The sequence below is a fragment of the Eschrichtius robustus genome, chromosome 19, assembly GCF_028021215.1.
Source record: "Eschrichtius robustus isolate mEscRob2 chromosome 19, mEscRob2.pri, whole genome shotgun sequence".
NCBI lineage: Eukaryota > Metazoa > Chordata > Mammalia > Artiodactyla > Eschrichtiidae > Eschrichtius > Eschrichtius robustus.
The window spans coordinates 31712581-32289296 of record NC_090842.1 but is presented as its reverse complement, the minus strand read 5'-3'; the positions used below and the strand labels follow the sequence as shown (position 1 = coordinate 32289296).

At 38.8% G+C, this 576716-nt stretch overlaps 4 protein-coding genes across 24 annotated transcripts; 2 read left to right on the top strand and 2 right to left on the bottom strand.

Annotated features, from left to right (window-relative positions):
• Positions 1-248588: 248588 nt before the first annotated feature.
• Positions 248589-249752, bottom strand: CHD9NB (CHD9 neighbor). Its single transcript, XM_068529032.1, has one exon. It carries the CDS (start codon positions 249660-249662, stop codon positions 249504-249506), a length of 159 nt encoding a protein of 52 aa, XP_068385133.1. The 5' UTR covers positions 249663-249752; the 3' UTR covers positions 248589-249503.
• Positions 249753-257559: 7807 nt separating this feature from the next.
• Positions 257560-501760, top strand: CHD9 (chromodomain helicase DNA binding protein 9). Of its 17 annotated transcripts, none has more exons than XM_068529060.1 (40): positions 308273-308356; positions 333169-333277; positions 337165-338787; positions 383871-384202; positions 396474-396585; positions 400177-400323; positions 401263-401331; positions 401415-401470; positions 402153-402270; positions 405232-405318; positions 405548-405685; positions 414723-414844; positions 418023-418266; positions 422177-422353; positions 423703-423846; positions 423943-424198; positions 425299-425509; positions 427154-427349; positions 428611-428778; positions 429459-429638; positions 444466-444576; positions 448890-449086; positions 449554-449753; positions 454172-454331; positions 454773-454862; positions 466832-466935; positions 467442-467559; positions 468207-468264; positions 471890-471932; positions 473067-473286; positions 475957-476159; positions 478143-479051; positions 480019-480182; positions 480923-481147; positions 481935-482052; positions 486586-486725; positions 487040-487261; positions 492821-492949; positions 495919-496023; positions 498391-501760. In XM_068529060.1, exons 3-40 carry the CDS (start codon positions 337330-337332, stop codon positions 499267-499269), a joined length of 8610 nt encoding a protein of 2869 aa, XP_068385161.1. In that variant the 5' UTR covers positions 308273-308356; positions 333169-333277; positions 337165-337329; the 3' UTR covers positions 499270-501760. The 17 variants fall into 17 exon arrangements, with proteins under 17 accessions (XP_068385154.1, XP_068385155.1, XP_068385161.1 ...); XM_068529058.1 differs by having other exon boundaries at positions 308274-308356; positions 480022-480182; positions 481935-482103; XM_068529056.1 differs by having other exon boundaries at positions 308274-308356; positions 480022-480182; positions 480923-481195; positions 481935-482103.
• A 15603-nt stretch (positions 501761-517363) lies between these two features.
• Positions 517364-566043, top strand: RBL2 (RB transcriptional corepressor like 2). 2 transcript variants are annotated; one of them, XM_068529414.1, is made up of 22 exons: positions 517364-517741; positions 520082-520212; positions 522395-522595; positions 525813-525877; positions 529394-529522; positions 530825-530985; positions 531078-531142; positions 531782-531968; positions 539041-539207; positions 541386-541495; positions 542212-542315; positions 543411-543548; positions 545018-545182; positions 545701-545812; positions 548386-548655; positions 548855-549135; positions 549236-549412; positions 553839-553910; positions 554653-554758; positions 555728-555933; positions 556552-556716; positions 564644-566043. In XM_068529414.1, exons 1-22 carry the CDS (start codon positions 517499-517501, stop codon positions 564812-564814), a joined length of 3426 nt encoding a protein of 1141 aa, XP_068385515.1. In that variant the 5' UTR covers positions 517364-517498; the 3' UTR covers positions 564815-566043. The 2 variants fall into 2 exon arrangements, with proteins under 2 accessions (XP_068385515.1, XP_068385516.1); XM_068529415.1 differs by lacking the exon at positions 520082-520212 and having other exon boundaries at positions 517598-517741.
• Positions 566044-566104: 61 nt separating this feature from the next.
• On the bottom strand, positions 566105-575551 carry AKTIP (AKT interacting protein). 4 transcript variants are annotated; one of them, XM_068529417.1, is made up of 10 exons: positions 575424-575551; positions 572834-572947; positions 571447-571652; positions 569169-569233; positions 568984-569084; positions 568378-568466; positions 568201-568299; positions 568001-568108; positions 567142-567202; positions 566105-566970 (listed from the first exon to the last, which is right to left on the bottom strand). In XM_068529417.1, exons 2-10 carry the CDS (start codon positions 572873-572875, stop codon positions 566860-566862), a joined length of 882 nt encoding a protein of 293 aa, XP_068385518.1. In that variant the 5' UTR covers positions 572876-572947; positions 575424-575551; the 3' UTR covers positions 566105-566859. The 4 variants fall into 4 exon arrangements, with proteins under 4 accessions (XP_068385518.1, XP_068385517.1, XP_068385520.1 ...); XM_068529416.1 differs by having other exon boundaries at positions 575428-575551; XM_068529419.1 differs by having other exon boundaries at positions 566105-566967; positions 575428-575551.
• Positions 575552-576716: the final 1165 nt, after the last annotated feature.

The window sequence follows — 576716 nt, the reverse complement described above, 5'->3', positions numbered from 1 at the left end:
GGGGAATGATATTCACAAGGTCTCTGGCTCCTCCATGACTCCATGACACTGCAAGAAGCCTACAGGGACTTTCATGGCATCTGTGCTGCTGAGGAATTTTTAGAAGGTGTCTCTTTTGGCCACTCAATATTGGAGGCTCCAGATCCAGAAGGAAGTAGATGATTCTGTTGAAGTTTGGGGCTGGGGGGAAGAGGGAGGTGGGAAGGAAAGCCAGCAGGCACAGAAGCCGACCAAACAAACCTGAGTGCCCACTGAGTCCCTCCTCACCTAGGTGCTGGGGTGGAAGCTTTGATGCTTGTTAGACAGAATGTCAGGGCTGCAAGGGCCTGACAGTCAGATAGTCCCTGAACTTCAGTGATTTCAAATTTTTGTAGTTTTTATGAACATTTCTTAAAACAAACATTTTTAAAGGAAAACTCATATCACTCTCATAAATAGAAACCTAAGCTCTTTTGCCAAAAGAAGGTAATTAAATAACAACAACAATGATAACAAAAACAACAGAAATCATATTAAGATATTGAGTGATAGCTTTATGCTGACTCCTGCTGAGAAGACCTCCTCTCTCACCCTCTCTCTCTAAGAGACAGGAGCAAATGTTAGGAGGATATTAAGACACACAGGGCCTGAAGGACAAAGAAAAAAACCTATGTGCCTGAGTACTCTGGTAGCCACAACCTGGGAGCTCCACTCCAGTTTACCTCTACTGACAGTGAAGGTCAAGTCCCCAAGGTCATCCTCACCTGGGTCCTCATCCTCTTGCTGGATCCAATCTCCCATTATTCCCCTTTCTCCCAAAGTGCTCTGTGGAAATAAACTTTATCTTCAACAAATACCCCTGTATCTTTAACTTCTTCCCTAAACATCTTCTTCACCTCCTTGCCTTCACTGAATACCTAAGCATCCCAGGATGGGCTCTCTGCAAGCTGCAAGATGCTGAAATGGAGTTTGGCACGCAGGGTATTTGTTAGGGACCAGCTCCTGTGAAGGGGGCTAGGTGGGAGCAGGATGGGACGGAGGGAGGTGCTGAGTGTGCCTTTCCTGCTTTTGGGCGAAGCGGCTCTCTGCAGCCCTGGAGAAAGCAATGGCTGGAGGCTGTCCTTGGAGGTGGATCTGGGTGCTAGACTCTGTGTTCACCACCCCAGGCAACCCAGATTCCCCTGCAGCCCTGGCAAGTGGGGCTTGGCTTTTTCTTCTCATGCTGTGCATACTGCAAGATCTAATGGGGGATCAGAGACTCCTTGCTTCTCTCTTTGCCTCTCATTCCAATTCTTTTCCCTCCTCCAAGGACCCCCGTGCCATGAGGTGCCTGCTATCAGACTGCGCTGTCGGCTGACCCTCCTTACAACCACTCATAGATCCACGCCGCAGCCCCCGCCCCGCCCCCGGACCCAGCGCATGAGCCTCTTTCACGGGTTACTCCAGCACCACTTCACTCTCTCCCGCCCCCCCCACCCGCCCCCATCCTGTACCATTCTTGGTGACTTCAACACCCTCTGGCTATGACTCCAGCATCCACTATCTCCGCCTCATCACTTCCAGTTGTGCATTTCTACACCTCAGCCAACCTGCCCTTCGCACCTCGCCCTATTTTAATTCTTTTCATGACTTATGCCATTATGATATTGTTAATACCTATTGATTGTTTCTGCCCTGACCTTCCCCCGCCTCCCAGGATAAAAGCTCCAAGAGAGTAGGGTCCTTTTCTGTCTGGTTCACCTCACCCTCAGAGCTCAGAACCTACTTGGCATGTACTAGGCATTCTCAATAAGCGTTTGTTGAATGAATGAATGAACGAATGAATGAATGATTCAATCAGTCAAACTGAGATTTTATTCTAAAGTAATGAGTAGAACTAAAATAAAATTTAAAAGTGAATTATATTTTTCCCTGAGTAAGCTGATTGATGTTAATTAACGCTCAGACCTCTTAACACTTTTGTATGCCCACACCCCATACGCTGGGAAACAGTGGTCTGATTCAACCCTTTCCTTTCAGCGATGCAGAAGCTGAGACCAGGGCAGGGCAGAGACTTGTCTGAGGTCTCGGGAAAGGAAGCTAAGGATCCAGGCCTCTTGACTCTCTATTTAACCATCTTCACATCCCTCTGTCTGCTTTTATTGTCAAGAGGATGGTCATTTCACCAAGTGGTGTTGTGGAAAGAGCTGGTCTTGCGAAGGGCTGGCCACAAGTTCTGGCTTTATTCCTCACCAGTGGAGCAGTTTGGGGCTGCTGTCAACCCTCAAAAATGGGGACATTATCCCTCCTATCTGCAATGTTGGGAGGCTTAACAAATGAACTGTCTCCAGCAACACTTAGTATATTGCTGATACTCCGTAAACGTTAATTCCCATCCTAAGAGATTCATTCTATATTTAATTAATTTTATTGAGCTGCCTTTTAGAGTGCCAGGTGCTACCTCAGACCCAGGCAATTTAGTTCATGGTTTAGTTGAAAGGATGGTGGCGTAGCTGGTGAAGTTTTGATCACATTTTGATAATGAAGGCTCTTTACGTTTGCTTGGCAAATAGAAGGCAAGAAGACACAGTGCTAGGTAAAAAGATAATCCATAGAAAAGTCCTCCACAGAGGGAGTCACCAAGCTTACACACAACCAGCACTCATGAGAGGCTCCCAGTGGTGAGAGGATGGAGGAGGGTTAAGGGGAAGGGGGGAAGATGGGGAGGGGGAGAGAGAAGGGGAGGGGAAGGAGCAAAGCTGCTCAGGCTCCCCAGATATCTGTGTGACGGTGGCCATTGAGGAATGACACAGGACTGACAGTATTCGTAAAAGTTTTCAGAGCACAAGCTTTGAAGTCAGACTGTTCGAGGTTCAAATCCTGGTTCTGCCAGGTACTCACTGTGTGACACTTTGGGTGACAAAGTATCTCTCAGAGCTTCAGCTTTCCCATACCTATAGTAAGAACAAGGTAGGAACTTTCTTGGAGACTTGCTGTGAGAATTAAATAAACTGACTATGAAAATCACAGTGCCTGGAACATAAAACATACAAGAGTTTGTCGATTACTGTTAATGATTGTCATTGGAATGCCACCTTCTTTCATCAAGCTCAGGTCGATAGAGGTAGTGTCAGCGCCTGAAGCAAGTCGGTCCTCAACTCCAGACACTAGATCCCCCCTCCTCCTGCTTTCCCTCTCTGTCACCCCTCCCCCTTCTCCTGAATTCACTGATAGACTCTGGCTTTCATGCTTTCATGCAGAGGTCACTCTCCCGGTTATTTTTAGACTTGGAACATTCCATGATCCCTGAAAGAGGACACAGGGTTTTGGTCATGGAGCCAATCCTGGGCCAGGAGTCAAAGATTAGGATTTAAGTCTTGGCTCTTGCTTACTGGCCGCCCACGCTTAGGTAAATACTTTTTCCTCTCTGGTCCTCAGTTTCCTCCTCTATAAAAAGGCGTTAGTAACCATCCCTTGGGAGGCAGTGACCCAACAGAACAAAGGCTTTGGAGTCATGCCGACCTTCTTCCAGCATTGGCTGAACAACACCCTGATGATCTCAGGAAATGTACTTCCCTTTCCTGGGCCTCAGTTTCCTCCCCAAAATGGAGATAATGGTAACTCTCTCCCAGGCAGAAGTGAAGATTAATTGAGTTAGTTAACATTTCTTGAGCACTTGTTATCTGCTAGATGCTCTTCCGAGAGCTTTACAAATTTAAAGGCATTTACAGATGAGAAAACTGAGGCACAGAGAGGTTAAGTGACTGGCCCAAGACCACTCAGCTAGGATTCAGCTCCCAACCATCGGGATCCAATGCACGTTAACTTCTGCTGCCTCTCATGCATGACGCCTGCAAAGCACTGAGCACAGTGCCCAATACATAATAGGCACTCAATAAACATTTGCTGTTATTACTACTTCATGGGGTTTCTGTGAAGATAAATGAACGCTCTACCTTCAAATACTTGGGGAATTTCTGTATACACAGAAATCAGCAATGCAAATGTAAATGCAAACCAAGGAAACCTGAAACTACTGTTACCCAGCCCCATCTCCTACATCAGGAGTTGGGAGACAGAGTCCAGCTAGCTGCCACCTGTTTTTGTAAATAAAGTTTTATTGAAACATAGCCACACATATTCATTTACATATTGACTACAGCAGAAGTGAACAATTCTGACAGAGACCATATGGTCTGCAAAGCCTAAAATATATACTGTCAAGCCCTTTATAAAAAAAAAATTTGCTGAATCCTGTCTAGTTAAAATCATCATGTATTTTAACTAGAGTTCCTCAACAGTCAGAAGATTTGTTTGCTCAGTAAAGTAAGACATGACGCAATGGAAAAACTATTGACTTTGGAGTCAGAACAAAAGGACAGCAAAGCCACCTGACACCTCCTGAGTGCCCATGCCATGGCTGGCAGTAGCTAAGTGTCTGATGTGCATAACCGCACCTAATCTTAACAAGCCCATGCAGTAGGATCATTCCCATGTTACAGATGAAGAAACTGAAGCTCAGAGAGGTTAAGTAACTTACTTAAGGCCACACAGCTGGAACCTGGGGGAGCCAGAACTCAAGTTCAGATCCAAAGCCCTACTCCTAACCCTTGCTTCCCGCCTCCTCCAGGCTCCAGAGCCAGCTTTGTCCCTTCCTAGCCACACAGGGACATTTGAGTCCTTACTCTGGCTCCGGTAATGGATGTCTTTATCAACTCCAAAGCATCCCCGATTATCATTTGCCCTTCCCTTTTCTTCACTCTCCCTCTCTTTCCAAAGAAAAAAGGAAAGACCTGCCCCCTCCCACCAACACACACACACACACACACACCACACACAGACACACACAGAGCCCTTGGTGCTGTGTGCTGAGCAGGGATGGATTAAAGAAATAAAAAGATAGGAAATCAATATGTAAATGGGTGGGTTTTTTCTTTTTTCGTTTGCAATTCAGAGTCATTTGGCCAATTGTCAAAATGTCAACTCTGAGTTTTCTCTCTTTTTCTCTCTCCACATCCTTCTCAGCTTCCTCGCCTTTCATGGTGTGCGCTGTTTTTGTTGGCCCTGCTATGGAGGAGGCAGAAATCCATCGGTTTCATTAGCTCTTTGAAAAACGAGGTGGGACCAAGTTGGCGAGGTGACAAGGTCACCAAGAATCATTTATCATTTTCGATGAGGCATAATGAACTCCTCGAAGCTGGACTCTAATTTAATTGTCTTCTACTTAATTGAGGAGAAGGAAGCCTGTTCCAAGGCACTGACTGAAGGTGTTTTTATTGAAACAGAGACAGTTCTCATTTGTAGCCTGTAGGTGACTAGAAAAAAAACTGCTTCTTGTTAAGCTGTCTCTCACTCTCTCTCTCATTCAATGCAATCTTTATTTTGTGTCTAGTGGATTCTAGATTTTCCTCTCCAGACTGATCTATCCCCTTCCAGTAAATGGCACCACCATCCATCCAGCTGCCCAGGCTGAAAAGAAAGGAGTGTGATTCCTCACACCCCATAGTTTCATCGGGGAGCCCATCAACAAGTCCAATCAGCTCCATCAAAGCTGACCATTTCTCACCATCCCTGGTGAGAACCTTCCTGATTCAAGCCACCACTAACACTCACCTGAATACCTACAAACCTTGTCAATATTTTCCTGTTTCCACTCTTTACCCTCCCAAGTTCTTTGTCCATTCCGCAGCCCAAGTATGGAAAATCTAAATCAGATGATACTACTTGAATTAGTTATCAACTACAGCAGAACAAATGACTCCAGAATTTAGCAGCTTCAGGTAAAATATAAATATTTATTATTTCACAGTTTCTAAGGATCAGGAATTGGAAAGCGGCTTAGCTAACTGGTTCTGATTCAGAGTCTCTCGTGAGGTTGCAGTTAGGTTGTCAGCCTGGGCTGTTGTCATCTGAAGGCTGGACTAGAGCTGGAGAATCCACTTCCAAGGTGGCTTACACCCATGGCTGTTGGCTGGAGGCCTCAGTACCTAACCACATGGACCTCTCTTAAAGCTGCTTGACTGTTCTCATGGCATAGCAGCTGGCTTCCTCCCGAGTGAGTGAACAGAGAGAGAGAGAGAAAGGCAGAAGCTGCAATGTCTTTTACAGCCTAGCCTCAGAAGTCACAGCTGTCATTTCCACATAGCCTGTTAGTTACAGGTCGCTCTTATTCAGTGTGGGAGGATATGAATACCAGGTAGCAAGGGTCACTGGGAACCACCTTGGACACTGGCTATCAGATGACTCCCTTGCTTAAAACCCTCCAATGAGGGGGAAGGGTAAGCTGGGACGAAGTGAGAGAGTGGCATGGACTTATATATACTACCAAATGTAAAATAGATAGCTAGTGGGAAGCAGCCGCATAGCACAGGGAGATCAGCTCAGTGCTTTGTGATCACCTAGAGGGGAGGGCTAGGGAGGGTGGGAGGGAGATGCAAGAGGGAGGAGATATGGGGATATATGTAAATGTATAGCTGATTCACTATGTTATAAAGCAGAAACTAACACACCATTGTAAAGCAATTATACCCCAATAAAGATGTTAAAAAAAAAAAAAAGATGGGTGAAATTTAAAAAAAAAAACAACTTCCAATGGTTTCCTACTGAAGTTAGAATAAAATCCCAATTTGCTATTATGGTTTAGCAAGCCCTGTGCAATCTGACCTCCACTTACGTCCCCCTTACCCACTTGGCTCCAACTACTGTGGCCTTCTTTCTCTTCCTCAAGCATAGTCCTGCTTCAGGACCTTTTCATGTACAGTGTCCTCTGCCTGGAATGCTTTTTTTCCAGACTTTCACACAGCTGGTTCCCTGTCATTCAGGTCTAAAGACAAATTGTCACCTCCTGAGAAGCCTACCCCAGCTACCCTATCTAACTAGAGAAAAACTCATGTATTAATATTAAATTTTTAGAGAAATGCAGTGGATTACTGCAGAATACATACAGTGCCTTTGTAAACATTGCCCTCCCTCTACCTGCCCCCTTATTGAGGGTTCAAGAAGGAAACTAATCAATCTAAATTTGGTCTAAAGCTTACCTGATCTGGGGATTTATACATTTATTTATTTATTTATTTATTTATTTATTTATTTATTTATGGCTGTGTTGGGTCTTCGTTTCTGTGCGAGGGCTTTCTCTAGTTGCGGCAAGCGGGGGCCACTCTTCATCGCGGTGCGCAGGCCTCTCACTGACGCGGCCTCTCTTGTTGTGGAGCACAGGCTCCAGACGCGCAGGCTCAGTAATTGTGGCTCACGGGCACAGTTGCTCTGCAGCATGTGGGATCTTCCCAGACCAGGGCTCGAACCCGTGTCCCCTGCATTGGCAGGCAGATTCTCAACCACTTCGCCACCAGGGAAGCCCTGATCTGGGGATTTAATTGGAATATACTCTTTTAGGTAGAGCGCAGATGCTCGGGTAACCTCCCTTTTCCCCATGTCTCTCTGTGCCTCACACCAGAACCTCAAAGAAGTAGATAGCCACAAAAAGATGAACAACCCCTAGAGCCAAGTGGAGACGGCCAGAAGCAAGCTCTAAACCCTCAATCCATATGAATCTAATGCTTTCAGACTCTTGGCACTTATGTGCCTACACCTACCTACCACTTACAAAGCACACTGATGCATCAGGTGCAATGCTAACCACTTCATGACTTCATAAAGTTCATCTAGTGTAATTCTCACAACAGACACCTCTATGAAATAGGAAGTCTTATCTCCACTTCACAAATGAGGAGACAGAGGCACAGGTGGGACACTATACCAATTAAATGACATGAGCCAGAGTTCAAATCCTGCTTTAAGTACAAGGTGTGTAGTCTTAATAGCCCATTATGTTACCTCTTTCAATGTTTACAGAGGCACTGTATGTAGTCTTTTAGTAATCCATTGCATTTCTCTATGGAATTTTATATTAATATATGAGTTTTTCTTATCTTAAGCATTTATTGAATAGCTGCTATGCACCCAGCCCTGTGCTAGTTGCTATGGGGATCCTGGAAAGTGTGACATCATTCCAGCCCTCAAGAAGCTCACAATTATACATTGGTTTGAGAGACTGAAGGAGAGCAAGTCATTTCTCTAATACTTGGAGAAGTGAGAACGTTATCGAGATGAGTAGAGTAAGGTGGGGAGGGACATTTAAGGTCAGAGAGGATATGAGGTTTGAATTAAGCCTTGAAGAACAAGCGAGCTTTAAACAGCAGCAGGGACGAGTGGGGCGGGGGTCTTGTAAGCAGAAGAGTGTGCTCTTGCAAAATTGAAGAGGCAAGAAAAGTCAGAAGACAGTGAGATGACCAGTTTGAGTGAAACTGAAGCTGTATGCATGAATGTAAATGGTGTAAAAACATAAAATCCAACATAAAAAGAGAATGATATGCGAAGGGAATTAACTGACTAATAAGGCAGGTGTCCATAAATATTAGTAAAGGAATGAGACGTGACAAGAACTAGTTCTTTCCCAAGAGAATATCATTGGATAATTAGGCTTACATCCTGTCTGTCTGCTCTTAAGTAACCTAAATAGAAAATCCAGGAAACTGAATGGTCACATGTGTTCAATCAATCACGTGTTTTGGATCATATAAACAAATACTTTAAATATTTTCTGTTCTAGCACAGTTCATAAGAACTGAATCCCTCCTACGCACTCGGAACGATGATCAGAGTCCAAAAGAGTTGGTTTCTAAACCTAGTTCAACCACTTCCTGGTTGAGTGACCTGATCAAGGTAAATAGCTTTTCTAAGCTCAACTGTAAAATATGGGTAAGAGTACCATAGTTACAGGGCAATCGTGGGGATTCGTTGAGATAACATCCATGTTTTATAGGCACTCAGATATTAGCTTTCTCTCCCCAACTCCGACGTTTTATCCTCTAAAGCAGATGGTTCACGTTGGTTTAGAAAGGGAGGAAGGAAAGCGGCACAGCAGGAGGTGGCAGCCTCATAAACAGGCATGCGTAGTGGACATCAATTACTTTGGTTCCCCAGAATAGCCACTCCCCTCGTTTCCTGGCTCTGCTCCATGTCCTTGTTTTAATCATGTTACAGAACCTACCTTCCTGGCCAGAGTTATTGTGGGAAGAACTTATCCTACTCCAAGTCAGACCAATGACAGGGCTCAACCTCTTGGCTACAACCATTATACCAGAGATGGGCACCTGACACAAACCAGGCCAATCAGATTCTTCCCCGGAATTTTTGAACCTGAACTGGGGAGACTGGCTGAGTTTCACTTCCTCTCCTCTGTTATTCCCTACCCAAAAGAGGAAGTAGTTCGACAGTAATAGAAGGTGTGATCTTCCCATCTAGAATAGTGACAAGACTGAGAGAGACCATCTGAGAAATATTTTGGTTCCGAGTTCCACCTGTGCCAGATCCAGCCAGCCCTGTCTTCCTTGTTTGGTGAGCCAAGAAACTTCCCCTTTCTGCCTAAATAAATTTGAGTTGGGCTTCCATCATGTGCAACCCAAAGAACCCTACCCCAGAATGAAGAAGGAAATGAACTTGTCGTGTCTGGAGAACAATGAAGAGATACACTTCGTTGGAATAAGAGATTTATTTTAAGGAGTTGTGAGATCAGAGCTGAATGAGGAGGGGTGTGAATGCCACCCACCAGGGAGTCACTGAGGCTTCTGAGCATGGAGCAACATGGTGAAAGCCATAGCTTAGGATCAGTAATGTGGGGAGTGTCATCTATGATGAATAACTGCAGGGAGAGGCTAGAGGCCGGGAGGCCGCCTTGGAGGCTGTTGGAAGTGGAGCAGGGTAGATTCCAGTGCATCAACCTTCAGCAAGCAATGGAGAGTCATGGGGCTTCACCTTGTTGCTGCTTGTGCCCTGAAATCTGCTTCCACCTTTGGAATTTCACTTGACACTGGCTTCATCAGGGAAAATGTCTATCGACAGTCACATCAATAGGACATGTGTAATTAACTCAGAGTCCCACCCCCCAGGGGGTGGCCATGGGGAGGGCTCAGAATATAAGAGCTCAATATCATAGTCAAAGCTTTTACGCATGTGTCTTCCTCCAGTGGGTTCCATGCTGACAGTGTGGCTAAATGAGGCTTAATTCGACCGTCCCAACAACCTATGGTTAATGACATGACATGGTTGTAATTTGCATTTGGTAAATGCAATTTTGGGGCTATTTGCTCTCTCTTAGCTTTCTCTCCTGGGTTCCTGGACCCCTGTGTTCCTTGGGGGGCAGGTTTCCTTTTCAACACCACAAATACCATCTCTGCTATTGGGACACAACAGTTAAATAATGTGAAATTGCACTGATGCCAGTGAAATAAAAGTGAGTTTTACAAAACCGAGTTCCTTCCCTGAACATAATAACAGTAAATTTCTAGGGTCCTATCGTGTAATATCCATTAGATTTATTATGTTGCAATTCCCAGTCCCACTACTTCTGCCTGAGGGTGAGTATATTACATTTCATCACAGTTTCATTTTCTCCTACCGATGAGAAATGGGAATGCGATTGCAGTTATGTAGCATGCATGTGTTAAATCTGATCTCTAATAAAATCAAACACATCACAACTCAAAGCATTTTAGCACAGTGTCGGGAAAATGAAACACCATCTGTCATCATGTAGAGATTGCCTTATTATAACACAAAATCAAACTGCTCAGTGTGAACATTGCTACTTAATAAATGGGTAAATGAAAACTGATAATTATGGTCTTATTTATTTTAAATGATTACTTAAAGCCACCAAAAGCACAACATAATTTGTCAATTAGGCACTCTGGACCCCATAACAGTATACAGAGCAAACACCCCTCGGTAAAAATGGTGCGTAGACTTGGAGAGAAACAAAGGGGAGAGACTGAAAGGAACTTTCAAGAACTGCCAGACGTGGAGATGAGGAAAGAAGCCCAAGACTTGAGAAATCCTGGTCAGTCCTGATCAGGTGGCTGCAGTTTCCACATGAGAATCGCCCAATATTTTCACTTGGAAAAAAATCAACAGTTTCCAGTGTGCAGGAAGATATGGTGACAGACTGAGGGTCCCAAGGAGAGCTGGTAACACTGCCTTCATTCCCATGAGACACATGTTAAGATGTTTCCAACTCTTGGGGGCATGAGGTTTTTAACTTGGTTTTAATCTTTCATTTGAATAGCACACTATTAGGCTAGAGTTAGTCATTTCTGAAAACAGATATTAAAGTAGGTAGAAAATACACAAGTTGGGAGAGAGACGTAGGGAATTTGAAGAGAATTAAGGGCACTGATAGTTGTGAATCCACCATAACACGGACAAGGGCTTTGTTCTTCCTTGGAAAAAAAGGAAATGGAAACACCTAAATGACTCGCTGTGATCAAAGATACAAGGTGATGTCTCTTCCTAATGCTTCTACCTATAATCTTGATTATCTGCCCTGATGAAATCGCAACCATTCCTGGGATCTTACGAGATGTGACAAGAGTCTGCAAGGCCAAGAAGACAGAGAAACGCCTCCTGTCCCTGCACTAAGCAGTTGGATGTAGACATACTACACAGGGATTAACAATTCTAGACTCTTCCTTTGACATGTCATCCAGTTTTTCAGAGTCTTGCAAATACTGCAAATTCTCTTAGTCCCCAAGAAATTGATGGAGAGTTTACAGACCTCCCCTAGGTTTCCCACACTTCCCCTAAGACCTACAAAAGCGGCAGGAAAATAAATTGAGTCTGAAAAAAATACAGTCTACTACCATCTTACTATGCCCCTCCTCCAAAACTTTAAAGGGTGGTTTCATGGAGGGATTGTCTTAAGTGCCATCACAATTGATTTAATTTCCTAATTTCATGGAAACTTTATTACAAGGTGGTTTCATCTCCAATATTCAATTCAATTAGGTAAATATTTTGGAGCACTTGCTATATTTAAATCAATGAGGTGATTTAAATAAATAAGCAGTTTGCATTTGCATGTAATTTGCAACCCAGTTAGATAGAGAAAACTTGCAGGGATTAGAATTTGTGGTAAAAGAAGGTAAAGTTGCATTCAAAGAAAAATTGTCTTGTTGTGGGAAAGAGCATTTCCAGCTGAGGTGATTGGGAAAGGCTCATAAAGGAGGTGGCATATAGGATGGACTTTTTTAAATTGAAGTATACTCAATTTATAACGTTTCAGGTGTACAGCAAAGTGATTCAGATAGATATATAGATATAGATATAGATATATTCTTTTCAGATTCTTTGCCATTATAAGTTATTACAAGATATTGAATATAGTTCCCTGTGCTATACAATAGGACCTTGTTGTTTATCTATTTTATATATAGTAGTGTGTATCTGTTAATCCCAAATCCCTAATTTATTCCCCTCTCCCCTTTGGTAGCCATAAATTTGTTTTCTATGTCTGTAAGTCTATTTCTGTTTCATAAATAAGTTCATTTGTATCATTATTATTTTAGATTCCACATATAAGTGATATCATATGATATTTGTCTTTCTCTATCTGACTTATTTTACTTAGTATGATAATCTCTAGGCCCACCCATGTTGCTGCAAATGGCATTATTTCATCCTTTTTTATGGCTGAGTAATATTTCTCTCTCTCTGTCTCTCTCCCTCTCTCTCCATATATATATATATATATATATATATATATATATATATATATATATATATATATATATATATATATAAATACCACACCTTCTTTATCCATTCATCTGTCAATGGACATTTAGGTTGCTTCCATGTCTTGACTATTGTAAATAGTGCTGCAATGAACATTGGGGTGCATGTATCTTTTCGAATTAGAGTTTTCACAGGAAGGACTTTGAAGAACTCAAGAGGTAAAGAGGATGAGGCAGAAGGAGAGGTATGGTTGGCAGAATTCTAAGATGACCTCATGGTGTAAAAAAGAATTTGTCTGGTCTTTGTCCCAGGTTCCTGGCATACAAGTCCCAAAACCTTTGGGATTTCATGAGTGAGAAGAATGTTTCTGATATGCTAATGAGGTAACTCCTGGTGGGCCCTTAGATAGTCACCAGAAAGACCAACCTTGTGATTGGGGTGTTGGAACTTTGGGTCAGCCTGGAACTTTGGATTTCCCAGGGAGAGAGGGGGACTGGAGACTGAGATCAATCATGCGGCCAATGATTTAATTAAGCATGACTACATAACAAGACCCTCAATAAAAACTCTGGCATCCAAGTCTCAATAGAGCGTCCTGGTTGGTGCACACATGGATGTTCTGGGAGTGTGACACACCTTGACGCCACAGGGAGAAGGCATGGAAGCTCTGTGCTCCCTCCTACACCTCACCATGTGTGTATCCTTTCTAATAAAAGTGTAATCGTAAGCATTACTTTTCTGAGTTCTATGAATCATTCTAGTGAATTATCAACCCCCTGAACTTATAACCAGTTGGTAGAAGGATGGGTGGCCTGGGATCTCACTTGCAGCTGGCATCAGAAGTAGGGTCAGTCTTACAGAGAACTCTGCCCTTAATTTATGTAGATTATCCTCAGTGGGTCTGATCTAAAGAGGTGATCCCTGAAAAGGAGTGGAGCTCTTCCTAGCAAGAGAGTTGGAAGCATCAGAGGGATTCAACATGAGGTACTCACCATTGCTAGGTTTGAAAATGGAGCAGGCCATGTGGCAAAGAACACAGCAGCCTCTAGGAGAGCTGCTTCAGCCAGCATCCAGCAGCCAGCAAAGAAGTGGGGACCTCAGTCCTACAACTGCAAGAAACTGGATCCTGTCACAACCATGTGAGCTTGGAAGAGGACCATGAGCTCAAGATGAGAGCCTAACTGACACTTTGATTGCAGGCTCGTGAAACTCTGAGCTGAGAACCAAACAACACAATGCCCAGACTCTGACCTACAGAACTGTGAACTAATAAATAGGTTTTGCTTTAAGTCACTAACTTTGGGGTAATTTGCTACACAGCAATAGAAAACTAATAAAAGAGGGCCTTGTGATGAATATGTCAGGAATCGTATTATCAATCTATACAGCCATATTGATTTGTCTGTCCAGCTTCTCTGATTATCTGGGATTTTCCCCATTACCATCTGCATCACTCCATCCTCATGGTTATCATTTTGGAAATGTGACCTGCCTCAGGGACAGAACTGATTGGTCCAGGAGTGAGACCTAGACAGACCAATTAGAGCCCTTCTCTGGAACTTTCAGTCTTGAGACACAGAGGGTGGCTGAAACTATAAGATGCATGTATCAATAACTAGTGGTGGGCATGTTTTCTCCTATGTGGGAGAACCTCTGCTGTGAAAGAAAAAGAATGAATTCAGCACATAAAGAGAAGCAGAGACAAGAAATACTGTGGCTGTCTGACACCAAAAACAAAGGCAACAAAGCAAAAATAAACAAGGGGGACCACATCAAACTAAAACACTTCTGCATAGCAGAGGAAACCATCAACAAACTAAGAAGACAACCTACTGAATGGGAAGAAATATTTGCAAATCGTATATCTGATAAGGGGCTACTATCCAAAATATATAAAGAACTCATGCAACTCAATAGCAAAATAACAATTTGATTTAAAAATGGGCAGGGGATCTGAATAGACATTTTTCTAAAGAAGACATAGAGATGGCCAACAGGTACATGAAAAGATGCTCAACATCACTAATCATCAGGGAAATGCAAATCAAAACCACAACGAGATATCACTTCACACTAGGTAGAATGGCTATCATCAGAAAGGCAGGAAATAAGTGTTGGCCAGGGTGTGGAGAAAAGGGAACCCTAGTACACTGTTGGTGGGAATGTAAATTGGTGTAGCCACTGTGAAAAACAAAATGGAGATTCCTCATAAAATTAAAAATAGAACTACCATATGATCCAGCAATCCTACTTCTATGTATTTATCCAAAGAAAATAAAATCACTAACTCAAAAAGATATATGCCCTCCTGTGATCATTGCAGCATTATTTACAATAGCCAAGATATGGAAAAACCTAAGTGTCCATCAATGGATGAATGAATAAAGAAAATGTGATATATATATGAATATTACTCAGCCATAAAAAAGAATGAACTCTTCATAACACTGTAAATCAACTATACTTCCATTTTTTAAAAAAAGAATGAAATCCTGCCATTTGTGACAACATAGGTGGACCTGGAGGGCATTATGCTAAGTGGAATAAGTCAGACAGAGAAAGACAACTACTGTATGGTCTCACTTATATGTGGAATCTAAAACAAAACAAAACAAAACAACCCAGCACACAGATACAGAGAACAGATTGGGGATTGTGGGGATTGCCGGGGGGGTGGGAGGGAGAGAAGGGGGAGGGTAGCAAAATGGGTGAAAGGAATCAAAAGGTACAAATTTCCAGCTAAAAAATAACTAAAGAAGTCACATGGATGTGATGCACGGCATGGTGACTATAGTTAATAATACTGTAGTGCGTATTTTAAAGTTGCTGAGAGAGGAAATTTTAAAAGTTCTCATCACAAGACAAACATGTTCTGTAACTATGTATGGTGATGGGTGTTAACTAGACTTATTGTGGTGATAAGTTCGAAATATACAGTCATCCTGTACATCTGCGGGGGATTGGTTCCAGAACGCCCCTCACTTACCAAAATCCACGGATGCTTAAGTCCCTTATATAAAATGGCATAGTATTTGCATGTCACCTACGCACATCTTCCCATATACTTTAAATCATTTCCAGATTACTTATAATACCTAATACAATGTAAATGCTATGTAAATAGTTGTAAATAGCATGTAAATGCTACGTAAATAGTTGCTGGCATGTGGCAAATTCAAATTTCGTGTTTTGGAACTTTCTGGAATTTTTTTTCCTGACTATTTTAATCTGCGGTTTGTTGAATCCAAGGTTGTGGAACCCGTGGATACGGAGGGCTGACTGTATACAAATAGAGAATCATTATGTTGTATGCCTGAAATTGATATAGTGTTGTGTATCAATACCTTAATTCTAAAAGAAAAAGAAAGAAAGAAATATTGTGGCCGTATTTGAGCTCCGGGTTCCAGTTCTTCCTTAGGCCCAAATACAACTTGGCTTTAGGTTCTGAGAGACAAGTATCTTTTACAAGAAATTCCCTTTTGACTTAAGCCGAATCAAGTTGGGTTCTGTCTACTTTAATAAATACAGTCTTAATACAATAATGTTAGTAAAAGTTCAGTTTTCTAATTTATACTAGGCCGAGCCTAAATTCTGCATGTTCTAAGACAATGTCTCTCCTCCAGGGAGTATATTCATGGTTACTCCACAGATAGGGTGCTGGATTCCCCAGACACGAATCTAAACAAGGCCTTTATTTTTACCTTTTAAGTGTTTCCAGAGGATGCCAAAATCACTGATTCATGTGATCAATTCAGCAAACAACCTGTCAATTAATATTAAGAAAAGAAAGAACTTAGCCACAGTTGGTTCATTGAACTGGCCTTGTAGATAAGCTTCAAAACCACGTTACTGAAACAAAGATTTGCCTGAGTTACGACACATCCAGCACTTCACAGGATAAAGGTGGAGGGACTTCCGAGTTCTGGGGGCTGCTCTTCCTCTATGTTTCCCTCATTATCCAAAGCACTGAATGCAGCCACATCTCCTGGACTCTCTCCAGGAAGTCAGGGTGTCAGCCAACATCTCCCTTTCATCTGGGATCACGTCTACCAAAGCCCAGAAGAAGTTCGAGACAATTTTAAAGCATCAAAGAAAACACTGGATATTTGGAGGAAACTTGGCATTTCAGGCCTCCTACCCATTTTTCCCATGAAAATCAAATGGGAGGGTAACACAAATGAAAGGATGAGTATAATAGTCCTTTTCCTGTTGCAACAGATTGAAAAGCAAAACTCAAATTGTCTTCGGCAAAAGGGGAAAAAAAGGAGCTCAAGTAACGGGAAATCTGGGGAGTTCAGCTGCACAAAGGCATGGACACCGTCACCCCCACTCCCCCATGCACTCCCTCCCCAGCTCCAGCGACAGCTTCAGGATGAGGTTCCTCCCTCTCTCCCTCTCTCGGCTCTGCTTTTCCCTGGGCCGGCTTTACTCTTACTCAGATGCTCTTCACGTGATGATTCCAGAGATGCTCAAGTGAACATCCTCAGAGCTCCGAATCTGGCCAAAAGAAGAGTTCTCTTTTTTTTCCAACTCTTCAACAAAAGCACACAACTCAAATACCAGTGGACTGATTTGGGTCAAATGTCCATCCCAAATCATTGTGGGGAAGAGGGGCTGGACTGAGGTGAACGGGGTGGTTTCCCCCCAAAATCGGAGTTGTACTGAAGAGTAGGAGTGACTTCTGGGCCAGCAAAAGCAACAGGTGTCCACTGCCGTAGCCTTGCCTGGTTCCAGGCTCCGTGGTACCCCTTCTTCACACCTGGAGCCACTTGACCTACATTTTCAAGCTCAACGGACCACAGGCTGACTTCCAGCATAGGGGATCTGAGAAGCTTCAAGCTATCACCCCAAAACTCGGCCTCAAGTCACTTTTGTTGGTTTTCCAGCTCTGACCCAGCTTTATATCCCAGGATTCTTTTCTTGTTCCCTAGACCTTCTTGTCTTGGCCACCTGCCTTAGGTATCTCCATTAACATGGAATGACCCAGACTTGCTTTTGCTAATTTTGTCCCAGAAACTGGCTTGGAACCCCAGTTCCGTCTTGGGCCATGTGTGGACAGACTTCCATGATGTCAACATGGATGTTAGTGTATTATATATTTCTCAGTTATCCATGATCATGTGCCAGTTGCCTGTTGAAACTCCTCCCATCTCTTGTTATTTCCTGCTGAATCCTCAAAGTGTGTCCCTAATCCAGAGTATCATTTGTCCTCCATTGGCTAAAGTCTGCTTGCTGGGCAGGACTTTTTTCAATTATTCAAGGCTATGTCTAATTTAAAAAAATAATGCCTGTCTCTAGGGAGCATTTTTATATTTGCCACCAGCAGCCATCTCCCTTTTCTACAGTACTATTTTCCCCTTGGGAGCCTATCCAGTGTCAATCCATGGCTTGTTTGGCCTCAGATTCACTCCTCGCTTTCCCTTGCTCTATTCTGTATTTCAGGATTGCTGATTCCTACAAAATGCATCTCCTAAGCCCCAGTCAGATGTTTTCCAAGAGAATTAACTAATGAGGGGAAATGGCAAGAGACTGGAGGGTAGGAGAAAGGGAGATGCCATAGTATTTCTCTCCCTCCATCTCTGCCTTGGGTGATGTGTCCAGCAGTGGGAGTATCTTCTCCATGGCTTCAGCTCCTACCAGGCAGGCTCTGCTGTAGCTCCTGCTTCCACCAGGTGGACCTGGCCCCAGAGCTCTGGGAATTTGCTTCCTTCCTTCCTCTGTCCCTCCAGCCAAGCTGCGGTAGCAACATCCTGCGGTTGCTAATCTCAGGATTACTCCACCATTCCCACCTGGCTTCTCTGCTCTGCCATAACTTGTGTAACCAATTGCCTGCATTAAGTTACCTCTGCTTTAAATATTCAAAGTAGTTTCAGCATCCCTAGTTGGACCCTGTTTGATCCCACTCTTTCCCCCATTCTCAGTCCATTTGATTCTAGTGAAGCTGACTCCACCCCCAGCTGTAAAGGTGGGCAGGTGACCATGTGACTTAGACCTGGCCAATCAGAACACCTCATCCCCCTGGCCACAGTGACTGGTTCAGGAATTTGCATATGGCACAATCAGAGCCAATGACAAATGTTATCAGGAATTATGCTGGGACTGCTGGGAAAGAGACAGATTCTCCTTATTCTCTTGGACTTCCAGGTGTAAAGATATAAGCCCATATCTACCATCAGTCATCTTGCCAGTCTATGAAGACAGTCCAGGCTGAGAATGAAGTCGATATGGGTAACAGTAGAGCTGAGAGATAGAGGGAGGAAAAATGAGTCTTAATAATATCTGTTGTCTGATACCGTGAGCTCCTAGAGTCTGAAGACAAAAGAAACTGCCTTATGAAGAAGGGGAGGAAAAAGCTATGTCTATATCTATCTATCTACCTACCCACACATAGTTTTTTTAAATAGCTGAAAAGCCCAGTCCAAAGGCTAAATCCAAGGTCTCAAATAATAGGATCAGGACAAGGTCTTCCCTCTTCCCCCACCTTTTTCTTGGTTCTGCTTAATTATGTGCCCACTCTAAACCACTGTGGCTAAGGATATATAATATTTCATTGCCCGGTCCTGGCCATGGGTCTACCCCTAGAAGCACGGGAGAGGAAGGGGTCAGCCCCAACCAAACTACATGGAGAGAATTGGGGGAGAAGTGGTTTCCTGAAAGTGTGTGCAGTGCTGTAATTTCCAAACAAGGAGGAGGCAGTAACAGTCCCTGACCTGGTCCAGAGCTTCCATTTGTAGATAGGAAAACTAAAGACTGGAGAAGAGATATGACATGCCCCAGGCCACACAGCCCAAAATCACTTTTCTATGTCTGGTGTCATGGTAGCTGGAGACCTCATTAGCCTCCTTCCACGACAATTCACCAGAAATACCGTCCATGAGCTTCAAACAACACTCAGAATATTTCCAAACTTTCTTAGTTCATGGTGCCCTTGAAATCTCAGGAATTGTTCCCAGTGCCTCTAGGCCAAAAGAAATACATAACAGTTCCGAATATTTGGTAGTTAGGCTCAATTAACTAAGTATTTCTAGTCTAACAACTTAGTAACCATTTTAAAAAAATACAAATAAGTTTAAAGAAAAAATAAATTTTAATTTCATTCTAATGCCCATAACTAATTAATGGGAGGCAGGTACCCACCTATTAGACACCATACAACTTCTCAAACCTTGGAATCAGATTTGATACCACTACCCTTACTTCCTATTCCACATTGATGTTGACATGCTTCTTGCTTTTGATCACAGTAACTGTCAAAAAAATAAAAAGAAAGAAAAAAGAAAAACAGCTTCACGAAGATACATCATAGAAAGAAATGTAGTTGAACTAATATTCACTACCTCAAGTTGGTAGTTTATATAGTGTTCAGCTGACTATCACTGGTTTCCTTCAAAAATTGTTAAAAATCCTGCGGTGCCACTACGAGTTAGCTGCAGTGCTTCGATACACCTTGACAGATGGTTCAGGAACTGCAGCCTTAAGATAAAGGCCTATGGCCTGCCCCCAGGGGTAGCACCTTGAGCCGCGGAAGGGAGGCATGGAGGAGAATGAGGGTGCTGTTGGCAGTTGGCCAGATTAGAGGAAATCCCTTGCCGTCTGAGCAGGAGGCATTACCCCTGAACTCCTTGCTCACCAGAGAAAAATGGCAAAGCCACCCCTAATTCTAAGGAATCAGCATAACCACCTTTGATGGTGGGACCACCATCACCACCCCCAAAAACCACTTGTGGAAGTATTTATTGCATTTCAGAAGTTTGCTTCTTCATGATTTAGCTCCTATTTCCTTCTGCATCTCTGACCTGTAATCTCATGACAAACTTGCGCTATAAATTCCTTCAGAAACTGATGCAAAAATTCTTTTCAAAATTATGTAGTTCCCCTAAAATGAACATTAGTGCTGCTTATTTTCCCTATATCATATCTACTGACCTGGAAGCAGAGAGATCCGTGCTTTGAACATGACTCTGCCATCCGCTTGCAGTGTGATGCTGACACACACACACATACAAGCCCCATTTTTCTTATTTGTTAAAAAATAAGAGGGCTTCCCTGGTGGCGCAGTGGTTAAGAATCTGCCTGCCAATGCAGAGGACATGGGTTCGAGCCCTGGTCCGGGAAGATCCCACATGCCGCGGAGCAACTAAGCCCGTGTGCCACAACTACTGAGCCTGCGCTCTAGAGCCCACGAGCCACAACTACTGAAGCCCGTGTGCCACAACTACTGAGCCTGCGCTCTAGAGCCCGCGAGCCACAACTACTGAAGCCCGTGTGCCTAGAGCCCGTGCTCTGCAACAAGAGAAGCCACTACAATGAGAAGCCCGCGCACCGCAACGAAGAGTAGCCCCTGCTCACTGCAACTAGAGAAAGCCCGCGCACAGCAACGAAGACCCAATGCAGCCAAAAAAATAAAATTAAAAAATTAAAAAAAAATAAGGAACTTCCCTGGTGGTCCAGTGGTTAAGACTCCGCGCTTCCAATGCTGGGGATGCAGGTTCAATCCCTAGTCGGGACCAGGATCCCACATGCTGTGCGGCGCGGCCAAATAAATAAATAAATTGGCTTTAAAATAAATAAAATGGGGGTAGACTTTGAGATTTTACCAACCAGTAGATTTTTTAATGCTTTGGATATCAACCTATGATTGCCAAGGTTTAATTTTACCAAATACAAACCAAGAGCAACTGCCATCTACTATCACCATTACTTTATAATATAAAGGTTATTATAGCATTAAAAAAAGGAGAAAGAAAATATCCCCCAATAATCTCCATTTTTAAAGCTTGTTTCTTTTACTTTATTAGGAAAACTCATTGTTTGTCCTTTTCTCCATTTTGCTTCAGACTGGTGAAAATTTCATCATAGATCAGCACAAGCTTCAAATGCATATTTGCACGTCTGAGGCATCCCTCCCATCTTTGACTTTGTAGATGTTCACTGCAACAACTTAACTTTCTGAGCCTCAGTATCTCCATCTGACAAATGGGCACAGAGAAACCAACTTTACTTCCCAGGGTTGTTATGAATGTGAAGTGAAAAAGTGGTTGTAGTAGTGCTTTAAAAAAAAAAAAAATTAAGGTACCATTCCTACCACCATCTTTTAAAATCCTTTATGTTCCATTCAGCATCAAGACTGCAATTATGGATCTCCCAACTTTTTCTCTAACTCTCCAGCCTTGACTGGTTTAATTTAGACACTGAACATTAGTTTAACAAAGTGCTTTCATGTTTATTATATTGGATTAGCAAATTATAAGCTATCATATGAGGCTTTCAAGAACACCCAGACAAATAGTCTGCACACAGGGAACCCTCATACAGTCACCATATGGGCTTCATTTATTAAAGCTTTGGACCCCGAGCGTGGGGAGAGCCAACCTCTTTGCAGAGAGACTCCTGAGGACTGGTTGCTAGGAAGCTACAAAAGTTAGTGTTTCTAATGAGATTTAAAGTATCATAAATTATATATTATTTTCTGCACTTAGGACATTCATAGCTCTTTGGCTTATTTTGTATTTCATTTTGCATTGGTGACATATAATCCTTTACATATAAAATGCCTTGCATAAGAATTCCCTCAGAAATCAGAGCAAAATTACATTTCAAAATTATTATTTTTTCCTCCCTAAAATAAAAGTTCACATTTCTTTGTCTCCTTCTGTGTGTCCAGGGCAGGCAATTGCTAAGAATTTATTTTCTCCAGCTTAAAAAAAAATTAATCCCAGCCTTTACCAATAATAATTACTCAAGTGAATACTGTGAGTTGAGTCTGGAGCTGCTGTTAATAAAAATTCTCATAATTCCATTTTCTGATGAGAGTTAATGTGGGTTCTGCGGGTTTAATTCCACAGATAATTACGGAGGCAGTATTTAAAAAACCTGTTTAGTTGGTACCCTTCCTCAACTCCCTTCAGTGTTCAACATTAAATAAAGAGCCATTCCACAAAAGAAATTCAAAAACTATTTGGTTTAACTGCCCATCTTTAAGGAGGAGAGTCATTATGCAAATATGGTACCCAGAATTGGCTGGTGGAGGCCAGTTCTGTCTGATCTGCATAATAAAATGCGGCCCCTGGTCCGTTTCAAAGGGCCAGGGGCATATTTCTGCAGAGAGTGGACACCCATAGAACAAGTTAAGAGAGTGGTTTTCGATTAAGAAGCGGTTTTGATCAGGAACATTTGTGAAATGAGATTTTTAACATCTTTGGAAAGCAATGGTCCCTGAGAAACACATGTTTTCTTTTTTGCTTCCGTTTTGTAACTTGTCTTCTTCTCCATCACAATCTTCTCACATTAGGCAGCTTTCAGGGACATCTCTGGGATTTAATTTAGCAAGCCCTATTTTTCACTTTTAACAAAAACCAAGGGCTCTAGCAAGGTACAATTAATTCCAGCAAAAGTTTAGGAACAAGTGTAAGTCGAGACATGGAGAAATCTGGGAGGCATGGATATGGCCATCAGCAATTGGATGCAGGACTATGGAGCCCAGGCCTTCTTGGAATGTTGAAAGTCATCTTTGTCTTGCCTTCACAGTAGCCAGTTTACACACTACTCCCCATTATCTTCCCCCCAATTCCAGTGTAGGGGCATTTGACAGAGCAGGCTCTATCTGCTTCAGGGTCCTGATCTCCACCTTTGATTGCTTGGTTTCTGGACTCAGCTTATCCCTCACTGGGTTGGTAGTTGACCAATCAGAAATCTGGGCTTCACTCAGCATCCCGGTCCCCTGTTCTTTCTGCTCTGCTCTATACCAAAATATCCTTTTCCAACTGCATTCAAATGCAACTGTTCATAGACTTGTCAACTTACAAACTATAGCTGTCCTTTAGCTGTAATTTCAAGAAAACCAGGAGAGGGTAGAAGGGTGACATGGAAGGCTGTAACAAGTAGCAAAATGGAGAAAATAAGAAATTGTTGGCAGATTGAAAAGAGCAATGGAAATAGAAAAAAAAAAAAGTCCGAAAATATATATATATAAACCACACTCATTAGAGTAGCTATATGTGAGTTTTGAAGGTTGACTTATATTTTCCTTTTTTGGTCTACTTGTCTTTTCTACATTTCCTACAATGATCATGCATTACAGTTACAAATATTTTAAATATTTTTTAAAGCTTGTACTGATTTCCCATGTTGATATGGCCAAGTGAAGCCTTCAGGTGTGGCTGCATGAGCTTGGACCCTCTTGGACTTCAGCTTCCTAATTTGTAAAGGAAGAATCTGATTCTGAAGTCTCTTCTGGGGCTCATGTGTTGAGTCATCTATGAATACCTGTTTCATCCTAAGGATAAAATAAAAATGAAGAAGCAAAAGGATAAGGAGGCAAGATAAATCTTATTCCTACAACTCAGCAATATTCAAGCTATAAGAGTGCTTGGAGATCTTCCAAGATGTTCCTGTGTAAGAATTATTTGAAAAGAACTATTCCACTAAGCAGAAAAATGGTTGAGAACCTCTGATCTATTTTAATGCCTTAGATAAGAAATAAGTGGCTCAAGGGTGACTTGAGCCTGCTTCAAGCTAGAAGCAGGCAGAGCTAGGACTGGAACTTTGATGTCTTAGATCTGTCTAGGGCGTCTTCTACCAAATTATGTGCTTTCTTTAATTTGTGATGTTTCCCTATTTGACCCCTGAATAGGGTGACTATTCATTGCAATTTGCCTCGGATCGTCCAGGTGTACGGCTGTTGTCCCAGTGAAATTATTAATAGCATCCCTTTTGCTCTCAAAGACATCTTGAATTAGACAACTTTTATGGTCATGTCACTCACCCCTTAGCCCTCTCCCAGCCTGGCAGCATGACACAGCTTGACCTGGGTTCCGTCCTTGACATCTATCTTCATCAGAGAAAGGACTGACCCTAATATCTCAGAGTCCATCTTCATTCATGGGTCATCTTATGGTCTGGATGACAAAAGAGATCCCAGGAGACATAGACTGGGCTTTGGCCTCTTAACTCAGGAACCAAACTCTTCAACAAATCATAAGGGGAGGTGGGATGAGTTGGGAGATTGGTATTGACATATATACACTATTGATACTATGTATAAAATAGATAACTAATGAGAACCAACTGTATAGCACAGGGAACTCTACTGAGCGCTCTGTGGTGACCTAAATGGGAAGGAAATCCAAAAAAGAGGGGATATATGTATACATATAGCTGATTCACTTGCTGTACAGTAGAAATGAACCCAACACTGTAAAGCAACTATACTCCAATAAAAATTTTTTAAAAAAAGCAAAAAAAAAAAAAAAATCATGAAACACCATGCAGAGAGAGAGGCCAGACCTGCTTAAAAGGAGACCACTATATCCACTTGGGGCAACAGCCCCTTTCTTTCTAAAAGGAAGAATATTGTATGTAAAATGTCTCATATCCCAACTAGGGATATGAGTCTTGTCCAATCAGCCTCTTTCATTCATTTGTTTGACAATTCCTATGTGTCAGGTTCCATGTTAGTCCTTGAGGAGAACTACGTCACAGTCTGTATTCCCAAGAAGTTCACAGTCTAACTGGGGCGGTGGGGAGAGGTAAGGATGCAGGTTTTACATATCACTGACTCATCTTTACCATTCTTAATCTCCTCCAGACAATGTGCCATGTAGTAGGCACTCAAAAAGATTTGTCGAATGCGTGCATGAATGAACGCATTAACTAACATTGCCTTATTCTGTAATTGCATTGTGTATGTATTTCTCATCTCCCAAGGGATAGAACCATATTTTGATAGCATGGTAGACTCAGAGAGACAGTAACCTGTAACAGGTAAGAAGTTGGGTCTACAGGCAGAGTTCCTAGGTGTGAATCTTGGCTTTTCCACCTGCTAGTTGCACAATTTGAAGCAATTTACTTTACTTCTCTGTGCCTCAGTTTCCCATTCTGAAAATAAAGATAATAATAGTAGCTACTTCATGGGGTTGTTGAGATGATTGAGCTAATGCATACTCAGTACCTGAAGCAGTGCCTAGTGATGGTGTTGTGCTGGTAAATGTTTAACGATCAGCTTTCTGGTGGTTAAAACACACACACACACACACACACACACGCACGCACATACACCCCAATTTGTCCCATTTGCTGATTTCAGTGGTGTAAATGCTTCCGCCACCAATCACCATCAACATGAAATCACTGAACTCAGAGCTGGGAAGAGATGTGTCCAATCTGTTTGGTGAGCCAGCTCTCCATTGAGTTATATCTAGTGAGCTAATGTACGTGAAATCATTTCCTAAACTTTTGTATATGTTAAGTTTGCTCTGTTAATCTTTTTCCGTTTGTGGTCCTTATTGTGTTTAACAGAATGGTAAAGGTATGAGGTCAATTTCTCAATAATTATACGAACAAGCCAACTACTGTCACCAAGCCTGGCTGAGCATCAAGGAATGAGGGAGGTCCCCTTCACAGCACTGTCCACTGTGCACGATGTTGTCAAGTTTCTTTAGAAAGATGCCATGATAATAACAGTCAATTTTAAAGGACTTACTATAGTCTACAAACTGTATCAGGTGCCTTAAATACATCATTCCATTTTATCCTCACAACTTTGAAAAATCAGAAATATAACCCCAATTTACAGATGAGAAAACTGAGGCTCAAAGGGGTAAAAATATGCTCTTTTTCCACCACCACTAAGTGACAAAGCCAGGATTTAACCCTGGTCTGTGTGATGTCAAAACTCACACCCTAAACCTCTTACACTTGAACTTCCATGACGCTTTTAAGTCCTAAAGTCATTTTTTTAAAATTTATTTTATTTATTTATTTTTGGCTGCATTGGGTTTTTGTTGCTGTGCCTTGGTTTTCTCTAGTTGTGGCAAGGGGGGACCACTCTTTGTTGCGGTGCGTGGGCTTCTCATTGCGGTGCGTGGGCTTCTCATTGTGGTGGCCTCTCTTGTTTCAGAGCACGGGCTCTAGGCGTGCGGGGTTCAGTAGTTGTGGCTTGCGGGCCTCTCTTGCTGCAGAGCATGGGCTCTAGGCGAGCGGGCTTCAGTAGTTGTGGCTCGCGGGCTCTAGAGCGCAGGCTCAGTAGTTGTGGCGCACAGGCTTAGTTGCTCCGCGTCATGTGGGATCTTCCCGGACCAGGGCTTGAACCCATGTCCCCTGCATTGGCAGGTGGATTCTTAACCACTGCGCCACCAGGGAAGTCCCCTAAGGTCATTTTAATTTTGACTATTGGTGCCAGTAGACAACATATCATAGTGGCTAAGAGGATAAACTCTTAGACCAGGTTCAAATAGTTGTCTGCTATTTATCAGCTGTGTGACATCAGGCAAGTTACTTAGCTTCTCTGTGCCTCCGTTTCTTCATCTATAAAATGGGGATAATTATGGTAACTGCTTTAAAGTTTGTTTTGAGGACTAAATGAGCTAATATGTATGAAATGTTTATAACAATGTCTGGAACTGAATAAGTTCTATGTAATTGTTTAGTAAATGAAAATGAAGTTCCTTTAGATGAGGTGAGAGTATCCCTGGATTTCAAGAGAGAAATCACGTGAAACCAACTCTTAGATACAATAGCCAGTTCACTTAATTCACTTTCCAGAAAAGCTCCAGGCAGATGAAACCAAACAATAACAGGACCAAATACAGGCAAACAGCAGGCCTAGCTTTCCTCTCACATGTACACTCTGCACCCTGAGTTTCCAGTTAAATGACCTCTATGGAAACCCCAATCATAACAGCTTACATTTCTCTAAGCAGGTTCTTCAATGGTGACTATTAGTGCCCCTCAGAGGACACAGGATGTAAAATAAACAGGAGTTTTTGTATGGTGATAAACTCATGACTTAAGTAGGCTTTCCTCAGTTATGGGTAACACAATTCCACTCAGCTAACTAACCCCAAACAAAGCCACATAGACATGGCTCTCTCTCACATCCCTCCAAATCAAAAGTAAACACTCCTGTTGAAAGGCAAAAGCTTTTGAAAAATCTGATCAAGATATAGACCCAGGTGACGTTGCTGTATCCACCAAATGGGTGGCTTTCAAAAAGTACCCAGAGGGGTCTCATTGAGTTCTTCTTTTCTTTCTAAAAGCATTTAGTTACTGGCGGTGGCAGCAATACAAGTTGGGTGACCCATATACACCTCCAGGAACTTTTTTTGCATAGTTTTGATAGCACCCCTTGAAACCTTTAACCACACATACACCCATGTAGTCCATCACCTCCAGCACAGTGCTTACCATGTTTTCCAATAAAGTCTGTGTCTTTAAGGATTATCTCCTATGTGTAGAAAGTTATAATAAGATCTAACTACCAATGTACAAGATCAGGGGTCAGAGGAGCATGATAAATGGTGCCACTGGGATACAATCAGCAAAACTTGGAAATTCTATAGGGTAAATGACGTGGTTTCTTCCATGAATAAAAGGGAAGGAAATTGTTATAGATTAAAAGAGAGTTTAACTGATGAAAGAAATTAAAGATTATACAAACAGATGGAGAGATATACCATGTTCTTGGATTGGAAGAATCAACATTGTGAAAATGACTATACTACCCAAAGCAATCTACAGATTCAATGCAATCCCTATCAAACTACCAATGGCATTTTTCACAGAACTAGAACAAAAAATTTCACAATTTGTATGGGAATACAAAAGAGCCCGAATAGCCAAAGCAATCTTGAGAAAGAAAAACAGAGGTGGAGGAATCAGGCTCCTGGACTTCAGACTATACTACAAAGCTACAGTAATCAAGACAGTATGCTACTGGCACAAAAACAGAAATATAGATCAATGGAACAGGATAGAAAGCCCAGAGACAAACCCACGCACATATGGTCACCTTATCTTTGATAAAGGAGGCAAGAATATACAGTGGAAAAAAGACAGCCTCTTCAATAAGTGGTGCTGGGATAACTGGACAGCTACATGTAAAAGATTGAAATTAGAATACTTCCTAACACCATACACAAAAATAAACTCAAAATGGATTAAAGACCTAAATGTAAGACCAGACACTATAAAACTCTTAGAGGAAAACATAGGAAGAACACTCTTTGACATAAATCACAGCAAGATCCTTTTTGACCCACCTCCTAGAGAAATGGAAATAAAAACAAAAATAAACAAATGGGACCTAATGAAACTTAAAAGCTTTTGCACAGCAAAGGAAACCATAAACAACACGAAAAGACCACCCTCAGAATGGGAGAAAATATTTGCAAATGAAGCAACTGGCAAAAGATTAATCTCCAACATATACAAGCAGCTCATGCAGCTCAATATCAAGAAAACAAACAACCCAATCCAAAAATGGGCAGAAGACCTAAATAGACATTTCTCCAAAGAAGATATACAGATTGCCAACAAACACATGAAAGGATGTTCAACATCACTAATCATTAGAGAAATGCAAATCAAAACTACAATGAGATATCATCTCACACCGGTCAGAATGGCCATCATCAAAAAGTCTACAAACAATAAATGCTGGAGAGGGTGTGAAAAAGAGGGAACCCTCTTGCACTGTTGGTGGGAATGTAAATTGATACAGCCACTATGGAGAACAGTATAGAGGTTCCTTAAAAAACTAAAAATAGAACTACCATATGACCCAGCAATCCCACTACTGGACATACACCCTGAGAAAACCATAATTCAAAAAGAGTCATGTACCACAATGTTCATTGCAGCACTATTTACAATTACCAGGACATGGAAGCAACCTGAGTGTCCATCGACAGATGAATGGATAAAGAAGATGTGGCACATATATACATGCAATATTACTCAGCCATAAAAAGAAATGAAATTGAGTTATTTGTAGTGAGGTGGATGGACTTAGAGCCTGCCATACAGAGTGAAGTAAGTCAGAAAGAGAAAAACAAATACTGTATGCTAACACATTTATATGGAATCTAAAAAAAAAAAAAGGTTCTGACGAACCTAGGGGCAGGACAGAAATAAAGACACTTTATTAGGAATAAAGACAGGAATAAAGACTTAGAGAATGGACTTGAGGACACAGGGAGGGGGAAGGATAAGCTGGGATGAAGTGAGAGAGTAGCATTGACATATATACACTACCAAATGTAAAATAGATAGCTAGTGGGAAGCAGCTGCATCGCACGGGGAGATCAGCTCGGTGCTTTGTGACCACCTAGAGGGGTGGGATAGGGAGGGTGGGAGGGAGACACAAGAGGGAGGGGATATGGAGATATGGGGATATATGTATACATATAGCTGATTCACTTTGTTATACAGCAGAAACTAACATACCATTGTAAAGCAATTATACTCCAATGAAGATGTTAAAAAAAAAAGAGAGAGAGAGAGTTTAAAGCCATATCAACCAAATGCAATGTGTGGACTTTGGTTCAGATCTTCATTTGAGCAAACCAATTATAGAAAGTCATTTTGAGATTGTTTGAACACTGATTGAATATTTGATTATATTAGGAAATTTATGTTAACTTTTTAGGTGTTAAAGATATTGTATTTATGCTTTTAAATACTTCTTATCTCTTAGAAATCCATGCTGAAGTATTTATGGATGAAATAATGGGATATCTGGTATTTGCTTTAAAACACTCCAGGCAGAGGTGAGGGGCATGGGGGGGAAGTCAGAATTGATGAAACCAAAGGACTCTATGTTGATGGCTGTTGGATGTTAAGTACAAGAGGGTTTATTATACTATTCTCTCTACCTTGTATATGTTTGAAGGTTTCTATAATGAAAAGTCCTTTCAACTTTCTGAAGCAGAAACATGTGAATCCTTTCTGACTTTTCCCCTCCCTTCTTCCCTAGCCCCCTTCCCTGTGCTGTTCAGTCACCAGGGCTGGTCTCTTCTACATACTACCAACTGTCCCCTCTTCACCCAATAGCAACCACCTTAGTCAAACCCTCATTTCTTCCTTCCTGCATTATTGCCACAGCCTCCTTACTGTCCCCAGTCTCCAAGCTCCTGAGCCTTCATCTTCTCTCCCACCAGAGTAATCTTACTAAAATGCAAATCTGATCAAGGCACCCCGCTATGTACAACCCTTCAATGGCTCATCTTCATCTACCAGGAAGAGTCTAACCATGACCCACAAGACCCCTCATGATCCATCCCTTGCCTACCATTCCAGCCTCATCTTCCCACCTTGCCTTCAGATAAGTAGGTTCCAGCAATACCAGGCTACTTCTCATTCATTTGACAAGAATTTAATTAATGGGCCCCTATTATAAGATGAACACCATGCTAAGTATGGGGAACACAATGGCAAAAACCACAGACAAAGTTCCTACCTCATGGAACTTATATTCCACCAGGAAAAACAATACATAAATAAACAAGACGGTGATGAACAGTGAACGTATTCACTGACAGTCTCCTGAATTTGCTATGCTCTTAATCTTCTATGTCTTTGCATATGCAGTTGCTTTTATCTGGAATGCCCTTCCACAATCAGCTCCCTTCATCTGCTGAATGCCCACCCATCTATTCACCCTTTAAGATTCAGCCCAGCCATAGCTTCCTCTGGGAAACCTTCCCTACCTCCCTCAGGCTTGGTTTTTCATCGTTGTATCACCAATATTTTGTACATTGCCTAGGCTAAAGTAGGTCTTTAATAAATGCTTATTTTAAAAAACAAATGAATGAATGGATCAATGAATGGATTTCTGCCTCCCTTAAACTGGCTTTCTTGGTCTTTTAAGTTGTGAGTGTTAAAAGCAGAGGTTACATTTGAGCATTATTCTATATCTTGAAGCATTTGGGATTATGATGTACTGTCTATTAACCAAAGACGTTGAAAATGGATATTTGCTTAAAGCAAAAGTTTCTCTGTGCATTTCCGGTGAATCGTGTTATGTGCAAAAAAGGCTCTACCATGAAATACACTGAGTTAAAGAAAAATTATACTGAGTAGTTTTTTTTTTTAGCTCCAGGATTTCTCAGAACCTTTAACATGCTAATTTGCATCGTGACTCTCCAGAATGACACTTTATATAATTTTCCAAAACATGTTTGACCAACGGACCCATTTGTTCTAAGGGCATCTCAACAGATGAAGGTCTTGAAGAGCATCTTTTAGGAAGCATTTGTCTACCTGATGCTCTGCCTAAGAGCTTGCCTTTACTGGTCCACGTGACTTACCATAAAATAAGTAATACAACAGAGCTTTGCAGCAGTGGCTGTTCAACAGCAAGAAAGTGCTGAAGCTCTCTGTTCCCTTGCCTCCTGGTCTGTTAAACTATGGTAATAACACATGCCAGAACAAAATCAGCAGAAAGAAAATAATTTACAAGGATGGGATGTAGAGATTTTATTGTTGTTGTGTGTTATTATCACTATTTTCCAGGTTTCTCCCTTTCTGTCTTTATTCCTCAATCTATACAGTAAAGTTAGCAATGCCTTAGTAATTGAGAAAATGGCATATCAATCAATGTTTGTTAAAACGAACGTACAAAAATGAAAATCTCTAAGGACAAAAATCAGTAGCTGCTAAGGCTGCTTCTAGATACGTGAGAAATGAAATAAGAGTAGACTATATGCCATTTGGGAGAAGAGAGTTTCTTTTAACATAGTGGTTTACATTGTTTTCAAGAACACAAAGAATGCAATAAAATACATGTGAATGTGCGATTTTACACATATATATGAATACCTGCCTTACACTATCGTGTGAGAAAATAAAATTGATGAAGGTTTTCTTTTCAGGCTATATCTTTGTAGCTTAAATGATGACTAATCTTACAGATTAAATCTGATCACTGGATTATTGATATTAATTCTTTCTTTGGCTTGACAGCTGTAGGATGAAAATGTCATCGGAAACACACTGAAATTGACTGAGCCCAATTAAGAAGGCAGGACCTGGGCAGACACATAAAAAATACATCAATCACAGCTCAGAGTTTCATTTTTAAGTCAGAATATTTTTGTAACTGGAGAAAGTAAGTTTAACACACTATATTAATAAAAATATTATTTTACATGATGATTTATGTAATGATTTAAGCTTTAGTCCATTGTTTAAACCTAATCTGTCAACAAATAGTAAAGATTTCTTAAACTCTTTTAAAAGCACAGTTTGACCAAGAAATGATCAGACATGGAGGAGACTTTATCATCTTCAGAATTTTAAGCCGTGCTTTTGGTGAAAGCTTTTAGTTAAACAAAGATGAGTCTGTCTAATCTGGCAATTTGCAGATAGGCTCATTTCAGTACGCATTCATTAATGTGCTGATTAGAATCATAATGTAGAGTTGGAGGCATCTTAAAGTCAACTCATTTATGGAAATGCTCATAAATTTAGCACATCATTGTTCAAATAGAAACATTCCATAATTATAGAACGTAGAAAGAGAGTAGATTTTAAGCAATCGAGGATGAAGGAGCATACAAGTTCCTTGTTACAAAGTATCTAGACGGAAGTGACAAAACCTAAAATCGGAAGACGTGAAAGATATCCAGTATCAGTGAATGGTAAAATTGGCAGATTCCAGCAGACTCATCTTTATCCAAGTGCAGAAAGCAGTGGGAAAGAAGGAAATGGAGGGGTAAGGAGAGAAGGAAGTCTTTAGAAGTAAGATTGGTCGTGAGCTGATTATTGTTGAAATGACATGACTGATACATGAGATTGACTATTTTTATATTTGTGTCAAACTTGTCATGATAAAAATGTAAAAATATGTCTATTTGACTTCTAGCAAGAAACATACTAATTTTAAGTGAATAAAAAGGAAATCAAAGGTAAATCAAGTACTATGAAAGGAATATATTGACTCTAAGGAAGAAAGGAAGGAAGAAAACTCTCCAGAGAAAGGAAGAAACCCTGTATAAGGAATATTTAGAAGAAAGCAGGATGAACTCAACATAACAACAGCAACAACAAAATTGTAACTGTGTGAGGTAAAGGACGTGTTAACTGTTGTGCTAAACTGCTTCACAGTATATACGTGTATCAAATCATCACATTGTACACCTTAAACTTATACAGTGTCATATGTCAATTATATCTTAATAAAGCTGGGGGGAAAGAAAACCAGATGATGATACAGATGTGTTTTGATAGATAACACATTTTTCAATTTCAAGTAAAAACAAACAATTATTACTGAAGTACACTATATATTTAAAAGAGTACTAAGAAAAATGTACAGACAGAGGAGATAGATGTAGCCAGGACCAAAATTACAGAAAATATTCAAACCAAAATTCTCGTGAGAAGGTGGTTGAAATAAAAGAGAGGGAATATAAATTCCCACATGGGAAAGGGAGACTTGTGAAGGCAAAAAGGACACTTCAGAAAGTTCCAAGGATTTCTTTTCTCTCTAGGATAGCATTCATCCCACCCAAGCCAAACACCTTGCCCCTTCTGTGACCTGCATTTCTTTTTTTTAAAAAAGTATACTTGGTTTACAATGCTGTGTATCTAGTGTACAAGAAAGTGATTCAGTTTTATACATATATATATATATATATATATATTCTTTTTCAGATTTTTTCCGTTATAGGTTATTACAAGATATTGAGTATAGTTCCCTGTGCTATACAGTAAGACCTTGTTAGTTATCTATTTTATATATAGTAGTGTGTATCTATTAATCCCAAACTCCTAATTTATCCCTCCCCCCCACTTCCCCTTTGTTAACCATAAGTTTGTTTTCTATTTCTGTTCTGTAAATAAGTACATCCCTCTGCATACTTCTAAGTGGTCCTAGGACAGGGCCGAAGAGAGATGACATGCACGCCCAGGTTCTACCTCAATAGGTACAGCGAGAAGGTGACAGGTATGTAGCTGTGCTGTTTAAAACCTTAAAATCTTTTGCTATTGAGTTTTTCTGAGTTTTTAGCATATTCCTTGTGACTGGTGGCATACCAGGCATCTAGGCATTATTTCTCAATTAATATTTGTTGGATGAATAGAAGAATGAATAGGTGAATGTACGAAAATAAATGAATGAAGCACAGAACATTCCCTGTATGATACCATCTCCACTAGATATCTGGGCACATGAGTGTCAGACTGCATCCAAGTCTATTTCATCTTGCAATGAACACATCAGGCAATAGGTGGCTTCAGGGTCACCGTCAGTTCCTCCCTGTCACTCACTCGTTCTTATCCAATCAGTCCTCAGTGTCAATGTCACCTCCTAAATATCTCTCAAATCTACTCCTTCTTCCATTGTCTCATTAGACCCTTATCATCTCTCACCTAAACTGTCTGAATAGTTTCCTAACTAGTCTTCCCTTAAACCTTTCCTTTCTCCAATATGAGCCTCTTTGACCACAGATCCATCATGCTTCTTCCCTTATTTAAAACATCCACAGCTCCCCTAACTCACAGGGTAAAATCAAAGATCCTTAGCCCAGGAAAGGCTTTCCCAAGACTCCCTCCACCCACCCACCAGTTTCCTCTGCTTCCATTATACCCAGCTCTACTTGTCGGGGGTCATGGTGGTTTTGTATGCTTTTCCTATATAAGATGCTTTTTTCTCCAGCTAGGGCACTATAGATCCTTCCAAGCCAATTTCAAATGTAACCTCTGAAAAACTTTCTAATCATTCTTTCTTCTGTTTCCATTGGCATTTAGGTCATAGGCTTTTATAAAAACTTATCTGATTATTCTAGAATTATTCATTGACTTGTCTGTTTTTCCCACTAAACAATGAGCTCTTAGATGGAAAATATCAATGCTTATTCTGGTCAGAATCTCCCATGCCCAGCAGGCACCTGACATATAGTAGGTATTCAATACATGTTTGTTGTATTAACATAATTCACATTTGGGAATGAGGTTAAGGACAGAGAAGGGAGTGACCCAAGATAGAGTCCAAAAAAATGCTATGAAAAGTCCACAAGTTTCTTGAAAAAAAAAAAACATAAAGGAAGATATATGAACCTAACACATAAAGTCCCTAAATTAGCAAATGTTGGGAATGTAGTAAGCTTTCAGGCCAACTATTATTCCATCATTAGGAAAAATGAGAAACTATAATTCCACTGTTATCTAACCTTTCCCACTGTGTAACATCATTCTATCTCCAAATCATTTTCTTCCTGGTCTGGCAAAAGGAAACTGTTGATCCAAGAGGAAGATCACACCATGGATTTGAGACCTGAGTTAGAAATGAAAAAGGAAGGAAGAAAGGAAAGAAGGAAGTGAAGGAGGGAAGAAGAAAGACCTAAAAAGATAAATGCAATGACCTCGTTACATCAGTAATTTTATTTACCAGGTTTTGAGGTCCCAGTATTTTTGGGGGCCTGCTAATAATGAAAATCAGCCCAAATCATAGATACCAAATTACAGTGACGTGATGTCTCCTCTCTTCTTGTTTCCTTCTTTGCTAAAATGTCCTTGATTTCCCCCCATTAATTGCACACCAGTTCTTCTAACATACAGAATATCTTCTAAATTACCCACTAGTGTGAGCAATTCGTAGTGTGTGAGCTGAATGAAATACTCAGTTCCTCAAAGCTCCCCAAATACTTTCTTTCAAAAATGATCCACTATTTTCTTAGCTTGAATAGTCTTTTCATTGTAACCTCAGTGACTACCAAAACAGTTTAATGTTATTAGAATGTCATCAAGTTTCATTATGTTTAATAAGAGATGGTGACAAGAGATAATTTTAAATACATTTTCACCAAAATTAAAATCACAAGTTGTAAAATTAATCTTCAAAGTGTCAGTTATAATGTGATGTAATTTCAGTCTTCTTAAACTTATTCTCGTTAGCTGCTCTGGTATGGAGCTCTAGGAATAAAATTATAAATATGGCAAAGAAGTTAAGATCTTAAATACCCATCTTCATTCTCAATAATGAAAACTGTGGTTTGCCTCATCAATTTATTTGCCACTTTAAACAGATTATCTAAAGGAAATTGATTGACATGATCAAATATCTCATTGTCTATTCATCATTCGGTGTATATTCATCAAATATTTATACATAGAACATTGTTGGTAGGCCCAGTGTGAACTAACAAGAAGGGTAAAAGACATTGCATGCTCACTTTCCCCCATTCTCTGTAACTAAAACTCAGAGAATAACCTGGAAAAGCATCCAATTAAATGTGATTTGTATTTATTTATTCATATCCTATTTCATGTAAAAAAAGTTTTTGAGTTTCATTTTTAAAAATACCTGAAATATGAGAGTATAAAACAAAGGATAAATTAAGATGAAAAGAAAATGAAAGAAAGCATATGGTCAGGTGAACATTCCATTGAAAGAAGTGGATTGTAAATGAGGCAGAGAGCTCCCTGTGGGTCAAAGCAAAGAACACACACACACACATACACACACATGCACATACACACACATGCACATACACACACATACACACACATACACACATACACACACATATACACACATATACACACACATGCACATGCACACACATACACATACACACATACACATGCACACACATGCACATACACACACATACACACATATACACATACACACACATATACACATACACACACACATACACACACATACACACATACACACACATACACACATATACACATACACACACATACACACACATACGCACACACATACACACATGCACATACACACACATACACACACATACACATACACACACATACACATACACACACATACACACACATACACCAGTTGCTTAGAGAATGCCAAGCTTTTCTGGAACTAAAACTCAAATGATGCTTTCATGGAACATATAAGGGATGCTGCAATGTTTCCTTGACAACATCATATCTGTATCTGATGGCATAGCGAGTTTCATGTAGCTTAGCTGATAGCAGAGTGGTAATAAGAGGCCAAAGCAACATGGGCTAAGCTTGCTGCTTTCTATTCCTCATCTCCCCAGGACTCATTATCTAGTTGGAATCCCTGAGGAGTCCAGTCAGAATTATAGTACATGTGATAAGAACTATGGTAGTCTCACATACAAAGTATCATGAAAGCACAAAGAAACAGGTGGCCCTTCGGCAAAATTATAAAGGAGGAGGAGGAGCTACCTTAGACTAGAGGAAGCAAACCAGCGAGGCACAGTCAAATCTCACAGTCAGCTGTATCTTTAAATGTACACCAGTTGCTAATGAATTCAGATTCCCCATTCCCCACACAAAAAATTGGAAGATTTGTCAGTCTAGAACCCACTTTCTTGCATGACAAAAGTTGGTTGAGACTGAGCAGTGGCCTCTTCTTTAGATACAGCTAGCACCCTCCAGTTTGTCCCAAATCCCATCCAATCCACTTCACTCATGAAGTTACCTTCCTTAGCCCCATGGACAGTCAAGCAATAAGGGAAGGAAAGGAATCAGCCCATGCAAAGGTACGAAACAGATGGTACCTTGGGGAAACTGGAGTGAAAGGTGTGTGTAGGAATGATGAAGAAGAGGCTAGGGTGGCCAGCAAAAGCCAGATGCTATTCAAGACAGTATTTATTACAGGCAGAATAAAATTTGTCACACCTGTTCTTTGCTCACGTGGTCCATTGGCTCCATTTGCTGCAAGAAGCTCTTAGGGTCTAATTGTTGCAATGGTTGTAGATCTTTAGTGAAGAGGCTCCACTAAGTATTTAACACACTCCTCTGGGAGAGGTTCCTTAGGAACATTACCATTCAAAGACTTACATTTAGATCTCTTTGCTGCAACAGAGTGGGTTCCTCATTTGAATGTAACAGTCATAAATAATCCCTAGGAATCAGTGTCCTCAGGACATTTCTTCTGTATCTATACTATTGTGAGTCTTCCCCACTCCTTTTTGCAGACTCAGAGATCAGTGCAAAGACTGCTTCCTACATGAAGCCATCTGCTTTTCATCTACCTGGAGGTGATCTCTCCCCCCATTGAGTCCCTTGTGGCCCTCAGTGCTTGGTATCTTTATATCACAGTTATTTGTGTACCCATTTCCTCCCTTATTTGATGAGATTTGGGGGGAGAGATATCAAAAACACTTCCAGAATGAGAGCATGTATTTCAGTCTGATGCTCTTCTGTATCCTGTATACTTGTACCACCAACTTCATTCAGTCCACAAACTATAATTGACCATCTACCATGTGCCAAACACCGTTCTAGGCATTGAAGAACCACATTCTAAAAGAGGAAGAAAGCGGTCCTTAGCTAAAGGAATTTAATTCTAGAAGAGAGATATGTTTATTTGTAGACAAATAAAATCATTTCAGATGGTGATAAGGATACAAAATGCAGTGAAATAAAAGACAATGGCTGGGGGAGGGATGCCCACTTAGAGACAGGGGTATCAGGAAAGACCTCCGTGATGACTTGACATTTGAGCTGAGACCCAAAAAAATCGTGGAGAAGGAAACAAGCCATGGAAACGTCCGAGGGCTAGATGTTCCAGGCAGAAGGACAGCAAAGGCAATCACAGGCAGAAACAAGCTTGGTGAGTTTGCAGAACAGAAAAGAGGTCAAAGTGGCTGGATGGTAGTGAGTGAGGGAGAGAGAAATAGGAGGCGAGGCCAGGGAAGTGAGCATTTTAGTGCCCTGTGGACTAACTAGGCCAGGGGTCTGCAAGCTATGGCCCATGGGTCAAATCCAGCTCACCACCTGTTTTTGTATGGCCAAAATGGTTTTCACATTTTTGATTAGTTGGGGAAAAAAATCAAAATCAAAATATTTCATGACATGTGAAAATTATATAAAATTCGAATTTCAGCATCCGTAAAGAAAGACTTATTGGAACGTAGCCATGCCCATTCACTGACGTATGGTCTGTGGTTGCTTTCATCCAACAACAGCAGTTGAACAGCTACAACAAAGACCATATGGCTCACAAAGCCTAAGATATTTACTATCTGATCCTGTACAGAAAAAGTTTGCCAACTGTTGAACTAGACTATAAGCTTCCTAAGGTCCATTCATCTAGTCAACGAATATGCCTTGAGGGTCTCTTTTCCAGACACGATGTGGGCTTCCAGAGAAACGTCGTGGATTAAGTCAGACAATGGAAGATTCTGAATTCCAGTAAAGATACATTAAATAGTGGGTGAGCAGGAAGACAGTTTTCTTTGAGTTCACGGATTTACAAAAACTCTTGTGACCCTCTCCCACTGAACAAAAGCATCTGGCCCCATTTTTATCAGCCCCAAAAGACAAGAAAAGCTGGATCCTGAAAAGTGACCAGCTTGTGATAGAAATGTAGCCAATCAGCAAAATCTAAAGGCTCTGAAATATGTTTAGTCAAACTTTTTTTTTCAGAGCAAATACGAAAAAAGACGATGAAGTCCTCAGAAACGGAATATTATTTAGCAAGCGCTGGAAAGTGTTCTCACTGCACTAATGAGTCATTAAGTGAGGCATTTGGGAACTGGGGAGGTGCTATAATTAGGTTATCTGTATTTTTAACACAAGAAAAATAATCCAAAGCGGCGTTAACCAATGCAGCTGTATTGGAAGGGGGACAGCTCTTTGCAAGTCTCCAAACAGAGGGGAATCGTTTTTAACAACTCGGAGTTCAGCTGAGCAGTTAATTTAACAAAATGCTTAAGAACAAACCGTCAGCCATTGGTTGCCATCCTTAACTGTCTCCTAGCTTTACCCTAACTAGAAATCAGCACACCATTCCAAAACACCAGGCCTGTAGAGATATCAGTTTAGATGGAGTGGAAACAGCAGATCTGATCATAACAAAAGGGGAACAGAAATGAAGTGAGTGACGGGTTAGGGATTTCACATAATTAAATTGTCAAAGGCCACAAAAGGAATGTGAAAATCAGGGGATATCACCATCCTAGGGGAAGAGAGAGGGGATTTAGTTATAAATACATTTCAGAGGAAGATGAAGAAAAAATAGATGTCCAGATTGCTCATTTTTGGCCTAATGAATAAATCATCTTGCTCTCCCCCAACCCCCAATGCACCTGCTGCTCTGAAAAGTCCTTCCACACCAACCCAACAGTAAATGCCTCACAATGGCTCCAACGAAGCTGGAGTCCCGCCAATGAAAATTACCACTCTTCAACCAAGATAAACATCATATTACTTCATTACCCTTTTAAAACATATGCAAATTAAATCCATTATTCTTTTTTCACCCAGAAATGAGGTTCGTTTGGCTGGAATTCAGCGATTCCTTTTGTTGCAATTGACCATGAATGGATGAACTTCATGTAGATGGTGCTCACTCCCCATCTTTGAATCAAACATTAATACCATTTGACAGTAATAAATAACACTTATCACAATAGGGATGGAATAATGATTTTCCCACTCAGCTGGCTCATCAGAGCCTATCAGCTGACAACTGCATAAATGAGATTAGCATAACAGCTGCCTATGACAAATGTATCTAAATCCTTCTAATGCCAGCTAGTGCTTTGATCTCCCTATCAAGTCGATGCCAAAACCCAAATCCATTTCTGCAAAATACATCTTGTTTATTATAGATACATGTGTATGTCCCAGCCCAGTCTGCAATCCCAAGACAACCTTAATTCAAAGAATTTGGAATATTGATTGAAAATTGTCAACTTTGGTTTTGTACTTCCTTCTTTGACATTGCTGAATATTTCAAGAAATTTATATTCAAAATGGAGTTTATGCTTTGCCTTCCCATACTTCCCCTTGAGTCACTCACTAGAATGTAATGAGGTCCCATTCTGACGTTTTCAAATGAAAATAATTACCATGGTTTCATTTTGATTATTGCCTTTCAGAGGTATCAGGTTCATAAAAATTTAAATCAGCTCCAAGTAACATAAGCCACAGTCCTTTACTTCCTATTATACAGTCACAGTGAAACACAGACTTGTTCTTTGTTTGAGAATGCAAATGGAGTTTGATCAAACCTGAACTAGAATGTCTTCATTTATCCTTCTCAACAATCCACATGGCTGATGAGGGTAATATGAGAAGCAGTAAATACACATTTTTGGTGTCCAGGTCCCTGCAAGTCTCCATTTGTTTCTCCTACTGAACTTGAAGTTGAAGCAAGACAGAGAGTTCAGTGTCCAGGAAATAATATACTGGATATTAGGGAGATTAGGATGTAAGGAGTTAGAGATTCCCTTAAGAAAAGGGAGGCAGTTTGGAAAGCAAGGCTAGCACGTGACTAGAGTGTAGGTCTTGTTACTCTGTCTTGAAACATACTAAAGGTGATGGGCAGTAGTACCTAGTTTACCTCCTGCCCCTCTATGTGGAGCATTTTAATCATGTCCATATCACAACACTCCTCCAAACAAAAAAAATTAGGCAGTCAGTCAACAGTCATTTGTTCATACAATAAATATTTATCAGGGGGCTGCCATGTACTAATGTAGGTGCTAGGAGTACCACAGAAGCCAGATAAACAAAGTCCTCACCCTCATGGGATGTTCTAGAGGACAGATATCAAGTACTATTGAAAAGTACTTACTTAACAGTGGAGAGAGACAGGATGCTTCTCAGATCACATATTAGAGAAGATGTGAATAGATTTCAGCATTTGCACAAATATGAGCAGTCACAAATAAGAACAGACATAGGTGTGTTAGGCAAATACAATTGATGAAGACCACATTTTAGGTCTGACTTTTGAGCAATTTTTAGACCGGGGTTGGGATTCCTCTGTAATTAATTAGCCCAATGTAGAGAGCTCAATATGAAGCCTCAGGGGATATTCATTAATTTATTCAACAAACGTGTATTGATCAGCCACTATGTGCTAAGGATACTAGCATGAAAGAGACTAAGTCTCTGCCCTCTGTGGCATGCCATCCCAATGGTGGAATTATGAGCATCATCATGATTTACAAAAGTATAAGTCTACTAGGCTAGGAGGAAACAGGTAAGGGGTTCATGAAGAAGTGGACTTTAAAATGAGACTAAAGAGTGAAGGCTGGTTATAATACACAGCAGAGGATCCGTGTGACAAAAGTAGACATCAGATAATATTGGCAAAAGGCAGGCATGTCAGAGCAAGAACTTTAGCAAGATCAAATTTAGGAGATCTTGGTCATTAACACCAGACCCCTTTGTAGTTGTCACAAAGTGATTTGTAGTTGGATGGACATGTGTTTCTTGACATTAACTCTTCATAAACCATCTATGCTTCATTGTGTAAGGTAGATCCAACCATGAGTGAAGGAGTCCCATGAATATTATGAGGGCAATACTTCATATCCTTCCCAGAGATGGTAGAGAAGAAAAGTAATGCACTTAGCTGAAAGGTTGTGGAATAGAATCTAGTCCTTCTTGGTTTTGCTCCACAAAACCTAGTTAGACATTTATTAGACATCTGTTAGTCAATTGATATTTACATCAATGGTTCCACTGGAAAGAGTTCTGAAAGTCTATTTGTACTACATGCATTACCTGTTGTCGGAATAAACATTATGCATCACACAACAAAATTCTGCTTTTGTCAAATATATGTAGATGGTGCTATGACTAACAAGATGTGAAAGATTTTTAAAGCATCATTGAATTTGTCATAGTTCTATTATTGTGTATGTTTTCCATTCCCAGACACAAAAGTACTACTATCATAAAATTAACATTAAAAATAGAGGTTTTCACCATATGATATCACTTATACATGGAATCTAAAATATGACACAAATGAACCTATCTATGAAACAGAAACAGCATCACAGCCATTGAGAACAGACTGGTGGTTGCCAAGGGGGAGGGGGATGGGGGAAGGATAGAGTGGGATGCTGGGGTTAGTGGATGTGAGTTTTTATATATAGAATGGATAAACAACAAGGTCTTACTGATAGCACAGAGAACTGTGCTATCTGAACCACTTTTCTGTACAGCAGTAATTAACAAAACATTGTAAATCAGCTCTACGTCAATTAAAAATTATGTAATTCAAACAAAGAGAAATTATGCAACTGAGGTAACCCTGTATGCATAAGGCCTCTTCCACAAAGCTGGAACTAGAGATTCAAGCTGAAAACATACAGGATTATGACCAATAATCTTATTAAGGATTATTTTAATCCTGAACACAAATATGATATCCCCAAATAGCCTATTTGGGTTAGAAAAGTTTCTACATGAACTGTTTTGGCTCCTGAAAAGCGCCATCTTTTGTAATCAAATCATTAATGATTTCAAAGGAAGTGGTTCTGATATGCTCTTTATGTTATTAAAAGACATCAGAATAATATAAGGTATTGTTGATTTACAATGTTGTGTTAGTTTCAGGTGTACAGCAAAGTGATTCAGTTATATACATATATATATTCTTTTTCAGATTCTTTCCATCATAGCTTATTATAAGATATTGAGTATAGTTCCCTGTGCTATACAGTAGGTCCTTGTTGTTTACCTATTTTATGTATAGTAGTGTGTATCTATTAATCCCAAACTCCTAATTTATCCCTCCTCCCCCTTTGGTAACTATAACTTTGTTTTCTATGTCTGTGAGTCTGTTTCTGTTTTGAAAATAAGTTCATTTGTATCATTTTTTTAGATTCCACATATAAGTGATATCATATATTTATCTTTCTCTGACTTACTTCACTTAGTATGATAATCTCTAGGCTCATTTTTTAACTTTATTTCATTAGAGAATCAAACTTTGTTTTAAAAAATTGTATATTATTTGCCTACATTCCTGGGAATCCTGTCAAATTCCTAGAAATCTGAAAATAAAAACACACACAACCTCATAAAAAAATATGTAATAAAATTTAAAAAAGAAATAGAGGTTTTCGTATTGTAAAAAATTAGAAACTTCTGGTCTATCTGATGAAAATGCCATATGGAAAAATGATCGATTCTGTGTTATGTGTCTCACCCAGCTAATGATTAAGAATAACCAAGCAGGGCTTCCCTGGTGGTGCAGTGGTTGAGAATCTGCCTGCCAATGCAGGGGACACGGGTTCGAGCCCCGGTCTGGGAAGATCCCACATGCCACGGAGCAACTGGGCCCGTGAGCCACAACTACTGAGCCTGCGCGTCTGGAGCCTGTGCTCCGCAACAAGAAAGGCCGTGATAGTGAGAGGCCCGCGCACCGCGATGAAGAGTGGTCCCCGCTTGCCGCAACTAGAGAAAGCCCTCGCACGGAAACGAGGACCCAATGCAGCCAAAAATAAATAAATAAATAAATAAATTTTAAAAAACGAAACAAACAAACAAACAAAAAAAGAATAACCAAGCAATTGATTCACTTGACTTCACAGAATTCCATCCTTAACACGACCCCAGAGACTTCTATCTGATTCAACATGCCATATATCCAAACTTGAAAATAAAATAATGGAATCAATAGAGTCAGTGTTATTAAGAAGACCATAGGTTTCCATCTCAGTCACGACTGAAACCTCTGGCCATGTTTTTGGTTTCTTCGTTTCCATTCCAAGCACTTGCTATGTGCCTAGCACTTTGACGGTGCTATGGAAGAGACAGTAATTTTACGTCTCCTGACTTCAAGAATCTTATAGTATAATTGGGGAGAGAATATAGAGAAGATGTATACCTTGGGGGGTGGGGCGTGGTGGTGGGATGAATTGGGAGATTGGGATTGACATATATATACTAACATGTATAAAATGGATAACTAATAAGAACCTGCTGTATAAAAAAATAAATAAAATTCTAAAATTCAAAGAAAAAAAGATGTATACCTAAGTTCCAATTCAAGACAGAAAGAGCTAAGGACCATAAGAAATATGGGCACTCAGAATGGGAAAATTGTCCCAAACACTGGTATCAAGAAAGTCTGCTGGAAGAGATAACATAGAAGATGAGTCTGGGAGATCGGGTTGCACTAGGCTTCTGGTCCAGATTGGCTAAAACTTCTGAGGACAAAAGGATAAATGAGAAACTAAAATTTAGGACCAATGGATGGAGGGTCTTGACCACCCTCCTGGGAGTCACTAGGCTTTGGGGAGCCGTCATCTACTTTTTTAAACTACAGAGTACAGTTTAATTTTCTTTATATGACAAGAAGTCTGGATGTGGGCAGCCCACAACTAGTACAGCTGCTCCGTGGTGCCATCAGTTTCTATCTTTATATTCCATCATATTTTTAATTTAAAAAAAGGAAAAAACATTTTTAAGTGTACAGTTCAGGAGTGTTAACTATATTCATGTTGTTGTGCAGCCAATCTCCAGAATTTTTTCATCTTGAAAAACTGAAATTCTATACCCATTAGACAACAATTCCTTCATTTCCTGGTAACCACAATTCTACTTTGTTTCTAGGAATTCAACTACTTTAGATGCCACGTTTAAGTGGGATCAAAGCAATATTTGTCTTTTTTTGTGGCTGGCTTATTTCACTTAGTATAATGTCTTCAAATGTCTTCCCTCCATGTAGTAGCACGTGACAGGATTTCCACCCATTTTAAGGCTGAGTAAAATTCCACTGTACGTATATACCACATTTTCTTTATTGATAGACATTTGGGTTGCTTCCATCTCTGTGGAATATAGCGAATAATGGACTAATAGTGCCATGAAGATGGGTGTGCCATCATGCACTTTTGAGGTAGAGAAAATGATAACCACATAGATACACATCCATTAAGATTTAAGAGCTTTTGCCTCACTCAAACTCTCATCAACTGTTAAAGAATAGTAAGTGAATAGAACTTATTAAAATGTACAAGTGGCTCTTGCCCAGACACGGTTGTTTGGAAATGCCTCAGAAAATAGCCCATTCGACCAACCTTCCTTCCACCCTCCCCCACCAGCTGGCCGAGATCCCCCAACAGTCTCAGCACCTACTGATCTCCTGATCTCAAGGTCCAGGCTGGCTGGATTTGTAAGACTTCACTGCGTATGAGGGATGTTAATCAGAGACTCTGCCTGGGGCTACAACTGAGGTGAAAGTCGGGGCTGTAGGGCAGACACATGAAGAGAGAAGCAAGTATCAGTGAAAAAAATGTGGCCTGCCATATCAGGAAACAAAGGCTGCTGCAGCCCTCAAGCCATCACATTACGCCCCCCGGGCCCCTCCACCGATGGTGAGCCCTGAAGGAACTCAGGATGAGAAAGCACAGGATACTGGCCCCAGAGTGCTGAGGTGCATAGCAAAGGAAAGATTTCAGTGAGCCCAGACTCTTGCATCTTCCCATACATACAAAAGCACTAAATTCCTTAACGCCAGAGAGCGGGGTTTCTTTAATTAACAGTAATCTTTTGAAGTTCTGACCACCTGGTCTTTGTTGCAAAAACTCACATATCCTGGCTCCTCCCTGACCTCTTCAGACCAGTCCCTCAGAGCGATCTGAGATGCTGTGTCCCAGGCTTAAGTCTTCAGTTTTGTCCGCCAAATAAAACATAATTCTTAACTTTTAAGTTGTGCATTTTTTTTCAGTTGACACAAGAAAAGCCATCTTCTGCAAGAGAGCAAAGGGGTTACAAAGAGAAAGACAGAGATGAGAGACCAAATGACCCCAGAAGGAAACCAAAAGAATCAGTGTCTTGGTTCTGGATATATTCTAATCCCAGCCCCCTGTGGCTTCTGTCACATACCCCTGTATACTTATAATAAATTCCATTTCTTGTTTAAGCTAGCTTGGTGTGGGTTTCTAGTCCTTAGAGCTAAAACAGCCTTCACTGGGATAGTGACATAAAACATTGCCTAGTGTAGATGATAAATGTGTTTGCATTCATCAAAGTGATATTTCAATGGGTCTGTGGTCAAATAAGTGCTCTCGCCTTGCAGTTTGTCGCTTCATTTAGAATCACTTGGAGCAGGGTTCACTCTGCAGTTTGAAGACAGGTCTCTTTATGTGGCTTTTTCATATGATAATGTAGACTGTAGTTTCAGCCCAGCCCTCAATCAAATGGGCATCGTCTTAAAGAGATATAATTATAGTAGCTATTTTGCTGGCTCTTAACTGGAGACAAAGCAAACAGTATGCTAAGAAATTATATCCACTGATGACACTTAGAACAAGGTGGGGAAGAGGGTCAGTCAGCATAGAGGGACTGCACGTTCCCGTCTGTAACATTTCATCCTCGGAGGACTTCCCCCTAAACTGAAGGAACGTGAGGAGTGTTGGGTAATTTTTCTTGGGTGTATGGATTGTGTTACTTTAATAGGCTGTGAAATGATTGCTGCTGGCATACCCAACAAATCTAAATAAAATAAGGAACAGTAGCCATGATTACCAGTGAATCGTATTCAGCAATAACCACTTAAATCCACTGAAAACAACTTAGGTAAAACAGTCAACCATTTTTTGTTTTGTTTTATTTGTTGTTGTTTTTCTTTTTTTTTTTTCAAACATCTTTATTGGAGTATAATTGCTTTACAATGGTGTGTTAGTTTCTGCCCTACAACAAAGTGAATCAGTTATACATATACATATGTCCCCATATCTCCTCCCTCTTGCGCCTCCCTCCCACCCTCCCTGTCCCACCCCTCTAGGTGGTCACAAAGCACTGAGCTGACCTCCCTGTGCTATGCGGCTGCTTCCCACTAGCTATCGATTATACACTTGGTAGTATATATATGTCCATACCACTCTCTTCGTCCCAGCTCACCCTTCCCACTCCCCGTGTCCTCAAGTCCATTCTCTACGTCTGTGTCTTTATTCGTGTCCTGACCCTAGGTTCTTCAGAACCATTTTTTTTTTTTTAGATTCCATATATATATGTTAACATATGGTATTTGTTTTTCTCTTTCTGACTTACTTCACTCTGTACGACAGACTCTAGGTCCATCCACCTCACTACAAATAACTCAATTTCATTTCTTTTTATGGCTGAGTAATATTCCATTGTATATATGTGCCACATCTTCTTTATCCATTCACCTGTCGATGGACACTTAGGTTGCTTCCATGTCCTGGCTGTTGTAAATAGAGCTGTGTTGTTTATCATTTAATACTAACCATTCAAATTCACACTGGAAATTTTTGCCTTCCAGTGAAGAGTCAACCTTGACAACTTCACAACCTTGACAAAACCCTGACAATTCTTTGTAGTTTAAAATTGCCCCAAAGTTAAAACACTGTAAAAATGATTAACTATGATAATATAGTCTATCTTAATGCCACAATCAGCAAATGAAACATAATTAGAGAATACCTGGTTTGTAGTCCAATTATTTATCCATCTCTGTTTGTTAAGAGAGAGATTTGACTTGGTCCATCATGAAAGTCACCAGACTGCATTACATATCCTCTGTTGTGAAATAATTACATTTCAAACATACAGCAAATGTGTTTGAAAGTGAGAGGATAAGAGAAAATAATTTTAAGAAATACAAGTGATATGTGTTGGTATAAATCTTTCTAATTTTCTTTCTTTCTTTTTTTTTTCATTTCAAACACTACATAAGGTTCACTCAGACAATTGGGTTTGTCTGTAAACACAACCAACCCACTCTCATTGAAAAGACCCTTTTCCCACTCTTCAGCTAATAATATTTTCCTTTTGTTCCACCTCATTACTTCGAGATTTCCTCCACTCTTCTAAGCTAAGTAATTTCTCTCCCTCTTCACTGCCTGCACCTTTACAAATATTTGCAAACTGTTATCATGACCTATCCTGGTACTTACCACGAAGCAAAAATCTTCAGTGTCTTTAATACTTAATAACTGGGCCAGTGTCTTAACGGTTTTTCTCCCCTGTAATTTCAACTGTCTAGCATGTTATGGTAATTATCTAACGCAGTCCTCGGCAGCACAATTTTGAATTCAAAATTCATGTTGTTTTCCTTAGAAAATGCTGTCTTGGATGAAACTATTCCAAGAGGTTATCAGAGCCAAAGAGGCACTGCTGAGTCCTAGACAGTTAGGAGACTTTGGCCGTGAGATTAACATAGTCGTCCTACCTCTCTCACTGTGTGGCTTTGGGCAAATCAACTTCTATGGATCTCACTTTCTTTTCCTACAAAGGGAGAGTTCACACAGACTGTCTCTAAGATGCCTTTTAAATCCATGATTCTAAGGCCAACCTACATTTTAGATTATCCCATTTTAAAACCTAAATCTAATCAAGTCACTCCTTTCTTAAGAGCCTTTTGTTGTTTCCTAATGCACTTATAGAAAAATCAGACTTCTTTACAAGCCTGCAAAGTGCTGCATGGTCTAGCTTCTGCCTACATTTCCAGCCTCAGCTTGTATCACCCTGCCCATTGATCTTCAGCTAGGTTTCTCCAAATGAGACCTTGAAAAAAAAGCATATGAGTTTATCTGGAAGGGGAACGATAAGGGAGTGGGGAAGAGAGGCATTCAAGGGAAGGAAGCCAGCAAAAGGTATCCTATCAAGCATCTTACCATGATGGGTTCCTGAGGTTCAACCCCAATGAAGACCCCTGGGAGACTGTGAGGAGAACAGAATATGCACCCTGGTCATCCCTCCCGAGGGATGGGGTGGTTGGGACTTGTCTCCACCAACCCATTCATCATAGGTTGAGAACAGCTCCTGGGACATCAACTCCCTGGCACCTCTAGCTTGCCCAATATGTTGACCCAGCATGCCAGGAAAAGCCGCCACTGTATACAGGGCGGATATAAGGGCTGATGATATAGGGCACTGACACATCTGCCACCCCATTTTTACTAAAATCCAGGCTTGCAGGCCTTCTTACCATTCCTCAGACTTGTCCTGTCCTCTCTTTTAGGGCCTCTGCAAACATGACCCACTCTGATTCAGACACGTTGCAAAGCTCCCTCCATCTTGGTGTAAACGTCACCTTCTCAGGCAAGTCTTCCTTGACCACCTTAATTAGGTTATCCTCTTTCTTTATTGTATTAACACTCTGTGTTAGATCCCTTCAGAGCATTCTTTATACTTTGTAATTACGTTATTATTTTAATTTATTTTACATTTGTATACTCCACTAGAATACAAGTTGTCCTTATAGGGACCATGTCTATTTTATTCACCAATGTATAGCCAACATCTGATAAATGGCTGGTAATCACTAAACTGTTCTCACATGAGTAAATTTTTGAAAGCCCATAGCTGTTTGTAAAAAGTCATCCATTTATTCTCAACAAACACAAATGTTTGAGTGAGATACAGAGGAAATGTTTTGATGTGTTATTCTCCTACACATTGAAAAGTGCTGATTTCAATGGTCTTCTGGAGGAGACCACACCATAAACTACTATAGGTACTCAGCTTAAGTAACTTGTACAAGTACAGTAGATGTAAGCAGGGATGCAGATACTAAAGCAGTCAGAAGACAGGATTCCAGTCTCAGCCTTCTATGCTCCTACGCTTCAGGCAATAATTGTCACTTTCTGAGCCTCTAGTGTATTTGTTCTCTTTTTTTGGAGGTTTTAATTTTTTCATTAAAAAAAAATCATATGAGGAAATTGGGTTATCTTTTAAGTCTCCCCTTCAGCCTCAACATTCTCTCAGTCTATTAACTGAGAAACAAAAATATGGCCCTTGCATATTATAGATGTTCAACAAATATTTCTTTTTAAAATGCTTAACATGGATGCATTGTATGGATGGCAGAGCCATATGTACAATGACATGAAATTCTGAATAAGTGAATCTCAACTTCATCTGCAAGAGATGGTGGCCTTATCTGAGTCAGAAATAGCAAATATCAATACTTGCTCTGAGTAGCACTATTCCGATTCTGTGCTCATGGCAAACATCACTAATCAATTGCCACACTCCTTACCACTGATCAAAATGTAGCCCCAGAAACCTGACAGGCACTAACTTAACCAAGAGATCAAGGTTAACACTGCCAGTGGTAGGTTACACTGAAAGCAGGATAGCATGATATGATGTGATGAGAAAGGCACCTTACTTCTGTGGTATTTTTCCCAAAAACCCATAACCCCAGTCAAATCAGGAGAAAAACATGAGGACAAATTCAAATGGAGGGATATTCTACAAAATACCTGACCAGTATTCTTCAAACTGTCAAGGTCATGAGAAATGAGGAAAGACTGAGAAACTGTCGCAGACCAGAGGAGACTAGGAGACATGACAACAAAATGCAATGTGGGGTCTCAAATAAGATCCTGGATCAGAAAAAGGACATTAGTGAAAATAAATAAATAAACACACACACATACAAATCTGAATAATATCTAGAGTTTAGTTAATAGTAATGAACCCATGTTAATTTCTTAGTTTTGACAAATATACCATGTAAGATGTTAACAGTAGGTAAAACAGGGTAACAGGTTTACAGAAATTCTCTGTGTTATCTTGGTGATCTTTCTGTAAATCTAAAATTATTCTGAAGTAAAAGGTTATTTTTAAAAAGTCGGTAAGCCAGGCCCTTCACTAATTATATGTTTAACCTCTTTGACCTTCAGCTTTCTCATCAGTATATCTTTAATCTTTTCAGATATTTTATGCAGATATAAAAGATTGAAATTAAATACTTACTATTAAATCTTGCAGTTAGAACACCTTGCTTGGGGCACATAGTAGGAGAAAAATAAATGAGCCCGCCAAACTCAGCACTGCTTTTTTCCCACTTTCAAGTAATTTGAGTTGCTATGCAGCCACAGACCTTTCTAAATTAATGCTTTTGTTAAATTTTTAATTTAAAAATTAGTTTTCCAAAGCATCTTTTACCTACACCCAAATTTAAGTGCAAAGTCTGAAATCTGGGCACAGGGAGAATTTATGGAATATTTTGATGCTAAGGAATCACTGCCCCTGGGCTTCCCTGGTGGCACAGTGGTTGAGAAACTGCCTGCCAATGCAGGAGACACGAGTTCGAGCCCTGGTCTGGGAAGATCCCACATGCCGCGGAGCAACTAGTCGCGTGAGCCACAATTACTGAGCCTGCGCGTCTGGAGCCTGTGCTCAGCAACAAGAGAGGCTGCGATAGTGAGAGGCCCGCGCACCGCGATGAAGAGTGGCCCCCGCCTGCCACAGCTAGAGAAAGCCCTTGCATAGAAGCGAAGACCCAACACAGCCATAAATAAATAAATAAATAAACCCAAAAAAAAGTTTAAAAAGAAAGGAATCACTGCCCCTAACACTATCAACTCAATTGCTACAGATCTTCTCTTAATACCCTCCAGATGACATCCAGGCTGTGGCTAGTCTTTGTTAGATTCTTACAGCTTTTCCCTTGAAGATACATACCAAGTGCAGTATTCAGGCTTTCTATGTACTTATGGATCCCATAATTCATTGTCTAGGTGAAATGGGCTGCTTTTGAAAAGTTGGAGACTACAGCCTTCACTTTTCAAATTGTGTAGCTAGCAGATTTCATTTACAGTATATTGCAACAAGTCCCTGGGAGTTTCCACCGAAAGCCATAAATCAGAATCAGTTAAGAAAAATGTTAAAGAGAATTTCCCATTTCTGCAGATAGACAAGGTTGAGAAATATCAGAGGTAGAGTTATGTAGTGTGAAATGACACTTTCTAAAGGGCTCTTTTGAGCAATTTATTAAGAATTTGTCAAAGACATGCCAAGTGTTCATCAGTGAATTAGGCATGTATTATAATGCTTATTGTAGCATTTAAAGATCACGATAGTTATCACTTAGATTGTAATTAACATGCTCAAAACATTTTCAGTTCTAATTGAATATTCTCCCACGTGTATCTGTGTAGAGAAATAACCATTTATTTATTTTTTTTTTTGCATGATAAAGTTATATTTTTATTGTTCCTAAGAAGCAATGATGCAAGGAAATCCTTTTCCTAATATAATATACTTCATTTGGATAATGATTACTAATAACTCGATTATTACGTTAAGCCTTCTTTTTTTTTTTTCACACACACACACTGTATTTTATTTTTACAAGAGATAAATAGACTGACACCAAGCATTGTACATGGATGACCACAACAAAAGCAACAATGATTGCAATTACCAAACATGAAACAATTACCAAACATGAAAAAAAAAAAAAAAAAAGAAATAACCATTTATAGGAGGAAGAAATACCCAGACTCACAAATAAAAAAAGTCCATCAGAGAAGGCTTGGGAACTTGAGTACAGTATTAAATATGTAGGCAAACGTATAGCATCTTGAGTTTTCAGCCAGAAGTCTAAGCTGGTTCCTCAAACAACAATTTGGAGTTCAGTCTTCTTGTCAAAATGAGCCTTAATGCTTTTTTTCCCTGAAGTTTGAGCTGCCCTAGACAGAGTCTTTTGAGGTTTAGGCTAATTATGTGAAGCCAAACAGGGAAGCCAAGCGATTCCAGTTTCCCAAATGCAGGGTTTGTCTTTTCAAAAATCAAGCTCCACAAATACGGGTTCAACATATTCCAGCTTCATGACTTCCTCGTCTTCATTTTTTTTTTCAAGTTTAAAAAAGGCATCACTATTTCCCAATGGAATCAGCATTTTGGTAGAGGGAACCAACCAAAAGGAGAGGTAATAATTTTGCTATTTGAAAATATAGGGTAAGAATTTTTCCTGAGGGAAGTTTGGGATTCAAGATTCAAATTCGGCCACTCAATGAGGAGCTTTAATTTGAATGTTCCCCCACTAAACACTAAATTTAGTGTAACCATGAGTCCCAGTGGTAGACAAGATGGTGGTATTTATCCAAATGTATCAATGCATGTCCTTTGGTCCAAGCATGGAACATATAAGCATCTGTCCCAAGGTCATACCACGTATGAAGTATATGTACAAGTGTGTTTATTGTAGCACAGTTGATACTAGGAAAAAACTGGGATTCTTCAAAAGGCCCCTTGATCGGGAAATATATATTCATCCATCAAATACAATACAACCCTGAAATAGCGTGAGTTAGAACTAGGGTCACATCAGCTGGCTCTATTAGTATCCTGCTGTTCCATAGAGAATCAGCCACCACAACTTTACCCAGAAGAGCAAAGAAACAAGAGTTAGAGTTTTTCAAAAGCTAAATTACTTGGCAGGCGACAGTGCTGTCATTATGCATATGAGCAACAGAGCCAGATAATATGAATTCAAATCCCAGCTCTGCCCTCCACATGACCTTGGGCAAGGTGGCGATATCCATGATCCTTGGTTTCATTATCTATAAAATGTGGATGATATTAATCATAGGCCCTCTGTAGAGTTCCTATGAGAATTAAATGAGACAATGCATGTATTTAGCACATTGTCTAGCACACAGGAAGTACTCAGTAAACATCACCTACTATGCTAATACACAGCTAGAAGGGATCTGAGAGCCTCACTACACAAAGTATACTTTGGGGAGCAGCTGGGGAAGCCGCAGCAGCAGCACCTGGGAGCTCAGTGGAATGCAGAATCTCAGGCTCTATCCCAGATACGCTTAATCAGATTCTGCACTTTAACATGATCCCCAAATGATCCGTAAGCATATCATAGTTTGAAACTAGTAAATCTGGGGTAGGGACTGAGATTCTGCATTTTCAACAAGCTTCTGGTCCGTGGCCCACACTTTGAATAGCAAATTAATTTTGAGATATACTGCCTTAAAATTTACCCAGTTCTGGCCCCTCTGTTTTATAGATGAAGGAACTGAGTTCTGAAAAGGTGAACTGACTTGTTCAAGTCACACACACATCAGTTCATGGTAAATCTGAGACAGACCCAGCTTTCCTTACTCTGCACCTTATACTTTAAACAAAGCTTTTGGATTGCAAATTGTCAAACCAGCAGAGTTCTCTGAGAGCACAGTGGACAGTTTGAAATGGACTCACTGTTGAATTCTGAGAATCTGTAGGCGTGTCAAGGTAAGCGAGATCCTAAATGGCTGTTTTAATGAATGCTACGTTATCATTCATGCAGAGTCACTGTTGTACCTAGCAAATTCATAATTAGAGGTAATTTTGCACCTGCTGTCACAAGAAGATGGCATTTCCTTTAATTTAGCTTGATGCCTTGACTATACTGTGGGAGCGGCAGGAGACTAAGCAATCTCTCACTCGACTCCTGGAGAAAACACACAGCCTCTGGTCTGTGGTTATGATTAATAAAGCCAGTTAACATCCTCGGAGTCATCAGCTGCTGTTTCTTATCATACTGATGCAGAATCTTCCATGAGGTGGGAGCGCTTGTCACCATCCAACCTGTTGCAGAAAACGTGAGAGGCCACTGGGTTCTTTTTAGGATGAACCATCCCAAGAATTCCATTCAAACTAACTTGGATAATTATCACTAAAGCAGCTGTGAATTTGTTCTAGTTCAAAACCAGGAGTTTGGAAGGATACCTCCTTTTTTTGTGGGCTGCTTTCAATTGGGGGAATTTAGGTGGAGTCAAGTCATTGGGGATGTGATGGTTAATTTTATGTGTCAACTTGACTGGGCTAAGAGATATCCCGATAGTTAGTAAAACATTATTTCTGGACGTATAACATTCTGTGAGGATGTTTCTGGAAGATTAGCATTTGAATTGGTGAACTGAGTAAAGCAGATGTCCCTCCCCGATGTGGGCGGGCATCATCCAACTCATTCAGGGCCCCGAATAAAACAAAAGGCAGAGGAAGGGCAGTTCGCTCTCTCTCTGCTTGAGCTGAGACATCCACCTTCTCCTGCCCTTGGACATCAGCGCTCCTGGTTCTCAGACTTTTAGACTCGGATCAGGACCTACACCATCGATTCTCAGGCCTTCGAACTCAGATTGAATTGCACCACCAGCTTTCCTGATTCCTCATCTTGCAGACAGCAGATCATGGGACTTCTAGACCTCCATAACCACATGAGCCAATTCCTATATTAAATCCCCTATCTATCTATCTATCTACCCCCTGTTGCTTCTGTTTCTCTGGAGGATGCTGGCTCATACAAGAGAAGAGAGGCTTCTAGACACACTGACATCCACTGAGAGGTCTCCATCTGGGGCTGGTCATCAGTGCCCAGGGTCACTGCTATGTCCAGTCACAGGAGTAACCCATTCCAGTGCTCTCTTGGGGGCTCTTGGATGCCCAGGTTTTTTTCTGCTGCTCCATGCCAGCCAGAGGAGAAGGAGGGGCCAGGTGAAGCCTGTCCTCTAGACCTACCACAAAGCCACCACGTCTGCTCTGGTGTCATGCTGAGAGCGTATGGAGAACTATGGAGTCCTGCCAGCTCAAGGTTCAAATCCAGGTTTAGCTGAGGCCAAGTCACTCCTTAACCAATGCATGACTGAGCCTCTTATTTTCCCCTTCAGTGTTGACCAGTAGGGGGCATGCTCGGGGTCTGGCTACCTAACTGTGTGACACTGGAAACCTATTGAGCATTCTAGGGAGGAAGCAGGAAGGTCAGAATGGGGAGCCAGAAGAAGACACAAGTCCCTGGGACAAGGCTCTTAACCTGCTTGGCTGTCCCTCTTCAGTCCTGACATTCTTCTCAGTGGCTGGGGAATATTCCATGATGGCAGTCACCATCCTTCGTTGCTTTAATCCCTTGCTGATGAAAAATTAGGTCATTTGCACTTTTTCCTATTTTATACAAAGCTGCAATGGGCAGTCTTTAGAAAGTATCCGCACAGGCTGTTGTTACCTGTCAGCAGGGATGGGGACAAGTGTGAGGTCACTGGAACCACTCTGGACTCTGGTCACCATCCATACCATTCATTCCCTCTTGGCTGCCTCTTTTAAAGGAGTGTTCCTTCAAAACACAGGCGTGAAGAGAATGCAGTTTACAGCTAGAAGACTCCAGTTCACATCACAATTGTGCTGCTTACCGGTTGTGTGACTGTGAGCAAGTTTCTTGACCACTTCTACCCTCAGCATCCTCACCTATAAAGTAAAAATAATGCCTTCCTCACAAGGTATTGCAAGGTCTAGATGAGGTATGATAAGTAAAGTATATATAAAGCGTTTAGCATTGTGTTTCACTATTGGCAAACACTTAAAAAATGGCTTGTTGTTGCTGTTATTATTATTACTATTTTGACTTGAGTAGGGAAAAAAGAGGAAGAGCAGGAGAAGGGAGAAGGACAGTGGAACATTTAGGAGTTTATCATTCATGGACACACCAGAAGGTGGTCCACACCCGCTCAAAAGTGGCTGCCAAGTGAGATGAATTGTCCGCGGAGAATGGATGAACCTTCACCTCCTCGGCCGGCTCTCCACTTCCTGCCATATCTCCTCACCTCCAAGAAAAAGGGAGACCATCTGGGGTGACTCAAGAAGACCCTTCAGTGCTCTGAAATGGCAAATAACTACTCAGGTATGTTAAATTCATAATAACTTTCTGGTGTAGACACACAAAGTCAGTATGAATTCCCAACGAAATGCAATTAACTCTAAGTTATTTTAATAATTGTGAGATTTTGTTATACATAAAAAACATTCATGATGACTTGAAGCCAAACTACATTCCAAAGGGTGTATGTTGTTTGGGGTTTGCTTTTTAATCAAACAGTTATAGGAGATGCAAAATTATGGGGAACATAATTACAGGGTTGAATTTTTTTTTTTGGTAAGTTTTGTTTGTATTTTTTTAAAGGGTTTCTTGTGTTTATTCTATTTGCCTCTCATGAGATTCAAAATACAATTGAAAGTGGTATTAAAAGACAATCATTACCCCAAGCCCAGAGGATAGGAGGCTCAGCGTGTTGCATATGAGCCACTTGATTTCAAGTGGTGTTAAGAGGGTTTTTAATTGCTCAGCTTTGGACTCAGGTATCACCTTCTCTGACAAAACAGCAAGAGAGGAACAGCTTTCTAAATGGATTAGATCACTTCCCCCACAACCTGCCCCATGACTGGGAGCCATTTTGCCACACAGGAGAAGCTATTTTAAACCAGCTCATTAGAGGGGGCAAGGACAGATGCTATTTAGAGCTCCCCGGGGCCCATGGGGAGAAAGATGAGGGGAAAGTAGGCAACTCTCATCAGTAGTCAACATCTCAACACTTTTCCCCACCCAAAATCTGCCTCTTTCAAGGGCATTACTCAAACTATATGGAACAAACAGAGCAATACCTAAGAGCAGGAGCTTCAGAGTTGATCAAAAAGATCTAAGCTCCAATCCCAGCTTGGGTACACAGAAGCTTAGGCAGTTCTTCAGGGATTTTAGACTCACTTCCCTCACCTGTGAACAGGGCATATGAATATTATTTGCCCCATAGGATTTTTGTAAGAATTTTTTAAAAATTTAAGTCTTGGTAAAATGCTTGTCCCTCAGTAAATGCTCATAGGAAGTAACTATAATTAGTGTTATGATGATGGTCCTTCTTTCCTCAATCTACCAAACCAATGTCATACAAAAACTTCATTCTCGTCTCGTCCTAAATCATCCTTCAACCTAGTGTGTCTTCCATCACGCTCAGCTTCACCACTGGCTTATTCTGTGAGGAGGGCACCCCATTCACACAAGCCCTGATCACTCTGCTTTTCAGCTCTACTATCTCTTACCCCACCTCAAACCCATAGTACAAACGACAGGTGGGGAGAGTGGGACTGAAAGTTCCAACCCTCCAATTATGTGATTGGCTCCACTGGCTACTAGCCCCCATCCTTAGGTGAGACCCAAAAGTCACCTTGTTGGAACCCTCTTGCACTGTTGGTGGGAATGTAAATTGATACAGCCACTATGGAGAACAGTATGGAGGTTCCTTAAGAAACTAAAAATAGAACTACCATACAACCCAGCAATCCCACTACTGGGCATATACCCTGAGAAAAACATAATTCAAAAAGAGTCATGTACCACAATGTTCATTACAGTGCTATTTACAATAGCCAGGACATGGAAGCAACATAAGTGTCCATTGACAGATGAATGGATAAAGAAGATGTGGCACATATATACAATGGAATATTACTCAGTCATAAAAAGAAATGAAATTGAGTTATTTGTAGTGAGGTGGATGGACCCAGAGTCTGTCATACAGAGTGAAGTAAGTCAGAAAGAGAAAAACAAATACCGTATGCTAACACATATATATGCAATCTAAAAAAAAAAAAAAAGGTTCTGAAGAACCTAGGGGCAGGACAGGAATAAAGATGCAGACGTAGAGAACGGACTTGAGGACACAGGGAGTGGGAAGTGTAAGCTGGGACAAAGCAAGAGAGTGGCATGGACATATATACACTACCAAATGTAAAATAGATAGCTAGTGGGAAGTAGCCACATAGCACAGGGAGATCAGCTCGATGCTTTGTGACCACCTAGAGGGGTGGGAAAGGGAGGGGGGAGGGAGATGCAAGAGGGAGGAGATATGGGGATATATGTATAGCTGATTCACTTCGTTTGTAGGGCAGAAACTAACACACCATTGTAAAGCAATTATACTCCAATAAAGATGTCAAAAAAAAAAAAGTCACCTTGTTAACATACCAAAAAACACCTTTATCACTCTCACCACTTAGGAAATTCCAAGGATTTTAGGAGCACTGTGGATGCTTTGTGACCACCTAGAGGGGTGGGATAGGGAGGGTGGGAGGGAGATGCAAGAGGGAGGAGATATGGGGATATATGTATATGTATAGCTGATTCACTTTGTTGTAGGGCAGAAACTAACACAATTTTAAAGCAATTATACTCCAATAAAGATGTTAAAAAAAAAAAAGTCACCTTGTTAACAAACCAAAAAACACCTTTATCACTCTCATCACTTAGGAAATTCCAAGGATTTTAGGAGCTCTGTGCTGGAAACCTGGACAAAGACCAAATATATATAGGTTATCATAAATCATGCTACCACACTACCTCATGGGGCTGTAGGGAGGACTGAATGAGTTATTTCATGTAAAGCACCTAGAACAGCATTGAGTAAGTGTTGGCCATTTTTGCTTTGGTTTATTGTCCCAAACACATGTGCATTCATTCAAGTCTCAGAACCATGCCTATGAAGAAAGCAGAACATGATTTACTGATGAGGTTTAGAAGGTTGTCCCTCCTATCAGAGTTCACCTTTGTTCTTCCAAACTTGCAGCAAGTAGAAAGTCAAATCCCCCCATATGGTCACCCACCCAGAGAAAGGCACTGTTAACAGTTGGCGTGTGTTATTCTACATGTTCAAAAAATATAAATATATATAAATGAAATTCTTCTATACAACCGGCCTCATTTTTTAATTTAATAATATATTGTAGACATCTTTCACGTCAATATTTTTGGCTATCTCATTCTTTCCAATGGTTAATTCTGTTCCATGGCATCCATGTACCACACTGTGTTGAACTAATCCTCTATCCACCAAAATGTGATCCTGCATTCATCATCATTTTAAATACATCCACACAAATGTATCTGAGTATTTAGGATAAATTTCTAAATGTGCACTATCTAGGTCAAGGGATATGAATATTTAAAATTTGGGTACCTATTGCCTGTACACCCACCCCAAAGAGAGTTTTTACTGTATTTTATCTATTTGATTTGCCCTTTCTTCTAGTTCTGATCACATTTTACCTTGGGTTACATTTCATTTCTATCTGTATTAGTTTGCTAGGACTACAGTAACAAAGTAGTCTTACAGACTGGGTGGCTCAAACAACAGAAATTTATCTCCTCACCGTTCTGGAGGCTAGAAGTCCAAGATCAAGGTATCAGCAGGTTAGTCCTTTCTAAGGCGTCTCTTCTTGGCTTAGAAATAACCATCTTCTCTCTGAATCTTCACATGGTCTTCCCTCTGTACCTGTCTGTGTCCCAATTTCCTCTTCTTGTAAGGACACCCATCATACTGGATTAGGGCCCACCCTAATTTCCTCATTTTAACTTAATGACTTCTTTAAAGACTCTATCTCCGATTGACATATATACACAACTCTGTATAAAATAGATAATTAATGAGAACCTACGGTTTAGCACAGGGAACCTTACTCAATAATCTGTGGTGACCTAAATGTGAAGGAAATTTTAAAAAGAGTGGATATGTGTATATGTATAACTGATTCACTTTGCTGTACAGCAGAAACTGACACAACATTTTAAAGCAACTATACTCCAAATAAACATTTTTTTTAAAAAGACCCTAGCTCCAAATACAGTCACATTCTGAGGTTCCAACGGTTAGAATTTCATCATATGAATGGGATGTGGTGTGTGTGACACAACTCGGCCCATAACATTATCTGTCACCTAACAATTGCTTTTTGTATTTCTGGAATGCCTAGTATGAAAAAAAAAGAACTCAAAGAATTATTAAGGCTCTCCAATGAAAAATTCGTATGAATGCATTTAGTAGACAACAAAGTATGTTTAAAGATGAAGGGCAGTTACTACACTGTTTCTTCTTGCCTCTGCTTCTCCCATCACCACATTCATGCACCCCCTACCCCTCTTGGCCTCTTCAGAGTTTACTTTCTCAAGAAGAGGTCTGCTTCCTGTGCAGTCTCCAAAGGTAATCAGAACTCACCTTCCCTCCCCAGGGTTTGTAAAACTCTATGCATTCCATGCTTCTACAAACATTAACCATGACTTGGTGACACCATCCCAAAAGGGACCAGTTGGCTTTGGGACAGCCGACAATGACTTCATCGGGAAAGCCATTAATCATAATTATGAAATAATGAAATGGCTGTCAATTTGCCCATGCCTAATAACACCTAGTTAATAAGAGGGTCTTTTTATTTCTCGCAGTGGAAATGGATGGCAGGGGGATAGTGTTTCTGGGAGAACATTACACGCCTTGGATGGCTGAAACGTCTTGGCCAGTGGAAGTCACTCAGTTCTTGGCTGAATGCCTCGGCAACACTCTATGAGCCGTGCAATAACCGCTCCGAAATGCACTGCCTGCCTCTGTCTTATTGCTTAATTAATCCTCTTCCAACTGATATGGCTATGCATTACCATGGCTGCTTCCCTGCCGTGAGAGCCCATAAAAACATATTTGGCTTTTTTAACAGGACTCTCCAAAACAATGTCAAGAACATGAACTTCTAAATGACATCATACTTTGTCAAGAGCTGTGAGTCCTGTGACATTGGCCAAATATGATCCTGATGTCTAATAAAAACGTCCGGGTCCATTGACAGCATTACCATATTTCAAAGAATTTATATTGCAGGGAGGTGGGGGAGAGGAGGGATGGAAGAAGATAGGAACTAATTGGAGAGTGGAGGCTGATATTGCTTTTTGTACCATCCCCTAGTGGACACTCTTCTTATCCTTCCTCCTAATTGTATCATTCTAATCACCAAAATGTCTCTATCAGGTACCTAACTGAGTGGTAGGCTGTGTGAAGCACTGTCCTAAAAGAAACTCATTTCCAGATCAGTCAATTCTAGATGTTTCTGAGAAGAAATATTCTCAAATATTTAAAAAAAAAAAAAATTAATCACAATAACAGTATGTTAGGCTAGGGCTGAGAACAAAGTCTTTGCAAATTACATATAATCAAAATCATGTTTAGAAAATCCTTTAAACCCCTGTTGTCCCTCTAAATCTACCCCTGTAATCCTCAGGCACATTCCACTTTGAGACCTCTGAAAGGAAAGTCTAGATCAAGGGTTGACAAACTATGTGCCAAATCCAGCCCACCACCTGTTTTTGTAAGTAAAGTTTTATTGGAACACAGACACACATTCATTTACATATCGTCTGTGGCTGCTTTCCCACAACAGCAGAATGGAGTGGTTGCAACAGAAGCCATATGGCCCACAGAGCCTAAAATATTTCCTCTCTGGCCCTTACAGAAGAAGTTTGCTGACTCCTGGTCCAGGCCCAGATGTCTGTCCATTCCACCCCCTCTGCCTTCAAGACGACTCTCAAATCCCTCGCAGTGAATGGAGAGAGATGGAGAATTCTCAAGCACACCACTTGCCTGTAGGGTAGTCTCCATTAGGTTGTAATGTGCAACCTCTACAGCCTTAATTTGGGTTAATGGAGTTGTTGGTTGCCAAGAGAATTAAAAAGAAATCTTGGTGAACATCTTGCATAGGAGTTAGGTTCTGAAATCAGCTAGAACTGCACTTGGGATTTGATTTCCCTAAACTCAGCACCTCTCTTTCCCAAGTGGGAATCAAAGTGAGGGGTGAGGGGTGTCAGCACAGAAGCAGGGCCTGTGGGGAGAGTTCTAGGGTTAGGCTCCGTCCCCCTGGGAGCTGGCAGGATGGGAGACTGAAGGATTCTCTGCGAAGGGACACATCAGGGCTTTTTGGCTACTGGATTCACAGGAGCCTTTGACAAACTGGCTTTGCCCTCCAGCTCAGTATTTCGCTGTCAGTTCCCAATGTCATCTCCACCACTTTGCCTGTCTTCTGCACCAAGAGCCTTCTCAAATCCCAAGCGCGTTCCAGCTCCCTCCTTCCCGCGAGAGCAGCTCTGGAGACACCTCACAGGAGATATTAATCAAGCTGATTAGGCTCGACCTTCCCTTTTGTAAACTAATGTTGATGGCCTCAAACCAATCAGTACCTGTCGCAATGTTTCTGGCTCCTAATGAGGGTGGAAGACAGTGCAAGGGGAAAGTGCTCTGTGTGAGAATTAGGAGTCCCTCCAGGCCCAGCCTGCTGGTGGCAGCTGCCAATTCTGGGAGGAAGGGGTTTTCAGAAATTTCCTCATTGCTGTGGCCTCTTTTTTTGCTGTTTTCCCCCCCAGCTCTATTGAGCTATGATCGACAAAAACAGTACACGTTGTACAACGTGATTTTTTTTTTCAAGATGTACAATGTGATGATTTAATATGCATATGCATTGTGAAAAAAAGCAAGTTCATTAACACATTCATCACCTCACAAAGTTCTCTTTTTGGGTGTGTGTGTGGTGAGAACACTTTAGATCTACTCTCTTAGCAAATTTCAGGTATACAGCACAGTATTATTAACTCTAATCATCACGCTGTACATTAGATCCCCAGAATTTATTCATCTTGCCACTCTTTTATGGTCTACATTCAAAAGGCTGCCCCTGTTGGAAAAAAAACAAAAAAACAAAACAAAACACTACATTTCTGCAGTATCTCTGCGTGTGTTATCTCCCTACAAAGATGTTACAGATTAGTGGCAACAAACGTGGGCTCTTGACTCACACGGCCAGGATATGAATCTTGTGTGCCTCGTACTAGCCAATGACCTTGTAGGAGTGTGAATTTCTTTATACCTCAGTTAAATCATCTGCAAATGAGGGACAGTAGTCAGGGCCAGCTTTGTGGACCAGTGACGTCAGCAGTTGCACAGAACTCCACACTTAGCAGGGTCTTGAACTTGATCTAGTTCTCTGTGGTCACCGTCTTGAAATTCTTAGGAATTTTTGAACAAAGAGCCTTGCATTTTTATTTCGCACTGGGCCCTACAAATGCTGTCGTTGTCCTGAAGTGGGTACCTCCCTCACAGGGATCACTGGGATAGATGAATGCAGGGGAAGTTCTTGGTACAGTACCTGGCACATGGTAAGCACCCCAAAAATAAGCTATTCTCATCAATACTGCTTATCTGATCCCACAACAGCCTTATGATGCAAACTGAACTGAGTCTATGATTTAGCCAACAGTATGATTTTACTTTACAAGTGAAAACTTTGAGGCTCAGGGAGGTGAAATATCTTCTCAAGATCATCTAACTCAGCTTTGTTCAACAAATGTTCATTCATTCTTTTATTCAGAAAATGCTTAGTAGGCTCCGATTATGTGCCCAAAGGCTTGGGGAGACTAGCGAACAAGATAGACCAATGTATCCCTCGTGCATCTAACCATCCAGCACCAGCTCTTCAAAACCATTACCCAGGGTCACTGTCCTCTAAGATCAGCAGAGCCAGCTCGTGTGCCCTTCCAGCGGTGACTAAGGCGAAGGCACCCTACAAACACCATTGGTCATGTCCCAGGGCCTTTGGGGAATTTTCCAGTCTCAGTCATGGAGGTGTGTCCACTGCCCCACATCTGGCCCCAGCGTTAACCTCCAATGTCACTTGTCATTCCTAGGCTTCCCTCCTGCAAGGACACCCCAGGGGATGACCTACTGATGCTCAATTTTAGTTTCCTTGCCCCTGGGGAGAAGGTCCATGCACAAACGCTGCTCTGCTCAGCCCGGGGCTCCCCGCTCTTGCTTATCTGAGAAGAGGATGAAACAGCGAGTCCCTAGAACCTAACCAGCTGCTTTTCCATCAGAGCAGAGCCAGAGCGGGAGCTGCAGTTTCACCCTCTAGCCCACCTGGTCCCCAGGATGAATCAGTCCCCTCCCTATGGCCCCTCCAGTTGATCCCAGCACCCATGGTTAGTCAAGTAGTCATTGCCAAGAACTCACAACCTTGTTTCTGCCTCACCCACCCCCATTACAGGGCCTTTGCATCTATCCATGAAATAAGATGTGCTGTTAAACCAGCATTTCCCAAACTTGGAGTCATTCATGGTATTTTTCCACGTCCTCGTACACCTATCTTATAAGGTACGTAATATTTTTCTTCAAGTTGCCTTTTTTCAATTAAATATGTTTATTTAAAAGAAATTTTATATCTTTAACAGGCCCACTTGCCCTAAATAGAAAGTGACTGCACAGAGGAAAAATAAAATAACATAATATAAAATAAAATACTGGGTAAGATTGTGTGGGTACCACTTATAACCATCTTCCATACCTCAAGGGATATGCAGGGCCCACTCTGGGAAACTCAGGGTTAAACTAATTCCCAGCACTTCATTAGTAGCTGACAACACCTGAGTGTACTACCTATTTGTGGATATTTGCATTTTTATAGGGGACTCTTGGAAACATAATGCTTAACATATAGAAATAACGTGGGGATTCTAAGCAACTGGTAATACGAGGTATTTTGCTGAGAGCAGGGCTTTCCGGTAAAGCTGAAAACTTAATGCATGGGCAGCCACTTTACTCATCTCTGAGTAATGCAGACCCTGGACACTCAAGAGTGGGGTCTGGACTCCCTGTTGAACGGAGGAAGAAAGGTGATCTGCTTTCCCAATGAGCTCCATTTGCTTTGTGCTTCGTTCCTTTCCCAAGTGAAACCAGATAAGGAACCGCTGCCAGGTCCTCCTGTCATTACAAATGACTGGTGGAGATGTGAGTTATGGAACAAATAATCTAACAGGTATCTACTGAACAGATGTTCAAGTGCTTATCTGCTGATTGCCAGGGCTGGCCTGCTGCAGAATGGAGAAGACGGTCCTCTTTGTCAGCCACGCCTTTCTTATCTATCTTGCTTTCCCCCTGGGGGTCATGATTCACCTCAACTTCTCAGGGGTCCACCCTCTCATAATGCACCTGCTGACTTTTCCCTCCTCTCTTCCTACCTAAATTTGACAGCCTTGATCCATTTCAAATATCGGAGCTGCTCCAGGTAACACAATTAGAACAGGAATGCCCATGATGAGCTCTGTAACTTTGCATGCTTCATCATCAGCTCAGCATACAAAACTTTCTCACTTTCTGCCCCACGATTAATCACTCCCCTGGATGACTGACAGTGGGAACATTCATTTCCTTTGGACAAAAGCACTACTTCCACCCACTGAGTGTCATCTTGTCACCATGGTCTCAAAAGGCAGCCATGAAAGAGTCAGCCGTTGGTACATTTCACAATGTCCGGGCTGTCCAGTCTTATCTATGACTAGTTTGTTATGCAGATACAGAACCTTCCAGAGCCTGTGGCCTCCTACTGTTGAAATGAGATGACCTCAAGGAGAGAAGACATGGGAATGAGTTCTAGACATGCTAGAAAGCGAGGGAGAAAGGTAAAAGGACGTAGTACTTGCCAAATGACATTTCTTTTAATATTCCAATTATAGTGAATCCAAGTTCCCATATGCTTAGGTGATCCAAGGTCCAGTCTTTCCTGGAGGTTTCTCTTCAAATATCAGAGGGATCTCCAGGTTGCTTACTGGACCTGTGAGTCAGGCTCCTCAGTGTTACCCGCTGCCACCTCCCAACTGAGACTGACTCACGGGCAACCCAGAAGGTGTGACATCTTCTGCTGTTGGTTGCCCCGGAGAACTTCTCCTTCCCATGGCCAAAGTGGCCCCACAGCTGGAACCCAAACAGCTCAGGAAGTCTAAAGAAATGCCCCAGAGATTGCCTACCATCTCCAGTGCCTTGCTTAAGCCCAACTAAGGCTAGATGGTAGGTCTCTGCTAATTGGTTCAGGTCACATTCAAGGAAGCCTTGCAACAAAACTGCCCAATACTGCAAAACAGCTTTGTGTGAAGTAAGAGATGAGCTGGATGTTAGACACTGGCTGGGACATTTTCACATTATTCCCAGATGTTTTGCAAATAGAGTTTGTTGCTCCAATAAGGATAGTGGGTAAGCAGTGACTTGTGTGTCTTTCTGGGTGAGTGCAGACTCAGGTTTTAGACTTTTTCTTCTGCTAACACAACAGCACACCAGATCATAAGGATCTGCCTGGATTCAGGAGTTTGATTGGGACTATCTGGTCTACCAAGGTGTGTGCCTCCCACTACTGCAGGCCAATAAACTGAAATTCGGGGGCCCACGTTGCCTTTGTCTTCCCTAAGGTGTTATTGCATGGAGGAGGAAGCCACCCCAAAATAGATAGAACAGCCAGGGAATAAATGTCTCCCAGCCCCCAACATCTATCCCAGACAAATGAGAACATGGATGAAACAAGAGACTCTTACAGTGTAATTTTCAATGCCTTGAATTCTTAACAAAACCTCCAAACAAGCATCTCCTAGGAGAGGATAGAAAAATGCAACTGAAATAAAGACTTTTGGAAACGAAAAAGAAATGGCACATTTGACAAGGGTCAGCTGGCCAGGCTCCTGTGATGACAGCATTCTGGGAGTATTGATGTGTATCAAGAGCTGTAAATGGTTGCAAAAATGTACATGGATTCCTTGACATAATGTACTAGCTCACACCATCTGCCACTTTCAGCAGTCATGGACTGCATGCTTGAAATCCTTTTTAATCACTTTCACTTAGCAAGAAGTTGAGCTCCAAGCTAATTTTTGAAAATCTGCCACTAGAGCACTTCCTTGGGGTTGTTGCTCTGGTGACCTTTAGGGATATCTAAGATAGACAGAAGACTATGAAAGAATGCCAAGCATTTCAAAACTTGTGTGCTAGCCCACACTGGGTACTAAATTGAGCTTCTCTTATGCTAATAATGTTGGCCATACATAGTAGATAGGGCAGTGAAATCCCCACATATCAACATATGGTTTCCACAAAATTGATCCTATATTCTCAGGGTGCAAAAAAGAATATTTAATATAGTATGGGCACTTAAGCCAATTACTCTTTCTCAAGAAACTCTGGTCTATTCAACTCAAGAAACCACTATGCCAACACTTCAAGGAGAATATGACAGTGCTGAACTTATTAAGGTCTGATACTGTATAACCTAAACCGTGTATGCTAAGTTTCCTAGTGCATATAAAATATTTTTAAGGAAATATTCACTTATAAACAGTTTTTGCCTTAGACATTTAGAGTCCTAACCCCAGTCTTAAGAGTTAAGCCTTCTTTTGAAATTCTTTCCAAGTCCACAGAAAGCCACCCTCTCTTTGGAGGTTGGAGGGAACACGTGTAAGGAAACAGAATACCCAGAGTTAGTGGGTGTAAGGGTCTCTGAGGTAGACTCTCCAATTTATGGTGGGTTTGTTTTGTTTTCCCAGGGAAGTGTCGCCTTGGCAACATTTTGCCAAAAAAGTCAACTTTTAGGGCCAAATATAATAAATATTTCCTTTCTAGAAAGGAAATAAAGATTTTTCCTGTCTTTCAAAAAGAGCATAAGAGAGAAAAAAAATCCCGGATCAGGGCTACATGCACTGCCACGTGCTCCAGAGAGATATGAGCTGAAACCACACATTGGCACCTAAACAGAGGCAGTTATATAATGAGACCTTTTTTCAGGTACCATAACTGAAGCTTTATTTTAATATGTTTCATTATTTTCAGAACATCACTGGCAACTAAAAACTTGTATGCATGGGTGATTTTACAATACAGTAAATAAAAGACTGTTACATATAAGCCACAGATGTTTGTCTCTCTCTCTCTCTCTCTCAATGGAATGACCTTTGGGGTTACATTGCCAAATGGACTGATTTTAACACCAAATTCCATTGCTCTGTATTGGCTCCAAGATTTGTTCACCATAGAATGGACTTGTTTCCAACAAAGCCTCAAATTCATCTTGTGGTGGAAAATCTTATGTCTCAACTTGACTGAGCCATGGGGTGCCCAGATATGGGGGCAAACATTATTCTGGGTGCTTCTGTGAGGGTGTTTTGGGATGAGATGAACATTTAAATCAGTAGACCGAGTAAAGCAGATTGCCCTCCCTAACATGGGTGGGGCCTCATCCAATCAGTGAAAAGCTTGAGTAGAACAAAAAGGCTGAATAAGAGGGAACGCCTTCTGCCTGACTACTAGAGCTGGAACATGGGTCCTTCCCTGCTTTCAAACTCGAACTGAAATATCTCTTCTTCTTGGGTCTTGAGCCTGCCAGCTTTTAGACCGGAGTTTACACCACCTGCATTCCTGGTTCTCAGGCCATTGGACTCAGATTGGAACTATACCACTGGATCTCATGGGTCTTCAGCTGGCTGACTTTAGATTTGGGGGACTTCTCAGCCTTTATAATCACATGAGCCAATTCCTTGTAATAAATCTCTTTATACACACGCATGCACACACACATACACATATATCCTATTAGTCTGTTTCTTTGGAGAACCCTGACTGAGACTTGCCTCTGTAGGCAGAACAGTCTCTGTGGTTTGTGCATCAAACTAGGTCTCCACGTGACTTTATTCATCAGAATAGGCTCTGGTAACAAGCAATTCAAAATACTCAGGGACTTCTGGCAGCATTGGTCATAACTGATAATACTCACCCATCCCAGGTCAGTAGAGAAGCACAATTATTGCAGTCACTCAGAGACACAGGCAGGTGGAGCAGCCATCACACCACCACCCGCCCCTCCAGATCCTGCTGGTCACTGGGCCAAGAGAAAAGGAAACTCTGGACAGCCTTGCACCAGGAATGTAATGTTCCAACTAGAAAAGACATGGAAAAGACAAACACTACTTTTACTTACAACTCATTGACCTGGGCTGGTGCATGGCCTCATCCAACCATTAGGAAAATAAGGAGTACAATCTTACTGTGTGCCTGGAAGGCAGAGAGTTGGAAATATATAGTAAGGGTTGCTAAGGTCAGCTATACTCATTTAAGACATGATTCTCACTTCCTCTGCTAATCTTATTCGGTTGTCTTAAAAATCACAAAGCAGTCTGACCAGATCCTGTGAACTCATTGCTAGAACAGTAAAACAAAAAAAAGAAAACCCTTGAACTGATTGATAGGTTGTCCAGCTAGTAAATTTTCATTGAAATAAGTAAGTAAGTAAATAAACAAACACAGCACCCTCAGAGTGATGGCCTGGGATTCTTCTTCGATGGTCCTTTTTTGCTGTGTGGTAGTAGAAAAGCATTAGTGCCCAAGACGAAATGTTCCTTGAAGATATCCTTTTCTCCTCTGTCCCACTTTGTGGGCAGTGAGCTTTCCAGAATTCTTATCTCATAGTCACTATTCTTGATTTTAATTCTCTTACATTTACCCCCGAATTTATCTTCCTTCCATTCCAAGAATTGATGCTTTATTCAGGTGAGACATCACATTTATCTCAAGAGCATCTTTACACAAATTGTAGAGCAAGGCAGTGGGAGGATAGCCTTAAAATCAGTGAGAATAACTGCTTCATTTTATGGATAAGGAAATTGAGGCCCAGAAGAGGAAAGTTATTTTTGCAGGTCAGAGTCAAGGCTCCTAACTATTAGCCCAATTCACTTTTTACAAAACCATGCGTCATCGTGGAGGAACCAAAAAAGAGATTTCTTTTGCCCAGGAAGTATGGGAAAAAACAAACAAACAAACAAAAAACCAAAAGGGGCTAGTCCCATGAATCATAGGGAAAGAAAGGAAGATAGAAAATGAGTACCTGTGATGTTTAAGAAAAAACTAGGGGATGCCTTATCATATTCAAGATTTCCAAAAACCACGTTTCATGATGTTCATGATTCACCCTCCTTGTTTTTCTGTCTTCAGTCTCTCTTTACTTATGCACAAAAAGACACGAGTTAAACAACAACAGGGTATGAAACCATTTCACTGAGCATTTCAGGACAGGTGAGTCATAAAAGAAAATGACCACTGACTCATTCCTTCTGAAGGCGAAAGGAAAGAAAACAGAGGTTCCTGTTGCATCAAGGGCATCCTTACAATTGACTTTTCCCCTACGCATGGTGTTTTCCCTGGGAGTCATATTCTAATCTATATTCATAAAGACTAGTGCAGAAATCAAAAGTTAAATAATACCTCTGGCCTTAGCCACCGACCTCTTCATAAGCACAAATTGCATTCTCACCTCTCTTGGAGCTGTTTGATATCTGACATATATTTAAAGTAAATATCAGTCATATAGAACATCTGCATAATCTTGGAGAGGGTTATAGTCATGCAAATAATACTAGTAGATGAGGGACCGGGGGATAAAGGCTCTGTTAACTGTAAGTCTTAATTTGAAAGCTAGATCTGTAACCTGTCACTCTAATTACACCAGTCCTCTGTCCTCCACGGGTCCCCTACATATCCGTGTGTCGTGGCTTTCAATGGAAGGGACAAAGCGTTTTAGAGAAGTGACAAAAGTGTTCTTGTCAATTACAGCAGCTATTAATACTAATTGTGCTTTAGAATTCTCACTAACAACAGCATCAGAGACCCTAATTAATACACCATGGTTTATAGAGATAGGATGAAACCGGAGGTGTTACTGACACCAGTGTAATAACCAGGCTGGTTGCGATGTGAACTGGCTCAGAGTTAGAATTTTAAGTACCAAACAGAAAAGGAATTAGTATTCTTCAGTCTCCTCTTGTAATGGGGGTGTGAGGAGCCGGCCTCAATTGCAGAGTTGTGGCTGGAGGAACATAAAGCCCCTGAAAGGGGAGTCTTGTTTTCTAAACCTTTTGGAAAATGGAAGGGCCCTCCCAGTGTTGTCAGTTCGGGTAAACGTGTGCAGTGGGGTTGAACACAGAAGGGGGCTTATCCTGGGAAGTTTCACCTTCACGGTCAAACACCAACAGAGAAAGAGTTACAAGGTGACTTCCATAGACCAGCTTCTACTTCTCATCGAGAGAGTAAATCGGAGTGCAGACTTCTAGAAAAGAAGAAGGAAAGTGTCTCTCCTTTTGTTGATAGAATTAAGTGCTTGCCTTGGACTTGGAGGGTATTATGCTAAGTGAAATAAGACAGACAGAGAAAGACAAATACTGTATGATATCACTTATATGTGAAGTCTAAAAAATACAACAAACTAGTGAATATAACAAAAGAAGAAATAGACTCACAGATACAGAGAAAGAAACTAGTGGTTACCAGTGGGGAGGGAGGGGGGAAGGGACAAATAGGAGAAGGGGATTAAGAGATACTACTATGTATAAAATAAATAAGCTACAAGGATATTTTATACGGCACAGGGAGTAGAGCCAATATTTTATAATAACTATAAATGGAGTATAGCCTTTAAAAATTGTGAATCACTATGTCATATGCCTGAAACTTATATAATATGGTAAATCAACTATACCTCGATTAAAAAAAAAAGAGATTGCCTTGGTTTGAGGGTGGAGGGTTACACTTGCAAATAGGTGTTTATATCTAGGTGTTTGTATCTGTAAAAGAAACACACACACACACACACACACACAACTTTTCTCAGCCATGCTCTGCAGAGCTGCATGGCCCAACTTTACAAGATTTCCTCTCCATTCCATTGGTAGAGGCCCTCCTTTCACACATCTCAGAGGGCCAAGAGACTATTCCAGATGGTAAAACAAATTCCCTTCATTTAACTTGAATTTATATCAAGATCTGTGTGCAATAGCTTTGAGCACAGAGACAACCGAGGAAGGGGATCTTATTTCTCTATGTGTATTATTTTCAGATCTCTGCTCTCCTTTGACCTGGTCCTGTGTCCTACTATGCAACATTTCCATGAACAGATACTACAGTCAGGGACTTGTCATAGAAATCCATTAGTACATGCAAGCATGCTCTTAACAGATAAGAGCCAACAGATTTCTTCTCTTGGGCAAGGAACAGTCTTGGTCAGTCATAATGCACAGGTGAGAGGTTTTGTCAAACCAGGTACTGATCTCGGTGACCAGCACCAGTCATTTTACTGCTCTGTGCCACTGTTTCCTCAGTGGTTGAAAGAGAGTGACAGCTACTGCCCCTGGTTCCTGCTAAGAATGTTATAGTGAGGAAAGGATGTGAATGCCCTTGGATGGGGGAAAGGTAGTATACAAAAGTTGGATGTTACTAACCAACTAAAGGAGAGGTTTTTTTCAAAAGGAGTGGAGAAGGGAAAATGAGAGAAAAAGGAAGGAAAAGAAAATATAAGCATATTCACAAATAGAACCATCCACCCTCAGAGGAGCTGTTGGAAAATGTTCTTATTCCATGGGATGTTAATAGGTGTTATATAATAAAAACATTCTAGCAATCCCCTCCTTAGGCCCATAGAAGAGAGGACCCTGACCTGGGTCTTGAGTGACGGAGGCCTAGCTCTGGTCCTTCCCTGGCTGTACTCTTCAGGGCAAGGAGTCCTAGCTCCAAGGGGACATGTCTGCTTAGAGCCCACACCCCTCCTTCTAGCCCGTACTCTGTGTCCCCAACAGCCCCCAAGCTCCTATGGGAAGAAGCTTAGATATGGATGTGCTATTAGAGTGTCCACACACATAAACCAGAGGCTTCCTGTGGTGTGGGATGCAACCAGGGGTGGTATGGGAGAGAGAACAGACCATGAGCTGAGGGCCAAGGAAGAACCCTCCCAATGCAGAAGCCTAAGGAGTCCAAGAATTCCAAATTCAAACCTGGATTTCCACGTAATTGAGAAGGTATATTCGTCAGTATATTGAGGATATAGTATTTATTACATAACAGTTTGTTATGGTACATGGATCTCCACTTACTCTCTTGTCAAGGCCCTGAAAATATTAGGAGTGGGCCTAGATTCCAGGGTCAATTAAGTTTGGGCAACACTGGGATAAACACAGTTAAACAGACTTTTTTTCAGGGCAGAGTGTCACAAAGCCTTAAATATGCATCATGCATTATGCATATCCAAGAAGGGATTATACCATATTTCCTTCATTCCAAAATGCACATTATTTTTCACATTTTAACATTTCCGAAATCAAAATGCATCTTACATTGTAGTCAGCCAGAAAAACGGCTGTGCAAGAACATATGCATTAAAATTTGCATAGTGAGTGTCAGTGGCTTGGAAGAAAATCCCAGAGACAATAGTGGAGCGTGTTTTAAGAAATGTTGCATTACCCAAACTCCTGGTGACATAGAAGAAGATACCTTGGGGGAAAACACACATATCGATGACTCTTGGAGTCAAGTGATACACAAGAGTCAAACTCAACATGAAGGAGACCTAAGAAATTTAATTGGCTTAAATTTTCTTCTTTAGGTGTATGCAAGAGTGATTATGACAAAAATGTATATGACTACATAAATATTAGACAACTCTTTCAATAAATATAAAATAAAAATTCTAAGCGCTAAGAAAGAGTTGTTTCATGGTTTAGTCGGTAGCAATTTGCCTTTCTTAGTTGAGCACAAAGTAATGGTATGTATTTATTTAATGGCATTTTGGAGCCTATGAAATACCATAGCATGCAAGGCTTCCCAGATGTCTTTGAACAGGGAGGCCCTTTTTTGCTAAATGATTACTTGAGATTAATGATTTCTGGATCATACTTTGAAAAGGCTGCATTATATCATGAAATATTGAAATGTAGGGGTTGGAAAGGGCTTTAGACGACCCAAATCCCTCACTTTCAAGCTAGGAAAAGTGAGATACAAAGGGGAAGTGACTGGTCCAAATTTATACAGCACATAAACAGCAGATGTAAAACAAGCTACCCTGATTCCTGATAGAAAATATTTGATCCCTAGATAAACTGAATCTTCTCGGATTTTATCACACTCATTATTTCTGTCCCACACAGAGTGAGTCAATCAATATTCTGTTCTTTTGAGTCTTGGCAAACTCAAAACTTGTTTAGGATTTGCTTGTCAATCATCAATTAAAAAAATGAAAGTGACTGACAAAGAAAGAAAATTCATCCAGAGGTCTATAAGCCCACAGATTCAAGAAGTTTAATGAACCAGTAGCAGAATAAATTTAAAGAAAACTGCCCCAAGATACGATAATCAAATTGCTGAAAGCCAACCTTTTTTTTTAAATCTCCAAAGCAGTCAGAGGCAAGAAATATAAATAGGTTAAAAATGAAAGAATAGAAAAAAGATATGCAAACACTAATCAAATGAAAGCTGGAGTGACTTTATTAATATTAGACAAAGTAGACTTCAGAACAGGAATATCAGCTGGAGCCTTCTGAGGATATTTCTGATATTATTACAGGTATTACATCTAACATCTAGTGATGAAAAGGTAAATCATCAAGAAGATCTAACAATCCTAAACATATACACCCAATAACAGAGCTTCACAATATATAAAGCAAAACTGACAGAACTAAAAAAGAGAAAGCGGCAAATCTACAATTATAGTTGGAGATTTCAACAATCCTCTCTCAGGAATCAATAGAATAAATAACTAGAAAATCTGTATGAGTACTCCCAGTTTTACAGAAATGTATGTACACAACTCTTTGGAGAAGCACATTTTGAACCTGGATTCTACCCCTGTAAAGTAATGACACAGACTCCTGAATCTGTGCTCAGCGTTGAGTCCTGTCAAGTGAAGTGGGTATTATCTGCATTTCAGCTTATGTCAAGAATTAAACAATTCATGAGTCACTAACTATGGGCTCTCCACCTCTACCCAAAGCATTTGAGAAGCTAGCAGGAACTTTTACAGGAAGTTTATCACTGAATGACTGAAATGTGTACCACCTCTTTCTTGGGGACAACACCCCATTAGGACACAGAGGGGGTAAAACATGCATATCCCCTTTCCTGTGTCATTTATCTCTAGAGAATGCTAGATAATTCCCCTTGTGGTAGATGGATACAATCACGGCCATCAGTGAATCATGCTTCCTTGTACCTAGCTCATATGTAGTTCCTCCTACTATGACTGTTGGCTTGTCATGTAACTTGCTTTGGCCAATGGGACATCAGCAAACATGTAAGGTTACATATTCACAGGTCCATCCTAATCCCCAGAACCTGTGAATATGTTACCTTATGGGCAGAGGCTTGTAAAGCACTAGGGAACTGGGGTTTCTCTCTCTCTCTCTCTCTCTCTCTCTTTCTTTCTGGAACCCAGTCACCATGTCAAGAGCCTAGGCCAGCCTCCCAGACACATGTGCCCCATGATAACCAAGCACCAACCACCAGATATGTGAGGCAGCCATCTTAGCCAACCAGTTCCAGGCAAGCAACCATAAGTGACCCCAGATGAGACTGGGGGAAGCCCTGCAGAAATTGTGACAGAATTGCGCACAATAAGATGATTGTTTTAAGTTTGGGGGTGGTTTAGAAGGCAGCGAGCAATGACTTGTTATACCCCAAGCAGCCACCAGCTCTGTACCAAGACAGGCATGAGTAGTAACCATTCTTCTGGTGACTCAAGGGAGAGACAGAAAAAGTCTCATTAGTATCGCCTAGGAATTCAGGCTTAACCTGTTCTGACGCAATCCCTCTCTCAGCCCCGCAAATCGATGTTAATAAAACACATGTGCTGGGAATCCCCTGATACCATTCTAGGCAGAACTTTTTGGTTAGGAAAAGAAAAAGAAACTTAATTTGAAGCTTTAATAACCTCCCAGTTAGGTTGTTTCTGTTAGTATGAATATTTAATCTTGACATTACTGTGACTATTTTAGAATTGAACCGAAATGAAGTAAAAATGATCATAAATAATTTCATTATTAAAAATAATCTTTGTTATGTATGTTCCTGTGCCTATCTTTTATTAAGTTTACTTTTCATGTTGACATTTTTAAGGGCATAATTGTATGTTTTCGTTCTTAGTAATATTGTTGCCATATATTAATTATGGCATCATACCAGGAACACTAGTAATGAAATTTGTTGGTTTTCTAGAGCCAGCCATAGTCTCTCTCTCCTTCACAACTAACAGATAGATGATCGGCTTTGAGCTCTACATTGATTCCCTGAATTATCGTCTCTCCTTCTTAATTTGTGCGTCAAGCACCATTGGTCTTGATTTATGGGAAAAAATCAGTGTAAACAAGAATGAAAGGGATCGTTATCTTTGCCCTTTTTTCAGGAGTTTCTTGGAGGCCACATATAGCACCCAAGGAAGGGTGATATGGTAGGCAGAAAAACAGCCCCCCAGAGACGTCAACATCCTAATCCCCAGAACCTGTGAATATGTTACCTTCCATGGCAAAAGGGACTTTGCAGATGTGAGTAAGGACCTAGAGATGGAGAGACTATTCTGGATTCTCTGGGTGGGCAAAATGTAATCACAGGGGTCCTTAAAAGTGGAGGAGGGAGGCTGAAGAGACAGGCAGAGCAGTAGATATGACAATGGAAGCAGGATGGGAGTGATATCATGTGAGGACTCAACCCACCATGGCTGACTTTGAAGATGGAGAAAGGGGTCATGCATCAAGGAATGTGGGGCAGCTTCTAGAAGCTGGAAAATGGAAGGAAATGAATGTACCTCAGTTTGTGAATCTAGGCATCCCACTCACAGGCTGCAGAGCAGGAGGCAAGCTGTTTAACCTCTCCAAGCTTCCATTTTCTCGTCTGTAAAGTGAGGATAATAGTGGTTATTTCCTAAGGTTATTGGGATCATTAAATGAGGTGATTTGCATAAAGCTCTTAACACAGTGTCTAGCACATTTTAAGTACTTGTTAAAGGTCAGTTATTGTTGCCATTATTAAAACCTATTGTGACCGAATGTGTGATTGTTCCCACTTATTTGCATTCTGCCTTCGTAGAGGAACCCACTGCTTGTCCATCTGCAAGAAATCTGCAGAGCCTTCCTAGAGGTGGTGTGCGCCCCCGGCCCCCAGTGTCAGGCTTGGAAAGGGGGTATCTTTGGCCAATGGTTGGTGTGCACACCTGAGCTGAACCACATCCAAGGGGAAGCGTCCAGGCACACAGGTTGGCTGGGCCTCTTGTTCTTTTCTCTTTGTGACAAGAAAGCCATTTCCCAAATAAGGGCTGCTCCTTCCACCTGGGTCCTGGCTGGGAAGACACATGGCAGGGCCACAGCACATGTAAAGAGGGATAGAAATGTTTATTGTGGGAAGTCGCTGAGATCTGGGGATAGTTTGTTTTCGCAGTAAAGTTGACAAACACACCTCTCAGAGATACAGTTTGAGATAGAGTTTAGAGAGTCTGCCAGCTCACTCTCTCTCTCTGTCTCTGTCTCTCTCTCTCTCTCTCACACACACACACACACCTCCCCCCAGACTATTCAAAGAACTACACTTCGCAGACCCACAGATATAGAGAACAAACTAGTTGTTACCAGTTCAGAAAGGAGGAGAGGGGAATTGTAGGGGTGGGAAGTGGGAAGTACAAGCTATTGGGTGTAAGACAGGCTCAAGGATGTACTGTACAACACGGGGAATATAGTCGATATTTTGTAATAACTGTAAATGGAAAGTAACATTTAAATTGTATTTAAATATTTTAAAATTTTTTAGTAAATTTTTAAAAAAAGAACTACACTTTGTTCTCAAGTACTCTGACACTCACATTAGTATTCTGTGACCCCAGGGTGCCTAACCATAGTTATTCCGAGCACAGATGGACCCTTGGCCCTACTGGGGCCAAATAAATTCCCTGTCTGAGAAACTTAGAATTGTGACACAGAGGCAGCTAGAGACAAGCTCTACCTATGCCCAGAACTAAGGGATTTGTGCAGCAGATGAGGTAGAAGAAGTGACCCAGTTGGATGATCTTGAAATATCATCATCAGACTTGATATCAGACATTTGCACCTTGGATAAATTAACAATCTGTGAGTGTGAGGAAAATGAGGAGAGGAGTGAGGGCATAAGCCACTGAGCATTTTACAGGATCTGGGGAGGGTTCTATCTCAAGGAAGAATGGTAAGGAGTAACAGTAGTTTAAACAATAAAGCAACGAAGACCCAACAACGAAGACCCAATGCAGCCAAAAATACATAAATAAATAATTAAAAAAAAAATAAAGCATCCTACTGTCTTACATACCTAAGCACCATAAGTTCCCTATATACGAACCTTCAAGTTGTAAGCTTTCAAAGATGCCAACGTGCGTTCACACGTCCAATCATGTAAGGTAGTTCATGTGTCTGGCATGAATTGTCACGTGCGTGCATCCTCTACAAGTGGTCGTGCTTTTGTGTACTTTACTGTACAGTACTGTATACAGTACAGTAGTACAGTATCTTTATCTCAAGCCCAGGATGTCCCGAAGTAAGCGTAAAAGCAGCGGTGATGTAGCTGGTATTACTGTACTTTTTAAGGTACTGTACTGTAAGATTAAAAATGTTTTCCTTACTATTTGTGTTTGTTTTTATGTATTATTTGGTGAAAAATATTATAAACCTATTACAGTACAGTACTATACAGCCGATTGTGTTAGCTGGGTACCTAGGCTAAATTTGTTGGACTTAAGAACAAATTGGACTTACAAACGTGTTCTTGGAACGGAACTTGTTCACAGGTAAGGGACTTACTGTATGGAGCTAGGTGTTTCTGAGTTGTTTTAGCCTCACATCAGAGATCAATATTCTTTTTGTTTTTTCCTTCCTTTTACTCCACCATCCTCCACATGTAGATTTTCAACCTCCAACTTATTACCTCATAATCACAAGATGGCTGCCATAACCCTGGGTATTGCACCCTAACACTACAGCATCCAAAGCAGGAAGGGAGAGAACAAGGCCTTTCTTTCTACATGTATCTTTGTAACCAGGCAGGAAAACTCCTTCCAGAAATAGCATTCATCTTATGCTTCATTGGCCAGGACTCTTTCACTTGATCACTGTTGAGGGTTGAATTGTGTCCACCCCAAAATCTATGTGTTGAAGTCCTAACCCCCAGTACCTCAGAACGTGTGACCTTATTTAGAGATAAGTTCTCTAGAGAGGTAATCAAATTAAAGTGAGGTCATTAGGGTGGCTCCTAATCCAATATGACCTGTGCCCTTATAAGAAGAGGAAATTTGAACACAGACACGGACAAAGGGAAGATGATGTGAAGACACAGGGAGAAGACGGTCACTTAAAAGCCAAGGAGATGAGCCTGGAACAGATGCTTCCCTTGTGGCCCTCAGAAGGAACCAAACTTGCTGACACCTACATCTTGGACTTCCAGTTTTCAGGACCGCGAGACAATACATTCCTGTGATTTATGCCACACAGTTTGTGGTACTTTGTCACAGCAGCCATAGCAAATGCATACAGCCACCCCTTGCCTAAGTTCAAGAGATGCCATGAGAGTGAATACATAATCAGCCTCTATTGTGTGAGGCAGACCCGTAGGCATAGAATATAGAGGAGAAAATGCCTGTTGGCTGGGCAACCAGTAGTGACAGTCCCCATCTTTGTTTGCAAGTCACAGAAATAGAATCTGACTAGCTTAGTGGGGAAAGGAATGCATTAGAATCATATAAGGAAGGGGTTCGGATTAGGGGCTTGAGGGGAAAGCTAGAGAACCAAGCTCAGACAAGTATAGAAAGCAGGGCGGGACTGGGGGTCTGGATAGCAGGAGTGACACCACCTCTTCTCATATCCCCCACTATAATGAATGAGCTCCTGATACATTTCCTGCCCTTAAAATTCTTAATATTCCAAGCTCCAGGAGAGACTGGTCCCCCCTATTGACCAGGTAAAAAGAGAGAAGGGTAACCTGAGTTAAGTCCAACAAAGCAAGCCTACACTAAGTTGAAGACAGAGAATTCTCCAAAAGAAAATTAAGAAATTATTTCTTAAAGGATTAAGAATAAATGCTGGAAGGCCAGAAAAATCCATCCACTACACTGGTCAAAGAAGGACAATGGGTACAAAGACAAATAAACCTTTCTTACAACTATTGCAGGTTGTCCCAGATCCTGGGGAGGGGTCCTCAGGGCCAAGTTATTTTTAAGCTGCCCACACTTTTCAATCTAACACCCCCAGCTCTTGAGCATGATAACTAATTACCCAGTATCCATTCAGGAATCATTTTCCAATCTCTTCTTCTAAATTCTCCCTATTCCCTTTGGATCTTAAGCCCTCAAAGGACCAAATTAAAAAGCAAACACAAAAGCACTGGTGTCAATTCAACAGGATCACCCAGTTTCTTCAGATCCAGCAACTTTTTGCATTCAAATAACAAAGAAAAAAAATCACTTGAGTCTGTGTTGACAAGGTACCAAAACATTTAGTCAATTAGATCACATTGGCAAACAGACTGTCACTCTGGTCGAGGGAGGGGAGAGAATCTGTCACATTAGTTGTTTGACTAAATTGATGGACTGTCTTGGTCAAAATAAGTCTTTTTTATTAAATGTTGACAGATCATAGTATATCAAAAGGAAAATCTACAAAAGCCAGTTTTCATCTATGCTAACAGTAAAATCAAGATGGCATATTGGAAATCTCTAAATAATACTTTGTCTACATAAAAGGGTGTAATTCTTTAGGTCAGAATAAATTAGGAAAGAAAGCCTCCTTTTTGAGTAGAAAAGGATTGAGAATCTAAATTACCCGGAGATGGTGTGTCACCAATATCAGTATGATTTCTCACCACCTCTATCATTTCACAACTACCTGCATAGTTTCAGCCCCATATACTATGCACATCATGCTGTTTTCTATTATTATCTTATTTAATCTGACCAACAACTGTAACAGGTAAGGAACTGCTCTCCCCTTTGTAGAAAGAGGAAACTGTGGTTTCTGTGGTCTAAGTAGCTTCCCCAACTTCAGACAGATATGAAATTTCAGAGTGGAGATTTGAACTTATGTCTGACTTCAAAGCCCTTGGTTTTAACCACTGTGCTAGTGGCTGCCTGCTAAGAGCATCTGACTGTACCTTCCTGGCAACTTTCTTCTTGAGCTGACTCAAAAGTTCTAGAACATTCTTTTACAACAGTTTGGGGTCAAAGAGGACCCACTTTCATCAGCTCCCATAAATACAAAGATGACCTCTTGACAACCCTGGCTTCAAAATTCCTTCACCCAGGGGAAATGTGCTGCCGACTGGAGCTGTGAGCAGCCTTGCTTAGCGTCAGAACAGTGACATAACAGAGCCAATCTGCAAGGACTGGAAAGTGAATTACAATAGGAGAAAACCAGACTTCTATGCAGTGGATGCTTGATGCATTTTTAGAAGCCTAAGAGTAATAGGGGGAGACCTTCAAGATGGCAGAGGAGTAAGACATGGAGATCACCTTCCTCCCTACAAATACATCAGAAATACATCTACACGTGGAACAGCTCCTACAGAACACCAACTGAATGCTGGCAGAAGACCTCAGACTTCCCAAAAGTGTGGCTGGCAGGGTCTTGGTGCTCCGGCTGGGTGTCAGGCCTGTGCCTCTGAGGTGGGAGAGCTGAGTTCAGGACATTGGTCCACCAGAGACCCCCCGGCTCCATGTAACATCAAATGGCAAAAGCTCTACCAGAGATATCCATCTCAATGGTAAGACCCAACTCCACTCAACGACCAGCAAGCTACAGTGCTGGACACCCTATGCCAAACAACTAGCAAGACAGGAACACAATCTCACCCATTAGCAGAGAGGCTGCCTAAAATCAAAATAAGGTCACAGACACCACAAAACACACCACCGGACACAGTCCTGCCCACCAGAAATACAAGATCCAGCCTAATCCACCAGAACACAGACACCAGTCCCCTCCACCAGGAAGCCTACACAACCCACTGAACAAACCTTACTCACTGGGGGCAGATACCAAAAACAACAGGAACTACAAACCTTCAGCCTGCGAAAAGGAGACCCCAAATGCAGTAAGTTAAGCAAAATGAGAAGACAGGGAAACACACAGCACATGAAGGAGCAAGGTAAAAACCCACCAGACCAAACAAATGAAGAAGAAATATGCAGTCTACCTGAAAAAGAATTCAGAGTAATGATAGTAAAGATGATCCAAAATCTTGGAAATAGAATGGAGACAGTACAAGAAACGTTTAACAAGGACCTAGAAGAACCAAAGAGCAAACAAACAGTGATAAACAACACAATTACTGAAATTAAAAATTCTCTAACAGTAATCAATAGCAGAATAAATAAGGCAGAAGAATGGATAAGTGACCTGGAAGATAAAATAGTGGAAATAACTACCGCAGAGCAGAATAAAGAAAAAAGAATGAAAAGAATTGAGGAGAGTCTCAGAGACCTCTGGGACAACATTAAATGCACCAACATTCGAATTATAGGGGTCCCAGAAGAAGAGAAAAAGAAAGGGACTGAGAAAATATTTGAAGAGATTATAGTTGAAAACTTCCCTAATATGGGAAAGGAAATAGTCAATCAGATCCAGGAAGTGCAGAGAGTCCCCATACAGGATAAATCCAAGGAGAAACACGCCAAGACACGTATTAATCAAACTATTAAAAATTAAATACAAAGAAAAAATATTAAAAACAGCAAGGAAAAAACAACAAATAACATACAAGGGAATCCCCATAAGATTAACAGCTGATTTTTCAGCAGAAACTCTGCAAGACAGAAGGGAGTGACAGGACATATTTAAAGTGATGAAAGGGAAAAAAATACAACCAAGATTACTCTACCCAGAAAGGATCTCATTCAGATTCGATGAGGAAATTATAACTTTTACAAACAAGCAAAAGCTAAGAGAATTCAGCACCACCAAACCAGCTTTACAACAAATGCTAAAGGAACTTCTTTAGGCAGGAAACACAAGGGAAGGAAAAGACCTACAATAACAAACCCAAAACAATTAAGAAAATGGTAATAGGAACATACATATGGATAACTACCTTAAATGTAAATGGATTAAATGCTCCAACCAAAAGACATAGACTGGCTGAATGGATACAAAAACAAGACCCATACATATGCGGTCTACAAGAGACCCACTTCAGACCTAGGGACACATACAGACTGAAAGTGAGGGGACGGAAAAAGGTAGTCCATGCAAATGGAAATCAAAAGAAAGCTGGGGTAGCAATTCTCATATCAAACAAAATAGACTTTAAAATAAAGACTATTACAAGAGACAGAGAAGGACACTACATAATGATCAAGGGATCAATCCAAGAAGAAGATATAACAATTGTAAATATTTATGCACCCAACATAGGAGCACCTCAATACATAAGGCAAATGCTAAGAGCCATAAAAGGGGAAATCAACAGTAACATAATCATGGTAGGGGGCTTTAACACCCACTTTCTCCAATGGACAGATCATCTAAGATGAAAATAAATAAGGAAACACAAGCTTTAAATGATACATTAAACAAGATGGACTAAATTGATATTTATAGGACATTCTAACCAAAAACAACAGAATACATTTTCTTCTCAAGTGCTCATGGAACATTCTCCAGGATAGATCATATCTTGGGTCACAAATCAAGCCTTGGTAAATTTAAGAAAATTGAAATCATATCAAGTATCTTTTCCGACCACAACGTTATGAGACTAGATAACAATTACAGGGAAAAATCTGTAAAAAATACAAACACATGGAGGTTAAACAATACACTACTAAATAACCAAGAGATCACTGAAGAAATCAAAGAGGAAATCAAAAAATACCTAGAAACAAATGACAATGAAAACACAACGACCCAAAATCTGTGGGATGCAGCAAAAGCAGTTCTAAGAGGGAAGTTTATAGCAATACAATCCTACCTCAAGAAACAATAAACATCTCAAATAAACAACCTAAACTTACACCTGAAGCAATTATAGAAAGAAGAACAAAAAAACCCCAAAGTCAGCAAAAGGAAAGAAAGCATAAAGATCAGATCAGAAATAAATGAAAAAAAAAACAACGGAAACAATAGCAAAGATCAATAAAACTAAAAGCTGGTTCTTTGAGAAGATAAACCATTAGCCAGACTCACCAAGAAAAAAAGGGAGAAGACTCAATTCAACAGAATTAGAAATGAAAAAGGTGAAGTAACAACTGACACTGCAGAAATACAACGGATCATGAGAGATTACTACAAGAAACTATAAGCCAATAAAATGGACAACCTGGAAGAAATGGACAAATTCCTAGAAAAGCACAACCTTCCGAGACTGAACCAGGAAGAAATAGAAAATATAAACAGGCCAGTCACAAGCACTGAAATTGAGACTGTGATTAAAAATCTTCCAACAAACAAAAGCCCAGGACCAGATGGCTTCACAGGTGAATTCTATCAAACATTTAGAGAACAGCTAACACCTCTCCTTCTCAAACTCTTCCAAAATATAACAGAGGGAGGAACACTCCCAAACTCATTCTACAGGCCACCATCACCCTGATACCGAAACCAGACAAAGGTGTCACAAAAAAGAAGACTACAGGCCAATATCTCTGCTGAACATAGATGCAAAAATCCTCAACAAAATACTAACAAACAGAATCCAACAGCACATTAAAAGGATCATACACCATGATCTGGTGGAGTTTATCCCAGGAATGCAAGGATTCTTCAATATACGCAAATCAATCAATACGATAAACCATATTAACAAAATGAAGGAGAAAAACCATATGATCATCTCAATAGATGCAGAAAAACCTTTTGACAAAATTCAACATCCATTTATGATAAAAAACCCTCCAGAAAGTAGGCATAGAGGGAACTTACCTCAACGTAATAAAGGCCATATATGACAAACCCACATCCAGCATTATTCTCAATAAAGAAAAACTAAAACCATTTCCTCTACAATCAGGAACAAGGTTGTCCACTCTTACCACTATTATTCAACATAGTTTTGGAAGTTTCAGCCACAGCAATGAGACAAGAAAAAGAAATAAAAGGAATCCAAATTGGAAAAGAAGAAGTAAAACTGTCACTATGCAGATGACATGATCTATACATAGAGAATCCTAAAGATGCTACCAGAGAACTACTAGAGCTAATCAATGAATTTGGTAAAGTAGCAGGATACAAAATTAACGCACAGAAATCTCTTGCATTCCTATACACTAATGATGAAAAATCTGAAAGAGAAATTAAGGAAACACTCCCATTTACCATTGCAAAAAAAGAATAAAATACCTAGGAATAAACCTACTTAAGGAGACAAAGACCTGTATGCAGAAAACTACAAGACACTGATGAAAGAAATTAAAGTGATACAAACAGATGGAGAGATATACCATGTTCTTGGATTGGAAGAATCAACATTGTGAAAATGCCTATACTACTCAAAGCAATCTACAGATTCAATGCAATCCCTATCAAACTACCAAAGTCATTTTTCACAGGACTAGAACAAAAAATTTTACAATTTGTGTGGAAACACAAAAGACCCTGAATAGCCAAAGCAATCTTGAGAATGAAAAACGGAGCTGGAGGAATCAGGCTCCCGTAATTCAGACTATACTACAAAGCTACAGTAATCAAGACAGTATGGTACTGGCACACAAACAGAGATATAGATAAATGGAACAGGATAGAAAGCCCAGAGGTAAACCCACACACATATGGTCACCTTATTTTTGATAAAGGAGGCAAGACTATACAGTGGAGAAAAGGCAACCTCTTCAATAAGTGATGCTGGGAAAACAGGACAGCTACATGTAAAAGAATGAAATTAGAATGCTCCCTAACACCATACACAAAAATAAACTCAAAATGGATTAAAGATCTAAATGTAAGGCCAGACACTATAAAACTCTGAGAGGAAAACATAGGCAGAACACTCTATGACATACACCACAGCAAGATCCTTTTTGACCCACCTCCTAGAGAAATGGAAATAAAACCAAAAATAAACAAATGGGACCTAATGAAACTTAAAAGCTTTTGCACAGCAAAGGAAACCATAAACAAGACGAAAAGACAACCCTTGGAATGGGAGAAAATATTTGCAAACGAAGCAACTGGCAAAGGATTAATCTCCAAAATATACAAGCAGCTCATGCAGCTCAATATCAAGAAAACAAATAACCCAATCCAAAAATGGGCAGAAGACCTAAACAGACATTTCTCCAAAGAAGATATACAGATTGCCAACAAACACATGAAAGGATGTTCAACATCACTAATCATTAGAGAAATGCAAATCAAAACTACAATGAGGTATCACCTCACACCAGTCAGAATGGCCATCATCAAAAAATCTACAAACAATAAATGCTGGAGAGGGTGTGCGGAAAAGGGAACCCTCTTGCACTGTTGGTGGGAATGTAAATTGATGCAGCCACTATGGAGAACAGTATGGAGGTTCCTTAAAAAACTAAAAAATAGAATTACCATACGACCAGGAATCCCACTACTGGGCATATACCTTGAGAAAACCATAATTCAAAAAGAGTCATGTCCACAATGAAGAGTGGCCCCCGATTGCCACAACTAGAGAAAGCCCTCGCATAGAAACGAAGACCCAACACAGCCATAAAAAAAAAAAAAAAAAAAAAAAGAGTCATGTACCACAATGTTCATTGCAGCTCTATTTACAATAGCCAGGACATGGAAGCAACCTAAATGTCCACCGACAAATGAATGGATAAAGAAAATGTGGCACATATATACAATGGAATATTACTCAGCCATAAAAAGAAATGAAATTGAGTTATTTGTAGTGAGGTGGATGGACCTCGAGTGTGTCACACAGAGTGAAGTAAGTCAGAAAGAGAAAAACAAATACCGTATGCTAACACATATATATGGAATCTAAAAAAAAAAAAAAAAAAAAAAGGGTTCTCAAGAACCTAGGGACAGAAGAGGAATAAAGACGCAGACATAGAGAATGGACTTGAGGACACGGGGAAGGGGAAGGGTAAGCTGGGACAAAGTGAGAGAGTGGCATGGACATATATATACTACCAAATGTAAAACAGATAGCTAGTGGGAAGCAGCCGCATAGCACAGGGAGATCAGCTCAGTGCTTTGTGACCACCTAGAGGGGTGGGACAGGGAGGGTGGGAGGGAGGCACAAGAGGGAGGGGATATGGGGATATACGTATACGTATAGTTGATTCACTTTGTTATACAGCAGAAACTAACACAACATTGTAAAGCAATTATACTCCAATAAAGATGTTAAAAAAAATAGAGTAATTAAAAAAGAAAAATTCTTTCACCCAAAATGCCCTTGCCTTTCTTTTAGGCATAAAGCATGGAGTCCAATAAGGTCTCCCCTGCCCTGTCTAACATTCTGCTTTCCAAGTGCAATGTGATTTCCCACTTAGGCTGCACAGTCTGTGTTCTCGGAGAGAAGAACTTTCACACAATAGTGTCTGACCCATGGTGTCCACTACTGCTTTATTCTGTTTAACTCAGGCACCAGAGGGGCTCTTTCTCTGAGCACAGTGGTAAGATTTTCATTGCATTGTCATTGACTTTTGTCTTATATTTACGACTGGGTCTTCAATATCTCCTTTAATTTAAAGAGCAAGGGCTGCTTGAAAGGCACCAAGGCCAGCTACTCAGTGGACTGTCTCCTGCCACTTCTTTATTGCTTCTTGCATTTTATTCATCCCAACTTCAGTTTCTTCTTTATGCAGTGTGACCAAAGCCCAAAGGGGATCACAGGACATGAAGAAGTGTTATCTGGTTAACCCTTCTCTTCAGGGATAATGGCTCAAGAGGTACATAGGACTTTTGTAGCTCATGGATTATTTTTATTCTTTGCCTTAAGGGTTGTCACAGAAATTAATAAGGAGTGAGCTTCCCATGGTCCATTCCAGTAAGACACAAAATTATTTTGAACCATTTCAATAGCCCAAATCAATTTCTTTAAATTCTAGGCTCCTATTTTTCAACACTTATCTCTTAGACAAGCATTAAATATAACTAAGCTGAGCTCCAGAATCAGACCCAGAAGGAAGAAGAGTCATATGAGAAATGAGGTTCAGAAACATGGGCTCCTCCTTTTTAAAAAAAGAAAGAAAACATCTTCACAAGAGTGGCCACACTTCTTGCCCTTAATCTCACCCATCTCTACTCTTAAAACTTAAAAGAGTACTTTGTATTTTCTATCATTCTTTTTCCTTCCAAATTTATAAGCGCCTTCCAGGACAAAGGACAAGTAGTGAAATGTAGCATGCCCACAGAATCATCTGTCCCAAAAGCCATCCCCAGTTAGGTCCCCAAAACATGACTCATAGGTTCATGTCACTTTCCCAAACAGGGAGAGTTTAGTCTCTAGAAAGAGATCCATTGCATCTAATTGCTTGATTCTAAACAGCATTTCTTCTCCCTCTTTCCCAAAAAGTTTTTACTAAATAGATGATATATTTTATAATCCATGTCAATTTAAAATTAAAGAATTTGGGAATTCCCTGGCAGTCCAGTGGTTAGGACTCCACACTTTCACTGCCAAGGGCACTTGTTCAATCCCTGGTCAGGAAACTAGGATCCTGCAAGCCGCATGGTGCAGACAAAAATAAATAAATAAATAAATAAATTTTTACATGAATAAAATTAAAGAATTAATCAATCCTCCTGCCTCTCTGTCCAGGGGACTTCTCTTAATCTGTTATGTATTATTTAATATAAATTACATGTATTATTTTTGTATGTAAATCATGAAGCATACAACAAAATGAAGACCTGTCAGCCCATGACCCTATGTACACCACTACTGTTGTGTCTACCTGAGAGCTTCTTCTCCATCCCAGCTCCCTAATACCTATAGAGGCCCAAGATTTTTCACTGGTTTTTTTTTTTTCTTTTAGTTTTTACATGTGTGTCTCTCTAAACATATTGCTTAATTTTGTTACTCTTTGAACTTTTAAAAAATGGCATCATACTATATGATGTCTCCAGTAACCTTCTTTTTCATTCACTTTTATGTTTATAAGATTCACTCATGGCTGGTCTACGTGACTGTGATTCATTTATTTTCTTTTCTGTATAATATTCCATTGTGTAACTATACCCTAATTCACTTAACTATTCTCATATGATGGATATTTGGATTGTTTCCAATTTTGGTGGCTCCAAATATTCTTTTACATGTCTCCTAGTAAAGACATCCAAGGATATCTCTGAAGAACATACCAAGGAGTAGAATGGTAAATCATAGAGTATGCAAATGTTCAGTTCTACAGGAGAGTGACAAATTGTTATCCAAAGTGGTTGTAACAATTTACATTCCTGCCATCCTCTGCTGCAACTTCTATTTCAATCTTGTAGAAGTCTGAGAACAAGACTGAAAGAATGAAACAGGATGAGCAGAGTTTGACATAAGTTGGGAAAGGGTACAAAAGAAGATTGCATGTGGGGTGATGCCCACACCAGGCAAGCCAGACTAGAATCCTCTTTCTGACTGTGTCTAATCCCTCTGACCCAGCCCGCAGCCATAGGCAACCCATAAAAATCCACCATGGCTTCCTGGTCCTCAGAGCCCTTCCCACCCTTGTCTCACACCTGCCTTCTTGGCAGGGTCTCCCAGTATCTGTCCTTGGTCTTGGCCCTGAATATTGTCAGTCTACAAGGACTTGTTGAGCATCTATCACATGCCAGACACTGGAGGTATACGAGGGATACAACAGGCAAGGGGCTCGCCCTTATATTCTATTGGAGGGAAAAGATAATAAGTAAACAAAAAGATGAGTCCCGATTATGACTATTGTCACTTGTCCTATTTATTTTCTTGATAACAGGTGAAGAGCTTAAGAAAAGCATTCCAGGCAGAGAGCTGGAAAGTTTGAGTTCTCTAAGGTTGAGCTCATCTCTCAGCATTGCCGAATGAAGCCGTGGCATCAAGGCGAGAGCCCTAAAATGGGAATCATGGTCCCAAACCTGCTACTTCTTAACGATGTGATATATGGACAAGCTGCTTAAGCTGAGTCTCAGATTCTTAGGATGTAAAATGGGATGGGCAGTGGGATGGGGGACTTTGAGTACCTGTTGTACATTGGGCACTGTACATATTTCATCTCTTTTAATCCTGAAAGTAACACCATTTTATGGATGAGAAAGCTGAGGCTGAGAGATATTCAAGGTAACTTTCCCAAGGCCACCATGATAAGACTCTAACCAAGGTTCTCTAAGATTCTACAGAGCAATGCCTCAGAGATATCGTGAGCACTAAATAAGAGAATGTATGCAAAAATGTTATTGAAGCATTCTTTGCAAATGTAAGGTGTAATTACTAATTTTTAATCTTATTTCTAGTTGCTTGCCCACATACTTTCTGCCTAATGAGCTATTTGCCCTTTCCCAGATGCTTCTTGCACTTTGATGAAGGCCTTTGCTCATATCATTCCTTTTCCCCAAATACTCTCCCCCATTTTATCTACCAGGTACTCTTTTATTCTATTTTCAAAAATACTTACTCAGTGATTTCTTCCTTTCCAATATTTCTTGCTCCTGTCCTGAAAACAAGACTGATTACCACTTCTTCTGGATTCGAATGGTACCTAACACATATAGCATATATATACAGCATTAGCTGTTGACACAGTAATACATTAACGTCCACCCCAAAACTATGTAACTTCAAACAGTAATTTTTTCTTGCTCAAAAATCTGGGTGTTGGCTGATCTAGGCTGGGCTCAGCTCCAAACTGCATGTTGAGTCCAGATCTACTCCACATAAGTACTGCTTGGAGCTTCTCCAGTGAAGTGAACTCTTTCTCTAGATGAAAGAGCTGTAGAGTCAAATGGCAAAGGATATAGAATCAGGGACAGGTGAAGATTTGAGGTCAATAACTCAATCTGTCACACATACTTAGTAAAATGTTCATACCATTCACTCAACAACTTCTTACTGAGCACCGACTGTGTGCCGGGCACTCTTCTAAGCTCTGTGGACACAGCAGTAAGCAAAACCAGTTAAGGTACCCATCTGCATGGAGCTAACATTCTGGTGGGAAGGGGCAGACCACCAGACAAGAAAAGTAATTTCAAATAGTGTTCAGTACTGGACTTCCCTGGTGGCGCAGTGGTTAAGAATCCTCCTGCCAATGCAGGGGACATGGGTTCGAGCCCTGGTCCGGGAAGATCCCACATGCCGCAGAGCAACTAAGCCTGTGCACCACAACTACTGAGCCTGTGCTCTAGAGCCCGCGAGCCACAACTACTCAGCCCACGTGCCACAACTACTGAATCCCGCGTGCCTAGAGCCCATGCTCCATGACAAGAGAAGCCACCGCAATGAGAAGCCTGTGCACTGCAACAAAGAGTAGCCCCTGCTTGACGCAACTAGAGAAAAGCCCACACGCAGCAACGAAGACCCAACGCAGCCAAAAAAAAATAAATAAATAAATAAATTTAAAAGAAATAGTGTTTAGTACTGTAAATAAAACCCAGACATATGGTAGAGTAATGAGAACAACAGCAGGAGCAAAGGGGAACACAGATATCTTAGACGGAGTACGTGGCAATGGCCTTTCTGAAGAAATGGCTTTGGAACAGATATGAATAAGGAAGCAGAGCTGGTCCCACAAATCATGTGGAAATCTGGGGAAGAGCCTTCAGGCAGAGGGATGTCTCCTGTGCCTAAGGAACACAGAGAAGCCAGTGCAATATCAGAATCACCTAGAAGGCTTGTTAAAGCACAGATTAGTGGCCCTCACCCCCAGAGTTTCTCATTCAGTAGATCTGGTGTGGGCCCAAGAACTGCATCTCTGACAAGTTCCCAGTGATGCTCATAGAGCATGGACCACTTTTGAAACTATGGTACCTGTATGATCAAGAGAGTGTGGCATAAGATACGGCCTGTTAGGCCATGCTGGAGAGCTTGAATGTTACAGTGTGTGCAATGGGAAGCCACTGGAGTACATTAAGCAAGGGAGTGATGTGACCAGATTTAGGTTGAATAGAGCACTCTGGCTTCTATATGGAGAGAGGGTCCCAAGGGACCCAAAGCAGCAGAAGGAAGTTATTTACATCAAACCATCAGTTCTCCAGGGTTCCTACTTGGGTTGATGGGGCACATGGCGCTGCCACCAACATAGAGGAGAATCATGGAGAGAAGCTTTGGGAAGGAGGTGAGGTCAATTCAGAGGCCCCCGTGGGACATCCAAGACCACCATGCTGCACAACTCTATTTAATGTGAATGGCAGCCCTGCAGCACAGAAGCATAAAGGGACAAGGCGAACAGGACCTCTTGAAGTTGTGCAACATGTCAGCCCTGGAATAGTCTCCTACCACTGAGTTGACATCCTAGTGAGAGGAGGCAGATGAGAGGCAAGCAAGGTACTTTCAAACGGTGTTCAGTACCATGAAGAAAATCAACTCTCAACTGTGTAGGTCGAGACCACTCATGTGGCTGCTACTCCGACTACATGGCTGGGGCATCCTGGTGCTGCGTTCTTAGAACCTGCTTGGTTAAAGAAGACACACAGAGAATGGTAACTTGCAGGTGATAATAGTAGCTAACATTTATTAGCACCTATGAGGTGCTAAGCACAAAAAGCTCTTTTCGTGTATTATTTCAAATAATAATCCTATGAGATGTGTATAATCATTATCCCCATTTTACAAATGGGAAAATTAAGGCACGGAGTGGTTTAGTAACTCGCTAGAGGGTACACAGCTAGGAAGGAACAAAGCTGGGATTTGAGACCAAGGAGGCTAAATGCAGAGCTGGCTCTTGTACCCACTCAGCTCTACTGGCTCTCAGTTACTTGCTAGCAGACTCTGTCTGAAGGGGTCTATATCACCCTTGTCCCCTGGCCAGACTCCAATATTATCAAGGAGAAAAATCCAGCCTTGCCAAGGCCTATGTGCTTTGCCAATAAGTAGCTAGAACTGTCAGGGTGTCTGTAGCATTAAAAAAAAAACAAAAAAACCCATGCCTGAATCTATGTTACAGACCTTTTATACAGAGAAAATATGGACATTTTCTTTTAATCATGCTACAGAGAAATAATGAAATGGTAGCATTACAAAAACATAATTAGGTCTTCAAAAAAAATCTCCACTGGAGTCCTATAAAAAGACCACAGGTGTTCGTCATTATTTTTTATTTAGCAGACAGTTTTAGCCATTGTTTGTTTTTTTCCCCCCGTTTATTAAGTTCTGGTATTTTAAGATGATTTGTGTATAATAATATCAATAATTTCCTGTTTGCCTGTCAGTTGTGAGCTGTTTTAATTACAGATATTCATTTTCGCAAGTTAACTTGGTAAACATGCTCATTTGTTATGTTCCCTGTTCATTAAATCAGTTAGCACAGCTAGTAACTACGTTAAGTATCTTGCTGTCGGGTTTCAGCAATGGCTGTTCATCGGTTTCCAATACTATTTTTTCTTTTTTCTTTTTTTTTTTTCTTTTTTGGCTGTTGGGTCTTCATTTCCGTGCGAGGGCTTTCTCTAGTTGCGGCAAGTGGGGGCCACTCTTCATCGCGGTGCGCGGGCCTCTCACTATCGCAGCCTCTCTTGTTGCAGAGCACAGGCTCCAGACGCGCAGGCTCAGTAGTTGTGGCCACGGGCCTAGTTGCTCCACGGCACGTGGGATCTTCCCAGACCAGGGCTCGAACCCGTGTTCCCTGCACTGGCAGGCAGACCCTCAACCACTGCGCCACCAGGGAAGCCCCTCCAATACTATTTCTCACAGAGACAGAGGCTTCCTGAGAGTCCCTTCCCATTGGACTGGAGATGCAGAGTCTTCCATCTCTGCAAGGCCAGGTGCGTTTGGCCCAATGGAGACATCCACTTAAGGCTTTGTGTATCACAGTCAAAATCATTAATTCAGATTAGAGTGCGGTACTTGGTAACCAGAGGCGAGATATGAGATAAAGGAGAAAGGACACCCTGATGAGGGAGGATTTGTGTAGACATGTTCAGAGCACACCTGATCATAACCCTGTCCTTAGACACCTTCACAACCGGTCCCTGCAGAAGGGGAGAGCCTACGTGACCACAGTTGCACCAGATGACCTGGACCTCTGGCAGCAGCTAATTATTCCAGGGGTGGACATCAGAGAGCATCAGTTGTCTCACTCAAGCCTTTGAAGGAGCAATGTCAGGTTGGAGAAGTAAAATTCGGATAGAATCGGGGCTGAGTCTCTGTGCCATTACTGCCCCAAAACACACACAAGCGTGGAAAACTATCGAGATGAATGAAGCAGACATTCCTCAACACCAGGAGAACACGCAATCAGAAAAGAAAAAGCGGACAGAAGGAAGGTCACCTGAAGACTTAGCAGTTCCCAAGAAACCTAGCTACCTGGGTCCTTGAGACTTCTGGGCGTCTTTACAATAAACTGGTTACTTAGCTAATTTAGTGAGTCTCTGTTGCTTACAACCAAACACCCTTTGATCAGTAAATATTTAATCATAGTGACTAGGATGATGGTGGTTCCACTAAAAAGTGTCACATCTGGTACATTCCAATTTTTCTAGGAAGAAGCCCAAAGTACCAGCACCTAGGTGATTAGACGCTTCGTTCAAATTTTCCTTTAAGCAAGTGAGGACTACGTTTATGCTGACATGCCAAAACAGGACGAAGGGAAGTAAAGGGTTATAAGCTCCCAGTAGCTAAGTCAAAAGGCTCAAGAGGAATTAGTTCATCTGAGGTGTGAGCCAGGATGGAGAAACTTGTGTCAAGGCACTCAAGAGTAGATATTCAAAACAGAATAAAAGTTCCATGAATTGCCCATGGCCAATTCTTTTAACTACTCTACCTTGTTTCTTTTGTGGCCTTGCTGAGCTTTCCTAAAAGAGAAAGATCCATTGGTTGTCCCTGGGCAAACAATGATGAGAAACCGAATGAGAAGAAGGTTTGATGTAAGCATGGGGCAATTAGGGCAGATGATATTTAGGCATGCTGAGTTTAAGGCAGGGCATCTAGATAGAGACATCAGACCCTGAGGGACACCATTAATCACCATAGGGCAAAAGCCACCACATTTAATAAACCCTAACCAATCTGGTAAGGATTCTACAAAAGGCTGCAAAACTAGTCCCATACTATTTTCTGCAGGATACATGACATTGTCCTACATTTCCTTCTCTAGTTTGCAATTTCAATTCCTCCCTACTTGGCTCTCCTATCTGCTCATCATACACCCATCTTTTGGCTTCTCCTATGGGCCTTAGCTATCCCTGGATTTTCCCTCCTTCCAGAGAGAAATCCCTGGGTCAACGCTGGAAATACGTGCTGGAGTTCAGCAGAGAGCTAGGGGTCTCATGTTCCACCCCTGGAGGTAAGAATGGAACATCACCTAAACCACAGTGTCATGGGGGTGCAGGGCAGGTAGAGAAAGAATTTTTGTCCCAAGGCCCCCAAAGGAGGTGGATGATAATAAGACCTAGAGTTCATGTGAAGGATTATAGTCTTGGAAGAGAAAGAAACTTGAAAAGAAGGAGAAATGTCAAGGTAGAGCAGAAAAATGGCAAGGGATCTCCTCTTAGAGACTTTCATCTTCCCTGTAAAGTGGGAGTATGGGGCTCAGAGATAGAATCACAGGCATGAACAGAGTGGGGAATATTTGGAGAAGGCAACGCCTATGTACTTATGAGACTCACTTTCATGGGTATATGGAGTCATTTTTGTGCTGGCACTCTGTAGGTTTTATGTACCCTGCATCCATTTTCCCGACTCTGATAATAGCACCTGGTTGTGATTTGGAATCCCCAGTGGATGCAGACTTACTGAGACTGTCAATCAAAGTGTCCCACCCTCCCCTGCCTAAGGGGTGGGCAGGTGACCCAAGCTAGACCAGTCAGAGGTCTCTCCCTGGAATTTGAATCTTGAGTGTAGTAACACAGAGACTGAAAACTCTTGGTGCTGATTCATTCAGTTGGTGGCTCCTGGAAGAGACTGCCGTTTGGTTCCTGCTCTCCAAAGGCAAGCAGAATTCAGATGCCAGTCTTGTCAGAGGTCTGGTTCTTCAAGTCTTCCTTTAATTTTGTGAACCACTCACTGCTTTCCAAGAAGTTCCTTTTGTGCTTGCAGTGGTCAAAACCAGGTTCTGTTGCTTATAACTTACAAACCCCAACCAAGGCATAAGTAAGTATTACCAGTGTTAAATAAAAAGTAAGACTTGGGGGAAAGAATTAAGAATTCTTAAACCAGGGTTGCCCTCCCAGCCCTGCCACTGACACTAAGATGCTGGGCAAGTTTAAGCAATCTCCTCAAGCTCACTCAGCTTCATTTTTCACATCTATAGCAGAGGTTCAACTATATGCTGCTAAGATTCTTTTCTGTCTTCACAGAAGTAGTTTTTCCCACATCTCAAGTGCTTTAAACAGTCTCTAGTCTCTGCCATCCACTAACACTGACCTCAACCATTGGGCTGAAGGGATTTTAAGCAAAGGGAAGAACAGAAACATTATATAATAATACGATTCCAATAGCCTTCATTAAAAGAATTCTAAATCCCATGTGATAAGCCATATAAGTTTAATCTGATTTCATTACTTTTTCACTCTTTCATTTAACATCAGCCAAGTACTTCTTTCATAGACTTTACTCTTTTTCAGGGCCTAAAAAAGGAAGTCAGGACATGATAGCTGCCCTTAAGAAGCTTGAAATTTGATTGACGAGGTCCATGAAATCCCTAGAGAGTATTTCCAGGAGGGCCAGAATCACACACCCGGCACCTAGCAGGTGCCAAGTATCTAGTAAGTAATTAGTAAACATTTGTTGATTAAATGAGCGACAACACACATACACATACTGTTATGTAGACTATAACCTTAAGAATTCAGAAGATGAAAAGAAGATGAATATTTCTTTTGTAAAGTACATAGAAATTTAACATAGGTTTCAATTCTAAAAACGTTGCTCAAAATAGATCAGTTGAAAGATGACTATTTGCATTTCAAAAAAGAATATTCTTAACTTAAGGGAAATTATTTAAAGGGTCTAGTATGTTTAAAATAGATTTTTCTTTGTATGAGAGTTTAAGAACATTTCTGTAGTAAATGAGGGTAAACCTGAACTTGACATGCTTAAACATAACTCCATCCAAAAACTTAAGGCCTGTCCCTTAGATGCCTGTGTAATGGAATTTGACATCCAGCAGTGTTAAGCAAATGGAATTAAAGCCTCGGGTCCCTCACCAGGCCTGTCAGCACTTAGAGGTCTGAGTAACACAGGGGACTCTTGTTTCAAGAGGCAAAGTTCAACCTGAAGATCACAATCCCTTAGGGAGTAACAAGAGCCTTCTGGCATGGCCAAGTGGACGAGACTCGGGAAAACCTGAACAGTGAATGCAATAAAATTAAAATGCGATGGGGGTGAACTGCCGTGGCAGCAAGCGTAACCTTCTTGGTGTCTTTAGCGATGTTAATGGATCTACTTATGGCACAGATGGTGGTTTTCAGAAAAGTCATTTTTTTCTCTAACAAATTCATGACTAAACTAAAAAGACCACTATCAACTTCATTATGCTTTCCAATTGACTTGCTTTAAGAGTTATTCTTTTATTACAGCTCTTAAGCGCCCAATTCTTTTTCAAAGTACTTCTTTTAATACCAATTTTCCCAGCACTAAGAAATTTAACACTCTTCAATGGTTATATTAATGGCAAGGAACGATTGCAGGCTGGAGAGAAGCATGAAAGATACTACTATTGGACTGGTCATTTGTTATCTCCTCCACCACAAGTTAGGGACCCAGATCCTAGGGAGTGGCCAACAGATTGCCACTGAGGAGAGTGGTAATGAGAGAAATGTGGTGTCATACCTCCTCAGAGAAAACTTTCTTCCTCGCCAGCAACACGAGAGTTATGACACACAGCAGATTCTATATTACCCTTTTCCAACATGATTCTACCATAAGTCTCGCCTAGCCAACTGTGTCCAGTTAGATTTTTCAAGTGACCACAGATCTGATTTGGGGTTGATCACACAAACAGATCCATAAGCATTTGACAAACATCATCGTGAGTAACTGTAACCACGAAGATAAAACAGAGTTTGTATAACGTGGGATCAGCCAGAGTTCTGCATTAGGAGACAACAAAACAATTTTATTTTTTTCGAAGTGAGAGGCAACCCAAGATACAAAATATCTATAAACAAGATAGTATAACTAAATAAAACACCTGATCTATAGGAAAAGTACTGGTAGAAATACATGAAGATGCCACCAACGGTTGCCCTCTGGTGGTGGAATTATAGGCATGTGCTCACTCACTCCCATTTTTCTATTTTTCAATCTTATTACAATGTGTTTACTTAAATTTATAAGGAAAAATTTTAAATATTTTATCTCAAGTGAAGGAAGAACAGGGATCATTCACCCAGAGGTTTTAATGATAGAAAATGTGTCTCTAGTGATTTGAATTCCATTTGAAGGCCCCCCTTACCATATGACTTTTGAACAGTTCATACCATTGCATTGAGAAATCATACTTAGCATCAAAACTGGTCAAAGAAAGGGTCACATGATCCAACCCTGCCTCTTTGCAAATGGAGAAACTGAGGTTCGGAAGTCCCTTACCTGGGACATAGAAAGACATTCCTTCCTTCAGCTTCCTCATCTCTCAACTAGATCATTCCTTTCAAGGTAAATCCTTGCCTGTGGTAGAAAATCTGCATGCCTTGAAGGAATAAAAATGTAAGACTCCACTTAGACTTAATCAAATTTTTTCACTATATTTTGCCATTTGGTTCCAAAACAGACTCAAATTCAGCTGCTAGATTAGATTCAGGGAGACAATGTTTCATAATTCTTAATTTATGAGAACTACCATGGCCTCCAAAGCCCTTTTACTTTGAGTCTCACTCCTGAGTCTAGGGGTTATGTGATGGTGTGTGCAAGTGACTGCAGTTGTGAGCCCCTGTATCCCTCTTTGGCTAAGAAAACTCTGGAATCTGCCTCAACAATATTTCACTGTGACATGGTCTGTGCACGGTACAGATGTTACAGGCATATGGAGAAACACAGAGCAGCCTGTGTTATCTGGAAAACAAGAGCTTGAGTGGAACACTCTAAAATGTTTGCTTGCTTAAACTAATCCTGTCCTGGGGTGAGGGGTGGGGGTGAGTTAACATGTTGGAATATCTGAGGAAAATTAAAGTGCTTTTCAATGAAAGGTTGAGTTTTTTTGAGAAAGTTTGCTTCCCTCTTTTCCTCAGAGACATTCCCCCCTTTGGAAATGGAAAGCAGTTATTTTTTATTCAACTTGTCTTTAATTTTTATCTCATGTGAAGAAAGAACAGTGATCACTCACAAAGAGGTTTTAATGACAGGAAAATGGTTTCATGCTTGATCATTTCATATCACACATTCCCCCTGGAGCGCCTACAGATCGCCAGCATGGGAGAGGCTCTCAGTACAAGCCAGGCACAGGCCTCAAGGGCTTGGCATATGGGGGGGTATTCCTTGAACAAAAAACACAGGAACAAAGGGCCACAATTAGAGGTACCTTTAGAGGCAGAGAGAAATAAAGACTCATATTGTGAAATATTTGAGCACTTTTGAATGTACTTTAAACTTTTAAACTCTTCCATCATTTTCCATATCCTGATTTTTAATGAGGAGCACCACAGATAGAGAGATAGCAAAAAAAAAAAAACCTGAATGAACAATCAGGAGAGTCCTTAAAAATCAGAGACATTTGAAAGAAGCTACATATATCTGTTACTCAACGTTTTCATTAACACAATGTTGAACACAACGTTGAAGAAAATTGTTCTTTGTCTCAGTGTGCAAAGTTTCTCACTAAGTTAGACGAATGCAGTATTTAGCTCATTTCAATTCTGATTTCCCAGCACAGTTTTCTCTGCAGTAGGCTCTGAGGTGGAATAGAGCATCACATACCCTCTAGAAGGTTTTACTTTCTTTCCCATGAACTTTCAGGTTGGCACGGCGGTTAACAGATATTCATACTCCAAACCTCCCAACAAAATGCCCACCAGGATACGCAAAAGGCCTATTGTGTCTGCAACATTGTAAACCAAAGACTGAAGACCACAAACCTAAAGACAGAGGGAATTGATCCTAGCTGTTTCATTAAGTGAAATTGATTTAGAAACACATACATACTCTCTGAATCCAAAGAGGATAGTTAGCTCCAAACAAGGTAAGAGAAATTAACTCTCCTTCACTATCTATGGCTCAACTCTATGACCCAAGGATTGAACTGACAGAAAAACAATCACCCTTTCCTCTGTCCCCACAACTCCTAAACTAGAGCCCCAACCTTGCCTCCATCAGCTTCTCTCTCCCCATCCATTCAGAGGCATCAAAGCCCAACATATAACATGGCATGGCAGAAAGAGAAGAGGTTGAGAAGAGGTGTTTTGGCAGCTTGAGCTACACTGCCTTCACAAGAACAGCATCAGAAACAGGCTTGGAAAACAAAAAGTGCTGAGAGCCATGGAAGGTGTTGGGGAGAGGGTGATTTTCACTTCATACACTACTCAAAATATTGAAAATGATCTGTGACTCTTGAAATTTTTAAATCAGACTGCAACACAATTTCTAAAACAGACAAAAATAGTATATAGACCAGTGGGCAGTAGGCAACTGATTTGGTTAAAGAATTTGTATAACATACATGCAAGCACACATATGCATGTGCGTATACACACACACACACACATACACACACACATACATTTCTCTTCCAACCAAATCTTTATTGCAATGAAGGTGAGGGCAAAGTCTTAGATATGGAAGCATGAGATATAGTGTTGGATCCTTGAGAAATACGAAAGCTCAAAGAAACAACAAAATCATCAGGCAGAGCTCAGTGCTCAGAAATGATTTGAAACATTCCTCTAATCTAAACCGATAAAAATTAAATCCTGGATAGTGTTGGGGGATTTTGATACTTAGCTTTGAATAATTGTTTAGTAACTCACTTTGGCTACCTCAACTAGAGTTTCCCAAAAGTAACAAATTGGTCTTAATGATTAGCTCTCCTTTTGGCTCCACTTCCTCACCTTAAGACAGGAATGTGCTAATGACATTTCTTGAAAGACTAAAATAAAGAGAAGACATTAAAAACATCTCAGATGGTCTGCCTGGAACATGCTCTAAGGCCAAGAGGGAGGCAAATGGATTGATGATACAGCTGAAGTGGCACATTTGAGATGGGCTAGAGAAGGGTTCAAAGAATCCCTTCACTTGTACGATATCAGCATTTCCCTACGTGACCTAAACAAACTCTCAAGCTTGGGGAAAGAAGTTCTTCCTCAAATCTCATTTTGCAGGTAGACATCTAAAGAAAAGCAAGCTAGTGTACAGTCGTAGATCTTGTGAAGTCTCAAATGCCTGCTATTTCTCTGTGTGCTTTTAAAATGTTAAGAGTCTAAAAGTTCTTAGGAGGAGCATTGCCTTGATGGAAGAGTGATGTTTAAGAAACCCAAGTCACTTTATTCTTTGGGAGACATTTTCATCAGAACCATCTCCATAATGCAAACTGTAGAATAACCCTTGTTATGAGTACTACATACCTTTTCTGAAATCTCAAAGGTACAAAGCAGATATTTTACTGAGACATCTTCTATTCCCACTGTCCCCAAATCTCCTGCTACAAAAAAGTCCTGATTCTGAAGGAAAGATTTGTCAAACTACATTCAACCAAGATTTATAGAGCCCCTACCAGGAATTTAAGGGAATGAATTCTACAGTTTCCAGACACAATATGGAGATCCTGTTTCATAAGTTTCCAAAGGCAGCTCAGAAGAAAAAAAAAATAACCTAAATGTGATCTTTGAGGATCTAATAATCATAATAATAACTTTGGGTATCAAGTGTCTGCTGTAAGTGACACCAAGGAACCACGCCATTCAACGTTCTCTCTCTGCAGCTTCTCTAATGCTTAGTGGCATTTGAACACCTGATCATCCCCACTGTGTTGAAAACCTTCTCTTGGCTCCAATGACGTCACATTCTGCTGATTTTCCTCCAACCTCAATGGCTACTCTTTCTTAATTTTTTAATCAAAGCCATCTCTAAAAGTTGGCACATCAGGTTCTAGGGCTTTCTCTTCTCTACCCATGAACTCTTCTGTAGGTGATTTTATTTCCTAGTCCCATGGCTTTAAATATTCTCTATACACAGAGAAATCTTGAGCTCTCACCTGAGAGGCTTGGGTCCATCTGCCTATTTGATATAGTAGCAGGCGCTGCTCATATCCTTATATTGACACATATCCAGCTGCCAGCACCTGCATCTCTTTACCTAAGGGCTTTCTCCGATGCCTAGAGGCTGCTCTATCTGTACACACAACAGGGCAAACGTGCCAGGAAACTCTTTCTCCCCCAGGGACAGCCTTCAATCAATGGCTGCCGGGAGTTGATGGATTAAGAAACCCAGTTTCCTTGCCACTCAGGTGGAATAACACCGAGGTGTATGTTCCGTAATGACCCCCCAGAGTTCTCCAAGGGAAACTTGCCCACAGTGGTAACTTGCTTGATAGTGTATACTCGATTGGCTGCCTTCCCCTCCCTGCCTCACCTCCCCACACCTGTACCAGTGTTTCCTGGGATCATCTCCCAAATAATCTAGTTATACTCCAATCCTTATCTTGGAACTCCTGGAAAAACTCAAATGGAGACATGTCCCTACACATATACATTAAAACTCCTCCCAATCTACCCTTCTATATATGTCTCTTTCCATCTCAGAAAACGGCACCACTATTTCCCCCGTTCCTCAAACAAAAAATTAGGAACTGTCCTTACTTTTCCAATTTCCATCCATTTTCATAGCCAAGTCCTGTCTCTTGATCTACTTTGTTCTTTCACTTTCCTTCTCTAGTCCTACCACCCATCTACCCATCGGCTTTTGTCTGAACTACTACAAGAGTCTTCCATCTGGCCTCTCCAAATCTACTCCCCACCCAGATGCTATTCTCCACAAAGTATCCAGAGTCATCTCTAAAAAAATTTAAATCAGATCAAGTCACTCCCTTGCTTAAAATATTATGATGCTTTCCCATCACACTTTGAGCAAAATCTAAACCAATGTCTTCCAGGCCGTTCACAATCTAGCCTCTAGCCTCTCTCCCCCTCCTCACGACACTCCAGGCCTCCTTGCTCTCCTCCAGACATGCCAAGCTTATGCTTAACTTAGGATCCTGGGTTGATATTCCCTCTGCCCACAGATATTTCTAGGACAGACCCATCGCCATCCAGGTCACCACTCAAATATCCCCTATTCTCTGGATATTCAGTCCCAGAAGTGATACCCTGTCCCTCTCTATTACACCACCTGAAATCCTTATTCCTTTACTTGCTTTTGTCTACCTTCCTACACCAGAATGTACAATTTTGTCTGCCATGGGCACCACGGTAACCTCAGCCTCTGGAACAATGCCGGGCACACAGCAGATGCTCAAAAATACCTCTTGAACGAGTGCACACTCCAGGCGAAGCACCACACTAGGTGCTTTACAGACACAAGGAGAGCATCGCTATCGACACTTTCCACTCTGACCTTCAATTTTCCATTTCTAAAGTGGCTTGCCAAAGATCACTCAGCTAATTAGGGGAGATAACTGCCTACTCGGGGATGCTGAAGAGTTAGAAATGAGGATTTGTGGCTAATTGTTTCAGTTGAAACAGCTAAAGTCATGAACAGCTGCCACATCTAGAAACTCAAATAATTAGGTCACACATTTAGCCTAAATTTCCCGCCCTCCTATAGTCACCTTCAAAAACACTAAACTTGAAAACAGCAGTACCTTCATTTATAAAAAGGTATCTAGCACAGAACTGTGAATGGAAACCTTCTGATTTAAATCCTAAAAATTCAAACATGTTTGAATGCTGTTGCTAAAGAAACAAACTTACTCAGAAAATTTGAAAATTAGATTTCATTGACATAGAAGTTACCAAATGACAGCAAAGTCTAATGACAGTGTTTTTTTATTTTTTATCAGAAGTCACACTTCAGAACCTCTTTGTGGATGAGACTATTTTTAGCATCCTTTTCATAGGTTAGGCTTGCTGGATGATCAAGGCCCAGTAGGAGGCATATATATATTTATAAAATTCTACATGACTTTTAGCATGTTTTACTATGATAAAGTGCACGTTTATCAAACCCCCAAAGGATTTTCAGAATTTGGAATTCCAGGTATCATCCATATAAAGGCATTGTATTGTTTCCTATTTAATAAGGGAATTACTTGAACTCAAAAACTTGTTTGGCTATCTAATCATAGTTTGGTTACAGAAGGTTCAACATTAATTATGAATGTGATTCCAGGCCAGAGCAAGGCTCTATGGGAATGTTTGGGGATGAGAAAGATGATCTCAAAGGAAGCAACATCAATACTGAGGGGGGAAAAGCCTTTTAACAAATTCATACCACTAATATGTATGGCTGTTACCCAGCGGGCATCTATTAATGAGTGAGAAGAGAAAAAATGAAAAAGGCGAATATGTCCCTACAACTAAGAGGCATGTTAGAGCCGGAAGCTGGAAACTCACCCAGTTGCTGAACACTATGGACATCCCCCAGGTAACTGTGTCTTTTGCCCATTACATTCCAGACACAGACCCTTAAGTAGAAGGAGAGGTATCAGTGGGGAAAAAAACCTACCTTCCATCAGCTGGATGGACTTTTCTAGGAGAAATTATCTTTGCTTCTCAGGAGGTCCTGGTAGAATCAGGCCTCCCCTGGCCAAGCAGCAACCTCACTTGCACTCTCTTATGTGGACCCTTCCTCCTCCCTGTTGCGTTCTCCCTAGCCCCTTACTCCACCTTCCTGAGAGCACCTGCCTCCAGGTCTTTGTCTCAGGTTTTCAGGGTAATCTAATCAAGGCACCATTCATGGGAGTTGATAGATACGACTTAAGATGATCACTTCTCCCATTTTATATAATAATTTACTCCTTCCAATTTCCTAAGCATTTCACATACTTACCTCCTTTGGACCTCTCAAAAACTTCCTGGGTTGTTAATGGAGAGAAGGTTATCTTCCTCATCTGGGCAGTTGAGTAAATTGAGATTCAGAAGTGGAAAGAGCATTGGTCAAGATGACAGGGTTTGTCGATGGCATGGCTGGACATCATCACCAACCCAGGGCTGACATCAAGTTCCCAGCCCCACCTAGTGCGCTTGGATTTTCCTCAGACTGCCTGCAACATCATTTCCTTCCTCGTTTGCCCAGCACCCTTCTCCTACTTGTCTTAACTCCTTGACTCTAGGAAGCCTACTGAGCTCTTTTAGGGAAGGGAACAAGTCTTATTACTCTTGATATCCTGTTATGACCACAACATCAGTGCCTAGGGCATCATCGATACAATGCGTTTGTTCCTTAAATGAATGAAAAAAAAAAAAATAGTGAATGAATGAGTTCATGACTCACTCTTCCAGGGCATTTCTCTTCCTGCTCTGATGAACTGCTTACTAGTCTGCCTCCCTCGAGTCTGTGAGCCCCTTGAGAAACCATACTAGTCGTCTTCACATCTCTGTGCCTGGAACAGTGTTACGCACAAGTTGGTACTTAATAGCATTTCATGAATGAATGAATGAATGGACAGAACTTCACTTTCCTAAGAATAATATGGCACTAAGCATAGGATAAACTGGCTAAAGAGTCATCTTGAAGAAAACTCTGGAATCAGGTCACAGATGAACCAAATCCACAGAAATACAAAAATCGAATCCAAGCTTTTAGTAGATAATTGTTGGTTATCTTAATCTAACAACTGAAATCTAATATTAAAAACACCAGAATTGTTGATAACCATGTATAGTTGCTGCCACGTGATGGTGGTTTTTTCACAGAAAGTATATATTTACAGACAGGTTTCATAACATTTGTGTGCCTTATGTGTCTTAATAATAATAATAATAATAATAATAATAATAATAGTAGTAGTAATAATGTCTGTTTCATATATCAAGCACTGACTTTGTACCCAAGCTGCCACATTGCATTGTAATCTATATGACTGCTGTCCACTGGAGTTGTTCAGTTCACAATCTACACAGCTGTACTTGGCAGCCCTACGTTGTGCTAAGCACTCCATGTGTATTATCTCATTTAATCCCCCCCAACAACTCTGAAAAATATAGACGTACAGGCTCCATATTACAAATAAATCAATTTAGAGAAGTTAAGTGATTTACCCAACATCACACAGCCATAAGCTATGAAACAGGATTTACACCTGTGAAATCTGGCTCTGAGGCTCCCAGTATGAACCTCATGCAAGACTGTGCAGTATTATTACAAAGTTAGAATAAACTCATAGATAGGAAGGAAATACTTTTGCAAAGGGTAAAGTCAGGATATCTTTTAAAAACTTTTTTATCTCTACTTTTCCTTGATGGTCCAAACCCAAGAGGTTTTATAAATAATCTGGGAAAATTTCTAACCTCTCTGTACAAATTCATATTTTATAACGTGAACCTAAACTATATCTAAGAGAGAAGTAGAATAAATCCCAGCCATTATTGATGTTCTTTATCAATAATGATAAATATAGAATGATTCAGAGCAAAAGGGAGAAAGAGCTAGAATCTGTTGAATAATGGAGAGTCACATAATTTCCTTCCTTTAAAAAAGTCCTGGAAAACGTATTGGAAAAATCCTCAAAGTCATCAACTCAGCAGCAGCCCTACTTCTGAGAGTGATGTTTTCTCAGGGTCCCAAGCTGGAAACAATCAATTTCCCCCCAAGTTTAGCAAGAGTGGTCCAAGATACTTTTTCCTAGGAGAACACTGGTTTTCAGCAGTCAGCATAAATTGTGAGTACATAAAGTATGTTTTATTATTCTGCACAGATTGTTTTTAAAAAGGGAGTAATGTAGATTTTGAATGTTCTCCTAAGCCCCATAGAGAATCTGGCCAAAGATTTGTGCAGAAAGCTGGTTTCGTTAGCTAGTCTCAAGCTTAAAGAGCAAAACATAAAAAATACGGTACCACTTCAAGAGCCACAGATTTCAGAAATGGACAATTCCATGAGTTTTTCAGATAACTGACCCTTACCATTCTAAGTACAAAAATTCCTTTTTTATTTTCATCTGTTTGGTGTAACTCTCTCAAATATGTTCCTTAATTCTCTATCTTTGTAATCAGAATATATGGAATATATTTTAATGGCTGCTGGAGGATGTGAGGTTATCATTATGAATCTCAGTTATCACATTTGAAATCATATCAGTGATGTTATGCTCCCAGAACAATTTCTGCCCCATGGAAAGGACTTGGAAGGGTGTATTTATATAAGGTTCTGTCTACCTTGAAGATGTTGTTTTATCCTTCTTTCTGTTCAACAGCTATTCTTTTTTTTTTTTTTAACATCTTTATTGGAGTATAACTGCTTTACAGTGGTGTGTTAGTTTCTGCTGTATAACAGAGTGAATCAGCTATACATATACATATATCCCCATATCTCCTCCCTCTTGCGTCTCCCTCCCACCCTCCCTATCCCATCCCTCTAGGTGGTCACAAAGTACCGAGCTGATCTCCCTGTGCTATGCGGCTGCTTCCCACTAACAATCTGTTTTATATTTGGTAGTGTATATATGTCCATGCCACTCTCTCACTTTGTCCCAGCTTACCCTTCCCCCTCCATGTGTCCTCAAGTCCATTCTCTACGTCTGCATCTTTACTCCTGTCCTGCCCCTAGGTTCTTCATAACCTTTTTTTTTTTTTTTTTAGATTCCATATATATGTGTTAGCATACGGTATTCGTTTTTCTCTTTCTGACTTACTTCACTCTGTATGACAGACTCTAGGTCCATCCACCTCACTACAAATAACTCAATTTCATTTCTTTTCATGGCTGAGTAATATTCCATTGTATATATGTGCCACATCTTCTTTATCCATTCATCTGTCAATGGACACTTAGGTTGCTTCCATGTCCTGGTTATTGTAAATAGAGCTGCAATGAATATTGTGGTACATAACCCTTTTTGAATTATGGTTTTCTCAGGGTATATGCCCAGCAGTGGGATTGCTGGGTCGTATGGTAATTCTATTTTTAGTTTTTTAAGAAACCTCCATACTGTTCTCCATAGCGGCTGTATTAATTTACATTCCCACCAACAGTTCAAGAGGGTTCCTTTTTGCCCCAATATTTTAGATCAGAGGTGGGCAAACTATAGCCCGTGGGCCAAATCCAGCCCATTGCTTGCTTTGTAAATAAAATTTTATTAGAACACAGCCATGCTCATTCTTTTCCATGATGTCTATGGCTGCTTTCCCTCTACAACAGGCCAAGTTAAGTAGTTGTAACCGAGACTGCATGTTCTGCAAAGCTTAAAATATTCACTCTCTGTTCTTTACAGAAAAAGTTTGCCAGCTCCTGTTTTAGATTCATAGGTAAGTCAGTGCCTTTTGGAAAAATCTTGCCCTCTCCTTCTGGATAAAGTACTGTGTTTGGCATCAATTGTGTTCTTAGCAGCTGAAAGACCTTTTTCGTTTACACCTATGTTTCCAGATACGTCCCGGATGGTTGAGGAGGCTAAAAACCTGACCTTCAGGGAAGGGAGCATTTCCCAGACTTTTAAAAGTTATAAAACACCATTATGTTTGATGGTAGTTTACAATGGCCTAAAAACAATGTTTGTAAATGAGAGAGCTGTATCTATAGCCTGAAGCCAGGTATATAAACATCACTGTCATTCAGTTCTGATGCCTTCAAGTAATTGAGCATACAACTAGTCCCAACCCTCAAAGCACAGCTTGAGCCACTGACTTTAATAATAATAGAAAAATGAGCTAGAAAAAAGAGAATTAGGGAGTCACCCAATTAAAAAATAAAATTATAAGGAACAACAACTGAATCAAACTTCTCCTCCTACAGAGGAGAAGTCAACCAGAGACATTGTTTAAAAACTAACATGGCATTATAACCCAGAGCAGATTTCCAGCTAGAGGAATTACAGCATATGGTATTTCACATATAAAAGGTAATTAAGAACTGCCTTGGAAAAGAGCATTTGTAGCTACCTCATCAGTGACCTGGCAGGCTGGTTTCTATCAGTTTCTATTCATTACTGTCAGTAAGAACAAAACAGGGTATGATTAATGCAGTCTAGTGCAATGAATTGCAACAGAGGAAGACACCTCAAAAAAAGTCTAGACAAAAATACCATCATTTACTAAGCCTGAGGATTCTATCTGCATTTTCTACCAATAAATAGTACTATTATAATTATTATTATTACTAACAAAGTAATGAGCATTTAAACATTGCCTAATACTAGACTATGTGTTATATGTGTATTAGCTTATTGAATCATTGAAAAAGTCAGTGAAATAGGTGGTAACATCATCCCTAATCTACAGGTAAGGAGACATTTTTCAAGAAGTCCAGTAATTTAAAAGGTAGTAAAACCAGAATACACAACCAAACTTGAGTAATTCCCAAGTCTATGCTCTGAATTCTAGTTCTACACTGCCCCCCCCCACCCATTTCACTGGGACTTAGAACTTTGAAGCTAGACATTAGGTGCCCTCCAATATAGCTTATATCATTGCTATCCGATAGAAATAGAGTGCAAGCCATATATGTGACTTTATATCCTCCATGTAGCCACAATCAAAAAAGGGAAAAGAAATAAGTGGAAATAAATTTAATAACATATTTTTACTTAATCCAGTAAATCCATAATAGTTTCAATTCAACAAATAATAACTAACTAACAATATTCAACAAATAAATATTGAAATACTTTACTTTTTTTCCATGCTACATCTTCTAAATCCAACAAATACGTTACATCTCAATTCAGACATTAAGGTTTCATTAAGAAACACGAGACCTATATTTAGATATAAAATTTACAGTTAGAAAAACCACTTTTTCATGCATTCATGTTATTTCAAACATGTTTAAAAGTTTCCCAATACTTATTGAGTATTGGTCTTTAAATTTGAGCTTAAATTCATTAAAATTAAATAAATTTAAAATTCAGTTCCCTAGCTGCAGTAACTACATTTCAAGTACTTATTAGCTCCATGAGGCTAGTGGCTACTATATACTGAGAAGAAAAATCTATATCCTACTTTTCACATCCTAAGTATTGGAGCAAACTGAGCAAATGATAAATGGCACTGGTGAGTAGAAAAGGGAAACATTGGGAATCCAGGGACTGGGTCCCAAGTCTGATTTTGAATGTGCAAAATTGTGTAGCCTTGGGCAAGCCTTTTAACTTCTCCAGACCTCTCTTCCCCCATGCAAAATAAGGGTTAAAATAGCTGCTTTACCTCTTAAACTTGTTGTTAAATAAGATGATATTTTTGAAATAATTCAAAATTTTAAAAGCTATATCAATGTAAGATCCTATGATCATGCTATCTACTTTTCATGATGAGTAACTCAATTCTGTCTGGAGTACTGTTTCATGTCAGCCCAAGCCAGATCAGCACAAATGGTCATCAGGGTTAAGAAAGCACCCCAAGAGCAATAATTGGAATATTGCAAGTTGAAGTCATATATGAGGATCTCTAGATTATTATCTCCTTAAGTTTAGGTTATGTAACAAAGTAGTCACTCAGTAAACATTTGTTGAGCTCATGAATCAATAATGGCATGGATGAATAAACATCTAAGCCAATCTGCCTGGTTTAAATATCAGGTCTATCCTAATTTGTATACCTAGCAATCTAAATGTATGTCTAAAATACTTACATTTTCCCTGTCAGATACATATGTTTATTTAGACAGATGGCTCCTCATGGATGGTCCTTTACAACATGATGGCACATAAACACCTCCAAGGGTACCATGATTAGAGGTGGCCCCTGAAATCACCTGAAACGTGGGAGAATTACTTCCTTTCTAGAGCAGAAGTTGGCAAAGTGTGTTCCATAGTACAGGAACAGGCGTTTTAGCCCAAAACACAGTGCTGTGGCCAAGTAAGTTTCAGAAAAACAGAGCTAATCAAATTTCTTAACTTCAGAAATTCTGAGAGCTTTTAATATGCTAAAGTGCATTGAGAATGGCCAACTAGAGAAACCTAGTCTACAGAATTTATCAAATTCATTTGATCATGGAAGCACTTTCTTAAAGCAATCTTCTAGGACTATGAACCTGAGAAATCCACACTAGGAAGTGTTGTTATAAAGAAAGACAAGTGCATCAATATGGCAAAAAAATTACTAAAAACTTATGGACACAAACTGGTGGTGCCAAAGAGAGAAACCTGGGAGATTTACTCTTCTCAGGACTAGATCCCTGGTTTTAAGCACAGTCAAATTCGGGGGTTGAAACACGGTCATCAGGATTCAGTTCTTCTCCATGTGTCAGCAACTTCCACCCATGTGCGGGCTTCATTCCCAGGCTTCATAGGCTAGCCCTGGCCACTTCAAGATCACATCCTTCTAGGTTCAAGCCCAGGGAAATCACTTGCTCAAGCAAAAACCCACAAGATGAATTGAATTTAGATGAATTAGATTCTAATTGAATCTAAGAGTACCCACCCTGACCCAATCGCTGTGGCCAGAGGACTGAAATTCTCTGAGTGGTCAGCCAAATCAGGCATTCCACCACTGCAATTCAGAATTAATACCTCCTAAAGCACAGGGTTTAGAGTGGAGGACAGGGTGAGTCACCAGGGGATACTTTTACTAGAAGAAAGGAAAATGGATGTTGGGAGCTGAAATGAATCAAAGATTAATTTCCCAGGATTTCTAAAATGCAAGTGGCTTTCTGATAGTTTGGGTAATGTCCCCTCATATTAACAGCTGACTAAAAATCCTAAGGTAACACAGCACCTGAGGAGGAGATCACATCCCCAGATTTGCTCAAAACCTGACCCAACTAGCCAAACCTTGATCCTTGCAATTTGTTTCCCTTTGTCATTTCTGTGGCTTTAGTCTTATCAAATTGGACACCACAGTGCTGTCTATCTCATATTTTTCTTCTAAATGTTAATCTCCATTCCCCAAAACTAGAGAATAATGAATCTAAGAAAGAGCCAAATTTATACCAATTTCCTTCTTGACAAATTACAAGGCTAAGTCTCCCGGTCCTATAATCCACAGGAGGAACATCTGATTTCACCAGAGCTATTTCTCTATTGTTGACTATTCTACATTTTAGCACTGCATTGTGAAAACTATTCAGAATAACAGGTATTATGCTTTTAGCCTGCATAAAAGCTAAATATTTCCGTCATAGGAAACATCTAGGTCGGTGCTACTCAATACAGTGGCCGGTAGTCACGCGTAGCTGTGAAGCAGTTGAAATGTGACTAGTGAGGATTGAGAAATGCTCCAGGTATAGAATACACATTGGATATCAAAGACTTATCACAAAGAATGTAAAAGATCGCATTAATAATTTGTATATTGAGTACATTTTGAAATGACAGTCATTTGGATATCATTGGTTAAACAAAATATATTATTAAAATACATCAAAATACAGTCATCCCTCAGTATCTGTCGGGGATTGGTTCCAGAACCCCTGGAGGTACCAAAATCTGGTGATGCTCAAGTCCCTCAGAGTAAATGGCACAGTACAGCCGCCATTCATATTCGTGCGTTCTGCATCCTCTTCCACATCCGCAGATTCAACCAACCAGAGATGGAAATCAGTATCAGCCGTTGGCTGAATCCACAGACGCGGAACCTGCGGATACAGAAGGCGTATTGTGTATTACTAAAATTGATTTCATGTCTCCTCTTACTTTTTAAAAATGCACCTACTGGAAAAGTTTAAGTTACATATGCAGGCTTTGTTATATTTCTATTGGAGAGCACGGCTCTAAGCCATCTCTACGTGTGGCAGAGATAAAGAAATACCACTTTACAGTTATGGTGGTAAATACTGGAAGAAATGGATAAAAGAGTTAAACGTGAGTACTTCTAGAAAGCTGGGATGACAATTTTCATGTTGCCTTTTCAGTACAATCCAAATTGTCTTTAACTATGTTCATTCATCACCTTAATTTTTAAAATCTCGGTAACAGCAAAATAATAATTAAGCATTTCAGGGGGACTGCATTGAGACATTTTAGAGATGGACTTGTTTACAACTGCTCCAATTTTTTTTCAGCTCAGTACCTGTACATCTTAACCAGGGGGGATGCTTCAGAATCACCCGTGGAGCTTTAATAAAAATACATAAACCCAGGAACCATCCTAGATTTTTCAAGCATATTATTTTTTCCCAAAGATTCAAGGTGATTCCTTCCCTCACATCTAGTTAAGAACTTCTGGGCTATGGCACGGACCTCTGGGACCTTATGGTAAATGTTATAATGGAGCCAAAACTATTTATTGAGGAAGATATTGGCTATAGGTGTTCTTTAGGTAATAGGTCTAGTTTCCTTTGGAAGGGGAGCCATCGTGAAATCACAAGTGTCCTTATTAGGCTCTTCAACTCTACCCTTGAGAATACGTGACTGTTAAACATATTCTGGCTTAGTATTAGCTGTTGCCACAGAATAGCTATAGGGCAAGTATTGTCAGGGTATTATCCCAAATGCACCACCAGTCAGCACATATCTAAAGCCCAATTCAGGGAAATATTTATGGCAGATTTCCTGAGGGATAAATAATCTGACACTTTCTCTGCACCAAGATATTGTCCAGAGACCCTGCATTGAAAGCAGTTGGGGTTCTCATACAAAATACGGATTATTTTCTTCCAGGCCCAAGGTGGGGTTGCATTTTCCTGCCTCCCTTGAAGTTTAGCATGACCAGGTGACTCGTTTTGACCAAATGGACTTGAGAAGTAACATGCTTGTCTTCCGGATGGAAGCTTTTGGAGCCAACATGTAATTTGCCCCAATCTCTTTTCTGCCTCAGCAGTCATGGAAGCTTGGAAACGGAGCCTCCCATAGCCTGGATCCCAGAGTGCAAAAGCCATAGAGAAGAGACACTCTCACCCCCTCCCCACCCACTTCCCCAGTCGACCTGCAGTGGTCGTGTAGCATGAGCAAGAAATTAACCTTTGCTGCTTCAAGCTCATGAGATTTGAGGGCTGTTTGTTTCTGCAACATAACCTGGCTTATCCTCACATTTGAGAAGATTAACAAACTTGCTGGGTGGATCTTATGCACAATGAAGTTTGAGAACCACTACATGGGTGTGCCATGATCTCCTCCTGGCTTAGGCATGGGCAGGAGGGAACTGCCTGTCTAGGCTTCGTGTTTGGCACCCATAGAAATGTTTTTGCTGCTTGGCGCTGTGCCATTGGCCTTCAGGGAGATACAAGTATAAGAAAAACCCCAGCTACTTCGTTGTGTTTCTTCAGGATGTTGTTGAAGACTCTTGTCCCTCAATTATGGTGTCCTCTTGGTGAGGACCCAGAGGGGAAATGTCTCTCTGATGCCAATACCAAGTACAGTTTGGCTTCTCCTGAGTCATTAATGTGTTTCTAATCTAATGGTTACTAGGAATTATGGCATTAATCCTACGAGGAGCCTCCAAGCCAAACGCATGGTCTTCCTTTCACAATATGCCAAACTTCATAGCATTCCTTGTGTGGGTCAATCTCATGCCTTCATTTTATTCTTCTAAAATGATTTCCCCCTTTCCACCAATTTTTCTGACTCACTCATTTTTATTTTATTTTGAATTATGTGTTTTTGCAAGCTGCCTTAATTCTTTTCAGGAAAAAAGGTGGTATAGGAATAAAAATACAGATGACATACAAGCATGCATGCATAAATAACAGGCTCTTACTGCCAGAGCTGCAATAATGAACCTCAACTTGTTTTTTAATGATGGCAGGAAAAGAGGAGAGAAGAGAGCAGGAAGAGGATGGAGGGGAAGGCGTGGGGAGAGGATGTTATGACATGAACCCTCCACTGTATTCCAATTCTGGCTCCTAGTTAATAGGCAGCTGAGGAAGGCAGTTTTATCTTCAAGATAAATGTTATAAATTGCACGTAATGAAATAAGGTCTTATTTTCCCACCTTTTGGTTTCTTATTTTTAAGATATACAGTCCTGTGTCAACCAAAATATCTAGACTTATAGCACCCAATTCTATTCTGCTTGTAGAACAAATTCACTGGCACAGTCGATTTTTATTTTAATTATTTGTATAGAGTGGAAAGGAATGGCCTGATTTATTACCGAGTTGGACTCCAATGGCAATATTATTATAGTTGCAACAAATGAATAAACTAATATATTTCTTAAAGCCGTAAAACAACCAGCTACATGTCAGGGAAAATCGTTCTCCGAAACAACTGCAAAAAAGAAGAAAGAAAAAAAAAAATCAAGGAAAACAGTGGCCTCCTTAGCCTTCCAAAGAAAACAGGACTCCCACAGACCAGGAAAAACTCATTTCAACAAACTTACTTTCTACCTACCCCCTGAAATTAAAAGTTCACTGAAATAATTTATAATATTGTCTCTGGCATTGATGTGTTTATTCCATCTGAATGTGCTTTTAAAAAAATCAGTAGCCACAGACGATGATTGTTCTCTCATAACCCAAAGTTTGATGTGCTGATGCATGCAGCCTTCGGCAGCAAGCTGCAGGATTAAGTTGGTCAGAACTATGTGCTATGATGACATTTTAATGCCTGATCAGGACAGAACTGTTCTTTGCAATTTGCTTTGAAGGGGGAATGAGGAGGGAGGGGGCAAAAATGGGAGGACGCTTTTTCAATCCATCTTTGCTTATCTCCAGCGTGCATGCCATTCCTGCAAAGGCTGAGGACAAAACGCAGCGGACCACAGAGGGCGGCTGAAGTCAAGTGCAGCACTGAATGCCTCCCCTGGACGTCTCCATTGGATTAGGTGAACTCAGGCTGTGCTGACTGCCAGGCTGCAGGGTCACCAGTGTTTCTGTCAGCCACCGAGATGCTGATGTTGATTTTCTGGTGTTTTCCATTTGTATCTATTTCAAGGAATGCCGCCAGGTAGGCTGCACACCTCAAAACGTGCAGAACTACCCGGTGAACGTGAAATGTGTGTATTCCAAAACACACATTAAACACACACGTAATAGTTAAGACCTCCGGTTCTAGAGTCAGAAAATTTTGAATGAAGTTCTCGTTCCACATATTTCTTGCAGCGTGTCCTTGGGCAAGTTCCCTGACCACTTTGAGCCTCCCTTCTCTCATCTGCCGAGTGGGGATATTAATGCCTACCTCATACGATTATTGAAGGGACCAAAGGCAATACACTTAGCACAGTGCCTGCCTCATGCCAACAGCAGAAGCTCCCAGGGGTTATTTACTACAAACCCAATCATTTAAAAATTTCACGGGCTGCTTTTTATGCCAATGACCACTTCCAACTTCTCTCATCAGGTCTGGAACTTGGTTTTCTTTCCAGGTACTTGTAGTTTCTCGGAATGTCCCATTTGAAAGTATATCTTTCAAAGCGAGTGCTATAGCATCATAATTTAGAGAAGATAAACCACTTAGCGAGGAAGCATGGAATGTAAATGCTATGGGTCTGAAAATACTAGTAGGCCCACAAGGCTATCCCCAAGAGCTGTCAAAACATTAAGGCTCTTTCTCTTCTGGGCAGCAAATTTTAAAATAATAAAAATAACAACGATCGTGTGGTTGTATGTATGAGGCACTTACTGTGTGCCAGGCACTGTGTCATAGCCCTTGCCAAGCCATAGCTCATCTAATCATCACAGCAATCCGCTAAGGCACTTAGTAGTTGCATCCGCATTTTACAGATGAAGAAGCTGTCTCAGAGAGGTCCAGCCACTCGTCCCAACTAGGAAGTAACAAAGCAAGAATTCAAACCCAAGTCAGTCTAATTCTGCAGCCTATGGTTTTAACCAGTCTTAAGTGAAAATCTAAGATGGTGGTCACCCACATTCTGTTCCTTCCCCCAGAAGTCTTTTCTGCTCCTGCTGGCGTTGGAAAGTTCATGTAGCACCTCTCATCCCTCACGTTGGCACAGTTCCACTTTAAGGAGCCCTTTCTAAAGGGACTATCTGCAGGCAAAGGAATGACTCCCATGGTGGGTCTGGCTTTGGAGGAATACATTCTCTTCTCCATCACTAAGATTTCAACACACAGGGTTCAGGCACTGCGGGGACAGACCAAGTTATTAAAAAGATGGTCTCTGCTTTCAAGGAGTTCCCTTTTAAAAGCAAATGCACAAACGAAAAAGTCCCCTATTCACAAATACCCTGTGACTTAGAGGGAAATATCCCACAAGGATCGGAGTGAAGAAAACCTCTTTTTCTGAATGCCAACCTTCCCTCGGCACAAGTCATTAATTTCAGAGCTAGAAAACCTCCGACCTATCTGGCCTGAAGACCCCCATCTCTAGCTCAAACTAGACAACAACCAAGGGATAATCAAAAGATCAAAAACAGATGATTTAAACCTCTCTCCACTGTGAAAAAAGAACATTCATATTTATTTATTCCTTATTGAAAAAAAAGATTTCATTTCTAACTCTAAAAGAATTCATAGTTTCTTTAGGCCATTGTTCTGATTTGGAGCAATTCATCACAGAGCGATAACACACTGATGATACGTTACACTAATACATCCTTACACTGGTAATGCTGTAATGATCTGGCAGGCTCCTAAATCACCAGAGAGCTGTCACTCCCATGATGTGTTACTCAGAGATATGGCTCTGATCAGAGGAAGGCATCCAGGAACCCAACAATGGGAGAATTATATTTTTTGACTTCAGAATTTTTTGACGATAAATAATAACCTCTTTCATAGCAAATAGAAAACTCAGCCTGAAATCAAGAGAAGCAGCAAAATTTCTTATATTTTTGAATACACCAGAGATACCAAGATAAGCATATATATTAGCGGCCTTGGCTGTGTGATGGAGGAGGTCACTGATAAGAAAATTTCTGGAGTATCAATGGGGTTGCTGAATCTGTTCCTGAAAGGTAATCAGTTGGGTGCTTATGGATCCATTTGTCAGTGATGTGGATTTCATCAGTGCCCTAAAGTAAACAGTGTTAAAACCTGAGTTAAGAGAAAAATGACAGAGTAAGGAGAGAGGTACCCTCTTCAACACTGTTGGCAGGAGAGTAAATTGATATAACCTCTCAGAGGGCAATTTGGCAATATTTATCAAAATTTAGAGCATGCATGTTCTGGGCCCAGCAATATCATCTCTAAAAATCTATTCTGCAGACATTCACACATGTACAGAAGGGTATGTTATGTGTAAGAACGTTTAAGAACTGTTGCAGCCGAAAAAAGAAAAAATGGAAACAACCTAAATACCCATCAGTAGTGGAGTGCTTAACTACATCAGTCTGTGTTCATTCTATGAAGTTTATGTGGTCATTACAAATTATGATGTGGATCAATGGCTTTGAAAGTGTTGCAGAGAATTGTAGAGCTGTGGTTGTCAATTTTCTGCGTGGACAGAATCACTTGGGGAGGTCATAAAAAACACAGAGGGCCACTGAAGAAGAATCAGATCTAGGCCTCTGTATTTCCATCAGGTTCTCCAGCTGGTGATGAAATACACTAAAATCAGAGAACCACTTTTCCAGAATACCTAGAGGGGCATCCGGCACTCTGGATCCTCACTCTAGCATCATTCAGAGAAGTGTCACTCTGTGTGTGTATGTGTGTGTGTGTGTGTGTGTGTTTCTTTACTTAGGGCTCTGCAAAATATTTTCTTACAAGGTTGCTTTAAAGTGGTTTGAATGGACTTCCCTGGTGGCGCAGTGGTTAAGAATCCGCCTGCCAATGCAGGGGACACGGGTTCGAGCCCTGGTCCGGGAAGATCCCACATGCCGCGGAGCAACTAAGCCTGTGCGCCGCAACTACTGAGCGTTCGCTCTAGAGCCCGCGAGCCACAACTACTGAAGCCCGCGCGCCTAGAGCCCGTGCTCCGCAACAGGAGAAGCCACCGCAATGAGAAGCCCGCGCGCCGCAACGAAGAGTAGCCCCCGCTCGCCGCAACTAGAGAAAGCCCACGTGCAGCAGTGAAGACCCAATGCAGCCAAAAATAAATAAATAAAATAAATTTATTTTTTTTAAAAACTGGTTTGAAAACAATCAGTGTAGAAAGATAGTTAAAACTGAGTCCTTATGCTGTACTTTACAGTCATTCTCATTTAATCCTTAGAGCAGCACAGCGAATCAGGTCGTATTATTACCCCAATTTGGCGGACTAGAGGCACAGAGAGGGTAAGTCAATTCCTCAAGACCAGCACAGCTAGTAATTCTGAGGCTGGGACGTGAACCCAGGTGGTGTGAGAGCTGAGAGCTCTGCTTTCTGACTCCAATGTGCATGTAACCCCATGTATTTGTTGACCTGGAAACAGGTCCACAGTATATGGGGTTTTTGAGAAGCAGGCTAATAAACAGCATGTGCAGCTGGATACCATTTTATTATATAGTCATAGAAAGGGATGGATGTGAACAGAAAAAAAAAAATGAAGCTATACCCAAAATGAAGAGAATGAGAAGCATGTGTAAGCCAGCTGGAGAACGTGTTCTAAAGATTCCGAATTTGATATATTCTATTATCCCAGGCACAATCATGTCCCCTCCTCAAGTTGCATATGGGTGGATTGCCCTTGGGGAGCACAGCATTTGTGTATGACCAGCCCATATTTTGGAGACTGAAATGTCTTGGGTATTAGGGTCTTATTGAGAAAGGAGATCCTGTGTAAGCTCCATGCAGGCAAGAACCCCATCTGTCTTGTTTCTCTTGTATCTTCAGTGCCTACTCAATGGAAGGCACATAGCACATGATCCATGTATAGTTACTGAATGAATAATATTGTAACTATAGAATGTTTTTCTTGAAGGATATGTGACTGTATTGAGAAGAATTTTTTTCTGCATTTTAAGAATTTATTTATTTATTTTTAAAATATATTTATTTATTTATTTTTGGCTGCATTGGGTCTTCATTGCTGCACACGGACTTTCTCTAGTTGTGGTGAGCGGGGGCTACTCTTCGTTGCGGTGCGCAGGCTTCTCATTGCGGTGGCTTCTCTTGTTGCGGAGCACGGGCTCTAGGCGCGCGGGCTTCAGTAGTTGTGGCATGTGGGCCCAGTAGTTGTGGCTCGTGGGCTCTACAGTGCAGGCTCAGTAGTTGTGGCACACGGGCTTAGTTCCTCTGAGGCACGTGGGATCTTCCCGGACCAGGGCTCGAACCCGTGTCCCCTGCATTGGCAGGCGGATTCTTAACCACTGCGCCACCAGGGAAGTCCCAAGAATTTATTTTTTAGAGCAGTTTTAGGTTCAGAGAAAAATTGAGAAGTTACACAGATTTCCTATATACCCTCTGTCCCCACACATGCACAGTCTCCCCCATTATCAACACCCTTCCTTGGTGACGGTTTACTGCTGGTGTTATATATTCTATGGGTTTGGACAAGTGTATAATGATATATGTCCACCATTAGAGTATCATACAGAGTATTCTCACTGCCCTAAAAATCCTTTATGCTCTGCCTGTTCATCCCTCCTTCATCCCTAACCCCTGGCAACCACTGATCTTTTGACTGTCTCAATATAGTTTTGCCTTTTCCAGAATATCATCTAGTTGGACTCATACAGTAGGTGGCCTTTTCAGGTAGGCTTCTTTCACTTAGTAATGTACATTTAAGTTTCCTCCAAGTCTTTTCATGGCTTGATAGCTCATTTCTGTTTAGCATTGAATAATATTCCATTGTCTGGATATACCCGTTTATCCATTCACCTACTGAAAGACACCTTGGTTGCTTCCAAGTTTTGGTAATTATGAATAAAGCTGCTATAAATATTGTGTTCCAGTTTTGATGTGAATCTCAGTTTCTGACTCCTTTAGATAAATTCCAAGGAGAGAGATTGTTGGATCATATGGCAAGAGTATATTTAGTTTTGTGAGAAACTGCCAAAGTGTCTTCCAAAGTGGCTGTACCATTTTGCATTCCTACCAGCAATGAATGAGAGTTCCTGTTGCTCTACATCCTTGTCAGCATTTGGTAATGTCAATGTTCTAGATTTTGGCCATTCTGATAGATGTGTAGTGGTATCTCATTGTTGTTTTAATTTGCATTTCTCTGATGATGTATGATGTGAAGCATCTTTTCATATGTTTATCTTCCAACTGTATATCTTCTTTGACAAAGAGTCTTTTAATGTCTCTGGCTCATTTTTCAATCAGGTTGTCTTCTCATTGTTGACTTTTAAGAGTTATCTGTATATTTTGGATGAAAGTCCCTTATCAGATGTGTCTTTTGCAAATATTCTCTCCCAGTCTGTGGCTTGTCTTTTCATTCTCTTGACAGTGTCTTTTACACAGCAGTTGGCAAAATTTTTAATCACAAGTTTGCCATAGGCATGATTAAAATTTTCTCACCTTTGTTTAAATCACCTAATCTAGATAAATCACCCTAATGGTTCTTTTTTAAAGAGATTTTTCACTATGTTTTTTATTTTTTATAGTTTATTATTATTTTTTAATTAATTAATTAATTCATTTATTTATTTTTGGCTGCATTGGGTCTTCGTTGCTGCGTACGGGCTTACTCTGGTTGCAGCAAGTGGGGGCTACTCTTCGTTGCAGTGCGCGGGCTTCTCATTGCGGTGGCTTCTCTTGTTGCAGAGCACGGGCTCTAGAGTGCAGGCTCAGTAGTTGTGACGAATGGGCTTTGTTGCTCTGTGGCATGTGGGATCTTCCCGGACCAGGGCTTGAACCCGTGTCCCCTGCATTGACAGGAGGATTCTTCACCACTAGGGAAGCCCACCCTAATTGTTATTTTTAAAATCTACAGATATAGTGGAATTGAACTCACTCAGGAGCCAAGGGAGAAGTGACACAAAATAAGTAGCAGATGGTTCTCCTAGATTCATGATACTTAACAAGTTCTTACTAGAATGAGAAAACACAGATTTAACAAAGAATTACAAAATGACACAAAAGTTTACAAATCACATGTTAGATTACATGGCGTAGGCTGAATTAAAGGAAAGGGAAGAGTCTAAAATAGCCACAAAAGACATAAGGTTTTAACTGGACTCTATAAAAATAATTTGCATTAGCCAAGAACATAAGTAGATCTTCCATCTGTAGTATCTAGATAAGTGGTTCTCAACCATTGCCTTGTTGCGTACTAATGAACCATCAGCCTGGCACAGAGGTACAACCAGATTTTGCCCAATATGACTTTTTTTGAATGAGGGCACAACTGAAAATGCATACAGTTCTAGCAGCATCTGTTTGATGGACAGTTCAGTTGAGTAGGCAGGAAAACATAAATGATGGTCCAACCTGCTGTGAATGAAGAGTCAAGTGTGAGGTCAAATGGGCAAGAGTTTTGAGTACTTAAGAGAGTATCGTCAAGGCAGTAAACAATTCTATTCAAATAGCAGGGTGTTGTGGAACCCTAACCACTAACCGCTTTGTAAACACTGGGAGATATTGTGACACTGTGGTAATGATGGCATTGTAATTATTCCCAATTTGTTCAAATGTTGTTAGTCTCCTAGTCACTCCAAAAGGGCTGTCAAAATTCTAATATTTAAAAGTGTGCCATGAATCCACAAAGTCTGGGAATCGCTGATTTATGACCTCTCCCACTCATATGTTCTGCTTCATCTTATAGTTTTGCCCTTAGGACACAGCATTTTAATAATACTAAGCAAAATCATTTGTGGGCTATGGAATTTTGTGATTGCCTGCAATTGTTTAAGTTGAGAAGATACTTTCTAAAAATAACTGTTTAAGAGTTATTTGTACAAAAGATGTGAAAGAGTTTAAAACTCACATGAAGTTGCAAGAATAGCGTAGTGTTCCAATGTACCCTTCATCCAGTTCCCCCCAATGATTACGTTTTGTATAACCATAAATATCATCAAAACCAGAAAACTCACATTGGTACAATACTTTGACTCAGGTTGTACTGTTTATTTTTACAAACTGTCCCCAACTTCCAATGGTTCAACTTATGATTTTTTGACTTTACAATGTTGCAAAAGCAATATACAAATTCAGTAGAAAACATACTTTGATTTTTGAATTTGGATCTTTTCCCAGGCTAGCCATATGTGGTACAATCTTCTCTTGTGATGCTGGGCAGTGGCAGTGAGCCACAGCTGCCAGTCAGCCGCACAATCACAGGGGTAAACAACTGATACACTGACAACCGTTCTGTACCCATACAACCATTCTGGTTTTCACTGTTAGTAAAATATTCAACAAATTATGTGAGATACTCAGCACTTTATCACAAAATGGGCTTTGTGTTAGAAGATTTTGCCCAACTGTAGGCTAATGTAAGTGTATTGAGCAAGTTTAAGGTGCCAGGCTAAGCTATGATGTTCGGTAGATGTATTAAATGCATTTCCAACATGGTATTTTCCACTTACGATGGGTTTATCAGATGAAATTCCATCGTAAGTCAAGGAAAATCTGTATACACATAGTTTAAGGAATATTTATTTATAAAATAAATCAATTTGACTTTGAGTTTTTAACTCTGAAAAATTTGAGGCATTTGACTCCATATGTTAACTCAGTCAGCAAAAGTGAGTATAAAAGTTTAGTTTGGGTATCTGAAAATCAAAAAGTAATGCTTTATTGAGAATCCAGTATATTTTAGGCATTGAACTAGTGAGTCAGAGATACCAATAGTGCCTTCATACAGCTCACAGTCCAGAGGGAACTACAAACCAGCAAATGACATTGGGAACACAGCAAGAAACATTCTGTGATGCTTCTTAGGAAACACATGGGAACACATATGGAAAGACACCTAACCTGGGTCTGGAAAGTCACAGAAGGTTTTCTGGAGGACGGTGAAACCTGAAAATTACATAGGAGCTAGCCAGATACAGGAGGGGTGGGAAAGACGTTCCAGGCAGAGAAATAACCTGTGCTAAGACCCAGAGGTGAGAAAGAGCATGATCTACCTAAAGGACAGATAGAAGTTTTGTGACTGCACAGGAGATGAGAGACAAGCCCCACAGGAGGGCAGTCGACTAAGTCTACAGCTATGCTCTCCAATACAGGATCCCCTAACTACACGTGGCTATTGAGACCTGAAACGTGGCTAGGCTTAATTGAATTGTGCTGTAAGCACAAAATATGCACCAGATTTCAAAGACTCACTACCAAAATATATATATATATAATATATATAATATAATATATATATAAATTTTAAAGTATCTCAATAATTTTTATCTTGATTTCATTTTGAAATGAACATGTTTTGAACATGTGAACAAGAGCCCCAGAATGCAGTGTCTTCTAGGTTATGTTGAGAGTATAAATTTTAATCTGAGGGCAATTGAACCGCTGAAGAATCTTGTGCAGGAAAGTGACATGATAGATTTTTAACAAAGAGGATCACTCCAATCAATGGGATGGAGCAGGAGTGAAGTAGGGGAGACAAGTTAGCCATTGTTGAAGTATTCCTGGGCTAAATATCTTTCTGCCTGTCCTAACCCTCAACTCCCCATGTCTACCCTGGTGCAAATCCTAATTAAACACGTGCCCTACTTAGGGCATAAGGTGAGGTCAGAGCACACTTGGAAACTTTATAAGAAAGCCTTTTCTCTGTAGCTCAATTTCCAAAGCTTAAATAATAAGCGATAAGGTCATTCCTAGATGTACTGGATGAAATTCAAAACTAATTACAGATCCATCTCCTTTCTCTGTTTTCCTTTGCCCTATGTACATCAAAATGATATGATCTCAAAAGGACCATTAAATCAACTTAACTCTTCAATGTCCCATTGACATCTCAATTCTCCATTTAGGGGACTTATTCAGAGATCGGAGGTTAAGGATGAGTGTGCCTTCCCAATCCTGTCCGTCAGTTCCAGCCACTGGCCAATCAACAAGCAATCAGTGAGGGATCCTGCAGTCAGCCAATCAGATATATCCAATGGGGGCATGAGGGTGGGGAAAGAATTAGAGCAATACAGCGTTAGTGTATTAATATGCCTACACGGACCATTGTTAGTGACATCTTTGGAGGTGATTTTTAACCACCAAGTCCTCAATTATACTTTTTTTTTTCTAGGTTGACTTGCTGTTGTTTACTGTTCTCACTGTTTTGTTAATTGTTGCTATTGCTTGGATTTGGGTTTTGTTCTTGCTTTTCTCATTAGTTTCAGTTTGAGGGTCATCTTGGGCACACTGGGTAGATGGAAACCGAGGTCTGGAGATAGGTATATTGTTTGTCCTATGGAGTGGATACAAAAATGAGTAAGGAAAGGGGCTTGCCTTTGAAAAAAATAATTAGCCTAGAGGGATAATGAAAATAGTACATGAAGTAGTATAGACAATTCAATGGTATGCAAATAGTGGGGAAAGGTGTTCATCAAAGGGCGCACATCAGCTGTCCTCCAGCCACATCAAGGCTGCAGGTGTGTTTTGTTTAAATTGGATGACTATAAAATATTTGACTTAGTTGTCAGTTTTTAAAAATTAAGAACTTTTCCTTCAAAATCTATATTTCAGACTTCTCTTGAAAAATAGGAAGTTTTTGCCACACTGGGCCTGTCGTCCCATATGGCAATAACTGGCTGCAGCAGCTGGGGAGCTACTGCGCATGCATCTCCAGTCCTTCAGCCTCCACTCTGCCCGGCTATTTTATACCCCGCCTCCCTCACTCATTTATGTTATCTGCCAGGCCCCCGTAGACACTTGGGCTAGCCACCCATAGTATAAATGCATAGAAAAACTGCATGAAGACTATGCCCCATACCTTAAGAGTGGTTACCTATGAGAAGGGTCATGGGATTGGGAGGCACTCTCTGTTTTCCAATTTACGTCTGCATTTTTGAAGATTTTAGGACAAGAGTATATTCATGTTTTATTACAACAACTTTACAAAGCAATGTTTATTAAGAAATTACAGTCGTGGGCTTCCCTGGTGGCGCAGTGGTTGAGAATCTGCCTGCCAATGCAAGGGACACGGGTTCGAGCCCTGGTCTGGGAAGATCCCACGTGCCGCGGAGCAACTAGGCCCGTGAGCCACAACTACTGAGCCTGCGCGACTGGAGCCTGTGCTCCGCAACAAGAGAGGCCGCGATAGTGAGAGGCCCGCGCACCGCGATGAAGAGTGGCCCCCGCTCGCCGCAACTAGAGAAAGCTCTCGCACAGAAACGAAGACCCCCACACAGCTAAAAATAATAAATAAATAAATTTATTTAAAAAAAAAAAAAGAAATTACAGTCGTGTGTAGAAAACTAAAAATACCATAAGAGGAGAATAAATGGATTACTATGGATTCTTAGAAGAGAGAGAAATTATCTTCAACTGGGAAAATTTCCTTGGACTGAATTGTGAGATTATGCTAGAATCTCAGCTCTGTTCATTGACATTTAGCAGACAGATGCTATATGAGAATAGGCAATGTATTTTCTGCCTAATACAGATAATGGCAAAACAGCTAAGTTGGAGATCTTCCCTGGTGGTCCAGCGGTTAAGACTCTGCACTCTCAATGCAGGGGGCCTGGGTTCTAGATCCCACATGCTGCAACTAAGAGTCCGCATGCCGCAACGAAAGATCCCACATTCTGCAACTGAAGACCCCACACTCTGCAACTAAGACCAGGTGCAGCCAAATAAATTAATTAATTAAAAAAAAAAAGCTAAGTTGAAAGGTCAAACAGGATTAGACTATGTGAAACCTTGGACATAGTAGGTCATATTGAAGAAAAAAATCAGCCTTAGACCAGTCTATTGTTCTCTTCTTGCTTTACTAATACAAAACACAAGCAAGACCAGGTTTAATATCTATTTAAGATGAGACCATCTGGGCCAGTGTGCTTTTGCCTGTTCCATACAGAGGCACAAAAAAGCATGACCATCAACTGGGCAAACCCCAGAAAAACCTTGTTCTTCTCAATACATGCTGCAGGACAAGAGTATGGTCAAATGAATAAACACTCTTTAAACAGATTGATCAGCCAGTATTGATGGTCCTGATAAATTTGATGTTCTCAGCTTATTCTCCGTGCTCCATAAAAGAATTCCTTACTCAACTTTCATTTTTAAGTTTCCATAAAAACCTAAAATAAGAGAATCCTGAGCATGTTTCAAAAGTCTACAGAAAGCAGTGAAAATAAACTTAATAGTCACCTGGGATACAGCAAATAAAAAGAAATCACTCTTCCTCTCACTGATTTTTCAGGAAAGAGGTAACACATAAATTACAGTTTTTAAATCCATAAGGAACTGCAATTATTTGCCTATACTTTCAATTTATGGCTATGCAAACAAAGCAGCTTTACTTTGAAGGTTTTTAAAATAATCCCCTTCATCTTAAAAGAAGTTTGGATGAGATGAGTCTTAGTCCTCCCAGCTCTAGGAGCCTATGTTTTATGACAGTGAATTCACTCAAACAGCTGTTGTTTTTTAAATAACTAATTAGCACTACCATGGCTGGCTACTGAAGTTAATTGGGGGAAAAAAAAGTCCAGCAATGAATTATTTCAACCCATGTGATGATTTCTTAATTATGTATTATCTCTAAATTTCTAATGTGATTATTTTATTATAAAAATAATGACAATATCCATTAAGTACTAAGTGTTTTTATGTGCCAGACACTTAACTGGTGGTGTTTTTTTAATCTTGACATCAGTCCTATTAAGTAGATACCGTACTGTGCCCCATTTTATATATTAGAAAACTAAGGCTCAGTGGGGTTAAATAACTTTCCCAAGGTCTCAGAGATAAGAAATGGTGGAGCCAGGATTCAAACCCAGATTGATTTTATGCCAAAATTTTTGTTCTTATTCATTCCATGATACAGTCTCCAGATTTAAGGGTAAGCTTTTTTTATCAGGAGAAGCCAAATTTAATCTATCCCTTTGACTGATCGATTTAGTGATAGACAATATAGTATCTATAACAAGACTCCAATAGGAAAATAGGAGCCAATTTTTCCTATCATTGTCTATTCTACACATTTTAATATAGCTTTATATTTCCCTTTATATTTCTTTTATATTTACATTATAATATAATGCTCATGTAAAAAGAATCAGAGAGCTGTAATTATTTTCATCGTCTCAAACACGATCTGCACTTTTAAGAAGATTCTTAGAAATATGTATCTGAGGCCTCCCACCCACTCCCAAACATTGCTTTATTACTCAACCATCTGCATGGCTCCTTTGACAAAGAGTATGTCACTTTCATACCTAATAGCTAAATAGGATTGATATGACACCAAACAAATGCCTTTTCGTTTGGGAGAATTTATACTTGAGAAAACATGTTTCCCCCAGGAAGCCTCCATTTATCCACCAGGATGAATCATGAGGATGGGTTACAAAGACAGTCCCCAAAGAGAGGATTTGCTCACGTGCTTTGATTTGTTGGGCTTTCGGCTCTGAAAAGTATACCTGCAAATTAAGCATGTGAATTATCTTCTCAGTGTCTTCTAGGTTTTGTTCATTTCAGTGGGAGAAGAGAGTAAGGCAGTGTTTAGACCCAAAGCGCTTTCCAAATGGAACGTGCAAGTTAGATCTAAACATTTACTAAGAAGGCATAATCTGAGTCCAGTCATATTATCTTAAACAGAAACATCGTTTGGCCAGAAATTACTTCAGGACAGAGCCGATTCCAGCATTCACCATGGCTACAAAAGGGATTCTATTTTGGCCAGCAAATACTTCCAAAAAAACATTGCTAGCCATCCATGGGAAAGGAGTGAGTGCCCCCTGGTGAAAATGTGGGAAACGTTTCCATATGTTATTTTTGGCTGGCAAGAGGGTGCAGATGTCTTCACAATAAAAATATACTCGCTATGAGTGCACGTCTCCTTGAGAAGAGTTGGCACCATTTGGAGCACTGGATCTACAGTGTGGCAAAGACACACAAAGAGAGGAGGGCAGCCAAAACAATCGCCAAGACACAGTTAAGAGGGCGGGCACCCAAGTTACACAAGGTGGGGATCATGGGTGACTCTTGTTTTACTTTTTTATACCTCTGTTGGATGGTCTCTTGTTTTTCCCCCCTCCAAATCCATTCTCCACCCATCTCCACCCTGCCCTGTGCCCCTGGAAACAGACCTTTAGGGACTACATTAAACTATTTCCTTGTTCTGTGGCTTCTAGTTGGGTTCAACCAAGGGAAGACACCAGCAGGTGATCAGAGGGTAGGAGGAGAGTGAAACTGGGGTATTTATTCCCGGAACTCACTCTTTGTCAGTAGCGGTTGGGATGGACGGTGTCCCTCCACCAGCTCTGTCGGAAGCTCTCTATTATACCTATAACTCTCCAGGATCTGGTGAACTATCCCTCCCGAAGCCCCTTCAGGCTTACAGGTGGTAATAGTTCCTTCCTATTGTTGGCCTTGGGTGCTTCACCATTCTTTGTTGGGTTCCCTTTATCCTAACCACACCTTTGTAAAAAGCCCATACAGTAAACATACCCTCTTAGCTGTTGTGAGTGTGCCATCATTGCTTCCCCTTGTGTCCTCCGACTAATACAGTACTTTGTCATATGTTCCAAATTTTCTGCAATAGGCATCTATCCCAGTGCAACTGCAGGGATGACTAAGGTTACTGGTAGCCCCCATTACACCAGTTCTGACCACCTGGACTGGGGTGAGGTCAGAAGAATCAGGAGGTGGGACCATTGTTTTCAGGGTCTCACCCCACCGTCCTGTTCTCCAGGGGGTTAATTAACCCACTGCCACCCTCTCATTCCAGCTGCTGACTTCCACTGCATCTCTACATTTTGAACAGGAAAAAGAAAGGCTCTGTTTAGGTTCAGATTGTCTCACCAGCAGGGAAGGAGAACAGAGTGTTCTCTCAGGAGGGATCTAAAGGTTTAAGCAAAGAGTGGACTGCTTCTGTGGGTCTGGAGCTGGCAAGACTGGGTGCTCTGCAAACCACAAGAACAGGAGGGCAGCCTGCTGGGTCAGCTTCCAGGGCTTCCAGCCCAGGGGTCGGTTTTTGATAAGAGAAAACAGACATAGTTAGACCTTGCCAGTTACACCTGTCCTCCAAAGACCCAGACTTCCTTCATTATTCGATTATGAAACAGTCTTCCAAGATCTTGCCTAAATACACCTTTTGATACTGTAAAGAGCAATGGTGAGAGGGGAGCACGGACTTAGGTCCTAAAGCCGGGCTCAACTCCCAGATCCACTCCCCTCTTACTGTATGATGGAGGTCAATTTTACTTACTTTACTTCTGAGACTAACTGTCCTCAACTGTCAAATGGAAATGACAACACTTATAGCATAGGGTGGTCTTAAGGATAAATGAAATCATGTAGATGAAGTACACCATCCCGGACACAGAGCTGGAACTCCATGATATGATTTTGCTTGTTCCCTTTTACTTCCCGAGGTATTGTAGGGTTCCATATCTTCGTTGAAATTCAACAATTAGATCATCATGAAGAAAACAGCTTAGATCTAACATAGAGGTGGAATTGTTCTGCATCAAGGAAGTTTCTCCTTGCTTCCTTTCACATATGCTCAGCACTGACACACTAGGGATCATAAAATTAATGATAAGAGCTAATTATTGAAGACTCGTTATACAACAGGCACAGTGCTAAGACTTTTTTTAATTTTATGTTTATCAAAAATATAAATGCACTAATTTAAAGAGTTAAAGAGTTGGACCAGTTTATGCAAAATTCAGCAACTCTCCCCCTTCACCTTACTTCTGTTTTCCCAGAGGCCACCACTTCCTACTCTCTGATGAGATTATTTGTGTATTTACCTTCACATCTTGAAACAATATCCTTATTATCACTTCTTTATTTAGATATTATCCATTGACCTCCTTCTATGCATAATGACAACTGAGCTTCTACTTATTCCCCTGCCTTTCACCACACACTTCCCAATATAACTTTCCCTTCTCCCAACTTCCCAACTAGTTTGTGATTTTCCTAGATCTACGTTTCAGTGTTGACATGACAACTGTGTAAACGCTGTTCACAGCTGAGTCATGAGCAAACTAAAGATTATGTTTCTTTCCCTTACAAATTTTAGTTTCCCTAGAGATAATTGTCTTGTTTTTGTATCTGTTTTCCGTGAACTTATCACTAATTCAACTCCAAACTCTTTTTGGTCTGAATCTCTTTTTAAAATATTTAGATGATCAGATACTCCATCAATTTCCTACTCTTGCAGCAAACTTTCCTGGAGGCCTCTGATAGGCTCCAACCTGTATTTGTTACCCTCCAGGCCTGGTGCACAGCTCCTATCCTGGGACGTCCCCTCAACATCTTCTTGTGGGTTCCCTTTACCTCTCCCTATTTTGGGTGGAACAGATCCTTCAGTAGCTTCCTGAGAAAGGACAGTGGGAAATAAAAGTTGTTTAAACATTGCTTGCTAAAAACATCCTTATTCCACTCTCATACTTGATGGATAGTTCAGCTATGTATAGAAGTCCAAGTGGGAATAATTATTTTCAAGTTCTGAAGGCATTTCTCCATTGTCTTCCAGCATCCATTATGGCCATTGAGAAGCTTGAAACCATTCTGATTCCTGGTCCTGTTTTGTGTGGCTAGTTTTTTTCTCTCTCTCTTTTTTGTCCCCAGTATTCTGAGATCTGTGGGTCTGGTGTCAATCTTTTCCCATCCAATGTGCTGATAACTCAGTTGCCCTCCCTATCTGGGAGCTCACCCTTCACTTCTGAGAAATGTTCAATTGTCTCTCCCTCCATCTTCTCTTTCTGGAGCTCCCGTCATTCAGATATTGTACTTCCTAGACTGGTTCTCAAAATTTTCTTCCTCTCTATCACTTCAACTTTTTACTCTACTTTCCAGGAGATATTCTTGGCTTAATCTTTTCCTCGGCCTAATCCTCAGACTCTCTTGTTGAATTTCTCATTTCTGTTCTCACTTGTAATTATCGAGAGTTCTGTTTTATTTTCTAAATATTCCTTTTTTTAAAGCATCCTGTTCTTGCTTTATGCATTCAATGATAAAAGGGGTTTTTTTCTTAATTTCTTTCCCCTGAATGGTCTCCATTTTTTTTCCAGATTGTTTTTGTTTGTTTGTTTGTTTAATTGTTGCTGCTCATTTTTGTTTCTCTCATTCAATGTTTAAGCTTTCTCTTGTGTCTGGTCATCCAATTGTCTGCTGTATTTAAGAGTGTAGAGAGAAAACACAGATTAGAAGCTCTGAGTGGGAAATACTGACTGCGAACTTGACTAGGTGATCTGGCAGGACTGTTTCCTTGCAAAACATCCACAAAGCAGATGAGATTCCCCAGAAAAGACTCTGTCCACCTCCTAGGAAGGAAAAAGGCCAGAATGTCGCTTCCGGAAACTGAGTGAAGGGAGAGTTGGGGGTCGTAGCGGCCAGAATGCAGTCATTCACTTAAACCCTGTGTTTTCAGTAGGGTAACCCTATCTTCAGGTATGACTGGGGTCTCCCAATCCAGAGATGAAGAAGGGCCAGTTGTCTAGCTGTACACTATGCAGCTAGCTAGGAGGGGATTTGAGGCTAGAACTGTTCTGAAACAGACTTTCAACCTATCCTCCCGACCTCTGATCCCCTGCTTCACCCCATCTGTGTTCCTGACTCCAAGCCTTTGGGTCTGTGGTTTAAATCAGGTTGATTTTCAGCTTTCCACACTGCAGGTTTGAGATTCCGTTGTCTGAAGTGTGCTAAGTTGCACACTATCCTATTTATCTGTTAATGGCCTCTAAAAACTTGTTGCCGCTGTCTCCTCTCCCATTCGTTTATTCAAAACAAAGCACAACACTTCATTTAGTGGTGTTTCAGGAGAGAATAAAAGTAAATGAGTTAAATGCATGGATTCCAAATGTTGTCTTTACTCAGACGTCCCATGAAGCACTTTACATATATAATTTCATTTACTCCTCACAGTTCCCCTCTGAGCAAAGTACAATTATTATCCCCATTTCACAGATGTGGAAACCAAAGCTCAGAGAGATTAACTTACCAAAGGATGCACAACCAACCGGAGGCATAACTAGGATTTTAAAATCTGCTCTGTCTGACTCCAGAGCCTCATTTCTAATTACCACACTAATGTACAATGTACATAAATCATGTAGACCTAAAAAGAAAGACAATATGGATGTGACTCTAGACCCTGTAGTCTAAAGTTCCCTATGGTCAACAGACATTATATGAAAACTGGTCTAGATTTGAATTAAAATGCATTGCACAAGTGTTGGTAATATGATGTATTTGTACTAGGACGTCTTGGGCTTAGTTAAACAACAGTTTGAAAGTTTGGATTACAATTGGCATCTTATTGGATTGTAATATAATGAGTAACATTCTAAATAAAATGCTAGAGAGTGAACGAAGAAGACTTTGAAATTTGAGCTCCTTCAGTGAATATTTTGATCAAAGTCAATAATTTCATCAAAGGTACTTCAGCTGCTAAAATAAGGCAGACCTAATACTCAAACTTTTTATAATGTGAGCATGTAAAATTAAATTTTCTCTCTCAGCTTCTGATCATCTTTGCTTTTCATCAGGTGTTTGAGGGAGTGAGAGAGACTTGTAATGTTTTCTTCCATGAGAAGGAATCTGCTTTAGCATAAGACTCCTGGCCTGTCTCTGGCCCCCTACCCCCCAGCTCCAGATGGGGGAACGTGGGGAGAAGAAATCGGAAATGCATAGTTGTCACTCCTCTCTCTTTCGTTTTTGTATGCTAGTTGTCTGCCAGATGCATCTTCCCCCCTTGCTCTAAGGGCCAGGGCTGCCTGGGACTAGTGTGTAACTGTGTGTATCCATCAGGGTCCCACCAGGAAGAGATTTATTACAAGGAATTGGCTTATGCAATTGTGGGAGCTGACTAGACAAATCCAAAATTCATAGGGCAGGCTATCCGGGCATGCTGGGAACTCTGGAGCAGGAGCTGATGCTGTCATCCATGGGCTTAATTGCTCCTTCCTCAGGGAAACCTCAGTTTTGCTCTTAAAGTCCTTTCAACTGATTAGACAAGGCCCATCCAGATTATCCAGGATAATCTCCTTTACATAAAGTGCACTGATTATAGATGTCAATCACATCTGCAAAATACCTTCACAGCAACACCTAGATTGGTGTTTGACTGAATAACTGTACTATAAGCCTAGTCAAGTGGGTACATAAAACTGACCATGACAGTGTGTAAGCTCATTGTTGACTCAGACCTAAGTCACATTCTCAGATACCAGCTTTCCTTCACACGTAGTAGTGCTCAAGAAGTACTTATTTGAATAAATGTATGAATTATAGTCTCCATCTGCTTACCCTTCTCAATGTTTTGGGAACTCAGGATGCAAGAAAGGATATGGTCCACTGTAGACCCTCAAACTCCCCCCCCCCACTCCCCAGTCTGAGTCCAGTAGGTTCGAGGGACAACAGATGCCAAGAGAGGTGGTCATCAAGCAGAGGAGAAGTGTCCCATGAGACAAGGAGGGGTCCCAATGGGGTTGCCTGCAGCCCAAAGCATTGTGGGTATAAAATAAGTGTCTCCCCAATAAAGGGCTTTGGACAAACCCAGCAAGTTGCCCTTGACCTCAGGGTGGAACAGAAAAGCAATCAAATATTTTTCATGATCCCAAATGGGATGCAGAAATAGCTGACAAAGATTAAAGCTAGAAAGGCTGGGCTTCCAGAAGTGAAGGACAACACAGCAGCCTGGATCAATGACCCAGGCCAGATGGGACCATTTCAGCAAATGCCAGCAGGGCGATTTGCAAGTCCAGGACTCAATACCTCTCCTCTACAAAACTGTAACATGAGTAGGGACCCCAGAAGCTAGATACAATCCAGGAGGAGCGTGCAGGGTCAAGTGGAATAGACCCTGAACTGGTTGAGATTGTGTCCCACCCTCCACCATCCCTCTCAGAATGGAAGTTCAACAGGCAAATTATGTTGGATTATGGAAAAATAACTTATTTCCCATGCCTCAGAGTTTGTGGACCAATACTCATGCCTGGCTACACACAGAGACTGATGGTGTGGACTGCAAATGCTTTAGTTAAAAGCCCGTCTTTCTTTCTTTTTTTCTCACCTTCTTTCTCTCCTTCTTTCTTTCTTTCCTTCTTTCTTTCTTCCTTTTTAAAAAAAAAAAAAATAGACACTTCTGGATCTTTCATCATTTTTTACCTAGGCTAAAAGAGTGGCCTGAGGTATCTAGGATCTTCTCAAGGACTGAAGAGACAATAATGCTTATAACTGGAAAAGAAAAAAAAAAAAAAAAGTGTGGATGTGTTCTTTACCCCAGCAGAGAAGCATATAGATGTTTTGCTCTAACCAGAAGAGGATGGAGGGTTTGAGGGAGATTTTTTTACTTTTAGTTGCATACAAAATTCATCTTGAAAGTGAAGTCTAAATTTGTGTATTAGGGTAATTGACTATTTGGATGTACCTTCACATTGATTCAATTAGAAAAGAACCTTTATAGAGTAATTGACTATTTGGATGTACTTTCACATCGATTCAATTAGAAAAGAATCTTTACAAAATATAATAGCCTTCTAAAACACCCAGTTTTGGCAAAGGTGTGGAGAAACCCAAATTCAGACATGCTGATGGGAGTAGAAATTGGGCAACTACTTTGGAAAACTGTTTGGCAATATCTACCAGCCTGTGACTCAGCAACAAAAGAAATGTGTAAAATAGTCACCAAAAGATATTGTGATCGGTTTAAAAGCATGGCCACAATATTTACTACCTCCTCCCATCCAGAGGTGGAATCTATTTCCCCACCTCTCGAATTTGGGTTGACCATGTGGTAGGTGTGCCAGTGTGTGCCTGTCAGAGTTCCAGAGCCTAGACCTCAAGATGTCTTGTAGCTTTTACTTTCACCCTCTTGGAACACTGCTCTGAGATTGCCACGTAAGCCGGTCTAGCCTTCGGGAGGATGCGAGCCCATTTGGAGGAGATGCAAGGTGCCTCAGCTAACAGCCAACACCAATTGCCAAATGTGAAAGCTGTCTCAAACCTTCCATTCCAGCTGAATACAGTTGCACGATGGGCCCAGAAACGACCTGCAGAGGGACCACCAAGCCAACCCACAGAATCATGAGAAATAATACATCATTGTTGGTTTGTTGTGGTGTTTTGAGGACAGCAATAAGTAATAGATTCAAAAGTACAAAAATAGGTGCAACTATTCAATGCTTTTAGACGTCAGAATAGTGGCTTCCTTTGGGGGATGGTAATTAGAAGGGAACACAAATGGGGGCTTGGGTGCTTGAAGGTTCAAGTTTCTCAGTCTAGGTATTAGAGGCAAACCTATGTTCAGCTTGTGAAAATTCAACAATCTGTGTAGTCAAAGATTATAAACTTCCAGTTATAAGATGAACAAGTTCTGGGAGGTAACACTCAGCATGATGACTATAGCTAACTATACTGTATTGAATACAAAAGTTGCTAGAAGTGTAAATCTTAAATTTTATCACCACAAAAAAATGTGTAATTATGTGAGGTGATAGGCATGTCACCTAACCTTAGAGTGGTAATCATTTTGCAATATAAATGTGCATCAAATCCTCACATTGTACACCTTAATCTCACACAATGTTATATGTCAAGTACATTTCAATAAAGCTGGAAAAAAATTAAATGAAATAAATCAATGAGTTCAACAAACTATAGCCTTGTCTCCTGTGCACTTCCCCATCTGTATGTCATACTTTAATAAAAAGTTCAAAATATATATCCTATAGATTATCTACTGGGTTGGAGTTGTTGAAAGTGGGACATACCTTTCATGGCAATGCACGGTTATATATGGATTCAGAGTCTCTGAAAAGGAATTCCCAGAATGTAGCTTTAAATTATTTTACTGAGTTCTGCTAGCTCTCAGTTCGAGTTACTGTGACCTTAAAATTTAGATACTATTTTTCCTGGGATTTAGCTAAGAGATATGAGGCCAAACCAAAAATAAAAATAGAGTCTTCCCATCCTTGAATGTCCTCTACAATATCTTTGACAAATAATTAAAGTATTGCTCATTTAATAGCCATTTATTAGCCATTTATTATTATTATTACTCTATCTTGAGTTCCGTGCCAGTCCCTGGGAGATACAGTGGTGAGGAAGATGGGCACTCTGGCTGCTCTCAGGGAACTTACACTCTAGTGGGTCTACTTCATTTTGACTAGTAACAGGGAACTCACTATTTCACAAGGGAGCCTCTTCTACCCCTGGTAACTTTGATTGTTAGAAATGGTTTCCAAACCTAAGTGTCCATAGACAGATGAATGGATAAAGTAGATGTGGTATATATACATACAATGGAATGTTACTCAGCCCTAAAAAAGAATGAAATAATGCCATTTGCAGCAACATGGGTGCAACTAGAGATTATCATACTAAGTGAAGTAAGCCAGTCACAGAAAGACAAATATTTATATGTAGAATCCAAAAAAAAGTGGTACAAATGAACTTATTTACAAAACAGAAATAGACTCACAGACATAGAAAACAAACTTATGGTTGCCAAAGGGGAAAGAGGGTGTGGATAAACTAGGAGTTTGGGATTAAAATATACACACTACTATATATAAAATAGATAACCAACAAGGACCTACTGTATAGTACAGGGAACTATATTCAATATCTTGTAATAACCTATAGTGGAAGAGAATGTAAAAAAAGAATATATATATTTTTATACACATGTATAACTGAATCACTTTGCTGTGTACCTGAAACTAACACAACAACTAACACAACATTGTAAATCAACTATATTTCAATAAAAATTTAAAACATTTAAAAAAAAAAGAAACGGCTTCCATATGTTAAGCCAAAATCTCTGTCCCAGTGGAGTTCATTCCACTGGTCTACGAAGTAGCAGAACAAACTTCCGGGTTTCCTGAGCCTCCCCTTCTCTGAATTCAACAGTCTTGGTCCCTTTCCCCTTGTTTGATACCATTTCAAGTACCCCACCTTTCAGCCACCCTCCTGGGACAAGCTCCAGATAGGCAAGATTTTGATTAAAGTATTAGACTCAGAACCAGATACAATATTCTGGGTAAGACTCGATCTAGAGCAGGGTTTCTCAACCTTGGCATGATTGACATTTGGGACAGGATAATTCTTTGTGGTGAGGGCTGTCCTGTGCGTGGTACGATGTGTCGCATCATCCCTGGTTTCCAGCTGTGACAATCAGAGATGTCTCCAGACATTGCCAAATGCCCCATGGCAGATCAAATGTCCCCAAGTTAAAAACCAGTGACCTAGAAACAGCACGATTGCCAGGTTTTCTGTCTGGACATTCTACGTCTACCGTTAAGCCTCCAAAGTGCCAATTTTACATGGACTTCTCAGGCAATAACTACGAGTTTTCTCCTGCTTGCTCTAAACTACATCGCCCAAAATAAATACGTACACACATAAAATAAAGTAGAATAAAAAGGCAATTGCCCAGAGAAAAACAAAGTTTCTGCTGTAGCCTCGCAAAGAAGAAACTCTCTCTCTTTGCTCCAATAAAATCAAGCTAATAGTTTTATTTTACATCCATGTCTCTTTCAGAAGGGAACTGTAGAGTAAAATTAAACAGACAGAACTTGAGTCTCCGTGACCAGTTGAAAGAGAACCAAGGTCTGGAAACAAAGTACATATTAATTTAATTTCCCACCAACCCATTAAGGTGGGGCAGGAGGGGAAAAGTTTATGGGAAGGAGAGAGCTCCAGTAGACTGTCAGGTTCTTAGAATCCTCAAGAGTTGTCCAAGTCAAAATCAGAAAATCTGGTCTTTGTCCTATGCTCAATAAACAGATCTTATTCTTAACTGAATGAATAACAGCCTAGTGCGTACAAAGCAGACACTTAGAAATTAGGTGGGTGGTGTGCTTTTACCCTAGAACTGAAAGATAATCTCAATCAGGCTAAATTTAGTTTAGCTCGTAAACTTTTGAAATGGGCAATAGACTGGATCTTGGTTACTCGTAAACTAGAAATTCAAGTTTGTGACTAGTGTTAGCTTAACACTTCTCTGTCAGAACATACTAGAATTGTCTTTATAGAACGAGATCAGCTTGCAGCCAAATTACACTTCCGGAAAAGGGCAGTGCAAGCCTTTAGCACAAGAAGGTAAACAAAGTGATCTACTCTTCTTTTTTTCTTTTTCTTATCTACAACAAATGCACTTTGAGTTATCCTACTTAAGTGGGGAAGGGTGGGCGGAGATGGGAGACACATTATTTTGTTTTTGGTGTGCATAACTGGAGGAATTCCTTCAAGCTTGGGGTGGGAAGCAGACAGTGAAAGACCAATGGTTAATTCTTTTGTTTGGTTTTTATTGTGCATGACTAAATGTATTAGACATGTTGGATCACAGAGAATATGCATCTGTGAATCACCGCCCTGTTGAATTTGTATGTGTTTTGCCTACTAATATCAGCTGCCCTTTCCAGCTACAAAAGGCCTCCCTACTAACATGATATCTGAATTACCTTAATAAAATTAGAGACAGAATGTGCTATGTGAGTCTTCTGCAAGAAACAAGAGATCCTTCCCAACGCCTTTATAAAGATACTGATTTTCTGTGATTTGTGTTTTCTTTAAAAACAAAATAGGAAAAGATGAAGAATGGGAAAGTAGGAAGCATTGCACAGAAAAGAGAGTGATGAATATAACAGGTTTTAGAAACAATTCTTTATAGCATCCAACAAACTACAAATAATGCACATTTTTTAAAATTTAATCTTTTCAACAAAAAAACCTCATTAAACGTCTACTATGTAAATGGAGTTTGGCTTGGCTAGGTCATTGTCCAATATGGTCGCTGGAAAGCTACTGATTCAAAGGACAGACCATTCTGTAAATAGATGGGTGGGTTTTTATTCTTTTGCCGATGGAGTAGTAATAAAGTATTGCACTGGGCTCCTACTAGACACCAGGGGGAGAAATCTGAACATCGCAAGGTTTTCATCAGCTTTATTGTCATTCCTTGGGAGAAGAAAAATGAGATTTACTTAATCACAAAAGTATGACAAATTTCTTTCTTCAAATCTCAAAATGTTCTTCAGTGAAGATTTTCAATTGAGAGAGATTATTATTTAGGGGGGACATCCTTGAAAACGTCTTTGCTCCCTGTTTGAAAATCCCTCACCAAGAGGATTACTTCTAGCTTTATTGCTATGTCACAAAGCCAGGTGCTTTGTGTTTAAAACAAAGGTAGTGTGGTCTTCTGGAAAGAACACTGGACCAGGAATAAGAGGTCTGACTGGCCCTCCTTCTACTATATGACCTTGAATAAGTCACTTTCTTTCTCTATGCCTTGATTTTCCCATTTGCAAAAGGAGGGCTTTGAGCTAGATTATCTTTAAGGCCCCAATGGCTCAAAGAAATCTTAAGATTAAATGTGTTCCTGCCTGCCAGCCAGATATCACTCTGAGCAAACATATTTGCTCCGCTGAATGGCTGTGTTTCCCCCATACACATAATTGAAGATATTTTCTACCTGAAGTTACAATTTCACCACTTACCTACCCAATATCATTTAAGGTCTCCTCCTTCTGCTTTGAAGTTCAAAGAAAGAGAAGACTCCGTATAATGAGAATGGCCCCTTTGAAATGTACACTTAGCAGCTGCAAGCTCGGCAGATCCTGCACTGTACAAAGACGAAGAGGCTATTGTGATGCAGATGTGCTCCAAACCGCGTCTGCAGCAAGAACATTTCCATGGGTCTTTACTGTATTCCTTCTATTATTCATAGAACACAATGTAAATGAAGCCATAAATTTTACCCCCCCCATTAGATGTAGAAAGAAGATAATGGAAATTGTGAATTATGAATGAATCACTGTTATTGTAATTCCTTAAGGATTCTGATGGAGATGATTAAATTCACGCAAAGACACAGATTCTAAACTTTTATGCCTGAGTCCTTAGTCATGCTGCTTGGAATTTCACAAGGAATGGAATAGACATGATCTTGGTTTTGCATTTACCTGCCAAATCCTCTCACAGATAATCTACCTAGTCCTGGCCCCATCACCTTATTAAAGATGAAGAGTTCATTCCTGGGGGAGGGGAAAGTGTGGCAAAATATGTGTGTCTTCCAACTGTTCAGACGCATTGCTTGGGATCTTAAACACAAAGCAGTTGAAACCTTCAACACTGAGTTCTTGGAATTTATTTTCTCCTTTAGAAAACCAGAGGGAGAAAGGACAAAATAATTAGGAGTCCCTATCCTTCTTTAAAAAATGACCCAGCAACATAAAGTCAAGGATGCAGATTTTTTTTTTTTTCCCTTCTAAACTTGTTCTGATAACAGGAATTCTGGTCAGCAACTATTCTCTCAACCCTGGTACACAATTCTTCTCAATAATAACAGTGGACCATGAGATTCAGAAGCCGTTCTGGTTTTGATAATGATAGAAAGTGATTAGAAGTACTTCACTGATCTGAGACAAAGCCTCCGGAAAATTTCAACCTTAATCCACTTTAGTCTTGAGCCAGGCTTTTAGAAGGTTATAGCCCCCCAAATGAGATTTGAGATGATATTTAACAGTTCAAGTGTCATTCCGGAAAGAGTTCTCTTTTGCAGAACCCCAAAATAGATTTTTGACATTTTTATGCTACCGAATATGCATGAATTGATAAAGATATAGACACATGCAAGCTTCTGTTCAGTAGCTGCTTTCAACTCTCAAACACAAAATAATTTAAATTTTAGAATATATGCGATTATGCATGGTGTAAAAGGTACCAGTGGAGATTCTCCATAAAAGGTTAATATTCATCAAAATGTAGTAGATGCAAGATGAGCTAAGAGTTCTTGGGCAGCCAAGAACCCCTCCCTGACCCTCAATATCCTTATTTGCAAAATGAAAAATTTGGATTAGATGGTGTCTAAGGTACTTTCCAGCTTTAACTTTCTCAGTTCTTGAATAGAAAGCAAATTGAGATGCAAATGTTCTTACTTTATGGGGCCTGGGCTAAGAGGTATATGAAAGGCTTAGACTCCATCCTCCATCTTGAGGATTAGGAGTGTCCTGAAAGTCTTGAATGGGGGTTGTCTACATACAGCCAAGTTTGGGGTCAAAAACAATGTCACTGCTGCTACTAGCCAAGAGGAGTCTTTGCCGGTTGCCAAAGGTAAGCACAACTAACGATCTGAGGCCACGATTCGCCCAGATCCTAGGTGCTGCACCCATGGTGCTTGCTTGAATGGCTGCTCAAGGGGAGGCCAGGCAGTGCCTTAAAGAAACTCCTACCTGGTCCATACGGGCCCTTCAGCTCTGCTTCCTTCAGCCCAGGACCCATCCACATCTCTCCTTCCTTGTGGACCCTCCTGACAACTTGAGGGCATCAGTCAGTATCCAGTCAGGAAAACAGAACTTACACCACATTGAAGGCATTTAAAGTGGAGAACAAGTTACAAAGGTTAGAAAAATTCCAGGGCCATCAGGAGACAACCAGTCAACCTGTAAAGCTACAGGGACAAAGGGACAAAAGGAGGAGCCCAGATGCTGTTGGAATCAGACAGGAGTGACACCTGCTGGGCATTAGAACCTTGGAGGTGATGCAACTGCTGTCAGAGATGCCACCAGAGCAGAGAGAAAAGAGGAAGAAATGTCCTGATGTCTCCCTCCCCTCACGCCCCCACCACAATGTCTGTGCCACACCCTGGACAAACCAGATGAACAGAAGAGCCTGGGAGCAGTGTCTGCAGGGGTCAACCTTGACATGCAGAGCAGAGCAGCAGAAAGGTGAGAAACGGGTCTCAGAGCAAGCCCACCATGACCCGCACACCTGGGAAACCTTTTCTCCCATTAGAAGCCAGAAGTTTTCCTCTGATGCAACTCAAATCCTTCCTGCTCCTCTGAGGCCTAAGGCTTTTTTTTTTTTTAACATCTTTATTGGAGCATAATTGCTTTACAATGTTGTGCTAATTTCTGCTGTATAACAAAGTGAATCAGCTATACGCATACGTATATCCCCATATCCCCTCCGTCTTGAGTCTCCCTCCCACCCTCTCTATCCCACGCCTCTAGGTGGTCACAAAGCACCGAGCTGATCTCCCTGTGCTAGGCAGCTGCTTCCCACTAGCTATCTATTTTACATTTGGTAGTGTATATATGTCAGTGCTACTCTCTCACTTCGTCCCGGCTTACCCTTCCCCCTCCCCAAGTCCACAAGTCCATCTCTACGCCTGTGTCTTTATTCCTGTCCTGCCCCTAGGTTCATCAGAACCCTTTTTTTTTTAGATCCCATATATATGTGTTAGCGTACGGTATTTGTTTTTCTCTTTCTGACTTACTTCACTCTGCATGACAGACTCTAGGTCCATCCACCTCACTACAAATGACTCAATTTCATTTCTTTTTATGGCTGAGTAATATTCCACTGTATATATGAGCAATATCTTCTTTATCCATTCATCTGTCGAGGGACACTTAGGTTGTTTCCATGTCCTGACTATTGTAAATAGAGCTGCAAAGAACATTGTGGTACATGACTTTTTTGGTATTATGGTTTTCTCAGTGTACATGCCCAGTACTGGGATTGCTGGGTCATATGGTAGTTCTAGTTTTAGTTTTTTAAGGAACCTCCATACTGTTCTCCATAGTGGCTGTATCAATTTACATTCCCACCAACAGTGCAAGAGGGTTCCCTTTTCTCCACACCCTCTCCAGCATGTATTGTTTGTAGATTTTTTGACGAGGGCCATTCTGGCGGGTGTGAGGTGATACCTCATTGTAGTTTTGATTTGTATTTCTCTAATGATTAGTGACGTTGAGCATCTTTTCATGTGTTGGTTGGCAATCTGTATATCTTCTTTGGAGAAATGTCTGTTTAGGTCTTCTGCCCATTTCTGGATTGGGTTGTTTGCTTTTTTGATATTGAACTGCATGAGCTGCTTGTATATGTTGGAGATTAATCCTTTGCCAGTTGCTTCATTTGCAAATATTTTCTCCCATTCTGAGGGTTGTCTTTTCGTCTTGTTTATGGTTTCCTTTGCTGTGCAAAAGCTTTTAAGTTTCATTAGGTCCCATTTGTTTATTTTTGTTTTTATTTCCATTTCTCTAGGAGGTGGGTCAAAAAGGATCTTGCTGTGATTTATGTCATAGAGTGTTCTGCCTATGTTTTCCTCTAAGAGTTTTATAGTGTCTGGCCTTACATTTATGTTTCTAATCCATTTTGAGTTTATTTTTGTGTATGGTGTTAGGGACCATTCTAATCCCATTCTTTTATATGTAGCTATCTAGTTTTCCCAGCACCACTTATTGAAGAGGCTGTCTTTTCTCCATTGTATAGTCTTGCCTCCTTTATCAAAGATAAGGTGACCATATGTGTGTGGGTTTACTTCTGGGCTTTCTATCCTGTTCCATTGATCAATATTTCTGTTTTTGTGCCAATACCATACCGTCTTGATTACTGTAGCTTTGTAGTATAATCTGAATTCAGGGGACCTGATTCCTCCAACTCTGTTTTTCTCTCTCAAGATTGCTTTGGCTCTTCAGGGTCTTTTGTGTTTCCATACAAATTGTGAAATTTTTTGTTCTAGTTCTGTGAAAAATGACTTTGGTGGTTTGATAGGGATTGCACTGAATCTGTAGATTGCTTTGGGTAGTATAGTCATTTTCACAATGTTGATTCTTCCAATCCAAGAACATAATATATCTCTCCATCTGTTTGTATCATCTTTAATTTCCTTCATCAGTGTCTTATAGTTTTCTGCATACAGGTCTTTTGTCTCCTTAGGTAGGTTTATTCCGAGGTATTTTATTCTTTTTGTTGCAATGGTAAATGGGAGTGTTTCCTTAATTTCTCTTTCAGATTTTTCATCATTAATGTATAGGAATGCCAGAGATTTCTGTGCATTAATTTTGTATCCTGCTACTTTGCCAAATTCATTGATGAGCTCTAGTAGTTTTCTGGTAGCATCTTTAGGATTCTCTATGTATAGTATCATCTCATCTGCAAACAGTGACAGTTTTACTTCTTCTTTTCAGATTTGGATTCCTTATATTTCTTTTTCTTGTCTGATTCCTGCGGCTAAAACTCCCAAAACTATGTTGAATAATAGTAGTGAGAGTGGACAACCTTGTCTTGTTCCTGTTCTTAGAAGAAATGGTTTCAGTTTTTCCCCATTGAGAACAATGTTGGCTGTGGGTTTGTCATATATGGCCTTTATTATGTTGAGGTAGTTTCCCTCTATGCCTACTTTGTGGAGAGTTTTTTTAATAAATGGGTGTTGAATTTTGTCAAAAGCTTTTTCTATATCTGTTGAGATTATCATCTGGTTTCTATCCTTCAATTTGTTGATATCGTGTATCACATTGATTGATTTACATATATTAAAGAATCCTTGCATTCCTGGGATAAACCCCACCAGATCATCGTGTATGATCCTTTTAATGTGCTGTTGGATTCTGTTTGCTAGTATTTTGTTGAGGATTTTTGCGTTTTTGTTCACCAGAGATATTGGCCTGTAGTTTTCTTTTTTTGTGACATCTTTGTCTGGTTTTGGTATCAGGGTGATGGTGGCCTCGGAGAATGAGTTTGGGAGTGTTCCTCCCTCTGCTATATTTTGGAAGAGTTTGAGAAGGATAGGTGTTAGCTCTTCTCTAAATGTTTGATAGAATTCGCCTGTGAAGCCATCTGGTCCTGGGCTTTTGTTTGTTGGAAGATTTTTAATCACAGTTTCAATTTCTGTGCTTGTGATTGGTCTGTTTATATATTCTATTTCTTCCTGGTTCAGTCCTGGAAGGTTGTGCTTTTCTAAGAATTTGTCTATTTCTTCCAGGTTGTCCATTTTATTGGCATGGAGTTGCTTGTAGTAATCTCTCATGATCCTTTGTATTTCTGCAGTGTCAGTTGTTACTTGTCCTTTTTCATTTCTAATTCTGTTGATTTGAGTCTTCTCCCTTTTTTTCTTGGTGACTCTGGCTAATGGTTTATCAATTTTGTTTGTCTTCTCAAAGAACCAGATTTTAGATTTATTGATCTCTGCTATTGTTTCCTTCATTTCTTTTTCATTTATTTCTGATGTGATATTTATGATTTCTTTCCTTCTGCAAACTTTTGGTTTCTTTTTTCACCTTCCTCTAATTGCTTTCGGTTTAAAGTTAGGTTGTTTTTTTTGAGATTTTTCTTGTTTCTTGAGGTAGGATTATATTGCTATAAACTTCCCTCTTAAAACTGCTTTTGCTGCATCCCATAGGTTTTGGGTCATCATATTTTCATTGTCATTTGTTTCTAGGTATTTTTTGATTTCCTCTTCTATTTTTTCAGTGATCTCTTGGTTATTTAGTAGTGTACTGTTTAGCCTCAATGTGTTTGTATTTTTTACAGTTTTTTTCCTGTAATTGATATCTAGTCTCATAGCATTGTGGTCGGAAAAGATACTTGATATGATTTCAATTTTCTTAAATTTACCAAGGCTTGATTTGTGACCCAAGATATGGTCTATCCTAGAGAATGTTCCATGAATACTTAAGAAGAAAGTGTATTCTGTTGTTTTTGCATGGAAGGTCCTATAAATATCAATTAAGTCCATCTTGTCTGATGTGTCATTTAAAGCTTGTGTTTCCTTTTATTTTCATTTTGGATGATCTGTCCATTGATGAAAGTGGGCTGTTAAAGTCTCCTACTATGATTGTGTTACTGTCAATTTCCCCTTTTATGGCTGTTAGCATTTGCCTTATGTATTGAGGTGCTCCTATGTTCGGTGCATAAATATCTACAATTGTTATATCTTCTTCTTGGATTAATCCCTTGATCATTATGTAGTGTCGTTCTTTGTCTCTTGCAATAGTCTTTATTTTAAAGTCTATTTTGTCTGATATGAGAATTGCTACTCCAGCTTTCTTTTGATTTCCATTTGCATGGAATATCTTTTTCCATTCCCTCACTTTCAGTCTGTATGTGTCTCTAGGTCTGAAGTGCATCTCTTGTAGACCGCATGTGTATGGGTCTTGTTTTTGTATCCATTCAGCCAGTCTCTGTCTTTTGGTTGGAACATTTAATCCATTTACATTTAAGGTAATTATCGATATGTATGTTCCTATTACCATTTTCTTAATTGTTTTGGGTTTGTTTTTGTAGGTCTTTTCTTTCTCTTGTATTTCCTGCCTAGAGAAGTTCCTTTAGCATTTGTTGTAAAACTGGTTTGGTGGTGCTGAGTTCTCTTAGCTTTTGCTTGTCTGTAAATGTTTTAATTTCTCCATCGAATCTGAATGAGATCCTTGCTGGGTGGAGTAATCTTGGTTGTAGGTTTTCCCCCTCATCACTTTAAATATGTCCTGCCACTCCCTTCTGGCTTGCAGAGTTTCTGCTGAAAAATCAGCTGTTAACCTTATGGGGATTCCCTTGTATGTTATTTGTTGCTTTTCCCTTGTTGCTTTTAATATTTTTTCTTTGTATTTAATTTTTGATAGTTTGATTAATGTATGTCTCGGCATGTTTCTCTTTGGGTTTATCCTGTATGGTATTCTCTGTTCTTCCTGGACTTGATTGACTATTTCCTTTCCCATGTTAGGGAAGATTTCGACTATAATCTCTTCAAATATTGTCTCAGACCCTTTCTTTTTCTCTTCTTCTTCTGGGACCCCTATAATTCGAATACTGGTGTGTTTAATGTTGTCCCAGAAGTCTCTGAGACTATCCTCAATTCTTTTCATTCTTTTTTCTTTATTCTGCTTCCTGGCAGTTATTTTCACCTTTTTATTTTCCAGGTCACTTATCTGTTCTTCTCCCTCAGTTATTCTGTTATTGATTCCTTCTAGAGTATTTTTAATTTCAGTAATTGTGTTGTTCATCACTGTTTGTTTGCTCTTTAGTTCTTCTAGATCCTCATTCAATGTTTCTTGTATTTTCTCCATTCTGTTTCCAAGATTTTGGATCAACTGTACTATCATTACCCTGAATTCTTTTTCAGGTAGGTTGCCTATTTCATCTTCATTTATGTGGTCCTGTAGGTTTGTACCTTGCTCCTTTGTCTGTAGCATATTTTTTTGTCGTTTCAGTTTTTGTGTTTTTTTTGATGGGTGGTGCTGTATTCCTGTCTTACTGGTTGTTTGGCCTGAGACGTCCAGCACTGGAGTTTGCAGGCAGTTGGATAGAGCTGAGTCTTGGTGCTGAGATGAGGACCTCCAGGAGGCCTCACTCCAATTGATATTCTCTGCTGTCTGAGGTTCTCTGTTTGTCCAGCGGTTTGGACTCAGAGCTCCCACCACAGGAACTTGGTCCTGACCTCCAGCCTGGGAACCAATATCCTGCAAGCTTCATGGCGTGGTTAAAAAAAAAAAAAAAAAAAAGGAAGAAAGAAAGAAAAAAAGGAGCAGTACAATATCAAAGAATAAAAAACAAAATAAAATTAGAAAGATAAAAAATATATTCGAAAAAAAACTATAATTGAAACTACTGCAACAAGGTAAAATAAAACCACAACGGAAAAAAGACAATAAAAAAATATAAAGGGGGGGGGAACAAGTCAAAAGGAGAGAACAATAACAAAGTATAAAGAATAAAATAAAATTAGAAAAATAAAAGAGTTATTAGGAAAAATAAAAATATAAAAGAATCAACAGCAATGAATCAACAAGGTAAAACAGAACCCCAATCTAAAGGAGGAAAAAAAAGAAAAAGCCTTGGCTATGGGGGCAGAGTTTAGGCGGGGGTGGAACTTAGGCAGGGGCGGGGTTTAGGATGGGGAGGAACCTGGGTGGGTGGGGGGGGTGATGTTTGAGCGTGGGGCGGGGCCTAGGCTGGGGGACGTTCAAGCATGGGGCGGGGCCTCTGCTTAGGACCTGCGTGCCCAGAAGGGGAGAGGCAGCACGTGGAACAGAGGGCCTCTGGAGTGTAGAGTTCTGGAGTTTGGAGGTGGGGCCCTGATGAGGGTGTGTGGGTGGGGTTTAGGCCCAGCGCATTGGAGGTGGTCTCAGAGGGGGTCTCCGAGGGTAGAGGTAGGGCCCTGGGTGGGGGTGTAAGGACGGGGCTTGGGCTCTGTGCGGCAAGAGGGAGGCTCCGAGGGCAGAGGATTAGGCCCAGGAACCCAACAGGCTTCCTGGTTCCTAAGTGGACAGGGAAGGCACTGGCCCCGTTCCCTTCCATTCCTTTGTGCCCCTCCCCCACCATCTCCCCCAGGGTCTCCCCAGTCGCTGCTGGACCCCTAACCGTGGGTGGGTCCTGCTGAGTGTAGGAACTCCACCCCTCCCCCAGCCACCCCTCAGGGGTGCTGTCCCAGAGGTCCGGCCTTTACTTTTGCTCCCCCTTCCCTCCCTCCCACTCCCTCAGGACCCCTGCAGCTGGAGGGGGCCTAGGTGGGCAGAGGATCAGGCCCGGGACCTCAGCAAGTTCCTGGGGGTTCCAGTGGGCAGGGCAAACCTGGCCACGCTCCCTTTTGATCCTCTGCCCTCCCAGAGGTTCCCCAATTTCCCCCTTCAGACGTGGGATCCCTTCCTCTCCCCCAGCCGCCGTGTTATAGACTCCAGGCTGTTGGATACTCCTGAGTTTAAATGACTAAACTCATTCTTTTACTCCTAATGATCATACATATTCATAAGAGTATGAGATGATTCAAAGACTAAATAATAACAAGTGACACCTATTATCACTTATTATGTACCAGGTACCATATTAACTGTCTAATATTTATTAGTTTATTTAATCTTATGAAAACCCTGTGAGATATTTACTATTATTATCACCTGTTTTGTATGTGTCAAAACTGAGCTATGGATATTCTGAAAAAGACCATATATATATATATGTATATATGGAACTGAACCACTTTGCTGTACACCTGAAACATAGTAAATCAACTACCATAAAAAAAAATCAAAATTAACATTTATGAGGAATTTAATGGTAAAAATTAAAAATTAAAAAGTGAAAATTATTTACTGATGTATTCATCTCATTTTTAAAGAACTGAGTACTGACCTTATAGTAATGATAAAACAGAAAAAAACAGGTCAATAGCAGAGCAAGAAGCAATGCATCATTGTGGTGAAGAGTATGGCCTCTAGGAATACCAGAGCCAGGTTGCCTGTTCTGTCATGGTTAGTACTTTTTAAATGTTATGCCATCAGGTGTTCTTCTCTAAGCCCATAATCACCCTTCTAGACACAGGTCCCTGTTGCCTGTGTCAATAGTCCCATTACTGAGTTTCCCATCACTGCATCCCAGGATGAAAATTTATTTTTACAAATGGAAACAGTCACATCAACTCAACTCACACAATGGTTATATTTAATGAATGTCAAAACGGACAAATCAATTATTTCTCATCAGATAGGTAATACCCCTCACCCAGGAGTATTAGCATCAAAGACATAGCCCATATGAATTCTTCATCTATTCTAATTCAATAACACTAGGATACAAATGCCAGTGACTCATCCCTCAAAACGACCTAGGTAGAAGCCCTTTTCTGCCCTCATTTCTCACTCATGGTGTTGGGTCATGCTTCCATAGCGCCCACTGCTTCTCTTTTTGTTGCTTGATTCACACTTGTAATTACCTGTACAAAGTCTACCTTACCCTGTGATATTAAGCTCCAACTTTGTAGGGATTGTGTCAGTGTGATTCACCACTACATCTTTAGTTCCATAGTGCCAGGAACACAGAAGGCATTTCATAAATATTTGTGGAATGAATGGGTGAATGAATAAATAAAGCCACTCACAAGACTGCCTTCAAGCATGCTGGAGAGTGTTATTCCTCTTTGGAAAGAAAGACTTTCACAAAGGAGGAAGTGCAAAAGATTTTGTGGGTCCCAAAATTATCTGCCCGCTGGCCTGTCATGATTACCAAATTCTCTTCACAGACTCACCTCTCAGGATTCACATATAGTCCCCAAGTAGCTCCTATTAAGTAGTTCTTACTTAAGTGGCATATTTAGGCCATATCAGAGGAGAAAGTAGTTGACAAGAATGAACTGAACATTCTGAGGTTATAGGAGCGTATGGGATTTAGGCTTGGGAATAGCTACTTCAATTAAAAAAATTCTTTCCAAGTACAATTTGCAAAATGTAATTTTTATGTCTGACTCTCCTCGAAATCTTTACCTTTTTATGACATTTGCATAATTACTTTTGGAGAGGAAAGTTTCCTTTTCTAAAAACTATGGGTTTCTGAAATACCAAAGATTCCTTCCTCAGTCCCACGGTTCTTCAGTTAAGGTAAAGCAAAGGTCCAGTTTATACAGAGCTTTCAATCACTGGATGAGTCCATCAGTGGTTTACAAACCACTTAAAGTATTAAAAAAGGAGGGGACAAGAAAGAGGTTCCCAAGCATGACCACTCCTCAAAACCATCTCAGATTTTTTTGTGTATATTTGCAGGTCTCTCCCTAGAGATTTCGATTCAGCAGGTCTGGAGTGGAGCCCAGGCATCTGCATCATAATAATCCCCACATGATGCCATAGATCAGACATTTGGGGTCCCACTAAGCTCCTTTCAAGCTTTGACATTCTAAGGGTTTCAGTCGTTTCATCAGCAGAGGAGCACTTGTCCCAGCAGCCCCTGCTTTGAAAGGGGACCATCAAAGGGCAAGAGCTCTGCCCCTACAGTGTTCTGCTCAGTGGTTCTCAACAGTGAGAACAGCAGCCTCTGTTTACTGAGTGTTTCTATGCAGTCAGGCTTTCAGCACATGCCAAGGGAATTAAGGGCTTTTCCAACATGACCTTAATTTCTGCAGCAACTCTCCCAAGTAGCTCTAATAGCCTCTCTCCCACAAATGAAGCAACCAAAAAGCTTTGAGAGGCTGAAAAGATTGCCAGAAGTCCTTGGCTTCCAAAAGGTGGAATCAGGATTTGAACTCACAGCTGTCTGATTCCAAATCCACAGGTTTAACCACTGCACTAGCCCATCTGCTATGACAAAGGGCACAGGCTTCCCATTTAGACAGAGGCGCTGGAGACAAGGACAAGATTCAAATCCCAACCACTCCTCTCAACCAGAAAGTGAGCAAAGGGAGGCAAAAGGACAAAGGCACACATTTCTTTTCCAAGCAAAAATCCCACTGCTGGCATTGTTCACAACAGCCAAAAGGTGGAAACAACCCAAATGTCCATCAACAGATCAATGGATTAAAAAAAATATGGTGTGTGTATATATTAGTCAACCAAGAAAAAGAAGAAAATCCTGCTATTTGTGGCATGGATGGACCTTGAGGGCATTATGCTAAGTGAAATAAGTCAGAGAAAGACAACTACTGTATGATCACACTTACATGTACAATATTAAAAAAAAAAGTTTTAAACCTCATAGATATAGAGAAAAGACTGGTGGTCGCCAGAGTCAGGGGGGTGGGCAAATTGGGCAAAGGTGGTCAAAAAGGTCCAAATGCACAGTTGTGAGATAGTAAGTCCTGGGGATGTAATGTACAGCATGGTGACTGTAGTTAATAACACTGTAGTGTATATTTGAAAGTTACTAAGAGAGTAAATCTTAAAATTTCTCATCACAAGAAAAAAATGATAACTCTGTATGGTGATGAATGTTGATTAAACTTATTGTGGTGATCATTTCATAATAAATTCATATATCAAATTATTATGCTGTACACCTAAAACTAATACACTATTATATGTCCGTTATATCTCAATTTTTTAAATGTGGCATATGCATACAATGAAATATCACTCAGCCTTAAAAAAGAATGAAATTCTAGTGCATGCTACAATATAAACTTTGAAAACAATACGCTAAGTGAAATAAGCCAGACACAAAAGGACAAATATTGTGGGAGTTCAGTTATATGAGGTACCTGGAATAAGCAAATTCATGTAGAGCCAGAAAGACGAACATAAGTTACTAGGGCATTGGAGGGGGTGGGGAACTGAAGAGTTATTGTTTTATGGATACAGAGGTTCTGTCTAGCGTGATGAAAAATTCTGGAAATGGTTGCAGAACATTGTGAGTATACTGAATGCCACTGATTTTTATGCTTAAATGTGGTTAAAATGGTGAAAAACAAAACAAAGCAAAAAACACAACCAAACTGGATTGATCCCAGAATCGTAAGAATGGTTTAATACCAGAAAATCCATAAAAGTAACTCACTTTAATCGACTAAGAGAGATAAAACATTTTTTTAAATCTTGCTACTGTCACTGAGGTCAAACTTATTTCCTATGCTAATGTTTCCCAGTCAAGTCTGCTTGAAATTTTTAACCAAGTCATTCAAGTGAGGCATCAACAGGATACCACTGTAAAAATGGCAGCAGATGAGGGTCATTTGTAGAGTTTTCTAGTCTTTTACTTTACTCTTCTTCTATATGTCCAGAGAAATCAATTCAGTAAATATATGGACTGTCTTTTAAAATGTGATTTCTGGGGCTGGAGGTTCTTTATCTCCCCAGCATTTCCAGTTTCACTGTTCCCCAAGACTTCCTACTGCAAATGTTTCAGCCAAGTAAACTTTATTTTTGTAATTTTTTATTGAAGTATAGTTGATTTACAATGTTGTGTTAGTTTCAAGTGTACAGCAAATATATATATACACATTCTTTTTCAGATTCTTTTCCATTATAGGCTATTACAAGATGTTGAATATAGTTTCCTGTGCTATACAGTAGGACCTTGTTATTTATCTATTTTATATATAGTAGTTTGTATCTGTTAATCCCAAACTCCTAATTTATCCCTCCCCCCCTTCCCCTTTGGTAACCATAAGTTTGTTTTCTATGTCTGTGAGTCTATTTCTGTTTTGTGCATAAGTTCATTTGTATCATTTTTTTAGATTCCACATGTAAATGATATCATATGGTATTTGTCTTTCTCTGTCTGACTTACTTCACTTAGCATGATAATCTCTAGGTCCATCCGCATCACTGCAAATGGCATTATTTCATTCTTTTTAATGGCTGAGTAATATTCTATCATACATATGTACCACATCTTCTTTATCCATTCACCTGTCAATGGACACTTAGGTTGCTTCCATGTCTTCACTATTATAAATAGTGCCGCTATGAACATCGGGGTGCATGGATCTTTCTGAATTAGAGTTTTCATCTTTTCCAGATATATGCCCAGGAGTGGGATTGCTGGATCATATGGTAACTTTATTTTTAGCTTTTTAAGGAACCTCATACTGTTCTTAGAAGTAAACGTTCTAATGCACAATGGATTTCAATTTCTTCCCATTGCAAATAGTGTGGAGTTCCCCACTCACCTGTAAAGAGAGTTTAATAGAACAGTCTCCACAGCTTTGGAAGCAGAGAGACGAACCAGTAAAAGACTATAAAATCACAACCTGTCTGGATCTGCAGAGGAAGATTCACCAACTTCTAGAAGGCCAAGATCTAGGGAACTCCTGCTTTTAAGTGTCAAAGAGGTAGGTAAAGAACAAGCAAGAATGGGACTTCCCTGGTGGCCCAGTGGTTAGGAATCCGCCTGACACTGCAGGGGACATGGGTTCGATCCCTGGGCAAGGAAGGTCCCACATGCCGCAGAGCAACTAAGCCCGTGCGCCACAACTACTGAGCCTGAGCTCTAGAGCCCGTGAGCCACAACTACTGAGCCCGCATGCCACAACTACGGAAAGCCTGCGTGCCTAGAGCCCGTGCTCTGCAACAAGAGAAGCCACCGCAATGAGAAGCCCGCGCACGGCAATGAAGAGTAGCCCCCACTTGCTGCAACTAGAGAAAGCCCGGGTGCAGCAAAGAAGACCCAATGCAGCCAAAAAAAAAAAAAAGAAGAACAAGCAAGAGTAAAATGGCTTACTCAACAGTCAGTGCTGTAATGAACTTACAAATATTGTTCAGGCTCTATGTGCAAATACCTACTGCCAAGGCTTTGGGTAAGTGTATGGCTGACATCTTCATTCTGGATTCTGAAATAAATACTCAATGATTACTATTTCCATATTATTTAAATTTAAGTAACTTCAAATGGTTAATGTTTTGAGAGATTGGAGTATTTGTGAAACATCTACGCCCCTTCCAAAAAACTGCAATATTAAGGGAGGCCAGATTAATTCACGGATCAGACAGCAATAACGGGACACTAAGAGAAAAAAAATCTATGGGTCACCTCAAGTTGCCAACTGGAAAAATCTATAAGTCTAACTGCAGTACATCAAGATCTTGGTGCTCCTGACAAAGAAAATGATCTACTTCCATGTCCACTGTGCTCTACTATCACTGGCCCCTTCTCTAACTCTAACGGGCCAAGCTCCTTCCTGCCGGGGGTCTTTGCCCACGCTGTTCCCTCCACCTGGAATGATCTCCCTAGAGAGCTCTGCATGTTTGCATTGTCTATCTTTCAGATGTCTGCCCAAATGGCTCTTTTTCTGGGTGACTTCATTGACTCCAGCCTACTAGGTCCCCTTGTTAGATACCCTCTAAGCCCCCTGGACCTGTCCCTTAGTAGCCCTCATCACAATTGGAATAGGAACTTATGTAATTAGTTCATGTCTGTCTCTCCCACTAAACTCTAAGCTCCATGAGAGCAGAACTGATTGTGTATGTATCAGGACAAGCTGCATATTTTGGAGGGCCAGTGCAAAATGAAAACATGGGCCCTCTTATTTGAAAATTACTGAGAATTTCAAGACAGCAACAAGAGAACATTAAATCAAGCATGGGACCCTAATAAGCATGTAGCTTTGGGCAAAAGCAGAGGTCATATGCCCATGAAGTCGGCTCTGGTCTTTAGGTTTACCACTATATCCCCAGCTCCTACATACTTGCTACATAGTAGGTGCCCAATAAATATGTTTTTTATAAGTAGATAGAGTGCAGAAATTCTCTGACATTCTCTTCTTCCTTTGCTCCATCCATCTCCCATCACTTCAAGGCAAGAAACATGATTCCTGCTACGGTCACTCACATCTTTCTTTAAAGGTTAGAAGCTTCCTCAGCAGCCTCATCCAGAGCCCCTAAGATTGAGATTTCTCAGAAGTTGCAGCTGAGAAATGTATTTTTATGTTTTCTTAAAGAAGGCTCCAGTGCATCCTTCAGTGAACTGTTCTTGAAGAGGAGGGGAAAATCAATGCTTTCAGATAGCATTACATTGCCCTGAATAATCCTGAAGCTGCCCATGACTTACTGTAGAGGGTATAATTGAAGTGAGGATAAACTGCACACCATTTCAAAGTCTACTAAATTGAAACTGTTCTTTTTGTTGACACAGGCTTGGGAAGCTGTAGATAATGTGATTTAAAATAAATACACTGGCCCGGTATACTTATATAATTGAAATAAATATGGAATAACCCATAGAGTCCACAGGCAGTTGGGTACATTAACACCTTGTGTACCAGGTGACAGGGCACCTGCGTGAGAAGGAGGACGTGGCATTGAGTAAATTTGGGGAAGAAGAGGGCACACATCCTCAAATGAGATGGACACTTTCAAATGTTGAGCTTTCAGAGCGTTTCTGTAGAAAAAAGGCTGCCAGGTAATGAATCCTCTCTTGATTCTCCCACCATGCAATTCTGTTGAGTCGATATTAAGGACTCCCGATGCCCAAGGGCAACAGTTGCAGTAGATTTAAAAAAGAAAGAGAGAGAGAGCAAAGAATTCGTTTTCCTTTTTATGATGGTTCCCAGGGAACAATAAAGAGCAAAACTCCAAAAACTTCATTCAGGTGGTTTCATCAGGGCTCTTTTGAGCAATCTGAATGTGTAATTTCTCAGTCAGGATGTACCTGAACACCCCAGTGGGTGTGTATCCATCAGCTAGCTTTCCATCAGAGAAGCAGAGCCACCATGAGTGAAAAGACAGATTTGTTAGAGGGTCTAGGTCATCAGTGATCCAGGGGCCAGATAGTTGTCAGTGAAGGTCTGTTGCCCTGTGTCTGGTCCTGAAGTCAGAAGGCTTAGCCATTGCAAAAGGAAGATCATCATGACATGAAGGTGAATAAGGACAAAATGGAACCAGAAGAACAGTCTGGAACCACAAGGACTGATGGGAATGGGTGTCTAGCCCTCGTGGGAACCAACATTGGTCTCTCACCACCTCCAAGCCTATAGCATCATTGATACAGGTGTCCTGCTGGGGACCCCTGCAGGAGCCTGACGCAGAATCCAGAGAAGCTGAGGGGGGAGATGCCAGGAGTGGGAGGAGCCATCCCTCTACCCACACTGCCCCCCACACACACACCATGCTGGTCCACGCCAACAACGTGGTCAGCAGACCCATGACATCCAGTGTGAGTTGCAGCAGAACCTGACCCTCTTACCACCTTTCATAGAAACAGGGCAGCAATGTCACCTTCCAAACCTTACCCAGATTTCTCTCACAGCCAAGCTTAATCCAGAACCTTGCTAGGAAAGGAATTTTGAAAAATTCAAGGAAAGGAATTCTTGGAAATGTAGCTCCAACTTAGGTAAATGTGATACAAATCCCTGGGGGATGATAATCAGCAGAACACCAAAAACATGTTTCACTGGAGCTCTTTTGAACCATCTTTGAATGTGTAACTTTTCAGTTAGGATGTACCCTAACACCCAAGGGAGTGTGATTGGAATTGGGTACAGCCATAGGTTTGGGTAGAATTGGGGTATGCATACAGCCTTGGTCTCAACTGGGGACCATTTTCCCCCAAGGAGCATTTGATGATTCTGAAGACAATTTTGGATGTCACAACTGGGAGTGTGCTACAGGAGTCTAGTGGGTAGAGACCAGAGATGCCACTAAACATCCCACAGCGCACAGGACAGCCACGCACAGCAAAGAAATATGCAGACCAAAATGTCAAGAGTGCTGAGACCAAGAAGCCTCAACATAGAGGAAGGGGTACATGATCCCTTAGAGTCATTGAGGGTTCCAAGAAAACCAGGGGAAAAAAAGTATTATATATAATTTTAAAACTCCATGCTTCTAATTAGAAGTAAGAGAATCTTACTGATAAAAGAAATGAGGTAGATCTGTCTGTATTGATTAAGAGGTATTGGTATGGTTAATGATGGCTGGAAAAAGCAAATCATACAACAAATCGTATGCATGGTATAATGCTTTTTTGGTAATGGGTAACATACAAAGTTCAATGCGATCTTATCTGGGTTCTCCCAGAAACAAACCCTGAGACAAGGACTCAAGTTCAAGTTATTTATTTGGGAGATGATTCCAGGAAACACAGGTAAGAGTTGGGGGGCGGGTGTATACCATGGAATACTACTCAGCCATTAAAAAGAATGAAATTTTGCCATCTGCAGCAACATAGATGCACTTGGAGGGTATTAGCAGTGAAATAAGTCAGACAGAGAAAGACAAACACTATATGATATCACTTATATGTGGAATCTAAAAAATACAACAGGGCTTCCCTGGTGGCGCAGTGGTTGAGCATCTCCCTGCCAATGCAGGGGACATGGGTTCGAACCCTGGTCTGGGAAGATCCCACATGCCGCGGAGCAGCTGGGCCCGTGAGCCACAATTACTGAGCCTGCGCGTCTGGAGCCTGTGCTCCGCAACAAGAGAGGCCGCGATAGTGAGAGGCCCGTGCACCGCGATGAAGAGTGGCCCCCGCTTGCCACAACTAGAGAAAGCCCTCGCACAGAAATGAAGACCCAACACAGCCATAAAAATAAATAAATAAATAAATAAATTTTTAAAATACAACAAACTAGTGAATATAACAAAAAAGAAGCAGACTCACAGATATAGAGAGCAAAGTAGTGGTTACCAGTGGGGAGAGGGAAGAGGGAAGGGGTAAGATAGGGGTAGGGGATTAAGAGGAACCAACCACTATGTATAAAAAAGCTGCAAGAATATATTGTACAACACAGGGAATATAGCCAGTATTTTCTAATAACTCCAAATTTCCCTTTAAAAATTGTGACTCACTATATTGCACACCTGTAACTAATATAATATCAACTCTACTTCAATTAAAAAAAAAAAAAAAGAGTGGTAAGTGAGACGGAATGAAGGCAGCCAACGACATAGGATGCGTTTCTGAGTCAATTACCACCATAGGAAAATGGAGCTCAGTGCTGCTGAGGACTCTGGGAGGCAGAGTAGAACATATACCTCAGAGTCATCCCATCTGAGTGGTGAGGGAGCTGGGGTATTTATTCACCAATTGCCATCAGCCTCTCTTTGGTTGAAGGCTGCTCCTGAGGGACGGGGGCCATTAATTCCCTGTGCCACGTGGGCTTCAGTGGCCAATGAAAGTCCAAAATCAGAGCAAGTTCCCAGGCAAAGAAACGCAAGTACTGGCAGTTGGAAGTCAGGCAAGCATGAACTGAAGGGGAAGCATGAGGAAACACTGGCAGCATCTGCTACAACTATCAAAAGTATCTTAATAACTACTGTCCTTTTATAGAAAGGACTGTATGCCACAATCCTTAGACTTATCCTTAGATATTTTCCTTTTTCACTTGAGATGTCGTACGGAAATATGGTTGCAGGCATTTTGATATAATCTAACCCTGGAAGACATACATATGAAATCTAACTCTGAAGACATATGTAAGAAAGCACAGCATCTGCCCCCAGAAAATTTCAGACCTACAAAGGAAGACAGTGTTTGTCCAAGGGAAAATAAGATTCAGGAGCTTTTTGTTGGTTGCAGTGTTTAACTTTTAAGACAGATGACATGAAGTTATACTGATTTATCAGAAAGCCTCATCGGAAGGTGCCTGCCCTTGTTGAGCTTACCTTCTAGGTATCTGTTTGGGGATGGGAGTAAAGAGAGTGGGAGGGACAGGACCATAAAGTCAATAGAGGTAAGTAAAACGAAAGAAATAAAATATAGAGTTAAGCAGTTGAGAACAGATGGGGGCAGGGGAGGCCCCCTAAAGCGGGGATGGTCAGGAAAGAAGGTAACCTTTGAGCTGTGACCTGGATGATGACGAGCCTTCCATAGCCTCTATGGAAAGAGAGCTCCCAGCAGAGGGAAGAGTAAGTGCAAAGACCTCGAGCCAGAAAAGCAGGTGGGGCTGCAGCAGGAGACTGATTCAAATGAACTGACACTTTTACAAATCACTCCTAGAGACCATGTAGAGAATGGGCGCAGGGTGGGAGTTGATGGGGGACAAGAATGGAAGCAGGGAGACCAGTTACAGATGGGGAAACGGATGACCAAGTAGAGGAAGGGAACTTGTTCAAGGTCCGCCAGCAAGAAGGAGTGCCTCTGAATGGGCTCACTCCCCTCCTTACAGGTGAGAGCTTCTCGCTCTAGCTGGAGACATCAAACCATCAGGGGTCTTCATCCACGGCAAGTAACCAGCCCCTCCCCCGGTGTCACATAGCCTCTGGGCTGCCAACAAACATTCACTGTTGGATTTTTAAATGTTTTGCTAAATGCGTCAAAAAAAAAAAGACATTTTATTCGAAGCAGCATTTACAGTCACTTCACAGCTGGTGGTTGCTAATCGTCAACTGTTAGGTTGGGCATCAGAATGTGGCATCAGGGCTTCCCTGGTGGCACAGTGGTTAAGAATCCACCTGCCAATGCAGTGGACACGGGTTCGAGCCCTGGTCCAGGAAGATCCCACATGCCGTGGCACAACTAAGCCCATTCGCCACAACTACTGAGCCTGTGCTCTAGAGCCCACGAGCCACAACTACTGAGTCCATGCGTCACGACTACAGAAGCCCACGCGCCACAACTACTGAAGCCCACATGTTCTAGGGCCCAGGCTCCACCACAAGAGAAGCCACCGCAATGAGAAGCCCGCTCACCACAACAAAGAGTAGCTCCCGCTCGCCCCAACTAGAGAAAGTCTGCGCGCAGCAACAACCCAACGCAGCCAAAAATAAATTAAAAAAAAAAAAAGGCATGAAAAGTTGTGACTAGGGGATAAATCCAAGAGCTTGCTCTTTGGGGAAAAAAATAATAAAATGTATGTACCATTAACTAATCTAATAAAGAAAGAAGAAAACAGAATAGGTACAAAATATAAGTGATGATGGAAATAATAAGAGATAATTCAAAGAATCATGATAGAGGCTTCAATTCCTTGTAAAGTTGAAGACTGGGATGAAATAGATAATTTCGTAGAAAAGTATAATCACAGCTGGCCCAGGAAGAGGTAAGAGTATAAATACGCTAATTTTTTACAGACATTAATTTATTGTAATGTTTTTACATCACAAGTGGAACCATACAGCTACGCTTTTTTAAATACACTAATTTTAGAAGTAATTCAGAAAGGAATCAAAGAGCTAGCCACTCAAAATGTAGAAGAGAGTTTCACAAAGGAAAATAACCAAATCTTCACAGAACACATAACTCCAGTGCTACTTCAACTGTTCAGAGTCTTAAAAGATTATTTCCAACTCCTTTTTTCAAAGCTAGCAAAACTTTGATACCAAAATCTGACTAAAATAGCATAATAAAAAAATACAGAGTAAATCTCACTTATGAATAGTAATGCAAAAATCCTGAATAAAATATCAGCATTTAGGATCTGGCAGCACACTAAAAGAATAATATAACTAGATTTAAAATGCAAAGATAGTTCAACATTAGGGACTCACTAGAGTCACATGTCAATGGAGAGAAATGCTATAACCATCTTCAAAGATGCTGGTAAAGGTATCAGATTAAAAAACAACATTGTCTTGTTGAAAAAAACAAACTATTAAAACATAAAGAAATAGTTACATCTTTAATATGATTTTTTAAACATATATATAGAAATGTATATAAGAAATATAAGTAAGAAAAAGTCATCATCATGTATAACAGTGAATTACCAAATCATTCTCATTAAAGTCTGGAATAAAGGAAGATACCCATCACCACTACTACTATTTAACATTCCTCTGGATGCTTTAGCAAGCCACAAAAATGTGATAGTTAAAATTGAAAATGGAAAGGTAAAATAATGTGCTTGTATACCTATGAAACCCAAGAGGATCAACTACAAAGCTATGAAAAAAAGGGGAGAACTCAGTAAAGTGAGTATTTAAATTTTATATACACAAAACAATAGCTTTCTGTATACAATATCCCAATTAGAATACATAATGGAAGAAAAAAATCTCATTTATAAATAAGAGTTTGAAAAGATAAAATACTGAGGAATAAGCTTTAAAGGTGCAGAATCTATAAAAAGAAAATGTTAAGGCAATACTGAGGGACCTGAAAGAAAACTGGAATGAATGGAAAGACAACCCTGTCCTTGGAAGGAGGGTTGAGTATGCAAAGATGTCACTTCACCCTAAATCAACCCATAAATTTTATACAATCTCAATAATATATCAATAGAATATTTCTTGAATGAGTAAAACTCATTCTAGGGAGCTATAAAGCTTCAGTAATTAAAATAATTTGATCCAGGTGAATTATACAGACAGAAAAGAATGGCGAGTCTAGAAATAAATCTAAATACCTGTGGAAATGTATTATGTGACAAAGGTTGCATTTCAATCAGTGAAGAAAACTAGAATCTTGTCAATCAATAAAAGACATTATGACAACTGGCTAGCCATTTCTGGGGGGGGAAAAAAAAACAGATCCCAAATTCACTTCTTACCCTGAAATAAATGTTAAGAAAAATCAAACATTTAAACATAAAAAATAGTAAAAACGTTAGGGAAGAAACACAGGATAATTTAGTTTCTTTAAATTTTGTAATAGAAAAGGCCACTTGATGATATAAAACCCAAAGCCACAAAGAAATCTTTTTAATCTTTTAAAATTTAAATTTGATTCCATAAAAATTTTAAATATCTCTATAATAAAATGGTCGCCATAAACAAAGTTTAAAAACAAACAAAAAATGGAAAAAAGGTGTTTGTAACACATATGACAAAGGGCTAATTTTGTCTAGGATAAGAAGATTTTTACAAGTTAAGGAAAACAATTCAACGGCCCAATACATAAACGAACATGAAATATGCAATGTGGTTCACAGGGTTTAAAAAAAAAAGCATTTAAAAAATACACTGAACATCTAATCATCAGGGAAATGCAAATCAAAACCACGATTAGATATCACCTCATACCAGTCAGAATAGCTATTATCAAAAAGACAACAAACAACAAGTGTTAGCAAGGATGTGGAGAGAAGGGAACCCTGGTACACTGCTGGTAGAAATGTAAATTGGTGCAGCCACTATGGAAAGCAGTATGCAGATTGCTCAAAAAATTAAAAATAGAACTACTGTACAATCCAGCAATTTCACTTCTGAATATTTATCCAAAGAAACGGAAAACACTAATTCAAAAAGATATTTGCACCCCTATGTTCACTGCAGCATTATGTACAATAGCCAAGATATGAAAGCAACCTAAGTGCCCATCAATAGATGAATGGATAAAGATGTGGTATGGATATACAATGGAATATTACTCAGCCAAAAAAAGGTAACGTAATCTTGCCATTTGCAACACCATCAATGGACCTAGAGGGTATTATGCTAAGTGAAATAAGTGAGACAGAGAAAGACTGTTGGAACACAGGGATTTTGAATAATATCCTCCAAACTGAAAAGAAACTTTGAGACCAAAAAACAAAGCAGGCAACTCCATAATGTGCAATTATGAAGTCTACTGTGGGTAACCTACATATAGGCAGGATTGGGTGGACAACCATCCAGAGGCATTCACAGCTGCACTCTGCACTGCTAAAAGGGGTACAGGGAGATTTAAAGGTGCCAAAGCTAACAATAGGATCTGACTACTAAGGGAGAAGCACATCTGCACCAACGGGAACCGGGGGAGTTTCCCCCCCCCCCACCGAGGTCTCATGACCATTATTCCTCAAGGGCCATTAACCATCGCATCAGCAAAAGGCATCCTTCCTGTTTTCATATCAGATGAAGACAAGGGTAAAGGTTGGTAGGGAACTCATCTGGCTTGGGTGCATCCCTTGTGAGTTAGGCTAAAGCTCAGCCACGCAGAAAGGGGAGGGAGCGGGACTGCAGGTCTAACATGGAGATGACCACATGCAGTCAGTGTGGCTTAGCCACACAAAGACAAATACTGTATGATTTCACCTATATGTGAAATCTAAAAATCAAAACAACTAAACAGAAAGAGAGGCATAGATACAGAGAACAAACAGATGGTTGCCAGAGGAGGTGGGGGGGCGGGGAGGAGAAAAATAAGTGAGGGAGATTCAGAGGTACAAACTTTCAGCTCTAAAATAAATGAGTCATGGGTATGAAATGTACCGTGGGGGAATATAGTCAATTATGTAATATCTTTGTATAGTGACAGATGGTAACTAGAGTTATCATGGAGATCATTTTGAAATGTATAGAAATATCAAATCTATGTTGTATAACAGGAACTAACATAGTGTTATAGGTCAATTGTACTCCAAAAACAAAAAACAAACAATCTCATAGAAAGAGAGATAAGATGTGTGGTTGCCAGAGGCCGGAATAGGGGCTGGGGGGAGGCGAATTGGATGAAGGTGGTCAAAAGGTACAAACTTCCAGTTATAAGAGAAATAAGTATTAGGGATGCAATGTACAACATGATAGATTGAATTAACACTTCTGTATGTTATATATGAAAGTTGATACGAGAGTAAATCCTAAGAGTTCTCATCACAAAGAAAAAATATTTTTTTCTATTTCTTTAATTTTGTATCTATATGTGATGATAGGTGTTCACTAAACTTATTGTGGTTTCATTTCATGACATAAGTAAGTCAAATCGTTATGCTGTACATCTTAAACTGATACAGTGCTGTATGTCAATTGCATCTCAATAAAACCAAAAGAAAAAAAATATACTGAACATGACTTCTTATATTATGAAAATATAAATTAAACCATTAAAAATATGTCATTATTTTAACCCATCAAAACCTGGCAAAAATCAAAGTGCCGCTAGTGATATGGGGGAAAACCTTTATCCTCATATACTATCAGCAGCATGTAAATTGTTAAAACTCCAATACAATCTCCCCAAAATTCCCATGTACATAATCTTGACCCTGCAATTGCCATTCTAGAAACAGACTCAAGAATTTATCCTAGTGGTATATTCATACAGGTACTCAAAGATATAATGTACAATGATGTCCACTGAAGCATTCTTTCTAATAGCAAAAACTGGAAATAATCTGAATGTCTCACACTGTGGAAATGGTTTAAAAAACAAAGGTACACAACATGCAAAGTCAGTAGCCTTTCAATAGAATGAGGTATTTCCTGGTGTGCTGATATAGAACTATGTCCATGATATACTGAATTTAAAAGAAAAAAAGCAAGGTCCAAAACCTTGTGCATCCCATCTGTTCATAAAATGACTATATCAAGACAGCATATCTCTGGAAGGCATCACAAGCTACCAGCAAGGAGGAAGGGTTCTGGGAGGGAGAGCTTGGACCTAGAGGTCAGGTATAAAGGGAGACTTATTTTTCACTGTATATGTTCCTATGCTGGGTGAATTTTTTACCGTGTGCCCATTTAATTTTGAAGAACTAAACATTTCAAGTAAGTCTCCCTGAACAATCCAAAAAATAAAATAAAATTAAGAAAACGATTCCATTTACAATAGCATCAAAAAATAATAAAATACTTAAGAATAAACTTACCAGAAGAGGCAAAAGACTTATACATTGAGGAAAGCAAAACATTGCTGAAAGAAATTAGACAAAAATCAATGGGAAAACACTCAGAAGTGATTAAAATGGTACATTTTATGTATGCATTTTTTTACCACAGTAAAAAAAAATTTTAAGTAAATCTCTAGATCCAAGGATTTTCCAAGTAATTCCCTTTGTTTCTAGGTCCAGTGAGATACCATTTTGTTGTCCTCACCATCAACATCATTTTTTGATTACCCTCTATGTATGCATTGCCTTATTTAATCCTTAAAATTGCCCCATGAAGTTATTACATTATTTTCTACAGGAAACTGAAACACAAAAGAGTTAAGTAACTTGCCCAAGATTAATAATTTGAAAGCTAAGACCTTGAACTTAAGGCATTCAAACAACCACTCCTCCTATTTGACCACCTCTCTTTATTCTGCCTCTCAGGAATTGGGATGTGGAGTTGGAGAGTGGGGGAGGGAAAGGCAGGCAGGAAATACCCCGTTGTTTTTGTTTTTCAGAGACTTTCAATTCCAATGGCCCTATTGCACCTTAACCCTGCCCATCCACGGGAGGTTTCAGGTGAATTAAATCAGACGCGTGTGGCAGCCCTAGAGAACGAGACGAAGGTCTTATTGTATTAGTCATTTTTCCTGTCGTCTTGAATTAGTGTCATATTAGCTTAATGCAATACTAACATGATACAGAAATGTTAGCATATTACAGACTACTCAGTGTGTCAAGTAAGAACTTTATCATATTACCCTGCCGCTGATATGTCAAAGGCAGGTGGGAGGTGTGGGTGTGCCCATAAAATAGAACCAGTTAATGTCAAATCCAAGCAAAACCCCCCAAATGAACCTTGAATTGGAGAAAAGAGAGATTATGTTAGGATATCTGATTCCAAAACCTGTAATCACATAAATATTAAGAGAAAAGCTAACATAGGTGCCTTCCAATAAGGTAACAAAGAGGGTGAATCCTTGATGAATTGATATTTTCAACCTGGTTCCCTTTCGCCCTAATTATTGATGGACAGCAGACTTGAAGGGAACTGGGAAGGGAATCTCTACTTAGGACCCAAAAAGTTGGACCTTCAGTTCTCATATGAAGTCTAAACCTCTGCTTAGTGGATAACACCTTATTGCTGGGTAAATGGCCAGGGTTCTTATCTTGGGATAAATAGACCCTTAAGGAGTCCAACATTGACTTCCAGAGGGTGATTAAATCCCCCAAATTTTACATAAAATTATGTGTGTGCAAATGGCTTTTTTTTCCCTTGGAAAAGGTCTGCAGACTCTTAAAGGGGAGTTCCAAATAGTTAGGCACCTCTACATTAAAGGAAGATCAGGAAACATCAAGGTAGAGTCACACAAGGAATAACTGGAAGACCTGGGGTCCAGTCCAACTCTATCTTTGACTTGCTGGATGACATTAAGTCACATCTGCCTCCATTATTTCATCCAGGTAATGGGGATAATCATATCTGTGTTATGTATTTCACAAGGTTTTGGTGAGGCTTAATGAGATGACATATTGAAAGAACTTGAAAAAGGATAAATCCCTTTTTTAAAAAAAAAGTAATCAATTAATACTTCCTTGAAAAATTATTATCAGGTTTCAAAGGGGAGAAGGTCACAGAGACACCTACACACACTACTGTGATCAAGACTCCTGTATTAATTACTTGGTCCTCTGACAACAGCATCAACTATATTTCTATAAGAATCTTCTTGTTTTTCTCATGATAACACATCTTTGGGTTCCTCCACCTGTGGGGATATAGAGACTTCATTGAACTAGCTCCTGATGGAACAATCTAATATATGATCCAAACACAGAAAGCTATCAGCAACTTTGGCACAGAGAGATCAAGCCCATTTCTCAATTTTTCAAAGTGAATCCAAGGCTCCATGTCCAAACCAGGAGAAAGATGTTGAACTCAAGGCAGTACTACTACGAATGTGAAGCTCCCCTTAATTAAAAATCTATTAACAAATTTCCTGATAAGCCGAAGGTATTTACAAATATAAACTAATAGCTATTTATTAGAATGTTTATTCTAAGGCCTTAAAATGAGTTTTTCCTTGTAGTGTGATAATTGTTCAGATGGCTTCCTGCTGATTTAATTACTTCAGCTAACTAGGATTCTGAGAGACAAGTTTCTCTTGGCTTTGGATTTTCTATCCCCAGTTGTTACACTGGGGCCTCATTTTTTGTAGCTTAAGGGCCAAGCTTGTATCTGTGCCACCCAGCATCAAATACCAATGCTGAAAGATGTGAGGTCAGTATGAAGAGGAAAGAAGAAAAATCAAGCCTGTGCATGTGTTTCCCAGGCCCTCCTTCACAGACAAAGAGGGTGCTACTGGGTCACACATCACTAGGTTGAGTCTCTTTTGGTTCAGAATGTGGGGGGCTAGTTCTATTTAACCACCCATATTTTTACTTCTTGCCTCTGTGTTGTCAGTGACATACTTTAAACCATTATACGAAGCCTGGGAGAGGTATATGACTCAGCAGAAGAGTGCCAGGCTTAGCAAATGATGGTCTGAGTGTGCTGGTTTTAACATATGTCCACATAGAGAACAGTCTGGTGGTTGCCGAGCAGGGGGTTGGGGGAAGGATGGAGTGGGAGGCTGGGATTAGCAGATGTAGGCTTTTATATATGGAATGGATAAGCAGCAAGGTCCTACTGTATGGTACAGAGAACATACCTTATGATAAACCATAATGGAAAAGAATATAAAAAAGGAATATATATATATATATATATATATATATATATATATATATATATATATATATATATATATATATATATATATATATATATATATATCACTTTGCAGTGCAGCAGCAATTAACATAACATTGTAAAACAACTATACTTCAATTTAAAAGTGAAAACATTAAATTAAATTTAAAAAGGTGGCCTCTAATTACCCTCCCTTTGAGTGCAGGCTGGGCTTAGTGACTCTTCTAACAAATAGAATATTGCAAAAGTGACAGTGGGGCAGGGGGACTTCCTGGCAGTCCAGTGGTTAAGACTCTGCGCTCCCAATGCAGGGGCATGGGTTCGATCCCTGGTCGGGGAACTAAGATCCTGGATGCCGCCCAGTGTGGCCAAATAAATAAATAAATAAAAGAAGACTCAAGTTATACACACTTTAAAAAAAAAAAAAACTGACAATGGGGGGTGAGGTCAAAAAAGTCTTCACAGCTTCCCCCTTGGTCTTTCTTAGATTGCTTGTGCTGGGTGAATTTGCTTCAATGTCACGAGCAACTCTATAGAGAGGTCCATGTGACAAGGAACAGAGGTCCCCCTGCCACGTGGGTGTGTCACCTTGGAAACTCATCCTCCAGCCCCAGTCAAGCCTTCAGATGACTGAGGCAGAATTACTCTTGTTCATCAGCAAACATTCACTAAGCTCTTGCTGTGTGCCTGGCAGTGTTCTAGATCCTAGGAACACAGCAGTGACAAGTCAGAGAGAGTGCCTGCTTTCAGAGCAATAACATCCTAAGAAACTCAACTAACAAATGGATAGAAACAAATGGGATCCCTTCAGAGGGTGCTAAGCATTGTAAAAGAAATTAAACAGGATAATAGGATAGACAATGATGAGTAGGACCGGTTTACATGGGGAGGCAAGCAGAAGTTTCTCTGAGGAGTGACATCTGAACTGAGATCTGAAGAAGTAAAAGACCTGGAAAAGAGTGTTCTGGATAGAGGGAACAGAAAGGGCAAAATCGCTGAGGCAGGAAAGAGCTTGGTAGTTCAGGAATCAAAACATCAGTGCACTGTGGTAGGAATGGAGACAACACATGTGATAATCCAAGAAGGTGTCAGAAGAGACCAGAGCATGAAAGGTCTTATAAGCCAACAGAGGGAGTAGCTTTAATTCCAGGGGAAAAGGGAAATCAATGGAGGGATTTAAGCTGGGAAGTGACACAGTCCAATGTGCATCTTTAAAAGATGACTCTGGCTGCTGTGTAGGGGGCAAGAGGGGAAGCCTTGTGATCTGTTAGCCTCAGGGCTTCACTCAGGAGGTCAAAGGCCATGGCCGGCCTGGATGGAAGCAGGAAAGATGAAAAGAAGAAATAGATTTGGGTTAAGTTTTTATTGTAAAATAGATACGAATGCTGAGAGATTGGACTTCGGGGGGAATCAAAGATGACTCTGATTTTGGGCTTAAGCAATGGGAAAGAGAGCAGAGTTAGTGACTGAGATATTGAAGACTCAGATAGAAACACATTTGAGTCCTATCTCTGTGACTCAGGCCTCAGCTGGTTACAGCTTCCGTGGCCAATGGGGCCAGGCTTATGGATGAAACTTTCCTACAAATCAAGGAAGTTGGCTGGGTCATATACTGCATTATAATTTGTTAAAAGGGCTTCAATGTAGGTTATGTATTTGAAATCCACAATTCTATGAGGTAATCAAGATGAATGTTTATATCTCCATTGTCAGATAAGGTAAACTGATGTTCACAGAAGTTACGTAGCTAGAAAGAAGCCCTCCAGGGCTTCTTAAAGGGGGAGAAGATGAGATTTTGGACAAGACAATTCTTTGTGCTGAACTGTTTCCTGCATGTTCAGCACCCTTGGATTCTGCTCTAGTAAATGCCAGTGGGGAGCCCCCTCACCCATCCACCCACCCAATCATCTGACAACCAGATGCATTTCCAAACCCTCCTTAGGGGGGCACACATATATACCATGATTATCATTAACTGCTAATCCCCTCCCCCTGCACACACACACACACCCCTTCAAAATTAAAAAATAACGTTATCCAGCTTCCCCCTCCCTGAATTAATTTGTTCATGAAGCCCTTCCTCTCTGCCAGGCACTTGTTGGGTGCTGAGGATACCGAGATGGATCGAATCGGTGCCTAATTTCCATGACTTCTAAGTCAGGTAAGGAGCTCACGATCCTTGCAATATCTAGAGAAAATTTTTAGGAAGGTTTTCCAGGCCTGATCTCGTGCAAAATCTTCAATATGTAACATGAATTCCTTCCTGCTGGTGATAAACAAATATCAGGAGTCTGAATATACAAACGCATCATACAGAAGAGAATTCTGGGACCTCGGGCAAAATATTATAATATTTTCATGGGCTGCCCAAATTCCAAGCATTAGATTTGATGAACAGCTTTATTGAATTTTGTGGATAAATATTTAAAGCCTTCAAGGGCTTGTGTAAATCACACCTAGGCAGACGCACTTGCTCACAGCGCCATCTGCTGGTAGCTACTGGTGTTGGGCAGGGAAAAGAACGGGTAGCAAGGACTCTATCGAGAGCGCTGCAAGGCCGGTTTGGGAGACGCAATCCTTCCGCACTGGCCCCAGAACTCAGACCCTGAACGGGCCAACCCCAAGGCACCAATCCTCGGGAGCTTCGAGGTGTCCAAGAGCAAAGATTTTCAAAATCAACATAAGATGAAGGAAGCAGAAGGAAGGCGGGTATGAAGGAGATGCAAGAATTTCTTGTTTGCAGAGGAATTTTGGAAACATAGTGCCCTCCAGAGGTCATACAGCCCTTCCCCCTGCTCCAGGCAGGAATGTACCGGAACCTTCAGGAGAGGAGAGTTCACAACCCCCCCCAGGTACAACCTCCCAGGGTCCTTTGCTCCTTGCTTCCCTGACACTTATCCTGTAGAGGAAAGCTGCACAGCTCTTTAAAAAATCATGCCCTGGAAGCATATTTAATAGTATACAAAGTGTTCATGCAGTCAGAGTGTGTGGGGGAGAAAATGACAAAATAGAAGATGTCTGTGTGTGCACGCATGCAGGATATGCACCAAAGTATTGGCAATATTTACCTCTAATGGTGAGCGTAAGGATGATTTTTAAAATTTACTTCCTTGTGGTTTTCTGTATTTTCCACATTTCTGTATTTTCCACATCTAATAAACATGTACTTTCCACATTTTCTCTAATAAACATGTATCACTTTTTTAAGAAGAAAAAGAAATCTTAAGGGAAAAAATACTACCCCAAGAATAAATTATTCCTTTCTTCCTTCCAGCTGTATTGCAAGTTCACTTCCTCTGGTTTTACCCACAAGGTAAGTAGGTTAGGCAATTAGTATTAATAATGGTGATGATAACAGCTCACAAGTGAGCATTTATTATGTAAGTCCGTACGTGTAAAGCATCTAGCCCAGTGTCTGGCACTTGGTAAAAGCTGAGTTAATGTGCACTGTTATTATTATTATCATTAGCCTTCTCTAAAATATACAGAACACTGACCTCAAAAAGCTCACAGTTTAAATGGAGCAATAAAAACAATATACAGAGTTTCTAATAATACCAGAAAGAAAGTGACATGATAAATCAAACAGGAAGCTATGCCCCTCAAGCTTCTATTCTAGGCAGGTTCTTTTGGTTGCAAGAGATTCACTCAGTCCTTAGCTCAGCTAAAGAATATTCTCAGGAGTATCTCTTGGAACCCAAATGTAAGAACCAAAGTGCAGCTTGGCCCTACTGGAATTGAAAATGGGAAGCCAGGAAGAATCAAGTTTCCCTCCCTCTTCCCGCCTCAACTTCTGACCTTTCCATTCTAGATCCCACTCTCTTACTAAGCTGCATCCTCTTGCACAGAGCTTGTACTATCCACTCCCAAACCACCCCTACCACCCTTTTTGTACCCCGTGCATAATAGCTAAGTTGCTCAGTTTCTGTCTCCCCATTCCAAATTCCTGAGTGGAGAATTTGATTGACCTGGCTCTTCATGTTTCCATACCAGACCACCCAAATCACTTATCACTGGCCAGCCAATGGCTGAATTACCCTTTGATCAGGTTCTCACCGCTAGTGCAATCAACTTGGTAAGAGGAATTGGCACACATACATAACACGCACCCCTGCCAGCATCAGCCGGGGTTATAGGTGAGCATACGCAGAGCAGGCAATGATTGACATTTCTAGAATAGTACTTGTTTGTTTCCATTTGTTTTGCCAGGTTTCTTTCCTATCTGTCCTCATGGATTGATTCTTCTGGGAGTGTCTGATTGCTCAAATAGTAATGAAGGAAAAGTCTTTGTCACAGGTTGGGTTTCCCAGGGAACAGATGCTGAGATAGAGATTAGGGTACAGGAGGCTGATTCCCAAGTACTCTTGGGATCAACACCAGAGAAGTGAAAGGCAAGAAGCAGGTCTGGTAGAGGGAGAGGTCAAGCTGTGATGAGATCTCAAAAGACATTTGGGGGACCCTGTGGGAAGTCCTCAAGACGGGTGTACCCAACAAATCTGTCCCTAGTTGGGGCAAGAGAGCCTTTTTACCACCAACTCTAAGCAGTCACACCCTCAGACAAGTTACCCCTAAAAAATGCAATTCATATGACAGACGCCTAGACCGTCATAGATTTTTCTCTCTCACCCTCTGGAGTTCATTTGTCCTATCAGGGCCTCCAACATGCCAGCCACGTCTTGCTTATCTAGTCTGATTAGCATGACGTTATCAATATAGTAGACCAATGTGATATTCCAAATGTGGGATGTCCAAACAGCCCAGATCTATTCAGAGTATATTATGATAGAAGGTAGAAAATTAACATAGTCCTGGAGCAAAAGTATAAATGTATACTACTGACTGTTCCATGTGAATGCAGACTGTTTCTGGTCCTCTTTTCTGATAGGGAATGAAAAGGACACATTTTCCAGATCCATGGTTATATACTATGTGTCTGTGTGTATTAACCATGTCTTTTATGTTCTGTATTCTGATGCTTTAACATCTGAGGCCTTGCTAACCCTGGAGGGACTGTCCTTCCCAGGGTTAGTCAATTCTTAGAGATAGCGAACAGCTTGCCCACTAGCATGCTTTTCAAATGCTAGCCAACCAATCCAGTGCCTATACCCTCAGCCGCCTCCTTTATTGGGCTCTCACACTCTCAGCCACTAACAGCCCCTGTACCCCAGAGCCCACTGGAATTATTCAAACTAGCCAGTCGTAAGCCTGACAACCCTGCCTCACCGATTCCTTCCCAAGGAAGCCCCAGTGGAGACTCCTTCCCGCATTTCCTCCAACTCCCTCTGCCTCCTGACCAACCTGGTGCTTCCCCATGTGCCCCTCCACCCCGTGGTGTGGCATGCCCCCTCCTCTTGGGAATTATGAATAACAAACGATTTTTTCAATGATAGTTGTCTTCTAATCTGTTGGCCTTCCTGAACCTCACATTTTCTATTAATACACTATATTTTAGAACTGTGTCCTTGTTAATCTACTCTGGCAAAGATATGGCATCTGACATAGTAGCTGCAAGGGGGGCTACTACTTGGTTGAGGTTGCAGTGGTCCACTGTCATCTTCCAGAGTCCATCTGATTTTTTCAGGGGCCAGACTAATCAATTGAATGGAGGGATGATGGGTACCACCGCCTCTGCATTGTTTAGGTCTTTAGAGTGGCACTAATTTCTATCATCCCCCTTGGGATGAGATATTGTCTTTAATTGACTATCTTTTCCAGGGTTGGGAAATGGGAGGCAGTTTCATAGCCTTACACTTGCCCCTTCCACACTATGATAACTCTTACCCCATAGACCAAGGACTGAATGTGTGGGTTAAACCAACTATGAAGTATGTCTATCCTGATTATACATTTGAAAACTTGGGTAGAGGAAAGGGAACGCTTGTACACTGTTGGTAGGAATGTAAATTGGTGCAGCCACTGTGGTAAACAGTATGGGGATTCCTCAATAAAACAAAATTAGAACTACCATATGATCCAGCAATTCCACTTCTGGAGACGTATACAAAGAAAACAAAAACACTAATTCAGAGAGATACGTGCCCCACAATGTTCATAACAGCATTATTTACAAGAACCTAGATATGGAAGCAACCTAAGTGTCTGTCAACAGATGAATGGATTAAAAAGATGGATATATGGATGGGTATCTATACAATGGAATACTACTCAGCCATAAAAAAGAATGAAATTCTGCCATTTGCATCAATATGGATGGACCTAGAGAATATTATGCTTAGTGACATAAGTAAGACAGAGAAAGACAAATACTCTATGTTATCACTATATTTGTAATCTAAAAAATAAAATAAACAAATGTATGTAACAAAACAGGAACAGACTCACAGATATAGAGACTCACAGATATGGAGAACAAACTAGTGGTTACCAGTGGTGAGAGGGAAGAGGGGAGGGGTAAGACAAGGGTAGGGGATTAAGAGGTACAAACTACTATGTACAAAATAGGTAAGCAACAAGGATATATTGTACAGCACAGGAAAATATATACCATTGTTTTGTGATAACTTTAAAGGGAGTATAATTTATAAAAATATTAATGACTATGTCATACACCTGAAACTAATATAATATTGTAAATCAAGTCTACTTCAAGAAAGAAAGAAAGAAAGGGAAGGAGGGAGGGAAAGAAAGAGAGAGAAAGAAAGAAAGTAAGAAGGAAGGAAAGAAAGAAAAAGAAAGAAGGAAGGAAGGAAAGAAAGAAAGAAAGAGAAAGAAAGAAAGAAAGAAAGAAAGAAAGAAAGAAAGAAAGAAAGAAAGAAAGAAAGAAAGAAAGAAAGAAAGAAAGAAAGAAAGAAAGAAAGAAAGAAAGAAAGAAAGAAAGAGGAGGGAGGGAGGGAGGAAGGAAGGAAGGAAGGAAGGAAGGAAGAAAGAGAACCAGGGACATGATGACTGAGTCCACAGACCTTGCAGATTGTGAGCTGGACTGTAGCCAGGACTTCAAACCTGGTCTCCCATGCCCCCACTCTAATTGGGGGGTCATGATGACACTTTGGCCTCTAGGTGTCAATGTAAGTTGGGATCCTGGGTCCAACAGTCCTTGAAATGTCTGGGCATTCCCCTTTCCCCAGTGTACAGTTACTTCCGTAAATGGCTATAAATCCCTTTGGGGAAAACCTGGAGGAATCATTACTGTATATACTTGTGTTATGTTGAAGTGTCCTTCCTCCTGGATTACTGGCCTCTCACTGGATTTCAGGTTCCAAAACTGGTTCAGGTCTGGCAGAAATGGGTGAGTTGTTGTGCCTTTTTATTGAGAGTGATTGATCTCAGCCTCCTGATCATCTGTCCTTGATTTCTTTTGATTGTGTAGACTCAGTAGTACTCTTAATGGCTGCTCATCTCCTTTGCCCCTGGAGATGCCATTTTCCATTAAGCATCTTCATAACTCTGCAGGAAAGACCTTCCTGGTTGTTCCTTTCACCTTTTAATTTATTACAAAAATTGTGCCTACCTGATATGTTAATGTCAACCTCTGGCCTCTATTTTCCCAGAATGCTAGCTTCCCTGTTGCTATCAGTAAGCCCAGTTCTGTTATGATGTCTCCTACTGTTACCCCTGGCAAGCCAAGAGGTCAGTGCCAGACTTTAAGGGATTCCGGTGTCCCTTTCACTAGCACATATCTTATTTACTTACTAGTGTATCCTCCAAACCTTTCCATAGCACACAATCCAGTGGGTTTTCTGCCTTTACTCTGAGCCTTTCAATCCTGTTTCCACCACCTTCCATGGAAATTCTGGCATTTCCACCTCACTTACCATGGAAGATTTCTTTCTCCATGCCTCTGAAAACCATCCTAGTAGCAGGTCCGCATCATCTCCTGGGTCACCGCACCATCCCTCTGTTGGCTTCTCAACAATTCCATCTTCTGTGTAACTACTTTTTGCATCAAATTCCCTCGTTTTAAATACTTAGAGGTGTTTCTGTTTTCCTGGTTAGACCTTAATGATTCTCCATTCAACATCTCCAGATTAAAACTCCCTGAGGCAAGGAACCATCTGTTCTCCATCTCTGAGGCATCTAACTAAGCACCTGATATTTAATCAGTCCTCAGTAGAAGTTTGATTAATTTACTGGACAATATTTACATAGAGGATAATTTCTCCTGTGAAAATGTCTGTCACGTGTGTAGTGAAAGGTAAGCTTCTTAACATATTGTGAATCATCATCCTTTGAAAAAACGAATTAGAAAGATTCCTGCCTTCAATTGGAAAGAACATTTTAAATTCCTTTCAAAGATAATGAACTGGCAAAGCATCCTTCCATTATAGCTGTGTTTATATGTCTGTTTTAGCCATTAGTATTTCCTCAGAAAGCCAAAACTCCTGAAAAATCAGTGTCCAAAGTCACCCCCCGAGAGTATAGACAAAATTTCCCCTTCTCTTCTACTCCTGTCATAATGTTTTCCTTTCTACCATTAAATCTTTAACTATAGAAAACTTTAGCCATTTTCTAATCCAGTTCCTTTATTTTATAAGTGAAAAAGCAAAAATAGCCCAAGAAGATGAATGACTTGTCCAAAGCCACAAAGCTGTGAGAATGCCTAAAACTTAGGTTTCCTGACTCCCCAGCCCCACTCACCTTCCTGGAATCAGCCAGATTTGCAGCTCAGTGAAATGGCAAAGAAGACATAGTAAGATTGTAAACTCAAATATATCAGTAATTACATTAAATATTGATGGAATAATCATTCCAATTAAATGATATACAATTTCAACAGGATATTTTTTTTTTCTTTCCTGAAAATATTTTATTGAAATAGAGTTGATTTACAATGTTGTGTTAATGTCTGCTGTACAGCAAAGTGACTCAGTTATATGTATGTATATTCTTTTTCGTATTCTTTTCCATTATGGTTTATCACAGGATATTGACTATAGTTCCCTGTGCCATACAGTAGGACCTTGTTGTTAATCCTAGATTAAACATTTTTATACTTATTTTTCTTTATATGGACATATTCCTTAGTGTGTGAGAACAGTCACTTCTAGATTGAATGTGCTTAAAATACCAGTAGCTACAATCAGTTTGTAGTAGCATCAACAGGATATTTTTAAAGTATAAGTAGTTTACAAAGGAGACAGATAAAACATAAAGTTACAAATAAAAAGGCAGAAAATATACTATATAAACATTAAATTTTTAAAAGCTGGTATAACTATGTTGATATCAGAGTAGACTTTAAGACAAAAAGCCTTATCCTAATGATAAATTTTTCAATTCATCCTTAAGATACAGTAACTAGAAATTTTTGTGTACCTAATAACATAGTCTCAAAATATATAAGACAAAAATTGACAAGATGCAAAAGAGACAAAAGCATAATCACAATAGGAGATTTCAGTGATTCTTTACAGAACAAATGAAAATCAGTAAAAATCTAGAAGATTTGAACAAGAAGATTACAAAGGTGACTCAATGAACATCTATAGAAAATTGCAACCAGTAACTACAAAAAAACACATGCATTATTTCCAAGAAATAATATTTACAAATATTGCTGGTTGGTCCATAAAGCAAGTCTCAAGACATTTCTAAGGGTTGAAACCATTGGAGTATGTTTACTGACCCTAATACTAGAAATCAGTTACAAAAAAAAAAACCTAGAAAAATCCACAAGTTTGAAAAATTTTTAATATACTTTAAATAATTCATAAGTAAAAAATTACAGTGGAAATTTTATATATATTTTAAATGAATTGTAAAACTAATGTACAATAAACTAGTTATGTGTAGACATAAATATTTATGAGCTGCAGATAAACCCATGGTTTAAGAAAAATTCATAGCTTTATTAGAAAAGGAGAAAGATGGATAATCAAAGGGCTAAGCATATATGTCAATAAGATGGAAAAAGAAAAACAAAGGAGGTATAAAGAAACATAGAAAGAGAAATTAACAAAATAGTAAAGAAACATCAATAAAGAAAACCAACAGAGCCAAAAGTTAATTCTTGGAAAAACCACTAAAATTAATAAATGCATAATAAGACTCCAAGAAAAGTAGGTAGAAGGCACAAATAATCAAAGTCAGAAATAAAAAATGAGGCATTACTACAGATTTTATAAGCATTAAGAAAATAATAAGAGGATATTATGAACAAATTTATGCCAATAAATTTGAAATAAATTTAGTAGAATGGACAAATTCCAACAAAAACTAACTTAAGAAGGGATGGAAATAGAAAACTTGAATGGTCTTATTAATTTACCTAAAGAAAAATAAAATGGCCAATTTACCACTGGAGCCTTCAGCCAAGATTAGAAAGAAAAGGCAAACTGGTGGCCTCTGGGCCAGCTCCTGTTGCAGACTTTTTTTTTAACAGCCTTACAGTGTTTTAAAGTTTTTGTTAACTCTGAATGCTTTTAGACTGGACAAATGTTCCTCAGTTCACCGTAGATCTCACCCAGTGCTTCACTTTTTTAGGTTACCTGCTAGGGTCCTTAAGGTATTTAAGTATGCAACCCTTGAAACCATGCAAAATCATTAAGATTGTTCTAATTTCAAACAGTTGAATAAAAAGAAGTCTGTCTAGTGCTGTTTTTCTAAACATCAAATTTAGACTATTTTACAAGTACCCCAAGTGAAATTTCTTGCTGCGGGGGAGGGATTTGAGGTGTGAGTGATATCATTGCTGTTTAGAACTAGACACATTTGCATGTCCATAGACCCCTTTCAGTTGATACTTAACCGTAATTATTCAAACTGCAACAGCAACAGGGAACAGTCCCCCCAACACTCCATTCACTCCTGATGTCAGTTACAACTTTGGGGGGTAGGGTTCCAAAACCAGTTTCAATAATTCACTAGAAGGACTTACAGAACTCACCAGAAGCTATGATACTCACAGTTATGGTTTTTCACAGGGAAAGGATACAGATGAAAATCAGCCAAAGGAATAGATGCATAGGGCAGAGTCTGAGAGGGTAACAAATACGAAGCTTCTGTTGTCCTCTCCCATGGAGTCAGGATGCATTACCCTCCCAGGATTGAACTGTGACAATACACACAGAGTATTGACAAGCAGGGAAGCTCACCTGCTTTGGTGTTCAAAGTTTTTATTGGAGCTTCATTACACAGTCCTGATTGCCCAGTTGTTGAACTCAGTGTCCAAGTCAACTGATACCACGTGACCCAATCTCCCACTATAAATCGCATGGTTGGTCTTTCTGGCATGGCCACTCCACACCCTAAGACTGTCAGTTGTGACCGGTCCCACGCACAATCCAGTGTGCCCGGCCCGCACCTAGCCAAAGACACTTCACTCGTGTATGAGGAAGATTACTTCACAGAAGCCGAGGGCAAAGCCAGACCTCTTGTGGGGCAAGTCCAAGTTCCTTACTCAAGGTTCTGACATATGGATGATGGTCCTTAATTCAAACTCTCTGCAGTCAGATCTATCACCCCATTTATAGATAGACAGGAACACAGGCAAAGGGTCCAGTTTCAATAAAGGAGCGGTAAAAAATGGAGTAACTAAAGTACAAAGTAACATCGTCTTACTATATTCTTTCTACAGGAGATATTGTCTCATGATTCTTAATGTTATACCCCTGAATAACTCACTTGAGATCCCAGCTGGTTTTCTAAGGCAATTTCAGCAAAATAAAAAGGGTAAGACACACTGAAAGCTCACCCTGCCTCTTCCTATTAAATATAGTTTTAGTATCTCTTTTCTTCCCCAGAAATCCACGTTGAGAACTGAAGAGATCTTTACCACAGAATAAGCAGCTCTATACCTTTGTTTTGTGGCTGACACCTTTCAGAAGAAAAATAATAATTTAGCGTGTCTCTTCTATTTAAGTTGCTTGACAACTAGACTATCCAACCACAAAGAGATCATGGCTGTCATAGAAACAAGCCTTGGGATTTTTCATAGTACTAGTCACATAACATCCCTCAATAAAGTAGTCATTCGCTTTTTAAATATCTAACTTAAAAATCCTTGTTTGTTAGTGACTATATATTCTCCAGAAACATTATTATAAAATTCTTTGAAGAGTAAGCTCTCCTTATGCATTTAAAATCTGATTTACCTATGAGTTTCCAGGGGCATAGCATAAAATATAGTAAGATATACCTCGCTGATTTGCTAAGCAGATTCCTTCTTTTTTTCATAAATGGTATAATGGTAACATTCAGCCCAGGCTGCGTTTGAATTATCACAGATTGCGAATTAATGGCATCTCTGTTTGGCATAGTATCTCATGCACAGTGAGTGCTAAATAAATATTTGTTGTATTAAATTGAATTTGTGCATGTTTTATTATACGTCCATGTTAAAGCTCTAAGAATTTGAGATAAGAGGCTAATGGGGCTCAGAGGGTACAATGAGTTCAGTTGTTTAATATCCAGGAGTCTACGTGAAAGAATACCAATTCCTCTGCCACGTGTTTTCTTGAGGGAAAGCACATTTGATCGGCACTGATAAGACAATAGAACGAATCACAGAGCCAGTGTCACTTTTTTTTCAAATCCACAGTAACATATATATTCATCTTATCAGATTGCTATATAAATAGATGAGGTAAAACAACATGGCATTTGTTGTACTTCAATTACTTTCTTGTATAATGTCAAGAAGTAAAAGCTAACAAACCATAACTTTTCTTGACGTTTCCTCCCTCAAGTGACCAATGATGGATTTGCCTTAAAAAAACATTCATCATTTTAAAGAAGGGTAGAGACAGTACATTTCTTTGTGTTTTTTTTTTTTTTTTCCATTTTTTAAGCCAGTGGTTAAATTGAAAAGCCCAGCTCTCCCACAGACAGGAACCAAACCTGGTTGATAAGATTACATGTTTCTAATCCTGGGGGATGTTTGAAGTCATCCAAGTAGAGAGGGCATATGCTGTCATAAATGGTCCAGAGATGGAACTGAATTCCCAGAGAGGCCAAAGGCCGCCCTCACCATCACAGCCCACTCCCCTCCCCACTGCCTTCAACCCACCTTCCCATTAAACAGTGTGCATTTTGCCAGGCAAATCTTTTATGTGGCCAGATCTGACAGCCCAGCGTGATTGTTAAGAACACTGGCACTTGAGTTTGAGGGACATAGTTTCAAATCCTATCTGTACTATTTACCAGTCTGTGACCCTGCTCAAATTATTTACGTTCTCTAAACCTCTTACCTTGTCTGTAAAATAAAGACAATAATATCTAATTTCACAGAGTCATTGCAAAGGATAAAATTATATCACATGTTAAAAGTGTTCACAGCATAGACTCCTCAAAAAAGAAGATATCTGTTAGCAAACTCATTGCGGGCTCCATGAAGACAGGAACTGTGTCAGGCTTATTCACCATTTGTATCCTCAGGGCCTAGCCCAGAATTTGGCCCATAGGTGTTCAATATTTGCTGAATGCCTTAATGTATGGATATTATTATAATGATGATTTTTATTTTATTAGTATCCCCTTTGGATGCCGGAGATCAGTGTATCAAAATAATAATTATTAATATCATTTATTGAGTATCATTAAGTCTAGCCACCTATGATTTCATAGGTGTTAAATCACTTAGTCATCACAATAACCTTAGGAGATAGATATTGCTATTGTCATAATTCTATAAATGAAGAAATTGAGGTATAGAGAGGTCAAGTAATTTGTACAAAATTACACAGCTAGTAAGCAGTGGAGCAGGGATTTGAGCCCAACAGCAAAGCATTAAATTATACTCTACCAGGAAGTGGGGTAAGCCATTGTTCAGAAATAAGGATAATAGCTACTACTTACTGAATACTTCTAAAGTATTCAGTACTTCTAAAGTATAGTCATCACTTTTATTTAACATTCACAGTGACCTGAGGAACCATAATTACCCTTGTTTTCCAGAAGAGAAAAGTGAGACACCAACTGATTAAACAAATCACCCAAGGGCACACAGCTAGAAAGTGGCTCAGGTAGGACTCAAATCCAGGTCTGTCTGATTTACAAAGCCATGCTTTTTGAGCCCTATGTTTGAGGACATGGTAGGATAGTTGGAGAATGGACCTTGAATTCCCCTGTCAGATTTTCTATTGTGCTGGATGTGGCAAAGATTGCCACCTGTTCACAGGTGGGTTTCCTCTTCTTCCTGGCACACAGCTAGACAACATTTCCCAACCTCCCTGGCAATTTGGTATTATCATAAGCCAATGGAGCATGAAAGGAAATAATATGTTTTACTTCCATGCTTGGCCCGTGGAAAACTCCTCTCTTCCCTTTCGAGATAAACGAGAATGACAGGGCTTTGGTGCAGGGGTCAGCAAACTATGCCCCAAGAGCCAAATCCAGTCAGCCACCTCTTTCTGTAAAACGTGTTTAGTTGGAAAACAGCCACACCCATTAATTTACATCTTGTCTATGGCTGCTTTCATGTTACAAGGGCAGTGTTAAGTAATTGTGACAGAGACCATGTAGCATGCAAAGCCTAAAATATTTACTATCTGGTTCTTTATCCAAAGAAAAAGACAAATGGCTAACCCCTGGTCTAGGGAATGGCAGAGCCACAAGATGGAAGGAATCTGGGTTCCTGAGTGAGTTTGTCAAAGAGAGCTGCCCTGTCAACATGAACACCAATCCCAGACAGTTATTGATCAAGAAATAAACTTCTGTGATGAGCCGTCACATTCCCAGGTCTATTTGTTATAGAGCTATCCTACTGTAACTTGGTCACAGGACACTCTAGTTAGAGAAAATAATAAATTGCTTCCACGTTCAGAAAGAATAACCTCCCTGGGTTTCCAAAAATGATCCTCAGACCATCTCACTGCTTCTCCGTATCACTCAGCCCTTACATTCAGCCACCCCACTCAGTAATGGAAGCACCTCCTTCTTTGTGAAAATATACGGCACACAAGCATCCCCATCACCCCCAGGAAAGACCTGTCAATGTCAGTGTTCTAACCTGGTATCGCTACCTCTTGACAATTTTTTGTTTCTGTTCTTTTAATTAGGGGGTTCGGCATTCCAAAAACAATCAGACTTGCAGCACTTATCCAATAATTCTATGTTGAGAGATAGGATTCTGGCAAGCATAGAAAAATATATTTTTTATTAGTATGTCCAAAACTAGAATGTAATAAAATACAGACCTTTCAGAAGAGGAAGGGGGGGGGAACCCTCTGTAAAGAGAAGGAAAGCCAAGAGCAGATTACTTACTGCCACAGAATCCAATATTGTAAAGCGCTTTTTTTCCCTTTTCCTATGTCACATTTTTAATGCCTCCGTGAGCTCAGTATGCTGTAACTATCAATCACAGGAAACTACTGACATTATGAAACTGCTTTTAAGATATACAGAGTTTTCAAAGCCAAAGTTGTCTGAAGAATAAAATTTTTCAAAGCTTGTGTATTTTCAAAAATATCTATTTGATACACCAAGCTGAGTAATGGCCAGCTGTCTCTAGTCTGTAACCGCTTGACAGAGTGCATGAATATTGGCTTGTGGAGAACATTAAATACAGGAAACAAAAACTTTTTATAAGAATTCCCAATTCTGCTTTGGTCAACCTCTTCATCTGTGGGCAGCAGAGGTCATACCCAGGTGCTGAGAGTGGGCAGATCAGAATCAAATTAATTTGGAAGTAGACATAGTCCTCTTGACATAGTAGACATAGTGTACCTGGTTTTTGACAAATTAAAATTGTATATATTTAAGTTGTACAATATAATGTTTTGATATAGGTATACATTGTGAAATGATTATCACAGTCAAGCTAATTAACATATCCATTACCTCCTATAGTTACCATTTTGTGTGTATGTGGTCAGAACACTTGAGATCTACTCCCTCAGCAAATTTTCGGTACATAATACAGTATTATTAACTATAGTCACTATGCTGTACGTTAGGTCTCCAGAACTTTGATGCTTAAGACATTTTGCTGTTTTTCAGACATATATGGATATAAGCCATGGAGCCAAGTTTATGGGTGTGGACTGGAGCCTATGGGAATTTGCATCATCTTCTAAGTGGCCAAGAAAGGCCACCTAGAAGAAATAGATTCTGATCACCAAGCATTACTATCAGCATCAATCATTTTTTCATTCAACAAATGCTGAGTTACTGCTATGTGCCAAACACCATTCTAGATATTGGAGACATGATAGCAAAATAGAGTAAACTCCTTTCTTCATGAAAATCACATTCCAGAGGGGGATTATAGAAAATAAGGAAATGTACTATAGATATTGAAACAGAGTAATATTATACAGAGCATAGTCTTCGATGACAACACAATACAATTGAAATTCAATAACAAAAAAACCCCATAAATATCTTATATGCTTGGAAATGTTCATTTATAAATATGATGAATTCATGGACCAAGTAAGAAATTACAGTGGAAGTTAAATCTCAGTAAAAATGAGGGATTTCCCTGGTGGTCCAGTGGTTAAGAATCCGTGCTGCCATTGCAGGGGACGTGGGTTCGATCCCTGGTCAGGGAACTAAGATGCTGCATGCTACACGGCACAGCCAAAAAAAAAAAAAACTCAGTTACAATGAAAAACACTACCAATCAGGACCTGTGGAGTGTGATTAAAGCAAATATATATATATATATATATATATATATATATATATATATATGTATATGTGTGTATATATATATATATATACACACACACGTATATACATATATATGAAATCTAAAATTTAATGAGCTGAGTATCCAACACCCCCAAAAAGTGATATTAGCAACAAAAAGTGAGCCATAAATACAGACATAGCAATAACTAAATATCAATATAAGTATATTATAACCATTAGGTCAATACACTTGAAAATCTAGTTGAAATGGACAAACTGCTAGAAAAATGTAACTCGACAAAAGCAAATCGAAAAGAAAAAAAATTGAAAATGAATAAGTTAAAATACATCCACAAAAAGAAAAATGTTAGCTGATTTACCCAACCTTCAGGAATACATCATCCCTCTCTTATGTAAAATTTCAGGGAGTAGAATAATAACAATGATAACTAAAGCCAAAAGGTTGCTTATTATGTTATGGACACTGTTCTAAGTGCTTTATTTATTTTAACTCTTTTAATCCTCAAAATATCTCCATGAAGTTGGTATTTCCACTTTCCAAATTAGGAAACTGAGGCAAGAAGAGATAAGGCTTAATTGTTATAAGCAGCTAGAATGTAAAAGAAAACAAGGAGAAAGCATTCTCCTTTCATGAGATTAATATAACTCTTTCTAAAATTAATTAATTAATTAATTTATTTATTTATTTATTTACTTATTTTTGGCTGCATTGGGTCCTCATTGCTGCCCTCCGGCTTTCTCTAGTTGCCGCGAGCGGACGCTGCTCTTCCTTGCGGTGCATGGGCTTCTCACTGCGGTGGCTTCTCGTTGCAGAGCACAGGCTCTAGGCATGTGGGCTTCAGTAGTTGTGGCACACAGGCTTCAGTATTGTGGCTCGCAGGCTCTAGAGCTCAGGCTTAGTAGTTGTGGCGCACGGGCTTAGTTGCTCCACGGCATGTGGGATCTTCCCGGACCAGGGCTCGAATCCGTGTACCCTGCATTGGCAGGTGGATTCTTAACCACTGCGCCACCAGGGAAGCCCTAATATAACTTTAACATGAAAACCAGACAAGGGCAGGAAAGGAAAATTATGCATCAAACTCACTTATAAAGCTACAAAAATCCTAAATAAGATATTAACAAACCAAATGCAAACATGCATGAAATATTTAGTATTATAACCAAGCAAGGCTTATTCCTGGAGTGCAAGGTTGGTTTAACATTAGAAAATCTGGGAGGGATAAATTAGGAGGTTGGGATTAACATATACACACTGCTATTTATAAAGTAGATAACCAACAAGGACCTACTGTATAGCACAGGGAACTATACTCAATATTTTGTAATAACCTATAAGGGAAAAGAATCTGAAGAAGAAATATATATATATATTCATACATATGAATATATATACATATATATTGAACTTATATATACAAAAAGTATATATATATATATATATATATATATATATATAACTGAATCACTGTGCTGTACACCTGAAACTAACATGATATTGTAAATCAACTATAGTTCAATAAAAATTAAAACAAATTAAAATTTTTTAAAAATTAGAAAATCTACTAACATAATTCATCATACTAACAGATAAGAATATATGATAATCTAAATAAGTACCAGGGGGAAAAAACTTTTAGCAAACTTGTAATAGAAAGAGAACTTCCTTACTGTCAAAAACCTACTGTAAATATATCTATCTAAAGCTAAAACATTATACATGTGGTCTCTTTAGGGGAAGAAACAAAAATACCTGTTACTCCCTTATACTTATCATGTACTAAAGGTCCTAGCCAGTGCAATATGAAAGAAAAGAAATTACATATATTTTTCTCACTGCATATTCAGTTGAGAACTATGTTATTATATTTTGTTTCATTTACATTCTATGAGTATTTCTTTTTTGAATTTTTTCTTTTTTGGCCATACCACGCAGCTTGTGGGATCTTAGTTCCCTGACCAGGGATTGAATCCGGGCCACTGCAGTGGAAGTGCCAAGTCCTAGCCACTGGACAGCCAAGGAACTTCTTTTTTTCATTTTCTTAACCAATTTTTATTGAAGTATAGTTAATTTACAATGTTGTATTAGTTTCAGGTATACAGCAAAGTGATTCAGTTATATATATGTTTATATATATATACTTTTTTCAAATTATTTTCCCTTATAGGTTATTTCAAATTATTGAATATAGTTCCCTGTGCTATACAATAGGTCCCTGTTGTTTATCTCTTTTATATACAGTAGTATGTATATGTTAATCCCAAACTCCTCATTTATCTCTCCCCCTCTCCCCCCACTATCCCCTTTGGTAACCATAAGTTTGTTTCCTATGTCTGTGAGTCTATTTCTGTTTTGTAAATACATTTATAATGAGTATTTCTTAAAAAGAGGTCTATGGATTCATGAAGAGGACTGTGGATATATACTCAGCCCTTAAATATCTCTACAATAGTTTTCATTTCATTTTATAAGCATTTGTAAATATTAAGCATTTTATATCTGGGTTACTTGGATAACCTCCTTTGACCTATCGCCACACAATTTCTGTGCCTAAGTTGGGCACTGAGTTAATAATGATCTTTCAAGGAAAGAGTAAAAGCAGACTTCATTCTTTTTTTTTTTTTTTTTATTGTTTTTATTTATTTATGGCTGTGTTGGGTCTTCGTTTCTGTGCGAGGGCTTTCTCTAGTTGCGGCAAGCGGGGGCCACTCTTCATCGCGGTGCGCGGGCCTCTTACTGTCGCGGCCTCTCTTGTTGCGGAACACAGGCTGCAGACGCGCAGGCTCAGTAATTGTGGCGCACGGGCCTAGTCGCTCCGCGACATGTGGGATCTTCCCAGAACAGGCTCGAACCCGTGTCCCCTGCATTGGCAGGCAGATTCTCAACCACTGCGCCACCAGGGACGCCCCAGACTTCATTCTTAAAAGATGCTTTCAACGTGAAAGCAAATGGTGATATGGCAAATTGCGGTGTGAAAGTTCCACAGTAGTTAGAATGGAAACATCTTTATGTGAGAACTGAGTCATCACTGAGCCTACAAGCATGAAGGAATCCCCACCTGACAAAAACTGACCGTAGCATCACGACCCAAATGCATTCCATGTGTGATGATGTGGCTTCTGCAAAACCGTGTCTTCTATCACCTTAAATTAATATCGTCAGTTATATGTCTTTCAATTTACAGTTTCCTTTTTATTTAATTTGCAATCTTATTTTGGTTTTTATATGAGCAAAAATCATAAATTTAAGGAGTATATACAACGTTTAATATGTAAACTTGTTTATACTTGTGCAGGTAACATTATAATAAAACCATTTAAAATTTTTTTAAATGAAAGAATAGGACCCATGAGGATTTTGTAACTTGCATGGAAATCAGTGGGCAGTTAGTAATTCTGGTACAATATTTATAATTGCATTATTAGATTTGAAATGCCTTTAAATTTGAAGAGTCTGGATTTAACTGACAAGGAAACATGTGAGAAGCAATGGAAATGGATTGTAAATGTCAGCATCATGTTTGATCATACCAAGGTGACCTTAAAATGCCATCTTATCCACTTTAATTTAACAAGGCTGATTTCCTAAAATATCAAATATTTGATATAACCAAGAATATATATTGAACTACTGGAACAAATAGCTAGAAGATATTTTAGTTGTCCCACTTGAAAAAGCAAGATGTAGGCAAACTCTTCTTAACATGGATGGGGGGGGGGTAGTCCTCCTTAAGTGGAAAATTTTATCCTTCCTCTTCATTGAAAGCTGGGCAAGTCAACCTTACCCAGACATGGGGAACATTTTCCTTTACAGGATTTCATCTAAGGGCCCCAGTCCCCCCAAATGCCTACCATCAGCATGTCATTCCTTTATTCAGATATCCCAGCTCCTCTTTTTTAAAAATGCAATTTCCCTGGGAAGCACACATTAAATCCCTAAAATCTTAATGAACAAGCTTTAATCAAATTGCTTTCTTCCCTGAAATAACAGGCTGGACATATAAAAATGGAAGGAAGGAGCTACAAATAAATAATATTTTTCTAAATTATCATTTATCAACAGGTAATTCCTTACCAGTTACTGTAGGGGCTTTATGCACTCTCTAATTCCTATAATCCTTTAAAGAAGGTTTTATTTGCCCATTTTGCAAATGAGGGGACTAAAATAAAGAATTAAAGTAACTTGCCCAGTCATACAGCTGCTAACTAAAGGAGTGAGGATTTGAACTCAAATCCTGCTCCAATGCCTTTCCTCTGCACCAGCTGTGTGTTCACAGAAAGTTAAAGGTAGTCAGATTGGCTACTGAGCACCAAAGATAAATTTCTCTCATATCATCATTTTGTTGAGAGCAAATCCCAGTTAGGACACCAATCTTGATCAGCTTACCTCATCCCAAAAACTTTTGTCTGAAATGTGGTTCAATCACCGAGGAGAAATTTCTCATCCAAATGGTTTCCCCAGGATCTCTGAACATTGGTTATTTGGATGGTTCAGTATTTCCACGGGTTAGGAGTCCACATTTCCCCACTAGAAAAAAACAAAACAGAAAAACGGCAGGGATTGTGAGATTCCCAGGAGATTTCTATTTCTCTCAAAGAACTCCAGGGATCAACATCTGTGGAAAGAAGAGGCCAGAAGCAGGACTGGGCAGAGAGGGAAGTTATACAGCAACGCAGTTCCATCAGAGCCTGGGCCAACAGCATGGGGCACTCTGGAACATATATGGTCCATCAGAGCTGTCCCACAGTGGGCTGAAATGCTTTATACTCCTGCCATAATCTGTGGGCTTTCCTGGCAAGGTAGCTCTCTGCAGCTGAAGGAGCTGAGAGTTAGAGGTTGTCTGCAACAGCACTCCCAGGAATTGGGGAAACAAGTCCTTCTCTGAAAGGAGGGTCTGGGTGGCAAATGTCAGTATTCACCACAGTCCACACTTGGCACTGCACAGGTCCACTTCAACTTTGTTCAAGGAGCTGCTCCTCCAGGATTCCAATGGGCCTCCCTGGGGGAAGCTTAGAGATGAAGGTTAGCAGAATGAAATACAGACCCCACCCTGCAGCTGGTCTTGGAGCCACACTGACACTCATCATCTCCCTCCTCCATGATCCATTCTGGATTACCCTCACCCTCAACTATCACCTGTGCATGTCTCAGTGGACCACCTGGTGGCAGGACCCCGTCACTGAGGGGTCTGGGCTCCTGGTCACCACCATGCCCTTCTCAGGCCAGGATGGCTGCACTTGTCCATTTACCATCACAGTTGAGCAAGGGAGTAGCAAGAGGCATCCAGGTGGATCGTTTGGGTGCCACAGTTATTCCTCCCTGCCTGTTGTGCTATCTCCTGATATCAAGGTCAATTGCTCCTGCCAAGATGGTGACTCCTTTCTTTGTCTCGCGTTCTCTGGAGCAGAAAGAGCCTGAAGTGCTCAGGCAGCAGCTACAGTGCACAGTTCAAAGGGACTCTTGCTGTGTCATTTTTTCCCACCACCACAGATAAGTCCTGCCAGATTATATGGTCACATGGCTGATTGCACGACACCCTGGAATTGCTGCAGAGCCATTTCCTGCTCCAAGCTCCACTCAAAGCTGGCAGCCTTTCATGACACCTGTTATATGGGCTATAGCAGGACTCTCCAGAATCTTAAGGGGTCTACCAGGCATTGGACTTCCTCCTTCATGATAGGATGCAATTAACTGAAAGATGCAATAATTTGTCTTTTACTTTGGAGAGGATTTCCTGACATTCCCCTGATTCCCGGATCCTTAAAAACTTTACCGACATGACAGGCCCCTGAATTTTCATAGGTTTTACCTCTTATGCTCTGGAACACACCCTCCAGAATTCTAGCCAGTTCTTGCTCATCCAATCCGATTAGCATAATATCATCAATAGAGTGAATCAATGTGATATTCTGTAGGATGCCCAAATGGTCTGGATCTTTTTAGACTATATTATGACAGGGGGCAGGAGAGTTAAATAGCTCTGGGGCAAAACTATAAATGTATATTGTTGCCTGTTATTTATGAATGCAAAATATTTCTGATCCCATTTCCTGATTAAGATGAAAAGAACACATTCGCCAAACTAATGGCTGTGTACTATGTAACTGAAACCATAATATTTGGCTCTAGGAAAGATACACATCTGTCATGGTGGCTGCAGTTGGGACTAGTACTTGGTTATGTTTGTGGACGTCTACTGACATCCTCCAGGATCCATCTTTTTTCTCCAGGGGACAGACTGATGAATTGAAGGGAAATATGATAGGATCACCAATCTTCAGATCCTCAAGGTTGACACAAATTTCCACCATCCCCCAATCCTGAGATATGATATTGTTTTTTATTTGCCATCATTGCTAAAGAAGAAAAGTTAGCTGATTTTTTTTAAATTTTAAGAATATCATAGTACTAGTGGTATGTGATATTGTAAAAATCTTGAAGGTGGTCCTTGAATGATTAAAGTTGGGCAGATTCTAGGGCTAATGCAGCATATTGCCTTTCTAGAATTCTCCCTTAATGGTGTGGATGGTTCCAAAATGCAGCAATGCTCTGTTACGCATGTAAAAGCACTTCAGGTTGGTAGGTATGTGTCTGGTTGATTCCTAATCCTGTTTGTCACTTAAAACTGAATGTCATGCAATCTTAGATCATCTCTTTTGTACAGGAAATAGAAACCAAAATATCAGGACTGGCATATCAATCAATTGAATTTTCTCTTCCTTTTATCATTTTGATTTTTGAAAACCCCTGATAGCAAAGAAGTTCCTTCCTTAATCCTTATATCTCTTCATTTCTCTGTCCATTTCTGAATGCCATGAGGAGATATGCAAAAGGAAAATAGAAAAAATACATTTCAAACATCCCATGTTATTTTTACCACCTCTGGGAAAAAGAGTGTTCCAGGAAGCTCCAAAAGAAAAGATAAAGACCCATAGGATGTGTATTCTGGCCAAAATCCTTAAGACACATAACGCTCCTTCCCCCCTAAGTCCTTGATCACTGTATTTTTATTGCGATAACTTCATCTCTTCTCTCTGCCCTCCAAAGCCAGGTCATGCCTCAGGACCCAGGTCTCAAGTAGCATCATTTCCATGAAGCTTTTCCTGCCTATTCTAGTCCTGATATCCCTTCTTCTCTGTTTCTCTTCTGAATTTAGAGTTCATAATTGTAAACTACTATCAATATAAGAATAGTTATAATAATATCTGTAAATAGATGTTTGTAATTTAGAGACTGCTCAGCATCCTTTCCCTCTTTTTAAAACTGCTGCAATTTCCTTGGGGGATAGACCTCTCTGATGTTGGCTACAGTCTTCACAGGATGGTGGTTCTTGAGGATTACTTAAACTGAAGGTCCAATTCCTTCTTCTCCACAACCCGAGACCGTGGGGATGAGGGAGAGTGGGAGGTACATGACCTAAGCTCAACTCCATCCATCATTCACACCTGGGACCTTGAGTCTTAAGTGCCTTAGGCAAGAATGAAAAGAAGGTTTCGAGGTCCTTTACCACTGTAGCCAGGGTACCTTGATCACTCTGCTCCTGCTGCCAGCTTTGTATGGCAAGAGATTCATTTCCTGTGGAAACAGATTACCCAACATGTCGTGGCTTAAAATAACAGAAATTTATTCTTTAACAGTTCAAAAGGCTGAAATCTACATCACCGGGCAGAAATCAAGGTGTCTGCAGAGCTGTGCTCCCTCCAGAGGCTCTAGGAAAGAGTCTGTTCCTTGCTTCCTCCATCTCCTGGTGACTGCCTACATTCCTTGGCTTTTTGCTACATCACTCTCATCTTCTAGGCCAGCATCTTCAGGTCTGTCTCTGCTCTATTTCCACATCACCTTCTCCTCTGTGTGTAACAGATCTCCCTCTGCCTCTCTTTTCTAAGGACACTTGTACGTGCATTTAGGGCCCACACAGATAATCCAGGACAATCTCCCCACCTCAAAATCCTTAACTTAATCAAATCTTCAAAGTCTTTGCCATATAAGTTAACATTTACAAGTCCCGGGGATTTACTGATATCTTTGGGGGACATTTTTCATCCTACAACAGTCTTTGACAAAAGTGTTTGAGATTTCTATGAATTGATCTGATGTGGCCCTCAGCATTTAGGACAGAAGGAGTTTATTTACTCCTATTTCCTTTCATCTATCTAGGAAGTAAGCAAAAATGAGAAATAAGATAGTGAAAGGAAATAAATTTACATATTATCCCAGAGCAATGTTCATCAAGCTAGAGGGGCCCAGAGCTTGTAATGCAATTTGCCCACACCCAGAGTCTCTTTCCCTAAAGCAAGTATTTCCCAAACTTTAGCATTCATACAAACTTCCAAAATTTTGCCTAAATGGAATAACACTTATATTCAGCATAGCACCTACGTTATTATTTATCTAATATTTTTCATTAAAGGCACTTTCTTTTTTAATTAATTTTTATTGGAGTATAGCTGATTTACAATGTTATGTTAGTTTCTGCTGTACAGCAAAGTGAATCAGTTATACATATACATATATCCACTCCTTTTTTAGATTCTTTTCCCATACAGGTCATTACAGAGTATTGAGTAGAGTTCCCTGTGCTATACAGTAGGTTCTTATTAGTTATCTATTTTATATATAGCGGTGTGCATATGTCAATCCCAATCTCCCAGTTTATCCCTCCCCCACCATTTTCCCCCTTGGTAACCATAAGTTTGTTTTCTACATCTGAAATGCAGTTTCCTTTTAATGTAAATAAACACTCTTTTAAAGAAAATTTTATTTCACTATTAAAAAGGGAAAATAAATATTACCTATCATAAAATACAGCAAAAAAATAAATGTTTAAAATTCCAGGTAGATACCATGCTGCCTGCAAAGGCTCTGAGTCTGAGTCTGCTCTCTTTGTAAAAAGTAAGATTTTGCAGGTGTTGGGTGTTGAAGACTAGCACCCATCTGAGACTTTCTTCTTAGTATAATCAGAAGGATTAAATGAGAAGTGAAAAGAATATGGCCAATATTTTATAATAACTATAAAAGGAAGATAACCTTTAAAAATTGTGAATCACTATATTGTACACCTGTAGCATATAATATTGTACATCAACTATAATTCAATTTAAGAAATACTTTATTACTAAAACAAAAAGAGAGAGAACTGAAAAGGAATGGCTCTTTCTCCATCCAGTTCAATGTCACATAACCACCTAAAATCGTAACTCACTCACCACCTAAAATGTTCACAGACAAGACTAGGAACCCCTGCCCTAGTGAAAAAGGAAGTTCTAAAATCTACCCAGCTCACTCTACCCTAAGTTTCTATCTTATCCTTTGTCTTCTGTGTTTTTTGAGTCTTTGATGAAAGCAATTCTCTCTCTACAGAGACATTGAGAAGAAGCATATTGGTTATTTAGTTCCTCCTTAACCACTCTGGACTCAGTTTCCTCATCTGCAAAATGGGGGGTAATAATAATACCTTCTATAGGGTTGTTGTGAGGATTAAATTTGTTAAAATATGTAAAGTACTTACACATAATACATGGTAATTGCTGTGTCTGCTATAATAATAATGACTATTATTATTATTCCCATCAATTAGATAAGTAGGTATTTATTGCCAGCATTGATTTTTGCCTTGTGCTAAGCTTTGTGAGACTGGAAGAGAAATAAGCCATAATGTTTGCCGTCGATGAACTTACAATTTCACCAGAGAGGTGAGGAAATAACAGACAAAAAAATAGACAGTTCTATAGCAATTCGTAAAAGCCTATGCTAGAAACCAAAAATCACACTAAGGACAGATAAACACGGTACAGGAATACCTCATTTTATTGCACTTTGCTTTATTGTACTTCAGAGATAATGGATTTTTACAAATTGAAGGTTTGTGGCAACACTGCATCAAGCAAGTCTATCAGTGCCAAAAGCGTTATTTGTAATTAAGTTATGTACATATTTTTTAGACATAATGCTATTGCCCACTTAATAGACTAGAGCATAGTGGAATCATAGCTTTTATATGCACTGGGAAACCAAAAAATTCGTTCCACTTGCTTTATTGCGATATTTGCTATATCGCGATGGTCTGGTCTGGACGGAACCCGCAGTATCTCCCAGATGCGCCTGTGTTTGCTGGCCGCTCTCATTTCCATTTGCCTCCAAGGATCCATTCTTTGCCACCACCACGCCCGTCGTGCTTCCAAGGATCTGATCCCTACGGTCTGCATCACGCCAATTCCTTGTCCTCTGGCTTCCAGTGAGAGGGAGCCAATGAGAGGCACCAGCAGGAGATCAGCTGGTGAGAGGCGAAAAGGTCAGGGTATTTCCTCCTGGTTTCCCCTGCTGTAGAGCTGTGCCTCTGGCAACAGTTACCTCTCCTCTATGGCTCCAAGTCTCCCTGATTCTAGTCATTTTCTTTTTTCCTCTTACTTCCTCCTTCCCACTGTTACTGATACCTAGAGGCCTCAACATCCTTTACCGGTCCCTTAACTCTTCCAACACCTCTGTAAATAGTCCCTTCCTAGAACTCCTTCCTAGTTAAATCCTTTTGGAGGAAATTCTGTTTTCTGCCAGGTCCATGACTGATCCAAGAACTGTTAGACATCAGTGATCTGAGTGTCATCTAATTCCTCTATAAACCCTGAAAAGAACTACTAAAGACATTAAGAGCTTGATGCAGGAAATAATAGAGTCATCCAGATTTTCTTTATTGGTCAGAGTATCCTGCAGCATACTAGCGATGGCAGCCACATTTGGAACGTTCATTACGTGGCAGGTCCTTTAATAGCTCCTTTTCATGCCTCATCTCATTTAACCCTCCCCAAACCCAATGAACTCATTAAGCCTAATTTTAAAATAAAGAAACTGAGATGGAGAGTAACCTCTCCAACCGGGGGTAGAGCAGATCCAGGGTATAAACCCTGTTCTGCCTGCCATAGAGCTACACTTACTCCCTTAGCCACCAGGCTACACATCCCCCTTCTACCGTGGTGCCACTGTTACCAAAAGCAGGGGTCCGGCTGCTCGCCGCTCAAAAGCCAACAGAGAGGCAAGGTTGACGGAAAGGAAAGTTTGCTTCATTTCGGAGGCACATTCTACGTGTGCTTCAAGCAGTAGACTTAAAGCCAGCAGTGACACACATCATAAGTAGTTATACTCTGTGACAACTACACTAGACAGTTTATAACTAGAAGTATGACTGACAACATATTCAAATTCTAGAAACTTCATGTAACTTCTAGAACACTTATATTAATGATATTTACCCATACAGTATAACCTAAGAATGCTTATCATTATTATTTGACAATGTCTCCATGTAATTTAATGTACCAAATAATCCTAGTTACCTTAATATTTCTTCTGAGATGCCTCAAGGCCTTCTGGAATGCTCAAAGTTAGCTAGAGAAGAAACTTACAATCTGTTATCAAAAGCAGTTCAATATTCCAGGAAAACTTTGTTCTCTTAACAGAGAGAGAAAACCAAATTCCAGTCTTGTACCAGCTTACTATTAATAACAAAATTCATTTATCTAATTAAATTCAATGTAATCTTAATCCTGACAACGTACAAAATTCTTTTCTCAAAGTTCCTTTTTCACAAACCTTTTATCACTTTCTGGATCCGTATTAACTTGTCCCTTATTTTCCCCACACATAAGCAAGCAACTCTAGGACAAAATCATTCTTTTTTTCCTCAATAAAAATATCTCCAGTCTTTATACCTTCTCTCACCAGCAACACATATCTTACTTGCCTTACATACTGAAATGTTTCCCATATCATTTTAGTAGCTTTAATTACATATTACAATTTTTAACCTTTAAAAGACCTTAACAAAACCAAGAAACAAGTCATTGAACTGTTTATACCAGCATTTTCTGATTGGGAAACTTAAGAACATATTCCATAACCTCTAAAAACATACATTTTTTTCATAGCACAATTTCTCTTTAATGTGGTACAAGATGTGTGTTTAATGAACCCAAATATCTTTTGAAGTTCTACTTATTTACCCAAGGCTGAAGTCTCAGGCAAAGTGGGCTGCATTTGTATTTTAAGGACATGATAAGAGTTAACTTCAAGCTTTCTCTTAGGCATATTTTTGTTTTCTCAGGGTCAGAATTCTGAAAACAGTATTTTTTCAAGCTAGCTATCTTTAACTGCATATACAAAAAGAACCAGTTTTGGAGTTTCAAAAGAGTTTCATCTTAAAATATTTTCTCTGGAGTCTGAAGAATACTGTTGCCATACATTGTTTTTAAAAAAAATCATCTTTCTTTTTCTTTAGTCATAATTTCATAGCTAAAATTTTTCTAATGAATTGAACCTGAATTTCCCATTCTACAAAAGACAGCAAAGATACCAATCACACAAATGGAATATACATTCACACACCAGAAGACAGAACTGGATGACCGATACGGAGGTCATCCGATACGGAGGATGACCGATAACAAGAGTCCCAAAAGAACATATCCCCAACACAAACGGTCCTCGACGTCAGACACACGTCAGAACCAACTGGTAAAATGTCCAAATAGCACTTCATGCTCAAAAGAGAAGTTTGCCCGGGTGCACACGGATGGACTTACTCGGTCTTGGAGCTCGTCAGCTCGTCCAGACGCATGTTTCCATTCCACCAAAGAAAAGCGTCAGTTGGCAGCCAGTGCCGAGCAGGGGGGAAACAGGGAGGATCCCCAAAACAAATGGTTTTGGCAGCTGCTCGGAACGTGCCCCCGCACCTCCCTCTCGGGGCCGGCTGGCTCATCGCAACCATCTTGGTGTATCGTCATGGCCAGCGGCTCTGTTCTGGAAAACCGTGGGGAGCCAAATGTTGTGAGAGGGCAGCCTCATGTTGGGTGGCACAAAACTGTTACCAAAAGTGCGGGTCACTGCTCAAAAGCCAATAAAGAGGCAAGGCTGGTAGAAAGGAAGCTTTGCTTTATTTCAGAGGCCAGCAACTGGTGGTGGGGGGGAGGGCAGACCAAAGGTCAACTTCCCCCCCTGACAATCAGTGGACAAGAGCTTTTATAGACAGAGGTGGGGGGGTACATGCACAAACAGCACAGGCAGCTCTGACATTCATCTTGAAATTGGTCATGCAGTGATCTGATCAGCATTATCTTGATTGCTTTAAGTACCGTTAGTCTTTAGTTCCAGGGCTGGTTTGTTCCCATTTCTTTGAGGCCGGTTCTCAGAATCGTGACAGCTTATGTCATGGCAACAGTCTGGTCATCATGTAGTTAACTTCTTCCACCTCTTGGGGGTTTCCATATCTATAAGACAGCTCAAAGGCTATGGCTCAGAATATCTATAGCCCTTAAGGAGCAACTAAAGGTCCTTGACTTTGCTTAATGGCGAAACTATTATTATTTGGTCTCACTTGACTGTTTTCCTTTGTTTCTGCATTTTCTCACTTCTCTGATTTAAACTTATTCTTTGGCGAAAGTTTTCTACAGACAAAAGGCAGGCTGAGGACATGGGCAGGGGGTCGGGCAAGGATCATGGAGTCCTTCTCCATTTCACCACTAGTTGTGAGATATCATGGACTTCAGAGAACTAGGAGAAAAAAGTCCTCCCACTGCCTTTTTGCTGAAGCACATGTTTGCCTGGAATTTTTTTAATGTATATTGTCTCCCCAAAATGTGTTCTTTTCTAAAATTCCTCAGATTTGCTCTCTCTGGGCTATTTTAGAAGATTTAGGTTAAAACAAATGGACAGGGAAAGGAAACACATACATATTTCTCCTGGTTTGTGAAAACTGATTATATCACTTTAAATCATATCATTTGACTCAATTTGCTGATCTGATTACCCAATTACATACTTTCTAGGTTAGCTTTACACTATGGTCCCACTGGTGTAACCTCTTTCCAAGCAGAGAGATCTCTCTCTCTCTCTGTCACTCTCTCTCCTCACCCCCTACACCAGGCTTTACCTCCACCTACCTACTTTTCCCCTAAACAACAATTTCTCTACCTATTTTTTCAATTATTACAACTAAAGCTTTCAAGTTAAAGCAAACAATGCTGTTTTCTTCCCAAAGCCAGCCATTCCCTGACACAAAGTAACAGTGATACTAAGCATTGCCTGCAATTGTTATGAAAATGCATTTCTGTTGCATCCTGTTGTCATGGCAGCTAAAGATCAAGACATGCCTGCTACATACAGCAATTTATACTGATTTGAAAGACTGTTTGCGGGGGGGAAACATGAAAATGTATAATCGAATGCATTTGAAACCGTAGCCTGACAAAGTACAATATCTGTTATTCAAATAACATTTCTAAAGCAAAGTACATCATTTATTTCAATCAGTGTTGTGTTCATTATTTATGCTCTTGGATTTACTTGAATTTCCAACACACTGGCAATTTTATTATTTTTCTTGGCATTCAGAATCTCTGTATCACCTTTGCTCAGGCACTGGCCAGCCTAATACAGACAGCAACACTCAAGTCACATTGAGAGACCCAGAGCTGCTGTGGCATTTTCTCTACTGCTTCTTTGTTTGCTGGGCTGGGGACATCCCTTAGGTGAATTTCTCCCTCGGACAGCAACTGCTTGAAATGTCACAGCACAGCCAATTCCCCTTCATCCAGATTGTCATTTCACTGCAAGATACTGTACCATATGTATCGTGTTTTGCTTCTCCATGGGGGCTGGGGAGAAAAGTCCAAGAATAAAAAAGATAGAGGTTGGGGGATGCCAAACTGAGAATATAAAGGGTTTAGATGCAAATAATTGAGTACAAAATACCACTTTTATTAACAATCTGGATGGTGGTTCTTGTCTCTAATCCTTTTTATTGGTTATCCCTCCAAATCACCCAGGGAGACCACTGGTATTTGGCAGGAGAGAAGTAGAGGCATGGGGGGGATTAAGGGCCTACGATCACAGAACAGATCCGTAGCAGAGCAAGGATGAGAACATAGAATTCTGACATTCCTGAGCCATTGTTCAGCCCATGGCCTGCTGGACAGAGGCCTGAAGAATTTTATTGAGATTGTCTAAAGCTTAACCGACTGCCACTCCTCCAAGGATAATTAGCTATACCACTTTTCCCACAGCCAGTAATGCACACTAACATTTTGGCCTTGACTTTATGAAACTGATTTTCATCCCGCTTGAGGATAGTCACTGATTTCATCCTCTTAAATCCTGCCTCTTCAAGATTGGCATCTGCAGGCCAAAAGCAGCGAGGTGCCTCCCTAAGGTCCAGCTTTCCTCCCTAAACTGTCCACTTGAGTCAAATGTATACATCCACGCTTGGCTTAGGAGAGCACATTCGTGTAAAATCACCAGTTTACTGTGTCTCCCCTCTCATCCTTACTCCCCAGGATGGACAGGATCTGGAGAACTTGGTCATGTCACTGAAAAGGAAAGCAGCAAAAAGCTGTCACTTACAGACTTACAGTGTCTGGTCATCAGGCACTATTCTAAGTGCAGCACACATAATAATTATACAACAACACATTGAACTAAGTTCTTATTATAGTCTCATGTCCACAATGAGGAAACTGAGGCACATGGAAGTTAAGTAACTTGCTCCATGTAACAGAGCTAGTAAGTGGCACAGCCAAGATGTAAACGCAGTTGTGTGGCTCCGGAGACTGTCTGCTCAGCCACTATGCTAAGCTAAACTGCCTCTGCGACACCACGTGGTGAAGAGCTTAGGCTCCGGGATCCAACAAACCAAGGTCATCTTCTAGCTGCAAGAGTGATCCTGGATAAATGACTCTACAAAGCTCCAGGTTCATAGGTTGTAATAATGACTGCTAGATCTGCTAAATAAAGTCATTAGCGCTGTACGAGGCACATGCAAGCCCTCCAGAAATGCTAGCTGCTCACTGTAAGGAATGAACACTTTCAGAGCAAATGGGCCAGAACATCTGGCCCACGGTAGACTAGTCCAAGGAAGAGATTGGATATGGGGGAAAGAAAGAATTCCCTCTGCACAGTCTTGCCCCTTCCACTAAAAAGTGGGCCAGGGCAGAAGGGGTAAAATGAGAGCAAAGAGATGCCATAACCTAGGAAGAGAGGAAGCTTTTTCAAATGATAGGAGGCTGGCTATGTTTTGGTCAAATTAAGGTAAGAAGGGAATCAACACAAGACATGTTCTGGGAATGAAAGACCCTCTAACGAGAAGCAAATTTGAGGCAGTGGCTTCCCAGGGTGATTAATTTAAACACTCTCTTTGATCAAACAACTAGTCTAATTTTTTATGTGTACCAAGTCCTTTGTTGCCTGAATGAAGCAACTCCTTGGTGCAATGTGATCTTTTTTCCTTTCTGTCTTCATCTAGTCAAAGCTGGAAGAGTTTAAACTTCTCTTCCAGGAAAGAAGCATTCTCTCATAGAAAAGCATGGAACCAGGACGAAATCCCAACTTCTGTGTGGCCAACTTCCTGACACTGGGAGTCCTGGAATCACCATATATTGAAAATTCTACAAGAATCTTCTAGACCAAAATGAGCATCTCACAGCACCACCACAATCTGGAAATTTTCCTCTGGTTCTAGCCTAACCAAAGGCTAGATCTGATGCTTATCTTACCATCTGTCTGTTTTTCTGGAGTCCTGTTCTTAAAAGACATTGTAGAGTCAGGGCCACTGAAGTTTTGTCAAGGAGTCAAAGACCTGAAGACTAAGAGTCAGAGAACCTGGGGTTAAGTCCAGGGTCTGGCACTCACTGCATGGCCTTGGGCAAGTCACACCTCCTCCCTTTGTGTCTGGTTTCTCATCTGTAAAATGAGAGCCTTTTATCTGCTTCAGGATTCTATGATTTTTATGAACTCATTCAATGAGAAAGATATTCTTTGATCCGTAGATACTATCCATAGCATGATTTACTACTGGGGGGTTCGGGGGGCATCTTTTTCATGGTCTATTTTTTATATGATAATCACCAGTCCCTATAGACTTGGGATAATTTTGCCATCAAAATTTTCCATTATAGTGGCATTATAGCTCTGTTTCAACAAGCTTACTCAAGTAACTTTTCCATTGCAAATTCACATGATAATAGCATTATAAATGGCATCTCCAAAGACTTCAATTAAAATTGATTTGTCACTGTAATCTTAGCTAATAATGGTATGGTAATGGCATTATAATGAGGAGATCAAAGACTTACACTGAAATTATTTTGGCATTGTTACACTATATTCTAAATGGCTTTGAATAGGCTGCTCTATACATAGATTTGAAACTGTTGTGTCACAGTAATATTAAAAGCTAAGAGTATAGGTAATGGAATCATCCACTCCTTTCCCCCAAAGCCCAGCTAGGAATTTCTTCTACCCTTTTCATTACTCATAAAGGCGAAATTCAAATAGAACTTCAATTCTAAGTCCCCCTACCCAGACTCTCAAGGAAAAGAATGAGATTGAGAGGATGCTTCTGAATGCCTACAAATACTGCTCTCAGATGTGGCTGGAGCGAGCCCTGCAACCCTCCTTCAGCAAATGCTGGGGCCTGAGTTCCTCTCCTCTTAGCTGGGGCTGGGACATACTGACCTGAGCCAAGGGGTCCTGTTAATGGAGACTGAGCTCTCGCTCCTTCATGGGTGGTCATGCTATGGAACTGGAATTCTGCAGCTTCTGAAGTTTAATGCCTCTTGCCTCGAGTCCCTTGTGGCTTCGCTGTTGTCACCCTTGTGGGCTTTGAGTGACATTGAATCCTTCTGCTCCCAGCTCTCTGGCTGTGGAGCCAGCTGTGTGTGTGGTTGTTTTGTGTTTATTTATTTACCTTGACAGGGACATAAATTAAATGGAATGAAATATAGACTCAGTTCACATTTACTTCAGAGAATATTCTAAGGTTCTAATATTGTTCTAGGGGTTTTTTTTTGGGGGGGGGCGTTGTTTGTTTGTTTGATTGTTTTTTGACCATGCCACATCGCTTTTGGGATCCTAATTCCCCAACCAGGCATCAAACCCGGGCCCTCGACAGTGAAAGCGCAGAGTCCTAACCACTGGACTGCCAGGGAATTCCTGCTCTAGTTTAGAGAATATTATTATTATATTGGTTAACATTAAAACTAACAATTATATAGTTTTTGCTACATGACAGAAGCTATCCTCAACAATTTAAATATGGTTGATCCTCGTTATTCATGGTAGTCATGTTCTATAAAGGCCCTACAAACACTGAATTAATGAATTCCAAGCCACGGCTCTTAGGGGAAATACAGGGTTAGTTTCCTGTGAGCCTCTGGTCACATTTTTGTCCATTGATCGATATAAAACCTTGTTTTATGTATGTTTGTGTTTAAAAACACCTTATTTAACATATATTGTTCAATCATTTACATTGAACTCACGGCCAGCTGCACTGTAGCTCATGCCTGAATGAAGCTTATCTAACACATGTAATTTCTCCATAAAGGACATCACAGTCTCCCCGTGCTCAGGAACACTAGACTTCAACACTATGCCTGAGGGCCATTTTAATCAGTGAAATCACCAAATAAAAAGAACAGGGCTTCCTTAGTGGCGCAGTGATTGAGAGTCTGCCTGGCAATGCAGAGGACACGGGTTCGAGCCCTGGTCTGGGAAGATCCCACATGCCGCGGAGCAACTGGGCCCATGAGCCACAATTACTGAGCCAGCGCGCCTGGAGCCTGTGCTCCGCAACAAGAGAGGCCGCGATAGTGAGGCCTGCGCACTGCGATGAAGAGTGGCCCCCGCTTGCCCCAACTAGAGGAAGCCCTCGCACAGAAACGAAGACCCAACACAGCCATAAATAAATTAATTAATTTTTTAAAAAAAGAACAAAAATGCTACAAAAAAAAAAAAAAAAGGCACTAAACAGACCGTGAAAAGAACCCTTGTTTACAATATGAGAGCTGAAACAAGAAAGCAGTGTTGCCTTGTCCAACCTCTCCTGGGAACATGCACTTAGAGCAACTTAAATTTTTTTCCTGCGTGTCCGTGAATGACCACAAAATTGCCACAAGTACTGATATTGAGGTTACAAATAAATTTAGTGAGTAGGCAAATTTGCAAATACAGAATCTACCAGTAATGAGAATTGACTGCATAATAATTGATTTCATCTTTACATCAACCCCATAAGTTAGGTACCATTACTATCCTCATCTCAGAGATGAGGAAACTGAGGCACAGAGAGATGAAGAAACTTGCTCGATGCTCAGTGTTAATTCAGATTAATTGATAGTTGCCCTGGGTTTGTTTCTAAATAAGTCATAAGCTTGGTGTTTAGTTTAGTTCATTTTTTATTTAGGAGATTGATTTGGAAAAGTAGCATGACCCTAGTTTTGGGGTGGGAAGAGGTATCTGTAGACCTCCAATTTTTCAGGCCTTTGAACTAAGCCAGGTTGGGGGACTAGCATGTAGAAGCTGAGGCAGACACTCTTGGTGCTAACCCAAATCCATTCTTCCATCCTGCCCCCCTTCTTCCTGGCTGTTAGAGTACCAACCTTCTGTGTGGCTCTGCACTGAAGACAGAGCCCCTACACCACCCCAGGGGAAGTGAATCTCCATTGACATTAGCCAATCAAAACAATTCCATTTCCCTAATCCAACTGGTTTAGGCAAGGACATGTGTTGCAATTCTAGCCAGTGAGAATTGAAGGGAAATGCCTTGCAGAGCTCCAGGGGAAGGTTTTCCTTTCATTTAAGAGATGTCTGAGAAGGAAGAGTTCCTTCTCCTGCCTCTGGATATCACTGTTTGAGAATGTGATACTCAGAACCACGGCAGCCATCTTGTGACCATGAGGAGACAAACTGGAATGGCAGAGCTGAAAGATGTAGTTAAGGCACATTCCTGAAGCCAACCTACCACTAATCCTTTTGCCAACTTTTACTTGTTTAAGCTGTTTTTAATTGGGTTTTGATTAATAGAAACTGAAAGTATCCTAATAGATACAGGAATTTTGCTTAGGAATCCATTATAATGGAGACCTGGGAGACACTAAGTACAGAAATTATATAGGCAGAAACACAGAGGTTGAACCCTATTTAAGAAGCACAATGTATTGGTTGCTAAGAGATGCTGAGAGGATATAAATGGCCAGGGAAATTTCCCCTCCTCAGAGACAGCTTATAATCTAGTTAGTTGAGAAAACCAAACACAGCCAGTTCAAGAATTCTCGTGCAAAGTAGATTCCATTTAATTCTGCCAACATTAATTCTGAAATACATGTGGTAGAGGTCTGTTGATGAATCAGACATACTCCCTGTCCTCTACAATCTAGTAGAGAAAACTAGACTGACAGGTGATTATAATTCAAGGAATATTATAGAAAAAGATGTTTGGGGAGAAACATAAGTGAGAGATTAATTTCTTTTGGCAGACCCAGGAAAGCATCACGTTTCTCCTGTGTAAAATTCTTCAGTGATTTCCAGTTGTACTTCATTTATTCAATAAATATTTATTGAGCAATTACTTGGGACAAATCTAAGTGCTGGGACACAGTAGTGAACAACAAAAAGTCCCTGCTCTTAGACCTTAAGTTCTAATAAAAAGGAGACAATACAATAAACAAATGAGTAAATATATGCTATGTCAGGGGTGGTGATACCAAGAAAAAATAAAGTAAGTTGCAGAGGATAGGAGTGCTCTTTTATTTTTAATTTTTTATTGGCAATCTAGAAAACATTTATTGAAAATCATGCATAGATTACAGTGTCATTCCAAGAAAAGTTATCTTCTGTCAGCTTGAAACTAACTGAAGGAGCTGGTGGAATTGACATGCTCCTGTTTAGATGCTGGGGTCTTAGGAATCCTTGAGTCTGTGCTTGGTATCTCATTAGACTTGGGGACTCTGCATTTCCTAGAAGTCCTATTTTACATAGAATGGTGAGAAGCTGGCATATGAGCAGAAAGCTGAAGGAAGTGAGGATGTAAGCCAAGTGTGGATATCTGAGAAAAGTGTTCAAGGCAGAATGAACAGCAAGTGCAAAGGCCCTGAGGCAGAGAGCTCCTGGCATACTTGAGGAACAAGAAGCAGGTCAATGTGCCTTGAAGAGAACGAATGATGGGGGAGGAAAGTTGTGGGAGGTGAGATCAGAGAGGCAGTCAAGGGCAGAGTCAAACTTACTGAAGTTAATGTACTCAGAAAGTCATAGGTTTTGGTATAACATGAAAAAGTAAGATATTTTAGCCACAATCAGTTAAGACTATTGTCTCTTTCCATTCTGACTTGTCCATCGCATTTCCCTCTGTGCTGGGTCTTCAGAGAGGCTGCAGGTATTTGGAGGAGCTGGATAAGAGGAAATTATCTTGGGGATACACCTAGATGGGGGTTACTGAGATATATTTATGTGAATCACAGTCACGTTCATGACTAGCTGTCCCTGTGTAGGAATGGTTCCTGCAGCTCACCACCCAGAACTGTGACCCAAAGATGCATGGCTGGAGGTCCAATGGGAATATGAATATGTCCTATGGAGTCCAGGTCTGGAACTCTGTGAAGAATTTAACGAAGTGTGAGGTATACAGAACCAGAAGGTAGTCTTTAGACAATTCTCCCAACATCTGATGTGTAAACTCATAAGCAGAAGTTGAGTTCTCATTGACACCTGATCACAACAGAACTTCTCTCCCATCGGGAATATATTCAAGAGTACAGAGACTACGTTGATAAATGTACCTTTGTTGATGGAATCTCAAGAAACAGTTTATCAGACAAAGGCACAAACCCAAAGCAGTTCTACAAATAGCAAGTCTATCCGCGTGTAAAGTCACCCACCATCAATAACAAAAACATAAATTTCCAACAATCATCTTAGAGGAGAAACTGAATTATCTTGTGTTCTCTCTATTGAACATGATATTATAATATCTTTGTCATATGGAGAGGCAATCAAAGTGTATGCAGACAAAGAATATAAGGAGGAAAATGTGACGGGGTGGTTCAATCAGTTCATTAATGAAAACATTATGTTATTTTTCTGGATTCCGTGATGTTTGTGGTGTCAGCTTTTTGACTTGTAATTTGTAGTGAGTTCTTTTCTCATACTAAAAGTATATTCACTTTCAAATGTCATTTTGTATTCCTAATTTTGTATTATTTATCTTAAAGAGACTCCCAAAATTGTATCAGCTTGCGGTCTCAGAAAACCGAGGTCAGCTACATTTTGAAGGCTTCTGAGGCATGGTTGCAACCGTATCCCAGCTAAAGCTTAGGAGGGTCTTTCCAGCAGCAGAATTCAGTAGTGATTCCCAGATTTGGGGATTTCATGGACCAGTAATAGTTTCAAAACAATTTTTTGAGGGGACCAATATTTGATAGCTAACTTTAAAAATAAAAAGCCATCTAAATAAGCATTTAAAACAACCATATCTATTGCTCTTTTTAAAATAAAAGTCTTATAAAGAAACATACTAAAGTCTTTATGGAGAAAATTATGTAATATAATGTCTACATTTTGTTTTAAATTTATCCAAATGGGGGAGCAATGGGAGGGTTAAATAAAACAAGATTGCTTATTTGTTGGTATTTGTTGAAGTTGGGTGCTGGGTACATCGGGGCTCAATATACTAGTCTGCTTTTATAAGGGCTGGTAATTTTCATAATAAAAGGTGTAAAAATTAACCAGATCTAACATACACATAATTCTATAAAAGAAAGAACATATGAGCACACCAGAAGTTGAGAGGCCATAAAGCACCATCCTTATATTAAATAAATTTAATCTTATGAAAAACTCATCTATACTGTGCTTATTTTTGTTACTGCTGTTTCAGAGTCAATCAGGGAAATTCATACCAGGCTGCTCAGGGACCACCTATGTGGGAGTGGGGTGAAGTTGGCAGATGACTCTCAAATGTTTCAGAAAAAAAAAAAAGCTGTTTGAATTGTACTTCCTAATTTTTTTTTTTTAATTAATTTATTTATTTATTTTTGGCTGTGTTGGGTCTTCGTTGCTGCGCGCGGGCTTTCTCTAGTTGCGGAGAGCGGGGGCTACTCTTCGTTGCGGTGCGCGGGCTTCTCATTGCGGTGGCTTCTCTCTGTTGGGGAGCACGGGCTCTAGAAGTGCGGGCTTCAGCAGTTGTGGTGCACAGGCTTATTTGCTCCGCGGCATGTGGGATCTTCTTGGATCAGGGCTTGAACCCGTGTCCCCTGCATTGGCAGGCGGATTCTTAACCACTGAGCCACCGGGGAAGTCCCTTTCCTAATTTTTTGTAAGATTATGGTGTGTGTGTGTGTGTGTGTGCACACGCGCGTACAAGAGAACTGGGGTTAAATCTTGGATTTTGCCCATACGCATAAACATTACTGTGTAAGTCACCCAACCTGCCTGAGCCTTCACTTTACCTGAAAAATGAGTATAATAATAAGTATCTCCCACAATTTTTTTAAGGATTAAATAAGACACCATGTACATTTTACACATTGATGGTAGAAGCATGAATTTGCTACAACCCCTTTAGAGGACAATTTGGTGATATCTTCTCAAATTTTACATACATTTACCTTATGGCCCAGCAATCCTACTTCTGGGAACTTATTCTCCAACAATCCTTGCATGTATGTGAAATGACGCATGTGCAAGATATTCATGGTAATATTGCTTTTAGTTACAAGACCTGAAAACAACCCAAATGTTCATCAGTAGAAGACCAATTAAATTTTGGTACCTTCATACAATGCAGCTGTGAAAAACAACCAAGAAGTTATGTACTGATATGAAAAGATCTCCAATCTAAATTGTTTAGTGAAAAATATAGGATGCAGAGCATGTGTATAATTTGCTACCTTTAGGTTGAAAGAAGGGAAAATAAGAATATGTATTCGTATTTGCTTAAAGAAAGTGTAAGGACATGCAGTAAGCTATTAGAACAGATTCTTGTTCTTTTGGGAGGTTTTCTCTTTGAAGGAGTGGGAACTGAGGAGATGGGGGCTAAGATCAAGACGTTTTTCTAAATAATTTTTATATGTTTTTATTTTAAATTGTATGAATGTATTCAAAACTTAAGCTTGAAAAAAGACAATGTATGTGGAGAGAACATTCATGGCACATGTTAAAAAATAATGGAAGTCATACGATTCTTACTGTTATTATTACCATCATCTTTATGGCATTATCCTCTAGATCTTCACTGTCCAACACAGAAGTTTCTAGACACATGTGGCTATTAAGCATCTGAAATGTGGTTGGTCCAAGTGGAGATGGGTCATCAGTATAAAACACACACCAGGGCTTCCCTGGTGGCGCAGTGGTTGGGAGTCTGCCTGCCAGTGCGGGGGACACGGGTTCGAGCCCTGGTCTGGGAGGATCCCACATGCCGCGGAGCAACTAGGCCCGTGAGCCACAACTGCTGAGCCTGCGCATCTGGAGCCTGTGCTCCGCAATAAGAGAGGCCACGACGGTGAGGGGCCTGCGCACCGCGATGAAGAGTGGCCCCCACTTGCCACAACTGGAGAAAGCCCTCGCACAGAAATGAAGACCCAACACAGCCATAAATAAATAAATTTAAAAAAAAAAAAAAGAAAAAAATTTAAAAAAAAACACACACCAGATTTCAGACTTAGTGAGACAAAGGACTATAAAATATCACATTAAGAATTTTTATATTAAACAACAAGGTCCTACTGTATAGCACAGGGAACTATACTCACTATCCTGTGATAAACCACAATGGAAAAGAGTATATAAAAGAACGTATATATATGTATAACTGAATCACTTTGCTGTACAGCAGAAATTAACACAACATTGTAAATCAACTATACTTCAATTAAATAATTAATTTTTAAAAAGAAAATACAAAAAAAGAATTTTTATATTGAATACATCTTGAAATGAAAGTATCTTTGACAGATTGATAAATAAGATACATTACTAAAATAAATGTCACCTGCTTCTTTTTATTTTTTTAACGTGCTTACTAGAAAATTTTAAATTGCATACTTGGCTCACTTCTGTGGCTCGCACTATATTTTGGATAACGCTGCTCTGTAGCATTAAGTACTAGGACTCATACAAATGAGAGTCTTCATATATGCTTGTTAAGGGAATGAGAGAATACATATCCTGTGACAATCTCATAACATGTGACAAGACCCTGGAGGAGAAGAGTTAGGCTGCTCAAACTGCTTCTTTATTTTTTTCTTAATTTTTATCGAAATATAGTTGATTTACAATGTTTCGTTAGTTTCAAGGGTACAGTAAAGTGATTCAGTTAGACATGTACATATATATATAAATATATACATCAAACTTCTTCTTTAGATTGAAAGCATGAAAGCAGAGGAAACTCTCCTCCTTGTCAGGGCCACCAGCTCTTATTATTATGGGCACACACGTGTAAATTTAACAAATTTAAATGTTCTCTCAATTATCATCAGCAATTACCCAGTATGAAGAGGATGTGTTTGCTTCTTGTACAGAATTGTTTGGAGTTTTTCAAGCACAGCAGCCGGTAGAAAATGCTCTTCTTCCTCTAGAGGTTTGTGAAAGCAGAAGACACTTGCAAAGTCCCATCCAGAAATATATTGTATTTTTCAGTTCAGAAAATGAATCCATCTCATAAATCTCACAGATACCACATGCATCACCACATCTGAAGTGGAGCAATGAAGGAGAAAGAACACTGGCTTTGGAGTCAGATCTGAATTCAAATTTGGGCTCTGTGTTAGTTTCCGAGGGCTCTGAAACAGAGTATCACAAAATGGTTGGCTTAAACAACAGAAACTGCTTGTCTCATAGTTCTGTAAGCTAGAAGTCCAAAATCAAGGTGTCAGCAGGGTTGGTTCCTTCTGAGAGCTGAGAGGGAAGGACCTTTCCAAGTCTCCCTCCTGAGCTTGTAGGTGCATCTTCTCCCTATATCTCTTTACATTGTCTTCCCTCTATGTGCGTGTCTGTCTCCAAATTTCCCCTTTATATAAGGTTTGGATTAGGGACCATGCTAATCACTTCATTTTAAATTTGATTACCTCCGTAAAAACCCTATCTCCAAATAAGGTCACATTCTGAGGTCCTGGGGATTAGGATTTCACTATATGAATGGGGCAGGGGGCTCTGTCCTTACTTGGTGACTTTCACTAAACCTCTCTGAGCCTCAGTTTCTTCATCTGGTACCTGGCAAACTTGCATAGAGAATGGAAGATTACATACGTAAAAGCAGTTAGCTAAGCTGGTAGCCCTGGGACTGCTGATAGTCATCTTTGCCATCACTTGGGGACATCTGTTTGAAAACAATGCCAACACCAAGAAAACCAAGATGGAGAGAGAGTGTTCCTGGTGATGTCGGGCACCTGGATCCAGCCATGACTGAAGTCAGTAACTCCCTAGAATTTTCAGATATGTGAGCAAGTAGATTTCCTTTTGGTTTAAAACAGCAACAACAAATGTGAAAAAAAAAAAAAAAAAAAGTCCCCAGGGCCTATGACATAGTCAATCAGCCTTTATAAAATGATGTATATTTTTCATGTTTGGCACAAGAACATCACTGCCAGGCCCTACAGAGAAGCTACCAGAAAGTGCCTTGTAATAATTAGACTGTGCTCCTAAACTCTTAAGGAAAAGCTCATCATTTGTGGTGTGGCTCCACAAAGACACCGATGATATTTGTACGTTTCAGACACCCTAAAGAGGGCTCCAAACTTTTGCCTGCAAAAGCAGATATTTGTCGCTCTTCTGTGCCTTTTCTCTTTCTTCGGAGCACTCTCTCAGGGATTCAGGAACATGCCTTCTAACCTCTAACCTTTTGATTCTTAAGCAAAAGCTGCTTATTTCCCTCTCTCATGGATCCTAACAAACAAATTACTGTTAACAGCTTAAAATTTTCACCAAAGTGTAACTGACCAATAGATCCTGCAGAGATAGTTGCATTTTCACAGGAAACAAATCCCTGAGCCTCTAAGGGTGGGGACAAAGAGTGGGAAAAGAACTACTGGCCCATCATGGCCCTCTTGGTTCCAAAAAAAAGATTAAACAAAGTTGACCAGGATTATGCTTCGTTTGCACACTTTCATAAACATTCTCCTTTCCAATTTTCACACACACATTTTTTTTTTAAAAAGACCTTACAAAGTAACTATCACGCCCATTTTACGGGTACAGGAAGAGCCCAGATTATACAGTAGAAGAGCTGGGATTTGATGTGACATCTTTCTGATGACAAAAAGCGTCTCACCTCACAACCAACCCTGCCCATCCCTGCCTCCCTTACAGAGAAACTTAGTCCTGAGTATCCGAAGCATTCCGAAAATGCCCTGGAAAACGTAAAATGCTCTACAAATGCAAGAAACGCATGTAAGACCACAAATCAACTTCTCAGATTGTTACGTGGCACCCCTGTTGAAACTGGTGACCCTAAAAGTCTCTTACAGGAATGAAACTCCATGACTCCATAGCCATAAGGTGTATAGCTGTAAAGAAAAATCCCATAACCTATTAAACTCTGCCTTGCCTAGGATGCTTTCACTTGCAAGCAACAATGTCTTCAACAATAGAAGGGATTTATTGGCATCTGTAATGGAAAGGCCTAGAGATAGATTCAGGAAAGCCTTTATCCTGGAGCTTAGCAATGTCACCAAGTTCTGATTTCCTCCTGTCTCTTGATTCTGCCTTCTTCAGTTCAACTACATCTTAAGTGCTGCCAGCCTGCTTCTTCATTCATAACCAAAGAAAAAGAGGAGCCTGTCCCAGGATACCCTAGAATGATCCTGAGATTCATTCTGATTGGATGGCGTTAGGTCACATGTCCACCACCTCTGTACCAATCACTGTGGCCAGAGGATGAAACGCAGTGATTGGCTCAGTAGATTATATGCTTTACTCCTGAAGCCTGAGAAGTCTTCTACCTCAAAATGAGAGGGATTCCCAAATAGAAATTAGGAACGATTAGAAAGGGAGAAGGAAAAGATGCTAGAAAAGCATTCAATATATGTCTATTATGAAGGCTTTTTAGCCTTTCTTATCTCATAATGCCTGATCTGGCAAACTGGTTTGGAGCTTCCAGAACACTCTGATCCAGCCCCTAATTAGCTGGATTGCACCAGATTTTCTCATCTATATTCCTGCTCGCTGAGCACATCAGTCCTCTACTTACTCATTTTATGATTCAAATTAGTAAGAAAGACCCTTTCAATAGCTGAAATCTCTCCACTGAACAAGCTTGTCTGTTATCTGGAAATATATGGTCACATGAACTTATTCAAAACACATTTTCTCATTATAATGAGACATGATTATTAATGGCAGAGTGCCCATCAGAAATGAAACTAATCCTTCATTTTGTTCAAAATAAATGTGCTCTAAAAAGTACAGAGATGGTAAAATTAATTTGAGAGTGATCAATTCCTGCATTTTAAATGAACATAATTATGTAATCATTAAATTATTTAATGGGCTTCATTAGGCTTATTTCTAGCTTGGGTGTCACATTTTTTTATTCCAATTAGCTCAAGTGCTAAAATTAATTTTTTATTACTGATAAGAGTACTAATCCAAGTCAAGATGAGAACTGGAGGCTGCCCAGCCCTACCTGGAGGCTTAGCTGAGCCATCCTTCCCCTAACAGTGGGATTCTTCATGTCAGTACAAATACAGACAATCAAGGTTTGGAGAAATAGCCCGGGGAAGGTCCATGGCAAATATCAGACTACTTCCATCCAGACAGGACACTGTCAGATTCAACTGGGTGTTCCATAGAAAGTCTTGCAGAGAAAACTTATATAGCAGCCCATGTCAGCGCTACATTAGTACCAAGAATGGTCATGAGCACCATCTAGAACAGGAGAAACTTGGACATCTCACAAACCTGTGTCAAATCCCAATTTTGCTAGCAGGAGGGGAGGTGACCCAAAGCAATTTACGTAACCTCTGTGAGCCTCAGTTTCTTCATCTGCAAATGGCAGCGAAGAAGTAACAAATAGTTTCTCAGAGTTGTTTGTGAGGATTAGCAATAATGTGTATGAAGTGTCTGGTGTATAGTATTCACTCAATACATGGTTATTATTCTTGCTATCACAGATTTAATCTTCACAGGTGCTAAGGTTAAGACGCACACTAACTTTTTCAATCTGAACGTTAACAATCAACCCTATAAATAACAAGGAATCCCGAGTTAAAGGGTTGCAAAAAAAGAGACACTCCAAATTCTTCCTTTAAGAAGACATTATAGGGACTTCCCTGGTGGCGCAGTGGTTAAGAATCCGCCTGCCAATGCAGGGGACACAGGTTTGAGCCCTGGTCCGGGAAGATCCCCACATGCTGTGGAGCAACTAAGCCCGTGTGCCACAACTACTGAGCCTGCGTGCCACAACTACTAAAGCCCATGCGCCTAGAGCTCGTGCTCCGCAACAAGAGAAGCCACAGCAATGAGAAGCCTGCGCACCACAACGAAGACCCAACGCAGCCAAAAACAAATAAATAAAATAAATTTTTTTAAAAAAGAAGAAGAAGACATTACAGAATGAAGGCATTAACAATTCCTAAAAATGAGAGGGGCAATTTGGCTTGGGGATTAAGAGCATGGGATCTCGAGGCAGACTGCCTGCGTTCAAGTAAAACAACTACTTCCTAGTCATGTGCCTTTGATCAAGCTACTTAATCTCTTGAAATCTTGGTGTCCTCATCTAAAATCGAGAGTAATAAGAGAATTGAGTTACTGTGAGAGTTAAATTATATAATGTGTACAAAGTCAAGTTCCTAGCACCAGGAAATAACAGATATTATCTATTAACATTGTTATTCATTAGTAGCAGCAGTTGTACAGAAACATAGGACATTGACAAATATGTTTTCTAGACTTTAAAAAAACAAATATTTCAAATTCAGACAAAAAGATAGATTTGGTCCACTAAGCTCAAAAACAAATTTTATTCATTCATTTCACAAACATTTAGTAGTTACCCACTATGTGTCAGACACTAAATTTAGATGTGTAACAGGAAAAAAATATTGTGAAATTTTTCAAGCTTATTATTCTAATCTGGTCTTTCTTACCGATTAAGTTAGAAAACTTTTCCTAACGTGTTCTCAGGAGGCGGTGACGGGAAAAGGTCACAGGTATGCCATTCGGAAAGCTACCGTCTCTGTTCATACATTCGACAAGCCCTCAGGTCACAGTTAGAAATGCAAATGAGGAGCTCAGTGTCACAGCCAGCCTGGCCTTTCAGTAACTTGACACAGCCAACCAGGGACCAAGTGCCTCTGCGTTCCAGAACAGGTTCTTTTTATTTGTCTTGCCATAATACAGCCATTATGGATGTCTAAAATTGAAGGGATCCATCAAAATTTAAATTACACACAGAAACCTAAAAAGTAGTAGTCAACCTCTTCTTTCTTTCTCTCTTTCCTCCCTCTCTCTCTCCCTCTCTCTCTATCTCTCTGTTTCTTTATTTTTTTCTATTTTTTCTTCTTCTTTTTTTAAGTTTAAAGAACTGATGCTGAAAGCTCAGCTTCTCTGTACACTGGTGCAGAATCAAATCTCGGAGACAAGAGTTTTGGGTGAAGTAGAAAAGGATAGCTTTATTACTTTGCCAGGCAAAGGGGGACACAGTGGGCTCCTGCCTTGAAAAACTATGTGTCCCCACTTGGAGAGGACAGTGAGAAGTTTTATAGTAATTGTTCAAAGAGGGTGTGATCAGCTCATGGACATTCTTCTGATGGGTTGGTGGTAAGGTAGGTAGGAGTCAGCATCAACCTTCAGGTCCAACTGATCTGGGATCTACATGCTTGTGTGCAGCATACCATCATTAATCCTTAACTTCTCCCACCTGGAGGGGGTTTCAGTGTCTGCAAAATAGCTCAAACCTTTTGCTGTGTGTATCCATTGATAGGGAAACAGGACCTTGCCCCAGGGCTGCTCTTGATTGTTTGTTTCTCCCTGGTCTTGCCTCTCCTCCCTTCCCTAATTAACAACTGCTTGGATCTGCCCATTTGAACTCAGGAAAGGTCGTGGAGGCTGAATGAAGGCTGTTTCCTGTAATCAAAGAAAGGGGGAACACAGAAAGGCTTTGTGCCCAGGAGCCCCACAGGGCCCTGCTCCATATCAGAACCAGAATTGCTCTCAGAACTCAGGTAAGTTTTTTCTAAATCAAATCAGAAGCAGATCTTGGACAGCTGGCTAGCCATCATGCCAGGAGAAAAAGGATGGCCAACAGACATTGCCTAATTCTAACTAACCCTGCACTGACACCCCTGTGATCTCTGATTTAGCAGAAGAAAAGCTGAAGCTGTAGCCTGTTGACATGGGTTGCCAACAGTCACAACTCCCAACATTAATTAAATAAACATTCATTAGCAAAGCAGGACCATGATGAAGTCCCAGTTTTCTGACTTTTCAGGGACTCCAAACTTTCCTTGTGTGAAAAGTTTGCTCAAAGCGGATTAGAACAGACTTTTACAACTGCCAGCTAGAATCATCAGAAATCCTCCTAAGTCAATGGCTGGACACAGGACTGCTTAAGGATCCAGTGCAGGTGACATCCCTAAAGGTACAGGCTACAAGACTTGCTAGGTTCATGCAGGGAAGGGGAACGTCTTTACGCATTTTAACCCAAGCTGCCTATCTGAAGCTCATTTCGAACATTCATCAAATTAACAGTCACTAGATTCGCCAATAAAAATCCATTTTTTTATACCAGTATGCTAATTAGCAAATCCATTGCTAGTGATCTCTAAAGGATGGAAGAGGACTTACAGTAGCCACTTCTGGAGTCTGGCTCCTTGTGTAGGTGTTCACCCCAGTCTGTGCACACTGACAGTGTGTTACCTGACACCAGGCAAGTTACCTGGCACATGCCTACTATCCCATTAATTGTGCTAAAGCATTTTAAAAGAAACTTTACAGACATTGTAATATGCTGGGAGAAAAAAGGCCTCGTTATTTATTGACTTAGAGCAAACCAGGTCGAGAACAGAATCCCCAGGATCACCTCTATTCCTGGAATCTGAGGTCACTGAGTTGTAAAGCAGAGGAAAAAACTGCCCCCGCAGCCTCCTGAGAGATCCAAGAACTAATGCAAGTTTGGAAAGGGACACAGAGGCTTCTTTCCACTGGGCAGATGCGACATCTCTGGCCATCCTGCTGTGGGATTTGGGAAAGTGGATTAGATTCATGGATCGGCTTTCCGTGTTCTTTCCCGATGGACTTATAACCTAAATCCCTGAGTTAACACATAAAGAACCACTGGGCTGGATTCAGGACAGACCCTAACTAACCATTAGCCCCCAGGTATTTTTACTAGTCTGATAGAAGTCCACGCTGCCAGACAACCACTGTGTATTAAAGTGAGAGAAAGAGGGAGCTGGAATGTGGGTCCATCAGGACTAGAAGACTTTGTTTTCTCTTTTTCCACTTTTATATATCAATACTCTGGTTTATTTTAGCCCTGTTCTTATTTTTACATCCTTCATTTTTCAGGAAAAAATTCTCTATTGGAAATGCTGGGATTTTCCATTAATTTGAAAGCTATATAGGTTGTCACATTTTAAAGTATGAGAGTCTAATAAATTACATATGGCGCTAAAACTCTGATTAACATTTCACCCAACAATTAACAAAATTTTATTTTGTTTTACTATGGGTGGGGCAGGGACACGCCGTGTGGCATGCGGGATCTTAGTTCCCCGACTAGGGATTGAACCCGTGCCCCCTGCAGTGGAAGTGCAGAGTCTTAACCACTGGGCTGCCAGGGAAGTCCGTTTTTGGTTTTTTTTTTTTTAATTAACAAAATTTTGATAAAGATTTGGTGAGGCCAAGACTCCAACAGAGCTGATGGAAATGTAAAATGGTATAAACTTTTTGGAAGATATTTTGGAAATATGTCTCAAGAGCCTTTGGGGAAAAAAAAAGTATGTCCTTTAATTCAGTTAATTCACATCTTTGAATCTATGTAAGAAACACTTAGAGATGTAAGTAAAGATTTGTCTATGGATGTGTTTCTCAAAAGCTTAATAATCATGACAAATCAGAAATATTTCAAATGTCCAATAATAGGGAAACTCATGAAGAAATTATGAAACATCTATATTATAGTCTTATAACGTCATTAAAATCATGTTTTTTAAAAAATTTAAAACATGAGAAAATGCTCATGAAATAACAGTATTTTATGAAAAGTTAACACATAAATCTACAAACATTTCACGCTCCCTATTTTGTTTTAATATTTGTGTATACATTGTGTACTTAATTTTTAAATATTAGAAGAAAATACCCCCAAATGTTAACAGTGATCAATCCAGAATTATTGGTAATCTCATCTCTATTTTCTCTTATATTGCTCTGTATTTTTGAATCTTTTCTTCCATGACTATGCAGTTATTATTTTTATAAATGTATTGATATATAGATGAACATTTAAGCACAATCAAATACACACACCATATATATATATATATATATATATATATATATATATATATATACTATCGTGCTTAAATGTTCATCCCCTTTGATGAAATAGTACTAGATCATAAACTGCATTGTTAAGAGCAAAGGTTATTGTGCTGTGGATATATCATATAGATCCCTTTATTAACAGGGGGTTCTGGTTAAACAGAAAGCCAGATGATAGAGAATAAGTGATTCCTTCATAAGGCTGCTGAGTTTGCTGAAAAGCACAAAAATTGTGCCCCTTAGAACTGGCTGAGGCCCTAGAGATCATCTACTCCAGTGCTTTCAAATATTTTTTAACCATAGCATCCTTCTTTTATAAAGAAATCCTAGGAGAATCTGCAATACATAAAACCAACATCAGAGCAGCTGCTCTGGTTGAAGTGAGGGAGGCAAGTGTAGAATTCCACCCACTTGATCCCAGCTCTGAGGAAGCATGGGGCTCTGTGGAAAACCAACTGAGGACCATTTGGGACAGGATAATTTATTGATCCATTAACTTATACTTGTTCAATTTATATATTTTTTTTAATTTTTTTTATTTATTTATTTTTATATTTATTTTTGGCTATGTTGAGTCTTCGTTTCTGTGCGAGGGCTTTCTCTAGTTGCGGCAAGCAGGGGCCACTCTTCATCGTGGTGCGCGGCCCTCATCACTATTGTGACCTCTCTTGTTGCGGAGCACAGGCTCCAGATGCGCAGGCTCAGTAGTTGTGGCTCATGGGCCTAGTTGCTCCGCGGCATGTGGGATCATCCCAGACCAGGGCTCGAACCCGTGTCCCCTGCACCGGCAGGCAGAATCTCAACCACTGCGCCACCAGGGAAGCCCCAATTTATATTTTTTCCAAGCAGACTTTGGTCCATTCGGACTGCTATCACAGAAAACCATAGACTGGGTGGCTTATAAGAAACAGAAACTTATTTCTCACAGTTCTGGAGGCTGGGAAGTCCAAAATCAGGGTACCCCACCCCACCCCCCAGATTCAATGTCTCGTGAGAGCCCACTTCCTAATTCAGACAGTTGTCTTTTCATTGTGTCCTCACATGGCAGAAGGAGCAAGGGAGCTCTCTGGGGTCTCTTTTATAAGGGCACTAATCACACTCATGAGGGCTCCTCCTTCATGAGCTAATCACCTCCAAAAGGCCCCATCTTCTAACACCATCACATTGGGGATTAGGCTACAACATAAAAGTTTGGGGGGAACCCCTTCATTCTCTGGCAGTAGACCCTTTTGTTTCAGGAGGAGTTGATGTTGGAAAGCCCAAAACTGAAGTTGCCCACAAGAAACTTCTCTTCCTGGATTTCGTTAAAAGCCCTTTGACAAGATTATACCAAGTATAGCAGGAGTGAAACACTTAGGAGAGAATCCCCAGACCGGGGACAGAATGGGGGTCAGTGGGTCCAGGGCCTCAGACCCTGTTTCCTGAGGTGGTTAAGCCTCAAGGAGGAAGGGCTATGAGGTGCACCCATGGTGACTGGGGACTGGGCATGGAGGCCATCAAGACCACCAAGCTTTCCTTGCTGCATGTATGACACCTAAAGGGACCACACAGTCTAGGAAAATGGGCATCTCGGAGGTGGCATTAGAGGCCAACGATGTGAAAACTGGAGCAACCTGCCTGATGTGTGTGTATTCTGAGATGCCACAAGCTTTGAACCACCAGGAACAAGGAAAGCTCCAAAAAGCAGAATGAAGTTCCCAGCAAGATACAAGGTGGGAGCTCAGCAGCATCAGAATCAGATCAATTTAATCAGACTCATTAAAAGAAAATCAAGGAAGTGGTGTTTTTGCACACCTGAAATCGGGCACTGCAGGATGAGTTGTGACAGGTAATTTTATGTGTCAACTTGACTGCGCCATGGGGTGCCCAGATTAAACATTATTTCTGGGTGTGCCTGTGAGGGTGTTTCTGGATGAGATCAGCATTTGAATCAATGGACTCAGTAAAGTAGATCACCTTCCCCAAGGTGGGTGGGATTCATCCCACCCCTTGAGGGCTTAATAGAACAAAAAGTGAGGGGAGAGAGGATGCCATCCCCTTCCTTCCTGCCTGCGTGAGCTGGGATATGGATTTTCTCCTGCCCTTAGAGTAGAATTTATACAAACCTTTGGAAAGCCTGTTTTCAGGCCTTCAGACTCAGACTGAATTATGTCACCAGCTTTTCCAGCTTGCAGACAGCAGATCATGGGATTTCTCAGTCTCCATAATCATGTCAGCCAATTCATCATAACAAGTATATACATAAAACATTTATTTTATATATATCTTCTTTTGGTTCTGTTTCTCTGGAAAACCCTAACTAACACAAAAGTCCAACTCCCTGTGCTACGGAGGTGGGAGTTCTTACCCAAGGTCACACGTGGGGCAAGTTGGTGGAAGTGTCAGGCCTAGAACCAAGCTTCCCCGAGGCCTCACACCGGATCAAGAAAGTTTATGAACAGAAAAAGCATTTTGAAAAGGAAAGAAAAGAAGGTGAAGAGTGTGGTCGGTAGAATAACAGCGCCCCAATGTCCATGTCCTAACCCTGGAACCTGTGAATATGCTACTTTATATGGCAAAAGGGACTTTGTAGGTGTGATCAAGGATCTTGAGTGGATTGATTATCCTGGATTATCCAAATGGGTGCAATCCAACCACAAGGGTCCTTATATGGGAAATAAGGAAACAAGAGAGTCAGAGAAGATGTTTCAACTGGAGCAGAAGTCACAGTGATGTGAAGGAGGCCATGAGCCAAGGAATGGGGGCAGCCTCTGGAAGCTGGAAAAGGCAGGGAAACAAATTCTCCCCGAGAGCCTCCAGAAGGAATGCAGCCCTGTCAACACCTTGATTTTTTTTTTTAGTGAGACTTTTGACCTACAAAACTCTAAGATAATCAACTTGTGTTGTTTTAGCCAGAAAGTTTGTGATAATTTGTTACCGTGGCAACAGGAAACAGAAAAGAAGAAAGGGGGTGGGGAAGAAATACGGGAAAGGAGGAGACAGAGAATAAGGAAACGTCAATCATGTCTCCTGGGGCTCAGCTGCTGCAGCCTCTGGAGGGCTGTGGTCACCCAGCACCCAGCCCCTGCTCAGGTCCCAGTGGGCGTTGAGTTCCTTCAATCAGTATTAGCAAACACAAACACATGACAGCCCTCCTGACTTGCCAGGCACTGTCCTAAGTGTTGCATTCACATTAACCAGTTTGGTCCTCCCAGCGCTGTAAGGAACGTGTAACAGGGGCAGCGTGGGCCTGCAGCGGTTAGCTCACAGCCACTAGCCAGAGGGCTCACTCTTGCCCCATTCCCTGAAAGACTTGGAGGAGGATGAAACAGGACTGGAGGTTGAAATCCAGCCCCCCTAAAACTCAGTTCCTCTGCCGAGTTTATGATTAACCTCTCTATCCAAAACATGATTCCCCTTCTTGTCCAACACCTGTTCCCCTCAAGACTGGGGAGTATCAAAGAAAAGGGGAGAATTGTAATGGGGGGGGCGCTCGTCCATTAGGCGACACTGTTATTGCGAGACCCTTAGCGCTCAGCCGTTAGGAGTCCTACTCTGCCACCTGGGGGGCCTGAGGAGCCTAAGGGCTGGCTGGGTCCTGGGTGCCTGGCTCCCTCAGTGATGACGGCTGGGTGGGGTCTGGGGACCTGGTCCTGAGGGCACCGCCAGCTGAGAGCTGCCTCTCCATCAGGGCCTGGGCACTGGTGGGTGGACCCCAACTGGGTGCTGGATGAACACACCCGGACCGGGTAACTGGCCCGCGTAGGGACCCCCTTCTCTTAGCCAGGGCCTGGACCTTGGAGGGTGAAAGTCGATCCTTGGGACCTTGAACAAGTAAAATGAGGGGTAATGATGTTACTTTACTTATGGGATTTGTTAAGTGTTAAAAGCCACAAGGAGACATGGAGACAGAATTTAATGCCTCCCCTTTCCTCTCTTGTATACTTCTCAAAACTATGACCTTTAAGAATATTATACCTTTAGGGACTTCCCTGGTGGCTCAGTGGTTAAGAATCCGCCTGCCAATGCAGGGGACACGGGTTCGAGCCCTGGTCCAGGAAGATCCCACATGCCGCGGAGCAACTAAAGCCGTGTGCCACAACTACTGAGCCTGTGCTCTAGAGCCCGCGAGCCACAACTACTGAGCCTGTGCTCTAGAGCCCGCGTGCTGCAACTACTGAAACCCGCGTGCCCAGAGCCCGTGCTCCGCAACAGGAGAAGCCACCCCAATGAGAAGCCCGCACACTGCAATGAAGAGTAGCCCCCGCTCGCTGCAACTAGAGAAAGCCCGCGTGCAGCAACGAAGACCCAACACGGCCAAATATAAATAAATTAAATAAATTTTTTAAAAAAAGAATATTACACCTTTAGTTAAAAAGTTGCAGAACAAGGATAACATTTATTTTGAACATTGTGACCTGACCGTGACCTGACCTACATGGACAGCTACAAGAGCAAAGGATCTGACACCAAGAAGTTTGCAACAACTAACCCGCCCCTCCCCGATCTTTCCTATAAAAGAGCTCTGCTGAAAGCCTTCAAGGAGTTTGGGGGTTTTAAGGCATGAGCCACCCATCTCCTTGCATGGCCCTGCAATAAACCTTTCTCTGCTCCAAACTCCGACGTTTTGGTATTGTTTGGCCTCACTGTGCATCGGGCACAAGGACTTGCATTCGGTAACAAAAGTACTACTATTGTCCCCATTTTACAGGTGAGGAGACCGAGACAGTGGAATTCTGAGAAGCTTGCCCAAGGTAACATGGCTATTAGATGGCAGAGCTAGGTTCATACCCAAGCAATCTGGCTCTAGTTTGTAGTTTCTTGCTGCTGCGAACAGTGGACAGAGAGAAAACAAGAGGGAGACAGAAGTAAGAGGAGAAGAAAGATGGGGTCTATTTTCCTCCAATGTTTCCCAATGTCTGCCTGGTTTCAAAGGCAGGCTCCACGTCGTGTCTACTGCATCCAACAGGTCATGAGTGCAGGAATGGACCACTCAACTCCAGGGGTTCTACCAGCATGCCTGCTCATATCTACTGCCCCTGTCCAGCTGCCTGGGAGGGACTGAGAGACTCCACATCCAGCTCTAACAAGCATGTGGAAATGGATGGGTCACATATAAGCCAATTACGGCTGGCAGCCAGGTTTGGGGAAATCACTTTCCCTGGAACCAATTGGGAGCCCGTTTTGGGGATAAAAGGGACAGTACATTAGTCTCTGTGGTCAGAAGCAGCTTTCATGCATTTCACGGAGCAAAACGAACCTGAAACATTTTGAAATGAGAAAATGGGGTAAGGCCAAATTGCTCAGTCAAGGCATTTAAAGGGTCTTTAGTGTGACATTTCATACAGGACCTAGCCACTTGTTCAAGCATGCAGGTAGAGACTAACATCTGTCCATCTAGAACGTGTGTGCATATCTTCCCTTACATGCCTCCACGAGTGTCATTTAATACTTTTGTCATTAAGACATCCCATCACATATCCATAGAAAGGAGGGTTAGGGAAAGCCTGAACACTTGAAATTCCCAGATAGACTGAAATCTCATTATTTGCAATTAGTTGAACCTCCTTTCCCGTCCAAGTTTTTTATTAGCATCAATTTCGGGAAGTTAAATAGTAGTGCCTTACATAAAGGCCTATGTCACAGAGTCATACAATCAGAGAATCTAATACAGATCTTCATTGACTTACAATGAGGTTATATCTTGATAAATCCTAGCCTACAGTTGGACAAAATCATATAACACAAAGCCTATTTTATTTTTTTAAAAAGCATTGAATATTTCATGTAATTTTTTAAATCCTGTACCGAAAGTGAAAAACAGAATGGTTGTGTGGGTACAGAATGGTTTTAAGTGTATTGGTTTTTTATCCTGGTGATCATGCGGCTGACTGGGAGCTGTGGCTCACTGCCACTGCCCAGCATCACACGAGAGGATCATAACTCATATCATTAGCCTGGAAAAAGATCAAAATTCAAAATTTGAAGTACAGTTTCGACCGAATTCCTATCGCTTTTGCACCATGGTAAAGTCAAAAAATCGTTAAGTCGAACCATTGTAAGTGAGGAACCGTCTGTACATGGAAAAAGTTAGAGATCATTGAATCTAACCTAGAGGGGTAACCAGACTGAAATGTTTGGGGGAGCTTCAGGGTAAATCTGGTGCAGGACCAAAATTTTTAGCTTAGACATGATTTTTTTTGTCTGGAAACATGATAATGCCTGTAGTAAGTGGTCCGTTAGCCTCTGTTTGAATGCAACCAGTAACAGGAAATTCACCACTCAAGATGACTCAATTCAATCCTGTATGTCTCTAATCTAAAGAAAGAAAACCTTCCCATATTAAACCCATACCTACCACCTTGAATGCCTTCAAGGAGGTCATGACTCCCCAAGAACTGATTGACTTTCAGAGATTGTCTCCAAGATGTGCCTTTAATGCCTCATCCGACTTAAGGCCAGAAGTGTAGCCATCAAAACACACACACACACACACACACACACACTGTGTTTACTGGCCTGACATCTCTGCAAATGACCAGCCCAATTATAACATCAAATGAAAATGAGGTGCATGAGGCCCCAGGTTCAATCCCCAGCATCTCCACCAAAAAAAAAAAGATGAGGAAATAAGAGAAGGGAACAGAAGAGAAAGAGGAAGGAGAAGAAGAAAGAGAGGAAGGAAGAAAAAGAAGAGAGAAGGGGAAAAGGAAAACGAGAAGAAAGAGAAAGAAAAGAAGATGGGGGACTTCCCTGGTGGCGCAGTGGTTAAGAATCCGCCTGCCCATGCAGAGGACACGGGTTCAATCCCTGGTCCGGGAAGATCCCACATGCCGCGGAGCAACTAAGCCCAAAGGCCACAACTACTGAGCCTGCGCTCTAGAGCCCGCGAGCAACAACTACTGAGCCCGCGTGCCACAACTACTGAAGCCCGCATGCCTAGAGCCCGTGCTCCGCAATGAGAGAAGCCACCGCAATGGGAAACCCGTGCACTGCAATGAAGAGTAGCCCCCGCTCGCCGCAACTAGAGAAAGCCTGCGCGCAGCAACAAAGACCTGTCACAGACAAAGATAAATAAATAAATTTATAAAAAAGAAAAGAAAAGAAGATGGGATGGTGATATAGTTTCATGGGACTCTGTGGGCACTAGCTGTTTTGCTCTATAGAAGGGGAAAGTTGGATCTGGAAATATTGCCATTGTCCTAAATACCCAATGGAACACGCTGCAGTCTTTTACAAAAATCATGTTCTATAAAATTCAATAGAAGAATAAATACTGGAAATATTCATATATATATTCAAATATTCATATATATATTCAATATATTGCCAGATGAAAGGAGGTTATCAAGCATGTAGGGCATAATTTCATTTTTTAAATCTCTATGTTATATATTCCTATCTGTAGACAAAATTGATATTATTTTTTAGTAAACATAATTCATCTATATATGTAATGATTATCTCTGGGTGGGCTAATGACACAATATTCTGAATATATATAATATTTTTAATATTTCTGTTCCTTGTGTTTCAAGTTTTCTGCATTGATTAGTATTACTTTTATAAATAACTTTAAAAATTAATTTAGAAATAAAACCTAGTACCTATTCAGTCCTGAGACTGTGACATTCTGGATTTCTAGCATATTTGCTAGGATGCTTTTAAAATGGGAAAATGCAGGAATTCCCTGGCAGTCCAGTGGTTAGGACTCCATGCTTTCACTGCTGAGGGCCCGGGTTCAATCCCTGGTCGGGGAGCTAGGATCTTGCAAGCCATGTGGCGTGGCCAAAAAAATTAAAATAAAATAAAATGTGAAAATGAGGTATGGCTGTTTGGGGCCACTTCTGGAATTGAGTAACTTTAGTGGTATAAGGAGACTCTATGATGATTTAATTGAACACTTTCATTAGAAACATTGGGAAATTAAGTCCCGGAAAGATAAGTGACTTGCCCAAATTCACACAGCTACATTAACTGGTGAGTCTCTTGTAAAACCAAGATTGCAGCTACACAAAACCAAAATAATCCTCTAATCCAAGCAGTGTGTCAAAAATTGGATACATTGGGTATGGATAAGGGACCAGCAGGGCACACCTTCCAGCTAGAGTAGATGCCTAAAGGTCTACATATCTACAGGTCCCACTTGTACAAGGTTAAAACTCAGATCAGTGGACAGCCTCAGCTTGATGAACACATTTGACATAGAAGAGCTATTGGCTATTTCCCAACATGATATCTGCCCTTGAAGGATAAAGACTTGCCACTCATTGGATTGGATAAAGACTTGCCACTCACTGGATTTTCATAAGAAATATACATCTATTCATTGATTCAACAAATACTTCCTGAGCACCTATTATGCACCAGTTACTGTGCCAGGCACTTCCCACTTGTGGTCCGGGTCTTAGGATTATATATGATGTTATTTTCATCTTTCTGTTCTCTTAACAGTCTATAATATAACAGCTACATTTATAAATTTTAGAAAAATCTTTAAGAGAACATTCCAAAATAAATAAATAACATTCCATATGCTCTGTAATTTTTTAAACTTTCAGAGTTATAGCAATATCTTGGGAGGGTTAAGCCTGCCAAGTAACTATTGGAGGACAAAATTCATATTAATCTCTAAGTACTGATTCAACTGTAGAAAATGGGTCTCATGATCATAGACACATTTGTCATATTCTGAATACACATTCCAGCAGCAGAACCTATTTCCTGTGCTTGGGGCCGGTTATTCCTAATTCCATAGAAATTAGAAATCAGAAGGTGCTTGCCTGAAACCAGCTACAGGAGTGTTAGCAAGGACTCAAAGTGAGCGTCTTGAGGGGCGGCAACTGTTGCCACTGACCCCAAGCAAAGAGCAGAGTTGTTCTTGCTTACAGAGCTCCTGACAGAGGGGGTAAGCATTTTTTCAATCAAAAGCTTGAGGGCTGAATGAATGCATGAACAAATGAACAAGTGAATTTTAAGAAAATCAAAAGTGGTTGAAGAATGTCAGAGAGGTCTTCTGGCCAACTGAACTCCCCTAATCTTGTAAAAACTAATTTCTCCCTACAGCTCTTCCTTGACACCTGGCATTCCACCACTTATAGCCCCATTGCTTTAGATCAGGGATTGACAAGCTACAGCCCACAGGCCTAATTCAGCCCACTGCCTGCTTTGTAAATAAAGTTTTATTGGAACACAACCACACGATTTGTGTTTTGTCTATGGCTGTGTTCTAAAGGCAAAGTTGAATACTTGCAGCAGAGATCCTATGGCCTGTGGGGTGGAAAATATTTACCATCTGGCCCTTTGAGAAAATGTTTGCTGAGCCATGCTTTAGATTACACTCCTTTAAAATATCACTGGTGATAGTAACAGTGTGAATTAGTTTATCCCAAGGTCACTTAGCTGTTTTGGTAGGGGAAGGGGTACAGAGAACTTGAGGATGCTAAGTTTTCTGTGTGTTAGAGAGAACATCTCAAGGCAGAAAACGAGCACAAAAAGGAAAAAAATGGGAAGTGGTAAATAGACTTCATCTAGTTTACAATTCTGCTTGCCCTTAGATTAAAATGAAGATGAGAGTAAGAACTAAGGACTGTCAAATTCTGAATAGTGAGAGTGTCAGACTTCAGAATCAAACCCAAATATTTCCCTTTTCCAATGAAAAGAAAACTCAATATTCTGATTTTTCTTCCATATACCAGGTCCCTCTGCTTTCAGACGTGTTGCTTTGCTTCCATTTCTCTGTAGTCCGCAGAGTTAGAGAAATTGTTTTAGATTCCACCCGTCCCAAGTAATGCACTTCTGATTTTTTTTTCTCAACTGACCTCATTTAGCAGGGTGGAAGGCAGCTTTTCCTAGTCTATTAAGACTTCAATAAAATCATCCATTTCTAGTTAACTGGAATAGTATTCACATTTAGACCTGCATATTAATTGGCTGATAACGAGATGATAAAGCTGCTTTTCTCTGCAGGTGTACCAATCGATTTCAATGAAACTGAAAAAATGAGTTCTTTTCTTGTTGCATCTGAAATTAAAAAGTGATTTATATTTTCTAATAAAGTGCTTTTCATTGATCTCCTTCTGAAAATGTATGGTTTCATTTGCACCCTTTTAAATTATAATAGTTTCCATTTGTAAAAGAATGATTTTCCTATATCATTTCTGGCTTTCAATTGATGATTAACCTTAATATAGATTTGAAGGAGAATGTGAGGGAGGGTAGGTTAAGAGCCTCCGTGCCCACCCCCTAAAAAAACCTGCAAATTTTAACGACCTTAATATTCTCAGACTACAGAATTCTTTTCCTAAATACATTGCTGTCAGAGGAAGTTATGTTTTCCCCCCAAGAAATCCATTTGTCTATTTCACAACTTTCCTTTTGTCATAGAATTTTATGCCTGCACCAATTGTTTTCCATTTCTGTTGTGTCAACCTGGCTGCAGGGCAAATGTGGAAAGAGAAGGGTTTTTTTCCTTTCTTCCTCCTGTCACTGACAGTACATTCTTACTTGGAGATGCACATGGAATCCTACTGTTATCGGCTGAATTCTGGCAGGTGTGAAAACTGGCAGAGCAATTGCATTTCACTTTAATTTAGTATTATGGTCTTCTGAGCCATAATAATTAAGTAGCCATGAAAGGAAAGCTATATTCTGAACATGTGGTAGAAAAATTGCAGAGTCTAGCACTGGACTCTGTTGAGGAATCAGGGTCATCTCACTTCTCTGTCACCCAGATGCACCTGAATTAATATTCAGGCTGGAGATTCTTTGCAAACAGGTGTAGAGTGGAGTCAAGAGACCACATGGGCATTAGACCTAATTTAAGAGGCATTGTCTGTTTATTCACACAGGAGGTAAATGTTGGCTGATGAATGCATTAATGGGTGCATGGATGCATGGATGGATTGGTGGATGGATGAATGGATGGATGGGTGGATGGATGCATGAATGAATGAATTTATATAAAGGCAATTATCTTTGCAGCTCTCATGCAAAGATTACCTTTGTGATAGGATTTGACTGCCCCCTACACAAAAATATTTCCCTCCCTCCAAGTCTCACAGTGCCTAAATATTCCCAGATAGTTTTGTCTAGATTCAATATTACCCTCTTCCAAGTTCTTTTTTTAAATGTTCCTTGAAGGGACAGGATTTGGATGGCTAATACTGCAGCATGGATTCGTTTATCACCTGCCTTCCCATGTCTCAGGAGACTGCAGACTACCCAATGACAACGGACATGACAGCAGGGCCAAGAACATGGTAAAAGGTGGTACCAGGGTGAGTAATAATGAAGAAATCCTCTCAGCTCTGCAGAGGACTGTTTCTAGTTATACCCCCAGGTGCAATACTTCCCAGGTCTCCAGCCATCCTTTAAACTCTCAAAGAATAACTGTCCACCAATTTCTCAAGTCAAGATGAGCCAGGGCTGAGGATTGATGACTCCTGTCTCCACGTGAAAATAAAAAGAATGCTAAAAATAAAAAATAATCATAAAATTTATGTTATAATTATATAAAAATCATATTATATGTATATACATAATTATATACTGTTACATAATTATATAAAAATAATATAATATAGTATAATGTGATAAATATATATAACATAAATTACATTATAAATTATAAAAATAAATAAAAAGAAGAGGAGGAGGATTTATTGAGCACCTTCTGTGTGCCATGCACTTTCCATGCATTATCCAACTTAGTCTTCAAGATCATGTCCCTTCTTTGCCCACTGAGGGAGAGGATTTGTTTTTCAGGGCCACACCAAGAAAGGGATGGAGCCAGAACTGAACCAAGATACACATGAGTCTCCAAAATCCATGCTCCAAACTCTGTTCTCCCTTCTACTTTGGCCTGATACTAAAAATAAACATTTTTTAAATAAATAAATACTTTAGGGAAATTCGATAGAGTAAATAACGCAATTTCTTCAACGAATAAATTGCAAAGGAAAAAAGAGAGAGGAGGAAACTGTAAATTAAAGAGACAAGAGATACATCAACCACAGACAATATATGAGCTTTGCTTGGATTCTGATTCAAACAAACCTCTTGTGTGCAGTGCTGGTGGTATAGATGTGAGCATAGCTGCCTTCCAAACAAACCATTTGTTTAAATAAAAGAATATTAAGTACTAGGAGCTTCATCTACTAGTCTCAACTTATACAGAAGTTTGAAATTTTCTATAGTAGAAAGTTTGTAAACTAAATAAACAAAATTTTTTAATGAAAGGAAAAATTGGCACTATTTTTTAAATAGATATTTGCCCAACCCTATGACTATACTAAAAACCACTGAATGGAACCCTTTAAAAGAGCAAACTTTATAGTATGTGAGTTATAGCTCAGTAAAGTGTTTTTTTAATGATACAAACAAAAGAAACTAATGTAGATTAAAATATGGCCAATCACATCGTGTTCCTAAATTTTCACCTAATATCTCTTAGTAGGTGGTTTTTTAATTTGTTTTGTTTTGTTTGTTTGTTTGTTTTGGCCATGCCATGCTGTTTGTGGGATCTTAGTTCCCCAACCAGGGATCGAACCCGGGCCCTCGGCAGTGAAAGTGTGGAGTCCTAACCCCTGGATCGCCAGGGAATTCCCACATGGATGATTTTTAATAAGTGAATTGCACGCATACTTGGAAAAAGAAAAAGTAAGTGATTCTGTCTTATTTGGGCTCATCTCATGAGTTCCAGGCTGTTATTCAAATGCTTTGGCTCACATCCACCAGGATGTCTTCAGCAACTTCAAATGAATTCTAAAAGCACAAAAGCAAATACAGTTGCTAAAAGCACATTCTCTTCTCACTCCTCTTTGAGGCAGGAGGAGCTGGTGCAGACTTGCTGTGCAATCCCTAGATGCAGTGAAGAACACAGGCAAGGAGGAGGCATTGTCCAGTGTATGTGGCCCCCCAGCCCCCAGAGGGACTAACTGCCAACATGCCCAGCCTTGGGAGAAGCACCCAGTCTGCTCTGAGCAGGGAATCGGTCTCTGTTTGGTCTAGCCTCCTAGGGAGTCCCCATCTCTTGCCCAGGGACAGTTGATAACCTCCTAACTGGTCTCACCTCATTGTGGCCATAGCGCTCACATCCTCCTCCATCACACCCCATGTTAATGAAAGCTGTGTCATTGGGTCCTTACTGCTCTCAAGATAAAGACCAGAAGCATAACTGTGGCCTAATGTCCAGCAGAGTGTGGCCTCTCATTTTCTCTCCAATCTCATCTCGCACCCATGCCTGTCTCTCTCTGAGCTCCAGGAACACTGACCTTCTACTCCCAGTAGTCAAACATCCTTCCACCACAGGGCCTTTGCACATGCTGACACCTCCACATGGTTAACACCTCCTCATCCTTGAGATCTGGAGATCTCAACACACACAAAGCTTTTCTCAGAGCAAACTTCCCCTGACAACCCTCAGTCAAACTCCCCCATTTTTGGTTCCAAGGTATTTGTCACAGTTGGAATTTCACACATTTATTTGATTAGCATCCCTACTAGGCTATAAACACCATAAAGAATGAAATTATGTCTTCTTTTGCTCACAACTGGATCCCCAGGCTCACCACAAAGCCTGGCATATGGTAAGCACAGAATATCCATCAATTAAAAAAAAGGAATTAATGAAAGAAGAATGAATGAAGGGATGGATCAATGAACCCTCCAAAGCACAGACCCCTGCAATCACTGTTTGTTAAGAACTTATGCAAGCTCCAACAAAGTGTCCCTTCTTGCAAGTTTGAGAGTTTTTCCCAAAGTTACCTAAAAAATATAACCATATCCAAAACAACCTACTTAAGAAGAACTCATCAGTGGCCTTCTCTCTCTGGCACAAATCCATTTCATGGAAAGAATTTTTAGTACTTTAATGATGCCTTTCTGCCTTACAGCATATGACAATTCAGAGCAATTAGCTCTACAACTATAATATGAAAGGTTGGAATGCATTTAAACTGGAATTGATTTTTGTTTAATCTGTGTTTTCACGGGTAGAAATCAGGTTTTTCTGAGCCAGCTCATTAGAAAGGACATGGTGGTGGGGCTTTAGATGTTGAAACTCCTCCTTCCCAAGAGAAGAAGGGCCTGAACTCACCTTCATTCAGCTTGACTTTCCCTAGAGTTATTGTTCCCTCCACAGGTAGGCCCTGAACTTGGACCTCAACTCACCTGAGCTGTAAATGTCTGCTCTTAGGGGTATACACCACTTCATCACTGATATGCCCTACCCATGACTTTCATCCTGCCTAAGGTCATTGGCCTCAAGGAGTCTTTGTCTATATGCTCCAGAGCAGGGTACCTGATGCAATCGTGTACTTTAATGCAGGCCAATTTCTGCCAAGAATGATGCCCAGGGGATAGTTGAGTGGCCAGGAGTCATGCCTCAGCTCTTTGGTTGTACTAGATAATAAAAATACCATCTATCTTTTGTGAAGTGCAAAGATTCTTAACTTAGTATGTGCAATGAAATCACTTATGGAGTATTTTAAACCCAAGCATCAAACCAGACCTCTAAGTCAGCATTTCTAGAGGTAGGGACTGGACATCTGTATGTTTTTGTTGTTGTTGTTGTTGTTTTTATTTATTTATGGCTGTGTTGGGTCTTCGTTTCTGTGCGAGGGCTTTCTCTTGTTGCAGCAAGTGGGGGCCACTCTTCATCACGGTGCGCGGGCCTCTCACTATCACGGCCTCTCTCGTTGCAGAGCACAGGCTCCAGACGCGCAGGCTCAGTAGCTGTGGCTCACGGGCCCAGTTGCTCCGCAGCATGTGGGATCTTCCCAGACCAGGGCTCGAACCCGTGTCCCCTGCATTGGCAGGCAGATTCTCAACCACTGCGCCACCAGGGAAGCCCCATCTGTATGTTTTTAAAGCACCACAGTGGTTCTGATGTACAGCTGAGGTTGAGAGCCCCTGATCCAGTGTTCTACAACTTGAAAAGAGCTCTCACCTTAATCCTAAGGAAGGTAATGATCACCCCCATTGTACAGAAATGGAAACTGAGGCTCAGAGAGGTTAAGTGACTTGCCCAAGTGAGGCAGGAAATAGATGGGCCCCAGGCTGAGCAGCTGGAGTTTGTCCCCTGTGGACAGATAACTCCAAGATGAAGAGGAGGAGGAGCTGAGCCCTGCCCAGATAAGAGACCACATATTTCTCATTCTTGAGGTCAAGGAGACCTTCCCGACTATACATGTTCAGAAAGGCTCCTTGGAGGTCAAAAAGGGAGTGATGTCAACCTACCCATAGGCCTCTTCGCTAGAATCCATCTCGGCTAACAGATGCTCACGCACACAGGGGAGGACCCTGAGATAAACCAAATACAGACTCAGAACCAGGCAAAGCAAGATGATTGGCCAAAGAAAACCCTGAAGAAATGCCCCATAAAAGTGATTCAAACTACCACGAGGGCGTGACTTTCTCTCTGAGCCCACCCTGTGTGCCGATTCACAGGTGCTCTTTTTCCTCTAATAAACACTTTACTTGTTTCACTACTTTCCATCTCTCTGTGGAAATTCATTTCTACACAGCTGGCCACTAGCTGTCACGGTCTAGCGACTAGGATTCAGTGCTCTCACAGCCGCAGCCTGACTTTAAACTCTGGCTGGGGAACCGAAATCCTGTTTCAAGCTGCGGCAGGCCGAGGCCACCTGAGATCACAAAGACACCCAGTTTGCAAGTGGCCTAATCTAGACTCAAACGAAAGTGCCAGCCTCATAGTCCTTTAGACCAGAATGAATGGAGGGTAGAGTATACTCAATAACTAAGAAGACTAATGATTAAAGGAAGTGGAGCCTGAGACTGCTTAGCTGTGCTGGTAATGGGTTGGTAGTGCTTTTAATTCATTGTCAAGCATTTTGGAGAGTAAGTCAGCACTTGCCCTCCTCCTGAGAGAGAGGCCACGGGGGATTCCTTCCATAAAGTTGTGGTGGTTAGTGCTGTATGGGCTTGTACCCTGTCCGCACTGCTGGTTATAGCAGGCTGGACACAAGGTCACTTACAACCAGATGGATGGTGGATGATTACTTGATCACTACCTGGTCACTACTAGTCAGCAGCTCACAACAGAGTTTGATGTAAGGTAATTGGGGGTGGAGGGCTGGAGAAAGGCAGCAGAAGTGCAGAGGAAGTAGCTGGAAGTCAAAAATAGAGGGAGAACCATTGGAAAAAGAAGCAGAGACAGAAGAGTCATGAGTCCAACAGCATCACAAGATTAAGGAGGAGCAGATGCCCACTCTTCAGGGGTGACAAGATGGCCAGGTCATTGTTACAGCTCATTCCAGTTCTTTGAGACCCTCTTTTATGTGACTGCTGGGACATATCTCTGTCTCCTGACATCTCTGGGTATTACTAAGATTATCCTCACGTGCTATCCTTGTACCTAAAGGGTACTGACAAGCACAGTTAAGCAACGGCAATAATAAGGCATCTCCCTGCTTGCTCAGGATCTCAAAGGAGGCTGCTTTGGCCTCTGGCCTCCAGAGACATGTCTGGTTGGCCATAGAGTTTCCCAGAATCCTTTGCACCTCTGAGAAACTGCAGGGCATCCACTGCTCTCCTGGATCACAGCCTGGTAGAGCTGAGTCTTCATTCCTTTGTCTCTATTGCCCTCTAGTGCTCACTTGCTATAGCTAGCTTTAGACAACATTTCTCTTCAGCTAAGTTTAACAATCCAAAACCTGAAAAGAAACTTTTTACAAGTCTATCCATCACTTCGTGGAAATTCATTGAACACATATGGTATGTTCACTTTTCCATACGTGCATTAAACCTCTGTTCAAAGTATTTTAAAAGTCTATCCATGCATCTATCAAATATTTATTGAGTGCTACCACAGGATATGCTACCGCAGGATAAGCCCCCTTTTAGATGATAGAAAAGTGTTTGCCGTCATGGAGACCTAGCTTGGGAGACTGACATCAGATCTCATAAATGAATGTGAAATGACAACTGCGACAGTGCTACAAAGGTCAGGTTCATGGAGAATCGACTTGGCACAGAGGTTAGGGAAGGCTTCCCAGGGGATGTGAGAATGGACTAAACCATGAGGGAAGGGCCAGAGTTACAATGTCAAAAAGGCCGGGGAGGAGCACATGCAAGATCTCAAGAGGAAATGGGATGCATCTGAAGAAGTGAAAGAAGTTCTGTGTAGCTAGTATGTAAAAAGTAGGAATGTGAGGCTGGAGGGGTAACTGAAGCACTGTCTTTATAGGGTCTTGCTGACCACATAAGAATTTTGATCTCTGTGAAAACCATTGAAGAAAGCTTGTTTTGTTTTGTTTTGTTTTGTTGGGATCAGATAGTGGTAGGTGATCAGATGTGTGTTTTGAAAAGATCCCGCTGGTTGAAGGAGGAAGAATGATTGCAACTGGGCCATAGCTTCATAAAAGACTCATTCAAAGGCTACTAATGTAGTCCAGGCAAGAGAGAATGGTGACTTGGTCTAGGTAATAGTGGCAGAAGTGGAATAAAGAAGACGGAGTCAAAGGATATAAAGAGAATAACTGGGCTTGGTGGTCAATTAGAAGTGGGAGGATGGCGAAGGATGGGATGCATCAAGGATGACTTCAAGCTCTAGTTTGAGCAGCAGGATGGATAGTGGTGCTGTTTCCCATGACAGGGAACACTGGCAGAGAAACAGATTTAGGGGAGCAGGGGATGAGAGGAGCATGAGTTTGGTTTGGGCAAATTAAGGTTAATGTGCCTTTAGCACATTCAAGTAGATATGTCAGCCCATTCATTTATTCAACAAGTAATTTAAAAAAACAAACAACATACTTATTGATCACTTAATATGTGTCAGGCACTATTATAGGCTTTTTCCCTTATAGAGTTCACATCGTAGGGACTTCCCTGGTGGCACAGTGGTTAAGAATCCACCTGCCAATGCAGGCGACATGGGTTCGAGCCCTGGTCCGGGAAGATCCCACATGCCACGGAGCAACTAAGCCCGTGCGCCACAGCCACTGAGCCTGTGAGCCGCAACTGCTGAAGCCCACACGCCTAGAGCCCGTGCTCTGCAACAAGAGAAGCCACTGCAATGAGAAGCCCACGCACTGCCACGAAGAGTAGCCCCCCTTCGCTGCAACTAGAGAAAGCTTGCACGCAGCAACGAAGACACAACGCAACCAAAATAAATAAGTAAATTTGTTAGAGTTTACATTGTAGCTTATCCCCTTGCCTCCAGGTAGAACCCTGCCCGCCTGCCCCAGTGAAGGGGTTCACAGTATGCCACCTCAAAATACGCCACTCTGGCATAAGAATTATTTTGAGCCAAAGGTAATTAACAAAAAGACACAGGATAAGCTCTCTCCCCTCCTTTTGTCTAACAGAAAGCAGAACACAAATTCCCATCCTGAAGGTCTCCCCCACCCACCTCCCCTACCAAGAAGGGAATAACAACCTTATCATCAGAGACAGACAGTCCTGAGAAAAAGTCTATACAAACAAACCTCACTAACTAAGCCTTATCTACCATTGGTTTCCTCATACATTTGCCTTCCCACAATTTACTACCCCTAGAAGATCAGTCCTTTTCTTTGTCTTGTCACTTCTCTACAAAATTATGTATCTTTTGTTAAAATGCTAGATAAGCCCAAGTTCTAACCACCCCTTTGAGTTATTCATGCACTGAGTGCATGATGTACACATTAATAAACAATTGTTTATTTTTCCCTTATTAATCTATCTTTTGTTAGTCTAATTGGCAGGACCCTAGCCAATAAACCTAAGATAGGTAGAGGGAAACAAATTTTTTTTCCTCCTCTACACCAGCCAGATGAAAATCCATTCAGTATTCAATAAACTTATTCTGAGACTTGACTACACATGAGACACTGAACTCAGTGCTCTCCTTGACTGGGAGACTCATCTTATGGTCAGATCTTGGGAAGCATTTCTCCCTGTAAATCCAAAGTTCTTAAGATTCAAGAACTTTGAGGAGATAATGAAGAAAACTGTGAGAATCCTTAAGCAGAAGAATCAGAGAAACACAGAGACTTGAGGAGGAAGGGAAATTATAATCCATCAAACTAGCCTTTCCCAAGGTGAATTCCATGCAACACTATCTTTGAAGACCAGATACAAAAATGATACAAAAACTCTGGGTGCCCTGCCCTGTTGTGATAGATCCTTTGAAGTTCTATCAAGCCAACTTCCACTTTCAGTGTTTCCGGAAAAGGACAGTTTTTGTTCTCAGTGATGTCAAGTCAGGAGGGTGGGAGAAAAATTGGAAGTGTTCATTACTGACAAAACGAACAAGACAGCAAGATCCAGTTTACAAAAAGATGAAAAATAGCTCAAAGACAAGGAACAAGACTAGAATCTGAAAACCCTCAAGGGTGGGTTATAGTTTTCCATAGAAACGTAATTTCTCCCTACAGTCACCTATTTTCATCAAAGATAATCAAAGTAAGATTATTCTTGATTGCAAAATAAGTCTGGTTTCATTGAATTTGGCCTGCTTATTTACATAAGTGCAGCAAGAATCGTAACTGACTACATAGGTCTTTTTTTTTTTTTTTTAATTTATTTATTATTTATTTATTTATGTCTGTGTTGGTCTTCATTTCTGTGCGAGGGCTTTCTCTAGTTGTGGCAAGCGGGGGCCACTCTTCATCGTGGTGCGCGGGCCTCTCATTATCGTGGCCTCTCTTGTTGCGGAGCACAGGCTCCAGATGCGCAGGCTCAGCAATTGTGGCTCACGGGCCCAGTTGCTCTGCGGCATGTGGGATCCTCCCAGACCAGGGCTCGAACCCGTGTCCCCTGCATTGGCAGGCAGATTCTCAACCACTGCGCCACCAGGGAAGCCCTACATAGGTCTTTTAAAGTTCTCTTTGCTGGAACTTCTCATAAAGAATCTCAGATTGGACTTTTAAAAGTGTACTTGGGACTAGGAAGCAAGCCAAGAACTTGCCATCAGCTATCTACACTGCCTATAGATTTAGATGAAATCCTCTCTTCTCAAGGTCCCCAGAATATCCTAAGTTTCCTGCGTCTTCCAGAAAGTGACTTTCCTTACTCACCTGTAAGGCTGGGAATCCTGTAATTCAGAGAATAGGCCAGTTCTTCCAAGAGAGCTTTGTAAGCAATGGCTCCATAAAGTCAACTTTATTTCCTTAAAACTGTCTGGCAATATTTGATTCTATGTACATCATTCTCAAATATGGCATTCCAGTCGAAACCTTGGTTATATAACCAATTTTTCCAGCTATATACTGTTAAAAGGAAGACAGGTTCTTATTTAACTTACGCAAATAACGATATTGACATGAAAATAAGAATATTCAATAAGGGTATCTGAATTCTGGAAGGAGCAAGAAGGGGGAAAAAGATAAATGTCTCAGTTTTGTTTAAAAACATTTAATATACTAAATTGTTGTAAGTTATAGATACCCTAAGAGAAAAAAGAAAGGGGTTCCTTATATCCAGAAGATATAACATTAAAGAACCAGCAATGTTCCCCCCAAAAGTATAAAAATTTAGTCATAAATTTAAAAAATTTTATAAAAATTATACAATTTTTACAATAAATAAAGATATAAATATAAAAAATAAATATATGTATTTATTTAAAATAAATTTAAATTTTAAATATATAAAATTATAAATTTATATATTTATAAATAAATGTATAAAATTTATTTATTTTATAAAATATAATAAAATTAAAATAAATATAAAAAATTATAAAAAATTTTACAATTTTTAGTCATAAAAATTATAGTCATTCTTCATGTGTCCCATGTAATTAATTCTTGTTCTACTTGATCTAGTAGCAGTTTCAACTAGAGTTCTTTACCCAATCCAGTGGTATCATCTCGAAGTTATTAATACCATCAGAAGCCTATACCCCAGAGTACATGCCATAGTCCTTTGTATGGGCCTGAGTCAGTCCCTTTTGTTGAAGATGAAGCATTCTGGTTTGTAGCTGTTTGTAAGAGCTTTCAGGTAAGCATCAGAGTAAAGCAATAACTATTCATGAATAATAAAAGGCTTAAAATGACCATGGTTAAAAATTTGATGAAAGTTTACTATAAAAATAACACAATTTCACAAAAGAAATCTGACTGTTTCAGTGACATACAACTTTTTAAGTAATAAGTGGAATTATGACTGTTAACATTATACCAGTATATATCATGGACATTGAGGGCACTGAAAAATTTCCAGGAGTTTCATACAATTTCAGAAGTAGTTACATTAACAATATTTAGCCATACAAATATAGCCTAGGGAAGGTTAAGTATCACTTCTCATTTGACAACGCTTTTCATGCAATTTAACACGTCAAATAAGCCTAATTAGTTTAACATCTCTCTTTTTACAAAGTGAGAAAACAAACCCTTTGAGATGTTCTAGGAGCCTTCTGCAAAATCTCAAGGTCAGTTCGAGGTCAAGAAGACTTCATGTAGAATTTGATTTTGGAAAGTTGTCAAAAATGTCAAAGGGTTTAAACCCAGGAGCACAGGTGACTGTGCGACAATACTTAATTGTCAATTGAACTGAAATAACAATGAAAGATTTCAAAAGTAAATATAGGAGGTAACAAGGTTGTAAAAAAAAAAACTCAGCTCTTATAAAAAGTGAGAAGAACTGTTTCTCTTTTTTTTGTTTGTTTTGTTAATAAATTTATTTATTTTTGGCTGCGTTGGGTCTTCGCTGCTGCACACAGGCTTTCTCTAGTTGGAACGAGCAGGGACCACTCCCCACTGTGGCGTGCGGGCCTCTCATTGCGGTGGCCCCTCTTGTTGTGGAGCACGGGCTCTAGGCACGTGGGCCTCAGTAATCGCGGCACGCAGGCTCAGCAGTTGTGGCTCGCGGGCTCCAGAGCACAGGCTCAGCGGCTGTGGTGCATGGGCTCAGCCACTCCACGGCATGTGGGATCTTCCTGGACCAGGGTCCGAACCCGTGTCCCCTGCATTGGCAGGCAGATTCCCAACCACTGTGCCACCAGGGAAGCCCAGAATCATTTCTCTTAAATAACTGAGGGCATGATAAAGACAACACAGGAAATTATTGTGGTAAGATTCAAAATCCTTGTTTCCTAGGTGGATTATTCGAAAGGTAGAGAAAACCTTTTACAATCTCTTATTAAAAACAGGCCAAAAATCCAACATATTTTGTCTTTTTAAGAGAGAGAAAAATCACACTCTAGTTTTGCATTAGTACACTACTGATATAAAAGCTCATTTAAGAATCTTATAATAAATCAATTTAATCTTATCCAGCCTGACCATATGAGATTAAATAGTCTCTCTCTCTCTCTCTCTCTCTTTCTCTCTCACAGACCCTTTACAACTTTCTAGACCCATCTAGTTCTTGTCCTACATCTTCCTCTTTCTCATTCTGGAGCAACCTTTAAACAACCTTGAATCAACTAACTCAGGACAAAATTACTCTCTCTTTTCCTTAACAAAAACATATCCTTAATACATTGTATACTTTTTCTTATCAAAAACATATCCTACTTTCCTGGCACATTTTGCGTAGAGTTTTTTCCTCTGCTCTTATTATTTCTATTAGTTCCACTTACATATATTGATTATAATTTTCAACCCTTAGTAATCTTTATTTTCCAGAGAAAACTAGGAAAGAGACAATTGTGAACTGTCTGTGATATACCAGCATTCTGTAGTTGATAAGAAAAATTATGAATATACCATCTCACAATTTCAAGAGACATATGCTTCCTCATAGCACAATTTCCCAGTGGGGCAAAAGAACATGTTTATTAACAGGTCCAAGTATCTGTAGTCTTTATGTAAAAATAAGAAGTCAAAAGTATATAAACTTATGTTCAGTACTTAATGTTTCAGTATTTTATCTTATTTAGAAGTGATCTAGATATTTAATGAATACCTATCATTTAACTTAGTAAAGCTTTAAGGTGGCAAGTAAGCAAAAAAGATTTTGGAGACTATTTTGACAGGTTTATTATAAAACATAATCATTGTTGAAATAAAGTTAGCCAGAGTAATGACTTAATTTGATTAGAATCAAATGTATAAGTTTTATAATCTTAAACATCTAGTACATATAATAATAGCTTCGACTAGAAAACCCAAGTAGAATAAAAATGTATGATTGTAGGCAAAGAAGGTTTTTATTAAACCAGTAATATTAGACTAGTCTTATTTAACAAAGGTTTACCCAAATCATGTGAATTTGAAGATCATTTGGGTTAGTCCCCACATTTCTTTTTTCTTTTTTTTTTTTTTTTTTTTATTTATCTACTTATTTATTTATTTTTGGCTGTGTTGGGTCTTCATTGCTACATGTGGGCTTTCTCTTGTTGCGGCAAGCTGGGGCTACTCTTCGTTGCAGTGTGTGGACTTCTCACTGCAGTGGCTTCTCTTGTTGTGGAGCACAGGCTCTAGGTGCACGGGCTTCAATAGTTGTGGCACACGGGCTCAGTAGTTGTGGCTCGTGGGCTCCAGAGTGCAGGCTCAGTAGTTGTGGCACACGGGCTTAGTTGCTCCACGGCATGTGGGATCTTCCTGGACCAGGGCTCGAACCTGTGTCCCCTGCATTGGCAGGCAGAATCTTAACCACTGTGCCACCAGGGAAGTCCAGTTCCCACATTTCTGAGAGTTTGAGTGATATTTAATTTATATAAGTGCTTATTTTCTCTAAAAGTCAATTAAAATAAATCTCCTTTGTTAATTTGGTAATACTATCCAGAGGTAGGAAAATATCAGATACATAACATACATTCATATACATAGAGGCAGCTGCAAATAGAGATAGGTTTCATTTGCATTTTTAGCCATGAATCAGGCACAAATACAGGACTGTAGATTGAATGTTTATGTCCCCCAAAATTCACATGTTGAAACTCTAATTCCCAACGTGATGATATTTGGAGATGAGGGCCTTTGGGAGATAATTAAGGCATGAGGATGGAGCCCTCATGAATGGGATTAGTGTCCTTATAAGAAGAAACACGAGAGGGTGCTCTCTCGCTCTCTCTCTCTCTCCCCATTCTAGGTCTCCGACCAGGGATTGAACCCCGGGCCCTCGGCAACAAAAGTGCCAAGCCCTAACCACTGGACTGCCAGGGAATTCCCTGTCTTTATTTCCCCTCCTTTCCTCCCTTCCTCCCTCCCCTCCTTCCTTCCTTCCTATCTTTCTTTCTTTCTTTTTCTTCTTTCTTTACCATGTGAAAATACAGAGACTAGCCCACAAGCCAGAAAACTGGCTCTCACCACAACCCTAACACGCTGGCACCCTTATCTTGGGTGTCCAGCCTCCAGCACTGTGAGAAATAAGTATTCGCTGTTTAAGCCTCCCAAGTCTATGATATCTTGTTATAGCAGCCCAAACTAAGACATACAATAATACAAAATTCACTAGTTTATATATAAAGGTTGGTTCTCATCTTTGTCCCACTTTATATTTTTATCTGAATTGTGTTTCTGACAGATGGAACAAGTTGTTGCCTCCTCAGTATGAGGGCTAAAGCTTTATCCAGTATTTGTGGAGGAGACTTTTAAGATTTTTCCTTTTTTCCTGATGTATAATCTTATGGAGGCTGTGGACTAAATTTTGTTTACAATTAGTCTATTTCTTCTTTTTCAGCCTCATGTGCTTGCTTTTGAGGGTCCCTGAGTCCCTTGAGAGCCCCTGAGGAGGGCCAGGGGGGAACCTAAATTTCCAGTGACTATAGGGAGTTGAAGGGCTGACATAGAAAGCAAAAAATCTTAGAAAATCCAGCTTGGAAGATTTAACTTTTCTCAAAGGCACCACTGACGTTCTAAATTATCCTTAGAAAAGTCAAGCCAACAAGAAAGGAAGCAGACAGAGTTAGTGCCATGGTTGCAGAGCATACAGTCAGTGAGGGTTTAAGAAGAAAAGAGTTCAATCTACTGAAAACTTCCCATGAGAGGAACAGAATCAAGTAGGGAGAACAGAGAGGCCTCAAAACCAACAACAGAGAGCCCTCAAAACCAAAACCGGAAGGAGAATTTCTAGCCCAAGAGGTATCTTCCAAACAAAGATGCTAGATTATCATCCAGCTTCAGAAAGTATACTCATTTCAACTGTGACTCAGACCATAAGCATTTTTATGGCTTAACTATGGGGGCAAAACTCATCCCCAAAGGGGGCACAGAAGACACAACAACCCTCATACTCAAAGGTAGCCAAGAGAAAGGAAGTAAGGCTCTCCATTGCCATAGGTGATGAACAAAGGCAGTGGAGAAAGAGACAAGGGTCCTTATAGGATGAGGCCCTTTAGAATTTAGACTTAGATGAATCCCCTGAGAGCTGGTAATGGTAAGTGGGACACCAGCTGCAGATGGGGTACCCAGGCTACCCACATTTCTGCCCAGCTGACTACAGATTCTCAGGGCCTGCCACCTAATGGTTGGCAGCAGATCACACCCCCCAGCAGGTGGAAAACCAGAGAGAATGCTCTTTTCAACTTCCAAAGCCAAGTTCTCAGGAAACAAACACTTCTAGACATCACAACACAAAACAGTAGCGCAAGAGACAGACACAATAGCTACCTAGAACAAGAGTCCCAGTACCCAAAGAACTGGTTTTAAACAAAAGTTTTCTTCTGTAAATCTAAAATTTGGAAAATCTTTTTTGAAAAGGCAAGGAAAGACTCCTACTGTCCTTGCTCCTCCGGACCCTGGCAGAGATCCAAGATTCTGACTGGTAAAATAAAGTTTACCTTTGCTGGCATTGTCAGAGGTCCTGGGATCTTAGTAGGAGTCTCCAGAGAGTGGGGAATCCCAACCATCCCATCCTTATTGCCAAAAGTGTTGGGAAGAAAACTTTTCCTCTTCTAGCTCTCGTGCAGCAGTTGGGGGCCTGATAATTTAACTGAGAGAAAAAAGATTAACAAGAGAAAAGACAGGATTTATTTTCACACAAGCCTGTGGGAGCTCCCAGTAATGGAATCCAACTCTTGGAATAGCCCCAAGGAAAGGTGTATACATACCAATTTAACAAAAGGGGGATTTTTAGGGCTTCAATGGGAGAGTATGGAAGGTTCTGTTGGGCTTTTTGATGCTAATGAGAATGGACACTCTGTCTTCTTAGCAGCTAAATTCGCAGGAAACTCCCTCAGAGGGGCTTTAAAGGCAGCTGTATTTCGTAATTTCAGGCAGCTAAGGGAAATCTGTAAAAGATTTGTTTCTGCATCTTCTGTGCTCAAATGTTTTCACTTTAAAATAATCTTTATACCAATTCTGGGGGGTCCAAGAGGATCCCCACAACTCCCAAATGAGTTCCCCAAGTCTCACCCTCTGGAGCCAAACTGCCTAGTACATGTTCCAGCTCTGTCTTTGAGAGCTGAAAGAACTGGGGTAAATTACTTAACTCCTCTGTGTTTTAATCTGCAAAAAGAAGATGGAGTGGTTCAAAGGATTAAACGAGTCCTATATGTAAAGCATTTAGAACAATGCCTGGACACAGTAAGAGTGATATAACTGTTTGCTATTATTATTTTTTATTGAGGTATAGTTGACATATAACTTTATATTACTTTCAGGTGTACAACATAATGATTCAGTATTTGTGTATATTGCAAAATGATCACCACAATAAGTCTAGATAGCATCCATCACCAAGCTTAGAATTATTTTTATTTTGTCCTGTCAGCATCTCAAACTCAACCCTTCCAAAACTCAACTCCTGATCGTCCCTCTAAACATGCCCTTCCTCCCAGAATCGCTTCCTTACGTGGTGGCACCATCAACGGCCCCATCACCCAAGCAGAAACCTTGACTTCTCTCTCTGCTTCCACCCCTATGTAAAATCAACCACCAAAACTGGTTGATTCTATCCCCTAAATATTGCTTGAATTTGTCCTCTTCACTCTCCTTTTTGTGTCAGAGTAGATTATTGTTTAGCAAATATTTACTCCCTCACCCTCCATGAGAAAAGGGCACTTCCCTCCCTTGTTGATGTTGGTTTTGGCCATGTGACTTGCTGTGGGCAATGGAATAATAGAGGACATGACCATGGCTGTGCAGTTGGACTCAGCCTTTTGTGCTCCTGCTATTTGTCATGTGAACACTCCTCAGGTAGCCTTGATCACCTGAATCATAGTGACTCATAGACACGTGAGTTCAAAGAAAAAGCTTATGTTTGTGTGCCACTGAGATTTTGTGGCTGGTTGCAAAATAGGTATTAATAGTAATAGCTACGTGATATATTTTTCCTAGGTCAGGCAATTGTCTCCTAACTGGTGTTTCTACTTCTAGCCTTATCCCTCTCAACTCCATTCTTCAACAAGCTACCAAGTTACTCTACCTAAAGTATAAATCTGAGTTGGTCTGATTTACTCATAACTCTTTGAAAATGAAGGAAACAAATTTAAGCCACTCTCAGGAAAAAAAAAAAACAAAACTGAGTATTTATTGGCTTGTGTAAATCTTCTAGGGGTGGTAACAGCTTCTGGCATGGCTGGATCCAGTTGCGCAAACAAGTTCATTGGGAATATGTCTCTCCTCTCAGCTCCACTATCTGCTGCGGCTTCATTCTCAAGCAGACCCTCCCCAGTGGTGGGAAGATTGCCATTAAGAGGCTCCAAGCTAAAATCCTGCAATTTTATTAACTCCAAAAGAAAGTGAATACTTCTTTCCTAGTTGTGTCAACAGAAAGTCTCCAGGAAGACTGGTTTGGGTCAGATGCCCTTCCTTGAATTAGTCAATTCGACCAGGCACATACAGCGCTCAGCCTTGAGCCCGAGAATGGGATCAGCAAGTCATGTAAACTGAGAGTGGGTAAGAAAAGTGTTCCCCAAAGGGAAAAGATGGGATCTGTTACCCGAAGGCAAGATACAAAGCAGTCAAAAGTAACTGACATTCTGGCATTATTCCCCTACCTAAAGTCCTTCAGTGGACTCCTCATCACCATTAGGATGAACTCTCAGCCTCTAAGTATGAAGCATAAGGCCCTTCGTGATCTGATCCTTTTAGTTATTAAGCCTCACCTCCCTGTCACTGTGTGATGTGCCCTTCAGGCTCCCACAACACTGCCCATCATGCCTGATGTAGCCTCCAATCTTGGCTCATACGTTCCCCTTCTCCTGAAACACTCATCCTCTTTCTCTAGCCAATTCCTACTTACTCTTAAAGGCTCCACATGGGTCTCACCTAGGCTGGAAAGATCTCTCTGAACCACCCTGCTCCAGGCTGTGCTCCCACTAGGCACACTTCAACATTTTATTAGCAATAAGGAGTTTGGCACAGAGTAGTCTTCCAGTAACTGCTGGATTAATGGATGGATAAAGCAAGGAATAAATGATTGAGTGATAGAGAAGAGTAGAAACTCAATAAATATTTGCTTCATGAATGAATTTGGTTTGAAATGGGAAGCTTATTGCCTCATATAACTGAAAAATCCAAGGGAAGAGCTGAATGCATAGGTAGGTAGGAAGGTAAATATGTAGGTAAATAGATAGTCAGACAAACAGACAGATGACAGATAGATTGGGAGGTTGAATGGATGGATGGATGGATGAATAGATGGAGGGATAGGTGGATAGAAAGGTGACTAGTAAACAAACTCCTCCTCTTCCAGTAGTTTTGGAAGTGGGCCAGAGCAATGGCTTTCAAGTTATGGGCCAAGTCTATGCAGACACTGTCTTTAAAGAGTTTAAAGCTCATTTGAGTAAACATAATTCTGGCCACTTTCACCAGGCACTTGAGCCCTGATCAGAGGGAGACAGATGAGTGATACTGGGCCCCAATGGCACAATTGGAATGTCCTTACAAAGAAACTGGGTCCTATTTCCTGTTACAGATTAACTTCCTGGCAAATTGCAGCATGCCTGCCACAGCTGGAGGTGGATGAAGAATCCAGTTTTGAAAACCCTCAGGGATCTTGAATTTAATTAAACAAGCATTTTACACCATCCCAGAAGGAAGTAAAACAAACCACCCTGTTTTCTGAACTTCTAAGGACCTGGAGTCTCCTTCACTTGATTTGGTAAGAAGCTGAGTGAGTTTCGCCCCTCAGGAGCTGGTGAAATAAGCACCACCCTGCCTCAAAACCTCACCACCAGCTGAGAACTTTTTCCAGGAGTCCTGAGGGTGTATACTGTGAGCAGCTTCTTACCAGACACTGTCCTATTTTGCAGGGTGAATTTCCATTAGGTGGGAGGAGGGAGAAAAACAGAATTGTATTAAAAAAAAAAAAAAAAAAATTGAAAGCAGTTACCAGAGCTTGGCCTATGCCCAGAAAGCTGCAGAAAGAGGCCCCAAACTTCCTGATCCCCAGCTGCAAGCCCAGGCCTGTTTCCTGGCCCACTGCAAGTTTCCTACCCCCGGGGAAAAAGCAGGGCTTCAGGCCAGCTGAGGAGGCCCCATCTCTCCTGCTCCCTCCCTAAAAGACATCAGGCTCCGCTGAAGCAAAAGGAACGCTCTGCAGTCAATTTGCAGGCTCTACTTCTTGTCCTTCCTTCTTCCCTGCTCTTTACCCCAGTTGCCAGATCCTCAAAAGAATCCTCTTCAGTTTCTGAGGTTTCGATGGCCAAAGAAGAAGGGTCATTTCCAGTAACGTGCTGTCTCCATAGCCCCTTCGCTCACTTGCATTCTACAGAATCACACCCACACTCCCCCGCTGATACTCTAATCCCAGCTCCCCAGTCCGGTCTTTCAAACGTGTTATGTCATCATTTATTTGCAAACATATCCATTTGATTTCAAATTAAAATGCTTTGGGGTCAAATTAAAAACAAAACACATGCAAGGGGGGAAAAAAGAGAAGCTGACAGACATGTCAGTAAACAGTGAAGTATTTCCAAAGGCTGGCTACAGATAGCTCAGACGCTAGAGGGTTCAGATTAACAGACTCTTGATGTGAGGAGACACAGGAACATCAGCAGAGGGACATTTTTCTGGGGATTAAAAAACCAAGAACACGAATCCCTCCTCCTTCCTTCCCACCAGCACTCAGTGTTCCACTTACTGGATGATCAAGGCCTTGTTGTCTCCCATTGCCATGATCACAGTCTGATCCCGATTGTTCCCATAATTCATTAACAATTCTCCAAGTTAAATATTAAAGTATTCATACAAACAGTGTGGAGTGAGCCAAACCCCAAACCTTCCTGTGACGGGCACTGGCTATTCAGCCAGCTATTAGAAAAAAGGAGAGAGAAAAAAACAAACCAAAAAAAAAAAAAAGAAAGAAGGAAAGAAAGAAACTGAGTGCCACACGTCCCCATCGATGCTGTGACCACAGAGCTTTCAGAGTTCAGGAAAGTGAGGCACATGGAAGGGGGTAGGGTCACTAGACAGTCACAGCTTAGCAGCAGAGATTCACCAGAGCCAGAGCAGTCTGCTATGGGGCTCCCCCGTTTCCAGAAGCTCAGGGAAAGTCCCAGGATGCGTGAAGACTTCTTTTGTCCTCTCTGTCGGAGAGCTGGGGAGATAGGACCCCCCGTGGCCACATGTCCCTCTCAGCTCCAGAGCAAAGCCCGATGAAGGTAATTTCTGCAGCCTGAATCCCAAAGGCGGGGATGTCTCTCTCCTCCCTCTCTTTGGAGCTTCTCAGGATGGGGTTTGCCCCGAGTCTCACTGGCCCAAAGGCAGTGCCACGGATGAGGTGAGGGTCCGAATCCAGAGAGAAGCACCTCAGTTCTTCTGCTCAGGGGCACCATCCTTCAAGGAGGCGTCTTTGCCATCTGCTGCCTCTGTGCCAGCCCCCAGATTTGGCTCCTCTCCCTCGGGCTGTTCTGCGGGTTTCTGGGACTCCCCCGCCACCTTGGTGCTCTTGCTGGAGTGGCAGCCCATCTCAGCTGGACGCAGAGGGTGAGTGCCCTGGGATGTCCCGAGGTGAGGCGGCTCTGCGTAGCTGACCCTCAGGTGCCAGAGTTAAGTAACCCTTCCTCAGAGCACAGCTGAAAGAGACCGGGTTCCGTTTCTATGGTCACAGGAAGACACCAGTCCAATCTGCATAATGACACCCCCCCCACCCCCCCGCCCCATCTGTGGGATGGGCAGGGCCTGGAAGGGGGCTCCTCCTGCTAGCACCAAGCCCTATTCATTCCATCAGAAGAATTCCCTTTTGTTTAACCGGTAACTTCTTCTTTACAAATTACAACCCCCCACCTAGTTACCTGCAAACACCAGCCCTCTCTTGGCTGCAAAGAAAGCCCTGTTACTAAGCAACTAGCTGTGCCCTTCCTCCATGTCCCAGGGCCATATTCAGTTCTGGGACTCACAGACCCCCCGCTTGGAGGCCATTCCCCTACCCTAGAAGGCCACCTCCACCCGGGGTTGAGGAATGGGGCTAAGATCGTGGACTCCAGGGTTTACCCAAACATGTAAGTAACGAAAAGCATTAACACTGCCGTATGTTATATATGAAAGTTGTTAACAGAGTGAATGCTAAGAGTTCTCATCACACACATACACAAATTTTTGTTTCTTTAATGTTGTATCTTTAAGGGATGGTGGATGTTCATTAAACTTATTGTGATAATCATTTCATGATGTGTAAAATCTAAAACATTATGCTGTACACCTTGAACTTATACAGTGTTATATATCAATTATATCTCAATGAAACTAGAAGGAAAAAGAAATACATAGATAAATAAATAAATAAACAAATTAGCAGGTACCAAGTGCTACTTGGTACCAAGTACAGTTTACATTCATCATCTTGTTCCATCCTCACAACAACTCTAAGAGGCAGGTTGTGTTATTTAATCCTCATTTGACAGATGGAGACACTGAGGCACAGAGAGGTTGAATAATTTAAGGTCTAACAGCCTGGAAATAGCGGGGCTGGGATTAGAACCCAGGTCATCCGGATTCCACTCTATCACTACGTTCATCTTATCTCTTTTAAAGACCCCACCGGGCCATCTTCATAAACCATCATAGGTGTCATCAGTTTGGTAGGCCTGTCATTGCTCTTTTTTTTTAAAAATAAATTTATTTATTTTTATTTATTTATTTTTGGCTGTGTTGGGTCTTCGTTGCTGCACGCAGGCTTTCTCTAGTTGCGGCGAGTGGGGGCTACTCTTCATTGCTGTGCACAGGCTTCTTATCGTGGTGGCTTCTCTTGTGGAGCACGGGCTGTAGGTGCGCGGGCTTCAGTAGTTGTGGCTCACGGGCTTAGTTGCTCTGTGGCATGTGGGATCTTCCCAGACCAGGGCTCGAACCCGTGTCCCCTGCATTGGCAGGCGGATTCTTAACCACTGTGCCACCAGGGAAGCCCTGTCATTGCTCTTTTAATCCGGGACACATGGGTAAAAGTTTTCAAAGCTGTAAACAAATGCTCTATATTTAACTCCTCTTTTACTTTCTGATCACCTCCCTTTCTTTTTCCTAACTCCAAAAGGGGCCCGATAATTCTGGCGCAGCTCCCAGGAAGCTGCAAAGAGGATCAAGCAGGTCCATGTAGTACCTTTTCAGAGAAGCACAGACTGTATTCTTCCCCGAGTATGCACACAGCGGTCAAAGGTGACACCAACTCCATTCACTTCCGGAGGGGTGGGTACATGCCAGCCTCGGATGTCTTACACATGTCCTCTCGTTTATTCCTCACAATCAAACAGTCCTATGAGGGAGTATTGTTAAGCCACGCTAGAGGGGGAATCACTGAGTCCAGAGTGGTTAGGTTGATGGCCTGAGGTCACGTGCGTGGTTGGCAGCCAGCTCAGGATGCTGCCTGCACACCCTGTGACCTTCCCACTCCTTGTCCCCTCCTGCTGCCACCCCCACTGCCTCTGGTTAACACCATTCATCTTCCTGGACTTAGGCATTCAGTGATCCACAGGAATGTGGTAAGACTCCCCTGTAAATCACCTTTCTTTGAATGAGCTTCTTGCCAACCGGGCTGGCAGAGTGACACTTAGGAGGACATTATAATGCTGTCGATTTACCGCTCCCATATAAACGCCAAAGTACATTTTGGGGGTGTCAGGGTGGAAGAGGGAGGTTCCATTTGCCTTCCAGTTAAGAAGTCCTAATTAAGGCAAATCCTCGTTTGGATACTGGGATCCTAAGCCAACAAGTCTCTTGTGAAGCCTCCAAATTAATCATGCTCATCCCAAGTCAGCACAAAAGACAGGCAGCAGGAGCACCAAGGAGACAGGTCAAACCCTCAGGTTGGGCTTGGCTTAGTTTAGAGGTGTGGTTGGTGAGACAGATGAGGGCCCCTTTCTGAGTGAACCTGGTGAGCAGCCTTGCCTTGCCTGTGACACTCACACCCAGGACTGGTTACATAATTGAAGGGCCCACGTGAAATTAAAATGTGAGCCCTTGTTCAAAAATTATTAAGAATTTCAAGATGGTGACAACAGAAGTTTAAATGAAGCATAAGGCCTGTAAAGCCAGACCTACCCACACCTAACCTCTTCCTCAGCTTTCTCAGAGATGGATTCACCTCTGATGAAGACTCTAATTTGCCAGATCACTAGCTGGCTCTGCCTAGGGGACATTGCCCTAGGAATAGAATGAGGCCAGCGGAAAGACAAGGAAAGAGAAATGGACCACCCAATGATGGATGGGACCACAGTAGGATACTTTCAAAATATTTTCAGCTTTAAAATGCTTCCTTGGGACTTCCCTGGTGGCGCAGTGGTTATGAATCCGCCTGCCAATGCAGGCGACATGGGTTCGAGCCCTGGTCCGGGAAGGTCCCACATGCCGCGGAGCAACTAAGCCCGTGTGCCACAACTACTGAGCCTGTGCTCTAGAGCCCGTGCACCACAACTACTGAAGCCCGCACACCTAGAGCCCATGCTCCACAACAAGAGGAGCCACCACAATGAGAAGCCCGCGCACCTCAACAAAGAGCAGCCCCCGCTCGCCACAACCAGAGAAAGGCCGCACACAGCAACAGAGAGCCAACACAGCCAAAAACAAGTAAGTAAAATAAATAAAAAATTTTTAAAAATAAAAATAAAATAAAATGCTTCCTTGACTTTTACCACCTACAAAACGTAGCACGCAGAGAGTATCAACATAAAAAACACAAATAAAAACTAATGATAATACCATATGTTGGCAAAGCTTCAGAGCAACCAGAACTCTCATGTGCTGCTGGTGGGAATGCAAAATGGTAAAGCCACTCTGGAAAACCGTCTGGCAGTTTCTCATAAGGTTAAACATACACTTACCATAGAATATTTACCTGTATCAGTCTACTCTGGCTGCCATAACAAAATGCCACAAACTCAGAAGCTTAAACAATAGACATTTTCTCACAGGTCTGGAGCTAGAAGTCCATAACCAAGGTGTTGGCAAATTTGGTTTCTGGTGAGAGCTCTTTTCCTGGTTCGCAGATGGCCACCTTCTTGATGCATCTCTACATGGTCGTTCCCCTGTGCTCACAAAGAGAGAGAACTCTGGTGTCCCTTTCTCTTATAAGGACACTAGTTCAGTGAGATTAGGGCCCCATCCTTATGACCTCATCTAACCTAATTACCTCCATAAAAGCCCTATCTCCAAATGCAGTCACACTGGGGATTGGGGCTTCAACATATGAATTTGGGGGGGACAACGCATCCAGTCCATAACATTACCCAAGGGAAATGAAAACCTACGTTCACACAAAAACCTGCACACAAATATTTAGAGCAGCTCTGTTAATAATCAATAACTAGAAACAACCCAAATGTGAATGGATAAATAAACTGTGGTACATTCATGCAGCACAATATTACTCAGCAATAAAAAGGAAAAACTGTCGTTACACGTAACGGAATTTCAAAGATGTTCATGAGTGAAAGAAGCCTAAAGGTTACCTACTGTTTGATTTCATTTATATGACATTCTCAAAAAGACAAAAATATAAGGATGGAGAACAGATCAGTGGTGTCACTGCAAAGTGATGGCTTGAGAGTTTTTGGTGTTCTGTGTCCTAATTGTGGTGGTAGTTACACAAATCTAAACACGTGCTGAAATTCATAGAATTGTACCTGAAAATTTTTAAAGTCAAATTTGCTGTATATTAATTTAAGGAAAAGAAGTTAAGATCATCCAAACAAAAAAATAAATAAAAACTGTTTGCCAGGAGCCTAGGAGCTTATTTGCCATCTGGTCCTAGTTCTCAAGATCATTTAAAATCCTTTCTCTCCTGCTTTTCATTTGAACAAACGAACAAACAAACACACCTGCCCCTAATTTAGCTTAACAGCTGTTTATTGAGCCGCATGCTACAAGGTTCCATGTGGGGTGTTGCCCAGTCTCCAGAACCTTAGTGAATTGCAATTCAGGAGACCTGGATGTGGAAGCAGAGGGGGCTGCGTGCAGAGGGTCACCTTATAGCTATGACTGTAGCGCAGAAGAGTGGCCGGCCCAAGGCACCCTGCAGGAAGGGAGTTGGGGCTGTAAGCACCCCAACCTAATTTTCCTCCCTCCCTCCAGTCCCTCCCAGGGCTCCCATTGGCCAAACCCAACTTGAGGCCAGTGGGCATAGAAGCCTTCGGTCTTGCCCATTTAGGTCAGCCTCCCAGGATGCAGAGCAGGGTGGAAAAGGAGAGCAGATGTGGAGAGGTAAACAAACCACCTAGCATAATCCACGTGGATCCTGTTCTCAAGGGCATAGAATCTGTTGGGGAAGGCAACATCTTTGCAGGGAATTAAACCATGAGGCAGAACGCTGTAAGTGCTTTAATACAGGAAAAAGGTCACACTGGGAAAAGGGGATAGGGAAGGGATTCCTCTAGCTGGACCCAGAAGGATAAGCAGAATATTAGCAGGTAGAGGAGGAAAGGACATCCTGGCCAAAATGAAGAACTGCAAATCCCTCCTGAGGAGTTCAGTTCAATTCACCATTTGTTTATGGAAAGGCAGCTAATGGTCATGGTTAGAAGCACCAGATTCAGCCTGAGAAGAACCTGAGATTGAATACTAACTCTACAGCGTACATGTTGTGTGGCCTTCAGCAAGTTGTTTAACCTCTCTGACTCTCAGTTTCCTGGACTTTTGGGAAGAGTCAATGAAACAGCATATATGTCATCCTGCTAATATACCTCATAATATCTGGCAGGGTTTGCAGATGCCGTTCATGACCAAAAAGTGACCAAACTTACTTCTGCCGTAAACATATATGACCCCAAAAGTCAAGTTATCATTTAGTCCAAGGGCCAGCCTCGCAAGACCAAGTGACTTTCCTGGGATAGGCACCTGTCCCTTTGTTGTTGGTCTCTGGCATCCTAGCCTCCTTCCTTCTCTACCCCTCCTTCTGCCAGGGTCCTGACATCCTGTCCATGCCCCCGGTGACCCATTTCCAGCTCCATCCACTTTGGACAATAGAGGATTCTCACCCTCTTTCTTTTTTTCTTGGCCGAGCCACGTGGCTTGAGGGATCTTAGTTCCCCGACCAGGGATCGAACCCTGGCCACGGCAGTGAAAGCACGAAATCTTAACCACTGGACGGCCAGGGAATTTCCCTCACCCTCATTAATGGAGCAACCTTCTAGAAGATAAACAAGCCCTCACCTACTAAAAATAGGTTACATCTCATAACATTATGAATTTATTAAAAAACAAAATGCAGCACACAAAATTCTCCCTTTGAAGGAAAGAGTGGACAGAACAAGAGCACAGAGGGATAAAAATGAGAGGCCCTTGTTCATGCTGTCCCGTATCTAAAACACAGTGCCCAGCACGGTTATGCAGGTGCCCCATCAACAGCCGTGGAGTGCTCAGAGGCAAAGGTTCTGCAGGCAGGCAATCCAAATTCAGGTCCTGGCCACACCACTTGCTAATTCTCCCACCCAAGGCAAATTACTTAAGCATTATAAGTCTCAGTTTCTTCATCAATAAAATGGGTAAAATAATAGTGATTACTTCATAGGATTATTGTGAGGATTCAACTAGTCAATCTAAAATTCTTAGTGCCTAATACATTACAGATTATTATTATTGACACTACTTTTACCTATCCAACATGGCGCAGACCCTCAAGGAGATCACCTACGGAGGACCTATGCAGAAAACAGACCTGTTGATAACCACAGTTTCCAAAGCACTGTGATTAGTGGAATGAACAAAATGCTAGAAGAACTCAGGGGAGAGTTCTTCTTAAAGTCCTTAGGAAACCTTTAACCTCATCAGGTGATGCCTGGCATCAGACTTGCAGAGGTTATAATCTAGGTCTTTGCTGGGGCAAGCTTTGGGCCAAAGTGGGGTGGTGCGTAGGGGAGGAGGAGGGAGCTCTTGCAAGGACTGGAAGTGACTCAGAGACACTTTAAAGTGACAGAATGGGAAGTGTACCTGTCAGCACTTCTCTGACTGATTCACCTTCACCAGGGCAGGAGCCAGCCCTAAGTAGGCTGGGGGTGGCCCCTGTCAGTGACACACGCACACACGCACACATGCACGTGCGCGCGCGAACCCCTTGCCCCTCCAGGTATTGCTCATAGGTAATACTCCCTCCCCCTCCCCCTCCTCCTTCCCCTCCTCCTCTACCCTTGATGGTCACTTTGACCAGATGACACCAGTACAGAGAGACCAAAGTTTAAATAGGCACACGAAGGTGGGGGGATGGGGGATTGGCTCAGGTCTCACTGTCACAGAGTGCGTCTAATATTTCCACTGGTGAACTTATCCCCCAAAATCACCACAGAGATAAATTGCCTAAAAAGAAGTTTTTGCCAAACTTGTCTCCATCACCAGGGCACTATATAAATTGATGTATTTAAAAAAAAAAATAAATCCTGTACTTATCCTGCGAAGAGCTCAATTACATTGCATTGCCTTTGTGTGTGTGCTAAAAGTTAATTTGTTACATAAATGTGAATTCAACAAGGGCAGAAATTTTGAGCTGTTTTGTCCTTTGTAGTATCCCTTGTTCGTAGGAAAGTGGCACATAGTAAGTGCTCAGTTAACATTTGTTGAAGGAAGAAATAAATGAAATGTACACACTTTCAATAAGCCACCATTTTCCTGACCTTAATAATCAGCTAATAGGTTCTCAGCCTAGGGCAGTGCTCCTCCAACCCGGGAGACAATTGGAAATATGAAGGGGTGGTTTTGGTTGTCACAATGACTATGAGGTGCCTACTGGCATTTAGCGCCAGGGAGTGAGGGAAGTAAATGTCCTGTAGTGCCAAGGACGGCCTCAACCAAAGAAATGTCAATGTCACCCGGGTCAGAAACATAACTTGGGTTGCCAGCTCCTTAGGGACCTGTGTGTCCGGGTGTGACAAAGGCTGGGTGTTTAATAAAGCTCAGCTAAAGAGACAGGAGGGAACAGAGTAGGAGGGCAAGGGGGTGGGGAGGTGCGGGGTGTGAGGCGGGGCAAAAAGATAGGGTTGCTAGTCGGGAAAAGGCCTCCCCGGGCTTGAGAGAAACCCAGTCCCTTGCATCTTCTGATGTTCGCACTATATTTAAAAGAGAGGCTCTGCCACATTGGGGTGTACTGAAAGCTTTTGGATGAAAGGCAAGATCCCCGAGTCCCGCCAGGAAAATCCCACTCTGCATTCCAGGCCACTCCGTGCCCCCAAAAGAAAGTTCAGCAAGTTCTGCTCCCAGTGCCTTCTAAGGAGTGAAGGTGATCCCACCCAGCCGGGATTTGCGCCCGGGGCGCGCAGCGCGTAGGAAAACCGCCCAATTGGGAAGCCCGGGCTGCATTTCCGCCCGGGATTGATTGCGCTCGCACCTCCCAGCCGGCGCCCCGCGCCCACTAGGTGGCGCCTGCGCTCTAGTGGGCGCCTCTCCGGCGCAGACGAAAGCGACCGCGGAGCCCGGCGACAGATCGAACCGGAGTCTCAGGATTGCGGGCACCGGAGGGCAGCGCCGACAGCCAAGGTAGGATTCCTGAGCCCCGGGCGTTTCCCGCGAACCTCTGTGGTGAGCGGTGGGCAGCGTGGCGGCCGGCGAGCCCTGCCGGCGGTCTCCGCGGACGACCAGACAGGTCGGAGCGGCCGCACGTGTCGTTGCCTGCGGGGACCTGGAGACCCGCAGTCGCCAAGCTGGGCCTAGGGGCAGAGCTGGACGCCAGTCGCTCGCACGCAGACATCCTCCACTAGCTGGTTCCTCTGGAGAGCCTGCCCGAATCCCCGAACAGCCAGTCCTAGGAGGAGAAAAGAGTTACTGCTGCCCAGAGCGACTTCAGCTTTGGAGCTGGGTGCTAAATAGATCCAAAGCACCATTTCTCCAACTTGCCTGCCCATTGGAATCGCCTGGGGAGCATTAAAAAATACTGATACCCCGTTTCCCTCCCACCCCACCCGCCTCCGAGACTCAGATGTAGGAGGTCTGGGTTGGGGCCTGGGCATCTGGACATTTCAGAGCTTCGCAGGAGATTCCCAGCTAGCAGCCAAGTGTGAGGATCCTTGATTTAAAGGGTTGGAGAAAAAGGAGGACGGTTGTTGCAGCCCAGAATGATGATTCTTCTCCTCCTCCTTCTTCTTCAACATGCCTTTTAAGCAGGAAATATCTCCACCTTTGAGCTGTCAAACCCAAGATAACAAACCAACATCCTCCCTCCCAATAGGGCTGGTTCTGAAAGGGTTGAACTCGAAAGTGGGCAGGGAACAGAAAGACACAGATGTAGAATATGAGAAAAGACTCATGAGAGAGGTGGGTTTCTTTTTACCCAGATCCTACAGAAGTTCAGGGGGCCTCCTGGAGCAGCCCTCATCATATTAGTAAATGCTACATTTACACCAAAGCGGTTATGAGCATAGGCTTGGAGTTCCCAGAGCCAGCCCTTTCTGGGCTGTGTGACTCTTGAAAACTCATGGAACCACTCCTAGCCTCAGTTCCTTCATCTGCAGAATGGGTATGATAGTATCATATAAAACTCTTAGAGTTGCCATGGGAATTATTGCCCATAAGAGGTAATGTTTACTACGGACCTGCCTGTGCCTCGCACAGTGCTAAATGCTTTCTTCGCATGGCCACATCAACTCATCACCATAGCCCACAAGGTACTACTATAACTACCCCATTTGATAGTGAAGGAAGCTGGGGCTCAGAGAGGTCAAGGAACTTGCTCAGGGTTAAATAACTAATAAAAGGCAGGTCCTGTGTTTGAACCCAGGCAGTCTGATTCCAGAGCCCATGGCAAAAGTACAATAATCTGCCGTTTCCCTTGTTGACAGAGGAAACAGGGAAAAAGCACTTAGCACAGGGCAGCTCGTGGTGCCTCCTCCATAAACACTAGCTGTCATTGCTGCCAACGAAGCACTTGCACTGAATTGACTCATGTGTTCATTTAAACTGGATTTATTATTGAGAGCCTACTATGTGCCAGGCTGTTTTCCAGGCGCTAGAGATAAAACGTTAAGACAGAGGTAAACCAGTCCTCAGTGAACTCACATGCTAGTGAATGAGAGAAATGGGAAGAAAGTACAGTGGATCCTCATTATTTGCAGATTCCATATTTGCAAATTCTCCCACTCGCTAAAATTTATTTGTAACCCCCAAATCAGGAGCCACAGCGCTTCTCATGGTCATTCATGGACGCAAACGGAGTGGCAAAAAATTTGAGTCGCTCAGCACACGTATTCCCAGCTGAGGTCAAAACAAGATGACACTGCTTTCTTGTTTCAGCTCTCAGAACTGTGAACAAGTGTCCTTTTTGTGGTCTATTTAGTGCCATGGTTTTTTTTGTTTGTTTGTGTGTTTTGCATTTTTGTGCTTTCTATTGGTGATTTTGCTGTTTAAAGTCACCCCCAAACATAGTGCTGAAGTGCTGTCCAGTGTTCCCAAGCACAAGAAGGCTGCGATGTGCCTTATGGAGAAAATGTGTGTTAGATAAGCTTTGTTCAGGCATGAGTTGTAGTAGTATTGGCTGTGAGTTCAATGTGAATGAATCAACAATATATATTAAATAAGGGGTCTTGAAACAGAAACACCCATAAAATAAGGTTAGGTATTGATCTGTTGACGAAAATGTGACCAGAGGCTTGCAGAAACCTAACCTTAGGTTTTTCCCTTAGGAGCAATAGATCACTATTTGCCAGTTCCATGTTCATGGCAACTTTATAGAATATAACCACTGTGAATAATGAGAATTGACTCTGATTAGACATCACTGCACATGCACTGAGAGAATCAAGCACAAAGATGGAGAGGCATACAGAAAGGCATACATATGGATTAGGGGTCAGAAAGGCTGAGAAGCAGCCAGGGTGGGGGGTGAGATGAGGAGAAAGTATTTCGGGCAGAAGAAGCAGCATGTGCAAAGGCCCAGAGGTAGGTGAGAACTCGGCAAAGTCAAGGAGCTCAAGGAGAGCCAGTGTGCAGGGAGTATAGTGATCAGAGGAAGCAGAGGCCCGATAATATGCTGGAGAGGGAGGCTGGGGCCAGATGGCAGTGTTTTGTGGGCAGCTCACCTTTCGTCCAATTAGCACAGTAATCCTGGCAGGCTGGGCGGGGTTGTTTCCACCTTTGACAGGTGATGAAATTGATGCCCCAGTCAGTTACATGCCTTGCTCAAAGTTACACCACTGATAAGCAGCAAAACCCATCTCCCCACCCCCATCTTAATCTAATGTTGAGCAGACATCTGAGTGTTGATCTGAGATCCAGGACACGATCCTGGGCTGGAGATTTGGTTTGATTTGGGCAAGAATGAGTAACTGAAGCCATCAAGAGTCGATGAAACCACCTGGGACAATGGGCAGAGTGTGGGGAAGAAAAGGTCTCATGCCCTTTTAAAAATAAAATTACTCCTGGTATAAAAACATTAATGCCTCAGTGGAGGAGTCCTAGGTACCTGCAGAGGGCAGAGGGAGTCGTGAGGGTGGTCACAGAGATGTAGGAAAAGGAGCTGTGAACATCTGATCCAAAAACCGCCTAAATACTAGGTCTGGTGATGGGCTTCCCATCCACTGGGCAACCAGGTCTCAATCTGCCTCTTGTCCCTGCAGGATAATGATCTTGAATAGGGGTCAGCAAACTCTTCTCTAAAGGGCCAGATAGTAAACGTTTTGAGCCTCGTGGACCATATATGGTTTCAGCTGCAACTACTCAACTCTGCAGTTATGGAGTAAAAGCGGCCGTAGACAATATGGGAATGAATGAGTGTAGCTGTGTTCCAATAAAACTTTATTGATGGACACTGAAATCTGGGTTTCATTATCATTTTTATGGACCATAAAATGTTATTCTCGTTTTGATTTTATCCCCCCAACCATTTAAAATTGTAAAAACCATTCTTAGCTCACAGGCTGTACAAAAACAGGCAGTGGGAGAGCCCATGGGCCGTGGGCTGTAGTTTGCTGACTCGATCTAGAATCATGGACCTAAGTATCAGAAGGAGACTAAATGTCCTCCTGGTTGAATTCTTACCTGATTCATGAATCTCCATAGAACATTCTCAGCCATTTCTCGAGCGCCACAGTTAAACTGTGCCATAGCTGGGGTTTCTCCAAAATAGATCGTGAGACCAGGACTTGGGTGCCCAGAATTCATTTGGGAGGTGATCCCAGAAAGCCCAGTGAGAGTGAAACGGACCGGAGAAGGGAGGAGAGCCAGTAAAGGATGTGTCGATGAGTGAGTTACCTTGGGGCAAACGGCTCAGTCTCTCTGGGGCTGCTCGGAGACACTGTGCGTCCCAGCAGACCCCCAACTTCTGCGTGCGGTCAGGAGTACGCAGCCTGCCGCCAGAAAATGTCTTCGAGTAGAAAGAAGTGAGAGGCAGGGGGTGTGTCTGGAAACTGTCTGCAGGTTTCCTCCGGGGGGCGCTGGGGAGCGCGGTGGTCTATGAAGTGTTTCTGCCTGCTTTTTGAAGTGTGCTGATCATACCACTGGGTGCCTGGTGAGATGATTCGGTATGGCAGAGCACTGTGGTGCTAAAGATGACGAAGCCTCATTCTTGGAGAGGTATTTCCTTTTTACACCGTCCCTTTGATCCGGCCCTGCCTCTCTCCCTAGAGCAGGAGCTGCAACCACACTGGCCTTTCACTTCCTTAAACTTGCCAGACTCTGCCTTCTGACTACAGTCAACAAAACAAGTCTCAGTGAAGTACCAGACCGTTTTTGTAACACTTGCTCGGCTCCCTTCTTACGGAAAAGGCAGCAGTCCTCAAATACAGGGGATGGAACAGGCAACAGCAGCTAGCTAAGATTTAATAACATTGTTTTATGTTTATTTGTACAGTTTCCATCTATACATGGCAAGTGTTTCTGGCTTTGCCTTTACAGTAGTAATATAAAGTTTCCTTTCAAATAATTTAGATAAATAATGTGTCTACTTAAAAATAGTAAATAATAGTATAAGTGGTATGAGATTATAATAAAAAATAATAGTTGCTACCATTTGCTGAGCACATACTGTGTGCTGGGCGCTATCCTAAGCACTTTGCATGTATACTTTAATCAATTTTCACCACAGTCACATGGGTTAAGTACTATTTGAGGTAGGTACTATTATTAGCAGAGAAAACAGGCACGGGAAAGTAAGGTAACTTGCCCAAAGTTATGTAGCTAGTAAGTGACAGGACTGGAAAATGAACCCAAGCGTTTCTGTTCCAGTTTGTGTTCCTAATCGCTGAGTTACACTGCTTCTCGCAAACGTGACAGAAGAAAGAAGAAAAATAAAAGTGGTGATATTTGAATGACTGATATTAAAGGAAAACTGCCTTTAAAAGTTCCGCTTTTTTATCTCACCGAAATTTCTCTCCCTGTATCTGCCACCCCTTCGTTGTCATACTTTCTTCTGGAGCCCCAGGGAGCAAATCTCTCCCCTTTGCATCACTGCAGTCCTTCAGGTATTTGAAGACAGGGAACTGGTTGGCCCTCCCGGATCTTCCCTGCTCTAGATTAAACATTGCCAATTCCTTCTGCTTGTTTTCTGTCATGTGTTCTTGGCATCTTGCCCCAAGCACAGGACCTCTTTCTTCCTTATTCTTTTTTATTCCAACAGAACTTATTTTGGTCGCTGTAGCACTTTTCTTGCAGGCCTCCCACAGCTCATTCCGGGCTCAGGGTAGATGGCTGCGGTCGGGGTGACTGACGTGGCAAAGCGCAGCTGGCTGGCAATGTCAGGAGAAGAACCCCTCGGGGCCAGCATGACAGGGGGCTGGAGGCTGGTGATGCCACTCATTCGCTGCAGGTCAGAGATGGAGTGCCTTTAGTGCACATGGAACTGATCAGGCTAAAAAGGACAGAATCACCAAATTCACAGCAGCCTGGTGAGGAAGCCAGACCACAAGTATATTAAATCACAATGGGGCAAGCACCGTGAAGCAGCCTGAAGACTTTATGTCAGCCTATCAGCACATTCTTTCCCCTGTAGGAAAGTCACAGGGGATGCCAGATTCTACTTAGAAGCTTGGCATTCCTGGAATCCAAACAAGGTGAACAAGATGAATGATTTTAATAGCCAGGATGGCCTAAGATATTTGTATCCTCTGAGGGATACAGCGGTCCAGAATGGCAGCACTACTGGCCTGATTCCCCATCTCTGTGCTCATCATAGACGTGACTAATCAATTACCGAATCTTTGCCTTCCTGCTGCTCCCTGGACCAACCTTAAGATCCCTATCAAGAGAGAATTCTGGGACGCTCTGAGCTGCCTGGAATGCTCAAGGGATTCCCACTACCCTGGACAACGTGGGAGACAAGATAGACTCTCAAAGACTTGCTCTTTCTTACCCCCTTTTCTCAGCTCCTCAGACATCACCATTTCTCTCTACCTAATATTTTTCAGCTTATGTTAATACAATTGGCTTTCCTTTTTTTTTTTTCCATTGTCAAGTCTTGATTTGATTTCCAGGCCTTGCTCTTCCTGCTTTGTCCAGAGGCACATCCTGTCCTGTCCTTAAGAACTTTTGCAGATCAGTCATCACAGACATTTTGTATGCATTCTACTGATACACTGTCCCCACATTTTGGGGTGACTTGCTGTGTGCCTCCAAGTAACAGCTTCTTGCAACCAAGAAGCAGCTTTCTGGGATGTAGAGTTTTGCTCCATTATAGAATCGGCAGCATCACAGTTTTAAGCTATTACTACTGTTATCACTCGTCTATTCCTGAGGACTGGGATACAAGGGGCACTGGAGAGGGAGGGGGTGGAAGAGGAGGCTTAAGGCACTAAATGCAAATTATTGAGTTTGCTGCTTATGAGCATTGGTTATGCTTATCCAAAGAGTTAGGAGTCCTGTTATTTTGGAGCAAGCAGACCTTTTGCCAGCCTTTAAAGAATGTACATTTTGTTAAACAACAGGACCTACTGTATGGCACAGGCAACTATACTCAATATCTTGTAATAACCTATAATGCAAAAGAATCTGAAAAAGAATATATATATATATATATATATATATATACACACACATACACATGTATATGTATGTATGTATAACGGAATCACTTTGCTGTACACTTGAAACTAACACAACATTGTAAATTAACTCTACTTCAGTTTTTAAAAATGTATGTTTTGTGCATAACCTCTTTTCCCACTCATATAAAAAACCTTGACTTACATAAAGGAAGATAAAATGCATATAGAGAATTTGTGGCTCCTGGGGCTACTGAGAAGGGCCTCCTTGAGCTCCTCAAGAGGAAAAGTGGGCCCTGCCCCTCAGGGGCTGCCCAGTCTGACAGGGGAGATCCACTTCTCACATTAGGAAGGCTGCCAGTCTAATGAGAGAGGCACAGGCCCTAACCTCAAGGAGTCTGATGGAGGAGAGGCATGCAGTGTCCTTGGAGTGAACTGTCTCCCTCCCTGCAGATTCTGCTGTCTCTGCTGCTTCTCTTCAGTCTGTCATCAGGCAGGTGGTGCGCCTGGCTTCATTCACAGCTCTGCTACAGCTGTGCAAATGCGCACCAGAAGGCCAGGGGTTCTGAGGGTCAACCCAGGAATTTGTTTGTTTTTAATAGACTTTATTTTTTTTAGACCAGTTTAGATTTACAGAGAAATTGAGACGATAGTACAGAGAGTTCCCATATACCCCACACCCAGGTCCCCCTACTAACCATTTGTTAACCCATAGTCCATTTGTTACAATTAATGAAGCATACTGATACATTATTAATAACGCAAGCCCATAGTTTATTTAGATTTTCTCAGTGTTTACCTAATGTCCTTTTTCTATTCCAGGATCTTGTCCAGTGTCCTACATTGCATTTAGTTGTCATGTCTCCTTAGGCTCTTGTTGACTGTGACAGTGTTTCAGAACTCCTCTGTTTTGGATGACCTTGCCAGTTTTGAGGGGTACCAGTCAGATGTACTGTAGAATACCCTGCTATTGGAATTTGTGTGATATTTTTCTCATGGTTGGACTAGGGTTATGGGTTTTGGAGAGGAAGACCACAAAAATAAAGTGCCTTTTTTCATCACATCACATGACGTGTCCGTAATATCAACATGACTTACCACTGCTGCTACTACCCTGGATCACCTGGCTGAGGTAGCATTTGTTAGGTTTCTCTGTGAAGTTGCTCTGTTTCCCCTGTTCCATACTGTTCTCTTGGAAGGAAGTTTTTGTGTTTTTTTTGTTTTTTTTTGTTTTTTGTTTTTTTTGCTGCACTGTGCACCATGTGGGATCTTAGTTCCCCGACCAGGGATTGAACCTGCACCCCCTGCATTGGAAGCGCAGAGTCTTAATTACTGGACTGCCAGGGAAGTCCAGGAAGATTATTATGTGCAGCCCATGCTTAAGGGAGTGGACGGTCTGTCCCCCGTACTTTAGGGTCGTGTGTCTACATAATTTATTTAGAATTCTTCATGGGAGGTTGGGCTCTTCTCTCTCACTGATTAATTATTTTTTTAATTTGTAGTAGTATGGACTTGTGGATTTTATTTTATACCCCAGGCTATAATCCAATACTACTTTGTTTCGTTGCCCAAATTATTCCAGCTTTGGCTACTGGGAATGGAATTTATGTTTTTAAACTAGCTCCTGAGGGCTTTCTTATATGTATTCCAGTTTGGGACCCATGTAGGCCTGGGTTCACACTCCAGCCCCACCACTAACTGGCTGTGTGTGTGTGTGTGTGTGTGTGTGTGTGTGTGCACGCGTGCACTCTCTTGACAGGTTGCTTTATCACTGGGGCGTCGGTTTTCCCAGCTGAAAGTGGAGCTGAGATTGCTACCTGCCGCTTAGGGTTATTAAGATGCATTTAGTAAGCACTCTGTCGCTAGAAATTGTTATTATTGTCAGTTCACAATCCGTCTGCATCTGGCTCCAGAAGGTTACAAATCAAGGCCAAGTATGCCTTTACAGTGCTTCCCTTCCAAGACCACAGGCTGGTGTGGCAGAGAAGTTCCTGCAAGGGGTACCCTTCTCCCAGGTCGCCTCCCCTCCCTGCCGACCCAGCCTCCTCTCCCAACTTCCGCCTCTCAGTCACACCACACGCCTGCCAAACAAACAACTCACCTAGATGCCCTCCACCAATTCACACAGCTGCACGTCCTCACTCCCTCAAACCCCCCTTAAACACCACTTCCTCTGTGACTCCGCTCAGCAGCCAAGCAAGAAGTCCCGCCTCCCTCCTCCACTGAACCGCCAGAGCTCCTGGCAGCTGTGTCCAATCCTGCCCAAAAGCCCTTATCACTTTAGACCCTGCGTGCTCCTCAGCAATCCTTGTCTGTGTTCATCTTTCTCTTCCGCCTACGCACTCTGGGCTCCCACACCAGCCTGTCTTGTCTGCACCTGTGGTAAGTTTTGACAAGACAGAAGAAGTAGGGGAAGGGCCATTTCCTCGGTGCTTACTGGGCCTAACTGGACTCCTCAGAGGTCGAGATGCTGACCCTAGGTCACTTCCACTTTTAAGTACCTGTATATGTATATTTTTAATTATGGTAAAATATGCAGGGCATAAAATTTACCATTTTAACCATTTTATTTAAAAAAAATTTTTTTTTAATTTATTTTATTTTTGGCTGCATTGGGTCTTTGTTGCTGCGCTTGGGCTTTTCTCTGGTTGTGGCGAGCGGGGGCTACTCTTCGTTGCGGTGCACGGGCTTCTGATTGCGGGGACTTCTCTTGTTGCAGAGCACGGGCTCTAGGGCACACCGGCTTCAGTAGCTGTGGCACGTGGGCTCAGTAGTTGTGGCTCACGGACTCTAGAGCGCAGGTTCAGTAGTTGTGGCGCAAGGGCTTAGTTGCTCCGCGGCATGTGGGATCTTCCCAGACCAGGGCTCGAACCCGTGTCCGCTGCGTTGGCACGTGGATTCTTAATCACTGCGCCACCAGGGAAGCCCCCATTTTAACCATTTTAAAGTGTGCAGTTCGGTGGCGTTAAGTACATTTACATTGTTATAAAACCAGCCATCACCACAATCCATCTCCAGGTGGTTCCAGAACTTTTTCATCTTCCTAAATGGAAACTCCATAGTCATTAAACAATGGGTTTAATTGTTTAATTAATTTTAATTTCCTCCCCATTTTCTCCTTCCTACAGCCTCTGACAACCGCCATTCCACTTTCTGTCTCTATGATTTTGACAACTCTAGGTACCTTACATATAAGGATGGATCATTCAATCGTTGTCCTTATGTGACTGGCTTATTTCACTTCGTATAATGTCTTTAAGGTTCATTCATGTTGTGGCATATGTCAGGATTTCCTTCCTTTTTAAGGCTGAATTATATTCTGTTGTATGCATATACAGCATTTGGTTTATCCATTTATCTGTTGATGGACGTTTGGGTTGCTTCCACCTTTTGGCTATTGTGAATAATATGGCTATGAACATGGATGTACAAATATTTCTGCTTTTAATTCTTTGGGGTATATACCCAGAGTGGATCATAAGGTAACTCTCTATTTTATCTTTTGAGGAATTGCTGGGATTTCCCTGGCGGTCCAGTGTTTAAGACTCTGTGCTCCCAAGGCAGGGGGCATAGGTTCAATCCCTGGTCGGGGAACTAAGATCCCGCAGGCCGCACAGCACGACCAAAAGTAATAAATGAATGAATGAAGGAAGGAAGGAAGGAAGGAAGGAAGGAAGGAAAGAAGGAATCGCCTACCATTTTCTACAGTGGCTGTACCTTTTTACGTTCCCACAAGCAATGGGCAAAGGTTCCTATTTCCCCACATCCTTGCCAACACTTGTTACTTTGTTTGTTTGTTTGTTTGTTTTTTCACTAATAGTCGTTCTAATAGGATCTCATTGTGGATTTGATTTGCATTTTCCTAATGATTAGGGATGTTGAGCATCTTTTCATATGCTTATTGGTCATTTGAATATCTTCTTTGAAGAAATGTCTCTTCAAATCTTTTGCCCAATTTTTAATCAGTTTGAGTTTTTTGTTGTTTTGAGTCAGGAGTTCTGTGTGTATTCTGGATATTAATCCCATATCAGATATGTGATTTGCAAATATTTTCCCCCAGTCTGCCTTTTCACTCTGTTAGTAGTGTCCTTTGATAAACAGAAGTTTTTACTTTTGATGAAGTTCAGTTTACCTATTTTTTCTTTTGTTGCCTGTGCTTTTGTTGTCATGTCCAAGGAATCATTGCCAATTCCAATGACATGAGGCTTTTTTTTTCATGTTTTCTCATAAGAGTTTACAGTTTTAGAACCTATGTTTAGGTTTTTGATCCATTTTAGGTAATTTTTGTATATGGCATAAAGTGAAGGTCCAGCTTCATTCTTTTGCACTTGGATATCTAGTTTTCCCAACACCCTTTGTTGAAAAGACTGTCCTTTCCCCATTGAATTGTTTTGGCACCTTGTTGAAATAAGGTCATAATGGTCATTTGACTATATATGTGAGGGTTTATTTCTAGGCTCTCCATTCTATTCCACTAGTTTATATGTCTGTCTGTATACCAGTAGCATATTGTTTTGATTACTGTACCTTTGTAATAAGTTTTGAAGTCATAAAGTTTGAGTTCTTCAGCTTTGTTCTTTTTCAAGATCGTTTTGGCTATTTGGGGTTCCTTGAGATTCCTTATGAATTTTAGTATGGATTTTTTTATTTCTGCAAAAAACATCATTGGGATTTTGGTAGAGATTGCACTGAATCTGTAGATCACTTTGAGTAGTAGTGTCATCTTAATATTAATCCATGAACATGGGATGTCTTTCCATTTATTTGTATCTTCTTTAATTTCTTTCAGTAATGTTTTGCATTTTTCAGTGTACAAGTCTTTCACCTCCTTGGTTAAGTTTAGTCCTAAGTATTTTATTCTTTTTTGTGCTCACTTCTACATTTTGAGGCTCCTGATATATTGCAAAATGAAGAAATACAAAACAAGATACCGGAGTGGTGGTCCATTTAAACTGTATGATCCTCTCAGTGTTTCTCAGGGCAGCATATATAGAGAGAGTGATAGGATTATATTGTGTCAAAAGCCTAACTTGGAGTCCCTTCATAAATGTGAGGTCTCCCTGTCTACTTACCACCACGTGATGGGAGGAGAGGGCCTGGGTGGTTCCTGTTACTGGGGTAGGAGTGGGAATGGCATAATATTCTCTCAGGTGGGCCCTGCTGAGGGATCCAGCAAAGGCCTAAAGTCACCATAGGCCTAATCAAAGCATCTCCCCAGAATGTGATGTTGAGAACATCCAGACCCCTTCAAAGCCTCAGGCTAGAAGACCCCAGAGTCCCAGGGTCATGGATACTTTCTACCCGGAACAAAAACAGTCACCGAGAGGTGCAGATGAAATAGAACAACCAGCTTACCGACACCCGTAGTCTTGCTAACCCTGTGGGGATTTTGTCGGCTGTGTTGCTGGCCCACACCAGTTTCAATTTGAGGAGTTGTGTGAGGACAAAAGGTGAGGGAGCACAGCATGTGAGGGCCAGTCCCTCTTCAGGCATTTCCCACAACCTCCTGGAAGGCTCCTAAATGGCAGGCCTCTCCTCTTCAGTCATTCAGCTGTCTTAGGGCTTTCTCGGCCATTCTGTTTCAGGCACTGGATTTATTTTGCTTCTCATTTTTTTTGGCCTGTGGGGATGCACATACAACACAGCCACTCACACTCATGCACACACAAACCCCCTTCTGTATCCCTGCTAATGTCTGCAGAATTCATAGGCTGCGATGTCTGGAGACACAGTCTCCGTCTCCTTTTCTCTCATCTTTCCTCCTTCTCCTTCCTGCTAAAGCCTGTTGTTGTCTTATCCCCAGCCGGAAGCTCCCTCTGTCATGGGGCCAGGTTCCCGGCCACTAGCTCTACTCCAGCTGCTGCTCCTACAGGCCCAGCCAACTCCTATTTCCATAGCAACTGAAACTCATTTTTCCATCCCTGCATTTCCACTTTGGAAAGGAAACCCATAATAGTCTTTTAAAAGAAAAAAAAAATTGAGCTACATCTGGCATCGTCAACTTGGACTGTACAGAATTCCTAGCTCCCCTGACTCCCTTGGTCCCCTAAAAACCCTGCCCTACTTTCCTCCGCCTACCTCCACCCCTCCAAGTCCCAAGGCTGTTGGCTCAAAAGCAGGTTTGAGGAGAAGTCTGGGTGGGCCCTTTCTCTCTTTAAATTAATGCAAGAGGACTCTGTGCTTTGCCAACCCAAGAAGAGGACGAAGTTAGAGGCTCTGTTCCACTGCATCAGGTGATGCTATCCTGTGTCATCAAGGGTATCTGTTTATTTACCTTTCCCCTGGCTGGCGAGGTCAGAGGTTGCCTGAATATGTCGTCATGTCCTCTCTGAAGATGAGGCACCCACTCTCTGACTCTCGGGCAGCATGACTCTGAGGTTCTGAGCAAGATTTGATGACTACACTCCCAGTGTGGTGGCTTGGCTGGTATTACACATACAGGAACCTAGGAGTATGATGTGAAGGGGTTTGGGATAGCTCTTCCCTCTCCTACCCCCCACAGACTTTCCTTACTGACCTGGCCCATCCCTAGTGCCTGGAATTCCACCATTGGCTGTGAATGCCGTTGGGCTCACACGCCGTTTTCTATTAAAAAGGTAAAGTGCATGTTAGGTTGTGGTCAGCTTGGACACTCCCACCCCTGTCACCATACCGTGCACATGGGGCATGCTCAGTTAATGTTTGTTGGATTGAATTAATGTCTTAGCAAGCATACAGTGGTTCAACCGATAGCTTTCCCTGGATAGGCAGATTTTGGCAAGAAAGGATCTTCTATATTATTATTAACCACTTTTAAAAATTATCCCACTCCCCTGAACTACCCACCGCTGTCAGTATGGATAACCGAGAGTCACATGCAAAGGGCAGGACTCAGTTTCTAGTACAGCAATTGGTTCTTCCGGCTGCTCAAAAAACAATGTGTGCCGGAAAAACAAGGAGCGTCATTAAACCCCTCCAAGGGGAAGACAGTGTTTTTCTAAACATGGGTCTTTGTCTCTACAACATGCTACCACCACCCGCTCCCGCTGCCCACGTGAGCCGGACTTTCTGAGTCACTCGTGCTGTGTTTTTGAGCACAGCGTGGGGGAAGAGCCTCCACGGTCTGTTCGGCTCTGGCTATGAAAAATACAAGCTGCGTTTGACTGAACGACAGAAAGAAATCTGTCGAGCCAGGAAGCGTAGTAAATACCGTGACTCTCTGCAAATGTGCACAGTGCAAACAGCTTTTTCCAGTCTGGAAAAACGAAGAGATGTGTCTGTGCAAAACCAGCCAAGTCTCCACCCCTCCTCCCTTTCCACCACTCCACCTCCACCTCCTGGCAAAGCCTCCCACCCTGCCCCAGACATTCAGTCATCAGCTTTCATCCTTTGGGACTTGCTTCGCCCCAGGAAATAACATTGCCCAGGCTCTGGGGAGATACACCGGCCTCTCCCAGGCATCTCTGAGGGATGTCTGTCTGGTTGGGTTTTGCCAGTCCTGTCCAACCTTGGCCAGAGTTGGCTCACAGCACAATTGTGCGGGAAGCAGAGTGGGCCTGGTGTCTCCTCTTCCCTTGCTCACTCCCTGCTTTCTCCTCCCCCTCAGTCTTCCCCAGTTTGCTTTGAAAGAACCTTTATCCCATCCCGACTTCCATGGGACAGTGTTTAGAGGGAAGACTTGCAAAAGGTGAGGGTTTAAAAGCCTTCGCTTTGGGCTAGTACAGGGGGTGGAGGTGCAATGGGAAATTTCCCAGTGACTCAAAGACCACCAGGGCCAGGACAACCTTTGGTTGGTACAGTTTCTATACAAGAGGGACTTACAGGGAAAATCTGGGTCTGCACCTTGCCTTGAAGATACATTGGCATAGCAACTATGCTGTTTTTGCCTCGATGGTATGTTTGGGACTGGGGGTAGTGCTGACAAAGACAGGGCACAGGGCCGTAAACGCCCGTCCACTGGCGTGTTGCACCAGAGAACACGTATCCAGCTGCAGTTCAGTGTATTGGATGGAGCACTGGGGTGGCAATCGGAAGAAATGGGTTAGAACCCTGGCTCCCATGAGTAGGGAGTATGTGTGTCATTCACCGCTGTGTGCAAGCCTGCTGGCAGCATGTGCTCCACTAATGGTTGTTGAGTCAGTGAATGAATGAATTAGCCAATAACCTTGGATGCTTTGCCTCCTTGAGACTCAGTTTCCTCCTCTGTAAAAAATAACATAAAAAATCTAACCTGCCTAGCTCACCAGGAGAGAGTGTGTGTGTGTGTGTGTGTGTGTGTGTGTGAAAGAGAGAGAGAGAGGACAAAAGTATGACTTTTCTCTGTCTTCTATTGTAAACTAGAATTAAAAAGTCAGTTTTTCTCAGGTTCTGTGCTTTACCCTTAGTATTTGTGTCCTTTCTCAGGAGGAGGGACTATATTCCAGTGTCCCCTGAGCACTTAGTTCTCCATCCTATATTCTGAGCACCCTAAGGACTGGAGACCATTTTAAATGCTTTTAACTGAGCAGTTTAAATCAGAGAACAATGATTTTTAAGGTTGGCTTATGATCAGTGCCACATTGGGCCCGTACTTGGCTCCAGAGGTCCCCTGAAACCCTCCCCAGGATGGAACTTGCCTTAGCTCAAACAGTAGCTTTTCATCCAGTGCTAGGGAGAATCTGACCTCCAGATCTCTGCCCATGCTGTTTCCTCTGCCTGAAATGCTCCCCTTCCCTTTTCCTTGTCTCGTTGCAACTCATCCTTCAGATCTCAGCCTAGACCTCACTTCTCCCAGAATACGTTCCCCCACTCCTCCCGCAGCCTGTCAGGTCACGCTTCCTCCTTCGTGCCCTCTCCACGCCCACTTCCCCCATCTGAGGGCTTACCCCACTGTATGGCATCTTCCCATTCAGTTGTCTGATTCCCTCATAAACTGTGGGTCCCCTGAGGACAAGGACTGTGTCTTTCTTGTTCATCAATGTAATCTCAGCGCATATCACAGTGCCAGATACCGAGAAGGTGCTCAATAAATATATATTGATTAGATGAATAGCAGCAGTGTATTGGTGAGATGAGAGAGAGAGAGACAGGAGTCATGAAGGTTCCCTTAGGAGGGTATTGTATTTACTGAAGTATAGAAACAACACTTCTCCTTCTACCAAAATGGCTTGCATGCAGACGAAGCATGCAAATCCAGGCCCAGAGATTCACACGCACACCCTGCTGCAGGCAATCGCTTGTGCAATGTACTTTCCCTTGCTCTGAAACTCTCTCTTGTCATCTCCTCCCACGCATTATTCTCGTTCCCTGTATACAGGGAATTGCAAGAATAAAAGAACCTACCTGGTAGAGTAAAGGTAATGCCAGAGAAAGAGATTCCATGATCGTACCTTTTTTTTTCTTCCTTCTTTTTTTGGCCACACCCCGAGGCTTGTGGGATCTTCGTTCCCCAACCAGGGATTGAACCCGGGCCGCTGTAGTGGAAGCACGGAGTCCTAACCACCAGGGAATTCCCATGCCTAAAAGCTTTTCTCATCTCTCTCTGCCTTCTAGATTACTGCACCATCCCATTGTGAGGAAATTCTACTTACCGTTATTATGTACAAATCAGGAAGACACCTGCACTTTTTAAAAAAATAGCTTAGTGCATGTTTCTGCCAGCTATTAGGAGTCCTCCCAGATGTGTCTTTGGGCGAATAGCTCCCAACTCTGTGCCTCTTTTCTCTCTCACAGAGATGAGGAACAGAAGTTGTCCTCAAAGCACAATGTGACTTTTTTGGGGAAAGAAAGAGCTCCTTAAGGATGCAGAGTTGCTGGTCATGGTTTTATCAAGCCTGAGAGAAAGGAAGGTGTCACTTGCTTCTTCCACAGGCAGGTGAATTTTAAGTTGTCTTGAAGGTTATCTTGAATGCGGTCAGAGGCTGAAGTGTTGACTTGCCTCCCCCAAAGAAAGAGTTCTGAGCTGGCCACATGAACTGCCTTGGGGAGGAGGAGAATTGCTAAAGGGGATGGGAGCATTGTTGGTAAGGACCTAACTGGTAGCAGATCCAGCGTGGTAACATGACAGAAGCCTGCGAGTGTTTTATGAGCCCGGGAACAGCAGGCAGGGCTACCTCCTTCCTGTGCCCGGCGATGCCCTTTGCCCCGTGGCTGCCTCTGACCTCCTCCTGGCTACTTCTCCCAGCGCTGCCGACCACACTGCAGGTGTAGAGGACCAGTTACTAGGTCTGGGCTGCAAACCAGGGGTGCTTGGGTGAACTCGCACTGCGAGACAGATCTTATTGAGCTCATGATGTCAGCCTTTGCAATATTTTCCATCAAAATCAGTTCCCAAACTGGGAGACTTCATGTAAAATCCAGATCTCCACGTCTTTGGAAAAATGGAAGATCTGGCAACACCAGGCTCACGTTCTTCCACAAGAATAACCAGCCAGAGGTGAATGGCTGCTGCCCCCTCCAGAGAGGACTTGCTGTCTCCAGGCCCCGCTGCTACTACCCAGGGCTCCTCCAGGCTGAAACCAATGTCCACTGCCTTTTATCATTGTGTTACCTGCTGGGCCCCTGAAGGCACCTGAGAGTCTCTCCCTGGGTGGGGAACCTTCTGTCCCCCAGGTGCTTCATGATGCACTGAGTCCCTTTTCCTCCCTCACCCTGTTGGTGCTGATGTGTCCAGTGTTTCAGTGCTGAGGACCGGGTTCTTTCTGCCTCTAAGTAGTAAGTTGCCATCATCATGAAGAAACACAAGGCCACAGGCTGAGGAGCAGGCAAGGACCTGTTCTTCCCTTCCCAGATAACACTGATTCTCAGATTCCCACTCCAGCGGTAACCTTCTGGGAATCATGCCCGTTTCTTTTCTTCTTTCTATTCCATTAGTGGTTTTCAAAGAGGATGTTTCAGCCAGATAAAAGAAGCAGCTGGCACTGTATCAGGCCTCCTGCAGGATGAGTGTTTTGGGGGGAGTCAGGGCTTTCCTGTGATTTGTTTTCATACACTGGTAAGTTGGGATCTCCCAGGTCATTGAGGTGTGTTCTCCTGAGGAAGGAATCAGGGCTTGCTTAACTTTGATCATTGAAATCACTGTTCTCCTTGCCCTTCTTTCATAAACAAGGAAATTGGAACAGAGCTAAGAGAGGCTTTTTCATGCACTTCAGGAAAGAATGAGCAATGGAAAAAGGAAATTGAGAGCTTTGGGGAGTTTATAGCAGAGGAGTATTTGAGTTTGAAATAGGAGCTGGGAATCCATATGTTTGGGAGGAAAGAAAAGAAAAGACCCGCCACACGCACAGAGCTTCAAGGGTACGTGCGGAAATAGCTATGGCAAAGGCGGCAGGGAAGCCCACGTGGGCTTTATCAGACCCAGATGTTCAGGCAGCAGTCCTCAGGATGCCCATGAAAGGGTCCAGAGCCAGAGCCTGCTGTGCTGGACTCAGTGTTTTCTTAACTACCAAGAAGCATGTGAAATCAGTGGCCAGGAGCTTTCCACTGTGCGCTCAGTGAATCCGTGAGGCCCTGCCGGGGTCTTCGCCACACCAGTTACACACAGGCTGGGCTGCCTCTCGGCAAGACTTGGGTGTGGACAAGACTGGCTCACCTAGTCCCCGTCCTTGCCTGTCAGCCCCCGTCAAGCAGGGGCTTCCAACTTGCCTCTGCTGCCCTCTGCCCCAGACTAACCTTGGAACACAGGAGTTGGAAAGCCTGGGTTTAGCTCTCAATTCCACCTTGCATAAGTGACTTAAACTGTCTGAGCCTCAGTTTTACCATCTTTAAAATGGGAAAAAAAACCATTTGTGAGGTGCATACAAGATATAAAGAATAAAGCACAAAACATGTTTTTTAAATTATTCATTATACTTTAAAATATTACTATGGAATATTTCAAACGTATGCTCATGTAGACAGAATAAACCCTCATGTACTGGTAACCTCGCTTCAACAATGATCAACTAATGGCCAATCTTTTTTTTGGGGGGCGGGTATAGTTGTTTTACAATGTTGTGTTAGTTTCTACTGTACAGTGAAGTGGAGTTCCCTGTGCTATACAACAGGTTCTCATTAGTTATCTATTTTATACGTATTAGTGTATATATCTTATTTCATCTATATTTCCACCTACTTTTCCCATCCCCGTGTTATTTTGCAGCAAATCCCAGATAGCGTATTATCTGATCCCATTATCAAACTTACATGGATGACCTGCTCCCTTAACCAACTGAAACGTATCCAATTCTCAGATGTCCCTTTCTGTACCCTTTTCCTCTTCCAGAGTGCCACCATTACCAGCCCAACCATGCACCTGGTACCCTAAACCCCTCTCAAAGCCATTATTCCTACAAAACTGTCACCACTGATAGCAGCTCAGGTTGTAAGCCCTGGAGGCCTGAGAGGTATTTGCATTTTGCCAGACTCTGGTATCTTCAGAGAAAAGAGTGGAACTCTAGGGAATCCCTGGTGGTCCAGTGGTTAGGGGTCTGCGCTTCCACTGCAGTGGGCACGGGTTCGATCACTGGTCAGGGAACTAAGATCCTGCAACGCGGCCAAAAAAAAAAAAACAAAAAACAAAAAACAAAAAAAAAAACTCTAAAAGGTAGACACTGAACATCAATCCTTGTAAGAAGATATTGGGCCATTCCAAGCTCTCCGGGCCCTTGACAGCAAGCTTAAACCCTGCAGGAATTGACTAAGCTCCTCCTCTATTGGTGTTTTTCTTCCAGGAAGAGGGCACATGCGGCAGAGAACACCAAGTGAATTAGGTCCTCCTTTAGCCACTGGCTGCAAGAGAATCAGGGCTCTCCTCTGCCAGCAGATGCTTTACTGCTGACTAAAGTCTGTGACGGAGGTGACTATGAGACTCAGGTGTATTCCCAAGCCCCTGCGGAGTGGATAGAATGCAGGCTTCAGGGGCCAGGAGGCCAGGTTCATATCCTGCCTGCACCATTTACATCACATCACTTCTCTGTGCCTGTTTCTCGTCCTCATCTGTAGAGTTAGGGGTTCCAATATTTAGCTCACAGTTGGTGAAAAGATTAAACGAGGTAATACTGTATCCATTAGGAGTCTCTTGGTAACCAGGGACAGAAAATCCAACCCAAGATGCCTTTGGACAAAAAAGGAATTTGGCGCCTTACCTTAAGCTGAGAAGTCCAGGGCTGGTGAGAGGGTTCTGCACCCACTTTCCAGTGTGTGGTTTGGAGGGGGTGGTCCCCACAACACCAAGGAATTCTCTGAGATGCCAGATGGGTGTCCTACAGTTCAGCTCAGTTCTGACCCCATCTACCTGGAAATACCTGTCAGATCCCACAGGTTACACAACTGCCCTTCACTCCAAGCCCACCTCGCTTCAGGCACCATTTACAAGTCCAGGTCATCACCTATGCTTCTGACCAATCAGCTGTAAATCAGAGATTCCCTCAACCTCTTCCTCGGGTTCCTTTGATTTGCTAAAGTGGCTCACAGAACTCAGAAAAACAGTTTACTTACTAGATTACCAGTTTATTATGAAAGGATATAAGTCAGGAACAGCTAAATGGAAGAGATGCATGAGGCAAGGTATGGGGAAAGGGGACGGAGCTTCCATGCCCTCTCCCAGCCCACTACTCTCCCCAGATCACGTGTTTACCAACCCAGAAGGTCTCTGAAAATAGTCCTTTTGGGGTTTTATGGAGGCTTCATAACGTAGGCATGATGGATTAAGTCATTGCCCACTGGGGATTGAACTCTATCTCCAGCCCTCACCCCTCCCGGGAGGTCAGCAAGGGTGCGACTGAACGTTCCAACCTTCTGATCACTTGTTTGGTTCTCCTGGTAACCAGCCCTCATCCTTAGGTGCTTTCCAAAAGCCGCATTATGAACATAACAAAGGACACCTTTACTGCTCTGTTCATTAAGGAAATTCCAAGAGTTTTAGGACCTCCGTGCCAAGAACTATGGAGGAAGACCAACTATTTCTATTGATTATTATAAATCACGTTATCACTGGTGGTCCTGGCTGGGTTTGGGATTCTAATGTCAAAATCAGGACTTGGTTTCTCTCTACTTCTTGGTCCATGTTTTATGTTTCAACTCGAGTTTTGCGTTAAAGTGGTAAACAAGATGACAGCATCCGCTTTAGCCCCTGTATCCTTTCAGGATCTCCAGAGAGAATCTCTTTTCCAGAAGTCCTGGGAAACGTCTCACTGATCCTCATGGGATCACGTGACCATCTGTGAAGCAGTCAGTGTTGTCCAAAGAAATGAGATGCACTCATTTTCGTAGGCGGAGTCCCTGGATCTGTATGACTGAGGGGAAGGGGAGGGGTGATTCTTAGAGGGAAATTGCAGAGGGAGTTGGGCAAGGTCACCAAAACGAAGGTGGCCCAGCACTGGTGACAAAGCTGAATGTGTTCGCTATAGCTGCTTTGTAAGTAAGTCTTTGGGCACATTATCAAAGCTGATAAAAATGATTTTGAAAAATTCCATTCTATCTCATGGAGTATTTTTATTCTTTTTCAAATATGTTCTACATATTCGATCTCATAACAGTCCTGGGAGACAGACCGGAGGACAGGTACTATCCCCTTTTACAGATGAGGAAGTCAGAGCACAAAGCAGGTCAGGACTTTGCCCCCAGTCACACAACAAGGTAATATGGGCTTGGCAGATAGTGCCACATAACAAACTGGCTCTGAATCCCCTGGCAGATCCACCGGAACTGGAAACTGGGATATACAGTGTATGGGTTAATCAGGGCCTGACAGGGGGTCTGGATCAGCTGCCCAGGTTTGTTGCAGAGTAAGCAGTCTAGACTGGCAGCAGTCTGGGTGGGTCAAGTACCCATCACTGATGCCCTGGCAGGTGGCAAGGGAGAGAGCTGGTACACAGGCCAAGACCCTGCCACCCCAGGGATACCCTCTCATGACCAATTCCCTGTACAACAAGAAACTGGGTACAGGACTTAGTTTTCCTCGTGCCAGAAAAAAGATGCCAGTCCAAAAAACGCTGGGGGGAGGGCTAAGGCCGCGTTTGTTGCCAGGCTGACTTCTCCCAAGGGAAATTGGTCCCAGAGCCAAGAGTGTCCTTCGCCAAGATGTGGAGAGAGAGCAGGATCCCCAGTTAAATGGGGGTGGTTTGGCCAGAGCTCTTGGGACCCTCCTAAGTGCTGTTGGGCTCTCCAAAGAGCCTTCAAAAAAAACAGCACCCCTCTTCTGCATCCAGGCTCTGAACACACTGAATAAAAAAGACAAAGGAATGGCAGAGAGCCAAGGTGCCACCTTAATTATCACGAAAGCTAGCATGGGGGATGTAGCTTAGTGTGAGGACAAACTGGCTTCCTAACAGCCTGGAAGGAGGAGGGAGCAGAGCAGAACGTTGCGGGTAGCCTTCCCAAGCCTTCCGGTCAGACGTCATTCCATGGGCGTGGGCAGTGAGAGTCAAGACCAGAAGTGTGTTCAGGGAAAATCCCTTCTCGTGGAAACCAGAAGTGGGGAAAAACAGACAGTGGCAAGTTATTCATCTCTCTGGGCATCAGTCTCCCCTGGGTACAATGGGTGATGACAGTACCTCCCTCACGAGGAAGCAGTAGGGTCCAGGGGGATAATGTGTATGGCAGCCCTGGCATGTAGTAATCACTCAGTAAAAGCTGCCTGTCTCTGTGTACAGGCCAGGTTCATGGCAGGTGGCCTTGCTTTTCTGTCTCCAGCACGAAGCCCAGGGCCCCTGTGTCCTGCTATGTTTGCGTATCGCTCTTTCTCTCCAGCTGTAGAAATTCATGAGAATGTGGGTGTGCCGCCGTGGCTTTTCAGTTCTTGCCTTCTTCCCAGGCTGTGTTCTCCCACTTGGGGGTGGCAGGGGGATGGCAGACATCCTCTTCACGGTGGTGAGAGCCCCCGTCTCCCCCCAGGCCCTGTTCCAGCAGAGCCTGGCTCAGAGTTCAAAGCCGAGGTGGCTTTGTTGAGTAATTCAGTGATACTGCCTGCTCGCCCACCATCTGAGGGTACGGCTCACTCCCACACACCCGTTTGCCGAGCATCTGCTGCCCTGTGTTTTGTGGTGTGGAGGCTGGGAACGGGCACGTCGCCCCAACTGACCGCCGTGAGGCTGCGTTTCCTTCCTCTCCCCGCTGCCCTTGGGCTCTGAGTCTCACACACAGCCTCGCTCAGTGAGGTTTCAGATCCACTCCCAGGCTGCCTGGCACTGACTGCATCTGGATTCACACCAACCTCTTCCTCCTGGGGGTTCAGAGTGTTCTTGGAAGGAAGCCTGGGAAGGGAAAGGCCTTCCCCAGCATTCCCCATCCAGTGGTTGGCTGACAGCAGAGACCTGAACTGCCAAGAGGTCTGGAGTCAGACAGACCTGAGTTCAAATCCCTGGGTGACCTTGGGCAGGCGGCTCACTCTGCTTCGGTTTCCTATTCTGTAAAAAATGTGACAGTAACAGGATCTGCCTCGTGGGATTATTGCCAGGATTCAGTGAGATGCTCACCATGGACTGCTCACCCCGTGTCTGGCAGGCGGAAAGCGCTGGAGAGATGATAGCCCTTGACCATCAGTAAGGGACCTCCCTTCCCAGGAAGGGAGTGAACATGACCTTCTTTTGCCCACCTCACCTCCCAAATTAGACCCCTGTGTAGTTGCTCTGACTTGACCAAACCCGTTTGGTTTTTTGCAAAGACCTTTGGGGCAAGGACTCGATCTCATTTGTCTTGTAACTCCCCTGCCTAACATGGTAGCTGACACTTAAAAAGCACTAAATGTTTTGAGTAAATAAGTGGAGGGTAAAGAGCAAGGGAGTGTCTGGTGAGCAGCATCTGTTCCAGGACTGTTTTCTGAACTCTACACTGTTCTTTCTGCCTCTTTCTCTTCTTCCTTCCCTCCCTCCTGCCTCCCCCCCTTCCTTGCTTCCTCTCTCCTTCCTTCTTTCCTTCCTTCCTTCTGACCTTCCTTTCCTTTTTCTAAACGGAAATAGCTTCCTTCTTTCCTTTTCTTGTAATGCAGGCTGTGAGAGCATCCCTTGAGAGCCCTTCACCCAGCCTAGAGAGCTTCGATTCCTCTTTCAAATTGAGTCTGTCCCCTGACTCATTCATTAAAATGCATAGGGCATGTGACCAAACTGCATAATGAGTCTCTCATGAGGAAGGCTCAGAGGCACAGACATGCTGCCAACTGCAAAGGCAAATACTTCCCCCCCCCCCAGCTGTGGATCAGGCTCACTGGCCGCCATGCCCTGGGAATGCTGGGGGCTGCCGTTCATCTCCAGTAAATCAGCCAAGCCCTGGAGAGCTGCAGCCTGGCGCGGGCTCTGCAGTCTTGGAAGCTGCGTTCCTTTGGAGGATCCAACCCATGACCTTTTCTCAACCTTCCTCCACCCCCGCTTCACTTAGTTTTTCATTTATTTCAATATATTTTTAACCACATGAGTAGTAAGTGAATATATTCTTATTATAAAAAATTCAAACATAAAAGCAAGGCTCCTATGATAATTCCCCAATACTGCTACCCATCTCTGAGATAGCCTTCTTCCAGCTGCTCTGTAAAAACACCCCATAAAGGCAATTTGGGGACCCAAACACCCTTTTGCCCTCCTGAAGTCCTAGGCCAATTCTCAACAGAACAGCCAACATGCATCTTGGACCCTTTCTCAGCCCCCTTCCTAGCAGCCCTCCAGTCTGCCATGTGTAATCCCCACTCACTCGGGGAAACTCCCCTGAATCCCATCCCTGCAAGAGAACCCTACCATCTACACTTAGGAAGAAAACAGATAAACCAGGTTATTCCCTGATTAGACATTTAGGTTTAACTGTTTTCCAGAGGTGTCTGCACTTTCATTTGGAATCTTGCAGCATTCAAGGTGTCAAAATCCACTGATCATCATAGTGGCCTCTCAGGCACCAAGGCTGCCTGTGTTCCACTTCCGGGGAACGAGCCTCTCTGAACCCCCTAAATATGTCACTTGGGTAATAACCTGTTCCACCAGGGTGTGACCTTGGGAAAGTCACTAACTTCCCTGGATCACATTAACTGACCTGCAGGATGGGAATAATACTAGCACCTCCTGCATTGGGTTGTTGTGAAGCTTAAATGGAACTATCAATGAAAAGCTTTTAGCATTTTGCCTGGTATGTAGTCAAGATGAAATTAATTATCATATCATGGTCAGGAATTATCCTCATCATCATTAGTTTTACTCTAATCTGTAATACTCCAATTCATTCATTCCAGAAGTATTTTTATTGAGCACTTACTACGTGCCGGGCACTGTCCTTGATCCTGGGAGTCCAGCAGAGAAGGAGTCAGACACAGTTCCCACCCTCGAAGGGCGTGTGTTCTAACACAAATGTATTGGACCTTTCTGTCTGATAAGCACTTTGTTCTCAGTTATGTCACGTGGTCCTCACTGATGCCTTTTAGTCAGGCAATGGCCACGTGATTGTCCCCGTTGTTTAGGTTTAGAGAATTAAACTAATGAGACAGTTAGAAACTGCCCACCTACAACCTGATCTGGGGTCTTTCTGATTCCAGTCTCTTTTTTTTTTTCTAATTTTTTTTTTTTAATTTTATTTATTTATTTATTTATTTATTTTTGGCTGTGTTGGGTCTTCATTTCTGTGCGAGGGCTTTCTCTAGTTGCGGCAAGCGGGGGCCATTCTTCATCGCGGTGCGCGGGCCTCTCACTATCGCGGCCTCTCTTGTTGCAGAGCACAGGCTCCAGATGCGCAGGCTCAGCAATTGTGGCTCACCGGCCCAGTCGCTCCGCGGCATGTGGGATCTTCCCAGACCAGGGCTCGAACCCGTGTCCCCTGCATTGGCAGGCAGATTCCCAACCTCTGCGCCACCGGGGAAGCCCGATTCCAGTCTCTTGAAGTGTCAATGATTGTTCTGGGGCGTGGGGCTGGGTGAGGGGCTTTTGAGCAGCTCCCAGAACTTGAAAGCCCTGACCCCACCACCAGTAGCACAAAAGAGAAACAGGACCGCCCTCCGTGCGCCTCTGAGAATCCCAGTTAGTTCTGTCCGTGAAGTCAATCACCTGGGCCTAACAAGCTTTCTCTGCTTGGTGCCAGCTTCCAGGGCCTTTTTATCAATGAAAAAGTGCTTGCTCCATCCAGCCTGTGACCCATGGGCCTGGCCATGACTGCAGGCATCTTAGCTGTCTGAGTGCACTTCCCCGTGGGCTCCCCCCAGAGCAAGAGAGAGAAGGGCTAGGACTGTGGGTTCAGTGACCAAACTGCATCTCCCTGGGGAGGTGCCAGGACTCCCAGCTGGAATGGGGTTCTCTGCACACAGCCAGCATCCCTCAAGTCAGGGCCAGGCCGGGCAGAGAGAGAACAACACGCACAGGAACTAGAAGTCTATCCAGGGCAGGCCTGGCAGAGACCCCAGGGAGAGGGCACTGAGGGCCAGACACCACGTGGATAGACCCAGGACCTGAACAGGGCTCTGCCGGGGACATTTCGCTGCCCCCATCACAGTGACCACTTGCTCCTACCCTCTGACTGCAGGTGACAATTCTGAACCGGCACAGCAGCACGTGACTGGTGAAGGGTCCCCCACCTCCAAGGTCAATGCCTAATCCTCATGGAAACTCACACACCCCTGCCCTTCTTCGGGGTCCTTTATCCACTCTGTCTTGACAAGCCCACACCCTTCTGAGGTGTGCTTCACACCCATCCCAAGAGTAGAGTTTCATTTTCTCTTTTATTGAATCCAAGTACACAGGATCATTCATAATCTTTGATTCATGACATTCTTTTGTCTTCATTTGGACCTTGCACAGCATGCATCTGGTTATTTATTATTTATTTATGTTTACTTATTTATTTATAATACAGTAAACACCTGTGAACCCACCACCCACTTCTTCCTATGTGTTTCAGCCCTTCCCATCACTTCGCCTCCCTCACCCATCCTGAATCTTGACTTTACCATTCATTGCTTTTCTAAAAATTAATTTTAATATATTTTTCTAAAAGTTGCATTGCTTAGATCTTGTTTTTACCTTGCTCAAGAGAATATTCTGCTGTATGTAGTCTTCTGGAATATACTTTTTCCTCAGAATATTATATTGCTAAAATTCATCCATATTGTAGCATAGAGCTATGTATGGTCCCTTTGTCCTCTCTATCACATCCCACGAGTACTTTTCTTTTTTTTTTTGATAGGTAAGAAGTGGATTTATTTAGAGAGATACACATTCCATAGAAAGAATGCGGTCCATCTCAAAAGGCGAAAACCGCCTTGTGAGAAGCACACTCCACAGACAGAGGGTGGGCCATCTCAGAAGGTGAGAGCCCCCACAAGTATTAATTTATTCTCCTGCCAATGAACATTTGAGTCGTTACCAGCTTTCCACTACTTTGAACGTGCTGAGCTGAACATTCTTGCACACATCTCCTGAAAAACAATGTGAATGTACCCATTTACCATCTCACCAACAATGAAGGTGTAAAGATCCTATTGATCCACATCCTCTGCAGTACTTGGCATTATCAGGCTTCTTAATTTCTTCCAACTGAAAGGTTATCAAATGGTGTCTCACTGTGGTCTGTTCATTTTTATTGGCCATCCAAGTATGGTTAACAGTGATCAATGGTGCAGTGGGGATCACCCTGCCAGGGGGCCATGAGATTTAATGAAGCACAGTATGCTTGCAAAGCCTCTCCCAGTTGGGACCATGTCATTGTCTTGTTCAGCTGTGGGTCCCCAATACCCAACACGGTGCCTGGCAACTCACTGTTATCATCACTGTCATCATCCTAACAACAACGATAATAATAGATTAACGGGTATTGAGCACTTACTAAGTGCCAGGTGCTATCCTAACTAACACCTTTACTTTTATTATCTTGTTTCATCATTTCAGAAACCCTATAAGGTAGGTTCTATATTACCCTCTTATGAAAGAGGGGGAACTGAAATTAAATATCTTTCCCAGAATCATACAAATAGTAAATGATGGAGCCATTTACCATACCTGAACCCTGGCATCTGACACCCAAGCCCTTAACCACTATATTATAGGTATCCAATAATACTTGAATGAAGTGCCTTTACTTACCGGTAACCAGAGGCAGGGTCAGATGCCTTGGCACTTTTACTTTTTATCTCCTATCAGATATATTTAACATGCACCCAAGCTTTGGTTATAAACAAAGCTTAGAAGATTTTTATAATTTTACTGTAGTCAAATGTAACTCATTTAATTTATGATCGGTTATAATTTCTCAGCAATTATTATGCAGACTTGAGAACTCTCGCTGTGAGAGAACTCTAACCTACAAATTGTTCTTAAATGTCATGAGATGTTTATGAATTTCTCCTTTACCAATAATTCCCCTAACCCTGCTCTATTTTTTCTTCTTATCAATCACACTTATTATCTCTAACATACCATATAATTTGCTTATTTTTGTGTCTATTATTCACCCACAAGGGCAGGAATATTTGTCTGCTTAGTTCTGTCTATATCTTTAATTGGTTTAGCACTTATGTAGCCCTGAAACTATAGTGCCTGAAACTATACGTGGCCAGAGAAACAGCTCAGCAGATCTTTGGTGAATGAATGGCAGAAATGTATGCTTCCAGGAATGAATGAATGAGTGAATGACTGAATAAACCAATGAATAGTAAATTGAACAGTTCATGAAGATTGGCTATATTATTTTGATTTGGTGGTTTTATTTTTTCTTTTAGAGCCAACTCTTTTTTTTCAGGGTTCAGGTTTCAAACATTTCTGCAGGCCCTGGGAGGCCAGAGATTTTGTGTCTCTATGCCAGATGGCTAAAACAGTCCTGAGGATCCAAAACAATGTTTTGTTGCCTTTTCCTTTATCTCTTAAAAACCAATATCAGCAATGAGCAGCCTGCCTCAAATGAGACTGGCAACAAGGCAGGACGCATTAAAAAAACAAAACAAAACAAAACAAAACAAAAAACTCCTGGCAGCATTAATATAGCAATTTTTCTAGCAATCTCCATCAGTGTCCAGGTCCAATGCACGCTGTTATATGTGCAGAACATCGGACATATGCGTAATAGGCTTGAACCCCTGGCTGTTGTTTGTATTTCCAAACTGGGGTGCACTAGATAAATGCAGGAATCAGGAACCATCCCTCCTAGTCAAGCATTTGTGGCTCAGTTCTCAGAGCCAGGCCAAACGAGTAATTATAGCTTCCCTCTGTGGTGTACGGGGCAGGAGGCTGATTTAATAAAGGAAGCCTGCTGTCTGTCTCCAGCCTGGCTCTGACTCATGGGACCAGGGAGTCCCAAACTCGCTACCCACAGAGGGCGGCGAGCAGCTGCGGGGGTTGGTAGGTGCGGGTGGCCGCCTAGCAAAGCCGAAAGCCCAGAGAATGAGGAAACTCCCTGCTTGGCCCTGACGAACCTGCAGCTGGAGCCAGAGGAAGTGAGGCTCAGACAGCGCAGCTGCTGTTCCAGCAACTGCAGCCCCTGCCACACCCTTGAAAGGAGGCCCCCGCCGCGTGGAGATGTAAAATAAAATGGGTTAGTAATTTTCACATTCGGGATTAATTGGGGGAGAAACCAAGTCGCCTCTATGAGGGACGGCTGCCTTTGCATGCTAGGCCGGTGGCTTGGGTTTCTTGTAGGGGCCTTGGGTGGATGGAGTCTGGAGGGATGAGCTTCTGTCCTTTTGATTTCCCACTTGGGCAGGGGAGGCGGCTAATTAGGTCTTTACAGCCACAGTGGCAGTTTGACCTGGGAGTGGCTTCAGCTCCATGAGGGCGACTGCCTGCTCTGGGGAGGATTTGGACTCCACCCTAGTCGGGTCACCGGCGGTCATTTTATCCTTCCTTCTGTCTCCTTCTTCCTCCTCCCCTGGCAGGCAGCCAGATGGAGACAACTTGCCCTCCTCCTCCAGGCCCTGTGGGCCAGCAGATTCCAGCCCACACCCCTTCCCTTCCCGCTGAGTCACCCACCTCCCGGTCAGGTGATCCTCCCCTGGGCCCTGCCGAGAGCACCTTGACCCATATTCTGAACTCTCCATTGCAGCAGGTTTGAACCGTCCTGAGCGAGGGCCCGCCAGGCCAGCGGGCAGGGGGCCCAGGTACCACTGCTGGCAGCCCCAGGCTGCAGACCAGGCGCCCCGGGCAGTAGGAGGGGGGGTGCTCCCCCCTGAGAACCACCAGACAAGCCTGAAAACTGGAGAGATAGGAGGCTGTGTGCCCGGCGGGGGGAGGGAGGTGTCGAGTTGAGTCAGCTGGGAAAGCTGACAGCCACTGGGAGACACACGCTTCCTCCCCTCCTGCTCCGGGCCGGTGGCTCCGTGCCAGGCCCCGACTGAGCAGGCTGCCGGGGACAAGCAGGGCAGTGAAGGGCACGTGCGATCCCGGCTCCAGGGCTGGGTGATACTGCTGTCCAGGGGAGGGGAAAGGTGAGGAACTATGTAATTCATGGGATCAACCTAGATGACTCATCGGGATAATCCCAGCCGAGAAAATAGCTCCACCCCACCCCTACCCACCAGGAACAAGTTCCCATCACCAAATCACCCACAAAACAGCCTCGACTTACTTTGTCTATGGGTTCTTTGTGCAGTTGCGGCCTGTGCACTCTTTGTGTCCCCTGGATGTGAGGATAACGGGGGCGGTGCTGTGGGAAAGGAAATTAGCAGGGAAGGGTTCAGAATCAAACTTCAGTCACTGTAGGCCTCAGTCTCCAATCTGTCACCGGGCGCAGGGGTTTAATAAAACCACACTACATACATCAAATGGTGTGAGCGTTAGGTCAGATGACATGTGTAAAAATATTCTATTAATCATGCATAATTATGCATAACTATACGATGTTCTCTTCTCTAGATTGGTATATCATTCCCTCCTTCTTCTTTTTGTTTTTTTTTTTAAATTTTTTGGCTGCGCCCTGCCGCACGCAGGATCTCCCCCCACCAGGGATCAAACCCGCACCCCCTGTAGTGAAAGGGCAGAGCCTTAACCACTGGACCGCCAGGGACCCCCCCCCCCCCCAACCCCAGCCCCAGCCCCTTCTGAGAGGATCATTTTATTTGCTGAATGTCCCGGACATAGAAGAGCCTGGCCCTGGGTGTGTTCACAAATGCAAACAGAAAACAGTAGCTTCTGGCTACATTGTGGTCTATCAAGTCTAATGCACAGCCCCACGTAGCATGATTACACACCACCCACAGGTTAACTGTACATCATTTTATTCTTTCATATCAAGAAAAGCTGTGCCTGTATCATAATTTGGATAATAATCTGCAGACTGGAGCAAAGTCCATTTTTTTAATCAGAATGTAAACTTAGGAAGAAGTTACTGCCTGGGGCACAGTGGGTGCTAGATGGCAGGGCAGGTGCAAGTGACACGGGTGGAAGCAAAGACGAAGGGAAGAGGGAAAGAAGGGAATTAGTAACTGTAGGAGCAGAGCTGGATTTACCAGGAAGCTAATAATGCTTAAATTTCAGGGCCCTTCATTTGCATGCATTCCAAGGCCTGGTACCTAATTTTTAATTTGTAATTATGTATTCCTTTCCTAAAAGCAAGCCCGCAATATTGTACACACTTCAGGCCCCACCACACCTGGATCTGCCCCTTTCCAGAAGGTCTCTGAGAGACTCAACCTTTGTTCTTGTATAAGATTCACAAGCACAAAAGAAATGCAAGTGGTATGGGGGATGTGGCGTTTCCACGTTGTCTCCACTGTGAACTCCAAATCTGAAATTTGCAGGAAGATCCACATGTAAGCCAGGCAAGGACAACACCCTAAGGAATGGGATGTAGAAAGAGGGTGGAGGTCAGGAATGCACAGAATTATTGGGCCAATTCCAAGTGACTTCCCGAATCCACTGTGGTAGTTCCAGGACTCTGCAGTGTCCAGGTTTGAATCTGGTTGCACAGCATGGGGCAGTGGAAAGACAGTGACTTGCAATCTGGACGTCTCTAACTAGTCCTGGCTGGTCTTCTCTAGTCCTCTCTCATTAACTAGCTATGTGGCCCTGGTGGAGTAACTTAACCTCTTTGGGTCTACATTTAAGATAACGGTGGGTGCTTTCAGAGTGCTTTGCTTAAATTGCCTTGTTCATCACTGTATTCCCATTGTTGAGTGCAATGTAATAATAATAAAAATAATAATTAGTATTATTTTATATTAATAGCAAAAATTTACGTAGTGCTTATAGATGTGGAAACTGAAGTACAAAGGTGTTACTAAATTTCCCCAGGTCATCCATCTAGTACACAGCAAAGCTGTGATTCAAACTCAAGCAGTCTGGCTCCAGAGTCCCCCTTTTCAATCACTTTACATTTTAAATAAATATTTTTTTTAACTAATGGATTTTATTTTTTAGAACACTTATAGATTTACAGAAAAATTGAGAGACAGTACAGAGAGTTTGAGGAATGAAGCAAATCAGCAAATGAAGTATCCTTTGATTGAGACCATGATTCATTACCCAAGGTACATGGGAAAGGGACTGGTGAGCTCTCCATTTTGTATAGGTTACTCCACCTAATTCTCATAGCTAACTGCTTTGTTAAGTAGGTAGCATTAACAGCATTTTTCAGTGAGGAAACTAAGGCTCAGAGAGGCTAGGGGACTTGTCCCAGGTAACGCAGCAGATGGAGTTTTTAAGACTAGAAAGTTATGATGTATTGGATCCTAAAGATACGTTTGCCTCTCTGAAAACTTCATAATTATCACCAAAAGGTATTTTGTCTTATGTTTATTTCCCTAACGTTTACCTCTAGTGCCACAGAGTTTTAAAAATGCTTTGTAACCTTTTATGTCTTTTGGTCCAGGAAGGTGGGTGAGGCAGTGATTATGATTCCATTTTATAGAGGAGGCTACTCAGGCTGTAAAAATTAAGATCCTGTGATAAGTGCTGAGGTAGAGTCAGGATTGAAACACGATTTGTTGACTCTCCTCCCTTTTCATTCAAGCATCCCTCCATCATAAACTACCTCATTGCACGTTTACTCTTGCTAAGCCCACACAGAGGAAATACCTTGTTTGCTATGAGTCCCCAAGGGGCTGCCTCTCTTCCCAGAGGTCGGCCAAGAAGATTTTTCCAAAACCGAAGCTTTGACTTCGTTTAAGTCCTTTACTACATGTTTGGCATTTTATCTGCTCGGTTGCCAAAGCAGATAAAATGGAGAGAAACGGTTAACTGTGACATTTTCTTTTCCCCCCTGTACTTAACCAACCCAAGGGGGAGTTGGCCATTTTCAGTTAAAGAAGGTTGTGATTCTGATGGCACAGTCAGAAACTGCATTGCCAGTGTTGGAAACCCATTTCATGATGGCAGCAAAGAAAGGGTTTCCACTGTGCCCTCAGCTCTCCAGCCAATATAAGTATACTTCTGAAGCAAGCAAATTATCTTTGGCACTTCCCCTTCCTTGACAGCCTCTAGCTGGAGGCACCCAGCTTATTACCCCAGAGCAGAGCATATTCTTTTTTGTTTGTCTGTTTGTTTTTACTTGATCTTCTCATTTTGAAAAAATTTCAAACCTATGGAAATGGTGCAAGAATGAGGTGTCACAGATTAAGTAGGGCTTACTTAACTTTTTTATTTTAATTTTTTATACAATTTTTAAAGATTACACTCCATTTACATTTGTTACAAAATGTTGGCTATATTCCCCATATTGTACAATACTTCCTTGTAGCCTGTCTTACACCCAATAGTTTGTACCTCCCACTCCCCAACTCCTGTACTGCCCCTCCCCCCCAAGAGGGTTAATTAACTTTAAAAATCTTATTTAATGTAATTTTATTTTACTTTAAAATATTAATTTTATTTATTTTGACTAGGAGTTACATTTGTCTGGTTCAAAATGCAAGAGGATATACAGTGAGAAGTCTCTCCTAAACCTCGTCCCCCATTATCCAGTGTCCTTTTCTAGAAGAAGCCAATGATTCAGTTTATTATGTACCCTTCCAGAGGTATTTTATATGTATACAAGAAAATATAATTGTATGCATGTATTCTTGTTTTGCCTTTTTTTCCGCATGATAGCATACTCTATTATCCCACATCTTGGTTTTGTATTTGAAATCATTCTAATTCCATTCATAAAGAATACTCTCAATTTTTAAAAAATGATTTTATTGTATTCTATTGTATGGGTATTCCATAATTTGGTTAACCAGGTCCCCAAGGTGATCACTTAAGTTGTTTCTAAACTTTTGCCTTTACTGACAGTACTGTAATGAATAACCCTGTACATGTGTTATTCCTTAGGATAGATTGTAATAGAGACCAGAATTGAGGTTCTACTATGAGATTATGTCCGGGAGGTTTCATAAGTTCAGGTACTTAGAAGTCAGGTCATTCCTTGCCTCTGTTCTATACTCCTTTGATCTGTGATTGGTAACCTAATCTTACATGCTCTAGGTCTTTAAATTTTCACTGGTGCTATCTCCAGTCACAACAGTGATAAAAGAACTTTTCAGCATTTTCTCGTGCTGAGATGGTCTGTTTCTCACTGGTCTCTGGTGCCCACCTCTGCTCAGAACATTGGCCAGTTAGTTCAATACAAATAGTACCTGTGTTGCTACCATGAATCTAAACTGGTCTGGGACCCATCAGTCAATTTGTGTTCTGACCTTGGTGCCAGGTTAGAACACTTGAGCCAGAAGTTCAGGCTTCATGTTGTTTGTATTTGAGAAATAAATCAAAGTTTCCCAAGTGTGCTGTTAGAAGAATTCAAAGAAGCATAGTAAAAAGGTATAAATACCAACAACAACAAAAAAAATGATAAACAGTTATTTCCCAAAGGACAGCTGGAAGGCAGTGCTGCAAAGTTAAGTAGCCAGGAACATCCTCTGCTGCCTTTTCAAATTAGGTCTTATTACATATATTTACTAGGACACATTTCAGATAAAGAACTAAACTCCATCATTGTTAGCTCAGAGGAAAAGAAGAAAGGTTCATAATCTAGTTAAAGATGCAACTGCCACAATAAACACACACACACACACCACACCACCACCATCACCATACCCCACACCCCACACCTTACATATGGTGTGGTTACACTGTAACATTTTGAAAAAAAAAAAAAAAAAAAGCGATCTCATTTAGCATCCTGCTTCCCAGATGGGCTACCCTACATCTATTCTAAATATTTTTTAAAAAAAGACTGTATTTCGTCCGTGAAAATATTTAAGAAAGGAAATACGTACGTTCGTTCCACAAAATATATATGTATATAAAGGAAAGATTACATCAAAACTTCTGAGCACCCTTCCAGCTTTAAAATATGTAGTCATTCTCATCATCAAGAAGTTCTTCTTGGACTTCCCTGGTGGCACAGTGGTAAAGAATCTGCCTGCCAATGCAGGGAACACGGGTTCGAGCCCTGGTCCGGGAAGATCCCACACGCTGCAGATCAACTAAGCCGGTGCGTCACGACTACTGAGCCTGCGCTCTAGAGCCCGCGAGCCACAAGTACTGAAGCCCACGCACCTAGAGCCCGTGCTCCGCAACAAAAGAAGCCACCACAATGAGAAGCCCGCGCACCACAATGAAGAGTAGCCCCCGCTCGCCGTAACTATAGAAAGCCCGCGCACAGCAACGAACACCCAATGCAGCCAAAAATAAACTTATATTAAAAAAAAATAAAGTTCTCCTTTCCATCTGTTAACTATTTTTTTAAAAAATATTTATTTATTTATTTGGTTGCCCCAGGTCTTAGTTGCAGCAGGCGGGCTCCTCAGTTGCGGCACGTGGAGTCCTTAGTTGTGGCATGCGAACTCTTGGTTGTGGCATGCATGTGGGATCTAGTTCCCTGACCAGGGATCGAACCTGGGCCCCCTGCATTGGGAGTGCAGAGTCTTAACCACTGCGTCACCAGGGAAGTCCCCTGTTAACTATTGAAATAATTGTCACCCAAGGCTTGAGCATGGTACGTGACAAGTTCATTTATTTCATAAACCTTTATTGAGTATCTACTGTGGACCAGGCACTGCCACAGCACTGAGGATGTGGTGGGCAGACAGAGATCTTTATCCCGTGGGGCTTATGTTCTAGTGGAGGGAGGCAGAGAGACAGTAAACAACAACAACAGCAAAAGACACTGTATATCATATGGTGCTAAGTGATACGGGGACAAATAAAGCAGGGGACGCAGTAGGGAGTGTGGGGATGAGGGGGGAGGGTCACATTTTTTTAAAAATTAATTATTTTATTTTGGGCTGCGTTGTGTCTTCGTTGCTGCATGTGGGCGTTCTCTAGTTGCGGTGAGCGGGGTCTGCTCTTCCTTGCGGTGCGTGGGCTTCTCATTGCGGTGGCTTCTCTTGTTCCAGAGCACGGGTTCTAGGCACGCGGGCTTCAGTAGTTGTGGCATGCAGGCTCAGTAGTTGTGGCTCACGGGCTCTAGAGCGCAGGCTCAGTAGTTGTGGCGCATGGGCTTAGTTGCTCTGCAGCATGTGGGATCTTCCCCGACCAGGGCTCAAACCCGTGTCCCCTGCATTGGCGGGCGGATTCTTAACCACTGTGCCACCAGGGAAGTCCGAGGGTCACAATTTTAATTTGTGAGGTTAAGGAAGGCCTCACTGAGAAAGTAGCATTTGAACAAAGTCCTGGAGGAGGGGAGGTGATATAATGGTGACCCTTCAGGTACAAGGTAAATAAACCTCCTTTGTGGTATAATTTGAGGGTAAGCCCTTTTTATCTCCAAATATTCTTTTCACCAACTAATCATGATCCCTAAAATTCTATTATTAGTGATACACACTTAGGTTAAGATGCTAAAATAAAAAGTATACAGTTCTGAACTATTAAAACCTTTGGGTGAATTTGTTTATCTGATACTTTTGTAAGTTTCTGCGATGGAGGAGAGTAAGGTGATTGAACAGGGGGAGGTGTGTGCAGTGATAACAGATTTGAGGACGTGCAAGGAGCAAGAATGTGACACAAGGACCTGGGTTGCCGCCGCTGGGAGCAGGACTGAATCCTCCTTAAGAATTGCTCTCATTTTGCCTGCTGTGTCCACGCCCATGTTGCCCAGTCCTGGGGCTGATCCTGGGGCTCTCAGCCAGTTCCTCCTGACCGTAGTGCTAAGGGAGGTGCTCTGGGATGCAGGGAACAGGCTGATGGGTGGTTTAATAACATCTCCCGAGGGGCTCAGCAGAGTGTTTGGAGTTGTGCTGCAGACAGTCGTGTAAAAGGGGACACACAGGAAAGCAAGTCTGAGACTTGTAGCTCTATTAGTCTATGGTTAATTTAACAGCTCTCAGAAAAATAAACGAGTCAGGAGACTCTGAAAGTTTCCTCCTTAATCAATGCAGGAAAGCAGCATTATGTATGATGACATTCACCTTATCTTTTGAAATGAGATTATCCCCTATGTCTGTATCTTAGGTTTACCTTTGCTCCTATAAATCCCATTCTCAAAAACTCCTTCTATAGACAAAAGCTTTAGACCATGGGTCACAAACTCAAATGCCTACAGGGACCAGGGAATAATGGACACAGGTAGGTAGGGGTTGGTGGGGACCGAGACACAGTGGAGAGTGCTTGCCTCTTCTCAGCTCCTGGGAGTGTTATCAACTGGGAATGAGAGTTCAGTATTGCTAGAATTTTTCATTTTTCAACAGAAGGTGGAAATCCAAATTTTTAGGCAAAATCTTCTGATTTTTAAATGTTGGCAACCAGTCCAAGATAGCTGGATACACTGTATAGGCCATTTATGATGTCTGATATAAACAGAGAATTTTGGTACATTATGGAACACGATAGCAAAGGTAGGCAGAGGGGGGACATCTGATCAACCTGCAAGTTTGAGAAGGTAAATTTTTTAGGGAGTTGACTGCTTTGCCAAGGTTCTGCCTCATCTCTTTAACCAGTTATCTTGGGAAATAAATCAAAATTTCCCAAGTGTGCTATTTGAAGAATTCAAAGCTAGGAACATTGGAGTCGTCCTGGTGGCATGGGAGAAAATGCTGAACAGAGAATTCAGAGGCCTGGGTCCTAGTGTTGGTTCTTTCACAAACTCACGGTGCTACCTTGGGTGGATCTCTCAGTCCCTTGGGGTTTAATTCCCTTATCTGCAGAATGAGGGGCTGGACTTAACGGATTTTTAGAATGTCCCCCTCCAAGCCCAGGAAGTCTTCAGACATGCATTCGAGGGGTGGAGAAGGGCAGGGCATCCCAAAGCTCACAGAAAGGCTGCTCAGCTTTTGTTCTGTTTTTTCATTCGGGACTTCTGCTTTTCTGTGTTTTAGATCTTGAGCTTCTGAAAAAAAAAATCTTTTTAAAGAAAGAGTTTCCTCATTTTCAAAACAGTTTCAAAATCATTGAATTAGTGTATCAGTAATATGTTATTAGTTGAGGTTTGCAAACTCTATGAGGTGTGCGGCTAATCAAAATGATAGGTCTTTTCTCCATTTGTCTACCACTGCTGGTTACAACTGCTGCCAGCTCCCACCTCAGGCATAAATCAAATCAACAAGTAGTCAACAAATAGTTTGGGAAGATCTGACACATGACCCAGTTCAATAGATTGTTTGGGGGGATTTAAGAAAATCTTTCTTTTGGTGATCAGATGTGTTCTTTTTGTGATACTGTATATACCTATAAAATAGACTCATATTTGCTACTAAATAAGCTTTTCCTGGTTCACATGATTTGGTAAATTATATCAACATTTCACAGTGATCTGCAGCTTCCAGGGGCTCTGACACTGGGAGAAATATGAAAATCACTTGACTGACTTTTAAAAATTAGCTATAATTTATTGATAATCTAATATGTGCTGGTTTTAGGTATATCATCTCTAAGCTTCAGATTATTTGCACTGCAAAAGAGATATTTTTAATCTCTATTTTACTAATAAATAAAGAAACTAAGGCTAGGTGAGGTTAAAGACTTACTTGGACCACGTAGGATTTTAACCCATACCTGTCCCAGCATATTCTCAGCCAGACAACCTCAAAGGTCGCTTCTAACCTTGAGAAGTTAGGAGGCAGGAGTTCTTCTGTTTTAAGCTGTCCTAGGATCAACTGCAAAACTGCTGTCAACTTGCAACTTTCCAGATCCTCTTACCTACTGAAACCCTTGAATTAAGTTTTGTTAACTCATAGTTATTCAAGTTTAGTGCCCTGATCTTGACTAATAAGAGGGTCTCTGAATTTAAATAGTCCCTTGCACAGCCAGGACATCTTCTGTAGGAGATGAAAGAACTTTAGATCAGACTTTTGGGGATGAATAAGTGGATTTATTGTGTTATGTCTGTACTTGGCTAAGCTGAGTTTCTCCTGTTGCAAAAGAAATGGCTTTCCCTGTTGGGTGATCTGTCTACTGTTCTGGTCTAATGGATTCAGTTTCCCTAGTGGACAACTTTTTTGTTCAGTACTTTGCTGGACACGTAGTATAACCTAGTATTTCTAATGACTGTAACCACTGGATTTATTTACTTACTTATTTATTTATTTGCTTAAAAGTTCACCTACATGGGCTTCCGTGGTGGCGCAGTGGTTAAGAATCTGCCTGCCAATGCAAGGGACGCGGGTTCGAGCCCTGGTCCGGGAAGATCCCACATGCCATGGGGCAGCTGAGCCCGTGCGCCACAACTACTGAGCCTGCACTCTAGAGCCCGCGAGCCACAACTACTGGAGCCCACACACCTAGAGCCCGTGCTCTGCAACAGGAGAAGCCACCTCAATGAAAAGCCCGTGCACCGCAACAAAGAGTAGCCCCCTCTCGCCGCAACTAGAGAAAGTCCGCGTGCAGCAACAAGGACCCAGTGCAGCCAAAAATAAATAAATTAAATAAATAAAATTTTTAAAAAAGAGCTTATAAAAAAAAGAAGTTCACCTACAAGACAGTAGACCAGTAATTTTCATTTACACACCGCAACATTTTCAGAGAATAATGTTTGTGAACATTATTAGTAAGAAACAGAAATGTGAGTCAGAGAGCATAGGTGTTCTGATTCTCATTTAACAGGCAAGAAAAATTGCTTATAATTCATTCAGTTGGCAAGTGGTAGGGCCTGAATTTCTACCTGTAATCCTGTGTGTGCTTCATTTTACTATAGTCATTTGGTTTTTCTAACTGGAGGGGAAACCAATTGACTTTCAGCATGAATCTAGGTTTTGTTAACAGTTCTGATGGTGATTTTGAAAAATAAAGAAAAAATAGTTTATTAATTGCACAGCTTGAGAAAAATATCAATAACCATTGCTTTTCCTTAAAAAAAAAAAAAGTAGAGGTCCCAATTATTCGTAAGGTCTTCAAGTTTAGAGTTTGCCATAACAAAAAATATGGATAAGTGTTTCTGAGCCCACCACTACTTGGTCTCTGTTTCCTGCAAGAAAGAGGATGGAATTTGGACACATCCCTCTGGGAGCATTGTTTTTTATTCGCTTTGCACTTGAGTGATTGGTTGATTGCCTCTGACTTCTACAGATAAATGAAGAGGTTTGTTGATGACTTTCTTCTATGAAGGAAGAGAGAAATGTGCTGGAACTTTCCCCTTTGAGTTTGAGGTTTTCAGAGCAGGTCCTAACAGATGAACCTCAGTTACTTGGGTGCCTTTTCTCTTTCTTTCCTGGGAGGTTAATTTTTCATTTGGTTTGTGCCTAATTCTGCCCCTTTGCGATAGCGAGGCAGGTATTCAGAAGCCACAAGGGTAGTCTGAAGAACACTTTAGGTTGCCCTAGACAGAGGTGACACGGAAACGACTCACCTAGAGGATAAGAACATGGTAGTCGGGTAATTATTCAGTTTCCTGTCACTTAGAGCAGTACTTTCTACCTTGGCTGCACAAGCAATGACACAAAGAGGTTTTAAAACATATTGGTGCCTGAGACCCATCACCCCTAGGTCGGGGCAGGGTCTAAGCAAAGGTAACTTTAAGGCTTCCCAGGTGATTCTAGTCTGCAGTTAGTTTTGAGAATCTCTCATTGAGGCTTCCAATATCTTATTCAAAACCAGGTGAGATAACCCCAAATGACAGTTGTTCTTTCTCCCAGGACATTACAGGTATTTTGGGTGAACATTTCATTCAGTGGAAAATACACATTTCTTTTTTTTTCTTTTTTTTTTTAAGTGAGAATTTTTAAAAAATTTTTTATTTTATATTGGAGCACAGTTGATTAACAATGTTGTGTTAGTTTCAGATGTACAGTAAAGTGATTCAGTTATACATATACATGTATCTATTCTTTTTCGAATTCTTTTCCCATTCAGGTCATTATGGAATATTGAGCAGAGTTCCCTGTGCTATACGGTAGGTCCTAGTTGGTTACGTATTTTAAATATAGTGGTGAAAATACACATTTCTTGAGCACCTGTGTTCTAGGTGCTGGGAATACTTCCAGGAACAAGACTGAGCCTGCCTTGGCCTCGAGATGCTTGGTTTCTAGTGGGCAGAGACAAACACACACACAGGACTGTGGTGTTTAGAGGGAAACCACCTGAGTAATTAGGGGTCAATGAAGGCCTCTGTGAGGAGCAGCCATACCTAGAGCCTACGGAAAGGCAGAGGGAATAGAGGGTGAAAAGTTCCTGAGACAAGGAAGAGTGATGTGTTTGAGGAACAGAAAAGACTGCAGTCACTTTTGTTTATCTAGAAACAGGAGTGCCAGAGAATGAGCAAGCTCCAGCCTGACATTTCTTACAGTTTCCACAAATCACTCAGTATATTCTTGCCAAATAGTACACACTCTGCAAAGGGAACACAAGGAGAAGTGTCTTCTAGGAGCCAGGGTACTGTGTGCTGGACAAAGAGGGCTCCACGGGATTAGCCAAAAATTGCTGACTATGAGAAAAAGTTAGGCAGTCCTCCATGACACTGAGATAAACTGTGAAAAAAGGGAAAATTCAATTATGTATTTGATATCCAGAGGATTTGGCCTAATTCTTTGGTCTTTTATCTTGTTGCTAACCATCACTCAAATACAGCCAATCAGCGAGGCAGAACTGGCCCCATTTTGGAAGAAATGCAGTTCTCTGACATACTAGTTTTGAGGTCTCTACCCAACCAAACTTTCTGGAAGGTGAAATGTTTGTCAAATATTTGTAATGTTGGAGAGGTCAAATATGTGCCTGTAGGAGACAATTTCTATGAATTTCTTGTTTTAAGAAACATTGACTCAGCTCCTTTCCTGGTCTCCACACAAGACTTCTACTTAAACTGCTCAGGGTCTGGGAATTCCCTGGCAATCCAGTGGTTAGCACTCCGCGCTTTCACTGCCAGGGGCCCAGGTTCAGTCTCTGGTTGGGGAACTAAAATCCCCCAAGCCATATGGTGTGGCCAAAAAGAAAAAAAAAGAAATTGTGCAGGGTCACTAACTGCTTACCATCTAATGGTAACCAGAAAGCTACACTGACTTACTTTCAACAAAATTTTCTAAGGCCTCTCTGCTCTTGAATTTAAAAAAATTTTTTTCAGTCATATAACCTGGAATTAATTTTCCTGGTTGGCATGTTGTTACTCTTCCTCTATAAAACAAACCATGGGGTTCAGTGCAGAGAAAACAACTATAATGAATATGCATCCTCAATCAGAATGTCCAGGAATTCCAATAATCTCCACATGCTTTTACGTAAGAGACCGCATGCTGCCCTGATAAAAAAAGAGTGCTTTAAAAGGTGATCTTAATAAGAAAGATAGCCCTTCTTAAGAAATCCATATGAGGTAAGAAAAAACTCACTCAGTTATTTTAAAAAAATGCAAGACCATGTAATGGTTAAAGGATTTATTTTATTCCTAACAATAATATACGAGTTTTATAAGCTCTTTCCAAGATAGAATAAGGAGCGTGAAACCTGGCCGATGGGATTATGGAAAGATGGTGACCAAATTATAGTCATGGCTATAACTAACGAGGAAAAACAAGTCAAGAAATATTCAGAGGAAACCTGGTGCAATTTTCTCTTTTTTGAAGCTTAAACAAGACAAGATGGGTTTAAATTGCACCAGGATGGATTTCTCCTTGAAATAAGATGCCCATAATGCCTATAAAACAAACCAGTTGATTAGAAAAATACATGTCTACAGTTTCCATTAGTCCTTAGGGTCTGTGGTATAGAGCATACGTGGTTTTTTTAGTATACCAATTACAGTACCTGTAAATGAAAGTTAAGTATAATAAATTAATAAAAATAATTAATTAGTGGGTATTATATACTTGACAAAACTTGCCATGAGGTGAAAGGACCATGCCTATCTTTTTCACTGTTGTATTCCCAGCACCTAGCACTGTACCTGACACTTCGCGGATATTCTTTTATTTTTTTTTCTTTTTTCTTTTTTGGCCACGCACACCGTTTGCGGGACTGAGTTCCCTGACCAGGCATTGAACCCAGACCCCGGCAGTGAAAGCGCTGAGTCCTAACCACTGGACCACCAGGGAATTCCTTTTCAGAGATATTCTTTAAATATTTGTGGAATGAATTAATTTCTTAAATTGCAGCTGCACATCATGCATTTCATTTCCCCAAACTTGATTTAGATATAACCTCTCCAGGAATGCTTCTATTACCCAAAGAGAAGCAGATGAACAAAGAGAAGGAATAAGGTGCTCAGGAATGTCTTATCAAGGAAAACAGCAAAACCTCTTTTTTTTTCCTGAAGACCTTTTAAGATTAGGACAAGCAACTTTTGTTTGTTTGTCTGTTTTGTTTTGTTTTTGGCCGTGCCATGCAGCATGTGGCATCTTGGTTCCCTGACTGGGGATTGAACCCGGGCCCTTGGCAGTGAGAGCTCGGAGTCCTAACCACTGGACCGCCAGGGAACTCCCAGGACAAGCAACTGTTTATAAAAGCAAAACAGTGGAAGATTTTAACTGTCAAGTAGGATCATGCTTTGAAGTATATTTCTAGCTAAAAGCAGGGGATAAAATAGATACAACTTAGAGACTCTAAGATCTGTCCCTGATTAAGTAGGCCTAAGATAAGAGTCTGAAGATTGGCTGCCTGGCTGAACACATCCTTTGGATGTTGTTATCAGCAGCCACTAGATTTGAAAACAGTGCTGAACATGCTTTTAATTGATCTTTGAGGTGCTCTAAGCTACAACTGAAAGCCTGCCCTTTTTTCTATTTGCTTGAACAAGAGTCTGAAAAGGGAGGCTAAAGAGCTTTCTAATGCTATCCTTTACCCTTTCTTCTAAAAAGAACCTGTGTTTTCCACTGAGTTAAGGAAATTTCACAACACCCAGGGGCTAAAGTGAAGTTAGTTTTTATTCACTACTGAACCAACTTTCAGATTCTTTTCCTAGAGTGGAAAAGTAAGCTCTTCAAGCTACTATTCATTATTGCAGAAAGATGGAAATTATGTTATATTCCATAATATAATGGGGCATAAAACATTTAAGTTATGAATGTACATAAAATGTGTAAGAGATTAAAAAAGCATTCCTAAAGTTTATAAGAACTTATCGGTCTGTGAAACAACATTTTCTTTAGTACCTCAACCTGTGAATGAATGTCAATAAAGATGAATGAGAAGATATTTTGTCCACACACATTTGTTCAGTATTTATTATTACTATTATTTTGATATATTTATTTATATTTGACTGGGTTGGGTCTTCGTTGCTGCGCGCAAGCTTTCTCTAGTTGCGGCGAGCGGGGGCTACTCTTCATTGTGGTGCACAGGCTTCTCATTGCGATGGCTTCTCTTTGTTGGGGAGCACGGGCTCTAGGCACACGGGCTTCAGTAGTTGTGGAACGCGGGCTAAGTAGTTGTGGCTCTCGGGCTCTAGAGCACAGGCTCAGTAGTTGTGGCACACGGGCTTAGTAGCTCCGCGGCATGTAGGATCTTCCCAGACCAGGGATTGAACCCGTGTCCCCTGCACTGGCAGGCAGATTCTTAACTGTGCCACCAGGGAAGTCCCCAGTATTTATTATTAATAATTTAATATTATTTATATGAAAATAATAATCCCTTCTTCTGTAGCCAACACAGCTCCCAGTCTGGTACACATACATGGTGAGGGTAAGGTAAATTATACCAAAGTCACAGAACTGGTGAGCCCAATATGAGAAATAACAGTGCCACTCCAACAGTCTTCAGATTAAAAAAATTACTTGCTGCTTAATTAATATGATAAATATAATTAAAATATATCTGTTCCTTTTGTTTTTTTTAACGCATTGTTTATTTATTTATTTTTTTGGCTGTGTTGGGTCTTCGTTTCTGTGCGAGGGCTTTCTCTAGTTGTGGCAAGCGGGGGCCACTCTCCATCGCGGTGCGCGGGCCTCTCACTATCGCGGCCTCTCTTGCTGCAGAGCACAGGCTCCAGACGCACAGGCTCAGTAATTGTGGCTCACGGGCCTAGTTGCTCCGCGGCATGTGGGATCTTCCCAGACCAGGGCTCGAACCCGTGTCCTCTGCATTGGCAGGCAGATTCTCAACCACTGCGCCACCAGGGAAGCCCTAGGCATTAGTTTTTAAAAAACAGCTTTATTGAAATAGTATTTACTTACCATAAAATTCACACTTGCAGTGGTATTTAGTATATCCACAGAGTTGTACAAACATCACCACAATCTAATTTTAGAACATTTTCATTACCCCCGCATAAGTACCTATTATCAGTCACTCTCCATTCTTCGTCCCCTTCCCTCCAACCCAGTCCTAGGCAACCACTAATCCACTTTCTGTCTCTCTAGATTTGCTTATTCTGGACATTTCATATAAATGGAATCATATATGTGGCCTTTTGTATCTGGCTTTTATCATTCTACATAATGCTTTCAAGGTTATTCCATGTTGTAGCATGTAGCAGTACTCAATCCTTTTTTTTTTTTAATATTTATTTATTTATTTAGGCTGCGCCGGGTCTTAGTTGCGGCACGTGGGATCTTTGTTGTAGCATGCAGGATCTTTAGTTGTGGCATGCGGACTCTTAAGTTGTAGCATGCATGCAGGATCTAGTTCCCCCACCAAGGATCGAACCCAGGCCTCCTGCATTGGGAGCACGGAGTCTTACCCACTGGACCATCAGGGAAGTCTCCTCAAACCTTTTTATGGCTGAATAATTGTCCTTTGTATGGATATAACACTTTTGTTCATCCATTCGTCAGTTGATGGATATTTGGGTTGTTTCCACTTTGGGGCTATTATGAATAATGGTGCTATGAACATTTATGTGTAAGTTATTGTGTGGACATATGTTTTCATTTCTTTGGGGTTTCTGGGTCATGTAATAACTATGTTTAACTTTTTGAAGAACTGTTTACCAAAGTGGCTGCACCATTTTACATTCCCACCAGCAATGTATGAGGGCTCTAACTTCTCCATGTCCTCATCAACACTTGTTATTGCCTGTCTTTTTTATTATAGCCGTCCTAATGGATGTGAAGTGGTATTTCATTGTGGTTTTGATTTGCATTTCTTTAGTAACTAATGATTATTAGAGTGCATTTTATTGTGTGCATATTGACCATTGTATATCTTCATCGGAGAAATGTCTATTCAAAAATACTTTGCCCATTTTAAAATTGGATTTTTAAAAAATTGTTGAGTTGTAAGAGCTCTTTATACATCTGGATACTATACCCTTATCAGATGTATGATTTGCAAATATTTTCTGTCATTCTGTAGGTGTTTTTCTTTGCACTTCCTTAATGGTGTTCTTTGAAGCACAAAGGTTTTCTATTTTGATATTCAATTTATTTTTTTCTTTAGTTGCTTGTGCAAAAGTTTTTAATTTTAATGAAGTCCAATTTATATTTTCTTTTGTTGCTTATGCTTTTGGTATCATATATAAGAAACCATTGCCTAACCCAAGTTCCTGAAGATTTACTCCTTTGTTTTCTTCTTAGAGTTTTAGAGTTTTACCTCTTACATTTAGCTCTATCATCCCTTTCCATTTATTTTTTGTATTTGGTGTGAGGTAGGGATCCAACTTCATTCTCTAGCATTTGAATGTACAGTTTTCTTTCTCAATTTAAATGTCTTGGCACCCTTGTTGAAAATCAATTGACTATAAATGTAAAGGTTTATTTCTGGACTCTCAGTTCTATTCCATTGATCTATATGTCTATCCTTGTGCTAGTACCACACTGTCCAATTACTGTAGTGTTGTAGTAAGTTTTGAAATCAGGAAGTGTGAGTCTTCCAACTTTCTTCTTTTTCAAGGTTGTTTTGACTATTCTGTGGGCATCACTTCTGTAGGTCTCACTGAAGTAGGGTCTAATCCTAGTTTTGCAGTTTTAGGATCTTGATTGTATCAGTTTTTCCCCAAAGTGAACAGTACCAGAGCATTGGTTCATACCCCTCAAACTTGCAAGAAAATGCCAAGTTTGATATACCATATACATTTTGAGATATTCCTTTTTTGGTAACCTCAACCAAAATGCCTATACAGGGAACTCCCCCTTACAAGGTGCCAAATTAGTTGATAAAAGTGTGCTTGATAAACATGGAATTGGGGGCTTCCCTGGTGGCACAGTGGTTAAGAATCCGCCTGCCAATGCAGGGGACAAGGGTTCGAGCCCTGGTCCGGGAAGATCCCACGTGCCGCGGAGCAACTAAGCCCGTGTGCCACAACTACTGAGCCTGCACTCTAGAGCCCGCGAGCCACAACTACTGAGCCCACATGCCACCACTACTGAAGCCCGCGTGCCTAGAGCCCGTGCTCCGCAACGAGAAGCCACCTCAATGAGAAGCCTGCGCACCGCCATGAAGAGTAGCCCCTGCTCACCGCAACTAGAGAAAGCCCGAGCGCAGCAACGAAGACCCAACGTAGCCAAAGATAAATAAATAAAATAAATAAATTAAAAAAAAAAACCAAAAAACAAACATGGAATTGGAAACTGAGGCTGAGGGAGGGATATAGTATAATGGTTAAGAGTTACAGACTTTAGGGCCAGTCAGTTCTAAGTTTGAATCCTATCTCTGCCACTCAATGATTGTGTAACCAGGGCAAGATTTTGAACTCTCTCCATCTGTAAAATGGGGGAAATAATCCCTTTCTCATAGAGTCGCTGTGAAGGTAAAATAAAATAACAAATATGCAATACTATAACAAAGTTGGAAGTTGCTGGCTTCCTTGGCTAAACCCTTATAAACCCTTACACAGTACTTGGGACTAGTTAGATTTCAGTAAATGTACCTATTGGAGACACTTGTAGAATGCTTCATTCGGGTTATGAAGAAAGGCTCTCTGACATAGCACAGGCTTCCTAGTGACCTGAAACATTGTGTCTACAGATATGGGGGTCTTTTTGGTTTGAAAGACTTTGGGTAGGAATGGACCCAATTTTACTCTAGAGTGGGACAGAGGATCCTGGAGAGAGCATTGCTACCACCTGGTTCTGGACATTCCATTGCCTGATGGAACTAGTAGGCCAGTGTTGCTAGATTTTGATGTTGATGATATTGATTCTTATTAATTCAAATTGCAAAGAGTAGTGTTTACTGATGTAGCCTCTGAATTCTGGGATTTAGAGCCATCCTTTGCAATGGTTTTTCCAGAGTGCACATATCCAAAAAACCTCAGTTACCAAGAATACTACTAAGATTTCAGAAGTAAGCAAAAACTCGTCATTGAGCAAAATAGATGTCAAAAAATCTATTTTGTCCCCATGTGCTTGGGGACTTCCCTGGTAGTCCAGTGGTTAATACTCTGCGCTCCCAACACAGGGGGCCCAGGTTTGATCCCTGGTCAGGGAACTATATCCCGCATGCCGCAACTAAAGATCCCACATGTTGCAACGAAGATCCTTAATGTGGCAAAGAAGATCCCACATGGCGCAGCTAAGACTGGTGCAGCCAAATAAGTAAATAAATAAATATTTTAAAAAACCAAAAAAACGGGCTTCCCTGGTGGTGCAGTGGTTAAGAATCCGCCTGCCAATGCAGGGGACACAGGTTCAAGCCCTGGTCTGGGAAGATCCCACACGCTGCGGAGCAACTAAGCCCGTGCGCCACAACTACTGAGCCTGCGCTTTAGAGCCCATGAGCCACAACTACTGAGCCTGTGTGCCACAACTACTGAGCCCATGTGCCTAGAGCCCGTGCTCTGCGACAAGAGAAGCCACTGCAATGAGAAGCCCGCACACCACAACAAAGAGTAGCCCCTGCTCGCCGCTACTAGAGAAAGCCTGTGTGCAGCAACAAAGACCCAACGCAGCCAAAATTAATTAATTAAAAACAAAAACCAAAAAAACCTCATGTGCTTAACTCACAGGAGAACCCCACAGAAAATCTTTACTCAAATCTTGAAAGTCTAAACTAATAGAAGTTTATCTGTGTCTAGGTTCATAGTACAATAGAAGCATTAAAAACAAAAAACAAAAAAACGGAAAGAAGGTTGTTAGGTAGGACAATGGAGAAGTGTCAGCCCAGTGGTGATAAAGGAGACAAAACAAACAAACATGTAAATTTAATCATAAAAACAGCATTCTAGAGGTCATTATTATAGGGACAAATCTACATAATTTTGAGGGCATTCATTGGTCATAATAAACTGCAATAGTGTTGATAATTATAATTATGCTCCTTAATCACCAAACTTTATTTTTTCAAAGGGCTGTATTCAAGAAAACATGAGTTTTCTTGGGGAGAAAAGTTCTGTCAAGTAGGTAAAGTTGATAAATGAGATGTTACTGGCCTTAGATTTGACTCAACAGGTTGGATTTGCAAACTAAAGTGGTATTCAAATAAGTAGTGTAGCGAGCTCAGAGATGAACTGTTTGCGTGCATTCTTATCCTGGTGTGTAGTTGGTATTAAGTATCCGTGAGGGGAATCGAAACTGTAATTGTAACTTCTCTCTCAGCAGGGTTTTCTCCCAACCCTTTCAGTATCTCAGCTAAACAGAGTTGTGTTGCTCTACTCTGGAGAGCCTTCGTGGGGAGTATAAAGAATGGAATGACTTGGCAACGAGCACTCTGTATACCGCGGCCATTCCATTCTGGTCAGGCATAAACAAGCACAGTGACATTGCTCTATGCTTCTTTGTGAAGACAGAAAGTCAAGAGATTTCTGTCAACTGTAAAGTGAATGTTAGATCTCACCCTCCTAGGATTTGAAACGGTAAACAGTTCCGAACAAACATAAGGTAGGCTGGCTGAAGTTCTAACGTTCCATTATTTTGTCTTCTCTCATTCTAATATGGATGCTGAAGTTTTAGTCAGGTGTTAAAGCCAGCTCAGGGCCTGAAAGAGAGACCCGTAGAATTTTAGAATCGGAAGGCTTTTAGAAAAATGTGTCCAGCCTCTTCATTTCACAGAAGGGAAAACCGAGGCCTTGGGACACGTTATGATTTAATGTAGGTCACTCAGTTAATTAGCGACAGTGCGAGAGGGAACCCAGGTGTCCCCACGCCTTCTTAGGCCGTGGTTTTTTATACGGCCCCTACTCCTGGACCAGCGTCACCTTCTCCCCCGCCCTTTTTTTTTTTGGCGGGGGCGGGGGTGTCTTTCTTTCCGTTCATAGCAGTGCAATTTAGAACGTGGGCCTGACCATGGAGATGACTAGGTGTGTCAGCCCCAGCTCTCCACCACTGGAGGTGCGTACTCTCTCTAGATTAGGACTTGGGGCTGGATCTCTCCTCAGCCTGGTGCCTTTTCCGCGGCAGGTGCTTAGCACCTGGACTGAATCGCTGCATCATCGCGGCGACACTCTCCTTGCTCCCGATTTTACAGCACAGGCGTGTGCCACCGCAGTCTCAGAGCGAAGTGAGAACGAGGGTCCAAGACTACGGCCGTGTCAAGAGGGAGGCTCTAGAAACTCTCGCGGTTCCTCGGCGGTCCCGGGCTGGCGGGGAGATGCCCAGCGTGTGAGTGACCTCGGCGCCGACCCCGCCACCGGTCAGCTCGCGGCTAGGGCGTGCCTGCCAGGCCTGACGTGGCGGCCGGGCAGCGGGGAGGGGAGAGGCCGCCGCGAGGGCGCGGCCTGACGTGGCGGCCGCGGCGGGGCGGCGACGGGAGCCCGGGCCACTGCACTGCCCCGCGCTCCGGCCAGAGGGCGCCCGACCCCAACACTTCCCCGCCCCGAGGCCGCCCAGGGCTCTCGGAGTAACCGCACCGGCGATTGGGTCGGCGGCGCGGCGGGGCCATGTTGGAGCCGGGCGGCGACCCCGCCTCCCGCCGCCCTCCACCCCAGGTCAGGCCGGGCCGAGAGGGAAGGGGAGCGGCAGAGGGGATCCTCCCTCCTCGGTCGCCCGACGCGGCGGGAGCAGCGGCGGGAGCTGCCGCCGTCTCCACCGCCCCTCCGAGCCCGGGCCAATCAGCGGCGCGGGCACAAGTATGCAAATGACGCGCCGGTGCTGCCGGAGTGCCGCTCGCAGGGGCTGGTGGGGTCGAGCTGGGGGAGTGAACTGGGCCAATCAGGCGGGTGCGTGGCGGCGCGGGGGAGGCGGTGCCCCTTCACTCCTCCCTCCTCTCCCTCCCGGCCCCGCGCTGACAGGGGGGCCTGGCCGCGCCGCCGGTAAGTGCCGCCGCCGCCCGTCGCTGCCACCCGCCGCCCCAGGCGTGGGGAGGAAGCCTGGGGGCGCCGCTGGGCAGTGGCCGCTGCTCAACTGGTGGGGAGAGGCGGGGGCGGGTTCTGTCAGCCGGGTGGTCGCCTGAGGCTGCCCCCGCCCGGCCAGCCGCGCGTGTCAGTCTCGGTCGAAGCGGGGGGCGACGGGGGCGCCTCAGTCATGGCGAAGCGCGAGAACCCGTGAGCGGCGGTGAGTACGTGCCGCCGCCGCCGCCGCTCCGCCGAGGTGGGGGGGTCGGGGCAGGCCGGGCCGCGTCGCCGCCGCCGAGGTGAGGGGCCGGCCCCCGGGGGCGGGCGGGCGAGAGCGCGGGGAGGCCGGGGAGGGGCCGCTGCCCGCACGTGCGGCCCAGCCCGCCCGCGGCCAGCCCCGCTCCTGTCATGGCTGCGGGCTGCTGCCCCCGCCTCCCAGCACGCAGACCCCGGGGTCCGGACCCGGCCGCAGCGCCTGTTGCGTCGGATGGAGGTGAGGGCAGGGCGGGCAGGGCGGGCAGGGCGTGGGTAGGCAGGGCCCCCCTTCCCTGCCCCGTGTGAGGTCGGGGCCTCCCCGTCCGCTCGGTTCCCTCCCGAGGGTCGGGCTTCCCTCCATCCTGCAGCCTCTTCCCCCGCCCGCCTGCTTTCTCGCCTCCGTGACTCATGACAAGGCGTCCCGCGCGAGTGCTGGGTGCCCTCGAGCCCTGGACGCCCTCGGCGCTTTTCCAGGCCTAGGCGTCCGGGTTACGACCGCGCTGCGTCTCTGTGATCCTCCGTCCCGAGGGCCTCTCCACGTCTGCAGCAGGGCCCGGACCCCGGATCCCACCAGCGCCTGTGTGTGTCGGGCCTTCGCCGTGACTGCTGCTTTCTTGGGATCTGGGTGTGGGACGTGATGGGTGGTTCCAGGGCTCTCTTCGCGGACATCCATCCCAAAGCCAAGCACAACCCAGAAAGCCTGGGTGTCTGACTGGCCTGTCGCAGTCGCCAGCTCAGAGTGGTTTCTGTTTGTTCCTTTTTTGGTTTTGTTTTGCTTTTGTGGGGTTTTTTTTGTTTTATTTTGTTTTGTTTTTAAGGAAAATAAAACTTTTCAGAACAAAGTAGACAAGAATTTGTTTTTTAATTGTGATATTTACAGTGTTGCTTTCTTGAAAGACTGGGATTTGACGCTTTTGTGACTTTTATCCGTTTATGTGAAATACTCATAAGTACCTCAGAGTCCCCGCCCCACGTTAAATAAAGTTTATTTTCCTTAATGCAGTCATTATCGCAGTTTAATTTCTCAGTTTTGCATTCCACTTTTCAGCTTTTCCTTTTCTCTGATTTCAGTCTCACCACTTTTACTTAAGTAGCTATGATCTTGAAAAGGAAAGAGGGCTTGTTTTGTAATGTTACTCTACCTAAACTCTGTGTATAATTGTACAGGTACTTAGAACCATTAGGTCTACAAACACTTGAATATACAGAAGGCGAACTTAAGGGGGGGATTCCACTTTACAGAGGGAGGGTTGTGCTGTGTTTGTTTTTGGTGTTTTTGTTTTTGTTTTTGCAATGCAAAAGGATGACCATAGTCTTTCTTTTCTGTTTGATTTACAGTACTTGAACTTAAATGTGACTTTTTGCTAATAGGTAACACAGAGCCTTCCATATGATTGATATTTGATAAATATTTACTAAATGAAAAATATCTGTTGCTCCAAGCAAGTAAAACCATGTATCTTCCAAGACTTTTCTGTTTATGCTTCCATTGCCTTAGCACTTCACATTAAATCGTTTAGTGTACTACAAAGTATTGGCAGGTCTCACTCCTTGGGGAGTTTCCCATAAATGCAGATCATATAATATAGACATAAAATGATCTGAGAAAAAGCAAAGTAGTTGCCTCCCAGTTTTGCTTCTGGTATCTCTGTCATCCTTGAACAGTTTTAGGAGAGTGGGTAATTGAGAGTTAAAAAACAAAAACGTTGTGATTGATTAACTAGGAGAAGATGATGTCCTAAGGACATAGGAAATAGCATTAGGAAGAAAACATTGTGCTGGAGTAACCAGTAAAGCCTTCTTGACTTGGAAGGAGTGCTGATTGGAGAGAATCAGGACTTTGTCACTTTACTAGCTATATCGATGTAGTCAAGTTTCTTAAATTCTGTGAACCTTAGTTTTCTCCAGTTTGACAATTCTGTGATTCTAAGTATCGTGAGATCCTCCTCTGAAATGCAAAGATTATACTTGGATTTAAGTGTTAGAAAAAGCAGAGGTTTTGAAAGAAATAGTGGTATATTGGTATTTCAGGTAAGTTGGCCTTAACCGGAAAACATTTTTAGAATAACCTCAAGGTAGGCAAGCATGAATAAAGATAAGCAGTGTTGTCAATGGAAAAAGCCCATGACAAGATAAGATTAATGAAATCATAGCATTTTCAATTTGGAAGTATCTCTAGAAACTTTTAACTCCAAACCCCTTATCTAATATAACTGAATGCCTTCCATAAGGCATTGAGCTAGACCTTGATAATTTACCTATGGAAACAAGATAGAACTGAAGGGGAGGGGCTTGTGTAAATTTAGGAGGCAGGAACTGAGTAGCATTACAGATTTAGAAGTAAAATCTATTGAAGCTTCTATCAATAGTAAAATAAAAGTGTTGGTACATATGAATATTTTAGATTTTCTGAAGAGTTAGATCATTGAAATAAATGTAGAACAAAAAAAGTCAACTACTTCGACAGTAGTTGAAATAGTAGATCTACTGGGGAAATTTCATCAGGTGTCAGTATAGTGAATAAAGAACATAGTGATAAGAATATGGAAACTTGGTCAGAGTGAAAATGAGTTATGAAAACTAATTATGAGAGTGTGTTGTCATAAATGTTTGAAAAACTTTAAAAGCCAAAGATTAGAATTAGAAGAGATTTATGGAGACTGAGGTAGAACGATTTTATTGTAAGCTTTCAAATGTTTTGTAGATGTTGTGGTCTTAACATGATTAACATGTTTTAACAAAATACAGATTTCTTACATGATGAGAGATTTAGTTTTTTTACACTTACCTACTTTGTAAATATAAGTTGCCACATTCCAGTTCTATAATTGTCTTCTAACACTTTGTCTCTCTTAACTCCTTATTTGGGCTTCACTCCCCATACATTCTACCTCTCCAAATTTTACCAGTCTGAATACTCAGGTCAAATTCCACCTTTTGAATAAAATCATCTCTTATCATTGTAGCCCTTAAGGATCTCTGCTTCCCATGAAATCATAGCATTATTTGTCTCACTTATTTGACATCGAGTACAATTTCCTGGCATTCCTTCTATTGTATTGCCTTTGAGTTTGCAGGAACACTTTTTGCTCCTCTCTTTTGGTAACAGTTGGAAAGTTGATCAAGTGACGATGGGAGACCCAGAGGAGGGGAAGCCACTTCGAGCTGTAATTTGTTTCCTGGATTCTAGGTCATGCGCATCCATTCATTCATCCATTAAGCAGATTTATTAAGAGATCCTTTTACTTATTAATTTATTTTATGTAATGTAATCCCTGTCTTTGTAGAATCTACAGCCTAATAGTGGAAACACATAATGAACAAGCAAATAAACGTAAAATTACAATTTGGGGTGAATTCAGTAAGGGAAAAGAGTGCTATGAGAGAAAAATGGGGAGGGTTTTAGTTTGTATGGTCAGAAAAGGCCTCTCAGGTGGTGATATTTAAGTCAAGACATAAAGAATAAGAAACCAGGCAGGAAAAGAGTTTCCTAGAATGGGAAAAATACGTATGAAGGCAGGAGAGAGGTTAATATGTTGGAAGGAATGAAAGAAGTTCAGGATGGCAAGAGCATAATAATGGAGGGAAACCGTGCAAGATAAAATGAGAGAGGCAGAGAGCAGATCATGCAGGGCCATGCAGGGTAAAGACTTCTGTGTTTTACTAAGGACATTGCAGTCATTGAAGATTTTGAAGCAGAGGAGTAATATACTTTAAATTTTTAAAACATCATTTTGGCTGAGAATGGATTGGAGAAAGGCAAGGGTAAAAGCAAAGACATTATGCTACTATAGTTGTTGAGGTAAGACATGATGATAACTGGAACTAGGGTAGCAGCTGTAGAGATGAAGGAATGGAAAAGGTGATATATGTGTATATGTATATATAAAGTTTGATTTGATAGAGACAGGAGATGGGAATGGTGGCGGAGTTGACAACTGCATGATGAATTGGATGTAAATGAAAGGTGTCAAAAATGACCTCCATGGACTTCCCTGGGGGCGCGGTGGTTAAGAATTCGTCCACCTGCCAATGCAGGGGACACGGGTTCGAGCCCTGGTCCGGGAAGATCCCACATGCCACGGAGCAACTAAACCCGTGCGCCACAACTACCGAGCCTGCACTCTAGAGCGCGAGAGCCACAACTACTGACCCCGCGTGCCTAGAGCCCGTGCTTCGCAACAAGAGAAGCCACGGCAATGAGAAGCCTGTGCACCACGACGAAGAGTAGCCCCTGCTCGCCGCAACTAGAGAAAGCCGGCGCACAGCAACGAAGACCCAACGCAGCCAAAATAAAATATAAATTAATTAATTAATTAATTTTAAAAAAAAGATCTCCATGTTCCTGGCTTGAGGAATTAGATAGATGATGGTGAGATGTACTGAGAAGAAGATAGGGGGAGAAAAAGGATTGGTGAGAAATCAAGTTTTGAACACTATCCATAGACAAGTGCTTCAGAAGGTGAGGACTGGTTTTATCTGAGTGCTGGCTGCCTCAGTGAGGATAGCTTTAGCTATGTGTGTGACAGCACACTAAGACATATTCATAGTATGTGTTTTTAGCATTTTTTTCTATTTAAAAATATTTATTTATTTATTTATTTTTGGCTGCCTTGGGTCTTCGTTGCTGCACGCAGGCTTTCTCTAGTTGCAGGGAGCGGGGGCTACTCTTTGTTGTGGTGCCCGGGCTTCTCATTGCGGTGGTTTCTCTTGTTGCGGAGCACAGGCTCTAGGCTCACGCACTCTAGAGCGCAGGCTCGGTAGTTGTGGCGCACGGGTTTAGTTGCTCCGCGGCATGTGGGATCTTCCCGGACCAGGGCTCGAGCCCGTGTCCCCTGCATTGGCAGGCGGATTCTCAACCACTGCGCCACCAGAGAAGTCCCCATAGTATGTGTTTTGAGAGGAAGGACTAGGCTTCCTATTTGTTAGAAAAATTGGTAACTGTAATGATCTTACTTTTTAACAATGTACTTCAGTTTTTGAAAGTTTATTTGTGAATATCTTAATATAGATTATATTAAATATGAAGGTTTGAGAAAGAAATGAAAACGTAGTATTAGATGGGTTTATGTATTACTTGGGTGATGGTGCGGAATAGAAAAGTCTTGTAGTTTTGATATTCTCAGGAAATTAGCAATCTGAAAGTTACTAGCTTGTAGGCAGTCTGATATTAAATGTATCATTTTAAATGAGACTTCTGGTGCTTATGAGTAAAAATTATAGCTTATGTCATCAGTAGCTATTATTTATCAGATAGCTGTAGATATTGATGTTTCTGTTGTAATTTGGCATAATTAAATGTAGTTAGCTAAATGAATATCTAAGGGTTTTTTGTGTGTTTTTTTTGGTTATGCTTTAGAACTATTTTAACCAGTAATTTTAGATACTGTTATTGCTACAGACGGACGTGGTTTGAAATTTGGGGGTAAAGAAAGATTATCTTTTTTGGCCATTGGTTATTTCAGTTTAGTTTACCTGAGTAAGCAGCAGCCCTGTAAAGCATATTAAATTTTATCCTAGAGGAATTCCTGGCAGTCCAGTGCTTAGGATTCCATGCTTTCACTGCCAAAGGCCTGGGTTCAGTCCCTGGTTGGGGAACTAAGATCCCACAAGCCATGTGGCCAAAGGAAAAAAAAAATGAATATTGGAAATCAGTGGTTATTCTTCTGAAAGATAACTGCTAATATATCTTGTTAGTTCTTTTATAAGAAGGAAAAAATGGTGAGGACAATGATTAGGTTTCATATATTTTGCATAAGATTTGTTTTATCTTAAAATTTTGTGCTTTACTACAGTTTGAGTAAATTAAAAATTTTTTTTCCCATAGAATTAGCTGACTTGAATTCAATATATTTCTCTCTGTATTTTCTTAGTTATCTTTGAAAGAGTTGCAGTAATTTTATGGGGGCAGAAACTAAAGTACAAGAGGTTAACAAGCAAATGGGTATTTGGAAAATGGAGGCAGTGGATAATTTATTTTCAATATTTGTCTTTGAATAGAAGGATAGAAGAAACAAGATGATTTCATTTGTACATTTACATTTTTGTTGAGGTAGGAGAGATCTGCTGATGCCTAAAGTTAGAAGGAAAGCAGGCAATTGCAGGGGGTGATTAAAGATCTTCGAGAGAGGTGGAATGTGTGGGTGTAAGTCCCTTTGAAAGGCTAGATGGAATGGTAGGTATTAAGAGGTGAAAGATTTATCTTTGGGGAAGAGTCATGCTTCCTCTTCTGAAAATAGTATTTATAGAAGAAAAAAGGGATAGATGCAAAGACAGATACATGGCTTCTGTAAAGATGATTGGTGACTTTCAACTGGAAAACCTCAGAAGTCTAAGAGGCAAAATTGTTTTGGGGTGAGAATGGGGAAGTTAGGATTGAAGAATTGAGGAGAGAAAACAAATAACTGCAAAGACATAGCCTAGAAGCATAGGAAAATGAATTTAAACATTAAACAAAAGCAAGGACCACATTGAAGATAAAGGTTTGGTGCCAGGCATATAGTAAATATTATAAATATTACAAATATTCAGAAACATTGAATTGGACTGAGGCAAGGAGGTAAAATTACAGTGGTGATGTTAATAAACTATGGTGGGTTGAGTGAGTGAAAAAGGACACAAGGGTATTGAAGGTGATGAGAGGACAGCATTGGAGATAATTAGTGAAAGAGTCTGAGGAGGTCTAGAAAAGCCTAACAGCCATGGGAAGGTTTGAATGACTATAGGTTGTTGGGAAGTCAGAAAAGAGATGACAGGTATGAGAGGGAAAGCTGCATTTATTAAGCACTTACTATGTTTTAGGAACTTTGTATTTCTAAACTCTGCAACAACCTTGCAAGTTAGTGATAATCAACCTGGGTCTCAGTTTTTAGTGTATTTCAAACTTTGGAAAATTCTTCATTTAAATCAGTTTCCTGTTTTTAATGTTAATAGTATACACACGCACTCTCTTAATTTGGTTATGAGTATGATTGATGTTCAGGACCACTTCAGTTAAACAACTTGACCTGACTCAGTAGCAACTAGGAAACTTATAATCTATCTTCAATATCAGCCCCAAATTAGTTATTCCCAGTTAGCTTGTACCAAGAGTAGAGATGAGATTGTATTTTTAAAGATTTCCCTTTCTGTGAGATGCAAAGCAAAACTAAATTAAGTATGAATGCCAACAAAGTAAGTATCAATAATTGAATTTAGTAAGTGGCGATCTACAGACTGAGATGTTAATATGAGCATCAGTTGAGTGCTATTAGATTAGTGGTTTCAGTTCTTTTAAACCAAGGAATGCTTTGTTTTTAAAAAATGCTACTTGACAGCTCAATCTGTAAAATAAAAGAATATGCGGGGTGAAATCTTTTATAGGGGAAGAAATAGGGGAAGGGGTGGTCTAAAGCCCTTTCTTTCTTTGGCTAAGGATTACCCAACAATCTAGGGAGCACAGTTTGAAAACAGTATTTACGCAGTACTTTATATGGGTTATTTACTACAGTTCTATGAGATCAGTACTATTACAATCCCCATTTTGCAGATGAAGAAACTGAGTTTCAAAATGATTGAGTTGCCTAAGATTACATAGCTAACACGTGATAAAGCTTACCAGTCTCTTTTCAGAGCCCTTACTTTTAACCGCTGTGCTATAGGGTCCCTTGTAGAATAACTTACCAATGAAAGCAAAATTCTTTGAGGGATAACTAGGAATTAAGCTTCAGTTGGATCACTGAGACATTGTCGTGTGTGTGTGTGTGTGTGTGTGTGTGTGTGTGTGTGTGTAGGGTAAATATATATAGCCTAAAATGTACTGTCTTAACCATTTTTAAGTGCAGTTCAGTGGAGGCATACTTCAAGTCATAAAAATATGGTACATTGTTGCTTAAAAGAATGCTTTTGAATCTCAATTTTTGGCGTAACTATTAAGGATCGAGAGGTTTTGTTTTGTTTTACGTTATGACATTGAATTCTTGAAAACATTTGGGTATTTACTATGTGCCAGGAATTATACTAGTAGATGTTAGGGATAAAGATGAATAAGAACCATTCTCTGCACTCCTCTTGTTTAGTAGGGAAGACAGACAAGTAGACCAAGAATGATAATATATAGTGTGTAAAGTGTGGAATACAAAAAATGAATGCTTGGGACTTCCCTGGTGGTCCAGTGGTTAAGACTCTGCACTTCCAGTGCAGGGGACACGGGTTCGACCCCTGGTTGGGGAACTAAGGTCCCACATGCCGCGTGGCATGGCCGAAAAATAAAAAAATAAATTAATGAATGCTTAACCTTTCCAGAGGGCCGGAGTGTGTGTGTGTGTGTGTGTGTGTGTGTGTGTGTGTGTGTGTGTGTGTACTGGCTTCCTAGAGATGGTAGAACTTGAATTTAATATCAGAAGCATTAAAGAGAGGAACAGGGGTGGTGGGAAGTGATATTATTATAGGTGAAGAGAACTTCCTGTATGTATGAATGGAGACGTGAGAAAGTTTGATGAATTCAAGCAACATTTCAATGTGGTTAAGGCATGGATTGCCTGTGGGGGAATCGAAGCAAAAATGGGTGGAGAGGCATTGATATCTTTAGTAGGGGAACAAAATGAGCAAGCATATATATTGGGAGGGCAAAGATGAGTTTTGGCATATTGATGATACTGTTGGTTAGTATAAATATTTTTTAAATGAGTTGGAAACTAAGTACAATCAGATATAACAGGCTCTTAGTAATTTTTCTGCAAGCCAATATAGAATCTTGATATATGTTCTTAGTTCTACAGGTCAGTGAGAGGGAAATATATATTTATTGAGCACTTACTATATTTTAGACTTTATTCTTCTGAACTGTGTAACAACTCTGCAATGTAGATGGTCAGGTGAGGAAAAAGAATTTAAAAGAACTGCTGAAGGTTATACAGCTTAGAGATGGCAGAATTTGAACTCACGCCTGAGCTCCTTCAACTATGCCATGGCTGATTGCTATTTGCCAGATATTTTTCTTATTGACTAGTGATCTAATTTATTTTATAATTAATCAGCTGGATGGATACCTTATGCAGTTAGATTAATCTGAAACATACCAAGAAAACATAAAACAGAGATAAGGATGGGATTTAATAGAGTTCTATACACAAATGTTAATAGAGATTGGAATACATGACCTGTAAAGCTTCTTATGTGGACTTCTGTGATGATTTTGTGTATTGTACATTAATAAAACAACCTAAATTATCTTAAATTGTCTACTGGGAATAATTTTGAAGGATGTTCTTCTGGATAACTATTACAAATTAGTTTATTTTTCTGTTAAGTTCTAGGTTTTGCTGGTGTTCATGTTGTTATATGTTAGGGTTATACTAGCCTGAAAATTTTTTTTAAATGAGGACAGTGATACTCCTACAAATAGAAGGATAGAACAATCGTAACATAATTATTATTTTTTTTTTAGAATTTTAGGTATAGAACATTATGGTTGATGTCTTCAAGAGGAAAAAATAGTGTTTTTTTTTAAGTTAAAAGGTATTTTTAAAGTTAAATCTCATAAGCTTTTATTTTAGAATATAGAGCCCACTACTTTTTATCTTGCATTTATTCCTTAATGAGGATTTTAAGCTTTTTTTCCTGATATCTGCAGTTTGGTTGGGGTAGGTGTTTTGTGAATATGTGAATAGAAAATAAACCAAGTATACAGTGTTGAGTTATAAGACACCTTCATAAGCATTCAGTCCAAACCTGTCATTGACAAGGTAACTGGGGGGCCAGATGGTTAAGTATGTTGTCACACTTTCAGTTAGTTACAGAGATTAGAATTTTGATCTCCTGGTAGGGGGAAAACAAATAATACTAATAGGTTTTAGTCTATAATGTTGGGTAAGGAAATTTCTCTTTTGGATCCTTTCAGTCTACTTTGAAAATGTCTGTTTAGGCTTATAAGTAACTATCAGGTAAATTAAGGAGAGACACAGTTGATGTTCATATTAAAGAATTAAGTTTCACAGTACAGTATTTTGGTTAGAAGTTTTCTCAGCAGGTTAGGTCTGATAATTGGGTCACAGTTTGGGATTTGGTATCCAGACATCTTTTACTCTACTTCCCTTAAAATAGCTAAGTATACTACTGAAGGGTAGATTCTATAGCATATCATGCTTCTTGTTCAAAAAGAACTTGAAAAATACTGGAAAAAATTTTAATGGGCCATAATATACGTACAATGGAGTGTTATTCAGCCTTAAAAAGGAAGGAAGTTCTGACATATGCTACAACGTGGATGAACCTTGAATATATTATGCTAAGTGAAATAAGCCACTTCCACACACAAACACACACACACAAACGTTGTATAATTCCCCTTAGATGAGGTATCTAATGTAGTCAGATTCTTTAGAAACAGCAGAATGGTGGTTTCCAGGGGTTGGGATTGGAGGAAGGAGAATGGGGAGTTGTTTAAATAAATGGGTACAGGATTTCAAATTTGCAAGATGAAAAAATTCTAAAGATTGGTTACACAACAGTCAATATGCTTAAAACTACTGACCTGTACACTTAAAAATGGTTAAGATGGTAAATTTTATGTATATTTTACCACAATTAAAACTTTAAAATATTTTGTGTTTTGGGGACAAAAACACTAATTTGAAAAGATATATGCACCACTATGTTCATTGCAGCACCATTTATAATAGCCAAGATACGGAAGCAACCCAAGTGCCCATCAATAGATGAACAGATAAAAAAGATGTGGTATATATAGAAAAAAGAATGCAGTCTTGCCATTTGCAATAAGATGCATGGCCCTAGAGGGTATTATGCTAAGTGAAATAAGAGAAAGACAGATAGTGTATAATTTTACTTGCATGTGGAATCTGAAAAACAAAACAAAGTCATAACAAAACAGAAACAAGAGTTATAGATACGGAGAACAAACAGGTGGTTGCCAGAGGAAAGAGGGTGGGGGAGGAAAGAAAGAAGTGAGGGAGATTGAGAGGTACAAACTTCCAGTTGCAAAAATAAATAAATCACTGGTGGGAAAGGTATAGTGTGGGGAATATAGTTAATAACCAAGTAATATCTTTGTATGGTGACATCATAACTAGACTTATCATGGTGATCATTTTGAAATGTATAGAAAAAGACTCTTGTGTAACGGGAACTAACATAATGTAGGTAAATTACACTTCAAAAACAAACATACAAACAAACTCATAGAAACAGAGGTCAGATTTGTCATTACCAGAGGCAGGAGTAGTGGCTGGGGGGAGGGGAATTGGATGAAGGCCATCAAAATGTACAAGGTAAAGTATGAGATAAACAAGTATTAGGGATTTAGTGTACAACATGATAGAATTAACACTTCTGTATGTTATATATGAAAGTTGTTGAGAGTAAATACTAAGAGTTCGCATCACAAAATTTTTTTTGTATTTCTTCAATTTTGTATCTATATGAAATGATGGATGATCTCTAAAGTTATTGTGATAACAGTTTCATGATGTATGTAAGTCAGATCATTATGCTGTACACTTTCAACTTACACAGTGCTGTATGTCAAGTATATCTCAGTAAAACTGGAAGAAAAAAATTAAAAATATTTTAAAATAGGTCATAAGCTTAATGTCCAGATAACCCCTAATGCCATTTTTTTAGTAAGTTTCACATAAGATTTTTTTAAAGGGACAAAAACAGTTTCTGCCTTACATAGAATTCCTTCTTCGCTGCCTACCCAAATAGAAAGTTTTGTGTGTATATGCCATGAATAAGTATTTTTTTTACTGCTTACTATATGATAAGGATACATTTCTGATCTCTTAGAACTTGTATTTTCTGGTAACATAAGCTTTAAACAAAATATATATGTAAAATATATAGAATGTTAGCTAATACTAAGGCAAAAAGTGGGGGGACTGAGATGTGTAGTATTGGAGGAGAACGATGACATTTTAAATAGGTTGGTCAGGAATGACCCCACCGAGAAAGTTAACTTTTGAGAAAAGAATTTATAGGAAATGAGGGAAGAGTGTATTCAGCAAGTGCAAAGGCCCCGAGGTAGGAGCATGCTTGGCTTTGTGTGTGTTTGTGAATATATATATGTGTGTGTATATATATATACATATGTATGTATATATATACATAAAATTTGCCATTTTAAACATTATGTATACAATTCAGTGGCATTTCCATTCACAATGTTGTGTAACCATCACCACTATTTCCAATTTTTTTCATCACCCCAAACAAACTCTCCTTAAATAGCTCCCTACTTCCCCTCTTACCAGCTCCTGAACGTCTAATGTTTCTGTTTCTATGAATTTACCTATTCTAGGTATTTTGTATATGAGGAATCATACAGCACTTTCCCTTCTGTGTCTGCCTTTTATACTTGGCACAGTGTTTATAAGGTTCATCCCTGTTGTAGCATGTATCAGAATCTTATCCCCTTTTTATGGTTGGATAATATTCTATTTTATGTTTATACCAAATTTTGTTTATCAGTTGATGGTGCTTAGAGTTTTTCAACTTTTGGCTGTTGTAAATAATGCTGCTATGAATATTGCTGTATAAGTATCTGTTTGAGTCCCTGTTATTAATTCTTTTGGGTGTATAGTGTATACCTATGAATAGAACTGCTGGATTATACGGTAATTCTATGTTTAACTTTTTTTTTTTTTTTATGTTTAACTTTTTGAGGAACCACCACACTATTTTCCACATTGGCTGTCCCATTTTACATTCCTACCAGCAGTGTAGGAGGGTTTCAGTTTCTCCACGTTCTCCTCAGTGCTTGTTATTTTCCTTTATGTTATACCATCTCTAGTAGGTATGAAATATTGTGATTTTGATTTGCATTCCCTTAATGACTAATGTTGAGTAACTTTTCATGTGTTTATTGGCCATTCCTTTAAGTTGGGTTGTTTTTACAGTATTTAGTTGTAGGAATTCTTTATAAATTCTGGGTATTAAACTTTTATTAGATATGATTTGCAAATATTTTCTCCCATTTTGTGAGTTGTCTTCACTCTTTTGATACTGTCTTTTGATGCACAAGTTTTCAGTTGTTATGAAGTCCAATTTATCTATTTTCTTCTATTTTTGCTCATGCATTTAGTGTTATATTTAAGAAATCATTGCCAAAACGAAAGTCATGAAGATTTGCCTCCATGTTTTCTTCTAAGAGTGTTAGAATTTTAGCTTTTAAATTCAGATCTTTGATCTGCTTGTGTTAATTTTTATATATGGTATAAGGTAAGGGTTCAGCTTCATTCTTTCGCAGGTGGCTCTTCAGTTTTCCTAGCATCAGTTGTGGAAGAGACTGTTTTTCCCCACTGAATGGTCTTGGTACCCTTGTCAAAAATCAATTGACCATAGATGTGAGGGTTTATTCCTGGGCTTTCAGTTCCATCCCGTTGGTCTGTATGTTTGTCCTTATGCTAGTACCACACTGTTTTGATAATTGTAGTTTTGTAGTAAGTTTTGAAACTGAGAAGTATGAGTCTTCCAACTTTGTTCTTTTTCAAGATTGTTTTGGCTGTTCTGGGTCCCTTGAAATTCCATATGAATTTCTGCAAAACAAATCATTGGGATTTTGATAGGAATTGCATTGAATCTGTAGGTCACTTTGGGTAGTATTGTCATCTTAACAATATTATGTCTTCCAATTCATGTCTTCGATTTGATTTTTTAAATAAATTTATTTATTTAATTTATTTATTTTTGGCTGCTTTGGGTCTTCATTACTGTGCACGGGCTTTCTCTAGTTGCCGTGAATGGTGGCTATTCTTCATTTGCAGTGCCTGGCCTTCTCATTGCGATGGCTTCCCTTCTTGCAGAGCACGGGCTCTAGGCACGCGGGCTTCAGGAGTTGTGGCTCACGGGCTCTAGAGCGCAGGCTCGGTAGTTGTGGCGCACGGGCTTAGTTGCTCCGTGGCATGTGGGGTCTTCCCAGACCAGGGCTCGAACCTGTGTCCCCTGCATTGGCAGGTGGATTCATAACCACTGCGCCACCAGGGAAGCCCCTTGTCTTTGATTTATTTAGATTTCATTATTCACAGGATGTCTTTCCATTTATTTAGATATACTTTAATTCCTTTCAGCAATGTTTTGTAGTCTTCAGTGCCCACATCTTACGTGGCCTTCATTAAATTTATTCCTAAGTATTTTTTTAAATGCTATTGTAAATGGAATTTTTTTCTTAATTGCCTTTTTGGAATGGTGATTGCTATTTTACAGAAATAAAACTGATTTTTCTGCATAGATTTGTATCCTGCAATTTTGATAAATTCGTTTATTAGCTCTAACTCTGTGTGTGTGTGTATTTATAGTTTTCTGTAGATCATGTTACCTGTGAATAGAGATAGTTGTACTTCTTTTTTTCCACTTTGGATGCCTTTTATTTTACTTTTTTGCCTATTTTGTCCAGCTGAATTTTCCAGTACCGTGTTGAATAGAAGTGGTGAAAGTGGGCATCCTTGTCTTGTTCTTGATATTGGGGCAAAAGTTTTCATTCTTTTACCATTGAGTATGATGTTAGCTGTAAGTTGTTCATATATGGCTTTTATCAAACTGGGGACGTTTGTTTCTATTCTTGTTTTACTGAGTGTTTTTATCAGAAAGAGTGTTAGGTTTTGTCAAACACTTTTTCTTCATTGAGTTAATATTGTGTTTCTTCCTTCATTCTGTTAATAAGATATATGATATTGATTGATTTTTATATGTTAATTACCTTTATATACCTAGGATAAGTCCCACTAGGTCATGATGTATATGTTGTATATGTGTGTATATATATGTGTATAATCTGCTGGATTTGGTTTTCTAGTATTTTGTTGATGATTTCTTCATCTGTATTCATAAGGGTTATTAGCCTTTGGTTGGGTTTTTTGTTTTTGTTTTTGTTTTTTTGTAATCCCTTTGGCTTCAGTATCAGGGTAATGTTGACCTCACAGAATGAGTTAGAAAGTGTTCCCACCTTTTCACTTTTGTGGAAGAGTTTGAGAAGGATTGGTGTCAGTCCTATAAATAAGTGATAGAATTCACCGTTAAAGAAATCTGGTCCTAGACTTTTATTTGTTGGGAGGTTTTTTTGTTTGTTTGTTTTGTTTTTTAAATTTTATTTTATTGGGGTATGGTTGTTCTATTGGGAGGTTTTGGGTTACAGATTCAATCTCCTTATTTCTTATAGATCTATTTAGATTTTCTATTTCTTTTTGTGTGAGTTTTGGTAGTTTGTGTGGTAGTTTGTCCATTTCATTTAGGTTATCCAATTTGTTGGTGTACAGTTGTTCACATTATCCTTTTATAATCCTTATTTTGTAAAGTCTGTATTAATGTCCTCTCTTGTGTTTCTGCTTTGAGTAATTTGGATCTTCTCTCTTTTCTCTTAGCCAATCTGGCTAAAGGTTTGTCAATTTTGTTGATCTTTTCAGAGAACTGAGGATAGATTTCATTTTTTTTTTCTATTGCTTTTCTCTTCTCTATTTCATTTATCTCTAATCTTTATTATTCCTTTCCTTCTGCTACCTTTGGATTTGTTTGCTCTTCTTTTTTATTTCCTTAAAGTGTACAGTTAGGTTATTGCTCTGAGGTCTTTCTTTTTTAATGTAGTTGTTTACAGATGTAAATTTCCATTGGAGCATTGCTTTTACTGCATCTCATTAGGTTTGGTATTGTTGTGTTTTCATTTTCATTAATCTGAAAGTATTTTCTAGTTTCCCTTGTTATTTTTTCTTTGATGCATTGGTTGTTTAAAAGTGTTTTGTTTAATTTCCATATATTTGTGAGTTTTCCAGTTTTGCTTCTGTTATTGATTTCCAGATTTATTCTGTTGGGGTCAGAAAGATACTTTGTATACTTTCAATCTTTTAAAATGTATTAAAAGTTTTGTGGCCTATTATGTGGTCTATCCTGGAGAATGTTTCAGGAACATTTGAGAAGAATAAACATTGTGCTATTGTTGGGTGGAGTGTTTTGTATATATATTTTAGGTCTAATTGGTTTATAGTATTCAAATCCTCTATTTTCTTGTCGACTTTTTGTGTGTTTGTTTTATCCACTATTGAACATAGGATATTGAAGTTTCCAACTATTACTGTAGAACTGTCTGTTTCTTCTTTCAATTCTGTGTATATTTGCTGCATAGATTATGTGGCTCTACTGTTAGACACATATATGTTTATAATTATTACATATTTTTGATGGATTGAACCTTGTATTGATATGAAATGACGTTCTTTGTTTTTGGTAACCTTTTTGACTTAAAATCCATTGTTTGTTGAAAATATAGCTATTGCAGCGCTCTTGATTATTATTTGCATGGGGTATCTTTTTCTGTCCTTTCATTTTTAACCTCTTTGTGGTTTTGTATTTAAAGTGAGTCTTTCATAGATCACATACAGATGGATCATGTTTTTGATTTTGTTTTTATCCATTCTGCCAATATCTTCCTTTTAACTAGAGAATTTAATTCATTTATATTCAAAGTAATTACTGATAAGGAAAAACTTATTTCTGTCATTTTGCTATTTGCTTTTTTATGTCTTGCATGCTCTTCATTCCTCCATTCATCCTGCTCTTTTTTTGTATTCAATTGATTTTTTTGTAGTGTACCATTTTGCTTCCCTTTTTTCCTTTTCTGTATATATTTTAGGTATTTCCTAAGCTATAATAACAGCTTGTTTGTATGCCTATGAAAATGATCTAGTAGAATGAGAAAAATTGATGACTCAGGAGAGAGAAGTAAGAGTGACTGTTGCAGTGTCCTTCAGCAGGTAGGAGTGGGGAAGGAAGGCAGAGGAAAAGAGAGTATTAACTTTTTACTGCTTGTTACAAAAACGAAACCTTTTTTAAGTTAAAAAAAATTCTAAAGCAGAGGAAATTAAAAAGTAATGTCTTCTGTGATTTTTCAGATTTATTTGTGATGTGGTTGGGAATTTGATCAGAAATAGTTTGGCTTGTGAGTGGGAGATTGTTATTCTGGTATATGAGTATCTGTATCCTATCAGTAAGGTCCTCAGAACAGGAGAGGAAAGTAGATCTAGGAATGAATATAAAAACCTGGATGGGAGGAGTACAGGTGCTCCCCTACTTTAATCCTTATTGGGTACAGAACTTGGCAGTCCTTGTTACCTTTTAAAGGGTCAGCTCTACGTAATTGAAGGGCAATATTGATTCCATAGTAACTTATTATTTACATTCTTTCAATTAGTATTTGTTGCTCAAAGTCTCTGGACTTCCTACCTTTTAAAAAATAAAAATTCTAGATAATTAAATTTCAGATTCTGATTTTCACTAATATTATGCTGATGTTAGTTCTGAGGTGTCATGTGACATTCCAAAGCAAACTCTTCCTCAATTCTAACATCACTTACTGTTTTTAATGATAATAAAACAACATGTTGCATTTGTATGGAAAGTGTAAGTGTGTAGGATAGGCAACAGGTTTTATCGTTTGTGACAGCATCAGAAAGGATCAGTTTAGTTTCATTTTTTATTGAAGTTTTAAATTTTGATTAAAATAATCACAATAGCTTATTTTCAAAAGCTATGTTTCTTGAGTCATTTTAAAAGTATGTTTATTTTAGAGTTCTTATTTATTTTAAAATTTTACAAGAGTATAATTTATATATACCATTACTTGCTTATTTTAACACTGCCATAGTTTCAAAATTACATTGGATAGCTGAAATATCTTATTTGAGAAGACTAACAGAGTTCCATTGTAACTTGACTAAATCTTTCAAAGCGATTCACTTGCTTTATTTTTTCTCAGAAAAAAAAAAAATCTGCCTTACAAACACTTGCCAAGTAAAATTAGTTGATAATGAGGTTGAAGAAAATAAAATTTTAATTGACCACTATAACCTTCATTCTTATTTAAGAGAGAGAACAGAAAATTAGAAGACTCAAAATAATTTTGCCCATATAACTTTTTCTTTATAAAATAACTTTACTGAGATATAATTTAGATACTAAATAATTCACCCAAAGTATATAATTCAGTGACTTTTAGTATATTCACAGTTATGTATCTATCACCAAAAGTAATTTTATAACATTTTCATTGTCCCCCAAAGAACCCCCATAACCTGTATCCAACATTCACCAATCCTTCTAACCCCACCCCTTGACAACCACTAATCTGCTTTTTGTCTCTATATATTTGCCTATTCTTGACATTTCATATAAATGGAATCATATAATACGTAGTCCTTTGTGACTGGCTTCTTTCATTTAGCATGTTTTCAAAGCTCATCCATGTTTTAGCATGTATCAGTACTTAATTTCTTTTTATTGTCAAATAATATTCGGTTATATCAATATACTGCATTTTTTTTAAAACATTTTTTAAAATCTTGTGTTCTCGTATGTTCCTTTACTCCTATAGTTATTTATTAAAATCTTTTTTTTTTTTTTTTTAGTTAATTTATCTATTTAATTTTGGCTGTGTTGGGTCTTCGTTTCTGTGCGAGGGCTTTCTCTAGTTGCGGCAAGCGGGGGCCACTCTTCATCGCGGTGCGCGGGCCTCTCACTGTCGTGGCCTCTCTTGTTGCGGAGCACAGGCTCCAGACGCGCAGGCTCAGTAGTTGTGGCTCTCGGGCCTAGTTGCTCCGTGGGATGTGGGATCTTCCCAGACCAGGGCTTGAACCGGTGTCCCCGGCATTAGCAGGCAGATTCTCAACCACTGTGCCACCAGGGAAGCCCAATATACTGCCTTTTATTTCACCATTCATCAGTTGGTGGATATTGGGTTGTTTCCTCTTTTTATCAATAATGCTTCAATGAACATTGTTGTGTAAGCATCTATTTGAGTCCTTGCTTTCAATTTCTTTGGGTATATACTGTTTGAGGAGTTGCCAGACTGTTTTTCAAAGTGACTGCATTTCTAACAGCAGTTTATGAGAATTCCAGCTTCTTTACATCCTCACTAACACTTGTTATTTTCCGGTATTATGTTCCTCCTATCCTAGTGTATATGAAGTGGTATCTCATGATTTTGGTATGCATTTCCCTGTTGACTAATTATGGTTACTGTATTTTCACGTGCTTATTGGCCATTTGTATATCTTCTTGGAGAAATGTCTATTCAGATCCCTCGGCCACTTTTTAATTGGATTATTTGTCTACTATTAAGTTGTAGGAATTTTTTTTGTATATTCTAGATACAAGTCCCTTATCAGATACATGATTTGCAAAATTTTTCTCACATTGTCGCCCTCTTTATCTCATTCTGCCATGGGGTTTCTTTTCACTTTCTTCATATCCTTTGAAGTAAAGAAATTTTTAATTTTGATGATGTTGCTCATTTTTTTCTATTAAAACTTTTCTCATTTTGCTTAAGACTCTACTAACCATCTAACTAATATAGCAAGAGTATGTTCTGGCACATATTATATAATACAGTGTATTCCTATAGTTATAAGGTAGTATATTCTTTTTAATAGCTTTATTATATTTGCTTCCCTAAAACTGTGTTGAGGATGCATATTTAGACTCTGGTTAGCTATTTATTTCCATTTTTTCTCTGTGTTTAATTTGTACCTTGTGAATAATTTTCCATTCTATAATTGAAGTGACAGTTTCAGTTCCTAGTTTATATCAACTTGAATTTAACCTTCCTGGTATTGCATTCCATCCTATTTTTTAAATAGGATGATCCCCCCCAATTTATTAGGATTACTTTGAAGTATATTTAAATTCATAATTTTTTGCAATTTCATAGCATCTTCAGGTTTGAGGTAGTTACTATGAAATTCTTAGATCAATTAATGATGTAGTATAGATTATCTATATGCCTATAAACCTTGTTGAAACTCACTAATAAGTAACTTTGAGGTACTACATTAAAACCAAGAGTTCTCAAGTGCCAGGATTCATAAAATATTAAGATCAGAAGGAACTTTAAGTCTTACCTAGTCAGTTACAGATATGCTGCTGGATTCCTCTTTACAGAATCTCTTTTGAGGTTTCAGCCTGTTTAAAATTTGAATATGTAACTTTAGTAATAAGGAACTCATTATCTTTGTCTTTGGATAGCTCTGTTTCAAATTCCTTTCTTACACTGAGCCAAAATAATTTCCCCTATAGTTTTCTGGGAACCTGTCATTCTAGATCTGCTATTTGGGGTCCTACAGATAGGATGAGTAATAGCGTGGAAAATGAACAATAGGACATTATAGAAAGATAACAAGTAGATTGGTGTGATTAGATTGTAGAGGATGTGGAGAGATGGTGGGGTGGTGACTGGAGATGAGAAAAAATTTGAAGGGCACATGGTCAGCATTAGGGAATAATAGGTTTCCTTTGACAAGTGACATCATCAAATCTTTGTTTCACAAAACTTACTCTGGTCACAATGTGCACGATAGATTACAGTGGGGAAATAACTTTGGGCCGAAAGGTCGGTTTTATTTATACACTGCCATTAGCCAAATAAAGAATGTAGGAGAAAGATTTTAGAAGAAAGATTGGTTTTGGACCTGTTGAGTTTATACTTAGGGGAAGACCAGGAGGCAGCTGGAAAGATAGTACTGGACATAAAAATTTTTAAGTTGTCAGCAGGTAGATGATAGAGGATGAGCTTACCAAGGGAGGATATCTAGACTGAGGTGAGGACTGAGGAGAGAAACTTTAAGAAGCATGGTTTCAAGTAACTTCACCAATCTGCTTGCTGTCCTCTGAGTATGTCCCATTTTGTCTGTATTCTTCTTTAAATTAGACACTCAGGTGTGAATATTATACCCAGATTTGGTATGACCAGCATAAGTGAATATAACATTTTGTTTAACCAGCTATTCAGTCTTTTGCTGGAGCAAATAATGCTGCAATAAATAGCTGTATCTGCCATTTCAGTCAAACATGAACATATTTATGGAATAAATTGTCAGAAGGGAATTTGTTCAGTCAAAGGGTATGTGCACTTGAAATATTTGTGGATATTGGCAAATTTCTCTCTTTAGAGATTTCACCATTTTAGACTTCACAGCGGTCATATGAGAGTATTTTTTTCCAACAACTTCACTAATTTGTGTTATTAGACTTTGGAATTGTTGTGAGTCTGATAGGTGAAAGATGGTATATCAGTGTGGTTCTAATTGACATTCTCTTATTTTGAATGAGAATATGAACTGACTGTTGGTATCCTTTGCCCATTTTTTAATTAGGCTATTAGTATTTTATAGGAAATCTTGATATATTTAAAAATGAGCGTGTCAGGGAATTCCCTGGCCGTCCAGTGGTTAGGACGCTGCGCTTCCACTGCAGGGGGCTGGGTTTCAGTCCCTGGCTGGGGAAGATCCTGCAACCCACACCGCAAGGCCTTTTAAAAAAAAAAGAGCACTTCATCAGTAAATGAGTTGCAGTATTTCTCAGTTTGCTACTTTTCTTTTGTAATCTAGTTTATGAATTTTTTTGGCTGCGGCTTGCTAGATGTTAGTTCCCCGGCCAGGGATTGAACCTGCACCTTCGGCAGTGAAAGCCACTTGACCACCAGGGAATTCCCTAATTTATGAATCTTTTCATAAAGTTATTTGTGGAATCTAATTAGTGATTATTTAATGACATGTAGATTTTGTTCCATAAATAGAAAATAAGGTGACCCTGTCCATGTTTTCTTCTAGTATTTTCATGGTTTTTTATTTCTGACATTTATATCTTTGATCCATTTGTAATTTATCTTGGTTTGAGAACAAGGTATGGATCTAGCTCTTTTTTTCAGGTGGCCATCCAATTGTCTTGTTTATTTTATAGTTCGTTTCCCCCCAGTTTGAGATACTAAGTTACTTTCTATCATATCTGTTTGGCTTCTCATGTGTCAATACCACCATGTTTTGATAAATGAAATTTTATAATGCTTCAATATTTGGTAGGATTAGTTCTTCCTGGTTGTCCTTCTTTTTCAGATCTTTTCCTGGCTTTGCTTTTTGTCTATGTAGAAACACCTTGTCTGACTGTGAAAAAAACTGTTGGAATTTTTACCGAGGCCACATTAATTTCAGACATTAGTATATAGAGAGTTCATATATTTATAATAGTATACTGAGAGTTCATTTATAGTATGGACATAGTTTTCTACCTAAGAGCATTTTATATAAAGAATATGAAGTAGTTATCAACATTAAAAATCAGGGAATTTCCAGCTCCTCTTTAAAACTTAGAAACAACAATTAACTGAAGCTGACTAGTGGCTGCCCCTTTGTACTTTTAGTCAGCCATAGTTCTCTTCTGGCCAGCTTCACTCATTTATGTCACAGGCCTGGCCTCTGTAGAATTTGCAACCTGAATGTACTTGTAGAATTGATTATCTGCACTGAAAACAGCACCCCATAGTTAAAAGTTATTAGATTTGATCCATTGCTCCATTCTCTTGAGATTCTTTTGTATCTTGGTTCTGTTAACTATGGTAGTTAAGTTTGCCTTCCAACTTAAAATCACCTTTGTTTAAGCTGAACCAGACAAGGTGATGATAGAAATTCTGTAGTACACTATTGGAAAATTAATTAGTACTATTTCAGGGTGGTTTCACCTGGTTACTAGTATATTGTCACATAATTTTACTAGTATTAATCTAGTAAATTCTGTACTATCTACCTGTCATGTACTTAGACGCACTATAGGAACCCTAGGGAAATTAGTAATATGGGACCAATAGTTGAAGGTTTATCCCTTTAACATTAAACCTTTTATTTTAACCGTTTTAGATAAAATTTTTCCCATTTCAGTAAATGGGGAATATTTTGCCTATAGCTTTGAAAAGAGAAGCTTTAAGGGAGACATAAGTCTTCAGGAATTGGAAGGTTTGTCACAATTAGATTTATTTTAAACAATCTCAAAGTAAATGCCTAGAAAGGAAGGAGGAAATTTGACTTGATGTAAAGAAGAACTTTTTAACAGGCATTCAAGCCTAGTTTGAATGCCTTAACAAGAGTTGTTTCTAGAAGTATACAGAACATTTTTTTTTAAACAAAGAAATGGCAAACTCAAGTTTGCCAGCTTTTTATTTTGCCAAGTAAGAATATTCTTTTCCTTTTAATTTTAAAGATCTAATTGGCTTTATTAAATGATTCATGAATTGGGCAGCATCCCATCTAGCAAATAGAGAGGAATTCCCAGGATATTCTTTAAAATGACTAATATCCTTGTCATTATCATTTAATTTTTAAAAAACTGTTTCTGGGTCCAACTTTAAGTGTTTTGGTCACTGTCATTGGAAGAGGTGATATTTGCTATCTAACAATAACTTCAAATGTTAGTAGCCACAGTAAAAATGTTAGTCAAGTGTTAAGCCAGAGAAGAAATTTTAATCAGTGAAATAGTTCCCTACTGCCTCTAGGATAAAGTCCAGATTTCTTAACATGGCTAATAAAAGACCTGGATATCTGACTTCTGCTTGCCTCTCGACATCTCTCTATTGGGCTAATAGCATGCTCTGGCCACATTATGCTATTGAGTAGTTCCCAAAATGCCTTGTCCTGGCTCACCTCCGGGCATTTCTTTAGTGTTCCCCCTGTGCTCTTGTCAGTTTTAGGTACAATGCAAGAGAGTGAGGGGATTGTAAAAGACCTGTTCTCTACCCTAATAGAGGTTACAGCTTACTGGTAGAGTATTTTACCTTTCATCTTTGAAGCAGACAGGATTGTAGTTAATATTTTATATAGTTACTACTGTTCTTTGGGGTTTTTTTTACAGATGAAAACAAAAAGTACGTGATCTTCTCAAGGTCATACAGCTAGAAGGTAGTAGAGCCAGGACTCAGGTCTAGTGTTTGTTTAAAGTATCATGTTCTTTCTAATTCCTGTGTAGTCATTCACTGATTTAGCAAAAATGTATTGCATGCCTACTATGCTAGGCAACATACTAAGGATACAAAGATTATAAAGGTGTTCCTTTTTTCCAAGGGTGTAGAGTCTGCTGGAGAGAAAAGGTAATATATTATCACAATGCAATATTATTTATTATTTATCATATGCACAGATTACTAGACAGGCTTGAGTAGGTAGAGTCCTTCTATAGGAGATTAATCCTAAACTGAGTTTTCTCCAGGTACAAATATGAAATAGCTATAAGTAGCTCATAAAGTAAAAATTAATGTAGCAGAAATTTAATACTGTATAGAAATGTTGCAGACATGACTATAATAGAGGACTGAATAATTTGGTAGGGATCAATGGTTGTATTAAGTTGGAAAAGCTGTTAATGTGTGGAAATTATTGGGAAGCCTAATTCATTTAGTCTCAAAAATATTGAGAGACTTAGAGAATATAGAAATGTCTTGGAGAAAAAGCAACTCTTAGACACTAAGGAAAGTAAATTTACCATTGAAGTAAGTTTATATATATATATATATATATATATATATATATATATTCTGTTATAGAACACATATTTAGAGGTCTTATTTTTACTCATATGACCCAGTTCAAATATCACCTCTTCTCTATGCCTTTCCTGATCTTTTCCGGACATAATTAATTGCTATCCAATCTGTACTACCACAGTATAGTGATTTGTATACATCTCTGCTAAGACGTATATCATATTATTTGTTTATGTGTTTTCTTCCCCTCTAGATTATGAATTTTTTGAAGGCAGGGATTCTGTCCTATTGATATTTGAATCCATTTTATATGATCATCATCATGTTTGGCATCGGATGACTGTAGAAATGAAGATAGATAAGTAATTTGTTTTTGATTCTAAATACTTGTTTTAACTTTAGAAGAATTCTGTCCCCCGAATGTCTTAATTTAACGTACTTAATTGATAAGGCCCACTACAGCATTGCTCCAACTTGTATTTCCACCTTTATTTTCCACTTTTCTCCTTTTATATACTCTGCAGTGGTCATACTATTTCCTAAATATACTTCTTTCCTGCCTGCCATTTCTTTATTCCTGAATTCTTTGCCTGGCCTTTCCTTCCAATCCCTTTTCTAAGACCCCTTCAAATGCTAATTGTTCTAAGAAGCTTTTCCTGAATAACTTGCCAAATATGCTCTCTACTCTTTATAAATCACCTTATAGATAAACTTGTGCCTCTCTTAGGCCACGTTTATCATATTTTATTCAGTATATGACGTGCTTTTCTTGTGCCATTACTCCTTATCTCCCCCATTTAGATTCTGAACTTCCTGAGGGCAGGGGCTTTTGTAGTTTCTACAAAGCTGCTTTGGATGTAATGGACAGTCCATAAATATTTGCTTAATTAAATAGTTAAAATCGGACTGATGTGATGTTTTAATAAAGTTGGAAAATAGTACATTTACTAGAATGAAATAAGATGATAGCTCTTAAGAGCAGCTTAATTGATTAATCAATTAAGAAATTAATTAATTGTAGAATAAACTGTTCAAATCGGAAAGTATGACCATTTTTTTAGATTTTATGGGCATGTTTTCATAGTTCACCTTTAGTTTCTATTTTTATAACTAAGGTTGATGACTTACATGTATCTTGTTGCATATGAAATGTATATCTTCTTAGTATAGCAAGGTGTCTATATTCATTTTCCTCATTAGATGTTCCTCTTCTGTTTATACTTTTATAAAAGCACAAATATTGTATTATATTGGTAATGGTCTATTTACTTGTCTGTATCCCCCTTCAGAGGTCAGTTATTATTCATCATCCTAGTGCCTAGAAGTTGTTTATCAATAAATGTTTGTTGGAAAAGTAGATAGCAAAATTGTTTTCTTAATTAAAATTTTTACACCTCCCCATATTTTCGGTAGGCTTCGGGTTACATAAATGTAGAAAATACTTTGCTTTAGCATAATCTACCATAATGTACAAAAATTCAAAGACTATACCATTTCTTTTCTAAATGGAATATTACTGCTCTGATACATCATAAACTTAATTCCAGAACAGTGTTCTAAAAAACATTTAACTATTTCTTAAGAATAAAACAAATGTACAAGCCTGTAGTACACAGTATCAATTCAGAATGTTTTATATTTTATGTTCACTGTTATCACAATAATTAGGAATATATGAACTAAAGTCATATGCTTCAGATAATTTACCTTCAGCATTCGATTGGGCAGTAGCTTTTTGTAGTACTGGGTTCTGAACTCTTGAAGTAATCCATACTGAATATTCAGGAAATTACTTTAATCAATTCTAAGATGCATATTTTTTCTACTTTTAATATCTCTGATGTTAGGATGTGTCTCAGTCACTGTCTGCCCAGTGGCTGTCAGGGAGTAGTTGTCATTGCCTGTGTGTACAAAAACTTAGTCATAGATTTTATATTGCCATCACTTCAGCTGGGCTATGTACATCGGTACTATACATGTTTAATTACTCAAAATGTCTCTAAAAAGATACACTATTATTCAGCTTTAAAAAAAAGTTATTGATTATGCAGAGAGGCACAGAGACAGAGTAGCAGAACATAAATTTAATATTAGTGAAGCAAATATTTGTTGAAGAAATGACAACAATTCTACATTTTCTTACAGAGCAACAGTCAGGTGTTTATGGACCAAAAAGAGTACTTCATGGGAGAGGAAATTCTCAAATCGTTTGGAATAAGTCTAATTCTAAAAATGTTCTTAAAAGTTATTTCACAGATTATAAAATAAAAATTCAAAGTGGTATAGTGTCATAGTTTATTTCTTCACGTTACATCAGCTAATAACGTACTTTGTATTTGATAACATACTGTATTTGGTAACTTCCATTGTAATTCTTCTTTTTTCCTCTTGGTAAATAATCATACATCCATTAAAAAATATATAGGACGTTGCTTTTCTGACTATTGGGTGAGGTATACATAGATGTTCCCTTGTCTAGAGTCTATAGCTAAATATAAGATATGTTCCAGAGAAGTGACTTAACCTACTTTTTTTTTTTTTTGGCTAATGCTATGTTCAGTTCAGAACATATAGTACTCTATCTGCTTGGTCTCACAATTATAAAATCTGGAAAAATAATTTCTTCTTTTTTTCTGCATTTTACCTTTTCTAAAATTATATGTTTGTTAAAGCATTTGTATACCATTGTGATAGATAAGTCCATTTCTAGGTAAAATTAATATAGATTTTGGTAGTTTTTCCTTCTCAGAATTTTTCAAAAGTATTTCTTCATTTAAATAGTGAACAGACGTTTTGTTTAGGATATTTATATTTTCTAAAACGGACCTCCCAAAATAGAAGTTCTGGAAAAGTTTCTTAGACCTTTGCTAATTTTTGAATAAACTAATATGTAGAGAAGCAAGAATCTCCATTTGTGGTTCTCTGTGCAAGACAGTGGGGGCAGAACCCTAAATTACCTTTGTTGAAAATGTTTGGAATGAGTCAAGCCTGGAACAAAATTAGCCAGCCATTTCATGTTAGCAAGTAACCTATTAGATCCTTTCCACACATAAATTGTATGTATGTATATGTGATGTGTGTGTGTGTATAAATGTTATCATTTTTTCTCTTGATATTATCGTAAGATTTATTGCTTAGCTTAAGCTACTGTTTGTTTTTGCCTCAGCTTGATTATCAATACACTTTATTTGCACAGTTTAGTAGCTATAATAAGCAACGGGTTATTCCAAATGATTTAATGGTGGGCCACTTAGGGATAGAGTAATGAATATAACTGTTAACAGAAAGGTGCTTGGTTTTGCTACACAGATGTCTAAATCAGTTGGCTGTCAGTAGGCTGATCTTCCATGGTAGATGAACAAGAGGACCATGGTGGCAATATATTGCAACATCCCCAACATAACACATGTCTGTGTTGTCTATCAGCTGACCAGATGGCTAACTTTTATCTCATTTAGGGCCAGCTTATCATGACCTCATACAATTGCTCTTCTTGATGTAGTTCCATGTATACCATATGAAATAGTAGCTTTATCTGCTCAAGAGGTCTAGAGCAAAAGATCACAACATACTTGCTAATCTAAGAGGATTCTGATGTCATTTATCTTAGCAAGACATAACATTAAAATGTAATACATATATATTTTATACATGCTAGAGCTGCTGGGGAGTGATGGCCATTTCACGGTATGGGAGAGAGTCTGACATTTCATTCTCAAGTTTACTTTACATTCTGTCATTATAATATGTGAACTTCAAAATGAAGTAATATACATCATTACTTTTAAATGCATATAGTCATGTCCCCGTACCAGCAGTTTTTTCCTTGTAGGGAATATATATATATATTTTAATAGATCTTTATTGGAGTATAATTGCTTCACAATACTGTGTTAGTTTATGTTGCACAACAAAGCGAATCAGCCATATGCATACACATTTCCGCATATCTCCTCCCTCTTGAGCCTCCCTCCCATCCTCCCTGTCCCAGCCCTCTAGGTCATCGTAAAGCACCGAGCCGATCTTCCTGTGCTATGCCGCTGCTTCCCACCAGCCAACTATTCTACATTCAGTAGTGTATATATGTTGATTCCTTGTAGGGAATATTAATGAGCTATTTGCAATGAATTACCCCACCAAAACATACTGTACACTGAGATTTTATGTTTTTTAAATCACATATAAACTTTGTTTGTAAAACTTTAATGAATGTTCATTATCAAACTTTGTTTTTGTTCTTATTTCCTAGGATTCTGACACTTCCTGACATGTCGTTATCTAGAGCAATAATGAACATTGACCTGTTTCGGATTAGTTGATGTCCTTTGGAAATGATCCAGTAATATCTACTACAGAGAAGCTGAATGTACTCCATTTGGAGTGAACAGCCCAGTTTGTTATTGAATTTTTCAAGATGACAGATCCAATGATGGACTTTTTTGATGATGCCAATCTGTTTGGTGAGACCTTAGAAGGTTTGTCAGACGATGCATTTGTACAACCAGGACCTGTTTCACTAGTTGATGAATTGAACTTGGGTGCAGAATTTGAACCTTTGCACATAGACTCACTGAACCATGTTCAAGGTACTCCAGCACATCAGAAGATGACTGATTATGAACAGTTAAATCAGTTTGAGTCAATGAAATTTCACCAAGTTAATCAGTCTTTTGGTAGCCCAGCTGAACATGTGTTATCTCCACACTCTCAGTTTAATTGTTCTCCGATCCACCCTCAGAACCAACCCAATGGTTTGTTTCCAGATGTAGCAGATGGCAGTCCAATGTGGGGCCATCAGACAGCTACTAGCATTTCAAGTCAAAATGGGTCTCCTTTTCACCAACAAGGACATTCTCACTCTATGCATCAAACTAAAAGCTTTGTGGCACACCATGACTTTGCCTTATTTCAGGCCAATGAACAACAAACACAGTGCACTTCGCTACGCTCACAACAAAACAGAAATAATCTTAACCCAGGGCAAAATTCTCTTAGCCAGTCTAAAAATTTTATGGATGTGAATGTTTCTGGTCCACACAGAGTCAGTGTTAACCATCCACCACAAATTAATAATGCATCTACTTCACAACAGTCCCTTTCGATGCAGCAATTTTCTCAAACGTCAAATCCTTCAGTACACTTCCTGAAGTGTAGCAATCATCAAGAAGGAAATTTTAATGGACCTTCTCCAAATATGACTTCTTGTTCTGTCAGTAATTCACAGCAGTTTTCTTCACATTATTCCTTTTCCAGTAATCATGTGTCACCAAATAATCTTCTTCAGTCCTCTGCAGTTCTTGCACCTAATCATACAAATCAGACTTTATCTGATTTTACTGGGAGTAATTCCTTTTCACCTCATAGGGGAATCAAGCAAGAATCGACTCAGCATATGCTAAATCCCAATACATCGCTGCATTCAAATAACTTCCAAATGTTGCATTCATCACATCCTCAGGGTAATTACAGCAATTCAAAATTATCTCCTGTTCACATGAACTTCCCGGATCCTGTTGACTCAGGAACTCAAATGGGCCATTTCAATGATCATGTAGAAACTAATGGCTTTTCATCTTTAGAAGAGAATTTACTTCATCAAGTGGAATCTCAAACTGAGCCATTCACAGGACTTGACCCAGAAGACCTCCTTCAGGAGGGTCTCCTTCCCCAATTTGATGAGTCAGCTTTTGGGCAAGATAATTCAAGTCATGTTTTAGATCATGACCTTGATCGGCAATTTACTTCACATCTTGTAACACGGCCTTCTGATATGGCTCAAACTCAGTTGCATACTCAGGCTCGGAGTTGGCATTCATCACTTTCTAATCATCAGCATTTACATGACAGAAATCGCCTATGTTTACAGCGACAGGTATGTAGCTCTAATTTTGGTGGTTTGGGGTGGGGTGAGTTTTTACTCATTGAGTTAATTTCATATGAGACATATTCAGAATTTCTCAAACTCAGTCATTCTGTCAGGTGGATGTATATTTTAATATAGGTTTCTATTTTCAGTAGTCTTATATTTGAAAGTGATTCATTGATGTGCTCAAAGCAATATACTTCTATATTTAGAAAGTTATAAGGTATTAAGACGTCTTTTGTAACTTTCAATTATGATTGCCTTTAACAGAAAGATTTATTAAAAACAAACAAAAACTTAATAACCATAATTAAAAGGAAAACAATAGATTGGGAACATTTTATTGCAAATATAATGGGTGTAGAGTTAATACTCCTATAAAAAACTCATAATTTGATAAGATCTCAGTTGATAATTGGATAAAACATAAAAGCTGAAATTCACAAAAACGGGTCAAATTAGTAAACATAACGTTCAGGATAATATGCAACTTTAGTAATAACTCAGTTACAGTGTGGTTTCATTTTTACCTACTAGAAAAAATTTTTTAATTTTGATGCTTAACGCTGGCAAATTTATGGTGAAATTGGAACTTTTACATAGCTTTGTAATTGATACAGATATTTTGGAAAGCAATTTGGTGGCATGTTTGAGTATACAAATACTTTATTACAATAACCCAAACATAGCAAAAGTGATATACCCAAAGATATTTATCTTGCTGTATCTATAAGGGAAAATTGGAAACAGCACAGTTTGTTATCATATCCGTATTAGATGGACTATTATAGACATTAAAAAGACTTTGATAATATGTTAGTGATAGGGGAAAAGCATAATTCAAAATTAAGATCACAGTAAAGTGGTTAAGAGTCCAGGCTTTGGTTCCAGACTACCGGGGTTAGAATCTTGGCTCATGTTACTTATTTGGTGCGTAACTTTTAGCTATTTAAATAATTTCTGTGCATCTCATTTGCTTCATCTTTAAATATGGAAAATAAAAGAGCTTTGATAAGGATGAAGAGAGTTGTAACATGTAAAAGTGCTTAAAACCATGCCTAGCATATAATAAGCACTTAATAAATGTTTTTATAAGTATAATTAAATTTAATTTTTTAATTTAATTAAATAATTAAATTAAAATTAATTTTTTTCATAGCAGTATGAAAATATACATATGAAAAATACTGAAAGGAAATAGATTGTTTTAGGGTAGTGCAATTACACTTTCCTTTGTTTTTTATAGCTTTTATCATGTGAATGTATTGCTTTTAAAATTTTTAAAAATGTATTTAATGCAATATTTTATCATTTTTCTGAAAGTTTGTTGTTAAAGATTTATAAAATGCTTCAATACGTTGTTTACTTGTGAGATTTGGTGGACAGTGAAGTATATACCATGGTTCTTGAAACTAAGTATTTAGGAACCATTTTTTAATTTCAAAGCCTTGAAGTGTTTGAAAAAGATAAAATCTTTTTCTTTTCCTTTGGGGATCATGGTATTTTCAGTACAGCTTTTGAATTGTCTAGATAGATTTAAGATATTTAAAAGGGACTTGTAAACTCTCCTCCTCCCCTTCTTTTTGTGGCCTGAATATAATAATATTATGATTTTGCTCCCTCTACTGGAAGAGGATCAAGCATCTCAAGTTAGAAGGACCCTGGGGAAAAACCTCTATTGATTGAACCTAGGGTCATCTATCTACTTTTTATGTAGATATCTGTCTACCTTGACTGACTAATTTGTCCAGCATATAATTGAAGTTATGAAATCTGAAATTTATTAACTTCTTTTCTTAATTGTATTTTTCTGAGGATTTTTTTTTATTCATGTTTTCCTAAACATGTTCTACCAGCTTTAAAAAGAAGTTTCCCTTTTATAGATTTGGAATGAATGGAGGATAATTATAAATATCTAAAGTAGTCCCTAATACTAATATTTAGATATCAGTACTTAATACCATCTGAGAGAAACTTTTTTCAGACGCATTAGCAGCAGCCTTTAATAAATCATCTTATCTACACTGATACATTCATAAGGTTTTATTTAAAGCTACTCACCTTTTTGTTTCAGAGTTTGCTTTGTTTTACTAACTTACTCTTTTTGTTACATGTTTAAAAACTGATAAAGGGCAGCTGGCTTTGAATACTTATCTGACTTATTGAAAGTCTGTTCTCAAGTTTCCTATTATTTCTTAGTGTTAAGACTTAGCGTTGGACATTTCTCGTTGTCGGGGTGAAGAATAGAGGTGGATTGGTAGAGAAGGTAGGAGATTATGATTATGATTAATATGGATTGCATATAGGTGTTATATGTGCAGAATTATGTCAGATATCCTAAATATGTGAAATTTAAATTATTTAATATTTATAATTTATGACAAATTGTGGCAGAGCATATAAGTCTTTGTGTAATTTTTGGCATTTTTTGAACAGTTATGGTTACGACGTAGACAAAATGTTGCACTACTACAGTTTTCCCCAGGTTCTATGAAAATAATTTTTTTCCTAGGTTTTTTTGTTGTTGTTAAGCTCTCTTAAATGTAGTAATTTCATTTCAGACTAAATTAGCATTGTTAAATATGTGTATAGAAGTTAACAGATTAAAAAGCAATGAAGTGGCATAATTTTTGGTTTATCAAAATTTTAAAAAAGGACATATTGTTATAGCCAAAACAAGATACTTATTAATCTACTGTTTGAAAACTCATGGTTGGCACTCTATTTAGAATTTTAGAAAGCTTTACTGAGAATATGGGATATGTAAAGAATATTTCTAAGCCTTGCTTTTTATTATTCCCCAACTGAGGTCGGGTGTTTGTGGATATAATTTCAAATGTCTTAGAGTCTGTGTCAGTCATTAAAAACAGTGAATATTGCTGAGAACATTTCTTATATAATTGACTCTAGAATTTTACCATTTTAAAAAGAAAAGAGAAAAAAGGCGAGAAGCTACAGGAAGTGTTTCTAAATGTAAATACTCACAAAACATAATAGAGAAAATACTAGCTTATTTTCATCTCTAACTTTTATAGCAAAGGAATTTTGAGAGAATAATACTATAAACTTTTCATTGCTCTTTTATGACATACTGCGATTTTGTAACAAAATCTTTCATTTTTGTCTTCTTATTTGTAAAGTGGAAACACTCTGTGGAGCACTGTGGTTCTCTCAATGTTTGTAAATTAAATTTACTGTAAAAGTTCTACAGCAGTGAAAGATATGTGGGATAGCTAAAATAGCAATCAACATAGGAGATAGAATTTTATGATGTATATAATTGTACATAATTCCTTGTTGGCTTTTGTGTTCTGATGAATTTATTACTTTATTTACTACCTTGAATTTTTATTTTTTTTTCCCCTGAAGGTAGGGAAACTTACATTATTTATGAGCTTTAAAAAAAAAAACTTAGAGAAAGGTTAGAACAGCCAATGTAAGGCACATTTTAAAATATTACATTTTTGGGAATTCCCTGGCAGTCCATTGGTTAGGACTCCTCGCTTTCACTGCAGGGGGCACGGGTTCAATCCCTGGTCAGGGAACTAAGATCCCACAAGCCACTCGGTGCGGCCAAATAAATAAATAAATAATAAAATATTGGATTTTTTTCTGATGAAAAATTTAATACATAATCATTATTTTAAAATTGGACCACATAGAGAACAGATGGAAAACGAGTTACTTGTAATATGACTATGAAAAGATACCCCTGTTGACATTTTGTTGTATAAGTTTTCAGTGAGACCTGTTGTCTGTCTCTTCCCTGTCTTCCACCTACATATTTTTGCATTTTTAAGAAACAAGGTTGAGATCACATAGTTTATGCTGTTTGGCAAATTGCTTTTTTAACCTTCCAATTAATATGTTGCAGACATTTTTCATGTCGTAAAATATTTTTCTGAAAATGATTTTGAATGGCTAAAAGTTTGCCGTTGTAAGGTTGCTAAATACCTTATAACAGTAAAGTTATTATTGAGATTTGGAAAAACCTGAATCAAGGTAATTAAAATGTTTATATTTTTGTTGTGTTTATTACCGTAATAGTTCAATTTAAAGTAGGTACAGAGTAGTAAGCAAAAATTAGAATAACTAGCACTATGATAGAGCACTATGTTTGTGCCAAACACTGTTGTAAATACTTAACATATATTATTAACACATTGATCTTTCACAACAGTCCTTTTATTTGGAGTCAGTTATTTACTTCAGTTTGCACAGTAGGAAACTGAGGTACAGAAAAGTTAAGTAATATACCCCAAGTCACACAGCCAGTGTAGAGACAGCCAGTGGCCAGACTGGATTCAAATCAGATTTGACTCCATTATATATGGTCTTAACTACTTTCACTTTACTTCAAAGTATATTATTAATGCAGTGTAATGTATGACAATAATATACTAAATGATTTCTCCCTTCTCACCTCACCCTCCACCCCTTCAAAAATCTACCTTACTGATGAGGCAGAAACTTGCTTTAGAATCTTTAAGTGGAGAAGACCATTCATCTCATGTTTTCTGGCTATATTGGCAGATAGTTTATTCATTATCAGAGGGAAAAACAACCCCAAAACAACAAAGAACAAAAGTAAAGTGAAATAGCTGTTGCTTCCAAAAGTGTTTTGACATTTTTTAAATAAGATTGTTTTTAAGATGATAACAACAAATGCCCTAAAAGTAAACCTGATAATTATCTTCAGATGTTTGAAGGACTTTAGAGGTCAGAATTGGGTCTACTAAGTGGAAGTCACAGAAAAGCAGATTAGTATAAGGAAGTTTGAAGTAAAGCTCTTTCACTGAAAGCAGGGAGATGGAATGGCTCAGAAGTGCCACAGAAGGAATTCCTGCAGTGGATGGAAAGTGGACTAAATTGGTATGTTCTTTTCAACTCTTAAGATTCTATGGTTGTTAATTTTGGGTTTCTTTGTAAGATATATCATTCATATTGCCTGTTTAGCTCCTGAGTGGCAATTACAAATAAGGAAGAAAGGTAAGGAAATGTGACAAGTTCTCTGCTATCCAAGAACATCAGGGAATTATTTATCATAGATGGGTAAATTTTCCAGATAGTTGAAATGTATTCTATTAAGCATCAAAATCTTTAATTATATGGCTCCCTGCCCGCCCCCCCCCCCCCCAAGGGTGATGGTGATGGTGGTAGAATGATCAGTTAGGAAAAGATGAAAAGAAATCTTAGATTTTTATAGGGAGGTCTTGTATGTTCAAATTTGTAATGGTTATTGTTACACCTCCAGGAATCACCCTCACTTAAGTAAGAATTTATTGGAACACATTAGATATTTGAAAGTTATCTTAAGCAGAAGCACAGCTAATTTTGCCTGTAAGTGAAATCGTTATTAAAAAAAAAAAAGGAGGAAAACCTCTCTAAAACTAAATGTAAACCTGAAGCAAGGAATTTGCTATACTTTGCTCATACCCATTGAATTCAGAGGATCCCAAGCTCTTTGCTAGTTTTTTTTGTTTTTTGGTTTTGAGTTTGTTTTTTTTTTAATAGTCGTAACTTTTCCACATCAAAAAATCAACAGATAACGAATAATTTAAAAACTTGTCGCTCCGCTTATGCCCTAGACAAGAAGAGAAAAAACTACCTAAGTAATATTTAGATTGTTTCATTGAATAATTTAAATTTTTATAAGTAACATCCCTCTGTTTATCAAAATTTGTTTAAATCTTTATGCATTTGGCAAGGTATTGCTTATAAGAAGTTTCAAAATTCTTTGCTAAGCCAAAACACAAAATAGAAATTCTATGCAGGAATTTCCCTTTTAGTTGCTTTTTTTCAGTTATACTGGGCTAGTTTTCGGTTTTGACATTTCTGTCAAATCTTCTAGATTAAAATGTTCTGTTTGGACTGGGAATTTGTGGAATATTAGCTAGTTCTAAAATATGATCTTAATTATTAAACTATGTACTATATTGTAGAAGGATTGAGCTCTGCATTGAGTAACAGAAACTCTGTTGTTAACAGTGGCTTTAAGGCTGTTGACTTCTGACATGCATACTTAAGGGTGAAAGGTGAACAGGAAGTGAATTCCAGGGGTGGGGAAGAGGCAGCAGTTGGTGAGAAATTTGTGGATTAGTGCAGTGTGTGAAGCGCATGAGATTCAAGCCAAACTTCAAAGTAGGTCTAACAAAGTTTTGTTGTATTTAAGTCTTTTGTTTTTGTTTTTATGTTTTACCCTTGCTATTTTTTTAAATGGAAGTATGGTTGATGTATATAAGTTACAGGTGTATATTGTATTTAATTTTATTGATGAGGTGCACTTCCAAATAGGACCACTCAGTCATTTACTTATCATTATTAATATATGAAATTGAAAAAAAATGTGTTAGGGGCTACTGAGCCATCAAACTTTATTCTATTACGATAATATGAATACACAGTTGTTTTGGAGTACTTAAATATGGGAGATCAGGTTTGTTTGGGTAATTGGACTGAAATGATTTTAAATTAAGGAAATACTTTAACACAGTATGGTATGGGTAATATATGGAAAGAGATAGTAAGTGCAAAGTTACTGAAAACTGCAGTCTAAGCTTTAGGAAGCTTAGACTGCAGTTTTCAGTGAAATAAAATCTGATAATTTACTCGGGTCAACTATGCAAATAATAACTTGCACATTTATTATGCATTTAATACCTTACAAATTATGAAAGGAGGGCAGTCTTTTTTTTGTATTGAAGTTTTGTATTATTTACAATATTATATTAGTTTCAGGTGTACAACATAGTGATTCAGTATTTTTATGGATTATATTCTATTTAAAGCTATTACAAGATAATAATGGCTAAGGACCAATCTTTAAGCAAAGTTTTTCCCTACATGAATATATGTTTGTATACCTGAAAACAGTACAAGTTTACATTGAACATTTCATGGAATCATAGAATTTTAGAGCTGGATAAGATTTTACTCTATCCTCATACAAAAAGCAAAAACAGTGTCAGGTCATTTTGCTTGCTGTCATATAACTGCTTAACATTCCTTTTTATAGTGTTTAAGGGTGTTCAGAAGCGAGAATGATACCACACTATGGTGAGGCACTTACAATTTATGTGTTGTAAGATACAGTTACAACTGGTTGTCTCCAAATTGAGAAATATTTTTGATTTGCTGGGTTTTGTTTTTTTGTGTGTGTGTGGTTTTTTTTCCATGTATACCTTTCAACATATCTTCAGTTTGTAACTATCCTTTTAGTGTTAAAAAGTGCACCCTTACTGTATCTGTCAAATGTAGATATAAAGTGTAGATGTGTGAATGAATGAATTTTATATAACCTCTGTGTTTTGGAAATGTTCCATTTTTGCTTTTATTTGTTCAGTATTTATTAGATGTCTACCAGGTGTAAGAGATTATGCTGGACACTGAAGTTACAAAAATGAATCAGATATGGTCCTTTGCCTTTGAAGAACTCAAATTGAAAATTAAGTCATACTTTCCCATTGATCTATATTATAATTTCAGAGATGTTCTCTTTTCATTTGTGATTCAGTTTCAGTTGATAGAAGTTTCTAGCACTTTCCCTTAGCTTTCCAAGTAAGTGATTTGGAATGAGTGATAATTACAAACAATTTCTTTGATCCATCCAATTTAAAGAAGGTATTCCTCTAAGTTTCTAGATTAGCCCTTTGTTTCATGACATTTTGGCAGTCTGTACTTACTTGATCCTTCATATATATTTTATATACATATTATAATATGTGTACATATAATATATAACTGTCTAAGGTCCAGTGGCTCTTGTAAATTGCAGAGTCAAGAAAGAAGGCCCTTTTCTTTTGAGCTTCTAATCTACTTAAATTTATTACAAACTATTACAAAAGTGTTAAAAAAAAAACCCAACAAAACAACAACAAAAAAAACCCTGTGCTATGTGAGTCAACTTTCAGCACTACTTTTTTGTCAAAAGAGAAATAACTAGTTACTAAGAGATAAACGATTATATTGTTAAATAAATTTCCCAGGATTTTTTTCCTCTAAATTCCTCAAATGAAAGTAAGACTTTTAAAAGTAATTTTTAAAAACTAATATGGTAAGCATTGAGAGTGTAATTAGAGATAGAAATAATAAAACAATTTGCATAGTATTTTTAAGTGGTTTTACTTACATTATTTGAATTTTTTAGTAATAACCTGGGGTATATATAAGTTGGTATTATTTCTCAGAGTTTACAGATCAAGTATTTGAGGTGTCAAGAGGGAAAGTGACCTGTCTAAAACCGGACAGCTACTAATGGTTTAGCAGAAACTTAACTCTAAATTCACTGTGTTTTCTACCGTATCAACTCATAAGAGCATAAACAGCAAACGTATTCACTGAGCACCTGCTACTTACATATCAGGTGCTGGGTACTGCTGTGCTGGGTACTGACATTACAAATACAGAGAGACTGACTTCTAAGGCTAGGCCTGCAAATCTGTATTTTTGTTATTTTACAAGAAAAAAGATGACTTCAAGTCAGTTTAAGCAGTATTAGAAATATCAATATTATGAATTTCTTCAAACTGTTTATATTGAAAGTATTATTTGCTTTTCCTAACTTTTTATTTTGAAAAAGTTTAAACTTAGAGGAAAGTTGAAAGAATAATACAATGGACATCTATATACCATTCACATAGACTCACATTTTTTGCCACATTTGCTTTCTCACTCTATTTTTAATTTTAAATAAAAGTTACTTTTACTAAGTGATAAAACATCAATAACAGAAAATCACATAGTCAAATTCAGATTTCTTAAATTATCCTAATAATTTTTATAGATGTTTGTTTTAAAATCCAGAATCCAATCAAAGGTCAGGCATTGCATTTAGTTGTTAGGTCTCTTTAATATTCTTTAACCTAATTTAGGCTTTTCATGCCTTTTTGTTGTTCTTTCCTGACGTCACCATTTTTTTCAAAGTCCAGACCTGTTGTCTGCATTTCTCTAGTTGTTTGGTCATAATTCAAGTTAAACATTTATTGGTAAGGGTGCCACATAGATGATTTTTGTATACTTCTATTGGGTTACATTAGGAGACATGATTTTAGTTTGTCCCATTATTGGTGATGCTAAGTTTTATCACTTAGTAAAAGTACCTTCACCCCTTTGTAATTAATAGGTGGGATTTTTCTATAAAGAGTTGGACCCATGGATTTAAAAAAAACATTGAATATGTTATAATCCATTGCCATTATTTTTCTTTTTGACTATTTTGCCAGTGGGGAATCTTTGCAAGCCAACTCTTGCCCTTCTAACATGTCCTCATTAGTCTCTAAGTACTTCTGCTTTCTGGTGTAAGAAGATGTATTTAATTTCCTTGCCTCAGACCTGGAATCAGCCATTTCTTTAAGGAGCTCGTTTGCTTTATTTATCCTATGTAATGCCACAGGATCTGAGTACTGTTGTGTAATTTCTTAGCTGTGTTTCTTTGTTGGAAGCTTGTGATTCCAGAAATTTTGGATTCAATTTCATAAGTACTTTGTCACCATCTATGATTTCGTGTGGTGCTGTGCTATGTATGAAATAAGAAGGGGTCCTTGTTTGGTATTTCATTTAGGTTAAACTCATATTGAACAGAGGGATTTAAGTTTTCTTAAAAGTTGGATACAAATTTTTGAGAACATACTATGTGCTAAGCACTGATGTAGTTGTAGTTCTAAGACAGCTTTGTCTGTAAGACATTCGTTTATAAATTCAGTAAACATTTTGAACACCTGTCATATGTAAGACAATATATGAGGCATTCTGCTTTTTTTGTAACTCATGAGGGAGATAAGACCCATATTACAAATATGCATGAACCTCCAGTATTGTATGCTTAGACATAATATATAAATTATCTAAAATGATGGTGGATACTAAAGTTTTACCTAGCTTTGTAAGATATTTATATGTGTTTCTCCTTTGAGAATTGATAATATTTCAAGTTTATCAATAAAAATGATTTAGTTTAAGCATCTGTTGACTGTCTAGTATGTGAAGAGATATAGATAGTTGACAACTACAAAAGTGAAACATGTCCACTGAACGTATTTAGAAAAAATTTAGAAAGCACAAACAAGAAAAGTCACCCCTCATCTCATCAACTAGAAATAATCACTTTTTATATTTTGGGGCTATATGCTTTTAGTCTTACACTCTATAACTACATTTACCTATTTGTTTTCTATATCAAATTTTCAGCTTAATTTAGGTATAATTGATATGTAATAAACTGAACATATTTAAAGTATGCAATTTGCTAAACTTTGACATGTATATACCTGGGAAACCATCGTCACAATCAAGATAATTAACATATTCATCACCCCAAAAAGTTCCCTGTTGTTCCTTTGTAATCCTTTCTTCCATCCTCCACTCCCCCCGCCACCAAGGCAACCACTGATCTGATTTCTGTCACTATAGATGAGTTGGCATTTTCTAGAATGTTGTATAATGGAAAAATATGGTTTGTATTCTTTTTTAATCTGGCTTCTTTTACTCAGCATAACTATTTTGAGATTCATCCAGTAGTTGCAGGTATAATATTTCATTCCTTTTAATTGCTAAGTAGTATTCCATTATATGGATACACCACAATTTGTTTATCCATTCACTTGTTGGTGGATATTGTTTCAGGTTTGGGGTTACTGTGAATAAAGATGCTATGAACATTTGTGTACAGTCTTTGCAAGTAAATACTTTTATTTCCACTGGGAAAATAATTTAAGCCATTCTAAGGAGTGGGTGGTGGTGTCTTACTGTGATTTTAATTTGCATTGCCTTAATCATTCATGATGTTGAATATCTTTTCATGTGCTTACTGGCATCCACGTATCTTCTTTGGTGAAGTTTCTGTCCAAATTGTTTGCCCGTTTAAAAAATTGGGTTGTTTTTTATTATTGAGTTGTAGTATTCTAGTTGTCAGATATATGTTTTGCAAATTTTTTCTCCTAGTCTGTGGCTTGCCTCTTCTTAATAGTATACGCTGAAGTGCAAAAGTTTTTAATTTTGAACAAGTCCTATTCATTACTTTTCTTTTATAGACTGTGCTTGTTTAATATTTAAGAAATCTGTGCCTACCCTATAGTCATCAAGATTTTTTCTTATGTTTTCATGTAGAAGTTCTTTGTTTTCCTTAAATGTTTGTAGAATTCAATATTGAAGCCATCTGGGCCTGAACTTTTATTTTTGGGAATGTTTTTAATTATACATCTAATTTCTTTAATAAACATATGTCTCTTAGGTTATATGTATGAGTGAGCTTTTGGTAGTTTGTGCCTTTCAGAATTTTTTAATTTCATCTAAGTTGTCAAATTTTTTGGCATAATGTTTTCATTGTTATCCTTTCAATGTACAGTTAATAGAGTACATTTATGACATTGATAATTAATATCTTTTCTCTTTCTTTCCTGATTAGTGTAGCTAGAGGTTTATCAGTTTTATGGAGTTTAATTGATTTTCTCTTATTTCCTGCTTTAGATTTCACGGATTTCTCATATTTTTATTATTTCTTTTGCTTACTGTGGGTTTAATTTACTCTTTTTTTAAACTGAAAAATTGAAGTCATTGATTGAACTCTTCTTTTCTGATATAGATGTTTGATGCTATACATTTGCCATTAAGTGTTGTCTTAGGTGCATTTCATTTTTATTCAGTTTCAAAAACTTTTGAATTCCCCCCTTTGATTTCTTATTTGACCGGTGAGTTATTTAGAAACGTTTATTTAATTTATAAATATTTGAATTTTTTTCCAGATACCTTTTTGGTATTGATTTCTAATTTAACTCCATTGTGATCAGAGAACAAATTTTTATGTTTTGAATTTGTTTACATTTATTTAGATTTGTTCTATAGCTTATGTTCTTGGCTTTACATATATTCTTTGCTCTGATACCTGCTTTATTTGGTATTAATATAGTCGCTTCTGTTTTCTGTTTGTGTTAGCATGGAATATCTTTTTCCATCCTTTTACTTTTAATCCGTTTGTTTTTATATTTAAAGTGGCTTTCTTATAGGCAACATACAATTGATTCTTCTCTTCTTTATCCAACTTAACAATCTGTTTTATAATCGAGGTGATTAAACCATTTATATTTAATGTGATTAATTATATTGATATGTTTAAACCTACTATCTTGCTATTAATTTTATATTTGTCCCGTGTATTCTTTGTTCCTCTTTCCCTTATTTCCTGCCTATTTTTGTATTAACAGAGTAATTTTTATGATTCCATTTGTGTTGGTCATGGTCCATTGGGATGACAGAAACTATACATTAATATGAGCAGGGAGATTTTAATTAATAATTATTAACTGAAACAGGATTGGTCTAATGTGAGACTGACTACTAAGGCATAAAGAAAATTTTAAAGAGTACAGGGACTTCCCTTGTGGTCCAGTGGTTAAGACTCCGTGCTTCCAATGCAGGGGGCGTGGGTTCGATCCCTGGTTGGGGAGCTAAGATCCGACATGCCTCATGGCCAAAAAACAAAACATAAAACAGAAGCAATATTGTAACAAATTCAATAAAGACTTTAAAAATGGTCCACATCAAAAAAATCTTTTTAAAAAAAGTACAAAAAAGAGCAGATAAATGGGGCAGCCACCATCTCTAGGATGGACACAAAGTACTCAAGGAAGGAAAAAATCTTGGACATGGACCTCTCACCGGGGCTGCAGTCCAGACTTCATTAGAGGGGGCATAGCCATGGAGCACTGCATGTTAGAGAAATTTGCTGCAGTGTCATGTTAGTGAGTCTTATTGGGCATCTGCTTTGTGTGGTACCGGCGGGGTGGGGGCAGACAATGGCCATAGACCGATGTTATGACTCAAAACTTCCCTTGAAGCTGCCTAAGAAGGTGTCATGTGAAGTTAACCATGGGGTGCTTTTGTGTCCTGCTGGCTCCTGTATTCTTCTGTAGCCTGCCGAAGAGAACACACCGGAACCAGGATTTGAAACCCCTTCATCTTCCAGTAATCTTCCAGCGCCCCCTACTAACAAAGCTTGACATTGTGCCACTGGCAAAGGAAAAATGTGTACAGGTTTCAACTCCATTATTGCAGGAGCAGACAATGAAGTATGGATTTAGACCTGAGAGGTGGTAAATTGACATCTGGCACACAAAGTAAGCCTTTGTTGAGCTACTGTTTAGTACTTTTTGTCATTTTATTTTAGTGGTTGCTTTAATATTAACAGTATACATCTTTAACTTATCACAGTTTACCTTCAATTGTAATATACCTCTTCATATATATTATATGAATGATATCACAGTGTATTTCCATTTCCCCCATCCTGGACTTTGTGCTTTTGTTGTTGTATATTGTACTTCTATATAGAAGTTATAAACTCCACACTAAATTTCTATTAATTTTCCTTTAAGCAGTCAATTATCTTTGAATAAGCTTTTAAGAATAAGAAAAAATATATTTTATATTTAACCACATATATACCATTTCCAGTGTTCTTTTTCTTTTTAATATTTATTTATTTAAGCTGTACTGGGTCTTAGTTGCAGCATGCGGGATCTTTAGTTGTGGCACTTGGGCTTCCTAGCTGTGGCATGCGAACTCTTAGTTTGTGGCATGCATTCGGGATCTAGTTCCCCGACCAGGGATCAAACCTGGGCCCCCTGCATTGGGAGCGCGGAGTCTTACCCACTGGACCACCAGGGAAGTCCCTCCAGTGTTCTTCATTTCTTCTTGTAGATGCCAGTTTCTATCTGCTATCATTTTCTCTGCTTGAAAGACTTCCTTTAACATTTCTTGTAGTGCAGGTCTGATGGTCATGAATTCTTTCAACTTTTATATGCCTAAAAGGTGTTGGGACTTCTCTGGTGGCACAGTGGTTGAGAGTCCACCTGCCAATGCAGGGGACACGGGTTCGATCCCTGGTCGGGGAAGATCCCACATGCCGCTGAGCAACGAAGCCCGTGCGCCACAACTGCTGAGCCTGCGCTCTAGAGCCCGTGCACCACAACTACTGAGCCCTCATGCCACAACTACTGAGGCCCATGTGCCTAGAGCCCGCGCTCTGCAACAGGAGAAGCCATGGCAATGAGAAACACATGCAGTGCAACGAAGGATAGCCCCCGCTCGCTGCAACTAGGGAGAGCCTGTGCACAGCAATGAAGACCCAACACAGCTAAATAAATAAATAAATAAATAAAATAAAAGGTCTTCATTTCCCTTTTATTTTTGAAAGATATTTTTGCTGGATATAGAATTCTAGGTTGCCAGTGGTTTTTATGTTTCTTTTTATACTTTAAGTATGTTGCTCTGCTGTCTTCTGTTTTGCCTTGTTTCTGATGTGAAGACTTCTGTAATTCTTACCTTTGTTCCTCTGCATGTAACGTATATTTGTTCCCTGGTAACTTTTATGCATTTTCTCTCTTCTAATGTTTTTAAGCAATTTGATTCTGATACTTGTTGATGTGGTTTTCTTCATGTTTCTTGTACATGAGTTTTGTTGAACATTTTGGATCTGTGCTTATAGTTTTTGTCAAACGTGGAAATTTTTCCTTGAAATATTTTTGTTGTTCTCCATTACAGATAGATTAGGCTGCTTGAAGTTGTTCCACAGCTCACTCATGCTGTGTGTGTGTGTTCGTGTTTTCTTTTTTAGCCTTTTCCCTGTCTTTGGTTTTGGATTTTATTGTTGTTGTTGTTCTGTGTTTGGATAGTTTTTATTAATATGTATTTACTACTCTTTTCTTCTGCTGTGTAATCTGTTAATTCCAGCCAATGTATTTTTTAAATCTCATTTTCATTTATTTTATGTCTTCCATGTCTCTACTTAACATGCTTAATCTTTCCTCTAATTTACTGAACATTTGGAATATAATTATACTAGCTATGTTACTTATCCTTGTCTACTAAATCTATCATCTGTGTCATTTCTGAGCCTGCTTCTATTGATTTATTTCTCTCCTAATGTAGGTTGTATTTTCCTGCCTCTTTGCATGCCTGATAATTTTTGAATAGGTGCCAGACATTGTGAATTTTACCCTGATGAGTGTTGGAAAGTTTTGCATTTTTGTAAATATTCTTGAGTTTTGTTCTGGGATACAGTAAGTTACTTGGAAATTGGTTTATCTTTATAAGATCTGTTTCCAAGCTTTGTTTGGATGGACAATATTTAGGACTAATTTTCCCCCACTACTGACAAAATAACCTTGTGAGTTCTCTGTCCAATTCCTTGTGAAATACAAGATTTTCCAGTCTGGCTGATGGAAAGATGGACTATTCCTGGCCTTAGTGTATGATCTCAGTTGCTTTCACGTGGTTTGTTCTGGGCCTTGGGCAGTTTCTTCACAAAGTAGTAGTATTGATCAGTACTTATCTAAAGCCTTGAGAGGAGACCTTCTGAAGATCTCTGGAGGTCTTTCCCTGTGAAGCTCTCTCCTCTGCAGAACTTTCCCCTGCATTCTGGCTCCCCTGAACTTACAGCTCTGTCTCCTCAACACAGGCTGTGAGATTCCACCTGACTTCCTGATATCACTGTTGTTCTGCAGCTTGGAAGCATTCTCTTTATTCTCCAAATAAGATAATAGCCTTAGCTCAATTGTTTCCCTTCTCTCAGGGATTACTGTCATGGGTTGACTGATGTCCTATGTCTAAAAATTATTGTTTTATATATTGTGCTTGGTTTTTTGGTTGTTTTAAGCATGAGGGTAAATCCAGTTCCTATTATTCCATCTTGGACTTAATTGGAAGGCTTAAAACACCATTTAATGACTGTATAATAATTTATAATGTAGAAATACTATGGTTTATATAGCCAGTTTATTTTTCTTAGATAGTATGATGAATATTTTTGTAGATAAATTATTGTGTGTACCTTTGATTAGAAAGAGTCCTAGAAAATCAAGGTAAATGTACAGACTTTCCATTGAAAATTAGTACAATTATGAATAATAATAAAAATACAAACAGCCAATAAATATTGAGCAGTTATACTTATGTTCATAGCTTTACATATGTTTTTTTCATTTAATCTTCAGAACAACTCTGTGAGGTAGATCTTATCATCTACTCTGTTTTACAGATACTGGCTTGAAGCATAGGATAGTTACATAGCTTGCTCAGGGTCATACAGATAGTGTTGGATACTTTCTGTATGTCATCACATTTTTTCCTCATAATAATCGTATAATGTTAATTGTGGCACCTTAATTTATAAATGAAAAAAACAAACTCAAGGTACCACAGTTTATAAGTCACAGACCTAAAACTCGAACACAGATTTGAGAAAACTAGATATTGAGAAAAGATAAAGAGGGAATTTGCTGTTAGTCCAGTGGTTAGGACTCCGAGCTCGCACAGCTGAGGGTCCAGGTTCAATCCCTGGTCAGGCAACTAAGATCCCACAAGTAATTAGTACTGTTTTTTTTTAATCAGATAATCCGATTTCCAACGTGTTGCTGTATTTTATTTTGTAAAAATGCTGTTTTTGCAAAAATAAACAAAAGGGACCTAATGAAACTTAAAAGCTTTTGCACAACAAAGGAAACCATAAACAAAACGAAAAGACAACCCTCAGAATGGGAGAAAATATTTGCAAACGAAGCAACTGACAAAGGATTAATCTCCAAAATATACAAGCAGCTCATGCAGCTCAACATCAGAAAAACAAACAATCCAAAAATGGGCAGAAGACCTAAATAGACATTTCTCCAAAGAAGATACACAGATTGCCAACAAACACGTGAAAGGATGCTCAACATCACTAATCATTAGAGAAATGCAAATCAAAACTACAATGAGGTATCACCTCACACCAGTCAGAATGGCCATCATCAAAAAATCTACAAACAATAAATGCTGGAGAGGGTGTGGAGAAAAGGGAACCCCCCTGCACTGTGGTGGGAATGTAAATTGATACAGCCACTATGGAGAACAGTATGGAGGTTCCTTGAAAAACTAAAACTAGAATTACCATATGACCCAGCAGTACCACTACTGGCCATGTACCCTGAGAAAACCATAATTCCAAAAGAGTCCTGTACCACAATGTTCATTGCAGCACTATTTACAATAGCCAGGACATGGAAGCAACCTAAATGCTCATCGACAGATGAATGGATAAAGAAGGTGTGGCACATATATACAGTGGAGTATTACTCAGCCATAAAAGGAAACGAAATTGAGTTATTTGTAGTGAGGTGGATGGACCTAGAGTCTGTCCTACAGAGTGAAGTAAGTCAGAAAGAGAAAAACAAATACCGTATGCTAACACATGTATATGGAATCTAAAAAAAGAAAAAAAAAAGGTTCTGAAGAACCTAGGGGCAGGACAGGAATAAAGATGCAGACATAGAGAATGGACTTGAGGACACGGGGAGGGGGAAGGGTAAGCTGGGATGAAGTGAGAGAGTGGCATTGGCATATATACACTACCAAATGTAAAATAGCTAGCTAGTGGGAAGCAGCCGCATAGCACAGGGAGATCAGCTCAGTGCTTTGTGACCACCTAGAGGGGTGGGATAGGGAGGGTGGGAGGGAGACGCATGAGGGAGGGGATATGGGGGTATATGTATACGTGTAACTGATTAACTTTGTTATACAGCAGAAACTAACACACCATTGTAAAGCAATTATACTCCAATAAAGATGTTTAAAAAAATGCTGTTTTTGACTCTCTTTCTTTATAACTTATGCTTTCAGCACTTTTTTTTTCTTTAAAGAATCAATTTTATTTATTTATGTTTGGTTGCATTGGGTCTTCGTTGCTGCGCGTGGGCTTCTCTAGTTGCGTCGAGTGGGGGCTACTCTTCGTTGTGCGTGGGCTTCTCATTGCGGTGGCTTCTCGTTGTGGAGCAGGGCTCTAGGCACGCGGGCTTCAGTAGTTGTGGCACGTGGGCTCAGTAGTTGTGGCGCACGGGCTTAGTTGCTCTATCAGCACTTTCTTAATGTTACTCATGTGGTTGTATCTCGTACTGAATTGAGCCATAATTACTAGAAAGTTGAATTCATTAATTTTTGTCATCAGACAAATTAGCTATTTATGAAGAAGAGGAATTAGATAGTTTTCATTTCTGTTCTTGGTATCTGTCATTTGTTTATCAGTTCCAGTGTTGGATAATAAATATTTTGCAGGTGGTTTTTCGGGTGTGAGTTTCTTTGATAAAGTTGGAAAAGCACTGAATTTGTAGTGAGGAGAACTAGGCTCAAGTCCTAGCCCTTCTATCTACTATCATAGTAGTCTTAGGCAAGTTTTCTCATCTGTAATATGTGGCTGTATATTTTTAGCATTTCTGGTTAATAAATGTGACAATAAATTTGAAAGTGCCTTGTAAATTGTAAAGTCAGCTTGTTGTTTAGTAATGCTTCTTCCTTGCTTTAAGGATTTAAAAAAAATTTTAGAACTAGGAAGACCTTTAATTATTAATCAACTTTTAAAAATTTTATGGGTATAAAACTGAGGCCCAGATATAAAGTCTACGTAACTTTTTAGTGGCAAGATCTAAAAGAGATCCCCTGATTCTATTTCCTTTTTATTCTTTTTCTTACATAACTGTTTCTTTTTTTTTACACTCCCCCCCCTTTCTTATATAACTGCTTCTTAACTCATTTTTATGCAGGCTTGCCCCTAATATTTGTGAGTCCCAGGGAAAGAGTACAATTGGAAGCTCTTAAATTGTATGTCAAAATATTTAAAAGTTGAAAATAAACTGTTAAATATGTTCTGTTCTTCCTTGACAAACAGAAACACTCGTTTGAATTTAGAGGTCTTGGGCTCTCTGGAGTTCCCCATCCAGAATATGGCAGAAGTGGGCCATTCTACTTCTCTTTCCACCCCTGGTTCCATCCTGTACCTTGAGGGGCCTCATGAACACGTGTGGACTTCTCAGCCTCCATATCCAAGCTCCACCTCCTTCTTGCCATCTCTTTGCCCTAACCATGCACATACTGGCAATATGTGTTCCTTGCCATACAAGTACTTCCTTGAGAGAACAAACCTAGGGAATAGACCCAAGGTGGGCTCTGCAAGTGAGTGTGAGACTGTCTTAGGTAGGGAATTCCTGTGTACCTGGAGCATATTCTAGAAGAGGGGAGGGGTAGTAGATCCTTTTGGCCCTGAGGAGGGGTGTGACACAGGAACCAGACCCTCTAAATTGTGCAGCTCAAGGAAGAGGGACCCCTCTTGCCTGATATAAAGGAAGGTGTTTTCTTTATGAGCAGTGACACAGATTTGTGAAGTTAGTTCGTGAGAGCTGGTAAATTAGCAAGAGATGTAGGTCGCTAGCTTGTCTGTGACCAAGAGAAAGATTTTCTCTCTATGGAAATCATTATCATTATCCATACGTTGGGCTTTGTATCTGTCAGTTCAAGTATTGTTGATTTATGAATTAAGAGTTTGTAGATGACTGTATAGTTTTAAAATTTTCTTAAAAACAAAGTTGTCTGTGTTCTTGGGATTAAAGTGAAATTGTGCTATTAATATATGTGTGTTCCACTCAGTGGGTTGTTGGTATGGCAGTAGATCAGGACAAGTTATTTTCTCTGGTTTTCTAATGAAAAATATTCAGTATCCAAAAAAGTAAATAAAATGAGTAAATGAAAGAATAGTAAATAAATGCCCTTTCATTTCAATAGGTGTTAACACTTTGCCATATTTGCTTTGTTTTTATTTATAGATAGATACATAGATTTTGTTGTTTCAGGCTCTATGATTTGAAAGTAAATTCCAGTCATCATGAGACTTTACCTCTAAAATACTTCATGTTCCATCTCCTAAGGAATGAGGAGATAGATTCTTCTACACAACCAATATCACATCAAAGATAGTTAATAGTAACTCCACATTTCATCTAAAATCTAATTCATATTCAAGTTTTTCCAGTTGTTAGGATAAACTACTGAGTTTTTCCTTTTTTTTTATCATTTTCACTTAAAATATCCCAATGAAATGTTTTAACCATGTAGTTTTGATCATGACTTGAGAATTAAAAATGTACCCAAATCTTTATTGCTTTGTCATTTAAAAAAATTCATAAATAATCCTGCCATACAAATTTTGTATATTTTGTAATTGCCAGGATGTCCTTTGCGAAGCAGTGGTCTGTAAACAGCTATGAATTCTCTCGGACATTTTTCAAATCCATTACTTTTTCCCTTTGTTTTAATGCGCCTTCTAAATTTACTTTTTCCTTCAGGGAAACATTGGCTAAAACTGGGATAAATTAAAGGGATTTGCATAATTTGATGAAGACAAGTGAGTTGCTACGATCTCTTTTAAATTTCTTCTATCTTGAGGGAAGAGAAGAATGAGAAGTTATAAATATTAGAAAATATTTGTTTTAGTGATATATTAAGGGGAAATATAGATGACAGTACTTTTGGTAAGGAGAAACCATCTATACTTACTGAAATGTAGAGAAAGGGATATACCAATTACTTCTCATAGCTACTCAATTTTTGACACTGTTGCTTATCACTTTTTCTGGAATCTGTTTCTGTGGATTCAGGGACACTACAAAGTCTTAGACTGATTATTCTTTCTCTAATTTCTTGGTTCTTTTTTTCTCCTGCCCCATTAATCCAGGTTCCCCAAGATTCTGGCTGAAGCTCTCTTGTCTTCTCACTCTATATTTTCTACTTCAATTATCTTAGGATGTCCCCATACCTTCTTCTATAACTTTGTACCAGATACTCCCCAAATACGTATCTTCTTAAATCTAGTTTTACATTTTTCAATTGAATGTAGACCTCTTCACCAAAAGAAGTTTTACTGCCTCTGCTTTGTTCCACTTTAATATCAGGTTAATCTGGTACAGCTTTTATCGTGATTTTTCCCTGCTCAAAGTCTTCACTTAGCCTGGCACTCAAAGCCTTGTAAATGGCACCCATATAACTTCCCAAATCTCTCACTGCTGTAAGTATCACCCATTCATTATAATAAAATGTTTCCCTTTCTTTAAAAATAACAATCTAACCACAGGTCACTACATACAAACCCGTTGTATAGATAATCAGTCACTAAAAGAGATAGTTCCGTACCTATCTCTTTTAGTGACTGATAGATGTAAGATTGAATAGGATAATACTTGTAAAGAGCTTAGAAAATAAGCACTCAAAAAATATTATAGCCAGGTATCGTGCTATGCACTCCATGGATTAGCCTATTTTAATACTGAAAACAATCTTATGTAGCTGGTACCAATATTATCCACATTTTATGGATGAGGACACTAAAGTTTGGAAAGATTAACAAACTTGCCCAAAGTTACATGGCTGGTAAGTAGCAGAAAGGAGTTTTAAACCCAAGGCTGCCTAACTTCAAAGTCACTATTTTCTTTTATTATTAATGGTTAATTATACACTATTTTTAACATAGAGAAAATAAGCTAACCCTCATGAAATGAGATTAAATAGATATTAATACTTGTCTTATTTACTTCAAATCTCTGTCTTTTAAATAAACAGATATAACTCTTCCTCTCCTCATTCCTTCCCCAGATGTTAATGGATACAGATCTCTAAGATGAAGTTACAGAAACACATACTGAAAAGATAACATGACAAAGTCAGAATAGTGGTTTGCTCTAGAAAGCGAGGAATGGGACTGGGGATTTCAGTAGTTTTCAAGTATGTTCTGTTTTGCAAAATCTAAGGAAAAAAAACAGATTTTCAACAATATTATATTTGTTAAACCTAGGTGGTGGGTTTATGGGTATTTGTATAATACTTCTATACACTTTTATGTTTTTGCACAGCTACGTTTTTAAAAAGTACCAACATATAGATTAGTGTTCGAGGCGTAGTCTAGAAACTGATATTTTTAAATGGCTAAATCATTTTGATTTTAATAACTAAAAAAAAGTATTATGTAGGAGGTGAATGGTTGTTGAGAGTATTATTGAAAGGACTGTGTTCATAGAGCAAATAGAAAGTTAGCTAATTTATACAGTCTCATATTTGTCCATATGTATTCGTACATTCATACATGTATTTAAAATATTTAATCTTATTTGGGATTTACAATTCTGCATAATAAATTTTAATGAAAAGTAGGTCTTTTAATACATTTAGTGCTTTATTAATAGAATTAAGGACATGTATGTGAAATCTCATTTAAAATAATCATAAAAAATTTATTTTTCATTTAATTGGCTAGATTTCTTCTTTATAGCTCAAATTCTTATGTATGTTTAATTTTAAGTATTGAAGTCTGATTAATGAAGTTTTTTTTAAACATCAGAAATTTGAAAAAAAATTGGCTCACCTAGAACATAAGGAACTTAACTCAAACATACTATGAAAACGACAACAGAAATTGTATTAAACCCAAATGGAGAGTCTTTAACAATACTCTTTCCCCAGACAATGTCAGTTGCCATGAAAGTGTCTCCAAAAGATTATCCTCTGAAGCTACAGTAAGTCAGACTAACCAACTAAGAATAAAATTAATAAATAAAAACAAAGTGAAGCCTTTTAAATACATCGAATTTTTCATGGTAAAAGCACATACCATGATATAACTAAATTAACATAGCATGTTATAATGATAGTGTACATGCTTATTCATGTATAGTAGAAAATTTATTTTTTACTACTTTTAATTAGAGACACCAGTCCTCAACAGCTTTTTCAGGATTATTACTATCAACCAGAGGAATTAAATACTGCTTGAGATGTTAATATCATGCTGAGACATTAAGCTTCTTTTACATATAGAAAAAAATTTTAAAGAAGCGTTTTATCTTGCTAACATTAAACCCAATATAACATTCAGAAGTACATCTGGGGACTTCTCCTGTGGTCCAGGGGTAAAGAATCCGCCTTTCAGGGCAGGGGTCACGGTTCAATCCCTGGTCAGGGAACTACGATCCCACATGCTGCGGGGCAGCTAAGCCCGCACGCCACAACTACTGAGCCCACGCACCTCAGCTAAAGAGCCTGTGTGCCGCAAACTACAGAGCCCATGCGCTCTGGAGCCCGTGCGCCACAACTAGAGAGAAAACCCACATATCATAACTAGAGAGAGAAAACCCACATGCCATAACTAGAGAGAGAAAACCCACATACCATAACTAGAGAGAGAAAACCCACATACCATAACTAGAGAGAAGCCCGCACGCTGCAATGAAAGATCCCACATGCCGCAGTCAAGACCCAACACAGCCAAAAAAAAAAAAAAAAAAAAGGACATCTGAGCTACTGTATAAAAAAAACTTAGTTTACATAATAAATGAGTAAAAATGTATATATATTCTTTTAGTTTTAATCTTTTTTAGTATTAATATTGGTCTGCTCATTCCTAGAACTAAGTTTCATGTAATCATTCCAGTTTTTACTTAAGTATATCATATGAATTCCTGCATGGCAATAATTACAGTTCTAAAGAATTTTTACATGACAAGTAAAATTTATTTATCTCCACTTTCAGCCAAAAATTAAAATTCTATAATAAGAAACTTGAGAAATTGTGGCTCGCATACTCATTACAGATGCCCATGTTTCAATAACCATATCATTCATAAATACACAATGATGTTCATCTTGAGATGTCTCGATATGAGAGGAAAAAATAAAAGAGTATTTTTGAAGGTTGAAAAGATGAGAAAAATAGAAATGAGTATTTTAAATGTTAATATATAATCAACTCTCAGGAATGTGATATATAGTTTACTAAATATATCACATTCTGAGCTTCTGATTACTGAATCTGAAGCTTCAGTAAGCTTCTGATTACTATTTTGACAAACTTAGAAAATATATAATGATAATATTTATACAGAAGAAATTAATCTCCATGTTTTGTGTAGTCTGCCTAATTTTACCATATGCTTGAGTAAGTTACAACTTTTAATTTGAGGTAAAGTTTATGTAGACAGGCCCTGTGGGTGAAAGTTTCTTTTAATAGGGGAATTGCTTGATATTTAAGTGATTAAGTAAAAGAATGTATTAGGAAAAAGAAAATGGTTATTTAAATGACCATAGCAATATTTTACAAGAGTCACGATGTAAATTCAGTGAAACTCTGTAATCCTCAAGAAAGCAATGAGAATAAAGTTATATTGCTTCTATAGAGTTCATTATTTAAAAAAAAATAAGCTCTGTTGATGTAATTACATTTTGTACAGTCCACCCATTTAAGGTATACAAGTCAATAAATTTTAGTAAATTCACAGAACTGTGGAACTATACAAGAGTTCACATTTTTCTATACTTGCCAATACTTGTTATTATCTGTCTTTGGTTATAGTCATCCTAGTGGATGTGTAGTGGTACCTCATTGTGGTTGTGATTTGCATTTCCCTGATGGCTAAAGATGCTGAACATCTTTCATGGGCTTATTGGCCTTTCTTATGCAGAAATGCTTATTCAGGCCTTTTGCCAATTTTTAAATTGGATTATTATTTTTTTAAAATAAATTTATTTATTTATCTTTGGCTGTGTTGGGTTTTCATTGCTGCACGCGGGCTTTCTGTAGTTGCGGCAAGTGGGGGCTACTCTTCATTGCAGTGCACGGGCTTCTCACTGTGGTGGCTTCTCTTGTTGCAGAGCACGGGCTTTAGGCACGTGGGCTTCAGTAGCTGCAGCACGTGGGCTCAGTAGTTGTGGCTTGTGGGCTGTAGAGCGCAGGCTCAGTAGGTGTGGCGCACGGGCTTAGTTGCTCTCTGGCATGTGAGATCTTCCCGGACTAGGGGTCGAACTCGTGTCCCCTGCATTGGCAGGCGGATTCTTAACCACTGCGCCACCATGGAAGTCCCTAAATTGGATTATGTAGTCATTTTATTATTGAGTTGTAGGAATTCTTTATCTATTATAAATCCCTTATAGATACCACTTACAAATCTTTTCTTAGGATTTTAAAAAATTAATCATGTCATGTATATGTATTCTGCATATAAATATAGTTTTGTTTCTTGCTTTTCAATCTGTGCTTTTTATTTATTTTTCTTTCCTAATTGCCTGGTTAGAATCTCTAGCGTAATGTTGAATAGAAATGGCAAGAGCAAACATCCTTCTCTTGTTCCTGATCTTAGGGAAAGCATTCCGTCTTTTACTATTAAGTATGATATTGGCTGTGGATTTTTTGTAGATGCCCATTATCAGGTTCCCTTCTATTCCCAGTTTGTTGAGTGATTTTTATCATGAAGAGATGCTGATCTTTGTCAAATGCTTTTTCTGTGTCACTTAATATGATCGTGTGGTTTTAATTCTTTATTGAAATTGTTACATTAATTGATTTTCAGGTATTAAAATAACCTTGCATTGATAGGATAAATGATGTTTATATTTTTGTATATCATTTCGTTGATATATGTGTTTATATTGGTAAGGGATATTGGTCTGTAGTTTAATTGATTATTTATACCAGTGTTTGTTTTTTTGTTTGTTTTTTGGCTTTAATAGGTCATTATGGATGATTGCATTAAACTGAACAATTAGTAAAATATTTTTACAGCTTTTGTTAGAATATAGTGCATTTGTAGTCACTGCAGTTTATTCCATGTCTTAAAGGATGATGTATAGAAGAGGTATAAGTAAAGATAAATTAATTTTTCTTTAAACACTTAGGATCAATAAAATAGATTAAAAATTAATGTTGATGGTTTATTGTGTTGTGGTATAGACTCAGTTAAGTACTTTTATTTTTGTATTTGTATTACAGGGATATACTTTAATATTAAATTTTTTATTCCCTCACGCTCTTATTTAAAATACTCTTGCCTATTCTCAAAATGCCATATTGAACTGTGGTTTATAGTCCCTCATCCCCACGTGCACATGCGCACACACATACACACACACACAGACACAGATGCAATTAGAATAGAACCAACAAACTTCTGGTACACATTGATCCCCAACCTTTTTTTTTAAATAAATTTATTTATTTATTTTTGGCTGTGTTGGGTCTTTGTTGCTGTGTTCGTGCTTTCTCTAGTTGCGGCAGGCAGGGTCTACTCTTCATTGTGGTGTGTGGGCTTTTCATTGCGGTGGCTTCTCTTGTTGCAGAGCATGGGCTCTAAGCACATGGGCTTCAGTAGTTGTGGCACGTGGGTTCAGTAGTTGCAGCTCGCAGGCAGTAGAGCGCAGGCTCAGTAGTTGTGGCGCACGGGCTTAGTTGCTCTGCGTCATGTGAGATCTTCCCGGACCAGGGACAGAACTATGTCTCCTGCATTGGCAGGTGGATTCTTAACCACTGCACCACCAGGGAAGTCCCCCCAAACTCTTTCTTAAGGCTTCCTTCCAATATGGAAAGATAAATTGCTGATTAAATCCCTCTCTTGCTGCCAAAAATTATAGCAGTTTATAATATGGCTTTCTATCTGGAGGTGGGGTGGTCTGGTGGAGATAGGTGGTGACAAACCTGATTTCTCAACTCTTAAAAACATTTTGTACTTTCTTTTTTAAACATCTTTATTGGAGTATAATTGCTTTACAATGGTGTGTTAGTTTCTGCTTTATAACAAAGTGAATCAGCTATACATATACATATATCCCCATATCTCCTCCCTGTCCCACCCCTCTAGGTGGTCACAGAGCACCAAGCTGATCTCCCTGTGCTATGCGGCTGCTTCCCACTAGCTATCTATTTTACATTTGGTAGTGTATATATGTCCATGTCGCTCTCTCACTTCGTCCCAGCTTACCCTTCCCCCTCCAACATTTTGTAGTTTAAAAATGATGACTTTTAAAAGAGACAAGAGTTGTTATCTATACTAAGAATCAAAGGTGTTTCTTAATTTTGCCCTATCAATTCTATGCAAGGTCATTTACTACTAGTTCTCTATGGACTTCTCAGAGTGAGCTTTTAATAAATGACACTTTATCATAATGCTCCAAGAAAGGTAAAATACAAGGCAGCTTCTCAGAATTTTATAGGAATATGAATGATTTAATATCCACAATTTCTTAGAATATAGCTTGTGAAATGCTGGTCTTTGTAAATCTTTACTTCAGTTGTTATGCTTTTACTCATGCTTAGCTCACTCCCTTGAATATCTTCTCATTATCTTTTCATTATAAAAATTAACTTATTCTTAGGCAACACAGATCAAGTCTCCTTTTCCTCTGTGGTCCATATTGATTTAGCTGTTCCCTCAAACAACTGATTATTTACTGTTTTCTTTTTGTCATACGTGAAATGTGGTATAGATATAGCTATGTAATCTCTGCAATAAAAGCAGAGATAAATCTCTGCAATAAAAATATCAACTTTTTTTGCAGACAGCATTTCTTTTTTCTTTTTTTTTGAATTTCAATTTTTTTATACAGCAGGTTCTTATTAGTTATCTCTTTTATACATATTAGTGTATATACATCAATCCCAATCTCCCAATTCATCCCACCATCATCATATTTCTCCTCATATTTCTTATTTGTTCTCCAGAGAGTCTGTTGTTGAACATATTACCTGTATGTAATATGTTCTTAGCAAATATTTCTAAATTTGTTAGCACCAGCTAATGGACTAGCATAAATTATAGAAATTAAGATAATATAATCTAACTTTAGTTTGTAGTGACATAATTAAAACTAATAAAAGAAGAGGAATTGTTAAATAGATAAGTCAGGGTAAAATTAATCCTGTTACATTTATGTTCACTGGGTAAGTACATTTTAAAATTGATTTTATTCAGGCATAATTTTCATACGATAAAATATACCCATTTTGAGTGTAATTTGATGATTTTTGACAGTGTATACCCTATATAATCATTACCACAATCAAAGTATAGAACATTTCCATAAGCCCCCAGATTTTCCTTTTTTCCTGTGTAGGCAGTTATTCTCTCATCCCTGGTCCCCAGGCAATCAGTGATCTACTTTCTGTCACTATAGATTAGTTTTGCTTGTTTTAGATTACCTATAAATGGAATCATATGGTATGTACTCTTTTGTGTCAGGCTTTTTTCATTCTACATGATATTTTTGGGATTTATCCATGTTATATCATGTATCAGTAGTTTCGTTTTTTAGATATAATTTAAGTACAGTAAAAAATCACTCTTTTTAGTGCGCAGTTCTGACAAGTATATATAAGTACCACCACTAATCAAGATACAGAATGATTCCCTATCCCTTCAAAATTCCCTCATCTTCTTTTGTAGCAGCCCCTCCCCCAGCCACCAGCTGCTGGCAACCACTGATTTTTGCCCTTATATTTTTGTTGTGTTTTTTGAGAATGTGATATAAATGAAATCATACAGTAGGTAGCCTTTTGAGTCTGGCTTTATTTACTCAGCACAATGCATATGTGATTCATTTATGTTGTTGGGTGAGTCAGTAGTTTGCTCCTTTTTATGGCTGACTAGCATTCTACTTTATGAGTACACCACAATTGTCCATTTTACCTATTGATAGACATTTGGGTTGTTTCTTGTTTTGGGCTATTTTTAATAATGCTTCAGTGAACATTTAAGTTCAGTCTTTTTGTGTACATATGTTTTCATTTCCTTGGATACATACAAAGGTAATGAGGTTGCTGGGTCATATGTTGAATGTATGTTTAACTTAATAAAAAATTGCCAAACTGTTTTCAAAAGTGGGGTTGCACCATTTTACATTCCCACCAGCAGTGTATGAGAGTTCGAGGTGCTCCCTCTTCTTCAGTCTTTGGTATTGTCAGTCTTTTTAATTTTAGCCACTTGATTGGCTGTATACTATATCTCATTATAGTTTTAATTCGTATTTTCCTAATGGATAATGATACTGTGCATCTTTTCATGGGCTTATTGTCCAACAATGCATATCTTCTTTTCTGAAGAGTCTGTTGAAGTCTTTTGCACAGCCAGATATGGAAGAGATCAATGTCTCTAATGTTGCTAAGACCTGGTAAAGAGGTGTGTGTGTGTGTGTGTGTGCATGTGTGTTTGTGTTGTAAGACCCAGTCATTTATAGAAAGAAGTCTAACTAGGCAATTTTGTGGGATTAAGGAGGTCCAGCCACATATAACACAGACTCCTGAAAGCAGATAAGTGAGAAAACAGCATCTAGAAATCTAGGAATAGGCAATGTTTAGAGATTTAGGTAATTATCATAGCATAAGGCTTCAAGGACAGCTACTGGGATTAAGGAAAAGGGATATCAAGACATTAACCTGGATTTAGAATCTAGTGGTATTAACTTCTTAATATGGGAATTGAGACCTAAAGAACATTAATCTTTTTTTAAATTCAGGTTTATTGAGATATAACTTATATCTAGTAAAATTCACCTTTTTTTTTTTTATAAATTTATTTATTTATTTATTTATCTTTGGGTGTGTTGGGTCTTTGTTTCTGTGCGAGGGCTTTCTCTAGTTGCGGCGAGTGGGGACCACTCTTCATCGCGGTGCGCGGGCCTCTCACTATCGCGGCCTCTCTTGTTGCGGAGCACAGGCTCCAGACGCGCAGGCTCAGTAGTTGTGGCTCACGGGCCTAGTTGCTCTGCGGCATGTGGGATCTTCCCAGGCCAGGGCTCGAACCCGTGTCCCCTGCATTGGCAGGCAGATTCTCAACCACTGCGCCACCAGGGAAGCCCATAATTCACCTTTTTTAGTGTACATTTCTGTGAGTTTTGACAAACATGTACATTGTATAACCACACCGCAATCAAGATAAAGAACTTTGCCATCACCCCAAAACATCCTCTGATGCTTCTTTGTACTCAGCCTTTCCCTCAACCCCAGATCCTGGTAAACAGTGATTAATTTTCTTTCCTTACAGTTTTGCAATTTTGAGAATGTTGTATAAATGGAATCATATATCATGTTGCCTTATTCATCTGGCTTCTTCCACTTAGCATAATGTATTTTTTGTTGCATGTATCAGTAGTGTGTTCCTTCATGTTACTGAGTAGTAGTCCATCATATGAATGAACCAAAAATTGTATATGTATTTATCAGATAAAGGACATTTGGATTGTTTCCAGGTTTTGGCATTTATGAATAAAAGCCTTTGTAAACATTTGTGTACCTGGTGTTTATGTTACCATATGTTTTCATTTCTCTTGGGTAAAGGTATCAGAGTGGGATTGCCAGGGGTCACATATTAAATGTATGTTTAACTTTGTAAAAAACTACCACCTGTTTTCCAAAATGGCAGTACCATTCTGCATTTCCACCAGTAGTGTATGAGTTTCAGTTTCTCAATATCCTCTCTTCCTCTTCCTACTTAGTATTGTTCATGTTTTTTTTTTAACCATTCAAATAGATGTGTAGTGGTATCTCATGTGGTTTGAATTTGCATTTCCCTTATGTCTAATAATGTGAGCGTCTTTTCTTGTGTTTATTTGCCATCCATTTATCATCTATGGCAGTGTCTGCCAAAAATTTTGCCCATTTTTAAAATTGGAATATTTGTTTTCATACTATGGAGTTCTGAGACTTCTTTATATAAGGAACATTAATCTTTATCATAATAATTAATACTAATATTTACTGAGTGCTTATTATGTGTCAAATACTGTTCTAAGATCCTTTAGATACTATGATTATCCTCGTTGCATAGATGATGCAACTGTACCAAACACTGGATAGGTTTTAGAGGTACAAATCAAATATGACCTTGACTTATAAATAACTAAAATATGCTATGGCAAATATAGCAGTAAAATTACATATTGTAAAAAGGAAGTGACATCTACACCGAGTTTGTTTTTTTAATTAATTAATTAGTTATTTATTTTTATTTTTGGCTACGTTGGGTCTTCGTTGCTGCGCACAGGCTTTCTCTGGTTGCGGTGAGCGGGGGCTACTCTTCTTTGCAGTACATGGGCTTCTCATTGCAGTGGCTTCTCTTCTTGCAGAGCATGGGTTCTCGACACGCAGGCTGCAGTAGTTGCAGCACGCGGGCTCTAGAGCACAGGCTCAGTAGTTGTAGCACACGGGCTTAGTTGCTCCGCAGCATGTGGGATCTTCTTGGACCAGGGATTGAACCCGTGTCCCCTGCATTGGCAGGCGAATTCTTAACCAGTGTGCCACCAGGGAAGTCCCTACACTGAGTTTTGAATAGACATTTGCTAGGCTACCTTTTAGAGAAAGGACACTCTAGACAACTAGAACAGTAAATTCAAAGTTATTGGTATAACTTGTTTTTTTAAAAAAACTGAAATTGTTTGTGTTGGTAGAATATAAAGTAAAACATATTTTAAAATTGGAGATATAACTGGAAAGAGAGAAGATGATCATGTTATTCAGAAGCGTAGCAACCTAAAATGAGTATAGACTTAAACATTCTATTTCTGTTTAAAATCTTCACATTTTCATTGTGGGTTTTAAAAAACTTCCTTTTCCTCTAGCTGCTACCTTCCCCTAATAACATTGGTTGAATTAACTCTCAGATGTCTTTCAGCATTTTGTAGATTCCTCCTCTTATTGAGGGAACATATAATATTATATTTCCCTTTTATTTTTTTATTATTTATCTGGATGAAAAGCATGAAATATCATGCTAACACAATGAAGAAAAATAATTTGTTTTTAGTGTCAAGACATCATTGCATTAGAACAGATGGTTTTTTCCTTAAAATCTGGTTGTAATGAATTGTTTACTTAGATTAATGATAATAAAGTTAAATAATAGTCTTCAGTTTGATGGTTATGTAACTTCTTTAATGTGAGTTTTGTTGACATATAACATACATACAGAAAAGTACACAAATTATAAGTAAATAGTTTGATAAATTTTCAGAGAGTAAACATCATCTATTTCACCAATCCAGATCAAGAAATAGAACATTATCACAATCCTAGAAATCTCCTTGGGCCTCCTACTAGTCCCTGCTTGCTCTCACCCTAAGGGTAATCACCATTTTGACTTGTACCCTCATAGATTAGTTTTGCCTGTTATTGAACTTTATATGTATTTATGTTGAGTATGTACCCAGGAGTGAAATTGTTCAATTGTAGGGTATGTGAATGTAGTGCCAAATTAACCATATATTTAGTAGCTTAAAACAGCATCCATTTATTATCTCATAGTTTCCCTGGGTCAAGTGTCTAGGCACAGCTTAGCTGGATTCTCTGCTTGGGGTCTCACAAGACTGCATCCAGTGAGTCCAGTGGGGCTGTGATCTCATCGGAGACACACAGCCCTCATCTAGGCTCATGGGATCGTCAGCAGAATTCATTTCCTTGTAGCTGTAGAACTCATAGCAGCTTGTTTCTTCAAGGCCAGAAGGAGACTGTCTCTGAGCTCAAGAAAGGCCTAAGCTTTCTTCTTTTTTTTTTAAAATTAAACTTTTTTATTTTGAGATAATTGCAGATTTGTATGCAATTGTAAAAAATAGTACAGCTAGGTCTAGTGTATTCTTTACCCAGTTTCTTGTTATATGGATGTTTTCCTGTATACAGATTTTTTTTTTTTAAGATTTTGCATAGGAGTATTTAAGGAAGCAGTTTTCTCAGTCCAGATTTCCTATGGATAGGCCTTCAGTAGAATGGAATCATTGCAGTCTTAGTTTTATACATCTTACAAAAACTTGAAAATCTTTGCAGTTGGCTAACATTTGAAGATAGTTATCAGATCAAGATCTCTCATTTTCTCATTAAACTTTTTGTTTTCATTGGAGAGTATTACTCAAGAGATAGCCAAACTGCAAAGCTAACACAGTCCCAAGACTGCCCTCACTTCTGACACCAACTACAAATTCTGGAGGTTCCCAGAACCACCCTTAGTTTCAATAATAGGCTAGCAGAACTCACTGAAAACTATTATACTTGTGGTTACAGTTTATTACAGAGGAGGTTACAGGTTAAAATTTATTTATTACAGTTTATTACAGAGGAGGTTACAGGTTAAAATTAGCCAAAGAAGGGATGCATAGGGCAGTCTCAGAGGGTTTCAACACAAAGCTCTCTCCTTGGAATCAGGTCCCAGCATTGATGCGTGACAGTATGCACGGGGTATTGTTAATCAGGGATGTCACTTGAGCTTCAGTGTCAGAGTTTTTATTGGCGCTCCATTAAATAGATGTAACTGATTGATTAATTGATTGCCCAATGTGGTTGATCCCATCCTCCAGGTTGACTAATACCAGGTGACTCAAAGCCCTCCAACCCTAAATAAGAGTCTGGGTTGAACTCTCCTATGAAATGACATGGAAGTATTCATTAACCTCTTAGAACAGTGTTTTTCAAAGTTTTTGTCTGGGACCCAGCATAGATGTGTTTTTAAATGTTAATGAATGTATATATGTAGGGGCGTGTATGTATTAAGATGTAACCATTGCTTCTCAAAACACTAGTCTACTTCATTTATAAAGAACGTTAATGGCTATCCACTGAACTGATGGCTTGTAATGAGATTTTAGTTCATAGTTAAAAAACACTGACCTAGAAAATCAGACCATCGAGAATAGTGATGGCTCATTACTAGAAGGAACCAGCTTAAAACTGTAGGACCTGAACAGATAATGTCTGAAGAGGAATTGAGGTGCACTTCCATGGAGTAGTCTCCAGATGTATAGACTGGGAAGTATAGTGTAGTTGGTGCAAATGTTATCCAATAGGGAAACTTCTTCTTAAGATACAAAAACCAGTATGTTGGTCTTTGTGCTTTGTTGCTGATCTCTCAAGGCTGCTTAGAATAATTTGATTCATCTTTCATCACATCTTTACATTGCTAGTTCTTTCTTTTCATTCAGATTTCAGTGTAAGTGGCCTCCTCAGTTAGACTTTCCTTGAGTCCATTTTAAAATAGTCACCCTATCACTTTTAATCACGTCATCCTATTTTCATTCTTTGCATAGCCATTACCCTTACCTGATGGGTTTCTTTTTTTTCCTTTTTGTTTATCTCCTTCTCTAAAATGTTAGCTCCATTAAAGCAGGGACTTTGTCTTGTTTACTGTTTTATTCCCAGTACTTATAACAATCTGTCTGGCAGGTAGTATGTACTCAAATAATATGTCTTGAATGAGTGATCTAGTTTGTATTCCTCTTAAACCCAAAACAGAATACATTTCTCTTGGTGAGACTAGAGTATACTGTAATTATCACCTCCCTTGTTCCTTATACCACATTTCTGTTTGTGCAATGTAAGATTGCATTTGTTTTTTGGCAAGCTCATTACACCATACACTCATTTAGTTTACAGTGAGCTAAAATTCCCTGGTATTTTTCACATGAGCTGCTGTTAAGGCATGTACATTTTTTTTTTAAAGTAGGTAGGAGAGTGTGTGTGTGTGTGTGTGTGTGTGTGTGTGTGCCTGCACACAAGAATACCCATTTATAGATTCAGCCTCATAAGATTTTTTTTTTAATCAACATTTTTGTGTATGATCTAAGAGGGACGCTAATTAGGAACTAATGGTAGGGTTGCTGAAGAGATTTTAAGCTCAAGTGAAAGGCTAGTAGGAACCCAGAAGATTGACCAGATGGCACCAGTTCACAAATTTAAACTGAAAATATTCATTTGGAGCGGTTTAGCACAAGCTGAGGAAGTAGATTCTGTTGTACAAATTTTGGAAGAGCTCAGTTGACATGCGTAGGTTTGCCTCTTCCTATTCTTAAAAAAAATGTAGCATGACTTACCCCAGGTTCAGACCCACCATTGGAGTTACACCCTCCTTAACTCACTGTGGACTTCCCAGCACTATTGTTACAGGTCAGTGCCCCTCTCATATTCTTCTTAAATCTGTCTCTTGCATTCTACTTTTTGAAATCTGTAAGGCTGCACCCAATATTTTTAGATACACTACATTTGTTGTTGTTAGAATCATTTCTTATTGAATTGTTGGAATTGTATTTTTGAGTCCTGACTTGTTGAACTATATTTCCTGAGTTTATTGATCTGTCTGTGCTTTTGTAAGTTTCAGGCCATATGATGATACTTTTTTTTCTTTAACTTCAAAAGGCCTACATTTATGACACACAACTACTATGCCTAGACCTGTTACGGACACCAAAAGGTCATGTTTAGTTTTTTCATGTAATTCCCATCGTTTCTACTTCCACAAACAACTTTTTTTCTTATGGTCAGAGTTACATCCAGAGATGCAGTGTCTCTCATTACTTCCTTTGCATTCTGCAAGATGAAATTTTAATATGATGAAATTAAGTATATTTTGTGATTTCTAAAATACTTTTGACTTTTTATATATAGCTACTTTTCAGTATTTGATTTTCTTTTGCCTAAAACTGTAAATCAAGTTCAAATACCTTATTTTAAATTTTTTCCTTATTGCAAATGTATTTATATTAGCCTTCCCTTAACATCATTTTTATTTATGTTAGTAATTACTTGAGTGTTCAAATAGTTTTTTATATATAATCTCAGAATTCTGAGAATTAAAATTGATTTTTCATAATGCGTTGTATACAAAAAACCAGTGTCTTTCAACAGGACCAACTCTCAATCTCCCCTTTAAAAGACTTGAAAGAGGTTTTTTTCCTTTGTATTTGTTTTATTAATACTTTTGGAAACATTGCCAAAAGAATTTAGAATATGATGGTTAGTGTTGTCCACCGAATTATGCAGCTGTTTGGTTAATTTGCTTACACTGTTGCCTTTCTACTTTATCAGGTCTTCTTAAGGCTTTAAGAATGTATTTCACCTGTTGGTTTTGTCAGACTGTCACTGCCACACTCCAGTCTCTCTCTTAATCTGGAGAAAATGGATAATAGCAACTCTTTCATCTGCAGTTAGGAATAATTAATATTTGATTAATTTTAATAATTTGATTAATAGGAATATTGGGAAGTCAAATTTAAAAATACACCAGAAATTGTGAAAACTTTTGGGAAGGAAAATGGTTTTTGAATTAACATATTCAAGAAGTCTTTAAAAAAATTTTTTTCCCCTAAGAAGCATTTTAGAAAAGGTGCTATGGGAAGTTCATATTATTTACCAAAGTGATATTTATATATAATATTTTAATTTTTTATTGGTAGTGTGATAATTTTGAATTGTTATATGGAAAATGTTTTAAATGTTCTACTTGTGATAAAACTCTCTCTAGCTTTTCTTTCTCTCTTATATATTCAAGCAGTCTACTGACTTCTTTTTTATAGCCAATAAACATACTCAAGTTTCTAATTCCACGGTAGCCTGCCATTTTCCCTTCATTTATTTAGGAAAAGTGTTTAACACTCACTGTATCTACTTCCTTTCTTCCCATTTACTTCTTAATCTACTGTAATATGGCTTCCGCCTCAACCACTCCGTTAAACTGTTCTTACCATGAACCTGGAATATCTTACAGTGCCAGAAAGTAAGGAAGTGTTCAAAATATGATGGTGGTAAACAAGGTTCAGGAACCAACTTGAAGGAGCTCTATATGGTGAAAGCTGGGACAATTTGAATAACAAATAAATAATCATAGTATCAAATTATAACCCATAGAATAAAATAAATATCTATGAGTCTATACCAGTATCAATAATTGAATGAATAAATGAATGACTGAATGAATAAATAAATAAGGAAAAGAGGCAACTTTTGTTTATAGTAGAATTCCAGTAGAAAATGTGGAAGGAATGATGGAAATAAAAAATTTCCATTAAGTGAATAACCAAATAATAATTGTTATAGGCAGGAACCATCAATGTATGCTAAAATTACTAGGCAAATATATATGAGAACAAGGTATTTGCATAGTCTGATAAGATACTTGCTAATTATAAAAGGAGAAATTTATAGCAGAGAGTAATGGCAGACATTACTTTAACCAAGGGATCAAAGATAACAGTACCGGCTTCCCTGGTGGCGCAGTGGTTAAGAATCCGCCTGCCAATGCAGGGGACACGGGTTTGAGCCCTGGTCCGGGAAGATCCCACATGCCACGGAGTAACTAAGCCCGTGCGCCACAACTACGGCACCTGCGCTCTAGAGCCTGTGAGCCACAACTACTGAAGCCTGCGGGCCTAGAGTCAGTGCTCTGCAACAAGAGAAGCCACCACAGTGAGAAGCCTGCACACCGGAACAAAGAGCAGCCCCCGCTTGACGCAACGAGAGAAAGTCCGTGCACAGCAACGAAGACCCAACACAGCCAAAAATAAAAAATAAAATAAAATAAAATATTTAAAAGATAACAGTACCAGTTATAAGACATACTGACATCATTGTATCCCCTGATATGATGATGCACTGAGGTGGGCATAATATCACATTACAGCAATAACAATAGTACCTAGCACTATACTGAGTATTTGCCAGGCACCATACTAAGCACTTCACATTACAGCAATAACAATAGTACCTAGCACTTCTGAGTATTTGTATGCCAGACACCACACTAAGCACTTTACAAGCATTATCTGTTAGGTCTCACAACAGCCCTAGAAGGTAGGCACTATTATTATCTCCATTTTATAGATGATGGAACTGGGACCCAGGGCTGGCTGAGTCCAAAGCCCTTTCCTTTAATCACAGCATTACACTGAGAACAGCTTTTAGTATCATTAGTAATTTATGGACTGATGAATTCAGTATATTTAATGTTGTCAGTAAGTAAGGAACTTCGTGAGATTTTGTGGTTTAATGTTTTTAAAATAACACTTTTGATTTGTTTGGAAACAAAAAATGAAGTTTTGAAAATACAGCATTGAGAAAGCAACACAAACTAATATAAAATAGGTTAAATATTACTTGTTTTTATATCATATATGGCCTTTTTGTAAGTAAAAAAGTTTCCATGAAATATTTGGGTATTTTTGTTGAAACCAGTTAGCAGCCCTAAATCTAAAAATCTGATCCTGTTACCTCTCTATATGTAATCGCTTATTGATTCCCCAATTCACTTCAGCATAAAGTCCAGATATTTTAGCATAACTTATAACACTTTTGATAATCTGACCCATTACCTTTCTGTCTTTACTGCTTATCATTCTTCCACATGAATCTAGTTTTCTTGTCATGCCAAACTACCTGTTATTCCCAGAATATAACGGTTTAAATTTCTTTATTATATAATATTTCAAGTGTACACAGAAGTAGAGTAGCCATCACCCAGCTACGACAGCCATCAGTTTATAGGCAATTGTTTTTCATCTATACGACCCTCTGACTATCATACAGGGATTATTAGTCCCTTCAGGGACTATTTTGAAACACACCTTAATCATACCACTTTATCTGTAAATATTTCAATTTGTATATCTAAAAGACAAAGGTTTTAGCTTTAAAACACAATTGCAAAATTAGTTTCACACTTAAAAAATAACTAGAATTCCTTCATAATCAAATACCCAATCAAAGTTAAAGTTCCCTAGTATTAATAAATGTAGTCTTACAGACTTGTTCAGGTCTATGTCAAAACAAGGGCCATGTATTGCATTCAGTTGATACGAATTTTAAGTGTCTGTCTTTTCTTTTTTCGGTTTTTTTTAATTTTGGCATTACATTTAGTCTTAAGCCTCTTTTGATCTATGATTACCCTTCTTTGTTTTGTTTCTTATTGTTTCTTTGCTGAAGAAACAGTCATTTTTCTTTAGAGTTTCCCACATTCTGGATTTTGCTGATCACATTCCCATGGTATCCTCTAACATATTCTTCTCTTTCTGTATTTCCTGTAAGTCACATAATAAATGTTTATTTTTTAAAAAAAACACTTTTATGAATACCTACTGTTTGCCTGAACTGCTATGTGGATGATTAAAATAGAGGGAATACTTTTAATAGTATTACCTTATCAGTGTAGAATTCAAGATGTCGAAAAAAAAGAATGTCATCATTAGCTAAAAGTGGAAACCTGGTTACTAGTACAAGTCACAAAATGAAAATAAGCCTTTTAATTTGTGAACATGTGAGTTCACAGATGTGAAGAAAGTGAAATAAAATAATTGCTTCAGATACATCAAAAACTCTGAAAACAAATCTAAGGGTAAAATTCAGAAGACTTTGGCAGATAATAATTTGGATCAATTTTTCCTCCTTTTCTTCTCTTTAAAAGCAAGTCTTTATTGGTACTTTGTGGAAAAAAACGTTATATGCAATAAATGCAAAAGAAGTTACCACTAACGTTTGACATGTATTACTAAAATTAACTACAAATTTATTGTTTTTAGAGGTTGGTTTAATTTGAATATTTTTAAAATATCTCTATTGGAGTATAATTGCTTTACAATGGTATGTTAGTTTCTGCTGTATAACAAAGTGAATCAGCTATACATATACATATGTCCCCATATCTCCTCCCTCTTGCCTCTCCCTCCCACCCTCCCTATCCCACCCCTCTAGGTGGTCACAAAGCACCGAGCTGATCTCCCTGTGCTATGTGGCTGCTTCCCACTAGCTATCTAATTTGAATATTTAAGTACATAATTATATGATTCTTCCTAAAATAAAGATGTTAAAAACTAGCATACTGGCTTACTATAAACAATTCAACAGAACTAAAATGCTTTTCTAAGTTAGCTTTATGATATCAAATTACTCTCAGATATTTACTTTCCTTTTGATGGCAGAGCTTTTTATTCTTTCCTCTTGGCTTCCATGACACCACTCTTTCCTGATGCTCATCTTACCATTTTTGTAGTTTCTTTTTGCTTTTCCTTCTTTCCTTCTTTAACTCCTCTTCATCTGCTAGCTCTTTAAAACTTGGTGTTTTGGGTTCTCTTCTAATGGTTCTCTTCTCTTATTCTGCGTTGTTTCTCTAGGCAGTAAAACTCATTCTTGCTCAAGGCTTGCTATCTCTATTCTGTTTTGTATTCTCTTCCATTGCAAGTTCCATTCACCTAGTCCCCCAGGTCTGAAGCCTGAGAGTCATCTCTCCTGAGAAAAGTTGGAAGATTTTTAGCTATAATACAGCTTTATATATGTTGTTGAAAATTCTTTGTTCTGTGTTTTATTATTACTAAGGAATTATATCTGTTTTATTATTTGAGACTCTCTGTTCCTTCATATTGTTTTAAAAATGTGTGAAGTAGAACTTTAAATTTTTTATAATTTTCCCTAATAGTAGAACCTGTGCTCTATAGTAGATGTATGGTAGCCATGTGATCATTCTCCCCTTCTTTTTGAAAATTTATGATTTCCACTCAGGTCTACACACTGGTGATTCAAATTCTTAAATTATTTGTATGCAACTAAAATATTTGAAATGGATGAATTCCCCAGTGTGGGTGGGTAGGTATGTGGGAAAATTATTCTACCAAGAGGAGGAAAAACTGAGTCCCCACTCTGGTTTTAACACCTCTAATTTCTTACTCAAATCTCTTTGCTTCTTTCTCTCATAAAGGAAAAGAGGAGTAACCATGGTATTAAAGCTATCTAATTTTTAAGAGGTAGCATTCATAAAGGTTAGGTACCACTCTTTTTCATTCTGTTATATTTCATTTCTTTAGTGCTAGTCTGAACCCACTAAATTTATATCATGACTTGTTATTAGATCATGACCTATGGTTTGAAAAACACTCATACCATAAATCCTTGAGTTTCTCTAGTATTGAAATATGACATCCAGGGTCTTTCATATGTTCTTCTAGTTGCTATCAAAATAATTGATACATCACATATGATATCATCTTTATGTTTTGCTATGACTTGTTTTTCTTATAAATATTTGGATATGTTATTAATATATGTGCCTTCTCTTTTACTTTTTTTTTTTTTTTCTCATTTAGCATACAGGTCCTTGGGGAGCAAGGCCTTTTTTGCCTTTATGTATTTATTTTGTTAAAGATTTTTTTGATGTGGACCATTTTTAAAGTCTGTATTGAATTTGTTACAATATTGCTTCTGTTTTGTTTTGGTTTTTTGGCCATGAGGCATGTGGGATCTTAGCTCCTCGACCAGGGATTGAACCTGCACTCCCTGCGTTGGAAGGCGAAGTCTTAATGGCTGGGCTGCTGGGGAAGTCCCTGCCTTTATTTTAAAAGTTGAGTTTTGAAATTGTGACAAACCTACAGAGAAATCACAAATGAAATACAAAGAAATTCTTTTACTTTGTAAAGAATTGGAGAGTAGATTGCAAACCAGATGTTCCATCACCCCCAATGACTTGATGTATTTCCTACAGATAAGGATATTTTCCTACATCACTATAATGTAACCATAACAAGTGGGAAATTAATACAGCAGGAGCTGTTGGGACTGAGAGGAAGAAAACAAAATAAAACACAATTAAGTAGATTGGACAGAATTTGTTGACTGCTTATGTAGGTGAAAAAGAGAAAAATTGTAACATTGAGAAAAGTTACTATTAACTACCCTTTTGTATGTTTGCGTCTATGTGTAAATTGGGAAATCACCTATGTTAAAAATGATTAGTTAGTTAACACCTCCGTGTTGATGTTCTATGGGAATATAGATTTAAAATATTATATCCTAATAGTAGAAGAAATATTTGATCACAGAAACGTTTGGTCACAAATATTTGATTGTCTACTATTAAGATTTATTGTTAAATAATTGGGATTTTTGAATCAAGTAATGGAATCTACTGAAAAGCTTTAAGGAGAAGTGAGATATTTTGGAAATCATCCTAGTTTCTGTGGATAGTGTCAGTGAGTTAAGGATATTCAAAGAAAACAGCAAGAGAATCTACATCTTATATTCCAGCCCTGACCTCTCCGAGGATCCAGTCCAAAATTTCCAGTTACTCAAACTTTTCATTTCAAACTCAGTGTGGAAAGAATTAAACTTATCATGCACACATACACACCCTTTCTCAACATTTCTTTTATCTCCTCCTGTACCAGTACTTACTTGGTCTAGAAAGCAAGTATTGACTCTTCCTGCTCTTCAGCCAAAACCCACCCATATCTAGTTGATTTCTACCTCTTGGAAAGGGCACTGAAAAAAACTAAATTTTCTTCTTGCTTCCTTACTAGTATCTCTGAGATTTTGAGAAAGTCATTTACTTTCTTTTGTGTTCAAATTAATCTCTGTAAGTTATGGTATTTGAACCAAATACGATATAATATAGTGGTTAAGAGCACGGTTTCCATTATGAGGCTCTCTGCCTCTTAATCCCTACCCCATATTTCTGTAGCCTGTGATCTTGGGCAAGTTATTTCTCTATGCCTTAGTATCCTTAGCTATAAAATGAGGGTAACAGTAGTACACATCTCACAGGGTTGTTTTTAAGATTAATTGAGATAATATACAGTTGACCCTTGAACAATACAGAATTAGCGATTCATTGAAAGATCCAAGTATAATTTATAGTCAGTTTTCCATATATGTGATTCTTCCATGTTTATAGTTCTTGATTCCTCCAAATCTGTGGTTCCACATCCTTGGATGAAACCAACTGTGAATTATGTAGCACTGTAGTATTTATTATTGAAAGAAATCTGCGTGTAAGTGGACCCACGCAGTTTAAATCCATGTTGTTCATTTACATGTCATAATAGGAATAGTGCCTAGAACATAGTAGGGACTAAGTAAGTGTTAGCTATTATTATTATTATGATTTTAAAAAATTGTGCTCTTGGGTCTGTTCTATTATTTTGCAATTCTGCTGTAAGAATATCTCTCCCATTTGTTACTCCTCTCCATTATCACTATTACCCTAGTATTCAGGATTAAATTAATTATTACATGTAAAGTGCTTAGAATAGTGCCTATCACCTAATAAGCACTTGGTAAGTGTTAGCCCTTATTATTGGTTATTCTGATTTTTACATAGATGACCTCCAGGTCAGTAAGATCCTTTTCTTGCATTAGTGGTCCTATGCCTTTAATTTCCTCTCCTATTCTTTAGATTGGTCTTTCTAGGACACTGTTTATATAGTGTTGCTCCATTTCGAGACCTTTGATGCCTGAAAGGAAAAAACTAAAAACCGGTTCTTTAATACAGATATCAGATGACTTGCCAAGACCAATTTAAAAAAAATGGTATTAATGAAAGACGTAAATGTGAATTTTGAGGCAGTGAAAATTTTGTTTTAGGTATTTAAAATCATTGCTTACTAAAATAGTCTCAATATTTTATAGATGAAAAGTATAGGTATATAACGATCAAATTCAGGAGGACTTGCTACTTATTTATTTTTAGCAAGGGACTAAAACTAAAATTTTATCTTAAAAACTCAACAGTTGAAATAGAATGTGAGGAGTAAAGGTCAGGAATGTTTAGGAGTTTTTTATGTTAGGAAAATAAATTAATGTATTTATTCAGGTTTAAGTAAGGAAATAATTTAACTATGGCTAGTTATTTTTTTATAGACAGCTCTTATGTGTTCATTTCAAAATCTTAAGCTTCTTTTTGGAATTTAAATGAAAATAGCTTCATTTCTCTATTTTAAAAATGACAGTGTTGCTTTTTGTTAGAAGAATAATAAGAAACCTTATCTAATTTCTTAAAGAGAAGTCACTTGTTATGGGTTCATTTGCATGACCTCCTCTTTAACCCTTTGCTCATCTTCAGATGTGTTTATGTTTTAAATAGAGTATCACGGAGAAAAGTATTTTTCTCCAGTAAAAATTGCATTGGACTTTGTTTTTTAACATTGATAGCTACATAAAGCCGTTTCACTACAGTTTTCCTTTTCAGATGATTTTTTTAAATCAGGTTTTTACGTATATTTTTAAAAACTTTACTACAGGAAATGGTAGAGTGAGAGTTAATGTGTTACATGGAGGGAAGAACAGTCCATTGGGGGTTAAATTGCAGAGTCTAATGGAATAATAACTGGTAGCACCATCTGCTGGCCTACTTCCTCAGAAGGAGTCAGTATTTTTAACGACATCTCTAATATTCATGCTGATGCATTTTGATGCTTTGTGCATTCATTTCTTTCTGTGCTTTGTTGGAATCTGGCTATCTGCTTACAGCTATTGAGGAAACTCAGCTTTTTAGGACGGGTTTACAGTCTTTTTCATATCTAAATAGAATGAACAGTGGATATAAACTTGCCAAGGCAGAAATGTGTTGATACATCACAATGTGTATTTGTGGAGGGTTGTGCATCTCTTGGTTGCAGCTTGCTAAATAGGCCATTTAGGAATCTTCTTTCAATGCTTTTTTCTTGAGCACTGCCTGGGGTGGTGAAAAAGCAGAGGGCAAGCCTTTGTCTGACGCCAAAAATGTCTTCAGTGAAGAGGCCAAGAGGAAGGGTAAGTGAAAGCCTGAATGAGTGGGAGGAGGAGGGGTTCTTTGGGCTAAAAGGCTAATGGGATTGAATAACCTTCCTTATTACTGGCTGCTGCTGCGGAGTCGTACTGCATCGCCATCTTGAGCTTGTTGCTGTTTTCTCGCGTCTTGGTTATTTGTTATAGCCTGTAGGCCTTAAGGTGGCATTTTAGTGAGCGATTCTAAACCCTCCCTCCTTTCCCAGTGCTGCAGCACTGCTATGAAACCTTTGATGAGGCAGGTATAGAAAAGATATCCAGTGAAGCACACTGGAACCAGCATGAAAATGTGTTTGGAAATTCCTGGTGGTTTTTTCCCTTGCTGTAGTCAGAGGCATGTTTACGGGTAAGAACGTAACAAAACTGTGATCTAAGAATATGGGATGAATGCGTGTTTGAAGAGGATATTCTTTTTAAAATGCTGTTGATCTGCTTCCTGTGATATTGCTAAAATATTAATAATTTTAACGTAAAACTAGAACTTGTTTTTTTCCAGAATTGCTTGAGCAAAATATTATGATACAGAAAGAGAAAAAAAATCCTCATTTAACTCTTTCACAGAAAAACTAAAACTTTCTCTAATTTTAAGTATGGGAATGTCTGTTTACTAACTAGCTACATTGCTGCATAGATTGCACATTAAAATGATTTAAATGAATTCAGGTTCTCGTTCCAGTTTCTTATAAAGCAGAGAGGCTTTGTTTTTCTAAAAGTCATAATAAACTATGGGGAGTAGTCATTCTAAATTAAAATTGCTATTTAAAATTTATTAATAATTTTCAGAGTTCCGGAATGAAGAGGAAAGAAGAGACTTATTCCAAATGCCCAGAATATTTACATGACTAAATTTGAATTAGCTATATTTATAGTACAAAATTTGAATCAACTAATCAAGAATGCTATGAAAATATCAATGAATCTATATTATCCTTCTTTAACCTTCACTTTTAAAAGCAGTATTTGAGCTTTTTATTTTATACCTACACTAATTTCTAGATCAGCAAAATGTTTTAATTTTAAATTTGTTTGTAGCACTCATATATTTGCTTATGTATTTTACTTCTTAAAGCTTAATTCTAAATTTTTGGTTATTTATGTTAATTGTTTAAATGTACTTTGGTATGTTGTATAAAAATTATTTTGATTTCTCTAGCCTCCATCTTCCAAGAAGAGTGATGGTTCTGGGACATATACTAAGTTGCAGAATACCCAGGTGAGGATCATGTCCGAGAAGAAGCAGAGAAAAAAGGTGGAATCAGAAAGCAAGCAAGAAAAGGCTAATCGTATAATATCAGAGGCCATAGCAAAAGCAAAGGAGCGTGGGGAACGCAATATTCCACGAGTAATGAGCCCTGAAAACTTTCCTAGTGCTTCAGTTGAAGGAAAAGAGGAAAAGAAAGGTAGAAGGATGAAATCTAAGCCAAAGGACAAAGAGAGCAAAAAAACAAAAACTTGTTCTAAGTTAAAAGAGAAGACAAAAATTGGGTAAGTTGGTTAAGAATTAAATCTTCTTCCTTTGAAGTTTTTGTAAAGTTCAGTCTGTCTAATCTACTTTTGATTTGCGTATGATGTGTTTACTCCCACTTTGGAGTTTTAAGTTGTTAGAGACTGTGTGTATCTTACTGCCTTTTTGAATGAATTAGGTAATATTTGAGAATTTACTAAATTTTACTAGTCTATGAACATACTTTTTTGTATATTAATGTTAGTAAAAGGAATTTAAAATTGGAGAACATTTTATATATAAAACAGGAAAAGGAAAAACAAAACGAAACCCATATTGCTGTGCCAGTTCCTAATGTACTTTCTTTATTAAAAAAATGCCTTGAAATTTTTTATAAGATTTCTTTACCTCTTAGTTGTACTTCATTGGGCACCTTATAGTTTGGAAACATGAAATATAATATTTTCTCATAAACCCACAACATTGAACTAAATGGAATGGCAAGAAAACTAAGACCATTTAAATCAACAATAAGCAGCTCTCGGCTCTTACAGACTTCCTCCCTTACAGTCTTTCTGATTTACTTTATGTAATAAAGAGGCCAGGTGAGGATTAATGCTCCAAGAGAATTATAAGGACAAAGAATTGCTTTAGGAGGGTATATTAATCCTAGGTATTTTTATTTGACTACTTACCTAATACATTTTCAAAAAATATAATAAGTGTTATTATTTGTTTTATATGTATGTTTGTTTTGCATGCAAGGGTAAAAATAATCTAAGGCCAACATAGTTTAGAATCAGTTTTGCAGGAATATTTGGTTATTTTTGAAGGCTTTATATGAAATTTTAGATAAAGTATTTAATGTTTTCTTTCTTCCACAGAAAAAAGTACACAATAAAGGAAAAATTCCCTTATTATAAAAATCTTCATTTGCTTACAAAATTATTTATATATTATATACATATTTAGAACTAACACAATTTTGTAAACAATTAATTCACAGCATTTTCAATGAAACCACCAAACTGAGTTATATCATTAGGTCCTGATGCCTTTCAGTCCAAACCATTAAATAACATGGGCTCTCTTGCTATAATAGAGAAATAATTAATATTATTGATTTTGCATTTCATTTGCAGATAGCTAAGATAAAATTTGAAAGTTAGATTTCTGCTCCTTTTTTATTTAAACGTTTTGGTATGAAAATATCTTATTTTTTCAATATTTTGTCTAGTTTTAACTTAGGAAACCCCATATTTAATCCTTTAATGTATTAAAAGTTACTGCTATTAAAATTTTCCAGTTTTAACTTGTACAGAGATATACGCAGAATAGTGGTACCATTTGAAAGCGTATTTAAAAATAATGCATAAAATAAGAGAAAAATCGGTAGAGAACCCTCAAGAGTTACAGTAAGTTTAAATTGGTGGGTGGGGGGGGGGAGATAACTAGAGGCAAAAGATAACAGAAGTGAACCTGGTTCAAGAAAAAACAATATATAAGGGGAAATTAGAAATAATTAAATTGTAATAGAGAAACATGGATTTCTGAAAAATGTGGATTAATATGTAGGGAATAGTAATACAGTAGAGTATCTGACGTATTCTGTGATATTTGTATTTTTGTTAAAAATAGGTAGATTATTAACAAATTATTTTAATATTGCACAGCATGATCAATTTAGTATTTGTTTTTAGAGATAGCATTCTTGAGAAAAGAGGTGAGAATTGTATTGGAAACATATTTCCATGGCGAGGTATTAAGTAATTGACAGAAAAAAAAAACTTGGGAGTGGATGACTTTTTGATAGAGGAATTTATAAGTTGCAAGCAAGTAAAAGTGAAGCTTGCCCATATATTATTAAGCTGTTGGAGTGAAACAGTTTCTTGATCATCTTTATCAGACAACCAAAGATTATTATCATGTTGGAGGAAAAAGCATGGCTGGAAATGAAATTCATATACAATCTAGAGTTCTATATTGGTCACTTGAAATATTTCATTACTGTGCTTTCCAATAAGCCCCACTACATTTTATAATTTTGAATTTGCCATTTTTAATTTTTCTGCGAAGAAGCATCATTTAAATAGTTAAGTTTACTTGCATCATTTTAATTAATAATATTTCATGATGTATTAAATGTTTTCTTGTAAAGATTTTGTTTTTCTATGAGTTTTAGAAGAATTGAACTTTTGCTAATATCAGATGATTTATATCAGATAAAATTAAAGAGAATGTGTGCTGGAACTTAACAATGAGCAATGTGAAATATAAATTTCAAAAGTAACTAGATTTGTAGACAATAAGTTATGGTTGATATATAGTCAGAGTTGGTGCTTATTTAATCCACATATGTGATGTGATATAATCTAGGAATACTAATCGGAAGAAAACCAATACTGCCTTGCCTCTGCTTGCTAGTGTGCTTGAAACCTTTTCAGTTTTTCTGTCACTTTCATAGATTAATTTTTTTTAATACAAGGAATAGAGTGTCCTTTTCAGAGACTTTAATATAGTCTCATTTAATCTTTACAACAATTCTGTGAGTTAGATTGGGCATGCAGTATGATAATGTGGTTAAGTTCTTTGACTTTGGAACCAGTTGCACTTATTCAGATTTCCCCTTTGTCACAAGCAGTGTGACCTCGGACAAATACTTAACCTCTCCAAGTTTTAGTTTCCTCAGACATAAAATGAGGATAATGATAGTGCTTGCCTTATAGTGTTATTTTGAGGATGAAATGATTTAATAACACTTAAAGCATATAGAGCAATACCTGTTAATAATGTTAGCCATTATTTTCTGAAAACATAAATAACATATAGCTATTTAAGGAAAAAGCCAAGGCCGGGAGCCATGCCCCTTCCTTCAAGCCTAAACTCTCACCTATCTGCCTAGGTTCTCTTTCCATTAAAGCCCTGTTCCTAATAAGATGAATTTAAAAATCAAGCAGACAAATGAAAACAAACAGTTGCTACCTGGTAAGAAGGATAATAGGTTAACTTATTAATGTTGTTTTTTTCTTTCATATGAGAATGCCTCTGTTTATCAGGTTAGCTAGAGTAGCATTTAGGACAGGTAAATTTTGTTTTGAAATATGCTTGGAGTTTGAAAGGAGTTACATGGTTATGTGGAAGAGTGTAAATTGAAATGGAAATGGCCGGTGGAAAATGAAGAGTGAGGTAGGACTGGAAACAACCTTCTATTTTGACATTTTTCTTGATCTTGGCAGTCAGGTTCTAACAAGCTGCCTTTCAAGTAGAAGAGCAGGTATTTCTTTAATAATGGTCGGTACATAATAGATGCTCCATGAATGGGAGGGAATGAATTTTATGGAATGAATGAATGAATGAATGGAAGATTAAATATTAAATGATGCCAAATGGTTGTGTTTGATTTGTTAAATCAAGATTAGAAATGGCAGGCTAATCCTTCATTAAATCACAGGGACAAAACTAATGGTTTAGTAATAGTAGAGAGTTAAATTCTAAAATAAATTCATTCTAAGACTTCTGGTAGAATTGTCTTATTCGGCTCTCTTCGGTTTTAGATTATGTAATAAAATATCACATGATTTGATTGAAGCATTTTTAGATTTATGTTTTATAACTTTGACATTTAAACTATGTTTCCATGTTCTCAGTTATAATTTACTTCTTGCATTAGATTATCAGACTGACAAGTAGAATGCCTTTGACACTTTAAAATGCTCTTGTGGCCCTGTAAATTTAATCAGTAAAGGTACTTCATGATTAAAAGTAAAAAAATACTTTTTTGTATTATTCATAATTATTCTTTCTGTTTGTTACAAGAATGGGAGTTATCAGGTGCTACAAGTAGCTTTTCTCTTTAGTTAAAGCAGAAAACATCTAAATTAGGAAATATTTATCAAATCAAGTTGGAATTAAGGGTGTCATGTTATAAAGAAAAAACAGTAAAACATTAAATTAGATCTGGAAATTATATTGTGCCCTTCTTTGCGATAGTCATTCTGAACCCCCAAGAAGGAAGAAGCAAAATAACATTTATTAATTACCTACCATCATGTGTATACATAGATATGTATGTGTGTATTTTTAAACAAAACGAACATGTATGTCCACATGTATGTCTAGAGAGAGACACTTACATCTAAATAATAATATAAGGGAAAAATAATATGAACAAAGTCTGAAGGGAAAATAAGATGAATCATCAGAAATTGGGAATAATCACTTTATAGTCCATGTTAATAAAGTAACAGATGAGACCCTGATTGCAAGTATTCAAAATAATAAGAATTTACTATCTGTTTGGATAAAATATAAATGTATTAATTAATTAATTGTTTTTGGCATATGATAAAAAAGCACTTTGAAAATATATGGTATAAATTTATTATATATATTTTAATTATTAATCATGCCATAAGTAGTCTCTATGTAAGTACTATAATTTTTAAATGCCAAGAAGATAAAATGTTTTATTGATTTCACTCCTTACATCTAAACTTAAAGTCAGTGAAAATCTGAAACGTATTCATCTGCAGAAAGAATTGATATATACATTATGTATTATTATGAATTTAATTAAGATTTACAGGTCCATTTTTAAGATTTATACCTTTACATAAGATGTATTACTAAGGTTTATCATTAGCAAATGATGTGCTGTTATTTCATTGAATCTAAAATGTCATTGATTATAAGACACACCATTATTTTATATGTCAGTAAGAAAGAAAAAAATATATTGCCAGTTAAAACTATGGCATATCTTTGTTAATTAGATGAATGTTTGTTTCATAGATGTTAACATGTGTATCTTAGGACACTGAAGTAAAGTATTTGATTTTAATGTTCCTATTTTGTCAGTATTTTTAAGCATAAATGTCGTTTTCTTTTTTTGAAAAGAAGAAATAAGTTTTTTAAAGAATAAAAATTAAACTGTGCTGATAAATATACTATGGTTAATACTTAGCTAATACTTCACCTTAGTGGCTATATGAAACAACTCAGTGAAGTAACTTTTTGAAGAAAATGACGTTCAATCTTAAACAGGAAGTGATTGATTGATTGATTTTACTTTATTTTATTTTATTTTTTGGCTGCGCCCCCCGGCATGCAGGACCTTAGTTCCCTGACCAGGGATTGAACCCGTGCCCCCTGCAGTGGAAGCACGGAGACCTAACCACTGGACCACCAGGGAATTCGCTAAACAGGAAGTGATTTACAATCCAAGTTACCAAAAATTTACCGTACAATACTGCTTTCACAAATTTAAGGATTAACTAAAATAAAGAACCACTTTAAAACTTGTTTTTTCCAGATGAGTTTAAGCTAGAGTCTTGAATTGAACTTTAAACTGGAGTGATTGCATCAAGTTAAATGTGTTTCTTCATCTAAAAAAAAAAAAAATACACACATATATATTTTATGGCTTTAAAAATAACCCCAGTGCCTTCCACTGGGCTTTGTAAAAAAATTATAATGTAAAATAGTATTTTTGCTTGTTTCCTTTACTTATGATGAACTGGATGTATTAATTACAACAAATGGACTAATTGGATAAGATTCATTGTTTGTCCAGTTATTGCAGTGAGAGAATCTACAGGGGGCAACTGCAGATTGACGCTGTGTAGAATGCAGCTTGTTACACAGCCTCCATGAGTAACATGTGGGCAGGATTTAGATGAGTGCATAAATTACATCTGAAAATCAAATATAAACGTCAAGTATAAACACTGAGGTTTTCTAGTGCCTGTACTTGTCAAATGAATTAACATTTCAAATTTATACTTATACTTAGTTTGAAATTGCCCTTTGCTGTCTGAAATAAGTTATGTTTTAATATTTAGTTCTTTTACATGCCTGAATATCTGTTGCTGCAGTTCGCTAACATTGATAACAGATCCCTTTCATGTTTTAAAAAACAAAACTTGCATAAAGCCTTTATTATTAATACAGTCTGTATTATTTTGTTGCTTTACTCTGTGGTATTTCTAAGAATAGCAAATGATCAATTTGTAGAATGCACGTATAATGAAATTTTAGAATTTTATTTTAGTTTAATATAGTCAACTCCTTGTAATTCATGATGGAAGAATGGAATGCTCTTTGGTAATTGGGTCTTTTACTGAGCTGAAATTATCTTATTTCTTCTACTTTTGGATCATCTGATTTCCTTCAGATAACATTTATGGCTATCAGTTGTCATTGTACAGGCAATAGAAATTTCTGGTTGTTCAAAAGTCAATAAATTTAACCTTAATGATTTTCTACAGATAATGTAGTTTCATAATTCTCTTTATTCATTAAAATATATTTATTGATATTAAATATCTATTGACTGGTTGAAGTATAGTGTCATTTTATGTTAAAATGAATAAGATATGTTGGAAATAGTAGAGTAGGAGTAAAGAGACCTTTATTGTCTTTTACTGGACTTGTGATTTTGGCAGTTTGTTCTCTCTTTCAGGGCTAAAGTTTCCCTGTTAGTTTGGTGGGACCAATGTCTGCCTCGCCTGTGAGGATCAACTGAGATATTATAGACAAAAGCACTTTGAAATTTTAAGTGTTCTATAAGTATAGAACAGTTTCATTATCCTGAATATTTGTTCCTAGAGTTTTCTTCACTAATTATTTTGAGCCAGTGGTTCCCAAACCTGGTGAGAATTTTTTTAAAGTCTGATTGGGGAATCCCACTTACTAGATGAGAATTCTGGAGTTGGAACCTACAAATCTGGGGTTTTGTTTTGTTCTGTTAGTTTTTATTTTGAACTAGTCTCACACTTGCAAAAATAGGTCAGAGTTCCCTTAGGCTCTTCACCCAGCTTCCTCAAATGTTAATATCTTATGTAACCTAAGCACAATGATCAAAATCAGGAAGTAAGCACTTACACAATTCTGTTAACTGATTTACAGACCTCATGCAGATTGTGTCAGTTGTTCCATTTTTGGGAGCCAGGATCCAGTTAAGGATCCTACATTTCATTTTGTTGTCTTATCTCCTTACACTCCTCCATTTTGGAATAATTCTTCAGTCTTTGTCTTTAATGACACTTTCAACTTTGAAGCATACTAGCCAGTTATTTTGTAGAATGTCTCTCAGTTTGGGTTTGTCTTATTTTTCTCATCTGGAATCTATTTTTAACAAACAAGCTTCTAATGAAGCCTGCCTCACAGATTTAGGAATTACTGATCAGTACCAACCAAATGTTTGTTCTTCTTTGTAGTTTCACTTATATACCATTTTAGAACATATAATAAACTGATATGACTTCATTGTTTTCAAGAATCAATGTTCTGTGTAAGTAACCATAGTATGTGTATATGTACGTATGTGTGTGTGTGTGTGTGTATATGTGTATATATATATATTTTTAAACTAAGAATTATGTCAGTCAAGAATGACTTCAAGCTTTTAGAATCAACTTTTTTCCTACAATGGAAATGTACCTTTTTTGAACAGAATGGGCATATGTAAATATTTTGGATTTCAGAAGTTTAGTAGGAAACTATTACGTTTGAAATAGCTCTTACAAAGTTACAATTTGAAAAATATCTTTGCATGGGTTAAGGATCGTTAATGAGTTTATGAAATAAGATGCTAGTCCAGGCCTACAGGAAAATATTGGGAGAAAAATGCAGAATATATGAAAAATAAGATTTGAGGTCTTTCTTAAACATTTATTTAGTTTTGGTTGCGTTGGGTCTTTGTTGCTGCGCGCGGGCTTTCTCTAGCGGCGAGCGAGGGCTACTCTTCGTCGCGGTGCGCGGGCTTCCCATCGTGGTGGCTTCTCTTGTTGCGGAGCACGGGCTTCTAGGCAGGCGGGCTTCAGTAGTTGTGGCGCACGGGCTTAGCTGCTCCACGGCATGTGGGATCTTCCCGGACCAGGGCTCGAACCCGTGTCCCCTGCATGGGCAGGAGAATTCTCAACTACTGCGCCACCGGGGAAGTCCCTCTTTTTTTGTTTTAAGTACAATTTTCAAATAATATAATGAAGGTTAATCTAAGGTATTAGAGGAAACGTTTATATCTAACCTCCACCAAAAAGGGTGAATGTTTAAGATTGCTTTGGTAGCACCTAGTATTTAGGCAACGTTTATTTATAAAAATATTGTTTAAGCAGCTTAGTCCACTGTCCTTAGAGAGTTTGCACTTAATTACTTTATACTACTAGAAGGGAAAAGTGCAGCCTCTTCATAGTCATAAATACAAAAAAAAAAATAAAATATCTCTGCTCCTGATTTCATTGAAGTTTTTATTCAGTGGGATTTGAGTCTTGACGCACAGATGCCACACAGATACCATATCAGAATATGTATACAGAATTTATTTAGCCTGCCAAACACTGAGAAAATTCCTTTTTAATCAGTGTATTGATGGGTATTAACAGACCTTGATCTGTATTTCACAGGAAATTGTTATTTAAGTAACTGAACTTTCCTGTCACTAGTGTTGTCCTCATCGACAAACTAGTCTAAAATATGCATTTAGGTTTGGAGATGGATAGCAAATGGGGGAGTGCATGAAAACTATTTCTACCAATCAGTTTACTTTGAGTTGTCCCTTACCTTGCCACTGAAAATCATCTGCACAAGTACTTGAGGTTATATTAAATAACCACAAGTAGCATAATGGTTACCCTTAGGAGGAGGTTGTTGCTTGAAGAGAAAGCATGACAGGAGACTGCTGGGAAACCAGTGATGTCTTGTTTCTTGATCTAGGATCTGGCTATATATTTATGTTCAGTTTGAGAAAATTCACTGAGCTGTATGTACTCTCTTGATGTGTGCACGTTTCTGAATTTACATTATACTGTAATATTAGTACATTATTAGTTTTAGGAAAAGTGAGGGATTGCATTTGGGGCCATTTTGAGATTTTAATGTCTGTGGGATATCCATACGGATGTGTCCAATAAACAGTTGGTTTATTGAATGGATCTGAAGTTTGGGGAACGGTCTGAACTGGAGATACGAGATTTGAGAATCTTCAGCTTCTAAGTGGTTGTTAAGAATAGATTAAATTAAATTTCCTGGGATAGTATATAGAGAGGGAAGAAGGCTGAAGACAGAAATTTGAGAAATACCAAAGTTTAAGGGACTGGCAGAACAAACTGAATCCTGCTGAAAATCAACATCCTAAGAGAAGAAGAGCCGAAGAAGTTAAGTGAGAACCAGGAGAATGTTGGGTCATGAATCCAAGGGTGCAGATAAGGAAAAAGTGATTAGTTATGTGTTGGTAGGTAAAATTTTAGAATTTCCATCAGATTTGGCATTACAGGGGTCATTTGTGGCCTTAGACTTTTAGGAGTTCAGAAACATTAGGAGTTTAGTGAGGCATATTTAATTTCTATTTCAGTTCTTACTGTGATATGACTTTAAACAGGTAATTTAATTTCTCTAAGCCTCAATTTCCTCTTCTTATAAAATTTGCCTGTCAGAGTTGTATGACCATGACGTGAGAGAACACATGTAAAACCAGCAGAGGCTGACCCAGTAAACACTGAATAAATGGAAGCTATGAATATGAAAAGTAGTTTTAAGACTTCAGATTATAGTGGGTTGAAGAACGAAAGAAACAGTATAGATGACTTTTTTGAGAACTGTGGATAAGGAGGAGGACAATCATGTGGTATCTAATAGTAGATATGACCTCAAGGGAGATTTTTATTTTAGGAGGGAAACCAGAGTAAAGGAATAGGGACCAGAAGACTGAGGAAATGACCAATGAAAGCAGGGAGAGGGAATAGCATATAACTATGGTTGGTTCCTTAATGTTGTTCCAGAGTATCTTTTTGTACTTCCTCTGATTTCCCGGTTCCAACATAAGCTATATGTTTGCTCGTATTTATTTCACATACTCAGAAAAGTGCAAGTGAGATACCAAGTAAGAATTACCATTATCCTGTTGAAGGTGGTGATCAAACCAATATGAGAATACCCTGGGGATAAATCATTCTAGAATTTTTTTCTCACCTCTCATCATCCAGTCAGTAACCAAGTCCTGTTGTTTCTGCTTCCAGAATGAAAAATTGTGTCTTCCTTTCCCTCTTCACCCACACTACCATGGCCCTATATTTCACTCTACATCTCTCTCACCTGAATTGTCAGTCTTATCGCTGGTTTCCCTGGCTTGCATTTCACTTCCTTCTGGTTGCATTGCTCCCTCGTTTAAAATTCATTTTTCCCCCAGTTTTATTGAGATGTAGTTGACATATCACAGTGTATTAGTTTAAGGTATACAACATAATGATTTGATGTGTGTATATATTGTGAAACTATTACAACAGTAAGTTTAGTTAACATCTTATCACCTCACATAGTTATATAGTTTTTTCTTGTGATGAGAACTTTTTAAGATGTACCCAGCAACTTTCAAGTATATAATTCAGTATTATTAACTATAGTCACCATGCTGTTTACATCCCCAGAATGCTTAAAATTCTTACATCTTCCAGTTGGCTTATTTTTTTTCATTCATTCAAAAATATCTCAGTGCCATTTGTTGTCAGTCGTGAACTAGACAGATTTCTTTTAAATTCCTGCCATGTGGCGCTTAAAGCTGAGCTTAAACTAAAACATTAACTCCTTGCATGTAATATAAGGTCTTCTGTGATCTTGACCCATCTCCTCCTGTAGTACTTTGTGTGTTTCTGACATGCTCTTATCATTGCTTATTCTCATTCTTCTGCAATGCACCCTACCTTTTCTTTTCACTACTTGTTGGACTCTCTTTCATCATTCAGTTCCCTATCTCAAACTTTACCTTTTCTGTAAAGCCTCCTTTACTCTTCAGTAAACATAAAGATTTCTCCCTTTGTCTTCACATTACATCTTGTGCTAACTTCCTCTTTAGCATTTTAGCTGGGATCATATTCTAACAATGATGTGTTAAGGTTGGGAACCGTGTCCACTCTATCTTCAAATCCTAGAACCTAGGAAAGTGCCTGGCATATCACAGTTAGATATAGTTACCATTAGCTGAGAAATTACTGTGTGTTAAAGGCTGTGCTCAGATATGTATTATCCCACTTAATTCTCAACGACAATAGAACTAGCTATTGTAATATCCCTATTTTACAGGCAAGGAAGCTATGAAGTAATTTGCCTAGTGTCCCACAGATAGGTAAATGGTGAAGTCAAGCTTTAAATCTTTGAAACTGTGATTTCAAAGTGCTTGCTCTTAACCTTCAAGTTCTCCAACATTAGTAAATAATTATTGAAAAAATTTTTGATATATTTCCGATATATCGTACCTGAAAGTAAATATTTGGGGAGTTTTCTATGTTTGAAATACAGAAATCTAAAGTAGAGTTTTCCAGGGACTTCCCTGGCAGTCCAGTGGTTAAAACTTCACCTTCCAATGCAGAGGGTGCGGGTTCAATCCCTGGTCGGCGAACTAAGATCCCACATGCCTCGGGGCCAAAAATCCAAAACATAAAACAGAATCAGTATTGTAACAAGTTCAATAAAGACTTTAAAAAATGGTCCACATTAAAAAAATCTTTTAAAAAAAAAAAAAATAGAGTTTTCCTGATGGTGCTTGAAGATCATTCCGTCTCATCCGTTGAACCAGATATGGAAATGTGGGATGTACTTCTGTGTACTTTTATCTTTGATCAGGAAAAAACATAGAAAAAGTATTTTTATTTTAGACATTTAGAGTCAGTGTGTGTTAATATACATATATATATACATGTATATATTAGAGAATGTAAACATATACATACTATAGAAATATAAAAAAATAAAAGAAAGTTCTTACTCTTTAGGAACATATAGTATAGCTAAGAAAAGCCTTAACATAAGTGAAATAATCAAAGAACAATCAATTGGTAAAGTGTTTTAAGTAAGGGAGAAACTACTATAGGGTAGAAAGAAGTGTAGAGGCTTTTGGTGAATAGGCGGGATTCAAAGGAATTGAGTGGAATTCGAAATAAATAGGAGGTAGAAGGAAAAAAAATCCCTCATTCCAAACCTACAAGATAATAAAATAAATGAATTACTTTAATTATTTAATAGTTATATCACCTTACATTTTTCTCATGAAAAATAATCTTGAGCCTAAAGAAACAAGTGATAGAATTGGTCTGCCTTTCTTTGCTTAGAAATATGTTAACTGTAGTACTGGTTTGTATTTGTTCCATTGGAATAGAGTTTATCATGTGAAAATGTCATTATGGATTTCATGATAAATATCATCTTTGGTTAGACATTCAAGTGATACAAAATGGAGGGAAGTTTATCATGGGAATCTTAATTTGCCCCAAAATGGAAAAGTACAAAGAGATCTTACTGTTTACTCTCTTTCTCTTGAAACAGCAAACTCATTATTACATTGGGTAAGAAGCAAAAAAGAAAGAATGAGTCTTCAGATGAAATATCTGATGCAGAGCAGGTGCCACAGCATGCATTCAAAGAGGAAGACTCTCAAGTGAGTATTAAAATTTTTTCTGAGAAATGAAGCAGTGGCAGAATTATTTAGATAGCATAATATTATTTTATGGATATTTGTACTATAGTTTAGTGGTAAAAATACATTTTATTGTATGGTAGAACTTATATGACAGCATTATTACAGTATGGTCCTAGTAGTATTCCCATAGAATGTTAGACCTGGGAGGAAACTTACACATCCTCTCCAAACCCTCTCAGTTTTCAGATAATGAAACTGAAGCCCAGAGAGTTTAAGTAACAATCCAAAGTCCCTGGTGGCTTTTAACATGGAGAAGTATCCAGTGATATTACCCTGTACTTACGGAGTACTTTTGAATGAATTTAATGCTGGAGATATTAATTTTAAAAGTCACATACAAATGATAAAGCAAATGGGTTGAATCATTCCTAGAGATAATTCCTTTGGTCTGCTTCTATTGAAGAAAAGTTAAACAACTATATTAAAAATCCCCTAATGTAGACAAAGATACTGTGCATTTTCCTTTTTCTTTCTTTTTGTTTTTGAATAGCTGTATATTCAAAATAACCTTGTGAAGTTAAAAAAAAAAAAAATATATATATATATAGTGAAGGTCATAATAAGTCAGGCCACCCTCTGCTTTCTAATAATTAAAGAACGACTGTAGGCCGTAGGGGTGGTGGCATTTGTTGCATTATGGGGCCAGAAAGCCCCTGAATGGCCTTTCTTCTTCCTTATGCAGCTTCTTATCCAATGGGAGAGTAGTGGCTCAAGGCTCCTGGGCTGCTGCAAGAGTTGAGGTAAGGGCAGTGACTAAAGCTCCTAACATTATATGGCCTGGCTTTTTCTTCATATGTTATCCTTAACTTAGGCAAACTTATAATTATTCGACATGAGAAAATTTAGTTAAATTTTTACTAAAATAATGCTGGCCATTTTTCCATTATGTAATTAACAAACAATGAAATGGTAGAATAGGTTAACATGCACATTTTTTCCATACTTTTCACTGTAGTTAATTAGGTTGCTTTGACAGATGTGTTGCTTTAACACAAAAAATTTAATGGGGAAGGAAAAAAGAATTTTCTACTAAACAATTATAAATCTATATTATTGATATATTTAAATATATTATTATATAAATGATGTATAAATATATAAAAGTAGCTTTCAACCACAATGGATTGTCAAGATTTGAAGGCTTGAAAAGTAATATAAGGTTTAGAGTCAGGTCGAAATCTGAACACATGATTATCATACTTAATTTTTTACCTAATAGAGTGTAATGCAGTAGTCTAACTCTATTTAGAGACTTAAATTATTTTAAAAAGCCCCTATAGCACATTTTATTAGGATTATTATAGGAAACAAGTGATATCATAACAAACTATTCAGTCATTTAAAAGCATAATGTTTCTGACCTCTTATGTAAAGTGCTGTTGACTGATCTATTAAAGCCTTTAAGACATAAGAAGAAAAAAGCTAGAAAAAAGAAATATGAAGAAAGAATTTGTCACTGTTTTAAATTGTCCTTCGAAAAACATTATGAAGAAAGAAAGCCAAAAATATCCACATTAGCCTAAAATGCCGACATTCAAATTAGCTTTGTATTTTTAAAGTAGTAGAACTATTGTATGACAGAGAAAGTTAATTGGTGAGAGTGGTACCTTACTTGGCTTTGCCTAATATGTAACTATATGCTCTAGTGGAATGTAAGTTATGACAAAATCAGCTCATAGAGTTGAAAAACTCAGAGTTTTTTTAATTACTCAGAGACTGATAAAGTCTTCATAGAATGAGGGAGCAGTTTACAGTAAGTGGCTCTCATTCTGTCTTGTGAAAAATTACCTGAATGTGCACTTTTGTGAGTTGAAAGGATTCTTTCAGACCACTTGCTTACTACTTACTCAGGACTGTGTGTGGCATCTCAAAGTACCAGTAGATGCCTAAGTGACCAGAAAGGAAACTTTAATGCTGAAATCATCTACAGAATCTTCTAAAAGTACACTGAATTATTCCCAAACTTCATTATTTAAAAGATTTGTGCCTAGTGAGACATAACATTGGTTATATAGGTTATTGTTAGAATAATAAATGTCATGAATGGTTATTAATTTAAACTGTTCTTGAGCATTAAGAACTATATGATGCCTGTAATCGAACTCCAAACATTCCTTTAGCCTAGTATTAGATTCGAGATCCATAGAATTTTCTCTCCCAGGGAATAATAAATATTTCATATCTTTTCCAAAACAGGATGTGGGAAAATTGGGTTTCTTAAGAAGTTAAGTCTTAAGAAGTTCTTAAGTCTTAAGAAGTTTCTTATAACTTTTGTATGCCACCTTCCTGTCTCCCATAATGACAAAATTGTTATCTTGAGTTTTGAAAATGTAAATATCTTCATGGCTAAGAGATGGTGACCCATCCTAATCGAGGCATGGAATTTTTCTACTACATTTGGCTGAACTACCTCTCCACAGTAGTGCCTTTCTTTCTCTCAATATTCCACTACTCTCAAGAGAAAGAGGCACTGCGTCCTTTCTGGATGCAAATAACAGTTTGTACCCACACTGCTGCACTGATTCAGTTTTGTCATAGCAACGGAAGTATGAAAGACCTCCCAAATAGAAGACATTGGCAGAAACCAAAAGGAGAACACATGGGTTATTCTCTTGGTTGCATCTGGGGGGAATGCCATGGGAGTTACTAAATACACAGAAGAATAGTAAAAGGAAGAAGGAGTATTGAGCAGTAGAACAGTTGGCTGAGATGCCTCCATCCACGAGATTTTAGGGAGGTGAGCAAAAGCAAACCTAAGTCCTTTGGGATTTTCAAGCCATTGTGAGATTTGTCTTTATAGTGGGAACATCAAATATTTGATATTTAGGGAGGTAAGTAAAGCCATGCACATTTGATACCTGATTTTAAATCATTCAGATTATTATTAAAATTACGTTGCTACACATAATACTTTCTGAAAAGCTTACTTCTGTTTTTATTATAGTGGTGTTCTTTATTTTTAAGGGAAGCTAGTAAAGGTAGTAAAACACTGGTTCCTCCATTCACGTTTAATTTTTTGGTAGATTTCATACTTTGTTATTTTCTGTATCTCTTTTAAAACATTTTATATTATTTTGGGGTTTTTTTTAATCTGTTTTAAACACAAGTTCATGGGTTTTGTGTCAAATATTATTTAATTTCTTCTTTTAGTTTTATGCCCCTGATTAATTATTTAACCAACATTCATCTGATGTGTACTTTTTAGGTTTGGGGGCAAAAACTGTGAAAGTATTAACAGTTTAAACTATGTGTTTCCCAAGCTGTGAAATAGTTAAGTAAAAAGAAACCTTTTTATTCTTAACAATTTCTAAAGAAAAGTAATAAAGGTATTATTAGTAATCATTGTTACTTGACACTTTAGGAAGTAAAACTAAAGGTTGTAAACCTTTGGCAAAGGGCAAATTATAATCTTCCTTTAATTAAGAGGAAAAATTAGAAAAGATGAATGTTGAATACAGTTTTGAAAATTTAATGTACAAAATTGCCACACTAGAAATAATTTTTTTCCTTTAAAATAATCATATATATGCTCCTTATTGTTCATTACAGAAAAGAAGATCAAATCGACAAATTAAAAGAAAAAAATATGCAGAAGATGCAGAAGGGAAACAATCTGAAGAAGAGGTTAAAGGCTCTATAAAAATAAAAAAGCATTCAGCTCCTTTACCTGGTGAACAGCCTTTACAGTTATTTGTGGTAAGACAGATTTTGGATTATGACAAAAAACATTTTAAACCAATGTAAAGTTTTAAAAATATTTTCATTATCTTTCCCCCTAAAACCTGCCCCAGCTTTTCCTCCTAGATTCCGTACTGTAGTTAATAGAACCATTAGTTATTCAGATCAGAAACCTAGGGATTTGTTCTCTCTTTTTTTTATCTTTGCTTCTTCGTCCAATTTTTTACTACATTTTTCACTTCCTAAATATATATTCCTGAAACTCCTCCAAGCTCTATCCTTCTTGCAGAATATTTCTAAGTTACAAGCCTAATCACAGTACTTTTCCACTGAAAACTCCTCTAATGGTGTCCTAAGTCAGAAAAAAATGAAAATACACTTTTCAGCATAACTTATAAAGCCTTTTGTATGGATTTTTTGGCCTTATGTCCTTCCACTTCTCTCCACTCAGTCCTCTGGTTTTATGAACATAGTTGTCTAAATGCCATGTTTTGACACCTTTGTGTCTTTGCATATGCATTTTCCTCTTTGTAAAGTTCTTTTACTCTCCCTTATCTGGGTTGTAAACCAACCACTTATCTGCTAGCTGAGGGATCTGGCACCTTGGACAAGAACTTACCTTCTCTATGCCTGAGCTTCCTAATCTGCAAAATGGAGATGATAATAGTACCTACTTTATAGTGTATTTGCAAGGATTAAATTAGTTAATATATGTAAAATGTTTAGAATAATGCCTAACACATTAAAAAGCACCATATGTTTACTATGATGATGATGCCAATAATGACGAGGACAGTAACAGCAATTGATATTTTTCATTTTCGTATTCCTAACATTTAACATGGTCCCTGGAACGTGTTAAATATCTGTTTGTTGAATTTTAGTATATTCATAAACAGAGTGGCAACTGAAGTGTTTTCAGAATGTGTCATCATACATTTTTCCTCCCTCACATAGGAGAATCCGAGTGAAGAAGATGCTGCAATTGTGGACAAAATACTATCTTCTAGAATTATAAAAAAGGAAGTAAGTAATGATATGTTACATTTTACACTTTATATTCCATGGCCTGATCATAAAAGTCGTAATTATTGAATTTATTTTCTTAGATATCACCTGGAGTGATGATTGATACAGAAGAATTTTTTGTAAAATACAAGAATTAGTAAGTATTTGAGTTAGAAAAGTAATAGAAAGGTATTTAAATATGAATTAATATTTTAAGTATATTAAGAAATTATGATTTTTATTTTATCTGCATTTTAAAATATTTTAATACTTATTATTGCAGGAACTTAAAAATTATTAAAAAGTGAAAAGATTTTGAAAACATTTCATGTTAAAATTGAGTGTTTTATTTTTTCCCAGAAAACATTACTTATAAACATCAAAATGCAGTAATATTTATAAATTACACTTTTACAAATTACAGACATTATCCATCATATTTATATTGTTGAACTTTTCAGATTTTGTTCAAGTTTTTCTTACACTTTGGTGAAGGAAGGTATTTTAAATAAAATTACATTGGTTTCAAAACAAGTTAGCTTTCTGATCATGACAAAATGATTATAATGAAGTAATAAACTAAAAGTCATATTTTGTTACCCTTATGATTCAATTTACCATTCTGTTTCCATATGGCAAATTGCAGACCTTTAGATCACAGTGGCTTTATTTTAGTAATCATATGGAGTCTACTGACATTAAATGAAATGATGAACTACCTATTTGTAAAGTTGAAGATAATATTTTGTTTTAGAGGCTGTGATTAAAAATAAATCTATAGAAACTCAAAACATGTTTTTCTATATCATTCTAATATATTGCTTTTATAAAAATTTTAGCTCCTATCTTCACTGTGAGTGGGCCACAGAACAGCAGCTTCTGAAAGATAAAAGGATCCAGCAGAAAATCAAACGATTCAAATTGAGACAAGCACAAAGAGCACATTTTTTTGCAGACGTAAGGGAAAAAAAAAGACTATTATGTGTTGAACTCTGAACACATGTAGTATTATGTATCAAAAATTTAAGTATTATTCATTTTAATTCTTAGGCTTCCTCTTACGATATTTGAATATAAATGCTATCTACATATTTTTTCTTTCCCTAAATTTAGCTTGGAAAATAGCTAAAACAGAAACAGTGATAATTCAGAATGGTAGATAACTCTTGTATTTTTAAATTAGCATGTATTTCAATACTTTTTAGAGTTGAATGTGAGTGTGTTAATATCTTAAAGTATTTTATCAGCAAAGTTCTTCAAGAAATGGAAATGGTAGCATAGCAAATAAATGGAAAAGAAGATTTTCCAGTATGTGAAATATATTGCATATTTTCTGTATCATCTTTGTGTATGCATGAACAGAACCGCATTGGAAAAATTCATTAACCTTTCCAGGCCTCACTAAAAAGTCCTATGTCCTTTCCTGCTCTAAATTTTTTTTCATTTTCCTTTTAATAGACTTTATAATTTTTTTATTTTACTTTTTATTTTTTTAAGTTTTGGCTGCGTAGCGCAACATGTGGGATCTTAGTTCCCTGACCAGGGATCGAACCTGCACCCCCTTCATTTGAAATGCGGAGTCTTAACCACTGGGCCACCAGAGAAGTCCCTTAATAGACTTTTTTAGAGCAGTTTTAGATTCATCTAAATTTTTTTGACTTTTTATTTGAAAAGTTTAGTACAACAAATTCCCACATATATTTTAACTAGGTTCCCTAAATGTTAACATTTTACCATGTTTTCTTTGTCATTAACATTAATTCTCCTTTTGTCTCTGTGCACCCCTCTCTCTCTCTTTCTGCCTCTGCCTTTCTCCCATGCACATAACATTTTTTTCTAAACCATTTGAAAATTAAGCCTCAATTTCAGTATTTTCTAGAAACAGTCTTACATAATAATAGTATAATTAACATTGATGTAGTACTCTTACCTCACCTATAGACCTTATTCATACTTCACTAATTGTTCCACTAGTATTTTTATAGCAAAAAAAAAAGTGTGTGTGTATATGCTTATTCTGGTCCAGAATGCAATCCTGCAGCATATACTGCATTTAGTTGTCATGTCTTCTTTATCAATATTTCTTTGTTTTTCATTACTTGGACACTTTTTAAAGAATTTAGGTGGTTTATTTTGTATCACGTCCCTCAATTTGGGGTTATCTGATGTTTCCTCAGCTTCAGGTCATGCATTATTTAAAAGAACACTACAGAGATGATGCAGCAGCATTCTCAGTGTATCATATCAGGAGGTACATGATACCTATTTGCCCAATTACTGGTGGTGTTAACTTTAATCACTAGATAATGGTTGGTATCTTATGGCAGATTTTTTCCACCATGAAGCTATTGTTATTTCTTTGTAATTATAAAATCTACTTCAAAAATTTGATGACTAAAATGACCTGTCAGTTTTTGGATGCTGGGAGGTCCTCAAAAATTTCTCACTTCCTCACTCTGATACAGAAGTTTCTAATGAGCTGAAGATTTTACAAATACTTAACTAATAATCTTCTAATTTTTCATGAAGATTAGGTACATTCATGACCCAGGTACAGGATAAACTGGAGCTGTGCAGATTTTCTTAGAATACCTTATTACCATTCTGGTGCTGGGCAGTGCTCTTTGTTACCAAGTGTGTCTTGTACATGGAGGTGATAGTATTGCTCAGGAAAGGATTAAGATAGTGAGGAGAACTAAAGGCAGAGCCATGGAGTACTATAACATTTAGAGGTTAAACAGAGGAGGAGAAGCAGCAAAGATAGCTGAGATGGGCTTTTGGAAGTAAGACTTTGAGGACTGGGTAGGAATTAGCCAAGCAGACAAGAGAAGGAACAGCAATCTATTCAGAAGAGAGAAAAATGAGTATAAAACCATGAAGGTGTGACAGAACATGGAGTTTAAAAAGCATCTGTTTTTGTACTCTAAAGCATGAAATCTGGGGTACAGCTGTGTCAAGCAGTAGGAGATGAGGCTGGAGGAAAAGGTATGAGCCTTTTTATTCCACAGAAACTGATTTGGACTTGGTTCCCAAACAGGGGAGAGTCATTGAAGGATTTGAAGCAAGGGAGCAATATATGATTTATATTTGAGAAAGAGTACTGTGGGGACAGTGTGAAAATAAATTAAAGGGAGGCAAGACAGTGGTTGGTGACTAGTTAGGAAGTTATTTGTAAAGATCCAAGTAAGAAGTGATGAAGCAGTGAGAATGAGGAAGGAGGAACCAATTTGAGTTTCAGATAAAAGTAGGATCTGTGTGAATTGATGAGTTAAGAGATGTGGGAGATTAAAAAAGAGAAGGAATCTAAGATGACTTCTCCATTGCTGGCTTGTGTAACTGGGAGTAGGATGTGAAGTTGGTGCTGTGTTACTGTTAACCCAGTTAGAAAATACAGGAAGAAGTGTAGGTTGAAGAGTAAATGGGTGCACTCGAGTGTGAGGTAGCTCAGAGAGTTTGCATTTAGTTAGGTAAGGGGGTCTTGAGCACAAGAACCATCAGTAGATAAAGAGTGTTTGATACAAATGAGACAGGAGCCTCCAGGTCGGGTGATTAGTCTTCAACTCTTGGACCTGAGGAAAGTAGTAAAACAAAGGTAAAGGAGAGCCTCTTTCCAAAAGAGGCTCCCTTTCGGAAATTTTTAAAGAGCACATCTTCTAGAGTAACTTACTTGTCTGGAGTACCTATTTTTTAGTGCTGTTTAGTTGAGTTTTTTATATATAACATGGTGATTCATAATATAGACAAATATCCTAGCAATCTTTTTGAAATTAAAATGGAAGTATTCCATTTTTTGGAAATTTAATTAAAATCAAACTTATGTGTTTGTTCTATAGTGAATAGCTAGTAAATTTGTCTTTATTTCACTTTCATCTTTCTACTTCTTTATCATATATCAATTAAGTTACTTATTAATTTTAGATGGAAGAAGAACCATTTAACCCAGACTACGTTGAAGTAGACAGAGTATTAGAAGTCTCTTTTTGTGAAGATAAAGATACTGGTGAGGTAAATATTTGGTAGAAATATTTTTTAAGTAAGTAAGAAAAACCTAAAGACTTCCAAATATTAAAGCATTACTTTTTTAAAGTTAATGACCTAAAAACACCATAAAAAGTTTCATAAGTTTTTACCGATGTAGGTTAATATATTTAAACTATTTCTGGGGATTCTCAATTTAAACTATTTCTTACTATTCTTTTTCAAAATGGTAAAATGAAAAAAAATTTTTTTACAGCCTGTTATTTACTACTTAGTAAAGTGGTGCTCATTACCATATGAAGATAGTACTTGGGAACTAAAAGAAGATGTAGATCTTGCAAAAATAGAAGAGTTTGAACAGTTGCAAGCTTCACGGCCTGACACGAGACATTTGGTAAGACCATGCCTTAGCATCATAAAATCTTAGCATTTCTTTATTCAACAGATTTAATGTAATTTTTGAAATTTTAATTTACTCTGGTATGCAATTAATATTGTATTTTAAAAATTACTACATAGTATCTTATGTATGTTAATTTAACTATTCCTCCATTAGTGGATACTCCAGTGTTTTGCTATTATAAACAATGTTACATTGAACACTGAGCCCTCGTAAGATAAATCAGAAGTATAATTGTTTGGCATTCAAAAGTTTGATAAGTATTTCCTTTTAAATTTCCCTCTTTCCTGCAAATACTTCTGCCTCATCTTAAGTTTAAAACTTTCCCACTACTTTTTCTCTCGGGTCATTTATAAAAATGTCAAGAATACCAGTTTCAGCTCTAAGCAGAGTTATGAATTCTCTATCAAAGAAAAATCCTTATTATACCCACCTTTCCCTTGTTTTCTGTAAACCAGTTATTTCTTCATAACTAAATAGTTCTTCTACTTCCATAGTAGCTTTATTTTTAGAAAAACCTTTTGTATAGAATATTGTTAAAGGCCTACATAGTGGGGCGGAGTCAAAATGGCAGCGTGGGAGGACATGGAGTTTGCGTCTCCCCACAACTAGGGCACCTGCCAGACGCTGGTGGGGGACCTCAACACCCAAGGAGATGGGAGGAACCCCCAAGCGACCGGGTAGGATGTGGGGGATTGTGAGGGGGGAGGAGAAGTGGAGGCCAGACAGGACTGGGACCCCTGAGGGGTGCTGGGAGAGGGGAGGGGTTCCCACGCCTGGAGGGACCCTCGGAGGCTTGGAGGATCAGGGGAGTGCGCCTAGCATTTCCCCTTCCCAATTGGGCCCCAGGAAGCCTGCTGGGCTCCTGGGCTGGTCTCCGGCCCTCCGAGGCCCCCTCCAGGCCGCGTGGATCCTAGGCGCGTAGGAGGGAGGCAGGGGGAGAAGAGGACAGGTGGACGGGGAGGGGCCCTCCGGGATTAGAGGCTCTGGGGAGGCACGGGGGCGCATTTCCCCCAGCCACTTTGGCCCCAAGCCTGCTGGACTCCCAAGGCTGGTCGTCCATTCTCCAGGGTCCCCTCCGGCCTCGTGGGTCCTAGGGATGTAGGAGGGAAGGAGGAGGAGAGGCAGCAGGGGGGACCCTCCAGGACCATGGGATCAGGAGAAGTGCCTCGGGTGTTTCCCCTGCACTCGGCCACGGTAAGCCTGTTAGGCTTCCTGGTCTGGTCCCCTGCCTTCTGGGGGCCCCCTCTGGCCGTGTGGGTCCTAGGGGCCTGGGTGGGGGAGAAGATGAGAGGCCAACAGGGAGGGCACCATCTGCGATTGGAGGATCAGGGGGAACGCACCTATCATTTCCTCTGCCTACTCGGGCCCAGGGAGACTGCTGGGGTCCCGGACCTGATCCTCCACCCTCCAAGGCCAGAGGCACTCCTAGGCCCCTCCTGCTGTGGTTGAACCTAAGCCTGATCACCCCCCATGGCCTTTTCCAGCCCTGTGGGTCCTAAGAATAGGCCCCACCCACCACCTAAACCCTGCCCCTGCCTAAGCCCTGCCCCCCACAGCCAAGGCCTTTTCCGGCTTTTTTTTTCCCCCCTGCCACCCTGCACAGCTTACAGGATCTTGGTTCACGAGCTGGGGGTCAGGCCTGAGCTCCTACAGTGGGAGTTCTGAGTCCAAACCACTGGACTAACAGAGAACCTCAGACCCCAGGGAATATTCACTGGAGTGAGATCTCCCGGAGGTCCTCATCTCGGCATCAAGACCCATCTCTACCCAGCAGCCTATGAACTCCAGTGCTGGAAGCCTCAGGCCAAACAACCAGTAAGATAGGAAACAATCCCACCCATCAAAAAAAAAAAAAAAAAGTGAAAAGACAAAAATACATGTCACAGATGAAGGAGCAAGGTAAAAACCTACAAGACCAAATAAATGAAGAGGAAATAGGCAACCTACCTGAAAAAGAATTCAGAGTAATGATAGTAAAGATGATCCAGAATCTCAGAAATAGAATGGAGGCACGGATTGAGAAAGTACAAGAAATGTCTAACAAAGATCTAGAAGAACTAAAGAACAAACAAACAGAGATGAACAACACAATAACTGAAATGAAAAATACACTAAAAGGAATGAGTAACAGAATAACTGAGGCAGAAGAACGAATAAGTGAGCTGGAAGACAGAATGGTGGAAATAACTGCCTAGGAACAGAATAAACAAAAAAGAATGAAAAGAATTGAAGACAATCTCAGAGACCTCTGGGACCACAATAAACACACCAACATTCAAATTATAGGGGTCCCAGAAGAAGAAGAGAAGAAGAATGGGTCTGAGAAAATATTTGAAGAGATTATAGTGGAAAACTTCCCTAATATGGGAAAGGAAATAGTCACCCAAGTCCAGGAAGGGCAGAGAGTCCCATACAGGATAAACCCTAAGAGAAACACACCAAGACATATTAATCAAACTAACAAAAATTAAATTCAAAGAAAAAATATTAAAAGCAACAAGGGAAAAGGAAAAAATAACATACAAAGGAATCCCCATAAGGTTATCGGCTGATTTTTCAGCACAAACTCTGCAGGCCAGAAGGGAGTGGCAGGATATACTTAAAGTGATGAAAGAGAAAAACCTACAACCAAGATTACTCTACCCAGCAAGGATCTCATTCAGATTCAATGGAGAAATCAAAAGCTTTACAGACAAGCAAAAGCTAAGAGAATTCAGCACCACCAAACCAGCTCTACAACAAATGCTAAAGGAACTTCTTTAGGCGGGAAATACAAGAGAAGAAAAAGACCCACAAAAACAAACCCAAAACAATTAAGAAAATGGTCATAGGAACATACATATCGATAATAACCTTGAATGTAAATGGATTAAATGCTCCAACCAAAAGACACAGACTGGCTGAATGGATACAAAAACAAGGCCTGTATGTACGCTGTCTATAAGAGACCCACCTCAGACCTAAGGATACATACAGACTGAAAGTGAAGGGTGGAAAAAGATATGCCATGCAAATGAAAATTAAAAGAAAGCTGGAGTAGCAATACTCATATCAGGTAAAATAGACTTTAAGACTGTTACGAGAGATAAGGAAGGGCACTACATAATGATCAAGGGATCAATCAAAGAAGAAGACATAACAATTATAAATATATAGGCACCCAACACAGGAGCACCTCAATACATAAGGCAAACGCTAACAACCATAAAAGGGGAGATAGATAGCAACACAATAATAGGGGGACTTTAACCCCCCACTTACACCAATGGAGAGATCATCCAAATAGAAAATAAATAAGGAAACACAAGTGTTAAATGACACAGTAGACCAGATAGATTTAATTGATATTTATAGGGCATTCCACCTGCAAGTGGCAGAATACACTTTCTTCTCAAGTGCACATGGAACATTCTCCAGGATAGATCACATCTTGGGTCACAAATCAAGCCTCAGAAAATTTAAGAAAATTGAAATCGTATCAAGCATCCTTTCTGACCACAACACTATGAGATTAGAATTCAATTACAGGAAAAAACTGTAAAAAACACAAATACATGGTGGCTAAACAGTGCACTACTAAACAACCAGGAGATCACTGAAGAAATCAAAGAAGAAATTAAAAAATACATGGAAACAAATGACAAGGAAAGCATGACAGCTCTAAATCTATGGGGTGCAGCAAAAGCAGTTCTAACAGGGAATTCATAGCAATTCAATCTCACCTCAAGAAACCAGAAGAATCTCAAACAATCTAACCTTACACCTAAAGCGGCTAGAGAAAGAAGAAAAAAGAAAACCTAAAGTCAGTAGAAGGAAAGAAATCATAAAGATCAGAGCAGAAATAAATGAAATAGAAATGAAGGAAACAATAGCAAAGATCAGTAATACTAGAAGTTGGTTCTTTGAGAAGATAAACAAAATTGATACACCTTTAGCCAGACTCATCAAAAAAAAAAAAGGGGGGGGAGAGGATGCAAATCAATAAAATTAGAAATGAAGAAGGAGAAATCACAACTGGCACCACAGAAATGCAAAGGATTACAAGAAACTATTACAACTATATGGCAATAAAAAGGACAACCACGAAGAAATGGACAAATTCTTGGAAAGGTACAATTTTCCAAGACTGAACCAGGAAGAATTAGAAAATATAAACAGACCTATCACAAGTAATGAAATTGAAACTGGAATTAAAAATCTTCCAACAAACAAAAGCCCAGGACTAGATGGCTTCACAGGTGAATTCTATCAAACATTTAGAGAATAGCTAACACTTATCCTTCTCAAACTCTTCCAAAAAATTGCAGAGGGAGGAACACCCCCAAATTCATTCTACAAGGTCACCATCACCCTGATACCAAAACCAGACAAAGATACCACAAAAAAAGAAAATTACAGACCAATATCACTGATGAACATAGATGCAAAAATCCTGAACAAAATACTGGCAAACAGAATCCAACAACACATTAAAAGGATCATATACCATGATCAAGTGGGACTTATCGCAGGAATGCAAGGATTCTTCAATATATGCAAGCAATCAGTGTGATAGACCATATTAACAAATTAAGGAATAAAAACCACATGATCATCTCAATAGATGCAGAAAAAGCTTTTGACAAAATTCAACACCGATTTATGATAATAACTCTCCAGAAAATGGGCATAGAGGGAACCTATCTCAACGTAATAAAGGCCATATATGACAAACCCACAACAAACATTATTATTCTCAATGGTGAAAAACTGAAAGCATTTCCACTAAGATCAGGAACAAGACAAGGATGTCCACTCTCACCACTCTTATCCAACATAGTTTTGGAAGTCCTAGTCACAGCAGTCAGAGAAGAAAAAGAAAAGGAATCCAAATTTGAAAAGAGGAAGTAAAACTCACTGTTTGCAGATGAAATGATACTATACATTCGAACATCCTAAAGATGCCGCCAGAAAACTACCAGAACTAATCAGTGAATTTGGTAAGGTTGCAGGTTGCAAAATTAATGCACAGAAATGTCTTGCATTCCAATACACTAACAATGAAAACACAGAGAAATTAAGGAAACAATCCCATTTACCTTCTCAACAAAAAGAATAAAATACCTAGGAATAAACCTACCAAAGGAAGCAAAAGACTTGTACTCGGAAAACAATAAAACACTGATGAAAGAAATCAAACATGACATAAACAGATGGAGAAATATACCATGTTCTTGAATTGGAAGAATCAACATTGTGAACATGACTATATTACCCATAGCAATCTACAGATTCAATGCAATCCCTATCAAACTACCAATGGCATTCTTCACAGAATTAGAACAAAAAAATCTTAAAATTTGTATGGAAACACAAAAGACCCTGAGAAAGAAAAACAGAGCTGGGGAGGAATCAGGCTCCCTGACTTCAAACTATACCACAAATCTACAGTAATCGGACAGTGTGGTACTGGCACAAAAACAGAAATATAGATCAGTGGTACAGGATAGAAAGCCCAGAGGTAAACCCACGCACATATGGTCACCTTATCTTTGACAAAGGAGGCAAAAGTATACAATGGAAAAAAGACAGCTTCTCCAGTAAGTGGTGCTGGGAAAACTGGACAGCTACATGTAAAAGAATGAAATTAGAACACTCTCTAACACAATACACAAAAGTAAACTCAAAATGGATTAAAGACCTAAATGTAAGACTGGACACTATAAAACTCTTAGAGGAAAACATAGGAAAAACACTCTTTGACATAAATCACAGTGAGATCTTTTTTGACCCACCTCTCAGAGTAATGAAAGTAAAAACAAAAATAAACAAATGAGACCTAATTAAACTTAAAAGCTTTTGCACAGCAAAGGAAACCATAAATAAGACAAAAAGACAACCCTCAGAATGTGAGAAACTATTTGCAAATGAAGCAGTGGACAAAGGATTAATCTCCAAAATATACAAACAGCTCATGGAGCTCAATATCTAGAAACAAACAACCCAATTAAAAAATGGGCAGAAGACCTAAATAGACGTTTCACCAAAGAAGACATACAGATTGCCAGCAAACACATGAAAAGATGCTCAACATCACTAATCATTATAGAGATGCAAATCAAAACCACAATGAGGTATCACCTCACACCAGTCAGAATGGCCATCATCAAAAAAGTCTACAAACAATAAATGCTGGAAAGGGTGTGGAGAAAAGGGAACCCTTTTGGACTGTTAGTGGGAATGTACATTGATACAGCCACTGTGGAGGTTCCTTAAAAAACTAAAAATAGAACTACCATATGACCCAGCAATCCCAATACTGGGCATATACCCTGAGAAAACCGTAATTCAAAGACACGTGTACCGCAATGTTCATTGCTGCACTATTTACAGTAGCCAGGATATGGAAACAATCTAAATGTCCACGGCAGATGACTGGATAAAGAAGGTGTGGTACATATATACAATGGAATATTACTCAGCCATAAAAAGGAACGAAAGTAGATCATTTGTAGAGATGTGGATGGACCTAGAGCCTGTCATACAGAGTGAAGTAAGCCAGAAAGAGAAAAACAAATATCGTATATTAGCACATATATGTGGAATCTAGAAAAATGGTACAGATGAACCTATTTGCAGGGTAGGAATCGAGATGTAGACAGAGAATGGACATGTGGACACAGAGCGGGAGGGGAGGGTGGGACGAATTGGGAGTTTAGGTTTGACATAAATACACTACCATGTGTAGAATAGCTGGCTAGTGGGAACCTGCTGTATAGCACAGGAAGCTCAGCTCGGTGCTCTGTGACCACCTAGATGGGTAGGATGGGGGGAGGTGGAGGGAGGTCCAAGAGGGAGGGGATATAGGTATACATATAGCTGATTTCACTTCATTGTACAGCAGAAACTAACACAACATCATAAAGCAATTATACTCCAATAAAAAAAAAAAAGGCCTACATAAGTTAAGTACACTGATTTTTTATTGATACATCTGTGTCTCTTCCCTGCTCAAAAAAAAAAAAAACTTGAGTCAGTTATTGATTTTTCTAGTACAAAGACTACAGAATTCTGGAAGGCGATGATGGCAAGTTGTGATATTTTAATAATTATATATTTTTTTATTGTCATGTGAATCCAGTTTGGGGAGCCAACCAAAAGAAATTCACGTCAAAGAGACATACTATGATTTTATTAAATATTTTGGCCAGTCCTCTTTCAAATATAATTTGGTCATAGAAATTTCTTCCTTCACTAAAGAGGGAGTTTATGCATGAAAAGACAAGAGCAGATCACTTTCTGATTAGCACCAGAGCTAATGATTAGCTGCCATGTAAAATGTGGAGATGTGATGTAAGAGAAGGAAATGAATGAATTGTTCCATGGAAGAGATCATATTGTTTTTATAACAGTTTTTTTTTTTCTGGTTGTCTTCTTATTTTCTGGTCTTCTTAGTTTATCTCCCAATAATACCCACAGTCTATTACCAAGAACATAGCAGCTCACCTCCATTCCTTTTGATTTCTAAGTACCTTTCCTTGAGCCAGGAAACAAAAGTGTTAATTAACTAATTCAGGGAGGAGTAGTCTAAAGGATATTATGAAAGGGAAAGATATTCTTTTTGGGGTGGGGACCATGCTTCAGTGGTAACCTGATCTTCAGCCTCATTTTAAGTAAGCTATTTTTTTAGATTAGTGGTTCTCAGTCAGAGGTGCTTATCAGAATTACTTTTGGAACTTTTCAAAAATTAGAGATGCCTAGTTTCTGTATCCTGGCTCCAGAATCAGAATATCTGAGAGTGGACCCCAGGTGTTATTAAAAACGTGATTTTGAAGCACATGGTGGGAAGAGCCAGTGCCTTAGATATATAATGTAGTCCTTGGTAAAGGGGACTCAGCCAATAAAATTAATCCCCTCAGTTATTGTAAAATCAATTTGACAACAGTGCTGGTTTATCAAAGTCAAATAATGTAGGAGGTAAGTGATTTTTTTTGCCAGTCTGTTATTAAATAAAACAACATATAAAACATGTAAAGTATCTTTGAGCAAATGAAATTTGTTCCTGGCCTAAACTAAGGAAACAGTGATTGGATTGCTGAAAAGAAAATTATGGAGAATATTAATTAATGTGGAAATTATTTTAAACAATAATTAAAGCAATATTATATGTTAATTATTTTAAAGTTCATTGGCTACCATTTAAGAAATATTTTTTTTAGTAAACCCTAAATTTTTCATATTTGGATGCCATTATAAGATAGTATTTTTAAAATGTATTTATAATTGTTTCTACAGTATAGAATACAGTTTTCTGTATATTGATCTTATATCATGCAATGTTAGTAAAATCACTTCTTAGTTTATCTTTTTTCTAGATTCCACAGGATTTTCCATGTAGACAAATCATGTCTTCTGTAAATTAAGAAAGTTTTACTTCTTCCTTTCCAACCTTAATGACTTTTATTTCTTGTTCTTGCTTGATTGCTCCTGTTAGAACCTGTAGTACAATGTTGAATAGAAGTGATGACAGTGGACATCCTTGCCTTTTTCTGATCTTAGGGAGAAAGCATTCAGTTTTTCCGTTTTCTGCATCTGCTGAGATTATCCTATTTTTGTTTTTTAGTCTGTTGATCAGCATTGATTAATTTTCAAAGTTAATCCACCTTCCATACCTGGGAAAAACCCCATTTGGTCATGCTTTATTACCCTTTTTATATATTGTTAGATTCCATCTGCTAAAATTTTGTTAGGAATTTTTCATCTCTGTTCATGTGGGGTATTGGTCTCTAGTTTTCCTGTAATGTCTTTGTCTGATTTTGGTATCAGAGTTTCATAGAATGAGCTGGGACATATGCTGTCCTCTTCAGTTTTCTGGAAGAGTTCGTGTAGAACTTATTTGGTCTTCAGATGTTTGTAAAATTTCATCATAATGTCATATAATGTTATTCTATGATTATTTTAAAAGCAATGAATGCTTTTACCATGTATGAGATGTAGGGAAGATCAAAAAATCTAAAATACATCATTCATTCTTTGTTTTTCCACAAAGGACCGTCCTCCTTCTAATATTTGGAAAAAAATAGATCAATCCAGGGATTATAAAAATGGCAATCAACTCAGGGAATATCAACTGGAAGGACTCAACTGGCTCTTATTCAACTGGTACAATAGGTATGTAGTATGTATTAATGGAAAACAAATTTAATGTGTGGTTTTTTTATGTGTTCCAAAATACATTAAGTAAAATTGATACTGATGTTGCTACATTATTACTGTCATGAAGTCTTCATTATTGAAAATGAAGTTGTCGTTAGCTCAAGAAGATATGTACATTATAATTTAGGATTTTGACTACAGTTGCTTCCGTTTAATGTGTACCAATGAGAATAGAAGAAAGTTGATATGTTAATTCATAATTAAATTTGAAATACCTTCATTAATATCATCAAACGTCAGCTATGTTACAGAATGTTTTTCAACTTAACACTACTGTCTGCCAATAGTTGAATCTAGTTAGTAAGGTGTCAGCAGTTCCATCTATAAGAATTACATAGGTCTGTAATGTACGTCTTCAAGGAAGCAGATTGTCAGCAATTGATAAGGAATAGAATACTAAATATAAGAATGTAGTAATGAATTACCCCCATTTATTATTAATTTTCCAAGTTGTTCAAAATGCTTTTCGGAATATTATCTCACCTTTTTTTTAGTGAGGTGGAAAATTAATTGCAAAAGAAGTAAAAAAATGGTATCTTGATTGAGAAAGAAGTCTGATAGTATATATAAAAGAGGAAATGAAGGTACTATTAATAATAATAGCACAAAATTTTATGACGTATTCAAAATCATTTTTCTGTGTTTTTACTTGTCACATGATTCTTCTGTTTCACTAAGTAATGGTGAGTCATGAAACTCAGTCAGATGGAGTTAGGAGGAACCTGTTATTCCACACAGTGCTCTTTCCCCTGGTTTATATTTTCTAAGTGTTAATCATTTTTTCCAAGAGAATCTTCCTGCTAAAATAGTTAACAGAATTTTATTTTAATTGTCTTCTCTTATCAATATCCTTTCCCAGTTACTTGTTTTAAACTTGCACCACTTTCCTCAAGCACTTTATCACAACCCTATCCCCTTCACTCTCTGTATATGACTGCTTCATAGAGAAGCCTAGGGCCAGTAGGTGAATTCATTCAGATTCTTGCCTGCCCTCACACCCAAGCCTACAAATGTATCTCCATCCTTAGCCATTCTTACCTCTGTCCTCACATCAGAAGTTAAAAGGTGCCTCCCCAGAACCAAGACTAATGCTACCACCTCAGCTCTTGACAGGCATCTCATCCAATCTTTTCAGAACCTCACTTCAATCACTTATTATCCTTCTCTGTTATATCTTCAAACTATCTCTTAAGACTGGTGCCCTCCCTTCAGTCTGTGAACAAATTTGGGTTTAACTTATATATAAAAGTAAGGAAAGGAAAGGGTAAACCTTCTCTTGGCTCTGTTTTTCCTTCTAGCTACATTGATCCCTCTTTGTAACTTCCTAGGCAAAGGTCTAGGAAGTGTAGCCTGCATGAACTCTGCCCATTTTCTCATCTCCAGTTCTCCTTAAACCTGTCGTTTGACTTTTGATTCTGTATCATCTCTGAAACTCTTAATTTTCCAATCCAGAAGATATTTTTTAGCCCTGATTTGCTGTCTCTGCTGTGTTAGATAGTAGTTTCTAGTCCTTCCTTTTTTTAACCTTTCCCCTATTCTCGCTCCCAACAGCTTCCACAGTGTGACTCTCCTAGCTCTCCAGTACCTCTGTAACTATTCCTTCCAATAGTCTTTGCTGGTTCTTTTTCCTTGCTTACCCTTTCAGTGTTGTTGGTTTTTTTCTTTCCCAAGGTTCTGTTTTTTACTTTCTTCTCATATTACATGTTTGTTCTCCCTAAGCCAAACTCTACTCCCCCGTGTCTTCACTTATCAATAACATCTCTAACTAAGGCCTTGAACTCCAAGCCCATATTTGTTTACTTCTGGCTACCTTAATGTCTGTCTCAATGATTCTTTAAACCCAGCATATTCAAACTTAACCTTATTATTTCCTGTTTCTTCCATATCAAACTTATTCTTCAAATATTTTACATCTTGGTTAATAATAACACAACTTATTTAGTCCCCCAAACTGAAATCTGACTGTCATCCTACACTCCATATATCTGATTGGTCACTAAGTCCAAATCATTCTAACATGTAATTAACTTTGTGATCAGTTTTCTCCTCTTGATCCCTCCTACCTTAGTCCAAATATCCACCCATTCTTTCCTGCATTATTGCGGTACTTTCCCAATTACTGTCCAAATTGCAAGTCACTTCACCTTCTGATATTCACAGTGGCACCAGAGTAAACTTCAAGTACAAACCTAATCTCATCAGGTTTCTTTAAAAATGTTCACTGACTCTCTCATTCATAATATTGTAGAATGATTTCTAACCTTTATTTTTGACCCCTGCTTATCTTAGTAAGATCCCTTCCCTTTACCATTCCCTCAAAACCATATTAAATAGCTTGTGGCCTCCCAGTTGATCATGTTCTTTACACTTATGCTCCTTTGCTCTGCCCCCTGGCAAAATGCTCCTCATTACTGTCCTCCTCTCTGAAGGCAGTCTTATCTTCTCTCATCTCTTCTAGCCAGGGTTAGATGCTTACGGCTCTGAGGTTCCATAATAAACACTGATAATTCTTAACTGGCCATATATCATAATCATCTGTGCAACTTATTTTAAAAATTACAGTTGCTTTTATCCTACTCCATGCACATTGAATCAGAATGTAAAGGAGAAGGCCATGGTTATCTATTTCTTAGGCTGTTCCAGTGTATAGCCAGAGTCGAAAACCAGTTCTTTGTGCTTCTGTGATAGCACATTGTGTGACTATTTATTTATTTATTCATATGTCTGCTTTTCTAATAGATACAAGCCCCTGGAAGGCAGAGAACATGTTCTATTTCTTTTGTATCCCATCTTCTCATACTATCCGTGAGATACAGAAAGCATTTAATAAATGTTTCCTGAATAAATAACGTATTTAGTTTACCTTGCTCTTGCCATTTCGTTCTTTTAAAAAATCAGGTATCTAACAGGTGGTATCTTTATTTTGGAGGTACAAAAATCTGTAGTTGTCCCTTTGCAATATTACAATAAAATTATAATCTTTAGCCAAATCTGCACTTCAGCAACTTCTACGTTTTAAATACAAGTATTTTAACTTGATCACTGGTTATTTTTTTTAATATTTATCTTTTAAAACATTGTAGTATACAGAAAACCCCAAAATCTACATGGGTAATATATTTGTTTATTTCAGACGAAACTGCATTTTAGCAGATGAAATGGGTCTTGGCAAAACCATTCAATCAATTACATTCCTCTACGAAATCCTTCTGACTGGTATAAGAGGACCTTTCCTGATTATTGCTCCACTTTCTACTATTGCAAACTGGGAGAGAGAATTTCGTACGTGGACTGATATTAATGTTGTGGTTTATCATGGGAGCCTGATTAGCAGACAAATGATACAGCAATATGAGATGTACTTCAGGGACTCACAGGTGTGTTATTGGTGATTTTTTTTGTTGTTTGAAAGGTCAGGTTTGCAAAAGATAAGCATTACATATTAATTACTTTCAAATTTATGATAGATTTTAATTGCCTACTTAAATCTTAATCTGATCTCTTTATTCATCATATTTATTTTACAATAAATTTTAGTAGCTGAAGAGACAAATGACAGAAGTAGCCAAGTTCACGCTCTAGTTCACTGGAAGGAAGTATGGTGATTTATACAAATGTACAAATTTGATTGTATACTTAATTTTTCAACTAGAATAATTGTTTTACTAATTGTTTTCAACTACACATTAAATTTATTTTAAAAATAATGTGTCTCTTTGATCATCCTCCAGTTTTTTCCCTCCATTTTAAAATTTACATCTTCAGTGACCACCATGGGTTTGAATGCCCTTTGAGGTGAAACCATAGGTTCTCTTGTGTGTTCAATGAATTTTGATTTTAGACAGTTTTTTAAAATTTGGTTTGTTTTCTATATTGGTACAAGCATATGTCTGTATCTTTCTCCCCTTTAGATTGGTTATTTCATTACTCTATTGCTTTGATGGTTTTCTTCCCTATATCCTAGGGGCACATTTTCCATTTTACTTTGGCCACTTACTCTTTAGGAAGGAATACCTATTTTTCTGCTAAATACACAGATCATAAAATTGAGATGACATTATAAGAAAGAATTCCCTAGCAGAAGGTTAAGACTAGAAAACATGAAGTTCCGAGTTGCAGTTTTGAGTGGTAGTTTGACTCTTCTTAGGTAAACCTTTTATTAAGAAATAAGAAACAAAATTAATTAGAACAACTCACACAAAATTGTACTTTTTCATTGGAAAAGGTTATGGCACTCTGCCTCAATATAGCACCGTAATATTTTATTTTCTTGCACTGATTCTTCTGTTTTATAAGGACCATTATAACATATGGCCAGGTCATGGGATGTGATATAGGCTAAGGTAAGGTAAAGTGCATAGCCTTCTACTTTTGCCTCCCAATTACAACTGATTTTCTACTTATTTGAGGCTGAATATCAATAAAATTGATTGATTTTTTTCCTTTAACCTCCTTTCCCTTCTACTTCTATGGTTGAAATAATTAGATTTCTATGAAATTAAGTATGTCTGCAATCAGTTGTACTGAAAATTATTACCCTTGCACCTTTGGAGCCTATGACATCTTAGTTAAGTTATAGTTTCATTTCCTTCCATAGTGTTTTATTATTCTTAATTGTACATTAATAGAATTTTAGAGCTCTATGATATCATTAAAATCATTTAGTTTGATCTCATTTTTTAAAGGTACATTAAAGTATTGGAAGCTTAAAGATTTTTAACAAGGTTACAGTTTTAATATATGTCTTGTATGAGTTTGGTATAAATGTGATAGCCAGAAGCTGAAAGATTCTTGATGTGTTGTAAACTGAATAGTATATTAAATTATATTTTTATGGTAAATGTTATACATTCTAGAAGAATATTATGTGAAGGGTTTAAAATTTCAAGAGATAAAGATGTCTTGTAATGAGCTAAATAGCTCTATACTTCAAATATAGAAATAATTTTCAGAGTTAATTCTTTCAAATATATTTTAATATAAATTAAATGAACATTTAACTTCTGCTTTTTCCAAGTTATTAATAAATAAGCTTGAAATCACATAAGTAGTAAAATTATGTTGTAATTTTCTCAATTGCCTTGGAAAAAGTAGCAGAGATACTAACACTAATATCCACAGGAATTTATTGAGTATTTACCATGTGCCAGGCATTGTGCTAAACAGTTTGCATGTAGTATTTCACTTAATCTTTGTAATATCAAAGATTAATATCAAAGATTAATTTATCACCTTGTAAATAGGTGATAATATCATCCTCATTTACAAATGAGGAAACCAAGGTAAAAAGAAGTGATGTAGTTTCCCCTAAAATCACAGAGCATAACTGGGATTAATAAACCCAAGTCAATTAGACTCAAGAGCCCCTGTTCTTAAACACTGCAATATTACTCTTAACTGAATGCATCATATCCCAGGTTTTTAGAGCTGTGTAAATACCATAGACTTATACTTTATAACTATCAATATTTTAATAATATTCTACTGGAGCTGTTGTTCAGCTTAATGGCCAGCATATGCAATCAATATGAATTATTCTAAAATTAGTGTAATTAAGTTGATAGGAATTAAAATCTAAACCAGATCGCATGATCCTTCTTAACCATTCATTTCTCCTAAGCCCTAATAGTTTATAATTTTCAGTTGCATTTAAACATTCTCTTCACTTGGATTCCAGTACTTTATACTGTCCTATGTCACCACCTATTCCTTCTGAAGCCCTCTTCAACCAATTCCTTCTTGTCTTCCCATATCTAATCTTGGGGGTGAACCCAGGGCTCAGTCTTCAGACTTTTTATATCCATACTCATTCCATCAGAGATTTCATTCAGTCACACAACTTAATTACTGTCTGTACTGCTGGAAACTCCTAAATCTATATCACCAACTCTGACCTCTTTCCTAAATTCCAGAGTCATATGCAAATGCCTACTCAATTACTCCACTTGAATATCTATAATAGACATCTCAAACATAACATGTCTAAAACCAGAATCCTGCATTTCCTCATTGTAGTAAATGGCAACACCAACTTCTAGTTGAGCGAAAAAGTTTAGTCAAACTTGAATCCTCTCTTTATCTCACTCCACTCCTATCCATTAGTAAATCCTGTTGGTTCTACCTTCCAATTAAATCCGGAACTGAGAACTTCTCATGACCTCCATTGAAGATCTCTTGCTTGGATTACTACAGCAGCCTCTTAACTGGTTTCTATGATCCTGTCCTTGGCCTTTGTCAGACAGTTTTTACCAGAACAGCCAAGGGATTCTTTTTAAATATATGTCAAATCATGACACTTCTTGTCTCAAAACCCTCCTATAGCTTCTTGCTCACAGTAAGAGCCAGAGTCCTTACCACAGCTTTTAAGGCCGTATATAGCCTCATCCCCTCCATTCTCACTGGATTTCAACCACTCTGGGTTTCTTGCTATTATTTGAATACTGCCAAAGATACTCCCACATTACAGCGTTCACACTCTCTATTTCTACCAAGAATTCTTTCTCGTACAGATCTCTAGATACTAACATGGCTTCCTCCCTCATCTTCAGGACTTTGCTCAAATGTCACTTAATGATGGCCTCCCAGCCACTCTAAATGAAATGGGAATGGTCACCTCCAACCCCATACTTCCTACTCCCCATCCCTGTTTTATTTTAGTCTATGACTTCTATTTCTTAGATTTTTGTTTTTTGTTTTTTTTTTAATTTTTGGTGGGTTTTTTGGTTTGTTTTTCTTAATGGCTATGTCCTATATTTGAGTCGTCGGAATGTAAGTTCCACTTGGATAATTATTTTTGTCTGTCTTGTTTACTACTATATTTCCAACAACTAGAACAGAGACACTCAATAAATACTTGCTGAATAAATGACATGAGTGGCCAATTTTTGTATTAACTACTTATCTACCATTATATGTGTGGAGTCATGGGTATAAGTAACACTCATTAATGCTGAAATTTCATTGGCTAGATTTTATAATAACCATTTCTTTTTTGACTTAACATTGTTATTACAACTCTTAAAAATTATAAAATGTTTTATCAAGGAATACTTATTTGGCTATAATTATTAATTGTATAATTTTTAACAACATTCTTGAAGACAGCAATCTGAAACAGTTTTAATGCTAAAGTTCCTCATTTTAAGGGGGTGTCTGCATACATAAAAATTTCAGTGGAAAATGTTTTATAGCAGATGTCATTAAATGATTTTTATGCTGCTTGACAGGAATTAAAAATTATGATCAAGACATTCTAGCAAATTATTGTATTTGGTAATAAATTTCTAGGGGCGAATCATTCGAGGAGCTTACAGATTCCAAGCCATCATCACCACTTTTGAAATGATTCTTGGAGGCTGTGGAGAGCTTAATGCAATTGAATGGCGATGTGTGATTATTGATGAAGCACATAGGTTAAAAAATAAAAATTGTAAACTTCTAGAAGGTCTGAAACTCATGAATCTGGTAAGTAACTTAATGTCATTTTTATGACTGACTTCTGTTTCTTAGCTACATAGTAAAAAGAGCTAATGCCAAAAACTTATTCCTTTTTTTATTTTAAAATACAGATTTCTGATTTCTATCTGTGATAATTAAGATTATTTTGCTTTAATTAATTAGTAAGGGGGAAAGAATCTCATCTGTTTTCTAAGACTTAAATTGTTTAGTTCTTTCCCCCAAAAAGCTTTAGTAATTAACTGCTGGAATTAGAGAGAGAGAAACCTCTGTAGAGTGTCCTATTGAAAGAAATAAAACTACAAGTTTTAAGGCATAAATTCCTCAATAAAAAGCCCTTTCACCAAAGTTATATTATGCAGATCATTTATGATAGAGGGATAAAGTTTCTACACAATTCTACATACTTAGCATATATTTATTATAATGGATTTTTGAAAGTCATTAGTGTGTTTGCTTTAAAATCAAAGTATTTTGTGTTTTTTAACATTTTGATTTAATTAACATCACATAATTAGTACATGAGCACTTGAACAAATGACCCAAAGATATAGAACTACATACAGTAAAACACTAAAGTGCTCCTTCTTACTCTTCATCCACTCCCACCCCTTCTCTTCCCCTCCTTACTCCAATATTTGCAGATTGGTATATATCAGTCTAGACTGTTTCCTAACATTAAATACTTATGCAGACATACAGATGCACATACAAATATTTAGGTTAGGAATTTAGAGGTATTGCCAAATCAAATTTCAAATACTTTGTACTATTATCATTAAAAATATTTTATTTTTATTTCCTTTTGTTACTATTTTGTTTAATTTGTAATGCAATTCTAGTTTGGAAGTATATTCCAATCAGCCGTTCACATTGTTGCTTTGTAGTTTTAATGATTTAAGAATTTGTTCTTGTGTAAAAAGTCAAGTGATGATCTGCCAAATTATAAAGAATGAGCACTGTTCTGTATACAAATTACCATTGAGTAATGGTTGCATAACCCCCAAAATGCCCTCTTTGTTCTTTAAAATGTCTGTTTCCTTGAAAAAAAACCTAAAATATGCTTCTTAATTATTTAGAATTTTTCTTTTAAAAGCAATAGGTAAGAATAGCAGACAAAGTAAACTATTATGAGAATGATATAGAGTTTTTAAAAAGTGATTGAGAAAGCAAATTAATGATGTATGGGTAGAGATGTATTGGGTTGACTCTTGAAAATTATGGTGAGAAAAATATTTGCTTTTCAAACACTGAAACATTTGATAACCTATGTCAGCTTTCATATAATTTTAGTACTATGGTGTTTGACATGAACACTATAGTACATGTTATTGACATGTTATTCTTGCTTTATATAGGAGCACAAGGTGCTTTTGACTGGCACACCTCTCCAAAATACAGTTGAAGAACTATTCAGTCTTCTTCACTTTCTGGAACCCTTAAGGTTTCCTTCTGAATCAACGTTCATGCAAGAATTTGGGGATCTGAAAACAGAGGAACAGGTATCCTGTTGGTCTTTGTAAATAAGCACATCAAATCTCTTCTCATTGTAATTATGTATATGTATGCTACATATATTTTCATCATTTTTTATGCAGGTGCAGAAACTTCAGGCTATCTTGAAACCAATGATGTTGAGACGATTGAAAGAAGACGTGGAAAAGAAGTTGGCACCTAAGGAAGAAACCATCATTGAAGTGGAACTTACTAACATTCAGAAGAAATACTACCGGGCTATTCTGGAGAAGAACTTTTCGTTTTTATCCAAAGGAGCAGGACAGACTAATGTACCCAACTTGGTCAATACCATGATGGAGCTCAGGAAGTGCTGTAATCACCCATATCTTATCAAAGGTAGCTTAAAAGGATTGCAAACAAATCCTCTTCTTTCAACAAATACTCATGAAAAAATAACACACCACCACTACAGCTATAGTGGCTGTTATAAGGAGAGGCAGTGATCCTATAACTCTCCACCCTGGTGTTCTGAGGGATTACAAGTGTTCCAGAGTCAGGGGCAGTGTGAGCTACTTCATTACAGTGTCCCATGTTAGCATCACCAGATTACAAAAGCAGGAGTTGTGTTCAGTCTAGAGTGGACTGTAATTCCTCCTCCAGTTTAATCCTCCTTATGGACAAAGACAGCAAAGCCTGTCTTTGAACCTCCGAATTTACATTTTTCTTCCTGGTTTCTGTTCAGTCTGGATACCCTAGTTATTGTCTCTCAATTTTTATGTTCTAGTAACATTACTTCTTAAGATCTTGTCAGCCTCTCTACTAACGGTCTCTCTGTACAACATTTGGGTATTTTCACTTATTCCTGGGAATATACTCTTAACTTTATCCAAGACAAGCCATTTCTTAGACCAGTAACTAACTCCCTTGCAATCCTGGTACTCTTATGGCTAGACAGGCTGAAGGAAAGCAGAGAGCCTCTAATGCTAATCTAGACTCTGGAAGAAGTATGGTCAAAGTCCTGTAACTTGACTTCCCTTTTAATTTTTCTTGTTTGTTTGTTTTGATGGCAAGCAAGATGCCCATCCAGATTAAGTATAATCACCTTTCAGTCCTGATCACTGTTATATTGGTGTTTAAATACTAGATGTTTATCTAAAAATATGTGTTTACTCACCTAAGTTAGAACCACATTTTCATTAATACTTTTCCTAATAGCATTCATTAAACATTTAGCAAACATAAAATTTATATAAGCCATTATGCCCAGTGTCTTGGGAGATTAAAAAATGCTTAAGACACTGTCCATATCCTCAGTTACAGGCTGGTGTTGGTGGGGATTTAGCCACAAACATAAATAATTCTGATAAAAGCAGTGTACCTACCATTAGAAAATTTTAATGTTACAGAAGCACAGAGGAGCACTATTTTAAAAAGAAAGTAGTTGGGAGTCATCTGCATTTGTGCACTGATGCTATCTTCTTATATTTCTTTGACAGGTGCTGAGGAGAAAATACTTGGAGAATTTAGAGATACATATAATCCAGCTGCTTCTGATTTTCATCTTCAAGCAATGATCCAGTCTGCTGGTAAATTGGTCCTTATTGATAAATTGCTTCCTAAAATGAAAGCAGGAGGTCACAAAGTGCTCATCTTCTCTCAGATGGTACGCTGCCTTGATATCCTGGAGGACTATCTTATACATAAAAGGTAAGGCATATAATTCACCACTGAACTATACTATAAATTATGCTAAGTATATGTTGTCAAGTTTTTTGCAGCACTGTACTGTAACCCAACTTTATTCACATCTTCCTCTTTATCTAGGTAAGAATCCATTTAAATCTCTGCATAAAGATTGTTTAAGATTACGTGTCAGGTGTTTTCCTAACCTATATATGCTGCAATAGTAGACAGGGCTAAGGAGACTGATTAAGAAAGTTTTGCAAATTGACAGGTTGTTGACCTACAAATGGGTTTGCTAGTGTACATTTTATTTGATTTGTTAACCTTGTAGCAACATTTTAAATGGATTTATAACTATCTTCAAAATTAAAATGATTCAAGATCCTTTTCAGATCTTTTTCATTGTTAAAATTAGAACCTGAACTTGCTGCACTTTGACTTATTGTACACTATATAATACTTGCTCATGTTTTAATTTTTTCTGATGTGTTTAATGTAGGTGTTTTGTTTTGGTTTGGTTTTTTTGGTGTGTGACAGTAAGATAGTCTTAAATAATGTCTAATCGGTATTTGGATAAATAGGATATTTATCATGGGATATTTATCAGAGCACTTGGTGGGCCAATTAGAAATCAACACATTAATACAAAAGAGAATCTGAAGATTCAGCTGTAATTGTTTACTATATTTTGATCCTTATTAATAAGTAAAGATCTGCCTATACTACTTAATATTATCAGAGATTTTGTAGTTCATTTTTATTTTTCATTTTGTTTTTAGTTCCATTTTAGTGTCAGTGTTCCTTTCATTTAGTCTTATTCCAAAATGTGTATTATTCTCAGTTTTATACCACGTAAGTAGAAGGAGATTAAATTGCAGTATTCCTAAAATAGCCATTCTTGCATTTTCTTGATGTCTTTACACGAAGAACTTTGTAAGCTAAAGATAAATTTGACTTATGATGAATTTCATGGAAAACCTCAGATTTCTTTAATGTCAAAAGTAACATTATTAGAAGTCACACCCCCGTTTCACAGGTACTAGAGATAACAGTGGAGCTGCTGCTGAGACTAGTAAATTACAGGTGGAAAGAAGTGTCTTGAACCAGAAGAGGTGTGGCAAGTGTCATGTGTATTCCTCTTCTAGTTCCTAAATTTTTATGTATTTTATTTTTATTGATGTTAAATGAGGAAGGATACAAGAAGTTAAAATTCAATTGCTTGGCAGTGATGACTATAAAGTATTAGCATTATAGTTTGCCCTTAATAAATTATAGTTTACAAGCAAGTATATCAGTTGAGAGAATAGCATGATTGAGGTAGAGAGAAATGTTTTTAAGCTTCTTATATTGAGTTTTATGAAAGTCTTTGCTTCTTGCCAAAAAAAAAAAAAAAGCCATTTGTTACAATGAGATCAGTAAAGTATATTAATTGTAAAGGTATTTTACCTATAAATCCAGCAATGCAGAGATTCTGTAACTTTGTGTTTCCTACTTAGCACCAACACTGAGAAGAATAAAACCATAGAAACTAGTTGGGGTAATATCACTTCTTAATTTTGTAGTAAACATAATGTTGCAGGAAAACAGATATGTGTCTGTCACATTTGATAGAATGCCTTCATTTTCATTATACTCATCTATCTAAATTTATTGCATTTCATTTGATAGATATTTATATGAGCGAATTGATGGAAGAGTCAGGGGGAATCTTCGACAAGCTGCTATAGATCGATTTAGTAAACCTGATTCAGATCGATTTGTCTTTCTTCTGTGTACCCGAGCTGGTGGGTTGGGCATCAACTTAACTGCAGCTGATACATGTATAATTTTTGATTCTGATTGGAATCCTCAAAACGACCTTCAGGTAAACAAATTCCTTGGCTAAGAGAATTTTTGTTTAAATTCCCATAGCTATCTTTGATAATCCACCTGTTTTATTTTTATATGGACAAACTAACATGTATGTTTCCCTAAGAAATATCTATGCCAAATAAAATAGGTGAAATTATTTTTATTTTAATTTAATGACAATAAAATAAAAAATACTTATTTAGGTTACGTATCATACTTCTAGAAAAGGTTTACCTACTCAAGTACAGTATTGTTCAAAGTATATCATGTAGATTTGAGAAAAGGTCTATACACTTTAAGAATAACTTATTTTACTGCCTTAAAAATAAGTACTAGCTTATCCTGATATCCTCTTCTTAATCATTACATAATATAATATGCATGGAATTGAGACATAATTGCCTTTTTATGAAATGCTGTAGAAAATTAATGTATACATATAAATTAAGACTGTACTTGAACTTCGTTGGAACATAGGAATATTAATTAGTGAGTAGAGTGAGTCAGTGTTTACAGAAAATGTGTATCTAGGAAGGATATGAGAAGAGAACAAAGTATTGGAGAAATTCTTCTTTTATTGTTCATGATAGTCTCAGTAGTACTGTAATTGATTGATATTATTCTTGAGAATATACCTGGCTTAATAAAAGATAATGTTTTAACCTCTCATGTTTATAATCTGGTTCAAAATTTATCAGACAAGTTTTAAGTTTAGGAACCCGAGATAAAATGCGAAGCTCTTATGTAATCTCTGATGTCTCTACTTCCGACATGTCTGCATATTAGATAACTAGTTCTTTCTTTGTTTAAATAAAATTTAGGCCTCCAGAGCTGTTCACCTTAGGTGTTTACTCCCCTCAGAATTACCCAGCTTAAGTAAAATATATTGAAAAGATTGTTGATAATGTAGTAGGAAAAAAAGTAGAAACTTAGCATTAGATTTTAAGTTTAAAGCCAGAGGCTAAAAAAAGTCTGTTCACAGAGTTTATGTTCCTGTCTAGAATTATGCTGATGACACCCTCTTTAAAAAACAGTATTTCTTTATGGATTTATAGTCCCTGAAATATGTTGAAATTTTAATTTATTGCTGATTGTGGAATCATGTCTCATTTTAGTAAGTTCTACCTTCATTTCCAGAGAAAGGTTATATGTAATTCAGTAGCAAGAGTGTATAAAAATTCTTGCACATACTTTTATATTCCATCAAGATGGTTTAATGCGTAATGCCTTTGTGCTATTTTATAAATTAATCTATAACTTCTCATTTTTTATAGGCCCAAGCTCGTTGCCACAGAATCGGTCAGAATAAGGCAGTTAAAGTCTACCGACTAGTAACTCGTAACTCATATGAAAGAGAGATGTTTGACCGAGCCAGTCTGAAACTGGGTCTAGATAAGGCTGTATTACAGAGCATGAGTGGAAGAGAAAGTAATGTTGGTGGTGTACGTATATTTTCTTCTTCACCTGGAGTTTTCCTGTTTTTGTTTACATTTAGTTTAAACGTCAGATAGCATATTATTTAATTTTGATCCATTACTAAACAGTAGATAGATACCTTTATGTAAGGAGGAATGTCAGAATAGTTAGTACTTTTGGAACCTGTTCTGTCTATATAGCGTCAATGCTTGTGAATTCTAAGAATGTGTTTTCAAGTAGAAATTCTTCCTTTCAGGACATTTGTATCATGGCACAGCAAAGCAGAATTTGTGTTTTTCTGCATTTTTTCTATTAACATTTTTCAAGTTGTGTTTTCAGGGCCAAACTGTTAGCGTTGGCTTTCTCTTGCTATAAATGATGTTTTTGGCATTTTTCCCCCTCAAAATCTTATTTATATCTTGTGCTTATAACACCTCTAGAATCCTAGTACTAAAAAGAACCTTGAGAGGTTACCTGCCCCAGAGGTTTTGTTTTAACTGGAGTTATTTTAGGCAAATGGCAAATCTTACTTTAAAGATAGTAAAGAGTCAACAACCTCAATATGTTCTTTTAGAGAATTCTCTCAGGTACATCCCAAGCCCCAAATGCAATTTAAACATGACTTCTGTGTTCTTTAACATTCTTTAGGGATACTTTCTCATTTTATGAACTTGAAAAAACTATTACCAAAATTTTGTCTCTTTAGATTCAACAGCTTTCCAAAAAGGAAATAGAAGATCTGCTTCGAAGAGGTGCTTATGGTGCCATTATGGAAGAAGAAGATGAAGGCTCTAAATTCTGTGAAGAAGATATTGATCAGATTTTACTACGTCGTACAAAAACCATTACAATTGAATCAGAAGGACGTGGGTCAACATTTGCCAAGGTAACAGTGAGTGATATTTTATAAAAAAAAAAAAACAAACCTGTAATGTTCTCTCCTAAAAAAATTCAACTGTCTCTTACTCTACTAATTATTTGAGGAGCATCTACTTAATGTTTAAATAAACTGAATTACTCAAAAGAAGTAGGTAATATATTCTTTTCCTTCATTTATTTCTGATCTCTCACATCAAATTTCACATGTACTCTTCTGATGCTAGTGAAATGGAGTAGGAGTAATAACTAGAAGTGGTTCTAAGTATTCATCAGAGTAGAACATTTGAAGTCAAATTTAGAAATCAAAGAATATATATGCCAGACTTCCCTGGTGGTGCAGTGGTTAAGAATCTGCCTACCAATGCAAGGGACACGGGTCCGAGCCCTGGCCCGGGAAGATCCCACATGCCGCGGAGGAACTAAGCCCGTGTGCCAGAACTACTGAGTCTGAGCTCTAGAGCCCGCAAGCCACAACTACTGAGCCCACGTGCCACAACTACTGAAGTCCGCGTGCCTAGAGCCCATGCTCCACAACAAGAGAAGCCACAGCAATGAGAAGCCCGCGCACCACAACAAAGAGTAGCCCCCGCTCACCGCAACTAGAGAAAGCCCGGGCACAGCAACGAAGACCCAACACAGCCAAAAATAAATAAATAAATAAATTTTTTAAAAAAAAGAACGTATATGCCAAAGTCAGAGCAAAATATAAGTAATATAGTGTAGGAGGTTAAATCATCGTATATTAACTTATATTAATTTAAAGTACTTCAAGGAGAGAAAGGATTTCTAGTTTAATTTTAAATATTTAAATCAAGTTTGGGGAGGATAAAATGAAATTTGTGTCTTGAAAAGAAATATTAATAACTGTATCACCCCTATTTGGGGAAAACATTTTAAAAGTTTACTAACTGCCTGTATGTTCTTCCCCCCAACCCCCAATAGAGACATAGTAAACCTATATCTTGCATTCATCTGAAGAGTTTTTTATTGCAGTATTCTGTCCCACCTGCACTGATTCATACAGGTTTTCTCCTTTCCACTTTACTTCCTTTCTACATTTTCTTCATTCATCCCCTCTCCACTTCCAACCCAGAAGTCTTTCTTCATCTTTATGGAGAGCACTGTAGTATATAGCAGGTAGTCCAGGTGCTACACCAAAAGTAATGATACCAATCTTCATCTGAAAATTTTTTCTTGCATTCATTCAGGAAATTAATGTAATCTTGTGTTAGGTACTTTACTAAGTGTTGGGAACACTAAAATGAAAGGATTCTAGTTGCTGAAAAAAGTAAAGAAGAAGGTGTTAATTCTGCGTAAAATGGGAGAACAGCAAATCAAGAAAGCCTTTTCAGAGAAGATAACGTTTGAGCTGAGTGTTGAAGGAAGTTTGAATTTCGTTGTGTTACAAAAAGAGAAAGCCACATAAATGAATTACATGTTACTAACGTACAAGGAAGATTGCAAGAACTATGGCGTAGGCGTGTATGGATGCACAGTGTAAATTAAATGGAGATGAATATGAAGGTTAGGGAGGTTGGACCCAAATTGTGAAGGGCTCAAAAAAATTCCATTGTGAGGAATTTGAACTTGATCCTGAGGCAGTTAAAAAGCTTTGAAATCCCTTCAAGCAGAAATTGGGCATAATGTGTTCTGGTTTAGAAATTTAACTCTGGCAGCAGTGTAGAGAATGAGATTGAAATGAGAAAGACTAGAGGCATAGAGACCAGATAAGAGGCTTCTATAGGCTGTGGCGATGGGCAAACCAGGGCACTGGAGACCGACTTGAATTAACAGGAATTGATGACCAGTTAGAAATTTGTGGAAGGAGGAGTCAAAAATAACTTGAAGATAGATTTCTGGCCCAAGTAGCTAGGAGGGTCATGGTGTCATTAAGTAAGATAGAGAATGCAGAAGAAGGAAGTATATATGGAGAAAATAAACTATTGGAGCTGTTATATTTGTGGCATTTACAGGGCATCCAAGTGGAGATGTCCAGGAGAGTTGGCTAGATACAGATTTGGGAGTTAATAAAGAAAAAAGCAGAAGAAAGTAGTATTGTGGAAACAAAAGGAATACTGCAGAAGTAAAGTATAAGGTTGAGAACTAAAACTAGGCACGATTGGGTAGATACACCCAGGCTCTATCTTCTTTCCTGAGAAATCTTGTTTCCTTTGGATTCCTTGGTCTTACTCAAGTTGTCAACACACTATGTACAGATACTTTTCCCCTCATGCCTGAAATTATCTGAAATTTAATTTAACCAAAAGGTATTAGTCACAGAAATCACCTTTGTTGATTAGGCCAAGTATAGGGATATTCTCCTTGAAGTTTTATTCGTTTTTTGGTTTTTTTTTTAATTAAGGCATATCCTCATTTACAATGTTAATGATAATAATCATGGGAAGTCAGAACTTCAGGTTTTGAATTCTGACTCATAAGCTTAGTTACCTTGGACAGTTAACTTAACCTTTATGAGTCTTTCTTGTCCTGAACGAGGAGAGCATAATAATCATGCTTGACCTTTCCTACTTTACTATAAAGTGCTATGTGAGTATTATTTTACTCAGGTATGCTCTAATCATAATCAGCTATACTCTAAGAATGTGAAATACTTAAGCACTTAACTATCTATTTTAAACCCTCAAACCAGGGAGTAATTGTTGCATTTGAAAAGAGAGCTTACTGAAAAGGTACCGCAATAGCTGAAGGAGGTACCACATAAACCTGTACTTGTATTATAATTTTTTCATTTCCAGAATTGTGGGGGACTGCCACTACATGGTGGGCATTTGGCATATTAGTGGAATATGGCACTACTATATAGTGGCACCAAAGGAATAAAGTTGATGCTATGTTTTGCTTTTCCTTGGAATGTCCAGAAACTTCAGCTGAGCAGTTATTTTCAGTGGTTTTGGTAAATGTAATTCCAGTCCATGTTTCTATGTAATTATCAAAGAGCTTTCGATAAGAAGCTACATTTATGGACCAGGGTGCATAATAAGACTAATTAGAGTTAGTAAATATATCCATCGACTAACTCATTATTGGTAACCTCATTTACAAGTGGTTATATCACGTAAATCTTGTTTTGAGAGATTTTCATAAGGGCAGTTAGGTGGATCCTAGAAACAGAAAAGTTTCTGGTCTGCTGTTAAATTTGGTGTGGAACAAAAGGCTTTGAGTTGCTTAATTCACAAAAAGAAAACAAAGCGGTCTAAATCAAGCTTCAGTTGGATTGCTTACTTATAAGGGCCCTTCTTTGGCACCTAAGATCTTCTGCTACTTTCTCATATAGGAAGATAGACTTCACCATTTAAAACTTCCCTTGCAAATAATAAAGGAATTTAATGATTAAAGGAATACATGTTAAGAAAAATATTTTGAGGGAAACTGAGATATTAAGACTTAACAGTTGAAAGTAGGCAGTAAACCGGTACTTGATGGAATCTCCTACAACAGGCATTTCATTTCTGTAGGCATTAATCCATTGTTAGAAACCTTGAGAGGGACTTCCCTGGAGGTCCAGTGGTTAAGCCTCCTTGCTTCCACTGCAGGGGAAACTAGGATCCCGCGTGCTGTGCAGTGCGACCCCCCCCCAAAAAAAAAACTTTGAGAATTTTATATGTCATCTTGAAAGTAGGTTATATGCCAGTTAACAAGAGCATCTGGAATTATTTACAAATATTAAAAATTTTTAAGATTGAAAAATAAATTTATCATTTTTCTTATAATGAATATATATATATATTTTTTTAACATCTTTATTGGAGTATAATTGCTTTACAATGGTGTGTTACTTTCTGCTTTATAACAAAGTGAATCAGTTATACATATACATATGTTCCCATATCTCTTCCCTCTTGCATCTCCCTCCCTCCCACCCTCCCTATCCCACCCCTCTAGGTGGCCACAAAGCACTGAGCTGATCTCCCTGTGCTATGCGGTTGCTTCCCACTAGCTATCTATTTTACGTTTGGTAGTGTTTATATGTCCATGCCACTCTCTCACTTTGTCACATCTTACCCCTCCCCCTCCCCATATCCTCGAGTCCATTCTCTAGTAGGTCTGTGTCTTTATTCCCGTCTTGCCACTAGGTTCTTCATGACCTTTTTTTTTTTTTTCCCTTAGATTCCGTATATATGTGTTAGCATACTGTATTTGTTTTTCTCTTTCTGACTTACTTCACTCTGTATGACAGACTCTATCTCCATCCACCTCACTACAAATAACTCCATTTCGTTTCTTTTTATGGCTGAGTAATATTTCATGTGCCACATCTTTATCCATTCATCAGATAATGGACATTTAGGTTGCTTCCATGTCCTGGCTAGTGTAAATAGAGCTGCAATGAACATTTTGGTTCATGACTCTTTTTGAATTATGGTTTTCCCAGGGTATGTGCCCAGTAGTGGGATTGCTGGGTCGTATGGTAGTTCTATTTTTAGTTTTTGTGAATATATATTTTAAAAGCCATTTAATTGTGAAGTATAGTTTCTTCTGGGCAAGTTATCTTAATTATCAACAATTACAAGGTAGCAGCACAAAACTGATTATCTACTGTAACATAGAACTTTTTTTTAAGATAAGCAACCATAAAGTAGTGTGTTTCAAAAATCTAATTATTTCCTTTTAGTGACTTTTCATATTTAATGGCTTCTCAAGAGGCATGTATCAATGAAACTGTAGGACAAAATAAAACCCTGTGAACTTCAGTGAACTTTCCATTGTTCCTGAAAATTCATGAGCTTATATTAATGAAGATTTGAAAATGTGGATATTGTTTGTCATCAATTAGGAGAAATTCCTTTGTGAATTAACAAAATGAAGGCCCCTCGTAGATTTGGAATTACTTGGGTTTAGTTAAGATGTCTGTTACCCATATTCATACCATGTTGATGAATTGTCATCATATACTTCTATGCAGGAGATGATGGCTGTCTACTTTTCATTTTATCAAACTAGTTAACCTTTACTCTTTTAACTTGATTATGAGTTTTTAGAATATGTGGTTTGTCATTAAGAGGTATCTCACTGTATTATTTTCTGTTGCCACTGTAACAAATTACCACAAATTTAGTGGCTTAAAACAACACAGATTTATTCTTTTATAGTTCTGAGTGCCAGAACCCCAAAATGAGTCTTACAGGGCTAAAATTAAGATGTCAGCAGGGCTGATTTCTTCTGGAGGCTTTAGGAGAGGATCAGTTTCTTATGTCTTCCAGCTTTTAAGAGTGCCTACATTTCTTGGTCGTGACCACATTATTCCAGTCTCAGCTTCTCTTGTCACACAGCCTTTTCCTGTTCTGTGGTGAAATCTCCTCTTCTTTCCTCTTGCATTCAGGACAGTTGTGATTGAATTTAGGGCCTGCCTTGATAATATAGTCTAATCTCCCCATTTCAGGATCCTTAACTTAAGCACGTCTGCCAAGGCTCTTTTGCCATATAAACTAAGATTCACAAGGTTCCAGGAATTAAGACCTAAATATCTTTGCAAGCCATTATTCAGCCTACCACACTCATCATTTCAAAGAAATAAAAAATTGCTTTTTTTAGTAGTTTCATAATAATAAAGCTATAGTTTAAAACAAACAAAAAAAAGGAATTTAAATTCATTTTGTTAAAGCATTTATTTCTGTGACTTGTTTCGTAAATATGCCAGAAAAATGCATATTTTTAAATATTTATAATAGTTAAATACTTCCTACAAACAAGCATCTTAATAACCCAGTCTCAAAAGAATGTTTGATGGAATGAATACTACTTGGTAAACAATGTCATGAACAGACATGGCAAAGTTCAGCAAGAAGCATTTAGGATTTTAGTTTTTTTCCTTCTCATTTTTTATTTTATTATTTATTTATTTGTTTGCTTGTTTGTTTATTTTTGCCGTACCGCGTGGCATGTGGGATCTTAGTTCCCTGACCAAGCATCAGACCCGCTCCCCCTGAAGTGGAAGCACAGAGTCTTAAACACTGGATCGCCAGGGAAGTCCTGTCCTACTAATTTTTTAGATGTTTTATAAACATTCAAACTACAAAAATAGAATAGTATAATGAGAGCTGTGTATTTATCACCCAGCTTCAACAATTATTTACTCATACTAAACTTTCATCACCACCCTACCCATCTTTCATATTATTTTACCTTTTATTTTTTAAAATTTATTTTATTGAAGTATAGTTGGTTTACAACGTTGTGTTAATTTCTGCTGTACAGTAATGTAATTCAGTTATACATATATATATATATATATATATATATATATATATATACACACACATGTCCTTTTCCAGTTTGGTTTATTATGTGATATTGAATATAGTTCCCTGTGCTATACAGTAGAACCTTGCTGTTTATCCATTCTACATATAATAGTTTGCATATCATATTAATTTAAAGCAAACCCCAGACACAGTATCATCACTTCTATAAATGTTTCCATCTGTACCTCTAAAGATAAAGATTTCTTTAACACAACCATGATACTATTAATCACGTTTTAACATAAAATTAACACTAATTCCTTTTTTTTCTTCTTTTGGCCGCACCAGGCGGCTTGTGGGATCTTAGTTCCCCGACCAGTGATTGAACCCACACCCTTGGCAGTGAGAGTGCAGAGTCCTAACCACAGGACCGCCAGGGAATTCCCAACACTAGTTCCTGATATCATCAATTTCCCAGTGTTAAAATTTTCAGTTATCTTGAATGTCATAAATGGCTTCTTTGCTTGTAATAGTTTTATTACCTTTCCTATGTGTAATTTTCTTTATTTTAAAGTTCCATCGAAATGGGTTCTTTAATGAAGATTTTTATCATTTCATTATATCCCAGATAATTAGGCATTATCCTACAGCCATTCACTAATTATAGTCTCCTTTGAAAATCATTTTATGTGGCCATATTCTTCCATTTATTCTTTTTTTTTTTCAACATCTTTATTGGAGTATAATTGCTCTACAATGGTGCCTTAGCTTCTGCTGTATAACAAAGTGAATCAACCATACGTGTACACATATCCCCATATCCCCTCCTTCTTGTGTCTCCCTCCCACCCTCCCTATCCCACCCCTCTAGGTGGTCACAAAGCATGGAGCTGATCTCCCTGTGATATGCACCTGCTTCCCACCAGCCATCCATTCTACATTTGGTAGTGTATATATGTCCATGCCATTCTCTCACTTCGTCCCAGCTTACCCTTCTCCCGCCCCGTGTCCTCAAGTCCATTCTCTACATCTGCGTCTTTATTCTTGTCCTGCCCCTAGGTTCTTCAGAACCTTTTTTTTTTAGATCCCATATATATGTGTTAGCGTACGGTATTTGTTTTTCTCTTTCTGACTTACTTCACTCTGTATGACAGACTCTGGGTCCATCCACCTCACTACAAATAATTCAATTTTGTTTCTTTTTATGGCTGAGTAATATTCCATTGTATATATGTGCCACATCTTCTTTATCCATTCATCCGATAATGGACATTTAGGTTGCTTCCATGTCCTGGCTATTGTAAATAGAGCTGCAATGAACATTTTGGTTCATGACTCTTTTTGAATGATGGTTTTCTCAGGGTATATGCCCAGTAGTGGGATTGCTGGGTTGTATGGTAGTTCTATTTTTAGTTTATTAAGGAACCTACATACTTTTCTCCATAGTGGCTGTATCAGTTTACATTCCCACCAACAGTGCAAGAGGGTTCCCTTTCCTCCACACCCTCTCCAGCATTTATTGTTTGTAGAATTTTTGATGATGGCCATTCTGACCCGTGTGAGGTGATAACTCATTGTTGCATTTCTCTAATGATTAGTGATACTGACCATCCTTTCATGTGTTTGTTGGCAATCTGTGTATCTTCATTGGAGAAATGTCTATTTAGGTCTTCTGCCCATTTTTGGATTGGGTGTTTTGTTTTTTTGATGTTGAGCTGCATGAGCTGCTTGTATATTTTGGAGATTAATCCTTTGTCAGTTGCTTCGTTTGCAAATATTTTCTCCCATTCTGAGGGTTGTCTTTTCATCTTGTTTATGGTTTCCTTTGCTGTGCAAAATTTTTAAGTTTCACTAGGTCCCATTTGTTTGTTTTTGTTTTTATTTCCCTTTCTCTAGGAGGTGAATCAAAAAGGATCTTGCTGTGATGTATGTCATAGAGTGTTCTGCCTATGTTTTCCTCTAAGAGTTTTATAGTGTCTGGCTTTACATTTAGGTCTTTAATCCATTTTGAGTTTATTTTTGTGTATGGTGTTAGGTAGTGTTCTAATTTCTTTCTTTTACATGTAGCTGTCCAGTTTTCCCAACACCACTTAAGGAACAGGATATCTTTCCTCCATTGTATATTCTTGCCTCCTTTATCAAAGATAAGGTGACCATATGTGCGTGGGTTTATCTCTGGGCTTTCTATCCTGTTCCATTGATCTATATTTCTGTTTTTGTGCCAGTACCATACTGTCTTGATTACTGTAGCTTTGTAGTATAGTCTGAAGTCTGGGAGCCTGATTCCTCCTGCTCTGTTTCTCTTTCTCAAGATTGCTTTGGCTGTTCGGGGTCTTTTGTGTTTCCATACAAATTGTGAAATTTTTTGTTCTAGTGCTGTGAAAAATGCCATTGGTAGTTTGATAGGGATTGTATTGAATCTGTAGATTGCTTTGGGTAGTAGAGTCATTTTCACAATATTGATTCTTCCAATCCAAGAACATGGTATATCTCTCCATCTGTTTGTATCATCTTTAATTTCTTTCATCAGTGTCTTATAGTTTTCTGCATACAGGTCTTTTGTCTCCTTACATAGGTTTATTCAGAGGTATTTTATTCTTTTTGTTGCAATGGTAAATGGGAGTGTTTCCTTAATTTCTCTTTCTGATTTTTCATCACTAGTGTATAGGAATGCAAGAGATTTCTGTGCATTAATTTTGTATCCTGCTACTTTACCAAATTGATTAGCTCTAGTAGTTTTGTGGTAGCGTCTTTAGGATCCTCTATGTATAGTATCATGTCATCTGCAAACAGTGACACTTTTTTACTTCTTTTCCAATTTGGATTCCTTTTATTTCTTTTTCTTCTCTGATTGCTGTGGCTAAAACTTCCAAAACTATGTTGAATAATAGTGGTGAGAGTGGGTAACCTTGTCTTGTTCCTGATCTTAGTGGAAATGGTTTCAGTTTTTCGCCATTGAGAACAGTGTTGGCTGTGGGTTTGTCATACGTGGCCTTTATTATGTTGAGGTAAATTGCCTCTATGCCTATTTTCTGGATGGTTTTTATCATGAATGGGTGTTGAATTTTGTCAAAAGCTTTTTCTGCATCTATTGAGATGATCATATGGTTTTTCTCCTTCAGTTTGTTAATATGGTTTATCACATTGATTGATTTGCGTATATTGATGAATCCTTACATTCCTGGGATAAACCCCACTTGATCAGGGTGTATGATCCTTTTAATGTGCTGCTGGATTCTGTTTGCTAATATTTTGTTGAGATTTTGGCATCTATGTTCATCAGTGATATTGGCCTGTAGTTTTCTTTCTTTGTGACATCTTTGTCTGGTTTTGGTATCAGGGTGATGGTGACCTCGTAGAATGAGTTTGGGAGTGTTCCTCCCTCTGCTATATTTTTGAAGAGTTTGAGAAGGATAGGTGTTAACTTTTCTCTTAATGTTTGATAGAATTCACCTGTGAAGCCATCTGGTCCTGGGCTTTTGTTTGTTGGAAGATTTTTAATCTTAGTCTCAATTTCAATGCTTGTGATTGGTCTGTTTATATTTCCTATTTCTTCCTGGTTCAGTCTCAGAAGGTTGTGCTTTTCTAAGAATTTGTCCATTTCTTCCCGGTTGTCCATTTTATTGGCATACAGTTACTTGTAGTAATCTCTCATGATCCTTTGTATTTCAGCAGTGTCAGTTGTTACTTCTCCTTTTTCATTTCTAATTCTATTGATTTGAGTCTTCTCCCTTTTTTTCTTGATGAGTCTGGCTAATGGTTTATCAATTTTGTTTATCTTCTCAAAGAAGTAGCTTTTACTTTTATTGATGTTTACTATCATTTCCTTCATTTCTTTTTCATTTATTTCTGATCTGATCTTTATGATTTCTTTCCTTCTGCAAACTTTGGGGGTTTTTTGCTCTTCTTTCTCTAATTGCTCTAGGTATAAGGTTTGGTTTTTTTATTTGAGATGTTTCTTGTTTCTTGACATAGGATTGTATTGCTATAAACTTCCCTCTTAGAATTGCTTTTGCTGCATCCCGTAGGTTTTGGGTCATCGTGTTTTCATTGTCATTTGTTTCTAGGTATTTTTTGATTTCCTCTTTGATTTCTTCAGTGATCTCTTGGTTATTTAGTAGTGTATTGTTTAGCCTCTATGGGTTTGTGTTTTTTACAGTTTTTTTCCTGTAATTGTTATCTAGTCTTATACCGTTGTGGTCGGAAAAGATACTTGATACGATTTCAGTTTTCTTAAATTTACCATGGCTTGATTTGTGACCCAAGATATGATCTATCCTGGAAAATGTTCCATGAGCACTTGAGAAGAAAGTGTATTCTGTTGTTTTTGGATGGAATGTCCTCTGATTATCAATTAAGTCCATCTTGTTTAGTGTATCATTTAAAGCTTGTGTTTCCTTATTTATTTTCATTTTGGATGATCTGTCCATTGGTGAAAGTGGGGTGTTAAAAGTACCCTACTATTATTGTGTTAGTCAATTTCCCCTTTTATGGCTGTTAACATTTGCCTTATGTACTGAGGTGCTCCTATATTGGCTACATAAATATTTACAATTGTTATATCTTCTTCTTGGATTGATCCCTTGATCATTATGTAGTGTCCTTCTTTGTCTCATGTAATAGTCTTTATTTTTAATTCTATTTTGTCTGATAAGAGAATTGCTACTCCAGCTTTCTTTTGATTCCCATTTGCATGGAATATCTTTTTCCATCCCCTCACTTTCAGTCTGTATGTGTCCCTAGGTCTTAGGTGGGTCTTTTGTAGATAGCATATATACGGGTCTTGTTTTTGTATCCATTCAGCCAGTCTTTGTCTTTTGGTTGGAGCATTTAATCCATATATAGTTAAGGAAATTATCGACATATATGTTCCTATTACCATTTTCTTAATTGTTTTGGGTTTGTTATCGTAGGTCTTTTCCTCCTCTTGTGTTTCCTGCCTAGAGAAGTTCCTTTAGCATTTGTTGTAAAGCTGGTTTCATGGTGCTGAATTCTTGCTTGTCTGTAAAGGTTTTAATTTCTCCTTCGAATCTGAATGAGATCCTTGCTGGGTAGAGTAATCTTAGTTGTAGGTTTTTCCCTTTCATCACTTTAAGTATGTCCTGCTACGCCCTTCTGGCTTGCAGAGTTTCTGCTGAAAGATAAGCTGTTAACCTTATGGGGATTCCCTTGTATGTTGTTTGTTGCTTTTCCCTTGCTGCTTTTAATATTTTTTCTTTGTATTTAATTTTTGATAGTTTGATTAATATGTGTCTTGGTGTGTTTCTCTTTGGATTTATCCCGTATGGGACTCTGTGCTTGGACTTGATTGACTATTTCCTTTCCCATATTAGGGAACCTTTCAACTATAATCTCTTCAAATATTTTCTCAGTCCCCTTTTCTCTTCTTCTCCTGGGACCCCCATAATTCGAATGTTGGTGCGTTTAATGTTGTCCCAGAGGTCTCTGAGACTGTCCTGAATTCTTTTCACTCTTTTTTCTTTATTCTGCTCTGCGGTAGTTATTTCCACTATTTTATCTTCCAGGTCACTTATCCGTTCTTCTGCCTCAGTTATTCTGCTCTTGATTCCTTCTAGAGAATTTTTAATTTCATTTATTGTGTTGGTCATCATTGTTTGCTCTGTAGTTCTTCTAGGTCCTTGTTAAACGTTTCTCGTATCTTCTCCATTCTATTTCCAAGACTTTGGATCATCTTTACTATCATTACTCTGAATTCTTTTTCAGGTAGACTGCCTATTTCCTCTTCATTTGTTTGGTCTGGTGGGTTTTTACTTTGCTCCTTCATGTGCTGTTTATTTCTCTGTCTTCTCATGTTGCTTAACTTACCGCGTTTGGGGTCTCCTTTTCACAGGCTACAGGTTCGTAGTTCCCATTGTTTTTGGTGTCTGCCCCCAGTGGCTAAGGTTGGTTCAGTGGTTATGTAGGCTTCCTGGTGGATGGGACTAGTACCTGTGTTCTGGCGGATGAGGCTGGATCTTGTCTTTCTGGTGGGCAGGACCATGTCCAGTGGTGTGTTTTTGGGTGTCTGTGACCTTATTATGATTTTAGGCAGCCTCTCTGCTAATGGGTGGGGTTGTGTTCCTGTCTTGCTAGTTGTTTGGCATGGGGTGTCCAGCACTGGAGCTTGCTGGTTATTGAGTGGAGCTGGGTGTTAGCGTTGGGATGGAGATCTCTGGGAGAGCTCTCGCCAATTGATATTACGTGGGGCCGGGAGGTCTCTGCGGGACCAGTGTCCTGAACTTGGCTCTCCCACCTCAGAGGCTCAGGCCTGATAGCCGCTTGGAGCACCAAGACCTTGTCAGCCACATGGCTGGCGAAACTGGGCTATGAGTTGGGTGTCAGCCACTGCCCTGTTGTAGCTCTGTCTCAGCTGTCTCCAAAGGTCACCCAGATACATTGGGTTATTCCACCATTCCTCAGAACTTGCACATGCCAGTCTGGGATTTGTATATGTCCTCCTTATACTCTTCATTGAAATACCTTGCATTCATGGTGGTGAGAAATATGCTAATAGTATTGGTTCTCTTCAGTTCAGAGACTGGAACAGTCTGAGCCTTCATGTGGCCAGGTAGGAGCAGCTGGCCAACGGTCCCAAAGTGATTACATGTCAGATTCCAGGAGGGCTTTCTGCAGCGCCCGAACGGTAGTCCCAAGCAGCCGCTCCCCTCAGCTGCAGCACTCTTACTGGGGAACTCGGTTGGGCCCTCAAACGAGGATTTCTGCCGGCCCTACAGGCTGACTTCCCCACCCAGGCAAGGAGCTGAGGAGAGCATCTCCCGACTCCATCTCACCAGAGGAGCGGACACCTGGAAGCTCCTTCCATTTATCCTTGTACAAGTTTAGCATGCATCTTTCAAGCCCTTTTCTTAAATCATTTTATATCTTTGCTGTGTATTTCATTTTTATAAAGCACTTTGATAACTTTTCTTTGAAGCAGCATATCTATTTTTAGGAACTTAAGTTGCAAATAATGGTTATTTATGAATCACAGTGTTGAACTGTAATATCTAAAGTTAGGCCCAATGAAAAGATTTTATAATTTCTGCAACATTTAAGAAAATAAATCATTTATATTTTCTTTTATTCTTCTGTAATTTCTTAAGTTTTTACAATGCTTATGCAGTATTTTTTTGTAAGGAAAAGAGTTTTTAAAATAAAGATAGGCAGTGACTCATTTTTCTGTATTTCTCATATTCTGTATTGCATTTTTTAGGAGACATATCTGTGTAAAAATGGGATGGAAATAAAGTAGGAGAATACCAGAAAATGAACTGTCTAGGGCACATAGGTTTGAAATTCTTCTTGTAACCTAATTTCTTAATATTCATGTAGTATTTCTTTTTTTAAAAAAAGTTAATTTATTTATTTTGGCTGCACTGGGTCTTCATTGTAGCACGCAGGCTCTCTCGTTGTGACGTGAGGGCTCTAAAGCGTGCGGGCTCAGTAGTTGCAGTGCATGAGCTTAGTTGAGGTACGTGGGATCTTAGTTGCCCCACCATGGATTGAACCCAGGCCCCCTGCGTTGGGAGTGTGGAGTCGTAACCACTGGACCACCTGGGAAGTCCCTATTTGTGTAGTATTTCCTTTCTTTTTTTTTTTTTTTTTTGATTTTTTTTAACATCTTTATTGGAGTATAATTGCTTTACAATGGTATGTTAGTTTCTGCTTTATAACAAAGTGAATCAGCTGTACATATACATATATCCCCATATCTCCTCCCTCTTGCGTCTCCCTCCCACCCCTCTAGGTGGTCACAAAGCACTGACTGATCTCCCTGTGCTATACAGCTGCTTCCCACTAGCTATCTATTTTATATTTGGTAGTGTATATATGTCCATGCCACTCTCTCACTTCGTCCCAGCTTACCCTTCCTCCTCCCCGTGTGCTCAAGTCCATTCTCTACGTCTGCGTCTGTATTCCTGTCTTGCCCCTAGGTTCTTCAGAACCATTTTTTTTTTTTTTTTTTTTTTTTTTTTTAGATTCCATATATATGTGTCAGCATACAGTATTTGTTTTTCTCTTTCTGACTTACTTCACTCTGTATGACAGACTCTAGGTCCATCCACCTCACCACAAATAACTCCATTTCGTTTCTTTTTGTGGCTGAGTAATATTCCATTTTATGTATGTGCCACATCTTTATCCATTCATCTGTCGATGGACACTTAGGTTGCTTCCATGTGCTGGCTATTGTAAATAGTGCTGCAATGAACATTGTGGTACATGACTCTTTTTGAATTATGATTTTCTCAGGGTATATGCCCAGTAGTGGGATTGCTGGGTTGTTGTGTAGTATTTCTAAAATGCAATTTTGTATCCTGTGTGGTTTTTTGACCAAAAAGATTTGATCCCTGCTTACCGAAAGTTTAAAAGTCAAACAACAATAATAACTTCTTTAACTTTGCTCCTAAAACTCTAGCCTGTGTTGGTATTAAGCCTTTTGCCTTAAGCAGATGCTGTGCTGTGTTTCAGACCATCGTAGTTTGAAACGTACTTTGAGTGTATGTGTGTATATGCTGAATTCAAATTCTATCCACACTAAATGTGAAGAGATAAGGTTTTAGATATACTTTGATAGATTTTTCCTCTTAAGTTTCAAAACATTTTGAAAAACGACCATTATGTATTTCAGGCAAGTTTTGTGGCATCTGGAAACCGAACAGATATTTCCTTAGATGATCCCAACTTCTGGCAAAAATGGGCGAAAAAGGCAGAAATAGATATAGATGCCATCAGTGGTAGAGTAAGTATTTATTTCCCTTTAAAAAAAATTACCTTTGGGAATACTTTGGTAATATTATTATAATATTTTAAGGTGTTCAACTGTGTACTTACTGAAATAAATTTATTTGCATAAATAAATTGATACAGGGCAGTAGAATGATAACATTGAGTCAGGCACTGCTTCAGTTTAATTCTTCTGATATTTGTCGTGATAGGTTGTAATACAGGGAAAGTTTAATTTTGGCGGTTATTTATGTTCTTAAAATTATAATATATTTTTTAATTTTTAAAATGTCTTCAAATAATGGATTACTTTTATTTCGCTTTTTAACCTTCTTTTTGTTATTTTGGTGTCAGATACCATTAATGATGATCTAGTCAAATACAAAAGGAGAAATAAAAAGCAGTCAAGAAAGTGGCATCTTCAAAATCTGACAACCATAAAAAATTTAAGATCCAATCCTACTTACGTACATAGATCTAGCTATGCTTAGTAAATATTATGAAATTAAAAAAATAAAGAAAGTGGCATTTTTAAACTGTTTCTTTTATAACATCCCTTGGAGTTAAGGAAGAAAGGGCCAAAAAGCTAGCACAGAATTCATGGAACTGATAATAATGTAACTGTTCACTTCAAAAGTCACCTACCTGTCTAATAATTTATAGGAATCAATGTTTGTGAGCCTTACCTACTGCCAAAATAACTGCTAAATGATTAAAAGAAATTTATATTAAGCATTGATGCATGGTATCTATTTTAATAGATAACCTTACAAGATGTAAAACTTTACAACAAGGAATAATGCCACTGCCCAATAATAATTATTATTTAATATATTTTGGAAATATGTATAATTCTGTATGAAACATTATAAGAAAGTAAATTAGAAAGAGATATTTATTAAAATATTACTATTTTCATATTGACATGTTTATATGCCTTAAAAAGTCAATGGAATTTGCAAACCACTATAAAATTAATAGATGAATTAGTGAATTAACTGATAGAAGATAAATATGCCATTTAGCCTTCTTAAATATCAGTACTAACAGCAGTAGAAAAATATATGGAAGAGGAAGTCTACTTCGTAGTAGAAAAAAAGATTTAGAACACTTAGGAGAATACCTAGTGGACGTATATGATTTCAGTAAAGTGAATTACCAAACTTAATTGTGAGATTTGTCAATTGGGAAGAAAAACTACATATTTTAAACATTTGTAGGTTGAGTTAATAAACATAGAAATGCAGCCCCAATCAAAATGTTAATAATTTGTTCATATAACCAGACAAAATCTAAAATTCCCATGGAAGAATAAATACTCAACAATATTAAATCCACTTTTTGGAATCTGTCTTACAGCAGTAATCACGCATGTACAAGATAATGTAGTACAGTGATGTACATCGCAACATTTTTCATTTTAGAAAAAAATTAGAAACTAATTGGTACTTTTATACTGTCTAACGCAGTAAGTAAAAATAATTATGTAGATCCCTATGTACTCACATAGAGCTCTAAGACAAGACAGTTAACTTTAGAAAGAGAGAGAAATAGAACAGTACTTACAGTGTGATGTTTGTTTATGATTTTTCAAAAGTATTATAGTGGTAATGCACAGACACTCGTACATTTGTGCTGGATCCAGCTAGAGCACACTGTGAGCCAAGTACCATTCTCACATTAGGGCTAAAATGAACAAGACAGATGAACCACTGCTTCAATAGAGCTTACAAATTCTGGTGAGTAAGTAAACAAATATATAAGATAATTTCTGAGACTGAAGAAAATAAAATGGTAAGATGGTAGAGAATGCCTGGAGGAGTGGAGATAGCATTAGGGAAAGTGGTCAAGGGAGGTCACTCTGAGGGGACATCTGTGCTGAGACTTGAATGATGAGAACGAGCCAACAGTGTAAAGACATGAGATAAAAGCTTTCAAGGTAGAGGGGATGGCAGTGAGCCATTGTTTGAAATAAGCTTACTGTGTTCCAGAAATAGAAATGGCATTGTGTCAGAATGTAGGGAGGTAGTGAGAGTGGTGACAGGTTAGGTCAGAGATGATAGGTATGGCTCATATCAATAGGGCCTTATAGATTATCCTAAGGAGTTATAGATTTTATAAATAAACTTATACAAGCATATAGTCATGTAATACTTTGCAGTTATGGTTTCTAATTTGTACTCTGTTTAAAAATTTTATAATTTTCTGACAAGAAGTACCATGAAGACAGACTGGCATTACTTACTATATGTTAAAACATAAAAGCATATTAACATATTATAAAGGAACCATGATACTGAGAGAAATGTATATAGAGCAAAGAATAGAATAAGAACAGGAGAAGATCAAATTGTAGGATGTAAATAAAGAAATAGCATTAGAGAAAAAGGGATTTATTTAATAATCATGATTAGAATTTGAGTTAGCATTGGGGGAACATTTTAATAACATACTCTATACCAGGTAAACTCCAATTTGTGATAAAAAATTTATTTTTGAAACAAAGCATGAAAAAATAGAAAAACTAGATTTCTATTTTATCAAATATTTGGTGGGAAAACATTCTAAGTTAGAAACAAACCACAAAGGAAATAATCAGCATATTCAAATATATGACTAAAAATTATGTAATGGAAAAATAAAAGTGCAATCAGACTGGTGACTATTTGTAGCAGAAGTATATATGAAAGTTAATATTTTTATTATATAGAAACTAATGTAAATTGATCACAAGTAGCAATAAATCAAAATCTTAAAAGATTATGGGCAAAAGACACTTGAAAATTTACTCAAGAGAAAATACAATTATGGTTTGTTTTTTTTTTTAAGTTGGGACCAGGGAAAGGGACAACTCTTTCTTTTTTTTAATTAAGTAATTATTTTTATTGAAGTAGGTTGATTTATGATGTTTTAGTTTCAGGTATACAACAAAGTGTTTGTTATAAATACATAATTTTTTTTCGGATTCTTTTAAACTTATTACAAAATACTGAGTATAGTTCCCTGTGTTATACAGTAGGTCCTTGTCAGCTCTTTCTTATATAGAAGGTGCCAATTAATAAATGTAGAAGGAATAAGAGAAATAGAAAATCTCAATTAATCCACCCCATTGATGAATTCTAAAATTAGTGTGTAGAATTTAAGGAGAAACAGAATTTTTATATATCTTCAAAGTATATCTTCCAAAATATTTATTAATTACAAAAAGAAAACTAGTAAGTTTACAGTGGAAAAACTTAATAGAGAAGGTTAATGTCACCAGTATTAAGACATATTAACATTAGGTACCCCTTTAAATTCAGTGCACTGTGTTCATACTACTGTGGGACAGCAGAACCTACATGGTCTGGTCCCTGCTTCCCCTGCTAACGTTTACCCTCTCTTGCTCTAGGACTTGAACATAGGATACCTTTTCAGGTCCATTACTGTTTTCTTCACTTATAAGGCCATGTCCTTCTTGGATGCCTAGCAAACAAACTACTTCTCGTTCTTGAAGATCTCTTTCTAGTATCACTACTTTGTAAATCTTTCTGACTTTTTTGGCACCCATCTTATAAAATATTGCATCCTGAATAGCATTTATTTGTTTACACGTTAAACTGAGCCTCAAGAATGTGAATTTCTCATGAGCAGAAAGCTATCTTAGTCCCAGCCCATAACATAGTGCCTAACTTAGAGAAATTGCTCAATAAAGATAAAAGTTTGTCAACTTAAGTTGTTTTGAATGAATTAAACTGCATTGAACATAGTGAGGTTCATACGCTTATTACCTTGCTAGTTGTATATTAGTGTAAGTCTTTTGGAAAGCACTGAAATATGATTCTAGATCCATAAAATAATTATGCCCTTTGACCAATATTTCCGTTTCTGGATATTTCACTTCCTTTGGACTTATCTTTAGGATAAACTTAGATTACAAAGATTTACTTTTTAGCATTATATATTTTAAAAATTTAAAACAATCTATTTGTATTAATTCAAATTACATTATGAATTAATTAGGTAAAGAAAATTATGATGCATAAATTCAATTTAAAATATAGTTTATGGTTGTAGAAGCACAATACAGTAAATAAAGCGGTATACCAAATTTTTTTTTATCCTATGATTGTAATGTCATGAAATTATGACAAATGGTAATAAGGACTTTAAAGGAATATAAAAATTTTATGTTGATTTGGTAGGTCAGTGGAATTGTTAGTAATTTCTTTGTTCTGGCTTTTTAAAATTGTTTTATTGTTTGTACAGTTTGAAAGGTAAAAATGTAAAAATACTGTTACAAGCAAAATAATAAAAGGACCTTCAAGTAATAGCTGTTAAATTTTACAGAACAGCTTGGTTATTGACACTCCAAGAATTAGGAAACAAACAAGACCCTTCAGTGCCACAAAAGATGAATTGGCTGAATTATCTGAAGCTGAAAGTGAAGGAGATGAAAAGCCCAAACTCCGGAGACCCTGTGAGCGTTCGAATGGCTATGGAAGAACTGAATGCTTTAGAGTAGAGAAAAATCTGCTAGTTTATGGGTAAAATACTATTTTTAATGTTTACTGTTAGTAGTCTGGTGTACAGATTTACGGGAAACATATACTATATTCTAATACACTTTTTATCTTGTTAGAATTAATAAAATGTATTTTTTTTTAAGTACCATGCATTTATATATTTAACATATACTTAATAGCAGTTGATGAGATATCTTTAAATTTTAATATTATATATGTATTGCTAATATCAAACTCCTTGTTGTTCTCAGATTTGCATATTCAGTAACACAAAATGGATAATATTGTTATCCATTATTCAATAAAATATACTAGAAATTACTATACCATGACTCTGCAGTTTATTCTGTGGGGGGAAAAAACTTTAATAGGTAAATCCTATCAGTGACAAAGTGTGTTTTTTGCAGGTTTCAGGTCTTTTATCCATGAGTTACGTTTTCTCTAGAATTTCACCCAATATTAATATAAATATACCTTTTTTTAACTAGGTGGGGCCGATGGAGAGAGATTTTATCTCATGGCCGTTTTAAAAGACAGCTAAATGAGCACGATGTGGAAATAATTTGCCGAGCCCTCTTAGCTTATTGCCTTGTTCACTACCGAGGAGATGAGAAAATTAAAGGCTTCATATGGGATCTCATTACTCCAACTGAAGATGGGCAGACAAGAGAGCTACAAAATCATCTAGGTAAGAACATTCTTCTATTTCCTTTTTAAATTTAGTTTTAGTTATGTAAGTAGCACTTCACATAGTACCCTATAAAATACTGAAGCATTTCAGATAATGGTAAAGAACCCTTAAGCTTCTCACTCTCAATTCAAGTTCCAAGTTGGAAAAGACCAGTGTTATCAGTTTGGTTGGGTTTTATATACTGTTAGCAAACATGTATTTGTTTACAAGTGGTTGACCCAGTAGTATGTCTTAGAGATCAGCCCATCTGTATCCATGTAGATCTATTTTATTTTTTAAACTCCTGCTTAGTAGTCCATAGTATGGATATTTCTTAATTCATTTAGCATTTCCTTTGATGATGGGCGTTTAGGATGTTTCCAATTTTAGATAATTGAGAAACAGGTTTTAGTGAAGATCCTTGTACGTTCCTCCTTGTGCACAGGAATAAATCTTCTACTAAAGTAAATACCAAGAAATGGAATTGTTGAGGTACAGCATATATACCTCCTTAGGACCTAAAATGTGGTCTGTGTGTTAACAGCATCAGCATCTCCCAGGAGCTTCTTAGAAATGCAGAATCTTAGCCCTCAGACTTACTGCATCAGAATCTACATTTTAACAAGTTCCTCAGCAATTAGTGTGTATATTAAAATTTGGAACACTGTGGTATATACATTTAAAATTGTTATAACTATTTTAATTTGCTGTCAAACGTGGCTGTGTCAGTTTATAGTCCCATCAGAGGTATATACAAGTAACATTTGCTCCATAACCCTACGAACATTCTTTTTTGCGTAAAATAATTGAATTTTCTATAAAGGTAAAAAGATTACTATGCCCTTAAATTGGTTTTACAATTTTATTCTGTTTAATCAACAAATACCTCTTTAAAGTGCCTGTTCTGCGCTTCTTGTGCAAAGTACTGGGAAGATGAGAAGGAACAACACAGACAAGATCCCTGAGCTCGTGAACCTTACATTCTGGTCAGGCAGACAGACATAATAAGAAAGCAGATAAATTACCTAAATAATTATAGATTATGATGAGTACTGTGAAGTAAATAAACTAAGTACTGAGATTGAGAACAACAGAAAGCACCTAGTTTAGGGTGGTCACTGGAGGTCTATCTTAATAGGAGGCAATGAAATTATTAATGTGAAGAGCTGATTTCTGGTCAAGATAAAAGATTCACACAAATATAATTTCACTCTTCCTTGAAACCCAACTTATATGTCAATAAAGGGGAAAAAATTCAAGGTATTAAGCTTTATAAATTGTACAGGTATAAATTTTAGTTTCTTTAACAAATAAATAGTGGAAGGGGAGGAAATGGGGAGGGTATCTATAAACCATTGGTTCACAACCAGACATGATCTTGTGTCCCAATCTTGCTCCCACCCTGGGTTGTCACAGGTTTGAGCATGTTAATGGCATCTAGTTTGTAGAGGCCACAAGACCACAGACTGCCCCTACAGTGAAAAACTGTGCAGCTCAAAATAGCAATAGTGCCAAGATTGAAAACCCTGCTATAACCTGAAAGAGGTTTATGAGTCCTCAGCCAGTTGCAGTGTGTGGGCCTTATTTGGATCCTGATTGAAACAAACAGCCCAGGAGAAATTTGTCTATTATCTTTATTAGGTAATTGTAAATTTGAATACTAAATATTAAGTAAGTGTTATTGCATTTCTTAGGGCTGGTGATGGTACTGTCGTTTTTTGTTTTGTTTTTAAGGAAGCCTTATATTTTACGTATGTTAAAAGATACTCAGACATTTATTAATGAAGTGGTGGTTGTCTTCGATTTATTTCAAAATAGTGTTGGAGGTTGGGGAACAAACAGGATATAGATGAAGCCAAATTGGCTATGAATTGATAATTAATGAAGTTGGATGATAGGATCTGGTGATCCATCGTATTATTCCATCTATTTTTGTGTATGCTTAATTCCATAATTTAAAAATAAATAAGGATAAACCCTTAAAAGTAGAGAGAATGGAAAAGGAATTTTGGAACCTAGAAGCATTAGATTAGTGATGACTAACTTAAACAACCAGAAAGAGCTGAATCTTAGGTCAACAGTAGGAAAGGGCAACAACCAACTGATTTGCTTCATAGATTATCTAAAAGTTTCAGGAGTTTGTGACATCCGTGACCTCTGAAAGTGGATATAAAGGACAGGGGCTTTGATTAAAAGTTGTTTAAGGGGGATCAGATACCTAAATACTCTTTTCAACTCCATGTAGCCATGGTGAAGAGCGACTGAATGTTTATTCTCTGGAGAAGATAAAATAGAGAATGTCTGCATTTCATTGGTATTTGCAACATGGAGCTACTAAATGGCTGTTAAATGAATATGTATACTGGACAGTGTCATACTCAAGGAAGAAAACTAAGGAATCGTCCTTGGTGAATCTGACCAGGCCAAAACCTAAAGATAATGACAGGAAAAAGCCAGCCGGATTACCCTTCAAAGAGTCAACAGTCAGCTCCACTCATTCAGCCTGCCTATCAACTTTTCTGTCATTCTTAAATATGAGCAAATAACCAAGGGTATCAGGCATCTGAGGAATGTCTCCAACATGAGAGAGAGACTAAAAACAAACCACTAAAATGAACTTGTAGGAAACAAAGACTATGAAAGGAGAAGACAACTTTTTAAAAAATATCATTAATATCTGCAAAGATACTTCAGATACACTATGATTTTGAAAAAAGACTGAAGTACTGTAGAAACATTCAAGGCACAGACCTCTTAAAAATTACAAATTAACATGTAAAAATTAACATGCAGTTACATGAAAAAGTAAATAGGATTAAATGATGAATCTGAGGAAATTATGGTAGGGAGAAATTTAAAAATATAAAACATCTCCATATTTTATTAGGAAAATTTCAATATGTGTATTTTTAAATATGCACTGTTTAGTTTCCGAACCAACAAGGGTCAGGAGGACTAGAATACAGAGCATTATTAACATAGACCAAAATGCAATTTAACATGGAAGCATTAATTGAGATTAAAAAGGGATACTACATAATAAAAAAGACTAATCCATAAAAGAAGATATAACAAATATGAACTTGTATGCACTGAACAAAATAGTATCAAAATATAAAGGCCAAAACCACCAGAATCCTAAGGAAAAATGGGACAAACCTACATAGTGCTTCTATTTACCATTGTGATGAAACTCCTGGCTGGTAGAATATGGCAGGGAAAAGATACGAGACAAGAATTGAAAGGAAGAATCACAACTGTATTATTTGTAATTGTGAAAACTTGGAAGTGAAACAACTCCAGCATCGTTGAAGAATAATAAGCAGGTGATATAGTCATAGAATAGATTTTTACACAGCAGTTAAAATGGATGAATTACAGCCTCCATGAATCAGCAAGTATTTATAAATCTCAGAAAAAAATTAAAAATAATAAATAAGTTACAGAGTTGCATGTATAATGTAATGAAAGCTTAAATACTGAATATTTCTCCAACACACAAGTATAAACGTGCATGAAATGAAAATCAAATTCAGGGTAATGACTATCTCTGTGAAGGAAGGAGTGAATTGGACTTTATGTATTATTTCCTTTAATAAAAAACTGACCAAATATGGAATATGTTAAGAGTGGGAATCCGTTTTTTATTTTTTTTATTTTTTATTTTTTTTAAATTTATTTATTTATTTATGGCTGTGTTGGGTCTTCGTTTCTGTGCGAGGGCTTTCTCTAGTTGTGGCAAGCGGGGGCCACTCTTCATTGCGGTGCGCGGGCCTCTGACTATCGCGGCCTCTCTTGTTGCGGACCACAGGCTCCAGACGCGCAGGCTCAGTAATTGTGGCTCACGGGCCCAGTTGCTCCGTGGCATGTGGGATCTTCCCAGACCAGGGCTCGAACCCGTGTCCCCTGCATTGGCAGGCAGATTCTCAGCCACTGCGCCACCAGGGAAGCCCCGTTTTTTATTTTTGACATATTTCACAACAAAAATGTCAAAGAAATCAAATGAATTTAGCTCTCTTAAACAGGAACCCCACAAAACCTAATCCATGTTATTAGTAACAATCAGTTTTGAAAATCAAGAGGCCACAACTTGTGTTTTTGTAACTAAGGAAGCAAAAAGTAAAGCAGAGGGAAAGGTTTGATCTTTCAGTTTTTACATTTGGAAAAAAATGTTTTGCAACATAGAGGTAATCAGAATGATTAATTAGAGTTATGAAATTGGGTGGTTGGCGGAAATTGTTAATATGTGTGTGGTGTCACGTGGACTTATCTTGTGATTGAGTTTATATTGTTACCATTAATATTTCAAAGATCTCTGTATAGCCTACACAGACCGCTGAAAGTCTCCAGAAATTTCTTCCATTGAAAAAATGTTTCAAATTGAACGTCTTTATACAAATTATCCCTGATTTCATTTGTCCTTCTCATTTTAACAGGCCTGTCAGCCCCTGTACCCAGAGGTCGAAAAGGGAAGAAAGTAAAGACTCAAACAAGCTCATTTGATATACAAAAAGCAGAATGGCTTCGAAAATACAATCCTGAGCAGCTACTTCAGGATGAAGGCTACAAAAAACATATAAAACACCACTGTAATAAGTAGGTAGTAGGGTATTTTTAACACAACCCATTAGAAGTTTACTTCTGAATTTATTAACAATCTTAAAGCATGCTGATTTTGAGTACAGAGACAGTGTGGTCTAGGACCAATCCTAATCTTATTCTTACCAGGGTATCCTTCAGCAAATTATGGTACCTCTTGTGTCACTTTTCATCAGCAGAGAGAGAAAAAAAACTGGCCTCCAAGTGATCTCATTATATCTTACTTGGATATTAAATAATGATGATTGTAAAGATTTTGAAGAAACCTATTTTATATATATGATAGTAATGAGGTTTATTTAATCAGAAGTTATTATTATTATTTCATTATAAAAATTTTTATACAAATTCTTTTCTAATTTTAACCCCATGGGTGAATTTTCTTTAATGATTAATGTCATTGTGTCTTTTGATTTTTATTTTCCGCCTCATTTTTAGAGTCTTGCTTCGTGTAAGAATGCTGTATTATCTAAAGCAAGAAGTCATTGGAAATGAGTGTCAGAAAGTGTTTGACGGAGTTGATGCAAGGTAAATTAAATAGCATGTTTATTTTTCAGCAACATAATGAGGCAAAAGTTAAATGACCAGAAAATTGTATATTAAGTGAATCTTCAGTGAAATTCACAGGAAGAAAAATCTACCAAACTTAGAGTAACCCTTGCCATTTTGTTGCCTTTTGTCTATTAATCTCATCATTGGCTCTGTCACTGAAAGTTACCATAAGAATAATAACATCAGCATTAGTAATAGCTTCCTGCTACCAAATCTAAAACTTAACCTTCCTCCCTCTTACTGCAGTGACTGACTTTTACGTCCTCATATGATCGATCCATCCAGCACCTTAGTCTCTCAGTTCCTTGACCTTTATCTACAATCGTCTTCTTTCCTCTCCACCACAGCCACACACACACACAATCATATACTTAATCTTACTATCACCAGTAACAGCATTACCTCTTCAATCTGCATTTCAGCTGTCACTTATTTCCTTCAGACTCACTTAACTTGGGTACTTTTCACTCTAATTCTCTAATTTCATCACGATGTCCCCCATGTTATCCATCTCCACCTTCATGCCCCACTTTCCTCATTATAAACCTGCATTCTGTAGTCCAGCACTGTACTCACTAACTGAGATTCTTTGCCTGCTTTCCTCTCTGTTCTACATTCGTGGCACAACCCCAACTCATGTTAAACCGAAAAATCGTTTTACCCCTTGCCTATACCTAAGCAGTTGAACATGGCTGGAGAAAATCACACAAACCCTGCCGAATAACTAACTTCAAATTTATGAGCATTGATCTCAAGCGAAATTAAACACAAGTAAGCTGTTTAACCACCATGACTAGGAAGTTCACTTACCTACTCTTAAAGAGGATCATTCCACACCTCTCTCCTCAAGCCATCTTCCTGTCCCACCAGCATCACCCTCCAATGATGACTTTGCTATATATTTCACAGAGAAAACAGAAACAATCAGACAAGAGCTACCTTCAGTTCTACTTGTCATATGTGTCCCCCTATTTATTCCTTGCCTTGGGATGCAGTAGAAATCCTCCTCCTAAGAGCAACCCTTATGCTTAGAACTTGTTTCTTACCTTTTAAGGATTTTACGCCTGTAATCGCCTGTCTTTGCCAAATCATTTTACCCCTCTTTACTGAATCATTCTCTTGGCATATATACATTCCTTAATATCATGTATCGTACATACGTCCTACTACTCCATTTCTCCGCTCCCCTTCATGAAAATAAAGAGTTGTCTGTGTGGACAGTCTCTACTTCTTTACCTTGCATCTTCTCTTCAATCTATTCCAATTAATCTTTCATCTCCACTCTCCCGCTGAAATGATTTTTAATCAGGCCACTAATAACCTACCATGTGATCAGTCTCTAAACTTATTCTACTTCTCCCTTCTTGAAGTGATGTCTTCGGTAGGCATCCTTGCTGCTACACCCACCTGGTTGTCCTTTTTTCCACACTGGTCTTTCCTTTCCATTTTCCTTTGCTAGCTCTTATTCCTCTAATAGATCTCTAGATGTTGGATTGACCAAGAGGTGTGTCCTCAGCTTTCTTTCTTATCTGTACTTTCCCTTTCGGTAAACTCATGCACCCTCATCATATTAAATATGATCTATACACAGATGACAGTCAGATTTACATATTCATCCCAGACATTTCCTCTCAGCTCTGAGCTCTGAGTTAGCTGCCTCTAAACATTTCCACTTGAAAAATCTAATTAACAGCTCAAACTTCCTGTGTATCTCCCAAATCTGTCTCCTATTCTTTCCTCCCCACCTTCCCACATACAAGCCTTCTCCATCCTACTAAATGTACCACCCAGTTGCTCTGGTATCATTCTTGATTCTTCTCTTCCCCTCAAACCCTACAGGAAGACTTGCTAGCTTGACAAAGTATATGCCAAACCTGAGCACTTTTCACTCTCTCCTCTGCTAACTCCCTGGTCCAAGCCACCATTATCTCGTGTTTAGGCTTTTTCAGTGGCCTCCTAAGTGAGTCTGTTTGCCTCTTCTTTTTCAAGAGTTGTTGGGTATTCTTTTGGCTGCACCACACAGCATACAAGATCTTAGTTCCCAGATGAGGGATCGAACCCGGGCCCCCTGCGGTGGAAGAACAGAGTCCTAACCACTACTGGACCACCAGGGAATTCCCATCTTTGCCTTTTATTTTGCCTCTCTACAGTCGGACCTTCACACAGCAGCCAGAGTGATCTTTCTAAAGCAAAAATCAGGCCAAGGCACTTCTTTTTTTTTTTTTTTTTTAATTTATTTATTTATATTATTTATGGCTGTGTTGGGTCTTCGTTTCTCTGCGAGGGCTTTCTGTAGTTGTGGCAAGCGGGGGCCACTCTTCATCGCAGCGCGCGGGCCTCTCACTATCGCAGCCTCTCTTGTTGCGGAGCACAGGCTCCAGACGCGCAGGCTCAGTAATTGTGGCTCACGGGCCCAGTTGCTCCGCGGCATGTGGGATCTTCCCAGACCAGGGCTCGAACCTGTGTCCCCTGCATTGGCAGGCAGATTCTCAACCACTGCGCCACCAGGGAAGCCCCAAGGCACTTCTTAAAACCTTCCAGTTGCTTGTCATTTCTCTTAGAATAAAGCCCAATCCTACAGTGCCCTGCATAACTCTGGGACCTCTTCCTCCATTCTGTTCCTCATCCACAGTGTTCCTCCAACATGTCAGGCTCATTCTGTGCTGTTCCCCCTAGTACAAATATTCTTTCCCCTAATCTCCCACAGAACTACCCCTTCGTATCATGCAGGTCTCAGCTTAAGTTTCACCTCTTCAGATAGGCCTTCCCTGCCCACCCTAGCTAAAGCAGCCCACCAGTCACCCACTATTACTTAACCTTATTTTATCTCATTCATGTTGCCTACTAGTATTAAAAATTATATTTATTTTTAAATTGTATTTCCCCTATCATTACAATTTAAGCTGGTTGAAGGTGAAGTATGCTATCTGTCTTATTGATCACTGTGTTCCCAGCCCCTAGAATCTGGGAAATAGTAACACCCAGTAAATATTTGGTGACTAATTGGCTCCTCTTTTTCCTTGGTCTGACTGCATTCAATCGCCTTGTGATTTCCCAGGAACTGTGATCTATGAATTATCCTCTTTCATTATTCTTTCCCTTTCTGGCTTTTCATTTGGATTTTAAAATATTTACATCTCTCTCAACACACACACACACACACACACATGCTCATGCACACACACACACACACCACTTTTGCACCCAGTTCACCTCAGACTACCATATTATTACTCTCCTTGGTTTCACAGGCAAACTTTTTTTAAAGAAGTATCTGTATTTGCTGTCCTCTTTTTCTTTTCTCCCATTGACTGTACATTCCACTACAATTCAGCTGCTACCCCCTCACTCCACCACCTACTTTAAGAAGTTCTTCACCCACATTCTCACTGCTAAATTTGATGAATATATCATAGTGTTTATCTTATTTACCTTTATTGACCACTTCTGTATTATTAAAATGTGTCTGTGATACCATTCTCCTGTAGATTTTCTTTTTAGCATTCTGCTTGCCACTTTTCATTTTCAGGCTTCTCTTCCATCTGTCTCTTAAATGTGTTCACATAGGCCCTCTCGTCACTTACTCTTGGGTGTTCACATCTTTTCTGCAGCATCAACTTATATTTCCATACTGATGACTTCCGAACCTAATTCTAGCCCACATCTCTCTTCTGAACTTTAGATCTGCATTTGTCAATATGCCATGGTTACTGATGCCTCCAGGCCTTTGCATTCTTGCAGGAACATTCTCTTTCCCGTTTTCTTTCATTTTCCCTCTCTTACTGCTCAGCCAACATCAACTCAGCCTCCCTGTCCTTTCATGTCTGGGTAAAGCACATACCCAGAGTGCCCTGTCACAGCACTCATCACAGGTATTGAAGAGGTTTTGCAGATACCTCTTCAAAAGGGCAAGGATATGTCTGTCTTATTATTGCCATTGTTGGCACATTGTGAATACTGTGAATATTTAAATCAAAATGAATATTTAAATCAAAATAGATTTAAAATCTATTTTGAATGGATGATCTAGCCTGGGGAAGTTAGAGGCTTTATGCAAAAGATAGCACATGAACTGAATCTCTAAAAGCAGAAATCAACAATAGGAGTACATGCACCTTATTGTATGCCTTTCCCTAGCAGTTAAGGAACACTTAACATGCATATGGCACATTTAAACCGTGAGGTTGAGCTCTTTGGTGGGACTAATGGCGGACTCTGGGAGAGCTTACGCCAATGAGTACTTCGCAGAACTCCTGCTGCCAGTGTCTTTGTCCCCACGGTGAACCACAGCCAGCCCCCACCTCTGCAGGAGACCATCCAACACTAGCAGGAAGATGAATCGCTCCCCCAGCTTGTTCCTGTAATTATAGTTATAGCAATATTAGTTCACAGTTATCAAGTGCTTTCTATGTGCCAAGGACTCATGTAAGAGCCATGTGGCTGACAGGGTCTTGGTGCTCCGGCCAGGTGTCAGGGTCTTGGTGCTCCCGCTGGGTGTCAGGCCTGAGGCTCGTAGGTGGGAGAGCCGAGTTCAGGACATTGGTCCACCAGAGACCTCCCGGCCCCACGTAATATCAAATGGCAAAAGCTGTCCCAGAGATCTGCATCTCAATGCTAAGACCCAGCTTCACTCAACGACCAGCGAGGTAAAGTGCTGGACACCCCATGCCAAACAACTAGCAAGACAGGAAAACAACCCCACCCATTAGCAGGGAGGCTGCCTAAAATCATAATAAGTTCACAGACACCCCAAAACACACCACCGGTCACGGTCCTGCCCACCAGAAAGACAAGATCCAGCCTCATGCACCAGAACACAGGCACCAGTCCCCTCCACCAGGAAGCCTACACAACTCACTGAACAAACCTTACTCACTGGGGGCAGACAACAAAAACAATGGGAACTACGAACCTGCAGCCTGCAAAAAGGAGACCCCAAACGCGGTAAGTTAAGCAACATGAGAAGACAGAGAAATAAACAGCACATGAAGGAGCAAAGTAAAAACCCACCAGACCAAACAAATGAAGAGGAAATAGGCAGTCTACCTGAAAAAGAATTCAGAGTAATGATAGTAAAGATGATCCAAAGTCTTAGAAATAGAATGGAGAAAATACAAGAAACGTTTAACAAGGACCTAGAGGAACTAAAGAGCAAACGAACAATGATGAACAACACAATAAATGAAATTTAAAATTCTCTAGAAGGAATCAGTAGCAGAAAAAAATGAGTCAAAAGAATGGATAAGTGACCTGGAAGATAAAATAGTGGAAATAACTACCACACAGCAGAATAAAGAATGAAAAGAATTGAGGACAGTCTCAGAGACCTCTGGGACAACATTTAATGTACCAACATTCGAACTATAGGGGTCCCAGAAGAAGAAGAGAAAAAGAAAGGGACTGGAAAAAATTTGAAGAGATTATACTTGAAAGCTTCTCTAATATGGGAAAGGATATAGTCAAACAGGTCCAGGAAGCGCAGAGTGCCATACAGGATAAATCCAAGGAGAAACCCACCAAGACACATATTAATCAAACTATCAAAAATTAAATACAAAGAAAAAAATATTAAAGGCAGCAAGTGAAAAGCAACAAATAACATACAAGGGAATCCCCATAAGGTTAACAGCTGATTTCTCAGCAGAAACTCTGCGAGCAAGAAGGGTATGTCAGGACATATTTAAAGTGATGAAAGGGAAAAACCTGCAACCAAAATTACTCTACCCAGCAAGGATCTCATTCAGATTTGACAGAGAAATTAAAACATTTACAGACAAGCAAAAGCTAAGAGAATTCAGCATCACCAAACCAGCTTTACAACAAATGCTAAAGGAACTTCTCTAGGCAGGAAACACAAGAGAAGGAAAAGACCTACAATAACGAACCCAAACAACTAAGAAAATGGTAATAGGAACATATATATCGATAATTTCCTTAAATGTAAATGGATTAAATGTTCCAACCAAAAGACATAGACTGGCTGAATGAATACAAACACAAGACCCGTATATATGCTATCTACAGGAGACCCACTTCAGACCTAGGGACACATACAGACTGAAAGTGAGGGGATGGAAAAAGATATTCCATGCAAATGGAAATCAGAAGAAAGCTGAAGTAGCAATTCTCATACCAGACAAAGTAGACTTTAAAATAAAGACTAGTACAAGAGACAAAGAAGGACACTACGTAATGATCAAGGGATCAATCCAAGAAGAAGATACAACAGTTGTAAATATTCATACACCCAGCATAGAAGCACCTCAATACACAAGGCAAATGCTAACCACCATAAAAGGGGGAATCGACAGTAACACAATAATAGTAGGGGACTTGAACAGCCCACTTTCACCAATGGACAGATCATCCAAAATGAAAATAAAAAGGAAACACAAGCTTTAAATGACACATCAGACAAGATGGACTTAATTGATATTTATAGGACCTTCCATGCAAAAACAACAGAATACACTTTCTTCTTAAGTACTCATGGAACATTCTCTAGGATAGACCATATCTTGGGTCACAAATCAAGCCTTGGTAAATTTAAGAAAATTGAAATCGTATCAAGTATCTTTTCCAACCACAACTCTGTAAGACTTGATATTGATTACAGGAAAAAAATCTGTAAAAATTACAAACACATGGAAGCTAAACTATATGATACTAAATAACCAAGAGATCATTGAAGAAATCAAAGAGGAAATTAAAAAATACCTAGAAACAAATGACAAAGAAAACATCATGACCCAAAACCTATGGGATGCAGCAAAAGCAGTTCTAAGAGGGAAATTTATAGCAACACAATCCTATGTCAAGAAACAAGAAACATCTCAAATAAACAACCAAACCTTACACCTAAAGCAATTAGAGAAAGAAGAACAAAAACCCCAAAGTTTGCAGAAGGAAAGAAATCATAAAGATCAGATCAGAAATAAATGAAAAAGAAGTGAAGGAGGGCTTCCCTGGTGGCACAGTGGTTGAGAATCTGCCTGCCAATGCAGGGGACACGGGTTCGAGCCCTGGTCTGGGAAGATCCCACGTGCCGCGGAGCAACTAGGCCCGTGAGCCACAACTACTGAGCCTGCGCATCTGGAGCCTGTGCTCCGCAACAAGAGAGGCCGCGATAGAGGCCCGCGCATCGCGATGAAGAGTGGCCCCCACTTGCCGCAACTAGAGAAAGCCCTCGCACAGAAATGAAGACCCAACACAGCCAAAAAATTTTTAAAAATTTAAAAATCAATTAATTAATTTAAAAAAATCTTTAGAAAAAAAAAAGAAGTGAAGGAAACAATAGCAAAGATTAATAAAAGTAAAAGCTATTTCTTTGAGAAGATAAAATTGATAAACCATTAGACAGACTCATCAAGAAAAAAAGGGAGAAGACTCAATAGAATTAGAAATGAAAACGGAGACCTAATAACTGACACTGCAGAAATATAAAGGATCATGAGAGATTACTACAAGCAACTATATGCCAATAAAATGGACAACCTGGAAGAAATGGACAAATTCTTAGAAAAGCACAACCTTCTGAGATTGAACCAGGAAGAAATAGAAAATATAAACAGACCAATCACAAACACTGAAATTGAAACTGTGATTAAAAATCTTCCAACAAACAAACGCCCAGGACCTGGTGGCTTCACAGGCGAATTCTATCAAACATTTAGAGAAGAGCTAACACCTATCCTTCTCAAACTCTTCAAAAATATAGCAGAGGGAGGAACACTCCCAAACTCATTCTACGAGGCCACCATCACCCTGATACCACAAGGTGGTATCACAAAGAAAGAAAGGTATCACAAAGAAAGAAAACTACAGGCCAATATCACTGATGAACATAGATGCCAAAATCTCAAAACAATACTAGCAAACAGAATCCAGCAGCACATTAAAAAGATCATACACCCTGATCAAGTGGGGTTTATCCAAGGAATGGAAGGATTCTTCAATATACGCAAATCAATCAATGGGATAAACCATATTAACATATTGAAGGAGAAAAACCATATGATCATCTCAATAGATGCAGAAAAAGCTTTCAACAAAATTCAACACCCATTTATGATAAAAAGCCTCCAGAAAGTAGGCATAGAGGGAATTTACCTCAACATAATAAAGGCCATATGTGACAAACCTACAACCAACATCCTTCTGAATTGGGGAAAAACTGAAACCATTTCCACTAAGATCAGGAACAAGACAAGGTTGCCCACTCTCACATTCAACATAGTTTTGGAAGTTTTAGCCACAGCAATCAGAGAAGAAAAAGAAATAAGAGGAATCCAAATTGGAAAAGAAGAAGTAAAACTGTCACTTTGCAGATGATATGAAACTATACATAGAGAATCTTAAAGATGCTACCAGAAAACTACTAGAGCTAATCAATGAATTTGGTAAAGTAACAGGATACAATATTTAATGCACAGAAATCTCTTGCATTCCTACACGCTAATGATGAAAAATCTGAAAGAGAAATTAAGGAAACACTCCCATTTACCATGGCAACAAAAAGAATAAAATACCTCAGAATAAACCTACCCAAGGAGACAAAAAACCTGTATGCAGACAACTATAAGACACTGATGAAAGAAATTAAAGATGATACATATAGATGGAGAGATATACCAAGTTCTTGGATTGGAAGAATCAACATTATGAAAATGACTGTACTATCCAAAGCAATCTACAGAGTCAATGCAATCCCTATCAACCTACCAATGGCATTTTTCACAGAACTAGAACAAAAAATTTCACAATTTGTATGTAAACAAAAAGACCACGAATAGCCAAAGCAATCTTGAGAAAGAAAAAGGGAGCTGGAGGAATCAGGCTCCCTGACTTCAGACTATACTACAAAGCTAAAGCAATCAAAACAGTATGGCGCTGGCACAAAAACAGAAATACAGATCAGTGGAACAGGAGAGAAAGCCCAGAGATAAACCCACACACATATGGTCACCTTATCTTTGATAAAGGAGGCAAGAATATACAATGGAGAAGAAACAGCCTCTTCAATAAGTGGTGCTGGGAAAACTGGACAGCTACATGTAAAAGAATGACATTATGACACTCCCTAACACCACACAGAAAAATAAACTCAAAATGTATTAAAGACCTAAATGTAAGGCCAGACACTATCAAACTCTTAGAGGAAAACATAGGCAGAACACTCTGTGACATAAATCACAGCAAGATCCCTGTTGACCCACGTCCTAGAGAAAGGGAAATAAAAGCAAAAATAAACAAATGGGACCTACTGAAACTTAAAAGTTTTGCACAACAAAGGAAACTATAAACAAGACGAAAAGACAACCCTCAGAATGGGAGAAAATATTTGCAAACAAAGCAACTGACAAAGGATTAATCTCCAAAATATACAAGCAGCTCATGCAGCTCAATATCAAAAAAACAAACAGCCCAATCCAAAAATGGGCAGAAGACCTAAATAGACATTTCTCCAAAGAAGATATACAGATTGCCAACAAACACATGAAAGGATGCTCAGCATCACTAATCATTAGAGAAATGCAAATCAAAGCTATAATGAGGTATCACCTCACACGGGTCAGAATGGCCATCATCAAAAAATCTACAGACAATAAATGCTGGAGAGGGTGTGAAGAAAAGGGAACCCTCTTGCACTGTTGGTGAGAATGTAAACTGATACAGCCACTATGGAGAACAGTATGGAGGTTCCTTAAAAAACTAAAAATAGAACTACCATACGACCCAGCAGTACCACTACTGGCCATGTACCCTGAGAAAACCATCATTCAAAAAGAGTCATGTACCACAATGTTCATTACAGCTCTATTTACAATAGCCAGGACATGGGAGCAACCTAAGTGTCCATCGACAGATGAATGGAGAAAGAAGATGTGGCACATATATACAATGGAATATTAGTCGGCCATAAAACAAAACGAAATTGAGTTATTTGTAGTGAGGTGGATGGACCCAGAGTCTGTCATACAGAGTAAAGTAAGTCAGAAAGAGAAAAACAAATACTGTACGCTAACACATATATATGGAATCTAAAAAAAAAAAACAATGGTTCTGAAGAACCTAGGGGCAGGACAGGAATAAAGACGCAGATGTAGAGAAAGGACTTGAGGACACAGGGAGGGGGAGGGTAAGCTGGGACGAAGTGAGAGAGTGGCGGGGACATATATACACTACCAAATGTAAAATAGATAGCTAGTGGGAAGCAGCCACATAGCACAGGGAGATCAGCTCGGTGCTTTGTGTCTAAGTAGAGGGGTGGGATAATGGAGGGTGGGAGGGAGATACAAGATGGAGGAGATATGGGGATATGTGTATATGTACAGCTGATTCACTTTGTTATACAGCAGAAACTAACACACCATTGTAAAGCAATTATACTCCAATAAAGATGTTAAAATAAATTTTTTTTAAAAAAACCCATGAGGTATATATTTAGTGCCTTTTGCTCTCTAAAAACAGGAAAAACCTTCCACCTCAGATGACAGTCACAATATTTTGAGCTTTAGAGTGCTACCTGATGATTGGTAAGAGGAAGCACAGTATCTGACCCACTTTATTTTTCCCCCTTTGGCATCCTGTCTCCGGTGTTCTTTCCTCTTTCTTTTGTCTTTCTGTGCTTCTGCTTTGTTTAATCCTGACCAGGAATGCAATAAAAAATAAATATCTTCTTTAACTATATTTTTCCTCATCTCATTTTCAACTTTTGCCATATCACCGGAAAATCTCTCTTCCTCTCTCTCTCTTTCTGCACTAAACTAAAAAATATTGTGATTGTGACGCTTCTGTTTTTAAGCAAAATAAGATATAATGAGGTGTGCATTTAGAGTGTTGAAAAATTTCTTTTTGTCTCCTGGCAAAACACTTATGAAAAATAAAAAGTAATTTTTTAATCCATTTTTTATGTTTTATTATAAAACTTAAAACTATTTTTAATTGTCAATATCTTTTATTTCAACTATATTAGTGGTTAACTGTTGGGTTCTTGTGGACTAGCCCAGGAACATATTGACCATTTATCAGTTTTTATCTGTATGAAAATTTATTTTGCATTCCCAAAGGCAACCAACTTACAGATGAACTTTTGCCACACAACTTAGTTATAAGTAGGAAATGCTCCATTTCTTCACACCTATAGGCCTTTCTTAATTAATTTATAAAATTTATGGTGCCGTGCTGAAGAGATGAAATTCTAGTTAATATAATTTGTGTTAAGTTTTTTATTATATCTCTGATTCTTTGAAAATTGATAATACATTAATGTCATAGGGAAAATCTCAAGTAGAATATTTGATTCCCTCAGGTAATTTACCCTATCCAATCTCTTTGACTGTTGAATACAATTTAAGAATGACGTGTATTTATATCAAAATTAATGATACTTATTTGCTAATCCTTGTCAAACATTATTAACTCTTTGCTAGGCTTCCTTTACTGGTAAGCAGTGCTTAATTTTTTAGTGCGACTTTCCTAGCAATAGTGGTCTAAAAGAGACATAACTTGTTTTACAGCCTAGAGCCATTCATTTGCTTTTTTAGCGCCTCAGTCTCCTCATATACAAAGTGAAATTTTTGACCCAGATGATTTTTGCCAAGTTGTTTGCTGACATAAGACTCTACTTTTTGATAGAACCTTTTGTCTGTATCTGAAGGAAATTAGTGGAAAGAATATGATTCCTTAAGAATAAAGTAAACCTGTTGAAACTTAGTTCTTCTGTTTGCTTAAGAATATTAATTAATTTTATGGTACCTTTGTTGTTACTGTGCAGTTTTATAATTTTAATACGTGATAATTGTGGAAAATTTTTAAAAATGGAGTAAAATTGTATCCTGTTTTTCTTAAAAACCACAATGCTTTTTAGAAGCTATGTAAAATTTTGCCCCCTCTTAGACTTGTTTATGGTAACTCATAAAGTCATATCATGATTTTTTTTTAAGTGACATTGATGTTTGGGTCCCAGAACCAGACCACTCAGAAGTTCCTGCTGAATGGTGGGATTTTGATGCTGATAAGTCACTCCTTATTGGAGTTTTTAAACATGGTAAGTGAGAAGTAAGATAGGTAGAGTCTTCATCTACGTATAGTGTAATTCAGCTACTTCTCAATTTATTGATTTCCACTTACAGCTTTATTCCAGTAACACCCATATTATTATATACATCATATAAAGCATACACTCCCAAACTATGTTTGTCAGTCACTACATTTCCTCATGAATGGGTGGCATATGTGAACTGCTTCTCTTGGACATAAGTCTCACATAACGTCCCCTCTCAGGAAGAGTTTTTATGTGAAATATGTTATGTGTGGTCAGTTTTTCCTCTTTTCCTTTTAACTGATATATTTAATCTAGATTTTTAAATATACATATTGCCAGACCATGTAATGTTTGTGATAATTTCTAGAAAACATGTTTAACCTATATCATTTTAATATATGGTCCCTTCAGTCCAGAAATATCACTCATCATAAATATGAGGAATGCTTATATTTATATATTTTTCTTCTTTTTATCCTTTTTACTTTCATAATTGTTCATCCCTCTAGGTTATGAAAAGTATAACACTATCCGAGCAGACCCGGCATTATGCTTCTTGGAAAGAGTGGGAAAACCTGATGAGAAAGCAGTTGCTGCAGAACAGAGGGCAAACGATTATATGGATGGGTACGTGGATTTCAGAGTCATGAATTCTCCATATAGCTCTATCAACATCAGCATATTCTATGTCGGTGATGTTTCTCTTTAAATAATGTAGTAGTACGAGAATTGGAGTTTACAATTCAAAAGAGCCAATGGTACTCTAATAAGTTAGCACTTGTCCAACAGAGTGCAATGAAGGAAGAGACCGGACCTTCCCCACACCCATTCTTTTGATGAGTCCTTCATTTTTCCATTCTTAATGGTCATGGCAATTAAGACTATAAAATTTTAGGGACCTAAGAGGGAAGAAGAAAGCTAAGCATATTACAACTGAAGAGAAATCTGATGTTGTTCATTATACCTATTACGAGGCCTTTATTATCTTTCTTTTCTTACCAAAAGAGAAAAGTTAAGAGACTATGTTAAGGTTAATACCACATTTATAAGTGAACTTGGGAGTTAGAGTAAATTAGAACTAGCTTTCTTCTGACTTGCCATGTAAATAGCCTTCACGCTATTAGGCCTGGGCTCCTCTGGCTGAAGAACAGAGACTGCAGTCGGACCGTTAAAACATACGAAGCAGTCCTTCCAACAATACCCCATTTGTTTGTCCTGCCATGAGAAATTTGAAGTTCAGTACAATAATCATAGCATTTGTTGGTACTTAACAGGGATGTGGAAGATCCAGAATACAAACCTGCCCCAGCTATCTTTAAAGATGATATAGAGGTATGCTTTGGATCATGTTTTTAAATCCTCAAATCTAGTTATCCATGTTTTCTTTTGCTTGCTATTTCTCTTGTATGTTTTTCCTTCATACGTTTTCATTATGCATCATTTCTTAGAACGTTAGCTAAGTTAGTGACCAACTTAGGTTGCCAGACATCACAGATAACCATTCAGAATTTGCTTGTCTCTTGTCTAGAGACAAGCTGGAGGCTGGTTTGGACATATGGATGAAATGGGGATCGCCAGTATGCTACACTGCTAGGAACCAAAGAAACACAGTGTTCAGGGGCAAAATCTCAAAGCAGAATAAGAGCTAGATACTAAAGGTACACAGCAACAGATAAAGTGATCTGAAGTAGAGGGTGGAGCCCAGAGGAATTCTGAGCTGCTAAAGCATAGTTCTAAGTGTTCTGTTTATAGAAAGTCAAAAGGAAGAAAATGAGTTGGTTGAAAGTACAGAATATAATCTGTTGGGTTGGGAAAATGATGTTAAAAGAGGAGAAGAATTTCTATAACATTTGTGAGACTATCTAGTAAAGACTAGACAATGCTGTGGCTGTCAGGTAGAGTTTGTTGGTCTTGGTTGCCAAGGGAATTGGATATTGATGCCTATATGAGGAAGAAAGATGAGGCTTAGGCCAGTGTGTAGCAGTGAGAATGAAATCCAGTAAAGTCAGAACCCTTAAAGGGTAGTACTTTCTGCCAAACAGCACAGGGAAACAAGTAAATTTATCTCAGCATGGTTTCTGGGTAGGGAGAAAAGTGTTTCCCCTGAGAATTCATAGCCATAAGACTGCCTTCTCTTGAGTTTATGGTTTGATTTCTTTTACTTAATCTGCATGGTCCAGGAACTCTCAGGGCAAAAATGTAATATGAAAAGAGATCCCATGCTGGTAATACCCTTGAGGTACTTGGTAAAAACAAACAAAGAAAAAGAACAGTTAGAAGAAACGACTTCAATCTAGATTACACTTGAGTCTTGAAGATAAAACCCTCCATAAAATGAGGTCAAAATCCAAAAATTTTTAATTTATGAGGAGCAGTTTACCATGAGTGAATGTTAGCAATACTACAAAGAACAAGATTAGATCTTTAAGAATGTCTGTTAATATATCTCCTGAAATAGAAAATAAAATTTTAAATGATTAAAGACATTAAAGAAAGAAATAGGAAAAAAAGAAAGACAAAATAAGATTTTAAATGACGAGGGACATATGAAAGAGAATTATATGTAACTTCAGAGGTGAAAAATACTGTCGTTGAAATTTAAAACTCAACAAGTAAGTTAAACATCCTGCTGGAGAGGCAGATTAGACACAGCTCATGAGAGAAGAAATTATTTAGAAAATAGAGGAAGTTATCCATAATGTAGCATGATGAATCAGTTTGAGCCAATCAGGAGAGAAAAACCACATAGTAATTTGAACTGGGAAAGTTTAATGTAAAGAGTTATTGACTATAATAGGGGGGTTGAAATACTGAGAGATTGACTATAAAGAAGTGACAAGAACTCGAAAGAATGTAGGAATAGCCACTACTCCTAAGGCTGAGATAACAGCACCCAAGGAAGGGTCCTGTCCCCACCAGGGCTGAGGTTCTGACCTTTTGGGGAGGGTATGACCACAGCTCACTAGATGGAAGAAAAGTTGTTGTGCTGCCACACCTAAGCAACTTGCTGGAAATCCACCCTCTAGGGTTGCCAAGCTTTTCTTGGGGAGGCGTCTCACCGGAGGCATTCCACTACAAAACCACCCAGGGGGAGGTTGTTCAGGAGAAGCTGCCGGCCAAGCGGTGCTAAAGAAACTGCCTGAACTGCAGGAGCTGGGCACTGAGGAAGCTGCATGTGCTGTAGGAGCTGAGCAGTGGAGGAGCTCACGGGAACCAGGAAGTAAAATGCCTTTCTTCTCCAGCTCCCACTACTGACAAAGCTTAATATCACATTGGCTGGCTAAGAAAAAATAAAGAGCCTAGATCCGTTTTTTTTTTTTTTTCTTAGAGCTGGCAAAAGGTATGAGAGGCAGTAAATTTAGAGCTGAGAGGCAACAAACCGAAAACCAGTACAATGGAGTATATAAAAAAACTTTTTAGATACGAAGAGTATAGCATGATAATGTCTGGTGTATGTCTAATAGGCGTTCCAGAGGGACAGACTAGAGAGCATAAGGGAGAAGCCCTATTTTAAGAGTTACCAACTGAGAATTCTTCAGACTTGATGAAATACACGAATCCTCAGATTCAAGAAGTAAAGTGAATCTTGCAGGGATAAATGAAACTAAATCCACTTCAAGAAACATCCTGGTGCAAGTACAGATACACCAAACAAAGAAGATTTTTTTAAAAACAACCAGAGGAAAAAGACCCACCTACAAAGGAATGATTATAATTCTAACTTTGGGCTTTCTAAAGCAAAAGTAGAAACTAGTAGTCATTGGAATAAAAACTTAGTTGGTAAGCTCCTTGACATAGGTCTTGGTGATGAGTTTTTTGAATCTGACACCAAAAACAAAAGCAAAAATAAACAAGTGTGACTACGTCAAACTAAAAAGCTGCACAGCAAAGAAAATCATCAACAAAAGAAAAAGGCAACCTACTCAATGTGAGAAAATATTTGCAAATCATACCTCTGATAAGGGGCTAATATCCAAAATATATAAAGAACTCATACAACTGAATAGCAAAAAAACCCAAACGATCTGATTAAAATATAGGCAGAAGATGTGAATAGACATTTTTTAAAAGAAGACATATAGATGGCCAACAGGTACATGAAAAGTCTCTCTACATCATTAATCATCAGGGAAATGTCAATCAAAACAACAGTGAGATATCACCTCACACCGGTTAGAATGACTATTATCAAAAAGACTAGAAATAACAAGTATTGGCTAGGATGTGGAGAAGAGTGAACCTTGTACATTGTTGGTGGGAATGTAAATTGGTGCAGCCACTGTGGAAAACAGTATGGAGGTTCCTCAAAAAATTAAAAATAGAACTGTCATATGATTCAGCAATCACACTTATGGGTATTTATCCCAAAAAAATGAAAACACTAATTTGAAAAGATATGCAGCCTGATCACACGTGGTTTGAAGCTTTATTTACAGTAGCCAAGATGTGGAAACAACTTAAGTGTCCGTCGATAGACAAATGGATAAAGAGATAGTGATATATATATATATATATATATATGTACACATACATACACGTATATTCGTATATATATGTGTGTATATATACACAATGGAATATTATTCAGTCTTTAAAAAGAATGAAATCTTGCCATTTGCAACAACATGGATGGACCTTGAGAGCATTGTACTAAGTAAAATAAGTCAGAGAAAGACAAATAAATACTGTGTGGTGTCTCTTATATGTGGAATCTAAAAAAAAATTTTTTTTAACTAAGTTGATAGATAAAGAGAACAGATTGTGGTTGCCAGAGGCTTGGGGTTAGAGGCAGGATGGAAATAGGTGAAATGTTTTTCGTTTGGGTTTTTTTAGTTTAAATAACTTGAATTTTTAAACTTCTATTGCAAAGGAAAGTATTCTATTATAAAGAAAATCAATTCTCTTATTATATCTTGACCCAGTTTCCCTGTGACAAATTTCTGTTTTCTTTTAAAAGGATGATGTTTCCTCACCAGGAGATCTTGTTATAGCAGATGGAGGTAAATAGCATTTATTTCTTTACTTAGTATTATTGTAAATTAACATTCCCATGATACCATGAGATCAGTAAACTAATACACTTCTATATGTCTCAAATGTATGTGAAATTTATTGAAGACAGTTGCAATCATCATAGAACATAGTTGATTGGAAATTTAACAGTATTTTTAGTTGTAAATCTTTATGCAGTGACTCACTGAATTTTTATAGAATAGGAGCTTTGATGATTTTGTGGCTTGATTATTACACTGGTATGTGACATTCACCATTAAACACACCATTAGTGCTAATTTAATAATCCGTTTCTTATTTGTTCATACACACATTGAGAAACATTCTTTTATCACTCAGTTTCTACAGGCTTTTCTGTATACGGTCTTGCTCCTACTTCCTTCTGATATCAAGATAGAAACGTACTGTCGCTAGAGTACATTCATTCCCAGCTGGTACCCAAGGGGAATAGTGCCTCACCTTCCTGTAATTCAACTAGGAATAAAGGAGTAGTTTTTCCTTAGCATGAATGATTACCACTTGATTATGGTATATATGATTATATTACACCATAGAAATAGAGAGTTAGATATTGCACTTTTATTAGGTGAATGAAAACTTAAAAGTTACAGCATTGTCATACTGAATTTTTTAAAATATATGTTCCTCCCTGATGACTTGTTACGTGTTTCATTCTAATTAAATTGAGATAAACTTAATACAGAAAGCTTTAATTAGAAGAGTTTATAGTGTTCAACTTCTCAATGGATTTCAGTTGGACTTTTAATTTATTTTAGTTACGGCATTGAGTATTTGCCTTCCAGTAAGATATATTAGACCTGGAAATGCAAGAGTTGTATTTTCTGTACAAATGAAGTTCTCTTTAAATATATAACATTGTAGTTCTTTATTCCACCGTGACCTACTCTTTGAGCTTGCTCTTAAAGTTTGTTGTGATTTTTAGAGCTATAGTTAAAACTTTTTTGAGAGATTTGTTCCGTTTTTGTTTTTCACATACTCAGATTGGAAGAAAAAATTTTAAGTAGGGAAATTTTGCTGCTTTTGTGAGTTCATGACAGTATCTGTTTAGTTTTTGGTTTTTAGTTTTTTTTTTTAATTGACATGAGTTTCTTTAAATGTAGATGGTCAACTGATGGAGGGTGATAAAATTTATTGGCCTACTCAGTCAGCTTTAACCACACGTTTGAGGCGTCTCATCACTGCATATCAGCGTACTAATAAAAACAGACAAATCCAGCAGATACAACCTACTTTCTCAGTGCCTGCCAGTGTTATGCAGCCTCTTTATGAAGAAGCCACTCTTAATCCTAAAATGGCAGCCAAGATAGAAAGACAGCAGAGGTAAGACAATAGCACTAAATTTTTAATATATAGTATCTAAATATAGTGTTCATTCTGAAGTCTGTTAGGGTATGATTATCTCACGTCGTGAAAAACGTATGTAGGTAGAGAAGTTGGTCAAAGCAAAATGCTTTATGCATACATACACATGTATATAAATATATGTACACACAAATATGGTTAAGCTAATACAGATTATTGCATTTTATAGTTATTAGTCCGTACTTTAATCGTTCTTTTGTCATGTTTATGAACAGTGAGGTATGGGGAAAAATGAAGGTGCAAACTCAAGAGTTAAATTATCAATGAAACGTATGTTTAAATTATATGAAATAAATTCCACTGTATCTTATTTTACATGATGACATTAATGAAGTATAAGAATGTATGGAAGAGAAGTTCATCTATGCTTTTTACAGAGGATGAACCCTTAAAACTGCTGATGTCAAAGGGGAACAAATAGTAGTAGAACTTCTTGCAAGAGGCTTGTTAGGAAGACAGGCAAACTTCTCTCATCCCAAAAGCTTTAACTTCTTAAAAAGTTTAGAATACATGGAAAAGAATAAGAAAGTTTAGCAATAACCTGGCCTCCTTATTAAACCTGGATCTTTGGATTTTTTTCTGAAAGATAAATCATTGTTCCTTTGTTTCATTTGCAGCACATTCATTGTAACCAGAATTTAGTTAGTCTGACACTTAAGATTTTAGCTATCCTAGACGTAATCTTCAAATACTACTACCTACGTAAATTTACTGTTTCAGTTATCTATCGTTGCGTAACAACCCACCCCAAAACATAGTGACGTAAAACAACATCAGTTTTTTGTTTGTCACGATTCTGTGGGTTGATCAGGTGGTTCTTCTGCTTCCCATGGTGTTGGCTGGAGTGAGGCGAGGGCTGGAAGGTCCATAGTGGCCTCACTCACATGGTTGGCGGTTGGTGCTGACTGCCAGCTGGGAGCTCAGATTCTAAGAGGGAGCATTCCAAGTGGCAAAGGCAGAAGCTGCTGATTTCTTAAGACCCAGCCTCTGCAGTTACAGTGTCACTTCTGCCACCTACTGTTGGTCAAAAAAATCACAGGGCCAACCAGGATTTAAGGGAAAGGGAAATAGGTTGCATCTCTCAAAGCGAACAGTGGCAAAGACTTTGTGACCATCTTTAATCTACCACATACATTTTCCCTCGCTTTAGCAGATCTGGATAATCTTCCTGAAGTACTAGTTTTATCATGATATTCCGTGGCTCGCTATTTAGTATAGGGATAAAGTCTAACTTCTTAATTAATTCAAGTCTCTTCGGTTTAGGCCTCAGCATGCATTACTAATTTTATTCTCTCCTACTCCCTCTTCCGGAATGCCCCACTTAGTCTTGACTCAGTACCCTACTTAAGTTGTTCCTATCACCCAGAATACCCTTCTTGCTACTCTTTAGTCCATACCTCGCCCTACTACTCCTTCAGAGTTCAACACATGTTCTATCTCCTCTATTAGTTTTTTTCTCAACCAGACTAGCTCACAGTATTCTCTCTGCTTTCTGCACTCATACAGCACTTATCTAAATAAAACTACTCATTTTCAAAATAATAAAAGATACTGTAATGACATTCATCTTTTCCTTTCCATGTCTTACCTTTCTAACTTGTAAATTCTTTGAAGGTAGGTGTCATATTTTTTGGTGTCCTATGTAATCCTTGAATTTATCCTTTCTTTTCCATTCCTACCTTATCACTCAGGTACAAGGTTCATATGACTTGATTGGTTGGTTTCCCAGACTGACTATTTTTACATCATCATTAATCTTCTTAATGTATCATTATGATAAAAATGGCCTGTTAATGTTTTTCAAAGGTCTTTCTCATATGCTTTTTCTCATTACACAACAAACTTGTGATTGTTAACCAGGGAAAAGATTCTACTGTGTTTGGAGATCTATGGTGTGTGAGGATATTACCCTCTTAAAGTATCTTCAGGAACTTTCGACTGAATAGAGACTATTTTTAGCCAGACATTTAGAGTGTTTTATAAGCTGACCCCAAGCCTGTCTCCCTCTGTCCCCAATACGAGCCATCTCCTTTTCAATCTGGAATAGTCATCATCCCCTTAAAATTAGTAGATTACTTCTACTAATCAAAGTAGATTACTACTAAACAAAGTAGATTACTTCCTACTTTGCTTATTCTGTGCCCTCTTTCTAGTTCCCTCCCTTAATCTTAACCTTGTTCCATCTTAAATGCCACTTAACTCTGTGATGCCTTTCTTCATCACTCAAGTTTGAACAGTTCCTTCCATCTTTTGTGCTGTCCTAAAATTCATGGTTTCTATAATACATACAACTGTAAAATACTACTTTATACTGTAAATATGTTTGAAATGTTTTATCTTTTTCCCAAAGGGAGGGTCATCATATCCTATACAGTCTTGTATCCCATGCATATTTTTTTGCACAGTAAGTATTCAAAAAACTATTATTAAGGAAAAGAAGCACGGTTGGATAGATGAGTCAGCTGGCATTTTAAAATCTATTTCTAAGGAAATAGCCCTGGATTTAATCCTTTAAAGTGTTAGGTACTTGAAATGGTTTTAAATTTTTATTATAGTCATTGTATTTTGCATTAATATTTATTTATTTCCATGAGAAATGTGACTTTTTCTTTAATCTATTCAAAATAGATGGACAAGAAGAGAAGAAGCTGACTTTTATAGAGTTGTATCTACATTTGGAGTGGTGTTTGATCCTGACAGAGGCCAATTTGATTGGACAAAATTTAGAGCTATGGCTAGGCTACATAAGAAAACTGATGATAGTTTGGAGAAATATTTGTATGCATTCATGTCTATGTGTCGGAGGGTTTGTCGTCTTCCTTCCAAAGACGGTATGTCTAAAATTTCTTTTTTTCCTCGTTTCAATCAAAGAAGCAAAATTAGTAAAATTCAGAAATTTCCAGCTATTTTATTTTAGTACTGTCTAATTCAACATTTCACCAGTTTTTCTGAATTGTAAATAAACTCTGCTCAAAGATCCTTTACTCCTTAATTCTAGTATTGAAATGAGATCTAAAGAGAATAAAGGTACACATTTAATTTTGAGAAAATAGTGTTTTTATTAGATTTAGATTTATGATTGTGGGAGGTAGAAGATAAAGGATAGCTTTTGGTAAACAGAACTAACCTGTATTTTTAGTCCGTCTTATAGGAACTGTGCTTAGAGGGCTTATTTACACAAGTAATTTTGCAAGAAGTGAGGCCTCCACTCAAAAGACATTTTAAAGAGTTTTAGTAGGGAAAAAACACCCAGGGCCTTCAAAAAAACAAAACAAAACAAAAACAATCAGAGCTGCTAATGCTCAGCTAAGGGACTGTTCTGGGGTGAACTTAATTGTTTTTGAAGCCCACGTAGGGAGTTTCCATATATCCCTCACTCTTCCCTAATGTTAAAATCTTACATGACTATAGTTACAGTATAATTATTAGCCCAATTAGTACAATACCATTAACTAAACACCTATTCAAATCTTACCAGTTTTTCTACTGATGTCCTTTTTTGTTCCAGGAGCCCACATTGTATTTGGTGGTTCTTTCTCCTTAGCCTCCTGCAGTCTATAACAGTTCCTCAGTTTTGGGCTTGTTGTTGTTGTTTCTCTTTAATGACCTTGATACCTTTGATCAGTTTTGCCATAATACCCCTCAACTTGGATTTGTCGTGTGTTTTCACACAGTTGGATTGTGGTTATGCCTCTTTTTGCAAGAATACCTCAGAAATGATGTTGTGTCCTTCTTGGAATGTAATGTCAAGGGGTTCATGCTGTCATTATGTCTTATTACTGATGATGTTGCCCTTGATTCTTTGGATTAGCTAGTTTATGCTGCATTTTTCCAGTGTGAAATTGTTATCTTCTCCCCTGTAGTTAACAGATATCTTAAGAAGATACTTTGAGACAACACAAATCCTGTTCTACTCAAACTTTCACCCACTGATTTCAGTAACCATCAGTAGATCTTGTCTGCAACAGTTTTTACTATGCAGTTCTCCTGCAAGGAAAAGCTGTTTCTTCTCCCTAGTCTACTTAATTATTTATTCATATTAGTATTTTTTCATGTGGGTATTTATTTTTTATTCTGTAGGTTATAATCCTTTTGAATGAATCCTCTAATTCATTTTGATGTTCAAATTGTTCCACATTTGGCCATTAGTAACTCCTTCAGGTGGTCTCTACATTATTTCAACAAGCCTGTATCTTTTTGTGTGTGCTTGTCAACTGCCAGTATCTCTGCTCACAAAGATATGACCTCATCAAAAGGAACAGAGTATGGTCTGATGCTGAAACTGAACTATCTCAGGCTAGTAGTTCATATACTGTTTGACAATTATTCCCATGTTTCCATCAAATTTTAAGAAAGCCTTTGTTGTCCCTGTGAGTTCACTGTAATGCCCTGAGTTACCTCGGTGCAGTTAAGGATATGTGGACTTAGGTTTGCTTATGGGGTGTTAACTGAACAGTTTTAATTTTGTATTTATAAATGAGTTTGAGTGCTTTTCTCTTTGATTAAAACACATAATAGTATGAGATTAGCTCATAGGGAATTTCTTAGAAGTAAATTCCTAGTTATATTAATGCACCTCCAAAATAACTTTAATGTTTTACTTAACTTTCTATAGATCCAATGTTATATGTTACATGATTTTTAGTACTTCTTTCTAAAATTTATATTTCTCCTCATTTAAAAATGTTAAAAAGAAATTCTGGAAAGTATACAGTGATACTGAGTAGAGGTGCATTTTAGAAGTTGCTTTATTTGTTTTAAATCTATAATGAAGTATTTTTGAGGGTAATATGTTTGCTCTTGTTCCAATGTAGAATTGGTGGATCCGAATATTTTTATCCAGCCAATCACAGAAGAACGTGCTTCTAGGACTTTATATCGCATTGAACTTCTAAGGAAAGTAAGGGAACAGGCCCTCCGACATCCACAGTTGTTTGAGCGCTTGAAGCTTTGCCATCCAAATCCAGACTTACCAGTCTGGTGGGAGTGTGGCCCTCATGATAGGGACTTGCTCATTGGAGCTGCTAAACACGGGGTGAGCCGAACAGACTATCACATTCTTCGTGATCCTGAACTCTCATTTATGGCAGCTCAAAGGAACTACAGTCAAAGTAAGATGGCTCATTCAAGGACTTCTACCCCACTTTTACAGCAATATCAAGTAGCACTTTCTGCTTCTCCTCTTACCTCTCTACCTAGGCTCCTAGATCCTAAAGGTATTATTCTAGAGGATGTGAAAGTTAAAAGTGAAAACCTTAAAGAGGAGCCTCAGTTTTCTGAAGAAGAATCTATGACTTCTGAGGAAACCAGGACACTAATAAAGTCTGAGCCTGTAAGTCCAAAGAATGGTGTTTTACCACAGGCTACTGGAGACCAGAAATCTGGTGGAAAAGGTGAAACAGACAGACGCATGGTTGCAGCCAGAACAGAGCCTCTAACTCCAAACCCAGCTTCTAAGAAGCAGCGAGTCCACAAAAGAGGATCAGAGTCTAGTTCTGATTCTGACTCTGATTCTGAGAGATCGTCCTGTTCTTCCAGATCATCTTCTTCCTCGTCTTCCTCTTCTTCTTGCTCCCACTCTCGATCAGGCTCTAGCTCTTCTTCTTCCTCCTCTTGTTCTTCAGCATCATCTTCATCCTCATCCTCGTCCTCCTCTTCCTCATCATCCTCCTCATCTTCATCAGAAGAAAGTGACAGTGAAGAAGAGGAAGTCCAAAAGCGAGGTATATGCATAAAGTGCTTTTGCTATTTTAAGGCAGCATTTCACGTGAAAATGAAAAGAATCAATTTGGATCACTTAAGCATATTTTAAATGGTTAGCTTAAATTTTATGTGTACAGATTTTCTTAGAGAAGGACTGCTGAAAACGCAACCAAATTCCTGGTTCTTACTCCGTATTCAGTATTCACATTGCAAAATGGGTTAGTCAAACGGGATTAGCGACTTGGCACAGTAATTTTATTACTTTGTGATTGCCTTAAATTTAGTATTACATCCTTCCTGGAACAAGTTGATCAGTGAACAAATAAAGGTAATATTTTATAACAGCCACCAGTCCGACTTAACAAGAGTATCATAGGCCCTACTTGGCCCTACTTAGAACGATCTAGCATAGGAACTTCAGCCTGTCGGTAGTGTTAGGTGGTCCTCATCAGCGGGTGTCCTTATAGCAGTCTAACAGCTCAGGTGCAAGGAAATGAGTCAACATCCAGTGGACACAGGAGCCACTGTGATACCCACAAGAGTGAGAATCTCCTGTAACAACTCCAGAAGCATGACTTTCAGGGTTACCACAAGGGACATGCCCAATTATGAGAATCCCCTCTTTAGAGAATTATAGCCTCCCCAGCAATATTTGTGTCCTCCCAGTCCAGATATAGTTTACCAATCAGCAGTTTATGTATTTCCAGGGAAACAGACCTAGAGTGTTAACCGTGGGTCAAATTTTCATGCAGAAAGGGATGTTTTGTTAACCCTTTTTTCCTCAAACTCCTTTATGCCACTTACTGTGCTTTTGTTTCAATTTTAAAAATAATGAGTACTTCATTGTATTCTAGGTGAATTTTTTTTTACCTCTAACTTTTCATTTTCAAATATATCTGAATAATTATATAGGATTTGAAAAGTATATGTAAAATTGTGTTATGCAGTCTTTTTAAAACAGTTATAATTGGTTATAATTATTCTTAGCAGAAGGTACCCCTCACGTGAAAGCCTACGATGAAGAAAGCGTCGCATCACTGAGCACTACCCAGGATGAGACCCAGGATAGTTTCCAGATGAACAACGGGACCCCAGAGTCTGCTTACATCCTACAAGGTGGATACATGCTGGCAGCTTCGTACTGGCCAAAGGTAAATGAGTAATTTCTTGCTGGAATAGGTCATTTTTTGAGTATTTTTCTATATTTCTTTAATGATAGATATCATGTAGTAAAAAAAGGTCACTTATATGTGCGATGACATTTTGGTGTTAGCATTAAAAGTATCAAATATGACTGTCAAGTAAATTAGGTCTACTTAAATGCATGTGTTTCTCAATATAACCTTAGAATATTTAGAAGAAAAGATAATGAATGCTTATGTTCACATACAAGTTAGTATTCAGGTGCTTCTTTATGAAATAAGTGCTTTTAAGTGGGTCTTCTTGAAGAAATTTACCAAGCCAGTTGTGACCTAGAAAAAAGATTCATTTAAGTACATGTACCTATAGTGGTGGAAGTTCAGATTGGATTAAGACAGTTCTCCTTCCAGTATGTGACTAGGCTAGTAGAAGAGTACTTACCTTTAGGAGTGAGGTTGGGAAATAAATGGCAGAGAAGAGAACTCTCTACTCTTCTGTATACTTGCGAGTTGTTTGAACTTTCTACAAGGAACCCGTGTTGCTCTTAACAAAAGAACAGAAAAATATCTTTATAGTATAATATTTTTTAATGTCACCAATGGGAATTTGTATAGAATTGTAAATGTATGTGAGAATATGTATGCATACCAAATACACATATGTTGTACCAGGGTTAAATCCATCAAGGCTGTGATCCCCAAAGTTCTGACTCAATTATTAAAATTATCCTTTGATGTTCATGCTTTTCCAGGATCGTGTGATGATCAACCGGTTGGACAGTATTTGTCAAACAGTCCTGAAAGGGAAGTGGCCTTCAGCTAGAAGAAGTTATGATGCCAATGCAGTGGCTTCTTTCTATACCACAAAGCTGCTGGACAGCTCTGGCGCAGCTACAGAACATAGCGAGCCCAGCGTGCCCACTCCTGCAGGTGCTGGCGTTAAAGAAGAACACGATCAGTCAACACAGATGTCAAAGGTGAAGAAGCATGTACGAGAAAAGGAGTTTACAGTGAAAATCAAAGACGTATGTTTATTTTTATTGCCCTAGGACCTGATTGCGATTGCGGTGTGCAGCATGCTTTTCCTGCAAATGGCTGCCTGCTCTTACTCTTACTTCCTTCACATACTTGTTTTCTGGCATTTGGATTGTTTTCTTTTAGATATCCAGGTTATTAAACTTGAATATTCTACTAGAGGAATCATCATTAAATATATTTTTCTACCTATACTTCTGAAAATAGTCCTTCTGCAGATCAAGATGCTTTCTTAAACAGTCTGACAATTTCTTATTTTTTGGTTCTTTTATATAGTATTCACATGGTATGTCAGTGCACTTCGTGTTTTAAACATTTAGCATTCCCTGTTATCAGTAAGTTTCATTGTTCAGTATGATTTTTGAAGCTAAATTGATTACTCAGTGTCTAAAAACATGGGTAATATCTTCTAGTATGTCATGTGAATAGTGTACACAGAGACATAGGTCAGAAGCTGAAAGGGTTACAATGTACTAGTCACGTGAAAAGCTTTGTTTTGCTCAGAAAAGTATATGTAATACCTGGATGTTTTTCATTTAAGATAGAAATTTTAATATTCATTATAGAAATTGATTAAATGTTTTTCTCCAATTGATGTATGAATAAGAGAACATGATTAACTTTTCAGGGTTTTTAACTTCACTTTTTCTAAGTAAAAGATGTCTCTCAATATACTACGAGTTTTTTTTTTTAATCATTTCTTTCTTATTAATGGTGTTTGTTTAACAGGAAGGTGGTTTGAAGTTGACATTTCAGAAGCAAGGGCTTGCTCAGAGAAGGCCGTTGGACAGTGAAGATGGTGCTCTAGGGCAGCAGCAGTACCTCACCCGACTTCGGGACCTTCAAGGTGCGTCAGAGACCAGCCTCGCCAGTTTTCCAAAATCCATGCCAGGATCAGGTGAATATGCTAGTAATCATTGCCTCAGCATGAAATAGTCCGTCATTTGCAAATCCTTTTTTACTTACTCATAGAATACTTAACAAGAACCAGATTGTTACTACTTTAAACAGCCCTCTTATTATCAGAAAGCTCTGATTATCACAAAATTTCTTCTTATTTGGAAGCAAACTTTGCCTGCAATTGGTTCTTCTTAGTGACTGAAGTTCTGTCTTCAAAGGCGTCACAGAATTAACCTAGTCCTATGTTTGCATGATAATCTTAACATTTGGAAAACAATGATCATATCTCCCCTTGGGATGATATTTTGTACTAACCTTTTGACTATTTGAATCAACAAGTATTTATTGAATACTGAATTGGTGCCCTGTGTTCTTTGCTCTCTAGCACTGAGGAATCCATCCATAAGCAGTTTTTTTATTTTGTTTATGTTGATCTAGTTGTACTTTAATTTTTCTGCGTCCCTCTTAAAGTATGCTGTCAAGAATTGAGAATTTTAGTTAAGAGCAGCTGAGTCTTAAAATGTATGGACCACAGCATACTAATCGTAAAAAATGTAACTTTTCGATTAAAAGCAGGTAAGTGACTGGAATTTCCTTTATACCTCCATATACATAAGGCTAAGGACTCTATTTCAGTATTCTACTAAATTCGTTTGCCATACAATAGCTTGTAAACATTTCAAAACTCCTGTGCCTGTGTACAATGTGTGGAATTCCTGAAGTTTGGGAAAATAGCGCTTTATTATAGGTGTTAAATTGATTGCTGTTTCCAGTTGCTGCTCTTAACCGCTTTCTAATTATAAATTATAATTAAATTATCAATTAGAGTCATCAGACTTACTTTTGTCTCTTACGGTTTTATTAACCATTCAGTGTAAGTCTCCAATTACTGGACTTTCAGACACGTATGAATGAGCCACAGTTCTCTTACTAAAGTATAAATCCCCCAAATTGTGATTGACAATGGCAGGGAGCTCTTTTTTTCGTGAGAAAATGGGAAGAGATGGGGAAGATAAGCTCTGGGCTTTTTTGCCCAACCTAAGTGGGTTTAATAATACCACTGCTTGTACCTTGATAAGTTCATAACTCTATAAAGTGGGATTGATACGTCTATCATCTGAACATTTTACTGCTATTGCAGCTGAAGATTGTACAGTCTTTGCCTATAAGTAATTCTTTGATAAATAATACTGTTTTAATAGTATCAATAATAACACTAATTTGCACCTATACCAAACATTAAAAAGCCTCAAACATTAAAACTAGATAGAATTATCTAAGAATTGTATCTCATCCATCTTGATAATTGCAAATGTGAAATCTATTTTTTTTTTGGCCGTGCCATGTGGCATGCGGGATCTTAGTTCCCCAGCCGGGGATTGATCCCTTGCCCCCTGCATTGGGAGCTCGGAGTCTTAACCACTGGACCACCAGAGAAGTCCCTGTAAATGTGAAATCTAGCTCTGTCTTCCTACATGACTCTTAGGAAACCTGCTAACAGTTTTTAACCTTTTCTTGTTCGCGAAGTGAGGAGTTGGGGTCAGTGGAGAGGTAGCATTGTTAGGTGGATTAAATAATATATGTAAAGTGACTAGTATGGAACTTGACACATAATTCGATGCTAAACAGATGTTAAAATTAGGTTTTAGAATTAGATGCTCAACAACTGCTATTATAATTCTTCGTATTAAGCCCTTTTTATGTTTGTATGGGCACCCCTGAATTTTATCTAAAAGCTTTGAGTGAAGATACATCATATAATGTAAATTAATTAATGAAGGACAGTAAAATAGCATAAATTATAAGAGGACAATACTAAAGAGCCTATTCCAGAAACCACCTGGAATAGTACACAAAAGATGGTAGAGCCAAACAGCCTGGGTTTGAATTCTGTCATTTACCACTGTTGTGACATTGGGCCTGAGACATAATGTTTCTGATCACATTTATAAAATGGGCTTAATACCTCTGTGTTTTGTTTGTTTTGTTTTTGGTAATTTAAGAAAACGTTTGTAAAACCTAGTCCAGAGTATGGCACCTAGTAGGCATTCAATAGAAAGAAGGTATTTTTAATATTGTTGTAATTACATCTAAGATAAAGACAACACAGGCTTTATAGAGTAGAGTAGGTTAAATTTTCCATTTTGGATTCTAGGTTAAAATCAATCAGTAATGTTTATTAAAATCACTCTCAAAAAGAAGTCAAGGTAGCTGGGTTTGTTGTTGTTGTTTTAAAAAAATGAAAGAAGTCAAGGGAGTATATAATTTGCCAAATTGGCTATGTTTATAAATGACCAAATAGGATTTGTTTATAAATATATACTTCGGTGTGTACACTAATGTTTTTCCATAGATAATTGTATTAAATACTTTTCTTTTTATATAGCACTGGGATAGCAGTAAAGGGAGAGTAAAAGAAACTTAAGACGGTCTCTGCCTTTCAGTTGCTTGGTAGACTAGACCTACATGTTAAAATATTAGATAATACGTTAAAAACAAGATAATATATCTTGCTACACAGCATTATAGTTAATAAATATTGGAAAAGAGAGAAGTCACTGCTGTCTAGAGACTTAGGCAGAGTCCTGTGGAAGAGGCAGAATTGAACAGAATTTATAAGAGGAAGATTAGATAATGGTCTTTCTGGAAAATGACACTGAGAGAGAGTCAGGGAATAGCGTGAACCAGAGACTTGATGTTGGGAAAATTGTATGGTTTTAGGGTAAGACTGACCTAGCTACTGTTTAAATTCTTACTGGAGAGATATTTGTATAAGGTCAGAGACTGCTTAGCAAAGGTAAATCTAGATTATGGGCAACATCAAAAATTGAGCTGGGGAGGGGATTGGGTTGGTGGTCAGGCAGGAATGAGGCTTGATGGAAGGCATTTCATTCATACTAGAATAGGAAACCATGAGAAGTTCTTATAAAACAGAATAGTACTTTTAAAAGTAGTATTTTAGGAAAGTTATTCAATTATTACAGTTAAAATGTACTATAGTGAAAGTATTTTCAAATATTCATAATATTTTGTTAATCTGATTTTAATGAAATAATGAAAGCTGTTCTTTTTTAATAATGTTATGTCACATTCCTCAATGCTTTCATATGCAAAAATAATTTTTAATCATTGTAATTAGTTATTCCTTACTAATTAAGAATTAAGGTATTTTTTTGTAACTGAGATGTGAGGAGAGTGACTTCCATAAGGTTCCACAGCCAGCCAAAGGGAAATGTCTTTCAGGGATACATAGGACTTGGTCAGAAATTCTCCTTGAATGATTGAAAATGCATTTCTCGCTACAAACTGTGAACCATTTTAAGCAAACATCTCATTATTAATATTTTCTTTTATAAGAGTGTTGTAGATTACGTACTCTTTAAGGATAGGAACTGTATCTTACTCACCTTTGAATCATCATAGTGCTTTGTACATAGCTGTTTGATAAATGTGTATTTATTGATTAGGAAAAAAATGAATGCATGGAACTGTTTCATTCATACCTCTTACATTTTTTAGTGAGTGCCTACTGAAATGAAGAGCAAGAAGGGTCAGTTTAATTTGGCAAGAAACAGTGGTGATCTTAAAGAAAATACCTTAAATGGCTGGGACAGGAGCGGACTGTGGGAAATTGAGGAGTGAGTTTGTCGTGAGAAAGAGGAGCATAATAGCGACCAACTTTTCAAAAGTTTTGAAGGTTATGAAAAAGCCGAAAGAAGTTTATTTTTTGTTTGAGTTGGGCCATGTTTTTAAGTTGATAAGAATCTAATGTAGAGTAAGATATTTTGGCACAAAAAAACAAAGATAAATGATAAAACAAACTTTTAGAAGAAGTAGGAATTAATGGGTTCAAAAAAAGGGGAAAAGTTTGTCTTGTACATGAGAAAGGCATGGTTCTTCCTCTAAAATGGGACAAAAGAAAAGATGTGTGACTATCCAGGGGAAAAATTTGAGGAGACAGGTCAAAACTTGAAAGAGATCTAGATTACAATTCTCCTGGTTTTTAAATGAGAAATGGGGTGGTATTTTTAGTCCAAGAACTGCTTGATTTAGTCTGACTGCTTGTAAAATAAGAACTAAATTTCTATGTATTTTTTTGAATAAACTTTTTCTTTGATCATGAGTATCATTACAACCATTAATTATTTATTTTATTCTATTTCATTGGAGTATAGTTAATTTACAATGTTATATTAATTTCTGCTATACAACAAAGTGATTCAGTTATACATATATATACATTCTTTTTCATATTCTTTTCCATTATGGTTTATCACAGGATATTGAATATAGTTCCCTGTGCTATACAGTAAGACCTTGTTGTTTATCCATTCTCTATATAATAGTTTGTATCTGCTAATCTCAAACTCCCAATCCATCCCTCCCCAACCCCTGCAAAATGTCTATGTATTTAGAAAAGTAATTACTTTCAATTTAAGAACTAGATTTTTATCACTCTTTTGCATTTTTAATTTGTTAGGTACTCCCATTCAATCAACCCTTGGTGCCAATGGAGTTTTATTAGACAACCAGCCTGTAGTCAAAAAAAGGCGGGGAAGGAGGAAGAATGTAGAAGGTGTTGACATCCTCTTTTTCAACAGAAATAAACCACCTAATCATGTAAGTAAAGTAATGCTTAAAAACTACTGATCCTTGAGTCCAAAATTCAATTCTAGTAAATATACATATTGCTGTTTGTGAATGTTTTGTAGAATAATAAAGATAACTAGAAAATTAGGAGTATACTATATAGCTTTAGATTGTATCTCAGTAGAATCCAGCACCGGCCAAGATTCATGAAAATTTTAAATTTGAAATATTTAGCAGAACTTTAAACAACTTTTTTTTTCCTATTCAAAAAGAATTGCTTCATTGGACCAAAATCAGAATGCTAAAGCATGGAAATAAAATTGTCATTTGATGTTTTTCTACAGGTTACTTTAGGCTTAACCACCTCACAGATTTCTACAGGGATAAATCCAGCACTATCCTATACTCAACCTCAAGGAATTCCTGATACAGAAAGTCCCGTTCCAGTTATTAATCTTAAAGATGGGACAAGACTTGCAGGCGATGATGCACCGAAGAGAAAGGATTTGGAAAAATGGCTTAAGGAGCACCCAGGTTATGTGGAAGATTTAGGAGCTTTTATTCCTGTAGGTGATGCCTTATAAAACTTGGTATATTTTACCTCTATGATTGGTCACACCTATAATGATGAAGCATAAACTCTCACCCACTTATGTGTTCTGCCCAAGATTCAGGAAAATTAGCAGAAAAAAATAATGACCATCTTTCCCATGATACAATACAATATCATTTTCCATTTTTCCATTCTGCATTCAATAAGTGTTTAAGTAATAAAAACCATCTCTCATATACAGAGTACTATCATAGACCCAATGAAGGTTGTAATGTTACAAAACTTGCAATTTTTTCCCACAAATAGTTTATTTTAAAATAATAAAAATGATCATAGTAAACATTTATTGAGACTTAGCTGTGTGCCTGGCTTTATACTTAGCATGGATTACCTAATTTAACACCCCCTAACTTTATCAGAATGGCATCATTATAACTTTATAAAGAAATGGAAATACTGAATTTTTAAATATTGGGCTGGCCAAAAAGTGCCTTCGGTTTTTAAGTAAAAATAAAAGACGCAGTTTTCATTTTCGCCAAGAACTTTATTTAACAACATATTCACCATTTTGTTCCACTGCCTTCTGCCATTTTTCAGGCAACTTCATAATTCCATCTTCCCAAAACTTTTTATCTTGTTCAGCAAAGAACTCTTCCAGGTGCTTTTTATAGTCTTCCAAGGAATTGAAATTTTTTCCATTAAGAGAATTTTGTAAAGACCGAAATAAATGGAAATCTGAAGATGCAATGTCTGGTGAATATGGTGGATGAATCAGAACTTCCCAGCGAAGCTGCAGCAGTTTTTGCCTGGTCATCAAAGAAACATGCAGTCTTGTGTTATCCTGATGGAAGATTATGTGTTTTCTGTTGACTAATTCCGAACACTTTTCATTGAGTGCTGCTTTCAGTTGGTCTAACTGGGAGCAGTACTTGTTGGAATTAATAGTTTGGTTTTCTGGAAGGAGCTCATAATAGAGGACTTCCTTCCAATCCAACCATATACACAGCATCACCTTCTTTGGATGAAGACAGACTTTGGTGTGGTTAGTAGTGGTTCACTTCGCTTGCTCCACTATCTCTTCTGTTCCACATTGTTGTACAGTATCCACTTTTCATCTCCTGTCACAATTTGTTTTAAAAACGGAACGTTTTCATTACGTTTAAGTAGAGAATCACATGCAGAAATACGATCAAGAAGGGTTTTTTCCGCTTAACTTACATGGAACCCAAACATCAAAGCGATTCACGTAACCAAGCTGGTGCAGATGATTTTCAACGCTTGATTTGGATATTTTGAGTATGTCCGCTGTCTCCCGCGTGGTATAATGTTGATTGTTCTCAGTTATGTCTCAGTTTGATCACTATCAATTTCAACTGGTCTACCCGACCACGGAGCACCATCCAGCGAGAAATCTCTAGCACGAAACCTTGCAAACCACTTTTGAGGGCTTCCTTGGTGGCGCAGTGGTTGAGAATCTGCCTGCCAATGCAGGGGACACGGGTTCGAGCCCTGGTCTGGGAAGATCCCACGTGCCGCGGAGCGACTAAGCCCGTGAGCCACAACTACTGAGCCTGCGCGTCTGGAGCCCGTGCTCCGCAACGGGAGAGGCCGCGACGGTGAGAGGCCCGCGCACCGCGATGAAGAGTGGCCCCTGCTTGCCGCAACTAGAGAGGGCCCTCGCACAGAAACGAAGACCCAACACAGCCAAAAATAAATAAATAAATAAATAAATAAATAAATAAATAAATAATAAATAAAAAGGAATTCCTTTTAAAAAAAATACTAAAGTCTGAATGTAAGCTCTCCAAGCATATTTAAAAAAAAAAAAAAAACCACTTTTGACACGTTCGATCGATCAGTCGCAGCCCTTTCTTCATATACTGCACAAATCTTTTTTTGTGTTTCAGTTGTGTTTTTACCTTTCTTGAAATAATAAAGCTTAATATGCCGAAAATGTTGCTTTTTTTCTTCCACCTTCAGTATTAAAATGGCTACGCAAAAATTCACCAATTTTGATGTTTTTTTTTAAATGCACCCTGATATGACAGCTGTCACAATACAATCTAACAAAATTGTTTTGAATGAAGTTAAAGACAACTAAGTGCTACTGGAGCCATCTTATGGAAAACACCAAATGAACCTTTTGGCCAACCCAGTAAATAGTGCAAGGCCACGCAGCTAATAAGTCTTAAATCCACTGTCCAAACTACTACACTTAAGATCTCATAAGAATACAGCTTCTGGTTCTCTTTAGATGCATGGTTTATATTAGTCAAAGATGAGAACAGGTATATTCATTTGCTTTTTTCTTATCCTCTGCAATACTTGCTACTCACTATCTTATGGGCATATGGTTTTCTTACTCATAGAAATCTATTATTTAAGTTTGTAATGCTTTACTGTCAGATGCTGATGTACCAAATTTTGTATCAGTCTCCCTTGATGTTTCTATATATTTTATAAGGTAAAAGAGTAATGGCATATCCTCTGTACAGTGAAGTTAGTGGGCTTTTTCTGTCTGCTTCCATTATGAAGATTAATTGGATAACCCATTGAAGTCGTCCCCTACCCCATGAACTTCTTAAGGGCTATCTTATTCACCTTGTATCCCCAGGACTTAGCACATAATTCCTGATACAGAGGATGGTATCGAGCTCCTTGTAAATATTTACTGAGTCAGTGATTTAAAAAATTTGAAATGAAAGTCTTTTGGAGACTTAAAAGTGCTATATAAAGGTAAAGTGATTGTTATTTTATTAACAGAAAAAAATTCATTACCTTATTTTTTCGTGCGAAAGAACCACAAAAGCTCCAGTCCCTAGAATGTGACTGTATCTATAATATATATTTTTATATACTTGTATCTGTAATATATATTTAGTTTAATACTTTACATTGCTATTATTGTCCCCAAGAGGTAACCTGGTAGTCTAAAATAGGGAGCCTCAGTCTTGGCTTTTGAATGCCTTTCATATCCCTAATTTTTTCAAAAGATGCCACAAATTCTCAAATAAACTTTCACTTAATTCTTTTGATTTAAAAAAAAAAGCCAAATAAAACTCTTGTAATTATGAGGGGAAGGGTTGTCAGTAAGGTGAGCAGTCATAAAATGAGTATTGCAATTCTAAAAATAATGAGAATTGTTAGTTTAACCATATACTTATTAACATGTTAGAAAAGAACATTCATTTATTCAGTCAGTAAATTTTTATCGGGCAACTATTATGTGCTAGTTACTATTTAAAGGGATTTAGGATAAAACAGTGAACAATGTAAAGTTCTTGCCCTCGTGGCAGTTATACTCTAGTCTCTGAAGATTGTCATACCTTTCTTTTAACCACTGCAAAGGAATCTTTATTACTTTTTTTTTTTAACTTATAGCAGTTCATCATTTTCACTGCAAATAAACATTTTGTCCTAATTTTTTTTTTTTTAGAGCTTTGTGTTTTGATCTTGCTTTTTTTAAAAAAAAAATTTAATTAATTAATTTATTTTTGGCTGTTTTGGGTCTTCGTTTCTGTGCGAGGGCTTTCTCTAGTTGCGGCAAGCGGGGGCCACTCTTCATCGCGGTGCGCGGGCCTCTCACTATCGCGGCCTCTCTTGTTGCGGAGCACAGGCTCCAAACACGCAGGCTCAGTAGTTGTGGCTCACGGGCCCAGTTGCTCCGCGGCATGTGGGATCTTCCCAGACCAGGGCTCGAACCCGTGTCCCCTGCATTAGCAGGCAGATTCTCAACCACTGCGCCACCAGGGAAGCCCCATGTCCTAATTTTTTATATAACTTTATTATTAAGCTTTTAAAACATTGTTATAAGTAGCATTTGTTGGAGTACAGAATACAAGATAACGACTGGTATGATTTCCCAAGGGCACTTTACGTTAATGGTGTCTTGGACCTCACACTTTGCTGTGGTATCTCTACAACAAAATGATCATAACGTGGTATATGTACTATACCAGTAGTATGTATAAACTGCCATGGAAACTGATAAAAGAATAATTACTCTGCCCAGGCAAAGTGTCTGGGAAAAGATAGAAAATCGAGCTGACATATGACTGGTGGATGATAAAAGAATAAGTAGGCGTTTGACCAGGTTAATACTGGTCAAATGCCTACTTATTCTAGGCAGGATAAGAGGAGGATACTCTAGGCATTATAGAACAATTATGAAGAGAGTCTAAAAAGGGTATAGTCATAAAACAGTGACTAGTCTGATATTCCAGAGTATGTGAGGGAATGAGTGGGGTAATAGTAATTGGATAGAAAAGGTGAATTCAGACCAGGCTGTGATGGGACTGGTATGCCATGCTGAAGAGTTTGAGTTTTAGTCTGTTGGAATTTCTAATTGTTTAGAAATGACTGCAGACATCAAGCCCTACTTTGTTAACAGAGGTGAGCAGCATGGTTTGGTGGAAAGAGTTTTTATTGCCACCTGCTAGCTGCATGACCTTGATTCCCATTTGTGAAATAAGAATAATATCTTTGGGGGACTTCCCTGGTGGTCGAGTGGTGGAGACTCTGTGCACCCAACGCAGGGGGGCCCGCGTTTGATCCCTGGTCGGGGAACTAAGATCCCACATACCGCAACTAGAGAGCCTGCGCACCGCAACTACTGAGCCCACATGCTGTACAGCCTGCCCGCGCACTCTAGAGCCTGCACGCCTCAACGAAGACCCAGAGCAGCCAAAATAAATGAATACATTTTTTTAAAAAGAATAGTATCTTTGAGTATTGTGAGGATTATGTAAAAAGAGATAAGAAAGTTTATTAGTGAGATGAAGAGAAATGAAAGCCAGTAGTACACATATAAATGGTTTCAGAGCACTGAGAAAAGCTGATGTTTCAGGTGAAATTCATCAGGAGAAAATGTAAAGAGGAAGCTCTTCCAGCATTATTGATAACTCCTTCAAGTAACACTCTAGAAATACAGTGATCTTTGAGGGCATTTAAGGAAAGAACTAGCAGTGTCCTCCTCATTTCAGGAGCCTACTTCCATATAGAAGATAATACTGATCATTATTAATAATTGTTTAAATATATAATTTGAGGAAAAGGTTCATGTAACATTGTCTTATTCAGCATTTTTATTAATAAATATAAAAATATTTAAACTTTAAATATTTTTATCGTATAGCTATGGGGTAAATTCTTTAATATGGTATATTGAAGATATGTGATAGAATATATATAAGATATAATATAAATCTCCAATATATAATATAAACAGTTGACCCTTGGACACTATGGGGGTCAGAAGTACTGATGCATGCCACCCCCACAGCCAAAAATTTGAGTATGACTTTACAGTTAGCCCTCTGTGTCCTCAGTTCCGCATCCCTGGGTGCAGTCAACCATGGATCGTGTAGTCCTGTAGTGCATACTTACTGAAGAAAATCCACATATGAGTGGGCCTGCACAGTTCAGACCCATGCTGTTCAAAGGTCAACTGTATTAATATATCTTATCGATAACATATCTTCAATTTTATATGACTAAATTTCTTGGATCAGCTTATTTGTACTAGTTGCACAGTTAAAGATTTTCAAGCCATTCCTTTGTCCATATATTTTAGAGAATGCAGCTCCATGAGGGGAGACCCAAGCAAAAAAGGCATCGTTGCAGAAACCCCAATAAACTAGATGTGAATAGTCTCACTGGAGAAGAACGTGTTCAGCTGATTAACAGAAGAAATGCCAGAAAGGTATTTATATATTTGTTGTTAATTTTTCATGTTGATTCACTGCTTAAGAGATCTCTAGAACACTATTTCGTTATGCAGTATTTTCTAACAGACCTGGTTGGGTTAAATCTAGCAGATTTGCGGGAAAAGACATGGACTACAATTTTATGCAGTCCAATTTCAAATCTCACGTCTTTGTCTAAGCTGTTGAATGAAATAAGCAAGTTAGTTTACACTATCTGTGCCTAAGCAGTGGCCCTGAGCAAGAGCACTACATCTAAGTCAGTGGTTCTCAAAAGGGGGCAGCTTTGTCCTTCAGGGGACATTTAGCAATGTCTGGAGACATCTTTGGTAGTCACAACTTTGGAGTAAGGAGGTGGGTGTTGGGGAGGTGGTGAGCAGGGGAAGGATGCTAGTGGCATCTAGTGGGTAGAGGCCTGGAATGCCGCTACACCTCCTGCAGCACAGGGGACAACCCCTACAACACCAGTCCAAAATGTCTGTAGTGCAGAAGTCGAGAAACTCTGTTGAAAGGGGACACTATTCTCATCATGGCCATTATAGATTTATATATTTATCACGTGATTTTCCATCATTTGGCTGTTAAGTGTCTCGTTCTATCAAAATGGGCATGTTACATAATTATCTGATAGATGGAAATAAAATGTCTTAAACAAAGGTACCTTATACACTAATAGTACCCCTGTGTTTGCCTTCTTGCTTTATTGATTCATGAATGGTAAGAGTCAGGTTTTTCCAAAGTCTATTTCTGAACCAAATGTGGCTCAACATTTGTTTCCCCAAATTGTGTCTGTTTTATGTTTGGATTGGTATATGTCTCTTTTACCTCCTAAAGTAAATGATAGAACACTTGTGGCACCCTTTTGTAAGTTCACAGCTTTGACATTTTTATTGTTTTCTATTCTGATGAGCAAGCAACAAAATAAGTAAGAAAGAAGAAATGGCCTCAGAGTAAGAACAGCAAATTTCTCCTTGAGTTCCTTCACTCACAAATTAAATTACCCTACATAGGTCACGTTAATTCCCTAGTTCTGTCTTGCTCTCTGTTAAATGACCTCACTGCTAGTATAAAAATGCATGAAATCATTTGACTTTCTCAGAAGAAATACTGAAATTGGAAGAAAACCACTTTTAAAATAACAATTGTCTTAATATGATCGTATGCCCTAACTCATTAAAATTAATACTGATTTTTCCCCAATTTTGTAGAGATAGCTTTTTCAGCTTTTGTTAGTGCTTTAAAGTGATGTCATAGATGTATTAGGGGAAGAACAAGATGACATTTTAGTTGCATTTTCCTTAATTTTATGCTTGCATAGATTGTGTTACAAATCTTTGCACTTCATCTTATAATGAAATTAGCATTTCTAGATATGAATAAATTTCTCTTAGCCAGTTTTAAGGAAATGGAACCATTTTTTTAAATTTTTACTTGTTAGGTTTAACATTAAACACCCTAAATTTTATTTTTCATTGTTGTAACCGGATAAAAGTCCTGTTCATTTCCTTTAGTTTGTAGATTTCTTTATTGTTCTGAGTTTCTAGAGTACAGACTTATGGATTGATCAGTTACTAAGGAAGAGATCCACCTCCTGAATCCACATAAACCATACAGAGGGCGTCCAGTTTAAATTGGAGCTTAATGAAGGTCATAATAAAAAGGAGATGGCAACAGAAACTTGAGAGGCTAAGTAAAGACTATAGGAAATACTAGATAAGAATACCTATAGGTATTATAACTGGCCATATTAAACCCTGTCTATATCCTAACAAGATATAGTATGTATTCATTCAAAAAGGTGTAGAAAAAGGAATTATTCAAGAAGTATCTTTAGACTCCAAAGGAACATTAAATTGGTAGGTTCAAATCATTTAAACATTTAAAGGGATATGTATATTTTTATACTTTTAGGGTATCAGTTTACATAATAGATAAGTGCATGGGTTTTTGAGAGCTGAGTTTGAAAGCTGATCCTGACACTTACTAGCTAGCTTTAGGCAACTTGTATAACTTCTCTGAGGCTTCGTTCCTTCATTTGAAAAATAGAAATAATACATTCTCAAATGGATGTAGTGAGTACTAAAATAAATTATGTACTTTAAAGTCCTTAGCACAATAGTTGGCAATATAATAATAATAATAATAGCTTATATTTATTATGTGCCAGAACCTTTGCTGAGGCACTTGAATTATCTCATCTTCATAAAACCCTATGAGGGAGGTGTTGTTGTTATCTCCATTTTGCAGATCAGAAAACTGAGATTCAAAGAGATTTACTGATTTGCCCTAGTTCATGTAAGTGGTAAGTCTGACTCCGAAGGGTATACTCTTAACTAGGCTACACTGCCTACCCAGCCTAGTAATTTCACAGTAAACGGTAGTTATTTATTTTACTGTTCCAGAAACTCAAAACATTTAAGGGACTTCCCTGGTGGCACAGTGGTTAAGAATCCGCCTGCCAATGCAGGGGACACAGGTTCGATCTCTGGTCCGGGAAGATCCCACATGCTGCAGAGCAACTAAGCCCATGTACCACAACTACTGAGCCTGCGCTCTAGAGCCCACGAGCCACAACGACTGAGCCCGCACACCTAGAGCCCGTGCTCCGCAACAAGAGAAGCCACCACAGTAAGAAGCCTGCGCACCGCAGCGAAGAGTAGCCCCCACTCGCTGCAACTAGAGAAAGCCTGCCCGCAGCAACGAAGACCCAATGCAGCCATAATTAATTAATTAATTAATTTAAAAGGAAAAAAACATTTAAAATTTACATTAGCACATGTTTATATAGTATATTAATAGTTCTTGTGGACTGTGGTAGTCCTTTTTAATGTAATAAAGATTGTCAAAAGTGGTTCAAAGAATACATGTGTTTTAAAGAAATAAACTGTACAGCACAGAATAAAAGCAAGAAATGTCTTCATATTTAATAGTGCTTTTAAGTGTCTAACAATCTGTTTTTCATTTATAGGTTGGAGGTGCCTTTGCTCCCCCTCTGAAAGATTTGTGTCGGTTCCTGAAAGAAAATACAGAATATGGAGTAGCTCCTGAATGGGGAGATGTTGTTAAGCAGTCTGTGAGTATTTCATAAATACTAATTCAGACATCATTCTTAAAATTAGATGCCATTTAATGATAACTTAGATTAAATTTTAAGTTAAGAATTAACAAAATAGGGCTTCCCTGGTGGCGCAGTGGTTAGGAATCCGCCTGCCAATGCAAGGGACACAGGTTCGATCCCTGGCCCAGGAAGATCCCACATGCTGCGGAGCAGCTAAGCCTGTGCACCACAACTACTGAGCCTGTGCTCTAGAGCCCGTGAGCCACAACTACCGAGCCCGTGTGCCACAACTCCTGAAGCCCTCACGCCTAGAGCTGATGTTCTGCAACAAGGGAAGCCATGACAGTGAGAAGCCCACGCGCAGCAGCGAAGACCCAACACAGCCATAAATAAATAAATAAATAAAATAAAAAATAAATAAATTTATTTTTAAAAATTAACAAAATATTCCAAGAACATGTGAAGATAGTTTTTAGTTCATAATTTTTGTTTTGCAGAATATGTTACAGATTCTCAGATGCTGTTGAGTTAGAATGCAGAATCAATATATACTGATTTGTGTTTGTTTTAATCTCTAAGGTACTATTTGAGCAATGCCACAACGAATAGTCCAAGATATTGGGCGGCGGGGGCAGGATTCTCTGGCGGTCCAGTGGTTAGAACTCTGCGCTTCCACTGCAGGGGGCATGGGTTCGATCCCTGGTTGGGAAATTAAGATCCCACATGCTGCGCAGCGTGGCCTAATTAATTGATTGATTGATTGATTAAAAGCATATTAAGAAAACAAAGATGGGGAAAGATATATATATGTAAGGTTATTCATCATAATACAGTAATAAAAATTGGGAATATACCAATGGTCCATCAATATATTGAAAAACTGCAACTATTTTAAAAATTATATCTTAAAAGAACATCTAATGACAAGGGAGAAAAAGTTCACAGTATTGTTAAATGGGGTAGTAGTTAAGCTCTTGCAGTATCAAAGCCTAACCATGTGGTAAGTGCTGAATAAATAATAGCTATTATGTCTACAGGTGTCTGAATGAAAAAGACAGGCAGTAAACCTATGTTCAGTATGATTCTATTTTTTTTTTTTTTATTTTAGAAAAGAGGTGAAGAGAATTGTAAAATCTGTTTGTATGCACAAGGGGAAGATGGAAGCACACATCCTGAAATGTTAGCAGTGGTTATCTCTGAACAGTGAAACTATGAATGATATTTTTCTTTGTATTTTTTTGTTGTCGTGTTTTCTGTAGTGAACCCTAATGCTTTTGTAAAGAGAACAAATAAGTTGATCAGTTCAAAACAAAATTTAAAAATAGTCCCATGAGAGTCTTTTAAACCACTGTCTAGAGCTACAGTGTCACAAATGGTAGCCACCAGGCACATGTGGCTGTTGAGCACTTGGAATGTGGCTAGTCTGAAGTAGGAGGTGTTGTAAGTGTGAAGCACTGTTTTTGGATTTTGAAGCCTTAGTTTGGAAAAACGAATATAAAATATCTCAATAATATTCATAGATTACATATTGAGATGACAATGTTTTTGTTATGTTAAATAGACTACATTGTTAAAACTTGTGTCATGTCATTCTGTTTTACCTTTTATTGTGGCTACTAGAAAATTTTAAATTACATATGTGGCTTACATTATTTCTATTGGACAGTGCTGGTCTAGTGGTTCTAAACTCCTAAAACTTTTAGGAATTTTGGTTCATTTGTTTGTTTTTTACTTCTAGGAGTTTTGAGCCCAAGAAAATCATGGGAGAATTTCAAGAAAGTAGCATAGGTTGCCCTCCATTGCCCTGGACTTGGTGCTTCCCAGTCTGCAGGTGCTACTGCTGTTGTGAGCCAAGTGATTTTTTTCCCCCGGTTGATTATCTTTTTCGGCTTGGCTCTGTCTCCTTTACTCCCAAAGTGATAGTCAGGAAAGAGTCATATGAAGCACCTCATTTTAATCTTTACTTACTTCTTCTGTCCTTTCCTTATTGTTCTTCCAGATTAGAAGAGGGGCACTTCTTTAGTCTTCTAGAGCAATTGGTGATGTGAAAAATGTAAGGGCATGGCAGTAATAACCCTCATGAAAAAATTTCTTTGGACCTTCTGTTTTCCAGAACTATTCTATTAGCTTATGCCGCACAGTATAAAAGAGGGCCAGAGACCTCTTTCTGCCCTCTGAAGATAAAATGAGAGGAAGAGCTGTTTCAAGCCACTGCTTATACTAAGATGAGATTGGGTTATCTCTCTCATAATTGGTTATGTTATATCAATACAGAATAAGTTTATGAATGATTACCTATTTTTAATAGCTTATTTGTATCACAAACTAATAGCTATTGATTTTATTTGAAAATGGTTATTATTGATGGATTTTTTTTTTTAGGGATTTCTTCCAGAAAGTATGTATGAACGTATTCTCACTGGTCCCGTCGTGAGAGAGGAAGTAAGCAGGCGAGGGAGACGGCCTAAAAGTGGAATTGCAAAGGCCACTGCGGCAGCAGCAGCTGCCACTGCCACCAGTATTTCAGGCAGTCCTTTATTAGCCAATGGATTACTTCCAGGTGTGGACCTCACAACTCTTCAGGCCTTACAACAAAACCTACAAAACTTGCAGTCACTGCAAGTAACCGCAGGGCTGATGGGAATGCCTGCTGGCCTTTCTTCTGGAGGAGAAGCTAAAAACATGGCTGCCATGTTCCCCATGCTGCTGTCAGGAATGACTGGATTGCCAAATCTGTTGGGCATGGGAGGACTCCTGACAAAGCCTACAGAATCTGGAACAGAAGAAAAAAAGGGAAATGACTCTAAGGAGCTAGAAGGAAAAAAAGAAAGGACAGAGAGCCAAAATTCAGAGAACAGTGGTGAAAACTCTGTGTCAAGTTCTCCTTCAACATCCTCTACTGCTGCATTAAGTACAGCTGCAGCTGCCAACCCGTTAGCTCTTAACCCACTATTGCTATCTAATATACTTTATCCAGGGATGCTTCTCACTCCAGGCCTTAATCTTCATATTCCAACTTTGTCCCAGTCCAATACTTTTGATGTACAGAAAAATAAAAACAGTGACTTAGGCTCGTCTAAGTCTGTAGAAGTAAAGGAAGAAGATTCCAGAGTTAGAGATCAGGAAGACAAAGGGGGAACTGAACCGAGTCCTCTCAATGAAAACAGCACAGATGAGGGTTCAGAGAAAGCCGATGCTTCATCTGGATCTGATAGTACACCATCGTCATCCGAGGATTCAGATTCTAGTAATGAAGACTGATTCCCAGACTGCACTTAAATTATGAACTGATTTTGGATTTTTTTTTCTTTAATTATTAATTGTAAATACCCCAGTGTTGAGTGCATCAATAACTTACTGACTGAACATTTCAGTTATTTGTTTAGAAGCGCAAACTGCTTTCAGAGACGTTTTGCATGTAATATTTCTTAAGATTCATAAGTTTCTGAACTCGTATGTACTATCAAATACGTAAAGGTGTAAAATTACAACAAAAGGCATTATAATTTTGTTGGGGGTTAATTTTATGAAAATTATGCTCAATAAGAGTTGTATATTTAATATATTTGCAGTGAACACAGAATACTTTATGCATATTACTGATTTAATTTGAATATAGTTTTACAGCCTCCTTGACACCTATAATTTACAGATCAAAACTCAGCAATAATTTGGGCAGCTAATGAATGTCATGAAAGCTGTAGAATCTACATCACCATCCATTGCTTTAATTACATGAAAATGCTCTAGTGTTGTGATGCACTGCTGATATTTCCAATTCAGGTACAAGTGTGTTTTAAAGAAGAAATAAGTTTCCCAATCAGCCAATTTAACTGGCTACCTGTTACCTCAGCTGAGTTAGTTTAGGAAGTTTACATTCGTTTCTAATTCTATACTTGTTTTCAGGGGTTTTTTAAACACATCCTATATATCATGTTAATCTGGCAAGAAATACGACTTGCTTTTTGCTGAGCTTAACTCTTAAAATCAGTAAAATTAAGTCATGAAATAATCCTGTGTCATGTAACTTTGGCACCCTCTAGACATATTTAGTTTCAGCTCTTCAAAGTTTGGCCTCCTGTTAGAAATAATTGTCTCAGATGAGTAATGTCTGTTTCCAGGGTTCAGAAAAGGCAAACTCATGAAATGCCACTGAAAAGAACTTTCAACACAGCATACTTCATGTAAAAGAAATTGTTTGTTTGCTTTATTTGTGTAGATTTCTATTTGTGTTTTACGTCATGGAAATATTCCGGAATTAACAGATAATAGGGTAAAGTAATATGCAGATACTCTCAATTCATTTTGAGTTTCTAGGAATAAGCAGACTAAATGTTGCCCAGAATCAGTGTTGGGTTATCAGTTTATATTAAATATACTGAGTTGCCCATTTTGAAAATGCACTTTGAATAATCTCAAAAAAATATACGTTACTCCTATGAACCACAAAAAATGAAGCCCAAGGCTTCTGATCAATTTCTTAGAACCCTTTACCATGTAAAATTTGTCTGATGTTTGATTTGTGATACAATTTCTCCTGCTAAAGCTGCTATTATTCTGACACGGTAGAGGTCCAGGTTCACCTTCATATACATTTAAAACAAGTAGAACTGAATTGGAAATAAAATATCATTTACATCCTAAGGAGAGATAAGTGTTAGCATTTTTCTGGTACTTAAATAAGTCAGTGATAAAGTTTGCGAGGGGAAAAGTACCCCACTTCTCTCCCAGAGAAAAAATAACTTTTAGTATGTTTTGATAGAACTCTATTGCTTTGTCATGAATTAAGCAATTATATTGGATTTTCCAAGACCTTTACCAGTAAATTATGTTTCTGTATGTAAAATAACTAACCCCTTATTAGAGAGACAGTGTTATATGTATTTACAAAATTATATAAGTTCCACTGGGATTGTATTGATTTTTGTATTTTCCCAAAATAGTACTTTGAATTGATAGTCCTTTATGCAATGTCTTAGCAATAGTCACTATAATGCCCTTCCAGGAGAAGTGGGTAGTAATTCTTCATCATGAAAATGATATATTACATATTTAGTATCTTCCCTTTGCAGTATTGCACCTTTGTTTAACTAGAATACACCTATGAGATAGCCAAAGTTTTTCAAACACAGTTAACTTAGTTTGCCGGTAAAGTATTTCAGCACCATCCACATTTCCCTTCTCTCCCCCTAGTTATACCACATGATCTTCATTCCTTTCTGTCTCCAATTTAAAATAAAGGGGAAAAAAGCCCTAGATCTTGTCACTAAAATCTAATTTATATCAAATTTATGAGATAAAGTATTTTCCTAATTATGATCAAATGAATTTGGTTAACATCTTAGTGATTCTCTTTCTATGTAATAAGGCAGTTGCAGTTTTCAAAGCATTAAGGCTAGTATTAACTTTAAACATTCTCTTGGGTTTCAAGACACTTCTATCTAGTACTGATTGGGGAAAAGTTGTCCAGCTATCAGCTTAAAAAAACATGCAAACATGGTTGTGTAAAGTTAAGGGTTATAAGAAAAATCAGTAGAATTACATAATACTAAAGTTGCAGTTGAAAGGATATCCAAGTATGTGTTGGTAGTTACTAAAAGAATTATAGCTGTTATTGCCTTGTATTTATAGCCCTTGTTTCAGGTTTCATGATTCAAGTCTTAGTCCAATTTTTCTTTTGGACATTTGCAATATTTACCAGTTGTGTTTTGTGTAGTCTGAATTTGCTTTCTGTAGTTGAGCAAACGTCTTAAAAAGTCATTTGTAATTTATTAAATTACTTTCTATGATGTTCTATAGAGCAAATGGAAGTTTAATTATTTTTTATTAAACATATTCTTTGACTACCCATGATGTCAGCCTCTGTACATGACAATGTTTTTTTATTTTTATATATAATTTATCTTATTCCAGTTATGAAAGAAACCATAGTCATGAATCTTTAAAAGGAAAGTGGAAGAATTTTTAAGAGACAGAAGTTGGCTATAATTATATCCACAATATTATTATTTCCTGAAGTTTTCTTCCCCTGGACCTTTAAAAATCCAGAAAGACTCAGAGATACACCTAACCTCTTAAGTCCATTTTGAAGATCAGTAATTATTTTTTCCCTTGGTCTTAGAGTCTTTCCTAATTCATCACTATTGTTTGCAGTGTTTTTTTATAAATAAGAAAGAAATTTGTTTTTCCGCAAACAACAAAAGTAGAGCAGTGGAGTCTCATCACCCCTCATTTAACTTGAACACATTCAACTATACTGCCATGCTTTAGAAAACCTTTCTTTTTTGTAAAATATAGTAAACAGAAGTCAACAGCTTCATCTGGTGCTCACCCAGAGGATCAGTAATATGTTCCAGTGCTGGAGGAAGAATTGGCTATGTTGGATGTTTTTGAGAGAAGATACACTATGTATAAAATAATGTATTCTGTATATTTTGAGCTGTAGGAGGGGAAAAAGTGGTTTGGGGGGAGAGTAATTTTTGACTACAAGTAATGTTCACCTCATTCAATAAATTTAGAACTTAATCTCTACGTAAATGCAGCTTCAGTACAGTAAGCTATTTATTTGAAAATGCAGAAAAACAAAAAAATATTTAAATCATCCATAAACCCACCCTGAAATACTGTTCATGTAGCTATCCAATCTTTTTATATGTATGTTATATACATGTAGTGGGTTGAATAGTGTCCTACAAAAATTCATGTCAACCCAGAACCTCAGAATGTGGCCTTAATTGGAAATAGGATCTCGGCAGATAAAACTAGTTAAGATGCAGTCATACTAGATTAGGGTGGGCCCTAAATCCAATGACTGTTGTCCCTATAAGAAGAGGAGAGGACATAAGAAACACAAGGAATAGGGCCACGAGGCAATAAGCAGAGATTGGTGCTGTGCAGCTACAAGCCAAGGAACACCAAGGATTACCAGCAACCACCAGAAGCTAGGAGAGAAGCATGAACAGATTCTCCTCCAGAGCCTCCAGAAGGAACCAACCTTGCCAATACCTTGATTTTAGACTTCCGGCCTGAACTGTGGTAGAATAAATTTCAGCTGTTTTAAGCCATCAGTTTGTGGTAATTTCTTACGGTAGCTTTAGGAAACATACATTTTCATATTAAATCAGTACTATATGGGACAGAATATTGGCTGTTTTGCCTTTAATATACTGGCCTCTATGTCAGTAAGTATCCTGCAGTGTGATTTTTTAATATATATATTGCTCATACAGGTGTAATTTATTTAACCAGGAACCTAAAAATGGACATTTGAGTTTATATATGCATTTTTTGCGTCCATCCCTAATGATTTCCTTAACCCCTAGAAGTGAAAATACTTCTGTTTTTAAGGCTTTTGATTTGTGTTGCCAGTGCCAATGACATTAGTAACAATTTATACTACCATTAGCAGCATACCTTTTGTGCATGCTCATTTACCCCAAATTCTTACCAATACTGTGTATTGCATTTGAAATCATCTTTGCCTTTACTAACAGGCAAAAATAACATCTTTTTAAAAAACTGAAGTATAGTTGATATACAATATTATGTATGTTACAGGTGTGCAATATAGTGATTCACAATTTTTAAAGGTTATACTCCACTTATAGTTATTATAAAATATTGGCTATATTCCCCATGTTGTACAATATATCCTTGTAGCATACTTCATACACAGTAGTTTGTACCTCTTAATCTCCTCCCCCTATATTGCCCCTCCCCCTTTCCCTTTCCCCACTGGTAACCACTAGTTCTCTATAGTTTTGAGTCTGCATTTTTGTTAAATTCATTAGTTCATTCTATTTTTTAGATTTCACATATGAGTGGTATCATACAGTATTTGTCTGACTTATTTCACTTAGCATAATACCCTCCAAGGCCATCTGCATTGCTGCAAATGGCAAAATTCCATTCTTTTTTATGGCTGAGTAGTATTCCAGTGTGTGTGTGTGTGTGTGTGTGTGTGTGTGTGTGTGTGTATCTCCACATCTTAACATCTTAATGAATTTTTAAATCATTCTTCCTTTTTCTTAGTAAAAAATAAGACAGGATGTTATAGAAAATCATGGGGAAGAAGAGAGGAGGAGAAGCACAAAGTAAACAAAAAACCCATAATGTTGAATACTCTCAGACATAATTGTTAACCTTTGGGTCATTTTTTTTGCATGTACATATTATGTATTATTTTAATAAAAGTGAAGTTAAACTGTACATACCATTTTGTAACCTTTTTTTCATTTACTATATCATAATAATCTTCCCATACCATTAAAGAATCTCACTTTTTTTTTTTTTTTATACAGCAGGTTCTTATTAGTCATCAATTGTATACACATCAGTGTATACATGTCAATTCCAATCACCCAATTCATCACACCACCATCCTCACCCACCCCCCCGCAGCTTTCCCCCCTTGGTGTCCATAGGTTTGTTCTCTACATCTGTGTCTCAACTTCTGCCCTGCAAACCAGTTAATCAGTACCATTTTTCTAGATTCCACATACATGTATTGATATACGATATTTGTTTTTCTCTTTCTGACTTACTTCACTCTGTATGACAGTCTCTAAATCCATCCACGTTTCAATAAATGACCCAATTTCGTTCCTTTTTATGGCTGAGTAATATTCCATTGTATATATGTACCACAACTTCTTTATCCATTCTTCTGTCGATGGGCATTTAGGTTGCTTCCATGACCTGGCTATTGTAAATAGTGCTGCAATGAACATTGGGGTGCATGTGTCTTTTTGAATTATGGTTTTCTCTGGGTATATGCCCAGGAGTGGGATTGCTGGATCATATGGTAATTCTATTTTTAGTTTTTTAAGGAACCTCCATACTGTTCTCCATAGTGGCTGTATCAATTTACATTCCCACCAACAGTGCAAGAGTGTTCCCTTTTCTCCACACCCTCTCCAGCATTTGTTGTTTGTAGATTTTCTGATGATGCCCATTCTAACTGGTGTGAGGTGATACTTCATTGTAGTTTTGATTTGCATTTCCCTAATAATTAGTGATGTTGAACAGCTTTTCATGTGCTTCTTGGCCATTTGTATGTCTCCTTTGGAGAAATGTCTATTTAGGTCTTCTGCCCATTTTTGGATTGGGTTGTTTGTTTCTTTAATATTGAGCTGCATGAGCTGTTTATATATTTTGGAGATTAATCCTTTGTCCGTTGCTTTGTTTGCAAATATTTTCTCCCATTCTGAGGGTTGTCTTTTAGTCTCGTTTATGGTTTCCTTTGCTATGCAAAAGCTTTGAAGTTTCATTAGGTCCCATTTGTTTATTTTTGTTTTGATTTCCATTTCTCTAGGAGGTGGATCAAAAAAGATCTTGCTGTGATTTATGTCAGAGAGTGTTCTTCCTATGTTTTCCTCTAAGACTTTTATAGTGTCTGGTCTTATATTTAGGTCTCGAATCCATTTTGAGTTTATTTTTCTGTATGGTGTTAGGGAGTGTTGGAATTTCATTCTTTTACATGTAGCTGTCCAGTTTTCCCAACACCACTTATTGAAGAGACTGTCTTTTCTCCATTGTATATCCTTGCCTCCTTTGTCATAGATTAGTTGACCATAGGTGCGTGGGTTTATCTCTGGGCTTTCTATCTTGTTCCATTGATCTATGTTTCTGTTTTTGTGTCAGTACCATATTCTCTTGATTACTGTAGCTTTGTAGTATAATCTGAAGTCAGGGAGTATGATTCCTCCAGCTCCGTTTTTTTCCCTCGAGACTGCTTTGGCTATTCGGGGTCTTTTGTGTCTCCATACAAATTTTAAGATTTTTTTGTTCTAGTTCTGTAAAAAATGCCATTGGTAATTTGATAGGGATTGCACTGAATCTGTAGATTGCTTTGGATAGTATAGTCATTTTCACAATATTGATTCTTCCAATCCAAGAACATGGTATATCTCTCCATATGTTGGTATCATCTTTAATTTCTTTCATCAGTGTCTTATAGTTTTCTGCATACAGATCTTTTGTCTCCCTAGGTAGGTTTATTCCTAGGTATTTTATTCTTTTTGTTGCAATGGTAAATGGGAGTGTTTCCTTAATTTCTCTTTCAGATTTTTCATCATTAGTGTACAGGAATGCAAGAGATTTCTGTGCATTAATTTTGTATCCTGCAACTTTACCAAATTCATTGATTAGCTCTAGTAGTTTTCTGGTGGCATCTTTAGGATTCTCTATGTATAGTATCATGTCATCTGCAGACAGTGACAGTTTTACTTCTTCTTTTCCAATTTGTATTCCTTTTATTTCTTCTTCTTCTCTGAGTGCTGTGGCTAGGACTTCCAAAACTATGTTGAATAATAATGGCGAGAGTGGACATCCTTGCCTTGTTCCTGATCTTAGAGGAAATGCTTTCAGTTTTTCACCATTGAGAATGATGTTTGCTGTGGGTTTGTCATATATGGCCTTTATTGTGTTGAGGTAGGTTCCCTCTATGCCCACTTTCTGGAGAGTTTTTAACATAAATGGGCGTTGAATTTTGTCAAAAGCTTTTTCTGCATCTATTGAGATGGTCATATGGTTTTTATTCTTCAATTTGTTAATATGGTGTATCACGTTGATTGATTTGCGAAAAATCCTTGCCTCCCTGGGAAAAATCCCACTTGATCATGGTGTGTGATCCTTTTAATGTGTTGTTGGATTCTGTTTGCTAGTATTTTGTTGAGGATTTTTGCATCTATATTCATCAGTGATACTGGTCTGTAATTTTCTTTTTTTGTAGTATCTTTGTCTGGTTTTGGTATCAGGGTGATGGTGGCCTCATAGAATGAGTTTGGGAGTGTTCCTTCCTCTGCAATTTTTTGGAAGAGTTTGAGAAGGATGGGTGTTAGCTCTTCTCTAGATGTTTGATAGAATTCACCTGTGAAGCCATCTGGTCCTGGACTTTTGTTTGTTGCAAGATTTTTAATCACATTTTCAATTTCATTACTTGTGATTGGTCTGTTCATATTTTCTATTTCTTCCTGGTTCAGTCTTGGAAGGTTATACCTTTCTAAGAATTTGTCCATTTCTTCCAGATTGTCCATTTTGTTGGCATAGAGTTGCTTGTAGTAGTCTCTTAGGATGCTTTGTATTTCTGCGGTGTCTGTTGTAACTTCTCCTTTTTCATTTCTAATTTTATTGATTTGAGTCCTCTCCCTCTTTTTCTTGATGAGTCTGGCTAAGGTTTATCAATTTTGTTTATCTTCTCAAAGAACCAGCTTTTAGTTTTATTGATCTTTGCCATTGTTTTCTTTGTTTCTATTTCATTTATTTCTGCTCTGATCTTTATGATTTCTTTCCTTCTGCTAACTTTGGGTTTTGTTTGTTCTTCTTTCTCTAGTTCCTTTAGGTGTAAGGTTAGATTGTTTATTTGAGATTTTTCTTGTTTCTTGAGGTAGGCTTGTATTGCTATAAACTTCCCTCTTAGAACTGCTTTTGCTGCATCCCATAGGTTTTGGATCGTCGTGTTTTCATTGTCATTTGTCTCTAGGTATTTTTTGATTTTCTCTTTGATTTCTTCAGTGATCTCTTGGTTATTTAGTAATGTATTGTTTAGCCTCCACGTGTTAGTGTTTTTTACGTATTTTTCCCTGTAATTCATTTCTAATCTCATAGCGTTGTGGTCAGAAAAGATGCTTGATATGATTTCAATTTTCTTAAATTTACTGAGGCTTGATTTGTGACCCAAGATGTGATCTATCCTGGAGAATGTTCCATGCGCACTTGAGAAGAAAGTGTAATCTCCTGTTTTTGGATGGAATGTCCTATAAATATCAATTAAACCTATCTGGTCTATTGTGTCATTTAAAGCTTCTGTTTCCTTATTTATTTTCATTTTGGATGATCTGTCCATTGGTGTAAGTGAGGTGTTAAAGTCCCCCACTATTATTGTGCTACTGTCGATTTCCTGTTTTATAGCTGTTAGCAGTTGCCTTATGTATTGAGGTGCTCCTATGTTGGGTGCATATATATTTATAATTGTTATATCTTCTTCTTGGATTGATCCGTTGATCCTTATGTAGTGTCCTTCCTTGTCTCTTGTAACATTCTTTATTTTAAAGTCTATTTTATCAGATATGAGTATTGCTACTCCAGCTTTCTTTTGATTTCCATTTGCATGGAATATCTTTTTCCATCCCCTCACTTTCAGTCTGTATGTGTCCCTAGGTGTGAAGTGGGTCTCTTGTAGACAGCATATATATGGGTCTTGTTTTTGTATCCATTCAGCAAGCCTGTGTCTTTTGGTTGGAACATTTAATCCATTCACATTTAAGGTAATTATTGATATGTATGTGCTTATGACCATTTTCTTAATTGTTTTGGGTTTGTTTTTGTAGGTCTTTTTCTTCTCTTGTGTTTCCCACTTAGAGAAGTTCCTTTAGCATTTGTTGTAGAGCTGGTTTGGTGGTGCTGAATTCTCTTAGCTTTTGCTTGTCTGTAAAGCTTTTGATTTCTCCATCGAATCTGAATGAGATCCTTGCCGGGTAGAGTAATCTTGGTTGTCAGTTCTTCCATTTCATCACTTTAAGTATATCATGCCACTCCCTTCTGACTTGTAGAGTTTCTGCTGAGAAATCAGCTGTTAACCCTTTGGGAGTTCCCTTGTATGTTATTTGTCGTTTTTCCCTTGCTGCTTTCAATAATTTTTCTTTGTCTTTAATTTTTGCCAGTTTGATTACTATGTGTCTCGGCGTGTTTCTCCTTGGGTTTATCCTGTATGGGACTCGCTGTGTTTCCTCGACTTGGGTGGCTATTTCCTTTCCCATGTTAGGGAAGTTTTCGACTATAATCTCTTCAAATATTTTCTCGGGTCCTTTCTCTCTTCTCCTTCTGGGACCCCTATAATGCGAATGTTGTTGCGTTAATGTTGTCCCAGAGGTCTCTTAGGCTGTCTTCATTTCTTTTCATTCTTTTTTTTTTTATTCTGTTCCGCAGCAGTGAATTCCACCATTCTGTCTTCCAGGTCACTTATCCGTTCTTCTGCCTCAGTTATTCTGCTATTGATTCCTTCTAGTGTAGTTTTCATTTCAGTTATTGTATTATTCATCTCTGTTTGTTTGTTCTTTAACTCTTCTAGGTCTTTGTTACACATTTCTTGCATCTTCTCGATCTTTGCCTCCATTCTTTTTCCGAGGTCCTGGATCATCTTCACTATCATTATTCTGAATTCTTTTTCTGCAAGGTTTCATATCTCCACTTCATTTAGTTGTTTTTCTGGGGTTTTATCTTGTTCCTTCATCTGGTACATAGCCCTCTGCCTTTTCATCTTGTCTGTCTTTCTGTGAATGTGGTTTTTGATCCACAGGCTGCAGGATTGTAGTTCTTCTTGCTTCTGCTCTCTGCCCTCTCTTTCACATTTTTAAGGGGTTTCTCATTCCACATTTATATATATGTAGATGCATCATAATTTATTTAATACCCAATTATTGAGCATTTATATATTTTTCAGTTTGGGGCTATTTAAACAGTAATGTGTTTGTAGTCAAATCTTTGCATACACTAATGATTTTTTTCATTAGAATAAATACCTAGGCATGAAATAATAATGTTCAGATTTTAAGACCAGTTTGATTGTTTTCATTTTATACTCCAACAGTAGAGTATAAAACTACTTTCTTCTCTATGTCTCCTTAGCAGTACTGGGCATTATAACTTTTTAAAAGTCTCTGTCAATTTGATAGATAAAAAATAGACTCTTGTTTTAGTTTATTTTGGTAACATATAGTATAAGATAGGAATCTTAATTTGAATTTTTCCAAAGAGTTAATGCAATGTCCCAGCATCATGTAGTATATAATCTCTCCACTGATTTGACATGCCTGCATTGGTCATAATCTAAGTAATTCATACATGTATATGTATATGTGAATTATTTAGGTATATATTACTTAGATAATATCTATCATAGATATACACATGATATATCAGTGATATATCATGTAAGGAGTAACCATAAGAAAAGTGGAGTAGCTATGCTAATAAAAGAGTAATAGACTTTAGAACAAACCAAAAAAAAAAAAGTGTTACTAGAAATAAAGGAGAACATTTTACAATGATTAAAAGGTCAATCTATCAGGAAAATATAACAATTATAGACATATGTGCATCTAACAACAGGGCCACAAAATACATGAAGCAAAACCTAACAAAATTGAAAGGAAAAATATACAATTCAACAATAATATTTGGAGACTAATAGCTCACTTTCAATAATGAATAGAGCAAGCAGGCCAAAGGTCAACAAGAAAACAGATTTGAACAACACTATAAATCAACTAGACCTAAGAAACATCTATTGGACACCACCCAACAACAGCAGAATGCACATTCTTAAAGCACACAAGAACCATTCTGCAGGATAGACCACATGGTAGGTCATAAAACAAGTCTCAAATTTAAAAAGATTCAATCATACAAAGTATGTTCTGCAACCACAAAGGAATGAAATTAGAAATCAGTAACAAAGCTAGGAAATGTACAAATATGTGAAAGTTAAACAACATACTCATAAATAAGTAGTCAAAGAAGAAATCTCAAAAGAAGTTACAAAATATTTTGAGATGAACAGAAACAAACAAGTAATATACCAAAACATATGAGATATAACCAAAGCAGTGCACAGAGGGAAATGTATAGCTGTAAATACCTACATTAAGAAAAAAAAAATCACAAATTAACCTAACTTTGCACTTTAAGAAACTAGGAAAAGCTCAAACTAAACCCAAAGCAAGAAGTAAGGAAATAAATATTAGAGCATAATTACTGAACTAGAAAATAGAGAAAATTAATTAAACCAAAAGGTAATTCTTTAAAAAGATCAACAAATTTGACAAACCTTTAGCTAGACTGATCAACAAAAAAAGAGAAGACTCAAATTTCTAGAACCAGGGAATTCACTGGTGGTCCATTGTTTGGAATTCTGTGCTTTCACTGCCGAGGGCCTGGGTTCAATCCCTGACTGGGGAATTAAGATCCTGCAAGCTGCATAGTGCAGCCAAAAAAAAAAAAAAAAATTACTAGAATCAAAAGGGGACATCATTCCTACCAATATTACAGAAATAAAAATCATTATAAGGGAATATTATGAATAATTGTATGCCAATAAATTAAATAACCTAGATGAAGTGGACAAATTTCAAGAAAGACACAAACTAGTGATACTGAATCAAGAAGAAATAGAGGGACTTCCCTGGTGGTGCAGTGGTTAAGAATCTGCCTGCCAATGCAGGGGACACGGGTTTGAGCCCTGGTCCGGGAAGATCCCACATGCCACAGAGCAACGAAGCCCATGCACCACAACTACTGAGCCTGTGCTCTAGAGCCCGCGAGCCTAGAGTCTGCGCACTGCAACGAAGAGTAGCCCCCACTCACCGCAACTAGAGAAAGCCTGCATGCAGCAACAAAGACCGAACACAGTCAAAAATAAATTAATTAAATAAATTTAAAATAAAAAAGAAAGTAAGTTAGTGGTTGCCTAGGGCTGGAGGCGTTGGACTGCTCATGGGAATGGGGTTTCTTCATGGGATGATGAAAGTGCTCTAAACAGATTTTGGTTTATTGCATAACTGTGAATATACTGAAAACAACTGAACTGTATACTTTAAATGGGTGAATTGTATGGTATATGGATTGTATCTCAATAAAGTTGCTTTTAAAAACTGACAGAAAGTAAAATGTACAAACTCAATGTAAAATCTTTAAATTTTTAACCTTAATAAGTACCCACTTTGTCCCTCTACTGGAGCTCCTACTGACATGTGGAAACCTCTGCCCCCTCCACCTACCCCTTTTGCTGATCCATGAGGCTCAAACTAGCTAGCAGCTCCTGCTACTAAAAGCACTCCCTGGGGACCAAGGGGAAAAGCAAGAGTTCTGGAACCTCTTCTCCTCTTCTGCACATTTACTCCCAAGGTGATCTCATCCAGTCTTTTTTTTAATTATTTTTTTCCTTTTAAAAAAAATTTTTATTGAAATATAGTTGATTTACAATGTTGTGTTAGTTTCAGGTGTACAGCAAAGTGATTTAGTTATATAAGTTTTGTATATAAGTTCTTTTTCAGATTCTTTTCCCTTATAGGTTATTACAGAATATTGAGTACAGTTCCCTGTGCTATACAGTAGGTCCTTACTATCTATTTTATATGTAGTAGTGTGTATATGTTAATCCCAAACTCATAATTTATCCCTCCCTCCCCCTTCCCCTTTGGTAACCATAAATTTGTTTTCTATGTCTGTGGATCTATTTCTGTTTTGTGTATAAGTTCGTTTGTATCATCTTTTATTTTTAGATTCCACATGTAAGCAATATCATATGATATTTGTCTTTCTCTAACTTCACTTAGTATGATAATCTCTATGTCCATCCATGTTGCTGCAAATGGCATTATTTCATTCTTTTTTAGGGCTGAGTAACATTCCATTGTATGTACATACCACATCTTCTTTATCCGTTCATCTGTCAATGGACATTTCGGTTGCTTCCATATCTTGGCTATTGTAGATAGTGCTGCAGTGAACATTGGGGTGCAGGTATCTTTTGGAAATGTGGTTTTCTTATGGAGAGCAATCTGCTTTACCTAAAGTCCACCAATATAAATGTAAATCTCATTCATAAACACCCTCACAGAATCATCCTAAATAGTGTTTGACCAAATATCTAGGCACAGTGGCCCAGCCATGATAACACATAAACTTAACCATCACAGCTTCTATGTTAAGAAGAAATTGTGGTAAAAGGAAAGACAGAAGCAGGAAGGCCGGATGGAAGGACATTGCAAGGATGCTGGTAAGAGAAGATGGAAGCTTGGATCAGAGGACTGGCAATGGAGGAGCTGAGAGGTGGATGGATTTTGAGTAAGTGAAGACTGAGCTGGTGGATTGGATGGAGAAGGTGAGAGAAAGAGCAATCAAGGATGACTCCAAAGTTTTTTGGCCTAGTCAACTGGAAGAGTGATGTTGCCTTTTCCTGAGGGGGGGAAAAATGGAGACCATGGGGTTAGGGGATGGGCTTCGATGACCTGAGGATGGAAGAGCAAGGGTTCAGTGGGCACAGGGGGCAGCAGAGAGGACACAGCCCTTGCTCCTGGCCTTGAAGCCTGGGGGATATGAGGAAATGCTGGGAGTTCCAGAGCGCACAAGGATTTGGTGGTCATGAAGGAGAAGGATATTTCATCCTGGCCAAAGTAACTCAAGAGAGAAATGACTGGGAGGGTTTGTATTTTTTTTCTTTTTTTTAATTGAAGTATAGTTGATTTACAATGTTGTGTTAGTTTCATGTGTACAACAAAGTGATTCAGTTTTTTATACACATATATATATATATATATATGTATATATATATATATATATATATATATATATATATTCTTTTTCAGATTCTTTTCCCTTACAAATTATTACAAAATATTTAGTATAGTTCCCTGTGCTATGCAAGGGTTTGCATTTTTTTAATGAAAACTGAGGAAATCAGTCTGATCAGCCTGGTCAATTTCATCTTAGGAGCACTGGGCCTCACAGAATTCAGTGGTGGCCTTGAAGTCAAACTAGGTGTTTAGTTAAATGAATATTAATTGAACTACTGTTAAGTGATAAACACTGTTCTAGGTTTTGGAGACAGAGTGTCACTGTTCTCCTTACTCTAAAACCTTAAGTGGCATCCAATCACCTTTAGCATCAAGTCCAAAATCTTAACCAGAGCTTTGACCTCATCTCTATCCATACCTCCTGTTCCTCTTGCTTTTTACACTTCAACCACATTCATATTCCTACAACTCCCTGAACCACCCATGCTTTTTCCCAATTCAAGGTCTTTGAGAAAGCTTTTTCCTCTACCTGAAATGAACCCTTTCCTTCTTCTAGTTATGACTTTTAGATTTCTCCTCAGGGAAATGAAGGGGAAGAAGGGAAAGCCTTTGTCCACCTCCAACCACCCAGGCACTCCTGCCCCTGTGCCTGGGAAAGGTCTTCTGGGATGCAATCCTATAGTTCCCTGACTTTCTTTTTTTTGTAATATATTCACACTTGATAATTGCTTGTTCTAGGTCTGTTTTTCCCATGAGATCATAAGCTCTTGAGGGCAGAGACCATGCATATACCATTCACTACTATATCTTCAGTGTTAGGCAAAGTACTTGACACATAGTAGGCACTCACTAAACATTTGCTGAATATTTGAGTGGATGGATGGCAGGATCTCTGGCTAAATGAATGAATGAATAAATGAGTGAAAGAATAATCAGACCCCAAGAACCAAACCTCTGGAATAACCGAGATTGATTTCTCTTTTTTTTAAATTCTTTTTAAAATTGAGATAAAATTGATATACAACATTGTATTAGTTTTAGGTGTACAACGTAGTGATTTAATATATGTGTGTGTGTGTGTGTGTGTGTGTATATATATATATATATATATACATATATATGATTATCACAAGTTTAGTTAACATCTATAACCACACATGGGTACAAATTTTTTGTGTGTGTGACATGAAATTTTAAGATTTATTCTCTTGGCAACTTTCAAATACACAATACGGTATAGTTAACTATAGTCACCATGTTGTGCATTATATCCCCATAACTTATCTATTTTATAACTGGACTTTTGTACCTTTTGTCCACCCATTTTTTTCACCCATTTCACCTACCCACTGTTGCCCACATCTGGCAACCACCAATCTGTTCTCTGTATCTAGGAGTTTGGTTTTGATATTATTATTTTTTTAGATTTCACATATCAGTGATATCACACAGTATTTGTCTTTCTTTGTTAATCTCCATCATCAAAAGTGCCTCTTTTTTCTTTTTTTTTTTTTAAGGAATGTTAATGTCAATTATTAAGTAATTTTAGCTTGTCAAAGTTAAAAAATTTAATCCATTGGTGAGACTAGTGGAGGCATAAAAAATTACCAAGAAAAAATTCAATTATTAAGTGATTTTATTTTCTTTCATGATAATTGATAGATACATATGTTACACTTAACAGGTGTTTAATTATTTATTGCTGCATAACAAACCATCCTAAAACTTTGTGACTTGAAACAATAATAATTATTGCTTTTGCCCACAGATCTGCAGTTGGGCAGGGATCAGCGGGAAGGTTCATCTCTGCTCCATACAGCATTAGCTGGGACAGCTTGACTGGGAGCTGGAGGATCTGCTTGTAAACGGGCTCATTCAACATGGCTGGCGCTGAGGGCCAGGGGTCTCAGGTCCTATGTGCGTGGTGAGAACAGCAGAACTCTAGTCCAAACCCCTGCACTAAGAGATGCCATAACTCTAGCATGGCTTCTAGCAGCATAAGGCTGTGTCCTAGGGTGACTCCAGCCCCTATTATTGATAAAATGCCTGCCTGAGAAACCTCAATGCTGCCAGAATTTAAAGATTGTTCTTGCCAACACCTGAGGAAAGGCCTCAGCCTTCCCTTTCTTATAGCATTTACTAAATAGGGCTTACAATTGTGATACCTTCCTCTGTCCTTTTGAGATGTACAGTTGTCCCTGGTATCTGTGGGGATTGGTTCCAGGAGCCCTGCAGATACCAATAACTGCTGACGCCCAAGACTCTTATATAAAATGTCATAGTATTTCCATATAAGCTATGCACATCCTCTTGTAAACTTTAAATCACCTCTAGATTACTTATAATACCTAATAAAATGTAAGTGGGATGTAAATGTAAATGCTAAGTAAATAGTTGCCAGGGTGCGTGACAAATTCAAGCTTTGCTTTTTGGAACTTCCTGGAATTGTTGTGTGTTTTTTGTTTGTTTGTTTGTTTGTTTTGTTTTGTTTTTGTTTTTGTTTTTAAAGGGAAAGTCTTGTTTTCAGTGGGGTGTTTTTTCTTTTCTTTTTCTTTAATTAAATTTACTTAGTTATTTATTTTTGGCTGTGCTGGGTCTTCGTTGGGGCACGCAGACTTTCTCTCTAGTTGCGGTGTGCAGGCTTGTCATTGTGGTGGCTTCTCTTGTTGCGGAGCACGGGCTCTAGGCGCGTGGCCTTCAGTAGTTGTGGCCCATGGGCTCAGTAGCTGTGGCACGTGGGCTCAGTAGTTGTGGCTTGTGGGCTCTAGAGCACAGGCTCAGTAGTTGTGGAGCACGGGCTTAGTTGCTCCACAGTAGGTGGGATCTTTCCAGACCAGGGCTCGAACCCATGTCCCCTCATTGGCAGGCGGATTCTTAACCACTGTGCCACCAGGGAAATCCCTGTTTTTGTTTTTCTTAATATTTTTGATCCACAGTTGGTTGAACCTGTGGATGCACAACCTGCATATACTGCGGACCAACTGTATATCCTACAAATCAGGAGTGTCTTTCTCAATGACCTGAAAGCCATTCCTTTGAAATGTAGTCATCAGGAAGTATAGAGTCTCTGACTCCCAGTCTCTGTGGGAGGATACAATCCTAACTTCAACAAATTGATAACTAGCAGGCCCACTTGGCCTAATCACATATATAGTCACCAACCCTCTGTAACTTTTTGCTTGAGCTCTGCTCCCTCCCCATCTCTACTCTTTCCTTTTCCCTTTAAATCCCCAATTATCTCTGCACAAATCAGAACGGAGTCCAGCACTTTCCCCTACTGTCAGGACTGACTGCATAAAATGTTTTCATATCTTTCACTGATGTCTAGCTTTGTTTATCTTTGACAATAGGCTTCTCTAAGTGACCTGGGCTTCCTCACAGTATGGTGGCTGGGTTCAAAGGGTCAATGAAGAGAGAAAGTGACCCCATAGCAAACCAGAAATGCCTTAGGGCTCCTCGTGCATGAAAACGTTTTATACCATACCCCTTTAAGAAATCAAAGAGGACTGGAAACAAAGTGATTCATATAGGTTTGAAAAGAGAAAGCAAAATGAAAATAAAAATAAAGGAAATGTAAATTTAAGCCAATTGCGTGACTGAGAGTAGGACAAATATGTCACTTATAGTGAATGTAAATTCACCCTATGGGGAAAAAAAGAATTACTACTTTAAAAAAAAATCCAATAATTATTTGAAAGTCGCAAATAAAATTAAAACATAGGAAAGAACTAGAATTAGGAATGATGCCGAAATTTGAATTTAGGCAGATAGGCCCTTACTGTTATCTTCATTTTTTAGATAAGGACACGCAGGTGATGAGTGTTATTTCTGGGGACACTTTGGACACTAAACCTTCACATGTCAACGTTTCTTGGGTGTTTTCTCTTCAGTACAGCCCTGCTGAATGGTCTCCCGATGAGGAGGTACTTGAAACGTAGAGAAGTCGCATTTCCGCCCGAGGGAGACGACGCGAGATGATTTTTCTAAATATGATTTTTGATCCCCGTGGGCCTCCAGCCTGGACTACATTTCCCATCAATCCGTGCTCGGAACTACGGGCACCGATGTGTGGTCCAGCGCCGTTGGCCGCGGCGCAGTCGGCAAGCTGTCGACCGACTGGCGGGCGCTTCGCGGTTTGAATGGCTGGGGGCCCAGGCCCTCGGCTCACCTGAGGCCCCGCCGCCCAGGTGTGCGCTATGCCGTCGGGAGGCAACCAATCGCCGCCGCCGCCCCCCCCTCCCCTTCCGGCGGCGGCGGCCTCGGATGAGGAGGAGGGGGACGATGCCGAGGCGGAGGACGCAGCGCAGCCGGCCCGGTCGCCGGCCCCTCAGACCCAACAGCGGTTCGACGAGCTGTGCAGCCGCCTGAACATGGACGAGGCGGCGCGGGCCGAGGCCTGGGACAGCTACCGGAACATGAGCGAGAGCTACACGCTGGAGGTGCGCCCGGGGGGAGGAGAGCAGCGGCTTTCCGGGCCTAGTGGTCCCGCCCCGCCTCGGGGAATGGGGCCCCTTGTCTCCCCGGCTCGGGCGCCCTGCGGTGGGGGGGGGAGGGGGGACTCCTCCGCCCCGGCCGGCCCCGGCTCTCTGGGTCCCCAGCCTGGAGCGGGGAGGGAATCCTCTTTGCGCACCTTCGTCCTAGAAACCTGGCTTTTGAAAAGCTCTGTAGTGGCCCTGAAAGTGAACCCTGTCTCGCTGCTCTTCCCTCTCCGGTTCCGAAGCGGGAACAGCCCTTGCCCTAAAGTAGCACCGCGAGGCTGAGGTCGTGCTGTGGTCCGATTACAAAAACACAAGCACCTTGTTGGCAGGATGAACAGGTGCAGTTGTCAAGACCATACCCAGAAGGGGGTGGGGTGGGGTAGGGCGGAGGCTTGCCTGGGTTAGCGCTGAAATTAACCCGATGTTAGCGCCTGCGTTTCCGGGCTTCTCCTTCAGTTCCTTTTGAACTGTACCAAATTGCCTTTGTCCAGGCCATTGCCTCCGTTTGAGTAAAGGCGTTACGTTTCGGGCTGTGTTTATGTATGTGTGAACAAAGACGAATCTTCCCCCTGCGCAAATGAAACGGGCTTTCTGCCCGCCTGGATAAAGACACGAATTTGTCTCTAGGAAGTAAGGACCGCGACGACTTTGAGGACCTATTGGTCACCCCAGACATTGCCCAGGACTCTTATAGTCGCTGCGATCTAGGCATGTTTTGTCCCGTTCTTCCGACGGGGCTTGCAGCTGAGAAAAATGGCTATTCTAGCCAGTGAGGCTCAACCCTGTAGGCACCTCCCCTTTATGGGCCAATGGGAAGTGACACGGAAGTCTGCATTGTTTATCCGCTGTTTGCCTGTGTGAGTGGTATTTAAACTGCAGGCCATACGATTTTAAGTTGTTGAATAGTTTGTGGAAAGAGTAGGTAGGGCAAATAGGCTCAGAATGGGAAGGCCTAACCGAGGTGTTATTTAACAATAAGAGGGTGTTTTTGCCTGTGTGGCTCTCACTAAGGTTTTTTTTATTCTTGCGTTAATAGAATTTTAATTCAGTTCCTTCTTCCCATTTTTACATCTACGGGGGGTGGGGAGGGGGGGAAGCTAGTAATATACTGGCTTTGGAACCTGACAGACCTAGGTGACTTTGGGCAATTTACTTAACCATTCCAAACTCAGTTTTGTGGTATGTTACTTTGAGATATTTGTACCTACCTTACAAAGCTGTTCTGATGGTTAAATAAGGTAACGTGGAGTTTCTGGAGCACGAAGCACCATATGGATAGTGCTTTGGAGTTTACGTAGCTCTTTCACATGCTTTGGTGATCTGGCTGAATAGGCCATGTTCTTGTTTCTTTCCTAGTGGTTCCTGTAGGCAGACAAAGAGAAGGACTCTTTTTTGGTGATGGGCATAAGTGCCTCCAAATAAGCTCTTATTTTACCCTCAGGATAACCCTGTAAATTAGATAGAAAAAGCATTATTTCAACTCACAGTGGTTAAGCTGTGTGAAGCCCAGGGATATATAAGCAAGTGACAAATAATAGATGGTTAGTAAATTATTTTTTAAAATACGTGTTTGATTTCTCAGTTTTTTAAAGACTTCAATCTCAGATTCTTAGCTCAGTTTACCCAATAAGTGAATGAATATTCATTCATTTCCCAAATATTTTGATCACCTGTTCAGGGCCAGACACTGTTACACAGGTGCTGGGGATAGAGCAAGGCACAAAACATAAAATCCCTGCCCTTGTGGAACTAGTAGTCAGGTATGCTGTAAGATAATGTCAGGTGTCAGTCTCATGGAAGTGTACCCTGGAAGATAAAGCTCATATGATATTTAATATAGAATAGTGGTTATAGAATTTTATCTTTTGATTTCTTGTATTTTCTGTGCTTTATACTTGTAATTCTCAATTCTCACGGTCCTCAGGTAAGAAAATTGAGCCTCCACAATTGTTAAGTAATTTGCCCAAGGTGATCTACTCCCATGTTGGGACTTCCACGGTGTATGTCCTGAGAGAGAGCACCAGGTGGAATCTGTATTGCCTTTTATGATCTTGAAAGTTACATAGCACTACTTTCACCTGTGGTACTGGTTGAGACAGTTCAAAGTGAGAGAACACAGACTTCAACCTCTCCGTGGAAGAATGTCAGTGTCACATTGTAAGAAGAGCGTTTGGGACAGGGACATCATTGAAAATGCAATTTCCCACAAACATATAAATAACACTTTCAATTTAAATGAGTTTTTCATACTGAAATATATATAGTTCATTAGCCAAAAATCAATTTTCTTTTATTTTACAGGGAAATGATCTTCATTGGTTAGCATGTGCCTTATATGTGGCTTGCAGAAAATCTGTGCCAACTGTAAGCAAAGGGACAGTTGAAGGAAACTATGTATCTTTAACTAGAATCCTGAGATGTTCAGAGCAGAGGTAACTATGTCAGAGTTTGTAGAGTGTGACTAATATAAAAGCATAGTGACAGTAGGAATTCTCTTTATCATTTTCCAAGCATTTGTACCTATGGAGTGCTAAATTTAGAAGTTAGGTCATGGTTTTTCTTTACCACATCTAAGTTAGTGTCCATTATATTTTATTTCTTTGGTGAAAAATAATTAAATTTTAACGTTATTTGGCACCTTTATGAAGCGTTTACTATTAGGTTATGACTTATCATTGTGTAATATTGGGAGAATTCTAAGTAAAGATACTCTAAATTGAGAAAGTAAATATTATATGGTATTAAACTGAGAACTACATGTACCGGACTTGTATCTAAAGAGGAGGCAGAAATTGCTTTTTCTATCTGTTGTGTAATTGAATTGCTTACATTTATTATTTGTGCCATTTGGGTTAATTTTCTCATGACTTATTAAAGATTGGTAGAAAAAGGATGTTTGGCATTTTGGAGGAAGTGCCACTGTCAAAATTTATGGACCTAGTGGTTTAAAAAAAAAAATCACTTACTACTAAAATAATTAACAAGAAATGTAATCTTTTAGCTGTAGTCTATTCATTAACCTTGAACTCCATCCTGAGTTATATTTAGGCCTAAGAACAAGAGGCAGTGTGTAAAGAGTTGAACACCTGGGGTGTAAACCTGCAGAAGTGGACTTAAATAAGGTGCAAAGTATAATCATTACAAAGAAGAAAAGTGGAGGCAGACTCATCCAGTTAAATGACAGACAAGGGACTTTAGAAGCAAAGGTCAAATTATGGAATCATCATTATAAACTCTAGTAAACTAAACTTACCTAATATTTTAATGCAAGTAATATCTCAGACTTCAGTTTTACTTCCAATTCGAAAGCTCAATTTTTATTTTTAAATTTTTACCTATGGGTTCAGATTATTTACTTCTCTGCTGTAATGGACTAAATGGATTAAAAAGAAAGAGCAGATTGGGAGAAGATATTTACAGTGTAACAAAAGATTAGTATCCAGAATTACATAAAGGACTACTAACAAATAGTTAAATAATTGACAAATAGCTACTAAAAAATGGGAAAAGTATATGATTTCACAAAGGCCTAAACTCACATAGCTAATAGATGTAGGCAAAGATGTTCAATCTCACAAGGAATCAAGGAAATTCGAAGTAAAAATAAGATAATATTTCATTCTCATCAGATTGGGGAAATTTGGAGTCTCATGATACCAAGTTTGGTCATTATGTAGGGAAACAGGAACTCTGTATTGCTGGTGTACATTGGAGAGAGTATAAATCGGCACTATCACTCTAGTGGAAAATTTGGCAGTATCTAGTAAAGTTGAAGATGCATATTCTCTGACTCAGCAATTCTGCTTCTCAGGGTAGTTCTTAAAGAAACTTCAGCATACAAGTACAGAAATGTGTTCATTACAGCATTTTTGTTATAGTGAAAAATTAGAAACCTCAATTTCCATTGGTTGGGGAATGAACGCAAAAAATGGTAGTTCATATGAAGGAATATTTTTAGCAAATAAAATGAATGAATTAGATCTACACGTAGCAACATTAATCTCATAAACATTATTGAATGAAAAAACAAGTTGTATAATGCTACTTACAGTATGATACCATTTATATAAAATTTTAAAGCCACACATACAAAAGATACTACTAAACTGTTTATGGTTACATATGTAATCACATAGTAAGTGTAAAAACTTGGATGGGAAGACTCAGACTATACAGTGGTGCTTATCTTTGGGGAAGAAGAGTCCAAAGGGAACTTTGGCTGTTTCTGTAGAATCTGAAGCAAACATGGCAAAATTTATTTGGTATGTTAATATTTGTTAAATCTGGCAATTGTTACATGAATGTTGGTTATGTTCTCTGGTTAACTACTTATTTTCCACTTCTTTTGTATTGATATGTATTTCATACATTTTAAAAACTTTTAGGTAATCTCAGAAAAAGAGATTAGGGAAATTAGATTTGGAAGATGAGAGACATAAACCAATCTGTGAGATTAAGCTAGCCAGAGAGGCATGAGTTGTGATTTTATATCACTGTCTAAAAGTAATATAATTTAATGAGTTAATTTCGATTTACTTTTAATTATCTAATGTGTATATTTTACCCTTGTGTTAATTACAAAAAAAAAATCTCATTTTTTATTTTTAATATCAGCTTAATTGAATTTTTTCACAAGATGAAGAAATGGGAAGACATGGCAAACCTACCCGCACAGTTCAGAGAACGGACTGAGAGATTAGAAAGAAACTTCACTGTTTCTGCTGTAATCTTTAAGAAATATGAACCCATTTTTCAGGACATTTTTAAATATCCTCAAGAGGAGCAACCTCGTCAACAAAGAGGAAGAAAACAGCGGTATGTTTTTATATTTGTAAAGCAGGAATACACATTTGTCTGTACTACAGTTTTGATCCCTTAGTTTGTGTCCCTCAGTTTATTTTGCTGGTCTTAAGAAACAAATGTGATTTCATAAGTAATCTTTTTCTCCAATAATAATTTCTTGCTTTTCATTGCATGTTAGCTCTGAAGAGTTTGGCTTCTTTCACGTTGCAAAATGTGTGGAATCTCTGTTTCTATAAACTTTCCCTTTTCATTTAAGCAACCAAAAATGCAAAAATCAGACCTTAGATACTCTCACCAGTTAGCAATCTTGGGTATAGAATTCGACTACTTAATTTTCTATTATCGACGATATTGACTATTTCTATTATTTTCTATGTATTATAATACATATAGACTATTTCTTTATTTGACTTTTATGTCAAACTGAATAGTAAAAAAATCCCCCTGAAAAGGCTTCTCTATGTATTTTGATGTTTACAACCAGTGAAAAGTAGAGAAACTGGATTGGGGGGAGAATAGTGGAACTGAAAACTGAAACTATTATGAAATTCTGCTTCTGACTATGTCTGCAAGTCTGTAAACTTATTCTGGCTCAATGTTTTCCATCTTTCCTGGTAGATAAGGGCAATTATGGGATACAGAGTCTCTACTATTATCACGAAAGTTTCTTCATAAAGTAGAAATGAAAATTTGTTCTTAAAATAGAACTAGAAAAAGGTTGACAAGAAAAGTAGGGGAAAAGGAGTTATTGTAATTGAATGAATAATGTTTGCTTCTCTTTCAATATAAAAATGTTCCCAAACTGTGAAGGATGTTTACAGTAAGTGAGCAGCTTTAAAAAATAAAACAATGTTCATTTTTATATACTCGACCCCACTGATACGGAAGCAGCTGGTCTAGTTTGCTTGCAGTTTTAGGGAATTGTCTATTTATAATTAAGTATTCTAAAGTTTGGATAGAAGCTTGTTTCTGAGTCTAAGTGAGGCTGATACAATCATTTATAGAAAGATGTAGAATATCTTCTTTCTTTGAAGTGTTGTAGAAAATGATTTCAGATTGTATTTGCTTTGATATTTATTAGGGTGTATGTACTACTTAATTCTAATTCAGAAAATTCTAAGGTAAGTTTATCTAAAAATTTCACATTTATATCACCCTGTATACTTTTTATTAGTACTTTTGGCTAATATTAGTAATAGTAATGTATACCATTTACTGAGTATTTATTGGGGCAGGGACTCTTCTAAGACTTAAGCATGTATTACTTCAGTTAATCCTTACGACGGCTTTATGAGGTTGATACTGTTCTTACAGGTCGGGGGAAACAAGCCTTTGAGAGGTTAAGTAATTTGGCCAAGGTCACACAGTAAGTGTGGAGCTCTTATTGAAACTTAAGTAGTCCGCCTGCAGAACCCATGTATTTCACCACGACTCAGTACTGCATCTCACACACTGGTCTTTGAAAATTTGTCACTGAGTATTTATTGAGAGCTTACTGTATGTAGGATACAAATGTTAAAAAAAGAAAACAAAACCAAAACCCGGAGTCACTGTCTTTTGAGAGCTTACAGTAAGTATAGTCAGGGAGAGACATGTATAAGTGCAAAAGATAATAGAAATGTAGGACTTTTGAGGCAAAAATAAGCCACTCTGTATAAGCCAGTTAGGTAAGGTTCCATGGAGTAAGCAGAAATAGGTCTGGGAGGATGGGTAGGATTTTGATAGGTGAATTTGGAGATAACAGGTAGCCTTCTATGCAGAGGATGGAGAATGAAGACACCAAAGCAGCAAAGTAGGAGGAAATTTGGCTAAGTAGGTTAAGTTTGTTCTAGAGTTCTAGAGCCAGTTTTTGGAGTGGCTTGAATGTTGGTTTTTTTTTCTTCCAGTTTTATTGCAGTATAATTAACATGCAGCACTATATAAGTTTAAGGTGTACAGCATAATGATCTGACTTACATACATCATGAAATGATGACCACAATAAGTTTAGTGATCATCCATCATCTCACTTAGAAATACAAAATTAAATAGAAAAAAATTTTTCTTTGTGATCAGAACTCTTAAGATTCATTCTCTTAACTTTCATATATAACATACAGCAATGTTAATTATATTTCTGTTGTACATTACTTCGCTAGGACTTATTTATCTTATAACTGTAAGTTAGAATGGCTTCTAAAATGTTTGACTTTTATCTTGCTAGGTATCAAAACTAGATAGTTTATCATGTGCCTATGGTGGGGAGGCTACTTTTCAAAGCAGGGCAATGACGTTTAATCCTTGCCATCGACTGGTGAATTAAATACAGTATTATACCCAAGTAGAACGATCTTTTAGCAGATGGAGAGACTAAGGCACGTGGAGAGCAAGCGTACTTAGCTAATGACAGTGCGGGAACTAAACCCCAGTCTTCAGATTCTTCTCTTCAAAGCACCTTGGTAGAATAAGGCTATTGGGATATGGAGCCAACAGATGTCTTATCTAAACATTGTCAGAGGATTTGGTAGAAAAGCCAAGTTTAAAACAGGTCTGAAACTCCCTGTGGCAAACAACTTAGCAAATATAACAGGTACTCTTTTATTTTCCCCCTTCCTCCTCCCTGCAACAGGTACTCCTAATGATAGAAATATAAGGAATTATGGGGAGCCCCGAATTTACATTAAAAAGTCCTTTTGTGGGACTTCCCTGGCGGTCCAGTGGTTAAGACTCCGAGCTTCCACTGCAGGGGGCACGGGTTCGGTCCCCGGTCGGGGTAAGATCCCACATGCCGTGCAGCACAGCCAAAAAAAAAAAAAAATCCTTTTGTGACTCGATATATAATCTGGAATGTCTTTAGGGAGGGAGGGTTTACATTTCATCAACTATGATGGAGGGGAAAAAAGTTGGAGGAATATCTGCCTGCATACATGGGTCTTAAAGCAGCATTAGCCTTGCTGATGTCATCAGAAGAACTATTGTTACTTGTTTTATTTTCTACCATACTTATCTTGACCTGCAAAAGCTTTTACAGTTCTTCAGAATTTTCTTCTAAGATGAGTGCTTTCCCTCGCTCCCAGCTATTCCCTTACCAGTATTTGGTTGGAGCAGAACCTCTTGCACATTTTCCATGTGAAATGAATCTGCTGTCACTCCCTCTAACTGTGGGTTTTGTTTCTCACCTAGTTTACAGTCATTTGTCATGTCTTTTTCTGATTCTTCTGTTATCTCATAACTTTTTTCTCCCCCAAAGGCGACAGCCCTGTACCGTGTCTGAAGTTTTCCATTTTTGTTGGGTGCTTTTTATATATGCAAAAGGTAAGGAAAGAGTGATATTTATTTAAATATTAGTTTATTTAAAAGTTCAGGTACTACTATTGTCAACCTATAATGTGTATCAGGAAAAGATTCTCACTGAAAAATTTCTCAAGGATTTTAGTCCCAGGTTCTTTTTTAAGTATTGCCTTTTCATAAGAGTTTTTTGAATTTCTTTACAGTATCCCAAACTTCCTTCATTAAATGGAAAATCCTTCGTTTTGTTCTTACACAACATTTTTTCCAAAGCACATTATCTCTGAATTATGGACTGAAACACATTAGTGTGTCTGTGCTTATATCTGTGCTGTATTTTTCACGAGACATGTCTTATTTAATTGAGTGGGACTGATCGTTCTCAGAGTAGTTCAGATTACTTTTTACATCTTGTTCAGATAAATATGCTTGATCAAATACCTTTAGATACAACTTATTTTCTCTACCTCCTCTTCTCACTTAACCTGTCCAAGGTCTGCATTCAGTGAAATACATTTTTATTATTATTATTGTCCTCTCTGTATTTCTTTTTTTTTTTAATCAGGAATGAGTTGACTATCACTAAGTTTATTGAAATGAAATATAAAATATGTGTAAATTTATGTAGCTTATTCCTAGGCATAGTGTCTTTTTTTTTTTTTTTTTAATTGGGGTATAGTTGTTTTACAGTGTTGTGTTAGTTTCTACTGTACAGCGAAGTGGAGTTCCCTGTGCTATACAGCAGGTTCTTTCCTCTCTGTATTTCTATGTAGAAATGATTCTTACTAATATATAGAAGAGCAGAAAGTACAGTTACACAGCTTTTTCTATAGATTATATAGAATGCCTTTGCCATTAAGATATCCCAATAAAATGCAAAGTTAAAATCAAAGAATTATTAGAGCTGGCAGGTGTTTCATAAATATAAGAGATTCTCATTATTAGCTCAATTTGCCCAACTTATTTAAAGAGTCAGTAACTGAGGCCCAGAAACTAGCTGCTAGAAACAGAGCTAGGATTTGAATCCACATCTCCTAGCTCTTGGTTTCATGCTGCATGTGTAGGCCCTCTAGCAGGGATGTGTCACTCCCTTGGTGTCAGTGCGATTTGTCTGATTGTAGCTGGTCCTTTCTAGCTAGTTAGGTTAGAACTTATCCTTCCTTCCCTGAGTTGCATGCTTGATTGAAAAGAAAAATCTTTCTTTTGTCAAAAATAAGCTCTTGGTTATTTTTGCTTTCCATCACACTGGATGTTTCTTTAGCGGAGATGAAGGTGGTGTGATCAGTGGCATGAAATTTAGAAAGACTTAAGAGCGTATAAACTGTTTTCATGGTGGTTGGAACCTTTGCTACCACTTGGCTTACTGTGGCTGGTGTTATATTATGATATTAGTCTTGACAGTAGATTATGGGCAGGTATATCTGACTTATAGGATTTTTATCTGTTTTATGTCTTTTATGGCATATGTATACTTGGAGGTAAGTATTTGATACTATATAAATTATTGGAAAAGAAGTGTATTGTCTCTATTTAGGTTTTGGTCTCACTTGATCAACTGGGGTGGCATATTTTTTGTCTCTACAATTAACTCAGTGTTTGAGTTTTACCTTACTATTATTAATTCCGTATATAATTATTTGGTCTAAAGAGCCTTTGTCTACCCACGATCCAGCTCTATGATCGTTTATGATTCACTAGGATCTTTTCCAATAGAGTAGTTTAGTTGGTTTTATTCAGTTCTTGATTTAGTTATTTAGGGGAAGGTGTACTCTTATAGACACCTTTTTCATGACCGTCTGCAACAGTGGGCATCCCAGATTATCTCATTCCTGATAAACAAGCTAACTTTTGCCTGTTATCTTTGTTGACTTCCAATGGCAAGTACACACCATTGACAAGTTTGGGCTTGTTGTCATGAAGGGCTTTGTGGACTGAAGACCGTTAGGTGCCACTTCCTGTATTACATGTTATCCCAAGTCTTCAGTCAGATTATCTTTGTTGATTGAAAGGTAAAATATCTCACGAAGTGAGATTTATTTCTAAAGTCAGGATTTGAAATGTAGAGTATGTCATGATGGGAGAGTCCTGGAGTTTAGATTCTGATCTTTAGGGGCATTTCAGATTTTTGTTAGAAGTCACTGTGCTGCCAGTTATTTCCTTCCATGGCAGGTACACACCAGCGACAAGTTTAGGCTTGTCAGTGTGTAGGGCTTTGTAGCTTGAAACTGGTAGGTACCACTTCCTGTTTTACATTTGACGAATTGAGTATATTTTAATGTTAAGCATCTTTTTTGTGAAACCATGCAAGTTAGTTTGGTTATATCAATGCAAAGTTTAGCCTATTAATTATCATTTGTCTTTTTGGCAGCAGAAAACTATTTTTTCTCTTTAATCCATTTAAATTGATTTGTTGAAATATTTCCATCTATTAAAAAAAAAAAAAAAAGAATTGCTTATCCTGCTATGCTGAGGTAAGTGGTAACTTTCTTTAGAGGAAAGGAAAGAAAACAGCCTGAAACAAAGTAGTGTGAGTGTGTGTGTGTATGCATTTGGGTAGGCATTTAGTGTGAAAATGTCAAGGTTTAGAAATAATTCTTCAGATGTATGTTAGCTATTTAAGTTGAATTCATCTGATGTTATAAGAGTGTAAAATCAATATGAAGCATATATATGCAGTGTTTAATGCTTAAAGATACAAAAAAACTAGAAGTATTTCTTAATTTCTAAGAATAATAAAACTGTTTTAACTGCCTATAAAAACTGTTTTCAATGTTAGAGTTAAACCAGAACTACAGAAAAGACATGTTTCTTTAGGTTTAGGTTTTGGTTTATTTTTTTGTTACCAAGCATCAACAATTATTCCTGGGATACTAGCTCTAGAACTGAAATATCTTTTATTGTGGTCCTGTTGCATTAATTTATATGAGCTTGTATTACTACATCAAAAAGTATTTAAAATATTACTGTTAAGAGTCTGATTATAGTTTCTGGTCTTTTTAAAATACATACATGAAAAAATAATTATATTAATCATTTTTTCAGCTTTTCCCATCTAAGTATTTCTACCAGTTTCCTTGACAGAAAAATATTTTCATACCAAACAATTTCTTACAACTTGAGATAATTTATGAAGTTGTTTGTGTTCAGAATTTTCAAAAGAAAAACCAATGATGATAAAATTTTGATCAGCTACTAGGCATTTAATAAATGCTTATTTAATGAATATTAATGAATGGCATTTTCAGTAAAGTTTTGGTTTTTCTTAACCTCTTTTTTTAAAAATATTTATTTTTTAAATTTATTTATTTGGTTGCGCCAGGTCTTAGTTGCGGCCAGCGGGCTTCTTAGTCTTACACTTATCGTTTAATAAATTTCTAAGAGTTTAATATTTCAAACTGTAAATTTGCCAAAACACTTTCTGTAGCTCTTGAGTCAGCTTTGTACACTGTTGTATAATGTCATTTTAATTAAAGGAAGAAATTATTTTAAAAATATTGTAAAGTTGATGCAAATTTAACTGTATAATTATTTATAATCCTGTAGGTAATTTCCCCATGATTAGTGACGATTTGGTTAATTCTTATCATCTTCTGCTGTGTGCTTTGGACTTAGTTTATGGAAATGCCCTTCAATGTTCCAATCGTAAAGAACTTGTGAACCCTAATTTTAAAGGTAAGTTTGTAAATCAAAGACTATCAGACAACTCACATTTCTACCTTATGTTTACTGTTGGGAGTTGTACACATACTACAGCTTTCCTAGCATCAGAGAACATAAATGCTTTTCAAAGCTTCATCACCGTAGTTATCCAGAGTACTTATAACTAGGAGTTGAGCTCTCTGTAAAAATATTTATGGAAAAAGAAATTGCAAATATCACAAAGTTTAAAGTCTTAGATGACAACTTTAGAAGTTTCTGAAATATATACTCAACAAGAAGAAGGAATTTAAAAGCCTGGAGTAGCAAAGATGACATTAGAGCTGATGGTGGTTTTCTACATTGGCAAGTTTCATGCCTGACTCACAGGAGGAGGTCAAAGCAGATTTATTAAAAGAATCTCCATTTCAGATCTTTTCTATAGAAGAGGAGTAGCTATGGTTCTAAAATAAGTAAAATGAATTTTCAACTCTAAACTAAAAGGTGTTTGGAAATGATAGTTATTTTGGCAATCCATTTAGTAGGCTTTAAGGTATATAATTTCTATGAATGATATACAGTAAGAGACCAAATTATGATGTATAAAGCAAATATTAAAAAGTATTTATTGAACTAGTATATAATGCTGCTGCTATTTGAGTAATACCTTGGTAGGATTCTGAGTGATTGTTAGTTGTGGGGTGGTTACAATTAGAATTTCAGCTTGTCTGAATCTCAAGGTAGATTTTTAAAGTTAGTGGAGTTAATTACTTCAGTTGCTTCTGGTTTGGTAAGTTTAATGTTCTCTGTATTCTGTCCTTTCTTTTATTTCCTTCCTAACTCCCTTTTATATTTCTATATAGCTGCTTCCCTTCATTTTTTTCCCTCTTCTTTATTTATTTCTCTTGCATTGAGTCTAGAACAAGAAGGGCTGTAAATTAATATGATAAATACATATAATATAATTAAAGTATATAAAGAGTATGTACTTTGAACAGTAATTTTTTATTTGAATGTAACGCTTATTGGCAAAATTTTATTTTTCTGGTTTTTAGATCTTATAGCAATATACTAAACTATTTTTTTAGTTTTTCTTTTTTAACCATCTCCAGGTAGATAACTGAATAACCAAAATCTTTTGAGCAGTGATACGCTTTTCCTCTATTTGCTATTTTTGAAGTATATTTAAATAGAGTCAAATTAGGCCCTTACACTATTTCCTGTACACTCATATGCTAACTCAAGTGCTGATTAGACTCTCTATTATTTATATTTTAGTTTATTACAGTTTGGTTTATGGAATGCTACCTGCTATCTCTGTGATTTTACCCATCACAGGCCTATCTGAAGATTTTCACGCTAAGGATTCTAAACCTTCCTCCGACCCACCTTGTGTCATTGAGAAACTCTGTTCCTTACATGACGGCCTAGTTTTGGAAGCAAAGGGAATAAAGGAACATTTCTGGAAACCCTATATTAGGAAACTTTTTGAAAAAAAGGTTTGTAAGTAATAAAGAAGTAATTTGAAAATATCTTCTGGGCAAAGACTTGATTTAATACGATGACTTAAGGATCTTTTCTTTCATCATAGCTCCTTAAGGGAAAAGAAGAAAATCTTACTGGTTTTTTAGAACCTGGGAATTTTGGAGAGAGTTTGTGAGTACTTCTGTTATAAACATACTTTAATGTTTTAAATTATGTACCTAGGAAACCTCAGAGTTTCATGTTTTTATTGTTTGTATCCTGGAAATTTAGAATATGTCCTGTGGCAGAATATAGGGATGCAATAAAAAATTCTATCCACTATTACTTGAAGCACATGTTTTAGATTTATTGAAAATTGTATGGCTGTTCTTTAAAGCTTTAACAGTTAAGCTTTTGGATCATGATTTTTGAAATAAATTCTTTTGGAACTACACAGGTGAAGAATGATGATGTGAAAGTACTGAGGTCTTCAAACGTGCCTGGAGCAGCTAGGAAAGATAATTAGGCTTCTCACCAGAAGCTGTATACCTACCAGGCAGCTTGGTACAGGATACCCATCCTGAAATACTGTCACCAAAATATACTTACTCTACAATGCATGAGCATAATGGAGCAAGCTTGCATTTTATACTCCTCAGTTTTTATAATTAACAGTGATCCCACTAAAACTTAACTTTCACAAAATTATTAGAATTTTTCGTAAATGAAAAAAATGAAACAAGTAGCCTAAAACAACTGAAATGGCGGTTCTGTGAGCATACATTTTTGGCAGTTCTGTGAGCATACATTTTGCCTATTTTTTCCCTGTAGTAAAGCCATCAATAAGGCCTATGAGGAGTATGTTTTATCTGCCGGGAATTTAGACGAGCGGATTTTTCTTGGAGAGGATGCTGGAGAGGAAATTGGCACCCTCGCAAGGTGTTTGAATACTGGTTCAGGAACAGAGACTGCTGAAAGAGTGCAGGTGAAAAACATCTTGCAGCAGCACTTTGACAAGGTGAGTTGAGCCATGCCAGAAGAGTGGAAGTACAGGAGCAGACGTGCCAGAAGTTCTATTTTATTTTGGTACTTGTGTGTGTAGGTGCGTTTTACTTGCTTCCAGTGTGAAAAAGAAAATTCACATCCTACTTATCTTAACTGAAAAAGTTATCTCTATGTTTACTGTTTTAAATTTTGTCGACCTTGACTTTCAAAATTTTTGGTTAGGTCTGAGAAAAAGAATTTAATATAAATGTAAATGAATGTGTCATGCTGATGATTGTTGGTTTTGAGAAGATGGGCCAGTAATATACAGCCCATATTGAACATAGTAAGTGTTTAGAAAATGTTGATTGGCCCAAATTGGTACCTTCATCTAAGAGACTAGAGAAACGGAGAATCTGTAGTCTTTAAGAAAGTTCTGTTAAACTGAGTTTCAGGATCATGTGTTAATTTCATGCAGACACTTAGGATGATGGCGACTAGGAGTTTCCCTTCTGTTGTGTGGTGTTCATACAGCAGAAAATAAGCAACTTCTGACAGGTGCTTCCAGAGGCAGTGTAGCTAATTCCAAGGGGTAACTCACCTGTAAGACCAGACTTAAGACTGGTTTGCTTTCTCATTCAACAAATATTCTCAAGGTATGCTGTATGCCAGATTGTGTCCTGGATACTGGGGTTATGTCAGTGAACAAAACATCTATGAATATCCTGGAATTTACTGATGGCTTGGATCTAGGGTGTGAAAAAAAAGAAAGCAGTGATGACTCCAGTTGGGTGAATGGTATAAAAGCTAAAGTCCTTACAAATGCCTAAAAAGTCTTCAGTGATCTAGCCCTGCTACCTCTCTGAATTCATCTCCCACCACTTTCCTCCTCACCCTTTCCACTCATGCCACATTAACCTCCTTTTTCATTCTTCAGATATGCCAAGCATACTCCCAGCTCAAAGCCTTTGCTCTTGCTGTTTCCTCAGCCTAGAGCATGTTTCTTCAAGATACTCATGTGGTTTACTTCCTCGCTTCCTTCAGATCTCTGATAACCTGACTACTATATAAAATAATAACCACCAGCATCCTCCCCTACCTCAGGACTTGCTTTCCCCCTTACTCTGCCATTAGTGTTCCTGTTAGTATTTATCAGTGTCTGATGGTTGGTAGGTAGGTAGGTAGAAAGAAAAAATTGTCTGAAGATAATAGATACATAGAAAGAGAGAGACAGAGAGAAAGAGAGAAAGAGAGGGAGGAAGAGAGGGAGAGAGGAAGAAAGGAAGGAAGGATAGATGGATTGTTTATTATCTGTCTCCCTGCATTAGAATATAAGCTTCATGAGGTCTATGACCAGTGTTGTATTCAGTGCTTGTAGGCATTCCATAAATATTTACTTTTGACATTTATTGAGGGGAAAGAACAAGTCTAGCGGGGCAAAAATCAAGAGTTAGAGTTATGAGCACGTTAAGGGTGAGATGTCTTTTAAATATTCTCGTAGAGGAGTTAAGTAGGCTGTTTAGAGATACAAGACGAGTGCTCACAGCAAAAGTAAGGGCTGTGTATATATATATATATATATACCCTTAGGATATATATAGTGTCATTAGGATACAGATGGCTTTTAAAGCCATGGAATTAAGAGAGGTTACCTAGTAGTATGAGTCGATAGACAGTAAAAGAGGTCTAAGGAGTTAAAGAGAGACTCTTCTTGATCAGAGTGCACAGGAAGCTTTAAGCTAAGAACTTAAACAGGGCTACCAAGAAGCCCCATGCTGACCTTGAGGACTACGGGCAGGAAGTTGTTTGTGGTCGTCGTATGTCGTTTCCTTTGTGGAAGCGCTGCTACCTGTGGGCCACGTGGTGAGATGCTGCTGGCTGCTGTTGCTTCTCCTCCCAGCAAGGCACTGGTTCATATACAGGGAAGAAGGTGGCTGTAAGAAAAGCTGTTAAATATAGGGAGAAATCTTCTGAATGTAGTTAATCTACCTAGATCATCTTATTGACCTAAAAATAATTACAGAATTAATTTCTTTGAAACAAAGTGAAAGTCTTGGCTCTACTCTTGTTTAATTCACAGAGAAAGCATATAGATTTATTTCTGTATGGTGAATTTCTGTGTTTTTCTGTATCTCATGAAACTTGAATAGTTCTGTTGCCAGGTAAAAATTGCTGGGTGTTTTTACAACTATCTCGGGAATAAGCACATTTAATACATAGGGAAATATAGTCTATTTTGAATAGTAAAAAACTCTTTAGCTATCTTAACCTTTCAGAGTTAGTTGAAAAAATTAGAAAAGATATTTTATTAGCCTATGTATTTCTTTTTTTAACATCTTTATTGGAGTATAATAGCTTTACAATGGTGTGTTAGTTTCTGCTTTATAACAAAGTGAATCAGTTATACATATACATATGTCCCCATATCTCTTCCCTCTTGCGTCTCCCTCCCTCCCACCCTCCCTATCCCACCCCTCTAGGTGGTCACAAAGCACCCAGCTGATCTCCCTGTGCTATGCTGCTGCTTCCCACTAGCTATCTATTTTACGTTTGGTAGTAAATATATGTCCATGCCACTCTCTCACTTTGTCCCAGCTTACCCTTCCCCATCCGCATATCCTCAAGTCCATTCTCTAGTAGGTCTGTGTCTTTATTCCCGTCTTGCCCCTAGGTTCTTCATGACCATTTTCTTTTTTTTTTTTTTTCAGATTCCATATATATGTGTTAGCATACGGTATTTGTTTTTCTCTTTCTGACTTACTTCACTCTGTATGACAGACTCTAGGTCCATCCACCTCACTACAAATAACTCAATTTCGTTTCTTTCTTTGGCTGAGTAATTTTCCATTGTATGTATGTGCCACATCTTCTTTATCCATTCATCTGTTGATGGACACTCAGGTTGCTTCCATGTCCTGGCTATTGTAGATAGAGCTGCAATGAACATTTTGGTTCATGACTCTTTTTGAATTATGGTTTTCTCAGGGTATATGCCCAGTAGTGGGATTGCTGGGTCATATGGTAGTTCTATTTTTAGTTTTTTAAGGAACCTCCATACTGTTCTCCATAGTGGCTGTACCAATTTACATTCCCACCAACAGTGCAAGAGTGTTCCCTTTCCTCCACACCCTCTCCAGCATTTATTGTTCCTAGATTTTTTGATGATGGCCATTCTGACCGGTGTGAGATGATATCTCATTGTAGTTTAGATTTGCATTTCTCTAATGATTAATGATGTTGAGCATTCTTTCTTGTGTTTGTTGGCAATCTGTATATCTTCTTTAGAGAAAGATCTATTTAGGTCTTCTGCCTATTTTTGGATTGGGTTCTTTGTTTTTTTGATATTGAGCTGCATGAGCTGCTTCTAAATTTTGGAGATTAATCCTTTGTCAGTTGCTTCATTTGCAAATATTTTCTCCCATTCTGAGGCTTGTCTTTTCATCTTGTTTATGGTTTCCTTTCCTGTGCAAAAGCCTTTAAGTTTTATTAGGTCCCATTTGTTTATTTTTGTTTTTATTTCCATTTCTCTAGGAGATGGGTCAAAAAGGATCTTGCTGTGATTGATGTCATAGAGTGTTCTGCCTATGTTTTCCTCTCAGAGTTTTATAGTGTCTGGCCTTACATTTAGGTCTTTAATCCATTTTGAGTTTATTTTTGTGTATGGTGTTAGGGAGTGTTCTAATTTCATTCTTTTACATGTAGCTGTCCAGTTTTCCCAGCACCACTTATAGAAGAGGCTGTCTTTTCTCCATTGTATATTCTTGCCTCCTTTATCAAAGATAAGGTGACCATATGTGCGTGGGTTTATCTCTGGGCTTTCTATCCTGTTCCATTGATCTATATTTCTGTTTTTGTGCCAGTACCATACTGTCTTGATTACTGTAGCTTTGTAGTATAGTCTGAAGTCAGGGAGCCTGATTCCTCCAGCTCCGTTTTTCTTTCTCAAGATTGCTTTGGCTATTCGGGGTCTTTTGTGTTTCCATACAAATTGTGAAATTTTTGGTTCTAGTTCTGTGAAAAATGCCATTGGTAGTTTGATAGGGATTGCATTGAATCTGTAGATTGCTTTGGGTAGTAGAGTCATTTTCACAATATTGATTCTTCCAATCGAAGAACATGGTATATCTCTCCATCTATTTGTATCATCTTTAATTTCTTTCATCAGTGTCTTATAATTTTCTGCATACAGGTCTTTTGTCTCCTTAGGTAGGTTTATTCCTAGATATTTTATTCTTTTTGTTGAAGTGGTAAATGGGAGTGTTTTCTTAATTTCACTTTCAGATTTTTCATCATTAGTGTATAAGAATGCAAGAGATTTCTTTGCATTAATTTTGTATCCTGGTACTTTACCAAATTCATTGATTAGCTCTAGTAGTTTTCTGCTAGCATCTTTAGGATTCTCTATGTATAGTATCATGTCATCAGCAAACAGTGACAGCTTTACTTCTTCTTTTCCCATTTGGATTCCTTTTATTTCTTTTTCTTCTCTGATTGCTGTGGCTAAAACTTCCAAAACTATGTTGAATAATAGTGGTGAGAGTGTGCAACCTTGTCTTGTTCCTGATCTTAGTGGAAATGGTTTCAGTTTTTCACCATTGAGGACGATGTTGGCTGTGGGTTTGTCATATATGACCTTTATTATGTTGAGGAAAGTTCCCTCTGTGCCTATTATCTGGACGGTTTTTATCATAAATGGGTGTTGAATTTTGTTGAAAGCTTTCTCTGCATTTATTGAGATGATCATATGGTTTTTCTCCTTCAATTTGTTAATATGGTGTATCACATTGATTGATTTGCGTATATTGAAGAATCCTTGCATTCCTGGGATAAACCCCACTTGATCATGGTGTATGATCCTTTTAATGTGCTGTTGGATTCTGTTTGCTAGTATTTTGTTGAGGATTTTTGCATCTATGTTCATCAGTGATATTGGCCTGTAGTTTTCTTTCTTTGTGACATCTTTGTCTGGTTTTGGTATCAGGGTGGAGCTGGCTTTGTAGAATGAGTTTGGGAGTGTTCCTCCTTCTGGCATATTTTGGAAGATTTTGAGAAGGATAGGTGTTAGCTCTTCTCTAAATGATAGAATTTGCCTGTGAAGTCATCTGGTCTTGGGCTTTTGTTTGTTGGAGGATTTTTAATCACAGTTTCAATTTCAGTGCTTGTGATTGGTCTGTTCATATTTTCCATTTCTTCCTGGTTCAGTCTCGGAAGGTTGTGCATTTCTAAGAATTTGTCCATTTCTTCCAGGTTGTCCATTCTTTTGGCATATAGTTGCTTGTAGTAATCTCTCATGATCCTTTGTATTTCAGCAGTGTCAGTTGTTACTTCTCCTTTTTCATTTCTAATTCTGTTGATTTGAGTCTTCTCCCTTTTTTCTTGATGAGTCTGGCTAATGGTTTATCAATTTTGTTTATCTTCTCAAAGAACCAGCTTTTAGTTTTATTGATCTTTGCTATCGTTTCCTTCATTTCTTTTTCATTTATTTCTGATCTGATCTTTTTGATTTCTTTCCTTCTGCTAACTTTGGGGTTTTTTAATTCTTCTTTCTCTAATTGCTTTAGGTGTAAGGTTAGGTTGTTTATTTGAGATGTTTCTTGTTTCTTGAGGTAGGATTGTATTGCTATAAACTTCCCTCTTAGAACTGCTTTTGCTGCATCCTATAGGTTTTGGGTCGTCGTGTTTTCATTGTCACTTGTTTCTAGGTATTTTTTTATTTCCTCTGTGATTTCTTCAGTGATCTCTTGGTTATTAAGTAGTGTATTGTTTAGCCTCCATGTGTTTGTATTTTTTACAGATCTTTTCCTGTAATTGATATCTAGTGTCATAGCGTTGTGGTCGGAAAAGATACTTGATACGATTTCAGTTTTCTTAAATTTATAGCCTATGTATTCATGCTTAAATTCTTGACGTTAAGTTATATTTTTTTCATATTTGTGTTCAAGAATTTCACTTAAACTTATTTCTCTGAAGATCTGTCTGCTTTGGGGGGAAAAACTGTGATAGGTTCTAGTAACTAAAGGTAAAGAAGGGCAAGAAGACTGAAGAAGGCTATTCTGCATCAGGTTGTATTCTGCATCTAAGAATGTTTGTTTTATCCTCTCTGTGAAGCAAATTTGATTATTTTTTATTTTTTTATAAATTAATTAATTAATTTATTTTTGGCTGTGTTGGGTCTTCATTGCTGCGCGTGGGCTTTCTCTAGTTGTGGCGAGCTGGGGCTACTCTTTTTTGCATTTTGTGGGCTTCTCATTGTGGTGGCTTCTCTTGTTGTGGAGCATGGGCTCTAGGCGCGCGGGCTTCAGTAGTTGTGGCACGTGGGCTCAGTAGTTGTGGCTCACAGGCTCTAGAGCGCAGGCTCAGTAGTTGTGGCGCATGGGCTTAGTTGCTCCGCGGCATGTGGGATCTTCCCGGGCCAGGGCTTGAACCCATGTCCCCTGCATTGGCAGGCGGATTCTTAACCATTGTGCCACCAGGGCAGTCCAAATCTGATTATTTAGATGAGCTTTTGTTAAATCATGGATTTCATTTGGGCCAGATTTATTCTCAGCTTTCTTTTGTCAGTCTTTGAGTAATTACAAAAATAGCAGTAGATGGGAACAGTGAAATTCTGTTTGTCAGAGATAGCCTTAATATTTTCATGCTTATTTTTGCCTTCAAGCTTAAGTTTTGAAGGAGGAATAATAGGGAACTATGCCTTATCTTAAACATTTAACCTTTTTTTTAATTTTTACTTTTTTTTTTTGGCTGTGCCACCCAGTGTGGTTGGTGGGATCTTAGTTCCCTGACCAGGGATTGAAACTGGGCCCTCGGCAGTGAAAGTGTGGAGTCCTAACCACTGGACCGCCAGGGAATTCCCATAAACATTTAACTTTTAAGAGACAAACTTCTTAGTTGGCTAAAGTGCAGATTGTCCTTTCACACAATTTCACATGGGTAGTGGTGGCTCTTGGTGGTGTAACATTTAAATTCCAAGAATGGTGACAGAAATCACTAATATTTATTGATAATATAAAGTTCTGATTAGCTTGAAATTCCCATTCATGAAGTAACTGAAAGTAATTTAGGTCTTTTTGACCTAAAATAATGTTCTTTTTCCTCCTCTGTAGTCTAAAGCACTTAGGATCTCTACCCCTCTTACTGGTGTGAGGTACATTAAGGGTAACAGCCCTTGTGTGACTCCAGTTTCTACAGCTACACATAGCTTGAGTCGTCTTCACACCATGCTCACAGGCCTCAGGAATGCACCAAGTGAGAAACTGGAACAGATTCTAAGGTTAGTTTGAGCCCTTCTTGCCTTCTAAGATTTGGTTGTTGACTGTTTTCCAATTTTCTATTTTAATTTTTCACCCTTTGTGCCTTAATTCACCCATTGATAATTTTATATCAATTGCATGCTCAGTTCTGTTGTTAGTCCTTAGAGGACATAGCAATATAAAACATGTGAATAGAAAATGACCCTTTTTTTCTCAGTATCTTAGTCTTCTTGGGCTGCTATAACAGAATATGGTAGACTGCTTATAAACAACAGAAATAAATTTCTCACAGTTCTAGAGGCTGGAAGTCCAAGATCAAGGTGCTAACAGATTCAGTGTCTGGTGAGGACTGCTTCCTGGTTTATAGATAGCTGTCTTTTGCTGTGTCCTCATGTAGCAGAAGGAGGCAAAGGAGCTCTATAGGGTCTCCTTTATAAGGGCTCTAATTCCATTCATGAGGACTCCACCCTCATGACCTAATCCCTCCCAAATGCCCCACCTCCATACACCATCACATTGGGGATTAGATTTGAACATATGAATTTGGGGCAAGGGGTAAGGAGGGGGGCAACACAAACATTCAGTCCATACCTCTCAGATTTTTTTTAACATAGTTCAGGAGATAGTCACTAATAACACTAGACACTGTGGAATAAAGCACCAAACTATCTATTGCCAGTTGTTCTCTCTTAAGATTTCAGGGAAGCGGGGGATCTGTAAAGATGGGTGTTTGTCAAAGGGCTTCAGGAAGAGGATTGGACCTGAGCACATTTCTGAAGGGTTGGTCAGATTTGAAAAGATAGCCAGTTAGATTCATAACCAATGTAAAACCACTGTAACTTTCTAAGTTTTATAAAACACCCTTAGCCTGAAAAGGAAGTCAACTACCTTTAGTTCCTTTGATCTGTCTGATACTAGTAGGAATATCAGGGAGTGTTAGTGAAAAACACAATAGACTGAATTTCATTACCTGTGCATAATTTTTGGTAAATTTATTTGACAAAATTACCTCCAAGACTGCTCCTGTTCCTAAAAATTTATGATTTAATGATGTAGACTCTATAGGAGCCAATTTGATTTCTGGTGGTATGGTGTAAGAAAGCCCTGTATAAACATACCATAATTTCCCACTCATAGCTAGACTCATTAAATACCAAGACTGACTAATTTTCCTGTACATTTTCATGAAGTCTACTTTATTCATAAACTTGATTGTGATTGACACCCAACAGGGTTTGTCTGTATGGCCTCTTCCTAAGTCATATTTCTCAGATGGACCTTGTTTACCTAGAATTCAGAAGCATTTTATAAATACATTTTAGAAGCCTGTCTTAAATGTTATGTCTTCCAGATCTCTTTACAGTCTCTAACTAGGAGTAACAGCTTCTTTAATCTTAAATAACCATTAGTGGAGTTAAATATTGCCAGTAGATACTAGGTAAAACCAAAGGGTCCTGTTTTTGTAACCTGTGTGTATGTTCATAAATAACATTCTGCTTGCATATGATATTCAGTAGCCATCTCTACCAGGATTATAATTGATTATATTTCCTTTATAATTTTCTAAACTTGCTGCATTTTTACAGAGAATATTTGTTTATGATCGAGATAAAGACATAGTTGTTACAAAAGCCCACATGGTGATCATCTGTATTATGCTTCTGCATTGAACATATATTGCCTTTCCAGTAAAAAAAAAAAAAAAAAAAAAAAAAAATCAATGAAATAAACTTCATTTTGGAGGAAAAAATGTAGAATGCCAGTAATGATTTATGTAAGTTTGTTGTAGTATAGATCATATACCCTTCATTCCATTTTCTTCTAGGAGTTCTTAATAAGAGTTGTACTGCCCTCTAGGGAAACAGTTGAGGGCAATTTTGTTTGTCATCAGTGATTGCAGATGTGTAGGCTCGGTGGGTCACGCACATCAAATAGGCACCGGTCAAAGTTGCTAAACTTAACTGCAGTAAAAGGTACAGCTCCATGAAAGAAATATTTTTTCATTCAAATGGTAATACTAACACCTTTGATAAGGAATTATGGGATCTCCTGGATTAATAGGGAAGTGTATAGTTTCTGTTTGAAGTATTTTATATTTACAGGTTAAAATTACTCTGAAATTACAGAGTTGTAAATAGTTTATCACTTTGTGACTTGACAAAGCCTTTAAATCAGATAATTTCTTCTTATTTTTTTAGGACGTGTTCCAGAGATCCAACCCAGGCTATAGCCAACAGATTGAAAGAAATGTATGAAATATATTCTCAGCATTCCCAGCCAGATGAGGATATCAGTAATTGTGCTAAAGGTAAGTCTTAATATTATCTATATTGTTCTCATCTTTGAAATTTAACTACATGCATTCCTTTCTTGGAAACTGAGTCAGAAATATGAAGAAAAAATTTGACTTTAGACTGAGGGCCAGAACATGGATGTCCAACTTTTCTGTCAACCAACTGATTTCTGGGCCATTCTCAATAAGAGAGAAATTTTAGACTGATAATCTTTATTATGTTGGACTTCTGGCACTTTAAAAAAATCTTTGGTTTTCATTTGTAGACTGGATTTTCAGTATAGAACTATAGTGATTCTTCAAAATGTTAAGAACAAGGACAGAATATAATAGTTGTTACATGCCCAGACCCATTGGAGTTGTTTGATGTCATGAAGTATGAATACCAAGTAGGAGTGGAATAATAAACCAATTACATACCTCTTAGCATAGAGCTGCTCTATTCAAAATACAAAAAAAAAAAAAAAAAGTGTGAATCTTGATGGAGTGCTATGGCAGTTTTTATGTGCAAATTTCATTTCACAATTTTAGAAAAATTTCAGTGTTACCATGAAGAAGAAATTAAGGAATCTTAGGGATGATTGAAATAGCAACTGTAGGAAGTGCGTGTATATGAAGTGTTGGGTTGGTTTTTAAATTTTATTCTGCGGTAGGGGTTGGGATGGACCCTCACTTTCCACAATATTTATGTTCTTTGCATGTGATTTTTGTGTTTTCTATTATTTATGCAGAAATTGCCAGCAAACATTTTCGTTTTGCAGAGATGCTTTACTATAAAGTATTAGAATCTGTTATTGAGCAGGAACAAAAAAGACTGGGAGACATGGATTTATCTGTGAGTAAATAGCTAATGTACTGAGCACCACAATAAAATGTAGTTTCCTTTCAGCCCCACCCACCAAAAAAAAAGCCATTATTGAAAAAATAATATATGGCTTTGAGGGAATAAGATTGGCATCTAAGGAAACTTGTGTTCTGAGTCCTCTTACCTCCAGTCCCCTGCTTAGTGTTTCTCATTGCAGCAGTTTCTGTGGGTAGTAAGACTCTGTAGTCAAGGATTAAAACATTCAGACTTAACCTTAATTGAGGTTTTTAAATAACATAGAGTTTTAATTCAAGCCATGTATAGAATAAATTGAGTATTGACTATATAGGAATTTAACATAAATATTCAACCATTGATCTTTGGCTAAGATAATTTTTCTAGATTGTACAAGTGATATTACTTTTAATGACATCAATAAAAATAATTTTTTTTAAATTAATTTTTAAATGACATTTTAGAGAAAATTGTAAAATTGACAAATAATTGTTCTAACTCCTTGTAACTATTTACACTTATCTTATTCTATATAAAAATATGGCTGTGTATACAATGGAATGTTACTGAGCCATAAAATAGAGTGAAATTCTGCCATTTGCAGCAACATGGATGGACCTAGAGAATATTATGCTTAGTGAAATAAATCAAACAGAGAAAGAAAAATACAGTATGATATCACTTACATATGGAATGTAAAAAATATGCGAAACAGAAACAGGCTCACATATATAGAAAACAAACTTGGGTTATCAAAGGGGAGAGGGAAGGGGTAAGGGGCAAATTAGGCGTATGGGATTAACAGATACTAACTACTATGTATAAAAATAGATAAGCAACAAGGATATATTGTATAGCACAGTCAATTATAGCCATTATCTTGTAATAACTTTATTTAGAGTATAATCTGCAGAAATACTGAATCACTAGGCTGTATACCTGAAACTAATATAATATTGTAAATCAACTGTACTTCAATAAAAATAGTATATGGCTATATATGGATGTAGGAATTTAAAAGGCTGTTTTAGGACAATTTTTTTTATTTTGAAAACATACAGAAGGGTATATAAAGGTTTCTAAATGTTAAAGCTTTGTTTTTTTTAATAGGGCATTCTGGAACAAGATGCATTCCACAGATCGCTCTTGGCCTGCTGCCTTGAGGTCGTCACTTTTTCTTATAAGCCTCCTGGGAATTTTCCGTGTATTACTGAAATATTTGATGTGCCACTTTATCATTTTTACAAGGTATTTTTAAAAATCTGAAGCTGATGAGGAAATTATAGATGAGATCCACTTCCTGTGGTTAGCCATCTAATTAATTTTAATATATGAGTACATTTCTTCTATTTTTAATTACATATTTAATAATTTCCACTCTAAATGGGGAGCAGAGAAGAAATAGGAGTCTTAAGAACTATATATATTCTTTCAATGTATTATATAAACCTATTTTGTGTAAAAGTTTCATATAATTCCTCCTTTTATCTGATAAAGTCTTTTAGAATACTTTCATTTTATGAGCTAAGGAGGTTTTAGAAAAGTAGCAAACACATCACTCGCTAATCGTGATAGCAACCTTCTTTTTTTTAAAAAAATATTGACTTATTTATTTGGCTGTGTCGGGTCTTAGTTGCGACATGCGGGATCTTCGTTGCGGCATGCGAGATCTTTCATTGAGGCGTGCAGGCTCAGTAGTTGTGGTGCACGGGCTTAGTTGCCCTGTGGCACGTGGGATCTTAGTTCCCCGACCAGGGATCGAACCTGTGTCCCATGCATTGAAAGGCAGATTCTTAACCACTGGACCACCAGGGAAATCCCCACAACCTTCTTTTTTATTTTATGAAAATTAAATGAAAGTGTCTTTCAAAAAAAAAAAAAAACAACTTCTTTTCACATGTTATATAGAGGCACAGAGTTATAGCATTGATTTGGTTTCCCTCTTAATATTGATTTAGTGTATGGATTTAATTCTCCTACAGTAGTCAAAACTAATTTTTATAGTGGCATAGACTGAATGTTCAGAGTTTTTAAATGTGAAATTTTGGGACTTCCCTGGTGGCGTAGCGGTTAAGAATCTGCCTGCGAATGCAGGGGACACGGGTTCGAGCCCTGGTCCGGGAAGATCCCACCTGCCGCAGAGCAGCTAAGCCCACGAGCCACAACTACTGAGCCCGTGTGCCACATCTACTGAAGCCCGTGCGCCTAGAGCCTGTGCTCTGCAACAATAGACGCCACCGCAATGAGAAGCCCGCACGCCACAGTGAAGAGTAACCCCTGCTCACCGCAACTAGAGAAAGCCCATGTGCAGCAACAAAGACCCAATGCAGCCAAAAAGAATAATAATAAATAAATAAATTTATAAAAAAATAAATATGAAGTTTTGAGTAATGTTTCTTAATCTCAATAGACAAGGCATGTTTTTTAAAGATTTTTGAAATTTTTAAAGATTTTTGAAATGTATCACTCTACAGAAGATTTTATATAATTCATACATGCAGTTTAAATAATTATTTATAAAGATAGTGAAAGGAAGAGCAGCTGTTTCAAAATAGTATTATTCTTTAAACTAGTAATTTTTGATAAATTGACTTGTTTCTATAAATATGTAAAAAAAACTTAATTAAGTTTACCGATTTTGCTTTTGCACTTGAACAATTTTTTTTGTTAAAAAATTATTATTACTAAACAAACCAAGACATTTAAAAAAATTTCAGGTGATAGAAGTATTCATTAGAGCAGAAGATGGCCTTTGTAGAGAAGTGGTAAAACACCTTAATCAGATTGAAGAACAGATCTTGGATCATTTGGCGTGGAAACCAGAGTCTCCACTATGGGACAGAATTAGAGACAATGAAAACAGAGTTCCTACATGCGAAGAGGTTTGTGAAAAGATGTTAACCTCTTTCTATGATAAAAGTATATCAATATCTAGTCTATTCATAATTCTCTTTCACCGACCACAGTTAAACTTAGCATCTTCCTCATGAGTATGGGAGGGTAATAGCTGGGTTTAATTTGGTACAATCACCCCTATATCTAAGAGGAACCAAGAGTCAGAAATAATTTGTGACTGCCCCAGGGTTTCAGTGACAGAGTAAGACTTCAGTGTTCTTTCTTGATTTTCTAATCAGGTTTCTATACCTTAAAATGGTTGTCTAATTCTCCAAATCAGTAATGAAGGTTAATTTATATTTAGTATCCAATTATTAGGTTTGAATTTTTTAAGCCTGCCAGAATTTTTTTTAACTTCAGTGTGAAAGTGGAAAAGACAGGGGATTTTATTTAGGTGGAATAACTGATGAGCCAAGATAGTTTTCTTTTGCCTTAGATTATTATTATATTTCTAATTACAATACTTTTTTGAATAATGGCATCCTGTGTAAACATTCCCTAATAGGTCATGCCACCTCAGAACCTGGAAAGAGCGGATGAAATTTGTATTGCTGGCTCCCCTTTGACTCCCAGAAGGGTGAGTGAAGTTCGTGCTGATGCTGGAGGACTTGGAAGAAGTAAGTTTAAAATATTAAGGGAAGTATTTTGGGGCCTAGCATCTGGAGATTTAAATTCCATCTAAAACTACAAGTGAAGTTAGTAGGATGTATATAGAAGAAAATATTCTGTGCATTATAGTACCACATGGATCACTTTAATGCTTTTGAAAAATATTAAAGAACACAGGAAAATGCGTTGAAAAGTCAATTGTCTTTTAAAATAGAATGCTGTATATTAATGTGATTCCTATTTTTTAAGTGTGTTTTTTTCTATAAGCATGCAAAAGGGCTGAAATGGAAAAACCAAACTATTAATGATTATTGTTCGGTAATAGAATTCTAGGTGATTTCTGTAAATTTTTTAAGATGAATATGTATTACTTTTAAAATCGAAAGAAACAGAAAAATCTTCTTAAAGGTAGAGTGTATGATCTAATTAGGTACAGATGAGCCATTGAGTTAAGAGGACTGAATGGCCTGAGCATGTTCAGCCTTTTTTTTTTTTTTTTAGCTGCGCCTTGCAGCTTATGGGATCATAGTTCCCTGACCAGGGACTGAACCCTGGCCCTGGAAGTGAAAGCACCAAGTCCTAACCACTGGACTGCCAGGGAATTCCCAAGCATGTTCAGCTTTGACTCCTGTCAGTTGAGCAGTGCTACCCTGGTTAATACAACAGCATTGCTGGCCCTGAGGTACAGAAAAGGGAAGTTTTGCTTTTCATCTGGTTACATTTTAGGCAGTTCTTTATAACATCTGCCAGGTGCAACGTTTAAGTTTACATACTTCAGATAAAACTACTTTTAAAAAAAGCAATTCTGTAAATCCAGAGAGTTCTAAATCCTTGGATTCCATTAGAAGGATATTCTTGTTTCTAGATCAACTTTTTAATGTAATTGATAAGCACTGGCTATAGAAGAAAGATCAGTTTTAAAATGAGGACTCACTCTGTGTCAGTGCATACTCAATGAATAGGGATGATCTATGTGAAAACTTACTCATTTTTGAAAGAGGAGGCATAATGGCTTAATGGTTTATTTTTCTGCTTATTATCCACTGAGACCCATAGATCTGATAGCTGGTCTTCCTCAGTCCTATTTCTGTAGAGTTTTTCCTTCCCTAATCAATGGATTAGGACTTGACTTTAAACTTCATTTTTTTGTACTTATCACTTCTCCATTTTCATGAGGTCTTTTAATATTTTATGAGATAATGATCATAATTTGAAACACTTTTTTTTTTTTTGGCCGTGCCACGCGATATGTGGGATCCTAGTTCCCCAGCCAGGGATCAAACCTGTGTCCCCTGCGTTGGAAGCGTGGAGTCTTAACCACTGGACCGCTAGGGAAGTCCTTGAAACACTTTTTAAAAAATTTTATTGAAGTATAGTTGATTTACAATGTTGTGTTAATTTCTGCTGTATAGCAAAGTGACTCAGTTATACATAGTCTTTTTCATAATGGTTTATCACAGGATATTGAATATAGTTCCCTGTGCTATACAATAGGACCTTGTTGTTTATCCAGAGATAAGGATCATAATTAATGTATTCTTCCTAACTCTGCAGCTTTGTTCCAAATATAAATCTAGTACATTTATTTGCTTTTGTATCACCAGGAAATTATAATGTTAAGCCACAGTCTGTCAGAACTACTCCTGTCAGTCCTCTTATGAACTCCCTACATAGATTTTAATATTTAAAACCCAGTGATGTGCAGTTTTTACAGCTGGACATGGAAGAGGGAAAGGGATGCTTCTCAAAAATTCATACAGCGGTGTGAATACTTAACTATAATGGTTAACAGAGTTTCTGTGTGGGATGTTGAAAAAGCTTTGGAAAAGATGGTGGTGGTGTTTGCACAGCACTGTGAATGCAGTGCCGCTGAGCTGTACACTTAACAGCGGGTGAAATGCCAAGTCCTATGCTATATGTATTTTATCACAATTTTAGAAAGCTAGTAATATACCCAGAACCACTGAATTGTACAATTTAAGTGGGTGAAATATGTGTGAATCATATCTCAGTAAAGTTGTTTAAAAAAAAAATAAACTAAGCTTAATTGAATCCAAAACATGTATGTCCATTCTTGCTAAAGAACCAAATTGAATTTTAGTAACTTTCTACATGTAAAAAATGGCAAAGATGAAAATGCATAAAACAGGGGGTAAATGCTCCCAGATAACACATAGTAATATCAAATCCATCAAGTCTTCTTATCAAGTAGTATCTTTACAGTGAAATCACATCTTACATGAGTGTTCTGTAGAAATTGAATATGGTAGAAAATTATTTAAATTGCCCCTCAGTCCTCAGGACCCTGTGGTAGTGGAGGGCAAAGTCTAGTTTGATTTAGCAGAAGGTGGAGTGAAGAAGGGAACACTGTGAGACACATAGAGAAAAATCCTTTCTTTAAATTGTGCTCTTAATAGTATTCAGTTGAATTTTCATTCATTGAATGTAGCTATGATGTGACTCCTGTAATTTTTGTTTTTTGATTATATAGTATTTCAAACACTAATTAGTTGTGAACATCACTTCTAGGATGGAAGTCAGATCTGTCTCCTTGAGTTAAATGATTTTTTTTTAACCCTAGGCATAACGTCTCCAACCACATTATACGATAGGTACAGTTCTCCAACAGCCAGCTCTACCAGAAGGCGGCTATTTGTTGAGAATGATAGCCCCACTGATGGAGGGACACCTGGCCGCATCCCCCCACAGCCTCTAGTCAATGCTGTTCCTGTGCAGAATGTATCTGGGGAGGCTGTTTCTGTCACACCAGTTCCTGGACAGACTTTGGTCACCATGGCGACAGCCACTGTCACAGCCAACAACGGACAAACAGTGACTATTCCTGTACAAGGTAAGGAAGGCAGAGTTGAATATTGCGTTCCTTCTCTGTGGCACTTATTAGAAAGTTACTCGAGATTTGGCTGGAATGATGATATGAGAGAAGAGTTGGGGAAAGGGGTTGGGAGGGGAAATAATTGAAAACCTCTGCCTGGAGAATCTTATAGTATCAGCATTTTCTTCATGCTTTTTTTCTCTGAAACAAATTTTAGGCATTGCCAATGAAAATGGAGGAATAACATTCTTCCCAGTCCAAGTCAATGTTGGGGGGCAGGCACAAGCTGTGACTGGCTCCATCCAGCCCCTCAATGCTCAGGCCCTGGCTGGAAGCTTAAGCTCTCAACAGGTGACAGGAACGACCTTGCAAGTCCCTGGTCAGGTGGCCATTCAACAGATTTCCCCAGGTGGACAACAGCAGAAACAAGGCCTACCTTTAACCAGCAGCAACATTAGACCCAGGAAGACCAGCTCTTTATCGCTTTTCTTTAGAAAGGTAATTTTTCTAAAGAAAAATGTACCCTTACCAGTTCTAGAGCTTGGGAAATACAAGGGTTAGATAAACAAAGTTTGAGATATTTTTGTTTATCTACTAGGTTTATCACTTAGCAGGTGTCCGTCTTCGGGACCTTTGTGCTAAATTGGATATTTCAGATGAACTGAGGAAAAAAATCTGGACCTGCTTTGAATTCTCCATAATTCAGTGTCCTGAACTTATGATGGACAGACATCTGGACCAGTTGTTAATGTGTGCCATTTATGTGATGGCAAAGGTGAGTACCATTAGGAATTTAAAGGAAAAAGTAAAGATGCTACTTCCTTACTCTCAGAACACTTTTAACAGTTTTATTGAGAAAAAATTGACTCATTTAAAATGCACAGCTCAGTGGATTTTAGTACATTCATAGATATGTGTGACAATTACCACAGTCAGTTTTGGAATATGATATTCCATTGTATGAATATATGATATTTTGTTTACCATTCATCAGTAATGGACATTTAGATTATTTCTGCTTTGGGGCTATTATAAATAACGCTGCTATGAATATTTGTATACAAGTTTCTACGTGGACATCTTTTCATTTTGCTTCTGTATATACCTTGGAGTGGATTGCTGGGTCATAGGGTAAACTCTGTGTTTAACTATTTGAGTCATTGCACCATTTTAAATTTCCACTGATAGTATATGAAGGTCTTTATTTCTCCACATTCTCATCAACACTTTTTATTATCTGACTTTGTTTTTAAAAATAATTTATTGAGGCGAAACTCCCATAACATTACCCATTTTAAAACAAACGTTTCAAGTTTTAAAATTGGTAACTTTTTTCTTCTTTTTCAAGGTTTGTTTGGCTAGTCTAAATCCCTTGGAATTCTTTATGAATTTGTCAATTCTGACTTCCTTTCACAAAAAAGTCAGGTGGGGTTCAGATAGAGATTATGTTGAATCTGTAGATCAATTTGGGGAATATTGCTATCTTAACCATATTTCACTTTCTGATCAATGAACATTTGGGACCTATGCTTTTCTTTATGGGTAGTTTATTGATGGATGATTCTTTTTCTTGTTATGAGTCTATTCAGATTGTCTGTTTCTTCTAGAATCAGTTTTGGTAGTGTATGTCTTCCTAGGAATTTGTCTGTTTCCTCTGGGCTTTCTAATTTGTTGGCACACAGTTGTTCATAATATTCCTTTTAGTCCTTTTTTATTCTTTGTCAGTAGTAATTTAACAATCTCTCTTTTTATCTTGGTCATTGTTGCTGAAGGTTTATCAATTTTGTTGATTTTGTCAAAGATCGAGATTTTGGTTTCATTTATTATTATATGCTCTAATCTTTATTATTCCCTTCTTTTTGCTTGCTTTAGGCTTAGTTTTGGTTTTTTTTGTTTTGTTTTGTTTTGTTTTTCCTGGCTGTGCCACACGGCTGGTGGGATCTTAGTTCCCTGATCAGGGATCGAACCCAGGCCCTTGGCAGTGAAAGCGCCGAGTCCTAACCCCTGGACCGCCAGGGAATTCCCTAGGCTTAGTTTTTGCTCTTCTTTTTTCAGTGTCTGAAGATGAATGGTTAGGTAATTAATCTTTCTTCTTTTTTACTATCGGCATTTAAGAGCTATAAATTTCCCTCTAAGCACTGCTTTAGCTGCATCTCATAAGTTATGGTATGTTGTGTCTTCATTTTCATTCATCTCAAAGTGTTTTCTAATTTCTCTTTTGATTTGACTTACTGGTTATCTAGGTGTGTTAATTTCAACATATTTGTGAGTTTCCCAAATTTCTGTTAATGATTTATAGTTTCAATCCATTGTGGTCAAAAAACACACTTTGTATTAATCACTTCAATCCTTTCAAATTTATTGAAGTTTCGTAGCCTAGCAAAAATGGAGAATGTTCAATGTGCACTTGAGAAGAATGTATATTCTGTTGTTGGGTGGAGTGTTCTATAGATGTCTGCAAGGTTTTTTAGTGTTTTTTATAGTGTTAAAGTCTTCTGTTTCTTTGTTGATCTTCTATCTAGTATCCATCCATTATTGAAAGTGGGGTATTGAACTCTCTAAATATTATTATTGAATTGCCTATTTCTCCCTTCATTTCTGTCAGTTTTTACTTCATATATTTTGGTACTCTGTTATTAGGTGCATGTGTGTTTTTAATTGTTGTACCTGTCTGATGGATTGACCCTTCATCATTATGAAATGTCCCTTTTTATCTCTAGTAACTTTTGTTTTTTGTTTTAAAGTCTGTTTTGTAGTGTGATATTTGTATAGCCACTCAGCTTTCTTAGGGTTGCTGTTTGCATGATATACCTTCTTTCCATCATTTTCTTTCATATCTGTTTGTTTTAATGTAAAGTGTGTCTCATATACGGAGTATAGTTGGATCTCTTTTTTTATCTAGTCTGACAATTTCTGCCTTTGATTTTGTTGTTTAATCCATTCATATTTAACATTATTGTTGTAACTGGATTTACATTTGTCATTTTCCTTTTTGTTTTTTATATATGTCTCATGTCTTTCAGATACTCTCTTCCTCCTTTACTGCTTTCATTTTCACGTGCATTCATGGCATTTTAATTTCAGTGATGACTTTTTAACTTTTTTTTTCTTAGTGGTTTCTTTGGGGCTTACCATATACTTTTTTTTTTTTTTGCTCTATCTCCCCCCTTTTTTTGCCCCATCTTTATTGTATATAGTTGACATATCACATTGTGTAAGTATAAAATGTACAGTGTGATGATTTGATACACGTATATATTGCATTATGATTACCACCCAGCTACTTTTTCTTGGTAGTAAGAATATTTAAGATCAACTCTCTTAGCAACTCTCAAGTATACAATTCAGTTTGTTAACTATAGTCATCATGCTGCAAATTAGTTCCCCAAAATTTATTCATCTTATAACTGGAAATCTGTACCCTTCAATCAGCATCTCCCCACTTCCTCCAACCCCCACATATACATCTTTACTTATGAAAACCAGCTTCAAATTTATACTAACTGAATTCCAGTGAGATATAGAAGTGTTACTTCTATGTAACTGTTTCCTTTTTGTTATATTGTGGTAGTATTGTTATACATATTTATCCATAAATGTTATAAATTCAAAAACACATTGTTATTATTTAATATTTTTATGACTTTTAAAGGAGCTGAGAGAAGAAAGGAGTGCAAGTATTTATTTATAGCTTTTATCATATTAACCTTATTTACCATTTACTTATTTACCTTATTTCTCTCTTGGTTCCTGGGGACTTGAGTTGTCATCTGGAGTCATTTCCTTAGCCTAGAATAGCTTTCCTCCTAATCTCCTCCTTTGTGCTGTTTTTGGCAAATATATATATCACGTTTCTTCATGTATGTATGTTGTTTTATACAATTAAAAAAAAAATCAGTTAAGAGAAGAAATAGGCATTTTATACTGTCTTTCCAGTTACATAACGATCTTTACCATTGCTCTTTGTTTTTTCACGTGTATTGAATTACTGTGTGGGGTCACTTAACTTCTATTTTTTTATTTAATTTAATTTAATTTATTTATTTAATCTATTTATTTGGCTGTGTTGGGTCTTCGTTGCTGCGCGTGGGCTTTCTCTAGTTGCGGCGAGCGGGGGCTGCTTTTCATTGCAGTGCACGGGCTTCTCACTGCGGTGGCTTCTCTTGTTGTGGAGCACAGGCTCTAGGCGCGTGGGCTCAGTAGTTGTGGTGCATGGGCTTAGTTGCTCCGCAGCATGTGGAATCTTCCTGGACCAGGGCTTGAACCCGTGTCCCCTGCATTGGCAGGTGGATTCTTAACCACTGCACCACCAGGGAAGTCCTGGGGTCACTTACTTTTAGTATGAAGAACTTTCCTTCGTATTTTCATGTAAGATGGTTCTGCTAGCAGCATATTTTCTTTCTTAATGTTTATGTGAGATTGTATTTATTTCACTTTCATTTATGAAAGATAACTTTGTTGGATACTGGATTCTTAGTTTTTACTTTGTCCATCGTCTCATAGCCTCCATAGTTTCTAATGAGAAGTTTTCTGTTACTTTATCAGAGTTTCCTAGTAAGCAAAAAGTTGCTTTTCTCTTGATGCTTCCAAGATATTCTCCCTTTCTTTGGCATTCAGCTTTTTTACTGTATGTCTTGGTATGGAGCTCTTTGCATTTGTCCTACTTGGAATTTGTTAAAATTCGTGGATATGTAGATTGTTTTTAAAATAAATTTGGGAATGTTTCAGCCTTTATTTCTTTGAACATTTCTTTCAGCTTCTCTCCCTCCCCTCCTTCTGGTACTCCCACACTCTCTTGGTGTGCCACATTTCTCTGAAGCTCTGTTCATTTTTCCTCATTCTTTTTTTTTTCTCTGTTCTTTGGATTGCACAACTCCATCTTCAGGTTTGCTAAATGTTTTTTGCCAGTTGAAATCTAGTCTTTCATTCCTCTGATGAATTTTTTGTTACTATAATTTTTTATTCTAGGTCTTGGCTCAAATACCATTTATTCCCTCTGTCGTTACCGAATTTTAGTAGATTTTCTTGAATACATATTTCTTCATTTGTTATATGCCTTTTAGGGCCATTTCCAGAGGCTTTAAATGATTGTTTTTTAATATAATTTTCACCAGTGTCACTGGGGAGCAGGTTCACGGACCATCTCATAGTATTATGCTGGAAGTCAAATTCTCTCTCAGAGTACTCTTATTCTTTGCCAGGTCACAAAAGAAGACAAGTCCTTCCAGAATATTATGCGTTGCTATAGGACTCAGCCACAGGCCCGGAGCCAGGTAACTTACTACATTTTCTCTCATGGTTGAAAATAAAGATCAGAGTCTTTGAGGCATACAAAAAAGTTAACTACAGTTGATTCTGTGGCCTTTTCTCCAGGATAAAAAAACTAAGATTCTACTTTAAGGGAAGTCTTGATTTTAATCTTATTTAATTATTGATAGACAGCAACACATCTTGATTAACAGACAGCTACACATCTTGATTAGTTTAAGTTCTCTTTTCGCCAAAAGGTAATGATGTGAAATAATTGATTCCTTTTTAATTCAGATAGTCACAAGATAGATGTAAATTAGGAAGCTGTTTGGATTCTGTGTCACCTTGAATTCAGTCTGGTTTAGGAAACATAATGCTGTACATTTAACCAAAACAGCATTAAGTGACATTTTAAAACTCATTTTACCTTTAATGCTATTCATTTGTTTCAAGAGGTAGGTAGGTATGTGAGATCTTTGTATTGATATTTGACTTAGAATGACTTGATTTTACAATTGGATATTATTACTGCTCTGTAGTACTGTAGGCAGTACTTGGAAGTTGAAGCCTGACAGGCCCTGATGTAAATCCTGTATCTGTTATTTAATAGATATGTAACCTTGGCTGCATTTATTAACCTCCCCTGAGCAGGAAAACTATTACTATATGGAGTTGTGAGAATTAAATAACATGTCAAAGTCACATAGTCCAGGATGTGCTCAATAAATAACTCGTTTCTGTTCCCTTCTCATGACCTGTCTAAAGGTATATAGAAGTGTTTTGATAAAAGGGAAAAGGAAAAGAAGAAATTCTGGCAGCAGTGATAGCAGAAGTCATCAGAATTCTCCAACAGAACTAAACAAAGACAGAAGTAAGTGGGATCTTTATGAACTTAAAAAATGAAATTAAGAGCTTCTTTTATTTTTCAGGCCTAGGACTAAGGATTAATAAATTAAATTACTGTTGTAGAAACTATGAAAATATTTTATTGGCAAAAGATTTGTTGGGCAATAAACCAAATTCTAAATTTAGTCACAGAGCTGTTTGTCCTTTATCCCATGGCTTTGAGGCACATTGTGCATAACATTTTTCTCTAGAGGGATTAGCGAAGGATGGAGAAGGCAGGCATTTGTTGACTTGAATTTGAGAAAAATGTGGCATGTCAACAGAAACCATGCTATGGAAACACCATCTTGAATTGTTGGTTTATACCACTTAATGCAGGGCTCAGGTCCTAGAAAGCTTGGTGTAAATTAAAACTAGTCAGTAAGCCCTTGCTACATTAATAGCAAGGTAGTACAGTTAGTATTTTTTTAAAATTAATTAATTTCTTTTTGGCTGCACTGGGTCTTCGTTGCTGCACGTGGGCTTTCTCTAGTTGCCGCGAGCTGGGGCTACACTTCGTTGCGGTGCATGGGCTTCTCATTGCGGTGGCTTCTCTTGTTGCGGAGCACGGGCGCTAGGCACGCGGGCTTCAGTAGTTGTGGTGCGTGGGCTCAGTAGTTATGGCTTGCGGGATCTAGAGCGCAGGCTCAGTAGTTGTGGCGCATGGGCTTAGTTGCTCCGCGGCATGTGGGATCTTCCTGGACCAGGGCTCGAACCCTTGTCCCCTGCATTGGCAGGCGGATTCTTAACCACTGCGTCACCAGGGAAGCCCTAAAGTTAGTATCTAATATCTTATCTGTGCTTTGCTCCTTGGTATGAAGAATGAGTGCCCATTTGCTGCTATTCAGTAAGTAGAGCAGGTAGCCGTTCACCCTTATCTTACTGAATTTTCTTTTTAAAAGCAATCTGCAGTAGCAGTCTTCCTGTTTAACACTTTTTGTTCCACCGGTTATAGCCAGTAGAGACTCCAGTCCTGTCATGAGGTCAAGCAGCACCTTGCCAGTTCCACAGCCTAGCAGTGCCCCTCCTACACCTACTCGTCTCACAGGTGCCAACAGTGATGTGGAAGAGGAGGAGAGGGGAGACCTTATTCAGTTCTACAACAACATCTACATAAAACAAATTAAAACATTTGCCATGAAGTACTCACAGGCAAATGCAGTAAGTTTGATGAGGATTATTTCACACTTTTTTCACTTGTGAGGAATGAGGAATCACTTATGTTTGAGCTGCTTCTGTGTAAACTAGTTTTACAAATAATTCTTTTTGTTAAGTAAGACTAAGGAAGTCTCTAACAGAAATAATGTGCTTAACCAACATAATTTCTACTGTTGTGAAGCATTAAACAAGAATAAGATGATATTTGGATTCCCTACAAAGTATAGTAATATGAGACAGATTGCATAGGTTCAAATTATCCAAAACTTACCAGTTGTGGTGACCCTGCAAGTTATTTAACTCCCTCTGTACCTTGTTTCCTCATATATAAAATGGGACTAGAAGTAGTAGTCCCATAGGGCTGTTGTGAGGATTAAATGACATCATGTATTTAAAATGCTTAAAACAGTGACTGGCACAAAGAAAGCACTTAGATGTTTGCTATTTGTGTGGTTTTCTTTAGGTTTAATTTTTGCCGCTAATACATCACTATCTACCATTCATAAAGCTACTGGTTTATGATACCTCTTCACTCTTTCAATAAAAATAACCATTTTCAAAAACAAGCACCTGGTTAGAAATTTTCGTTTACCTTTCTTAGAAATTTTTTTTGTTAAACAGATGGACGCTCCTCCACTCTCTCCCTATCCGTTTGTAAGAACAGGCTCTCCTCGCCGAATACAGTTGTCTCAAAATCATCCTGTGTACATATCCCCGCATAAAAATGAAGCAATGCTTTCTCCTCGAGAAAAGATTTTCTACTACTTCAGCAACAGTCCTTCAAAGGTGAGCCTAATATAAATCTTGTCCTTTACTAACCCCAAAATGCTTAGGATTCTAGAAACAGGGTTGTTGGGAAACCCTCAGTACTCACACGAATGATGGGATCTGTCAAGGAAGAGTGACCAGTAAGTCCCAAAGCAGCAAAAAACAAGGGTTTGGGGGGAGAACTTTAGAGCTGGAAATAGGGTAAGGGATCTGGATTTTCATTCCTCCCTTTTCCTATTTGTACGTTTGAATATTCCGCTATAAATCTGGAATTTTATTTTTTTATTCCATTTGTAAAACTTTAAAATTCCAAACTTCTGTTAGGGAAGGAAAATTTGGATCCCTTAACTGATTTACTAAGTGCCTCCTTCTGGGACAGGAAGTGTCTCTGTCCTCTGGATTCTTAGTCTAAGGGGAGAAATGGGCATTTTGGACACTTGGACAGTGTCACATTAGCACAGATTTGAGTGGTAGCATCTGCCTCAGTCTGCAATGGGGAGGGAAGCTTGAGTGAAGCCTTAATGGATGAAAAGTTAGCAGATGGCTGAGGGGTGGAAGGAAGGGCATCCAGGATGAAGCAGGTAAGGGAAGGGAAACAAAGTTCTTGAGGCAGTAAGCCTAGATCCCTAGGAATCATATGCTATGTTAAGGAGTGCACCTGCATCTTAAAGGTCCTTAAGTGATATTTGTATTTATAAAGATTGCTTAGGAAAAACACATATATAACACATGGCCTAGACTCTCAAAAAAGTGCCAATATCATGAAGAGACAGATGATAGATAGGTGTAGGGAGAGTACTGATCTAGAGTAAAGGAGACTAAAGAGACATGACAACCAAATGCAAGGCATGATGATCTTTGATTGGATCCTGCATAGAAAAGCACAGCTATAAAGGACATTTGGGGGACAAGTGGGAAAATTGAATATTGACTTTAACATTAATGTTTATCTTTAAATTTCTGTTAAATGTCTTTGGTATTGATGATGGTACTAGATTATATAGGAGAATATGTTTTTAAAGTATTCAGAGATGAAATGCCCCAGTGTCAACAACTTACTTTCAAATGGTTCAGCTAAAAAGAAAATTATATAGAGAACAAATGTGGTAAAATGTTAACGATAGATAAATGGGTGTTCAGTGAACTATTCTGACTTTTCTGTAGGCTTGAAATCTTTTGGGGGAAAAAAAAAGTTGGGGGAAACAAGTAAAAATGATAGCAGCAAAAATCTATTAGGAAAAGTTTTTCCATTATATTTTCTACAATAGTAACAAAGTATCACATGCCTTGGAATAAATTGATCCTGTGTAGAAAACTTATTTAACTTGAATAAGAGATTTTTTAAAAACTGGAATAAATGAAGATATACTAATGTTTTTCAAGAGGAAGACCAAATATTAAAAAGATAGTTTCCTCCAACCATTACGTAGGTTTAATCTAATTCCAATGATAACCCAGTGGAATTGTGAAAGCTGGAAATATAAATCTGAAGTAGCCCTGAAAGGCAATTTTAGTTGGTGGAAATGGCTCTGATGCTCCTCTATTAGCAGATTTTCATCCTATACGAAATAAATCCAAATGGATTAAAAAGTTAAATGGAAAAAATGAATTGGAGTAAGAATATTCAATTCAAAAGCCCAAAAGAAGAAGATAGCAAACAAATAGCAACTAAATATAAATGGTCTAAATATACCAATTAAAATGCAGAAATTGTAAGACTGGACAAAAAAGGAAGACCTAACTGTTTTACTGCTTATAAGTAAACCCACTTTAAATATAGACAGAAATAGTTTAAAGTAAAAGGATGATAACCCAAATGCCCCATTAACTGATGAACAGATAAATCTATATCCATACAAGGGAATATTACTCCAATAAAAAGGAAGTTCTGATACATGCTACAACTAGGATGGACCTTGAAAACATTGTTAAGTGAAAGAAGCCAGTCACAAAAGGACAAATACTGTACTTCGGTTTCTATGAAATGTCCAGAATGGGCAAATTTATAGAAGCAGAAAGTAGACTAGTGATCCCCTGAAGGGAATGGAGGGTTTCAGCTAATGGATCAAGTTTCTTTCTGGGATGATGAAAGAGTCCTAAAATTCAATGTGGTGATGGTTGCACAGCTCTGGGAACACACTAAAAGCTATGGATTTGTATACTTCAAATGGTTGAATTATATGGTATGTAAATTATATCACAATACAGCTGTTTTTAAAAAGAAAAAGGATGGACAAAGTTAAACTCTGCTAACACTAATCAAAAGAAAGCTGGAGTGACTACATTAATATCATTAATATTGGTATCTGAAAGCAGATTTCAGAGCAGAGAATGTTATCAACGATAGAGAAGGTCATTTCCTAATTATAGAGAGGACATACAGTCTTAAATAGAAAAAAATCATTTACAGTCAAGAGATTTCAAGGTAATTGCTAGAACAAGTAGACAAAGAAAAATCAGTAAGGATATTCAAGATGTAAACATTATCAACCAAACTGACTAACTGACATTAATAGAATACTCCGACAGCATCAAGTTCACATGTAACATTTACCAAGATAGACCCACTGTGGACCATAAAACAAGTCTCAGTAAATTTTAAAGGATTTAAATAATGTATTTTCTCTGACCACAAGATAATTAAATCAGAAATCAATAACAGAAAGATATCAGGAAGACCCCCAAATTTTTGGAACCTAAACTGCATAATCTCTAAGAGTTAAAGAAGAAATAAAAGAGAAATTGGAAAATATTTCAAACCAAATGAAAATGAAAACAACATATCAAAATTTGTGAGATGCCATGAAAGCAGTGCTAAGAGGGAAATTTATAGCACTAAATATTAGGAAGGAAGATCTCAAATTAGTGACCTAAGATTTCACCCTTAGGCAACTAGAAAAAGCAGGAATCAATGAAATAGCTGAAAAATAAAGAAAATTAAGGTCATTAAAAGCTAGGAGTTTTGTGTAGATTTTAAAAATTGATACATCTCTGTGCAGATTAATTGGGAAAGAAAAAGAAATGACACATTACCAATACCAGAAATGAGAGATTCAGTACCAGTCCTACAGACATTAAAAGTATAATGAAGGATAAAAAACTTTCTGCCAATAAATGCGATAATGCAGATGAAATGGACAAATTCCTTGAAAGTCAAAATTTCCAAAATACACTCAAGAAGAAGTAGTCTCAGTAGAATTATATCTATTAAACAAACTGAATCTATAGTTTAAAAACTATAGGCCAAGATGGCTTCACTGGTAAATTCTACCAAATATTTAAGGAAGAAATAAAGCCAATTCTATACAAACCCTCTAAAAGTAAAGATAGGGCTTCCCTGGTGGCGCAGTGGTTGAGAGTCCGCCTGCCAGTGCGGAGGACGCTGGTTCGGGCCCTGGTCTGGGAGGATCCCGCGTGCCGCGGAGCGGCTGGGCCCGTGAGCCACAGTTGCTGGGCCTGCGCGTCTGGAGCCTGTGCTCCTCAACGGGAGGCGCCGCGGTGGTGGGGGACCCGCGCGCCGTGATGGGGAGTGGCCCCCGCTTGCCGCAGCTGGAGAAGGCCCTCGTGCAGAAACGAAGACCCAACACACCCAAAAATAAATAAAGAAATAAATTTAAAAGTAAAGATATATCATCTCAGTAGTTGAAGAAAAAACATCTGACAAAATCCGACATTCATTCATGATAAAAACTCAGAGGGAACTTCCTCAACCTGATGAAGAATGTATACAAAAACTCTACAGCTAACCTCATACTTAATGCTGAAAGATTGAATGCCCTCCCTCGAAAATCAAGAATAAGGCAAGGGGGGGCTTCCCTGGTGGCACAGTGGTTAAGAATCCACCTGCCAATGCAGGGGATACGGGTTTGAGCCCTGGTCCGGGCAGATCCCACATGCCGCGGAGCAACTAAGCCCACGTGCCACAACTACTGAGCCTGCGGTTTAGAGCCCGTGAGCCACAACTGCTGAAGCCCGCACGCCTAAGAGCCCGTGCTCCGCAACAAGAGAAGCCACCGCAATGAGAAGCCCGTGCACTGCAACAAAGAGTAGCCCCCTCTCACCACGACTAGAGAAAGCCCGCGTGCAGCAACAAAGACCCAACGCAGCCAAAAATAAATAAATAAATAACTCTATTAAAAAAAAAAAGAATAAGGCAAGGATATCTGCTTTCACCACTCCTATTCAACATTAAAACTGTAGGTCCTAGCATATACAATAAAGCAACTTAAAGATGGCATGCAAACGGAGAAGGATGAAATAAAACTGTCTCTATTTACATAATTTTCTACACAGAAAAATGACTAAATGTACAAAAAGTTGCTGGAACTAATAAGATTAGCAAGGTTACATGGTTAATATACAAAAACCAAGTGTATTTCTATATACTAGCAACAAGTAATCATAAGTAAAAATTTTTTAAAACAATGTAAATAGCTTTAAAAAATTAAATACTTAGAAGTCTGACAAATGATGTTCAAGATTCATACCCTGAAAACTGTAGAACCTTGGTGAGGGAAATTAAAGACTGAGAAATGGACAGAAATATGTTCAAGAATTGGAAAACTATATCAAGATGTCAGTTTTCTCCCACTTAATGTATAAACTCACCCCAATTCCTGTCAAAATCCCAGGAGAACTGTTTGTATAAGTTAACAAACTGGTTCCAACATTTATTTGAAGATGCAAAGGAAACTAGATTAAAACAATTTTGAAAAAGTTGGAAAACTCACACTCTGATTTCAGGACTTACTATAAAGCTACAGTAATTAAGACAATGTGGTACTGGTGCAAGTACAGACATACAGATTAATAGAACAGAATAGAATCCAGAAATGGAACACACATATATGGCCAACTGATTTTCAACAAAGGTGCAAAAGCAATTTAGTGGAGAAAGGACAGCCTTTTCAACAGATGCTGCTGAAACAATTGGATATCCATAAACAAAAATAATAATAGTAAACTTGTGCCTATACTCTGTACCATACAAAAAAATTAACTCAGAATGGTCCATAGACCTAAAGGTAAAACCTAAAACTGAAACTTCTAGGAGAAACCATAGGAGAAAATATTTGTGAACATGAGATGCAACATCGTAAAGTACAATCCATAAAAGATTGATAAGTTGGATTTCATCAAAATTAAGAAGTTCTGCTCTTTAAAAGAAAAAACAAGTCACACTGGGAGAAAACTGTATGTATCTCATATCTGATAAAGGACTTGTATCTACAATATATAAAGGATTATCAGAATTCAATAGGAAAACAACCAAATTCAAAAGTGGGCAAAAGATTTGAATACACTTCACCCATTATGTGCCTACTAGAATGGCTAAAATCTGTGATGGCTAAAAAATGAGAAATGGCTAAAAAAAATGAGAATAACAAATCAGTGGCAATGATGTGGAGCAGTTAGAACTTTTATATATTGTTAGTAAGAATGCAAAATGGTATAACATAGCCATTATACCTGGAAAACAGTTTGGTAGTTTCTTTTAAAGGTAAACATATCTTCACCATATAACTAGCAATCTCACTTCCAGGTATTTACCCAAGTGGAATGAAACTTAGGTTCCTACAAAAACATGTACATGAGTGTTTATAATGACTTTATTCCTAATTGCCAAAAAGTGGAAAACCCAAATGTTCTTCAACTGGTTAAGGGATAAACAAACCTGTGGTACACTCAAATAATGGACTACTACTTTGCAATAAAAAGGAACAAGCTACTGATACACTAAGCAAACAGGTGAATTTTACTGTGTGTAAACTTAAAAAAAAAAAAAAAAAAAAAAGACATTTTGTGCAAAAAAGTTAAGTGTCCAGATCAGTGGCTTTCAATCCTCCCTGTATATTATCACCACCTGGAGATATTTCAAAAAAAAAAAATTCTAGCACAGAATTGGGAATTTCTCCAATAAATGATAGCAGTATTAGACTTGGTTGGAGAAAGATTTGTCATCACAACTTAATAGGTGATAGCTGAGATCAAGGAAGAATACTGCAAAGCAAGAAGTATCTTGGATCTAGAATTAACCTATGATATCCTAACATTTACACTACCATGAGAAAAGAATTACCAAATACCACACAAGATCAGGTAAGTTGCCTGATCATTAGTGACACTTTCTGGGGCAATTTCAGCTAATTGGTGCAACTTGTTAGATAATAAGTTATGGTAACAGTGCTTATAGTACTGAACAGTTGGGAGGAAACAACACATCAATAAGGGATTAAACTAAGATACAGATTACCACAGAATACTATATAGCAGTTAAAGAGGTGTGATCTATATATACTGATATGAGAAGATCTAAGACATAATGCTAACTGAACAGTACATAAAATATACCATTTTAATTTTTTTCAAACCCCACTTAATGTACATTATTATATTTCTAATGAGTGCATTCCTAGAAAAAGAGCAGAAAGCTACACAGTAGCCTGAATGAATGATAACAGTAGGTGTCCCTAGGGATGGGGTGAGGACAAGAAAGTGTATTCTGTATGAATTTTGGGGGGGAATAAGAATTTATTCATTTTTAATCTATCATGTACATATTGTATAAATTATGGTGTATAAAAACACTACTGTATATAAATTTATACATGTTAATGTACAATATATAAATGTATGTTCTACATTAATGTATATTAATGTGTTATGCATAGTAAGGTACACAATTATACACTGCACAATATATACATAATGATGTATACACATTATTTACAAATAACATTTATACAATTAGTGTATACAATTAACAATTTAAGGAATATTCAAGTAAATGGGAGACTAGAGATAGGAAGTGCAGAACAGACTTAGGGAGGCAAAGAGTAGAAGAGTCAGTCAGAGGAAAGCTTTCTTAAGACGGTTAAAATTTGAGAAGGTGCATATACTGATAATGAAAAACTGGTGGTTTTATTTAAAACCTCAGAAAAGCCTATTATTTCAAAATAAAAGTAAAATAAATAGCTAGGATTTGGTTTTAAACAATCTGGGGGGTGAGAAAGGAATGAGGGGTATAGATCAAATAAGACTAGCCAAAATTGTTGAAGTAGGGTGATGGTCATGTGAGGGTTCACTATACACTTATACTTTCCTGTATATGTTTGAAATTTCCTATAATAAATGCATATGAAATCTGCTTAGTATGCTTTCCACTAAGAAACATGGACTGACATTAGCAGCACATGAAAAAAAAATTTAACTACCAGAAAATAGTGCAATAGCTAACTTTTGGGGCTTTGGAGAAACTTAGTGCTGAAGGCACCTATAAATAAATCCAGTCTCTAGCCCTCTGGTGAAGTTTTTCTGAATCCGAGTTCTTCATGTGAACCAGAGGATGCAGAAAATAATTTGCCTGGATTTTCTCAGTTCTCCCAAGGATGACGTATAACTAACATCAATACATTCTAGAATTCTAGATCATACTAATAAATTACCTACAATGGATGCCTTAGGGAATTAAGGCTTCTCTTGTGAAATTCCATGGCTGTTAAAAAATGAGTAACACTAGACTGGGGGAAAAAGGGCCTAATACTGTGTAAAGTCATGCTATTTTTTAAAAAAGGAAAATGGAAATGTATGAAACTGATTAAATGTGGCATAACAATGTGATGTTCTATAACTTTTGTAAAAAAAAAAAAATCATAAATTTGTGAACTCTTACATTGTGGAAAAGCTTACATCAAAATCACCTCTGGAGCTTGTTAAAAATAGAAATACTCTGCCTCTATCCCAGATAGTCATCAATGTCAGCCAGCTGAGAAGTGAAATGGGAAGGATATAAAATTTGGTAGTACATTCCTTTATAAAGATGTTCACACTCTTCATGATAAACTGCTTAACTTATTTGAGGTTCTTTGACTTAACACTGAACTATGTGTGTTAGAATTTTAAAGTTTTTATATTTATTTTTAACCCCCCGCCCCCAACCCCCCAGAGACTGAGAGAAATTAACAGTATGATACGGACAGGAGAAACGCCAACCAAAAAGAGAGGGATTCTTCTGGAAGATGGAAGTGAATCACCTGCAAAAAGAATTTGCCCAGAAAATCATTCTGCCTTATTACGCCGTCTCCAAGATGTAGCTAATGACCGAGGTTCCCACTGAGGTTAGTCTGTTGTATTGAAACTGTCTTTTCACAAACTCTGTTTAGCAGCATCATGTAATGCATGCTAGATTATGGGGCTCTTTTCCTTAATCCTTCCAGTATCCTTAGGATATTTTTACTTATCCCAGCTGCCTTTTTCCCTGCCTTTCAGTGCTTGCCATCAAGGCTGCTTAGAATCCAAACTTGGATTTTTTTTTTTTAACTCTTTGGCAAAGCTACTACAAGAATTGCAGAGAACAAAGTGTGCTCAAATGTGTGTATAAGAGGTCTCTGTTAACGTGTTCCAGCAGAGGAACTGTATTTCAATTCATTCCTACCTGGCCCTCATGAAAAGCAAAAATAGGTATTTTGTCCTAAAACACGTGGTAGGAGTGTGAGATTTTTGCATTCCTAAAAGGTAACAAGGTAGAGCGCCCAGATTTGAAGGCCCTAGGTTATTAGTCCAAGTCTCCCATTCCCTTTGTGTAATTCTTCCCTCTCCCCGTTAGGTGTGGTGCAGTGTGACAAGTGCTTGATTGGTGTGCAATGTGTGAGTGAACCTGTATAAGAAGTGGCACTTTAGGGCTGTAAAAAGAATGATTTTGTAACCCAGATTTTGCTGTATATTTGCAATGGCACTTTCTACAATGTGAACTTTATTAAGTACAAAACTTCTAGGCTGAACTTAATTCAGTATCTTCTTTGATGCTTTTGTACTTTTTTAAAATTGTTAAAGCCCCAGTAGCTACCTTTTGGGCATGTGTTTTAAATTTTCCATTTTTTTGTTGATAGGGATCAGCTGGCTAAGTAAAGATTTTAAATCAAGTTGAATTAAGAGGATTATTATGAAAAATTATGACCTCTTCCTTTAGGAGGCAGTTATCCAAAAGACGTGTGTCTTTATTAAGGTGATATATTTTAAATATCTTTGGGTGTGTTCCTGGAAGTTTAAAAAATAGATTGGAGAATTAGGTTTTTATTAGTACATAGTACCATTTATACAAATTAGAAAATGTTAATTTAACAGCTACTGAATTATCTATATATACCTTTATTAATCACTGTTCCAGCAGTTTTAAAGTTGAATGAATAATCTTATTAGGGAGAAAATTCAATTGTAAATTGAATCAGTATAAACAAAGTTACTAGGTAACTTCATATTGCTCTGAAAGAAATATGGAACTTACTTACACTGTTCAATTAGAATAGTGTTCTGCAAAAATATTTATAAAACCTCTCAAGATTACTTACTGCTACTGTAATTTTATATGAAAATAAGTATTTTTCAATAAAGCACTTACAACTTAATCTTTGTTTAGTTATATTGAGAAAAGGGTATTTAATGTCCTGCATAAATGACAAAGAACAATCATTTATTGGTTTATTGTCTCTACGAAACACATTAGTCATTCATCATTTAAATATCTGACTTCATTAGAAACCGTTTTAACACTTTTTCTCCTTCCTGCCATAAAAATACAATAAGTAATTTGCTTAAAAAAAAAAAAAACTATGAACAAGTGTTCTGGTTTCCTCTCACTCACCTAATATGTACCTCAGTGACTGACAGCAGTTTGTATATCAGTAACACAGTAGGCTGAAGACTGAGGTTCAAATGCTCTTCCACTTAAAAGTGCTAATAAGCTATGGAAACTGCTCTCTCTAGCCATCTCCTCTCCATATCCTAACATATGTACACCTGAAACCACTGATTTAAAAATCATTAGATAGATGATTGATAGTGCTGAACTCTGCCTACTTCATTAGTTTAAATGAATGCAACTTACCTTTAGCATTATATTCAGAAAAGTACGTAAGCCTCCAGGTCCCCAAGAATTTGGAGCACTGAACTAGATAACCACCCTAAAGACACTTCTGACAGAAGTAACGCATTACGTAAAGAGAGGTTTCCAGAACTTGCTGTTAGAACCTAAGCATACACGGACAACACTGACATCAGTCACTGTTCACACCGTTTTACTCTGCAGGCAGTCCTTTGCCATTGGTCAGCTTTACTAGCCCAAGTCCAGCAGGAAAGTGCACGGTGCACCAGATTCACCAGCTCTTAAGTTGCTACCGTTTTCTCTTCTTTACTGAAAGGTTGTACTGAGCCAGGCTTTACCCATGACAGGCCAGCAACGTGAACACTTTTATTGTGCTGTTCTTCAGGCTTCTTCTAGGCACAATGAAACACAGACAGACATTAAAAAATGATTGATGAGGGGATTTCAGCACTGTACAAATTTGTTTCCCCAAAAGTTATTTGTATATACTGAGTAGTCTCCAGTGAAGACATTTTAGAAAGGAAACAGTGAGCTAACGATTTCCAAACTGGTAATCTACTTACTTTCTGAGTTAGCATCTTCTCTCTGGCTTCATCATGTACAGAAGGATTCCATGGAGAAAAGCTTCAGAAAGAGAAAAATATTAAAAAATAGCTCACTAAATTTGTTTAACATCCATTTTTTTACATTTTTAACCCAGTTCCCCTAACAAAAGTTAACAAGGAACAATCTTTAATCAGTTGTCAATATGTAAGTTTTAGACATTATCTAAATGATTTTCTCACAATAACTATCCCCTAGCACTTTACATGGGTTAGCTCATTTAAGCCTCACAACCACCCCTGAAGTCCTATTACTTGAAGAAAGTGAGGCACAGTAAAATTAAGTAATCTCTCTGGGTCACCAAAGCCAGTAAGTACAAAAGTCACCCAGTCTAACTGCAGAGCCCAAGCTCTTGACCACTAGCACTATGCACAGCAACCCCAGTGCTGCCCAAGAGCTCCGTCGCTGCAGTTTTCACTACTCCTGCAGACACTCTTCCTCAGCATAAACTAACACAATGCTCAAGGAACCCACCATTCACACTATTCACTCTCACACTGTTCAGTTTCCCTCCTTTCACCAAATCTGTAAGTTGGTTGGGGTATGGGAGTTTAAGAGGGGCTCCAACTGGAAAGAAAAGTCCTTACATTTGAATGAGCACATTACAAGGATCCTTAGGAAACCAAAGTCATTAAATAGCTTGCTATTGGCACAATGTGTCAGTCCATGTTGAAAGCAGAAATCAAGTTGATACCAAGTTAGAAAGGTTGTAGGCTAACAGATTATACACTTTCCTTTTAAATCCCCATTCTAAGGCCACCTGGAAAACAGGAGCACAGTACTGCAAAGTGCAGTTTATCTTGATAATGTACCACTTACCTAATTGCATAGGGGTCTTCTATTTTAGGTTGGTCAAACAAATGAGCAGTGCACACCTTAACACTGTCAACCACTTTACTTTTAAAAAGCTGAATATCTTTTTCGTACCTGTGTTAAAAGTTTAAATCAAAAGGTTACCAACATAATCTACTTTGCTATCTTTTCAAATTTATCTTACATAACAAAGCAAAGTAACATACAGTACTGCAGCCTCTGGGTTTAGGGGGCTTGCTGTATCAATCTTGTAGAAAACTCTCCTTGCATACATCAATACTTGCCAAATATGATTATGGTTCCGCCTAAAGGGAAATACGGCAGGATTACTGAGGCTTCCTCTTGCTGGCTTATGTCACCACACGAAACTCTTATTTACTAACCTCCATTTTGCAAATGCTCTCTTCACATCCAGTTCACCTGAGGTGGGATCAACTAGCGGGTGAAAGACGGGAATATCAAACACCAAACGCTATATTGAAAGAGAGACACATCCTTTAATGGAAGCAATGGAGCATATTAAACCCACACGGATAAGTTGTAAAAGAAGCTTCAGGACAAGGCAGTTTTGTTGCTTAAAGTCAAAGAGCTGCCTCAAGAGGGACACCTAACTACTTTCACCATTTTCCTGTGAAACTAAATTTTGCAGTGAAGCGGGGGAAAAGTCGCTCTTCTCTACCACAGCATAACAATCGCAATTCACGTAGTGAGAGCTGTACTACAGCTTCCAGCCTCACTTGCACACCCTGAGCAGAGAAACAAGTAAAGCTGAAGGCAGAGGCTAGCATGGCAAAAGATGCAACAAAGCAAAAAAATCCCCCTGAAAGACTACTGAGTAGACAAAACATTTCGGGAAACTGAAATCATAAAAGTATTAGGCCAGGAAAAGAACCAAGAAATCTTTAAAGCCCCTTAAACCCTCCTCCTGCAGTGAGGAGGGTGAGGAGGGTCCAAGAAAGAAAAGAAGCCAGACTACATCCCCAACTTACTGGACAGTCACCATCTGGGTAGTTATCGGGGATGTAAACTGTAAACTTAAATACACCATCTTGATAAAGTCCATGCCGTATGAATATTACTCCAAACCACACTGTAGGAAAAAATAAAAACAGTTAAGGGCTAAGTTTGTGTCAGAGGAACCAAATATGCTATAAAAAGAGCGAATCCTTCTTACTTAATGCAGATCGGTAAGATGGCTGCACATAGACACCAGGTAACTTCTGCTTCACAACCAAGGTACTAAAACAGAAGCAGCAGAATAGTGAGATTGCATGGATGGAAATGACATACAGACCAAACCACCCACGTTCATTTTTTGAAAGAAGGAATAGTCCCTCGAAGGGCAGCTGATGCTCTAACCATACAGAGTCAGCACAGTCTCTCACCTGGCCCTGACTGCTGCCTGTTTACTGGTTTCATAACACATGCTTACAGAGAAACACAGCCAAATAAGGGCCCCAGATTAAGAAATTAAAGCCAAACAGGGATACACAATCAAGTTTTCCACCCAGAAATCAGCTTCCCCAAAACACCATCTTGGAAACCAACCTGTAGGTAATTCTGGATATCAAATTTTATATCAGTGAGAGTATCTGTACGATTATTGCTTTTGTAACCATGAACAATAGATCTTACCCACACACATTTAAAAGCCTTTTTAAAATACAACTTTAGGTAATTAAGACATTAAAATTCCACGGAATTACCCTCATTTGGGGGTCATTTTAAGTTTGAACACCAGTCGGTGCGGCAGTGTTCTTGGTAGAAGGCAGGCAGCCTGAGGCGCTCACACTGTACTCTGCTCCTGAATTTACCCCAAACTCAGACACTTGAACTCTGTGGGCCGTGGCGTGGGAAACGGTGGGTGCTGAAACAAGGGAAGACAGAGGCTGCACTGGCTCTTCTGGGACCTGGTCACCTGACAGCCATTCTGCTCTGTTCCTTTTGTAGCTGAGCTATGAGCCTAAACAAGTAACACTGTGACCAGACCTTGAAAAGAACAATGTTGACTGAGGGTCTTAAAACACACTAACCTGCCAATCCTGAATTTTACTGAGAAGCAGCTTATTGGACCTCAACTGACTTTTTATTTATTACCTATTTGCTACCACACTTATTCTTCAATCATTTTAAAGTAGTTATTCCATTTTTAACTCACTGTAATTCAGCATGTCAACAGCAGCATGGTTGGCAGATGTATCTACTACAGTGAGGTTCGCCAAAAAGGCAATTTTGTGTCCTAATACAGACAGCAGATTTAATGCCACAATAGAAGCCTGTCCAACTCAACTGCCTCGCCTCAAACACAGGCTTCCATTATAAAGCTAAAGCGACCCGTGCTACCAAATCACACTCGCCATTTACACTGGGGCCTCAGACCCTCTGACCATTACAACATTAGCACAGTGAGGGACGGCTGGAGGATGCTTTTAAAATAACTTCATGTACAAAGGAAGTTTTACATGACTGAAATTCAGAATTAATTCTCCAGACTTTCTGCCCGTATAACAAATGATCAAATCAAATGCCATCTGCACTCAATTACTATTTGAGCCCCTCTGATGGGCCAAGCACTGTGTCATCACTACTAGACTCTGCAGAAGTGCCCATCTCCTCACACTCTACTGATATGTGCAACTTCAGTCCAATTTTTGACTTCTGTGACTAGTCAAGTTCTTACTTACATGGAGCCCAAATCTTTAAAACTTCCCCATAATGGCCATAGTTCTGCCCTTGGGGGGTCATACAGAATAAGTCAAATCCCCTTTCTAATGACGGACCTTCAGGTGAAGACAGCTTTAATAAGTACTTTCCAGGTTTTCTCCAAGTCAGTGGTTCCCGTTCCTTCAACTGTTGACTGCTAAGGTCAGGCTTCCTGACCTCCGCCTACTGGGACCATCTCCTCCTGGGACCATCTCTTTTGGGGACCCTCTCCTCAGTCTGTCAGGATAGATGCCTCTTACAGGGTGATCACCAGAATGGAGCACAAACCTCCAGCTGGGTCTGACCCAAGAAAGGATAGCTCGCCACCCTCCCACTGTCCCGCCCGCTACAACAGCCTCTTCAGGAGGTGAATTCCTCACCTCATATAAAGGTAGACCAAAATTAAGTTCCTGGATGTTTAATAAATCTGTTTCTCCCTCCTCCTGCTCTCCAAAACAGACACGGAAATTAAAGCACACATTTGCCTTTAAATCTTACTTACCCAAGCTCTCAATAAGAATCATTACTTTCAGAAGAGGATATTTATATAACACCACTTAGGCCTTGGTGAAGAAAGGTTATATTACTAGCAATAGAGTCCATCCTATATACATTAAGGCTAATACTGGAGGGGGATGGGTTTGGGCTTTAAGATTAAATGGCTGCTGTTTACTGAGTCCTTCAGAATAAGTTTCATTCTTCACCTTCAAGGGTCATTCAAAAGTTAACCAGATAGTTTCAGAACTTACAATTCCGCAAGAAGGGAGTATTCCAGGTAGAAAGGTCCGTAAGAAGCATGCGTGCCATTTGCTGACTGTGTTGCCGGAGCAGGAGATGAAGGCTTAGTTATGGGCAAAGCATTTTTGGGAATAGAAGGCAGCTGTTTCTTTGGAGCAGTGCGTGGAGGACTGGTTTTCACATCCCCTGTTAATGTCTTTTCTTCACCATCAGATCGCTATTCAAGATGAAGTGGTGAGAACATTTGTTAGGATGATTCTTAAATCACAAGACTACATGTGATGTCCTTTAGTCTTTGACTGAAAAGCTGGAATTACTCTTTTACAAGGACATTCTAGCACCATGATCAAGATGACCTGAAAGTCTGTTGAGCAGGCAGGCTATTACAGAGAGCAGAACAAAGCTGAAGCAAGACTAAATCACAGGAAAATTCATTCATCAGCTGCATCCTATAAAGACAATAAGGCCAATATTTACAGGATTTACTTGAAACGGAGAAAGAAATGGTTTCTCCTGGTGGCCCCAGAAAGAGGGCAAGGGGTTACTACACAATTAGACAAGACTAGAAAGGTCCCCTAGCATTTAGCTGTAGAAAGTCGGGTGCTAAGCATCTCAAAATAAATAGTGTAGAGGACTGAAATCAGTCACTACCTGATGTCACCACTTCGCTTAGAAACTAAGAATGAAGCTATTCTCTCACTTGCATGGGTCTGATTTTGATCTTGTCCCTAATGGACATGTTTCCACATTTGGACTATCATCAGCATAAACTGTCATTCTTAGTCAAAGACAGAGGTCTAAATGAGTCAGAGACTAAACTACCATCTCATAGGTATTTCCTTGGCTCAAGTAGTCAAAGCCTGCTTAATTAGCTGTATTAAAAACGTACACAGTATCGTGTACAGAAAAAAAGATTAATAGTGGTGTTCTCTTACACGTGGAATCATGGGTGACATTCATTTTCTTTTTGTTTGTGTATTTTAAGCTTCCCTAAAATGTATTTTATTTTAAAAAATATTTTATTTAGAAAACTTAAACCAGTGCCCTCAAGTCTGACTTGACCGTATTGGACTGGTCTTGCCCAACACTTCTCTAACCATGAAATCTTGCAGTTTGTCAAAAAACTACTACAATAAAGTGTTACAAATTTCATCATGTGTAAATATAACCTAAGTCAAAATAATAGAATTTTGATTACTAGAATGATTTCTATTTGAGATGTGATCTTAGTCTCAGAAACTGACTTTAATCAACCAAATAATTGTTTCCCAAAAGTAAAACCTAAACTAGAAAAACAAGGTAATTTTGCTAAGATTATAGGCAACCTTGGTATGAATTATTTTGGCCTCTGTTCTGACACAAATGGGTTTCCTCAGTAAATTTATCAACTATACCTACTTTGCGTACAGAGCTTGTAGACATGCTCCAGAAAGGGTTCATAACGTGTACTCCAAACAAAGAAACTCAGTGGTCTGTGTCATCAAACTCTTCCGTCCGCAGAATTCACTTTACCTTAAAATGAGATGGGAAAACAGAGAAACAGACCAACACCAACAGTTAAGACTTCTGAAAGAGTTAAGAACTAAATCTGTACCTCTAAGCAGAAATACAGTATAATGTTATATAACATGTAGTTATAAAAACCTAGGGGGAAAAATCTTTAGAAATAGTTTCCTTCTATACCCCCTCCCTCCAATTTCTTTCCCATCTTTAAATGCCGACAGGAATCTGTGTACCAAGTCCTTGGCCAGGATTCAGAATATTCAGTGACACAGTTCAGCTCTGGTGCCAGAAGTGCAAAAGATATGGACTACAACAGCTGCTACTAGCATAATATCTAGGCATTTAACTACTGGGAAAGCCAGGTTCAGAATGCACTGTACCCACAGGCACAAAAGGTCTATCACAGTTCTCAGGGTTATGGGAATTAAAGATCCAAGGGAGCTGATTCGAGAGTGTCTTAAGTACAGAATGATTCTCTCCAACAAAACTAGCAACCGAAGGCAGAGCATACGAGACAGAGGGGGAGGGAGAACTGGGTCCTGTCGGGACCATCCACAAAACAAACAAAAAACGACCTTTTCCAACTGCTTCAAGTGTGGAAACAGCAGGATTATGCATTTAAGGAATTGCCAAGCAATATGTACAAATGTAACAGAGGAATGCAAACGAGACCTTTCACAAACACAAATCCTCCACCAAAGCTTCATGAAGTGGATAAGAAAGCATGTCTCAAAAGTCACAAAGTCAGTGGGTCATTTACTAAAAATACAAAGGAGGAGGCAAAGGAAAAGCAGCAAGCGGAGCTGTAAGAACAGTAATTTGTTTGCTCTGGTGACTTCCCCCAGGCTTGGTCATGTTTAAAACAGAGCTCTGCTAAATTCCTACTTGCACCAGTCAACAAGCTGAAGGTGAAAAGGGTAAAAATTTAAGCAACATTTTACAAAATTTGTAAGAAGCAAATCATTAGAGAAGCATGTACCAAATGTCCCTAATCAGCAAAAATTTGTTTTCTGCCGATCCTATGACATACACAGGTGGGTCCCATACCCTACCCGTGCCCATTACTGCTGCCTTGCTTTCCAAGATACAATGCCACCCAATAATTAAATCCAAGTAATGAGGATTCTGGTTCTTCCACCTACCTGATGACTTACATCCAGTAAGTAGCAACTTATTGCTGAGAGCTCTCTGCAAATCTGCCTTTAAAGGTAACTATGATACAAGCCAAAATGGCTGGGACATCAAAACTGTGTGGGTGTATATGTTCCTGTTTGGTGCAAATAAGAACAACACTGGTTTTCAGATCCAGAGTAATGTGCAGCACCCAACCATCATCTAGGACAGACCTGATTTAACAGGGAATCCTGTCCCCCTGGGATACAGTGCTCACCACCATGTAAATTTACTGGGGTGGATCAGTCACCTGTAAGGTCCCTTCCAATTCTAACACGTAAAGATTCTATCTATGACTTTGCCCTTAAGAATCAAATAAAACTTAGCCCCAGTTCCTCCTGTCTTTAAGAAGGAGGTATTGTCTACTGCTGCCTTTGTTTCCAGCAACGACATAATCACCTAGAGAAATTGTAGCACGCTTTTCAGGAGTAACTACACTCTTTAATAGCGATCTACTTTACCCAGGCACAGTACAGCATTTTTCCAACAGGAGTGACATAGATGGAAGAAAACACAAGGCACGTCCTACTCGTTCCGAAACAACTTTAGAATTTCTGCTGGTCTGGTCGTACAAACAACACATGATTGTCTCTCTTTATATCATACAGCTGAGAAGTCGTAGCTCGGCCCTATACGAATGATCCGCACCTGTCCTGAGCCAAAACTTAGAGACGGGCGGTGCTTACCTCCTATGTACCATAGTCCCTAAATAGGCACATCACCCCGAACAGCCTTAAATTCCATGTTAAGAGGCGACGGAGCAGGGCCCAGGGAAAAGATGAAAACAGCCTCGGCCCCGGCTCTCTGGGGACAGCCGGGACGGGCACCCGCGCCCGGGGCGGAAACCCATCTCCGTGCACGCAGGGCATCTGGACAAACCTGTCTCGGGATGATGCAAGGCAGGGGCCAAATCCCGACCTCGCAGATAGCTCGAGGCCGGCCCGGGCCCGCGAGACCCTCTGGTGGGGGGCTGCGAGCCTCGGACGCCCCCCTCAACCTGGGAGCGGGGACAGAGCCGGGCGTGGGGAGGGGGCCGAGGAGGGCGGGCCCCGGACGGGGCGAACCGGTCCGGCCACCTCCCTTCCTCAGGCCAGCCCGGCCCCGCTCCCAGGCAGCCCCCAGCGCCAGGCCCCGGGCCCCGCGGCGGCCGGCGCAGCAGGTGCCTGCGAACGCGGACAGGTGCCCAGCCCCGCCCCCGTGTCCCAGTGCGGCCGCCGTCTCTACGGAGTCGAGGGCCCCTGGTAGGGCATACAAATGCCGGCCCCGAGGACGCTGGCGGTCCGCGTTTGAGGACTCCACAGCCCTCGCGTACCTACCACCGGCCTAGCAGCGCACCCCACCTCGGTGTTTTTAATGCAGTGCTCCCGGCTGCAGAGCGCCGTCGCGGCCCCTCAGCATCTCTGGCCGCAGAGCCAGCCCAGCCCCTGCCTACTCCGCGCCCCGCCCAGCCCGGCTCCCAGCCTCCGGCTCCGCCCCCTGCCCCCCCCTCCCTTGGGCCCGGACGCTTCCGCCCAGCCTCGCGGCGCCGAGTGGCTCCTATACCTGTCCGTCAAGTACGTTCTTCCGGGGGCGTTGGGGCGGCAGCACTAGGTCCTGCCAATCAAATCTGCTCGGTTCGGGTGAGGCCGCACTTGACCCTCCCCTTACGTAACAGCGTCCAGAGAGAACTGTCAGTCACGGAAGTATCGGCCCCGGGGGAGGGATGGGGCGGAAACAAACGCCGGTACATAATTGGTCACAGCGTCCGCCAGTCACCATGGAGACCCGCCCACAGGTTTGTGCGTGGCTGCCGCTGCAGTTCTGGCAGGCTATGGCTGTGGGTTTTCCAAACCCGAGTCAGGGCGGGGCCGGGCTCGGGGCAGGAGTCCGAGAGAGGAGCCCGGTCGCCGCCTGACCGCCTGGTGCCCGCCCCTGCTCGGTCCTCAGTCACTGGCGGTGCTGCGGGGCCCGAGACCGCCACGTCGGGTCCGCCGACGTGGGAGGGGCTGGGGCCGCTGTCAGGTTGATAGACCCTGGAAGAACTTCTGGTGTAAGAAACGCCAGAAGAAAACGCCCATTGAGAAACGCCCATTTTCTGTGTCGAAGAATGGAGGAGCGAAGGGATGCAGAGGATGGGAGCTAAACTCCCAACTCATCCCTTGGCAGTAGCGCTGCCAGAGGGCTTTTTTAAAAGTGTACGTATCGGACCCAACCTATAGAATCCCAATCCGGGGGGTGGTGAGTACCAGGAATTTACATTTGTCACAAGTTCCTCTGGTAATTCTGGTACGGACTGAAGTTTGAGAACCTCTCATGGTAACGTAGCTCCTGGTCCTCTGATTTTTTTTTTTTTTTTTTTTTTTTAACCTAACAAAGGTGATCTGGAACACCTTTACCACATCTAACTCCTTACTGCTCAAAAACCTTCCACGGGAGCCGTTTCAGACTGAATAAAATCTAAATTTAGCCTGATTTACAAGGCACACCCTATGCTGACCTCGTTCCCATATTCCCAACTCATTTCCCACGTTTTTCTCCAGCCTCATTCTGTGACGGATGCCCTTGGCTTACACCCTCCGAGCCTTTTCTTACGATGGTGCCTCCTCTTGGGATGCCCTTGCAATCT

Excerpts from the sequence above, each read along its gene's own strand:
- AKTIP (XM_068529417.1), bottom strand. The coding sequence starts at position 572,875 with ATGAACCCTTTCTGGAGCATGTCTACAAGCTCTGTACGCAAA. Across the intron at positions 571,653-572,833 it reads CTACAAGCTCTGTACGCAAA|CGATCTGATGGTGAAGAAAA; the intron begins GTAGGTATAGTT and ends CATCTTGAATAG. Across the intron at positions 567,203-568,000 it reads GAAGACCCCTATGCAATTAG|CTTTTCTCCATGGAATCCTT; the intron begins GTAAGTGGTACA and ends CTCTTTCTGAAG.
- RBL2 (XM_068529414.1), top strand. The coding sequence starts at position 517,499 with ATGCCGTCGGGAGGCAACCAATCGCCGCCGCCGCCCCCCCCTCCCCTT. Across the intron at positions 520,213-522,394 it reads CTGAGATGTTCAGAGCAGAG|CTTAATTGAATTTTTTCACA; the intron begins GTAACTATGTCA and ends TTTTAATATCAG. Across the intron at positions 541,496-542,211 it reads TATCAGTAATTGTGCTAAAG|AAATTGCCAGCAAACATTTT; the intron begins GTAAGTCTTAAT and ends TTATTTATGCAG.
- CHD9 (XM_068529053.1), top strand. The coding sequence starts at position 337,330 with ATGACAGATCCAATGATGGACTTTTTTGATGATGCCAATCTGTTTGGT. Across the intron at positions 418,267-422,176 it reads TGTACTTCAGGGACTCACAG|GGGCGAATCATTCGAGGAGC; the intron begins GTGTGTTATTGG and ends ATAAATTTCTAG. Across the intron at positions 454,332-454,772 it reads ATAAAACACCACTGTAATAA|AGTCTTGCTTCGTGTAAGAA; the intron begins GTAGGTAGTAGG and ends CCTCATTTTTAG.
- CHD9NB (XM_068529032.1), bottom strand. The coding sequence starts at position 249,662 with ATGGGCTGCCACTCCAGCAAGAGCACCAAGGTGGCGGGGGAGTCCCAG.